At 37.5% G+C, this 456,355-nt stretch overlaps 3 protein-coding genes and 1 long non-coding RNA gene across 18 annotated transcripts; 1 reads left to right on the top strand and 3 right to left on the bottom strand.

The window, feature by feature from the left end:
- Positions 1-5,489: 5,489 nt before the first annotated feature.
- On the bottom strand, positions 5,490-48,288 carry LOC115343206 (fibroblast activation protein alpha). Of its 4 annotated transcripts, none has more exons than XM_030018864.2 (26): positions 47,454-48,288; positions 47,094-47,178; positions 39,733-39,828; positions 37,728-37,822; positions 37,506-37,580; positions 37,266-37,318; positions 36,050-36,122; positions 34,327-34,447; positions 33,619-33,773; positions 32,422-32,525; positions 31,952-32,087; positions 28,449-28,493; positions 26,617-26,721; positions 26,458-26,528; positions 25,793-25,846; positions 25,334-25,458; positions 24,057-24,104; positions 21,074-21,172; positions 20,267-20,336; positions 18,840-19,034; positions 14,983-15,037; positions 11,585-11,684; positions 8,495-8,559; positions 7,540-7,612; positions 7,208-7,281; positions 5,490-5,824 (listed from the first exon to the last, which is right to left on the bottom strand). In XM_030018864.2, the coding sequence occupies exons 1-26, from the start codon at positions 47,457-47,459 to the stop codon at positions 5,723-5,725; spliced, it is 2,280 nt and encodes a 759-aa protein (XP_029874724.1). In that variant the 5' UTR covers positions 47,460-48,288; the 3' UTR covers positions 5,490-5,722. The 4 variants fall into 4 exon arrangements, with proteins under 4 accessions (XP_029874724.1, XP_040980030.1, XP_040980029.1 ...); XM_041124096.1 differs by lacking the exon at positions 47,454-48,288 and adding an exon at positions 47,265-47,381 and having other exon boundaries at positions 7,508-7,612; XM_041124095.1 differs by lacking the exon at positions 47,454-48,288 and adding an exon at positions 47,265-47,378.
- A 4,844-nt stretch (positions 48,289-53,132) lies between these two features.
- Positions 53,133-82,281, bottom strand: IFIH1 (interferon induced with helicase C domain 1). 4 transcript variants are annotated; one of them, XM_030017168.2, is made up of 16 exons: positions 81,726-82,281; positions 79,761-79,917; positions 77,331-77,507; positions 71,423-71,503; positions 67,754-67,974; positions 66,717-66,927; positions 63,423-63,640; positions 61,769-61,885; positions 61,155-61,278; positions 60,835-61,065; positions 58,510-58,766; positions 56,894-57,043; positions 56,055-56,216; positions 55,530-55,720; positions 54,156-54,249; positions 53,133-54,049 (listed from the first exon to the last, which is right to left on the bottom strand). In XM_030017168.2, the coding sequence occupies exons 1-16, from the start codon at positions 82,173-82,175 to the stop codon at positions 53,867-53,869; spliced, it is 3,024 nt and encodes a 1,007-aa protein (XP_029873028.1). In that variant the 5' UTR covers positions 82,176-82,281; the 3' UTR covers positions 53,133-53,866. The 4 variants fall into 4 exon arrangements, 3 of the variants coding, with proteins under 3 accessions (XP_029873028.1, XP_040980028.1, XP_029873029.1); XR_005932603.1 differs by lacking the exon at positions 55,530-55,720; XM_041124094.1 differs by lacking the exon at positions 54,156-54,249.
- A 2,470-nt stretch (positions 82,282-84,751) lies between these two features.
- LOC121233373 lies at positions 84,752-90,223 on the top strand. 5 transcript variants are annotated; one of them, XR_005932608.1, is made up of 3 exons: positions 84,752-85,344; positions 86,730-86,837; positions 87,806-90,223. It is a non-coding gene; the product is annotated as an uncharacterized LOC121233373 (long non-coding RNA). The 5 variants fall into 5 exon arrangements; XR_005932607.1 differs by having other exon boundaries at positions 86,730-87,029; XR_005932605.1 differs by having other exon boundaries at positions 86,730-87,908; positions 88,444-90,223.
- Positions 90,224-96,881: 6,658 nt separating this feature from the next.
- On the bottom strand, positions 96,882-340,289 carry KCNH7 (potassium voltage-gated channel subfamily H member 7). 5 transcript variants are annotated; one of them, XM_030017161.1, is made up of 18 exons: positions 339,432-340,289; positions 337,147-337,377; positions 195,395-195,550; positions 186,880-186,912; positions 179,300-179,728; positions 175,026-175,046; positions 174,494-174,517; positions 170,983-171,197; positions 148,917-149,342; positions 140,258-140,657; positions 139,336-139,535; positions 128,060-128,312; positions 124,346-124,551; positions 121,569-121,668; positions 108,820-109,083; positions 103,428-103,596; positions 99,918-100,110; positions 96,882-98,535 (listed from the first exon to the last, which is right to left on the bottom strand). In XM_030017161.1, exons 1-18 carry the CDS (start codon positions 339,505-339,507, stop codon positions 98,269-98,271), a joined length of 3,663 nt encoding a protein of 1,220 aa, XP_029873021.1. In that variant the 5' UTR covers positions 339,508-340,289; the 3' UTR covers positions 96,882-98,268. The 5 variants fall into 5 exon arrangements, with proteins under 5 accessions (XP_029873021.1, XP_029873023.1, XP_029873022.1 ...); XM_030017163.1 differs by lacking the exon at positions 174,494-174,517; XM_030017162.1 differs by lacking the exon at positions 175,026-175,046 and having other exon boundaries at positions 128,060-128,314; positions 139,335-139,535.
- Positions 340,290-456,355: the final 116,066 nt, after the last annotated feature.

Here is a 456,355-nt window from a genome sequence, read left to right as displayed (position 1 = left end):
CTTTTTTACACCAGGATGACACGTACACACTTGTTGAAATGGATTGCTCCAGACAATTATCTCAGTGCATGTTGAGTTAAAGATACATAGCTTTCTAAACAGGCAATACAGAATGTAAGACAATATCATCTCCTCCAGGAAACAGGCAGTTTTTTTCTTTTGTTTAGCTCTGTTTGTTTTCTTGTGTCAGATAAAGTTCCTTGTTTACAGTAGGATGATTTTGGAAAAAAATATATGAGACGGAGCAGCTCAGTGCACCTGGCTGGGCAGGTTGTTACACAGGCTATATCATCTAGCAGGTCATCTAGCATCTAGAAGGTGACTGATTATTTGTTTTTCAAGTGATATACAGACAATAAAAATTACGGGAAAGAAGTGAACTGCCATCAAGAACCATGCAACCTACAGTTGCCATAACTTACTCTATAGTAATACATATTTCGAGAGCACAGCAAACGAGTTACCAAACAGAAGTAGAAAATTGTAATGAGTGTATGAAACATGAATATATACTCAGGTTTTTTTCCTCTCACATTGTAAAATACAATAGTTAGATGGCACCTTTTGGCAAAAGTCAAGGGCAACCTCACTCTCCTCTATATTATAGTTCACATATGAGACAGTACTTCTACTGAAGCAGACTAAGAGACAGAACCTGAAAGTGACCTGCCTTCAGGAGAGTTTCACCTTGATGTTTTTCATGATTCACTTGGAGTAATTAAAATTCTGTATCTTGGGTTCACTGTATTTGGAGCTGATCAGTTTCCTGCACCATCATCTCAGCAACAGGTAATGGCTGCTGTTAAGGACAGTGTAGTGCACTCACTGGACAAAAAATCTGTGGGGAAAGTTACAGAAGAGGTAAAATAAGAAGCAGAATTCTTACCAGCTGCACACTGAACCTGATGCTCTAGCAGTGACAATTCCAGTTGGCATGGCTTTTTAGAAAAACAGGAGCAATGTATTTGTTATAACTGGCTAGCTTACTCTGAATATCATAATTTTCTAGGAGGTTTCTCTCAAGTCTTTAACTGTTGGTACAAGAAAAAAAATTTAAAAAGTTTAAATCAGTTTAAAGTCAGGATTTGAACATTTCAATGAATGAGGAAGTTGCTGGCTTTTGTAAGTAAAGAAGTAAAAAAATCCTCAACAAATGTTTCCAAAAAAGTGAACCCCCCACATTTTTCTATGTATTTCTTCATTACATATTTATTGCTCTTATATTATTATATTTTTATCCATTACATATCTAAAGAACATGAGAGGGAGGAGGATGTTTCTTGGGGTATGACTACAGGCCCACACCCTTTTCTTTCTTACATTACACAGAAAGCATTCTCTCCCTAACTTGTCAACCATGAGTTCAGAGGCTGGGCTGTGCAGCCCCTTTTATTTTCCAATCCTTGCTACATGGTAATCAGTCAAAAGAGCCGTGCATTACCCTTCTGAGAATTAGTGCAACATATAGAGGAAGAACACATGTGTACACACATACATACATAAAGCATATGCATCATGTTACATATGTACATGTGTACATATACAAACACACAAATGTGTGCATATGTATGTATCAGCTTGATGGCTACACTTGGGAGAGCAGGAATGGCTTTCTGAAATGGAGGATTAATTTAGGGTTTCTAAGCCTTTCCACAGCATGGAGCTGCTGAGGATGCCAATGGGTTTGTACCTCAGGAAAAGAGAGCTATTGTAACTATGCTGTAGCCCACACTGTCTACTCACATAAATTGGAATCACTCTATTTGAAGTCAATGGAGCTGCATCAATTTGCACAGGCAGAAGAGCTGGCCAAGTATGTACTAGTTACTTTACATTCTGAAAAGACAATGTTCATAATTGAAAGTAATACCAAATGCTCTTAGCGAATACTATGAATTATTCAGATTAAATATAGAGCCTTCAAATGACTCTATAAAATGTTCTAAACAGCTGTGCCTTGTAATTGGAACTGACTGGCAAACTGGAAAGTATTGAATGTAGTCTGAATTTTACTTGATATCTGAATAAAATGAGTATAACACTAACCATATTATGGAGCCTGGCTGGGGTTATACTTGGTTTTCTATTAGTGCTGTTTTCTCTTCAGGCCTTTTCTTCTTTGCAGCTGCAGTAATCCTAAGTGAAGCAAAGCATGTAGCTCCACATTTGAGGTATGAGGATTACATATTCATTGGTATGTACAACTCACACAGCACGAATGAGGTAGGCGATGAAAATAGGTGTTGGTGAATGAATGGTTTGGAGTGGAACCAGTGGTTTTCTACTATTTATGTACACTTCAGTTCCTAGAATAAAGCAGTTTTTGCTTTGCAGCTCTATTTTCTAAAAGCTAAACAGGATTCATAGTGGAAACTGACTTGTAAACAACTGTATCTGTGGCTCTTTATCAAGGGCCTGTCTACTTAATTCAGAACAACTATGTCCCATCTTCAGAGGCTTGTATACCTTGTTTATATGACAAATATTTGAAAACTAAGTTTCATTATCTGAAGTGGTATTTTTTGGTATCTGAAGTGTGAGATTATTATTCAAAAGAGAAAAGAAGAGCAGAAAGTGCTCAGCATTTTCTGAAAACCAGATCCTCTAAAACATTTGAAAGTGGGAAGCAAAACTTTGAGGATATTCATTCATCAGCTTAGAAAATCTTGTCACAAAAGCTATCATTTCTTAGTTTCATAATAAGCTGTGTCCCAGTGCTGGCTCTTACATACCATATTCATATTCCTTAGAAAGGAATGGGGCAAATAACTGTCCAGTGAATGTTTGTGGTGATGCTTGTAACATGGATTGTGATTGCAGACAGCAATGCAGAATGGAAAAAGTTCTCTTTCTAGAGAAGAAAAGGCTCGGGAGGATTTTTCATTGTATATAAATATCTGAAGGGACGGTGTATAGTAGATGTAGCCAAGCTCTTTTCCGTGGTGCCCAGTGACAGAACAAGAAGCAACAGGCACAAACTGAAACATGGAAGGTTCTGTCTGAATATAAGGAAACACTTTTTTACTATGAGGGTGACCGAGCACTGGCAGAGTAGGCCCAGGGAGTTTGTGGAGTCTCTGTCCTTTTAGACACTCAAAAGCCATCTGGACATAGTCCACCAGCTGTAGGTGGCCCTGCTTGAACAGGGAGGTGGGACAAGACGACCTCCAGAGTTCCCTTCTAACCCCAACCATTCTGTGAATCTGTGGTACTGCGATGGTAGGTTTGAAGTGCCCTGCACCATTTCTAATGACTGCAATGCTACCTGTTATTAGCACAGGCCAGCAATTTGATGTTGTGGATATTTTTAAGAGGTTTTTTTTGACACTCACAGCATCCTAGGACATTTTCCCTTGGGTCATCAAAATACATGGTTTCTCAATCATAAAGTTTCAGGTTAGACATTATTCCAGCAACTCAGTGTAAATGTCACACTCTGCTGAAGACATATTCCCATTCTTTGGCAAGAACACTGTGTAAGGCAAATAACAATATGAGAAACAATGAAGCAAAACTGAAAGCAGCATGATGCACTTATTTTTTTCATGTTTTATCCCCACAACTGCTTCCTACAAGCCAAGGTAAATGGTGGACAGTTTGGAAGATGTGTACTCTGATTGCCTTAGGAAACAGACATAAGGGCAGATTAATAATGAAACAGCTAATGCATCCCTTGGGAAAGAGGTACCTTCTGTTATTTTATGTGACACATTTTCCTGAAATGTCCCTTATTCCAAATACTTCCAGAAGCTTCTGACTACAGACCTGTGTGCAGGGTGTGAACAAAACGTTGCATCACTTTATTACTTAAGAATCCACAAAGGGCCGATTTATCTGGCGAAATTTCCAGAGCTTATAGGATTTTCAAAAGTATAAATAAAAATAAAGGTGCAGAAATGTAAAGGGAACTTAACACATTGATATTTATGTGAGATTGATACCATGCTTTTTTGAAAATTCCTCTAGGTTCTCATTGACATATTCAGGTATCTAAAATCTTTAAGCATCTGGGATAAGAGCTTGATTTTTCTCTCTTTGACCACAATCTTGCAATGGTTTCTGTGGTATTGTATCAATATAAGAAATTGAGAGTTAAATCTCAGTAATTTCAGCTGAATTGTATTCCTTATTTGTAAAATAACCACATTACGGAGACTACTGTTGTGTGCAGCAAATGCACATAGGACCATAGAATCAACATCTAATTAGCCCCACTTCATGTCATATTTGCTTAATGTTAACTTTCTTAGAGCTATAATTTTTTCCTTTAACCATTATAGCAGTTGAATTTTAATTACATTACCAACAAAAAGCTCATTAACGTCACGTAATTGGCAGCATTTCCAAAAAAACCTGAACTAATTGAGTATTTTCTGAAGAGTTCCTATCAAAGTGTAATTTAACCATTACAAACAGCTTGGCAACTACATTTACATAAAGATGTGTCTGAGAATGTTCTCATGTGTGGAAAATCAGATTTGATATTGCCATTAACAAAACGAAGGAAGCTGTTACATAGCAAATCACTTCCACGTTTTAATGATTTTGGCTAAACACCATGTTTTTGTCAAGAGGGTCAAATGAAACCCCTTGCTTTTCCACAAAGAAGCAGCAACCGATCTCTGACTGAGCATTAGGAAGCAGCTTGCTTTGTGGGAAGGCTACTCCACAATATTTTTCACGCTATTTTGTACTCTCACCGACTAATACCAGAGATGAGATACTGTGTTAGACAGACCATGGTTCTTATGCAGTAGGGTAGCTCAGAATTTTTTAAACACATGACCAGAGAATCATTTCATCTACAATGGATGTCTTGCCAATTATCTTGTTCATATTCTTATATTACGACAGGACTGATTTAATTACTAATCAAAAGAATACAAGTATTGCAATCATTATTAGCCTCCAGCATTTTTTAAAGACTCCCTAAAATAGTTTCACGGGAAACAAAGCAAAGAAAGCCTGTATAATCCTTTGATCCTTCCCCTCCAGTCTGGGATGAATGACACTGAGATTAATTTGAATGCTGAGGTGATGATTAGAGATTAAAAACAGGCTAATATGGCTCACATATTCTCAATACAGGGAGAAAAACCACTGAGAGAAAACAGCTATCATGAATGTCCTACTTTCATATTTAAACCTGAAGACTGAGAGTTCTGCAGAATCAAGGTTTCAAATAAGAGTTGAATAAAATTTGAACACAGCATTCAATATTCTCGATAATTATCCAAACTTCAGCTTTAAATATTGTGTGTTCCCATTCCTGCTTGGATTCTTTCCAAGAAATTGGAAATCAGTTTTGAGAAACTGGTTCTTGTTAGGATGCTAATTAGGTACTTGCACTGCTTGCTTTGTCCTTTCCCATTTTACAGTTGTAGTTAACAAATGCAAGCAGTTTCCTCTGGCAGTGTGCCTTTGCAGTGGACCACCTATCTTTGGATTACAGAATGTAAGCTTAAGCAAGATGGCAATAAATTCACATGGCATTTTACATTCTGATTTTATTTTTTCTATCAAACAGGTGTTAAATGTGCCAAAACATGTATTAGCATAACATTTGCTAATATACAATATCAAACATGGATGTAAACATCAACTTTAAAATTTCAAAGTTCCTGTTATGAATTCACCTGAAAACTATATAACCTGGGCACTGTTGCACGTTGCATTCTCCCAGAGATGTATCAGATGTCTTAGCATGCTCTGAATAGCCTACTTATTCTGACAAAGCAAAACATTGTTTGAGGAAGTGGGTCATATGTGTGTAGAGATGTTTGCTGGAAAGGCCTGGAATTCCATGGTTCTGGTCAGTATACCACTGAAAAAAAAAAAAAAAAAAAAAAAAAGCCATAAAACCCCTATGTTCTATTTTCAATTCTGCAATAGTTAAACAACACAAGAACTTTATTTTATTACCATATAGAAGAAAGTGGATGCCTCAAGAAAACAGAGAGACTTGCTAATCTTTTTTCATCAGTTTCCAGTATATTCACATTCTTGCTGAAAAAAAGTTTCTAAACCTTCTGTAATCTTCTGTAAGCATTACTGCCTCAATACTGACAAGTCAGTTGTATTAAGTCAGGCAAAAGAGCTTTGAGACGCCCTTAGGATTGAAATGCCCTCGACCTGCTGCATGGCCTTGGCAACAGGGGTCACAGTCTTGCTTAGCAATACTGGGCTCTAAGCAACAAGCTTTCAGCTAAAAGTTGTGGAATACTATTCAAAATATCCTGCATTACAACAAGGCCATGAACATTATGAATGTTGTACTGCAAATAAAATACACATATGAATTATGCTAACTCTTAGAAATAACTGACATTCCCTCATAGCTGAACTAGAATGACTACAACTGCATATAGTATTCCAGGCACTTGAGATATAACCTGGGTTTGCTAAAGATCAGTGAAGGAGGCAAAAAATGTGGAATACACAAAAAGGTCTACAAACCCTAAGTACACAAGATCCCCAAGGGATCCCTGTGTGATCCCTTTTTGAGGAGTTCATGGCCCTCGGAAAGTGGACTGAGGCAGAAGGCCAGTACTTTGATAGCAGGCAAACACTTTGGCCATTGGCCCTGAGAAAAAAAACATGCAGAAGCAGAGCGTAGCATGTAATTCAGAACTACTTTTCCCCTGTTCATTCCTCATTTATATCTTCTAACCCCTTGCCTATGTGTTTGTCTCTTTGCCTGCACCTGCTACCCCAAGTAAATTTTGCAGAGAACTTGTTTATTTTCTGATCCTGGATATACTACTTAGATACCTTATACCCTTTTTGCTTGTTTTACCTCGTGCCTGTGGCAGGCATGTCCAGTTCAAGATAGAATCCATCAGAACCAGTGATGGTTTTGGCCCCAGAAGCCAGCTCCTTCATCTTCCTCTCTTTTACTAGCTATCAGCAACTTTTATAAGGAGGCTGGATTCTCATTCCTCTCCCTGGCTCATTTTAAAAGCCTTTAAGTTATTCTTGACAAGAGAGAAATCCTGCTAGCATCCAAAGGGCAACAAGGAAAAAAAAAGAGCAGCCAAATCCTTCGAGGAAGAAATTGTTTACGAAGAGCAACAAATGCACTTGCAATTGCCAGATTTTGAAGCATGTTCAGTTGAACCAGGTTCTTAAAAACATTGCCAAATGTCACATAAGCTTATTGATGAAGCTATAAGCCACTGATCAAAATGAAAAATAGTCTGTTATTTACCATTGCCTGGAAATCCACCTGTGCATTAACCAGAGCTTTTGCGATTTGTGCTGAGTTCTGAAAATGTACATTATCTGAAAAAGGAAAAAAAGAGATTGGCTATTGAAACGTGTAAATACCACACAGCATAAAGTTATAGTGCATTAAGTTGTGTCCACTAATTATCAAGTAATAGAGTTGACATTACTAAGAATGAGTAAGCATCTTATGTCACATGGAAATCTACTGAAGATCTAAGTACTGACCCTAATCAAAGGCATAGAAAGATGTTTAATGTTTTTCAAACAAAGTGATTCTGACTCTGTATTTGTACTGCCATTTGCAAACCTCACCATCTGCTGTTCCATGGATGAGAAGATACTCTACGTTTTGGAAATTCTTTGCTCTTGCCATCACAGTTGAATTCTGTTGAGAGGAAAAATGAACAGTTCAGCAGCTTCAATTTAAACCACTCAGTCACAGAGCTGAAAGGCTTTCATTACCTAGTAGAACAACAATCAAACAGTTGGACTGGCATAATAATGACAGCAGTGACTTCATATCAATCTGAGATTATAATAGAAGCCATATATATTTAGTGCCTTTTCTAAGGGCCAGTTCACGAAAAGCACAGCACTAGCCATGTGTCATTCCCTGAACACTGTAATTCCTGGCTACCCAGACAGCTCTACCAGGGCAGTTTGGTATTGAGCATTTCTGTTCTTTGAGTTGGGATGGTACTGAGAACATGATCCAAAATCTTTAATAGGAGTCTTTCCGCTAACAACTTTGGGCATTAATTCAGGCTTCTCTGTATCCAGAGCTGGTATGTGTGCTGCTAGAAGAAGCTATAGACTTTCTATCAATGTGAAGAAAAGAAGAAAGGCAACCTGTTCCAGGTAGGGGAAGCTGTTCTGACCATTTAGTATGCTTATGATGTTATTATCAGAGAGCTAAATTTGCATGAAGCAGTTTGCGTACCACAGCTAACAGTACCAACCAAAACCTTACCAACATCAACATTTTAACCTCTCTCATGAGTTCTTTCCTAGGCTAATGGTTCGCACTGGCAGAACTGTCTGACTTGTCCAAGTGAGAAAATAAGGATCCTTCAATTTAGCATATTTAGGATTGATAAATAGAAACCCACAAGTAACTATGGAGATATGAATTTCACAGCAGTAGCTAGGCTGCTACAGGACTGCCACTATGAGAGCTGGTAGGTCATTTTCTTTCTTCACAGTTCTACTTGTCCATGGAAGTGTGATTCATGTTTAAGGCAGATCAACACAGAAAGAGAATTCTCACCTTGTAGTGCTCAAGATTATCGGACTCTACAGGAAGACCCATAAATCGTTCTGTGTAGATAGATGCTGTGACATTAAGGAAGAAAAAAGCTATAGATAAAGAATGTGCTGATATTTTTGTGCCTCCAGTGACACATAGCAAATTAAATGTTTATTTTAACTTTATCTGTACTGCTTGGTTTCCTCATTATACACCAAATTTAAACATATTTTAAAAAATCAACTATGAAGGTTAATTAATAAATGTCCTCCAAATCATCCTTGCAGAAATAATGGTTCGATACTCATCAGTGGAACCAACAGAAGGTTGTGTGGATAAAGGTAATTAACTGATACTGCTTTATGCTATTGGGTTGAACTCCAGAAGTCAGTTGAACAAGCCAATGAGCCAATAAAGGTGCATGGTGGAAAGATGACACAGATTATTTTTGACACCTTAAAAAGAGAAGCTGAGCAGAATTCCAACCTCGGTATGTGTATGTACAGTAAATATGGATATATATGTTGTCCTTTTCCTGTTGAATGGATATATGCAGCAATTAGGGGGAGCAGGAAATGATAAAGGCTTCCACTGAAAAAGTGCTGCAATTGCTGTTCAGGTCTCTATTCAGTTCCTTTTTCTAACTACAACAAAGACTGTTAACAGATTTGACAAAACAAATGTGAATAACTGAACAGTATCTATCATCAAGAAATCAGTAGGAACAGCTATCTTTGAGCTGCCTGGGTATTTGTAATTTAACTAAGAGCTGTTATGAAAATTTGTGGAAAACTGACGCAGCAGCTGTCACTACCAGAACATTACTTTCTTTATGACCTTGCCTTGAAAGAGAAACTGACACATATTGAGCAGTCAAGCTGCAGTATTATGAGAATTTTATTTATTTAACGGAGTCAGGGCTTTCTGACAAAGAAGAGCTGGGATCTTTCCCTCCCTTAAGAGAGGTGATGGCCATTGTGAGCAGTAAGGAATTGGGATTGTCTACCTTGTTGCCCAGTTTGGCACACTGCATTAGAATAATTTTGTTAAAAAGTAGAAATGGGAATACTCCCAGGAAAGGAAAATGACTCAATATACTCATGTTCCCATGGTTTATTATGTATCCTTCACATATGTTACCACCGAGTGCTAAAGATGTGTACCGTGTCTCCCACATCAGCCAAGAAGGCTCCTGAAGATAATTTGTAATAAACCAAGTACCAAAAAAACCTAAGTAAGTATTCTATCTTTTATCAAAATCCTTTATCATTCACTGAAAACAGAAAATGTGCAATATCTGTTGTCAACACAGTGTCAAACAACCATATTGGGCTTAAGTTTTCAATAAAATAGACTCTTTCTGAATGGCTGGCATTTCTACAGTATTCTGAGCCAATTCTCCACTCTCTTTTACCAGTGTAGCTACAACAAGTCCACAGAGGTCAGCAGAGTTGCATTATAATGACTAAGTGGAAGATTCAGCTTGTCAATTACTGACGAAGGAAAAGGAGAGAAATTGTGAATTTTAATAAAACGGTCACAGATCTAATGCTTTTAACTATACATTGTCCCCAAATGCAATTTCCCTTGCCATCTTATAACTGTTTAGCTGTTACTAACTCTGACACAAAATGGAGGTGAGTCTGAGGATTTCAGAGAAAAGATTATGGTCCAGACTCTAATCTGTGCATCTAAAAGAGGGTGGGACAGAATTTAGAAGCTCTAGGGGCCAGTACATCCTCTGACATACTGATACTACTTAGAGACTTAAATACGTAGCATCCTGTAGTTTTGCCCCTAACACAGTTCACCCTAATGTTAACATGATCTGTTTGCCAAAACTTATGACTCATAACTTCCTTCTGTTTCCTTCCTTCCTTAGTGGAGGTACATTTGTCTGTTCTGTTTGGATTTTACAATGTGTTTTTAGCAAGATTCTTTAACTCCCTCCTGAAAATTCAGCTAAAGTAAAGATTGCAATGGTGCAGGTCTAATCTACTCTAACTTAAAAACTTCATTCAATTTTTAATGCTTGGACAAATGTTTATAACTCTTCTTTTATTGAAGGACTTTTGCAAAAATAGTGCTTTATGCCTGCATTCTGGAAATAATTTTGTGATCATGAGTGAAAAATGTATAAAAAAAATCTTGATACCAGTGAAAACATGAAGAGTATGCTTCCTGCGTCATACAAATGTTTTGCCCTTTGTTTGCAAAACACCATAAATACAAGGAATGTCTGTGCTAGCAGGGAAGGAACCTTTACCATTTAACAAAAAAATTTTCTTATAACCCAGAATACTTAGCAAATAACTGTATGCTAAGTAAATGTGTTCAAAGTGCTACATTTTGCTCATTGAAAACATGTATGCCATGATTCTTTTCAACACTAAGGTTCCTTTACACCATGCCAAATGCTTAGCAGGTCTGCAAGTAAGTATGAGTATGTGCCTGCTTTATTCACACAGTAAGGCCCTGGGAGTATACTCCTGGAGTTGTTTCCTCTGAACAGTTTGGAGCCTAAGTAAATAGACAAAAAGATGTCACGTAACACAACAACACAGGAGGTGTGACTGAGAAACATCTAAAGGAAAAAATATTTAATTAACAAAAAATTATATCAGACACAACTGGGTCCCTCTCTTTTCCACTGCTTTTGGGAAATAACTTTGCAGTCATCAGAGATACTGATTCCTGACAGAGATCGCCTGCAGTATCTAAAGTTGAAGTGCTCTGTGATTCCATTACCGGCAGAAAAATAATTTCAGCTGTTTCTGAATTCAGTGATACTTTTTAAACAGGATTTTTAGGGACTTCACTCCTGAGTATAGCAGTTTATCAGGAGGGCTTTACACACTTACTGTTACAGATGTGCATATGGAATTATCTGGACGTACCTTCTATGTGACAAAGTCTGTTCCAAACTGCCAGTTGCAGTCAGTTTTTTTCAGCAAGGAAAACATTAAACTTAAGGTCTTAAAAGCTTTATGTCTAGGTAATTGCAATGTCTTTAAGTTTCATATTGCCATTCTCCTGCAATGATTTCATTTAGAAAGTCATTAAATGCTACATCTTGCTTTCCAAGTCAGTATTTATGTCAAGTTTCCATACCGTAATATTCCCAGCTGGAAACAGGAGCCACAGCCATTCCACATTTAAATACTCCACTGCCAGATCCAAGTGCCAAAGAAGTTACATACCCACCATAGGACTAGGGAGAAATCACAGACAGTTTAAAATTATTGGTGAAGTATCATTTTGTTTTCTGAATCAAACTCATATAAATTAATTCCAAAGTAAGTATTTTGCTTTGAATACATGGAGGACAAAGCAACAAAAGCTTTTTAATTTCTTTTATTTATTTATTTATTTCAGATGGATCTGATGTGATTTCTTGTGAGAGAGATTAGACAATTTTATTGAATCATTTCTTTTTTTGCTACTTCTTCAATGCTTATCACAGGATACTGCTCTTACTACTACTTAGAATGACCAAAAAACTTAAGTTGGTAGGGTCCTTCAAGGTAATCTAGTGCAGCCTCTATCTCAAAACAGGGCTAACTTCAGATTTAAATGAAGCCGATAAAAGTCACATCCACATTACACAGCCTCTCTTCTCAATCTATTTTGACACTGATCACTGTCATTGTAAAAATTTTCCTTCCTAAAACATAAACAAAACTTCCCTCGTGGCAACTTGTGTTCATTGCCTCTCATCCTTTCGGTGTGCACCTCCAAGAACAGTTACAGGTTTTTCCCTGCCTTAACAAGCTACCTAGCTTTTGCTAATGATTGGCATATTGAACCAAACCCATCATCAGTACTAACAGGCTCAGCTACTTGAGAACTTGAGGTTCGAGCAATTCCTCCCTACTGCCTGCCACTGTTCCAGTTATTTTCTGGCCTGATTCCTCAAACTGGGACCCAGCAAGGAAGAATAAGTTCATAGCTGGAAGGTAGGTAAAGTAGTAAGTAAGCCTTGATATCAGAATAGATCTGTGCAACTGTGCGGGGCTAGTTGCTGAGACAGGAAAATACTGTAAATAAAAAGCATTTAGTTTGACTGTCCACAGGATGTGGAACTAGGGTTGGAAAATACTTGTATAAGGTCTTTAGCAAATAATGGGTTACTGTTTACTTTGGAATGGAGGGAGGGATAAACATATGGCGTGTATCATGAAGAATCCTGAAGATTATCAAACTCATCAGTAGCATATGAAAGACTAAGGGAAATAAGCAAAACTATTAAATATTTTTTTGTGCAAAAGTAAGTTAGTCCCTCCCTCCTCTCGACATTCCAGCTTGAAATGACAGTGGTGCATATGCTAATGGAAATAATAATTCGTACAATTTTTCTAGCTCATTTGATTGGCTCATTTGATCTTTTAAAAAATCAGTCCACAAGGCTAAAAAGTAAAGGATTAGGATCAGGCAGATAAATCTATGCACTGTAACAGGCAGAGAGATATAGTTCAAAACCTGAATTGCTTTAGTGGTTATTTAAGAGCTTTTGCCACCCAGAAGAGTTTGGTGAGTCTGAAAGTACGATGAGCTGCATAGTTCATGCATACCTTCCAAGTTGCAGGCTATAAATAAGGAAACACCTTTCAACTCCTTTCAGAGGTTATGGACCAGGAAATGGTATAATAAACAGAAAAAAAATGGAAAAAAAGACTGACAGGTTTGGCAATAGTGCCATTATTTGAATATTATATCCACTACTGAGATACAATACTTTAGATGTGTGAAATCTCTTAATTGGTTCTGGAAACACTGTGGTGAAATAAAATATGATGTGATTAAAAAAATAAAATATTTTCATGTGGCCTTAACTGACTTAATGTCACTTTAGAATTACTCACTTGTAAGTGTCTGTGTCACTTAATTTCACCATATGGTACCCCATTTTATCCTCGTGTTACAGCAGTGTCTGACCAAAGTAATTTAAATATTAGTTGGTAGAAGCTTCATAGAAAGATTTTAGCAACCTGCTCATGTGCTAAGATCAGGCAACTTCTACAGTTACAGTTGAACTGAATCTTAAAAGATCCATCCTCTAGTGTGTTTCTGGGCAAGTCTCTTACAATGATACTGGGCCAAAGAAAACAAACAAGCAAACAAAAACCAGCAAAAAAATAAACAAAACAAACAGTGACAGATCAGAAGAATTCTCCTAGCAAAGACAAGCAGTTAAAGAGAATGAAATAAAAGGTCTTTCTGAATGATTATCAGAGAAGAATGAACATGCATAAAGAGAAAAATATTGGAAAATGTTTATGAGTGCCAACATACCAGTTTATTCTGTAAGCTTTTTTAGTTAGTGCTGCCTATTACTGCTGGATAGCTGATACTGGTTTACTCAGAGAAGGAGTAAGGGTGGCTAACATAGGTCTGGCCTCCAACCCCCTTTAGCATTCCTTACAGTGCTAATCCATGAGACCCTCAGGTGGTGCTTATCAGCTTATTCTCCTGGATAGTATAATTCTGTTATGCTAAAGCTGCTGAAGCTGGGTAGGAGGCAGGGCTCCAGTTCTGTCTATGCATTCTTGATCCAGCCATTCATGATGAACATGAGCAATTGAGTCAGATGACCTAAACACCTTAAAAATCTCTATAAAGGGGCTGTGTGGCATTTGTGCTGCCACTGAAGTTGGCTTCAGCTCTCCCATAACACCACTAATAGGTCTGCATCTCATTTCCATGAATGGTCCTACTTTGAGGCTGACAGCAGAGGAAAAAGAACCCCAACTATTCCAATAATTTATTTTTCTTCTATTAGAATGCAGTGCTATCCTACAATTTGTACTTGAGGTATGCTACTCTATTTCTCAGTGCCTAAGGATAGTGGAATCTGGCCATTTAATAATAAAGACTTGCAATACATCTGGCTATAAAAGGTTCTGGGAATGTTACAAAGCAAAGTACACAAAAAAAATCAAAGATGAAAAGTAGACTGGCTAATTATTTGGAATGACTCCCATACTGTCCAGTTTTTCCACTTCTTGGAGAAGCTGTCAATGTTGTACACCCATCAGACCCACATTCATCCCTACTGACCATTTCAAAGCCAGCCAAGTGTACAGCGATTCACAATGATGCAAGGGTCACATTTTCTGATGAGAGATATTCATAGGACTTTTCTCATTATTTTAAACTCAGATCAGAAAGGATAATACTTGAATTTTGACACCATGCCAGTCAGTTCCTAAGTTAAAAGTAAAGCCAATTAAAATGTCTCAATTTTGCTTAACTTCAAGTCCTAAGAATATGTTAGGCATAAGCTTTTCAAAATTCCCTCTTGAGCTGCCAAAGATCCTGTTTTGGGGGCTTGCACTGTTGCACTGTTGCAGTTGCATGTATACAGGCACTAACAGGAACTATTCCCTTTGGCAATACCATCAAACACTGGTAGAAGAAACTTTATACAGATTTAGGACAGAATAAGGAAGAATTAAAAAAATTATACTGCAGGATTATTTAAAGATAGATACAAAAACCCAATCACTTACCCAGCCCCATATTGCTATTCGTTTCTCATCGATAAAACCCATTTCTATAAATTTTCTGTGGAAAAGAAAATCACAGAAATAAATGCATTATTACAAAAGAATGTTAATCCTATAACAAATTAGAAAAAAATAAATTTTCTTTAATTTTTTTCCACACATCCCACCAATTTGAGCAAATTGACAATCAGCATAGCATGTCTAATTTCTACAAAGCATCAATTATTCAATTAATAGATATTTCAGAGGAAAAGGAAGAATTCTTCTTGAAAGAATAAAAAATGCTGAAATTAATATTTTCTTCATCATAATTTTTGTTCCAGTGGATGAAGACTCTGCCCAACTGGCTTCTTGGCAAAAAAGTTCTTTTTTCATATACTTAGAATCCACCTGGATATTTAGTCCAGACTAAATTAAACATCATACATTATACTCATGTTGTACATGTGCATATATATATGTGTGTGTATGCATATGTACAGATGTACACTCACACACATGCAGAGGAAAAAGTTCAAAAAGTGTACTCCTACTAATTACATTTCATTTCCCATAGCTCTACTTTCCCACAGGCTATTATCATTTTCATTGTTTTAATGCCAAAGGTGCTGGATTAACATTAACATTCAGACCTTATCCTGCAAGATGCTCAACGTACTCATCTTACAATGAGTTGATCTCTCATGAGGCACAGTATCAGCCTCTAAGATTAGGGATTCCCTGGAGCAATAAGCTTTCTTTTTTACGTGCCTGAAAAGTGAAGAGCACATACTGCTACTGTAATAAAAAATAATAATGAGGAAAACATCTTCTAATGCTCCAAGTAGGTAATCAGCTTGCAATGGATGAAAGGTGCATCTTGTTTATGCACTGAGTAGTCAAACAGGTCAAAGAGAATCATAAATATTAGGTCTCCTACAAAAATCCTGCATCAGAGACTGAAGACTGTATTTCCAGAGCCGTATTAGCAACAGCAAAGAAGAGAGGATGAGGCAAAAGACCACAAAGGTTCAAGAGTGACAGATAAACAAAATATGTTCAGATACATCCCAGGACACATATTAGCCTTATTTTACTAGGACAAGCATGAGTAACTGACAACACCCAAAATGCGGGATACTATCTGGGTGGGACAAAAGAAAAGCCAAAAAATGATTCAGCTTTGTTATATTGCTGTCTTAATCCCTGGGGTTCCTCCTACAGTAAAAGCCCCTCCAAGAACTTCCCACTAGAATATAGGATCCTCTCTAAAAATCACGCATCTTAAACCATGTGTTAGATCAGGAAGATGGAATGCAATGCATTTAACTGAATAAAAATTTAGTCTAGGTGCCGACAGAAAACTGGGAAGTATGAAGTCTGAGGTAATTTCTTCACAGCCTGTCTCAGCAGATTTTGCAACTGCAGAATCAGTTTAGGTTCCCTCTGTCTCTGGCATTTTATGTCTGAGTGACGATTCAGAGCAATAAAAAAAATTCTCTCGTTATATTTTAAAGTATGCTGGTGCTGCTGAAAGTTTCAAGAAAGAAAAATCAAATAATAGATTAATAGAAAAACCTGACATGATATTGTGGAATAATTGCTGGAGGTGACTTAGTGATGACTTATTATATGTCCATCTCTTCAGGGAAGGTAAACCTCCAGGGTGGAATGCAGTGGATACGCAAGGAATCCTGTTCCATAACAATTCCCTAAGCAACATAACCTGCAACCTTAGATGTTAGCAAAACCAGGGGAGCTTGGTATGCTGACTCTAAGAGAAACAACAGGCAGGGTGGAGAGGAGTGGGAACACTGTGGCCAGGCTCTGTGATGTTACCACAGGGATGGGGAACTGGAACAAGAATGCAAGGTTCCTGCATTGAATCCACTGAAGCAAGGAGGTGAAACAATGAGGTTCTGTCAACGCTATTGCCTTACTTCTGATTTATATCATAAGTGCCCAGTTCTGGAGTAGTGTCAAGCAAAATCATGTCCTCTGGGTGAATTTTGCTCATTATAATCTCATTATAATACCAAAACACACCTCCATCCCAAAGGCTACCCGCCTTCAAGGTGTGACCACACCTCACTGAGCATGTGCTGTGAATTTCTCTAGCTTATACCTTCAAAAGTAAAGCAAGGAGATTTTATACCAATCATAATAAAGCTATGTATGACTAGAGTCACTCAAGATCCACCTAAAGATAAGAAAATAGTATAAAATGGCTTAAGAGAGGAGGAATGCCAGGGAAGATACCATCGTAGACAAGTCGGGAGGACATCGCTGACTGCTGGGATCAGTTGATGGGCTGAACCTCTCTTCCCCCTCCCTAGGGACGCCGATTGGGTAAGATTTGAAATCTTGGTTATACCAAGTGCTTCCCTGGGAAACTTCGAAATCTCTGTGGAGTTATTCCATGATTTAACGCGTTTGTACTCAGCTGTATTATTCATATTCTTGGTACTTGCACGTGCTTTGCAGACAGTGTATTTATCACTGGCAATCTAAAAGAATCTGCACTTCTGTTGCTTTAATAAGCTGTACTATTCATTAATCTAGCCATGAGAGTTCTCACTGAATGCGACCAAAATTCTTAAGTCTGGCCATGCTAGTTCATTGAATGTGACTAGACTGAAGTTACATTGCGCTATTTGTGCCTCTGTGGTCGTGGTAGTTCAATATATTGAACATGACCAGACTTACAGTGTTGAATTGCGCATCACCCAGAATCTAAGCCTAGCTGCCCCCAGCCCCTCTGATATCTGAAGACAAGCTGGAACACAAGGGGTTTATTTTCTGCCAAAACTCTTTACCTTTTAATGCAACAGATATACAGCTATTCTGTTTCATTTATCACTGAAAAGGATACAGGTGGGTTTATATCATTGAGGAGGAAATTAATTATCACAAAGCAGAAAGAGGAGGGAACAGATACCCTCCTCACACACACTTGTAAATACAGGCAGTGATCTCAAACAAGTAGTGAAAGCTGTGGAGACCTGGACTGCTACATCCAATTTCTAGCTAAGCTACTCAGAATCAGGTCTATTACTTGGGAAAAGAGGGTATTTACTGTTGCACCTAGAAATCTATCCATGCTCTGATGGGCCAAATTCCAGATCAAAGCCTAGACTAAACTTCTTATTCCTGCCTTGTAGTCATCTCTGCGGGGTTCAAACTAACACTTCTTTAAATGCTCACTTTAGCAGTGCTACTGCATCTGTAAGCTTAACAGGCAGCCTTTCTTTACAAAACCTCAGCTTTCACTCCCTCCCAAAACCTCTGCTTAAGGAATTATTTTCCCTTGGAAAACTTTAAGTGCAAAGGAGCAACTGTTGGGGAACAACTACCAGAGGACCTCAGACACTCTTGTTCATAACTATCCTAAAATAGCACGGAAGGCAAGTTTATGACTAACAGACCTCTAGAAGGCTTGTGTCAGGATTCAGTTCTGCTACAAACTTCACATTTGACCTTTAGCTAATCACTGTGTTATATCACTATGGACCTTTGTTCACTGAGGTAGGCTTCCCCTACAGGAAAAACTTCAGAGTAATGGATAATACACTGGCTTACCTCTCACCACTGACACTTGTATTTCCTTAGGCCTAGGATTGAAGCCTCTGATGATGCTCTTATAAAATGGAAGTGGTGAGGTCCAAATGTGAACTTAGTAGTATATGGACTTAATAAACCACACAAAACCTCGCTGACATCAAGCACCTCAGTAATATTTTATTTCTACAAGTCTTCTTGTCTTATTTCCTGGAGACCTCAGCTTTCCAGAAGAAAGGCTGAGAAGTGTATTTAATATTTTTTCACATTTCTTCTTGTAGGTATGTAAATACAACAGTTATACAGGGAGATATTCTACTTACTTCACTGCTGAGATTTGGTCCTCAACTTCATAGACTCCTAGTCTTCGATATACTGCATGCAAAATCTTGTCACCTTGATAAGCTGTCCCTCTGCCATCCACTAGAGCAACAATAATTCCCTCTTTGCTTGCAAGATAGGTTATCCAGCTAATGCTAAATGTTTCCTTTACATTCTGACTGCAAGGTCCTCCGTACCTGAGGATGAAAATTCACACATTTTCAACTCATATTTATAAATTTATAAATGATTACCGGATACTGGACTATAGCTATAGGTACTTCTTAAATTTTCTCCACAAGTTTGTTATATGGCTGTGGTTCAGAGAGCTCAGCAGACAAACAGTTCAACTACCATTTTCATATATTTGTGAGATTTTGCTATCTAAAATCCATTTTAATCCTTAAGGTTTTATGCCTAAGGCAAATCATTAGTTTTAGCTCAGACTAAGGGGTGCAGCATCAGGTGCTTGTCCTAAGGTAAATCCTTGGAAGAGTGATGCCTCAAAGACTCAATTCTTTCCTCTCTCCAAATTCCTTAGGTATAACAGCCCTTTTTGGTCCTTTTCTGCATTTGATGTCCACATGCAGTCAGCAATGCCAAAGAAAACAGGAGAAAAAAGTACAGCTCCTTACACTTTCTGGCCATCCCCAGACCTTCTCTGTTTCAGTAGGGATTACTGTGCTGTTGGAGCTGTGGGCAGAACACACCCCACATAGCTGAGCTATACAGAGGGACACTCCTCATGGGAATAGCCTAATGCAAATTACACATTTTACCTCAAGGACACAACTGAGTTAATCTTCTACTTTAAATTTCATTCAAACATACTTAGCATTCTTGGACCTTTGGATCATCGCTGATTAATAAAAAATGATGTAAGGTTTATTACATCCACTCAGCTCTCCCTTCTCCCTCTCATTTTTTTTTGCACCACTGCAATTTTTTGTTGCCTTTCCTGCCTGTAATAAATTAAATTCATGTCAAATGCTCTTTAGAAGGAACATTTGATGAAAGAAGCCAGTCCACATGGTTTAGGGGTGTTTGGTTTTTTTCTTAAAAAGTGAAACAGGCTCTCGTATTTTTCATATTAGCAAAGCTGAAAACAATAATTTCAGACTGCCTCATGATAAACAGAAGCAGCAACAGAGCTATGAACTCCAAGCAATAGCTCACATGTTTTTATCCTTTTTCTTTCTCTGAGGAACTAATCTTTGCCATGCTAAGATTAACATAAAATCCTCATTGATTTCCATTGGTTTGAATGTCTATTCCAGAAATATATTTAAAAAACCACTACAACAAACAAAACAGAACTAAGTGGTTTTGCTTTTGCTTCAATGTTGTAAATGTCCTAGGTTTTGTTAAATTATAAGAAGTATGTTTTCTGACAAAACAACAACGTTCAAAGAAAGGAAGTGTTACATACACCTGAATAAGCAGAGGGTACTTCTTGGATCTATCAAACTGTGGGGGTAGAAGCATTTTGTACCACAAAGCTAGAAAAGACATATTAAAATTATAATGTTAATGGTTAAAATGATTCCTCCAAGCATAATCCAGAGTTTGGTGTAATAGCGTATGAAAGAGAATCAGCACAAACTACACAATGCATGAACTGTGAATCACAGAACTGATGCAAGTAACTGTTTATATTCAGCTGTTGAAGAACAACTTTGAAGAAATAGTGCCCACTTTTATTTTAATTTAGCTAAGCATAAAATTTTTATTTCACGTTACCTCTAGGTTCTGTTTTCCAGGTGCCTAGAAAAACACAACTAGGAATATAACTCTTGTTAACATCATGAGAAACACGTTTTGGAACTTTACACTGATTAATTTCCATTGAATATTGTTTGTAAAGTCACTAGTGAAAACAACAGTGTATGCAAGTCAATATAATGTGTAACACATGAACAGCAGTTTACATTTCACATTTTATCACCACCATACTATAATGTTTTTACATGATATTTAAACACCTTACCGATAGTATTAAAGATTTAAAACAAAAAATTGCATTGTGAAGCAGAGGTGTTATTTTAAATACTACTCAGATACCCTGAGGCACAGACAAATTGGTTGTTGTCAAACAGGGTGGAACCAGGCCTATTCTTCCCAATCTGAGAGGCTAACAAGTTTGTTCTACAGAAAGACGATACTTACTATAACAAAATGAAGGCAAAATATTAAAAAGGTAGGAATAAAAAGTATAATAAAGATGTGTAATTCTTACTTATACCATCCACTTCAAGTTTATTAATTTCTTCTTTTGGCAGTTTGATCTCTTGCAAAGCAGACTGCAATTCCCAATTGTCTTCCAATACTCTGAGCTCTAAATAAAATAAATGTCTGAATTATTAACTAATTTATTGTTAATTCCTCTTCATTAATTGAGATTCCTTTATTTTGTGTTATTAGAACAGAAAGGAAATCCGTGAATTTTACAAGCAGAGTAATGAAATCAACTCAGACACTTCTAACTGGGCTTGATCACATAGCTAAATAAAAGCAAGGCACTGGTATTATAGTGCACAAATATTAGTTAGATTTTTATAGGATGTACATTTTGCAATGCAAATCATTTCACATGTTGCCTCTGAGTGTTAGAGTCCCGGATGTTATGAAGAAACTCCATTCTCCTGCAGAGCTCTCAACCCAGTTTTGTAATACGGTGGGAGCTGGAAATGTAAAATTCATCCCGTCATGCAAAACACAGTCCTGTATCTCCTCCCTTGCTTACCACAGTAACATCAGTAACCTCTGAGATCCTTGGGCACTGTGGTTAAGCATATAGATGTTTGGGAATATCTTGTTTCTGGGCTAACGCAGGAAATTCAGTTTCTTAACGGGTTGTGGCAAACCCTTGCTTAACCACTGTATGGTATATTCATGCACAAAGATACTAGACTTACCATATAACTGTCCCTAGTAACATATTACTGCACACTTAGTGAACCTCTTTTGTTGTTTTTTTTAATCTAAAAAGTATTTTACATTTTTGTTTTAATTGCTTTAGACCCAATTTACAGTTATATAACTTAAAAATTACTATTCAAAATTTAGTTAATTTCCAGCATAGGCTGCAGAACTATATATTATGAATCCACTGGATATTACTTGTTTATTTATGTGTTTTCCCATGAATAGTGATGGAAGAAGAATATTGTACATAATGGAAATCTGTGACTTTTAGTTACAGTTTCAAAATGAAAGAACCTTTTAAAACTGCAGGAGATTTTCTTTGTTAGTTTGCTTTTTTTTTTTTTTTTTTTTTTAATGCAACCACTTCCTGTCTCTGGAAATGCTCAAAAAAATACAAGAAGTACTTCTCTCAGCACGCCTTGAGCTAGATAGTGGTCAGGACATGCCAGAAATATAACACTGGAATTTGTTCTTTCAAAGTAGTATTGACAAGTTTTGCAGATTCAAGTTGGTTTTTATGGCTGAAAGATCATCCTAGCTTTGGGTACTCACGTAAACTCAGCTGAACCCTTTCCATCCTTCCCCTCAAAACTCCTGAAACTTGCCCTTTACCACAAATGAATTGTAGGCATGCTGGAAGGAGCTTCCAAACTGGTGTATGTTAGTTTAACTGCATGCCTCCTACTAAAATTCATGGGTGATATATTTTTAAAATCCTGCCAACTGCAATGAAAATGGATCTACTAAAAATAGCTTTGCACCAAAGAAGAGATTATGAAAGCAAGACACTTAAGGAAAATGAATCCAAAAAGGTCATAAAAAGTCAAAGAGAAGCCTGAATTTGTTTTTATTCCTGAAGAATAATAGCACAGCAGGGTGAGACATCATGAAACCAGTGGTGAAGATCCACTAAATGAAACTGTTCTCCCCTACAAAGAGGTTAAGAAACACATATTTGTAGTTGGGCATTTAGCTGCATTTAATGCAATTCATACTTTGATAAGGAAGTAGTAGGGGCCCTTGATACACAAGGTCATAATGAATCATGGAAAACAGAGAGCTATCACAATGGATTAAATATGAAAAAATCCATGCATTAGCAATATTTAAACCTTTAAACCTATTTAAACCTTCTGCAAAAGAAATACCAGAAGGACATAGCGTTTTTATAGCACAATTGCAATAGACACATTGACCAATCTTTTCCATCTGCAAACATTTTTGAGTGGTTAAAAACTAAGATGTACCAACTCCTATTGGAGTCAAAATAATCTTATGTTGCAATTCATTGACTTCTACATGAATCACCACTGATCAATTTAGCTTAACAATATTGCTGCATTTGTCTTCCTCATGCTTTTATGTGTCTTCTGGTCAGACAATACTCAGTTAATAGTGGGTTATCAATACCAGCTGAACTGTAAGGACCCTGGCTTTAGAACTACCAGTGCGTTTCCACTGATTATTGGGGAAGGATGGAGGAATGCCAAATCACTGAAGTTTTTTACAGGACCATGTTAGTTTTCATAACATTTCAGGACTGAGGGCTTTAAGTTGGGGAAGAATTTTTAGGGTAAAACAAGGGACAGACAGAGAAAACTCACTGCAGCGCAATTAATATTTTCATGCTTAGCAAGTTCCTGCTTGGTCTGGTTGCAAACAGTCCTCTCTAACAGGCTACTTAAAGGAGGGCTCTGAATGTTTCTTGCTGGAGTTCCCATTTTGTATCAATAATTACACCTTGTCTGAAGCCGTTATTTGAACTGATCATCTGAAAGAGCTTCTGCTCTTTCCTGACATCTCTACCAATGGCTGAAGAGCAAGTCACTGATCCAAATTCTAATTAGTACAGTACAATACCTCAAACTGCAAACTCTAAATAGTACATTGTTGCCTTTTGTATAGGGTAGGGCTGTTTCATGAAAAAACTCAGAGTGTCTTGTGTTCATCCGAATGTGAAAAGGAATAGTTTGGAAATCACAAGAATGTTTTCTACAAAGTTTGACTCAATATTTGGTAGACAAAGAGTTACTGATGTTCTTTGCATCTATAGTGTGTAAACAGGAAAAACATCAGTATGCTATAAAAGTGCTGGACTCAGGAATAAAAATAAAGGCTTGAAATTGATATTTGGATTTTACTAATTAACAAATCTAGAAAGACACTAGGTATTTTAATAACAAACAAGACAAAAGGCTTCTTGATCACAATCCTAATATTGTATTAGAGGATCTGCATAGTGAAGATCAATGAGAAAAACAATTGCTCAGAAACAGGCAGGATATTTGCAGTACCTCTATCACCGTGGTTCTCAAAAAGAGTAGAAATGGGAATCCCGGGACCTGTCATAAGAATGATAAGAAGGCAGTTTATTATAGTTTGAAGCTGGAATTTGGTGATGGAGTGTGTATTACATTAACATTGGTAACTGACAGGTGTTAAAGAGCTCAAAGTTGATACACAAATCTGAATCTTCTCTGCTGTATAACTCACTAGTCCCTGCTGCATGAAATGTATAAAGTACTGTGTGTACATAGACTTGTATACATACAGGCATTGCTTAGCAAACATAATAGAAGTAACTTCAAATCTACTAACAAACTCTTCCTCCCTAGAGATGAAGTGACATCTAGTTAATACCTGAGATGAGATTACATAAGGTGAATGCAGAATTAACAATGTGAAACATTCTTTGAGAACATGTCACATCCTATTTGTGAAGGTGAGTGGCTTTCATATGGTGACGACCTTACTGACTGTTTTGTGCAAGAATGATTGAAAGGTGTTATTATTTGCTACATCTGCTTCTCTGCTCAACGGAAGTTCTAAGGAACTCTTCAGCTGATCAGTCACTGCAGAATCAGAAGAACAGTAAACTTTATATGAAATATGCTAAAGGAAAACCCTGGATATTTTTCTTTCCTTTTTTTTAGATTCTGACTTCACTCTTCTTTGATTACAGCAATGGATGAAACCTCAGATCACTGAAATTACCTAACATTTCAAAAGAGCTAAGACTTCACTTAATACTTCTGTTACAAGTGGTTTCAGTGATCACACATCTTGATGAACTGAATTTTTCTTAGTTCAGTTATTAAAAATGTTCTCAGGTAGTAAAAAACCAGCATTTTGTGGCTGACATGGGCTTTAATAATTTCAGTTGGGAAACACATTGTAGTAGTTTCTTATAGCTAACTTTGATCACAGGAATTGCAAATCACTGTATGTTTCTAAATCCTGCTCTTGCTGTTGCAAGAAAAAGCATGACTGGTGAACCAGATTACAATCTGTTTTGTGCCATGAAGGACTTTCACAAATTTGTTCTTAATTCTAAAAATCCCAAGGTTTTTGTTGAAAAAGTAAAAAAATATAGAGTAAAAATATTTGTATTTTCTGAAACATCTTCTCAAGGTTTTTGGACATGGAAAAGTTTCTTTCTGGAAATCTCTTCTGGTTATTGTGAAATTTCTATGATTCATCTAGCTATCATTTGGGATAATCAGTATTATCTACACCTCTGATAAATTTGAAAGAATAGCTGATTATATGTTTGCTTGCATGCTATACATACCATAACAGATCAAGGCATAATACTTAGAACGTTCGCTGAACCTTGCTGTATAATACTGGCACCTCTCTTTCCTTAAATTGCAAGTAATGCATTGTTTTCTGATAGGTTTACTTCCAATACTGATTCTAGGAGAAAAATAAAATAAAGCAATATTTATTTTGCTACAACTAACTTCACATGTGTCTGCCTTACAATTTAGAACATAGGCACTGTACTTTCAGAACAGTTCAATTTAAAAATAAATGTTTTCCCTTTTTCTCATTTTTTTCTCCCAAGAGTATATTTAAACCTTAGATGCTATTTGTCCTCAATTCTCAGATATAATCTAAGGTCAAGATTTAGTTAAAATAGCTTGTGAAATTACACTTTAAACATCTTGAAACTGAATTATTTTATTGACAAATTCAGACCTATATTCTATCAACCTAGTATCATTAAGATAATATTGATAACACTTACTTGTAAATATTCCTTCTTCCTGGATAGCCTTCAAATTCATTGCTTGAATAGAAACTGTAAATTCATTTATATGTTAATAAATAATCCATAAAGTGATGACCTATGAACCAGCATCAAGATGAAAAGCCGTCTTGGAAGTTAACTTAGACTTTTTGAGATGTCTGCATATGATGGAAGAGTAAATTAAGCTTATAAACCTTTCATCTTAATAAATCTTTGCTCAAACTCTCATTAGATGACAAATAAACAATATAAATAGGAGTTCTAGCTTGATTCTCATGAGCTCATCACTCCAATTATGTAAGCTGTATCTATCTATATAGTAAGCTGAATGAGAGACCATAAAAAGAGAAGTATCTGCAAATTGTATGAGGGTTAACCACATGATTAAATTTAAGTATTTCTAAATAAGTTTCTCTAAGTTGGGTGATTGAAAATAAATGGAAAAATGAGGGCAATTTGCAAAGAATCTCCTGTAAGTAAAACAAGTTTGCAAACCGTTTGCAAAACAGTGCCTTTGCATACAAATCTGTTGTGGATCCATTCACATACAAAACAAATTATACCTAGTTATAACTTGATGAATTAACAAATGGTGCTCAAGTGATTAAGTGTTGCTTTTACTGACACCACTCACAACCTGTTCACTTCTTCATGATACTTACATTGCATCATTTGTTACTCTGAAAATGTATATTGCCTCCCATTCTCCACTTGTAATTTGGATTGCATTCTCCTGTCAAGCAAGACATATAAGTTACTGAATATTGTAGAGTTATTTCAGGAACTTACAGTAGATCAATGTAGAACACTGCTTGACTTACCACAGAGTCATTGATGTAGTGAATATGCTTATAACCATTTTTGTCACTAAAAATTTTGTAGTATGAACTGCTGTCTGATGTAAAATATGGTGTAGAAACAAAGAACTGAAACAATGGAAGAAAAATGGTAGATGAGATGTTAAGTAAAACTGTCCAAACTATTTAGCAGATTATAGTACACATACTAAAAGTAACAAGACTATTTAATCAGTTCAGATGGGACAAAGTACTTTGAACATCACAGGTAAACACTTGTGCAATCTCCCAGTCAGTACACATTACAATTTCTAACCTGTCATGTCAGATTTCTTAAGCTGATAATATAGATACCTCAAGTACCCCACAAATGCAAGCTCTCTACTTATAAGTGGAATAATTTGTTTGTATATTGTGAATGACCTTTCTTTAGTTATTCAAAAATAGGTAGAGGTGATGTTTAAAAAAGAAGTTCCTGAATAAAGCTAATGTTCATGAATGGTGCCAGACTGAAAATCTTGTGGACCACAGAGTCTGGCTGATTCACTGAGCAAATACAGTGCTAAGTAAATGGATATCTGAAGTTTCCCATACTATTCCACTAATGTTAAAGAACAGATTATCCCAGAGAAGACCATTCAACTTTTGCTTCCTTTCAAACCATCACCTCTTTACTAAAATTGTCAGTCAAGGATGAGTTACTGCAACAGTGAGTTTTATTTTCAAAACATGAACACCGAAGAATGACCTGCAAGCACTTCAAACATAGCACTAACATTCCTGAGTGAGTACGACTTTTGAATAATACTAACCCAAGCTCGACTAGAACCTGTGACCACGAGCTAAATTGTTCTGGAGCCTGCTTCTAATATTCTTAATGCTTAAAATCCCATAAAGGCTAAAGCAGGGATTTATGCATGTGTGCAATTTCTTTAGCTCTAATAAAAACCTGTCATCACAACCTCAAGAGAAGTGGCAAAAAAAGAAAGGGACCAAGTAAAATAACTAATTCTTGTAAATGTGTAATCTTCAACTCAAATAAAAACACGTCTTTTAAAGGACAGTGTACTGAAAATCGAAACTTGGTTAAGTCCACGGCAGGATATTCAGGCACAGTGTAAGGTTGCCCGCACTGAATTCTAGTAACTTCACCTGCCTGAAGAGTAAACATAAGCAATAATACATATTCACTGTTAGAATATATGATTATAAATACTGATCTCATGCTCTTACAATTTTCTTGCAGGTTTGTTTTTACTGTGAGTTCCCAAAGATAGGTGTTATGTCTCTTCCAAGATAAAGGTTACTGGGTAGAGAAAATTTATTTTGCTTAGGGGTAACTGCAGAGAAGTATCAACTACCATTGTAAGTGGGGTATCTTATGTTGAAGGTTCCTCCCTAGCTGAAGGTGTGCAGCACTTGGCACTAAAACTGAGTTCTGAACGGACAGGTTTTATTCTCAAAATGCTATGGTATGACTGATCTTATCTCTTGCCCTGGTGATATCAGAGGAATTTTACATCTATTCTTTGCCTCCAGGATGCTTCTAAGAATTACATTGCAGTATGAATCTGTGTCTTTTCATGACTTCCCTCCCTTCAGTATAAGGGAGTATATTTTCTAATCAGTTGGTCTAAGATTTGCAAAATAAGACAGAGAAAGGGTTTTTAAACTCAGAAACAAGTAGCCAGATACTATGCCTCGCACAGCATTAAAAGTCTCAATCCTACAGTGCAACAGGTTTAAGCAGTAGTATTGTATGACTCAGAATGGTGCTTCATGTTTCAAAACACTGCTGTGAAGATGCAGAAAGCTGTAGCTTTTCATTAGATCAAAATAGAGTACAAAAAACTTACTCCGCCTGCCCATCCTGTTTGACTCTTTTCTATGTGCTGTTGGTTCTGAAAAACAAAATCAAATGTACACTCTTTAAGAAGTTCAAGAATGAGTTTATGGAGATTCAAAATCTTCAAATAAAAAATCTGTAGCTGCCTGTAAAAGAGAATTTTAGAATACTTGCTATGAAGGTTCAGGGACTTGAAGGTTGTCTGAGGTAAATAATATTACTGTATTAGTATCATTATGTTAGTTAAAATATTATTAACAGGTGTCATCAGAGCTAAATAAAATCTAAAGTAATTGTTTTAACCTTATGCAACATTTTCACTGAAAGCAATAATTAACAACTACTTAATCTCATGAATTTTTCAGTTAAAAAACCAAGTAAAATAATTTCAGGAATAATAATTTTAAAAATCTGTGTTAGATTCTCAGTTGGTTCATTTGACATATTTCCTTTCTTTTCAAAGCTATGATGTTGATTTATAACAGTGGATAATGTGACTATTAGGTACATCTTTTAAATGTAAACCTTAAAAACCTTAAAAATACAAGCCAAATACTTTAACTAAGTACATAGAAATCAAGGGTCTCTATATTTGGCGCTCAGCTCAAAGATATTAAAGGGCTTGATTTTCAACACTTTAAAAAAATCTCAGAAATAACATATTTAGAAAGAAGAATTAAGGATTGGCAAAGATAATGTAGGCAGCAAAAATCACCCAGATTATCACACCCTGAGACCATGAATGTAAGTTTAGCAGGTCTTAACTCCTTGTAACATTCTTAAAGTTGATTTTAAAAAAGACTTATACCGAGCATAAATAGATCAGTACCTCCTGCAGCTAAAGGTGCTTTTACATTTTTATTTATGTTTTACTTATAAAGTTTCTAGTGCATTTTCAATACTTTCCTAAGACTTTTTCATTGAAGAGTATAATATCTTGCTTGTTGGATGGAGCAAGTGATTTATTATTTAACAATTCTGCATTCAGTCAATGTATTTCTTTTTTTTATCTTGCAAATCTTTCTTTATACTGTTCATTTAATACAGTATTTCTTCACAGGCTGAAATAAATGCAACAAATTTGCTTTCTAAAGAATATTGTTTGTATTTGTTATCCTCAGTGTAATCTCATTAGCATTCAGAATGCTTTCCCCCTTTCAACTTAGTCCCTGCAAAGTGACTTATTTGAGCAAAAGTTGCAGGTACTTGCCCTGTAGAAGACCGTTTTGTACTTTGTAAGGGCTCCACTGAGCTATTAACTCAGAAGATGGATTTTAATTCTTTTCATGATAAGAAAAATGGGACGTATTGTTTTATTTCTGCATCCTAAATTTATTTTCCTTTCTTTAAATTAAGGCTCAGATCTTGATGACTTAGTACATTAAGGATATATTTAATTTCTCTCATATGAGTAGTCCCATTGACTTCTATGGGATTTTTCTGTGTATTAAAGTATTTACAGAATTTAATTAGAGAACTGTCAACTTTATAGGAAATCCCAATTTCACAAACACATGTCTAGGTTTTAGTCACATGAATAGTTCCAATGAAGTCATATTGGTTTCTGTGGTCTACTCACATGAGCGAGACTTGAACACATGAACAGTTTTGATGAATCAACACTTTAGGAACATCTTGTAGATTATATTTTGTTATTATTTTCAAGTACATAAAGCCTAGCACATTTATTGTACATTAGAGTCTCGATTTATTCTGAAATCAACAAGAGAACTATTTTTGCCAATGGAAATGTACAGAGATATACTTTCTAACGGCAAATAGAGCTAATGCAGCACTCCCATCTGTTCACACTCCTTCAATTGGCCATTTGCGCAAACTTTAATGTGATAAAAGCATTGTATCACTGTATAAATATAGAATTATAGAAACATCAGTAGTGACTCCACAAATAAGGTTTCATGGAGAAATGCAATTAAACAAGGATCATGAACACAGTCCTGCAAGATGTTAATTGTTCTGGTCTGGTTCCAGCAAAGCAATTAAGCACATGCTTAATTTTAAACACATAAATAGACCTACTGAAATAAATAAAACTGCTTACATGCTTAAAGTTAAGCTTGTGTTAAAGTACTTTGGTGGATTGTGGTAGAATCCTAGAACCCTTGAGGTTTTTTTCTGTACATTAAAATATTTAGTTATTAAAATGTAGGTTACTTGGAGGCAAGACAGAGATTCAGTGTTAATGTACTTATAAAGTGGAACAATTACTTAGGATACTCATCAAATGCTGCAGTAAATATGTATTTTTTCCTAATAAATTAAGATATTTCTCTGTGGAAAATTACTTCAACGATAATGTTTTTGAAAGAACAGGACCTTAACTTCCTTTTAAATTTGCAACAATTGTCATATCATAGAGGAATAAAAAATATTTTCAGCTTGGAAGGGCTGTGTCAATACACTCTGAATTTACAATTTAACAGTTATACAGAACACTTTTATAAGTATTTTTGCCTTTTATTTCCCATTAGTTCAAGGTTTCATCCTAATGCTAGTTTTTGTAGGTGTTCTGTATCACAAACTCTAAAAACAAGACATGCAAACAGCATCAGTACTGAAAGACAATAAATGAGACATCTGTACTAGAGTTACTGAAATTCAGGGTTATCCTTTCCTTCAGGATCTATATGAATTTATCAGTGTCTACAGTCTTCAGGCTTTACAAGGTCTTTTAAAGAAATATTTTTTTCAGAAAGGCTTCTGTATGTAAGATCTGTAATTATTTACATATCAGTATAGATAGCTAGGCTGTCTAAGCCATCCTTCTGCTCAACAGAGCATGGTTATCCCTCCAAAATGTCTTAATGATGGCTACTGTTGCAACTGGCCTGAAGTTTTCTCTTCAGATCTGAAAAAGGGATTTTGTTTCTGAAAACTTGCGTGCTTTCTCCAGCTGTGTGATTCGATAAGACAGAAGGATTTCTCCCTCCTGAAAACCTGATTTGCTTTTAATCTGTATGTTCTTTCAACTATTTTAACATTAATCATAAAGGACATAATTTAGTCAGACTTAGTATAAAATGTCAACATAGTATAATAAAATTTTCATTAAAAAACAATAAAGATCCTACATGGTTCCACTTTTGAAGATGAGGAAACAAGAAGGAACTAAACAACAGTACTGAAAGCTGCTCAATAGCCGCCGCCTTATTTTTGTTGCCTTGTTTGTTATTTAAGCCTCACTAAAAAAATATATTGGTGATTTTATTTCTTGTTGGTGCAATTGAAATTTTTTCACCCCTCCCCCAGCAATTAAAATACTGAAAAAGGTATCACTAGTAGCTAAAAGATGAATGTTATCAAACACTGGAAAATACAATTATGGCAGGCACGCAATTATTTTCTAAAAGAATTCAGGGCAAGATTAAATATACTTCTGCAAGTAAGTCAGAGCAACCTGTGCATGACCAGTAGGTGTTAAAATAGCTATGCAGATGGGATTAGCAAATGCTAATTTCGGCAATGTTAAATTTATATTTCCAACTTTATTACCTCTGGACAGTCCCAAGTATTTGAATTTTCTTTGAAGTCACAAATAGCTAAGACTGAAAAATTCTGGATTCTCTTTAGCCACTGCACACAGATTCGACTATCTGTTACCCAAGTAAGCCAAGTAAAATAGTGATCACTAAAAAAATAAAACAAAAAAAGAAAGGAATGGTGGTTATTAAAGAACAGGAATATAGAAGCATTGCTTACAGGTTGTATCCCCCATATTGCTCTGTGGAAGACAATAGCAAAGCTTCCACTGCCTTAGAGAATTTTTTTGTCCTTTGTAACAATGGATCATATAGATAGACAGAATCAAAATACAACATTTCTAGTTAGCTTGTGAACCATCTAGGAGATGAATATGGCACTCCACTGTTAGAAACAGAAAACAACTCAGAGGTTCAAGCATTTAAAACAAATAGACAAAACCTTTTTTTAAAAAATAGAAGACATATTTGAGGGCACACTACCTGGATGCTATGACTGCAGGAACTGGTACCTCCTTAGGACCAAACGCTTCAGCATTAACAGTGTCTACAATAAACACTTTAACAGTAGGATTTTTAGCCCCAGCCTTCAAAGAAAATGTATCAGGTTATTCAAATCAGGTTCTGAACAATTCAGATTGAGGAAAGTTACAACACTTTTTGCAGGAAAGGAGATAGGTTACAAATTATGTATTCAGTTAAGTATAATAGGGCAAATGCGGTCTTATAAGATCTCAGAGTGACACTACTGCAGTAGTACATTACTTAACTTTGTATCATTTCATATATAAAGGAGAAAACCTTTTAACAGTCAAATTTAGTGCCTTTCTATACAGAAAACATGCTTGATGGGAACCAGCGTTCTATTTGCAGTGAGGATCTTTGCAGTACACACTACACTTACTGTGGCATAAAACTACAGGAGTATATTCACATGATTGCAAGTGCTCTTTTACATCTGAGCTGTGAAATAAAATGGTTTAGCTTAAACTGATTTCACGCTTGCTTATTCATTGTATACATTATTAGTTTTTTAATTCTCCTCCATGTGTTGTCTAAACCATCCAGCTTTACTTTAGAAATGTAACCCAGCTGACAGGTGAGTAACTTCTTAAGATACATTAACATCATCACTTGCAGTGGTAAGAACATGACAAGAGTTGGGAGAGCTCTCTAATACATGCTGAAGAAATGCCAACGCAAAACCTTCTTGTCTTAGATCTTGCACTTAAAAGCAGTTAAAATCCAAAGCCCCTTGAGATCAAAAAGCACTATGAAGTGTGGAAATAATCTGAAGCTGTCCTAGCCTTTATTTTTCAAAATAAAAAATGTCATATAATTCATTTACTGTAATGGAAAATAACAACTGCATAGTTAACACATCACAATAAGTAAACTGAATTGAAAAAAGCAAGGCTTGATCATGCAAGCATATACTTTTGCACATGCTTTTTACTCACATGAGTAATTCCATTTATTTCACTGATATTATTAAATATCTACAGTTTTGAATGTACCTATACCTTTTCAGAACTTGGCCTAAGTTTGTTTTCTTTCATTAATTTAGGCCACAATGGATTTAACCACTGTAATACAACTATTCTTTGAGTACAGTTAATTTTATCATTGTCATAGCTCATTTCTCAACAGAAAGTAAGTCAAAAGAATGAGAAAACATACCTTTGGGTATGGGATAATTATTTTTCTAGGATACTGGTCCTCACCAAAGTATGAATATTCAATAACTGGTATGGCAGAATCATTAAATTGTACATATGCTAAATATTTTCCACTTGGAGACCACCACAGTGCGTATTTTGTTGCTAGCATTTCCTCTGAGGAAAAAAAAAATCATTCGTAATAGTTTATCATTGTAATCTATCTATTTTAGCATTCTACTCTTACCAACCTAGACATGTAAAGGGAGTTACATTAAATAAATAACACCGATCATATTGCAATGCATCTCAATTCTGAAAGGCCTTAAGAACTCTCAGAACAGGCACACAGATCCCATTTAACTCACTTGGGTTTTTCCTGTGTGCATGTGTTTGTTTTTTTAAATTTTTTTTTCACTGAAGTGCCAAATTTTCACTAAAATTAAAACTTCCATTAAAGCTTAATTCCCAACCACTGCCTGTGCAGCAGAAGGAAGCCCAATTTGTAAAGTTCTGATACAGCTTCAGTAACAAAAGACTCAGGATTTTGGTTACACACTATGAATACAAAATGCAGTCATTATATCGCAAATAATATATGGAAATGAAGTAACTCTTAGGCCTCTAAAAATAATGTATCATCACAGATATTTTAGAATCGATTGTGAAAATCAGGTAATCTAAATAAAGCATTTAACATGTTAATTGCTGCCCTGCAAGATTTACTTACCTTCATAGACCCAATCAGGAATCCCGTTAAATATTTCATTCTGTTTTCCATCACTAGTTAGTTTAATGGGTACCTCTCTTGGACTTTGTTTCAAATAGATATTATTCTGATATACATATACCTAAAGACAAGAAAGTATTTTTTATGAGTATAGGCACTAATAACAGGGCTTAGAGTAAGATCTTCTGCAGTCAATGCTCTTACATTATATCAACAAGAAGACATAATGAATAAAAACCAGGAAATAAATGCTACACTAAAAGCCCTTGCAAATTCTGCAAGAGTATCTACAGGCCTTATACATTACAGGCCAAATTCTGTGTTCAACTATGTCGGAATAAATCCTGAACAACTCCTTTGATTTTAATAAACTTCAGAGGATTCTGTGGCTAGCTTTGGTGTGGAAAATAATGGAAAAAAAAAAAATCTTTGAAACTCATTCAAATTGCTGTTTTTTAAAAGACCCTCAGACAAAGTGTTTTGTGACTTTTCCTTCTGGTTCCACCAAAAGTATAAGGTAAAAACAAATACACAGCCACTAAAAAGAAAATAATTGGACTTTTCTAAACCTGTCAAAAGGCCTAGGTGATGCGAGATGAGAGAAAAAAAGGTTTTACTTTGTCTGGGCTGGTTTGTTTCTTTCTAGTACATTAGTTACCAAAAGAGAGCTCTTGCAAGAAATCCTTGCAGGCCTTGGGTATCTCTAAATTTCAATCAAATGGACCTGTGGTTAAGAAACCAGCATCAGAAACATCACTTTCTTAGAAAATTATGCCTTTTGAAGCTATAAGCATTTGTTAGCAACATCAGTGTAACATTTTAACTACTTTGTGCTTTAAATGAAAAACAAAGCAACTCCTAAGACTCTCAGATACAACACAAGGACTATTGTATAAAACCACCACAGACTATTAGTGCTAGGAAGATAGGAAACTATCTTCATTGTATTCTGTCTTCAGAATTCTCGATAAAGAAAATAACAATATTTAATTTAATTGAGAGAACTAATACTCTGCTAGAACACGGAAAAAATTTCCTAATAAAGTATCCATTCATATTTAGCCAAATCCCTGGGTATTTTCTGAAATTAGTATGATGTTTAAAAATATTTTCTTGCACAAATATTTTTTAAATACTGGATAAGTAGTTAAAATACCACTATTATTGGGCTGATGCTTTGGAACCGAGAATAAAAAATGTTTATAAATTTGTTACTATATGCAATAGGTCTATTATAATTACTGGGAAATACATATTTGGCTATCAAATAGCTATTAAAAAAAAAAGAAAATAACATTTTTTTGTAAAACGAATCTGGCAGGCATTTCCTAAAGTAAAAAATTTAAAAAAAGATTTTAAATACTTCATCTCCGAATCTCCATAGTAAACTCACGTGTTATGCTGTGTCAAAGGAAAACACATTGGTTTTCAGGCCTTGAAACCACATTTAATCCTACATACAATTATGTTGGTCAATTCTTGATAAGAGACTGGCTAGCGAATGGAAACACATAACGTAGCTGAGAACATGGATTCTTCTATTGAGACACAGACAAGTTAAATTTAACAAGTTAAAACTGTTTTGTCATTCTTGCTCACAACCAAGGTTAATACACACAGGCCTGTCAAAAAAATGGCCTAACAAAATGATAACCAAAGGCAAATAAATGTCTTCTAGCCACACAAAGCAAAATCATTCTAGTGCTTCATTAACTTTACTGACCAATTTGTGTCCAACGGGTGACCAGGATATATACTGAATTTTATGTGGAAGCTGATTTTCTGTTACAAAACCACTAAAAAAAGGAAAGAAGTTGAGATGGCTTTTTGTGCACAGTACAAATGGATCATTATACTGTACATTCATATAAAATTCATGAAGGGCTATATTTTCTAACAGCTTATTGTTTCTTGAGCAATGCAAAACTAAGGCAGGCAGTGAGACATGCAGTAATGTGATGGTGTGCACCAGTGCTGATAAAGATTGCAACTCAACCCTTTGAAAACATATTCAACAGCCTAAGAGGCAAGCCTTATCTCTTTCTAAATACTGCACAAGCATCTACAGTCATTTGCTCTATCTGCAGTCTGCATTACATTCTCAGCAAGTTATTGGGAAATGTGAATGCAGGATATAGCATGTTGAGGCAAGCATAAAAGCAGCAATTAAACATTTGTTAAGGATCATGACCCACATGCTTTACCTCTCTACTCACATTAGCTTGCAGCAATCTTTTCCTGTCACCTTGAGCCAACAGTTTCCCAAGAGTGGAGCAGCTCAGTGCAGCCCCTGTTGCTCAGAACTAGGAAGCATTTGGTCATGCTGCTACTTAATGGCATAAGTATGCCATACATGGGTATGGGGAGTATATATAACAAGTATGGGGAGGCAGATGTCTCCTTCTGACTTGGGTGGAAAGAGTAATGGTTTGGGGAAGATCCTGGGAAAGAGACCAAATGCCATGGAAGAAGCTGTAAAATTTTAAGGAACCCAGGATGGACTGTTACAAGATCACTGGAGCACTAAAGGACATGTGAGAGTTTTAGGAAAGCTAAAGATTAGATCAACCATAAAAAGGATGAATTAAACAAGAGAAGGGCCTGGAGACATCAGGTGTGAGACTGAAGTGGACTCAAGCAGCCAAGACAAGGTGGGAGAAAATTATGCAAAGAAGAAAAAAAGATGAGAATGTTGAGCAGTGAAAGTTTTAGGGCATGAAATATATAAATCAATCCAGACACCTGAATGAGTAGATGAAAGGACTGTATGATTTTCTTAGAGGCCATTTTTTTCAAGCAAACAAGTAACCTGATAGATTCAGGCAAAAGCAAAGCAGGGTGGTAGTCACATTACTATAGATTTTTTCAGTGGAAATGCTTGCAAGCACGTCACTACAGAGTATTCACCATATCTTGCTCTAAGAAATATCTGGCCTTACCCATATATGAGATCATAAATGTGGTATGATGCTGTGTAAGAGTATCTCCACAGCTGCAAAAATTAAGCAAGAAAATAATATTATTAACTTGGAAAAAGATAATCTAATTAATCAGCTGCCTTTTCACAGCCTACACCTTTCTCAAGACACTACCAAGAAACATTTATCTATCACAACCACAATCAACAAAATACTAAATGAAACCAAACATTTCATTAAGTGATCTATTTAAATAATTACCTTTGAATAATTGCTTTCCAGAGCTATGAAATATTTGTCTGCTGACAACACATAATTTGAAGCATTAACTTGTTTCTGAAAGATTAAGAAATAGATTAGATTCTAGTGAAAAACCTTTAAATAAGGATTTGATGAGTCAGGTTTTAATCCACTCACTTTTAAACTGGTACTTGAAACGCAACTGCATTTTGCTGCCTTTTTATTAATTGAAAAGGTACGTACCATTGTGCTGTTAGTCATGATGGTAGTTGGGTAGTTCATTTCAACATTGTAAAGAATAATATCATCTTCTGCGGACTGATGAAGATATTCATTATCTTTATAAACAAGATAAAAGGGCTGTTATCTTGCACAGAAGATACTACAGAACAGATCCGTTTATCAAAGTATTCACACTCCTGTCAATGAATAGATTTTGAGCAAATATCTTTTGGCATCTACATAAAAAATGTTTTTCTTCTAATGATGCCAAGGTACAGAGTTATCAACAAACTGTCTTCAGGGTTCTTAAAGTACGTTCTCAAGATTACACACTGCACACAGAATCAGCTAGTTAACTTTAAAATTAAATGCCAGATTTTATTCTCAGTAATGTCTGATCAAGAATACCAGAGACAGACCCATTAAAAGGCCAGTACCACAATGTAAATGTTTTAAAGAAAACATTCGAGATCTTTGCTTATAATTTCACCAGAACATTCTCATTTGTACAGATTCCATAGATAACAGCAGTACCATGTAACTAACACTACATAAATGATGCTGCCCTTACTCACACAGATGAGTGGCCTTCGATGAGAATGGAATTTAACGCTACCTTGTGCTCAAGACCTGAGCCATAGTTTGATAGAGAATGAAGATCAGAATTTTAGTTTCACACCATTATCTTCACTGCTATAAACAGAGAGAAGAAATTACACACTTGGTGTAGCTGAAGAGAGAGAGACTTTAACAGTTTAAAAGCAGCCTGAAATATTGTATAAGGTGCTCATTTTTAGGAAATTCAATCACCCTTGGACCTTTTGAGCACACTTCTGTGATTTGTGTAACTGCATTTGTGGTGATCTCAGGCACCCTTAGGAAGAGATATTAAATTTTAACTCCTTGCTTCAGAAGAAAAGTAGACATATGGAATGCTGTAGGCATGACTATCTATGGAATCTATGGCATGACTTTTGCGTGAGCTGTGTGACAGTTAAGAGGAAAGATAAGTCTAAGTGAGAAGGATATAAAGAGGGAAGGAGAATATTAGGTTTAGGTGATATGCTGCCTACATACTTCAGACATTCAGATAGAATTCTAACAAATGGTGACCTAATTTTTAAATCATACAAGTGATGTCAACATACTTCAAATTGTTAATTGTAAAACTTGAACTGCTGCTAGCAATGTCCTGGAAGGCTTCAGTTCAGTTCTAAAATAGTGGGTTAAAACTAACTTGGTAAGACTCCATGCGAACAGGCACTATGTTTCTTGTCTCTAGTCAGAGAACAATAATTGCTTGAGGCAGTGCATAGATAGGAGCCGTAGTAGTGTGTGTACCAGAATGTAATCCAATCTAGCTCAAGCCTTTCGGTGCTGCTGCAATTCAATGATAACAAGACTAGTATTCAGCCACACACAGACACATATATCAGCAGCAATTAACTTCATGTCTTTATCTTCTACCTTAAGGAATGTGCTTAGAAACTCAACCTTATTTTCAATGCAATTCATTGGAACTCAGGAATTTCAGCAGTGTCAGCATTTCCTTAAATGAGATAAGAACAGCTGGGCTCATTGCAGAGCTAGGTACTACCGAAAACAAAGAAGAATGAGGCCTGTAAGACAGGCTACCTCAATTATTACAAATGGTACATGAAAAAGTGCTGTTACAAACACAAAAAAGGAGATTGCTTAAGAAATGACTGATACATTGACATATTTCTTTCACTTGCTTCAATGAATATGACAGTAAAAGAAATAAAACACTGAAGGCCTCTGTAAAATTATAGTTTATATTTGACTCAAACATGTCTGTTGAAACATCAAATACCTAGAATTTCTAGAATGACTGACAGAATAGTAAATTTTAACCATAAGTTTTGACTAGCAGATTGTTTAATTTCATAGTTAGCATTTATTCACAGTAAAGCTGGAAGGAAAATACATTTCTGAGTCTGTGTAAACCAGTCTGGAAATGCATATTAGAAAGGCTTATGTACTTTTTAGAAAAGGTTTTACTTACCTGACACCCAATATGGAAAAAATGTTTTATATTGGAAGTTTCCATTCAAATAATCCTCCAATGTAAGAGCCCTGGGACCATCATTGGTGTTGACAGCTAAGAATAAGACAGAAAGTTTCTGTTAATGCAGTGCTGTGAAGTGGGAAAAAAAAAGTAAAAAGAAGAAGTAATTACTAGTCCAATATTTCCTTTTTTTCTATATTTAGCACCCGGGAACAGCGAGGATAGCATAATGCTGGAGGTATGCAGAGAGTAGGCACAGAAGAAAGGAAAGTTCTCTTACTGTTCTGATAAGGTCCTTTAGCTTCTGAAGGACTCACCTTCAGGAATAAAAAAATTAGAAACTAGACAAACTAATTTATTTCACCCAGTCATTTATTCACTCAGACATATTTACTTGTAGACCCTGTGAGTCCAAGAAAAGCCTTTTCCACACAAAAGATAAATCAAAGTTTTTTTTTAAAGCATGGGTTTCATGAACTTCTGTGGTATGTAGAGACAACTATTTTAATAGGGACCTGCACATATTCAGCAGAGTCAAACAACAGGATGTGCATACAAACCCCTACTGCCAAATTTCATAAATGCCTCATCAAACAGTGTTAGAAGACAGATATAAGGCTTGCAAAATAACCACCATCCACATATATTTCTTAGTACCCACATGAAAAAAATAGATGAAGGTATGCAGGTAAAAATAATGCTCAAAAGTAGTGAATGAGTGAACACAAACATCAACATTTTATTTAATGCTGCAAAAGAAAATTGGCAATGATTCTGGAGAAAAGACAGGACAGAAGCCAGGTATTTGATTTCTAAGCAGATCAGAGCGCTGCATAAAAATAATACACAAAATTGTGGCTGGTTTTGTGGCTCTTGTCTGACTATGTTTCTTCCCAAAGCTAAACACCTTAAGCTAGGGCAGATTTTAAAAACAAAATTTAAGGTCAATCAACTGCATGAGAAGAGGGTAATGCTGAAAATGATGGCTTGCTAAGTGCATGGAAATGAAAAATTCCATTATAAAAATGTAAAAAAAGGCAAAAAAGAGAAATTATGCAGTTCACAAGAGAAAGAGTACTCAAAATATTTAATCCTTAAAAGACACAGGAACATTTCTGATAAAGGCCAGTTTTTAAAGTTCAGTACCATAGTAATGGCAGCTTGTAAGTCTAGGCATTCTGGATTCTATACTTTTCTCCTTTAAAAAAGAGGGGACTTTTGCCATGGTCTTCAGAGGTAGTGGAGATGTCACACTGTAGCCTAGTAGATATCTGCCACTTCCCCTGTTTGTTCCTTCAGAGCTCTCAGATGACAGTCAGATAATCAAGATGACTTGTTGCCCTCAGGTTTCATATCATGCTCCATCACTTCCTCATTACATCTGCCCTCTCTGTTAAGATCACACTGACTTCCTTGAAATGTTTCTTCATATTCTCTTCTATGGTACTTTGTAATTATAATACATGTTTTCTTCTGCTAAGTGACTATTACTTACTGTAGAATACACATGTCAGGTTGACTGTTGACACTAGCCTTGTCTGCACTAATGCAGAAGAAAGCTGTCATGAGAAATAAAATTGAATGCCAATCCATAGGCGAAAACCTATCAGTATAAACTCCAAGCTAGCAATATGTCCAGAAAATATGCCAAGAAGTTCAATAAGAAGTTAAATCCTCTTGCTAATACCATGACCGTATATTGGAGATCTTTGATATGTTAATGATAAGCACAGAAGATGGCAAACTCTTAAAAAAATGCATCGAAAATAATTCCAAAGAAGAATCCACTTCTATTTATATTGAGCGATGATTACTTATCACTAGCTTTCAGTTTAAATTCTCTAAGTGAATATGCCTATTAGCAAAAGAATCCACTATTAAGATCTGTTTCCACGGTTGTGTGTATAGGAGGCTTAAATTTGCAGTCCTGTTTGATACCTTAATCTGGTAAAATTTCCTGGTTCCTTCTCTCAGTTTAAGAGGATTTTTTACTAAAAAGACAAGCAATACCACAAATGTCTCATCTCTGGTCTAATTTTCCCAGCTGTAATTTAAACCTTTACTCTGTTAGCCACCTCACCCTTGCATACTTAATATTCTGTGATAATTTATTATGACTGCTAATGATTTTCAAAATGTGTCCATGCCTATCTTAATTTCTACCAGTAGGCTGCAAAAAATCTGAACACAACTATTTCTTACTTGATTACTTATAATTTTGAATGGTTGTTTCTAGGCAACAGAAGATATCTTTAAAATGCTTTAATTAAAAGCAGCATCTTTAATTGTTTCCTACAATTGTTGCCGATTCTTTCTTTTGTAACTAAAGACCGGTTCAGCAATAGTATTCTAAATCTCTGTTCACAGAATAGACCCTAACATGAAAAGTACTTTACACGTCTGCAGCACTATATAGACAGTGATTTGGATGGCTGTTGGTAAGCTTTGTAAATTCTTTAGTAGTGTTTCATTTCTCTATGAAACAACAAAGATGAAAAAAGATGCCCAGGGACAAAAAGGAAGCAAACAGCAGAGCCAAATACAGAAGTGAAAGCTTACCAAATTTCAGCTTTGCTCTTTTCCTTTCACCACCCCACTGTCTCATTTTTAATCCTTTGTGGTCCATTTGCATTCATTTAGAGGGTGCAGTTCTGTATTTCTCTGTGCATTGATTTGGTTATTTTGCTTCACAGTGTAACTTGCTTTATATATTCCATGATCATAATTACTCACTCATGCATTTCAGTGTATTCAACGTACATGTATAATTGTGGTGATAAAAGCCTGTAAGCATCTACTAATTGTCACTGGCTTTATCCAGATACCTTCTCCTTTGCTGTTCAGTTCAGTACTGTTGTGAGGGAGCTTAATAAAACACAAAAAGCAGAACTGTCAATTATATTAAACTCAGATGAACTTTATGCACACCAATCTCACTGTGAAATCCTGTTGTATTTATTATCAGGATTATCCCCTTTAAAAGACTGGATGTGGGTAGACCAACACAACCCTTGCTTTGGATTTCAAAGCCCTGTTGGCTTATTCCACAACATGGTTGTCCTGGTTTCGGCTGGGATAGAGTCAATTTTCTTCCTAGTAGCTGGTATCGTGTTGTGTTTTGGATTTAGTATGAGAACAATGTTGATAACACAGTGATGTTTTTAGTTGTTGTTAAGTAGTGTTTAGACTAAGTCAAGGATTTTTCAGTTTCCCATGCTCTGCCAGCAAGCAGATGCACAAGAAGTTGGGAGGGGATACAGCTGGGACAGTTGACCCCAACTGACCAAAGGGATATTCCATACCATAAGATGTCATGCTCAGCATATAAAGTTGGGGGAGGAAGAAGAAAGGGAGGGATGTTCAGAGTTATGGCATTTGTCTTTCCAAGTAACGGTTACGCATGATGCAGCCCTGATTTTCTGGAGATGGCTGAACACCTGCCTGCTGATGGGAAGTAGTGAATGAATTCCTTGTTTTGCTTTGCTTGTGTGCACGGCTTTTGCTTTACCTATTAAACTGTCTTTATCTCAACCCACGAGTTTTCTCACTTTTACTCTTCCAATTCTCTCCCCCATCCCACTGCGGGGGGCGGGGGGGGAGCGAGTGAGCGGCTGTGTGGTGCTTAGGAAAAAAGCCTCTGTCTAACTATACACTAAGAAAGAATCATTATAATCCCTTTCAGTTATCAAAAATTAAATTTTCAGAAAATATATTTATAAAGAAAAGCTAGTATAAAAATTTACCTTAGGTCATAGCTGTCATACATTATTTCTAAGCATAGACTTGGAAAGGTAAAATTGTTGTGCTAACCCCTTTAAGTTAGTCCTAAACCAGAGTATTTATTCTGCCACCAGCATATGAATAAGCACAGAAAATTAATAGAGCCTGTTTTGGGTAAGCACTTCAAGCTGATTTAAGAATCTAAGCAACAAAGAGTTTGTTCAAAGCACTAGTCAGATTTGGAAAGAAAAGGACCACCCAGCCCACAGTCCTAGGAATATTGTCACAGACCACAGCTGTATAAGTATAGCAGAATGAATCCTGTTAAGGGAACATAAACTAATGGAGCATGTTGGTTTTTGAAAACTTATCCAGAAAGATTTTAGTATGAATTCCTACCATTTTTTATGCAGTCTGAAGTACCAAACAGAAGACATATGAATTAGTCTAATCCATCTTAATATCGGTTTTTATTACTCTGTTCTAATACCTTATGATAGCTCTCTGCCACCAGTGTACAGATCACTGTAGCTAGGTTTACACTATTACTTAGATCTGAGCCTGAACTCTTAGCTAAGACTGAACCACCAGATTTTGGTGGAAGCACACTGTCACAATAATCTATTGATTTTCAGTTACAAGAAACTTCAGCAACAGCTGTAAGTTTATAATCTCTAATTGTCACTTGCCAATTTTGATAGATGGCCAAGAAGATGCGAATTTCTCTTTATTTCTGTTTTAAGTCAAACATCCAGGCACCCATTTCAATTAGAAAGCAGCAACTAACACCACCACCTCCAGCAGAATTCAGTGTCAGCAACTGAATTCCTGACTGGAAGCATTTTTCTTCCACTCCACAATGATGGAAGCCACCCTGTTTGACATCGCATCGGAACACGGAGAGGCATTTATTGAATCAGAAAATGGATTTGGCTGGGGTGCAGCAAAGAACACCACCAGTTCCTAAGAAACTGGCTGCTGCTTCCTGGCTGAGAAGTACGCCCCATGACCTAATCTGCAACATCAGAGAACCAGGGTCTTTGTCTCAGGCCTAGGTCAAGTGTGTAATTGGAACAGAAACATTGACAGGCAGGATTCTGGATATTCATTAAAAATATCAGAAGAAAAGATTAATTTGGAGCCTAACCAATACATTTAGCTAATTGTAACTGTGCCTGTGGTTCCCCTATTACTTTTCAACTGCAGACAGGTATTTTCTGTCTTGTTTATGCTGCAGAAGAACAGGACTAGGTACACCAGTGTACAAGTGAAAAGAACCTTTCTGAACTGTTTAGAGTTGGGTTATCATAGCTGAGTTATCATAGTTAGGTAAATCACATAGCACATTCCTAACTCAAAGAAATGTCAAAAACCTGTCACTAATTTCTTAGGCATAGATGCCATTCACTATATCGAGATTGCCCACCTTGCTCTTCTGAGCCCCACAGAAATTGCGTAATAACTGCAACTATTTCCCCCTTACTATCCTCTGCAAACAGAAAATTATTTTCCAGTATAACTTTTGAGAATTTTTCACATTTTTGTACTCTTCCATGTGTAAACCAAAACCAGCTATCATATTTTGAGAAGTTTGAAGAGCGTGGAATAACTAGAAACTTAGCAGACAAACTAGCACTAAATATTCCTTCCAGTTCTTTCAGAATTACAGATGACATTTTTCTTTGCCGATTTCTTAAGCAGAAATTTAGTCAGTCTGTGTCTATGCATTTCTCATATGAAATTGTCTTTCTAGATTGCCACATCCTTTCAGTTAAGCACTAGTAAAGGTGGAATGTACAAAGAACATTCCATCTCTGTAGCTATTTCCTGTCTCTTTGACTTGCAAAACTTGTAACTGCAAAATTAATTTATATTTCTTCCATTTACAACTAGTAGATCAGCAGACTACTAAGAATTCAAAAAGGTTTAGGCATTCAAACAGCTAACTGCATCACTTGTAGTTCCATCTGAGAATAAGAAGCCATAATCAGACATGTTCAACATAATTGTGTATTCCATAATTGTCTAAAATGCTCCTTCAAAAGCATTCTGTAAAGTAAGATAAATTCTTTATCATCCTACTGGATCTAAATGTGATATCCGATATGACTGGTTACCAAGTCAGTATTCCAAGAAATTATAGAGATGAAAAGAGTTCTTCGTAATGGCTCAGGTACTGAAGAGGCTCAGAATAAGACCAGTGAGCTGGTATGTGATAACTTCAGAAAGGAAAATTACATTCAATTCCTCCTACAGTACCTTCCATGATCTTTAACAGCTTCTTCAGGCTGCCAAACTGGTCCTTTGTCTCCAGCCTCTTTGTTTCGTCACTGCTTTTTTGTTTAAATCTCATAAAAAGATTCTGCCGTCTTAACATGCAGACTTGGTATGAGTGAGTCTGACTCAACACCATACATTTATCTAGTAATCAAAGCTCAGATTTGACCATGCTTAAGCTAGCCAAAAAATCTGGCACCCCATCATTGACAGTAAAAGTCAAACCTGTCACTCTGTACTTCTTCCCAGCGCTGCCTCCCACCTTGATATAATCTGTCCTCATATTCACATGCTGCATATCAGAATCAACCCTAACTGCTTCAGAAATCTCCAACCCTTCTCTCAACAAAACAACCCATGATAAACATATTCCACAGAAATATCAGGTAGGAAAGAGATTTCACCTTTCACAAAACCTGCATATTAACTACAGGACTTAACTTTCACAAGATTTAAGCAGATAGCTGATTTTATAACATTTAGTTGTAAATGCAAAACTGATTTCTTCATCTCAGTCACCCTGCCAACGCATGAACAAAGAATAGTAATAGAAAAACCAATCCCTTTAAATAGATGCTGTTACTGGAATATAGGCTTTTTATTACTATTTTAATTATTTCAGAGGCATTCAATTAATCTGCTATAGTGAAAGGGCCATATAAATACTTATATTGGCCTTACTACACCTCTCACGTAAAAAAATACGATCAAGTCAGTACCACTCAGGCTCTAAATTTCAAACCACACTCACTTCAAACTTTACCAGAGGACTCAGCAGACCACACCGTGTTGACTTACCTACAGCTAGCACAGTAATACTAGAGCAAACTATGCATCCCTATTTTATACAATGCTGACTTTAATTTTCAAATGCAATCTTAAATATGTTCACAAACAATTCAACATACCCCACCTACAACAAAATGTTTAACTTGTAATTGGATAGAGACCTTCTGTAATTATTACATAACCATTTAAAACCAAATACAAGTTCACCAAGCTAAAGGAAATTACTAACAGTTTGTGAGAGTCTCCTAACCCCTAATATAAAAAATAACATAATGTGAGGAGATCTGAGAATTATTTTTGCAGTCCTGTCTAAGAACATTATATATCATGCACAATAAAGTTAGTTCTGGTGTTTTTCACTTCAAGGAGTTCCTTGTTTCAACATCTGCTGGCATTTCAATCCTACCTTCAGGATATTTCAGCTGTAGGTACATTTCTGTGAAGTGATAAAGCCATAAAAATTCTGACAAGACAATCCTAAAGATGATTTGACAAACTTTTGTGAACTTTAGAAGTCATAGTAGCTGTAGAGATATTGTGTTTTACAATACATTAGATTACAAATGCCTTACCTCTTGATGGAAGCAGTATAATACACATAAGTAATAAGGAAAGCAAAAGGCATATAACCACGCCAAATATGATTTTTAGCCGGGTCTGCAGGGCAGAAACAAACAATAATTACAGTTCTAATATTGCCTGAAGCACACTTCTATGGCTTGTAAATAATTAAATCCTCCCACTCTCTTTAACTGCTGTAACCCATCCAAGCAACAAGCAAAAATGTCCCTGCAGTACATTTGAAAAGACTTCCCTTCCCTTTTTCTTTAAAACAAATACGCTCACATCTGAGCCTGGCCTTGTGCAATAGCTGACAGTTTAAAACAACAGAAGTAAATGTTACCAAAAGCTGAATTCAGCAGCATACAGACCTTCATTTTCCTGCTGTATTCTAAAAGAATGTAAATTCTCTCTTCTGGGTGTTGGTCAGTGATCTAGGAGAGGAGTTTGAAAAGGCAGTGTCTGTTTTCACAGTCGGAGGCTAAACCTCTGGCAGACTTTTTTTTCTCCTACATACTTTTGAAAACTGTGCCAAATTTCAAAGGGTTTCCATAAAATTAGAAACACGCTTTCGGGGAAGTTCTTGGACCAGAAATGGACAGTGGGTGGCTATAGGGGTGGTGATTATATACTTCCCATCAATGTGAGCTGTAACCAACATCTGCTTACACTAACTTAAGGGTTTTATGACTCAACAGTTACTCGATATGTACTGTTTTTCTCTGAAAAGTTTCTACTGTGTATTTTGGCAATCCTCACATTCTCAGGACATAGTCATGACCTTATTTCTACTCTTTACAGAGAAATGAAAAGAATATCTAATAGCTTTATTGTTTATATATAATGTATGTATGTTTACTTTCTGAAATAATAAACGATGGTGTAAGAATGCAAAACAAAAAGCAGAAACAAATATTGTTTAATGTCTTCCACATGTGAGAATTACTTTTTTCTCAGAAAACTATAAACTTGTGTAGCCTAGGTAAGAGAGCTTAGAGAAGTAAATATCTACAGGCCCAGCGCAAATTCTGAAACAGTGCTTAAACCACCAATTGCACATATTTTATTTAGCTCACTGAAATGAGGTCAACTGAAAACAGGGAAAACTTCTCTTGAGACCGCAGTGTCAAGTTACATAAGAGATCCCTCAGCAGAGAGAAGAAACGCTCGAAAAGGGAAGTAAAACTATGCTGTGCTCATTAGACTGGCTTTACCCAAATAGTCTTACTACCGGTCTGCCCCAGAGCTGCTCAGGGGAGGGCAGGGGAAGGAGGGGAACGCGCAGGCAGGCCGCGCCCTGCTCATTCCCTTCAGGAGGGTCTCCACACCGGCCACCGGCCCTACCGCGGGGAGCCGGGGGGAGGGGGGAATAACGGCCGGCCGCGGGGGGCGGGAATAACGGTCGGCGGGGAACAGGCACGCTGCCCCCTAGCGGCCGCGCGCCCCGGACCGGCGCCGTCCCGGGTGAAAAGGGACAGAAACGTTTAAACGAGGCACCGTTTTCTGGGCTGGTAGCGCCGTTTAGCCTGCCCCTGCACAGCCCGGTGTCCAGCAGGTACCCGGGTCCCTCTGGAGCGCTCTGCGCTGTCGCCTCCTTTCTTCACTGCTCGTTGCTCTTTCCCAGCACCCCCCCATGCTTTCAGGCTTGCTGGCATCTTTCGGTGAGGTTGGATGCTTTGTAGTACGTCTCCACACACCCTGCAATGCACAACTGCTTATTAGCGATGTCCAGGTCTCAGAAGGATGATCTCAAAAAGGAAATCCTTCCAGTACTCCTACCACAGAGCCAGTAATCATTCTTTCAGGTGATTAACCTGAGCATGAGACTGGGCCAGGCATTTCAGATGTGTTATTAGGCAAAAAAAAAAAAAAAAAAAAAAAAAAAAAAAAAAAAAAAGGCGATCTCATACCCTTTATAGTAGTCATCCAGCGTGCTGGAAGCAAACACCAACCAAGGACTTGTGTAGAATGCTGTGCCCCGCAGCCATGGGTTCAGGCTGCGTGTTATGTACAGAAAGGCACCAGGGATGGCAGCAGCTGAACTGAGCTACAAAACAAAGCCTGTCGTCCACTCACTGCCTGTAGCTTCCCAGCCATTTCAGCCGGTGCCCGTGCCAGAGGAGACAGCAGTGCCTGGCGATGGGCCTTCCTCTGCTTGGCCTCCATAGCCTGCTCAGGGCAGCCAGGCTCAGCCGCAGACCCAGGCCCGGCTCAGCTTCATTCTTGCTGCTGCCTCAGCCTGTGTGGTAAATGTCAACTGCCAAAGGTGGCCACAAACTGATGGAATATTTACTAGGTTTGACATGAAACTTAGGCCGGTGACTGGACTTTGCAGGTTGGGCTTAGGCCTTCTTGATTTTCCATGTGGAGTCTGCTGAATCACCTCATCTTTCTCCCTGCACTAGTCTTGCATTTCTCTCCTGTGCTTAACACCAAAAAGGGAAAAATAAGAGGGTGAGGAAAGGAGTCCAGAATGGTGGTGCCTCAGTGTGTAAGTCAGGCACAAGGACTATGATTCTTCAGAGGAGGTTAACAAGGACTGAGTACCCAAATCTTACTGGAATTCAGTAGCAGCTGGGTGCATCAGCTCCTCTGGCTTCTTTGAAAATTGAAAATGTACTAGATGAGATAGGCTTCCTGTTACACCAAACTGTCCAGCAGAACTTGGGCTAATGTTTTACAGAGAAAAAACCTCCAAGTATTACCACCAAAGGTAGTCAAGTTACCACATTAGCCTAACCGTATGGGCTGGAATTTGAACCCTAACCATTACACCAGCCTTGGTGAGGCAGCAGCTGATCTGGGCATTCCTTACCTTAGTCTTGGTGGGGGGGATTTTTGAAAAGAGATTAAAATTAATTGTCTGGAAAAAACAGTGATATAAAACATGCCTTATTTTCCCATAAACTCAGTTCCCCTCTCTCCCCAGTTCTTGTCACAACAGTAAAGTACTTCATACAAGATAAAGTTTCTGAATAAGATCCATCCTGTTGACAGAAGCCATGCAGGAAAAAAAGGATAAGAAGGCTAAAATACATTGTTCCTGATACACTGTGTATGAAGGGCAGAACTGAGCTCAAAAACAATAGTGTTTCCTAACAAGATAAAACCGCAACTACTCAAAATTTCCAAAACAGAAAAGGATTGTGACAAAAGAATTTTTTCCCCATGTAACTCATGCTGCTTATTCATATTTCCAAACTGTTACTTATTTCCTAACATTCTGTGGTTAATGCCATATGTATTTTCAATAACACAGTTCAGAGAAATCCACTTTTTTCTACCAACATTGGTTATCTCTGACAACCAGAACATCACAAAACTGCAAATGCAGGTTTTCATCAGGCTAGTTTCCATTTCTAAATACACAGCTTCCTCTAATGAATGCAAATTTGAGAATGCCTCAAAGGAAATGATTCAAACTCACATGATCTGAAAAGACTTTCCAAAATGACTATCTGCTGCATACTATGTATTTTTCTAATTTGGAAGTCTTAATTATTTAGGTATGTGCTGTAGTAAGATTCACAAAGGTTGCAGCATTAGAAGCAAAACAAAATTTACCTGGCAGAGAATGACCTTTACAGGCTTTGTTGATCTATTGCTCCTAACACCTGAACTCCCTTCTCTGGACTGTTTATATTAGTACCAGTGAAGAAGCAAACAGCAATTCTTTCAACAGCCAAAGTTCTTCCTAACTTCTGCAACATCAGAACCCCATAATGTAATATAGAAATAAAAGTGTAAGGAAGCTAGAAAGAGGGTGAATCAATTGGAGAAATGGACAAATTATGGAACAGAAAACATATTTAGTTTGTACAGCAACTATCCAACCAGTTATGCAACTACTCTAAGGTTACTAAAGTATTTACATTTCCCGGATGAGGAAATACAGATTTACAGATGTAGGTTGTGCAAGACGTCAGACCAAAAGTAGATAGAAAAATGAAAATGCAACTAAAGCTGAACCACTTTTAAGAGTAGCCACACACATAGCTAGACAAATCCCCAGTGACTAATACATTTCCACATTTGTGAACAAATAAAAGCTGTAAGTAGAAAATACAATCAGGATTTGTCACACTCCCTGGAGGACTTTGGGTCCATAAAGGCAATAAATGCAGAAGTAACTAGCAGATAATATATGGCAATTTAGCTTGTTTTTTACAACTTCATACTTCCTGGATGAACAATATAGGCACGTTTTACAACCCCTTTCAGAGACAGTAACTTGAAGTGGAAATTCCTTATCCTACACACCAGCAGGATTCATTTGAGGTTCATTACACATTATGCTGAAGTGAGATTGTGCAAACACTCTTTAAGCTGAACGTGGCTGAGTAACGCTAGGAACTGGGAGTGTAACAGCAGCACATAGGTGAACTACAGGACGCCCAGGCATGTTTCTGATATGGCCCTGTTGAACTCAAATATAAAAGAACAAAGAAATCCAGCTGCACATGCTCTTGTTGCTTCAATAAAGGGAAGTATCAAAAGCTCATATTTCAGAAAATCTACTCAGCATGGAAAATTATTTGATTGAGGATCCAGCAGCAATCTATTTAATGATACTGTCTTTTCACCAGGGTTTTACACTTCTTTAAAGTACTCAATAAATTACTTCAGACACTTGAAAATGCTATGTACAGTGTATTATGTTACATTTACATAACTCTAACAACTCATTAATACAGAAATCCAGAGATGATCTGGATTATGATTATTTACCAAGAGAGACTATTCTAATAATTAATTTTTAGCATATTTCATGGCATCTCATCAGATACTGAGCACATGGACAAAATACATCTTAAATTACAATCATGTGTGATCTATGAATCTCCAACATTTTTAAAGTCAGATTCTCAGATCAATGTGTAAAAAGTGTAAAATTTGTCCTGCACTTAATGCTAAATCAGCAGATTCTAGAAGTAGCCAAAAGCTTCAGTATTAAGCAAAATACAAGAAAGAGAATAACTTAAAGAGTTTTTAAGAACAACAGATGAGGGGAATGGTTTGATTTTTTTTAACTAATGAAGTATCTAATGCTGAATAAAGAAATTGGTGAAGATTTCATATTTGTCTGCCCTCCACAATATATAAAGGTAAGAATAGCATTATATAAAGATAAACATGAATATAAAACACATATACTACAAACCGTTTACACTCCATATCTCCCAGTAGCCTTTCCTGTTTTAGTTGTATCATTCAAAAATACCTGTGGAATTGCTGTGTTTTGAAACATCTTTGTATATATAATCTCTTAACTCTCAATATGACTGATTTTTTTTGTACAGCCCTAAGGTAGTAGTTTATTGGTATAAATTGCTGTTGTGGAATAATTTCAACCTATAAATAAACCACAATTTCTGTAAGTTTAAGCACATTGTAATCTACAAAACTGCTATAGTGAAAACTCATCAGTGTGCATATTTATTTCATAATGCTATAATTTTTTTATAATTAAGTAGCTAATCCCAGAATGGCCTGTATCAGTTTGGTGATATCTGAAATGTGCTGCTCTTCTCAGTCAGAAATTAGATTCTCCCCCCGCAAAGCAAGGCCAGAAATACAACCCTCCCCCCCCAACCCCCTAAATCTGGTCCTGATGCAAACCTGAAATCAAATCTGATTTAAAATAATGTGCACAGTATTTAAATTCCTTTCAAAAATGAGAGCAATTACAGATCTAGCCATAATAGGATTCTTTTTTGCTGGGATATACTTTTCAGCTATGTTGTAACTTAGAAATTTTACCTGGGGCTACTGCAGTGTTTACATGTCCATGCCAGTAAACATACCATTTTATCCTGAATTTGCAAAGCTGACTGTTACAACAACAAACAGACCTTCTTTCCACTCTCCAGTATCTTACTTGCAAATAGGGGGGAAAAAAATCTGTCAATGAGATAAATATGGAGACACATTATGCTATTTTTACAGTCAGAATACCAATATCCTTTAAATTTCTAGGGTGAAACCGTGGTATTATTATTGTCAAAATACTTACAGTGAAAGAGAATAAACAGTATCGCAGTTGGCAAAGGTTAATCATTATAGTAATTTATTGAAAAGAATACGTACCTCATTATATAGCCAGTTTAACAATCCTATGAAACTAAACACACAGAAAGTCACTTGGCATTGTGCTTCTTGGACATTAAAATAATCAATTTCAAGTCAGGTTAAGGGCTTGATTTTTTGAAATGTCTTTTAATGGAAACTTAATTTTAGTCTGTCAAAATGTATGAGCTTACAGCTAAAGAGGGGAAGGACTCAGTCATGCAAACACTGACGAAGCAATGATTCAGAAATAACACTCAGCTAATCTGTTCTCTTTACGTGGCTCCTGTTTTAAGACACTTTATCTTCAAAAGGGCTAAAGCAGGAAGAAAACCAGAAAATAATCACCATGGCATATCTCAAGATGTCTGTCCTATGTTCTGTCCTTGACAACAGGTCAACTAACACACTTTTGACAGTGTGGTCACCCCATGATGGACTGTAAGTGAGTAGAGATGGGAATTTGTTCCATGGATACACATGACTGCAATGTATTTTGTCATCTCTGTCCCAGAGTACCACTGCAAATCTGAGTGCAGACAGCAGCTGTGTGACTTTGTCCTTCTCCTTCCTTGGGTTTTTTTCCTCTTCAAGACAGTTTCCTCATGCCCCAGAGCTTTCACAGTGTTTATGATGCAGCGCTCCCTATGGGACACAGGAGCTTCTAATCAGCAGCCAGAGAAAAGTTGAAAAGGGATTTTATTTTCATTCTAAGTCCTTAATCTTCATCACTTGAAGGACAATGAGCTGCATAATCAAAATTAGGGAACCTGACAGGCAGTTCTCCCCATTTCTTAAACATTTGCTTTGTTGTTTTCTTGTCTTCAAACACAACCACAAAATTTCTAATCTTTAGACAAGGCAGGTCAAGACCTCGGTGAACCATCATATTTCCCCAAGCCTGCAAGTGTAAGAAAATTACGTTTCAGATAAAATAAACAAGACATTAGACAGAAATAAATACGGACAACAACAACATAAAAGTATGAAAATAAGTTGTTCCTCACTTGTCCACAATCTTTACATATAATTTCCCCATTTATCTGGTAATCGGCATGCTTATCTTGCAGTGTCTTATTTTCTCTTGTATGGTAAAGACTTCTGAAAAACAGACAGCGTGTGTCAGAATACATTGGTCATTCAATGCTACGTACAGACTTAAACACACAGTGACTACAACTGCTAAAGTCAGATATGAAACCTAAAAGGTTGTAAACTCTCTGTTATGCACATTCGGGAGTTGGAGAAAATGCAAGGTCCTACTTCGTGCTCCTAAGTAATGGTGAAATACAAGTGCACTCCATGCCTTCTTTCATAGCATTTCAGGAGCTGCATCCTCCCTCACACATCTTAAAGTAGGAGCAGCAGAGGATGTGCACATTCTTAGATCGTTTAGTTTAGGGAATACTTGATCTTGAGGGTTACTATTAGCCTGTGCAGAGGGGCTATAAGAATTATTACCTTGTAGTTTGAATTGACTGATAACATTATGCTGACAAGACAATTTCACAGTAAAAGCAGTTTAATGTTTAGGGCTGCACCTCAGTTTTAGTTTTTTCAACATATGGGTACTAATTTCTCATAACTCTTCAAAAAGTCTTTACAAATTATACCAGTGATATGTCTCAAAGAAATGAGAACTAGGGAGGGCAGTAACTTGGTAGGATGGTGTCTGTTACATAATTATCAAAGCATGACTGATCTGTAAGGTACAATACCCATTACAAATTTAATGTAGTAAGCAAATGCAATTGAAGTTGAATTAAAACATTTTCTTGGACTCTTAATTTCTATTATAAGTGGGAAAAGAAAGTAACCTCCTGCCACCATGGCACTGAAAAGTTAAACACAGTTTAAAATAAATGTCTACCAAACTAGACAGCATCTCTTGCCATAAGGATTAAGCAGGAACAAGAACACTGGGAGAACTAAAAGGGGTGTGTCACGAGTATGAACATCGTCTAAATATACAATTATCAATGCACAGCTCATGGCCAATATGTTGTCTGAGTCACTGGTCATAGCCAAACTCTTATCCTGGGTCTGTTACTGGTGTAAGTATGTGGGTAACTGATATTCATCTTTGGTTACAGTTACACTGTGGAATATATACTGTATTAATAAGTGACCTAGTTAATATTACCGCAGAAGCTGTACCTTTTTCCAAAGTTTCAAACTCTGGTCACCTTGAAATCAGGGGTAAAAACCAACATTTCCTTCAAACTCATTAACTGTAAACTCCATAGAGCCTTGGACTTGACAATATTGGAATAAACTTTTTTTTCCTCGCAGGCCCTAGAGGGTTACAGGCCCTGTACAACCCTGCTGAAAAGAAAATCTGTTTCTACCTGAAAGAGATAAAGTAGTTCATAAACACTTACTGGAAATCTTTTTTCACACTGACATGATGCATGTTTTCAATAACCTGTATGTCTTCTCCAGAACATATCAGCTTGTGGCAATTTTTGCATAGGAATGTTATTAGTGAAGGATTTTTGTTGTATGTCTTGCACTGATCTCTCTTTGCCTTCATTTGTTTTTCCACTATACTTTGCAACTGGAAATTCTGAATCTAGAAATAGATCAGCAAGAGCACTGTAACATTCTGGTGGAATGACAGTAATAGTTTTCTTTTTCAGTTATTTTACTGAATTCACTGACAACATGGCTTCCAGTCAATTTTCCCGACTTATGTGTTTCCCCCCTTACCAATAGAAAAGCAGACTTTCCTAAAGGCCCAGAAAACATAGATTATAAACCAAATATTGGCAGAAGGATTTAAGGCCATATGTAGTAACTAATATTATTTTAAGTTTCCCTCCCCTAAGTAGATTTCAAACAGAAAGTATTTCTTACAATATAAATCAGTCTTCTTTAAAGAGAAAGTACAGAATTGCAGTAAATACCTTATTTAAATACTCTTCCTGCGGCATCTTTTGGACACGCTGAATGGCCTTATACATCATTTTCTCACGGAAAATATTAACATCTTCACGTTCAACAGCTCCTGAGCCACTCGAAGCCACAAGTGCATAGGTGCTCTCATCAGCTCGAGCTCGACCACGAGCCTACAATTTGCAAGGAATACAACATAAAGAGCACAGTGTTCCCTACAACACTGCACAACATTTTTTCTGAGTTTTGTAATGGAAGACATGTACTGTTCCTTATGTAGTGTCCCCACAGAGCATTTTTTTCCACTTAATTCAGACAGATAAAGAATCAGTGAATAACACAGTGTTTCTGCATTATCAAAGGTACCTGTGAAAATAGTACTCAGGAGATTTGTGATTAGCACAATATCTTCAAAGCAGAAACTGTATTTTGCCACCAAAAAATAAGCGTACATTTAAATATTAAATATATAAATATTTGTGTTCACAAATTAAGTGAGAAGATGGACAAACTGGTATTCTGATATGCAATTATCTCTTTTTAGCTGTTGGTGGTACAAATGTCTTTTATATCAACCAGTCTGCTGATCACATTCTCATACCTTTCCTATTAAAAGGGCTTACTGTTTGTGTAGAGCTTTAAATGGATGTTACCATTACACATGGAGGCAAATTTTATATCGCATGCCAACTGAGGATGGCAACTGGAAATGAACATTGTTGCAAGAGCATTTTGTCTTTTAGCATGCAAGTATTTCAAAATTATCTCCAAAACCCAGGTATATGATTTACCATTTGCATATTCCAAACAGAAAAGCACTTTTAAAAATATGTATGCAGTAAACTCATACCTGCACCATAGCAATTTCATTGGTGACGAGGCCATAGCGAATAACGATGTTACATTCTTTGATGTCTAGGCCTTCCTCAGCTACAGTAGTAGCAATAAGTAAATTTACATTTCCACTTCGGAATTTATCAATAACTTCCCTTTGCTCATTCTGTAAATTAACAAAAATCAGTATATTAACTTTCAGTATTAGTTTCTGTCATTAGTTTCTTCTAATTAAGAGGTTTAAGGAATTATAGTCAAATCATTTCAGAGTGGAGTGCCAAACATCAAGTGGCTTAACAACTGCATTTAAGCATATTTCAAGATCACAAACAAGGAGTTCCTATTGAATATAATAGGTGTTCAGCACCTTTTTTGAGGGGGGAGGAAGCAGAGGCCAATCTTAAGGTAACTGAGCTTGGAACTTTGCAGCCCATTTCATAGACGCTAGGAGTTTTGATAATATAGTTGTTCTATCATTTTCAAATTCTTTAAGTAGTTATTCAGAGGTTCTGGATTTCTACCATTTCAGTAATTTCAGCTTAAACTATAGACTTCAGCACTTCCAAGTTCCAAAGCAGTTAAAATTCCCCATAATAAATGGGGACCATAATTTTGGTGATCTGGGAAGCACCAAAAAGCACAGCAATAATATATAAAAAATAAAGCATCCAAAACACGGACTTCTGAATTAGCTGGATATTTCAAACAAACTTGAGCAGAGGGACAGAAACTTCCTATTTGCTATATTCAGTTTCAAAATGCAGAGGCTATTGTTTTGTTTGTGCAATGTGGTGCACAGATTAAATACCAAATTTTCATAGAAAACAAGCAACATTTTGAGGGAACAATTCCTAACTTTATTTTGAAGCTGAGAGCAGCTGAAGGAAATGGACTCTGCCCAGCAGTAAACCACACCACTTCTGCTTAAATGCTGAAGTGGCAATTTTATGGGGAGTGAAAAGCAGATTAGAAGAGAGGTTTTAGGATACTGAAGTATTTTGTTTTGAAAATGTTTAATTTGGAGGTATAAATCATCAGAGAGATGTTGTGTATGAAGTCAACACAATGGTATGAGACAGACTCTTGAGTGATCAATTGTGGTATTTTCACTGAGAATTTTCGCAAATTCTCTTTCAATGATTATGCGTCACTGTGAAGCATGCATATAAATTGGTATAAGTTGATTAAGCAATGACATCAGAAAAAGACAGGCATAATCAACATTGCAATTTTATTTTTCAAATCAGCAACTAAAATATAATTTGAATTACTGTTGTCCTGATAAGTATAAACTCATTTAACCATCACATTTTTGCTATTGCCATTTTGTTCCTTTTTCTTCCTATGCCTCACTACAACTTGTGTCCCTTTTGACTATATAGTCCTCTAGGAAATGGCCACCTGTTACTTCTATTGCCATAGAATCCAAAGCCAAAAAAGCTTGTTTCTTGTGGAAATAAAATTATGCTGACACTGTTATTCACCTATCCTGCAGCTTATGAAGGTAAGTTGCTGGCAGGTATGAAACCAGACCTCTGAGCTCCAAACTTCGGTTAGTTGTTCTAGTGCTGAAACAAGCTGTTTTCTTAAATGACATACAAGATTTTAATGCTGTAGTGCATAGTTCTGTACCTGAGTCATGGGTTTAATTTCGCTGTTATGTCCAGCACCGATAAGATAATGGGCCTTAATTCCCACTTCTTCAAATTTTGGGTTATCCTTAATCCACTGGAATAAAGCAAAGGCACTTAGCCGAGTCTTTGTGAAAATAATTCCTCTAGGTTCTTCAGTCTTCGTGAACTCCTCCATTAGAGTGTTTCGCAACTGTATTAGCTTCTCATTTTCATATTCTGGCTTTCTAGCCAACTCTTTCAGCTGTTTCTTTTTTGCTTTAAAAATAGCAGATGTAAATTAAGAGAAAGTAACCATGTAAAATAACACCTCTAGAAAAAAAACCAAAGTGAAGAGCAGCTTTCTATATAATTCTCCCAGCATGGCTAATTCACATCTAGTTTGAAGAGCTGTGGCATAGCACTTATTTTTCAAGTGAGTTTATATTCATTAAAAACACACTAATCAATCAAAATAAATCACCATTAACTTTTTAACACACTTTGCCTATATTTCAAGGGGAGAATAAGCAAAAGAAAAAAACTGTCTACACACCAGAAGTGGTACAGAGTTAAGTGCACTATATTAAAGAGCTAAATCACAGCTTATAGTATTTGCAAAACAGTTTTAAAACAATGGAAAAAGTCTTACAAGGAGAAACAGATTAATATGCACAGCCCTCAGAGCTGATAATGTTTTTATAAATTTAGACATAAATTGTCCTTGGGACATTCATTAAAGTAGGAAACCTCACTAGCAACATGCAGTGTAATAGACACCAGGATGGGCGCATTGTTATCAGTATTGCAGCTTTTAAAGACATTTCCATACGCTCAGTGAAATGTTAAATGAATGACTCTCTTTGGCAAGCACTATTGACCCCGACCAGGGAGGATTCCTCATGTGTTTTAATTTTTTTAAAAAATTCTAATATTTAAAAGCCTACGTCATTGTCAGATGATCATTCAAACACAATAATAACACTTTAAGGTGCAGGCCTTGTGTGTTAAGATATTACAGTCACTCTGATGTCATTACCCTGTGCAGATTATTGCACTGCACCTTGTCCAATGCAATGGTAGTCAATGTATCACAAAATACTACACCACTTAGGCAGTGGCTTTCTGACTACAGTCTTATTCATATTTTAGAATGTGATCATATACAAATACATACAAAAAGTAGGTAGCTGTAACAAACTCCCATAATTTCCTCCCTTAGTTAAACCTGCACTAAGGGCTGCAGTGAGTTAGTCACCCAAAGATGAACTCCACTCTTAAAAGCTGGAAAGAGAAATTTTAGATTTTCTTCCATTACTCCTGGCACCTTCAGTGGTAAAATCAAAACAAATTGGAATAGAATTTATTTTTCACTATCAGGTTGTTTGCTTTCATTTCCACAGGTAAATGAAGTTCTATCTAGACAACTAAGTTTCATTTTTTAGTTAGTTTAACTTTTTGGTTCTCAGCAACAGCTCAATACTGAAGTTCTAAATAAGGGGGCATAAAGAGAGGTATGAGGAGTCATTAAAAAACACAATGACGTTATCTAACCTAATCTATTTTTTGAAAAGTTTTTTTAACGTTTCCTGAATTTCTTAATGATGGAATTCTAAATTTGTAATTCATAGGATACATGAAGTTGGGATACATGCTGCAGTACAATCTATTTTCTTTTGCACTGCCCAGGAGCCATAGGCAATGGGAGCTAACTTGTCTACCTCTTCCTCATTGTAAAAGCAGTAAGGGGAAAAAAGAGGCAAAAAAGATTACTGTGTCAAGAACTGAATGAATCCTAGTTCCAAGGTGAATGATCTGAAAAAAAGGCAACTAACTTTGGTGTTTGCAATTTAATCCTCTGTTTAATTCTCTTGCTAATTGCTTTTTACCTGAAACTTACTCAGGGTCATCACTCCCATCTCTTAGTATATAGACAAACTTTGGTAGAAAGGGTTGGTTAAAAACCTGTCATTTCATTACTTTTGTATTCCATTTGCTCAACTTTTTGCCCCTCAAGAATGTCTACTGGAATACATATTCTATGCATCTATCAGAGTGTCCTCAGCAACACTTCACTGCAAAAAAGCAGAGAACAGTTTTTACTTACTATCAGCAAAAAGAAAGTGCCCTTGGGCCAAAGCTGAAGAACTTGTACTACATGTTGGGATGTGATCACACTGTGATGTTTAATGTACTCCACACTCTATGAACTGGGACATCCAGATACTGTCATAACAAATAACATGGCAACCTCAAGGATGTAATAATTAATGGACCCATGCAAATCATGTTAATGCATAATCTATGGATTTCAAATATTAAATATCACAATGGATTTCAAACTTACCATGAAATAAAGCTATTAGAAATTCATCTGTTTCATCCTGTTTTGATACTGCTGGTTCATCATCATCATCATCACTCCTTACCGTCTTCTTACTTTTCTCCTCCTTATAAAAGTTATTTAGGTGATTGTACGCATCCACCATTCGGATGGTGTCATTTATCTGGAGAGCATCATTGTATTTCTTCAAGTGCTCTGCACACACACGTTCCTTGCGTTTTTCTTCTTTTGCAGCTAAAAGTGAACAAAAAATACAAAAACATGCCTGTGTATAGAATGACTCAAAGAAATCCAAAGCTGGGATATTTTTGCTATGCAGTTACCTCTTCTCTCTTCTCTAATCACCCACTGTTCATATGGCTGAGTTCCAAACTCAGATTTTGGATGGAGCTGGCAATAGTTTTGAATGTCTGTCATGATCTCAGTAATTCTCTCTCTAAATGGATCCTAGAAATAAATTGATTACCAAAGTAAGCAAGCATCTTCTAGCAACAAAAACATTGGCTAGTACTACACTGAGTAATTTTTTTAAAACGTTAAACCTTACATTAAAAAACAAGTAAGGTTGCTAAGTGCATTTAAAGTTATGGAAATAAATAGTTCAGAATATTACAAAAATTACACTGTGAAATTACACTGTATTTTTTTAGTGAATATAATGTCACTCCAATACAAACATTTCAATTATGGTTCAGAAGATCTTTTGACCAGATACCTCAAAAATTAACTCATGTAATTAAAAATTTAGTTCTATTTGACTTTACTGATACTTTTCTGTACAGAGGTAAGCAGCAGATAAATACACACATATTCAAATTAGCACTACGGATCACAATAAACCTAAAGAAAAAGAGCATTAGCTGTAAGTTTTTGATACCATACAACACACTTTTAAGGGCAATATAACTTTAACACTCATTTGTTTGAAAAAACATACCCTTCTTTTGTCATCTGCAATCACAGTCTTCTTATATGGTTCCTTCACCTGATTCTTCAATTGGGAGGCATGCTCTTCAACAGTCATGATTCTACATGCATCAAGATTGGCACAGATCTGGGAGAAAACAAAATGTTATTTCTTTTAACATTTAATGAGTTATTCCACATGAAAACTGAATGCAACAGAGCTTCTCATTTAGATATTGGGTTTTATATAACTTTATTTTCTTCCTACAAAAATTGGATACAGACACTATCAGCATAAGAAAGGCCAAGACTTTGAAAAGCATTTGAAAAGCTGAACAAGTTATTTTTAGGTCAGAAGTGATCCTTGCACTCAGGAAAAACTTGTAGATCAGCATGCAAAACCAGTATTTTGAGAAGGAAAATATACCATCAATACTTTGGAAGAGTAGATTTTGGAGCACAAAACAAATAAACAAAAACAATGGTGAAATAGAAAAAAAGAAATAAATGTTAGGGAATAATTATAAAAGTAAGAGATGGTCATGAGAGTAGAAAATAGTTTGAAATTTTCTTTTGTGGAACAGGAAGAAAAAGACAAAATTTCTGTGCTATCTGCACAACTGAACTGAACTTTTCTGCTTTTGATCTCTTCCAAGAAGAAAACATGTACATTTCTGTCACTAAGTCTAAAGTAATCAGGGGAAACCTTAAAATTTTTATGAGCAGAGAAAACAGGAAAAGAAGTCTGGCAGGCAACCTTTTTAAAGTCTTCAGCAGTAGTTATCTATTTGAGCTTGCATATTTGGATTACATTTCCTTAGATACAAAATCCAGCATCCTATCATTAAGATTTCAGAGCTGATGAAAAGGAATTCTCTGCTTTTTCCATTGCCAGAAAGTTTTTTGTCTTAAAATACCTCGCAATTCTATCTACTTCAATCAGCATAAAAGCTTTTTGCAGGCCTCACCTATTCAATATTGCAGTCTGTTCTTGTGCAATTTGCTAGTCAGGAGTTTTCACTCGAGTACTGGGCTAAATTCTACTGTTGTATTACTAATGTAAATCCATGGAATTTCAAGTAAAACAGAGGGGTTTTAAGTATAGCATTTAACCAATTATCTCCAGTCAGGTGTTTACGCAACTATGCAACACTCCCCTCTCAATGAGTAAGTCTAACAGCTACATTTGTATGCTACCTGTATCTCACAAGTGGTTTCTGCTGGTTTAAGTATTGCACTTTGTTTTTCACTTTCTTGGATCCACACAAAAGCCCAGCTTAGTCACTCTAGAAATACAGATATAAAATACTGTGATCTCTCTAGGATTTAGGAATACACAGTGAACTCTAATCCATCAATGGAAAAATAAGACTTTTATTAACTATAAAACCTCACTATTCTGTGGATTTCTTGCCTCTAATCTTAAGAATTTTTTTCAAGTGAGGCAATCTTTTAAATTCCCTTTTCAGTAATCCTACTTCCCTGTAAAGTAACCTTTATTTGTACATGGATTTCCATTGATTTGTAGTGGGTCAATTTGCTGAACAGCTGTGAGCTGAGCTCCCATGTACACATGAAAAAAAAAAAAATCAGGTTATATATTTGGAGCCTAATGCTGACTTTAAAAGTTTTACTTGAACAAGACAATATACCTTTGATGGTTTGCAAGTGTGAGAGCTACTTACTTTCAGAATATGTTCTTCAGCTTTTGAGTAGGATGTTGCACCTCCTACACCAGGTGAGGCTGTAAGTCCCAGAATCTGAGGCTGTGGGATCAGTGGTTTGTTTTCTTTTGCCAGCTTCCTGTTCTTCATCTTTTCTTTTAAGTAACGTCGCATTATATTGTTGTAGACACCTTCCTTTTGAGTGTGATGACACTCATCGATAATGATGAGTGAAAAATCTGGAAAAAAAAAGGACACCTAAAATTATTAATTTTCTTCCAACTGTAGAATTTATGTGAATAAATCTTCTTACAGGTAAGGACACTGTTGAAGAGAACCCATCAGTTTGTCTGAGCCCTAACGTATTAGGAAATTTGTAGTGCTGGAGGAAGGCATGGATGAAAGCTGTATATATTTAATGGACTTTGCAATCTTTGCTGCAGTCTTGATGTGTCAAGTAGTTTTACATTTCACGTAATGTAAAAAGCTTTTCTATTTTTGCAAAACCAATCTGATGGTATAAAGAATTTCAGAGAGGTATTTTTAATAAGCAGTGGTAAGAACATATCATAGTTTAACTCAATCCTGTCTTTTATATCCATAACTGTATCTGACAAACTATATATTGTTTGTTTCTGAGAAGATACAGAAAATGTTAGAAGCCTTTCAGACATTCTAGAAAGGCCTGTCCTGATCAAAATATGCTTTCATTTTATAGCAACACAGAGATTTCCTCCCTATTCCTGTCCAATTAAAAGATTTGTATTACTTTATGGATGTGTCATTGGAAAGAACAAACAGATGGTGGGAGCAGTACCAATCATCTCTCTTTTGTAGCGGAGGAAAGTGATGAAGATTCAGACAGGTATTATGTCCTTTTTAGTCAGATCATATTTACATGCAACAAGTACTATACAATAAGGAAAATTAAGATTATTTTTTGTTCTAAATTTCTCACAAACATAGAAAACATCTATTGGGATATGCAGCCAGTGACATATATTTCAAGGTTGTGATTTGAAAGACTTATGAACATTTCTCTGTTTCTCTAACAGCAAAACTGGTTTACGGAGCTCCAGCTCTTCCTGGAGCTGGCCAATAACTCTCTAATTCGACATTGTTTCCTACAATTGGACAAATGTTTGTGGAAATGACTGTAAAGCAGATTACTGAAATGATCAGGGTGAAACTCTTTTTTTCCTTCTTTTTTTTTTAACCTGGACAATTTCCATTGTCTTGTTTACACATTAGCGTGCTCAAATTTTTGCATCGCTACAAATGAGTTTGCAAGAACTGACAGCAGAAGCTGGAAACTAACACAGAGCTAGAACATTCTCAGCTGGCCTTTCTGCCAGAGAATGTATCATGTAACTTCGTCTTTGAAGAACCTAAAGAAAGGTGGAGACTGAACTAGGGAAATTTTATTTAAAGGCTAAACCAAAGCCTACCACTAGGAAAGCAAACCAGTGCTCCATGTCACTGGGGAAATCTGATTGTCTTCACACAAGTGGTTCAGGAAGCCAGTTTGGACTGATGTGGTTTTGAACCTAAATTTCTCTTTATTTCTAAGACTTCTACGCACTGCAAAGCTTCAGAAGCAGTGCTGGCAGTTTCTCAGTTATTTTGCCAACATGAAATTACTGCCTTTGATTTTGAACATCATCTCTGTAATGCATATTCCTATCATTACTCAGGAAGAACCTAACCCACCAGAAGAGATATGCTTCTACTAAGGAAGCGATACACAGCTTTTAGAAAGTCCACACAGTGACTTCAGCCCTTTGTAAAGAAGGTAAACATTTGGTAAAACACAATTAAGAGAGTCCCCTCCATTTCACTGAGGCTGGAATTCCATGTTACATGTATGCAGACCCCCATGGAAATAGATGAAAAATGTATGAACAGAAATTAGGAATAAAAAACTTATAAATAATTAGGATAGTTCATATAGGCTGTGAGTTAACCAAGGCATAGCTGTAAAAATGGAGCTGGCTCTGTTCAGGCTTGTTTGGCTTTGGTCCAGCTGAACTTACTAGCACAGGTGTAATAGCAAGGAAACACGTCCCTGTTTGCAGGGCCACCTCAGTTCTGGAAAAAAATACAGCTCCTTATGAAGGAAACTTTGCAAGGTGTGAAACCCATTCAACAAAACACTTCATTACACAAGCTGGTTGGGACTCAGTCCAGTTCTAATGAGGTCAGCAGTTCCTGTAGAAATGTTCAGGTGCCTCTATATGGCATTCCCAAATGATTCAGGTTTGGGAAGGTTTATTAACTTAGGTGCAGTAGAAAGGAAATAAGTATCAGAAAATCTCTGGTACTCTGCCTAGGTTAATAAAAAGGCATTCTGAAGGAGGGGAAGCAATTCTTAAGTACCCAAGTGGCTCTGCAGGAGTTAGTTTGGATCAAGCAGACTCCAGTCAGCACTAGGCACTGATAGACACAGACTGACCCCTCAGGTTTCTCTGCTGTCTCTGTAACACCCAGATAAGTCCTTCTTTTATCTCAGATCCATTATTTTGAATATCGTAGCTCTCCCCTCAGCTACATCCTCCCCCATCTAAACAAGAGTTCACTGCATGCAGAGAGAGGGAGAAGTTAACATCTCACTGAGGAGGGTCACTGTAGCACAAATCCTGGAGCTGATGTCATGGGCTGTTCCATTATTTGTATGTCACTGGCAGATAATTCCATTTCCTTTCTGATCTCCCATAGATATCTGCCACTTTAGTATTCTGGGCAAACAATTATACCTCATCTCATCTTGCATCTTTTGTTTTCTTCAACTTCCTTCATCTGTTGTACGAGACCATTATATCTGCCAAGCCCAGAGAGATAGTTATAAGTAATCGTATCTCTGTACGTTAGCAAAACTGTAAGAGTTTAAAGAATACAACTTTTATAACAGATTGGCTTTTATCTTGTGTTCCATTGTATTTCTCAAACTACCAACTACATCTGAGTTATAATTTTTTTCTCACCCTGTTTATGGCTTCTATGTGATATAACTCAATGCTCTACCAAGCTTGGAAAGTGGAACTGATACGGCTGCATTTGCACAAAGTTGTGCTTGAGCTAGATAAAATAGCAAGCACAACAAATATTTAATACAAATGAACTGTAAGAGTCTAATTTGGCTTGAAAAAACTGATGCTCATTAACTAAGATCTCTAACTAACTCTCAGCTTGCATTTATAAAACCAGCCAACTGAAAAAACATTAACTACTGAATGTGGCACATTTTTACTCTGCAATTTTCCAGAACAGAGACATACTTTTAGCCCTTCTGTAAAAATTTCAGAATTAAAAACTTGCCTGATAACTGGACACCTTCTTCATCTTCTTTGGCTGCATTTAACAATGAATTCTCAAGAATCTGTGCTGTACTGATGATGACATCATTTCTTCTGACAACTTCAGGAAATGAGATTTTCAGCTGAGAATCGCCACTTAAACCAATAACCTGATACCAACGCTTCAGGAATGGATTAAACTCCTTTCGTAAATGCTGCTCTACCAATGGTACCTGAATAAAAGTTTCCAAAGAATTTAAACCAGAGCATATGTAGGATTAAAAATACATGCCTGTTTGCCAGGAATGTTGTTAGGTGAACATACACTTTGAGCAAAATATAATCCTTTAATAAAGCAAACATCCCCTTATTCACTTCAGGGTAGGATTAAAAAACCCCCACCAAATGCAAAAAACAAAACCAAGCATTAAAAATTTCCAAACCAACCCCTCCCCTCCAACGGCTCCTATGAAACCTTTTTGTCCCAAGAACTTTGGCTTAACTGTGCCTTAGAAAGAATGAACAAACCATGCATGCTCTGGCTCTTTAACTGAGCTTATGGATATCTTTTATTATTTTAATAAAATTCTTAAATGTATTTCTATATTTTAATATTACAGTACAAGATTATATTATATGTGCTAAAATTAACTGTAAAAATTACAGCAATTGTCAGAAAATCTGACAGAATATTCCCTAGCTACTGTGAGACTCATTAGGTGGCCTTCATTACCAAATCCAAACACAGAATGTGAAAAATATTTTTGTTTTTTAAAATATGATTTTAGTTCTATTCCCTTTAACATGAAATTAATTTTTTCCAATAATGTGGTTATTAGGGGACATCTAAATTTGCACTTGCACTGGGGTACACTAAAATCATTCATGCTTGCACCATGATGATGGTGCAATGGAGATGACAGTCTAGAGTTGTATGCCTTTAAACATAGCTACATCTGGAGAAGGTGAGAAATATGTTTATATTAATTTTACAAGTTCTGTATCAACAGTGCATGAGGTTTGAAAAATACTGTTTTTTAAAAAAATGGACCAACATACCTTATTAACAAGTACTATAACTTTTCCGGGCTCTGATGCTCTTTTCCTCTTATCCAAATGATCTTTGGTAATGTAAACAGCCACTCTGGTTTTACCACTGCCTGTAGGGAGACATATTATAATATTCTCCCCATTCAGTGCTGGCTTTGCAACTTCCATCTGGTAATCTCTCAGGATCAGATCTGGCTCAGGTGAAGCTCTGCTCTCCACTTCATCTTCATCTAAGGGTACAAAGAAATGTAAGTATCAAACAGGAGGCACAGAATATTTATCAGAATATTGAACAAATGTCAAAGGGAAAAATATTAATTTACTATCAGAAGCATCTTCTGAATAAATAGAAACAGGGCATATTAGCACAGGTAATGCTGCTCTGTGGACCTGTCCAACTCTGGATCACAACTGCTTACATCCAGTCACCAACCAGGGTAGGTGGAATAAGCCACTGTATGTCTTCACCCATCTATGTTGACATGACTATTACTATGTATGAATTCAAATGATACAGTTCAGTAGCACTGGGACCAGCAAAGGTTGTGTTCAGAGCTGCAGTATTTATAATCTAGCCAATCTTATGTGACGTTCTCTTTCATCAGTACTCAAATTTATTTGGTTGCAAGTGAGCTACTGTTTTAAATACTTCCCAAAGGATGAAAAAAAGGATGGAGCCATAGAAAGAAAAAGAGATAGGGACCACTTAAAAAATGATGAAGGGGGCTATAAAGTATATAGATCAAATAGATAAGAAAATGCAATTGCCCATACAAGATAGAGCTAACTGCAGAATGTATCACACCTATTCATGGTAGATTGCGCTGCTTCCAGACTGACTCATACATAATGCAATTGAGCTGTTCACTAAAAAGCCATACACATTTGCCACCTGAAGGCCAAAACCTTCCATCCAGCATATAAAATGCAACGGCAGAGAGTTCAGATCTATGGCTCACAGGTGAAACAAACAACATTCAAAAGTTAAAAGTGGAAAAATGCTGTTGCATTATTTCAGCCAGTAAGAAAAGCAAATCAAGTCTCTTGAGTTTACATATATTTAGGAAGTCAGAAATTATACATATTAATATCAGAAGGCTTTATTTCAGTGGAATTTCGGGCTTTTTTTTTTTTCCTACAGGTATGTTTAAATCACCCTCCAAGTATTAACTGTTCTCAGTGAACAAAAGGCACAAACTCATTCTACTAGACTAAAAATGAGGGAAAAAACCCTGTAGTTTTACTTCCTGATGATATCATTAAATGAAGAATCATGAGGATTTTATTATCACTGACACATTACACACAAAATAAGTGTATTTTTCTAGTATCCGTGATTCCATTAAATAAAATTAAACTAACAAAAAGTAATGAAGCTTGATAAAATACTGCTGATGGAAACATCCAAATGCCATTCTTAAGTGTTTTTTGCTTGTTTTGCCTTTTAGTGTGAGTGCAGTACTACCTGGAACATAGGGAAATTCACACCAGAGAGTACTTGCTGTTACTTATCTGACTTCTACTACTCTCTTTTGAGGAAGAACGTTGTTTGCTTTCTGGTTGGCTAAATTCAATAGTTCAATCATATTGAAACTAGCACTTTATCACCCATCTGTTTGGTTAAATTTCAGTTCCTTAACATCCTCAATTAACTGTCCAGGCCTAAAAAATATTTAACTTGGCCCTCTCATACCTTCCTCAGCCCCTGTTTAGATAAAGGCTAATACAGGAATCTTTTCACAGGATGTGATTCCATTAAAGAATTTTCATCATGCACAGTATAACTTTAGGGAAGTTGTCTGCCTTCGTACAAGGCTCATATGAATCATTGCTCTGGGCTAAAAGAAACATGATAATTATTCTTCTATTGTCCTAATTCCACCATTTTTCTTAAATGTAAAATGATCCTTGCACAGAAAACTGCGACTAAATCCACATGATTCTTTGCATTAAAATCCAAGTCATGTCAGTGCATTAAGACACTACCCAAACATCTCTGTTAATACAACAGCCTTACTGCAAAATTTCAAATTATAAAATCCAAAAATATCACAAAGTCCATCTGTATCTCCTTAGCTTTTTTTCTCATAGTTGCTCTCACTGAGTTTACTAGGCATGATTAAAAAGCATGAATGTTTTTTAAAACATTGTAACTAGTTGTTTTTAAAGCCCACATGAAAACAGAACATATAACAAGTAAACATTGGGAAAAAACGTCTATTCTGCATTCTTCACATAACTGTAGTGATTTTATTTTTTTCTGCTGGACTACCGGACATAGCTAATGTCCAATTTACTTAATGGCAGATTTTTCAGGAATCTTAAAGCATCAGGCCATATATTTATATGTGCTGCCACATACCAGCAGCCTGTATCAGCCTCACCAACTGATATAATGTGACTGTCCACACAGCAGAGAAGTTTCTGTGCCCAGACATTTCACGTGACACAGTGAGGAAAAAAATACAATGTGACTGATGAGTCACCTCAGTTGAGGCAGAAGTGCAAAGTATATTCTTCAGAGTCAGCAATACATAGACTAAAATCCTAGCTATAGGGTAGCAATTTAGACCTGAGCTATCCTGAATTTTTTGTGTACTTACAAAATACATGGATTTTAATATTTTAAAAGCTTGAAACTATTTTAAAGTGTTTATAGTAAACACTTTGCAGGCATATGACATATAACATATAACATTTACATTGACTTTACTGATCTAATACTAGCTTTATTAGGCACAGCTGGCCTGAAAGGTACACAGATTGTTTCTAGCCCTTGTACAAGACACAGTCCCAGCACAAACTTTATAAAGGCTAGATTCCAAAATGTAACTGGTTCTTCTTGAATTCTGTGTAGGTAAACACAGGCTGTTCACCATGGTGGACAGCTGGAAATTCATTCTGCCTGAGGTCTAAGATTAAAAAAAAAGAAGGAAAAAAAAAGGGATGTCTTTTATAACAGCAAAGTTTAATTGGGCTCAGAGTATATACATAGAAAGCTCAAATCTGTCGGCAAAGTATTATGTAAACACAGTCCAATATTTAGTTTAAAACTATATTTCAAACTTGCACATATGTTTAAATGTGAGATTTGCAAAGGTCTTCAGATAGTAACCTCCATTGATTACGTTGCTTTTACAAATAGGACTACTAAATTACTTTGGTCCAAAGTGGATCTTCATTACTGTTCTGCACATACCCTGGAAATGCTTCTCCTCACCCTTAGATGCCTCTAAAGCATGTCCTATTCCCTCTCACCCTGTGCACGGGCCAGACACAATCTAGCTCCTCTCTGGGAGCAAAAGAAGGACATATATGTGGCAGCATTATGAATATCTGTACAGGTGACTGCACTGAATGACTTCAGGAAGTCCCTTCCAGCCTACATGATTCTATCATTCTGCATCACACATCACGGACCATTCTGAATGATGATGATGTCTAGAGCCCTATTCAGATGATCTCAGTAAATCAACTCTTTTGGGGCAAGGACTTAAGTACAGACCCATAAAAATGGCATCTGTTTTCCAACAAAGTAAGAGGAATTCTGGCACCTAAATATTGTGAACTAGAGTTCACAGTGAAAGCCTTCCGTTGATTTTTGTTCTAGACCATTCACAGAGTGCTTACTCTCCAGAGCTTATTTTGCAATTACTAAATAACAGAAGGGAAACACACCTGAATCACTGGTTGTGCAGCTCTGTCCTAGGTTTTCATTCAAATTACTGACACTTCTATCTCCTATGGAGACATGTGACTCTAAATGAAAAACACAAACAAATGTAGTATAGCATATTTGCTATACGAATATAAATAGCAAAAGCATATTGTTTTCTCTCTCCCTAAGTTGTTAAAATAGGCTAGACAAATGTCTGGCAGGGATGGCTGACGTACAATTTCCTTTATTAAACTTCTTCTTAGGTAAAGAAAAAACTGTGAGCAATATAATTCATTTTCTTAAGGGAGAAAATATGGAATGGAAGATGAAAGTCCAAAACATAGCAGAGATAAGCAATGTGGGTCATGATTTATTGTTGTCAGGCATGTATGCTCTGTTTGCTTGAAAGCAAGGGTCCAGACATGACTGCCTGCATGATCCCCTCTAGTCCTATTTTACTGTATCTTTTCAGAGGGGTGAAGAGCAGAAAAAAAAGAAAGAAAAACACGTTGGTCTACTGGATATACAGCGCTGTTGGCAAAATGAAGACATTCTCTTTTACTCCCTGTAAGCCATGTGAGTTATAGCTGTGGTAGAAGAAAATCAAAACCAGAACTGTGATATTTTTTTTTTTTAAAAAGGGCTTCTTCATGTAACACGAAAAGAGTAAACCATAGTTCCCAGGTAAATAAAAGCAGAGAGGAATTATTAAATCTTCCAAACTGTTTGCAAGTAAAAGCAGAGACCGACAATCCCGTTACACCGAATAGAAGACTTGGACCCTGCCACAGAAATCTGGCAAGTTTACTGTAGATATTCTCATGTTAAGCTCTCCCTCTGCTGGGCAATCAATGCATTACACTGACTTTTTACAGTCACAAGTGTAATTTATATAGCTAGATTTTGCAAAACTCAGTCCTTTTAATATCTAAACAGATACACAGTTTTTTCTGGACAAATCTGCTGCAAACAGCCTCACCCTGCACTGGCAGCTTATCTGCGGCACTCTGCAACTAAGCTCATGCTGTGCATAAGAAATCAGTCAGAATAATAGCGTTGACCTAAGTTTTGCTTAATTAGCTACTGAACTTGTCCTATCAAGTTTTTCATAGTTTTTTCCAATGAATATCCCATTATGGTCCATATCCATATTGTCCCCAACAAATAATTCATAAAGCAAAATAGATGCTGCAAATAAGAGTTTAGAACTGAATGGAAGTTACAGTGTCTTAGAACGGTACTCCTGAAATATACACTACAAAATCTTGGTAAGTGGGGTGGAAATTAAATCTACTCTGCATTCAGTAAAAATATGAAGCTTTGACTTCCCTTTATGCAAGTTTTGCTCTCCTTGAAAGATGAATGAATGACAGAACTATTCTGCTATTTCACAGAACGAGTGTAATACAGACAACTGAAATGAAGCTACTTTAGCTACCACTAGGAGTCAGATATTTGTTTAAGTCTTTATTTTTACTTTTTCTAACATAACCATGGAAAGTGATGCAAACATCTGTCTTGCTGTCCTACAGTCTTCATAATTTCTACCATGCAGACCTCAAATTCTGATCCAGCTATGAATCAACACCATCTGTAGGAAGTGTTACGATGGGCAAGGGCACTAAAGACTTTTAAGTGCCTAAATTAAAAGCCTAGTCTCCTAGAAATCAATGCAATCAACAGAAAGGCACTTACTTAAAAAATATATTCACAGCAGAAGCCTAATTTATATAAAATTTCCCTATCATTATATAATAGCATGCATTTAATATCATATTAAAAGACAACATTGCCCTGAAAAAAGAAGAAAACCTCACCAGTTATAATCTGTGTTCAAAGACCTGTGACAAACTATTAAGCAGCATTAGTGGAAATTCCAGCTATGAAGATGACACTGCTATCTCTCGTTTTCACTTTCTAGGAATCCATGCCGATAGGAAAGAGAGGACAAAATTAAAATTCTATGTATCTATTCCATGTGGTCTCCCATCTAAAATGGCCTACTGAAAGATGTATATGCAGCAGAGAATATGCAGTCGCAAAGTGTTCTGTACATAACTATCTGAATTACAATGTGCAGCATGTATTACAAATTAATCTCTCAACAGAAATCGTCAGTGGTGAAGTGAAATGCAAAATACTCATCTTCCAAATGAAAGGTTGTCCTGGTTTCAGCTGGGATAGAGTTAATTTTCCTTCTAGTAGCTGGTATAGTGTTATGTTTTGGATTTAGTATGAGAAGAATGTTGATAACACACTGATGTTTTCAGTTGTTGCTAAGTAGTGTTTATAGTAAGTTAAGGATTTTTCAGCTTCTCATGCCCAGCCAGCAAGAAGGCTGGAGGGGCACAAGAAGTTGGGAAAGGACACAGCCAGGGCAGCTGACCCAAACTGGCCAAGGGGATATTCCATACCATGTGAAGTCATGCCTAGTATATAAACTGGGGGGAGCGGGGCTGGGGGGATATTGCTGCTCGGGAACTAACTGGGCATTGGTCGGGGAGTGGTGAGCAATCGCATTGTGCATCACTTGTTTTGTATATTCCAATCCTTTTGTTATTATTATTGTTATTTTATTATTGCTACTATTACCATTATTAGTTTCTTCCTTTCTGTTCTATTAAACTGTTCTTATCTCAACCTAGGAGTTTTACCTTTTTTTTTTCCTCCAATTCTCTCTCCCATCCCACTGGGTGGGGGGGAAGGGAGTGAGCGGCTGCATGGTGCTTAGTTGCTGGTGAGGATTAAACCATGACAAAGGTGAATAATATTCTCCTTTTTCAACTGTGGCAACTTTCTTGAATTATTTAAAAATAAAAACAGTAAGCCTTTCCAAAACAATGAAGATAAAAGAGTTGATATTCTAATAGCTGTTTTCACCACTTTCACTAGTCTTTCCTTACAGTGCTACTTGCACATTGTAATGCAGCGTATTCCACAGAAAGATTTTCAGTCACTTTGCACTGACTAGTAAGTATATAGACAATGGAATGCAAGTAAAAAAAAATGGATCTATGCAACATTAGTTTAAAAAGTCTTTCTTTCCTGTCCTGTGCTACATTGTGTCATAGAGTAAGTTTCAAACATCGGAAAATATATATGAAAGACCAAAATATAAACAGGCTATTAAAATTGGTCCTACTTTCAAATTAATGGGCAGTTTTTCTAACCTAAAGCATTAAGGGCCATTTTGCGAGATATTATTGAAATCTCCAGTTAATTACAGTGTAGTTATTTGTTCCAGTCAAGTTTTTTTTTTTTTTTTATGAAACAGGCCTTGAAAAACAGAGCTGCTATTTATTTAAATTGTTGTTTATACAGGTAACTGTAGCCTTAATCCAAGTGTTTCACTTCTGACCTTGCAAACTTACGGCTTTTGTGTTGTTTTTTGTGTGTGCAGTTTCTTATCTGTGTTTTTGCATGCACAATTTCTCTTCAGTTTTCTCTTAGGCTAAATGATTTATTTCTACTTTGTCTTTGTGACCCTACTGCCCTCATACCTTCTGACTCCCTCTGTTTTGGCTACTCCAATAAAAGGGTCAAAGGAGGGAGTCTTTAGATACGATGCAAATTGCAGTAATTTCAAGTGACTTGAAAAAGCTTCTTTCTCCTTGAAATTTGTCCTCAATACATGAAGGAATGGTGGGAGTGTACTGCAAAACTGACAATACTTGACAGCATCAAATTGCAAATTAGCTGGGTTCCCAGCCTACTTGGAAATAGAGTCTGGGCTCCAGTTGTATTTTCAGCTGCCTCGTCTAAAAATAACAGTCTTATGAGATCATGAGAAAGGATGGAAATGGAAAAAGACTTGAGTTCGGTTAAGTCTGTGTGTACAAGTGCATAGAGATCAAAGCTTACTGCACTTCAAGATGGCTGAATGTGAGCCAGTTCTTCTACAGCCATCTTCATGCAGCACTGTCTGCTGGCAGCCCTTGCTATGTTGCATCTACATCTGGTTTAGCTCTACTCAGAAGTGCGTGTTTACAGTGAATCTGTCAATTGTCCCCACTTATAATACTTTGGTTCATATCACAGAGCTGGTTTGGATCAGAACTCCTGTCAGCTGAAACCAAATGAGATGTGTTCCAGCAACTTGCAGGCATACAGTTCACACCAGACTGAAGTCGATCTGAACCAAACTGCCAGAATTCATGTAGTAGGTACACCCTTAGCACCATTTCACTGAACAGATCCACCCAACTGCACAAACTGCTAATACCCCCCGTCTATCAATTTCAGTACTGTTCAGTGCTGAGAAGACCATAGTTTTCAGGCCAGAATTAGCTTATGGCAGGCCAGTTAATAGCGAATAGATCTAGTTACCTGTAACCCTCAACCTGACAAGAATCAGGTAGAAGATCAGGCTAACAGCAATGAAAACCCACCCTCGGTTGTATCCTCAAGGCTACAAGGCTACCATTAAGACCCTCAGCCTTGCCTTGAAAGGACCCTAAGAGTGAGGATAACTCAGTCTGATCCATTCTGAATCATCATTAAATATTTGGCACCTCTTCTTTATACTGCCAAATTACATTCTAATCCAGGAAAACCAAGTTGATATTTTTGCTGTAGTTAATAATTCACTACTTGCTACAAAACATTGTGATATGCTGTTAATATCATGCTAAATGAGAAATAGGCTACTACTGTTGTACACTGAAAGGCTGCAGTTTTCAGAGCCAATTTTTTTTTTTTTAATTTATTCATGTTTGATAAAAAAAGAGCAGCCTTAGCTGTCTTACTCCTTTGGCTGAGTAAGCCCACTAAAATAATTTCAGGCGTGATTTATCTCAGTTTTAACTATTGTTTGAGCTCCATCTGAACTTGTAACACATATGAATGGTTCCTTAATCATACAGCATATGTTTAAATCATTGGTTCCCAGCTATGTCTGGGAATTGTTGCTGGTAATTGCTGTTGCTCATAATCAGGTCCCAAGGCATGTTTTTAAAAGTGGATCCATATGAACAGGCCACAACAATTTCTAAAAATTTGTACTAAAAAATGTACTTCTGAGCATGTGATGTGACAAAGGTTGTTGGATGCTCTGTAAATATAAATTCTTAAAACAAACAGAAAATTCACTTGTTGGACATCGCTAAAGGACTTGCCAAAACCAAAAATGTTTTTCAATATAGAATTACCAGCCTTGTAGAAAGAAGTACTTAATACAGCTGCAGTTATAGTGGTACAGAAACATTCCTCTTGATTTAAACTTTGTCAGCGCTGGGAGGAGTTGTCAGTTGTAAACCTAAAGTTTTCATTGGATAGCATAAACCTACCATGAACAGGTCTGAAATAAAGTATTGATTTAATAACATTAATATTTTTAATTAACAATATTAAATGTTTGAAAATGACTCATTTCTTCACACAGTAAATTAAAAAAATAATAATACAAAGTTGTTAAAGTGCTATTTAAGAGGAAAGGAAGATCATTAATGTTTCTCAATTATAAGAAAATCAAGCAGCCCATGGTAGATAAAGCACCATCACTACACCCAGGATACAGAAAATGTCTACATGAAGGCTGCACAGTGTGCTACAGGTTTTTTGGCCATGTACCTCCTAAACCATTCTGCACTGTGCTAGCAAATTGGTTTCTGAACCAGCTCTTACCTTTCAGATTAATTAGTTCAAGTATGACGACATATTCTTGTCCTAGAGCAACTCTTTGAACTGAACAAATCTGTAGATCTGACCCTTAAAATTGCTACTGCTCTTAACTCATAGGAAGAAATAGAATTTACTGCTTCCGAAAAATTAAGAATTACTTTTTCCATGCATTCCCTTCACCTCAACAGTACCATATGTTCCTGAATTTCTGAGCAAGATGGGAGCTAATGCACCAAGAACGTTCCCTCAGTTACTTGCAGTTACTAAAGTTAACTGGTACCAGCACAAAATACCAGTTAGTGGACATACCTGAAACTACAGAATTCTTTCCAATACATGCTTCCAATACACTGTTCTCACTGCTGAAACTTTCATTCACGTTTTCTTGCTGTTTCAAATCCTCCACTACAGCATATCCTGGTTGGCTTGTAACTTCTGTTTCTTCGTTTGTACTGTTCTTCATCCCATTTTGCCTATTCTCCGTTCCTAAAAAATAAATAGAAATTCCAAGGCACTATAAAACATTTCATTCCTTTTAGTGTGCAGCACAGAAAACATAGAACTAACCTGTATTCATCATGCTCATTATGGCATAACAAATGGTCTTGGTCTTGACTTAAACATTATAGCTTGGAATTTTGATGTTTTTATAAATATTTATTAAGAAAGTTGTTGGTCATAAATCTCAAATATTTGCAGTCACTATAAAGATCTGAATATTGAATTTGTGGACTAGGCCACGTTTCCTACCTTCTCAATTCCATTGGTCCTGTAAGCTCATAAATGGATGTACCTTACAGCAGGACTACAAAACTTGCCCATAAAACAGAAAACCTGAGAGAGCTTTCACAGAATGTTTTCTCTCCTTCCACTTCTTTGTCTTATTTCAAATACAGAAATCATTTCCCTTTGACTTCTCTGTTCTTTTATTTTTTTTAGACTCATGCAGAACTAGGCATGCTTCAAAGGCAAAAAATGCTGTTCAATATATTATAAACATTTTTCACAAAAAACTGTGTAAGACCACATTCCAGGGTCTTCCAGATTTGGAACTCAATTACTCCGCAATTAGAAATTAAATTTAAAGAAATTAATAGATTTAATTTAATTCAAGATTTATTTTTTATAAAGTTCTCAATGTCTGTGTGTAGGTGTCTGCTAATAACAATGTATTTTACTGTAACAAATCACTGAGGATACAACCTGGAGTAATAAAATGTAGCACCACTCTTCTCCTTCCAAGGTACCCAATGAACCTGTTCTTACTGTTTCCTGTCTATGACCTTTTATCAGTGGATGCTACAGCAATCATACACTTTACATATCTACACACGTACAGGACTGCGTACATGGAAAATTTCTTATCCTCTGGTAAGAGCAACACAATTTACGCTTTACATATTAATCCGTACAGTTTCTTTTAGGGCCTGCATTGCTCAAGATTACTGAGAAACTGTGGAATAAATGCATTCATTCAGTATTGCATCAAACAACTGAATTAAACTTAAGTTTTACCCTATATGGTCTGCACTATACTGAAAATTCAGAAATGCAAAGTTTGAAAAGAACTGAAAATAAAAATATGAAAAAAATTAATAATTTGCATATTTGCTAAATATTTATTACTTTGTTTACCTTACTGACAGTAAAGTAACGAAGACAAGAATTTAAGCCTGACAAAGCTGCAACACAAAATGAAAATTAGGATGACCCCAGCTATTCCCAGCATCTGACCTTCACTCAGAACTATCTTCTGAGGCTCTAACTTGGTTGGCCTTGTCCTGCAGACTGGAACACTCAAAGACCTTTGAACTGCACACTCAAATATGGCAGCTGCTTATCCATGTCTGGCAGAAGACAGGTTGATTCCTGTCCTCAACTGGAAGAGACACCTTCATGCGCCTTTTATCCCAATCTTAATGCATTGTCCCATATGCAGCAACTAAAAGTACAGAGATATAGTTCTGGTGAGCTCCTCAAGTGAGAAGGCTGAAGCTGCTAAATGGGAAATCTGTTAAAAAAATTTAGTCTTAAAAATCTTATAAAACATATGTGGACCCCAGCAAAAAATGAGGGATAGAGTATTTGGGGGCTGCTTCCTTTTTCATATTTTAGAATCCAGGGGAGCACTGGGATAATTTTACAATATCATAATCATTGTATAGGAATAAAAAGTAGTAGCCGAAAACCTATAGTACTTTTAGTTTCATTTCTGTACATAATCACTTTACTAGTTTATTTTGCTACTTATAGTAAATTTTATACAATGTCTTGAGGCTTATGACTGTCTTATCCTCAACTGCAGTGTACTTTAAAATGCCACACGTATTTGTAAACCATTCTATAAAGGAAACACTAACCCTTGTGTTGAAGGAGAAATCCAGGAAAGGTTTGTTTTGTTTGTTCAAATTAATCTTCAGAATATTTTTTATGAATTATTATAAAAACATCACATTGAAAACCAATGGGTTATAAAAGGTAAGGATTCAGTTTAATTACAACTACATACATATTATTGTAATTCTGATATTGCTTAATAAGGATTGTTAGTGTTTAAGAATCTATTGAATAAGCTGTTAAATAACTTGATTTTGAAATTCCCAGATAAGTGAAAGCATTAGTCTCAGTGTCACAGCAAAATCAATACGGTGAGAACCCTGCATTGTTTCTTAAGTAACAGTACAAAAGAAAGATATATTAAAACCCCACACATTAGTACTAGTGAAATAAGATGACTACCTCCTGTATTTCCGCTTAAATCATCTGCAAGGCCTCCATGTTGGGTTTCACGCAGAGCAATCAAAAAAGGAGAGAACCAATCTTTCTTATGCACTATTCTGCTCAGTAGCTCCCTTGCACCATCTCTGTTCCCACGATTGTCAGTAACAGTGTGGATCTGGTGAAAATAGAAAACAAACCCAATCCTGAGACAGACTTTGGAAATGGTTCAGGGAAGTTAGTAAGAATAGTGTAGGTAGAAGAGTATTTCCCTGTCATCATTAAAACATACTTAAAGATATAAAGTGGGCCCGCCACTCATCAGAAGAGACTCACTGCAGTTTTGTCCAACCTCATGTTTATCCCATATGGTTTCAGGAAGGATATATAAAACTTACGAGACCTGAAATTTAACTGGAGAGACTGGTAGTACTGGACAATGGTTATAATAATAATCACTATCTAATAATTATTATTATTATTGTGGAATAATAATTGGTGTTCACACTGGTTTAGGGAGTAGCCAACCTTGATTAAGGAGAAGTGATGTCATACAGCTTACCAGAGCTCAGACTTAATCTGTAACACGGGACATTTCCCCTCCTAAACTCTGGCTTCATCATCTAAATTCCCACTTAAAGATACAATAGCTAAGCCTCTGGAAAGTGGCTATTGCCCTCAAAGAAGCTATGGAAAAGTATCCCAAGGCTTTCATTAGCAGAACTTGACATGTGATCACATGAGGAACAAGATGACCATCCCAAAAGCAAAGCAGCCTGAGACAGGTGTTCAGTCCTCAAGGGCAATTTTCTCAAGGCTCAGCAATCACCCATCCCGATATGCAAGAAAATCGGCAGGCATAGCAGTGGGAACTCCTGACTGAGATTGAACACTAAAAGGAAGTGCATGGGAAGTGAGGGTACGAAGAGGTAAACAAAAAGGAATACAGAAGCACATTAAGAGAGCCTAAGTGCCGTTGGAGTTGAAACTAGCAGGATTGTGATGGGTAATGAAGGGCTTAAGGGAAATACCAGCAGCAAAAAGATGACCCAGAGGGACATGTGGACCCATTATCAGGAAATGGAGCCATAACCTTCTAAAAGGCCCCTGCCTCTGCCCGCTGTGTTAACTATGCTCAGCTCCCCATCCACTAGGATGCAGCTGGCCCTTACCGCTACCTGACAGTCACCAAACGAAATTACATATAAGATTGTCATTTAACTGAGATGGAGTATTAAACTACCTAGAAAGTGGATGGAAAAGCTCAGGATGCAAATATGATGTAGTTCCACCCTCAGTTTGCCAGTCTTTCCCTTATTGCTATGGCAAGTATTATTTTAATTTCTTCTTCTAACACTGTTTCAGGGTATGCATTTTCGGGGGTTCCAAGTAAGTTTCACACTAGTCCAGGCAAGTCATTCTTAGCCAAATGGAGTAAACACTGGAAAATGTTTTCATCAAAGGTTAACACTTGCTCTTTCTTGTCAAACTGGTATTTCTGCCCAGCTTCACTGTCTAGTATGATACTCCTTAGTGAACCTATGGCAAAAAAGGGGAGGGAAGGTCTTGCTTTATTTTAACTCAAGTATTCTCTAGGACTTTACAGGCCATCACTACTTTGCGGTATGGTTCAGGGGCCAGAAGACACTTAGTGATCTTCTGAGCCTAAGGTCTGTGGCAAAATGGTAAGCAACAGTAAAGCCAGCCACACTCTTTCCACTTAGATGCTGGCTTAGTCTAACCCTCTGTTCACGGTGTTTTTCTTTCCCTGGTTCTTAGCTGACATCCCACCTGCTGGCCCATTGCCAACAGTCTTTGTTGGCTTACTTGGAGCATCATTTCTCCCCCAAGTTTGGGTAGTCCCCTTTCATTTTTGCACTTACAAGGCCATTTGTAGTTGTGGCTTCCCATGTACCCCACAGCTCTTGGGGGTGGCCAGCGTCTGTGGCGCTGCCTGGCGCCCGGCCTGGCAGATGGGCCACTTACCCGATCCAGGTCCTCGTCCTGGAAGATGCCCATCTGCAAGCACTTCTCGGCCACCTGCACGGTCTGCATTTTATCCACCAGCGTGCTGTGGAGCAGCTGCACCAAATGCACGCAGAGGTCGTGGTCGGCCTCCTCGGCCGGCGAGGGCAGCTGGCTGAGGCTGGGGTTCACGTAGCAGGCGGCCAGGCTGCAGCCGCCGTGCTCCAGCGCCTGCAGGAACTCGTGGAACCAGCCGCACCCGCGGGGCCCCCGCTCCACAGCCCGCAGCAGCTCCTCCGCCCCCTCCACCTCGCCCCGCTGCAGGGCGGCCGCCCGCACCTTCTCCCTCTCCTCCGCGCTCAGCGAGGGAAGCCGGTCCAGCACCGGCTGCACGCGGATGACCTGCTTCAGCCGCGGCCTGAAGCAGGAGATCATGTAGAGGAAGCGCTCGTCTCGGGACTCCGCGGCCATCGCCGCGCTGGCGGCGCCCGCGACTCCGGGACGCCTCTGCTGCCCGCTGGAGGACGGCGGTGGGCACGGGGAGGGCTGGGGGGGTGTGTGTGCCTGCAGGGGCGGCTGGGGTCGCCGGAGGCGGCGGTCCGGTCCGGCTCGGCGTCAGCGAGGAGCTCGTCCCGCGTCCCGCTCCGCGCCTCCTGAGGCTGCCGCCGGGCCGGCCCCGCCCCGCTTTATCCCGGCCCCGGCGCCGGTTTCGGTTTCGTTTGCGAGTTCGGTGTGTGCCGGCACGGGCCTGCCGGGACGCGGCGGCAGCGGGGCGGGGGGGGGCCGCGCCCGGCACTCGGCGGGAAGGGCACACGACTCGGTGTTACTCCTGAATATTTGAAAGGAAACCTTTAACAGGAACCATGAGTTTAAAAAACCAAACACAAACTGAAGTGTATCCTTCACCTTCCAGCTCGTGAGTTTCTCGGGCCGGTCGCTAGTGTGTCAGGGTTTTCTGTGCTGGTGGCTTTCCCGGCCTGCAGCGGGAGAGACGCGAGGCACTTCGGCGGTGGTGACCCCAGGTGATCGGAGTGGTCCGCAGTCAATAGCAGGATAAGCCTTTTTTGCAGAACACGGACCCACAAAAGGCCATCTGGGAAGTAAAGCTGACCTGTGTATTGTAATGGTTTACTTTGGGTATGTTCTAAGAGATTGTTTTTGTGCTTTGTTTTTTTAGTGTGAAGAATTGCACCTTGCATACAGAGCAGGAGGCTGTGATGCATGCGATAAACTTCCTAGAGGACTTTGTTGGATAGTCTGGGATGTTGGAACAGTCTCTCCCTGAGATGTGGTTTCACCCATACGGTAGATGTCACTGAGCTTCAGAAGCAGGCTTGGTTTCCATTGTGGGCTTTTAGGGAACCTCAGTGTGATTCTGGGGTAAGGCAAAAGATCCTTGACTCAATTAAATGTTTTGTAGCGAAATGGTAAATAGAAAGCACCTGAATTACTGTGTTCAGTTTTGGTCCTGGACAGGTAAAGGGAGAGACAGAAAAATTGGAGAGGGTCCAGTGGAGGGCCAACACGATGCTTACAGGATTGGAGAGCTTGGCAGGTATTTGAAGGAACTGGGTTTATTTAGCCCAGAGAAAAGAAGGCTCAGGGGAGATCCAACCACAGTTTTCCAACTCCTCAAAGTTGGATCTCTCTTCACAGGGGTGCACAGGACAAGGGGCAATTGGAACACGTTTCTTCAGGGGAAGTTCTGCCCAGGTGCAAGAAAAAATATTTTCCATTGTACAAACAATCACACACTGGAATGTATTTCCCAGAGAAGTAGTGGGAGTTTCCTCAACAGAAATATTCAAAACTTGGCTTGACAGGGCCCTTGATTTAAGGCCTTGCTTTTAAAAGGAAGCCAGATATCTCCAGAAATCCTTTCCTAGCCTAAAATTTCCTGTAATTCAAATTGTGCCCTCAGCTGCTTGTCATGCTGAGATGTGCTACATCATTCTGCTCTCAGTGGAGCTTCCTTCAGTTGGAGGCTTCTCTTGTAGAAGAACTTAATTGGTTTTACTTTCATTTCACTGTTGCCCTCTGCTTGTCTCAGGTTTCACTCTTATTTCGTCATTACTTTTTTATTACTGCTTTATGCAAGTTTCCTTTGAAAGATTTCTGAAGACAGTCTCACTGCTTTCCCCCCCACACACTACTTTTTCTTCTGTCTTCAGCACCTTATTTGGATGACACATCAGTCTTTCTTGTAAGGCCTCAGGACCCTGCAGGAGTTACTCCAGTACAGCGTGTGTAGATACGTTGTTTCTGCGTTTGCGTGGTTTCCCAAGTTGTGTATGTAGCAGTGGTACATCAGGCCCAGTCTATTTATACCACAATGATCCTTTACCGGTTCTAAGAGTTTGCAGACATTAAAAGGACACTTGTGACTTCCAGAGGGGAAAAAAACAGAAAATCAATGCTAGTTGGTTATTCCAGCTACTGCTAGGTTGCACAGATGATGGCTGTGCTCCTACTCTGTCCATTGATGATACAAATATCGTGACTCTTGCTCTCCTCTAGCTGGATACTTATGCTCCTCATAAACTCGGTGATTTTCGAGGCCTTCTTTCAGGTGTGACTGAAGTTAGTCACAGGGCTGATAAGCCGGGGCAGGGGAGGGGCACAGGGCCTTCCCCCCCGGGGGGGGGCTAGGCAGAGAACCTGCCCTGTGCCAGCGCCCAGCTCCGCCAGAGACGTACCGCCTCCCCTCCCCGCACGGTCGAAGTCCCCGCGGGCAGCTGGGGAGGGGGCTCAGGCGCAAAGGCCGAAGCGCAGGCAGAGGTACCACAGGCGCTTCAACGCCTCCCGCAGCTACATTTAGGGGCTACCGCTGCCTGAAGGAAGCTGCCCGCCGCTCCAGGGGCCGGAACCAACGGACGCGCCTCAGGCAGCGCGCCGGACACGCCTGGCGGCACCGCGCACGCGCCCTCTCCCCCTCCCGCCCTCGACGGCCGCTGTGGGCTGGCGGGCCCAGCCGGTGGGCGGGGTTTCGGCTGGCCAATAGCAGGGGCCTCCTGCGCGTCCCCCCGCAGCCGCCCGCCTTCGGGCTCGGCGGTTCCGGTGAGGGGCGGGGGGCGCTCCGGCCGCCCTTCTCTGCCGCGCCCCCGGGCCGGCGGGGCTGCGGTGGGGGGCGGCGGCGGCGGCGGCAAGGGTTTCCTCCCGGCGCTGACTGCGGAACCGGGCGGCTCACCCGCCGGAGCGGTCGAGGCGGGGGTGCGTGAGGGGAGGCGGCCGGACGGCCCGTGCCGTCTGTGGTGGGGCAGGTGCCGTGTAACGAATAATCCCGGCACAGGCGGAGTGGGGGGCCCCGGGGGGACCGGGGTCACTGCCTGCGTACTGCCCGCGTCCTGGAATACAGCTTTGGGGCGGGCATTGCCCTTACGGAAAGAAACTTGGGTCGCATTTGGCGTTTCTTGTGCCCGGCGGTCGGGCTGCAGCCGTCGTGGAAACTACGCTGCCTTTTGTAAAAATATCGTTCGGGGCCGGCTGATAGCACAGGCGGAAACGGTAGCAGTAGTTGTTAGGAAATGTGAAAGCGCTTACAACAGTTACAGCAGAAGGAGAAATGTGTAAGAATTGGATGCTCTTTGCATTACATGTCCTTGAGCAAAAGGAAGCCTGCTCGAGTACTTTTGGTTGCTGCGTAAGAGATGAAAATATTTTTCTAAATTGTCTAGCTACTCAGTATAAATACAGTCACTACAGAGGCTTGTTGTTTAGCCTGGTGACACTAGTGTTCAGTAGCTTCCATATTGCTTAAGCAAACTGGACCTTTGTGTGCTTCTCCTTTGTCGTCAGTTAAATATTGATACTCTGTATTTGGGGATCCTAAAATCTCTTCTTTTCCTTTGAAATTGCCTTGTAGTGCTATAGCTGAAAATTATTCTTGTTACAAAACTGGCACAGATGATACTAGTGGCAGTGATGGCTTGTTGGGCTTTGCTTCTTTCAGGACTACAGATCTGAGACTGCTTCTGCAATATAACAAAGATACTTTTTTATACGTGATCTGCAGGAACCATTTGCAGCTGTGCTAAGGAGTAACACAGGCAACTTGGGACAAAAACCATGCCTCTCTGTTTTCCCAAAGACTTGCTGATCTAACTAGTTCAGTGTCATGTTTATTTTTACAAGGCCATGGGTTTTGTGTTCTGTCACATTCTTGTTAGTTGCTGTTACTCCGAAGTTCCTCACGGGTGATGGTGTGGCATGACAAGCCTTGCGTTATTTCATTTGGTAAACTTCAACTGTGTGATTGTATTTTATTTTTCTTCGTCACTTAAATGCTTACATAAAACATCCTGGGTTTAAATATAAATAAATTAAGCTTTACTTTGCTGTTGTAAGTAAGGGCAACATATCAGCACAGTAAAATACGTAAGCTGCTCAGCCTGAGGAAGGGAACCCTGGCCACCTGTTGTGGTATCTGCATAAAAAGAAAGTACTTTGAAATCCTGGCACAGATAAGTGACTGAATAAACAGTTTAACACTGAAAAAGAGAGACTGAGCCAATAGCAAATGCAGGGAAAATTAGATGATTAGAACTTAATGTTCAGAACTGCATTTTTTAAAAAAAACTAGAGTATATAAAATAATGACTACAGTGTCCTGCAAGCAGTATCACTAATGCCCTTAAGGTATCTGTTGAAAAACAAAACCACCTCCACCCCCATGCTGCCCAAGCAAACCAAAACCTAGCAGTATAATAGTAACTTCTGTTTTTTTTTCTTGGAAAGCTTCTTTGGTAATGTGGTCAAAGGCATGTGGAACTGTTTCTGGAGTTGTACTATTCTGTTTTGTCACCAAGTGTTGTCAAAACTCCTTTAAATGGAGGTCATTTAACAATAAATCCAGTTGTAGGACTGAGTCTGAAATAGATTTATTTTTTGAAATGTTGTGACAGGTATTTCTTAATCATGCATAAGGTACGTTTTCATTGTAAAATTGAAGTATTTCAGGCTATCAAGGTGAAGATACTGATTTTTTTTTTCTTTCCTTTTTTCTTTTTTTTTTTTCCCCTCCCAAAGTTTTGCAGTTGTAGATGCCTGGAATGCCAGTGACAGTGGGACAGCCAATGCCAGGAGCAGTACCAAATATGCCTCATGGTGCATGCTCTGGATGTTCTGCATATGCTGGTACTTACTCTGCTGCTGCTGACCCCGTGTTGACTTACTTCAGTGCTGTTGCTGGACAGATAAGATAATATAAACAGTATAACTGTATAATCAGCTGTGAATAACAACCCTAGTAAAGTTTTTTTTCATGCTTTTTTTCTTCAGTAGAAATATTTTAGCTTAATGTTCCCAGTGATAATCATTCCTCTTCAGGTAAAATGTACAGTTTTCAACAATAATTGTAATTATAGTTGACAGTAGAGTTTACAGTACTACAGACTTGATAGACATTTTACTGTTTAATAACATAAAATTAATCAAAATACGTTGGCAGTTCACATTCAGATTCTCACTGCCATCTTGAAATAGTGTTTCTTCCTTAGGTTCGCTGTACCTTATTATACGTGTTAGTGCTATAATTCTGTATGCAGATAACACAATCTTAAAAGCCAGTTGTGAAACTTTGGAGACTAGGATTTTGTTTAACTTTGTTCTGTACTGCATATGGAACTTGGCTAGGAAAGTATAATGCAGACATATAACCTCCCAGGTTAGCGTCCCAAGGAACTGAAGTCTCCAGAATGGTTGATGCGTGTTTTGCAAGGTATTTCTTCTGGCATGAGGTTCTAAATCTGACGTTTATGTTCTTTGAGATCACACAATTTTTAGAGTGGAGGGCAGGCTTGTAAATGTTATGAGACTCAACCTATTTTTTGTAGATATGAATGGGATGTGCTGGCTTTGAAAAGTTACATGGTGTTTTTTTAAAAAGTATTACATACTGTAGATATTTTTATAATGTTGTTAATAGATAGTGATAGGAGTTGTATTCCAAGAGTCTGCGTTAACATTCGTATGACTTACAGATGGTAATATGACCACTGCAATGTTACGTGTTAAAAGGAGTAATAGTCAGGGAATTCAGTAGTTCAATATGGGGAAAAAGACCAATGGAAGGTGGCAAGGATTCACAGAGGTCATGTGCGCAGCCCCACAGATTATGAGATGGTTCTGGCTGCTGTGGTGCTGACATGCACCTTATTAAGAACATAGATCTGCAGAAGCAATGTATTGGAAGATCTCCAGTTACAGGTGAGTGACCTTTTTTAGATTAGAGTGGCTTCTTTTTTTCTCTTTATATTTTAAATTGCATAGGCTCTGGGCCTCAGTGCTTCTATTTCTGCTTCACATCCCTGGACTAGGTGAATAACAAGAGGAGATTTGATTGGTAAAAGCATCTATTAATTATTTCAAAGTGGAAATGCTAACAATTTGGATACCAAGTATTGAAAACAAAGGTGTCATAATCTTAATCAACTTGCTGATTATCTTCACATGTAAATTCTACATTAGAAAATGCTGTAACTTTCATAGTGTTTTTGAATACATTTAGTGGATGTTTAATTACCTGGTTACCTGCTCACTGCCATTGATATGCTTTAAGCAGAGAATTCTGCTTACTGCTTCCAGTTTAGATCAAGTGCTCTTCTCTTATGGTGACTATTTAACAATATAAGAACATTTAAGGTATCGTACAGGTAATCTAATGCATTAATAATTACTGATATTTTTTGCAAGTTAAATGTGAATTGTTCAATGGTGACAAATGCGTGCATTTGTTCTACAGGATGGAGAAGCAGATGCCGAAAAACTGCAGAGATACCTAATGCAGTCTGAAATCAGCAGAACCTATTATTGTAAGATACTGAGTGTTTTGCTATGGCAGCCAGGCAGGTATAGCTCAATGTTAAGGAGAGGTTACCACCACTGCCTTGCCTTCTGAGGTGCAAAGTTGAGAAGACTGGGCTTTAATGCCTGATCTAATTCTGTCACCCTTCAAAAATTAAACGATGATGTTAAGGAGGCTACTACAAGGTAGTAAGTTAATATATCAGTTGGTTCGGTAGTAGACAGACTGGAAAAAAAAAGGGGGGGGGGTATTTTTAGTGTCAGGCTACTTGAATGTTTTTTGTTTCTCTTTTAAATTGGATTTAAAAAATGAATTCATGGTCACTGTCATTGCTGAAACTAATTATTAAAAATAATACAAATTACAAACTTCTAATTCTTTTTTTAAAATGACCTTTCAGCATTCAGATTAGAAAATTGAAGAGTTATTCATGTAGGAGATATGCTTGTACATATTAGGACTTCAGTGGAATCTTGGCATCACTTTGAAGCTGTTGGTGATTATGAGAAAATTGAATTTTAAATTCTCTTAAACTGATAACTTTTAATACTCATTTTGTTTGAGCATTTATAATGGGGTGTAAATACTGATTGTGGAGATGCATTATTTGTGTAACTGCTTTATTTGATTTGCATGTCTTGCACTTTGTAATTTTACAGAGTAGCTTCATTCATGTTAAGCTGACCACTAGCAGTGTAAGCATTAGAAATCAGGGCTTCTATTAAACTTTCACAGTTTCTGGAAAGGAAAATTAAGATAAAGGTATGGTCATCATTCCTGATGGTGTGTTTAACTTAATGTTTTTAACTTAATGCATGCAACTGTAATGAAATCATCAAAATATCTGTAAAAATAATTTATCTTAGTATTAACATATAATTCAACTTGCATCTTAATATTGAAAGCATAATTCTTTAGCTGATATTCACTGCTCTTCTATTCTACTGCACATTATTATTGTGAATAGTCCTGCTTGTTAGTTAACTACTTTATTGCTATGTGAAGTTATTGGTAGACTGTAGGTAGCAAGATGTGAACTGTTCAGCTGACTGAATAATTTTTGGAAATGCTCTAACTAATACTGTGAAATGAGATTAAGGAATCAGTTTTGTTGCTAAAAATCCAAAAGCAGCCTTGACTATCTCTTCATACAATTTTGTGAATGCTTTTCATCTAGTAGATAAGTTAATTCTAATACTTAAACTTGTGGTTCCCTCCATTTGTCAGGATGGAAGTAGGCCATTCCTTTTGAATCTCACTGATGGTTAGTGTAATTGTACTTGTCGCTTCCAAAATCTCCAAACACTGACTTGCCTATTGCTGCTGCTTCTAGTTCTTGCAGTGCACCATGGTATTCTGGGTGCTGAACTGCTGGAGGAAAAGAGGACCACCAACCTGTCAGAAGGTCATGTTTGGAAGAACTGCTGTAAATGGAAGCTATTATATAGTTTTTAACCTTTCTGCTTGACAAGACAATGTGCTTTGAATGAATACTTAGATTTTTAAGTGCATGATTCACAGCAATAAATATTTTTTGCATTTTACTATATTTAGAAGCATGGCTTTTTTTATCTGTACATGTATAATTCCAGACAAGTAAATTTCTCTGTTAAGTTCAAGAGCTTAGTGAAAAGGAAAAGCTTATGGTCATACATAATAGGCTGTGTCTTATAAATGGGTAGCTTGCTTACACAAATAAAACATGAGACACCCTAAATGCTATATATGGTTTTTTTCATTAGTAGTGACATACTGTCTCAGGTGGCATACTCTGAAAAATTCTGCTGGTTTGGAGAAACTAGATCAGTCGATTCCATTAAAAACCCAAAATATTCTAGGTAAAACTTTTACTGCTCCAGCTTGTTGCAATACAGTGTTTTTTTTGTGAGGCAAGGTCAGATAATACTATTTGAATACAGCTGGAATGGCCTTCAACTGTTGTATTTTTTTTTTTAATCCCACCTAAGGCTTTTCCCAAGGAGATCTGTGGGTGTGGTGGTCTGGGTTTTTTTGGTGTGGTGTTTTTTGTTTGTCTGTTGGTTTGTTTTTTTGTTTTGTTTTTTTTATTTTTATTTTCTTTTTAAGAGCTCAGCTTGTCTCAAAAGCTTTCAATGACTATTCATCTGGATCAGTAAAATCACTTGCTGAATAGGTCTTGCATGGTAAACCCATTCCATGATTCACTCTAAATTCTCTAAAAGAAAATGATTCAAGCAAAGGAATTATCTGGCTTGAAGACAGAGATTTAGACAGCACTTTTGATAAAAATATTTTGTGAAGATCTGGGCCTCAATGGATAGCAATTGTCAGCTTTATTACACAGATTTTGTAACTAGAAGTTATGTTGAATTCCTCGGTCGGCAAAGTCAGAGGAAGTAGACATGGATATAACTTCCAGTTCTACCTGAGGGATGGAGGTCAGTGTGATACATGGAGATCGCTGTGTGCATAGGATTTTCTGAAAAGGTCTCTTTCTATGTCTTTATCTACTCTGTGTGCTTCAAGCCAGTGAGTGGTCTCCTGTGTAATCCTGTGCTTTTATGTTTATTCCCATGGTGTTATGAGTATACTAAATAAATTCTTTTTTTGCTCAATGTTTTTGGTACAGATACATCTTCAACCTTTTTGGATCCCTGTTAGGGGTGTTTGCATTATAGTAACTAAACTCAAATCAGTCACAAATGAAATGTTCACACTCTGTTGCTTATGATTGAAATAAGTGCATTACATTTATTTGTGCATATTTAGATTTCTTGCAAATAAGTTTTCATGGTGATATAAATACTGAATGTGTGCAGTATACAAGTGCTTTTATTTGTACAGTAAACAATTTTCCAGGAGATCTTTTCTGAAAGCAAAATAATAACTTATATTAACTGCATTATACAAAAACCTGTTACACAAACAGGATTTGCTACAGCTTATAGTAGTGAAGTATTTATCTAGACTAAGTTTTCAAAACTTTCTTTGTATTTCCGACTTTACAATATCATAAAGTTTCAGTATAGAAAATGTAAATAATGCATAGAAGGGGCAAATGCCTCCTGCAGGAGGCTTTAATTTGGTCCATCTAATTTCCATTCCAAAGAGAATAGCCATATTCTGCATTCATTAATAATTAAAGAACTTCCCAAGTGGGCATTAAAAGACCCCCAAATAGTTAGATGAAGAAAAATGTTTCTTCATTTATAATGCAATTCTATCTACTACTCATACGTAGAGGTACAGTGAGAAAAAGTAAGCTTGCTATAATGATGCCTTCATGCAATTACAAGCTCTGGGACATGCTCCTTTAGTATTGATAAAAGTCGGTATTGTCTTGATTTTCGTATGTGATCTATTCTGTGGATCTTGGTTTTTTTTTTGTTTTGTTTTGTTTTTTTACCATTAAGCTATTTGCTGTTTAACTTCTAGTATACTCTTTTTCAAGTCTAGAAAAAAAAAAAAAGATGTATAGAGTAGATGTAGTATATAAGTGATACCAGAACTGCTGTATGATATAAATACATATCATTCCTAATAAAAATGAAGGAAATTTTAGGTTCAGAGTAATCATGTTAAAGGACCTTCTGCATGCTCTTTCTATTCCAAGTAAGAAGCTAGTTAAAAATTAATTCTGTGTCTGGACAGCTGTTGAAAATATGCCAATGGCTGCATACGAAGTCTGTCTCCAATCTGAATCAATTTTACAGTTTACCAGTATCTTCATTAAAAATTTGACATTAAATTTGAAAGTGAGACTAGGTCCCTTGCTGTTTGTGCATGGGCACTAGATACTACAGATCAAACAGATGTATCCCCCTGTATTTTAGTGGGGTTTGCATTTGTGATAATGAGGTAAGAATTAATAGGAGCATCGAAGTTGCATTTTTGTTTGTGTGCAAAAAATGAGGGGAAGAAGAACCCTACCCAACTCTGGGAACTTTATTAAATGCATAATTGCAACCATTTGGAGCAGCTGCAAGTAATGGTGCGGGTTTGAATAAAGTGTCACAAATTACTCAGTTTAAAAACAAAACAAAATAAAACAACCAAAAATAAAAAAACCCTCAAACCCACAAACCAGTAGCCTCAGCACACAGACCTTGTGTATTAGACCCATTTTAATTCACTTTGTAGTTGTTCCTGTTAGTGAATATAGGCACCAGGTTAGTGTTTCCTGCTTTGTTGGTCACTGTAATGTCCTTAGTACACCACTGTTAACTCATATGGAATCTGGAGCCTCTGTTTGTCAAGAAGTGGAGGGCAGCTATCTCTTTGACTTAAACAGAATTAATTTGGACTTGACCATGGATAGCACAAGATTAACTTGGCAGCAATTTTCTACAAGCAAAGTTCATTGTTCTGCAACAGATGTAGTGCAGGGAATGCATAACCTGTATGGTAACGGGGCTTAGTGACAAGCATTGCTTCCTTCTCAGAAGAGCTCAGTGCTATGGGTGCTGAGCCTCAGAAATGTCAGTCTTCATGAAAGAGAAGACAAAACTCTGGGAATCAGAACTGAAGAGGAGTGGTTGGTTGCTTCTAACTGCCTCCTTGAATGTGAAACCTGCTGTGTGAGTTTGTATGTCTCATCTGCTGGGCCACTGCTTTCTCATTCTTGGAAATATGTGGCAACCAGAGGTTTCAAAACACGAAGTAAATGCTAATGTTTGAATGGCAGTTATCTTCCATTAGGCTTGTCTCATGTCTTCACTAACCTTCTGTGAAGGATTTGGATGTTAAGATAGTAAATTTTGATATCTACTCTTTATTTCTGGCTATGAGGCTTATCTTTGAGCTCTTGTGGATATCCTATATTTTACTAAAACTTTAATGGCTCGGTTTCATCTAGGTTGAAAGAATGCTAAAAGAATAGAATTGCCCTGTTCTAAAAGACTGTCTGAATGAAAAAAACTAAAAAACTGGTTGCATTTCTGCTTCATGCATCAACATTTGATGTCAGTTTAACTATGCAGGCTTTTTTTTAAACCTTTAAATAACTAGAAAGTGTGAATCATGCTTGGAGTGTCCATAGATGAAGTTAATCTAACAGTTTTTCCAAAGAAGACTGTCTTACAATAGCTTTGTCATTAGCTAGAAACAGTGAGATTCATCGGAAGCAGGAGCTTCCAGTTTTTTGGATTTTGATCAGTTAAGTCTTTGCTACCTAGAAATTCATTGTGCCTAGTCTCTTAATTAACAAAACGCAGCAGAACTTCACATTTAACAGTCAGGAGATGCTAAAATCGTGTACAATGTCAGCATAATTAATAATGCTTTTTCAGAAATGCTGTCTGTTCATTTCCATCTTTTCTCTCATTGTCAAAATTTTACTGGGTTTTAGTCAATTCCAGGTGACTGGATATAATTATATGGCTCTACAGGAGCTAAGAACTCTGGGAATTGTAGCCTTTTAGAAGCCATTTGCTTTTGCTGTGACAAAATACCATCAATTTGAGATTCTGAAAAATTTAAGAGGGAGGAAAATAATGTCTATAATACTACCCCCAAAATGTAAAAATTATTTAATGACAAGGATTTGAAGTTGGCAATGTACCAATGAATTACAAACTGCTATGTGTTATGTCTCGGTACAACCAGCTTGGAATATATCACACGTATGTGGTGCATTTGAGGAGTTTGTGCAGATGTGTTTGTGGAGAAAAATTCTTAGGTTTTCTTTAGTAAAGTTAATTTTTGTACTATCTCAGCAATATTGAAAATACCACTGTACTATTGATGCCACAAAAATTCTGTATGTGAATACAGAGAGAGCCTGTACATAAATGGAGAGGAGGTGCCCGCTAGATCCAATTCCCAATCTGATGAAAAATGTGATAATATATAACTTCTGGCTGCACTGGAATTAGTTATTTCTGATTTAAGTCAACATATGAACAGTCCAACCTTAAATACTAGCGTAGAGTCTGTTCACAGTGCAAGAATATTTAACAGAAGAGTATAGAAACATCAAAGCTTCTAATCTGCAGGTGTGGTATTACGTCGAAGAGTCATGCCTTCTGCTATGCTGCTATTGCAGTCTCCCACTATGCTATTTGTGTCCAGGCTAGCTCAGCAGCTCCCAAATGGGAGTACACACAATTCACCTGTGGGCAAAACTCAAGTTGCTTCACCTAAGCAGGCAGCCAGAGTCCATGCGAAGCACTGCTTTTCAGATTTTTGTATGTTACTTAAAATGTTGGTGAGTCACGCAGAAGCTCTGATGAGTGACTTGTGCTCACCAGAGAGAGGAGATTGCTAGGACACAATCTGCAGCAGGAAAAGGGAAGACAGGTTCATCCATGGGCAGCAGCTGTGAGATGGGAGACCAGAAAACATGTGTTTGCTGAGTATACAGAGGGGGAGCATGAAAGGAGAGAAGGGCATGCAGTTGGTCATGTGCTTCCTGGAAACCCCAGAGTTAGGTAGGTCAAGACACATGACTTACGTGTATTACTGTAACTTTGTGCATGTAGATGGACATGCACATGCAAATGGTGCAGGTTGCTGCACAGCTTAAATGTTGAAAAGCATCACAATCTATCATTTGCTTTAAACATTGAACTAGACCCACAGCTGGTAGAAGCTAAGGAACTTCATGAAGAGCTCTGCTGATTTGTACCATCTCACCTTTCACATTTGGAGTTACTGTCCCAATTGCTTTGATACTTCAGTTACATTAGCTGGATACATTCCAGGATACTTCTGTGTATCTACAAGTTATAATTTATGCATATTTTTAGCCACAGGTTTTAAATGTAAATAGCCAAGATGAGTGTTCCTAAGCTCAAGCAAGAACAAAACTTATCTCCTAAAGTCCTGAAAGCCTCTATGGATATGTTACAGCTGTGTATTGTGATGTGTGGATATGCAACTCTTACATTATTCCCAGCTTGATTTGGTTAACACAGACCCATTTCTATCAAGTCAGAAACAGACTGGACTTAAAGGGAACCCTACCCAGAAAAAAAATACCAAACCAAAAATAAGAGAGACAATTTCTGCTGTTTAGAAAATTAACACATTTTCAAAAACAATGGTTTGTACCTTTCTCTAGAAGAAAAAAGCTTGAAGCAGTGGGTCTTCATGTGCTTCACTGTACCTCAACAAGAAAAGAAGGTATCTGAGAAGGCAGATCCTTCTTTGGCAGGGAAGGGGCAGCTAGAGTATTGCCAACCAAGTTGTCATCTTTCATGTTTTGTTTCTTCATTCATTGGCAGATGTCTAGGGAGCTTAGAATCTCCATAACTTTGCAAAGTCTCCCTTAGTTGCCCCCATTTCAGATTTTTCTTCTTGATAAATACAGACAAACAGAAGGGAAGGAACAAAGCCTCTTTGAGCCAAGAAAAGGAGTAAGGGATGGAGATTTTCCTTCACTTGGACTAATTGAAATAGTTGTTGCTTTTCCTCTTCCCCAACACTCTTTCCCCAATCCACCTGTTTTGCTCAGTCTCTTTGCATTAATGTGAAATACCAAGTGATGAAATTGGACAAAAGGCATTTTGTAAAGCAATGCTCATGCATTATACTTTTTCTGTTAATTTTATTTTTAATTTATACCAGACTGTTTTAAATGTAGCATAACCACAAATACTTTTTTAGAAAATGTGATAGCTTGTTTTTTGTAACAGACATTAATATTAGTTACTAGATTGAGATAGAGCAGAAGTTGTTAACGCTTGCTATTTAAAAAAAAAAGAAAAGCAGAATCTATTTCACTTTGTTACTCAGCACCCCTGTTTCAGCGGAGTATATGCAGGCAGAGATTCTGACTGGCCCAATGATGCTGTCACCTAGGATCTGATCCTGCAAGGCACTAAGCAGTGCAGACCTCCTGTTGTCGTGGTAGAAGTAAGAGCAGTCAGCATGTTGTAGCATTTGGGCCTTTCAACAATGAACGGTAGCATGAGGCAGAAGAAAATTTGATCTTTATGGGAAGGGTTGGTTTATCTTTTCACTTACAAAGTTATTCAGTTAATTCTTTTTTGTGTCTTTATATGCAAAGGTAAAGCAGAGCCCTGCTCAGTAGCTCAACACTCACACTAATTTTAAATGAGACAAGATTCAGCCACCTTGGGTTTATCTACTGGCTGTGTATGACTAAAAATTTTATGTATCATTCTGACCCCAACATATAATGTATGTATCTATTAATGTGAGGGTTGACCACTATTGCATTACTCTGTAGCACTGGTTTAGAACAGAGGGTTTAATTTGGTTTTAGTTAAAATTTAACTGCTCCCTTGCTAACTGGGTTACATGCTTTTCTGAAACCAGTTCTCTTCCTAGAGGAATTTCACATTAAAGCTTTAAGATTCGAAAATCATGTGAACATGTTTAAATATTTAGAAACAGTAATAAAAAGGTCAGTTCCTTCTAAAATAAACACAACATTTGAAGCAGAATAATATTTTAATAAAATTAAATCTAAGTATTCACAAAGCATTATGCACATACAGTACATACTGTATTTAAAGCCTATGGATCTCAAATCATTTTATTCTAACGTAGTCAGCTTTGGACACAAGCTAAGCTTACTTGTTTGGTAATAAGAAAGTTTACAATTGCTCCTGAAAGTGATTTTACATATATACATATATATATTTCTCTCTATATATCTATACTCCTACATGTAAGTGTAGGTATATACACACACTTGTGTGTATGTGTGTATATAAATATATACACACATACGTACACACATATGTACATATATAAAATACACACATGCACACATACAGGAATGTGTGCGTGGTTTATGCATGTGTCCACATACATATATACTCTATCTAGGATCATTGTAGAGGGGCCAGTCAGTAAAACCAGATAACTGCAAACAACCACCCTAATAATTATAAAACAAAAATGTGTAAAGTACTTTTTAATTAAACAGATTGTTAATAATTTGTATTGAACAAAATGAACACAGTCTTCTGTATTATATAGAAATTAGATTTATTGCATTTGATTATGTTTGTGTGACAGATGAAGAGTACCTGCCTGCTCATGACAGCTAACTTCTATGATGCAATTTAACAAAAAAAAAAAAAAAAAAAAAAAAGTACTGGAAACAAATTATTCAATTAATGCAGTTTTGTGGATGTGGCCTATGGTGATACTTTCCAGCACGTGGCAGAGTTTTCCTGTCTCTTAAAATACTGCCCTACTTCAACTGGTTTGGAAGGAAGCTGGTTTCTCTGTCCTAATTGTTTCAAAACCATAAGATTTGGTTACCTTATTCTTTTTCTAGGTTCAGAATCACTGTGATTTATTGTAAAAGGCTCACTAAAGAAAGATAAATCAGTTTTCAAAAGTGAGCTAGAAGAAGATTTTGCTTGAACTTTAGCTTGGATAGGTAGGAGTTTTTTCTATGTGAATTATTGTTATTGGTCTCCTATTTGCTCTGAAGACATATCCACAATAAAATACTATTTCCATGACAGCAGTAAATGGTAATCTCCATGCAACGTAAACTGTAATTTCAGAACATGCATGTTATTTAAAAAAAAATAAAAATATAAGGTGCCTTGAGAATGCTGGCAGTTTTACATTTGGAACATACAGTTAGTGTGTGTGTGTATATATATATATATATTTACATCAGAACTGCTCAACTTTACCTTACAAGCTTCAGATTTAGGAAAATATACAGTACTTTTGCATATAATGGTATATTCCTTGTAGCCCCTGAGTCAAGTATAGAGGATTTAAATACAAAAAAAAGGAAAAACAGCCATTAAAAGCACTTACATTTTTATGTGAAGTAATAGTATAAAAGTATTATTTCCCAGGAAGACCAGGATCAGAAACATGCCTATGAAGACTCAAGACTCCTACAGTGCTTAGTGAAGATTCTGGCAAGGAAGGGTGCCTAATTGGCTGGAGATAAGTTTTACAATGCTGGGGGGGACACTCTACAGACTGGTCACGTTCTTGATCTAAAAAAGAAGCCAGGTTGTCTTCCGAGGCTGTGTTAAGATGCACTCCACTTGAGAGGGATTCTTTGGATTTAAGTTTTGATTTTTCAAGGTCTAGAAATTCAGGACACTGGAAGGGAGGAGAAGAAACAAGATTGTAATAATTAAATCGGTTACTTCCAGGCTCAAAAATTAGCACACTCAGATGGTTGCTGGAAAACCATGTTTGAAAATTAAGCAGTGTACTGAAATATTTTTACATGGTACTGCATTTGATTTAATGTAATCGAATGTAACTCTGTTGATTAATTGTAGAAGCCTGGGTATCTTGTCTCCTCCTCAGTCTTGCTTATAAGACATCAAGATACACATATGAACAGTCCTTTCGCAAGGACTGAATATTCTTGAGACCCGATCTAAGAGTATGGATTTCAACATTCTTGAATTTGCAGTTTTGTTTCAGAACATAACTCTGGAATTGCATCATTCTGAACATTATAACCATTTGGATTCCAGTCTCAGCCCTCAGTTCTCCTTCACTTTTAAACTCAGAATTTGCGTGAAGTGTACAGTGAGCCTGCTGATGTTTGCCGATGATGGCCATATTTCTGTTTAGACAGAGATATGTGTATATGTTTTGTGCAGGTATATGCATGGTGGGTTTACACATCTGAAAACTACTGCTGCACATTTGCTGCCCTGATAATCTTCATGCATGCGAACTGATGCCTTCTCTATGTGTTGGACTTCCTGTGCCCGTATGTGTTCCAGTATATGCACGAGGAATGTGACACAGCCAAGAAGGCTGGATTTACTAATTGTATGCTATGTGACTGATTTGAGATTTCTGGACATGCAGCAGCCCATTTGGAAATGATATGCCACATCTCTGGCCAAGCTGATAAACTCCAGAAATCCCAAACAAATTTGGAAAATCATCAGATTTTGGTTGAAAAGAACTGGGGTGGAAAACATGTATTGGGAAACGCAGGTATGTCACAGCTCTGTATGTTCATAGTTCTAGCAGCAGCAGGGGGCTGGACATAAGAATGGTTTTAGCCCCTCTCACTTCCCTATGTGTATAACCATCATGCTGCATCAGCTGATCTTGCCTGGCCTGTACCTTGAGGAAAACATAGTCATGGTGCTTCTCAGGACTTCATGAATGGGACCTATGGCAGATGCACCTATGCAGGCAGGTCTGATGCTTGGAAAGTGTTTGTGGTTTACACCCACATCTAGTATTTGTCATTTCTGCTAACTTTTGTAAAGAGCATGATAATTAAGTAGATCAGTCTGATTGTAAGATCATTGTATGGATTTTTACAACCCTCACAGAAAATGTGGCCTCTGAAACTGTGGTATCTAAGTCCACTGTGGAGGTGCTATGTCAAAATAATAATTGCATACTCCTTAACCTAGTGAACCAGCACCTAGATTGGTATACATTTCTTCCATCATAAACTAAAAAGATTAGCAAACCTCTTTTGATCTTATTGGACCTGTATATACCTGAGATGAAGGACTGAAACTTCTGTCTGTTTTAACTGATGCTGCAGGCTGAAGCTTTTTTATGACACGGATTGCTGGCTGTTGATACTCTGCACCTGCAGTCACCATGCTGTAGGCGGGTGGAATGAGTGTTGACTGCCTTTGCAGAAGCTGCAGGATGGTTTGGATATCAGCAGTCATTTGGGATTCAAGCCTAGAAAAGTAGCACAAAATCAGTTAACTCATGGTCAGGAGTCAGTGTATTTTAACATACTGATTACAGACGCATTCAAGAGGGACCTGTAGCTTATCAATAAAGCAAACTATTGCTTATGATATGACCATGTCTTAAATAGGAAAGAACAGAAGAGGGAGTGCTGAGCCCTTCCAAAGCTTGCTGGCTCTCCCTTTCCTTTGTGGAACATACCTGCATGCTTGTCTCTGATCTTTTTGCTACATTAAGAACGGGTTCATTACTGTCCCTTATGTTTGCAACAAAAAGTAACATGGGGACCAGGTCTTTGGTTGAAATTAACTGGAATAAATGTATTCTCTTCAATGCAACTAAATTGATTTGTACTGGCTGAGGATGGGACACTACTTCTGATGTATCTGACAATTAATTCTGACATTCCCAATGCTAATACAATGCACTGAAATAAGCAGAAAACCACATTTGTGTTTTTCCACAGTTGGAAAATGAAAGATGCTTTCAAGATCATTAAAAAAACCAACAGCCCAAGCGTCCTTACTGTGAAAATTCATTCAGACTTATTCAGGCCTCAGAATTAATGTCAACACTTCTGATGTTCAAATTTAGTAGCTTCTTTCTCTTTTTTTCTCTTTTCATAAATTTGTATATGACTTCTGAAACACTTGAGCTGCTTATGTTGTCCATACTTAGAATTCCATAGCACTGAAATGATTTTCAAATGGTCTTGCCAAGATCCGTGACAAACTCAGCAATAGGTAATGCCTATTGTGCCTCCCCAGCTGCTGGAAGGCTACAGGACCTGCAAAGACAGACTGTAATACAGATATACAGCCTTCTGTATTGCAACTCATCTTCTGACAGAGTAAACAAATCTTTGCCAGCAGCCTTTAATGCTGTGAATGTTACTGCTTGGACTCCTTACAGCAGCAGAATCGATCCTGTGCTGACAGATTTTTGCTTTCACGAGGTGCTTCACTGATACTATTTTTTATCATGTTGGAGTTGTCCATTGCCTGTGTCATTTATTTATAAAAGCACCTATGAAATTAATCTGAAAGGTATGCCCAAAGGATATTTAGGATGCTGTTTCTTCCTTTATGGGGAGAAGCTGGTATTGTGGCATGAGCTCGCATAAAGAAAGGCCCAAATCCGGATGTTACAGTCAATCATGCCCTACTCGCCCTCTTGTTCAGCTCCCTGAGGTTCTTTGCTACTTGCAAATGTGCTGATCTCACACAAGCATGATGCTGATGCCACAGGGGAAAATACTGCAGCAGCAGCACGCCACCATCCAGAGAGATTCCATCTGCTAAACCAGGGCCCTAACATTTCAGTGAATAAAAGGGATTTAACATTGGAGGACTTGCATCAACATTTGTCTTTGGCTTTGAATTAACTCTAAAATTGCTCCCTTCTGACTTTGTTAGCACTTGATGGGAGTTTCCTGGTACTTCAAATCAAAGAGTATCTCTGGTAGTCTTTATTCATCATCATTACATATATAACTTCTCCCTCCTTTCTCCAAAATTTAAAGCAAGTCCATGTCATGCCACCCAAGGATGAACAAACAGGAGAACCTTAGATGCTTGGCCCACGGTCTCCATGAAATTCCAATTGCTTAAAGAGGAGAAACAGAGATAGCTCTACGGACATATTCCTTGTGCAGTGGCTTTCCAGCCTTTTATATCCATTTAATAATTTGAGTGTTATGCCAAGTTGTCTCATGGAAAAGTTCAGGAAGAAGTGACCATGCTTTTAGTCCAGCAGGTCAGATCTGACATAAGCAGGAAAGAATATTGTGTGTTACATTCATAGAAGACCCGGCATGGCCCAAAATCCTGAAAGCATGAAAAACTTTAAAAACATGAGAAGACTTAAAGAATAAAATGATTTAATAAAATCCATAACAATTTAAATCTTAGTTTATCAGCAGCAATGATATTTTTTCACTCAAGAAATTACTGAGAACTTGCATGAGAATTCGATAAAACTATGGGTAAATTTGAGATATAACTTCAGTTTCAAGAACTTAAGATTTCAGGAAAAGAAATGTAACTGAAAGTCTACACACTGTTGATGGGGAATGGAGCTGTTTAGTTATGTGACATTTACAGTTACTTAGGTTACTCGACTTAACTGCAATTAGAAATTACAGCAATTTAAGCTTACATATTAAAATGTCTTTTTAATGTACTACATAGTATTCAGAAATGAAAAATACTATGGTTTGGTTGGCTTATGGTAGATGAAGGAAGCAATATGCAGTTAACCTGGTTTTAAACTGATTGCTAAAATATACAGCGCAGAAAGCCAATGAAGAGCTACTAAAGTATAATTAGGGCTGAGTGCGTGTCATAGTATTTGTCATGGAAAAATATTGAAAGTAATGGAATTGCAGAGTAAAAATAATAAAAAAGCCACAGACCTGAGCGTAGGGCAATTTAAAATTAAGTGAAATTACATGGTAAATTATAGCGTAGGATGGATCAAAATTCTGTAACCATATTTTTAAGATGCTGTAAGCTATGCTGCTTAGCTGCCAGCAGAGAGCAAAAGAGAGAATATATATATCAGAGAGCAAAAGAGAGAAGAAGGAGACATTTTTTTAAGCAAAGCTAATAATGTAATCTGACAAAGAAAGCATCTGTTTTCTGTTGTAACAGTTATAAGTATTTTGCCTTTGCATACTGCCATGTCTTATTATAGAGACAGTTGCAAAAAAAGTTAATGCATCAAAAAGGGAATTTGTCTGCAATCCTTTTTTAAGGGAAGGTGGCTGGTTTACTTTGGGTCTACAGGAAAGAAAAAGTACTTCAGGTAATGAAGACACTGAAAATTGCCATTTTGTGGACATGTAAATATCTAGGAACAGCATTCTGGGTGAGCTGAGATTTAAATTTCATAAGTTTAGGTGCTTCAGTACAGCTTCTTGGTTAAAAGGCTGGTCTCCTAAACAGTCAATTGAGGAGAAAGGCTTTTCTGCAAGGCAATTCAGAGTAGCTAATGTGGGTACCTAGAGGTAAGTGACATCATTATTGTGGCAATGAATTAAAAATTTTGTACCCAGCTTTCCCAGAATAGGTTTTTCCATGAATCTGGAAGGCTGAACTTAGGTGATATTTAGGCTCCTCAGAATGCATATAGACAACAAAGTGATATTCCCATCAGGCATATTTTTGTACTTTTGAACTTCTGAAGATCTGAATACTTTTGGAAACTTCCTGTGCAAATTCATTGCTCCCGTAGCATCATTATTATCAGTTGTATCATGTACTCTTTCACACATATGTTTTTTCTGGTCATATCTCTGTTTTTACCTGTTGAGTTGTTCTTGAAGTAAATCTAACCGATTTTCCACTTCCCCATATATAAAGTCACTTTCAGTTTCACAGATTCCCCATGTGACATGGGGTAATGCTGACTGAACTGGGGAGTCCTGGTACTCCTGGATGTTCTCCTGCTCCCAGTTTCTTTTATCGGTGATATCTGATGAAAAATAAAACATATAAAAGTACAGGTTTATATACATGCTGTTAGACAGGGGTTGGCACCCCTCAAGCATCACACTTACTCGTGTTTCTCAAAACCTTGAAAGTCAAATTGGTACATTGGCACGCTACCTGAACAGCTTGTTTTGTTCCTTACTACGATTTAAGGAGAGATAAAAGTGGTCACATCCATGCTAACATTTTGAAGCCACAGATAAACAAGCAGTTTTGTCTGGTCAGCGTCATCAGAGTTCTGCCACTGAATGGCTCCTATTTCTTTAGTTTTCTTTCTATTATTTTACCAATGAATCCCCAATTTTCTCGAGGTGTTTTTTTAGCAATTTGTTATTCATTGAAATTAAAAATATTTGTTCTAACCTAAATGCATTACATGATGTACTTGAATGTCTTTGATTGTGTGCTTCAGAGACCTGGCTAAGACCTCTTCTCTTGCCCTTGAATGTGCTGTTGAAGTGTATTTACTGTTTAGCTTATTGGTGTAAAAGGAGGACTTGGCGTATTGTGTTTACAGCACTGGGCATGCATTACAGTGCATTGGAATGCCCCCTCTAGAGAAGGTTGCCAGGCCTTAGCTAGCTGCCTTTCTTACCGATAATTGTAACAGTGCTTGTCTTAACAAGGTTGGTGAAGTGTAACATGTTTTCTCTGAGACAGAGGCCATTTAATACAGCTCATACTGCTTGCAAAAGGATACTGGTTATTACTTTCAGAAAGGAAATTGATTTTCATTGATGTAACTTTTAGCATCACTAGTCTCCAACCCAGCCCTTACGTCGTTGTGTAAAGCATGTCTCAGAGACTCTTACAGTACTGTGGGGTGAAAGGTGCCACTTCATTTTGTTTAATAATTTGTGACTCCTAAAAGAATGAAATATTCAGCATTGCTGGGTCAGTCAGAGATCATTTTAATATTAAATGAAGCTTCATGGTAAATAATAATTTTTTTTTTCTTTTTCTTTTCTTTTTTTTTCTCTTTGAACTGCAGATAAAATTTTGGATTAAGATAGACAAAATAAATTTATTTCAAAATTTATTTTATTATTTAACTAAAAAATGCCCAGTTACATTATTAGGATCTTACTGCAGAGACTGAGCTATCTTGCTGAATTTAGTCACCCTTCTAATCCTTATCTATTGTATATACAATAGATAAAGTATTTAAAAACACTCTTTATATGAGTCATTTATATTTATTTCTTTATATCCAGCCCTTTGTAAAAAAAATGATGGTGACTACTCCAGGTCTCACCCTGTACCACTGTGCCCAAATTCCATCCCTCTTGTCCCTCCCAATTCCTGGATCTCTGTGATCAAACACTGCACCTTACCACCCAAACAGAACTCAGGGGCACTCCTTCCTTTTGCTTGGATTTCTGTTTTGAGCTACTTCTCCTTTCTCTTTCAATTTGCTTAATTTACACCTCTGTGGATTTATTAATTAGTTTACATTCTTGGCTTTAGGCTGTTTCTCCTGTTCACCAAGCTGGTGAAAGGCTACAAATCATTTATCATGGGATATACTAGTTGCACATATCCTTATCAGATATAGAATGAAGATGCTGCTGTGAGCTTTGCAGAGCTTACAGGTGACATACTTAGGTTGAACAGTGCTTTTTCTACATCAACCCGCCCCCCCCCCACCCCCACCCCGCCCCAAGCCTTTGTTACTTTGAGTGAATCTGTTGTTACGCAGTCAAAAATTGCTCAGTACCACTCAGATTCTCCTCTGCTGTGATAAAAAAGGCTGTTAAAATTTTAACACCTGCTCCATACAACTCCTATTAGGGTTGTATTTGTAATTATTTAACTACTTGAAGTTACAGAATGTATTAGAAGTTCTTCCTGCGCTCAGGCTGCTGCTTCAACATACAGCTGGACAAAATCCTTGACTGCTTATAAAGCGTCAGCCTCTGTTGTATGAGCAGTTGGATTTGAATCCCACGTCCCCCAGTAGTCCCTGAATGGTTTGCTCAGAGCTTCTCCTAACACTTCTCTTGGCACTGCATGCTGATAACTCAGCATAGGTTACATTCATTTCATGCTTGGGAAATTTTTCTAAGCAACCATAGCAGCCAGAGCCATGTTTCAAAGAAAAGAGAAAAAAACACAGTGTGGGTGACATGTGAGAGGTTTGTCCAAATGCTATTAGCTAATCCTTTTCAAACACATCTTTGAGCAGTGTTGCTCTAAGTAAATAAATAAATAAATAAATAAATTCCTGCTCAGATTCACAGTGAGGGAATTCAATAAAACACGGGTAAAGGCAGAGGTAGCTATGACCTTTTAAAGTCATAATAAGGGAACTCAAATCATAAATGAAGGGAGCATCTATGACTCTCTTCAGGCCCGGCTCTGACAAGCACCTAACAGCGTGAATAGAACGGGTGCGAGCCATGGGTATCCGACTACTTATCATAAAGCATCAAAAACGCCTATGTCGAGTGACGATACGATGCGAGTTTAGTATTTCAAGTAGATTTAGCCAGGAAGGGGAGCTCTCACTACATGACTCCAAGTGGAGGAGAAGACTTTCTTCTCTTTTTTTACCAGAGAAAGGTTCTTACTGCATTATCTGGTCTTTGGTTAGCAGGTGGTAGAAGGTTTCCTGGAGCTGTAGAGAGTGAATTTCAGGTGACATGACCTATAACTGATTTTATGCACTGGGCAAAAGGAAGGGGAAAGGGATTTCATCTTGGCTACACAGAAACCTGTTCAGCTTGTCAGCCACTTAAGCCAACAGAAGGAAAGAGGCAAACGGTGCCACAGAAGCATGTAATTTGGTTTTAGCAGGCACACATGGCACAATTTGCAGTGTCCAAGGAAGTTGGAAAGGTCTCAGGAAATTGAAGGGAGCAGACTATGACAAATGCAGGGGTAAAATTTTAATCTATAGGTGTGGGTGCAATGGATGTTGGAAATCCAGTGGACTTACTTTTAAGCAGTGAATTTCAGGAGTAGAAACTAAAAATATATGCCATACATTTCACTGCTTTTTAATGTCTTGTAAAACCCAAGTTGTTTGTTATTTTGCACAATAACTAACTCAATAAAATCACATATTTTTCAATGCCGTGGATTAACCCAGGGAAATCACAGCTCTTTTTTGTCTCAGATTATGTATTTGTAGACTATTACAATAAACATTTAATTTGTGACAAAGCAAATGAATTGGCACGCAAATTATAAAATAAGTTCATACACTATAATCAAGTTAATACACTATAAGATACGGTATTGTACTGTTCTAAGCATCTTTTAAGCTACTTCCACATACAGGAGTAACCCCAGAAAAGCTCAACAGCAATTAAAACTTTATAACCAACTATGGTGTTCCAGGGCTTGAACAATTCAAGAATCAGTCTTACAGTCAAAATAATGACCAAGTGAAAATAGAAAATAGCATTTTCACACAATATATAGATTACGAGCTACAGAAAAATTATCAGGTCTTCTCAAAAGAGCCATATGTTTTAATGTTAAAATTTGCATTTTAGGATTATGAAAGAGAAGTTTATGTGGTTTCTGCCCACATTATACAATACATTATTAATAGTCTTTCCATTCATCGACAGTAATGACCAAAGCTTAAAACAAAACTAAAGATAATTAAATATGTATCAGTCACAGTGGTAATGAATTGCAGTAGCTTTATAAAAGTGCGTTTGCATTCAAGATTGATAAGGTGCCATACTATATGAGGATTATAAACATACATACATACAAGCAGAGTTTATTTCAAAATTTCATCATGTTTATAACCACTTTTATGGTAAATTATAATCAATCTCTAATTAAAGCAGGAGTAAGAATTTAGTTTAAAGCATAGATCAATCAAAGCTGATCTTATTTTATTGACCTTGAAGGTTTTATGAAAGTTGCAAGAAAGGTAATGAGCTTTCACACACATTACCAGAAGTGCTGGATTACAAAGTGGAAAAAAGAATGTGGTCTTAATCAAAATATGTAACCTTTAGACATGCTAAATTTAGCTCAAATAAAATCTGCAATAGGTTGCCTTGGAAAATGTTGCTATAGCTGCAAGGACACATTTCTGGCTATTGGTAGGGGAAAGGTAAGCTTTCAAATAGCAGCATGTATGCAACAAGTTTATGTGGTGAAGATTTCTATAGCCTTAGCCGGAGGAGACCAGACTTCATATGTTCATACCTTTGAGATGTAAAAAATACATTGTTTGGCCTGATTAATCATTAGGTTAGTTTAAAATTATAGCCTAAAAGCCTAAAGTTTATTAAATGATGGTTAAATGGTTAAATTGCCTCAATAGAAACAAACTGTTGAGGAAAACAGCATTGAACAGTAAATATATAATTCTTCCCTTCAGACTGAAACAATTACAAACGAACTTACAGCAATATTTAAATTGTATATTAAGCTGGGGCTTTTCATTAATTTCCCTTCACATCACTGTGAAAATTAATATTTTAGGATATTAGATGTAATTTTAATTATGTGATTTAACTCTATGTAAAAGTAACTGAGATTGCATAATAGTTTCTGATCATTTGTCATATACAAAAGCTCAAATCTTTGTTCTTGTGTTTTACTTATAGAAGTCAGGATTTGTTCTGTGTGATGTAATGGCACTCTTTTTAACCAACATGTGCAGCAAAATGGGATAGTATTCTTTCAAGCTATTATAATTTTTTTTCACTTAATTTTTGTCATGCCTTGTCAATACAGAGAATGAAACTAGTTACCTGAAAACATTTTTTTCTGTGCATGTGCAACCATCACTAGGTTTATCTAGCTCTCATTATCTACGATTTTTTACTGTCACCCAACCCTGGCATATCAAACACCCTTTGAGAGATTCTTTGCTGCTTTGAGTGCAGTTTTCATCCATGGGCACTCAATGAAGGCGAGTACCAGCTGACAGTTTTAAAGGGTTTGTTTAAATGACTTTCCTAAGGCAGTTTGGTTACAATATGATTTATTACCAAAGCCTGGAATAGCCTTTTGGAGGTTCTGTAATCCAGTCCCACAGCCAGTGTATTAAACGACATTAATCCTCTTGAGAAATAATAATTTTTGATCTAAAATATTTTTTCTTGTTAAACTTTCAGGAAACACAGAAGTAAATATGTAAAGAATCAATAGAACCATTCAGAAAATGATTTTTGATAATCAGACTAAAAAAGATGTCTACTAAAACTTTACAAAATAGCAACAGCTAGATTACCTTTGCAAGAATTGCTTCTTTTGTCAACAAGAATTTCTTCTGTGGCATGAATAATTTCTTCAAAGTCCACCTCTGTGGTTTTCTCTGTTATAGATGGGTAATCAGCTATCCCAGAGAACAGGGGCTTTTGCTCATCTTCAATGGATGACACAAAAGATGATGACCCACTTTTTTTCTCCTCGAAGTGTTTCTTAATAGACTGATAGTATATGGTGGTGTCCCCTGAGGGTTCAGGATCACTCTGATCATTCTCTTTGAAATAATCTGTTAAACAGAAATAATTGTGTACAGTAATATGCAGTTCATGAAATTGTGTTCTAGTTTATTCTGGTCTGAGGATGGAGATGATTATTATATCAGTTAGGAAGTTCACTGTCTATTAGAATAAATTACTTTAAAGCCTTTTTTGATTCCTGCATCAGAGGAAATTTGTATTTCTTTTGAAGTCCTAGAAGACATTTGCATGTATGTAGTAAGTATTCGTAGTCCCTAAACCATAACTCATTATGGAAAAAGTTGCTTATATCAAAACAGCAAGAGTTTTATCCAACACAGCCCTCCTGTTTACTCACTGTTTTTTCCAGGTGATGATGAGATTTGAGAAAGCCTTATATTCCAAAGTTTTAAAAAATGAATTTATTATTTAATTCCCTCTTCCAATTTCTCACATTCTTGGGCATTTCTCACAGTCTTGACAGGCTAACAGTCATGGATGTCAGACTCGGTATCAGAACTACTCATTTAAGTTATGCCTACTTAAGAGCATCTTTGCTGATTATTTTTTTCCCAGAAAAGGCAAATGTATTAATCAACGACTCAACCTCAAAATGTCTGGGCCCACCTAAATACAGAGCGTATTTCTCCACGCTCATTACTGTCAAGCCTATATTTAGGATTGATATGGTAGAGAGAAACCCTATTGGTACAAAAAGAGGGGAGTTCCTTGTCTGTCTTTGTGGGATCATCTCAAAACAACTTTCCAAAGTAGCCCAAATTCCTTAGCCTTTAGAATTACCTGCAATTCTCTGAACATCCAATCTTTTGAATAAGAAAAGAATACAACATGCTGTGATATACATGGTAGGAGAGTACCAATCACGCTGAGAATGAATCCTTCATTAATCACATTCAAGGTCTGTGAATTCCAGTGAGGAATGGCAGATTCAGTCCTCTTAGAAGTAGCAAATAAAACTAGATTTAAAGAAGATGCCTTTAAAACCACATTGTAAAAATTAAATAGGATTTGAACCCAAGAACAGTCATTTATGAATATAGAGAACTCCTGATCTCTTTTCAGCATAAACTTGAATCTAATTTCCAATTCAGTAATTGGTTTTACTTATTTTTAACTGAAATGTCAGGATAATTCCAGTTCTGCTATTTATTTAAAACACATTTTAGCAGGGTAGTCTCAACAACATATAAATACAGCAACTAGTTTGCATTAACTTCCTGGGGAGACAGCATGATTTCCCATCTGCTTTGTGCTAATTACTAATCAACATAGCTCTGGAATGTCTGTAGTCTTTACAGCCTACAGCAGTGGTTAATACAACATTTAGTATATTCCCTAGGTTTCTTCTCTGTTTTCTGGTCACTACAAGGAAATGAAACTGTGGCTTCATCTAATCCTCTTTATCTGCACATAAAGAGAATGCAATATCTGTACAGAACACTCTGCAAGAGTCCAGACATGGTAATGGTGAACAAAATAAAACCAATACAAAAGCAGGCCTCCTGTAACTATACCTTCTAGAGTCTCCAAGGGCAATTAACACAGACCTGGACTGAAGTGACTTTATTTGGCTTTTGTTAAGCAGGGTTACTAGCTATAACTGATATTGGTGATACTCTGATACTGCGAAGGCATAAACACAAATCCAAATGGACTGGCAGCGTAAAGCTCTTGTGGGTTGCTCAGATTGGAGAGCCAAGTACCATGTCCTCTGCATCTCCAAAATAGTACAAAAAACCAAAAGAAAGCTTCATAAGAAAATTCATAGATGTCTCCCATGGCTTTTCTTGTGGGAATATATGGTGAAATACATACAGTCACACTACAGTAAATTGTCTTAATTACTTACTGCTTGACTGACTTCAACCTGTGAAAAAGACCTTCTAATGAAATCTTGAAATTGCCATTTTTTAGGGTAATTCTTTATGTTAATGAGATTTTGTGCACTAACGGTAGCTGTAATGAGCACCCTGTGGAATACAAATCAGTGGACTAATTTTAAGAGGAGGTCATTGAGACTCTAATGAAAAAAATTGTATAGCAGCTGAAGTACAGCAGACTGTCTTATCTGTCATATTCATAGAATACTAAAATATCTAGAAACAAGAAGCCAGATTCTGCTAACACTTACACTGCTGTAAAACCAGGGTAATTCAATCAACATTTCTGCATTTAGCCTCCATCTATATCAGAAAAACAGAACATATTCTTTTCCAAATGCTGTCCAGGTATAATGAACTCACTGGCATTAGAAGGAAAGCAGAGATCTGTTGAATGTAGGGTCCTGCCTATTGAATCAGGGAAGATTTGTTCATCAGCTGATCTATTTCAAAATATTCATCTTTGGCTTTACTGCTGTTGCTTTATCTGCTAGCCATCTGGCTACATTCAGAGAGCCAGAAGTTGTTTTCATTTAAAAGACTCTTATTTAATGCTAAAGATTCTTCTGTCTGGAGAATAATCCTGTGATACTCTGCACCTAGAGTAGGAATTAAAATGGAAACTGCATGTTTTATTTGGCTTTTCAGGGCCTGATGGTGGTGCAAGCTCTATACCTCAGCTTAACAGCTTAGCAGTGCCTCTGTAGCTCAGTGGAAATATGTTACAAATAATATCTAGGTAGTGCTTTATTCAGAGTGTGAATTTCTCCAATTTCTCCTTTTGTAATGAAATCCAGTCATTGGTTTGGAATGAATTTTCCAGAAGAGAAGAGTTTTCTATCTGTGTATGTATGAAGAAGTTCATTTTCTATCACACAGACTCCACGTTTCAAAAGGTTTCTCTTGTCCTTTCTCTTCTGTTTCCAAAACAAATGTAATCATTAACCCCCCCCCACTAGCGCTTCCTCCTTCCTTTCCCAGTAAGACAAGTTTCACTTTCTGATTCTGATTGCTAGAAACTATTTTTTGCTAAAAATGATTATTTTGAAAAAGTTTCTGCTTTACCAAATATGTATAAACATAATTGACACCCTTTATGTGACTTGTTTTAGCCTGTTATGTGTTTTGGGTGCCTGCCAACTTTACAGGCAGTGTCCTCTGACATTTGCTGTCTGGAAATTCCAAAATCTTCATAGTAATTATCAGAAGGTTTGTGTCCTGCTTTTCGCACTTGTACTGGCAAAGGAAGGAAAGAAATGGGATTGTCATGAGGGCAGTGAAATATAGCTATAACATAGATTCACAGAAATACTGGCATAAAATCCAGCTTGGTGGGATGGTTACCAGACATCAAACAAGTTTCTTTTGTGTGCCATGGTCAGCCTGTATTATTGAACTTTTGCATTATTCAGACAGTGGCAGTCTGTATGATCTGCTGCAAACAATGTTGGTGAAAGTGTCAGTAATGTATTACATGGGGAGCAGCATTGTTTAATATTACTGTGATTTCATTAACTGGAATTTGTCATACTTAATCAGGCTAGCTATGTAACCTAGTGTTTCAGAAGGTGGCAAATTCTTACTCCCTTTTTCAGCCATCCAATAAGAAGTCCCATAACATGCCTAGACAAATTCAATTTTGTGCAGGAAATGAGTTGAATGACTTCCTCACCCCTGCAGAAAGCAATTTATATCCCAAACCGTAAATCAGATAAGGATTATCATTAACATGATCTGCATAACTATAAATCTGTTCAGCAGACATGACATCTTCCCTTTCCTTTGAAAAAACCTACCATATTATTTTACGCTACACCAAGTACATCCCTTGGTAAGGAGAAATGCACACTATGACTTGGAAGGAAGGATGGTTTATTGCTCAAAAGGTCTGCAGATCTTCAGATTCCCAGCACGTATTTTGGTTCGACTGTTACTAGCTCTTTCTTATGTGATATTCACAAATATTCCTGTGGTCGTCAATCTGTCTTTCCTACATATGAACAAAATATTTGCTAGTCATCCTGACTATTTGTTATCTGTTCTTTAATTTAAAAATGTCAGTTACCTTGTCAGAGAGCAGAAAAATGCTTTATGTACCCACCCACGCACCATGGGCAGCAAATACTTGGAATCAAAAGTCAGTGACCAAGCATTTCAGATAGTATGTTAAATACAACACCACAAACAGGGTTGAGAAAGTACAAAATCTCAAAGATGTCACAAAATCAAAGGCTGTTGATGCTTTTATCGAGACCATCTAAAGAACCTGAAGGTGCACAAGTCCATGGGACCTGATGAGATGCATCCGCAGGTCCTGAGGGAACTGGCAGATGAAGTGGCTAAGCCACTATCCATCATATTTGAGAAGTTGCGGCAGTCCGAGGAAGTTCCCACTGACTGGAAAAGGGGGAACATAACCCCCATTTTTAAAAAGGGAAAAAAGGAAGACCTGGGGAACTACAGGCCAGTCAGTCTCACCTCTGTGCCCGGCAAGATCATGGAGCAGATCATCCTGGAAACTATGCTAGGGCAGATGGAAAATAAGGAGGTGATTGGCGACAGCCAACATAGCTTCTTGCCTGACAAATTTGGTGGCCTTCTACACAGGGTTACAGCATTGGCGGATAAGGGAAGGTCAACTGACATCATCTACCTGCACTTGTGCAAAGTGTTTGACACTGTCCCGCATGACATCCTTCTCTCTAAATTGGAGAGACATAGATTTGATGGATGGACCACTCAGTGGATAAGGAATTGGCTAGATGGTCACACTCACAGAATTGCAGTCAACAGCTTGATGTCCGAGTGAATTTAAAATCTTCAGAGAGAAAACTGTACTGATTTGCAAACAGTCTTACAGGAAACAGTATGAAGAACTTTAGCAGATTTATTGTCCAATGGGAGAAGATCGTGACCCCCACAATCTTTACAAATGCATGACAAATAATAGATAAAATTCAAACTACATTTTGTATGCAACATTTGAAATGAGAGCTACTCCACCTTTGCTACCAGAAAATTTGCCTGAAAACTGTCTATAGAGGTATTCAACCCTTCTCAAACATCAGAAAGTACTATAACTTACCCCAAATTCACTTAAACAAACCTAAAACATTTATAAATCTTGAATTTTAGTGCTTGAGCTCTTGTCTCTCACAATCAACTTGGCCTATACTCAGCCTCAGAGTCCTGACGCTGCACAGGATCTGGATGATCCTGGATGACATCTGGATGTCTGTCAAAACCAGCCTCAACTCATGTCCTGACAAGGAACATGTCCCAGGAAAGGTCATCTGAAAGTCCATTCCAGAAGATGAACAACTTGAACAAAGCACTCTACCATTTTTCAGCTGAAGAGAAATTTGTCCGTTGTCAGGACAGTCTTCTATTGCCATCATGATCATCTCAGGTCATGACTGGTGATCAGGGAAACTGAGAAGTGCTGCCTTCATAAACATTTTTGAGTGCCTGCTGAAACATAGCTTACTCCAACATCTGCACATTACCAATACATCCCTGAGGACAAAATAGTACAGAAAAAAGCAAAAACTTAAGGAAAGTTTAATCCTGAAGTCCTTATGACTAATAACTTGAAGTGATAAGGAAGCATAAAAAGAAGTGTTTCTTGCTCCTTGGTGAAACATCATTGATGATTATAACACTGTTCAAGTTAACAGAATGTCTAATTACTAGTATTAGAAAAATTACCTACTTTTTGGGTGGGTTTTATTGCATGAAAATTGTATGGAAAAATCACAAATTTAGTGTGCATGAAAAAAGAAAAGTAGTTTGAAAGCTGTGCAAAATGTCTATTGGATAGCCTGAGAAGTTCAGATCTAAATATTTTCCAAATGATCTCAGCTGAAAAAATAGAAATTGGTATGGTCAGGAGAAGTAGCTGGTCCTGAAGCTCTGAAAATAAACTGTATTGTTAAAATCTGCAGTGCACTTTGTATAGCAAGAGTTTCTAAACAGGAGTACTATTTATATACCACTATTTATATATAATATATATAATATAGTAATAATGCTTAGTACAGTGAGACAATTAATATAAAGGCTGCCTTTCACATACAATTTATTTGCTTTTGTTAATCCAAAAAATCATATAGTATTCTGATGGTTAGTTGCACTAGAATCCATTTTTACAAGTGGAAAGTTACATTTGCAGCTTTTTAGTTATAATTAGAGGAAGTAGTAAAACACACAGTGCCTACTCAGTGGTAAAGATATTTCTTCACATTTGAGGACCACAGGATTATAAATTTTAGAAGTAAAAAAGAGCAATGTAATGAACCCTGAAGTCTTCATATATTCATTAATAATTTAATTTAGCAACATTGCCAGATTTTTATGGTAAGATAAGGACTGGCTACATTACTACAATTTTTCCTTCTGTGAACATCACATATAGTTATGCCCATCTATAGCATAATATCCAGCAGAACTTAGATAAAACAAAGAACAAGTGAAAATAGATTCTTTCCATCAGAGATTTTTTGGCTTAAAAATAATCTTTTGAAACAGATACAGTTATATCAAAGCTTGGCCATTTTCAGCATATGGCAGAGATAAGAGTTCTTAAAAGTGCACACATATTCGTTTAGACATTTCTTAAGCTGGTAGAAAGAATTTATCTGAAGTTCCACCAGGCACATGGATTTGTGTATCTATAAGTCCTCGTTCAGCACCTTGGTACAGCAGATGTCTGTAGACCTGTCAGACCTCAGAATTTGAAACAATGCCAAAGACTTACAATGGCTCCTGAAACTTGGGGTGTGGAAATCCTTATATTCTTCAGAACACATTTCTTTTCCCCCTTCTTCCTCACTTCTACTCATTGTGTTTCCCTTCAAATTTCCCACCTATCTTTAGAATGCCTTACAAAACATACTGTCAGATATGTGTGTGGTATCTGACTAACACCAGGGAAAAACGATGTCTGTCTAGAAACTGATGCAGGAAGATTCCTTTTCCTAGGAAAAGTACGTTACTGGAGGTATTTTAGGAAAGTTAAACCATCTTCTCCTCTCAGTATTAAAAAGGTTTTAAGTTCTTATTTTTCTGTGACTGTTTTTAATGATAGAAGATTCCTTTAATTCCAACTTCATTCGTAATTTGGGAGCTCCTAAGTCTTCACTGGGGAACCTAAAGATACCAGCTAGTGGAATTCCATCATTATAGCAAGCCCTGGCAATTTTGCTGAAAGGTTCCCGTAGGTTGGATAGTGATGACGGAGGAAATGAACTGTACTGGAGAGAGTTGTTCGTATTACTGTTTTGTCTCAGTGCTGCTTGTAAGAGTTTAGTAAGTTAATGTGTCCGTGGCTGTGTTTCCTCTCTGAGCTGTGAAGGTTTGGATGATTCTGTGATTAGGGAACAGCAGAAGATACTGAAACCTCCCCCCACCATCCTGGACTAAAGACTGGGTAACTTTTCCATAAGAATCCATGTTCCTTTTTTTTAAATGGACTAGTTTTGAATAACTGAATTTGAGACACATTTCAGAAGCCAAGAATTTCAAAGTTGAAGTGAGTATGCAATCCTTAATTTATTTCTTTGTGCTATTTTTAGTACAATGAGATAAGTTAGGAAGGGAGTGACAGCGTTATCTCTGAATATTCTTTGCTCTGTCTGGCTTTGTATCAACTTCAGTGCTAATCAGATAATAATAGAAGGATAATTCTTGATTTATACTTCAGGAAATAATACTATACTTAAAAATTCAGAAAGAAAGAATTACATGCACCTCAGAAATGATTCAGGGCAAAGGCCAAAGCAATTCACCTATCAAGTTCAGAATTCTCTTCTCTTTTGCAAGGAATTCAGCTTTCACTGTAGTACTATAATTACTTTTTTTTTACAAAGTATGGCTATGGGTATGTGCGACTGCATACAACAGTTCGATCAGATTTGGCCTCTGGGAACAGCCTCTCTGGGAGCAGCTCCTGGAAATAAGATACTTCTGTGGAAGCTCCCTGAGGTGGCTCCTAGGCACTGTGGTAACAGCAATAACAATAATAGGAGCAGATGGAAAACTGCAGTGATGAGCTCTCTGATGACCATATAGTTTTTGTTAGGGGTTTCATGCTGAAGGTAAGATTTTGGGGACATGAGGTCTTATTTCAAGCCATATGATGCCTGCCAAGATATTAGTTGTTTCCTGGTCATTTAACCACCTGACACTTTGGCTGAATATTAGAAACTCTTTTCTAATTAAGCCCAAGCAAACTTCATCAGCATAATACTAACAGTTTAACACAGTTAAGTAAGAGCTTCAATTTTTGTCCAGACTCTTACCCTACTTTCTTGCTGGGGACACAGCACAGTGCTTGGCTGAGTCATCTATTTATAAAGTAAGCGTTTAAATAAATAAGCTAGGGGAAGAGGACAAGAATGGCAGAGAGCAGGGGCAGGGGAGTGTTTCCCCATTCTCTCAGTACTGCTTCACCTCATACTTTTAGGCAGGAGTTCTGAAAGATTTCAGGCAGTTCCTGAAAGATTTCCTTGTCTTCTATATTGCCAGCCATGGCCTCTGGATACCTTGTGTAATAAAGCTGTGTTAATATGGTTTGGGTTCTTAGCCTGGATAGTACCTAAAAGCAGTGCACACTTAAGGTAGCTATACTAATCAAGATTCAATTAGAAGTTTATTAGAGCTCTGGCTTCTGTGCTTACTTTGAGAATAGATCAGTAGGTACTTTTAGAAAAGTCTGGTCAAGAAGCATAACTCTTCAAATTAAAATTAAGTACTATGTAAGTTTACTTAGTTAACAATATGCTAAAATGAAACACTGCAAAATACGTTTTATATCCCACTTGATTGTTACAGTCTGCGTCAACATGGGCAAGTGCATGCAATAATTGTGTAACAAGATTTTGTAAGAACTTTCTTTTGTGGCCTTTTAAAATCACATCCATGGAAATAAAAATTCCTTGTTATGAGTTCCCTGGGCCAGCTGACAAAAGTTAAAAATTAAGTATCACTAGCTACCTGAATCTCTGGTTACTAATTTAACAATATAACTCCACTGAAGTTCTTATCATCCTCTCAGCTAGAGTCTGTGGGATGATGTTCTTGTTTTTGGATCACAGCTAAAAATCCAGAATAAGGATTTATTTCAGTGAGGTCATCGTTACATTCCCAGTTAGTATGTCCACGCTGGTTTATTTAGCCAGTATTTTAATTACCCTGGATATGATGGATAGATTTTATATGCCCTGTGACAAGAACAAAGGGCGGCTATGATTTGGCTATGTAACAAGTGCAGTTTTAGACCAAAACCAGTTTTCTCCCTGGAAAGGGTTTCATACCTGATTGCTTCTAGGGCTTCAAGAAAATTATGTGTGAGTGCCCAGAACAGGTCCAGAATTTTGATAGCCTTCAGCTAAGGGTTACATGAGTTAAAGTTAAATGCAAAGAATATCTTTTAATGAGAATAATTGGACAATGGAACAGTCTGAAGAAAGTTAAGATTTTAGAGCCAACAATAACAAAAATTTAAACAAGATGCTAGCAAAAGTAGTAATGCTTGAACTCCAGAAAAGTCTTTCCAAAGCTTCAAGTTTTCAAGCTCTCAGCTTACACTCTGCCTGTAACTTTTGCATTTTTCACCTGTATGTTTGGATTTCATATCAATGTAACCAACTCTAGTGACGCCCCATTCAGCATGGGATAATAGATCTGCACTCAGAACTAGCAGAGCAAAAGAAACTTCTTGCCCTTATGTATTTCCCTTGAAATTAGCTAACTCCCACAGAACTGCTAGAGGAAAATGAGAAATGGGCAAGAAAGGATTGTATTCGGCACTGTTGAAAGAGACAACTGAATGTAGATGGAGCAGCTTGTTGTCCCTCAGTTTTCAGCAGAAGATTAACTTGCCAGCCCAGCTGAGAGCTTTGTTTGGAACTGCCAGGTGGGAATACTGCTTATTTTAAGCAGTCATAGAGTGCATTTCTTGGCTGACTGTCAAGCATCTACGGCAACTGGCTAAGGCTGCACCTGCACCTGTGCAAGAAATATCATCAGTTATTCTGAACGACCTGCAATGAATTTCTTTTGGGTGAGAGCAAGAATAAGCTGTTATACAGTGTGTGCATTAATTTTTGCAGGGGACCTCTTGTGCTATTGCAGTCCTTTCTGGAAACCAGAGAACAAACTGGTCCCTCAAGTAGCCTTGTACCCTTTAAAATCACATTATGGCAGAGCCCACTGTACTAGCTAAGATCAATTTTTGTTGACACAGGTAAGAAATGGTGGAAATATGTATAGGTGGAGTGAGAACATCTTGCATGGAATTGGAAAAGTAGTAGTACTAACTGCAGATGCATAACAGAGAGCTGTGTTGATTTTGTTTAACCCCTGATAAAGCTCGTGCAGGAAGAGTTACCATGGCAACAAGATCCAAATCATGCTAGCATGAACTAAAGGCTGAGATAACACAATCCCATTTTTAGCACTCCAAAAGGGAGAAAATCGCTGATGATCACACAAAAGATGGAAACAATACAATTTCAAGCTGCATAATATGCTAGTAGGTCAACAGCTGAAAGTAAAGAATGCCAGCAAGAAGACCATTTCATGATCACCCTCCACCCCCCCAATAATTACAAATCAATAAGACTGTAGTGAGATGTAAAATATCAAAATATAAAAGTGAGAATGCTGGGTGTCTCTATCCTGTTCAAAGTGTAGTTCTGAAATAATATGTTAAAAGTCATCATACAACACTTTTTTTTTTTTTTAATCTGTAAGAATACTGTGACCAGAAATGCATTTGCCAACTGTGTGTTCAGGAACTCTGTCTTTTCTACTCCAGTTCTTCTGAGGCACTCTGCAGGACCATCCCCAAACATTTATCGTTATAGACTAACTATGCTGGATCAAAATATGATGCCACTCCCTCCTATATGTTAAGTGTTGAAATCAATAGAATATTACTTTACAAGCCAGTTGTAACCTCTAGTAGTCTACAACCTCATACAGGATGTAGGATGGGCCACAGAAAAGTGACACTGAAGGTCTACGACTACGAGGTGTCTGCTGCAGCTATGGCAACATATAGAGAGTCTGAACAGGGATCAGAGAGGGGCAGTAAGCCAGTGGGCCTAAAGTCTACTCAGTTCTTGGCAAAGGACTCTTACAATTGTATCTTCTCCTCAGATGGACTTCCAACGTACCGCACTTCTGTCTAACTCACACATTACCAGATACTATACAGTCCTTACCAAGATTAAGGAGCTTGTTGCCAGTCTTGCCTCTTCTTCCCCAATGGTGCAAGTTTTTTTTTTTTCAAAGACAAAACTATGGGAAATTATATTCTTTCAAAAGTAATGCAAATAAACATCTCCAAAAGAATGTTCAGTGTAATCTACTGGGAAAGAACTATAAAAGCCTCGGAGTCTTGGTACCACATTGACACCTGAGGAGCCTATTTGTAATTCTGCAGAAGGCACAACATGAAAGATCACTTCCATCTTGTCTAGGTGGCAGCATATGTTTTCTCATAAGAAATAGGAAGGTTATTCAGGCAAAGTGCCTCTGTCAACAGATTCTTTGTGAAGAGCAGATTGAATATTTCATGGGGACATTTTCCTGACAGATTTGTTGGCAGTCTTGGCTTCCTGCCCTAAAGATGCTTCTTTGATTGAACAGCAATGTCATTGTTCTGAGTAGCCACGCTCTGGATTAAAGTCTTCCTTCATCGAACATTACACCTGCTATGTATGTTTAAAGTGTTCCCATTTATTTTCAGCTACTCTGCAACTCTATAAATTGGTATTATGCTGCATTTAGGATTGCGGTTTAACTGTGGAGTGTGAAAGACAGGCATATCAGAAACAGTAATTTGTCAGACAAACCATTGGACCATAAATGTGTTATGTTATTCAAGGAACTGTGCCTTCCCTACATAAAAATGAAAACCCTGCAAGTATCAGTTTAGCTGTCTTCATGACTGTTGCTGTCTGACCACAGCTACTATCTACAGTCCCTGTATTTAGCAGTACTGAATACTGGTGGCAAAGTTTAATATTTCACTGAATTTTCCTTCATTAGGATTACTCCCAAAAGCTTCTAAGGTGAACATAAGCACAGAAAATGTTACCTGAACTCTTGCCAGGACAACCATCTACTCTTTACCATATGAATCAAAATCTGACTGTGGTGAATCTACTGTGTCCTGAAAACAAAATATTTTGATTCCAGGGAGAAACACTACCTAGCATCAAGTTCAACAAAGCACTTTGCTGAGGAAATAAAATCAATGTTGCTAATAAATAATCCAATAGACTAGCTTCTCCAAACAGTTTAAAACATGGTGTCTCAGAAAATAGATATTGTTTAAGAGGTAATACACTTATATATATGAATATCTCAAAGGCAATAAGGTAGCTTAGTGTTTGAACAGCTCTGCACTGATAGGTGTGAAGTCATGGAAGGGCGACACTGATATCTTCTAGTTATATATAACCACATAGGGGACAGTGCACAGCGTGTTTTTGCTGCTCAGCTGGATTCTCAGGAGCTGCTACAGTAACAGCCAACATGGGACCCTAATGTACCCAGCATTACCAAGTGAAATACTGATGAATAATGAAGCAGTGCTGTCTAATGTAAGAAATGAAGTTAATTACCTTTCTCTATTTCACTTTGAAAGGACAATTTCCGTCTTCGTAGTTTGCAGTTATCTCCATCCGTATCATTAGTAGTTTGTGATCTTATTACGAGGTCAGACTTGATTAATGAAATATGAAACATAATGACAGATTAGTCCCATCTAAAGAGAGCAGGTTTTCAATAGGTGATTGACTGTTAATCATGTTCAAGCTTTAAGAAAGGCAATATTACACAAGTCAGTCTGCATCAAACTCTCCATCCCCAGCTAATGGTATTGCTCAATGCTAATGTTAAAAAGTTCATGCAGATTGAGAAAACACAAGAATGTCACCACCTGATGGTGAAACAAAAGTATCCTGATAATAAATTTACATGTAAAGACAAGCGTTCATGTGTTATCAGCTTCCTGAACTTGCACAGATGTGGTTTAAGTAATCTTAAAGAAATTAATGAAAAAAAAACCCAAAACCTTTAACAGAGAATGCTTACTATTGAAAGAAGTAATGTGGTAACTGATTGTGATTAGATTTATATTTAACTATGTAGTAATGATTATAAAGGTTACATTTTACAACAATAAATATAAGGCTGACAAACACCAGACACTTTACCCCTCATTATTTTCTCTTTCTAGACCCTCCCTTCCTTTCTATCAGATTCAGTTATTCAGATACTTATTTCCACAGCAGAACACAATGTTGTCTTTCTATATCCATCTTATGGAAGATGGATGGGGTTTTTTTTCCTAATAAGTACAAGATGCATTTAACTCTTCTTTCTACTTATTTAAAACCAAGAAATTTACAAATAAGCAAATATAACACCAGTTATGCTCTTTGTGTACATACCCATGGCATTGGCTTCAGCCTACTTCCCTTCCCTGTGCTAGTGAGGTTTCCCTCACTCAAGTAAGTAGATTTGCATGTGGGAGAAGGGCAGAGGGAAAGAAGTGGGAAGTGTTTACATCTTTCTCTATTCCCTTAATTGTAAACCTGGTGGGTAAGGTGCTTCACTGGTGGCCCACTGGTTGAATAACTGCAGGAAGAAAAAGGCACTTTTACATAAATAGGAGGAGAGGAATAAAAGTCGAAGCAGAAGCACCTATTATTCAGATAACAAATCTGGATCTGAGTGATGTTTTGAAGATCAGAATGTGCTCATCACTTCTTTTGGGGGATCATTTTCTGAATTGCAATAGACAGTGGAAAGCAAGTGGAATTGCTAAAGAAAACTGTGATTTTGCACGCTCAGAGGCATGGGTCTGTCCTCCCTTCCCTGTCCCTGTGAAGTCTAGCGATTTTTTCTTAGTGGCTGGTACAGCAGTAAGAAATAACAACAGAAAAATTTCTAAGGAACATGAGCAGTGAGGACTTTCTTTGTGTATTGTACACCATAACATGGAAGATGGAATTTTGTTTCAATTTTCTCAGATCTAAGGAAAAAATAATGATAAAACATTGATGACAATGTAATTGCAGGAAATAATTGCTCAGACTAAAATCATTAATGTGAATTAATCCTTAAGGAAGTTTTTCAAATATGTGGACTTTCAGTTTTAACTTAAATTTATCACTAGACTATAAATTCATTGTATTGTATTTCACAAGCAATTAATAATGATGACCTTTTCAATAAACACAAAAAGATGACTTTTAAAATAAAGAATGGAATTGGTCTTTCATTTTCAGAATGATCTTTTATTAAAAAAAGGCTCAGCATAAAAAGAAGTGACATTTCTTGTCAGAAGTTATATTTGTTTTAATTTTTTAAACTAAAGATCCACACGTGATTAGCAAAGATGCCCCTATCATTTACAGCCCAAACCTTAGTTTTCTTTGTCTCCTTGTTTCTCAGAAGGCCTTTGAGGCCAAATTATATTACTTCCTTCTCACTGAACCTCTGTTTTTCCTCAAAATTATACTAAGAAACCACAAAATGGCAGTATCTCAGAAATAATGAAATGTAAACTAGTCATTCTATGTGCAGTGTAGTCCATGTTTGGTGGCCAGTGCTGGTGTACCCTGCAACTTTCTAGGGAAAGCTTTAGCCCCAGTAGCACAAGCTGGGCAATAGCCTTTCCCTTCTCCCCTTCTGGCCAAAAATCCCCTTTGTTTCCCAATTCAGACTGACCCCGGCAGCCTGAAATAAGGAAACACTGGTAATTCTTCTGTTTTCCTGAAGATGCAATCTGTGCAAAAGGGGACACTTAGGACAGGCACTGTGAGAAAAAGAGACCAAGAAATCCCTGCAAATCTGAAGACTGAGTGAAATTTGACAAGTCCCTTGTACACTTTTAGTCTCCTAGGAGGTAGAGTGCACTCCAAGATAAGAGAATTAACAATTCATGTTTGAAAGGCACTTAAATATTTTTGATTGTTAGACACAGAGTGAATCCAGATAATCTGATTTATCTTTATTTTATGGCTGTACAATTATATTTAGTGTCAAAAGTTCCCCTTGTGGTGACCTAGGCTATAGTCATCTGAAAAAACATATTTTCCATGGCTTTAACAAAACATCCAAAATTCCCCTGGCTGAAATTTTAATACTATTTAAATATAGAACCAAATCCTGTTAGATTATCATCATCTGAGTAATTTCATTGACTTCTGCTGAGTTTCACTGACTTCAGTAGGAGCAATCAGGTGAATGTATTTTTTTAAAATAGGATTTGGCCTCAGGCTTTTAGCTTTTAATTTTGCTAACCTTGGTTTTTCAATTATTATTTTCAAGTTTTTCTACTGTGGGACACATTTGGCCCAATATTAAGAAAAAAATTACTTATTGTATGTACCTTTGCAGTTTCATCTCTCAGATTAAAAGTCAGTTCTAGATTGGTGAGAAAGAGATCAGAAAATTCAGGGTACATATCCAAAACTTCTAGTAGGTCTTCTCGCTGGATCTTATGTAAGTCACAGTAAGTTAAAGCTCTCACATCTGCATTTGACTTTCCTGGTTTTGCATAAAGATGTACCATCTCTCCAAAAATATCATTTTTCCCTGCAGAAAGAAAATTAGAGATTATTATTTTAAACATGAATAAATTAAATGATGTATTTCTTTATGATAATGGTGTAGAATACTTGATTTTACATTAAGTGATACAATCAGATTACCATTGTACATACATTGTTGTAAATAAAAAGTATTATTATTAAATATTAAAAGCAAAATTACTAAAATCAATGAAATTACATAGGCCTATAACTGGACTAAGCGAAAGGAAAATCTAGTTTCATCATGGTATTTCTTCAGTTCCATCTAGCATGACTACAGAAGGTCATTCATCCATTCTTGTAAAAACAGCATTTGCTGATTTAAATCATATTGTTATGATGACAAAGATGTAATTTCTGTTGTTCAGTAGAGTACAGGACCTGTCTGGCCTGGAATCTCATTTTGTTAAGAATTACATGAAGAAACAGACCATACTTGAAATATATTTTAGTAGAAAATGTCTTATTTTTTATATTTTTCATAGGGAATGCAAAACTTCCAAGATGCAGAAGTTGTTTTGAAGAAGCTCTTTAAACATAGCTGCCTCTGTTTTGATACTATTACAATTCTTTCCATCAATGTTGATACATTCAAGGTACCTGTTTGCTAAAATTGTCATCTCTATTAAATTGCTTGTTTTCCCCAAATATGCACCTAACCTTCATCAGTGCAGAGCAGTTGCAGCCATAGACCAGTGAAAATATGCTCTAAACTAAGGGTTGCAGGGCTTACCTTCAAAATGGGGTTTGGGTGGGGGGAACTAGGAAAACAGTTGTGGAAAAGAATAGTGGTCATAGCAACTGAGAAACAGTAGACTGGTAAAAAAGAATACAGGGGTGATTTTGCCTCTGTGTTAAACATTTGTTGCTTTTATATTATGTTAGTGCAAGTAGTTCCAGTTTCTCCATTTTCTAAAAAGGAAGCTGAAAACTGGGTGAGCAAGCAGCTAAAAGATGCAAAAAATAATTTAAGGGCTGATTTACAGTGAGGGTCTTAAAAAGCACAGTCTGTTCAGCTTATCAACAGGAAAATTAAGAGGTAACCTGATTATATTGCATGTATCCTTATAGAGAGGAAAAAGTACTCGGTACGAAACGCCTCTGGAATATAATAAGGAATGTAGAGCAAGAACCAATGGAAAGAAATTGAAGCAAGATAATTTTATACTGGAATTAAAGCACACATTTTTAAAAATAAAAATTATTAACTATGGAAATAAACTGCCAAGAAAAGTGATCACTGTTTCATCTCGTTATGTCTTCAGATCACACCCCATTGCTTTTCTTTCATCAAACACAGTTCATTAGACACAACAGACAGTTAAAGGTATGAAGTGTAACAGGAGTCAGTGATATAACAGAGGTTAGCCAATATAATCTAACAGTCCTTCTGGTGTTAATGCTTATGAATGCAGAGGTCCCTATTCAAGGCATATAATACCTTCTCTGCAATATGACTATTGACATGAATGTAGTATTTTTATATCTTGTATGCAAAGCTGAAAGAGGGGGTAGATGCTACGAGGTCCACAGCCATTGTATTTTCTAAGGATTTGGCACAGAACTACTGTTGTCAGGTCAGTACTGATCGGACCTTACTCAGCAGCATCAGACAGTGCAGATAAGTTGAGGAAAACTGAGGGACAAACCCAACATTTCTCAGAACTCTGATTTCTGTGACAAAGTTGCAAAACTTGTTAAGGGTGGAAAGTTCATCCATGCTACCTCTGTTGGACTGAAGTCTTTTCAACCCCAGAGGAGATAGCATTGAGTGTTTTTTATGTCCATTTCTGTGTGTAGGTTTTTCAGAAAGTGGAATTAACTAAAAATATTTGGCTAAGTATTGATAATCTTTGTTAGGTTTCTGTGTTATTTCATTGCAGAGTAATTTTCATTTGTATCATCTTCTATTCTTTTTTAGCAGATTCTTCAAGATACTACAGACTCATTGACTGGAGCCAGCTCTCAGGCAGGCTCCTGCCTCATGGATTGTGCAACAGATGTGGGCCCAGAGAGCAGTTCCTTTTGGCTGCAGTTGTGCACAACTGTCTCTCTGAACCACCCTTCCCTGGGAGAGTGAGGCTGCAAACTGCAGCCCCTGGTGTGAGGAGCTGTAGGCTCAAAGAGATATAGTGGCATCGCCCTGCAAATACCTGGGTTTCTCCTGCAGTGTGAGAGCACAAGGATCTGATGTGCATAACATGCAGAACTTGAGCAGTCTGCATCTCTGGTCCAGGAAGAAATTAATGAGTTCATAAACTTGTCAGTTTTTCTTGATAGTGAGTGCTATAGAAATTTACATGTTTTTGATGTGAGATGAAATCCTCAATGAACCACAGTGTTCATAATCAGGGGAAGACGCTCACACAGTGAGTGTAAAAACCTCAGTGTTATACTTGCATGCTCCCTACTTTGCTTGTGCCCATCTGATGAGGTGCAACAGCATGAGATGACAAATCATCTTGGTAACACCATCTAAACCTAGGGAAGAGTTATAGGCACACCTTTGTACTTCTGTTCACATATCCACCCTGCAAAGTACTAGTAGAACAGTCAGTTGCAAGTGGATTAATAGCAACATACTGCTACCAGTCCACGTTCTGCTTCAGCTAGTTTTCTGGCTGTAAGTTCCTACAGCAGATGATAAATAGAAAGGAGAACATATGAATGATGTTACAGCTGGTGCAGGTTTCCATAGAGCAAAATCCTTACTCATCTACTCAATCATTCTTTGTGTTCTTATTACCTGATATTAAATTGGAGAAACAAACCAGTAGTCTTGCTTAGGTAGGCTTTTAGTTATTTTACTTTTAAAATTGCTGTGGCTAATGAAGTCTTATTGGTTCGACATAAGAGCTATCACCAGCTGCAGGTGAGCTCCCAGCTGGATTGAACATTGCTCTGAGCCATCTTCACTGGGAAAGAAAACAACTCCCCGTGCTATATAACAAGAACATGTTAATAAGAAATATAGGGGAAACACTGGTGTTATTACACTTAAGTATCAATCAAGATCAGATTAATCTGTTATTCTCTTCCTTTTCTATATGCTCAGTGGGCAGAAGCAGACATTTCTGAAAACCTCTAGAAGACATTTTGAATGCCTAAAGTAGATACATTTTTTTTCTCCAGTTAGCATATAGGGCATCTGTGTGACTCAGTACTCTCATACACTGTTAAAGAAAAGGGTATCCTTGACTTTGGCTCTTGCAGCGTAATCAGAACTGGAGTAATTTGATATCTGCTTGCCTCAACTTGCAGTTTACCACTTACCTAGGGATAAATCTGACTCACTCCTGCTCTTATATTTTAGATATCCAAGGACATGGGGTCTTTGGTGTACATGAATTATTGCAGTAATGTAGACTTTGCTCCTCAAGCAAATTATTTCTCTGCTTGATTTTATATAACAGTGAGTAAAATATTTACAAATTTCCTTCCCCAGGAACAACAACGGATATTTCTTTTCAATCCCCTGACTCTTTTAACATGCCTTGTGGTAATCTACTTACCAAGAATGGCTACAACAATGTCACTCTTAAGGATTTCAATGGAGCCTCTCGACACAAAGTAAAGAGCAGTGAGAACATCTCCACAGTGCACTAAAGTGTCTCCAGGAGGTGCATGTGTTGTCTTAAACTTCATAGCCAAAGCTCGAAGACAGCCTTTGCTGGCCCCCCGGAAAGCTTTGCAATTCTGAAGCAAATTTTGGTTCAGGTGCAGACAAATGTCAGCTTGTAAGCATTCTGGAAACCCCTTCAGGACCTGGAAAAACAAGCATAAGGATTTCATGTGAATGCTATGAAAGTTGCTTTATATAATTTTTATGTTTTCTTCCTGCACAGAAAGAAAGAAGTGACATACAAATAGAGGTGGTGCTAAGAGCTGTCAGAGTATTACAATTCAACAAGTGAATAGTGTAATCTATATTGCAAAGCTTATACAATGTGAATACTAAAGTACATACTAATGTATGTAGTGGTTACAAAATTCGTTATTAAGATTTCTTTCATTGCAAGAAATGTTATCAAGGTATAAGAATGAATATACTGCAGTAAAATAACAAATAAGACAGCTAAAGGGAAAGTCTTGACTGAATTTCACCTATTTGGACTAATATGTCTAACTTCATTTTTATCAATTATAAAAGTACTAAATTTAATATAAGAGAGGTTTTTGCTGAAATAACAATAACATTTGTAAAATAAGAACTATCTTAACAAGATCAGATATTTTTCAGAGAACGCATTTTAATGGGATTTTCATGTTAAATATATTCTGCTTGTAAGTGTAGGACTTAGATTTTTATCAGAAAAAGCAACATGTGCCACTGAAACAATGGTGTTATGCAGATTTGCATAGGCAGATGATTAGTTCAGCAAACCATAGAGCTAGTTGCTATGGTCCTTGTTCATGTCTTACTCAGAACAATGGGAGTTTGCCTGAAGGAGAACCATAGGATTCCTCTCGGGTACCATGGTAACGTGTTAATCTTGTTTAGAAGAAAAAAAGTGAGCTACTTACAACCTGGTCATTATGTGTGAGCTTTTCTAAATTGTCTTGGATCATATTACCTCTGATTCTTTTAGAATCAATAAGCATTTCTACTACTGACTTCTGTGGGAGTACTGCCAATCTTGTGACTCTGCCCACTGTATTAAGGAATGGGCCTGACACATTATTATGCACCACCCTTTCTGTCCATTAAGTCCTGTTATCTGCTGTGAATTATGTTAATGGGTCATATGCTTTCCCTGGGACCGGCTACATCTGTTGCATATTTCTAAGGACAAAACATGAACTGATGCTACCAGTCTTACGAATATGTGAACAGGATGTGTCTTTTTGTCATTAGAGCAGTCTATTAATTTATTCCTGTTTATCCTCTACAGTGTTTTTCTACAAACTTGTAAATATTCCTGCACAGAAAAAAAATATATCCAAAATGCATTCCCTTGTTGCTATATTAATTCTTACTTCGGCACAAGAAAGGTCTGTGCACTCACTCTTACTGCATAAAGATATTCACAACTCATATCCCTTGCTAGTGTAGAAGATGAACACATATCTGATATGAGGCTTCTGTCCACACAGGCCAAGCTATGATTTACAAATGAAATATTAGTACCTTTAACTGAGTTGAAATGTTTCTATGATTGCTAATGGAAATCAATGCTGTGAAATAACAAACAGAATGTTTTAACACACATATATACAAAAAAATTTATGAGCTATAGGGCATTACCATATGAAATTTATACATCCTCAGAAAAAGCCAGCATTCAACAATAATAAGCAAAATAAAATATGATAAATGAAAAGCTTCTGTGGTGCCACTGTTTTCAGTATCTATCACACCACTAGAAATAGCTTAGTATTCAATTACTCTTTTTATTTTATTATAATTATATTGAAATAAAAATATTGTGGGTTGTAGCAACTTATTTACTGAATGATACTGAGAAACTGATAACCAAATACATCCGGTCAATGAGACAGGTGGAGAAAAATTGCGGGTGTTTATTTTGAAACTGTTCTCTAGTCATGTGAGTAAAAAAGACCTATTTTGAATTAATTCTTTTGCTATACATCTATCTGAATATAATTTAGAAGATGTCCAATTTTTTATAGGATGCAAAATAGGAAATATATTTTCAATTCAGAGGTACTTACAGGAAAAGGTATTTGAATTGTTAGAAAGTCAGGAGCACAGCCTTAGGATGAATTGTATTCATTTTTCACATCAGCTTCTGTTTATCATCTCATTTATCAAGGGATTGTACTTTACCATTAAGCAAAAACCATGCAGACCATGTGTGTTGGTTTATATTTCTGAAGATACTTTGGGTATTTCTTTAAAGAAACAATTATTTTGATAATTAATTTATACTTAACATGAAACTGTTCTAAAATCATTGCGTATTAGTTAATAGTTATTTATATGCCAATAACATCTGAAAGATACTAGCCTCTGTCCAAGTATCTGTGATTAAAAAGTCCCTGCCCCATGGAGCTTACACTCTAAAATAGTTGTTATACATCAGCGAGGAAGAACATTTACTCTTTAATACCACAACTGTCAAATGTCTAGAAGAAAGACAGGTGCCCAAATAATGTTGATTTCCAATGGAGTTTTGGAGATCATTCCACTAACACAAGTTCAGAAATGCGAGAAAGAAGCTGATTTGAAGATACGTTTCTTAAAACTGCTATATACTACATTACTAAAAGGAGCTTACCATATCGTGTACATTGTATTTAGTGAGGTATTTAATCCAAGTCCAGTAGCTGACACTATGCAGAATTTGGAGTTTCCAAATTAAGGTTGATGTTGTGCAGTACAGACAACACTTGCGAACCCAAACCTCCATGTACATTCCTAATATTCAGATTTTAATTACTTTGAGAATATATTTCTTATTCATCAATTTTTAGCTTGTGTTAATATGGAAGTATCTGATTCTTACAGAAATCTTTGATTGTCTGTATAGAGCAGGAACAATTGTATTGAAAATTACGGTCTTATAATGTGGCAATCAACATCAATACATTATGTATACACATACTGACAACTCTAAATATTAGAAAATCATCCATGCAGTCTTCAAAATCATTAGATTAGCTTAAAAATAATAAAACTCTAAATACTGCATTTCACTTCTTTTCATTTGTTGTGAGCTTTTGGAGACTTTAAAGACATTTAAGTCACACTCCAATGTGACAAGAAAAATTTAAAATACACTTTTCTAAACAACTAAAAGCCAGCATAATCTTGAAATTATATGAATGCAGGACTAGGTAATGCAAAAATAAAACCATTGTCAAAGTAAAATTTTGAAAATTGTAAAGCTAGAATTGCTCTTTAAATAGCATTATTCTCAATGACAAATCCAAAATTAATAAATCATTTGAATACAGGTTTGGGTTTCAATTGCTCCATTCTTTCCTGACATGTTTCTATTGTTACACTCAATATCTCCTCAACAGTGATTCCACTGGGCCCTGGTGAGAAAAGTCTTGGATTCTCATGGTTAGAATCACGTTTATAATCAGAACCCATGCATAATTCGAGAGACACAGATCTTCTCAAAAAGACATGTAACAAGATATAAAATCAGCCTCAACTTTCCCCCCTTCAAAAAAAAAAAAAAAAAAAGAAAGAAAAGAAAAGAAAAGGAAAAAACAGTTATGATGCTGTGACCATAGGTTCCAGTTGTTTCTCACTGATAGTTATCCAGTCGAAGTTCAGTCGTCTCTTCCTGTCTGGAATAAAACTTATTCCACATCAAATAATGTTGGTTTATCTACTTGGCATGCTTAGAGAGAAGGAAAGTGTCCTTCAGCGAGAAGTAAAACATTTTATGTGGAAAAAGTGATTGAAGTTTAGTGAGGATAATAGGGACATGATTCATATTGCCTTGAAGAATGTGGTCTTTTTTAAGTGGAGAGGGAGTCCAGCTTCATTAACTTCTCTTTTTTAAGATGACAACAGGGTATCAGTCATACATTTATCAGACACCTTTGTAACAACAGAATTGGAAACATCTATGTGCCGAACCTCAGACAACTAGCAAATGTTTGAGGCAATGATAACTTTGTTTTGTTTGGATAAATGATAAGATTCATGACAATTTTTAGATTTTCTATCCTCAGTTCTAGAACAGGTATTGACATCTGTCCCACAGAAAATATTTACAAAGCATCCAAGCTGAAGCAAATCAGGATATTAGCTACAATAATTGTCACTAAACATGGAAATATCACATTCTATACCAACAGAATCACCAAATGGTTGGGGTTGGAAGGAACTTCTGGAGGTCATCTTGTACAACCTCCCTGCTCAAGCAGGGCTAGCTAGGGGTGGTAGCCCAGGATGATGTCCAGATGGCTTTTGAGTATCTCCAAGGACGGAGACTCCACAACCTGTCTGGGCAACTTGTGTGCTACTGCTCAGTCATCCTCACAGTAAAAAAGTGTTTCCTGATGTTTGAATGGAACGTCCTGTTTAATTTTGTGCCCATTGCCTCTGGTCCTGTCACTGGGCACCACTGAAAAGAGCCTGGTTACATCTTCTTTACACCCTCCCTTAGGGTATTTGTGAACATTGATGAGATCCCTTGTGAGCCTTCACTTCTCCAGGCTGAACAGTCCCAGCTCTCTCAGCCTTTCCTAGTATGAGAGATGTTCCAGTCCCTGCAGTCTGGCAGTCAAAGATACTCCTTTAATTCTACATATGATATTCTGTCATGTATTTTCTCTGTTGAAATATAGGTGGGATCAAACATTAAATGTCAGGCAGCAGTTGAAGAGAGCACAAGAGGGCTCTTGTGTGTTGTGGATCTGTTTGGGGTGTGTTGAAACTCATTTTGACTAAGGCTTTCTTGTCCTAGAATCAAACTTACTTATGAGTAACAATTATCCAGTATATAGAGGGAAAGATGTCCTAGTTTCAGCTGGGATAGAGTTAACTGTCTTCCTAGTAGCTGGTACGGTGCTATGTTTTGAGTTCAGTATGTGAAGAATGTTGATAACACACTGATGTTTTCAGTTGTTGCTAGTAGTGTTTAGACTAAAGTCAAGGATTTTTCAGCTTCTCATGCCCAGCCAGCGAGAAAGCTGGAGGGGCACAAGAAGTTGGCACAGGACACAGCCAGGGCAGCCGACCCAAACTGGCCAACAGGGTATTCCATACCATGTGACGTCCCATCTAGTATAGGAACTGGGAAGTGGGGGCGAGGAATCACCGCTTGGGGACTAGCGGGGTGCCGGTCAGTGGGTGGTGAGCAATTGCACTGCGCAGCATTTGTACATTCCAATCCTTTCATTAGTGCTGTTGTCATTTTATTAGTGTTATCATTATCATTATTAGTTTCTTCTTTTCTGTTCTATTAAACCGTTCTTATCTCAACCCGTGGGTTTTGCTTCTTTTTCCCGATTTTCTCCCCCATCCCACTGGGTGGGGGGGGAGTGAGTGAGCGGCTGCGTGGTGCTTAGTTGCTGGCTGGGGTTAAACCACGACAAAGATAAAGGTAGACTCTCAAGTTCATCTTCATCTGACAATTTAAGCTGGCATAAACTGGAAGAAGAATTCTGGTCCTTCCCCATGTTTTCTGTTTATTCCTGCCCTGTCTTGATCTCTCCTCGTGAAATGGTTTGAGAAACTGATCCATGCAAAAACTAACCCAGCAAAAGAATTGAGCAGCTGAAGGTACAAAGAGGCAGGAATAAATATACTTTGTGTCATAGACCACACACACTTAATCTCTGTTTGGATCTCATCTGCATAATATTGATCTCAGGATATGTTGACATTGCCATCACTAAATGCTGAATAAAGTTCTCAAACAATTTGAATAATAAATTTTGAACTAATTACAGAGAGTAAACCCATGACTTCGAGGGTTTACTCTAGTAGGGATTTATATTCAAAATTAACTTTTTGTCTGTCTTAGTTTGTTCTGTAAGAAGGAGTGAAATTAATTCATAGTAATTTATATATTTGGTGAAATAACCTATGTCTTTAATTTTTATCTTTTTACCACCTAATTTTAGCACTAATCTGAGACTCTTTAGCTGCACAAATTGTGCTGCATAGATTTTGAATTAGGATTTCTGTCCCCCAGTAGCTGTTCCCTCTGATGGAAAGAGTAGTGCGGGATTTAGTTTTGTCATAAACATTCGACTCTCAGATTTTAATAACATCTTCACTTAGGCTAAAAGTTTCTGTAATTCAACCTATTTCTAGAAAGAATTTAGAATTTACTATTTCTGTGATAGTTAATTACAGAAATTAACTATTTCTATAAGCAGAAGGCCAAAACATTTCCAAGGGCTTTCACTATTTAGAAAAGAATGAACAAGGTCACAGGTGGTGATAATTCTGCTCCAGCAGCTCTTGGTCTCCACATAGAATAAGGATTATTTCTGATGATTCCTATTCTTCATACAGAAAAATGTTGCAGTCATTTTTTTTTTTAAATTTTTTTTTGCAGGATATGAAGAAGGTCCTTGCAACAGTTGAGAGAGAAGTAGTGTGTGATGATGAGCTAATTGGCCTTTCAATGAGATTTGAAGTCTGACAACCTTATCAAGAATTAGGATCTTTTGCTTTCAGTCATTGCCATGACACAGACTTGTGTGACACTTTTATGCTGAAATTACTGGAGCTGCAGTGGATCATTCTTCATCTATAATCTCATTACAGTTTCTGAGTATATCTGAAAGGTGATCTCTGAGATATGATACACTGCTGGGTGAGGAGGACAGAAAATGATTTCAGTTTCTCAGACTGTTGACTCCCTCATCAATAGAAAAGTTTAATGTCTGTAGAAGTTGACTGGATCCATGTTTTTCCAAAAATATAATGATAGTTGGAAAATTGTTAATTCCTCTTGTTTTTGAGACATTAGACCACAAAATACAATGCAGTGAGAAACTGATAAAGGATCACTTTGCAAATAGATTGACATTTTGAAAGTCTTTTTTTTTTTCTATGAGGTCTTCTTTTCTGTAACTCGATTAAATGTAGGCATTCATATTTTTAAAGTGGTCTTGTTATAGAAAATGAAGAACAGCTTTACGGCTAATCGTATCTGAGGTACTGATAGGCTTACATGCTTATGATTTCCATTATGACATGTAGACAAATAGCAGTACCACTTTCCACCATGATTACATATTCCCTCTGTTTAACCAATTACTACTAGTTTTTGTTCTGAACACTTCTAATTTGGATTACTGTTCTCATGGTATAAGGAACTTCTCCTTGCTATTTTTGAAATTTTAATTTACTTTTCTAATTCTCTGGTTCAAAGATATTACTGGCAATAGTTCTATTGGTAGAATTGTTTTTGTCATAAGAAGTGATCACAGCAGGAGGAAAAGCAAGAATAACAAATGTAGTGGTGTCATCCAGTGACCCGTGGCCAATTTCTTACAGAAGAAGCCTTACCAAAGCAATGGTGACCCTGCCCTTTATTTGATACAGTAGCATTGCTGGTTCTGAACCTTCAAGATAGGTGTGTGCTCTGCTGTACTTTCATGATCACTGTGGTGAAGACAACTTATCACAAGTGTAAAATCGACCATTTGCTTGGATGCTTGCAGGAGGTGGTTCCATAAATTTATGCATAAAAGTCCTGGCTTGCTCTCTCTTGTCATGGTACTGGGTAAAACCCAAAATAAAAAGGTATCTGTCCCACATCCAAAATTTTAATTAACATGTACATTTGGCTAAACACTTTGCAAAGCTTGTCCCACTTGTTTACTTCTTTGAATTCTTTTTAAAGGTAAAATAAACCAATAAAGCTATTCAGATGCACAGAAGATCCATGGAAAGAAGGGGGCAGGATTGTAAAAAATACATGCATAACTTAAAAAAGGATCTCAAACACTAAACACTAGGCATCACAGGCATGCTATTATCAGTGCTGAGCTGATAACATTGGAATGAAGGGGGGAAAAGAAGACAAAGAGAGTTTAGGAAAAACAGAACAGGATAGTTTAAAAAATAAAATATCTTTGAATCTTTGGTGACAACTTTCATGAAACAATATACACTGTAAATAATTTTTTCATAATTTAACTTTGCCAGTGTATACCACAGGGATATGATTTAAATTACGCTTATTCTATAGACTCAAGATTTTTATCCAGATTAAAATAAATCCCAAATCCTGTTTATCCAGTCCATGCATAATTATGTGGAACTGTCTTTATCAAAATACATTATGCAATGAAACATAATCAGAGAGATGTAGAAATGAAGCAGAGGGGAACAAATGAATGAATAAACAATGTTCTCAGCGTATTTCACCTGCAGATCTTTAACGCTAATTTTAAGTTTAGCCATTTCAAATGAGCATAAAGTATTATCTTCTGGTTTTCAATATAAAGTTTCAGATTTCGTTTAGGAAATCAAGTTTATTTAATCTTAGTGCAGTATTATTCCTGAGGTTAAAAGTTGGGTTTTTTTTCCACTTTTCCTGCATTCATAAGTATATTACTGATCATAATTAAAAGCATCTTTTGAAACATATTATCTAATATTATTTTTATATATATATATGAGTATGTGTGTGTGTATACATTGCATGTACATATATATATATATAAAATGTGAATTATTCATGCATTTCATATTTCAAAGGAGAAAGAGGACTGAATTTTTGAATTTTATTCAGTTTTCAGTCATGAAATGGAAAAAGAAAGACACTGGATCAAATTCTGCCTTCAGATATTTGCAAAAAACTGCCAGTAAATATTGACAGGAGTCAAACACATTTGTCTGAGGACAGTATTAGCCCTTTGGTGTGTAAATGCAAATATTTCATGCAAAATTAAGTTAATACCACATGCAAGTTCATTTTATATGCACATGGCTTATAGCCAAGAAAACTTCATTGGTGCTTGTGCTAACATGCATATATGGTTTGAACTAAGAGCATTCATACAAAGGAAAATGCAGAATGATCAGCATGGCAACTTTGTCAGTGACATTCCTACAGAGCAGCTATCTAATGCAAACCAATATGCACATGACCTTTTTTGGGCAGAGAAGCATGATTTGAGTTGTGGGGTAAAACAGTGATTAATAAATGTAGTTAGATTAGCATTTCTTAATGTCTAATTTTTAGTAACCATTTTGCCCCACATCTGATTCTCCTTGGATTATTTCCCTTTGCTATCATCCCCTTCATCATGCAAAAAGTTACAATTAAAATTAGAAAGCATTGAACAAGCTCTAAACCCGACAGATAACATGGATATTCTCCACACTTTATACTGGAATTAAATTGGATATAAATACCTCCTGCTCTTACCAGTGGGTGGTGTTATTCCATGTATTTAGGTATGAAGCAGACAGGAAAGAGATAAATCTTTCATAAGTACAACATAAATCACACAGTTCTTACATTATCCTTGCACTACGTGTAATATATTCAAACTCACTTTTTAAGAAAATTAAGCAACTGCCATAAAACTTGAGGGATAGAATTGTGAACAGAATAAGAAATAAAATATAACAAAACAAGATACTAAACTTGATTTTTTTCACATTTTATTTAAAACAAAGCCTCCATACTGCCTCACAATCATATTGCAGAATATGGGCTGTTTAATCCATTTAGTTAATATTTCACATTAATGACAAATCCGATACTAATTACAGTACACCAATTCCTGCATTATGCAAAGTTTAACCTGACAATATCCAGTTTTAGTTACTATTTCATGTGAAACAAGTGTTCTTAGTACATCTGTTAGTGGTAATGAATTGGTTAAAGCGTACGTGATTCTGTAATATCTTCAGAAATAATTCAATGAGCTACTTTAAGCTTAGTCTGCACCCACCTGCAGCTTAAGGGCTTGATCCTGCAAAGTGCTGAGTACCCCACAATCCCATTGCCATCAGAGGGAATTAGGGCCATTCAGTGCCATGCAGGATGAAGCTACTGATGCTGCCTTCCACTGCAGTAATCCCCGGCAGAGGTTTATACAAGTATCTTTGTCCTGTGCTGGGCATAATATGCCTCTGGAGGGGACACTCATGAACATGGGAGGTGAAGCACAATATATTTAATTTGCTGTCTTACTTTTAAGATCTGCTTTACTTAATGGTAATCATAAAGTCAAGCTGTCATTGATTCAGCTTTATAAAAACTTTTAATCAAGACCATTGTTTCTGCTTACTGCATCAAAGTGTACCACTCTGACAGTCATTCACAAATGTATGTACAGATACCACATGGAAGTTGTTTGAATTTATGTCAAAATTTTGGAGGTTGATTTCTAGTTAAATTGTTACAAAAATATTGAGATTTTCTTGTTCTTGTCAACTTTATGGAGAGCTCTGCAGTCTCTATAACTCAGAATAGCTCTGGAAATCATCCCTCTAGAGACACAAATTCACAGATCCTTAAGATGCACAATGCTCTCAGTGTCTTCAAACCTATGTCAACTTTTCAGAAAAAATGTTGCTTTCTCCAGAAAATAAGCCAGAAATACATATGCTTACTTTTGCTTATTAGCAGATTGCTATTCCTTTTTAGTTGGCCACATAATATATTATTATATAAGGAGCATTTACAATTTTTTAATCAAGAACAGAAAATATGAATGTTGTACCTTGCTACTTCCTAGAAATGAGATTCTGTGGATTGCTAAATAGTTCGTAGTGCTGTGCTGACTTTCAGTGCAGAATTATGTGGTTGTGAATGCAAGCGAACTACTGTTCAGACTATCATATGATTAGAATGTTTCACTCCGAAAAAAGCAGCTAATCCACCTGCCTGCTCCTCTCTTCCACCCACGCCCAATATACCTGTTCTAGATTACACAATAGGATTTTGAAAAAGAATTGATTTCCACAGGCTTTATAGAAGAGTAACTGTGTAGATACCAACAAAGGTACTCCTGTTTGATACTGGAAGTGGAAAATCAGGCCAAAGAACAAAATAATTTCTGGAACAGCTATGTCTGAAAGAAGAAACCTATGATTTTTTTTTCTTGTCTTAAGTTTATAATAGTCAACTGCAGTTCTCAAGCTTTCCTATGCACAGTGATAGTTGAGGTTTCTGATTTAGCTTGTAATAATCTAGGCAGTTAAATATTTGGATGCCAAGCTTGTAATGGCTTGGTTTTCATAAATTGCTATATATATTATTATATATATTCTTAAGCTTGTAGTTTTACAGCTCATAAATAATGTAAACTTACAATCTCTTTCTAAATTCTCATGCATTTATCTATTCCTCAGCACCCATGCCTGAAAAATAGAACAACATACCATGTTCATGTCAATGCCATTGGTGTATGTCCATGCATGCTGGAAGTATTCCTCAAGTCGCTGCCGCAAAGGATTGGGGATTTGATGAAAACGTATAAACTCCTTTACTCGCAGCATCTGCATGTGATACCGTGCAGTTCCCGAGTACAGTCTTTGGATTATTGCAGATACATTTCCAAAAATGCTAGCGTACATTAATGCTGGATTAAATAGAAACAAAACTTAAGTCATATCATTGGGTTTTGCAGATGATGCAACAGTTCTCATAAAGTACTTCGTAAGTAAAACAGCTCAGATGAGACTAGTAACATTTTCAGAGATGTGGAATTGGTTTACCTGAAGGTTTTTATTGATTTGACTGTATCAGTACCAACTCAGCAGATGAGGCTTAAATATTAAATCGTAATCAGGTTGGTAATATTTATCTTTGGAGATTTGTAGTCCTGAATTTAGTGTTGTAAGTCAGGTTCATCTAATTTTACAGACTTCGGTAGAACTAAGAACTAGGAACTAAAGTTAAGTACAAGTTAAGAACAAAAGGCAGAGTTAAGAAGGTATGCATACATTTATAGGTTCAGGGTTTAAATCAACAAATAAAATATAATTATGATTATCCAAAAATGATGGGCTATAGTTTCCTAAATCCACTCAAAACTCAGTGTCCTACCCTATACAGGATTTGCTTACAGGCACTGATACACAACACAAAACTTCTGACAGTTTGGATAACAGATTTTGAGTAGTCAAGCAACTTGACTACTTCCTGACGCTGAGTGAGTCACAATGTATTTTTGCATATAACATTGCTTTCCCTAGGAATTTGCCCTTCTGGCTGCATGCTTATAATGTTATTATCTTAGACTGTTAAGTCATTTGCTCAAACACTGAGAATAAAAGAAAAAAAAAAGATAAAACTACTTACAGCCAATCAACATGACACAGATGGAGAAGATTTTCTCTGAGTTGGTGTTCGGAGACACATTTCCAAATCCTACACTTGTCAGACTGCTGAAGGTAAAATAAAGTGCTGTAACATATTTGTCCTTGATGGACGGTCCAGAGCTTGCATCACTCTTATTGTAATGCTTTCCCAATTGCTCTCCTAAAGAATCCAACCAGCCAATCTTGTGAGCCAGGTAAGGTCTTTCTACATTTCCAATGGCATACCAAATGCAAGCAAGCCAGTGTGCAATTAGTGCAAATATGCACATAAGGAGCATCAGAACTGCAGCACCATATTCTGAATATCTGTCCAATTTCCGTGCTACCCTCACCAAACGCAGCAGTCTAGCTGTCTTCAGAAGACCTATTAATGTTGTTGTCTGTAAAAATAAGATAGAAATTTATTTTCTCTGTTAGCAAATGTACTGTCATGAATAGTCAGCGTGAATAAACTAGTGCAAATTCCATTATTATGGGGAATCAACAAAACCAGTAGATTAACCCATTTCAATGTAATCTTAATTTCATTTTCTTTAAACTATCAATTTTTTTATAAAAACAGTAAAGAAAACAATAAGAAATGCACATTTTAAATTAAGACATATTGAAGTTGTCATTATCTGCTGAAAACTCTTTAATTTTGAATATTATTCTTAATCTGGACTCTTCAATCCACCATAATGGACTTAAATGATCTATTAGATTAATGATGTTTTGGCATGATAAAGTCTGTAAGTTATTGAAACTACTCATATGACTGGCCTTGTAGGTAGTAAGTATTTATGATATCTGAACAAAGCTGTGTGACTATATTTGATCCTAACTTGGAGACTCCTTGCAATGCTCTGGCACACATGTTCTAGAAGAGAGAAGTAATAGGGCAGAAATGTCCCAAAGAGTAAGTATCTTATTCTGCAAATATTCCTCCTGTTTGTAATGGTCAGAACACTCTATACAGGTAAAAGATGAACCACTGTGAATAGAAAATCATGGAAAAGTTACTGTTGCCAGACTCCAGATTAATCTTCTTTTTACATCTTTCAACCTGAAGCTTGCAGGTGTGTTGTAGAAACCACTAATAAAAGTACTATACCATTAAAAAAAATATGGGTCATTTATAAACCAGGAATATATTCCAAGCTTTTTAGTGCAGACCTGCACTATGACTCATTGCAGCCTCTTTGAGGCTCTGATCTTTTTAAAGGAATTTAACGTTTATTAATGTAAATGTACAATTTCCAATCAGTAAATAATTTTCATACTTGTTAATTCCTTGTAAAAGAGATTGACAACATTGTAAATAGTAACTACTCGATTTCAAAAAGAACTCATCTACCTTTTTCCCTCCATTAAGTCTGAACATATATTAAAGTATTCAGTAAATGTCAAGACTGAATATGTTTTTAATAAGTTTTTTCTTCCTTTTTTTAACATGTATGTATATTACATAACACTTAACTGGAAAAGTTTTCTGAGGCTTACAAGCCACTCTGCTGGTAGTATGTGTCACATTAAAGCTTTCTTTCAACAAGTACTAGACTATTTTTTATGTTTTATTAAATCCTTGCATTTAACATGTTTCTGAGTAAAATCCCAAAGCCCTTGGAATAAAAAAAGAGGCTTTCTTGGCTGCATTTGTCAGTGGACAGCTCAATATATTGTTCATATTTTCTGAGTAAATGAGCAAGAGGATAATGTAGGGTTACACTGGGCAACATTCCTTGGTTCAGCTTAACATCACAGAGAATAATTTCAGGGTGAATGTCTCATTGCCACATAAAGAAGGCTGTTTCATTGACTGTGACTTCAACAGTCTGAAAGACCATATCCTTCAAAAAGCTATGCCTAGGCTGAGCTTCAGCATGTGAATGTTGCCATTAGGTACATTTTTTTGGTAAGGTAGATCAGGCTTCAATATGATCCCTTAAGTAAAAGAGCAATCTTAAGAAAAGCTAACATTTGTTCTTAGTGGGGTGTTGGAACCATTCTGTTACAGATGTAGTCATATCTCTACACCATGCAAAAGGCAACATATTCTTACAGTACCCCTTAAATAGATCAGAAGGTAGATTGTGAATCCAAAATATGTCAACAGTGTTCCACCCCATTCTTAATATAAGACTTGCTAATATTATGCATCCTTGGTGTCAATCCCATGCTTAGATACTGCATCAATGTGAGCTCTGGAGTATGCGGGAGCTATACAGAACAAGCCAACTCCATGTCTTCAGGGTGAAATCAGCATGAATGAGCCTAGATATGCTTTAAAGCATTAAGAAACTCATCCTGAGTTTGAATTTTCTTTAACGCAGTGGAGGGGCTTTGACACTAAAATACAGCTGGCAGTAGAGGTGGAAAGCACAATCCATACGTTTTGGTGTCCCTTTACATGATGTCCACTTCTCAGTGTAGATGTAGCCTTCGCACAGTAACAGTCCAACTCCCATGTGTCACTTGGCCAGGGACTTGGTGTCAGAACTATGCCTCGTGCAATGCAATTATTTTCTTGGTGTGCTGGAATACTTTGCTCAGCACGGCACCCAAGAAGGCAGAGGTCCTCCTCTGTCAGTTACCCACCTTACCCCATCCGATGCCAACAATTAATGTCTGCAAATAGCAATCTGATAGATGCTACTCTTTTCTCTGAATTGCTTGCTGCTCTGTTTTCATCATACCTAGCTTTCTCAGCTAGACTACAAGTTCAAGAGTTGCTGGATACTCACATCAGGATTTTTAATTTTTTTAATTTTTTTTTTTTTTGGTAGCAACATTTACTCTGAGCCAGAAGCACATAGGAATCTCATAGCTACTGAAACTCTGAATCTGGATTGGTAGAAGTTGGGTACAGGATCATTCTCCCCCACTATAGTATATTCAGTGCAAACACTATTCCATTTATGAAAGGCACTTGACTGTTTGCTTAAACTGGCATTCATTAGGACCACGGCACATATTAAAGTACTTTCAGAATCTAAAATCCCTATAATACATTGAAGAAATCTTTTTTAATTGGTAAGATTTATTAAAAAGATAAAGGTCTTAAGGTAAGACCCATTTTAAATAGATTCTGCCAAAACATTCTATTTCCCCAAATTTAGTTTTTCATTCCAAATTAAAAAAAAATAGAAAAAAGTAAAAATGATCAGCTTAGATTTCTCCATTGCACTATTCATATATTCCAATTTACCAATCTAACATTTCATTAACCAGTATAGCCAACGTAATTTTGATATTTTTGCCTTGTTTTGTTATTGTGCTATTTGGCCTTTTAAAACGCCTTTTGATTTTTTCTAGCTATAGTACAGGAGGGACGCCTGGATTAAAAGTGTATTGTTTCTTTTCTGTTTTGACTTTAGCAATAGCACAAAAAATAAACAATACCTTATGCCTACAATGGTTCTTTCATGCCTACATGGTTGTCTCCACAAGCTAAGTAACCACATAGAAGATATCTTTAATTGTTTTGGAATAATTATTCAGTTCTGCAAATAAGAAGCTTGAGAAACGTTAAAGTTTGTCAACTATTTTCTCTCTGGGAGAAAGAAATCACCTTCTAAAAACAGGACTTCATGGATACTTCATTTTCTAAGTATAGGTCACTGAATTTATTTTACAAAATCCTTATATATTACAAGGAGGTAACCTTAACTCTGATTAGTCTTCTCTTTTTAACAGTGACATTAGTTTATACCCTCAATTTCTCAAGCCCTGATGCTGAAATGACCACAGCAGGGGGCTATTTTGATGGACAGCAATTGATTACAGCATGATTAGAAAGAGGAGGGCATCAGTCTATCTGATTGCAGAGGGTATCATTCAGAAGTTATTATTGTATCAGACTGGAAGAGGGAGCTGGTATCACCTAATTAATTATCTGCATAAATGGTATTCTGCCTGTGCAAAAAACCATTTACATCTCATGACTTTCTCACTGATGGCCAAATCCTTAGGTTTCCTCTAGATTTTTGTGGTTTGGTTTTTTTTTTTTTTCCTTTCTTTCTCATAACATCCATTATTATTAATGTATAAATCTAAAATGTTATCTCTTATTTCTCTCTTTTCTAAACCAAATAACGCACTGATGTGTATGAGTATTTCAAACTGTCTCTTCCAATATGTGTTAATGTGTGCTTGCTTACACAGTATTTCATCTGCTATAGGGTCCTTTCTAGTTTCTTGGTATTGTAAGGTCTTTGGTTTCTGAATAATTTCCTGTCACCTATATTTTATGTTAAAACCACTATCAACCTTCTACCTTTTTTCAGTCTGTAAGTAAATCTATTAAATACAAGTACTGTAGCATCAAGCATAGTTAACTCCTTTTTCTCTCTTGGAAAAATCTCTAATACATGCCAGAATTTGGCCTTTCAGTCTATGCTCCATTGCCTTAATAGCATCTTCTGAGCACTGTGTCATTGTTGAAGCTCTTTATGCTGTATGCATCATGATACTCAAAATGCTAGTACAAAGAGCAATTAAACAAAAATATTTCAACTAACCAAAAGTTCTTATTTATAGCAGGGTACTGGTACTTCAACTGCCATTGAGAAAGGACTGCCAAAATGGTCTATGAATAAATGCCTGCTCAAGCAGTGCTGGGGTTCCTCTTTGCTTTGTCTTGAAAAACAACTAAAGGAAGAAAAAGTTGATAATAAATGCTTCTCTGATATTAGCCAGCCACCTAAATAATTTCCAGAGACTCTACCCTGATGCTGCATCATCCTGGACTGTACTCAGTCTACAGGGTTGCTAATGCAAAGGCAGACTACCTGTACGATCAGCTATGCAGTCTTCAGTGTAAAAGATGAAATTCATTGGAATAGGTTTTCCAAGTAAATTGGTGAACTGAGCACAGGAAATTATATTACTCTCTTTCTGAGATGTTTTCTGAGCTTGATTTTCAAATATATTTTAATTTGGAAGGGGGTAAAGTACTGATTCTATCAGTGGAGATGCAGTCAGGACTATGAGGTTCAATCTCTAATTCTAGAAATGTGGGATTCTTCTTTTCCGTTTGTTTTAATAGATACACTGTGCAATGGAGTGAAGTGAAGATGTCAGAACTAAGAGAACAGCAAGAGTACTTTGATTTATATGTTTTCATTTTAGCCCAAATCCATCTGTTTTCTTGATTTATTGCTACGAATAGAAGACACATTCACTCGTACATTTTGTGAATATGCTGGATATATACATCATGATGTATTTATTTTTATTTTCTAAGCCAGCATTTTTCCTGTTGATAGGCTTTTTAATTATGTTCTGTAAAATAGCTCTGATCACTATTATTTGTTCAAACAGAAAGAAAAAGCCTTCAAGCTTTTCTGCATATTTCAGCTGAGTGTTCTCTCTGGCCTCAATTTAATAAAACTATTAATATGAAAATTTTCTTGCTGAAGCTGTTACCATCACTTGTTTGTATTTTTTATTACACTAGGTTCTAGATGAAAGGGAAGAAACTCTGTCCCTTTATATATCCGTCTGATTTTTCCCTACAACGTACCTGTCTTTGAATTGAAAAGCTGATCAATACATTAAAAAGTACATTATTTTAAATGCATATATCTAAAAATATCTAGTAATCTTAAGCAGTGTTCCACTTGTACATGCACATCATCTATGTGTGTGCTTTAAGGAGCTGTGCCACTGCAACTATTATTTGTTTAAAATCCAGTCCAGACTCCTCAGCTGAGCAGAATGATTAAAAATAAACTACCAAAAGGATAGAAAGTAAAAAGTCCATCTACTCATTATTTTTATCTTCCCAAGTATCAGGGATGCCACTTAACATTTACAATATACACACACAAAAAAGAAAATGGTTTACTACCAGCCATAATCATTTTGTGTTGAGTCTGTTTGAACAGAAAAAAAAAAAAAATTAAAATTATATTAGTTCTCTATTTTAGAAATTGGAAAGTTAACTGTCTTACTCTGTTGCTTTCCTATGGTTGACAAAGTATGGCTCAAATAGAAGCATTCACATAGTGCTGCATGTGGTATTTGGATTATTATCTCCTGCCCTTTCTAGACTCGGTTTGATATCAAGGTGTTTTAAAGCTGGGTGAGCACACATGGAGCTCTCTTTGGAGCTTATGTTGTTTAATAAAAAGACTATTCAATACAATTGTTCGTAGGGGATCTTATTTGAAGAATCTCTAGATAACAAAAAAGAGCTATTTCATAAAAAAGATAACCCTTGTGACCGAAAAAATTCTATTAAATGAAAAATGCTCCATTCTAACAGTTTTATGTTTGCTTCTTGCTAAACTATCAAAAAGGGATCGTTGGGGAAATATTATAGTTAGCAATGTAGGAAGCAAAACTGCAGTAAGTAGCAGCTTAGAAAAAGTGATTGACATATTCAATACCATGAATGAGAGAAAGTCATGATGGCATGGTGAACTGGTCCTAATCTGTCCAGATCGTGAAACTGTTCGATTACTAGGTTTTGAGGGAATAAAGAATTAACTTACTTATATCTGCAATACTGAAAAAGTCATTACATGGTCCAATAATTTCTGTTCCAAGTTCCATGTTTTTGTATTTGTGTACTCACTTGCCAGAATGTAGTTGTTTGCTACTAATTTGGAATGTTATCTTATGTTAAAGTTATCCCTTTAGAATCACTTTAGCACCTGGCACTTTACTCTTAAGGACATCTGTAACAGGGGAGGTGTGGAAGAATGATGTTCAGGGTCAAATCCAAAGAGCACTCCTTCAGTGAACTTTGGAATTGGTCCCTGTTGTAATTCTTGATGTTCCACACTTCCAACCACTGAACATAATTTTTGGCAGTGATGAGTGCTCAGTGATCAGAAAGGGATGCAGACCACACCTGAAGGGGAATGATGTGGTCCAGGTTAGAAGTAATGCCATTGTCAAAATGTTTGTCTTTCATGTGTCTGTGCTATCAAAACCACAGAAAAAAATCTGCAGAAAGACTGAGACCTACCACAGCTAACGAATGCAAAAAGTGATCAAAGTTTCTCTTGAATCTCTGAGCTTTTTAGTCACCTTCTGAATAGAAAAGTTCTCTTTTAGTAAGACAACTATTAACATTACCTCTGTCTTTTATGCCACTCTCTCTCTTCTTATTGCATTCCCTTCACAAAATTTATTTCTACTGCATGATATTACCTGCATGTTTCTCCAGATTCCTCATTTACCTTGAGTGTGTACACTCAGGTTCAAATTAGTAGGAATATCACTATTGATTAGGAATGTTACTATTGATTTCTATGACTGCTGAATTAGACCACATTATTACAATGATTTTTCAGAAGTACAGGAGACAGGAAAACATTCTCATTATACAAAATTTAAGAAAATGAGTTTAAGAAAAGCATGACTCATGTTCATCCTACTTCTGAATTTTTTAAGACTGAATATGCTCACAAGACTCTTAAGGTGCATGTAGCTATGTGCCAGTTGTTTTATACTGACCATTAAACGCATACTTAATTGAGTTTACATGTAATTTGTGAGGATAGCTAAGGTATGCTCAGAATTCAGATCAGGCTTTTGGGGTGGACATAAAAATATTTGCTGTCACAGCAAATGACTGTAATAAAAAGGAATTAATTTTAAAATTAAAATGTTTTTGCATTCTTTGTATTGTGACACGGAGGCATACAGTCAGATCAGCAAATTTTCATGCTAAAGGTTGCTGATTAATTTGTAGTTTTCACCTTTCTCTTCTCAATTAATGAGATGCACATATGGTTGACAAAACTGTCTGTTTCCCTTATGTCAATATGTGCAAAACAGTGTTTTTAAGAAATGGATTTGTGACCTTTGAAAAGTGAATGGTTCATATTTTGCTTGGTTTGCTGCTTTTTTTTTAAACTGCTGTATTCTATGCACGACAAAAACCCCCAATTCTGTACTTGTCAGTTCACTTTTCATCAAAAAATATAACTTTAGCCCTTCTTAAATTAAACAAAAATCTTTGGAAGGAGGCAGAACTGGGTCAGGCATCCAGAACACAGCGTATGTTTTATACACCTTTGGGCAAATTTTGGATGCATATATTGAGCACTTTTTTAACCTATTGTACAGAGAAGGTGAGGACATTAGTCATGTCTGGCAAGGTTAACCCCATATAATCTTTTTTTCTTTATTTTGGTAGTCCAAATTCTTGACAAAATAGACATCAGCCAAATCTTTTTGTTAACTGGTATACTTTACACTACAACTAGTCTGTTTTACACTAAGTAAACATCTGATCTAAAGATTTTGAACAGATAAAATTTACTTTTAATGCCAGCACAACACTTATATGCATTATGAGCAGTTTTTACAAAGCAAGCAGCAAATCAAAGGAGCAGTTCTTAAAAAAAAGCATTTAAACAAAACCTTCATACATGATATATTTATTTCATTATTTGTAAAGACAGCATCAAATATGGTATAATTGAAAAATACTAGCTGAATCATGCAACTTGTTTTCCTGTCAATGAAAGCTAATATTCTACATTATTCTACTAAGGAAGATTTAATTTTAGTTTAACTTTAAAAGATGGGGTAGAACTACTAAACAGCCTATTAACTGACAAGCAAAAACATATTAGGATATACAGGTTATTTTAGTAAAGTCAAAACTTAAGATTTAAGATTTCTTACTCATTTAAGCTTACCTCTTCAGAGCCAGAGCCAAAAATGAGCAGGTCAAAAGGTATTGCAGCAACCATGTCAATTAGGAACCAGCCTTTGAAGTAGTGAATTGCTATTTTTGCTGGGTCACTTACCACTTCTTCATTCTGGTTTACATATGTTGTTCGGAAGTTTATTAGAATGTCAATGATAAACATAATATCCACAATTAAGTCTACAACATTCAGTGGGCTGCAAGAATATCCACACTCTCTCCTCTTCCGTTCCTCACTGTCATTCAGAAGGAAGGCAGCAGAGTAAGGGGTGAATATGGCGGTATATATTACCAGCAACAAAATGAGCCAGTCCCAGACAGCTTTGAAAGGACTATAGTGCAATATAGTAAACTTGTTGATGCGAGGTGTCTGGAGTTTATATTCTGGTAGAACATCAGCCCCTAAGGATAGAACCTAGAATAAGAAATATACCATGTCAATAATCAGGCAGTGTATCTATTCCTACTTTCAGTAAACTTAGCAAATACAGGACAAACTTAAAAAGTACTTTACTGTAGTTTTGAGGATTAAGCTTCAATTACTTGGTGTTTTGGCAAACTAAACTGCGAAATTCATGATCTCTGCTGGGTCCAATAAATTCATTGACAATTTTACACAGTAGGTCGATTCTTGTTCCCTGTAGCAATTATTAAGTGGCATATCTGGTCCATAAAATCTGCATAATTAAGCATGTCATCAAATTCATTTATTCACCACATGGTAACCTTGCCAGCCTGTTCATGGCCAGTGAATGACTTTTCTTGCAGTGATGTAGTGGTTTTCTCCCAAAGCAAATCTATTATCATCATCTTAAATTCACTACAAAAGAGTCTACTCTCATTAGAAAATGTTCAGGCAACCAGAAATAAAAAAGTTAGAGAAAGATCTGTAATTGTCCTTGACAGCGATCTCCACTTTGAGTTTTGTGGTGTGGAAAACTTTCATGCACGGACAAATTTCACTGGGGTTGTAGTTCCAGTACAGCTAAAGGTATGACAAAGAAGGGTACCACAGAAGTATTGCCTTTTGCCTCACTTCTACTTTTGTCAATGCCTAAAGCTTGTTATCATTCCTTTAAAAGCATGGATTTGTTATCTGTTGGTGTTATCTAAGTTGGATTTCAATTTCATTTGGAAGGGATTATGTTTGTAAGCACTGCTTGATTTGCTGGCTCTAGAAGATGAAATGTTTGCTTTGTTGCAAAGAACAAGCATAGTATGGGCACCAGATAAAACAAATTTCCTTTGGCTGCTCCTCCAGTCTGACTGAACTCTGACATGAAGGAACAAAACCTTTAAGGGTAAGAAAGGAAATTACATTTTCGTCCCTATTCAATGTGTGGCATAGTTATAGAGACTGTCAGCAATGATGTTAATTATTGCCTTCTGTGCTGCAAGTGCTCTCCAAATCCTATGGGACTCAAATCACCACTTCATTCTACACAGACCAATGAACAAACATCAGATGGTGACAACCTTCAGTAGCTACCCATTTGGGCAAGTGACATATTCAAGAAATCTTACACCCATTTTCCACCAGTTACTTCTACTTATTCCTTATCCCCCTGCTAATTAAAAACAATGCTGTTTAGAAAATCAGATCTTTCAAGAGTAATTAAAACAAATAATTATACTGAAATGAAATGATGACTGGAAGGAGAAATATCTTGTCAGCAACATTGTCTGCTTTTATTTGCTTTTTGTTTAGCAGTAAGTAGTTTGGGATTTGAGATTTCAGCTTGTTCAAGCTTGAGGAATTTCATGCTCCTCAAACATAATTTTACAAGACTATAAGGGTCAGCAAACTCCTTTCTGTTTAACTTTCCAACAGCAAGTGTTGTATAAACCTTAGATCCTATCCTTACTAATCTAAGTGGCACTTTTTATTCAGTGAAGCTCTACTCTGCAAATGTTGTGAGAACACCAGGGTTAATAACCACTCTTCTCCTTTGAACTGTGAAGAAAGAAACAATTAAGCCATCCAGAAGATTAGATGGTACCTTCAAGCAGCCATTAAGCACCATGCTGAGGTGATGGTAGAGGCTGTTCATCTATTTTTTATACTGTAACTAGGACTTGCACTTAACTAATGGTGCTAGCTACTTTTTTATGCATTAAACACACTAGCTGACAGCAAGCTGAAGCATAGGCATTGCTTAGTCTCTTAAGCAGTCTTAATACTTTCAGACCCCCACCTGGTGAGTTGACAAGAATGTTTTACTAGTATTTGAGTGCAGTGTGAGTATATGTGGCAAGGGAACTGCTATTTATAAAATTTATATCAGTGTTCTCCTGTTGGATTTTCAGACAATGAAGGAAATGGATTAAACAAGAACAATAAAGCTTACTTCACATGTTTCTTGCAGTTGCCTGAAAATTCCAGCCAGTGTGCTTCACTTCAGAGCAACACATAATGTAAATTAGACTTACTCCCCTGAAATCTGGCTCCTGTTCTCATCTTAGTTACATTTACTTCTAGGCTGGTTTATACTGAGTTAGGTGAAACTGAAGAGTAAAAAAAAACCTGTCAGTTGGGCAAAGTGAGTGAATAGCAGTATAAAAGTGATCATAACAGAAATAGATCCAACTTTTTCATGCTAGTTTCTTAGACACACACAACAGTAGAGGCTGACTGATGGTTGTGAGTTTCATATTCTTAATGTGATATAGAACTTTACGTTTCTGCATTGCTTACTCCCGTGCAACAGGAAGTGAAAACAAACACTTATTATGTAACTATTTTTTTTTGCTGGATCAAGAGAAAGAAGACCGGACTTTGTTTCTCAAATAAAAAAATCAAAGTTGCACATACATAAGAAAGATAATAAACATTATTGAGTTTCATGTTGGCAATTTCAATAAAGACTGATTGAATATGAGGTGAATTTATCTTTTTGCTATTGCGTGACATCCTTGCAAGGCTTGGGTACCGGTGTTGGCCAATCTTGCCCATCTTGGCTAGATGGAAGACTTCAGTGTACTTAGCAATCCACCCAAAAGACATTTACTATTTCCACTTGCTTAAAACAGAAGTTGACAAATTCACTGTTAGTGAAAAGACATCTTATTAACTTCTCTCTTCTGGACAGTGAAACTCTTCTTATAATTTGGATTGTAGAACAGGTGGCTTAGGGAATGAAATGTTTTTAAGAGTGAGGAGCAGCACTGGGACGAGACTAAAGTATTGCAGTGTTAAAAAGTCTCTCAACCTTGGGACATGACATGATGAGAAAGCCAAGCTTCCTTGCATCTTACTAAAGAGAAGACAATAATGCTAGGTAGCAAAAGTCATACTAGCTGCAGTGGGTTTTCTCTTCAAAAAATTTAGGGGTATTCAACCTTGATGAAATACCATCTCACACTGGTTTTGCTGGTGAAAGCAGGAATGTATTTATAACTGGTGTGTTTTACAAGCAGTATTAAGTGATAAGATTTATTCTATTATTAATGAGAAAATTTCAAAATTAAATAAACTGTGTTGTATTTTGCCTTTGAGTAAAGAATCCTGATCTAAAATTCAACTTTTCCTGTGTGTTCCTGTTTATCCCATTCACTGCTAAATCAGCGCTGCTGCAAGTTAGAAGACTCTTCATTCAAACACATTTTTTGACTCTGAGAACCTTGCTTCAGGTGTTTCACACATATATGGCTGGTGAACATCTTTTGCTCTTTTTAGGTTCATGTGTTCACTTTCTAAGATCACAAGTTCAAGATTGCACTTATTATAGAAGGGCTGCAATCAGATACGCAGAAAAATATGGAGTGAGATCAAAGTAACTGTCATAAATTCACACAGTTTTAGACAGATTTATCTTTCTGAAGTGTTTGGTAGCTTTTAGTTTCTCAAAGATAACAGTAGTTGAATTGGGTTTGCATGGCAAGGTTTTGGCAGCGGGCGGCTACAGGAGCAGCTTCTGTGAGAAGCTGCTAGAAGCTTCCCCCCGTGTCCAATAGAGCCAATGCTGGCTCCAAGATGGACCTGCCGCTGGCCACGGCCAAGCCAGTCAGTGTGACAGTGTTATGTGATAACATATTTAAGAAGGGGAAAAAACCCCTGCGCAACAGCAATTGCAGTTGTAGAGAGGAGTAATAATATGTGAGAGAAACAACTCTGCAGACACCAAGGTCAGTGAAGAAGGAGGGGAAGGAGGTGCAGATATCCACCTGAAGCCCTTGGAGGACCCCATGCCGGAGCAGGTGGGTGCCCAAAGGAGGTGCAGATATCCACCTGAAGCCCTTGGAGGACCCCATGCCGGAGCAGGTGGGTGCCCAAAGGAGGCTGAGACCCTGTGGGAAGCCCGCGCTGGAGCAGGCTCCTGGCAGGACCTGTGGACCCATGAAGAGAGGAGCCCATGCTGGAGCAGGTTTGCTGGCAGGACTTGTTACCCCACAGGGGACCCACACTGGAGCAGTCTGTGCCTGAAGGACTGCACCCTGTGGAAGGGACCCATGCTGGAGCAGTTCATGAACAACTGCAGCCCATGGGAAGGACTCACATTGGAGAACTTCATGGAGGACTGTCTCCCACGGGAGGGACCCCTGGAGCAGGGGAAGAATGTGAAGCGTCCTCTCCCTGAGGAGGAAGGAGCAGCAGAAACGACGTGTGATGAACTGACCGCAACCCCCATTTCCATCCCCCTGTGCCACCAGGGGGAGAAGGTAGAGAAAATCAGAGGTAAAGTTAAGCCTGGGAAGAAGGAAGGTGTTGTGGGAAGGTGTTTTATGATTTGGTTTTATTTCTTATTATCCTACTCTGATTTGATTGGTGATAAATTATTTTTTTTCCCAAGTCGAGTCTGTTTTGCCTTTGATGGTAATTGGTGAATAATCTGTCTCTGTCCTTATCTCGACCCACAAGCCCTTTGTTATATTTTCTCTCCCCTGTCCATCTGAGGGAGGGAGTGATAGAGCAGCTTTGGTGGGTACCTGGCATCCAGCCAGGGTCAACCTACCACAGTAGTTCACTGAAATTCAGAGACAAAATATTTAAGAAGAATGAAAAGTTATTAATGGCTGCTGTTCTGTTAAGCAAAAGGAGAAAGGATGTGTATGTACCAGAGGTACTATCAGGTGACAACTAAAAAAAAAAATTCAGTAAGCCTTTATCACTTCAAACTGTGTTACACTGTTTGTGGTGGTATCTTTTTTTTGACAGTTCTAACACCTGTCCCCTCAAGAAAACCTGCCTGGTACTGGGTAACATTACTGCCCTGTGTTGTGTTCAAAAACCCTTGTTTTGCATAGTGTTTCTTGGTGAAGTGTCAAGGAGCCAAACTGGGCTGATGTGCTTTGCAGCACATTGGCTGTGTGCTTCACTGGATAATTGGTTCATGTAGCAGACTTTTGTTATAGGCTCTGCAGCACCACATGCAGCAACAGCGTTTGACACTTCTTGGAGAAACACAAAGATTCTTCCCTGTACAATTTGTTTTATAAAATAGATTATGTAGGCAAAACACTAGGCAAGATGTTGGGTGATCTGGGAATTATACTCTAGTCTCTGCCATTGAGTTCCTCAGTGATCTTAGGCAAGCTGACGTTTAACCTCTCTAATCCCTGTCAGGTAGAAAGAATACTACTTACCTACTAAACTGAAAGCATCTTGCAAAGGATAATGACAGGAAAGCATTCACAGAAGCTGTTATGCAACAGCAATGAATTATCATCGTTCTTACTCCTATAAATTCAGTTGAATCTTTTTATTTTTAAGATTAATTCACACAAATATTTGTCCTCTTCTCCTTTTAATTTTGAATTTATAACTTAATGGGGACACTTTCCAGTTTATTTTTATTTCCTGCATGCAAATACTTTATTTTTGTTATCTATTACACAAACTGTACAGTTTCTCAGCATTCTCTGAGAGACCCATATTGCTATGTATCACATGTATATTCATAAGTTTTGTTCTGAGGCATTTTCAATATAAATTTATTAAAGAATGCAAATTCATACAGCAAAACCCAAACAACTAGAAACAAAGTAAAGAAGCATAATAATGTATTAATAAATCATAACAGAAATAATGAATGATAAGCCATCTGTTATGAATACCACCATGAATTGTTAAAGAAATACTTCTGTCAAACCACTGCATGGATTTACAGTACGGTTTCCTAGCTATTCTAGCACTGCATGAGAGCAAGTGTGGGGTAGGGTTATTATATGCTGGATGATGGCTCTTCAAGCAACTGTAGAGCTATGTAAAGCACATGAACATGGAGAACAACCAGAAAGCATGCCTAATTCTTTGAAGAAGCACTGAACTCATTCTGTGAGAATATTGTGATTGCATGGACCAGATGCTATAAGCAAGTTATTCAGAAAGCATTGGACCTTTTGCACTTTCACTAAGAATTCACAATATTTTTGTGCTGTATATTTCCAAACAACAGATACATGATTAATGTACACTCACACAAACAATATGTAGCAAATTCACAATCTAGGTAAGATCTTTCATCATGGACAAAATTAATGCGCGTCTGGAAAATTTGAGCAAAGAGCAAGGTTGCAAAATCAGAGGTATACATGGTGGGGGAAAACCCAACAGTTGTAAGGTAGATGGATACTGAGGATATCTATGCAAAAGGTAGATGTGCAAGTTTGATGGGTGCAAAGCGTAATAATTTAGCTTTTCAGAAAGGTACTTTCCTATGTCTCATGACAAAGTGTGTCTCATGAACTGTATATTTAAATGATGTAGTTATATTCAGTACTAAATACTGTTTTGTCACTGCTGCTTTTGCCACGGATGAATTAAAGTAAAGCTTGTACTAACAAGGTTAGCTCTTGTTTAGCACCTTTCATGTTAAAAGAATTTCATAAACATTTAATAAAGCTCAAACTATAAATATAGTCCCAAATTACTTGGAGACTTAAACATTTATCACACCCATAAAACATCTTGCGTAAAACTATGAAAGATGCTACCAGTCCACTCACTGAAATATAATGTTAAAATGATGTACTTCTAGGAAATACTATATGACATGAAAAAATATTATTTTGCCAATATCTTGCTGGGCTCAGTCCAATGCTAGGTGCACAGCCCTGACAGATGAATGGATGATCACTCCTGCATCTTTAAGTCAGGGAAGCTGTAGCAAATCTAGCAACATGTCAGCTTCTTGTATGCTGAGAGACTTGAATATCTTTGTTATGAGTAGAGATTGAAGAACCTTTAAAATTTCTTATTGTATAAAATGTATTCAGCAGCCAAGTTCTGAAATTTACATGAAAATATAAACAAGATGATAATGGAACCAGGATAATTCTATCATAGACATTATTGTAGCCAGTCAAAAAATAAGGGAAGGAGTTCGGAAGAACTTTTGACTTTTCAGATCTTCTAATTCAAATACATTTCAAAGTTGAGTCAGAAAGCCAAAATCACTCGTACTCGTTATCTGAGTCTAACAGTGGAAGGTGACTACATTAATGAAATGTAAAGCATGTTCTGTTTTCTGAAGGACCATAGGCAAGAGGTGACATGAGAACATTCATACCCTTCTCATTTTTATAGGAGGTTTCCATAGATTATTAGGCTAGGTTAATCTCAATGACCTCAAAGTAATTTCACAAAAAATGAAAAGCTATTTGGAGTAAAAATTTTCTTCCAGCAGCATTTTTAACTCTGTACAAGTTTATTGTTGGTGACTAGGCAATCAAGGAAGGTAGGGTCTCCTAAGTTCAAGTAAAGCTAAGTTACTTTTCCTGTTTGCTCTATGATGCAGTTTATAGTGCAGAATGGACACTGCCAATATCATCCAAAACCCCTTAGATCATGAGTACAATGTCCTCCTTTTAATAGGTAGTTTTGAACTCATTTTCATATCTATTAACAAGGCAAATAACAGTATTGAACAGGAAAAACTGGAAAAACAAAAGAAATTAAAACGTGAAGCTAAAGCCATATTCTTGTAACAACTACCCCTTTTTATCATGACCATAGACCTTAAATCTGAATGATAGCGCAGTTCAAAAAAAGAAGGAGTATTACTTCAGCTTTAAAAGAGGATATGATTTTGCATTGGAGATTTCATTAGATTTGTGGAACTCTCTTTTCTCCTGTGTATTAGTTCTACTGAAGCTACCAAGCTATAACTAGCAAAGATATCTCTTCCCTTTTATTCTCTATTCACACCATTACCGTGAGACCCCTATAGACTGGACCTCCTGAAGAGATCTCTGAATCTAAAAAGACCTAAAAATAAATATTACACAAGCATTACTGAGCAAATGGAAATTAAATCAACATTTGCTCCCTCATGGTAGGCATTACCTAATTCCCCAGAACACTATAATGCTCTTTCATATTTCAGTCATCTTGATGATCATCTTCCTTCATGCTGACATGAACAACCAATAAGATTACACCAGTACTGAAAGTGCTTTTGATTTCATGCGCCCTCCAAACACAGCATTATATATTGCTTTCACATATCAGCATTAAAAGTCATTTTTACACCTAAAAGATATTTTTACATGTTTTTCAAAGGATAGCTATTAAAGAACATCTTCTTAACCAAGAAATACTAATGGTGGGGAATGTTAGTACTTGTCTTCTTGTTTTACTCTTTTGTCTGTATTAAACACTTTAAAATTATGTAACGTGACAATTTGTATATAATGCTAATACTTAACTTTTTCTATCAGACAGTTTGAAGTATACCCATGAGGTCTTATAACACAGTGTTTTAATGGCCTCCATATTTTTTTAAGTCAAGCTTTTGTTAAATAAAATCTGCTGCTGTGTGAAAATACAACTTGTCTTTGCCTGTCCTATATGTTTCCCATTTGGGACTTCAGATACAAGAGGATATAAACCTTCTTCTTTAAACAGTGGGCTCAATATTTCTTTGTTTGCAGGGTCAGAAATAGAATAACAGATTTTTTTTTTTTTTTTTTGACTATGACCACATATTCACTAAGTGTAATTTTAGGTAGGCATTGAAACAGCACTTCTGTTATTAATGGCTAAACCTGAAAAACTCAAAGCTTATCTGAGCATATTTCAATCATTTTTGTTCCAGAATTCAATCTGCCACTAAATAAAGTTTTTTTGAGTTAGTTGAAGACAGACTTTGTGGCATTCTCAACCTAACTGAAATGCAGAAACATTGGAAGAGTTTTTGGATACTTAGTAAATCAGCATTCTGGGGGTGCTGCAATTTGTAGGCAATGAGATAGTGCGAAAAGAGAAAAAAATTGGTAAGTTTAAAGTGGTATGTAGAATCTATTTGATTTAGTGTTAAGTAATTTTTATAATAAATGTCCAAAAATGTCAGTGAAGTTGAACGTTAATGCTGTTTGGTGGTGTTAAAATTTAAGAAAAACAAAAATCTCACTGAGACCTGGACATAACCTTTTAATATATTGCCATAAAAATCACTAATTTAGTATTGGAAAATCCACAAGGGATAGACTGAGATTGATTAAAAAAGGTCTTGTGCACCTATGCGTGTAACACTGCTGTCATGACTGTTCAAGTTACGTTGGTCGAATTGTTCTATCTGCCTTAGGTAGTTTAGTTACAATTCCATCTTTGAGGTTTTTGATATGGATTCACTGGTACAGGTGAATATTTTGCTGCCTGCATGCCTGCTTTCTGGTGCTCTGATTCCTCTTTAGTTTCCTGCACTGTAATGTGTACAATTTGTGTAGCTGAAGCTGCAAGCCTTTTCAGATTGGAAGACTGTCATCTCAAGCCTACCTCAAAACACCTGTTTTCAAATTGCTTGTTTCCTCCAAGAGAGGAGAGAAATGCTGTTTTCCAGCCTTGGGAAGGCTTGTGGGAAACAACACTGAGCAAGTAATATGCTGCCGACAGGGTTTTACACAGCTCTTTGCTGTCCCTGTTGGCTGAAGTTTTAACTTTTAAGTCTTCTGTAGCTTCAATGTTAATGGGACTGTGATAGCAAGTTGCATTTGAGCTGGAAATAGAAGGTCTTTTAGAAGACACTTTTAAAAAATGATACAAATACATGAAATAGAGTGTATAATTGTAAAATGGGGTAGATCATAGAATCATAGAATCATAGAATCATAGAATCATTTAGATTGGAAAAGACCTTCAAGATCATCCAGTCCAACCATTAACCATGCCCACTAAACCATGTCCTTAAGTACCCTGTCCACTCGCTTTTTGAATATCTCCAGGGATGGTGACTCAACCAGATGATATGTAAGGATTAGCCTGAACAGCAGAAAATCTTTTACTTCATGTTTCTCCTTCTGTGTATCATAAATTTGTATTTTAGTATTTTTAGAATTAAAAATGATCTCTCTGTATATCTTTCTTCTCTTCATATTTTCTATTTAGGTCTGTCGTTAAAATACATTTCATTATACTAATGAAAATGGTGTTTAGATAAGCAATAGTAATATTTTACATCATGTCATCTAAAACATATGATGAAACAGAGAAAAAATGTAAGATCTCATCCCATGGCTGAAGCCCACACCCACACCGTATATATATCCAACAGTGACAAGACTCATCTGCATACAGTGTTTGGGTTGATGCCTTGAAATTATAGCAGCTGTACTGAACAATTACTGGACTCTCACTAGTGCTTGCACTATATAAATATAATGATATCCCCGAACACTGAAATCTCCAGAGATGTAATAGCACATCAGAGAACTCGACAAATACTGCAATACAAAGCAAAGAGGCAGCCCTTATTATCAAGTAATTTGACTCTCCATGTGAAGGGAATTACAAAACTATTCTTGGTCTTAAAGATTTACAAAGATTCCTCAAGAAATGTTGTCCAATTAGTCTCCATTTGATAGGGTAACATCCTTCCTTGGTGATGATGAAAACTTTCAAGTCTGACTTGGATTTGAGAGCTTTGGGACTTCCTGGGAGTGCTGAGGAGCACCTTACAGGACTAAGGCCATGAAATGCCACGTTTTCATATGACTATCAAATAACTGGGTAAATCTATATAGCTAAAGATATTTAACCCCAAATCTTCAAATTGTCAAGGAAAGTTATGTATGCCATGACATTAAAGCAGTAGAACAGCCTTCTTTTCATGTTTGTTCAGTAAAATTGTATAGGTTTCATGAAAATAATATTTATGTGGATGTTACTGTCAAACAAAATTGCTTCACCAGACTTGAATACATGTAATAATTTAGAAAACTCACTATCTCTAACTTATCATTTTTCTCATCAAGATAGATATTAAAAGAGAGGAAGTATTTTTATTGTTCATTTTCCATCGGTTATTTTCCATGAAAACATTAAGAAATGCCTTATAGATCTTATATCTCAGAAGCCTCTTCCTGCCAGTCAGTATGTAATTACTTTCATATTCGTGGGTAATGCATCATCAGAGCAATACGTAAAAGCATACGGATTTATTGAGTGTGCTTTACTGTACTTTAAATCTTAAATTAGTGATATACAGATTCTCAAAGAAGGACAACTGACTATTTATGGCAAATGTTAATGCCAGAATATGTATTAAAAGTTGTGTAACCCTTTTTAAAATTCACTATGAGGTGTTATTTCAGAAGACATAAAATGCTATCCTTCAAAATGCTAAAGAGTTTGCGAGTTATTCGTTGCTCTTCTGGCAATACTAAGCTGTTAACAATCATTTATATGTCTGACAACAAAACATCAAGGGCCACATTTGTAATAAGGGCTTAAATTATTGCTGTGGTTTTTAGTCACCTAAAAGAACAAAGTAGATTTTGTGTTTGTTGATGTTATCTTGTCTTTCTCACAATATTTATGACAAATGTATCTTTCATTATTATCCATTTAGACTGGTTTGCTAGCTGCCAAACATTTTGATGCAGCTAAAGAAGAACATAAAATCTGTAAGAATATCTGAAGTGCATGGAGTGAAAATGAAGCAGCTACATCCATAGTTTGGTTCTGTAGTTACAGTACTTGGACGTAACTGTCAAGAGTAAAGGAGAAAGGGAGAAAAGATCCTTATACATACCTTCATGTTTAAGTTTAACCTTCAGTTTCATGGTAAATATTTTTTCCATAATCAGCAAAATAAGCAAACTTCAGTTTCTAGAAAATTTGCATTTTGTAATTAGACACCTTAGTGTGTAAAAAGGTGTGAACTGGAATTGAAACTGCTCTGGTAGCTGGGGAAAAGCTTAATTTAGAAATGCCCATCTCCCCTGTGGCTCTCCAGTGTTTATGCCTAATGAGCATATGCCAACCTCATTCACTTAAAGGAGACATTTAGTCTTAGTGTTCTGCCCAGGTTCCTCTCTTCACACCACTTGTAGGAAAATTTAGTGCATTACCCAACCATCTACCAAATTTGATTAGTAACATTCCAAACAAAAAGCCTTTTGGCAAGGGGAGCTGCAACAGATTGCATATACATGTACACAAAATGTGATGATACAAATCACATTTCAGTACCAAAACCAACCTATAAAAGCATGATCCAGATTTCGAGAGCAATCCATTCAATTCATACTGGTTAGGCAGAGAAAAAAGGTGGAGTTGTGACCATGGAGAACTGAGCAGACAAACTTGCTTTTCCTCAGTCAGTAGCTGGATCTTACATTAGACGTTTTTCTTTTTTTCCAATGTAAAAACGTATTTCAGTTTTGGGGAATTGTGGTAGGACCTTCATGATGATTCTTCACTAGCTACTCTGGTACTCTAACAAAATTTGTGATAGCACAGTATCTGTGAGCCAAAAATAACTCCTTGAGAAGCTCTCCCTTGCCTGTGTTATGCCAAATGAAGCTCATGCTCCGGAGAGAACAGGACCTTTTATTTATGGATTTAACCAGGGAGATATGAGAATCTTTTTGGTACTATGGCTGATCACATGTATGATTGCAGACATCAAAAGCTCAATCCAGTGGAAAAAATGCGTAGGATAGAATTCTGACTGCAAGCTTTAATGTTCTTAATGTTCTTTGTTTTTTAGATATATTGTCTAATTTATCACACTGTGTAAACTGCCGAATGGGTCATTCACTGTTGGAGTTTCCTTAGCTTACTTGATATTGTAGGTGTAAATGAGAGAGAAAATAAACAGCATAGTATATCTGGAAATCACTATCCTATACAAAACTTATTTTTCAAGCTTTGTTTGAAAACCTGGAAGGAGGCTGCAGTCTGCATGCTATCCTAACAAAATTCATCAAAATAAATTAGCTGGCCTCTAACAAGTTATACAGGATGACCATGAGCCACAGACACTGATTTCTTGCTCACTTCCAAACCCAGCAACTAACATCATTACAGACTAAGCTGCAGAAAAATGTATTACTCTCCTTCGGTTATAGTCTTCCATTGTTAACCCACCTACAAACCCAGTGAAACTAAACTTCTCTGAACAGAACAGATTGGTACAGATGTGAGACCATACCATACAGCAGTTCTTTTGTTTCAAAAGAGAGTAGGTTTCTCCATAATTAATAGAATTCATTTAGAAAGTGGAACATTTTCAAAGAAGACAGATACTTAGATTAGAAAAAAATGCAAAGCTGTGAAATGAACTTTTCTTCCCATTTAATAAATGTTTCTCATTTATTAGTAGCAGTATTCCGAACAGGCTGTCCAGAGCTGAACATACCTTCTCATGCTACCGTCCAAGATATTAAATGAAAAGTAGTTAATGCAATTTGCATATTTAAAAAGATGCTGCCTTAATGTAAAATTGGCAATTCTCTGAATAAAAGATTTATGCTTGAAAATACACCTAAATTACCTTAAAGACAATTCCACCATGCGCTACAATGAAAGATTTATTCAACTGTCAAAGAAAAACAGACTTATCTAATATAAATCTAATACAAGGCCACCCTGATATCAGGAAGAATAAACTCTGAGTTCTCTATGTATTATGAATATCAACTAAATATTCATGCAATTTAGGTATTTTATTCCAGGTATATTTGAATTTTATAGCATATTTCTACACTCTAGATGGCCAGAAATAGCCACTATTAGTAATTATTTTCTAGATATTTTTGTTGTGCTATGCTCATTAATTTTATGCTCAGTGTCACCTATACCACCCATAAAGCTCAATAAATGCTTTGCAACTACATGTTACCACACTGATTAGCACACAATCTCATAAACATAATATTTGGGATTCAATGACCCTTTGATTATTGATTCCTACAGCTGTTTCCTGATTTTTCCCTTACGGGGTTTTTATTAATATTTCAATATAATTTAAGGAGTGTTCCTCCTTTTTTTTTTAAAAAAGCGTTATCTCTGAACTAGTCTGGGTATGCACTTCTCTATTGATCCTGTTACCAGTTACAGGCTGAAAGCATTATTCAAGTTCTAACGCATGACGTATAATAGATGAGAAGAATGACCTTTTCATTTGGCTTATTAATTTTGAGGGCATTCAGAATTCATCAAACAACATACTGTGCTGAGTGGGCTTAATGGTCTTTGCTGCTTCTGACTGTTTCTAATCCTATGAAAAAAATCCCAAACCCTAACAAACCCTAACCAGAAGTTATTTTCCTCAGCTGTCAATACATCAAAACTAACCAATCCACTTGCTTCTCTCCTACGCTCCTGCCCAGGCCAAAAGAGTAATAGCCTTACTGCTGTTTCTCCTTTATATGCTTAAGGTCACCTGGTTTCTAATAAGTAGTACAAGATAACTGCTTTATAATTATCACCAGTTATATCATCACCTTATTAGCTGCAAATTGCAGGAACATTCTGCTCTCACATTTAGTTTATTCATCAATTTCTCTCATTAGCGATGTGTGGGAACTTAACTATTTCCTTGAAAAAGCTAATCTTTCAAATTACTCACCAGTTTTTCACTTTGTGTATTAGCTAGTATTATGCTAAAAGGGAAACTAGTTACTTGCAAGAAATTAATATTAAATTGTTAGCTGAACATACCTGTATTTTTTGTCTGATGAAAATGACTCTTAATAGGCATGAATATGTAATTTCAGGTAAATGCTAAATATTGTCCAGGTTATAGCATTTTGTGGGTAGATCCAACATTGGTACTACAGTGCATTACATGTGAGGTGTCTGGCACTAGAACAGATTTCGGCATGCAAGTCAGTTGAGGGTAAGGGCACTCAGGGAGGGAGGGAGGGAGTCCTGAGTCTGAGGCCCTGGTGCCCAGGGTTATTTCTGTGGATTTTTTATCAGATGGTCTTTTACATAAGATAAGTAACAGACAAAATACTCTGGGACTACAACCCAGGACTGCCTCTTTCTAAGTGAGTACCATAAATGTTAGCTACACCAGAAATGTTCCTTGTAAAACGCCAGCTCTTTCTGGCCCATGAGATCCACAGCTTTCTGCCCTCTTCCCTCCCTCTTTCTGCACACCAGCTGCTATTGCTGTCTATTGCTAGGTGATTTTCTCTGGGAAAGTATATGCTTATGCTGGCCTAAACATAGAAACTGTTTCCTGAGTTAACATGGTAACCACCTGACTCTGATCTAACTTTGAAGTTACACTGCTTTGACTAGGAGATTGGGCTAGATGGCTTCTAGAGGTCTTTTCCACACAACATTTTTTTATGGTTCTAAGGTTACATGAAAGAGAGACTGTGACTCCTTTCATGGCTGTTTTAAGGCAACTCTAACTGCATGAGTGAAAGGTATTATTTCAGGCTGTGCATGCCAAGTGGATCAGAGGACTCTGCCAGTTCTCTGGATCCCAGAGGGGCTTGACAGGGACTAAGCAGGGGCTTGACTTCCTACAGTTCATGGTGGGACATTTCTGGTGGGTGTTGAAACTGTTGTTTTCAACTGAGTAACCTACCAAGTTTAGAAACTCCCAAGGTCAATCCACCATGAATTGGGAGTTTGGAGGTTTAGAGCTCTAGTCTAGAGAAATGAGGTTTGCCTAAGTGCTGTCTACACCTTGGTTTTGATCAGTGTTACTTGCTTTGTAGGGCATTTGTTCTTACACCCTCAACATATTCAAGTTCATTATTTTCAGAACAAACTACAATGCAGTCTGAAAGCCTATGCCCGCCTATCTTCCCCACTTATTAGCATCAAAAGAAGAATGTTGCTTTGGAAAATGATCTAGTAGTAAAAAAAATTATATGCTCCATTCCCTGTTAGCATCACAGAACATATCACGGAGTATCTGATTCAAGGCAGTAACGACAAAGAGATCACACAAAATGTTGATTACTCAGAAGTGTAATTCATAGAAGATACTGGATACTTTTTCCCAACTCAACAAAATCAGGCAATCCCTTTTTCAGAAGAGTAGATCTTGGGGGAAGGACATGGACTAATTAAGGATGCATCCAGGTTATATGCTTCAAAGCAGCTGGGCTTTCTGACTGCTCCATTTCTACCATATGTTGTAAAATCTTCTCAAAACACTGCAGCATTTCAGATGCCTTAGCCTATTCATCTGTCACAAAGAGAAGAGGCTTTACCGGAAGGAAGGAATATTTTATCTTTCACAGTTGCTGTGAATCTGTAACTATATTGGCCATTTTATTACTTGATGCAATAGCAAGTAATTCCAATGAAAATGCTATGTTATCTTCTGAAACTGATCAAAACAGTGGGCTTTATTTTCTGCTTCTGTGCACTTTGTATAGCTACTTGCTCTGGTGCAAAAGAGCCTGCTCTCCAGTTTTGGTGACATCTTTGCACAGGTATAAATGACTACCCCGAGACTGGGGTATTTTTATTGGTTTTGCCATCACCATGATGTTCTCTACTTTTCTTCTTTTCAAACACAGTATGTCACACCTTCTAAATTATAATGAAATTGCACACATTTATACTATTTCTATAATTACATCTATAGTAATTACAAAGCGTAATTATATAATGACAATACAAGGTGAAATTTTATTGCATGAGGGTGCTAAGTATAATTGTAAACAAAGGGAATAAATTCCTGTATAAACTCTGTCAATTGATCATTGAGAACAGGAATAGCAAATAATAGAAAAAAGATGATTCTCACTTCAGCAGAAACTAATGATTTAATTTAAACTTCCCATACAGTAACTAGGCAATTTTGGCTCTGTTTACCCTCCAAATTCATTATTATATATATGCCTTGCTGTGTAATTGGAAGACATATCAACATTTTTTCCCCTTAATTCAGAATTTTCTGCTTTATGTCAGCTTATGTTCCAAAACGAACAGCCTTGAAATATTGTTTGTGTGTGTGTTATTGCATGATGTTGTAAACAGCACAGTGTGTCAGCTGAATCAGACTGCTGAAAATGTATAGATCAATAATTTGGTTTATTTTTAGGTCTTATATTGCCCCTCTCTGTCCTAGATGCTACTAGTCTTCTTTTAGCCTGAAAACCTGAAGGTCAGTTTGAAGTCATGATCATGTAATGGTTCTTTTTATATCAACAGCTGAGACTGGCCTTGGGGGATATTGTTACTTATTTCTTAATCTTTTGGGGCTGACAGAATAGTGTCTGGCCAGATTACAAAAACATGCAGTGAAACTACAAGGTCTATCACTTCATATATGACCCCCCCCACCCTTCACTGAGAACTCTACTTTCAGAAGAGTTGTGGCTGTTCAGCATGTCTGCAAATCAGATTACAATCTTCCAATCAACCGTGTAGCCTGTCAAGGTATATATTTATTGTTTGATCAGCCTTATAACCAGTTTGGGTATATATATTTCCTACAGGTGGGTGAATGATGAAACTGTTTTGAAAAGTATTATTTCAAGAAGTTTAAAGATCATAGAGTTTTACCTTCCTATAAGTCAGCTATTGAGACAAATCATAAACAACAGATACATATTAAGTCTTTCAACCACATGCTATATCTCAACAGACTGATGAATTTCAAGGGGATCAATAATCTCTGAACATTAATGATCACAGACCACAAAACAATTTTTCTTAACACAATAAAGAGACCAGTAATTTATAAGTTTATTAACTGGGCCAGCTATTGTTTGTTTCCAGTGTTAATCTACGGGTATTTAGGAATTCACTCTTTGAAAATAAGCATAGGTACTGACTATTCTAATCTTCATGCTGCTCTGAGTCTGTTCACAACAGAGTTCACAGCTTTGGAGCCATACATCAGTGGGAACTGGATGTGTAAGAAGCTTTAAAATAAATCAGTATTTAAACAAATGGTAAAATCACTTACTGTTGCACCTCTACATGCTGTAATTTTAAGGCCAGAAGTCCCCTTTATAAATTCTTAAAAAATGTTAAAGGATATATGTAAAATTTTTGCCCCACTGCTTTCTTTAATAGAAGTCTACTTTTTGTGCCTCTGGGAAAACTTGTCTCTTTCTAACAATCAGTGTCAGGATCCCAACTGATCCTGTCAGTGCAAAAGAGTGCAGAAATTGGACTGTCCCCTTGAACAGAATGTCAAAAGAAATGAATAATGAAAAAAAGTAAGTTGAGACTCTTCTAGAAGAGAGTCTTGCTTAGCACATCCAGGAATGATAATGTGAAACATTAAAAAACCCCAACTTTTAGTAAAGTGGAATGGAAGCATAAATTTATTTTTAGTGACAAATACCTACACTGGGATATGACAATGCCAGTTTTTCAATAAGGACTATCTGGTAGCAACTACTGGACTATTCCTCTGAGTAAAAGTCAATGTTATGCAGAAACAGGCATCCAGAAGATGTTATGCTACTCCGCATTGCATTACACAAGGAGTTTTGAACAGTGAAGACCCAGGTGAAAGGACAAGATATCAGGGTACCTACTTATTCAGGACCAGCACATGTGCAGCACTTCACTGGAAGCTATATCTTAAGGCAACTTTAATCTTTACATAATGTCCTGAACATTCCTGTTAAGTAGTAAGACAATATTGGAAGGGTCTTTGCAGTAGAATTTGTAACTAGCTCTTTTTTAAGAGATTCATTTAATTGTATTACTTAAAAGGTAAAACGCTGAGGATTGTATTTATTTATTTATTTATTAAATTCTGTAGTGAAATCTTGTTTTCTGCACCTGCATTTCAAAGTTTGTATTTTTCACTCAAAGTATCAACCACTGTCCCACAACATCTTCTGTTCCTTCTGGAATTATTTTCTAAACTTTATTCTCCCATCTGCTCCTAATTTATTCCACTAAAATCTTACTGCTAAAGCATCTCACTCCTCTTTAAATGCTTTCTGAAAGTGTATCACTTCCTCTAAACACAAAGGCCATGACTCATTTATTTTATGCATTATTCTTCCTCTACCTTGTGAAGGTAGTTATGTGCCATCCCCTCCTTTTTCACTGTCTTCACTACCTAAATTACTTCTCCAGCTTGCGGATATGATATAAGTCAAACAGCTGTTATCTCTGGAAAGAAGAACTTGTTCTTGTGTCCTGTGATGCTGATACTCAGGTTGATATTATTGATGCATGAGAGAGAATCCAGAGTGCAGTGATCCAGCTGTGAGGCTCACTGATACCTTAGTGTGGTGCATACCAGAGTGCATGTCTCTATATTTTGAGTTGCACAGTGAGAGGAGTCACAGTAGTGGAAATGTCAGGTTATAGCAGCAGGACCAAATTTCTCAGCAAAGCTGAGGAAAGGAAAGGGAGAGAGATACACAATAAGGAGTACAAAGAGAGAGATGGATGGATGTTTGAATGGTGCAATATGTGACTGGAAGTGGCCTTCCATGTCACCGAGTCCTGCAATCCCAGAAAAGCACATCGTGTTATCTATCCCTTTACTACATTTCTCAGGCTCTGCCTAATGACATTTAGAATTCTTGCCCTACCTTCTTTTATTAGAAGACTATTTCAGAATGTCACTACTCTGATTAAGGGTGACCTTTTAACTTACCATGGCCATTTTATACTCATTTGCTCTTTTACTGATATTGTCCCATAGATTAAATAGTTCATATTGCCCTCTGTACATTTTTGATGCTGTTTCACAGATTTATGTATCAGAGGACTGTGCCAGCATGAGCGTATCCTAATTATCTCATCTGATGTTTCTGCCATATTCTATTCTCAATGCTGTGCTCAAACCTTCCAAACCCACTTTTGCACTATTCTGCAGATACAGAATGGATCTTTGGGCCTGTGAAAAGTTTTACAAAGAGATTTACAGGCAGACATGCAGTGGAACATTCAAAGTGCTGACTCCTACAAAACATATTGAAATCACTGGGGATTAGAAACATAAACAGGACTAAAACTAGCCACTTTCTTCTAAATGTCTATTTCTAATCTAATTAATGAATAACTAGCGAACTAGATTTTTGGCTACCAAATTCAGTAAACCTACATTTATATATACCTCCGAGGAGTTTCTCTCTGTACCTAATCCTAGAGTTTAAGCTGCAGTAGCAACTAAAAATATTGATAACTGAATATAATAAAAGGAACAGCTGTGGGGAATTCTTTCCAATTATCATGAATGCTATATTATGAAAGTTTGCTACAGAAATTGTACCTCTGCACATTGGTTGAGATAGTTCTAGAAAAGGACATAAACCAGTGTCAAATTAAATTGGAAGCCTTTTGTGAAGTGTAAAGATTTTATAGAGCATTTCAAATTTAATTTTGAATTTTGTTTAGTATCAGTGTTCCTGGAAGGTTTTTCTAATCCAAGCCATTTCTATTGGACCTTTTCATAAAATCTAAGTAGTTTTGGCAATAAACTGCCTGCCCCCCCCCCCCCCCCCCGCCCCCGCCCTGCGACAGCGTCATTAAGACATAGAAACTTGGCACTCTGGCACTAATTATCCAGTCAGAATTTTGAAAAAAACAATCAAACTTGACTTATGCTTACATAACTTATAAAAATTAGTCTTTTTAATGTAAATTGACTTTTTGCCATATTATCTGTGAAAAGATTTCTATGTATAACTACTATGAATAATTTAAAGCCTATCAAAATGGATCTGGAAGAGATTAAATCTTTCACAACTGACCAGGGAAGAAAGTACAATGGTTGCAGATTCAAGTTAGCTATCAAAGACAAAATATATGAAAGATAAAAATCCAATTTCTTTTTAGGCACTACCTGATCTCAGGATAGAACTGATAGAACTTTTATCTCTATTTCTCCTGGAGGGTGTACAATACATTCCTTTTTTATATCTGTTGAAGGGAGTAGGAACATAGACAATATCTGGCATAGTACCAAAGTGGAGAAGCTGCTGTCTGGTCTATGGAAGGCAGGTAGGTAAGCAGTAAGTCAAAAGCTAGTCTTGGCAAGATCTTCCTTATAGAATCTATATCTGCATTCTAATACAAAGCACTTCTAACCTCTTTCAGTCTGTCAGTGGATGGGCATTTAAGGGCCAACCCGCTGCTTACTAAGACTATAAAAGTTATTTGGGACACTGTCATGTCTTAATATTTTTTTTTCAGTATGTTGCACATCGGTGGCCTGTCCTCGACAATTTCCACATGACATTACAACACAAATGTAATAATAATACCGAATTTAGCTGAAAACTGTTGCCTTCAGAGGGCACTGTATCTGTCTTAGAGTGAAGAAATATGCTATCTTGAATTTTTTTCAGTTTTGTTTCAGTTGTATGCCTCATGTCCAAATATGACAGAATATGTCATACATCCAGTCCAAAGGTATCTGCTTTTCATTTTGACAGCCTTTTTGATGTACAGATATAGAAAAGATACCCACAGGAAAGAGCATTATGAAAAGCCAAAGAACTGGAACACAAATTACAAGACATAGCTATAATACTTATACCAGTGGCACAATCACCTACCAGTTGTTATCATGTTGTGCCTTGCACTAATCAGCAATTTATAAAGCTGAGAAAAAGAAAAAAGAATGAAAGTAACATTTATGACTGACAGTAATCACTGAAATTAGTGGACTTGTTTGGGGCACTTGATGCATACTACAGCTTTTTTCCATTGAAAAATAGAGAGCTGAAAAGTTTTGTTTGTGAGCAGTATCATCTAATGTTGTAAACTACCTCATGTGCAACTGAATTGGAGGTACAGTAAGTAATGGCTCAAACCCTTCAAATTGTCTTGGAGATATCCAAATCATTCATGAAAATAGTAAGAATTTACTGAATACACTGATAATTGGCTCCACAAAACTGAAAAGGAACTAAAATAATGGCTATTACCTTACCTGGGTAACCTTCTCTGTTACATTGTGCGTTCGGTCTTTCACCTTAGGTGCAATAATTGCTTTCTCCGAAGAAGGAGGAGATGAAGATTTTTTTTCACTTTTGATATCTGAAAAGTTCAGTGTGAGTTGAGGAATTTTGTTGATTGTACTGTATTTGTTGAGATTTGAATCCGATGTGGATCCCAACAGACTTGACTTGATATGATTAAAAGGCCCTGAAAAAATCAGAACACGTATTTAGTATTTGATGAATGCAGAGAAATAAGTTATCATTAATGTTTAAGTGGGATATGTTAAAAGGGTAGTTAAAAACTGTTTTTCACTCTACTATTTGTTAATAGTAAAAATTATCTACATTTTAAAAATAACTCTTGCTAATGAGAATCAAATGTAGTGTTGCATGTAAATATGAAATTACCTTTCATATAGCCCCCAATATTTTTTTATAAAGTCAATGGATTGCAAGGTATGTAATGCATCCATCCTTACTTGTTTTCATGCTACTGGGTATGCTGGTATGCTCCATTATAATTCTGGCTGAATATAAAGACTGTATTCTCATTTGTTTATAGAAGCCAAAATAGGACACAAGATTGTATAAGAGTGTCTGGACTGAGCAAAGACTCTATTTTCACATTCATACTTTTGCTCATGCTTACATGATAGTTAGTTCAAAATCGCTTTTTTGGTAAACTGGAAAATTGAGTAGACCCCTGCTGTACCCCTGTTGACTCATCAAGTAACTCCATACTTAATCAATGGAAATATTAACCTAACACTGCCCTAAAAGCCTTTAATTTTGGAGTATCACAAACTCACAAAATATATTTCTTCCGTTGTCATTACCAACAAAATATTGAAAACAACAGGGATACCCATATGTAGAATATTAATGATGTATTTAATATACACTGAAACATCCTATATTACTTTAGTGCATCATGATAGATAAAAAATATGGAGTTTGTATACTTCATGAGGTACATATCCATTATAATTATTCTTTTTAATATTGGACAGAGTTCCGTGTACAACAAGAAAGCAATATAACTGATCAGTACACTTGTTTTGTACTGTCATCATAAAGTTGTTCTGGAAGCCAAAAATATTCATAGTAAGGAAAATTTGCTATTGAGAATAATACTGGAAAAAAGAACTATGAAGATGTTTAGACAGCGAGAGCTAGATCCAGCCAGTTATGAATTTAAGAAAAAATCCAGGTCCTGCAGTCAGTAACAATGTATCTAAAGTGTGGGATCCAAGGGTATTTCTCAGATCCACATGAGAACCTTATTGCATACCAATTCTAATATGGGCAACAAGGTCGTGGTTTTTTTTCTACTGCTTTTTAGGGTTTTTTTGTCTTCCAGGGAGGGAAACAAGAATGGATGCTATGATTCAGGAACAGCCAGTGGGACAAGATTAGGCCTATGGTGTAAATTGCAGAGTCAACAGTGGAAGAGCTGGATTGTATTTGCAATGTGTGAACCAGTGAAATTCAAACAACCAGCTGCTTGAAGACAGCTGTCAGGAAATGCTTCAGGCAGTGCTGAATTGTTGGGTTTTTTTTGTAAAATTTTTTAAGTGAGGGCTGGTCTTCCCTCACACCTGGCTTAGAATGCTTGCTGAAGAACCAGACTTTTAATTTGCTTTCTTAGCTTAAAAGGATTGGATTTATAGACATGCTTTCTACCTCCTAAATTCACGCTAATTATACGTTAACCTGGGCCAGAGATAGAAATCCTCTACTACTCCGTTTCAAATTGTGCCACTGTGCAGAAAGGAGTTCAAGATGACAAGGGAAGGCACGATGCTCTAGACTAACAGTTCAGGTGCTCCCCAGGGAGAGATCAATCCGGTGGTTCTGCTCTCAAGACTTTCTGTATTTTGTCCAAAGATCATTTGATGTAAGATAAACAAAAATTTGTGGGTGAGTGCTCTAACCACTAAACTACAAAATCAGTCCTTCTTTTTCTCCCTAGACCAATGAACCTAGTATATTCTTTGTGGAACAGCTTCACTGGAAAAAGGAAGAAAGCACTATCTTTCTCCCACAAGGAATGCTAAAAAGCCTGGTACTGAGGATACTACCAAGGAATTGGAATATTGTTCTTGAACACCTTTTGGCCCAGGTAGGACCTGAATCTATCTTTCACTTCATCTACATGAGTCTACTAAAAAGTGGTGTTCAAAATAAATCAGGGCTCACAATCTCCTCACAAATCAGTGAAGTGGCTAATCTGACTGGTGTGTGCTACGTACATATGGTCAGACTGCAGTTTTTCAACTCTACGTCCCTACATAGTTGTAGCAATTAATAGTTTTTGAATATTGAGTAGTCTTAGACATGAGTGGGGTGTCAAGTTGGGGCCACTTGTCAGATGAACAAGATTCTGAATACCTAAGGAACTCAAAGGTAAGAGGAAACTAAGGGAGCTTAGACAAATCTATGATTAGATAGTAGACTGATTTTTTTAATAGCAACTTTATAGATGCTTAAATTGCATTGAAATTTTGCTTTCTGGGATTTAAATCTTTTATTGCTTCTTTTCCAAAGGGAATTACTCTCTCCTTCACTACCTAAGACTCATGCCCTAGCGTTTGATATTAGACTTAAGTGAATTGCACATGAGAATAAAACCTTGCTTTTTTAATCCACCTTCTTTAGCTTTAGAAAGTGGTGAAAGGTATATATGTACCTCATTGATAATGGTAATTAATTGAAAGTCATCATTAGCTTAAGTACAGCCCAGGCTGGCAGCAACTGAGCTGATACTTGACAACTAGTGGACCTTTGCTATACTCTCATAGCAGGAAGCAGAAAAAGAGGGCCATAACAAGTCACAATCACAATTGACGCTAATTGGCACCCTGATTGACAGTTTCAGCAGAGTGGCCAAGAATTGAATACGCAGGGAGAATGACATGCTTCTGCCTACCCTACAAAGGAGATTCTTTAAGGTTAAGTTTGAGCTCCCCATTTTTATGGTAGGATCCCATTGTCCCTGCTTACACAATGCATTGAGAAATGATTTCACTCTCCTGAGCTGTCAATCCATCATTTTTCACCAGCGGTAAATACATTTATAAAAGTTGTTTTACAGTACAGAGACTGCATTTTTTCCCCCAAGATTCTGCCAACATACACATGAAGCAAATGCAATGATTTCATAGTCCACGAATTGCTTTACAGAATCTATGTCATGCACTGCATGCAGTTTAGAGAGAAGACTTTACCAGGTACACACACTTTTTGCATCATGCATGAAGTCACAAACCAGTTTTCAGACATAGCTACAAATATTGCAATTAAACTGAATGCTTTAGTAATTGTTCTCTAGAAATGCAGGAAGTCACTTAAGAACTATGTTCAAATTGGTTCCAAAAGATGCAGCTCAGTGCTGGTGAATAGAAACAATTTTGTAACTGCACTAAATATTATATAAACATGAAATTGGCAACGAAGTTCATGCATGCACATTTTAATACTACAGGAAGCTTGAAACCATACCCCCTGCCATCCAGGAACGTGAAACTAGTTTTAAGGAGACAAAAGAGGAATAAGTGAAGATACTTCCATAAGGCTCCTGATTATCAATTATTTTATTTTTGAGATAGTTAACTGAAAACTAAGCACCTTATAACAATAGTTTGTTAGTGGCCCTGCCTGATTATACGTCCTTTCACAGGTAAAACTCCTGGTAGCTTCAATAGAAATTTTGCCTGCTTAAGGACAACAGCACTGAGTTAAATAAATATGATATGTTCTATCTCCCTCCTTTCCTTTTTTTGAATTAACAGATAATTAAGTCAAATGACTGTTTAACTATGCCTTCACTTTTTCCAGGGATTGGTAGTTAGTGCTTTGACACAATAGTTAAGGGAATAACTACATGTTTAACAAATATAAGTAATGCACCTGGCCCTAGAGAGGTCAGCATGAGAATGTTGCATTTGAACATTTCATACAGCAGGCAAAGTAACATGCCAAAAAGTGTGGCTGTTTGAAACACTGGAAGGCACAGTCTAGACATATACTTTACCTTTGACATTGCGACCATTATCTGGTTTTCAGCATAATAAAAGTGAAGAAAAAAAGAGAAAAAAGACAACTAAAATCTACATCAGAAAAAGCAGAAACTATTGCTTCAAAATATGTATGTGGTTTGAACTGAAACATCTTTGCACATCCTTGATTATATTATGTAGACTTTCAGTCACATTGAAGTCACTTTGACAATTGAGGGAGAATCTAAAACTGTTTGCAGTAGATCAGCAGGTAGTAGGACTGGCTCTAGCTAACTTGCCTTAACAGTGACGCGATAAAATTGTTTCTCCACAACTCTGGTGCTGGGTTGGAGGTTAAAAGTGCTAACCCGGGAAGGGGTAATTACTCACACATAATTAAGTGAGGCTGAGGCACCCACAGCTGTGGCTGGCAGCACAGGCTGGCTGGCTGCATGGGGTGTGGGGCTGCGCAGGCAGCCCTACACAGATGCCCAGGCCCCGCACCTGCCCAGGACTCACAGGAGGAAAGGTTTTTACCATGGCAGCAAAGTGAACAGCGCCTTTCTGAGTAAATACTGGAGAAACACTGAGGAGAAAGATATACCTTGAACTTTTCTTCAGCTCTTAGGTGCCTTTCCGCAAGTTAACAGTAGTAAAGCTCTCTGCCCTCACAGGCACACCCAGCCCTGAATCCTCTCATCGCATCAAACCTCTTCAGGGAGAATATTACCATTGTTGTTGTTATTATTATTATTGTTGTTATTATTATTATTATTTAATATTATTTTAAGGAAGCCACACAGGTGGATAGGTAGACGCCACCCCTATTCATGGGTGTACAACATGACCCACAGGCTGCCCTCCCTTTGCGTCATGTCCCCTGCTCAGCTGCAGCAGCTTGGAGCAGGTATGAGGGTGGGCGAGGGCCCTGGGGGCTGACAGGGAGCAAGGGGCCAGGCGCAGGATGCGGCCCTACCCCTGTGCGCTGCCAGCCACCGTGACCAGCTTACCAGCTTTCAGAGGTGCTTTGGGCTCAAATTGATATTCACCTGCAGTTGTCCCCCGCTGACAGGCCACCTCTGAGGGCTGAGGCGGCTGTGCCCCTGTCCGGCCCAGCACCAGCCCTCTCCCTGCAGAGAGCCTGCTTCAGCCCCGCCCGGGAGAAAGGCTATGGCCTTCTCCTGTGAGGGGAGACGGAGGTGACGTTGGGCCTCGTCTGTGGCATCGTCACACCTGCTGCCTCTCTGGCTTTTCCTCAGCTTTCTGAGGACTGGGGAGCACGGGACGTCGAGCTGGGCCCTCTGGACCACGAGTGTGGGAGAGCGTTTAGTTCCTCTCAGCCTGACGCCTTTCTGTGCCAGGCACCTGTAGCAGTAATGCACGTTTTGTAGGCTGAGTTAGGCTCAAAAGCCTGTTGTTTTTTCAGAAGACTGCAGGGATGTTACTGAGGTCACTTTCTGAAGAAAATAACATTTCCGAGAGTCCCTGTGAACCTGTACCTGCTTGCAAAATCTGGATTGCTGGTGTTTCAGGTGAGAAGGACTTTGCTGGAGTTTGGGTGGTGGGTGGAAGACACAGTTCCTGCCCTGCTGCTCGTGCTGTCAAATAGGCAAATTTAGAATGGAATTTAATCGAGTACACTCAAATGAATTTTAAATCCTAAATTTTCATTTTTACTGTAATACTTTTCAGGATATAATGGCCACAGCTATGATAATTTTAAAATGATGGACAACTAGGCTACATAAATTAATTTAATGCATGAAATAATTTATATTCTCAATTGTGTTATCTTCCAAAAAAAAAAAAATTGACCATGGGTGAATTACCGTAGTTAGTATTGAGCTAAAGACTGCTATTCTCTTCTGTCAGAATTCTGTTATGCTGATTCAATAATATTATTTGAACTGGAAGAGGTGGAAAAAAATTAAATCTGAATTCAGAACTGCATTTTCAGACAGAGTAGTAGTTTTCAATGGATTCAGGAAAATTCAGAATTATTAGGATCAATAAACAAAATAAAAATGGAATGGGAAATATATTAAACCTTATGCTTCCTTGGTTAATAATTCAGGCCGTTGGGACTCTAGTTTACTTTTTAACTTTTTACTTATTGTACTTTACTTTTACTTATGGCTTTACATTCTCCAGTACAGTATCTATATCTTCTGCTGAGAATCTGTGACTCCAGAGAAGATGATTTAGGCTGAATCCTGGTTACCTAACTTGCATGGATAATTTGATAGCAACAATAGGGTTTTATGGCTCACTGTTGAGTAAGGCAAGCAGGACTTGCTGGCTAAATTTAAACATCTTTTCAGCATAAGGTGCCAAATTCTAATATGCTTGGAAGCAGATGGCATCAAGGATGGTTACTAATTCTACTGCAATTCTGAGAGCCATCCTCTGTTCTGCTGTACTTTTTTAGAATGCGTATGTAAGACCTAAACTTAGGGCCAGATCCTCTACTATTTTGTAGCTTATGCAGAGTGAAATCAGAGTGGCGGTGTTTTATCTATTTACACTGTAAATGATCACATCACGTGAGAGGCCATAGGAATTCAAATGGATTCTCGAGTCCTCATAGTAAAATTTATTCTCCTTAGTATTTAACATTTTAAAATTATTATTCAGTGAAATGGAGCTAGAAATTTTTGCTCCTCCAAGCAGCAAGCATTAAATTATGTGGCAATTTCTGCATGAGCTTTGTAGCACCATAACCAAAGACACTTAATATTCAAATTGATTTTTACACATTTTTGTCATATAACTATATAAAGAATGACCAATTGGGAAGTGTTTTAATGAAAATAAGTTCCAAAAATAGAAATTGACAAAACAGATATCTTTAAATATGTTTTATTTGAAAGGTTAGTTTAAATATCTAGGGAAGTTGAAACCAAGATGAAGCTTATGCAATGGTCCAAAAGACATGCCAAGGTTCAACCTTGAAGATTTTTGCCTCCACATCCTGATTTTGAAATCTTGGCTTGAATGTGAACATGAAATATAACAAAATGGTATGGTTTAGGATGGAATTAATTGAATTTTCAGGTTCATTTGAACTGAAAAAATCAGACTCCAAAAGAAACAGAAATGAGAAAAGAAGTATTTACCCATTATGTTTAATACAGGAAGGGTAACTGGAAGGAAGAATTAGTTCTTCTATTCTAGGATTTAATCTGGGTGGCAGAGGAGCATTCAGACTTATATTTAGGAGATGTACAGAAGTTAAGAACACTCAATGTGGACCTTCCAAAAGGCAGGAGAACTTAAAGGAATTTTACACTTGTGGTCAATAAATAGGAGAAAAACAGGCAATCACTGAAAATGAAAATTCATTTTCTTGCTAATTTATGAATCTGTACACAGCCTTCCATGACATATGTGTTTGAAATCTTAAAATATTCCCCATACATTCCTTGTCACCAGGCTTGAATAAAAAGTATGCAATTCAAGTCATTAGACCATCAGTAGCTGCAAAAGCATTACATATGTGGCACTTTTCTGAGAAAGCCAGTTTCAAAGGTGCCTCTTCATTCACAGGGCTTTCAAACCTCTGTTTGCTAAGCTGTTTCCCAAGTTCTTAAACTCCCTGTCTGCAACAAGAAATCATGGACTATACTCCATGACTTTGTGTAATTAGGAGAGACAGTAGAAAAAGAAGACAGAAAAAACTTCTTTGTAAATTTTGCTGGTTGCAAGAATATACTAACACAAAGAGAAAATCACACTTACATGAATTTTACACTAAGCATTTCACTAAGTATTTCACTAAGCATTACACAAAGCATTCCAATGGAGTTGCTGAGGATATTTTCTCCAGTGTGAGAGAAAAAGCATGTCTCAGCGTTGGATCAGTGAATATACAATGTACACATTACAGATTTAAGAAAAATAAACTGATCAGTCTCTGAAGCAGGATTTCATACAGTCAAAGACAATTTAATATATGAGCATGGGACAGAACTCTGCATGCAATTTTAACTTGATCACCCGATTTTTTTCCCCCCAAATACCAATATTAACTTTAGGAATGTGGGGCCTGATTTTGCTATATCCCTATACAGAAGGCAGATGGCAGTCTAAGAGCAACCCCATGATTTCATTGGTCTGCTTAGACATGAAAAGCAGTATTTAGTGTAAATAAGCCTAGCACATTTGGGCCCTTAATATTTTTAGTGTGCTTTTGAATGTATACAGCTGGTTATATTTAGTTTCGCTTACAAAGTGGTGACAATTACTAGGAAAAATTGCAATAATTCCTTTCTTAGTACATCAGAGAATACTGATTGACTTTCTACCATACCTTCGCTTGCGTGGCGGTCCCTAAAAATGTTCTTGGGATGGACATTAAAGCCTTCTATGTCATGTACTGAAGACGCTCTCCGTATACTACAAATGCTTTCCTTTGATCTGGAATGGGTTAGTGGATTGCTTGTCTGTATCATGTCAGGGTAAAGTCTGTCCCATTGTTGTTTAGGTGATGAATGGTCAAGAGGTCCTGATATATTAACCAAAGGTGAACATTTACTGGGTTGAATCAGTGCTTTTGTATCATCCACTTCTGAAGGACTACAGCTTTCTTTTGTAGGTGATTTAAAGTGCTTCATCGCCACTGAGTCATCACTGTGCTTAGATGAATCGACTATCACTGCATCAGGGTCTTCCTGTGGTAAGGACTGCTTTCTGTATGTTAAAAGTCTAAATCCAGGTAACCGGAATCCAAAAAGTCTGCCTACATGTAAATACATACAAAAGAAGAAAATATTACATGTTAGTTTCTTGCCATGAAAATCTGATTTTTTTCACACACAGTCAGAGTGTATAATAATAGCTATAAATAATTGACCTATTCCTAATAAATTACAATACTTATCAATGGAATGTGTAAATATGGAAATATTATATAGCTGTAAGTTTGTTATAGTCATGGTGTTAAAGGATTTCATATTTTAGTCAGACCTAAGTTATTGAGCTCATAAGGATAGCAGCATTGATTCTACAGTCTGTTTTAAAAGAGATAAGGTTATCTGTTCTGATGGTCCTTTCTAAATTAAAAATCTATGCATCTATAAAAGACTGCTAGAACATGTCAAACTACTTTGCTTGTTATCCTGAAATAGGTATTTGTGGATTCTATTATTAGTGGAACTCCATGTGCTTAAAAGTGTACTGCTGATTTATTGATTTATTGGCTACAAATTAAACAAGAAGATAACAGTGCTAATCCTTCAGGGAAGAAAAATAAGTTGTGTATCAGTTTTGCCACAATCCTTTCCAATACTTACATTTTATGACTAAATGAAACACTTATTTTGAATGAGTTTAAAATGAAAAAGAAAGGAACATGCAGGAAGAAAAAACAGCGACACAGCTCTCAAGCCTCAGTTGCACCTATACAATGCAATTGTCTTTGGTACATTTGCATGGGTGTGGGCTTAGTTGGGCTTGGGATATTGAATGGCAGGGTAGGCTGTTCTGAGTGTATGGAAAACTAAAAACTTTTTGTAATGGTAGGAAATATCACTAGCTGAGAGGAAGTGTAAAATATGGTGCAAATAAAGAATATTCAGGGGAAGAACTGTAAAATCTACAGACTGTCCCTCTAAAAACAACAAACCCAGATAGCAAATACTTTAAGGTATTGTGTAATACAACTCACAGATGGAGGCACAGGGACTTCTGATGTACAGAAAACATAGTAAACAGTTTAGAAAAAGAAATGCTAAAAAATATTAACAAAATAAAATAATTGAAATAATTGAAATGATCAGATGTCATTGCATAAATGGTCTGACTTAGCTTCTTGTCACTCATCACTTTGCTAGATGAGTGTTTTCCACAGTGAATCAATAGTGAAATGATTTCTCAGAGGACATCTCAAAATGTCTTGTTATTCCCCCGTACTGGGATAAGAAATTCTGTTTGGGAAAAGATTTCATTTTTATCAGTCAGTTTTAATCACCATCGTTTGTAGCTAGCTAATGTTCATTAATATTTAGCACTGAAATTTATCATCCCATACTGAAATGTTTTGAACTAGTCTTTCACTGATGCCTATGCCCAACAGTAAGTGTAGAGCTATTGATGGTGCAGCTTAATCATTTAATGTTTTAAAATGAATGTCCTATATATTTAGTATTGAATTTACTTTGAGTTCTAAATGAATGAGAGTGTCCTGCTCTTCTTAATGGAAAACCTGTGTAAGAGCTAAAGTTGCTATGCTAGACAACACCACAGATCCATCCAGCACACTGTTGAAACTGATATTTTCCAGTAGTGGATACATGGAGAAGGAGTTTAAGAACCACTACACTGTGTTATTTCTCCCAGTAAATTTACTCAGTTTCTGTCTATCTGCAGTTCAGAAACTTTCTGAGCCAGAGATAAACCACAAACTGAATGTTTGGTGTACCTTTCTTCCCTGAATTTGTCTCAGTGCTTTTGAAACACAGCTGTACTTTGATCTGCAAAGCATCCTATAGGAAACAGTTCCATAATTTTGGTATATCTCTGTGAAAAAGTACTTCCCCTTGCTTGCTATAAACCTGTTGCCTTGGGGAGGGTGCTAGTCCTTATGATATGAAAAATAGCTAATATTTGCTCCCTTTTTACAGTCTCAATAATGTTTATAGCTTTTCATACATCTGTTGCATTCCTCTTTGTATACCCTTTCCCAAGCTGAAGAATGCTAGTGTAACTGTGTTGTGTACCTCTGATCATCCTTCTCACTCTTCTCAGTTCCTTTTCATTTCTAATGTAATCGTTTTTGACAGTGGCCTGAGCTACTCCCAGAGTCAGGGATCAATATAGTGACATAACAGTTTTTTGTTTTGATCTTAGCTCCTTTCTGTATAATTCCTAATATTTGGTTGCCTTTTTGAGTTATCTTCCTGGCCTGTGCTAATTTAAGAAATTTTCACAACAGCTGAGAGATTTCTTTCTTGATCGGTAACAGATAATTTAGTCTCTATTGTTATGTCTGTAAAAAATTTTGTTTGCTGTTTTATCACTCAGCCACTCAGTATCATAGGATATGTCTGTAAATCTCATATCATATTCTGAATAATTTTGTGACATCTACAAACATTCTCACCGTTTGCACCTTTGTTATCCAAGTGATTGAAAATGTATTAAATAATAAAGAACCTGTGAGACTCTGCTGATAACATCTCAGTATTTAGAAATCTGGCCATTTATTTCCACCCTTTTCCCCCTACTTTAAAATATAAACCCATGTAACAATCTTCCTTTTTTTTCCTTGACAATTTCTGAAAAAGCTTGATGAATTCCAAATATTTAGCCTAAATCTATTACTCTAATGCATATATGGACACAACAGTACAGTAGGCAGAATTCTCTATTACATAAAACCAGAATCATGCATGTTTTAAACATCAGCTAGAGCTGCCAGTTTTCAATCTGCACAGTGATATTCAGTAGAGTGCACCTTGGGAACATGCGTATGTCTTCTAACTTACTAAGTATACTTGAACAAATTGCTTACAGTTGAAATTAGTGAAGTACAAATAAAATTATTTTATTATTTTAAAATGCATGTAGATGAGATGTAAAGCAGTTTATAAATCAATTTTGAAAGCTTATTGCATCAAAAGTGAAACAAATACTAGAATTCTTTTTTCATCAATTACTTTGAACTTCTTAAAAATACCATTCATAAGGTTTTCTGGCATTAGACACTATTAAAGGCTTTTTACTGGCACTCTATTTTAGTCATATTCATGGTGTTGCAGATGGTCTTTTCTGCTTCACGAAGTTAATATGACCATGTTATACTGCATTACTGATTTAGCTGTCTAACTGCAGTTCAGCTGGAAAGAATGCTCAGTGAGAATTTTGCTTCTTTCTAAGACTCTTGGGCATGAAATAGAAAACTTAACTTAAATGAGTAGCTTTTTCCTATTCTTCTACAAACTGTAATAAATGGTCTCAAAGTTAAAATCCTTATTTCCTGCTTTTCATTTGAATATTCTTTATAGGACGAGTATTGTTATTCTTCTTCAGTGTACAGATAATGAGTTACATGATGTGTTGGACATTCAGCTCTCTCCTGCAGCACTGTAGCTAAAGCTATCAGGAGGCCCATTCAGAATTTGTCTAGTTTACATTACACTTCCTTGCTCAGCTCAGTAATAATACAATTTGTCATGAAGCAAAATTCATCGCCCCAGGCCTGCTGTCCCAGTATAGACTAGAAGGGTCAGTGGAAGCTTTGCTGGCATACTGTTTATGGGGTAAAATCTTTTGTTTGAAAGTGGACAACCCCTGCTTTGTGTAGGTGTGATGTCAGAGAGGATTTAGCTTGTCTTACAATACTAAAACATTTTTGAGATGCAACTAGCTATTTACTATAAATATACAGATAATGTTACGTTAAAAACCTTATGTTTTGTTGAAGACTAGATTGCCAAGTTCTTAATGCTGAGTCAGAGATTTGTATAATTGGGGCTTGCTAAGAGCAATTGAGGAAAGCAGTTGAGTCTGAGTCACAATTCCAGGCTTACATTCCACCTCCTCCTTTCAAACCTTGCTTCACTGAATAAGTAATTTGCAAATGAGTTAATCTGTTGGTTACATTTATTCTCTGTGCCATCTCAGCTAACCACTAGAACTTCTGAATAGTAGAACTCAGTCTGAAAATACACTGCATATAAACTGTTCGCAGATGTAGTTATCTCCAAAGTCCCAAATTCAAATCGACTTTTCTTGCCTTCTGAAAGCCTTTTTAAATTCTGTCTCACATTTTGGGAGATCAGAAGAGAAGATATTTAGAATTCATGGAAAGAAAATGTTTTGGTTAATAGTTTTGTGAAAAAAGTATAGGGGAAAACCTATCTTGGTAAGAAAAATTAATAGCCTTGCTTTTCTGTAAGTATTGAAATGGGAAATGTTAACATTAATGGAAAATTGCTTAAACACTAAACACCATCATACAGACTTTTATAGTGGGGGAAAAAAAAGAAGAATGAAAATTGGTTCCCAAAAGACCTTATTAACAGTTACGATCATGGTTGCAAATTTCCTGCCCCATCAGTACAAATCTCATTTTGGAAATGGGGTATTCCAGCAAAACCGTACCTGAAAAAGGATTACTTTAGTAACCCAATACACTTGTGTGGTGAGTAATTCCCCTATCTGCTCTGTGCAAGCATTCTGTAACAAGGAAGGGAAATGATATTTGGCCTGAATATTGCCTTGCTACAGTGAAGGTACTCCTCAAACTTCTACTGATGAAAATGTATACTTACATACTAGATACAGTGGCAAAGTCAGAGAAATGCCTACAAGTAAGAAACCTTTACTTTCACTGCAATTTCTTTAGTAGTTTTAGGATTACTGGTAGATGCTATGTGCTATCCCAAAGTCTGTTTAGCCCAAGTCAATGCACATGGGATTCCTGGTTTCCTGTCCTGAGCACTGCAGAAGGATAGCCCCAACAGACAGCAACTGGAAGGTCATGATGGCTCCTCAAAGAATTGCTCAGCCAGTTTTTGTGGCATCTCTAGTAGCATTGTTACTTTCATGCTGATGCAGAGAAATAGTTATCCAGAAACCGGTATCTGAAGCTGCATTCAGATAAGTCAGCCAAAGGGAAAAGTAGTGGTAGCTGGTCTCCGGCTCGCTAGCTGGGAGCTAGATTTAATCTGTTAGACTCTCACCTTCTCTAGATTTAGACTTTCCAAAATCAAATCAAAGGAGCTCAAATGCACAAAAAATTTGCACAATATGAATTAAGTGACGTGTACAAACTGTCAGAACTGTTTCCTGGTATGACGTACTACCTGTCCTAGGCTGAGAGCTAAACCAAACTCTGAGCTGCCCATGTTCTGGTACAACCTGCTAACTGTGGTCGAGTGTTGAAGAAAATCAAGTCTTGGATAGTTTTATCATAGTGGATGACTGGTGTGGCTATAATATGAAACATATGTTACCTTTTCAGTCTATAAGACTAAAGAATACAACATACATATCCACAAAGTTCGTCCTATTCTAAATGGAGAGAGATTTCCTTGACAAGGGTGGGTAAGGTAGGTTGATTATGACAGAATATCCTCCAGAGCATGGGTTAATTCAACAATACTATTGTTCTGAAACTTCCCCAAACAATAAGCAAAATTACTTTCACAAAAGGACCACAAGTCAGCTCTTTGCTGAAGAATTTTCTGATAATTGAATGCCTACTATCAAGGAATTTTCAGGATCTAGGTTATCAGAAGTATAGACACAGACAATTATTGAATTGCTGCTCAAAGGCTTGGAAATACCATCTAACAGCTCATGCAAGAGACTGAAGGAAACAATTGTTTTTGAGAAAAAGAATCCTTAAACATTGACAGTCTAAAATAGCAGAAAATATTTGAATGTACTCTATGCAAACACTGAGGCATGTGACGCCTTATTTTTGGTTGGGGCTCAGCAGGCCTTAGGACAGAAAATTACAGCAAGAGCCAATTACGGTTTTTTTCATTTCTTTTCCCCCAAATGTAGAGAAGCATACATAAGTGGATCATTTCTTGCTCTGCTCATTAAATAATCTTCACTTCTTTTCAGGCAGAAAAAGGAAGGCATATCCAATTATTAACTTTAGAAGCTTAAATTTATAATTCTCAGATACTGCATACACACTTTTTTTTTTTTATCCTCTGGTCTGGTCTACTTTAATTTTGGCACATCAGTTGTTCTTCTAGTTTTCTCTATAATTTAAGGTTGCACTTGAGTTCTATCAGTATCAGCAACACCATTCATCTTTATGTTCCCTTGTAAGTGAGAAAGTTGTTTTATCTCTGCTAGTAATGGCACATTTTTGTCTTCAGGCTATACTTCTCCTAAAAGATACTACTGAGAATGGCTAAGAGAATAATATGGTTCCAGATCCTCCTGTCTACACATAGGCCTCTAAGGTAGACTGTCAAAACATGAAAGGAAGGGAATGAAGTCTCTGGTTACATGTAGGGCTATGCTGTGTGTGGTTGACCACTGAATTTAGTCTGAACAATGTTCTCAGAGTCTCCCTCAAAAGACAGAATGGTTATATCCTTGGATGTTAATATGAACCTGTATATTTACCTGTCTGGTTTTCTTCCCATTTGTTGACAGAGATGTCATTTTATTAGACCTTATTCATTATGTTAAGATTATAGGAGTTACAGTGTTTTTGTGAAAAAGCCATATGAAAAAAGAATTTTTGGTCTTCTCAGAAAGAGATTTTACTTCTTGCATTTTTATTTCTTAGATATAATTAGAAGTGGAAAAGAAGAAAAAAGGTAAATAACTGCAATGAAATAAAATAGCAAGCATCACAACAAATATATGCAAAGAATTCATCAACTAGCACAATATTTTGCTGTCTTGCTGAGAATATGGTGGGCTTTTTGATAGCTGGAAAAAAGAATTCATTCCATCTATTAAATCAAGCTCTCAAGAAATTCTCAACCCTTCATTACCTGGGTTTCCAGACTTCATAGAATAAAAAATGTTGCTTTTGTCTGAGACAGGAAGCCTGAAGAAGTTCTCTTTATGTTTTAACACTGAATTTATATACCGGTACCAAATTCCGCAGTATACTTTGTCTCATATATTGATTAAAATTTTTTTATGCTCTGCATACAAGAACTTTCAGTGATAATAAGCTGAAAAGTATCACTACATTTGGATTTTATAAGTCATATAATTATACTAAATTTAATAGTTTAGCTGTTATATCTATAGTTTTGCAGAAATAAGTATTCAGAGTGGGAGCAAGAGCCGTATTTTGACTTGCAGTCTTCTAGAATTATATAAAATGTAATGAGATCTTGAAATAATAGAACCAGAACAAAGCAATAAAAGGACTTTAGTAGATAGAATTTTAGAAGATAGATTTACCTGAAGAAGAGCCACTCGAAAGGTTGTTACCATCTGAAATGCAATTAAACTAGATTTACAAAAAGCTTTAGCTTAAAAAGAATCAGATTCAAAAAATAAACAGACTATTAAGAAGAGAAGGTAGAATATCAAATTTCCACACATTTTAGAAGCAAATTCAGGTAGCTTGAATTCATATACAATATATGTAATCTGCAGAAGAATTGTTCTAAAAGTACATTGCCTTATTATTTGGAAAATTTAAGAACTATTCCATTAAGAAGTACTTTGATAATTACTAAGTTTGTCACATAGATCAATATATGTTTCCAATTACCAAGTTTTAGAGTTGGCTAATGTTTCAGACAAAAAACTGAAGTAGATGTATCCAGACTAACGTGCTATTTCTCATGAAATGGAACATCTTCTAATCTCTTAGTTATCATTTCTTTGCTAGGAAATGATTTTGGTTGGAAGAAACTTATTGAAAAGTTGAAGAATTCATAATCTTCTTAGGAAGAACAGACTTCATTCACTGACACTGGCTTGGTGTATGACCATAGAGGAGTTTTATATTCCTGATAGGGCTCACTTATTTCATGTCTTCATGGCAAGAACTCCTCAGACTATGTGTCTTTGCCAGTTGCTTTCAGGTCTTTGAAATGCTCAACTTGCCTGGGTGCTATGGTCCTTAATGTAGTCAAGCAATAGTGATAGGATTCTATGTCTGTACACAGTGGTGGTAAATCCCCTTATTTTTATCCATAGACCTATTTTGTTTGCTTACCTTCAAATTATGTCTACTCCATGTTGAATAATATAAATAACAAAACATATTCCTTATGACCAGTGTCTATCTGAAAGCTTCTCAAATCCATCTAAATATTTTTTTTCTGCTATCTAGTAGTCCTCTTTGTCTAAGCTTGAGATACCCTGATAGTTTTGATTTCTCCCTCTTCAAGGTTAAAATCTCTAATCCAATTTAACAAGTGCACAGATGTGTTAAGTTCTCTGTGCTAGTTTTTATTACGCATAATAGACATATGTCTTTCTCCTCCGTGTCAGAATGATGCAAAACTCACTGCCTTTATACTTTTCTGAGGGATTGTATTATAATGTGGGATGGCTCTGCAAAATCATTATCCTAGCTTTCAAGTTACCTCACAGAACCCCCCTGTTTTAAATGTCCTGGAAAGAACAAATAGATAGGAGACCTGTTAAAAATGAATAAAAATATATGACTGGAAGAAACCCCCTGGGTCTAGTTCAACCCAAGAATCCTTTTCATACTCACTTCTCATACTTACTATGTATTTATTTAAATAGCAAAAGGAAAAATTGCAGGGTGTCTACGTAGCCAGAGTATTGTCAGCTTGTGTTCCTTTTCCTGTCCAGTGTGCACAAGTCACCTCCACTGAAAGCTACTGAAAGCTGTGTCATTCCCTCTTTTTGGTTTGTAATCTCTTTAAGCAGAGATTGCCTTTTTTTTTTTTCATTGAATGTTTGTACAAGATACAGCACAATAGCTCTGTGATCCTAGCTGGGAGAGGCTGTAATGCAAACAGCTAATTACAATGGCTAGAATCCAGGGAGGCTTCCTTTCTAATCTGAGCCTCAACAGTAACCGTCATGAGGAAACAGAAATATAGCCACCCCACTTGTACTTCTCTGTCTGTAAAAGAAGACTAATAGAATTTATTTATCTTAAAGGCTGTTCTGTTAATTAGGCAGTTAGGTATTTGTGGAGCACTGAAGCTAAAAGTACCAGAGGTTCTTCTGTATTTGACTGGTGATTGCTGTTTGGCTATATTCCTTTGCTAAGAGTTCAACACTGTCTCAGTTTACCTAACATTCACATGTAATTTACCTTGCAGACAAATACACATATTGACACTGGGGTTGTCAAAACTGTGCTGCTGGTTGGCTAGATAGAAACCTTTGTTCGCCTGAACACAATTTTTCTTGATGACTCCTCACTTATGATGAATTTGCTCCCAGTGGTGCAGGTAAAAATAAGACCTTAGACAAATTTCTCATCACATTTTGGGCAAAGTCAGGGGGTTGCTATTGCTTATACATGCCATGTTCTATGGGGCAAACTTGTATGCATCAAACAGTATACAATATTTCATAACAATGTTGTTGTCCAGTTATGTTTAGAAAAAAAAAATATGCTTGCCTCTCCCTAAACTACTATGCTTACTTGTATAGCAAAGCGGTCTGCCCAGAGGAAAACAAATACCGTTTTTTGAGTTAACTCTTTGACTTAAAGGAAAGGCCTGATTTGAATTTCATTTGTGGTTGTTTTATTTGCAACTGTAGTGGATGCAGTGATCTCTACTCCTGAGATGTAACTCCCCTGCTAGAACTAGGATAGAGGCAAACAGTGAAGTGTAAGCACCTTCAAGAATCTCCTTGCTTGAAAGGCTTTCTGATTATGGTTTTAGCCGTTTTAAGAATATTATTAGTCTGTTCATTTTGTTTGAATCTTTTCCAAAAAGTATGCATTTACTGAATGTAAAACTGGTCCTCTCATTTCCTTTAGAGGAAGGAACCCAAGAAATTATTCCAGGGTGTCTTTAATAGGCTTATAGATTCTGAAGTGATAAAATTATAATACAATCCTCAAATATCCCTCTTCAGCAGAATGCAATTATATGCTTAATCAAATAACTTTCTTGGCTTTCTCCCATGAGGTAATGAACACTGAGTTTGGGAACCAGTATAAGCTTATAGGTTAGTACTTCTAGCTAGTCAAAACGTTTTGAAGTTAAATGAATAAAACTTGTAATAAAGTTACCTCATCTGACTTTAGCTATTTTAGCCTACATATTAATAGGAGTTTTGCTTTAGACAGGACTGGAGTAAATGTTAGAAAAAGCACATATAGGTCAATAAAAAAGCAGCATGCTCTAGGTGGGGCAGACAATGAAGACAACTCAGAATTAAAGTTCCAAGAGGTTTTTCTCCTCTTGTGCATGTGTGTACATTACAATCCCACAAATGGTCTACTCTGAGTAGAAAAATTATAGCTACATTCTTCATATTGAAGTCAGTATCCTCAAATCTATGACTTACTTTCAGTGTGAAATGGCTGCTGATTTTCTCTGTGTTCAATCTCTGTCATGACTGATTTTGATGTTTTGCAGTTACTAGCTTTACAGATGCAAAGTATTTTAGAGCTTTGAAGAACAAAATCAGGTGCCAGGAGCAAATATTAATCTATGTCACTAGTTCTGTAAACTTCTGTAAAAATTCCTCATCAAATTAGTGGAGTGGATGAACATGCCAGATGGGAATGTTTGACAGATTTGGCAATGAAATTGGTCACTTACATTCCCTTTCTTCAACAGATCATTTAAAAGCCATATTTATATACAGAAGTTACAGTAGCTTAACACTTTATAATAACAAGTTTAATGAAGTCTGTACAACATACTGTACAGGAATTCTTATCTCATCTTATTTTGGTTAACAACTATTACTAGTAGACAAATTTAAATGATAATTTAGTAGTGTTCACAGAGTTATTTTGCTAAACTATAAACTGTATAAAATCACATCTCTTCTTAATTTAGCTCATTGTAGAAAATTACGGAAAGCTCTTTTTTTTCTTTTACAGTGAGTCTAACAGGAAGGAGTTATCTTTTTCTAAAAGTGTCTTGCTAAACATCCATTATTTATTCATTATTTCAGTTGGAGTTGAAAATTTTATACAACTTTGGCAAATGATTGGATTCATGAAAATTTATGAACAACACTTTTGGGAATAATTTTGTATTGTCACAGTAACAATCAAGCAAATAGTGTCTTACCACATGTGACGGAGAACAGTCCATAAGAAAAGTTATAGTATGAGTAAAATCCATTTTTAGGGCTTATGTAGCTCAAAGCTTTCAATCTTAACACTTTAGTATGCTAAACAAATATCCTTTCACTTAAAAAGCAGGTATTTATGTCTTTAAGCATTTCACAGATAAAGTGAGGTGGGGTAAAGTTATTAAGTGTTTTTGTCTTTGGATACAGAAGTCAATTTCTGGAATTATAAAACATTTACATGATCTAAGAAAAGGCAATGCAAAAAGCAAACAAACTTATTAGAACAGACTTGAAGTAAGAATTAATAGAATTCCTATATTTGGAAATAAGACAAAATTTAGAAAGAGTGATTGGATGATGAATGGACATCTATAGCAGAAATTAGTTTCTGTAAGTCTCACTTTGACTGGACATTGTACAAATACATCCTCACTGGAGAAGAGGATGTTAGTTGTGGAATAACTGCCTACAGAAGAAATTTCCTCACCTCTCTAAATATAAAGATGGGACACATACACTATTAAATAAATTTGGTTAGGAGTTTAAACAAAAAGATATGAAAAATGTTTTGGGAATTTTTTTTTCCCCAAAAGGAAAGAGTTATATAAGAACAAAGAATTCCTTTGTTTTACTAGTGAAATAGCATATATTGAAAAATAGAATTGTGGCAAAACACAAAAGCAATGAAACAGAAAAGAGTGAAAAATCAGTTGGCTGTGATTTAGTAGTTCTTTACAGATTTGGTGCATGCTAGGATTTTCCAAAATTTAGCTATGATTATACAAACACCGGTCAGACTGCCATAAAGAACTGATGATAAATTCTTGCAAGGAAGAATAAAGGGAACAAAAGGATCAGCTGAAAGGATTTTTACACTGCTATTGTGAAGCCAGTATCTTCACTTTTCACATTACTGCCTATTCAGCTTTTTGCTGCATATGAGATAGAAGCTCTTGAGCACCAGACTAGAAAGAATTCTATTTATACTCAAATGTGGTCATCAAACTCCTGGCAACATACCGTATTTTTTTTTTTTAATAATCTATTATTATCATAATATGCCAAGCCCAGTGCTGAATCAGAACCTAGCTGTGTTACCCATTGTAATGGCACATAACAAAAGACAGGATCCCTGTCCCAAAGTGCTATAAACACTGTTTGAAATATCTGTCAGTATTCAGCTGGTAAATTTCTAATTTTCTGCCTATGCAAAACTAAATGTAGTCTCTGAGCTCAACCTAGAAAATGTCATTTGCCTTCCACAGGTCTTTAATTTGTTCAGAGGGCCTTCAGCTCTTTAACAGATTGGAATCCCTCTTTTCTGTTAGAGCCTTTGAAAACAGAATGCACGGTGTGTATGGCATGAAATGCTTTTTTCTTACATTGTGTTAGATTTCAGTCATGAGGAGCACTGTGGTAAGCGGTCTTGTTCAAAACTGTTGGCTGTAGCTAGCAGGATAAATGCTTTTAGAAAAAGGAAAGGTTTTTCAAAGTTACACTTGATAAATTTTATGTCAACTCTTAATAAATCTATTAGAGGAAGAATGATAATATGGAAGAGTTATCTTATTTTCTAGGGTCAGGAAAATAACTGTAATCTTTTTGTTTCCTATTCACTTTTAGTTTTTCTCTCCTGCAACCTGACTTAGTCATTTTTATTTGCTCTCATGTTGAAAAGACATTCTAATATGAGAAAACTCAATCTAAGGAGCTCTGGAAAAAAATCTCTCATGATCTGTGTACTTCCGGGTAGTAGATGTTAATGCAATCTGAAATCTTTTGTCTTTTGTTGTTAGCTGTTGCTTATCTTGGTTGTTTGTCAGACATGTATTGCACTTGTTATATGGCTGGTTCCTTCTCTATTTTTATTCTCTAAATTGGTTGCTGGATTTGAAGAGATTTTATTTCTTTGCTTTTTTTTTCTTTTTTCTGAACCAGTGCCCATTACTGTCCATCTTGTGTGTGACCCAATGAAAACAGACCACCTGCTTTACCTGTTGATGTATGTTCTAAATACAGTAAGACGATGAAAAACTAAGCTCCTCCCAGAGAATCTGCTGTTTGCCTTTCTTATGGCGGGAACATGACTTTTTTACTGGTAAAGAATCTACATTTTTTGTGACTTCTTTTGTTGCTTATTGGTCTCTCTCTGCCTTTTCTAAACTTCAAGGCTTTTGTTCGTTTTTTTTTAATTCAAATCCACCACTGGACCGTACACAATATCTTGCAGTTATTTCTGGATGTTTTGCACAGGTTGGCCTCTTTCTTGAGAATCCTCTCTGCCAAGAGGAATTTTTGGCTATGTACCATATTTTGTATCACCATTCTTCCCATCCTGCCCACATAACAGTCTGCTCTGAAACCACAAGCATCTAGGTAGGAGTAAGAGCAGCCGTGTGCCTGCTCTAGTTTCTGCCAGTTTCTGGCATGTAGCTGTACCCACTAGCAGAATGGTTCGAGTCACCTTTCTTTGCCTCCTTTTGGACCTTGATCTTTCTCTATTATGTACTGAGCTTGAAGCCCCACCTATTCATTTTTCAAGAACTCCTAGCAAGAAGATCCCCTGTGTATGTCAGGCTTAAATACCATAAAACAAGAGAAGGATGTTTTGACTATGCTTTTTTGTGGATGTCCTCTTTAGTGGCTTTTCACTTTAAAATACGGCCAGTGACAACACATGAAAATGTACAGTGATGTATCACAGATAGCAGATCAAAAAGCTCTTTTTCAGGACATGAATCTCTTTCCCCCTCTCCCCCCATTGGTGTTTTACCTTCTATTTTGTCCATTAAACCACATTAAGCATGGACCAGCTGAATAATTTTATTTATGTTATAAAATTGTTTTTTAAAACCAGGAATTGTTCAAAATTCACAAAATCATGGCATCCTAAATAGAAACAGAATATGAGTAGGGTTTACTTGATATAATTTTTATAATTTTTTTTCTGATGCAATTTTATTATTTTTTCTGATACCCCCTAATGGCATTTTTACCATAACATTACTAGAAAAAGAAAAGTATTTTCCTGATATCTCAAGAAAAATGAAAAATACTGCTGTAATGGTTATTTTACAAAAACCTCACAAAACAGAATATGAAAAGGAAGTATAAAAGCACAAGATTTTAAATATGTATTGTAAAGAAAATTTACAAAGGCTCTTTTAAAAACATGTGATATTTTGTGAACAATAATTATTTTCAGACTGGTAGTTTCCAGTAATGGGAGTTTTCCTTTCCACAGTCTTATATCTACTGTCATTGTAGTGTTATACATATATATAAGTGGAAAGAATTTGGCCCATCCAGAGTGACCCAGTCAGAGGTCTTTCTCCATGCTTAGTGAAAACAGTATTTTTTAGTATCCCAATTAGTTATAGAAATAAATTTCAACCTTTTAAAAATGTGAATGATTTGGCAATATTATGGGGGGACTTCTTGTTTATGTATTTTTTGATAGTCACAGAGCTTTGAGTGAGAGCCTATGCATTTTGTCCAGAAGATACAGTGCAGAAAGTGTAGATTATGAAGAATGGCAAAGACTGCTTTCATCAGAAGCTGTTATATGTACAGCTGGTAATGCTGTTATATGCATAGCTACAGGCCTGTTCCTTACAATCTTCTCAACATACCTAGCAGAAAAAATAATACAGCATGTCATCACTTCAGGTAGTGCATAGTGCTTACATTGGGAAAGCTCCCCTCGCTTCTTGCAGTGAAGATCGTCCTGGTCTTTGTCTCCTATCCAGGAAAAGCTGAAGTGTTGATTTAACAATCAGAAAACTTAGGTTCCAAGTCCCTTTATCGTATTAACATTAAAGATTATTACACTGTGAAAAGCTATTTTCCAACTGTTGCTGAGCCAGCCAGGGGAGAGTGTTAATGCTCACTGTTAGAGCATGGTGTGCTTTATTAAGAGCTTGTACAAATGGGTATGTGTTCCGGGAAATCTTGTAGTAAGAGCAGATTACATGAGTGCAGATGCAAAGCAGAAGGATCATGTGCTGTTACTGCACAGAGTGAAGGTCAGCAAATGAGCACACGTTCTGCAGATAGTGGGACAGAAAGCTACACAGTCTAGCTGTATAAGAAGTGGACTTTTGTTTTGTGTAGAGTTTTTTGATTTTGACAATACTTACATTCCAGAGTGGAATGAAAACAAAAGCATTCCCTGTATATCCAAAAAACCCCACTCCCTTCGAGCCAATCTAAATATTTCAATTTGATAAAATCAGGATTTTAATTAAATTATGTTTTAACTTTTTTTTTTTACACATTTTATGTTTTCTAGTCTAATTTAATCAAACCTTCCACCAACTATTTTTTATTTGGAAAGGAAGACAAGAATATTCAGTTTTGAATAGGCTAAGGTGAAATATTTGGGCTATATCATAATGCTTTTTTTTGCAGTTTTCTGTTCATAATCAATTTTTGTCAAGGGCAAGGCACTTCTGTGAAATGTTTTACTTTTAATGAATTTATACTTCCTAGCAATACTCACAAGATCCATGCTGTTAGTACTACCAAAGATCTGACAGATTATCTTGCCAACATTATAACAGGTTTGCTACCTTTAACTTCTTATAGTTTTGAATTCTATCTTAAATGAGTCAGGCAATGGGGACTGCATAATTTCTGTGGTATCATTATTGCCCAGGTTAATTACTCTCCTAGCTAAGAGTAGAGGTAAGCAGAGAACTTTCAATGAGTAACTTACGATTTACAAGTTTGGATGGCAATATTGGCTTGCACTTCTCAGGAGATGCTACATTCTCTTCATCTGTTACATACTCAAAGTTAATAATAAACATCATTGCTACTCCCTCTTGATTTTTCACTGGAATTATGTGGGTATTGCAAATGAAGGTAGATCCTGCAGATGGAGGGAAAAAAAAAAAGAAATAAATAAATGAAAGGAAACTTCATTATTTTTTCACTCCAATAATTCCAGTTACACCAACAGATAGTGAAGAATAGTTCTTTGAATTTAATGATTGAACATCAAATACAATATTCTTTAATTTAAACAGGAACATTTCCATAGAAATAAAGAAATCTTTTAATAATTTATTAGATTATTACCTCTTCCAAAAGATCTCTCCTTTAAAATGTCAATTTTACTTTTTGTTTTTTTATTCACTGGAAGTACCTATATAGACAGACTTGTGATACAGAGACATTTAGCACCAAAAGTAGCAATGCACAACTCTAGTGAAGAAAGCAGAAGCCCATTCTTCTAAATGTCAAGCATTCTTCAAGCTTTTGGTTCTATTACAACAGGATGAATCATGCATTAAATATTTATGGGTGTAAATATATCACTATTCTTATTATAGCTCTCAAACTTTTGGGGGCTGTGTAATGTTGTTTAGGTTTGTGTTAAAAATGTTGTTATCTGATCCTATGGGGTTTTATATTCTATCACAAAAAACTTCTAAACTGCAATAATAATTTTCAATAATCTTGAGAAATATTTGACTTAACTGTTATATACAATTTGAAGTATGAATTTAAAATTACCCTAGTTTTTATATATATGGAGCATACCCAGCTTATACTGAAATGAACAGAAGGTGTAATTTCTCAACACCTCTGGTACTCAGGGCGTTCTTGTTCAAATGCCTAATTACAGATTTAAAGATTTCTTTGTGTTAATTCTTCCAGTATAACTCTTAAGAAGTTTCATTTGACAAGGTCATCAGTTTTGATTTAATTCCTTCTATTAACCTAACAGAACATAGTTGTTCCAAAAATAATGTGATTGCTGTAAACAATACAATAATGTGCTAAAAGCTTCATGCAAACTCAATTGTGAGATAGTGACTTTCCATGATAACTAGGGACTGGTTCAATGTACATCATCTGCAATTTATGCATTGAAATGCAGTAATCACTGAAACTTGACAGGCTGTGCAATTTGACAAAAACAGATCCTGATCTGGGTTACACAAGAATAATTTTTTTTTTTTTTTGCCATTGAGGAGAGAGATAGTAAAGATTTATATCATTATAATCAAGATCAGATTCTGGCTCCTCATATTTAATGTAGTACTTGCTATAATATGGTATATATGGCAGTTTGAGCTATGTATAAAATTGTCATGCTGGCCTTTCAAGTTTTGCAGCTGTACCTTCAATCCATTTAATAAAACAGTTAAGCTGTGGCACTTGCCACAGTTGCCATGGTTACAAGCTCAATGACTTTAGTAAACAGAAAATAAGCAATTTAAGACTGTTCCATTAGAGCTAAAAATAGAACTGCTGCAGGCCAAGCATTGCAACATAGACTGGTTAAACAGAGAGTCTGAAAAGAATTTAGAAATAATCTGTGTTTTTAGCCAACTAATAAGAATACATATTGAGGAATACATATTGAGTTTAAACAGTCATTTTTTTATGACATTTATTGATTTGCTTGGAAGAAAATACTTACTATTCAAGCTATAGACTATGTTTTGACATGCAGATTTATAGACTGAGCAGGTATCAATCCCAACCGGACACCTTTAACAAAGGACTGGAAGTGGGGCTAGGCTTCGGTGTGCATGGCTTTGAAGAACACTGAATTCCAGTGGATCAAATGTTTATCAGTTTTTGCAAACAAGGATGACGATGAGCCTCAGACTTCTTTAAAAACTTTCCTGCTTTTGAAGGCAAGGGTGTTTCAGCTTTTGAAATGCGTCCCACAGTGCTAAGTAATGACACTATCTCCTGTTTATGTAGAACATTCCGCCCTCAAGCATTTACAAACCTCATTTGTACTGGAGCTAGGGATTTGCATCTCTGAGGAGATGCAGAAGCTGTTTAACAGTCCACAGTTTAAGAACGTGGCAAAAAGAGCACAGGGTTAAAAATTTAAGCTGTATGTAGAAATATTTTGGGAACAAAAAATGGGAAAGATTTGTATCTGGTATAATTCAGTGTAGTTCCTTTGCAGACCAATTGCACCAGCAGGCTAATGACTCCAGTGTAGTTCATGAGTCTGAAGTTTTTCCAAGACACTGGGCTTTTAAGAGACATAGAATATGTACTTTGTGCGAATGACTGGAATTGGAATTCTGCAACTTAACCAAAATACAATGCCTGTTGCAGTCACTGTTAGTGTTTGTCTTTAGTACAGAAACTGTTATCTGTTACACACTTATCAGTATCTATCTCTATTGAAATGGCAATAAGGAAATACAAAATACAAAATAACAAAGACGACCCTAGTGTGACTGAAAAAATAACAGTTGGGTGCAAAAAAAGAATACTAGCAAATTCAAAAGATATGCTTGGATTTGTTGGAGTTGATGGCAATAAAAAATATTATGAGGTAGTTTGTTTATAAACAATCTTATTCAGTATTTGCACTCTGGCATTCCACTGCTCTTCATTGCACTCAGCAACTCAGCACCCTGTTTTGTCTCTGTACTGAATATTCTGAGTGTAAGAAATGCTTCTGATGAGCAATAAAAATTGTAATGAAGTTTCTGGAATTTGCATTTCTTATCTAATGGTACAGGGCAAGTGGATGATATAATCAGAATAATTATGAAAATTATACTTTTGTAATTAATAGATTCAATATCCAGCAATATATCTGGATTTTCTAAAGATTACTATTGAGGAGTAATCATGAAATATACCTGTTGTGCTCTCTTGTTATCATCACTGGAGGTGATAAAGAGGAAAAGGTGGATATTCCTTGTCAGCTTGAATTCCATAGTTATAAGGGCTTGTTTTCTCTTGTCTGTTGCATTTTAAAGCCCACTTTTTCATCTAGTTAAATTAGTGGCAAAATCTCCATATGTGAAGAAAAGATTCTGCTCCCCTCTATTCTGTTGTATATGATGTATGTATGAACTGCCAAAATGTATACATAAGTGACAATAAATATTTACGAAATAAAGATTTAGGATATATTAGGATTATATAAGGATATATTGCACCATTTGAGCAATTCTGGTGAAGCAAAGCCTATTTAAATATCTGGCTGCATAGTGTTTAAAGTTGACTTGCTTCATAAGAGCAGTACAAAGCAGGCACAGCAAAACAATTAATCTGGTTCATAAAATCTATTTACCTTTCCAGTGATTTTCTATAGAAGATTTTAGGACAGATTTTTATCAGGCTGCATCTTCTAAATACTGCAGTCATTTATTTGAATTGTAATAACTCCTTTTATGAGCAATTGGGAGAGGACAATACAATTAATACAATGGTGAAGGCATTCCAAATTACAAGAGCCTCCATTCTCATATGAAAAACTCTGACAAGCAAACTTCGAAAAATGACACATCCCAAACAACTACTTTGATTCAGCCTTCCTGGGAACAAAATTTTCATAGGCCATTACATATGCCAAGCTCAAAGGATCTCTGAAAAATGAAACACTGTGGCATTTAAGTAATTGTCCTAATTCTCCAGAAGCCCTCTCTTTCACACAACAGGGACCCTTGAAAATCCATGGTTCTATAGGATGGCTCTGCAGCTCTGTTGCTCTGAAGGAGTCTGACAGTTGCTACCTGCATGTCACCATTAAAAAATCATACTCCTCTACCTCAGTACAAATTTGAGGACTGCATTCACTGGGGCTGAGACTGGTTCCAACATGTTTTGGAACCAATCTTGGCTCCCTGCACTAAAGCATTTATGACTTCTAAGATATTTTTGTTACTAGAGCTGCTGTGGACAACTGACTAAGGCTATAGAAAGAAAGATGTTAAGTATGTCCTCTGCATGCATATATAAATTTCTGGACAGGTTGACCTCATACAAGAGTTTTCTAGGATTATAATTTTTTAGTGCTGCAACCTACAAGTAGTCCAGTGTAGGTAGCCATACGTTTAAAATTTAAGGTGAGAAGAAATAAATCAAAACAGAACAAGGGAAAAGCCAACAACAGCTTGCCTACCAGAACAAGACCAAAGACAGCTAAAAATTAGAGACAGAGATACTGTACATGTTTCCAGAGCTAGGCAGTCCTGTTCGCTGATTGAAGACAGATCTGAATGAGGGACTTCTTCAATGTGACAATTTTATGATAATATAGGGACAAGAGAAGGAAGCTGGGTATTCTTTACACTTTTATTAAATAATCAGCATGTTTATTTTGGAAATAACTACCCTCCACTTCCCCCGACATGATTCATGTTTTGTCATCAAAATAAATGCTCAAAATGCCTTCTCTCAGAGGCACAAACTTAGAATATATTAGTTACAAACACAGAGTTTTAACCTTATAATTTAAAATATTAAACTATCAATTATAGTAGAAATGCAACTAAATACATTTCATATTAAATTGTGTACTAAGCTTAGTCTTAATTCTATCAGCATTTTACTGAAAAGGAGCACAGAAAAGTCTGCATAGTTCCCACCTTGTTAGTAATGAGGGGAAATATGTATTGTTTTCATATGTTCATTTTTGACTAGTTACTCTGACATTATTAGAGTCTGACCACTGTTATACTAAGTAGAAACTTAATATTCCTTGGTTAAGAAAGAGTTGACTTCCATAAACACAAAGAACAAAGAACATCATGTAATAAAACATACTCAATAGCATTTTGTTATCTGGTGTTCATATTTACAGCCTTATTTGTCCTTTCATCATAGCATGGCTCATGGGGATTACGCAGTGTTAGTAAGAACTTCTTTGGGGAAAGAAAGGAGTGATAAACTGAGGGAGAATTATTGTGGAAGATCAGAAGACCTTCTCTTGACTTTGCCCATCCTTCATGTAGTCTTCGTCTTTGGGATGAGAAGCCAAGACATGGCTTTCTACTAGCTCCTTAACTCCCCAAATCCAATATTCTTTTCCTCCCTAATGGACAAAAGAAGCATCTGTCTCTACTTCTTCCAGACTGGGGCAAGTCTTGGAAACTTGGTTACTCTGCTTATTCAGGTCCAGGGCAATACTTGTCCAGGCAGAAAGTAAATGGAATTTAATGAAATTAAATGTACGCTCTGGTATTGGGAAAAGAAAGATTGTCCTGCTTTTTGTGGACATTCAGGAAGGCTGAGGCTGTGGGTTTTGTCCACCATGCCCAGCATGGCAAATACAAGTAGTAACAAGCCCCTTAGGAGCATAGGAAATGCTGATAACTCAAGTCTTGTTCTCTGTTCCAGACTGCTGTTGATAATCTATTTTGTTGCTAAATACTGGCATATAAAGGACATGGACATGGTCCTTACATGGACCAGTGTGGTAGGGTCACAGGGACTGTGTGGTAGATGGAAGGTAAGGTGGGAAGGGGGATACAAAATTTTGTGAAATAAGGCTGTCTCTTGCCACTGCTGGTAAGACTTTTGCATTCTTGAAATGCCCTAAGGAAAAACAGAATACCCTTTCTTGATGTAGCTTCATGTGTGATCATCTGGAGTTGTGACCTTATTCCCTGTTCTTCCATATCTACTTTCAGCCAAACTTTAAAAAAAGAAATGGAAGCAAGCCAAAACTTTTTTTCTCTATGTTGTCAAGATTCTGGTAACAAACAGGTTAAAACCTCATTTTAGCAAGCAAGTGCTCTCATCAAGCTGTGAATGGTGCAGAAGTATGACACCTGAAAATAACTGGATGTAATTTACTAATGAGACCAGTAAAGCAAAGCATCTTGTATTCCTGAAGGATTATAAACAAAGAAAAGAAAATTGGAAGAAAAACAGTACCCAGTGAATATTTGCTCTGCCTTGTGTCATTTCTGTGACTTATCACTGAAGAAAGTCCTTTTCTTTTATGCTTAAAATTCAGAAGCCTATTTACCTCTGGTTTGAGGTCCACTCTAAGCAAACAGGGTACTTAGCTGAGCTTTTGTTGGCATTTAGGGACAATTGCAATGGGGATGTGTATTGAATATTCAAGCGAAAGCCAGTTTGTCAAATATTGAGGGATGGTGTGTATTGTGATATGGAGACTCATCATGACCAATCAAGGGCTGAAAATATATTCCTTTGTGTTTCTATTCAACCACAAGCCAGGAATAATGCAGCATGTCACAAGGAATCTTGTTTTCAGTGGACTTACTGTAAAGGTTTGTTTTCTTTCTCAAATCATACTAAGAACTCTATTCCTCTAGTGTTATGTTGAAAATAGTGATGTGAAGATCCTGAAGAATTTCACATGATGTTATGTTAAAGGCTCCAAATGCCTTTTCAAGCCCATTTCTGTGTCAATTAAAACTATTTACTAACAGACTTTCACAGCTTAGTCTGCCTGTTTATACAATAAAAATGAGTGGAAGAGTGACTGAATCTTCCCTGAGAAAATTGCCCAGCTCTTAGTGATATAGAATCAGATCACTGGAGACAGACACCACATAGCTACTTGCTCAATTCAGTAACAACCCCATGAAAGAAATATCAGACAAATATTTCTGTCTGGTTTTACCTGCAGCTCTTTGCATCTTTGTACTTGATGGACTTATTCAGATCTTTGGAGACAACTGATCTGTAAAGACCCTATTTAAATTTTGTCAAAACTTTGGCTCTAAAAGAAAGAATTACCCTTGGATGTTCCTTTCCTCCCCATCCTCCATTTATTATGGAGCTGCACACATGAGGAATAGGAGAAAACTTGATGCCAAGACTAAAGATGATAATATTTGTAGCCATAAAGAGCATCTATTCCAGGAATCCCAGGCTGCATTGCAAACGTTGCCTGTTGCTGCCCTTCAAACTGTACAGGTATTATTTTACTTTCTTCTAAGGATGGTAGGACTGAGGCATAAAAAGAGAAGTTTTTTATTCGAGGCTGCATCAAAAATGAATGAAGAAACTAAGGGTAACACAAAGACTCTAGATCCCATTTTCACAATTAAATTAGTAGATAACAGCACCACACTATTAAAATATGTCTAATATATTTCTCCACAGAAGTTTGGGTAATGGGTTGTACAATTCTCTTTATGTTTTACCTGTATCTTCTGAGCTGTGTCTTTATGTCACCATTTTCCAATTCCACCTGACCGAAAATGAACTACCTTGTGTGGCAAGAATGGGGAATTCACAAGCTTCCCATTAAATATGCTGCAGATATATCTGTATGACTGTCTCTTTTAAGATTCATTGCAGAGAACAACTAAAAATAGATGGCAGGTTGAAATGTATTATACCCCTTTTCAAATGAATAGCTATTTTTAAGGGGGATGGGTAGAAACAAGAAGAGTATATTTGGCTGATATTATTAGGGAGCTTACAGTGATTAAATGGGACCTGTTCCCTTTTCACTCCACCCTCCATATCAAATAGATACTCATTCTGTCACTGGAATCGTTGCTGATACTAAGATTTGATTTATAGGACTGATTTAGGTTTTGTAAGGTATTAACTTACAGTGTTTAGTGGTGAAGAAAGAATTTTTAAACTAGCAAACTAAGGAAAAAATTACCCTCTGGAGCCTGTGGACTGACTAAGTTCATTATTGGACTGAACTATATAAATATCTCATTTTCTCTCCCTTTAATCCCATTTATAATATAATTCAATAGTTAGATAAATACTGTTCAACTGCTCACTCCAGCATTTCTTAAGCTACTGCACTGACACAATTATTGCTAACCTCCTAATTATAATATCTACACCTACACTAATAGAGCTATGGTGATTAATTGTAATGCTGAACACATTTTATATGGGAGGACAGTTTCCTAGTGCTTTGTTGTTTAAACATATATAAACATGTACAGAAGATATAGAGCAATTAAATATTTGGCAAGGAAAGAAAAATGAAATGAAAAATAAACAAGCAGTAATGCTATTTGTCTATAAAGTAGAGACCAAGAAAAGAGCATAGAGTGAAAAATGTTGAAAACGCTTTGTACATGGAAAGGTAAAGACTTATTTAGGTTCCAGGTTGCGCATAGAATAATTTTTAGGAAACCACAGCTGGTGCAGAAATTGCAAGATAGGCTTTTTTTCTTTGTCTCAGTTCACCGTAAAACTACATTTGAGTTTTGTCAGAGGGGGTTTGTCTAGAGCACAGACTGAAGTCAGGAGGCCCAGTTCCTACAATCAGTCTTGAACACTCAGACTGATCTTTCTCAGAGATACACTCTGGTACATGCATAGTGGGGTGAAAGCTGGGTCTGAAATTGTTTTCTGGATGGGTTCTCATTACTGTCAGTTTGCAAAGCTGGTATGTTCAAACATGGGTGTTGCTTGGAATCATTTAGGCCCTAAACTTAGTCTAAAATCTCTACTACACATTGTCTTTTTCTTCCAGAATATAGCAAGTAGTGCTGCTTCTAAAAAGCAATGTCTCTGTCTTGTTACTGAGAATATTTCTGTGTCTGCATATGCAGTTAAGTATCTTGTGCCCGGTTCCTTGTATGAAGGATATAATATACTAATATTAGATATTAGTATAAGTAATTTTCATTCATTTTTCAGTCTGTGTCAAGACACAGAATGTTTAATTAGGAAAGGTCATACCAGTATTGATTACATTAATTCAGTGGGATTACATGTAATTAGAATAGTTTTGAAAACAACTGGATTTCATTGTGAAAATGCTTTGACTTCTTTCATTCACATTTTCAGTAAGCTTATTTAAAGCGTAGCACTCAACAATTACCAGATGCATAGCTCAAGGTGAAAAACAATTGTAGGACCCATTTTCTCTCATATTTAGCAGAAAAATAAAGAACTACAGAGCTTTAGTGTCTGTTTACAAACATTATGTGATGATTTTAAAGTTACATATACATTAAACATAAATCTTTATAAAAAACAACTAGATGACAAATAATGGTTCTAGTTTCTTATTTTTCAACTAGTTGGCTAAGAGTTAGCATGTATTTAATTGTATGTGCTAAAATTGAAGATGCCTTTTTTCTTTTTTTTTTTCCTTTTTCTTTCTCTCTTTCTCTTTCTCTTTTCCCCCCTAGCTATTCTTTTCTAAACCCTCATTAGAAGCTATGCACCTCTGGGCATTCAACTGAGAAATGTCTTATTATGTTCATGAGAAAAGGCATCTCAGGTTTGTTGAATATTGCCTATCTTGCAGAAAAAGTGCAGATTAAGACTTTTTGTGAAAGTAACCTCATTTATTTCCCTAAATTATACTACATAAACTATTTTAAGAACTAATTGAATAACCTTACAAAGCAGAATGGAAGAAAAAAAAAAAAAAGGCAAAAAAAAAAAAAGCCAGAACTCCATTTCAGTAATTTCTTTCATTCGTCCAAGGTACTGGTCCAGAATATACTATGAAGTAAAAGAGTGATCCAGATTCTGTTCTCATTTACACTGTGCCCTTTCAGCGAGATTAAGGTTTTTTTGTGATACAGTTCTTAATAGATGTCAAAAAGAAGGTGGCAATAAATGGCCATACAGTAGGAAGGGTGATATAGAAAAACAGATCAACAGCAGGCTGCCTGAAGCAAAAGAGAAATGCTGTCATTGGTGTAAACTTTCACAAGTGCAATGTGCATCCAGCTCCATTGGCCAAGTGGAAGGAGTACCATTTTCTAAATATAAATGCCTTTCTCATGGAAGTCATACCCTTGGAAAATCATACTCATGGAAACATACCCTTCTTGATGCTTTATAAGAGAATTGATCATGAGTAGTCAGAAATACACAAACCCCAAACTTATAGAAAAAAAAATTTAAGAGTCATCATATACAGCTTCAGATGTAAAGTCATAGTGTATGCATTATAGTACTTAACTGTAATCTAGCAAAATATATCTGAAGGGAGAGAACAGACAGACACAAAATGAGGGATTCTTGTTATATGAAATAGCTGTCATGAGGTCTTGGTAACAAAGATGATGATCTGGAAACCCTCATCCGTGAGAAAGCCAATCCTGAAAGCTGATGGGAGTAGTCAAGCTACTGGGATAGTAAAACAAGTGGATGTAACCTCCCAGACAAAGTAGCTAAAAGAGATGTGGTATTCTGGAGTTCTTGATAACACAAAATCGTGCGATTTTGAATGCATATTAATAAATGTTGTGGGAGCTCTATGTACTGGAGGTTTGTCAAACGCACTAGTAAAATATTAAATTATGGTAAAAAAAAAAAAGTTTTGTAATGGAAAGTGTCCATGCTCAACATGATGTATTTTTAATTTAAGATCTCATTAGAATTGATAGATATGGATAACTTACTGGACTAGAAGTTCATGACTGCCCTAGGGGTGGTTTTCATGACCTGATTGCAATCAGTGTAGACAAACAAAGAACGATCCCAAGCACTAAAATGGTGATTCTTCTAAATGGGTAATTTTCTACGGTTGAGAAAAATGTAAGTGGAAATAATTGGGAGGAGAAATCAGACAAATATATGAATGAAAAACTGGAATTCTTAATGAATATGTTATATAACAAAAGAGTAATGATTCAAAGATGCTGAAAATCTTAGTTGCAAGTCCATCTGCATTAAATGCAAAACTAAAGGTAACAAATAGGAATTAACAGGCATATAATGAATGGAGAAAGGAGAAAGTAAATACATATCTGTGGAAAACAAGAGGTATGAAATATAGAAAGCTGATAGAGGAATGTGACAACATCAGAGCAAGACTAAGGAGAGTAAGTAGGTATGTAACTACATTAAGCAAAAAATAATTTCAATAATAATGAAAGTCCATAAAAATCCCAGTAACAACACTTGTGGTAAACTTGTTAATAAGTATGTGATAATAATTATGCAACAACCAGATAGATCCTTTAAGAAATATTTCTGAAGTGTGGTAAGTCTTTGCTAGATCCAAAACATCAGCAAACTTGCAAAAAATTGTAATCAAAGGTCTAGGTCTACAACTCAGCGGTCTACAACTCTGATGTAACCTATCAACAAATCTTGCTGGGCAAAGTTCCAGAAGGTTGGAACAATGCTAATATTGTGCCAGCATTCATAAAAGGGATATAGTGGTTGAAATGACTGTATGGCAGTGAGCCTGACATCAGTTCTAAGCAAAATAATGAAACTTGTGATGTTAGATTAATTTAATAACGAATACCTGACAGGAATATAATTAATGTCACTCAGTATGGTAATGCAGACATTATTAATGGACAAGAAATCTGATCTGATGATTATATTCTTTGTATAAAAAAACAACCAAGTAGCCATTACAGACATATGCTTTTGTAAGGTATTCTACTGATTGCTGTACAATATTCTAATAAAGTAATAGCACTATACTTATAATAAGCTCAGTACACATTTTACAAATTAACTGAGAACTTCCAAAAATTCATTAATGGAGGATCACAATTCAGTGCCAGTTTCTAGTGAATGTCCACAGAAATGACCACAATAGCATTAATTTGCTTTGAAAAGATCTGGAGAAAATATTAAATCACTTCTGTGAAATGTATGGATGCTTCAAAAACTAGTTGTGAAGTGACTAATGACATGGTAATGAGTCAAAATAGAAGAATGGATTATTCTGTAAGTGGGACATTAAATGCAAACAAATGCATTCTGAAATGGTAAATTTAATCATACAGTTATAGAACCAGGGCATGCAGGTTGAAACTAAAAAATGGCAGCTATATCCTGGAATGTACTGTCTCACAAGAGAAATAATAGGATAATACGTAAGAATGGCGAGCGTAGCCTGCATAAAGATGTAGAATAAGAAGTCAACCTTTCCTTATGTATATAGCACTGGGCAGACTAAAACTGGATTACTGCATACATTTTCTGGCATCTGAATTCTTAAAAGATATTGAAAAATTGTAGAGGGCATAAAAAAGAGCAGAGGAATAGCATTCGTCAGAAAATTCCTTTGGTGTGAATCTTAAAGATGTCAATCTTTGTTGTTTAGTGAAAAGTAGTTTGAGAAGTGACCTGCATTGCAATCAATAACTTCATGGAAAGAGTGCTGAATACTAAGGAGCTGTTGATTCTAGCAGAAAGAACCTAAATGTCTGGAAGCTGAAAGCAGATACTTCAAGCCGTATCCTCTGGAATGAACCATCAGAGGAAGCAGTTGTTCTCTCTCTCTCTATGTTTTTAGATCAAGACTTGAAGAAACAGACAAGTCCTTTTAATCAACAAAACCTATGTACTATTAATCTTCATAAAGTTCTAATGTTTCTTCTGAATATCTTATTTCAATTGAAGGAGGAATTCAGTGCTTCCTGGCCCAACTTTGCTCTGAATACACAGTGCTCCATAAACCAAGACGCTGCCTCTCTCCTGTACTTAGGAATAAAATTTCATGTGCTCTGCTTAGTCAATTGGTAAAATTTCAAAAGTCCTTCATGATCTGGTCAGATTTCAATGTTCTGACCTTAGTAAGAGGTGGGATCACATTTCAGCAGCAGGCTTTCGCCCATCCTTGGGTTATGGCGGTGTAGCAGTGAATTAACTCCTAACTGCTTTCTCTCTCCCGCTGATGGACATAGCAGCAGACGGCTGTGGGATGCGCATGCCTGTTTTTCGCTCAGATGCATCAGCAATGCTAGCTCAGTTCTCTCCAGGGCAATGTGTGTGGAGGTGTTGTGCCTCTGTTCTTCTCATTCTCTCCTCATCAGGAAAGGACAGCGGTTCCCAACTCTGACCCTCCCAGTAATGGTTCCTGGAGGATGGATTTGGCTATCTGGGCTGCATTCACTGCTCACATAGATGTTTCCTGTCTCCTTTAGGGAAAAGGCACAGGCCAGATGGTGATGCAGGGTCAAAGCACTGCCAGTGCAAAATCATTGTCATTAACTACATCTCCCCGCAAATAATACATGTTTATTTGTCAGAATGAAATCTCCCTTGTGAACTGTTAAAACTTTACCTCATAATAACTCTGTTAGAAAAAAGCTCTTTTTAGCTACCAACAGCTCCACCTGATTAACTGAGAGCATAACTGTTACCGGACATAGCAGTGGAATTTATTCTTTAGTTTTGAAAGTAAATCCAGCTTAACATCCCCTTAACCTTCACAGAGTGCTCATGTTCTCAGGTTGGAATCATGCCCTTAGTATCCATACTCGATGGCTTCACATGATGTCCTGACTACCCATATGTATGTCCATCTGTTAGGCTGGCATGGTGCCCTCCCACAAGTTGCTGGACTCTTGCCCTAGGACATGGCCGAGGACTGAATGCTTTACTTAATACTTCATGTGACTTCCTGTCTGTGTGGATGTGTGCGTGTGTGTGCTGTAACCCTGCTGTTTGTAAGGGACAGGATGGAAGATATTTGCCCAATTCGCTTCAGGCGAAATAGTCTAAGTGCAATCCAGAACATCTTTAGGTAGGGTTTTTTTGCTAGAAAAATGGTAAGCAATTCCATGGAGTGAGTTGGATTTTCTAAGCTAAGTATCTAAATCTAAACAGTTTAATAGCAAAACATTGCTTCTTGTTAGGATGAAGTGCAAATTCCACAAAAAAAGGTCAATGCTGAATAATATTAATGAGACAGACCATTGACAGACCTCAGAATAGTTTTCATGTGCTAAACACTAAATGGAGGAGGACTGGAAAGATATCCTTCCTAAAGGGCTGGATTTTTGAAAGTCTTCACATAGTGTTCCAGCTTGCTTAGCATGATTTTATTTTGCCAGCTTTGTTTTTCAAGGTGAACACAATTGTTAATGAAATAGCTAAATAAAATCATGCTTCTCTTATCAACTGCTTCTGGGTGGCATCTAGTTCAGAGCACACATCCAGGCTCAATCTACTTCATTGAAATGGGTGATTCCAAAGTCCTCTCAGTGCTGAATCCACAGCTAGTGACTCAGGCTCTCCCCCATGAGATGATCTGCCTGCTGCTTTTCCTTTCAATCACTTGCGCATGCTTCCTCAGAGATCCTAATGGCTGTCGATCTGTTAGCATCTCTTGGCACATATTACTATACAGTACACACTCACACTCTCAGCTTCTGATTTACTGCTTGGGGACAACATAGGAAAGGAAGAAATATAGATGTAGTAGAGGAATTTCTAAGGCAAAATCATTTCAAAAATGAATACTTTTGCAAATGGATAAAATTGTTCCTGAAATTGTTCCTGAATTGTTTCCTAATGTTTCCCGGAAGATGAAAATTTGGTTGCTGCTCAGAGAAAGACTGTGCTCTGGTTCATGTGCTCTTCTGGGAGCCTCTGGCACATTCACCCCACCCATGAAACTTCTTTAGAAAAACTAGTGAATGAGGATCTGAGTTTAAGGCCTTTTATTTGCCATCTTGGCTTTCAGTTTCCTATAATAGTCCATCAGCCTTCCTTGGACATCTGTTTTAAATGCATTACAGTAACCTGTTTGAGACATAACCTGCTTCAGGCATAGTGCAAAATGCAATTAATAATACAAAATGATGCAGTGTTCACAGCCACAGACCACTCTGTCAAACTGCGTCTTCCATGTCCTGGTTAAGACAACTTTCATAATTTATTTAGGTATCTATAAGGGAAATGAACTCTGCTTATAATTTTGCTCTGTTTGTATGGGCTGAATTGCAATGAAATCCTAGCTAATAAATAAGAATAAAAAGGGTTGATGCTAAGTCATCATTTATCCAGTCTTGAAAATATCCTTTAGCAGAATCCTGTCAAATATAAGTCAAAGCATATTTCTCTCATAATAGTCTATTTGCTGCATTCAGTCCTTGCTGATTTTGAAGTTTAATAACTCTAGGCATTGATTATCTTTCAACTTGCTAAATTGATGACCCTCAGCAACCAAGTAACATACATCTTACTAGTATTATCCAAGCATCTCATTTTAGATTTGTTGCTTCTATGGAACTTCATAAAAAGTATGAAGGTGTGACTTACATGTAGCTATTTGACTCATTTAAATTGGTGGCTGGCATTTTTAAGTGCTTCAGTGTCTTAGCTGTACAGTCCCCTTGAACTTATACACACCAAAAATATATGTAGCGCACACACACACACGTATATAAAACCATGTGCGTTCTATATGTGAAACACTGTGATCAATGGTCAAGATTGTCTGACACCTTTTATTGTAAAACTGTATTGTTTACAGTTGAATTGTTCAACTTGAATTTTTACATTGACTATTTTCTTCCAAAGCTATAACCTCATGAGAGTTTTGCATAGAATCAGTAAATTATTAATGAAAATAAGACAAGTGGGCATTTCTGGCAAGGGACTGGAAGTAAAAATTAACTTCAGGTATTCTGAGTTACCTTCTTTTACAGGTTATAGATGCATGTTAGGGAAACGGGTCCTAATAGGCAATAGTTAAATACCCTATATGGTTTCTTGAATAATTCCTTCATGATATGCAGGAGTGAGCAGTTGAAAACAATGAAGAATAGTAAGATAATAATGAGAAACATGAGTGCAAAAAATAACACTCAAAACTTCACACTGTAGCTTCATTGTAACATTAAAGTTTGATAGATGGTAAAATGAATGATCAGACCTAAACCTCCACTTTTATTTTCTTAGATGCCTGAGATATTATTTTTGTGAAAGACTTAATGAGTCTTACAGATTTTATGTGCTGATTGAGTCACCTTTACTTCAAGAAATTAAAATGTGTAAATTGCATTCTATTCATGTCATTTCTGATGATACTACAAATTTTAAAACAGTGTATTTATTTAAAGATAATAATCTTTTATTATACACAATTTGCATTTTTCTGTGGAGTGCAACCACTACAGTCCACTGTAAGCTCACGCTTTTCTAGTTGCAGTAGCTAAATCTGTGGTAATCTCCTTTGCAAGTATGTCATAGAACATGTTATAAATACCACAAGAAGGGCAAAATTTACTGTGCAGTAAAGGTCAAAATGATAAAACCCATAAAGAGTATAATGAAGCCCATTGGCTGGGATTCAACTAGACACTTAAGTAGATGACAATTTTTTAGCTTGTGCGAAGTCCCATTGACTTAAGTGTCCTGCTGAAAATTGTCAGGAATGTGTAATTTGTGTATTACTTTATTTATTTTTATATTGTTTAGACATTACAGTTAGAATCTTATGCTTTGTGCAGATACCTGAAATGACAATGGAAGAACTTAAATATTTATTAAGCCCCTTGTGTGTAAGACAAATTAACTAAGACTTGGAAAAAATATTTAGGAAAAAAATCTATCCATCTATTCATACAAACATGTAATTTGAAGTCAAATCTGAACTCCTGCCCTGCCTTTTTTCTACTTTTAAAAGACTTCTTGTTAGGAGTTCTCTCCTTGTATTTCACTTCTACTTACATCAGGCATTGACTGTGAGAGAGACAGAGAAAGGTAGCTGAAGCCCTCCTCCTTTTTGTTGCAGCACAACAGCCCTGTGAGGCACACTCTCTGAGTCACTATCGTGGCTGTACCCACCCTGAATGTCATTGTGTCATGTTGATCAGCAGAGTACCTGAATTTTGGCATACAGCTCTATGTGCTTTGATCACTTTGCTTATCTTTACAGGACATTCCATATATCCCTATAAATCTGGGTATAGTGAAACTGTAGTGCTCCCTTAACTCAGAAGCAAATCAGGCTTTGTGCCCCCAGGCAAAGAGATATCAAACCAAGTCTGTTGCTGCCTATGCAGCAAAAAATTTAATTCAGTTCAAGGTCTTCTGAAATTAATTTCAGTGTCAAAAAGATGAGCTTGATTTTCTTTTCACTAACACATCTTGAATGAGTTGCTCTTGATCTGTGCAAATGTGAGAGACGATTTCATACCCATGGTGTGCATTTTCAAAATCAATTTCACAATTGCTTTGTATCTCACCTTTGATATTCCAAATTGAGCTAAGGACTGGTTAAAAAATTGTTACAGACATACTTTCCTGTGAGAGTTTTAACTAATTTAGAATTTTCATAAAGTTATCTAGGGAGAAATTTTGACTTTTTCTTGGAAAAAGAACCAAATGAAAGTAACAAATATAAATGGTTTTTGTGGAAACTTAATATTTCAAATGGGAAATACTAAACAGCTACAGTGCCAGGTTTAAGTCGTAGTTCATTTATAGTATACCCTCCTTGTGTTTGCTTGATTCTCTGGCCATGCTGCATCTCCCATGATACCTTATAAGTGAGTAATTCTTAGAATAGGCAAAGTACTGTAGAAATGTTTCAAAAAAACCTCAAACCAACCAAACTTCAAATGGCTGAGAAAACGAAAATAATTCCACCTACATTGATTTGATATAAATCTAAAGATTTGTTCTCATTTCTTCTTAATGGGAAAATATAAATTTGGAATGTCTTTATTAACAATAAAATTTTTCCATTAATTTTCTCCTCTCCAAAAAACTTTAAATTAGATTGTTTTAGATTATATTTTGGAGATGCACTGTGTTTTGGGCCTCCTTCAGGTTTATTAAGTTTGCTTATCTAAGGCTAGCTGCAAAATACTGATTTTAATAGATTATACCTGTGCTGTACTGTTGTAAAGAATGTCCCTCAACATCCCTCACATCCCTCAATTAGGAAAACAGTTTTGGTGGGGGTGAAAATTCTCTCACTGTAAAACTCTCAGGCTGTTCCCTTTTGCTGGGCAACTCTGAAGTCAGAAAGACTCAACTCAACTGCAGTATGACTCCAGAATAAGTATATATACCCTTTGGAAGGAACAAATTATTTTCACTTCAGAGAATGCACCTTGTCCACATACTTTTTGAAGTTGTGCAATATTATTGTTCCTGTGTTCAGGTTTGTTGTGTGTTCTGGCTAATCTCGTGCTATTACTGCAATGGGCTTCTGAAACTCCCTCTCAACCCTGTGTTGCCATCTGACACCCAAGAAAAGCAGAGAGGCTAACCTCACTAAACCATAACTGGCAAGGGAACTGAAGAGGTGGTTGGAAGCAGAAATTAATCTGACATGAGAAAAAAGAGTAGGAACACTACATGTCCTGCAAGCCAGCAGTTTTCGGGCTCAAAGGGAAGTCTAGCAAGCATTCCAGATTGAGATGTCTGTAAAAGTCAGTGAGAAAGAGAAGAAATTCCTCTCTTTTCCCTGCCAAAGCCTATTGCCTAAAACAAGGTAAGCATTAATCAAGATTAAAGCATGTCTGAAAAATAAGAAGCCAGTTCAGATCCAGCTAGGAATATGTTCTGCTAATACATCCATGAGTCATGTTAGCATGTGTCCTAGTTTCAGCTGGGATAGAGTTAACTGTCTTCCTAGTAGCTGGTACGGTGCTATGTTTTGAGTTCAGTATGTGAAGAATGTTGATAACACTGATGTTTTCAGTTGTTGCTAAGTAGTGTTTAGACTAAAGTCAAGGATTTTTCAGCTTCTCATGCCCAGCCAGTGAGAAAGCTGGAGGGGCATGAGAAGTTGGCACAGGACACAGCCAGGGCAGCTGACCCAAACTGGCCAAAGGGGTATTCCATACCATGTGATGTCACATCTAGTATAGGAACTGGGGGGAGTGGGGGGGGGGGGGGATCGCCGCTCGGGGACTAGCTGGGTGTCGGTCGGCGGGTGGTGAGCAACTGCACTGCGCATCATTTGTACATTCCAATCCTTTCATTATTGCTGTTGTCATTTTATTAGTGTTATCATTATCATTATTAGTTTCTTCTTTTCTGTTCTATTAAACCGTTCTTACCTCAACCCACGAGTTTTACTTCTTTTTGTGATCTTCTCCCCCATCCCACGGGGCAGGGGGGAGTGAGTGAGCGGCTCCGTGGTGCTTAGTTGCTGGCTGGTGTTAAACCACGACAGCATGCTAGCATGCCCAACTCAATTCCTATGCTTTGCTGGAATTTGCTATTGCAAATTAATGTTACTTTAATGAAGCATTTTGTAGCTTATTTTTTTTTCCTTGTTTAAACTCCCATTAGAGAAGTATTTGGGGGGTGGTACAATAGAACATAGCAATACCTTCATGGTTATTCCTCCCTAAATAATCTGAAAAGGATATTACTTGCCCATGAGGCTTCCTTTAAGAAGTTAGTAAGCATGTAGTAAAATCCTTAGTTAGGCACTTGCTGACATTCACTTGTTAAACTGTATTTTAAAATAATAATTTTCTTGTTTAATGGCAAGTTTTTAATCATCAGCACATTAGACTATGTTATATAGTTCTGTTCCAATGGTTTATAATAGAAGTCTTCAATTGCCTCTTGCCCTATTTTCCTTTTCACTTTCTCTACTCAGGACCCAAACATCACTATTAGATAGGGGGAAATTCTTCTCTCAGCCATACCAGTAGAAATCACAAGTGAAATTCATCTCTGTACAGATACCTAGCATAAGATATCTGTGTTTTGACCAGCTGGACAAGGATGAATTTCATATGCACAGAAGGCAAATTGAAGGCAAATTTTTAACATTCAAACTATAATGACTGTATAGATGGACCCTTAGACCCTATTACACAAGTCTAGTGAATTCCCAGCTGAATGGCTCTGCGTTTGCCATCTGAGTTATCACACCAGGTAATGATACACTTCAGAAGAATATGAAGGTAATTTTAGCAGCTGGGTTATTTTTCATAGTAAAGGCCACATTTAAGAAGGTGTCCTGCATAAGCTGCTTAGATTTTTGAGGTGAAATTTAAGTCTTACTCAAGTCATTGAAACCAAGCGTGTTTATTTTTCTGTGAAGCGTTTATATAAGTCTCGTAAGACTCAAGAATTATATAAAAAAAATGTAATCCTGTATAGGGAAAAGTGTCTGTAACTAAATCCTGTCATATTGTTCAGGAAAGCTTCCTTACTGGAGCACACATTCCTATTTCAGGAATGGTGTGGTGCAGCATGGTAGGTGTTGAGCAATTAGCAGTTTACAAAGAATGCTCACTGTGAAGAGGGGTGAAAACTGCTACTTAACCCCTGGCACAGAGAAAGGTTGCTTTTCTTGTCCTTAATGCTGGTGATCTGTCTGTTTTTCTTCTGCCCACTAACCTTTGCTGTAGTGATCTGAAGCATAAAGATTCTGCTTTGTTTAGAGGATGTCAGGCTGTAGTTGATTGGCCGGGTGTTCAGTGATTCAACTTTTATTTGATAAAATTAAATTTCCATATGTTGTCCTCAGATGGAATATTTTAGTTTTAACAAGTTCTGTCATATGGTGACATTGAAGATAGTATACAAAGCTCAGTTTTTGTTCCTCTCTAAGTTTTGTTGTAATATAAAATATGTGTCTTGTTTTAATTTGTTACAAGTGATATCTGAAGTGCTAATCTATGCCAAGCTTTGACAAAGACTAAAATCCTGCTCATGTCATTGATATTATAGATGTGGAACTACAGTTCAATTCTGCATGTAATGGCTTCCTAAAACAGGAGGTCTTGAGTAGCAGAACTATGCAAGCCCTTGAGTAACATAAGCCCACAAATAGATACTGGCATGCAAGAAATCTTCATTCTTTCACCTGTTTACCTGACTTGATGGGAGTGTGTATTTATGTCTTGTAAAGACAGTGGTATATAACATTTGAAGTCAAAGTATGTCAGAAGACCAAGACCACTATATGCTGCCCACAGTGTAGACTAAAGCTATACTGATCTTGGGGAAAAAAACCCCTCTTTATTCACATTTTTCTATCTGAACTACACCATTGGAATACATTTGCAGTTGAAAGGATACCATAAAATATTGAAATTGGTAAAAACAGGTGATGTAAGCCAAAGACTAGTATTAGAAACCTATAAATTAGAAAATTAGGAGCTATATTGCTTGCACAGTCTAAATTAACATATGTAGTCTAAAGTAACATATATGCATATATTGTCAGCGCAAATTTGAAAACCTATTAAAAATTTAAATAAAGGGAATATTTATAAATAGCTTATTAAAAATACAATAGAGATTACTTTTTCTAATAATTTATAAGTTACTGTTAGTGAGATTTATATACACGACTGATTATTTTAGTACATTACAGATTATTTTATAATTAAGTATTCATAACCTGGGATATATAAACTTTGCAATGGAGGTTATGTATACAGCATTCTGTAGCCTCTCTGGCAATAATTTATTAGTGAAATTGTGTATTCAATTAATATTGTATTATTTGATAAAACATTTATATAGATCCAGATCTGATCTAGGAGCCCTATAACTGATTGCTGTTCAGAAATGCTGAGAACAGTATGTAACACTTGAGGACTAATTTTTTGCTAGACTGTGATCTTCAGACCTGTTCCTGCAGAAATATCACATGGGTTATATCTTGATGCAATACTCTAGAAGGTGGAGAAATGAAGGTAGGAATACAATACTTTGCTAAAGGGCTTTTGCACTCTACCCATCTCACTAATCCTATCCTATTCCCTGGAGCAAAATTCTTAAGTTACTTTTTCTGTTTTGTTGCCTATATTTCCCACCCACATGAAGAGTCAGTATCACTGTCTTTCAGTCATAAATAAAGTGTTACTGTTAGAGCTCCAGTCCAGTGTACGGACTTTGTTCCAGTTTGCAGCTAGGATACTTTGGACTTGTATCATCTGATGCGCATTTTTTTTCTCATGGCAGAGCTCTTTCTAGTTTCTTAGTACGTTGTGGGTGTGTAACTAAAATGTACCCTTGAAATGGCTTAGGCAGGTACCTAATTCTGTGAAAGCTGGTGCAGTACTTAATGCAGAGAAGGACAAATTTACATTTGTGTAGTAAACATTCAATTATATATAATTCCTTCTAGTCCTGAGCAATTCATACTTTTGTGCCTGCATTAGAGCAGAATACTGCGTATCTGTGATTGTCACGCAGTAAAATACTAAATGTGAATAACCATGTACATTCCTTTTCTGAATCACACAGGGCTGTTTTGTGTTGTCCAGTGCTATTTAATATATAATTATTTATTATTTTTCCTTTGCAACTCTCATCTGCCAGAAATATTCAGCTTCATTCACCCCCTCAGGAAACACAAGGACACTCTTGTACAGAGTCAAGATATATTGAAATTTTGCCTCTTATACAGACGGAATATCCCCTAAGGGACAGCCTAACATCTGTGCTTTCTGCCACTGTGAGAAAACTGGTCACGCTACTGAAAAGCAGCAATGGTGGCACAGGTAATCTACCTTGTCCTCCAATCTTTTCCCTGCTGCTGAACAAAGAAATGAAAATTATCTTGCAAATCTGTTGCACTAATAAATTTTCTCATCTATTAGATGAGATGGAGTTAGAAACAATTTTCTTGATAGCTCTCCAGCTGTCAGACTAGGTCCTAAACCTTGACCGGAGGGAGAATTTTAGAACAAAAGTATATCCTGGTTCTTCTCCCAGAAAAGTTGGAGACATGTTAGGAAATAAAATAGTCATAGAACTAATAACAGTACTTAGTCTCTCACAATCTATATATACCAGTACAAAGTACAAGGTACTAGCAAAAGCATTAAAATCACATGCCTACTACCAATATAGATAATTTTGAAAGTCAAAAAATATTGCCTCAGTGGAAAGGGCTCACAGTATGGTGTCTAAAACTTAGAAATTAATTCGAAGTGGTATTTTCATGAATGGTGTAGATAGCTGAGGAGAGTTTTTCTGAATATCTCATTACAATTGAGTAATGACAGTTCAGTGTCTGGTAGTTAACTGGTAAAATCAGCTGACTGCTCTTGTATCTTTCTGTTGTCTCAAACTCTTAAATATGCTTTGGATTATTTTTTCCTTATTTGTTATACAGCTTGACCCTCTTCTAACAGGTTGGTCTTGAACAGTCAATATCCTGTCCCTAAGAATTTCTTCTATGATGCAATATCATATTTAGCAGCTTCCACATATGAACAGCAGATGGTTTGAGCTGAATATACATAACATATGTGACTGTATGTTGCCATCCTTTAGTTCTGCTTAACCCTTCAACAGCTTTGCCTTTGCCATTTAACAGCCTTGTTTGGAAATTGGAAGGAATTCAGACTGTGGAAACATAAGTGTTTTTTTCCTGCTTACAGTAGTGGTTGGCTTTTTTTATATTATTTTGATAGCTAAGGATAATTTGCTTGACTGGTCAGTGGATGTGAAAGTCTGTTTTGTTTCCAGCTGCTTACAGCTCCTCTGTGTTTAACAGCAGACAGACATGGGAAAGTATGGTTTGGTAAAAGTCACAACACATCATTTGTGAGACAGTGCTTCCAGCCACTGCTACCAACCACAATTTTATTATTAATTTTTAGGATTCTGTCTCACTTTATTCTGTTATTATTTTCTCTTTCTGTTTTATGCAATAACAAGAAAGTCTACTGTTCCGTTTGCTGATAAACTATCGATTTTTTTTTTTTTTTGTGCTGAGTCATTTTAATTAGAAATACAGAAGTGCTCTACATTCTTCTTATCAAAATACATATGTTGGATGGTTTTGACATTGCTTCATGTCTCAGGTAATTATTTAAAATGTCAGAACAAAGAGTCATGACTTATATGAGCTATGCTGAGTGCTTAGCAGCAGAAATATGAGTATGTATGCACCTGCTTTCTGCCTCTCTCAGGAAGCTTGCAGCTGACCAGAATTCCTCCAAAAGACACCAGCGTGGAAGAGGAGTTGCCTGCCAGCCTTGTGCTTCAGTGGTTGGGGTGCTCCACAGCAGCCCTTTTCATGCAGTGTGGGACATGGTGCAGGCTCACCATAACTTAGGGTAGATCTGTCTCTCTTTAACTACAGTATAAACTAGGACATGGAATTTGGCTTCTCTCCTTGAACTCTAGGCATTTAAGCCATATCAGAACTTGGCTTCAAAACATTTCTAAAATGTATTTGGTATTACCACTGCCTTCCTAGGCAGATACTTATCTTGATTGCAACCTACTCCTGTATTTTGGGATGAGACCCAGACAAAGAGTAGCCTGTCCTACCTCCTTACCAATACTTTGGCTTGCATATATCAAGAAAGAAACTACAGTGCTTTCTACCCATCACATCACTTAGTCTAGGTGAAGACTGAGTACCCTGACTGAATGGCCTGATTAGGGCCTGAATTTAAATAGCTCCTAGTGTAGTAGAAATAAAGGCAAAATGTAGTTTTATGTGGAAAGAGATCCACTGTTAGTTGATCTGTCTACAAATGCAGCAGCTCAGACCTGCAGTAAGTCACTGGAAGACTTGCATTACACAATGATTTCATATGGCATACATAATGACCTTTTCTGTTCAGTTTTGTACATACAGGAGTTACATCCCAACATATGTTTTTCCTGTAACCATATGTTTGCATTAGCTGGTTTTGTTTACAGTATTTGAGGAAGTAATAACTACTTGCTAATTATTAGTTTTATGATATGTTTAAAATATACAAATAGCTTTCACCAAAGCAATCACCTTTAGTCCCTGAAGTTCTGATCATGGATGAAGTGTAGCCAGACAGCAATTTTTTTTTTTTTAACAGGAAAGATTTTTAATACCAGCATGATTAGCTGCTTGCATCTGGTAGCTGCTGCTTTTAAAAAATACTTTGTACTTTTTATGAAATACATCTGACTATATATTAATTAACTGTAAAAGCCTATACAGAGAGAGAACAACACAGAGTTTAAAAAACCCACTCTAGTAGTGCTAGTAAATTAAATAGAATTTATAATTCTTTTAGGCTGTCCATATAACTACTCGGAAACCATTGATGCTGAATGACAGAAAGAAATCCCATTTAACATCTGCCTGTCTCTGTCCACCTTCACACCTACCCTGATATCTAAATACGACCCCAAAGGCATATTGGAGGAGGAATTAAATGACAGAAATGGCAATTAGGTATCTGATTCTCTATTATTTCGCTACAGAAGTTGAAGAAAATTAGACACCAAACTACTATGTATTTATAGCTGTTCCTGCCTATTAGCATGCTGCTTCAGTGAAAACACATACTCATTCAGGGTAACAAATTAAATGCCACATTTTCACTAGACTTCCTTTAATATATACTGGTGTTAAAAAGGCTATTGAAATAAGGTTTTATTAACCATAAGATTACTTAATTCAATATGCAGACTATTGGTTATAACATCTTCAAATGAAACTAAAAATATTTTCAATAGCAAGCAATTATGGAGATGCTTGGGGGAAGGAGGCTTACAAAGTGCCGCACAGTACTAAAGAAATGAATACAGTAGTTTGCCACAAGAAAATCAATGTAAATGGACTTTATTTTATTTAAATGTCGTACAAAACCAGGGTAAGATAATTATTTTCTTGTCAAATGAAGGATAATGAAAAATAACTACCCAACTAAAAAATAATAAGTCTTATTTCAAAATAAACACAGTGGATATTGTGCAAGAAAGAATAAAGTCACTGAAAGTCATTGAAACTGGAAAGATTTTTTGTTGTTGTTCTAGTATGAAGTACAGTAATTTCCTGTGTGGAATGGAAATGAATAATTTTTCTGCCAAAACCTCAAAATAACCCAAGCTGCATAGTGGGAGAAAGATGTTTCTTTAACTTTTTTCTAACTGTTTAACCTTTGCTCTAAAGCTGGAGCAGCTCCAACAATGAGATGCTACTGAAGAGCAGTGGCCTGCGTCTTATCACTGTGATTTATCTCAGTGATGAGAACTACTCTGTACAGCAAAATGAGAAACCCCATGGCTACAATTGCTACACCAGCTTAAACTGACAAGGTGCTGGGTTGGTGGGAATTTTCAGAAAAAAATTGATGACTGAGGGAGCCACTGCTGAAACTGATGCTGCAGGGCTGAGAGAGAAAGAGATGTCTGCTTGTAAAGACAGACATACAGACATGCACAAACTGAGACTGTAAGGATTTAATTTTTTATCAAGACTTTTATCCCATAGCTAACAGTTTTATCTCATGTTACTGCCACCACACCTTAGCCTAGATTTGCATCTTTTGCTCCAGTGTCATTTTTTTCTTTCTTTAAAATATGTTTTGACTTCAGTTTTGTACTGCAAAACTCCAGGGCCTCTCTTAGATATCCTATTTATCTCCACTGCTACATTTAAAAGTGCAGGGAAGATTCTAGATACAGATGGATGAAACCAGTACCCATGGTCAGCCAGTACAAACTGCAGACTGGTGACAGTGAAAGAAGAGAAACTTCAGGTTGCCTGTATGTGCAAGCCATTCATATATACTGACAAAGCATAGGAATACCCAGTTACCAAATTCACTCACAAATGCATGAGCCTATATGTGAAACAGAGGCATCCTGGGTTGAATATTTTATGACTTCATGTAAAAGCTGTACAGATTTGTTTAGTTGCAGTGCAAGTTTGAGAGATTTTAAAAATAGCAGCAAATATTTGAAAGTTTGATCAATCCAATATTTTTTTTCCAAGTGTGTTTTCACTTTGAAAAGGTGTTAAAAATTGAAAGTAGGTTGAATTAAGCATCTAAGACTCACTGTAATTATTTAGAGCTATTTGTTTAGAACACCCTGGCCCAGTCAATTTCAGTGAGGGAAATTTTCCTTCCAGATCCCTTCTAGATCAGATCATAAAGCTGTTTTTCTCTGATGACAGCTGGGTACTGTGAGTCCATGATGAGAATTTTTCTGCTCAGAAGGAAGAGGAACATACACAAAACACAATAGAATGCACCATAAAAACCCATTAAAATGCAAGAAAAGACTTTTGGATAGACTCCTGAAAATTTTGAGGGAGACACTTCTTCCCAGAAAGTATGTTTTCCAGCTTAATTTTTTTTCCCCAGAATAAAGCTACATTCCAAACTTTCACAGTCCTGACTGGAATGGAATTTCTGTCCCCACCAGGTCTAGTAATGAGAAAAAGGTTGTATACATTTTCCAGGGAGATGCAGCATGAGAGTGTTTGTCTGACTCTGTTTCCTTTGGGCTAGGAGAGTACTGAGTTCTTCAGGCTGCTGCTTCTCAGAACATAGATTATTCTTGCAGTGAAGAAATGTGTATCACACGCTCTTCCTGGTGGTTGGTTTAAGAGAATTCTTTATGTCATATTTATACAATATTTGACAAGAAAGGAATTACATTTGGTGAAATGTGTAAGTTCTGCACATTTGTGAGGTTTTTGTAAATGAGATGTAAAAAACTCTTAAAGTATTACATACTATAATTACAATCATTATATGTGAGTACTTGCTTAGAAATTGCTGGTAGTTAATACAGTTTCTCATCTTCAGCAGCATCTTCATTACTAAAAGATTTTCCATAAATAATTTTTTTGTCTACTTTACAGTGTTAACAATTTCAAAGAGCAGTCACTATCCATATGAGTAGTAGTTTGAGGCAATGCAGCTAAAGGCTAAATTTTGCAGAAGCTTTACACCAACATAAGCCAATGTTTTGGCAAAAAGAAGCAGTCCTGGCCTGTCTTGGACTGATAATTTCCACTCTGTGCAACCCCTTCCTTTGTGCAAGTACAGATGATTGTGTGACTATGTGAAACCATAGTGAACTAAAATTAAACTGGTTTTTGGTTGGCTAATATTAACTCAATTCTCCTCCCTGTTCCAGATCACTAGAGGGACACATATCCCATTGTGTAATGGGGTAACATGGGGTCAAGAATAAGCACTTAAAGCAGACTGAGGACAAGACTAATTCTTCCAGCATCAATGACAAGCTGTTTATGGTTACAGATTCATTTGCAGAAACAGTTAGTCCTAATTACCTTATTAAATAGATTATACAGGGTCAATTCTTTTGCCAGCACTGGGCATTTCTCTGGCAGTATCAAGCAACAGAAAGTTCCAGCTTAAATTTTGCCTCAGCTGTGTGTATCAGTTGTGCCTACAATATGATTACCTTTGTTTTGGCCAAGGCAGTGCTGATTATTCCTTAAATGATAATATTAACAGGTGTCAGAAAGTTTCAGCTAAAAACCTGAACTTGACTGCTTTCTAGGCAAGTGTAAAACTTTCATTTTATAACAAAGTTGTTGACATCAGTCATGTTCCACTAACAGGAGAAAAGTGTATATTTTGAATTAATCTTTGATTGCTTTCATTGCTGCCTAGCCTTTAAGGACTGAATCCTGCCAGGGCCAAACAAGTTATTCAGTGAAATCCTGTAGGGTTTATGCAGGCCTGGTTGTAAAACATTGTTACCTACTGTAATACAACAAATTTTTGAAACAGAACACTTACTATAGACTTAAAAGCAGCTCATACTGTGACACTGTTCCAAGATGATCAACTGTGATAGTTACAGATTGGTTGAAATACATTACAGGATATGCATTATATATCAAGACATTATAAATTATGAGAAACTACTGTCAGGCAAGCAATTATGATACCTCATCTTGCAATGTGAATTACAATATGTCTGGAAAATACCTTATCTACATTTATGAAGCTTCCTGCATTGATCAATGAAGTAGATATGACAGTGTAAAAAGGAGTGCTATGATTACTAAACCCTCAGTTAAATAGGTATCTAAATGGCACTGGAGAACTATTCACAAATGTATACTCGTGCCATACTAACCTATGGAATGAATGGTGTTTGGAAGTAGATTTTATGACCTTGGAACAGCTTTTAGATCTGTAAAGTAGTTTTGCTCAGGTCCTCCAGAATGGGTATCTTCCAACATAAACTAATGATGGTGATACTGGAATCTAGCAGCTAACTAGGAAACAAGCTGTGTAAAAGACAAATGAGATCCTAAAATGCATTTCATAAGGTACATATGAATGCCACTTTACAAGACACTGTTGCTACTTCATCTGAAATGCTAATTACCATTCTGGGCACTCAAATTCAAGAAAATTAAACTGAAATCAGCATAGGTGCAGAGAAGGGTAGCCAAGAGAATGAGAAGCTTATCTTCCTAAGAAAAACTGATATGTAGCCTTACCAAGTGAAGGTTAAGGGGGCAGACAAGTCCTGTATGGAACCACATGGGGATGAGATAAGAAATGTTTGAGCCAAAGTCAACACCAGCAGCAGAAGAAATGGTTGTAAAATGGTGCACACACCTCAGCTGGAAATTAGATAAAGGTACATAATCATTGAAATAATCAAGTTCTAAAACAGAGTTTCAAGGATTTGGTCCAAAAACCCTAACTGTGTTTAAGTTGGAACTTATTAAGTTTAGTAAACAGATTATTTGGTGTGATTCTCTGCAATAGCAGATGGACTTGATGGCATTGAAGTTCTTTGAACTTTAACATTCCTGTTGCAACTGAATTACCTTCTAAAATCTGCTTTTCAGTCAGCTTCCTCATCCCTTCCAATACTTTTTATAAACTCAAGGGATTATTTTTATCCTTTGTTATGGTATTAATAGCAAGTCAGTGGTTATTTCCATCTACCTCCTCATCAGCGTGTGAATGAAATGGATCTGCATTGCATTATGCAATATAACTGCTGTTCAGACTGGAGTATTCTTTTCTGCTGCAACAATTTGACTAAAAAAAATGAAAGCAATTGAAAAATTGAGAAGAAAGTCCTTTTCATGCCTACTGTCTTTGGGAGTGCTGTGGAAAACCTGCTGTTATTTAGAAGCTACAGGTTATATATGATTAGAAGGGCAGCCACTATAACTCCACAGCTTCCCTTTCTAGAAATAAGGGCATAAGAGCAGCTAAAGCCATGGCACCATTTCGAATGGAATAAATAGAAGTGAGCTATCCCTAACATAGACTAGTTATAAATTAATTTCCCTGATGCACAGCAAGGAATTGTGCATTTCCTTCTTGAAGCTTACAGTGAACTCTCAATCTGTGGAACTGTAAGATACCATGGTACAAAGCTTCCGATTTGTGGGATCTCTACAGTCAATATGCTTAGAAATTTTGGAATATGGAGAATTGTTGTAGATTTTTTTTAGATTTCTTTTTCCTCAGAATAATATACTTTAAATTACAAGTCACACCTTATAAATTTTTGAATTCCCTTTTTTAGTTCATAAATTATTTCTCAGTCAGATAATCATACCTATGGAATACATAGATATTTTTAAAAAATAATCTGTGAACAAGTGGGTAACACAGTACTTAAGGACTGCTGCAGTCTAAATTATTAACAAATCTGTCATAAACAGTACTGCTAAATTTAAAAAAATGATGTTTCCTTTGCATTTTACATTATATACTAAGAATATTTGCTAGCAGCAGGTGTTATGGGGCGAGGGATAGAGAGTCATTAACTGTTAGCTATCTCATCTATTGGAAATTTGTCAAGAACTGTAACAGTACCTATGTGTCATTAGAGTCATAGTGTCATATCCTAAATTACCTGTAATGCTAAGCGAAGCTATTAAGGTCATTCTGCACAGAAATAGGCTCATGCTCCTGTATATGTATTATCTTTATGCTAGTTTGAATGTATCTGATTGCCACTTTTAGTTAAGCATTTAAATGCAAGTATTTTCCAGTAAACACACATTTTGTTCTCTACTGTTAGGATACTAAATATAGGTTTATTGATTTGAAGAAAATATCACAGGCTTAGAAGAAATAAATGAATATCACGGCTGAAAATCTTTTCTGTCACTTGGGATAGGTTGTATTTTTAGCTTTGGGAGAAAAGCCAGAAGGTAGTTCAAAGCCTGACCTTTACTCCTCAATAATCAGACCTATATATAGTGTTTTACTGGACAGACCTTCATAAAAGAGTTCCAAGTCGTTGGACTCATCAAAGTAAAAGTTATGGAAAAGCATACTTTGCTTGCAAGTAGATGTGATAAATGTTATTCTAAAAGGAATCCATTCCTCTTCTCATACTCCGTGCATTTCCTGGATTTAGGAAGAAGGCATCTTCACATAAGTGCCTATTTTCCTTGTCTATCAAAATGGTATATGCCTGCTTAGGGTGTATACTTTTTTGCATATCCTTTCTACAGTAAGTGAAACATTTGCAGCTTGTATCTGGCTGTATTTCTGCTGCCGCTCCTTTGCTGATCCTCTTTTGAAAAGGAAATACCTTATTCTTACTGGAAGGACCTGAGAAAATAAAAATATACCACTCTCCTTCAGCTATGTAGCATTGTTCTAATTGAGAAAGGCAAGGATCATTAATCATCAAAAAGGCTCCAAACACGTTCACTTTCTTAGATTTAGTACATCATAAACAGCAACTTGTACTTGCCTCTAGGCCTGACTTGACATATGTATTAAGCTTGCTTGCTGTAAATGTGTCATATCTCCATAACTGTTTAAAACTTTAGAAGTAGAAACAAAGCTCTGTGTTAGAGCAGAATACAAATTTTCAAGAATACTCCTTGTCTATCAGTAGCTTCATCACATGGTTATCCTTTTGTGACAGTCTTTAAAACTTTTAACAGTGAGCCAATACAGAATATACTTGGTTTAAAAGTATTGCAAAATTTTCTGAGTAAAATCACCTATCTCATATCATTGCTCTTTCATCTATGGCTGTGTAGAATATAGCATTTTGACTGGAATTAGTGACAGAGAAGAAGCACAAGAGAGTCCTGAGCCAGGTTCTGGATCCAGAGTTTATAAATTTAGACAAAATAAATTATAAGATAGAATTATTTTATTAATTATAAATTAGAAATACACTTGTCATCTTTCAAAGGTTTGAAGACCAAGTCCAAATCTGAATTAAGTTGTGACTGTGTATTTTGTAAGAATAAAAACATATTTACAATACATAGAGCAGTTGCTTACATATGTTTACATGTGGAAAAGATAAGGAAACAGAAAAGACAGACTTGCCTACTAAAAAGATCTGCTCTATCTTCTGAAAATGATATCTCTTGTTGAAGCAAAATCTTTTATTACAAAAGATGTTCCTTGTAAATAAGATGGGCAGATGCTGCACTTTCCTGACCCCGTGCACAAAAGAATTCTGCATTTCCATTAAAAATATATAACTCGTGGGACTCAGCTGACAAGCATGGCCATCTTCAAAGCCTGAGGATTTGCCTCCATGGCCAAGCTCGTATGTGTGTTCTTTGGCAGTTCCTTCTTTCATTAATAATTTACAGTAGTTCTCAAATGGTTTCAGGGAGTTTCAGTACAAAGTTCCAATTGTACCTTAAGGAGAATCATATGACAGGTATGGCCAGATTCTAGTGCAGTTTGAAATGAAAACTCTTACAGGTGATTAAATATTTTCGTGATCTAACCAAATGCAGATTTGCTTTCAGAGAAATTCCTGTCTGATCATCTTGAAAAATTCACAGCAGATTAACATTAATATATGTGAAAGCACTATATAAACAACTGGACTAACATAGAAACACATTTTAGGGCAGGATCTTTTGCTCCAGCTCCTCCAAGAGACAGTGATATCTTGATCAGAAATATCTGTTTCCTGAAGATCCATGCCAACAATAGTGATAAGTCTGACTACTCTTCTAACTGATAATAGGAATATTCAGTAACACCCTGCCCTAAAGTATCTTATTTTAAAAATGAAATTTGTATTAAAGTTTTACCAATATTCCTAGAGGTTATATCAAGGACTTAACAGGAGACTTCCTTGTTTTAATTACAGGTTCTCCAGCATTGCTGTAGACAAGCTTGAGCAAATAACTCTGCCCAAGTTATTCACAATTCTGGTTCTTGTTATTGAAAATCAACCCAAATGACTGATGAAATATTTATTCCAGAAAGGTACAGCAAGTCTTGTTCATGAAGGAATATGGTGGCTAACTTTTCTGGAATTTAAAATCTATTTCTACTATCTGTCACATTCCCATTCATACCGTGATAAGACATTAATAGAGAACCAGATATGCTTGCTATGTATTTGGCCAACAACGTTCAAAAATAGAGTATGCAAGGTAGAAAATAGAAATTCTGGCTTCATTCAGGTAAGTAGACATTTTGATACTTTTCTCAGCGTGACCAGATTTCTCTTTGCAGTTCTGTTGGGCTTTTGTTTTTTTTCTTGTGTTTCATCTTGGACTCTGACGTTGTCCTCTTCTTTTTTGGCTGAAGTGGCAGAATTAAAAAGACCCAGAACCAAATGCCTTCTATACTGACAGTCTTTGAAAAACTGATGAGTATATATGAACCAAAGATTCAGGGATGTTGTAGGTGACAATGAAATGCCACCTACAATGTAAAATGAAATGAAATATGACTAAAATTAAATGAAAAGTAGAATGAAATGAAATTTTGAATTAAGGTTTTCTTAAATGATAAATTTTCATGCTCACAGTTATTAGGAAGTATTTCAGTTCAGAAGAAAGTCTTGTGTCTGTTATCTATGAAATCCTGCTTCAGTGAAGTGATTCAAAATGAACTACAAGTCACTGTTGATACTAGAAATTCAGTGCAGTGTATATGCATCAGTGACATCCCAGAAAGAATGATACATTTGCAATTGAATTTTTACTTTAGACTTCAAAACATAGTTTCTCTTCTGGGTTCAGTTGATCGTGTCTGTAACAGGTAATACAGACCTAATTAGTATATGGAGCCTCCAGGCACCAAGTAGCACGGAAAAACAGCTGTGTGTTGAAAGGTAAATGTACACTTCCCCTGCAAGTGCAATCAGTTCCATTTGCTCTTGGAATGGCCTGTTCCTGTGTTTTATATTGAATTCGTGTAGGATGGGTACTCGCCTGGCTTTTATGCTACTCAAGAATTTCTTGTACAAGAGGGAGCTATAGCTTCCCTGCTAGTGTAATTTACTTCTTGCTAGCTACAAGAGCATAAAAAAGATGTTACGTGGCTGAGGATCTGCCCCCAAGAATTCATGATGCAATATTATGCCAGGATGCATACAAGAGTTGCAGTAATAGAGAACATAAGGAAAACAGTATGAAATAGTCATAAAATATCAAACCACAGTTCAATCTAGCCCAGTATATCAGTAGCAAGAGTCATTATCTTCAGGAAAATAATAGTTTATGTCATGTTTTTATCATGTTGGGACAGAGCAAGCAGAACAGTCTCCTTGGGTCCTGGGGACTGACACTGAGATATCAGAGATCAGAGGTACCATTGCTCCTAGTCTCTTTAGGAATATGACCTTGGTATGTTCCTGTAGGTATTCAACACTCGGCTCAGGTTTATTTTTATGTCGGTTTATAAATACATTCCTACTCTGATCATTAGTCTTCATATGCAAGTCAGTCTTGAGTCAAATTTTCTGTCTCTACTTTTTCCATTGAAAAATTAGAATTATATCCTCAGGGACTCTGATGCCCTATAGACTTCTATTTTTCTTGCAAGTATTATATAAAGTACAAACTTTTCTCTGATATGTCATATATTAATATTCTTGATTCACTGTTTGTATGTAGTAAACAGTCTAAATTCTGCATCATAGAAAGAAATAATTTGCAGTTGGATGAATTTTTTCAGTCCCAGAAGAAAATATAAAACTATACCTCTTCCAACTCCTTTCTATCTTGATGGTAGAAAAAAGACACCATTACATAGTGGTGACCTTTCTGACCAGAAAGGAGGGTGAAAAATATTAGTCAAACATGACAAATGCACATTTTTAAAATAGACATAGAATACTATTTGTAATTGTGTCTTAAGACTAGATGCAAATGACAAAGCATTCAGATACTGTTACCATATCTTGTCACCTTAATAAGACAACACTATGAATAGGGAAATGACAAAGATGATGCCATCGGTTTCCAAATTTAACTCTGTAAATGACAATTTTTATTCACTTTAAACTTTTAAATTGGGAAATATTTGTGACTGAAGAAAAAGAGAAGATACTTTTTGTCCTGGTTTCAGCTGGGATAGAGTTAATTGTCTTCCTAGTAGCTGGTATAGTGTTATGTTTTGGATCCAGTATGAGAATAATGTTGATAACACACGGATGTTTTTAGTTTTTCCTAAGTAATGTTTAGACTAAGTCAAGGGTTTTTCAGCTTCTCATGCCCAGCTAGCAAGAAAGCTGGAGGGGCATGAGAAGTTGGGAGAGGACACAGCCAGGACAGCTGGCCCAAACTGGCCAAAGGGGTATTCCATACCATGGGACCTCGCATCTAGTATAGAAACTGGGGGGAGTTGGCCTGGGGGGATCGCCGCTCGGGGACTAACTGGGCATCACTTGGCGGGTGGTGAGCAATTGCATTGTGCATCACTTGTATATTCCAATCCTTTTATTATTACTATTGTCATTTTATTAGTGTTACCATTATCACTATTAGTTTCTTCTTTTCTGTTCTATTTAACTGTTCTTATCTCAACCCATGAGTTTTCTGATTCTCATCCCCCATCCCACTGCGTGTGGGGGGAAGTGAGTGAGTGGCTGCGTGGTGCTTAGTTGCTGGCTGGGGTTAAACCACAACACTTTTAAATCCCAACATTCTGATTTTATCATTAACAAATCTTGGGTTTTAGTTATTTTTAAAGATTTTTTTAAACTGCTGTTTACATTATATTTGGTTATAACAGTCATGCAGAGAATTGGCTTAATAGAAAGTTCCAAATAGAAATGTAGCCAGCATTTTAGCACATCAAACAGAGCCCATGTTTTTTATCTTTATTTGTCATAGTTGAATACCTCTTTGACATGCATTAAAGACATCATCACACATTTCAAAATGTTTTGACAAATCTTGTCTCTGTATGCACTTTGTGATAACTTGAATGCAAACCCATTTTGGCTGTATTGACCAATGGAATATGGTGCAAATTCTTCAAATTTTTATTCTGGAATGTAAAAAACCTACTCCATCAAAGGCAATTACAGTAACAAATACCAGGTTTTATTAGCTCATTTCTATTCAGCACTATTTCGCCAAATCTGGCAACCTGCTTTGTCCATTAAGGAAACAAACCCATTATGCCCCTTTCCTGCCTGTGTGATGTATTAGCTGATATTAAAAAGCTACTCGAAATTAATGCTCACAATGGACTTGTCTGTATTCTTGTGCTGACAGTCAGAATTGGATGTATTTTTCAATCATAGCTCATCTGAGTTAGCTTAATGTGATTGAATAAGATTAATCAATATTCAGGCTGACAAATCTGATGTTCTCTGTGTTTTAATCTAGGATGATCTTTAGCTTTTGTGTAGTTCTCTATTGCAGTTCTCTGCAATATTTTCTCTTTTTTGCAGTAGGTACTTGGATGAACAATGACATTTAAATTATCATCACTGGCCTCTGTGTCAGCACCTGTTGAAGTAAATGGGAGTAGTTTACTCTCTTGGCTATTGCTTTATACTTTCTGTGGATTCCGGAAGACATAGCTGCATAGTTTACAGTCAGGATACGTTAAATTTTTTCCTGTAATTGTAAGAATTAAACACTACCAAAAAAAAAAAAAAAAAAAAAAAAAAAAAAAAAAAAAAAAAAAAGAGTGTTGTGAGCCTGGGAAGCAAAGGTTGGACCATTCTTTTGAATCCTACTCAACTGTATAGTCCTCTGTTCTTCAAACTTTGGAATTGACATTGCACAGGAAAAAGTTTTCAAAATTTTCTTGTAGATAAATTAACTTCAGAGGGCTCATATAGAAATAAATTGTGTTTCTAATTATCACATCCCATGAGTGCTTTGTAAGTAAGGGATCCATTCAACTGTACTTATAGCAGTACATTGTCAGAGTTCAACTAAATGTAGGTCTGTGTTGAAAGTTAGGCGTAGGCAACTGATACAGATATGCATGTACATGCACTGGCTTTGGATGCTAACAGAGACCTTCTACCTTTAGTTCTCTTTTGCCTAAGTGGTAAGGATAATCCATAGTATCTAACCTGTCTGGAGTTGAAGATGATTAAATAAAAATGTCAGAATAGATTCAGTTCATAGGCATAATATTACACAGAAATTCAAGGTGATAATATTCTGCGATAGGCTAGTATAACTTAATAGGGCTCTCTGTTAACTCTGTACCACTGGCACTAGCTCTTTATACTTAAAGACTGCGTATACCATATACAAAAATGATAAGAGAAGCATCCATTTTCTTTAAGCAAAGTGAAAATTAAAGCAACAGTATAAAATATTTTGTTTAATATGCATGAAGTAGTATATACACTAATGTAGATAACTACTTATTATTTCTTATTTTTAATGAAATAGAGGTACTTCTATGTAATAAAAATGTTTCAGTTAGGATAAATACATTTCAAACAGATTTGGAAGGGCATCTTGCATCATCATGACTAGTCTCTGGCTATGCAGGCAGTCATGCACTATGATCTTTTCATTGCTTATGCTCACCTTTGCAAATAGGGTTCCAAACTTTTTTCAGAAAAGTGTGTTGCAGTTTTATTTCTGCAACAAAAAATGTAGAGTAAGAATATTGTGCTTTATGCCTTCTCCCTCTTAAGTTAGGAAAAAAAATATAAAAGGCACAAATTAACTAATAAAATAAATTGTATTCTCAGCCAAAGTTTTCTATATACAATTCTTTTGTGTCTGCTATTTGAAAGATTTAATGCAACACTGATTGCAGGAATCTGCTGTGTGTTCAGGTATTCTATCACAATGAAGGGTTGGATGATCATGAGAAATCCAGGACAATCTTTTAATTCAATAACATTTCAGAGCTTTCACTACTTCAGAGCCAAGTCCTGAGACACTAAACATTTTTATTGACAGCAATCTCACTTTGAATTACAAGTGCTGATCATCAGTTAGAAAATAACCTGACAGTAATGGTGGGAAAAAAACCCATATTTATATTCCCTCGATACACATTTAAAGATTGTCTATGACGTATTCTTAAGAGTACTGTGTTTTGGGGAAGATTAAACTTCAGATCCCCTTTCACCCACATATTAAATCATCAAATCCTATAGATAAAGATAAGTTTATGTAACTAGTTGATCAGCGTTAGATGCCTGAATCACTGAGGATACTGGTCTGATACAATTCTTGGCTAAAAACTAAGATTTTTTTATTTCAAGCTTAAGAGTTTGTGTTTTAATAAATGCCCCATTCAGCCTTGGAGTCCAGGTGACAGCTGCTATACTCATAATGAGAAAGGTATAACTTTATGAAGCATTTTCTTAAGGCATATGAACTGCAGAGTCATAGGTTTATAGATCTGTGAATCTCAGGGCCAGGACAACTGTTGCATACTTAGGACAGACTCAATTTCATCTTCTAAAAGATTTTGTGCACCAAAGTCTTACCTCTTTTTTCCAGCTATAATAGTTGGTGTAATACATGATCTTTCCTTTCCATGCAAACCATGATTTGCTTGTATCTTTAGATGAAGTTATCTGTGACAACAATTGTATTAGTCATTCCTGAAACGGGTTTTTTTGGCCAACCTATTCTCAAAAATTCCTAGCACTGGACTCTTTCCTGTATTTATTCTGGAAGGCAACTGAAGCAACATCAATTTCTTGCATGTAGAAAATAGTTTTGGAGTAATCTGTCAACTAGACTAAATGACAGAATTTTTTGTACTAATTAATAGGCTTGAAGTGCCCCCAGCCTTAGGGACACACCACTGGTTGGAAGAGTTTTATAAGGTCATCCCCAAGGTTAGCCTGACTACTGTAACTCGTGCTGCACCTCACTGAAACATCCCTTTACTCCAGCCATATGTTGAGGATTAGTAACTTGAGAGGTTGTTGTCATGGGAACCACTAAGAAGACTTTTCATGGTCCAGAGTTATCCTAAATAATGGAAAATAACACGGATAAACTCTGAAGTGTAGTTCTCATTACAATTCGGGAAGACCCTTGCTCCAGTGGGGAAATGCATGTGAAAGAGAGGATATGCTGCAGTGTAAAAGTCTCTCCAGTCATGCTGAAATACTGAAGAAAAGCTATTTTTTACTAAGGATCTAAAGCTCGTAGAAAAAAAAAAAATTAAGTTCTAACAATGGGAGATTGTGTTTCTACAGCAGAAGTTTAAGAGCTGATTAATATGGTGTCTGGGCCTGTGTCCTGCAGAGGCAGTTAAATGTATTGCTTTTGCCTACCACTGTGGTCTTCCAATTTGTTTCTCAAAGTTACAGCACTTTTGCTGGTGGAAATTGCTTTTTGCTTTTGGCAAAATAAACAGATCTGAACAGATGGAGCATCACAAAAGCAAACTGATGTAGTTGTCTAATTTATCTCTGCTTACGGAACTATTATGTACAATCAGTCATGTCTCCGCACAGGGGTTTTCTTTGGTGTTAATTCATAAGCAAAACACCGATGGAAGCTAGTCAGCACTGGCAGAGTGGCACATGAATACCAGGGAAACTAAGATAAAAATATTCAGTAGGAGTAGCCTAGCAGGGGTCAGAGAAGTTTTGAGTAGACAATTTATTATTTGCGTTTCTTTCTTCCCAGTGTATTGGCTTACATTCTGATTTGCTGAAAAGCACTTGGTAAAGACAAACATATGCATGAACTATAAAAGGCTCGTTGGGCAGATAAAGCAGGGTTTAAAAATATAATTTTTAAATACATTCAAATGAACATTTCAATGCTAGATTTTGCCCAGTATCTGGAATAGAAGCCATCAAATTAAATAAGCTTTTTTTGGTGTGTTTTTTTTTTTTTTTTTTTAACCATTTGGAATGGAGTTTAAACTAGTTGAGTTTTAGGATACTGAGAGAAATTCTGTTCCAACTTCCTGCTCCACCCAAAATGTTATTTCTGCCACACAAATGATTTTTTAATGCTTCCTTTTTATACTTCTACTACTTAGATTTTGGGAGTGAAAGAGAAACCTATTTCCCAGCTTGCCATCTCAGTTGATATCACTGCAGATCTGGGCAAAAAATCAACTCCCCTTGTTTTTTGGTACATGATCTTCTGATTTCAATTTTATTTCTGTTTTATTTTTTGGAAGATGTATGTGTAATGCTTCAATATTGACAAGTAAATTATCTATAAATTAATAGATGATGAACTGCTTGTTTAATGTATTGAATAATTCTTATTTCTCATGAGTGAATGATGTTGTATGGTATTACTTTTTTCCCTTCCCACTCAGATGAAAGTAATCATTAGCTTTAGAGAATAATGAATTATAAACAGCAAATAAAGATTAATGAACAATGAATAATAAATGTTCTTATTTGAAACCACATAGCAGTAGTGGCTCATATGGATGCAATTATTTGTAGAAGAATATAAATTTTCCAAACATTAGTTGTGAATAAAGCCAGTTTGATTATTATTAGGAAATAAAAAGTCTACTCTTATAATTCCATGTATGTTTGAATGGTACTTCTGCTTAACCACTCTCTTTGAAGAATGATTATGAAACCTGAATATCATGATCATCCTTCAAAGATTATAATAAATAAATAATAAACACAGAAGTATTTAAGGTGCTTAACTACTCAGCCGTATATTATTTCTGTGAGAATAATAGTCTCTGCTGAATCACGTGGTATGGTAAGTATACTCACTCTGCCATACTATTTAAATGGATAAGGGAAATAAATTGACAAATTGCTTTGTCCTAGTTTCAGCTGGGATAGAGTTAACTGTCTTCCTAGTAGCTGGTATGGTGCTATGTTTTGAGTTCAGTATGTGAAGAATGTTGATAACACTGATGTTTTCAGTTGTTGCTAAGTAGTGTTTAGACTAAAGTCAAGGATTTTTCAGCTTCTCATGCCCAGCCAGTGAGAAAGCTGGAGGGGCACAAGAAGTTGGCACAGGACACAGCCGGGGCACCTGACCCAAACTGGCCAAAGGGGTATTCCATACCATGTGACGTCCTATCCAGTATAGGAACTGGGAAGTGGGGGCGGGGAATCGCCGCTCGGGGGACTTGCTGGATGCAGGTTGGCAGGTGGTGAGCAATTGCACTGTGCATCATTTGTACATTCCAATCCTTTCATTATTGCTGTTGTAATTTTATTAGTGTTATCATTATCATTATTAGTTTCTTCTTTTCTGTTCTATTAAACAGTTCTTATCTCAACCCGTGGGTTTTGCTTCTTTTTCCCGATTTTCTCCCCCATCCCACTGGGTGGGGGGGGAGTGAGTGAGTGGCTGCGTGGTGCTTAGTTGCTGGCTGGGGTTAAACCACGACATGCTTTCAAAATAATTTTCAAGACTTTCAAAGGCAAAAAATGTCAACTTTGGTTTGATTCTGTCATAGTTTCCATTATGTGTACTTTAAATATACTTTTAAAATACCTTTTACAAAGCAGACTTGAATTTTGAATTATACTTTTTTACACTAAAAAAAACCTTTTACTTAATTTCCATATAAGAGACATTATTTTGAAATGCCACAGAATTTGGTTAGGGCAATAATAAAAACATTTCTTATAATGTTGTTTCCACTGAGGAACTTAAAAGATTTCCACCATATACTTCTAATTTTGATGCCATACTTTCTTGATACAATTCATAATTTGCATTACAATTTTAACTTACAACCATAATTAATTTTAAAAAAATCACATAAAATATAAAATTTACAATTAAAATCAATCTTTTATTGCCGTTAGGCTGTATGCAGAGATAGTATATAAAGCCAATGTTGCTTGCTTCTTGCTGGAAGTTAGCTTTCAAATCTTTGTTCTTTCAGAAATATCTAGCTACACAGTAAAGTACCTCTCTTTCAGATGCACATATTAACACACAATAATTTTACTTTTTTTCAGTCATACTTCTTTTCCTACAAATTTGGGCCCTGTTTCAACTTACTGCAAACATTTTTCCTGCTTCTGATGAAATGCTGTGCCATGGACACATTGAATGCAGTAAGTCAAGCTTCATGAATGACAGTGGTGAGTCTGTACTGTGTTATTAAGTATGGGGAAATAATATATTTCACTGTATTTTGACTGACTTACTCATAAAACAGAAATACTAACTCTTACAGGAAACATAAAATGGCTAACTGTTGTCCAGTTGCTGGAAGATGTGTGATTTCAGCTTCCTCAGTTTTGATATGAGAGCTAACTTGCCAATGCACTTGGTATGATTTGGTATTAAAAATCTCGTATGTCATGTAGCCTTCAGATGGGACTTCTTAAAAATGGAGAGTATTTTCTGCATGCACATTTCAAATTACTGTGTAAAGGTATTTTAATATCAGCTGTTTGGTAATAAGCCTATGAGTTATGTCCAAATGTTTATAAAATGCAAGTGAAATTCTTAGTGTCTGATATAATACTGTACTACAACCGTGATGTTTACCTAGCACTGGGAGAACTATTATAATAAGGGGATTGTTTTAACCATCTGCCTTATTGTGTGTGGCTGGGGAGATTGCTGAGGTGCAAGTCCTGGTTCAGGTTGCATTATTCCTGCTGAGTTTATGGAGAACAATACTGAAAGATTACTGAATGTTATATAGGAGAAATTTGTACCTTACGCGTAACAGATGCCCATATGTTTTATAAGACAAAAACAAGAATCCAGGACTGTAGAATATGATACATGTTAAGCTCATGTTTCCCCATGGAACTACTACTAGTAAGTAAGTCTTAAACAATATGCAAAAATAATTTAAAACAGCTTTGAAAGTTAAAAAGAAACATTACATTCATTGCTGCAGTACAAACTACATGTTACTGTATTTTAGTGAAGATTGGATATTTCCAAATATGGCCAGTTATCACTATGTATTCAAAAGATGGCATGTATGAGTGTTAGGTGCTAAAGTAACAAATTGCTTTGGGTGGAAACCTCTGTTAATGGTCATATTGCTAACAGACCAGATGTTAAAAAACAGTGTTTACAAAGGGCTAACCATGTTTGTTCTAATACAGTTCTCTGTAATAAATGCTAGGAAATGCTTGGTTTTGGTGGTGAAACTAGCATTTGTTGAACATAGTCCCACATCAGGAAACTATCCTTGTTCAGGATATAAACAGAAGATGAGGTTTAGGAATGCAGGATTTATCTGAATGTGATTTATTAAAAATAAATGTATGTAATTTAAACATTAGTAGTTTTAATCTATTTAACTCCTTTTAAAAATTTGGCTAAATATAAAAAAATGTGGTTTTAATAATTTGATTTTAACTATTTTATAGTAAGATTATAGCTGTAAATTTTCCAGTTACATCTTTTATAAGAATAACATAAAATGGTAGATCGTTCATTATTTCTTTTGTTTTGTACAAGCATTAACTGTTTCATCTTCATGCTGTTTCTAACAGCATTCTTAGCTGAAAATAAAATATGAGAAGTCCTAGGTCAGAAATTGTGGCAGGATGACAAAATTAGAACCTTTAAGACTGAACTTGCTCCATGGTACTGTGTGCTAACCAATGGGTCTTATTCCTCTTTCTGATGAAATTCACCATAGAAGGCTCTGACTTGCTTCCAGTTACATTCAGAACTGAAGTGGTACTGCTTTGTTTAGAGTCTATAATCCCAGGACCAGGATGTGATCTCTAGTTGTTCACAGCTTTACAGATTGACAAGTTAACATTTTTTGCTTGTTTCCATAGTAACATAACAGATGAACCAGAATTAAGCTGAATGTATCTTATGGAGATATATTTACACAATTGGTCTTGGTGTGTTCAATTGTAAATTGTGATTTCTATCGTGAAAATCTGATTTTGTTACCTGACTGTTCTGAATGCACATATTAGACTATGCTTTTTTCCACTTAAGGAATTCATCAACCACTCACACCAGTCTGTTAGATCAAAGCTAGGTTGTTCTAATTTAATTTCTTTCCATATACTGACTTCCTTTTCTTTGCAGCCTCCCGATACTTCAGATTTTTTATATTCTTCCTTTGAAATGTGTTTTACTGCATTTTGGTCTTTTTCTCCCCAGTTCTGTTTTTCTGCAGAGACATACTCATAGGCCTTTTTAATGCCAGTTTTAGTAGCAATTATAATAGTTAGAATATTATCATCATTTCAGTTTTGCAAGTGAATTTGTCCCCCTCAAAGGCTAACCCTTTCAACTTTTTCACAGTATGCATTTTTTCATTTTATAGCTTATACTGTGGTGTATGCATACTTGTTCCAATAACTTTTTTCCTAAGAGGTATTTTTGTGCATAGTAATGATCCAAATGTAAACCCTTGTTCATTACTTGATTGTACATTATATTACAAAGCATATAGAAAAAACTCCAACAAAGACAATTGTGGGTGGAATATTCTCAAGGTCATTAATTGTTATTTATTTGCATAACCAACAGTTTTTGCTGCCATGAATAATTAAATGTCTGAAATTTTACAGTGTTGTCTCTTATGATACCTGAAAATGTCAATGGAATTAACCCTCTTTTAGATTTTACTTCTCAAATCTTCATGTCAATTTATCTTCTCCTAAACTACAAATCTGTTCCTTTAAAAAGATAAAATTACAATAGTTTTGCTAAATAATGACTAGAAATAGAAGTCAGAATATCTGTAGCCCTAACACCTTCAGCTTAGTGTCAGATCATCAGACTATATTATGGAAATAATGCCATAGTCACTTGCTATTTAAAGACAAACATAAATTCTGTGAAAATGTAAAATTTTATTTGGAACAATAGCAAAAATGAGTCTTGCAGTTGCTGTTTTTCTTATCTCTCTCTCTAATAATAATGCCAAGCACTCATAGTCTCCTCTTCTTCTTCATCATTCATCAGAACACCACCACAAACAAACAAACAAACAAACAACACCCCAAAACCAGTGGGAATATTAACTGAAAAATAATTTTGCTTAAACATCATTATTCCCAGCTTTCAATTAGGAATTTTTTTAGGCTGTTTTTTTTCTAATGTTTAAAGGAGTTAGACAGTAAAATTATATTGAAATTAGGTGAAAATTGATCCCCTAAATTCCTACAATTTCTTTCCTATTTTTAGTCTGAGCAGTTTCCAAAGTCACACAATGCATTGGTTTTAGTGGCAGGATTAGGCTTTGTGCTACGCACAGAACTATAGTTCCTGTCCTGAATAACCCCAAATCTCTGTAGGTTCTACTGTCACTTTTAGACTTTCAGTTAGTCCTGAACACTTAGTTTGGAAAACTGTTAACTCCAATTTCTACCAGCCCATTCAAGAAGCTGAATGTGACTCACACTTTTTTGGATAATATTGAGATATGTCTATATTGATCTGATGCTTTATTTATAGCATCACCTTTCCCAATCTAATGAAATACAACTAAATAGGCCCTGAATGGATTCCCTGCTCTGCAGTTTTCTTTCTCATGATACCATCAGTGGGAGCTGTGAGTTATCACTAGGTCTCTTCTGTTTCTCTTATAAGTGTATAAAATTTGTTTTTATTTGAGGGAAGTGTATCCGCTTCTCCTTTACTTTTTTGGGGGAAGTCTTTCCTATTCATCCTCTCAGGCCTTTTAACTGCTATGTATATTGACAAGCATATCTTGCTTAGCTATACCTTTGGCCAAAAGGGGTGAATATGTTTGTTTTTATCAGCTGCTGAACATTTGGCCCATTCCAGTTCTGTTGCAGGTTCTGCCTTGTCCCCAAGACTGAAGAGCCTATCCTGTGCTGAAGTATTTCAGAAGTCTACAGACTTCTGTGACTTTACCAACAGAAGGAAAGTGTCTGCAATGGTACCCCTCTGCTCAGTAACATTCAGAGCTCAGCTGTTGTGCTATGAGACACAACCCAGCTACACAGAGGTGGTCAATGCCAAGTGGAAAGCCCTGGCTGGCAAAACCGAGGGTGCCTTCCAGGGAGGAAGCATGCGCAATGAGTGTGTTTTACAGACTATTTGGAAACTTAATCTTATTTCCATAAGAGCATGTCACAGTGTTCACAACTTGCTGTATGTATTCTTGACAGATACCTGGCTTGTCAGCTGATTAGGTTATGATTTGAAGAGAGAAAGAAAAACAGTCCTGAAAGTGGATATGCACCAACCAGAGATATGTAACCACAGCCACTGTGTTCTGCACTGTGTTTAATTCCTCACTCCCATTACACTGTACAGAGTGTCTCAGAGCCTCTGCAGACATGCAGATAGTTTCATCTGTGGGATCTGGAAGTGCTGGAACTATGCAGTCATGCTTATTCCTAGGAAAAGAGATTCTTTGTCTAGCATTTTCAAATATTGAATGTATCAATCCATCGACAAGTAAATCATTATAATGCCATTAATATCAATGGAGCTAGTCTGGTTTATACCAGCAGAGTTCCTGATTAGATAAAGTTTTCCATTTAGCAGTGACAGTAAGGGACAGAACTTGGGTTTGTGGCTGGAGTCCCCTTACCTCTTAGATACACAGCAAAGATTCAGTGACTCCAAAATCTATTTGTCTAGTGTCAAAATAAAATGTTTATGCTGTGCATTCTGAAGTTTATTTTCCACTAGCTGCAGAATAATTCTGAAATATTCACTGAAAATAAATTGGTAAACACTTCTATTTGTGCTTAGTTTCCTGTATTTTATTTCTCTCCTGATTTTCTTCTGCTGCTTCAGTGAGAGCATTGACTGAATTAATTGTTCCATTGTAGTGCTGAAAATTTCACCTGGATAATACTTCCTGCTTGTAGGATATTTGTTGCATCTGCTGCTAAGTGTCTGTCACTTGTAAAGCCACTTATATGTTGAAGGCTGCTGTCTTCTCTGTCACTCAGACACTGTTTGCTCACCCTCCAGTTACTTTTCCTAATCTTCATATCATACTTTGCTGAGTCTCACACTCCACCTTCATGGTGTCTAGCTCATAGCTCTTCCATGCTTGGTTTGTGCATATCCTGACCTTTCAGTGACATATCAAAATGCTGAATATTTTGATGACAGTTAAACTGTTTCACACCTGTTGCATGTATGACAAATGATGGTAACAATCTAGATATCTAGGATACTACAACACTGAAGGCAAGTAGAAAAAAAAAAAAGCATAATACTATTAGCTAAGTGCTTGCTTCTTTATGTCCTCTTCCACCTTTACTCTATGCAGTAAGTGCTAATAGAATTAACAAAATTTTTCGTGTAGATTAGAACTGTTGTTCTAATTACATTTTGTTTCAAATTATTTAAAATTGGTATGTCCAAGGGAAAATGAGTATTGAGGGCCCCGTACCCAAAACCTTAATGAATAAAGGCCATTTTCCCCTGGTTTTGGTACAAGATTGCTTTTGCTGAGAGGTATCCTACCAGTTCTCCATATATGTTTATCAGATTACATTGCAAAGGGCAGTGTAAAAATTCAGCTGTAACAAGAATGGTTGCAGGTCTATAAACACACCAATAAATATGGCAAACTGCAAGTTAATTCTGAAATAAATTCATTCAGAGTCTTGATATGTGCTCTGATCACATTGTAGATATTGTTGTTCTCTTAAAACATTACTTTAGAGGTTTTTGGCTTTTCTTTAAATTAATTTTTGACTAAGGAAGTCAGTCAAAACTAACTACTTCAACTACTACTTCTTCATCTAATCCTCAAATCAGAGAAACCTTGGCCAAAGTAAATTGAACAAGGTCATGTAAAGCCAGTCCTTCTTAGGCACAATGAACCATCATTTTCAAGCATACATAAAAGTAAGATCTTTTTGCTACCCTAAACTGCTGACATTTATTAATGATTTGGAATGGGGAAAATGGAAAGGAATTGCTACCACGGTATTTCTGTTTTCAATCTGAAACATTTTTTAATAATTAAAACTTTCCTTAAAGTCTTGAAATGAGAAATTGCAGTTTAAGTGTTTTTAAATATTGCTGAAAATATTGCAACTATACTGTATGAATACAGTGAGTGCTTTTCAATAGAAAAGACATTATCATGCTGTTTATAAAGTCAGCAACTGACTAGATATTTCACCTACTATTAATAGTGTATCAGATGCACTTATCATATTTGATTTATTTCAATTAACAATCTACACCACCTGTTTCTTTTCCAATATATGATGCTGGATAAGGATAGCAATGCTGCTGCTTCTATAGCATTTACTAGCTATTGTGGTTTTTTTAGTGCATCATTCAAGGAAGGAAAAAAGACTTTTATTCATGTTAGCATTCTATATGAAATGGTATTTAAAATTTACTTTGGTGGCTATACCTGAAGGAACTGGACTTAGTAGACTTCTATTCACTCTAAGAAAAAAAAGGAGACAACCAAATCAATGTGGAGTTGTATGAATATGTGGAGGCTATAGAGTGCCTTTGGGTTTGGCTGTGGCTCTGTTTCTTTTAAGCATTACTAAGGTTTTTACTTTTCTTTTGTGTACATAATGCTCACATCTCCAATTTACTCAGTTTGCTTCTGACCTTGAAGATACTTGCTACCAACCTGATAGGATGGTGTTGCATTACAGTATTGCAGTAGATGCAAGTGCTGCACAGTGTATTTTCCACATGGAATGCTCCTCTAGGGTTCCTAATTCTAGCATAAGAAATGCTTATATTCGCCAGTGCCTTCTGATCTTAGGAGCTCTTACAAGTGCTTCAAAAGAAGAAATATTGAAAAAAACTGCCTATTTTGGCATATAAATTATTTAAATGGACTGAATGATCGGAGGTTATAAAAAGTATTATTTTATGACATTTATACATGCACATGTACATGTTGTTCACATACAGGTAATATAAAAGCTACAATAGCTGGCTGAGGTGTTTGACTTAGTATAAATATTAGACTATTGATTACTGGGGGTAGGTAACAGGTGAAGAATTATTTCAATAGCAACCTTGTATAGTCAGCCATGGAAGAGTTTAGCTGTCATGGAAAATTAAGCTGAACCCTGAGATATCTCTGACTAAGGAGGTGCATAAAGTTTGGACTGAACACCTGCTGGTAGAGAATAAAATATTTACAATAAATTGGGTATCTGTAGTCACAGCTGCACTGTTGTAAACCACATGAAATTACTTTTTGTATGACAAAGCTGATACAAAAGTTATCATTAGACTAAGTCTTCTGAAAATATTTGATGTGACTGCTTTAAAACATCCTGGTTCTGGAGACACCTGCATAATATTAAGCCGACTGAAACCAAAGAGAAAATCTGCATATGTAGTAAGATGATGTCACATTTGAGGCCTGGAATTAGATGACAAATACTTCATTAGGAAACAACAGATTTGTTTTTTCTCCTTTGTGCTTCTCAGTTAACTTACTTCTAGAAAGATGGGACACTAATGGAACGTTGGGATAGGAAATACCTGATTCAGAGGAAAAATTATTATAGTGGTATTAAAAATATATTTTTATTTTAGTAAAGTATTGTCTTCTGTATAGTTCTCTGCTCTTTCATCCATAGAAGCAGTGGAAGTCTTACAATTTTATACATGGTCAAATAGGAGATTCAAGAGCAGTGATTCTTGTAAAATATATTTCATTAAGCAGCTCAGTATCAGTTATTATCGTTATCTTCAAACATTCGATTGTTTACAGTCATAAGCATATCTTTTTCATCTTTCTTGTGGCATGTACACAATACATGGACTTTTATTCAAGGTCAGTTATACAACCATACAGGCTATATGAAAATACAGTGCTTAGTACTTACACAGTGCCTGTCAGTGCCTTAAGAAGACACAACAGCTACAGGAGACTTCCCACTTGATATAGAAAGAAAAAAGGATGGGTACTACACAGAAATTAGTTTGCTGTCACATGTTGGGAATTTCTGTCTCAATATATCCACTTTTGAGCTCACAAATCTTCCAAGTGTAAATGGCAGGGAGTAAAAGGGTTGTGGGAAGCTTGGACAGATGTTAAGACCTAGGTTCTGTCTTGTCTGGAGGGTTTCTAGGTCCTCTGCTAACTCCAATCCATAAAAGATTTACAAAAAGATAAATACACTTTGACATTCTGATTTTTTCTTCCACAGCAGTGTTCATGTCTAATGGGGCTTCCCTAGCAGCTTCTTCTTTGTGCTGATGTGGAGGTATACAGCCTTTATGCATACAGCCCTAGCACTTCTCTGGTTCCCTTGGGATTTGCAGAGTTTTATCACAGGAGGAGTGGATTGGCTGTTCGTATCCAAGTAGGGAATTCAAGGAAGCTGCCAAGTCAGCTATTAGCAGACAAATGAATGACAGTATATATAAAGTAGAGTTCATGTTTCTGGATGATGGAAATTTCATTAGAGTCTATTTCCACTATCAATTATTAAATAAATTCACTGGAGTCTTTTCCTTTCTTGCCTTACTGAAGACAAATATACTCTGAGGAAGTGTGTGCTAACCCTTGTTATGCATGAGCAGATTTGGAAATAAGAGGTATTATGTCCCTTTCGTGCTCTGGGGATTTCCTGGAGTGCCTCACTAAAATTCTGTGTCAGATGCTTGTTTGTGCTTTTCAGGAATGAACTGATGTCAAAGGAGTACAAAACTGTATTAAATATCAAAAGAAGAGTTGCAAAATGGGTAGCAGGGAGTAGCAAATTCTTAAACCCTCAGGCAGACATCTGAGAGAAGTGCAAATGAGTAAAGAGTATGAAATTGGGGATTTAAAAATATAGCAGTCTCTGATATTGGGTGTTCCAACAATTTTACTGCCAAATTGAAAGGAGAATATTAACATTAAAATGAAACTTTCAGATGCTTTCTGTGTAATCCTCAGGCCCTATGCCCTTTTCTTTCTGTCTTCCTTTAGCTGGGTCCATACACAAAGACTTCAGAACTGAGCCTTATATAATAAGTAAAGTTCTGGACAAAAATTTATCCTCAAATGAAATATACATACATAGAATTTTTTAGTTGGAATAAGTCATTCTTTTGAAAGAGAGGTGATGTTGTTCCATGTTATTTTCTCATTGAGGCTAGTCATTCAGTTTCTTAATTTTTTTTTTTTTTTTTTCAGTACAGTTGTTTGAATATTATGCTGATCTATGACCCTTAATGCAGTCAGCTAACATAGATGTATAGCTAATATAACTGTAAAAAAACAGCAGTGAAAGAAAGAAAGGGTACTCTAGGGCCGAACCCATTGTCCACTGTGATGGTAAGAATCTAGGGGAGTTATCTCAAGGCTTTGATTTGCTCATGACTCATGCTGTTCTTTACAACACCAGCAAAGGAAACAGGTAGAAAGTTTTCTCACAAATAGTCTACATAACAGCTTTGGTTTCCTTTAACATAATAATAAGAGAGCTTTCAAATAGTTCTTAAGGAACAGTATTCTCCTGGGAAGCATCAGTGTAGGTCTTGTGAAGGCTGTAGAACCATTCAGTTTTAGACCAGCTTAATTTGTAATTACTGAGTAATAGAGATCAGCAGGATTAAAATCATCCAGGCTGAGGCACCAGGCTGGATGGCTGTAAACTCTCCTCCACAGGACGTGATTCAAAGGAATCCATTTCAAGCCTTTAGCAAGCTGGTACATCGCATAGTTTTAAATATGAATACAGGAGAATTTCACTATCAGAGTAAATCCATGCAAGGATTCCAAACATTTACTGCTGTCAAAATTACTATATTCCACAGGGGAAAAGGAATATGCATTAATCTTTATTAAAAAACCCCAACAATTGTATAGGATGTGCATGGCCCATGTATAAAAGAGATCCCCAGGAATTCCCTGAAATGTTTCAACAATTCCTAGGAAAAAAGCTAAGCTGAGAGGGTTCTCATACTTTCTGTGCTCTTATGTGTTAATATGTTAAGACACTCTACAAACTCCTAAGCATTTACTCGTTTGGATTTTTGCAAACTGAAAAAAAAGCCCTAGGAACTCAGACACACACTTGAAGACAAGCAAGCCAAGTACTGTCTGTGGCTAACAAACTGATCTTGTGACAAATCAATCAATGCTACCATCCACCAAACACGGCTGTCAATCCACTGGAACTGCTGGAATCTACAGAGTAGCATGGATGCTTTTTTCACTGCAGCCCGCACCAGTTCATGTTCTAGTTTGTTGTCCTAAAAAAGTCTCTCAAAGTTCCCTGCTGGTAAGCGATACTGCCCACTTTGTGGCTCTGGGTCAATAAGATGCCAAATTGCTACATGGAAGCCAGAGAAAATCGATGTAGCCCCAAAAGATAGAAATGCTGTTGCCAAAGGTCACTAATACTACTGAGACTGTTGCTATTTGGGAATGGAGTTTGAATAGGCAATCTAGAGAAATAGCCATAGATGGGAAAAGAAATGTCCAGTTTACTGTTCCTTCTCTGACACATTGTACATATGCTTATGACAATACATTTCATCGGTGATCTTTCTTTCCTCTCCCTTTCTCTTGTTAAAATAGCAATTGGCTGACACCAGTAGAAATCAGTGGCTTTGGCTACATCCACTAGAGCTAGGTGTAGTTTGATTTGGGATGAGGAACTGAATGCAGGTCTGCTCATACATTCGCTCTTGTCCTGCAGGACTCCACTTATTTTATTCTGACTTGCTGGACTAAAGGGTTAAAAGATCTACCTATTGTAGAATAGGTATTGGGAAATCCTGTGACTGCAGAGCCTTTTGAGCTAACCGTGCAGTTGCAAACAAATGTTTGTGGTGAAAGATGGAGAGCTACATTTGCAGAAGTTCACCAGCCACATTGAGGATCTTTTCAGCTGGAAGCGACATGGATGGGACTTCTATTTTAGGATTGCTTTCTATTGTAACATTAATCAAATATTTCTGTCTGAACTGTCTAGAACAATACGTAGGCACTACAGTGCCTGTGTGTGCTAGTTTTGGCTGGGATAGAGTTAATTTTCTTCATAGTAGCTAGTATGAGGCTATGTTTTGGATTTGTGCTAGAAACAGTGTTGATAATGCAGAGATGTTTTCATTACTGCTGAGCAGTGCTTACACAGAGCCAAGGCCTTTTCTGCTTCTCACCCCACCCAACCAGCAAGTAGGCTGGGGGTGCACAAGAAGTTGGGAGGGGACCCAGCTGGGACAGCTGATCCCAACTGACCAGAGGGATATTCCAGACCATATGACATCATGCTCAGCCATAAAACTAGGGGAAATGTTGGCTGGGAGGCCGCTGCTCAGGGACTGGCTAGGCATCGATTGGTTGGTGGTCAGCAATTGTTTTCATTTGCATCACTTGTCTTTCTTGGGTTTTCTTTCTCTCTGTTATTTTCCTTTTCATTACGATTTTTTATTATTGTTGTTGTTGTTGTTATTATTATTACTATTATATTTCAATTATTAAACTGTTTGTATCTCAACCCACACATTTTCTCGCTTTTAGGCTTCCAATTCTCTTCCCCCCAACCTGCTGGGGAGGGAAGTGAGCGAGTGGCTGTGTGGTGCTTAGTTGCTGGCAGGGGTTAAACCATGACACTATATCTTTTTGAAGAATTCCAGTGTAATCTACAGATAGTTTTCAATTTTAATGTGAAACGAGCTGGGAGCGCGTTGAAGTTTTCTGATGTATGGGCACTATAATGAATTGCTGCAGCTGATCCTTGAGTTGTGATTAAGTAACGTGGCAGCAATCTGTGTCTTTCTATCTTCAGCTGCAAAACCTAAATCCCTGTTTTCCAAGTGGGTAAAGCCTTGTGTTTAGTAATAGCATCCCTCCTAGCATTCATCAATTTACAGTCTCATTATACATCCACTGTTCAATTTCCTCAATAACACTAGCCATTGCAACATTATTTTGGGGTGCTAAATTATGGTGGAATGGACTCAGAACCATCTGAAGTTTGTCTTTAACTCACCTCTCTTCCATTGGATGGAATATGACAAGCATCAGACATTTCATGACCATAGTCATCCCTGAAGTCAATGGGAACATTTTAGCTGATTTGACTGGATGTGAATTATCTCCCATTTCATCATTGTAAGTTACCTGTTGTTAGTACGTTAGTGCCACTTAGCAGAGCGTGATTGTCATCTATCAGATCTGTTCTCCTGTTCTGGGTTTATCCTCCATCCAGGCTTCTTTGAGTAAAGAGTCTGTCTTGCAAGAAACCTGCATTGTTTTTTTCCTTGCGTTTTACTGAAGGAAAGTGAGGAAAACAGTGTTCTCTAGCCACTGTAGGAGAAAGAAACAAGCACTGCCAAATAAACAGAGCACTCATATAAAGGAAAACAGAGTAAGAGCAACTGCTCAGGGAAAATGACTTATACTTGAGCTAATCTCTACTCTTCTAACACTCTTTGTGGAACTTAGTTCACCAGGTTTTGTTAAAAAATAATAACCTTTGCTATCTGCAGCCCCTTGGTTAACCTTAACTGCTTATGAGGAAGAGCTGAATTCTGAACTTGTCTCAACAGGCTATGTTACCCTTTGGAGAAAATAAGGTAATACAGGTCAAAAGGGGACACTGTTTATTGTACTTTTTAATGCAGTTGGCTTCAGTTCATAAAGAAGATGTCTGCAGAAATGGTCTGCTACCTTGTATCAAATTCTGTATATATCAAGTGGAAACAGGAGAGTGGCCACTTAGCTAGCCACTGAGCAAAGCTTGGTGATTGCTATAACCAAGCAACACAATCAGTTCCTACTTTCATTTTTACTTCTCCAAGCACTTATGGATGAGAAAAGTGTGAATCACTTATTTTCTCTCCTTAAAATGAGGAGTTTTCAAAAGAGCCAGAAAATGAGATGATACGATTTTTGTCTCATTTTAAACAGCATGTCAGATGAAAAGCCTGGCAAAGTTATGTTTTGACAGTCAAGATTGCTGATTATTTGGGAAAGATGTATTGTTTCTAAATGATTCATTAAGCTGGAATTTAACTCTCATTTTATTCTACAATTCTTTATCCTCATGTCTCTGAGTGCAAATCACAACTTTAGTTTCTAATAACTGAAAGGCAGTTTTGACTAGCAAGAGCGATTCCTTTGCTCTTCAGGAAAACTAGGAAAGATCAGATGCTGTACTGCCACTGTTAAGTGGCAAATTATTTGCACAACTTGGAAAATCTTGAAGACTATTGAAAGACTAGTTGCCAGAATAAAAATTTGAAGCAAATGAAATACGATGCATATCTGTCAGAGAACCCACTGAACAAAGCAAATCATCCAGCAACAGAATTCTTATCTGTGTTAAAGAAAATCAAAATAGATTATAGGGACAGAAAATCATGTCAGATTAATGCTAAAAGAAGTGAAAAAGCAAAACAAAATGCAAGCAATTTTCTGTTCTGTAGTTAAACCTATGAAACAATTGGAAATTTCCCCATAATTATGCAAACAGATATGGGAAGAAAAGACTAGAGAAACTGAAAGACCTGAAAAAACCCCTGAGTTCTCCTGCTTCTGAAATCAAGCGGATAGAAAAAAAATGTCCGGTCATCCCCATTATTTTCCTATGTCATTTGAGATTTAGAGTTCCTGATTCTTTACATTCTTAATGTATTTTAATCATCACTGGATAGTGATCTGTGTATGGCTGCTTAACAAGGACTATGTTTTGAGAAGAAAAAATGAGCATTCATATCCAAGACATCTGATATTTACTGAGGAATGTCCTGTAATTTATCACTTAAAATTTATAGATTACCTAATTCTTATAAGCACATGAAATTCTGAGTATCTCAGTCAAGGATTTTCACTAGATAAGTACTTACTACTTTGTGTGATTTAATAAGCCTTTAAGTCTCTAAAATTGAACATTAAAAAAAATGGAAGAATCCCAAACTGCTAGTTCCTTTAGAAAACATGTTCCTAACTGGCAAGTTCTTGGCCTTGAGTTTGTAAATATGTGAAGGAGAGGGTTCTCCCTTCAACACTTCCTACATATGCCCATAGAGGTTTACTTTTTTTAAATAATTCTCCTGGTAAACCACTGCTTGAATTGTGAATTCTGTTAAAAAGCACTGATTACCTATGAAAGGTACTTCTTACCTGTGCTGGTTTTGGCTGGGGTAGAGTTAATTTTCTTCATAGTAGCTAGTATGGGGCTATGTTTTGGATTTGCGCTGAAAACAGAGTTAATAACACATGGATGTTTCCGTTACTGCTGAGCAGTGCTTACACAGAGTCAAAGCCCTTTCTGCTTCTCACCCCACCCCACCAGTGAGTAGGCTGGGGGAGAGGGAGGCACAAGAAGTGGGGAGGGGACCCAGCTGGGACAGCTGACCCCAACTGACCAAAGGGATATTCCAGACCGTATGATGTCATGCTCAGCATATAAAGCTGGGGGAAGAACAAGGGTGGGGGTGACATTGGGAGTGATGGCGTTTGTCTTCCCAAGTAACCGTTAGGCATGATGGAGCCCTGCTTTCCTGGAGATGGCTGAACACCTGCCTGCCCATGGGAAGTGGTGAATGAATTCCTTGTTTTGCTTTGCTTGCATGCATGGCTTTTGCTTTACCTATTAAACTGTCTTTATCTCAGCCCATGATTTTTCTCACTTCTACCCTTCTGATTCTCTCCCCCATCCCACCGGGGTGGGGAGTGAGCAAGCAGCTGTGGTGCTTAGTTGCTGGCTGGGGTTAAACCATGACATTACCCAAAGGGAAGGTGGAATTTTTTAGACTTCAAATCTGTGTGAAATTTTGCTAAGGTAAGTAAGATCGGTATATTTATATTGAAGTTTAGCAAACATTGCTTGAATTGTACTGTCTGCTCAGTTTATGTTTGTACACATCTAAAAATATCATGTCTGTTGCGCATAACGTGACTAAGTGTTACACAAAGCAAAGTCTCAAACTTGGTAATGAAATCAGAAGGTTACTGTAAACCAAGGATGTACATATAAGGGTTCTGGAAAGAAACTAACAGCAGGTCCAGAAGGTTTTTTGTGCACAGCCTAACAGTACTTTCTTCTCAGCCATGTACATCTCATTGAAGTTTCCCAATGAAATGTAATATATGGATATTTTCCTGTGTAACGTGTAGCTTTTCTATTCTTACTGCAATGTTTTTCTGTACAATACTACCAAAGGTCAGTTATTCAAAATTTATCTCATAATATAATGAAAGAAATTAATTTGGTAAGTCAGTGCTGATAAGATTGAATTTTACAGCTACTTTGTTTTATGGGTTTGTTGTGGGTTTTGTTTTCTTTTTATTTTTAAAGAACAGTTTGATGCCAGTCTATTCATGCCAGGAAATCAGCTATAGCTTCTGATTTAGTTTAAATTACATTTTATTTTGATGGGACTTGTCAATTGATTGTTTTGTATGATGTATAAATTTTGCTATAAACTATTAAAATATTCATATAGGAATCATTGTCTCATATATGAGACAGATCCTTTATATGTACTTCAATTAAAACACTGATTAGGCATAATACTGAGTAAAAGTTTTACTTGCATAATGAGAACAATGAAGCTCTTCTCTTTATGGGTAGAAAGTATGTATTAAATTGAAAATCAGCATCACTGATCAGAGACAGTCACATTTCACTGACAAGGCATATCTTGATTTTTTGGTGTGTGGTTCTCTGGCTGAACAAAGGGTGAGGATGAGTTATGCTGCACCTACCCAAAAGTTCCAGAGAAATAATGTTAAAACCAATAAACATCTTGGGAAAATGAAAATTGTTTTTCAAGCCAAAACAAAGTATTTGGGTTTTGGAAATATTTAAAATGGTTAGCTACAGATATGGTTTCAAAATTAAAAATAAAAGCTGTTTTCAAATGGCAAAGCAAACCAGATGGCTTTTTAGAACATTTACCTTTTAAGATTTTGTGGGGTTTTGTCTTCTTTGAGTGAACTTCAGATTCACGGACATGTTTCAGAGCGCCCCAGATGTCATGCATGCTTTTAGTAGAAGAAATAGGTGGGAGGTAAGATTCCACAGAGCTTTTACCATGTATTTATATTAAGTGCTTTTTTTGGCCACTTCACCTATGATCTGTTTGCTTTCCTCTAATTTTTGCATTTAAATAATGGAGTCCTCTCAACAAAGATGGTGGCCAAGCCCATCTGGAGTCCATGGAGATATCCCCTGAGTTTTTAAGAAAGCTCAGGAGGGAAAAGATGGTTGCAAAGAAGCCTAGTTCCACCTCTCTGCTCTCCAGAGACACTTAATGTCCAGAATAGCGTATTTCTATTTGAGCTACTGTGGAGTAGGAATGTCAGATAGAAATTTTCCCAGGAACCCCATCAGGATGGTTTCCAGTTAAGAAAAGGATTCAGCTGGAAATGATGACAACACTTGGCTAAATTGCTGAATCTTTTGTAGCAATCTGGGGAAAAAGGGGCATCCAAACACTGGTAATTTCAAAAAGTCAGAAAGAGAATGAAAGATTGCGTGTTAATATTGAAACAAAATTTTCTGTTGAAACCAAGAAAATGTTTTCGGGCTATTTCAGGTATTAAAGTTAAATCAATGAAAAATTTGAAATAAAATGACCTTTCAAACTGGAGGAACCAAATATTTGCCTTCAAAGCTGAAAATAAAACTCTCAGATTTGGAGGAAAGGGAAGGATGTTTCTCTCCCTCCTCAAATCAACAGATTTTCTGCAAATTGATATAAGTCGTTCCCTCATAGCTGAATTTAAAATATTTTGCTGGCAAAACATTTATCTGAAGAATAATCTACATTCATGAAGTATCTTTTCAGGTCGAAAAGGATCACATCAGGATATTTAATTCCTGATCTACTAAACTGCAGTCTCAATATCTCAGAATACAAGGACTTAATAGGAAAGGGAGGACAGACTATAGACACATTTTTTTTTTTTTCTTGTGTTCTGTCTCTAGTTTTGGTGGAAAAAAGAAAAATACTGCTTTTAGGCTTACATGCTATTTTCTGCCTTGGGTGAAATGAGACGAAGGTTTCTATAACCACATTAAAATAGGTCTTATAAAAGAAATATAAGTTCAATGATAAGGGTAGACTTACAAATCAAACACAATAATCATCAAATCGTCATCACTTCAGGACACATCATACCCTTCATCTGTATCCTTTGTAATTGAATAGAGCTGCCCACACACTCTGAGGGCAGAATATGGCTGTGAAATCTTGAAATACTTGCATAATTATTCTGTGGAGATTTATGGGCAATTCAAGAATTGATTTTCCCTTAGTGGAAGTAATGGTTATATTATTAGATTTTTTTTAAAAAAAGTTCCTCTGCTGGTTTGGCTCAGTCCTTCTTTGGATCTAACACCAAACACCATTGGACACCATTACTGAACTTGATTACTCAGGAAGGTACCTGCTTGCTCCCTGTTATTCACCAACTATACCAGTGCACGTGGAATACATTAAGCAAGCTATCTGCAGTATCTTGAGACTCATGTTCTCCTGGCCCTTTACTGCCAGAGAGAAAAAAAGGCTGCCTGAGAAAACCGAGTGGATGGAGCTGCTTGGAAAACAGCAGCATGAACATAATCCAGTGTCAGAAATAATGAAGATGTAGCCAGCTGTTACACGTAATGACACAATATGATTTCCAGAAGCTGGGCAAAAATTCTTCAAATAACAATCATGGACCTTAAAACTAAGTAGGTGAACATGAGCTCTCACTCTGCATATTAATTTTACCTGAAGGAATGCAATCAAGATGGATAGTGGCACTATATGGGAATGATTCTTACTGCTAGGCAGGTTGGAAGAAACACTTCTGGTTCATCTGCCCTTCTCTTGCTGTAGATAAATCAGCTGAAGTTGCACAACTCATCTATATTTTGGATGGCCTAAACCATTAGCTTTGTTCAGCATCCAGGCTCTACCTTGAAACTTTGTGGACAGAGAAGCCGAAAAGTCTATTTTTTAAACCCTCCGGATTAATCTCAGTCTGAGGTCCTATCAGCACTGTGCAGTACAAATATTAGGCCACAAGTATTATCTATAATACTTTAAAATCTTAGATTCTAGTTTAATTTCCAAGCAATTAACATTTTAAAAATATACATTTTATGATGGATGGTGAAATCAGCAGCCTGAATATTGGGAGCGAAGGAGAATCAGAGAGCAGTGATATGGCTTTTCACTTATAGCTGTTCTTGAATTTAATCTCGATCTAAAGGGGAGGAAATCTTGCTTCCATCAACATCTAAAAGATTTTTATCTTGTCATTTCTGTCTGCTAATATAATTTCCAAAACAATAATAATGCTTTGGTGATGTAAGCAGTTTATCTAAGTTTAATTTTGGATCCGATTCTTTTCAAGGTTGAATGGAAATAAAACATTTAAAGGAAAAGTGTTCACAGCACTAATTAGTGCTGTTTCATCTGTGGCAGGTTGACTTCTCTGGCTAAGATTTCTTGTGGTATTGATTAAGACTGTTTGCACAGTGGCAAGACCAGTACAGGAAATAGCTTTAACCAAGAGGACAATTGATATTAGGCAGGATTACACTTACTTGCAATAAGATTTTATTCTGAATTACATGCTTATGGTTAATTGATATATGCTCACGAGATAATAGAGACACTTTAGTTTAAAGAAATAAGAAAGTTACAGTCTTCGTTGACACTAAAAGCCATATAGATTTAGCTAAGTTTTTAATTTGTCAAATTTTTGCAGCTCATACTTTAGCTGCAAAACTAACAATTCCAGAAAAGGTTAGGTAGGTCATGTTCATCTGAGTTATTGATATGTTCTTATTTAATCAGATTGATTTTAACTAGGTTGTAAACAAATGCAAATTTGCTAGAGTGGAAAAAAAAGGCTTTAGTTTTGAGCATTCTGCCCTGCTACTTTATAGATTCATGTTCAATTTCTACTTGGCAGAAGCTCAGTTTCCCTGCTGGAAAGCCTTGAGTTGTGAGATATAGGCAGAGCAGGAGTTCAGAAAGTGATCTGCCTTATGAAAGAGGAAAATCCATCACAAGAAAAAATATTGCTTGCCTTTCAGGTTGTTCTGAAAAGAAATTTGAGAAGGGATAGGAGGTGGGATTGTAGCTTACTGCTTTGATACGGTCTTCTCAGAAAGTGGATTTCTCTTTCCTGCCTTTTAAACCAGTGCCATTTTCCTCCTACATGAGTTTTAGATTAAAAATTGGGGATTTGGGCTTTTTAGATTTGTTGATTCTTTGGGTGGTTTTTTTTTGGTTTTTTTTTTTTTTTTTTTCTTTTTCTGGAGATAGGTCAACTAATAGAAGAAAGCTCTTACCCCAAAATCTCAGTTAGAATTAGTTTCACATGCTTTACTATGTGGTCATTATTGTTGTTGCTTACATTACGAGGAGAATTTCTTCTTAAATTTATGCAAATATTTTTTTCCCTTCACTTGGCAGAGAATGATATCCTAAGTTCCCTGTATAACCTCTTTGTTCTAGCAAATTTATTTTAACAGTATGGATGAAGTAACCTGGAAAGAAAATTATTGGTTGAGTGTCAAGCGTATTGCTGAACTTCTCTTGTCATTTTCAAAGTGAAGGTGTAGAAATAGTTTCTAATAATCGAACTTCTTACTAGTAACATTGTGCATGGTGTGTCATCTGTATCCACTACGGGTACCTAACTGCTTGCTATATAAAAGAACATTAAGACATTCCTTTCATAGAAACATCGGTAGCAATAATGATATGCTTTAGTTTTGGATTATTGCTATGTACCAAATTATGAGGACAACTTTACTCTTCAATTAATGCAAGACTAAAATGTGTTTGCATTTTGTCTTCTCAGCCCCAAGAAAGAGACACATTACTGATGGTGTGGGAGACTCCAGCAGAACTTACCCTTTCTCTTAGTGATATAATTGAGACAGATAAAAATCAGTCACATAATTAACATTGGAGAGGGAACAGGTTGCCCTTTTTTCTCACTTTCTACTACAAATTGAATCAGTGCTCTAAAATTAATGTAGTTCTTTCTGATTATTTCTCATGGTTTGAGCAATTTGGCATTTCACTTTGCTGGGAAAAGGCAGCCTTGAAAAACAAAGAACCTGACACAGTAATGACAGTGAATCAACGAAAGAGGAAACTGCTGTGCTTGCTCTTTTCCATACTTGCTAATCTATATTTTCTAAACTGAGAAAAGGTTACAAACTGTGTAATGACTGTGCTTTTACCTACGCACTGCTGTTGTGTATATAGGGATTGCAATGTTGTGGGAGTACAAGCACAATTCTGATGCATGATTTCATAATTTATCTTTAAAGAGCTTAAAAATATTTTCCTTAGGTCTGTGTTAATAGCATTATACAGCATTAATAAAAGAAAAAAAAAGTAGTATTGTAACAGTGTGCTGTATTTGAAACTGACTTGATGCACTGGCCAAGAGGATTAAAATATGATTTTCATTCTGAGAATTCTGTTTGCATCATTGGCAAAATACAATCGTATAACTAATTCAGCAAAAATCAAATAGGTACCTGTATCCTATCACTTCTTCTGAATTTGGTGCCCAAGTTGACTGTGGAAACAAATGTGGAGCTGGAGGGAAAACTAAACTGCATATGTGATTTCAGGACAACAGATGGTCCAGAGTGGGGAAGTCAGTATGAAGATTTTTTTAGATCTTAAACTATTGATATGATAACACATATCACACAGGATAACACCAGGAAGCTACAGAGAACTCATTGGAATAGAAGTCTGCAGTCCTGGAGTTATGTGGAGTCCTGGATTCCTTACAGAAGTAGCTCTATCCCCATGGCCAAGGTTATAAATTAAAAAGTAAAACAGATCAAATGACAATATTTGACATCCTCCCTCCAGCAATGCTGCAATATAAAGAATGTTTATGTAACCTGTGAAATGTCATGTGTTAAATTTATATTATATGCTATTATTTATGCATAACTTTCATATTATGCCCATGTTAGTAGAAAACAAAAATTTTAAATGACAGGAAAGTTTCCTGGTGGTTTATATCACTTTGTAAACTTAGAAGGAGCTTAAATATGGTCACTGGAAAGAAAATGTCAGCAAAAAATAAAAATAAAAGTTCATTAGATTATCTGAAGCAAGCCTAAGAGAAATCCTGAAACAGATATTATGGATTCACGGAAATGTAAAAAAAATTTATAGAATCAGTATGAGGAGGCCATGTGGTCTGTATGGCCACTGTTGCCAAAATATTGGAATTAGGAGTTGTGAGTCAGGAACCTCTCAGAAGAGGCCAGTGTGTTTTCCTACAAGGGAAATGTGCCACAAACACACATTCACACTCAATCAAAGGTACCTCAACTTGACTTTGAAATGGACATGTTGGATGTTCCTGCGGTGGTGTGATGTATTTGAAACCAGTGAAACACAATGTAAGGGCTTCCAACCAGATCATATATTGACTGTCTAATTTCACTTGCATCACTGGTAAAAGGATGCAAGCTCCCATCTAACCTATCTGCCGCAATGGTCAGACGGGCAAAAAGGAGCAGATACGTTCTAGGTCCTTTCTAGAAAAGCCTTAACATCCCTTGTTATCACAGTAGAAAGGATTAGGTAGTAGTCTGCACTCAGACTCATTTCAATAACCTCCAACTGAAATACTCTGGTTTTCAGAATACACGGAGCTTTCGGCTGCTCGTTATATCCCACAACTCACATATAGCATACATAAACCCACTCTATGCTCTGTCAGTCTCTCCTAGTTTGATATATACAATTTATTATGTCATCTTATATGTGTAAAACAGGGAGACGTACATTTTTTTTTGTCAGAGGGAAATATAAATTCTAGTTTTTCTGTTTCATTAAAATTCTCAAATCTGACTTTAGCAGGAGGATTTTCTAGATCTGTAAAGTCACATAAAAAACATGGAAGACTTTTAACCTTTAAGACTGCTGTAAATGTCCAAAACCTTTATCAAACACGTGCATCCATCTAAAACATTCTGTTAAATGCTTCATTGGTAAATGAAGACAGTGTCTTGCTAAATGCTTTAGAGCTGTTATGACCATATGGAAATAACTGCTAACAACATGACACTTCACCATTGACAAGTCCAGCAGACAGTTCTGGGGAAAATAATTTGCTTTACTCTGCTAAAGTACTTTTGTAAAATATCTGATCATTCTACCAGGCAAAAAAGCATTGCAAAGGTGTTACGCAGTAGGAAAATATATGCCAAATACACATTTTAAAGAGTTGCAAGTAAGAGGTGGGAGAGTGGAGTAGTAAGGCATGAAAGAAATAATTGTCAGAAATGTGTACTGTAAGTTTTCCTTTCCTTTCTGTTCTCTCCTTTCCTCATCACTTCTTAAAAAAAGTTGAAAAGTAGAAATAAAGCATTTTTATACTGTGAATGCTGAACATCTACAGAAAATTCATCTCCATGACTATAAATTTGGGAGATGGGATTTTCAAATGTACTTCACAGACTCTGTTACAGAAGTCCCAAAAGAATACCTATGGACTAGCCAATGAAAATAGAGCCAATTGCTATCAAGCATCCTTTAGAAAGCAACAGAGAAAGTAAAAAAATAAGTATCTAATTATCCATTACAAGTATATTTATGACAAATTTATTTCTGTTTAATCCTAGACACAGTGCAAATTTCTTTTGTTATCTGGTGGGGCTGCAGTATGGATTGTCAAAATTCTACCTGCTTCTATCAAACACAATCTTATTTTAGTTTTAAAAAAGTTTGTACAGGATGCAATTGCATTCTGTAATTCTAAGAGAGGGTTAAAGTTGTCATCCTTTTTTTTATTATTCACAATAACTACTATTCTGGGTCAATACATTAATTTCAGCATTTCTATATAATAAACCACCTTTTGTTTAATTGTAATATGTTCTAGTGGAATGACACATTACTTTGGATGCTTCAGACCTTTAGACTACCAGTACTTAGGCATAATTTTCCACATACGCTCTCATCTCATTTTTCTTTTTCTGATTTAATCCCTAATAAATTGGACATAACTTATCAATAAAACTCAGCTCAGCTCACTTTTAGCACCAGATTGAGTGATCAGAGTTCAAAAGTATTCAGCTCCCAGTGAGGCTTTTTGAAAACCTGAACCTGATTTACGTGCCCAAGTATGAAGACTTGAAACTGACTCCAAAGTTCTAGTAGTGAATTGTTCCTTTGCCTCTGCATTTTGTCATGAAATACACTGAAATACAGGATTGAATTGTTCCTTTGCCTCTGCATTTTGTCATGAAATACACTGAAATACAGGATGACCACACAAATCAAGGGGTTACTGAATCCTAGATAGTCAAGGTATACTGGATCATCTCTGTGGTATTATTAAACACATGTAAAATGTGAATATGGCCTGTCCTGTTGCTGAACTTTCAACAATCTCAAATAGTATTATATCCTCTTTGCTTATTCTCACAATATATTTAGTGTAATTTCGGATTATTGCAGTAGACATCTAAGCTACTTAGGACAATGCTAGATATGTACTTCTAGCTTTCATGACTATCCCCATCCTAATTTTTTATAAGGCCCCTTTACTGGGGTCTATGCAGCCCCTGCTTTGATCCTCACCCAGGGAACGAGAGCTAAAAATAGCTTTTTGTGCTTTCAGTCCTAGCCTCCTGATTCAAATCAGCATTCGGAGAACTGAATAAGATTTATCAAAAAACAGACAGAACTTCTGTACCTATATTCCAGTATTTTGTAGGCACCCTCGGTATTTCTGAGCTCTAATTATCAGTTTCACAGCAGTTAGCCTTTATTTTATTAAGGATTAAATATTTCCAAGTTGTAAACATGCTCAGCCAAAGTATTTTTCTTACCCAGAAACTGTCCATCTTTTACAGCTATTTTGGGCTCTGGGGAGCTCACAAATGGAATTGAATGTGATCTATTATGAAACATGCTGTTAAAAATAAAATGTTAGGAATAGCACGTTTCTATCTAGCAGGGAATGATTGATTATTGCAGCATATAAAAATCAAGATGTTAGCAGAATAACAGTAAAGAACATTAGAGTTACTGCATATAAAACCAGAATCTTTTGTTGCTTAAGAGGATATAGACTTCCCAAAACACTGAGGTGGCTGCCTAGAAAATATTTTAAGATGTAAGTACAGAAATGGTGATATTTCTTAAGGCATATCAGATCAATTTGTCTTTTTTTTAGGCATATTTACAGCAGTCAAATTTTTCAAATACTTATGCTGAAGAATATCTACTCTGTTATTTATCATCTGCTGTTGTGAAACCTTTTGTCATCTTCTAAATGTCTGATGGCAAAATGTTCAGAAAATTATTTTTAAAAGCCAGCTTTTTTACCCCGATACTATACTAAACCTTTCTGTCTTCCTTTCCTCAACATGAAAGAAAAGAAATAGTACTAAAAATCAGACAGCACATTTAACTTTAGCTGGTTTAGTTAATACGTACCGTTGCGTTTGTGGGGATAATTATGCTCTTGATTCAAACTTGTTTGTTCTAACTCTATTCTTGACATCATAACCATATGTCTGGGGCAAAAATCAATTTAATACTGGAGCACGCACCTATTAGATCCTAGCTGAGTTAGGGTGTCCTGCTCTGTTGCTTTTGTAGTGGTGTTACTAAGAACTAGAAAAATGTAAACAAGGTTCATCACGAAGTGAAAAAAACACACCACCAGACTTGAAAACATGTTAGAATTTCTGCCATAAGGCCATCCTGTCTGGGCAATGGAACTTCATTGCCTAGTTAAATATGCTACTGTTAATTATACATCTCATAAATATCTGTGGAGTATTTGAAAGAACAACAACATAAAAACTGGAGAAGCTACAAACCCCGATTTTTACAGTATCTGTGTGTTTTCTATAATATGAAAGTGTCTGAACTGGCAGTGTAGTTTTACCACTAGCATAGATGATTGTAATCTGTTGATCTCAGTCAAGTTTTTCCTCCCAAGTCACAGGTGAATTTGACCTTATATTCAGTATGTGACACTGTGCAGCCAAACAAATAATCATGAAATGCATATAGACAGTCACGCTGAGTTTTTGTTAGACAACTTTGAGAAGTTGTTTTTTATGGAAGTTTTTTTATTTGTATGGTTCTTTCCTCAATTTTGTCAAGTTGCCTAGCATAGAAAGTGATGGTTATGGGGAAAGCTCCTGTGCATACTCCCCAGCAGTATGGAATTAACAAGACATCCGATACTCTGAACTGAAATTCTCCTTCACATTCACACAATTATACACATTTCAAAGGTGACGTTTCCACAGACTCTCATAGGCTTTGTAATATATTGTACTTCTTTTTGAAACTGAAAAGTTAGCACATGAACCTATACAGTTTCAACCTTTTCGTTCAGGGGTTTATGAAATAATTTTGGTCCGAAATGCTGAAGATTCTGCTGTCGCTATTTCTAAAGTTGAATCTATACCATGTTGGGAGCATATCATCTCATGACCGATTTCTGTGAGCAAGCATATGAACGTTAAAGGAAAAAGGAAATGAGAACTTTATGAGTCTGATGCTTTCAAGAAAAGTAGATCTTCACCAATATATTTATTTATCCTTAGGAAAAATTATCATTAATTAGTATCATTATAAGGACAATGGTTTTCTCTCACAGTGTGTTTTCTACCACATCTGCATCTTCTGAATCCTTTTTCCCAATTTGATCACTTCAGTGTGCCCCATTTCTTGGCATTCCATCCTCAATAGAATATAACAATAGTAACTAGAGCTGGATGGAATTTACAGATGCAACACTTTTCTATTGAAAAAAGTTTTTAATTGCAACAGAAATTTTCTTCAATCAGGATGAGGTAAATTTTGCTAAATTATCCACTAGAAAGTTTCTCATTTCAACATTTTCTAAATTGAGAGTTACATCTGTTATTCCAGAATAATTTTTAATCTCAAACTTTTAATGAATTATAGTAAAGAATATGTAAATTAAAAGCTTGAGGTTAAACCAAAGCAGATCGAAAGTAGCTAAAATGTTTCCACTGATTTATGATTTGCAGCTTGTGTTGAGATTTTGACTTTTTCTCCCAATTTATAGTGGAAAGAGTTTTTCTTTTTTTAATTTCAAAAGTGTTCCCAAATTGGGAAAATTATTTCCCACCTGGTTCTAATAATAGCATGTTTGAGTGGGTTGTGCTTTCAAACCTACTGTGTCTGAGTGCTTTGCCAACAGTTAAATCAGGGTAACCTACCTTAAGTTCTTAAAATGCCTGGCTCTTGTATAAGTGCACCAGAAAACTATATAAGAATAAACTCACAGCTAGTGAATTGTCTCCCATCAGACAGAGAGGACTGAAGTTTACTTTGCCCCTTGGATTGAGTGGGCATTTTCTAAAATGATTGTTAAAGAAAGTAGGCCCCTAGCCTAGCCACTCTCTGAAGTTTTTGGAGTTGCCTGCACATAGTGGGGAGCACAGAATATTTTCAGAAGATACAGATAGAGAGTCACTTCACTGGCAAATTGAAGAGGTAGATGGTTGCTGAGCATCTTTAGTCAATGTTGTATGGTTGAGACACAATGGGGCTCTTATATTACAGTAGCTGGTTTTGTGGCTGTAGTTGTGGGTACTGAGCAGTTTAAAAAGAGGACGCATGAAACAGAGAATGCTCTTGTGCCTCCAGCTCTGGGACCTGTCAGTCCAGTCCAGATCCAGTGTCACTTTCTACTTCTGAAGGTCAGGGAGGATTTAGTTGTGGCAGAATTAAGAAATAAAAGAATTTGGTTAGGGAACTTAAAAAAATTAAGCAAAACTCTGGTTCTTTTGATTGTTGGTGTCTATTTGTGTATCTGTGTGAGACAGAAAACAAACCTTTCCAGCTTCTCGTTTTAAGCTAACAAAATCTGTATCCTGGTGGTTATATCTGAAGCTAACAAAATCTGTTTCCTGGTGGTTGGATCTGAAGTATTTAAACATTAAAAAGAAAACTGTTGCTTTCAATTTTTTTTTCCTAGCATTTGAAAGTCTGTTTCTTTTTTGACTCTGTCAAAGACTTGGGGGGGGAAAAATAAATTAAACTCCTGCTCATCTAAGCAGGTTTCATTTTTTATGGGTTGTATATATTCAAACAAATCTGTTCCTTTCTTTCAGGATGGTGGGTTTTCTTGTCAAAATGCTCAAAGATCTGTTGCTCTCTTTAAGCTCACCGAGAAAACTGCTTAAGAGATTTAAAACTCTGTGTGATCGTCTACTAGTACATACATTTTTTCTGAAGCACATGAATCTTGTAATTTGGGGTCTAAGGCATTACACCTTCCTTCATCAGACAAAATCACTGTAAGAAAATTCTTAGAAAAATCTCATCAAAATATATGCATCTCTGATCATCACACATGTACATTCAGAGTTTGAACAGAGTGAATTTTTGAAGTACAAATCACTCAGTCCACTTGTGTGATAATAATCCAGTGCAGTAACTTTAATATAGAACTTGCTTTTAAGTGCCATGAAGGGATTTTTAACAGGATTTTGGGCTTCTGTTTAGTCAGCAGAAATCTCTTCATAATATATATTTCATAAATACATTAAAGCATCTATAAAAAGATTAACCTTACTGGCGAGTGTATATGGTAATTTTTTCAGGCTCAAAATTACTCTTTGTAAAGAATAAAGTGTGCAAAGTTACCAGCTGAATTTATCCAAAAAATCTTGTACTGGGAAAAGAACCTTGAAGATAACTGGGAAATAAAGCAAAACCAAATACATCCATACGAAACCCATGTGAAAGCCTGGTTGCCTTGCACACTTCATTTGACAGCTCTTTCTTTTTCCTATATTTGTTTCTAATTTCTATTTTAAAATGTGCTGAATTGGATTTTCTTACGTGTGCGTGTCATGCACCAGGAAAACCTAGACTGGATGACTAACAGAACATGCTTGGTGAGGATTGTCTTACGTAGCTAAGGATGCTCATTGGTATTTCAGGTCTCAGAACAAGTTATTATGCAACAATCTTTGACTTCCCGATAGGGAACTGAATGAGCCTCTCTCCCATTTCTTACTGAGACAGAATCAAAGATGGGCTCCAGGAGGGGTGAAGAGCATAGTGTACAAGCTAGTTCCTTCTCACTGCCTGCCATGTCTGTTACCTGGAGCAGACTTTTCTTGTTATGAGTAACATTGATATTGAATGAAAAGTGGACTTGAGCAGAAAAATTTAAGAAGCCGCATTTAAATGCCACTCATGCTGAAGTCTATGACAGTTTTGACAGTGCTATACTCTAGAAGTTGTATAATAGGTGACCTAGTCATGGACAAGGGCCTCATTGCCCTGCACACCTCTTCAAGACTGGATTTCATTCTTAACATTGTACTAGCTAGCTGTCAAACATTTTTACAAACACTCTAACAAAGGGGTTTGGTTATTCCTTTAGTCTTATTTAGAAATTTTATTTGTTAATGAGCAAGTAATTTTGGCAAAAGCCCAGGACAGACGAACTTCAAATATATGTGGACTCAGATAAGCAATTTTTAGGACTGCCCAGTGACACTAAATCTCCAGTATCCTACATTACTGGCATACTATGAGAAATGAGTGAGTACTTTCATACTCACTTTTTTTCTTGCCACAGCTGTGTCCCTGTCTGCCCAGTATTGAGTAGGAATTTAGCTTATTTGGGGGTTCAGTGTCATTTTATATTGAATTCAACCTGTTTGTGGAAGGTGATTATTTTTGATCTGTTCATCCACTGACATGACAGTGACTTACTGCAAACCATTAAAAGCCCAGAGATTTCCCCTGAAATTAAGACACATTGCTGAGAATCATACCCTATGAAATTAAAATTATTTATGTTACTTGCCCTTATAAGAAGTGCTAAGATCCTGCTAGGCTTAAGCTTCATGTTGGTATTAGTGCTGGAAATCCAGTCACCCTCACTCCATTGGAATGGAGTTAGTCTCTAGTAATCATATTTTTCAGGGTCTCATAACCAATAAATCAGCTCTGGATTTGCAGAAAGTTCATTGCTCAGTGTGCCATGTTCTACTAAGTTCCAGCTGTTTATATGTTCCTACTAGGAGAAAAAATATTTTGAAAAACTTGCCCTATTTGTCTGTATGCCTATATACTAGACCAGCAGATGTTAGGTAAATATTTTTGTTTGTCCCTGTTTTCCATATGTTGTTAATAAAAGCACAGTCTGAGGGTATTTAAGAGCTTGTCTAGTCAAGCTCCCTGCTGAGGTCAGGATCAGCTGTATCAAATCATTCCTGACAATTGTTTGTATAACCTGTTTGTGAGATTCTCCAGTGCTGAGGGATTTACAGTCTCCCAAGGAGTTTCTTTCCCAGGGTAATCTATCACAAACTGCATTGTTAAGACCTTTTTTTGTTAGACTTTTTTTTTTAATGTCTAACCTAGTTCTTCCTTAATACTTTTAAAGTCTATTATATCTTCTATTATTCCATCTTATACTATTCCAAGTCTATATAGAGAATAGTTTCTTACATTTCTCTTTGTAACAACCTTTTCCATATTTGAAGACTGAGATGATTGATCTTGAGTCAGTGAGGAGAAGAATCAGTCCTCCTTCTCCTTCTCAAGGAGGGCATCAATTTCTTGTAATTTAATGGTTTAATTTCAATGTTTGTTTTCCTTGCTGCTTTTATTTTTCCCTTCATTGAAGCTTCACCACTGACATTTGCCCAAGGTCCTGTAGACTAGTGTGAATCTACTGAATGCTGAAAGAGCTTAAGGAAACACCAGGCTTACTCACCTTTAGGCATATGTCCTTGGGCCTGTCCTGCTCCACAAAAATGTTTTCTGCTTGGCACATAGCTCCACTATGACAAGCATGCTTTGCCGCATGCAGATATCACACACGAGAAGCACAGCTGATATCATCAGAGATGCTGAAATGTGAAGTCTGACTTTTAAATCAATCCCATTTGTGTTGAGTGTGTTTTCTTAGCATTCTAATTTTATCACATCATGAATGCTCCAGCTGGAAGCAATGTCTGACAGTTGATTTGAGGAAATTTTATTTTATTTTTAAACTCAGAACAGAATAATTGTAGTCCTGCTCAGCCAAGGTTCTCATAAAAATTTTAAGGATAATACTTATGGAGGGTTTCAAGGCTTAAATAGTTCTGAATCTTGAGATTGTGTTGTGGTGTTTCCTAGGAATGCTATGTTTCTTATGACTGTTACAAACATTTGCTGCAGTGTTGCATGATGTACCTCGCAACTGAAAAATAAACAAACAAGTTGTATTAAAATGCTTTCAAATTATGAAAATTTTCATGGTTTTTTTTTTCAGCAGTCATGCAAATGTTCAGCTGTGGAAAGACAGACTCCGGTACATCTATGTGTGGGTCTGTTCTGAGTACAGACAATGGTCATTGGTAAGAAATCTTCAGACCAAAAGAAGATTCTGAAGTTTGTCTTAGAATCTCTCAAAGCATGAAACACTGGTCTTGGACTGAGATTACTGGAATACTGAGTTATTTACATACTCTTTGCCCAGGACTACTTTAAAAAGAACACTTACTCTGTTCTCAGACTATGCATCACCAACAGACAATCTGAATTTACTGCCATTTAGGACAGGTGGGATAAGGAAAAATGAATTCCCAAATTAAATGGATTAACCATTAATAATAATCTTTGAGGAAATATGCAAAGTAGAGCCCTAGCTCTACAATACGATATTGACACTATCTGAAAATAATGGGTTTTAATGTATACACTGGGTCACTCTCAGCAGTGCAGAGAATGAAACTGCAGGGCTTATACCTCCAGAATAACTTGACACAAAACAATTTATGTGGCATGCTTGACAGGGTCAGTGCATACAGAAAAATTAGACTGCAATGAACCACTGTTTCTACTTTTTTACTTTAAGGCAATCCCATCTTTTGAGGTTGATCTCAAAGGACAGTCTCTGACCACTTCATAAGTGCCTTCAAACTCAACAAATTATCTACTTTTCTTACATACTTCTCACCTATTTGACTAGAGCTGATTACAATGAGTTTCCATTCATTGCGGCTCATCAAGAAAAGATATCTTCATCTATGGTATCTCATTCTTCAGGCCACTGTGTTGACTCTTGACTTGTAATGGTGAAAATAAAAAATTAATGTTGTTGTAGTCAGTTAAATTACACTGGTGTAAACACTGCAAATAAATGGAGAATCAGTTCTGGTTCAACATGTACTTGTAACTACTAGAATTTCTGCACCATAAATCTGGGATGGTTTCTGAGCTTGGGAACATTCTAGTCTGTACTTTGTTTTGTAGCTTGGACCACTACCATCTTGGCAGGAAAGTTTTACCATTCCTGAACAAGTGTCCTGTTAGCATACCACAGTCTTGGCTGTAACCTCTGCCACTTCTGAAAGAAAAAGCACTATCCCATCTTGAAGACTCTCCCTCACTATCTTTCCACTCAGCTTTTCATGCAACATTGTTGTGGTTCTTTAAACAAGCGGGGGCACATTTATGGAGGGACTAGACTAAAGGAGCTATTAAAAAGCCATAAACTCACAGAGCTAGATGGAAACAAACTGTTCATTGTGGTATAAATTGTAGAAAAAAATGTGGTTTAAGAAAGTATAGTGCTGTTCCAGCATAGTATCAGACTCTGACTTTTACAAAAAATACATTTAACATCAACAGTAAACCAAAATAGAACCTTAATAGTATTAATTTCTTTCTCCTTATTCTGTAGAATTATATTTTCATAAAACTCAAGAAGTAGTCTTATTTATGGCTTAGTGAGGGAGGACTGAAAGTCAGAAGGTGTTGTACAGAGCACTCTAATTGCAAGCAGTTCCACCTCTGGCCTGTCTGGAAAGCTTCACAAAGATCAGCACAGTTCTCTTTCCAGCTGTCACCTGAAAACTGTTGAAAGCTACCAACAGTTCTATATTTTAGTGTATAGTCTGTTTTATCTAACTTTAGAGCCAGTTGGGAAAAATACCTTTCAGTTAAAGAAACACTGCAATTTCTGAAGTTCTTAATCAAACCTAGATGAATGCTCTACTCCTTGTAGTAAAACCATCATTAGGGAAGCTCCTTCCACATAGGGACAGAACCCTGCTCTACACTTTCTGCTGTGCTAGTCAGTCTCATTTTCTTCTAGTTATATGTGACCTGTACTGCCACTACCTTCCTCTGCAGTTGTGTCACGCAGGGGCATAGATAAGACGCTTTCTTTCATGTCGGTGATCTCTAAGCACATGCCAAGGAATGGTCATTCTGGACAGAGGTTCATTATACTTGCCATCACATCTAGAATGCCTCTAAGCTCTCATCTAGAACTCCTTGAAACATCTCATCTACACACCTCTAACAACAACTCTAAGATATCCAATGCCAGGCAAAGGTAGGGGAGGAAGAGGTCATTCCTTTCACAGAAGGAAGAGAATCACATTCCGAAGTACCGAAGATAGGTTTGGGGCCAAATTATAAGAAAAATAGAAACTAGATAAAAATTTCAACATGATAATTTGCAATTTGCATAAAGGTTCAGGTTACTACTCACAGAACCTAAATGATTCTATGAATTTGTAAGTATTTGCAGCTGTATCTAAATGAACGCAATTTCCTTAAAACAGATAAATGATATGGTAATGGACTTCGGTTAGAAAGTGATGATCTTGGTACTTATAGGTATTAAAGATAAGCCAGAAATTAAACACTTGGAGGTAATAACAGAGTTGAGAGATGAATTATTCTACATGAGTAAAGGTCATCAAACTATAAACAGTCACACACACACAAAGCAGAGATATGAGAAAAACATGCAGAACAACTAGAGCAAAAAAATCTGCCCAGGAAGGTTTCTTAGGCAACAATCTTGAGGTTCTCAGAAACAGATTAAAGAAAACACATAAAAGAAAATTATTTTAAACATTTTAAAATTTCTATTCTGAAATTGAGTTCTTTACCACTCTTCTTCTCTGTCCTCTTAATTCAGTCTCTATTCTATATCCATCTATGTTTCTAAAGACTGCCTTTAATTGCATCGTTACCTATTTCAGAATGCATATTATATGCTTGGATATAGGCATAGTTTCTTTAAAACTCTATTAGAAAATAGAATTGGAATGACTACTGGAAAAAGTTTAACAGGGATATAGGGAGGAAAAGAAAACAATTTCCATGTTCTAGTAAAGTTCACCATTCAGTGTTTGAAGAAATTAATTATTTTGTTATTCTTTACCACAGCATTTGTATAATTCCTAAAATTTCAAATATATAGAAAGAGAATAAAATCCTGCTCTCAGTGACACCTAGTAAAGTAGGTATTTCTAGTTTGACAACTAGACCCATAAGTCACATTATAGTATTGTACGTCAAGCCTTGGCTGACGAGTGGAACACTTGCTATAGCAACAGATTACAATTAAGTTTCTCAAGAGGTCTTCACCCATCACCTATGGATAATGTTTAGCCTTCTTAACATTCAGGTCATGTGGCTGGATTTAGGCAAAACAATACAGAAACAAAAGCTGCTTTACGAGAGCTCCCCAAAGCTCCCACTGCCTTCTCAATTCTGGTATAGGTGGAAGTATCCAGTGACAGGTGCCTTGGAAGAGACCCTCACGTGCTTTGCAGAGTCACAGAATTGTTGAGGTTGCAAGGGACCTCATAAGGTCATTTAGCCCAAGCCCTCTGCTCAAGCAGGGTCAGCTAGAGCAGGTTGCCAAGGACAGTGTCCAGGTAAATTTTGAATATCTCTGTGGAGGGAAACTCTTTGGGCAATTTGTTCAACTACCCTTACAGCAAAAAAAATTTTTTTCTTCTGTTCAGATGGAATGTAAATGTGTTTAAATTTGTGCCCATTGCCTCTTGTCCTGTCACTGGGCACCACTGTGAAGAGTCTGGATAACTCTACAACCTCCAATAAGGTATTTATACACATCTGTAAAATACACCCGAGCCTTCTTCAAGGCTAAACAGTCAACTTTCTCAGCCTCTCCTTGTGTGCCACATCCTCTACTCCCTTAATTATCTTTGTGACACTTTGCTGGACTCACTCCGGTAAGCCCGTATCTTCCTTGTGTTGGGGAGCCCAGAACTGTACACAGTACTCCAGATGTGTCTCACCAGTGCTGAGTGGAGGGGATCACCCACCTTGACCTGTTAGCAATGCTCTTCCTGATGCAGTTGGACTTTTTTGCTGCGAGGATACATTGCTGGCTCACGTTCAGCTTGTTCTCCACTGAGACCCCAAAGTCCTTCTCTGCAGAGCTGCTTTCAAGCTGGTCAGTCCCTAGCATGTACTGCTGCCTGGGGTTAATCCTCCCCAAGTGCTTCATGGCATACTTACTATTGTGAGTACAAGGGCTGGAACAGATCACATATTCCTGATAGAACTGGACAGAGGTTTTGACGAAAACATTTCTAACATTTACAGAATGTTGATGAAGACAAAATGTCTTTCAATACAGTCTTCCTACAGATCAAATGGAATATTCTGTAAGCACCATGGCATTTTGGATGACTTTGGCACACATTCAAACTTTTGAAAAACTAGATACAAGGGAAGGAGGATTATTCTTTTGCCACTCTGTTCTCTCTTTGCAAATTTCCCTGGTGTCCGCCACACTCTGAGTCCGAGTACATGCTGAATGGGTACTGATGTTGACTTACTACATAGCTGCTTTTAGAAATGGATAACAAGAGTTTTGAGACAACAATGATACCCACTGCTTGTGAGAGTCCCTGTTGGAAAAAAAAAAAGCAGATCCTACTTGCTGGTCTGCAAAATATTGCTTAGAGAGACCATGAGTATCCTGAAATGTGCCAACCCAGCTTTTTTGGCTGGGACTGCTGAGGACTTTGACAGCTGCCAAATGACTACAGCTCTGTCAGAAAAAGAGGGAAGAGCCAGGGCCAGGGGTCCTAACCAGAAGTTTATACCACCTGTACACCTCAGAACTGGTTGCAGGGTTGATCGCTTTGACATTGCATGAAACAAAGTGAGTATACAGAGATTAAGGGTTTAACAGTGGGACTCGCATCAATGCAGCTACATGGATTCAGTCTGCTGTGAAAGAAAAAAATACACATAAAGGCAGAGGCAGAGTAATTATTGACTTAGCTTTTATATTTGAGAACAGGAAGGACATACTGCACTAGCCTGATTCTATGATGCCCTATTTGTGAGCTGGTGATAGGCAGACAGGTTGGGTGCGTGATTCACTTCACACCCTGGGAAAGACTGTTCAAATGCAAAATGAGTTCTTAATGCTATGTCCTTTCTCACTGTTCTTCAACCTTGAAGAAATACGTGTGCTCAGCTCAGTTTCCGAGTTCTTATACTGAGCCTGGGATTTGCTCATTATTTGTATTTTTCTAATTAACGTTGCAAATCCACAATGTATCTAACAGCACACTGACTATTCAGGATATGATTCCCTGTGGGAAACATAGCAGCATGCTTTTGAGCATATTATTTAAAAGTAGCAGTTTTTTGCCTAAGTCCATTTTTGCTGACTTAGCCAGCAGCTTTGCTTTATCCCGCACATGAGAATTTCCCCTTCTGTTTTACAAGTACACTGACAAAAGAAACACAGACAACATACCCTGTGAACCCAGTCACAGTCTGACTGAGTCTCATTCAAGTCATGGAGTGCAGCTCCACGAGTTTAACTTTTCTAGTGATCTTAGCAACACTGAAGTAGGTAGTGCAGGAATATAGTCAGGCAAGTGTCTTCTACAGATGTCATGGTGAGAGTAATTCCATACGTAGGGTATTGGATCTGAACCTGCAGGTGGTTTAACATCCAGGCAGACTCGGGAAGAACACTACAGAGACGATAGAAAGGTGAAGCAATTAGAGCTGCTTCAGTCTTTCATACTCTTTGGTGCAACCTGATAACTGAATAGCACATAGTACCAGGAATAAAATGAGGCTGAAGAAAATAACCTGAGAGAAAGAATGGAAGAGCTAAAAACTCCAAGAAACTCTAAATATGGGAGATTAAATTTAAACTCTAGATATGGGAGACCGATGAAAAGAGATTCAGACAGTCCTGTCATTCTCTATTTGCAGACAGAGTGTACCAGAAAAACTGAAGGTAGTCTTAGTTTGTAACAGAGTTTAATGAGTTTCATGTTTTCCAGTTAGCCTAGGCAGGGAAGATGACTGTGAAGTTATATTGTTATAAAAACACAGTCTGCATAAGATGAAAATACACAAGAGACATATACCTCATTATTCTAATTTCCTGAGCATACAAAATGGAAATGAGTTTGTACAAACACTTTGAAGAAAAAGCTAACCAAGTCTCTGGTAAGATTTTGATTTGGGTCTAGGACTGGAATGAGAAACTGGCAGATTACTGGAAGATTCTGACTTGAATCTTTATAATAAAACAGCAAGTTTGAATTTTCAGTTTTAAATAAGATGGTAACAATGTTATTAATATGAAAAAAAGAACTAAAGGTAGTAATATCTAGTGATATCTTTAGAATCTGAAAGATACTGGCAGAGTAGATTTATGCATAAATAGGAAACTAGCAAAGGTAGTAACTAGTAAAAAAAAATTGCAGTAGAACCATGGAAAGAGAACTTGTTATTAGGGTAAACATATACCAAACTGTGATTTTATCAGGAGCATGCACCCATTTAGTCTTTCAGCAAGGTAAATAAGTGTGGGCAGAGAACCACACTAAAACAGTGACCCTGCTCCTAATTACAGAAGTGCCTCATTCAGTGATAGGGCATGCATCTGTAACAAGTACTATACTGATACACTTGTTGAGTGAACAGAGGAATAAGAAAGATGGTTACTGGAGAAAAAGATGACAGATCCTTTAGGTATTGATGCAAAATAATTAGATAAATATGTTATAAAAAATACTATTTTTTGCTGTTTCAAATTTTGAAGGCTAAAGGGTAGTGTATATTTGAAATACTGCCCTTTCCCTCACAGTCTATTCTAACAGCAATACTGACAGATGTACAGTTTACTTAACAAGCAAAGCAAACATTTTGATTGTGGGTTTGACTGCACAAAGCAGTGACATTGCCAGTATAAAAAGAATGCTGTGTTCCTCTTACATCTTTTGTTTTCAAAGCAACAAAGAGAGCAAGTTTCCAACCTCTAACTCGCCAACGTTACATTGATATTACCTTAAAAAAAAAAAAAGTGGTCTTTAATGACAGCAGGCTTAGACTGTAAACCTGTATTCAGTACAGTATCATTAAAATATTTCTCTTTTATATTCGTCCCGTAATTTTAATCTTTCTTGGTATAAGATACATAATTTCATCAATGACTGGTCATGTAATAGCTTAGCCAGAAGCAAAATCTGGTTGAATTGAAACAGTAGCTTGAAAATGGGAGTTCTGTATTGTAAAATGATGTAGGACAGAGCTCTCTTTTACCCTGAGCAGTCAGTATATACTAACCATGCTAACAATAATATTAAAAATGTGCACGACAAACAATAAACAGAAGTTTTCTACTGTACTTCATTTTGCTTTGCAAAAGTAATATTTTATAGCGTTACAAATTTATGTGTGTTATTGCTTTGTTTTGCTCCTAGCAAAATTCACCTTTAGGTGAAGCTGAGAATAGTCAGTATTTTATTGTGTAAGCCATACTGACAGCAGGAAAGTAATTTGGTCTCTCCCTGGTAAGTTATTGCAGAAAAATAGGCAGATGATCTTCTGGTTACATTTCTGCAATCAGTGATGGGAGCTTCCTGTCACTGCAGTAGGTTTCTTGTATGAGATTGAATCAATTGCTTCAAATCAAGCCTTCCACAGTGCCCTCAACAGTATCCAGAGTGAAGCCAGGCTTCTTACAGAACTCATCTCTCATTTTATCACCTGACAAGAGCTAGATTTTCAGAGCACTTCAAAAGCCAGAGAGTCAGATTTTTATGAAGCAACATAACAAATGCTGGTGATGAAACACAGTGCTGGTCCTTTTAAAAAATCACGTCTTCCACATAACTATGTCCATATTGACCCTTTTGTCTCATTTCTCCACCTCTAAAATGGGGACAACATTGAATATATCTGCATATAGTATGAAAGGCGTGACCATGAAGTGATTTGACTTTGATGAAATACTTAAGTGTTCTGGTGGTAAAAGACTATTAAAAAGCTATGTGGAGAATAAATTAAAAACAATAAAGAAAATAGAACTTCTTCTTCATATTTTTTTCCAAATATCTCCTTATTCCTACCTTCTCTTTACAGGAATTTTTTAGAGTGAACTGCCTTTACTGCTTATCTTTTCTGGGAAGCTGCAGCAAAAAGAGGTTTTTACTGACTTTTGCCCCCATATTCTCACATATCTGTACAATACCAATACCAGGGATGAATCTTACATTGTTTACTCTTGATTTCATTATATACTGCAGTATTGCTATTTTAGTCTTCCCAAGCAGCACATTTTCAGGAATATAAATTAGACGTGTATCTTTCTTGCCCTAATTGCAAGCTCCTGGGATCTCTTTGTGAATGAGATATTGAAATCTATGACTGGTTTCACAAAGCAAAATGTTAACTGAGGTATGAAACTCATCATGGGTTCTGTGGAACTTTTTCTTGTTTCCTTGTAAAATCTTCAAATAAAGTGAATAGGATTATGCTTTCTTTCTGATTTATACCAAAGAATAAATTCTCTCTAATTTACAGAACATAAAGGCGTAGTGAAGGTTTTCAGAATAAATCTTTCATGACAATTATAGCTAAGCATACCCCTGAAAGATACAAGCAGAATTGTCCAGAGGACAGCCAACAACCAAATGTTTGCAGGGTTTATTTTTAAATAGGAATCTGTGGGTTAGTCACTTAATAACAAAACACTAAGGTACTCTACTCCTTTTAATTAATTTCTTATTGATAACTAAGCTTGCAGATACATCCTACTTAAATTTCTTTTCAGTGCTTTCCCTCTCTATACCTATTGGTGATAAATAATGTTGGCTTATGTGGTCTATGCAAGGCCATTTATATCATTCTCTGAATTGGTGGATATTTTTAGTCATGTTTAAAATACTATGAGCTGTTGGCTACTGCCAAGATAAGTAAGCAGAGAATACTGTCACTGTAGGGTTTGCTTTGTCTGTTGCTGCTTAGGAAACAGTCACAAGTCATGCACTGATTGACAGGGCCTCACTGCTACTCTTGACAACTATCAGGAGGGTTGTCGTGTAGTTTAGATAACTTGCATAAAAAAGGACAAAACAATGGAGATTCACTATTCAAAGAACTTTTGCACTAATCATAACCTTTGAGCTTTTCAGAAAAAAACCTCGTATGTAAGGCTATGAAATCTTTTCTACACTTATCCAAACATAACAAACCTACAGAACAGTGAAGAGACAACTACTCTAGAAACAGTACTACTGATATTAGAAAAGGGTATCAATAATGGTAGTGATAAGAGCATGATAATAGGCACTGGTCCAAAAAATGGAAGAGATTATCCTCCCCAGTTTTGTGCTTATCCCAACTTCCAATTTAAAATCCTATCTAGCCTAGAGCAATTGAAGTTATTGCTTACTCAAGAGTTATGCCTGTATAGAATATTTCCCTTTGTCTTGTAGGGGAGACACTCTTTAGTGTTCAAAAATAAAACCTAACACTCAGCAGCTTTCTTGGCCATGAGACCTATCCACTCCCACAACTGGCAGCACAAGCTTGCCAGAGGCATATGCTGCTCATTTTTGGAGTGATAGAACAGCATACCCCATTCTGTCTTCAGTGATTCCCCATGGAGCCCAGTTCTGCCTAACAGAGTTCCTGCAGAAGAAGTAAGTTTCCCTAGCCTCCATGGAAGAATATAATCTAAAAGGAGTGGTGTGCAGGTGATGTTTCACTCATTTGAAGGCTGTTAGTACAGTTTATTGTAACAGGAGGCAGACTGTATAGCAGTAAGTACAACATAATGAAATGGACACAGAGCTTAAATTTCAAGGCTACAGATTGGAAGGAAACTGTAAGAATTGTTTCTTGTTCTAGTTCATAAGATGTGATTGAAAAAGTGAGCTGTAAACTGGTAATTCTCTGTGATGCACAGAATTGCTGTATTGGAATGATAATCTGTGAATTAATCAAATCTCAGCAAAGTCATGCCAATTTTACTTTGATAGACCAATAGACCTTAAATAGAAACGACCAAGTAATTTGGTCACAAAACCGAGTCATTCACACCCTAGTAGCATTTCACTAATCTTGACATGCTGATAAAAACTTTTCTTATGAGTACCTTAATGCAGGCATGTTCTGACAAGCCCTATTCCCCACTGAGAATCTATGGAAACCACATGGAAGCAATTGGCTTCCAGATCATCCTAGTCCCAAAGATAAACAAAATGCCTGGCTGCAACTAGCTAACTTCAAATCAGTTAGCTAGTTACTTCTCATTAGCTAAGCATGACTATATTCAGCAAAGTTTAAAGAGATCTGAAAGCAAATGCCTTCTGATCTTAATAGCAAAAATGCATTGTAGTACAAAAATAGAACTAGACACATTGGAGAACAGAATACTATAAAGTATCGCCCTTTGAGGGTCCCATGAATCACCTTTTTTTTTTCTTAAAACATCTGAACTCCAAACCTTTCAATGCTCCATGTATCTGCTAAATTAATTTTCGCTTCTAATTTTGGTCCATACACTGACAGGAAAATGCAAAGCACTTCTGTCAAGAAAAAATGTCTTTCTAGTTCATTATCTTAGTGAAATCAGAAGTATCAGAATTTTCTTAGAATACCTTATCTCATGAGATTCTCAGTCCAACCTTGAGTACTTAATAGGCTTTGACAGTTGTAGTGAGTTTTAGGTTACTAAGTTAGTTAGGCTACTTACTAAGTAAGTTTAGGATCTAAACCGAGCATCCTTACATTAGAGAACTAGTAATACGCACTCATAGGCTTTATGTCTTCCTGTTAGGCAACTTCTTTTTAGCCCTTATCTCCCATCTCCATGATTCCAGAGGTGATGGGTACCAACAGGCTATGAGATCAGTACGTTAATGCATGATTAAAGTATTCAGGTGTCATAAGAAATGACAGAGACTTTTAGGTCAACAGAAGGTATTACACTGATCTTTTTAATGGTTCTATTTCATATCAGGTTTTTCTACCTCACGTATCTAATTCTACCAATGTACTTACTTGAGAGCATTTTTATTACTTTCATAATTATGTCTTATATATGTCACAGAGCAACCCTTGAAATACAAGTAGTGCAATGATTACAAAGGCTGCCTTGCAGAGAGTTTGCAGAATTTCTCATTCTTTTTTAAATAAGTATTTAACACTTTCTCTGGCCACCTACGGTAGTCGTTTGTATGCTAGTTGTTTTAAAAGATCTTTCTCATTTCTGCAAAACTTGCTGGAGTCAAATCAAAAGACAGTTAGTGATGTCAGTGGACTTTATATTAGTGATTTTTTGTCAGTAAGAATAGGGAAATAAAAAGTTTGGTTCAAGCTGGATTACCAAAATGCCTTTGAATCCTCAGGACAACAGGTGTTTTTGTTCTTGAAGCTGTATTTGAGTTGCATGTGAGATGTTTATATTTATTGAATATTATCGCATTGTCCTGGTTTCAGCTGGAATAAAAGTTAATTTTCTTCTTAGTAGCTGGTATAGTGCTATGTTTTGGATTTAGGATGAAAATAATGTTGATAACACTGATGTTTTAGTTGTTGCTAAGCAGTGTTTATACTAAGTCAAGGACTTTTCAGCTTTTCATACTGCCCTGCCAGTGGAGGCTGGGAGTGCACAAGAATCTGGGAGGGGACACAGCAAGGACAGCTGACCCAAATGAGCCAAAGGGGTATTCCATACCGTATTACATCATACCTAGTATATAAACTGGGGGCACTTGGCCGGGGGGCACCGTGGCTTAGGGATTGGCTGGGCATTGGTTAGCAGGGAGGTGAGCAATTGTATTGTGCATCACTTGTTTTGTATATTTTTATTACTATTATTATTCCCCCCCCCCCCTTCTTTTTCTGTCCTATTAAACTGTCTTTATCTCAACCCATGGGTTTTACTTTTTTTTCCTGATTCTCTCCTGCATCCCACTGGGTGGTTGGGGAGCAAGTGAGCGGCTGCGTGGTCCTCAATTGCCAGCTGGGGTTAGAACATGACACCCATGGATATAAGCGTTATTTATTTTGTCGGATGCAGTGCTTTAACTTAGATTTCACATATGTGCATAGATATGACAAGAAAGGAGAAGGCAATGGAATAAATGCATTAATTTCCAATACCTCACTATTCTTCTCATTGTTATAAGCACAACAGCACACAAGCTGATCTTACACATCAGAGTCTCTGGTGCTCCAGTGGACCTGTAGCATGACTTGAAATGCCAGCAAAAATAGTCACTGTGGAGAACTAGATAATCTGTATGCATATAGTCACTGTGTGAAAAGTGTGTATAGTTAGAGGAAGGGCTTGGAAGGACTATATCTAATTAAATAGGTGGTGATTCTGGGGAAATCTCTCCACAGCCTCTCAGCATTTGGTGGTATATGATCTAAGAATAACAAAACCAGAGAATCACAGAACAGTTAAGGTTGGAGGGGAGCACATGAGATCATCTAGTCCAACTCCTCTGCTCGAGCAGGGTCAGCAAGAGCAGGTTGCTCAGGACATTGCCCAGCTGGGTTTTTAATACCTCCAAAGATGAAAGAAACTCCAGTCTCTCTGGGCAATCTGTTCCTGTGCTTGATCGCCCGCTCAGTAAAAAAGTTTTTTCTTCTGTTCAGATGGGATGTAATGTGTTTCAGTTTGTGCCTGTTGCCTCTTGTCTTATCACTGGGCACCACTAAGAAGAGTCTGGCTAACTCTCCTTTACTCTACTGGTCAGATATTTAATAAAGATACACATTGATAAGATCCCCCTGAGCCTTTTCTTCAGGCTAAGTGGTCTCAGCTTTCTCAGCCTCTCCTTGTATGTGAGATGCTTCAATCCTTAACCATCTTTGTGGCCCTTCTCTGGATACACTCCAGTATGCCTGTGTCTTTCCTGTACTCAGGAGCCCAGAACTGGACGTGGTATTTCATGATGTCTAAAGATTGCTGAATTTTTTAATGAAAACACAGTAATTGTCCTGATATTATGGCCTAATGCAAAAAAAAACCAAAAAAAAACCAAACCCAAAATTTAATCTTATTCTATGCATTGTGTGTAAACTGACAAGTTGAGATAGTATAGGAGATGGCTAATGTTTACTACTTTATTTGCTACTTGTTTCCTTTTCTAATTCTTTCCTCTCTCTTATTCTTAGAGAGCCAATAGTGACTTCCAAATAGTAACTTCAGTAGTAAGATGAATAAATCTCCACTTAAAAAGAGAGAGTGCAAGGAACCAAAAGGCTTAGTGAGTCCTGACAAGTGCACCTGGAACTGTACAAGTAAATTTGGTTATTGGGACCACCTGGAAAATAGTCAGGCTTTTGTTTAAAAGGCTGCAGAAGGGCAGCATTTGATTTTTGGTCAGGGAGTGGGTATTTTGGTTGCAGAGGGAGAGCATGGTTAGTGGGATATTCCTGGAAAGGACAGTGTGTAAGGGAGTGAGCTTTGGTGCTCTTGCAGAGCATCAGCAAGTCTGGGAAATATTCAGACTGAAGATGAACAGTAAGATCTGCAGGAGGTTAAAATTCTGTTAGTTAGTAGCAATTTCTTTGGATTCTTAACATTGGAAGATCCATTGGCAAGTGGTTTCAGCAAGAGGGCCCAGCAGATCATAAGAGGTTTCAAGGGAAAATGGAATCTAGAATAGGTAAAAAGTCTGTTAATGTTGGTATTCAACGTTTACAATTTTTTTTTTTTTTTTTTTTTTCAGTTTTGCTGTGGAGAAAATCCTGAATGCTGTTGCTTGAGCCAGCATCCACAAACCTCTTACAGAAGGATGAATCCTAAGAAAAGGTAGGTCAATTGAAAAGCTGATAGATCTTTGGACCAGTATCGTCACTGCAGTAGTTGTACAATGCCTAGTCCTAAGGCAGCATTATGTCTGCTGTGTTACATTTCTATAGCTACCTATTGCTGAACATATTTTACTGCAGTAGTCCATTTTATTGTCTAGAACTCAAGTGAAATGTGAATTTCATTTCAGTGTTGTGTCTGTAGCCCACTAATGAAATCTTAGGGTGGCAGTTTTTCATATGCTTTTGTAGATCTGCAGGAAATATCTGTCTTAGTGCTCTGGGCTCATACTTGTCTCTTTCAATCTTGATTGAAAGGTTAAATCTTGAAAAAGAGGGGAAAGCTCAAATCATAAGTACTGTGAGGGCCTTAGTTTGTTCCTTGACTCATCAATTGACTTTCATATGGAAAGTCTGATATGTGAAGTGCAATACTATTACATATGTTGTCCCTGAAGAATTAAGCAACTTACAGAAAAACCTCCACCATGGTGACCTCCCAGTTCTTGGCCAAAGAGAATCGAAAGATCCTACTTAATGTCACTAAACTCTCATTCTTCCTCTGTCTTCTCCATATTGACTACAAATATTATGTAATAAGAATATATAGCAGGTTCAGTGTGTGAAATATGCCTGTGCCACAGTTTCAAGAGAATTTTGATTATTGTGATGGTGGCAATTCAAGGAAAATGAGGTCCAATTAGACAAATAGAAATAAGAATAATGGTACTTGCTTTAGCACTGTGATAATAACACTTTATGAATTCATAATCAAACAATGCTTGATTACCTGACCCTGTGAACACCTGGCTGCACAAGGGTCTCCTACATAACAAATATGTAATCAAACATCTGTATGCAATGAATTAAATAGACCTGCAGCTGGTCAGCCATCTGCAGAGTGGTTGCTCTCATGGAACTGTCTGCCTGCTCAGTTAAATATTTGCTTCTCAAGCTCTAACATTTGTGACACGTTTTGTATGTCTACCTCTTAGTATATGCTCTGTTTAACCTTTTTTGGCGATATCAAAAGATATCAAAGATATTTGGCTTTCTATCAAAGTATAACTGAAATCTTGAAATGAGGATGGGAGAGGAGGAACTTACGGCCAAATCTTCAAGGTGGATCTTGTGATCCACAAATACTAAATGCAGCTGATGTTTTGTTCAAGTATTACAGTCGGATTTATAGACACTTTTCTGATTGGAAAGTTAATGAAATACTGACTCTGTTACATGGCAATTATCTTAAACATTACATTTGTTATTCTTTGTATAGAAATCTATTTTCTTTGTATCCTACCATGTTTCTGACAGTAATAGAATATTGCAGGGCATGTTGCAATGTTTTCAGTTCTTGAAAAGATGTGAACAGCCATTTTAAATACATGTAGCCTGCATCACTGGCAATACAATCAGATCAGATAGGACCCCCAAATAGCTATGCTCTGCAAGTCCTTAAAATCAATTTGAGCACCCATGAACTGGGAGTTAATGCTGACATTCATTTTACAGTTTGGTTCCATTCTAATATATAATGCATCATCTCAAAACAGCAACTGCTTGGTATTTATGTTGCCCTTATTTGCAGGCAATATGGTTCAGAGTCTAAACAAATTGTCAGTGTACCTTTAAAACAGGTTAGAAGAAAGATCCAACAGAGAACAGCTGTAGCATTACACTTACAGGAAACAACTGTGCTTTCTCTAGTATTTCCATGGAGGGTTTATTCTTCTTGTCCTAATTTTCCCATACTTTGTAATTAAGCTCTCCCTAGGTCAGTAGTGCTCCCTTATGAGGCAATTATTCTGAATTTCACATGTTAATTATCTTGTCTCTTTTGACAACTCTTCCTTCTATGCCTAGCATGCATTTGGGTTTTAACAGTTTTCACTGTTTCAACTCTCACTAAAATGATTTTAATATTTATGTGCTATGTTGTAAGCACTGCAAACAAGTCTTCAGACTTTCTTTTGAATCAACTCTGACTTATTTTTGGGTGCCTGCAATATAACTTCAGTGCATCTCAGATTTATTCTTAGTCTCAATAGCTTTTGTTGGATCTTTACATAAATTTTTCTGCATTTTAATTTTCTGCAATTCCCTTAGGGAAATGTATGCATTTTACATTCTTTCAAGCTTCTTAATATACTAACATTCTGCACTGACCTGCATTTTTATCTTCATTTTTTTGACAGATCTATGTTTTACATTTGGGGGGCAGGGAGAAATCTGGTTTAGATCAGCTTGCCATTGTGAAATCCTACATCTAGGACACATGGATGTTAATCTAAACTTGAAATAAATCTGAAGCTTGTGGATGCTAATCTTATGTTGGCAATGTGGACTTTTCAAACTGTCATTCATAAACTAGCAGACAGAAGCTGATAAAGCAGCCTAGCTAACGCAGCAGTAAAGTCAAGTCCCCAGCTAAGTGAAAATTGACTAGGTGAAAATTTTCAGTTTTGTGTTTTTGAGCCTATATAGAAGGACCAAGGGCCAAATCTACTGTCTTGCTTGTCAGACAATTTCCTTAGTAATTGAATCCCTAAAAACTCAGCTAGAAATAAGTGTCACCTGCCCATTTCTCCTCTGTATGCCAAGAACTGGCAAAACCAGTGCTGGAGGCAGTGAATGGCAGCTTAGGCATCCTGCTCGCTTTCCCCCCATTTGGAACACAGCTAAGTGGTCCAAGCTTGTGCTGATTGGTCTCTTCATCTCATGCACGTTTGGAAGAAGATACTGTAATGTACCCTTCTAATGATTGTGTGATATGTATATAGTAGAGTTTGAAGAAGAATGATTTTTCTTTAACTGGCCTTTGCGTGCCAATTCTTCTGGCTGAGATTCTGGGACTCCCTTTATTGGAATCTGATCTTCCTTTTTATAGAAACTTTAAAGCATTGTGCCTTCTGTTCCTGAGAGGAGGAACTTGACGCTTTTCTTAGGTCAAACCTGTGTTAAATTTTTGCCAGGAGAATTTTAGGTTAGGCTTTTGATTACATAATTGTGTACTGGCAGAAGGCCTAGTATAGCTGTACCTACAGGAGCTGAAAAGAGCTTTGCTGTGATAACTTTTGTTTACTTGTGGCACTGGTTAAAACTACTTTGAGGGAAACGCTCTTTGCCAGAAGAAAGGGTATCTGCACTTCAGGATCTAAAGCTTTACTTGTAGCTGTCTTCTGCTCTAGTATAGTACCTGGAGTAGAGATGTGCTGCACAAGCAGGAGCATCAAAAGCTGGAATACTGCTGTAAGTAGTGTGAGTACATCAAAGATGAATTCACTTCAGTAAATGCACAGTGACTCAGTGACTGTTTAAAAGCTGCAGACTGAGATAATCCACTTATCACTAGTTCTATTGGTGATATATCAGCATATATATGGTCATAAGAACCCAAAGGACTTGTAGACTCTATCTCATTCAGGTAGGCAAAACTTGATTTTTACCAATGCTACCATTAACTGTTACAACTTCTTAAAATTTTTTCCCTGTTTTGATCAACCTTATAATTTGATTGTTTTCAAATTTTGACACTTTTGGAGTTACATGGAAATTTGAAAACAAACTTGTTAGTAAACTTCTATTTCTTACAAATGCTGATTGTAAAATATTTGAGTCTTATACTGTGTGATTTAGTATCAAGAACCTGTGGCTCAGACTGACCTGCTGCAACTTTTAATAAAGCCAGTGGAAGGACGTGGAAGTAAGGAAGCTGTTGAAAAGCAAAGTGATTTATTACCGAAACAGTTGGTCCCAGTATGTTGGAAAGGTCAAGCTGACAAAAATCTAGACTCAGAAAAGCTGCTTCAATGTAAGAAGGCATTATCAGGAGGAAAAAAAAATCCAGTGAAAGTATTCTTGGGAAAAATGTAGTTTGGTTAGGGAAGAAAACAATGTAGTTGTCCTGCAATGTTATTTCAGAAAGCTCCCTGTGGAAGGTCTTTTCTGTAGAGTAGGAGCTGGAAAGCTGTTGATGCCTCTGAAAGAAAATGTGGAGGAAGGATTCAAGCAAGACGCAAAGTCAAGCAAGAGAAACCCATTGCAGAACAACTAATAACAGTAGTTAAGATATTCACTAGCATAGAATACCATATTCATGACTTTCTTCTAGGTTAGGCATGGCAGAAATTAGCACCCTTGATTTCCCATCTATAAGGTGAGTGTTTTGGCTAATGGGGGAAGAGGGAACTGGGAGGGAGGGGAACTTGAAAATGATCCCTGTTAGATCCCTAAAGGTGCTAATGGTCAAAAATTGTGGTCAAAAACGGTCCTTGTCAGATGATTCTCAAATGCTTAGCAAAGATCTTGATTCTTCTGATTATTATTTTTTTACTCATGTAAATTAGGAATTAATTCTGGAGGAATCAGTGGGATTATACAAAACAAGGAGAAAAGGAGCTTCAAAATATGTTATTGTAGCTTTATGGAGATTGTAGGGAGAGCAAGAAGTTAGATGTTATAAGTGGTTACTGAATTTGTTTCCATTGTAGTAATTCTACAAGCAGAAGATTTGAGATCATTTCCATAGAAAACTTTTCTTGTTTGTGAATGGGTTTTCTGGTTTTAAATTTAATATACATTAACTAAAGTCAAACTCTTCCTTTTGCATTTCAAAGTTCACCACAAATAACATTCTGTTCAGTAAAACAAAGCCACATATTTCCTGATCTTTACAGGAGTTACAAAGTGAACTCCATTCTGTACTGCTGAAGCCATCACCCTTAACTCTTACTTTTTCTAAAACATACCATGGGTTGTTGCTTGACTAAGGTGTGGAGCATCATGGGAATTCTCTTAAGAAGGATGTACCCTGGCTAGAGGAACAGGAGTATATCATATGACAGCATCAAATTCAAAATGACACTATACATTGGACTTCCTGCAAGGATGGTCAAAATATTCCTTTTTATGATGGAAAATAAATTGTCAAAAATAGAGTAAGAAACTGTGTTCATGTCACTAGTATTTGTACTTGAAGCCCTCAGTGGAAAACTTCAGCCTTCTGTAATAACATAACTGTCAATAGACTTGCCTTTCACACATCTTATCTACTTTTTGTTGGGGTTTTCTGCTTGATTTAAAAATTTTGCCATTTCAAATTTCTGTATATGCTGTAGGTCATACATATTTGTAGGTCAAATAGGGTGGAAAATGACTCCATTCTTCAAGACTACAAGGATGCAAGCATACATGCTTTCACCGGAACAATATCATTCCCTTATCATGTAAGGAAATAAATTTTGTGCTCAAGTGCTTAGACTACGTGTTTAGATTTGAGATCTGAACAAGTTACCCTGTTAAGAAAATGCACCAGAAAGACTAGGATAATAACATAAATCAGGAAAATACATGAGAAACTAGGCTGTGTGTCTTCCTTGGTTATTTAAACATGAAGGCTTGTCCTTGCATTTGCAGTAATGCTAAGGATCCAGTCAAATATTTGAGTCAAACACATCAAACCTTGCTGAAACAAACTACAATTTGTGGATTGTGCTCTAACTACATCTGACCTTTCCTAGCCTGGCTGTGTACTCATTTATGTGAGCATCTGAACAGCATTTCATTGTTTCAAGCTGACTTACAGATAGTGACTTTTCTGCCTAGGAAACATGTTCACCATCCTATTCAGTTTTATTTTAAAAAATGCTCCCAGTGGATAAGTAGTCATACACTTTAAATACAAAATACTGTGCTTTTATTGGATGAAAATGTTAATGCAGGCCTTTGCAGTGCTGAAGTTAGGTTTTTAAGTATGTGTGAACGTGTGCTATAAACTTACACATGCAACTGCAGTACATTATTTAGCTAGCAGTAGTTGTTTTCAGTGCCTTTTGTGTCTCACTAACACAATATTTTGCTCCTTCCAAGACCAATGGGAGCTGTACTAAGGATATAATAAATTACTGTAGCTTATTCTGCAACATTCAATTTTGTGATACATCCCAATTCTAGACAAACTAGAGCTCTTGTATGTGCCAGAAATCAATCTTTTCTGAAGCACAGATCATGAAGACAACTGACATGAACTGGCTCTATCTCAGTCTACAAGTGAAACTAAATTACACAAATTTAAAGTTATCAGCATATGTTCCCATTTTTTTCTGACAAAGTGTTTAAAGTGAAAATATTGTCTCCATTCCAAAATATGGACAGAACTTCCCCTTTTAAAAATAATCTAAGTTTGTGTTAATAGTTGGAGAAAAGGGAAGGGAACATAAACAAAAGAAAGAAGAAAAGTAGCCCTTAATTTTGAAAAAACATCAGTGTTCTTTTGTACTATTTTAGACTTTATGTTCCTTTCTCTGATGAAAGTAGTGATCCTCCCCCCAGGGGCTGACAGAGATGTGGAATTAGACCTGTCCAGTATTGCAGGGACAGACATAGTCATTCTACGTTAAAAAGATTAAGTGATGCACAAGTGTTATATACCCAAGAGTATCAGATCACCTTTCTTTAATTTTGTCATATAACTTTAAGGGCCAGGGGAAGTTCATAATCCTCATTGATCTTTTGTCCTTGTTCTGCGACAAGCTACAAATTCTTAATACAGAGAGCAATACAGTTTATTTTTTTTTTCTTAGGGATTCTGTCCATTGGATAATTGAGTCATGTTAACAAGCTGAATGATCCCGACTGTTAGACAAGCACAGCTTTTTCATCACCAGCTTCCTGAAAGCCATTTGAACTAATGACTAATTTTTGAGCCATCCTTCCCTCCATCCCATGATACTCACATAATCGCACTTGAAACTCATTTCTGATCCATTCCCTAAAGTAGCTAAAATTACACCACCACAGCTGTCTTCTGGTTTTGTTTTTGTGTTTTGTTTTTTTTTTTTCCTTTTAGAATGTCATGTACCTTGATCTAATACCTTAGCTTCCTTTTTACAAATCTAGTTCTCCAACAGAGCCCCGCTAAAATGGATTAAAGGTGCCTTTATATCTCTGTAATAACTAATACACTGTGCAGTGAAAGCAGTATTTTGGCATGTATTGCTACAATAATGAAATATATTATCCATGAAAATGTATTACTTAAGCTAAATACATGCATTCTTTTTGCCTTTCAATTAACATATTTACATCTCTCTAGGCTACCTCTTACAGACACTGTATTTTTAGAATGGAGCAAACATATGTACCATAAAAATAACATGCAGGCGTAGAGTTGCATTCTTGCTGTATTTGATGAGAAAATGTAGTCATGAAGTCTGTTTTGTATTTAAAACATGATTTCACACATTACTGAAACTTAAATTTTAAGAAAAATGTACCAGTTTGCATTGAATATCAAGAAGTACCCAACTGTGGAGACAGCTTTTTTTATCTAGCAAAAGTTTTAAATGCTCCACTTCTCAGATAATCAGCCTCACGGTAAGGAAACCCAGAGTACTATTTGCTGGAAAACAACAATCAATTCCTACTTTGCACTGGGTCATCTCTTCTTCATTTGTAAAGGACTAAAGTTGTTTAACAGAAAGGACAATGGTAACTGTTCATACCTGGAGCAAAGAGAAGTCAGAGCAACTGTGAAATTTTTTTTTTTTTCTTCCTCCCTGACACCCTCCCCGCCACCCCAGCCCCAACTGTGTTGCCTGGAGCTCACTGTAAAGTTTCTGTCTAAATAGACATTATCATTTTGCAAAATATTATATGCTTTGTTATTAATGAGTATCTGGAACTTCCTATTGGATTTCATATTTAACAAAGATTACATAAGATAAGAACAGTTTTCTTGTTTCCTATGTGTAGGTTCTCCCTTATGGGATTTTACAGTTTGTACAGATTGTTTGTTTATGGGAATATTTCATTAGTCTTCATTCTTCCTGGTACATGTTTCTATTTCCAACATCCAGTATATTTTATCACTTTTCTTCTTCACGCTAATCTGCTTTTTTCAGCTCTCATGCTCTAGGATGTTCTTTTTCCATCACTTTATTCCAACAGTGCCCATAGCTAGAAGTGTTCTTTGACATCTGCTAGACCACAGAATAACAGCTCTAGGGAAGCTGGAATTCCCATTACTTGAGAAATCTAAAACAAGACGAAGCAAGCAACCAACACGTGTATGGAGTGACACCTGTATCAGCAAGGTCTGGACTTGAGAACATTGAAAATCCTTTTGAACCGTGACTTTTTTTGGTTAATTTTTGAATGACTGACTGAACCACTGGAACAGGGCTGTAGCAGAGAGGAAGATTTCACTTTTCTGTTATATCTCTGTTTTGGTTTTTTTTCTGGGTATGAAACTAGAAGGTAAGCCTGGGTATTTTTCAAAATAGCTTTGAGGTTTTGCTCAGTACACCTTTGTCCTTAGATGTCGCTTATTTTATGTCTGCCAGCAAAGACTGGAATACAAAATGTTTAGCTCACCTGTATTGTACAGGGCATGAAATAAAGAAGCTTATCATGGGACAAAAATTACAGCTTAATCCCCAGCCAAAAATCACTTGTTCTGGTATTTATTTAATCTGTGCCTGAGAGTACTCAGGAGTTTTTTTTGTTTTGTTTTGTTCTTCTCTGGTTGGTCTAACTGACATTTGCAAAACAGTGCATCTGTTCCTGTACCTGTAAAAGTTAACAAGTTTTGTCACTCTCACTGAAGTGAGTAGATGCCAGCTAAGGTGTAGAAGAAAAAGATGTGAAATCCCTTATTATACTTGTCTGGAATTCTAGAATATTCATTTTAACCTTATCTCCTATGAGTAATGGGAAAAGTATACTTAGAGTTTAGGCCTTCTTACTGGAAGACTTTACCTCTGTTTTGGTTTGTTTTGTTTTTTTTTTTTTTCATACTAGCCACTTGTTCCTAATAAGGTATGATTTGAATAGCTAAGTAGTAAATGCCCATGTTAACCTTTGGCTTGTCCAAAATTAAAGAACCAGATTTTGGTTGAGATAGCTAGAGTGGTATTTTAACTTCCATCATAAACTCAAGGCTGGAAGTAGTATACTTCAGATTAATGGCACTTTTATTGATGAATCTTTCTAAATTATTATATTTTTTTAATTAACTACTTGTTCATTTACTAAAGCAGCTATAATACTTTCTAGTATATTAAGCTTTTTTAATATTAATAGCACAGGTGATATGTTTTAAAGCTAGGGGAAGCTGGTTGAAGGTTACTATTTGCAAATATGAATTCAACATCCAAATAGCTGGACGGCTCAGTCATGACATTGTACCTCTGGGTTTTCAATTATTCACCAAAAGACATTTGTTTGTAGCAATGCTTCAAGAATAGCTAGCCCTTAGGAATTCCCATATTTGTCTCAAATGCAGAATATTTATGCAATGATTCAGCAGGTCTTCATTCATCAGCATTCACTACTGGTTATTCATTACTTGCCTATTTTCAAAGTTGCAGCCATTAAGACATGCTGCTAAGAGCTATGCCATGTGACTGGTGAGACCAATCACTTACGTCAAGCCTATATAACAAATAAACAATGAAAACCAACTAAAATACCTAAATAACCAAGAAACATTTACAGAAAATAAAATGCACATAGAAAAATGCTTAAAATTTGTCAAATTGTTTAGTTGTCATTGGGAGTTTGATTATTCTAGAAAACATTGTCTCAGGGAGGGAAGTATGTACACATATCATTCAGAAACTCAGAAGTGCATATGTAAGTATATAAGTACAGAGGAAAAATTACCAAATCTCACAAACTTTGATTAATGTCCAATTATGTGGAAACTCAGCTAAGTTGTCATTTGATCCTCAACTTATTCAGCATCCAAGGGCTGAAGAAGGGGCGGGGGGGAAAGGCATCGTTATGGTAGATTCTGTCCACATGCAGCTTTTTAAACTGCAACAAAACATTAGAATTCACACAACCTGAAGGTCATAAAAAATGACACTAATTTACAAATTAATTACGGGGGAAAAGTTTGGTTATATGCATAATGCTTTCTTATCTAGTCAGACCAGAAGTTAAAATGCCTTATGATTAATAATATATGAATAATCTATCCAACTTTTATTCATTAATGGTTTGAAAAGTCCACTTCAATTTGCAGACTATACCAGGCTGGTAGGCCTGCAGAACACCAGGATTAGAATTGAAAAGTATCCTAGCAAAATTAGATAATGGTCTGACAAAATAGGGTGTGGTTCAGTGGGGACGAGTACAGAGGTCTATACCTAGGTAGGGATGTGCAGCTAAGGAAAGAGTGACTACAGAGCAGTGCATTGTAAGCAGGAGCATCACTGTAAAACATGTGGAGATTTGCCTAGTCTGTATAGGGCTTTTAGGGTCTCTCTTGCAATGCTGTGGGAGGCAGTATTCAAATTCAGATACCTCAAGAAAGATGTGGATCAGTTGAAGATAGTCTAGATGAGATGGGCTGAAGATAATTAGGGGTAGAGAAGCATGACTTCTGAAGAAATAGCAAACCGAGTTTGTTAATCTAGAGAACTAACAGGAAACCCAATTGTTTACATATGAAGTATGATGAAAAAAAGGAAAGGAATAAACTGGTCTCTATGTCCAAAAAGAAAAGAATTAATATATAGAAACTGCAGCCTGGAAGATTTAGCTTATCTGTTTTGGGAAAAGCTTTTAAAGATGAGGATAATCATATGGGGGAAAGACTGCAGAGGGAACTTATGAAATCACTTTTTCCTCTGAATCACATTCTGTTGTATTTCTTCACATTTAAAAGGCAAGTGGGGATGCTAATAAAAATAAAATATAAATACAGAAAACTAACATCTATTTGGAATCAAAATACTGGATTATTGAAATGATTAAAAGAAAGGTAAATAAGATGACTTGGAAAAAAGTCAGTCAGCCACATACCTTGGAAATGCAGCCCAAGGCCACTTTAAAATGGGGTTTGCAGTTTGCTGTGTAACTTCCCAGGATTGTCTATACTCCGTAGATACAGAACTGAATCCTAGAATAAAGACCATTGACTGTAACAGACTTGGTAGGGAGTTCACATGGCATCTGCTATAATTGGTAAGATTTTAACTTGAATTCAGGGATACTTCTGGGTTGAGAATGAGAAGAAATAGAAATCTGTTAGTGATCCAGGAATGTGATCTTTGAAGGAAATCTTTAGGACACTGACTGCACACGGGTCCAGATAGTCATAGACAGAATAGCATTCCTACACATGCTTAAGTGTCAGTATAAAGAGAAAGGTATATTTTGTGAGAGTTACTTAGGTGCTGTTTGACTTCTATATTATGAGAATTTTTGCATTATATAAAATATTTTGAATTACTTATTTCATTTCCCCCCTGTGTATACTGAGAGGTTTTTTGAGTCGGGTAAGTTTAAAAGTCTTGATAGGCAGAGATGCAATACATTCAAGGGTTAAGGTTCCCTTGAGATAGCATTTAAAAAGCTGATACTTTTTTTCAATACAATGAAGAAAAAGATCAGTGTGTAGAAAAAAATATTTGAGAGGAAAAAAAATGTATGGATCATGATGACTCATAATGAGGCAAGCACCTGATCATCCCTGCACTTTGAAGTTTTTCCCAAAGTAATGGTAACTGCAATATGACCTGACTACTCAGGTAATAAACACAATTGAAAGGGAATGGAAAAAAGACACAATAAAAAAGTGCATTTATTACCCAGCTAAACTATTACCAATTTCTTTTCTTCTTTTGCTTTTTTTAATTGGAGAGACAAATAAATCAATGCATGTTCTGAATATTACTCCTTTTACAGTGGATGGATGGACTCTCTTCTCTCTACCTTCCAGGAACACTGAGGTTGAAGCTTCCTGTAATGGATGCCAACTTGGTCTCATAAATGCTCAAGACAGTAGGTCATCTTTCTCTTCAGATGTCTTAAAAGAAAACAAATCCCAAAGTGGTGAGTCCACTGAGTGTAAGGAAAAGGGGGAAAAACTTCTTAGCTGTGTAGGACCATGCATCTTAAAGCACAATTGCAGAGGAACACAGCCTCAGAGAAAAGAATAAAGTCAGTCTCTGCAATGTTGACTGATATATATATATATATGTATATGTATTTCTGCTAGGGGTAGCACAAGATCTCTAAAGAATATTTCAGCTAGGAAGTTGGAGCTTTTAGTGCCAGAACAGCTTAGCTGCTACTCCCTCAGTAAAAAGAAGGGTAAGAGCATACTGACTTGGACTGAAAACAGCACTGATATGAAATATACAGCACATGGCTATCTATTCAAAATGGACTGTGTGTGGGTGTGTCTGTTGTGAACCTATAATCAACGAAAAATCCCTTTCTATAGGTAGTATTAAATAAGTTTTTAAGGAACTTTCACTGGCAATCTAGCAAATACCTTCATTTTGTTGTTTACAAAATCAGTGTTAGTATTTGAGCAGGTGAGAAACAATAAATGAAGAGGCAACTTCAATTATTTATGACAGAACCTATAAATTAATAATTTGAGGTATTGATAGATACAGAGTTTTAGGGGAGGCCAAATATGCAAAAATACATACCTGTAAGAAGATAATCTAGGGGGCATCTACCACCTCAAGCAAAGGTGAGGTCATAACACTCTTTATAGTGCTCATTCCATAGATAACTACAGTTTGGCTTTAAGATCTAGACTAGTGTCCTTTAGAGTATGAGTATGTCTTCTCCCTGCTCTTCTGTACATTTTGTTCCAAGTCTGACATGCCATCATGTCCTTTCAGGAACAAGTCAAGGAATAGCGGCCAGTTGGCTGAAGTCTACCCTTTTCTACTTCTGTGCAGGCTAGCAGAACTAGAGGGTCATGTGAGGAATGCACATATGTTGCTGAAACTGGAAAGAACAATTTACTTCTCTCTAATACAGCCAAATATTTTTCCTATGGAGTAATGGTCCTTCACACTTCTATATATAAACTGTATGTTAAAAGCACTGTCTGGCTTGAAATTATGGAATACAGCTCCCTCATCTGTCCAACTCAGTGCATTAAAATATGTCAAAGGCCAAATAAGTTTATGAACAGTGGTATATCTTCCCTTCTTTCCCCAAGGTTTTGTCTGCTTGAAGACCTATTTCTAACGTACACTGGTAGAATAATTTAATTTCTGTGATGCTCACTGGGTATTCTGAAATTTTCTGCAAGATATTCATAATGATAGGGTTAAAGGTGATCATAACAGAAAAGAAATCAGGCTGCAGTGAAAGATTCTTTGATGTGTTTCACAATTTAAAAAGCCAAGAAACTTGGGAAACATAGTGCTTTACTTGCCCTGTTTCATATTCTTCCTTCTCAATGCATCTTCTTTTGTTTTATTTTCTTATTTGCTTCTGAGTGCTACCTGCTGAACTGGTGAATAGCTGCAGTACAGACTTATGTGTCAGTATCATATAACTTGGTCCTTGTCCCTCAATATTCATCCACAGTACCCATTTCATTGTTTGGTATATGATTAAAAATGGTCAACAATCATGCTAAAAGGTGCCTACTGTGATGATGTTCTGATGTGTGTATTGCTGTCTTGAATACACACCATCAAAATCATCTCACGGGCCACCAAAAGTCATTTTACTGTCATCTATGTTACTACTCTAATATTAATGATTTTCAATTAGAAACCAAAATGACTTTATTATGACCCTTCTATTGGAATATAAATACTGAGAATGCCCCTCTCCAGCCATTAATCTTTCTATTTAGTACATTGTAAAATAAAACATAGTGGTGAATGTATTAAAAATGTTCTTTTCTTTCACTGAGATCTTCCCGACTGTCAAACTTAACACTATCATTTCAGTTTTTTCAGTGTCACACACCCTGCTCCTGAACAAATAGTTCTGTGAAAAATTTTAGCTATATGCCACCCAACAAAACCAAACCATCGGTTAGCATCATGCTAAAGCATACCAGTTGCAAACTTAATTTCCTTACTCAGCATTGACATTTAGAGGGGGGAAAAAAATATGTTATGTTGCATGCTGTATCATAGCAATATCACAAGTGACTTCCATTCTGAAAAGTCAGTAAGACATTTTAATAGAGGAGTTTAGACTTTCTTAAATAATGAATAGTGTGCCCACGATCTGAACTGTTTGCATTGTTTATGTATTAAAACTATGTACTCTACAGTTGTCTTCGTGTCTTGTTGAAGTAGTACATGAGAGATAATGAGATATATTGATATGCCAAATAATGACATTTGGATGACCTAGTGTTCCCAAAACTGTTTACTCAGTTATCATGAGCACTGTGATTTTTGAGTGCTGGCAGTCACTGCTGTCATTGCCACTGTAAACACTCTTGCAATATAACTATGACTTAAATGCTGAGTGTCAGTTTGGTCCTTTGTATTTCACCTGTGGGCAAATCAAAAGCAGACACACCAGACTTTTTCCTTTGCTTACATTACTAAAGAAGTAAAGCATCAACTGCCTACACAGCTATGGTGTGACGAATGATGACAGAATAATAAAAACAATCTCCTTTCCCTTTGTCTCACTGATGAAGAAAAGGCCCTTTCAAAAGACCTGGTACAGGGATGTGAAGTTAAGAGCAGGTGCATTTCTGACCTAAATATGAAGCTACACAGCTGTATATAGTTCACAGCAATCAATATATTATGCTGATTGGTGTTAATGTTTAACAGTTTTCCTCCACTGGGTAAACATGAAACTCCCTGAACTAGTGGTGACTGTGTGGGCCCTATTGTCTCAGATCTTGTAGATTCAGAGAGCCCCGTGTTTTATTTTCGCTTTTCCTTTCACTGAAGTGAAAGCTGGGTGGCTGCAACTCTGTAAAATCTTGCTGATATTGTCCATGGAGTCAATTTTGTGGCAAACACTTCTTTTCACCTTGTTTTGTATTCACTCTTCCCCCTACCCCAAAACAGTCTCAACAAGATAACAGAAGATCTCAGAACTTGAGTCTAAACATGCTGTGACAGGCCATTTGGATGTTCCAGACCACAAACGTAGGAAAGCTCTTTGTTTCATAGCCATTACAAATAGGTGTGTCCAGCATATCTGGAAAATGATAGATGAAATTCAGAAAGTTACCTTGGGTGCCCTGTTATGTTAAACTATAACAAGGAATTAAATTTCTTTTCTAGGGCTTTAGAGTTTAATGGGCCATTACTATTTCCAAGAGTAAAAGGTTCCAAAAATTTTTCACACAACATGGGATATAACATTAGGTTATCTGGAGAACACATTAGTGACATGCTAGCGTTTTGCATTTTATCCATGTGTACATTAAATTCCAACAGCAGAGTCACCACTGTCCTACAGGCCATGCTAGCTGAATGAATGTGATTGATTATTCTAGTTGTATCGGACAAAGTACAGTTTCATGACATTTAACGTAGGTGAAACGCTGGTGTGTGCCATTGAATAATAAGTTTAAATATAGTTTGCTGAACCAGCTTTTGAAGAAGCTTTTAAAAGCTGTCATTGACCAGCAAGAATAAAATGCATTGGGAAGTAGTCAATTGATACATCCTCAACACTTTCATAATGTAGTACTGGTGCGTAAAGAGGTGTTCAAATTTTATCCTTTTACTCTTTCATCCTGTTCCTTTAAATCCCAGTTACAGGATAAATGTTCACGCTCTAGTTTGCATAAAACAAAGCTCAGTTTCAATCTTTTAGCCAATTGCAACATCTGCCCTACAAGGTTTTTCCCTTTTATATACAGGCTTCCCTGAAGATATAAATATGGTCTTCCTAATAAACACATTTAAAATGTCTCCAGAGAGAGAAGCTTCCATAGAGGGATTAGCATGTGGCATTACAAGACTCACTAAAAATGTTTGATTTACCTTAACAAGGGAAATGGAGCTCACCATGACTTTAATATGAACCTAGCACCAGAAAGAGCTGCAGAGCGTAAATAAGAGCAGAATGTGGCTCCTGATCTCTTCATATTAATATACTTTAAAACTAGAAATGCATGAGATTCTCCCTAATGTAATGAGAGGCATACTTGTGAGCAATGTTCCCATGAGCCCACAGGAGTGAGTGCAGTCAAGCCGTTCTGTCTGACTATCAGTTTATCAAGGGGACATCCTGTCTTTTCAGCTGAGGTGATCCTTTATGATACTTATCACAGAAGTAAAATATGTGAAAGTAAACTGTAAAAAGTACTAGATCTTCTGATTTTTTAAAAAAATAAATGTTTCCTTGGTACTGTAGTCTGCTATAGTATGACAGGACAAATGTTAGGAAGCTCTTCTGAGGCTCAGTCAATCTATCTGATTATGAGATTCTTTACTACTTTCCAATTTGGAATAATATTCATTTGTTACTGGTTTGGGTGAGCACACATTACTGTTTTATACCTGACTTTAAGCAAATCCTTGGCCACGGCCAAACTTCCTGATCCAGCCAAAGCACCATCAAAGCATCTGTGACCTGCTTGGTTGGCCAGCTACAGAGCATGAGTGGGAGACTGGTCACCTATCCACTGTAAGCTTCACTGTAGGAAAGTGATGTGTATTTTGTAAGTCCGGACAAGAAGGCATTAGAATAATGAGTAAGAATAAATGATGTAATGGTCTATTTGGGGCAAAGTGCTGTTTAGGGGCTGTAAGCCCCTTAAATTTAGTACAGTTAAAGCACCCAAAGTAGTGACGCCAAGTTTAAGGTTTTTCCTTTATGCTTATGCTACTTCTCTATAGGCACTCTATATTTCTGTATTCATTCTGTGTACATTTGAAATATGTCGTATTTTTAGAGAACTTGCTGATAGAGAGTCTAAAGTTAGAAATGCATCTCACTGAAAAGTAAGCTTTGATATCTAGCTAGAGATGCCATCACTGATGTCATGCTCAGAAGGGGTGACTGGTGGTTGTGTATTCACAGATCACAAAGCTGAAGCCACACATGAATCTTGTAACTATTTTTGAGGCGTGGGGCTCAGGAGGCTACATAACCTTAGTGCTCTCCATAACCTTAGTGCTCTCTAAAATTACATTTCCATGACCCAGATCTGTTCTAAATTCAAGATGGTGATAGAGAAGGTAATAGTCTCTAATTAATAGGGTTATTAAAATAATGGTTTATTTTTTTTTCTATATAGGTGTATATATGTTATTTACATGAGGCATACCTAAGCACAAACTCAATCTTTATCACTTTATTTCTAGGTGAAGCTAATCTGTGGTAGTGCTTGGCTGTATCACAGAGATGATGAAACTATTTCAGAAAATTTTAAGAGTGGCAGGTGAATGCTGAATGCAAACGCTAGCTCTGATTCCACGTCGCTGTTGAATCCTACTCTAAGTGAAATTTTAGAAGAGTTTTTCAGCCTACAGAGATTTCTCAGGAAAGGGACTATTGGAAGGCATGAGAATGAAATTAATTTCATGAGATCCCTAACAGTTTTAATACTAACAGCGTGGTCATGTAGCTCAGGAGAATAGTAATGGAAAATTGGAGCATTCACTTCTAGTTCATTGGCTTACATCTGGTCAGGATGGTAGTAACACATTTTTCTTACAATCTGGTGATTACTTGACGGTCTATGTGAAATAAGTTAAAGGTTTCTCTGGATCTGCAGATCCATTTCATCCAGCTCTTCAAATGCACTGAAAGGATTTGAACTCAGTGTCATTTTTCATAAGCACTGTAATTTATTTTTAAAGGAAATGGGTCGATGACCCCTTAGATTAAATGTACTGATGCATAATAAAATGAAGCATTTATGGTGCCTCAGATTTTATTTGGGCAGCCAGGCTGCGTGTTATATATCTTGATTTTAAGAACAAACTCTTCTTTTCTTCAACATAAGGCATTAGTAGAGCTGAATGCTTTCTAGTGATGCAGGGAGACAGGCTAGGATATTGTTTGTTACACAATTGAGAACATTTTGGTTACAGCAGCTCAAATTGCTGAAACTGATCCTGATGGTAAGGATACTTGATTATCTACATTTTATCTTACTGTGTGTTGAGAAGAAATGTCAAAGGGTTGAAGGAAGTTTGGATAGGTAAGCCATGTTAAAAATCTAGCTGTGGAAGCACTTGCTGTTGAACTTAGTACTGTTTAATCAAATTGGAACTAGCTACATTTGAGGATGTATTTTACAAGTACCAGCAACAGCTGGTACTTAAAACGTAAGGCATCCATCTACTAGTGCCTTTCATTAGAGGTTAGGCATCTAAACTCTAGCTCAAGATATTAGACACAATGAATGTCTAAATAAAATATATCATGACTGAGTACATGAGAACTTCTTGAACAATGTTGGTACAGAGAAGGACTCACTAATACTCAGTTGATAATATCCCTTTTTGTGTTGGTGCTTCCAGATAAGCAGAGCCAACCATCAGAGGTCAGTCCAAAGAAGCATAACAGAAATATGTACATTGCCCAGAGTATCAGTTTTCCTACATGCCAAGTTTTGACATGGTATTAGCACTCTTCTTACAAATAGGTCTCTCGTGATGGGCTTGACAAACTTTTAAATATCGGTGTGGTGGGTTGACCCTGGCTGGACGCCAGGTGCCCACCAAAGCCGTTCTACCACTCCCCCTCCTCAGCTGGACAGGGGAGAGAAAATATAACAAAGAGCTTGTGGGTCGAGACAAGGACAGGAGAGATCACTCACCAATTACCATCACAGGCAAAACAGACTCAGCTTGGGGAAAATTAACTCAATTTATTACAAATCAACCAAAGCAGGGTAATGAGAAATAAAACCAAATCTCAGAACACCTTCCCTCCACCCCTCCTTTCTTCCCGGGCACAACTTCACTCCCGGATTCTCTACCAACCCCCCCAGCGGCGCAGGGGGACGGGGAATGGGGTTTACGGTCGGTTCATCAGACGTTATTTTCTGCCGCTTCATCCTCCTCAGGGGGAGGACTCATCACACTCTTCCCCTGCTCCAGCGTGGGGTCCCTCCCACAGGAGACAGTCCTCCACGAACTTCTCCAATGTGGGTCCTTTCTACGGGCTGCAGTTCTTCATGAACTGCTCCAGCATGGGTCCTTTCCACGGCGTGCAGTCCTTCAGGAGCGCACTGCTCCAGCGTGGGTCCCCCACAGGGTCACAAGTCCTGCCAGAAAACCTGTTCCAGCGTGGGCTCCTCTCTCCATGGATCTGCAGGTCCTGCCAGGAGCCTTCTCCCGCGTGGGCTTCCCACGGGGTCACAGCCTCCTTCAGGCACCCACCTGCTCCAGCGTGGGGTCCTCCCTGGGCTGCAGGTGGATATCTGCTCCACCGTGGACCTCCATGGACTGCAGGGGGACAGCCTGCCTCACCATGGTCTTCACCACGGGCTGCAGGGGAATCTCTGCTCCGGCACCTGGAGCATCTCCTCCGCCTCCTTCTTCACTGACCTGGGGGTCTGCAGGGTTGTTTCTCTTACATGTTCTCACGCCTCTCTCTGGCTGCTGTTTCCATCCCAGCAACTTTTTTTCCTTCTTAAAAATGTTATCACAGAGGTGTTACCACTATCACTGATTGGCTCGGCCTTGGCCGGCGGCGGGTCCGTCTTAGAGCCGGCTGGTATTGGCTCTCTCTCTCGAACACAGGGGAAGCTTCCAGCAGCTTCTTACAGAAGCCACCCCTGTAACCCGCCCCGCTACCAAAACCTTGCCACACAAAGCCAATACAATCGGCAAAAGCATTACCACCTTTTCCTTTTTTTTAGCCAGTGCAATGTTTCTGTCTTGATATGTTGCGAAAAAAATTGTTCAGTAAAAGCTGCAATTCCTCCCATGTGCTAACACTAGTATAATGAAGGAACATAGGGTGAACTCAGATTCTGAATATTTTTCCATGACTTTGTCACTGATAGGAGCCATCAACTGAAAGGAGACAATGACTTAAAATATTCCTTGTCAGAGACATGGAAAGATTATCTGTTCACAATGAATTAAGAGGATAATGTGGGATTTCCACTTAGCTGTGAGAATCCAATTGAGCACATGAAATCTGTCTCGATCATCTTGCTCAAAGCATTATCTTCCAAGTTCATAAAAATGAAGCACATTTTTCAGTTTTTAACAATTCATGCAAACATACATTTTATGTAAGAAATACCTAATGTTAATTATAACAACAACCTGAATGATGTGATTGTAATAACTCTAATGAAAAAAACTTTTTTGGAAAGTGGGTCTGAGAGGACATTTTTCGTTGGTCCCATAGGTTTGTCAATGATAATAAATGAAACATTTCCCTGCCAGAGATATTATGGATCCAGGAATGCTGTATTGATAATGTATTGCCACTCAGTGAGGAAAGAAGGAAGCTTGCGGACAAAACCTAATTTGCAGACACTGGATTTAAAAAAAAAAAAAAAAGGATTCAAATTCACAGCGTGCTGCTGTCTACAGTCCATCTCCCTTTCCAAAGGGTATTTAGTTGTCTTGAATTTTTTTTAAATTCTGTATCACCAAGTAAATTACTATTTCCCTTACTAATGTACATGTAAAATATACCTATTTAAGCACATTCCATTGCCAGGTATTTTATAACGTCTTCCAAGGGAGGACGAGCAGCTCTCCCCCAGTTTGGCCAGTTACAGGCCTGCAGAGCCGTACGCCTTTATCATCTCACCGCACTGAAACGCGTCCTCAGCTGTTCACCTTGGCTGGCTATGTCAGTACAAATCCTGAAGCGTGCTGGCCAAGAGGGGACGGAGCGGGCAAGGAGCCCCCGCGGGCGGCAGGCGGGTGACGGGGCCGGGCCGGGCCGGGCAGGGTCGGGCCGCGGAGCCTTCGCCGGGCTGCCGGGTTGCTACGGGAACCGGGGCTTTTGTTTGTACACAGTGAGAGCAGCGGCCTCCTTTGCAGGCCCTGCACGGCTCCGGCTGCGGGAGGGAAACGCCGCCCTCGCCCAGAGCCGGTGCGGGCTGCACGGCTTCTGCGGCTTACGGTCGCTTCGCTTCTTTTTCCTTGCGGGTTTTTCTCTTTGGCGTGCGATTTCTGGAGCGGGAGGCTAGGTCGGAAGGGTACGTCTGAAACCTGGGAGATGGCGTCCTATTGAAAGAGACAGCATGCAGTCTGAAACAGTAGCTCTCTTTCCGGGTTTGTGTATTTGTGCACCAGAAGGTTTGGGTTAGTAGCTCATCTGACTGCAAGGCAGACGAGTGTAACCAGAATTTACGCTCGAGCGTTCGCTCCTTGGGTATCGTTACAGGCGCAGCTCACCTTTTGGTCTTAAGAGCAGAACATAACGTGAAATTTCCTTATACTGTACGGACCTCTGAAGACACTGCCTTTAATTCAGCCCTTTTTACCATACCATTCACATCATTTAAGAACAGCTGAAAAGTAAGTAAAAATCCACTAGTATTTCTTCACAAAAGATGAATATTCAGCTAATTTACACTGGTACAGGCCTCGGAGCTGTTCTTGAAGGCAGAGTTGAGGATGGTCATTGCAGAGTTGACTGCCCTGTTGTAACATGTGTACCTATATCAGTTGCCAGAATGCTCTTTTAAGAATACTTGAATAGATAAACATGTGATTAGAAGGAGCAAACAAATGCATAGCAAATTAGTTCTTAGCCGAGACTGCCTTTTTCATGTAACAATCTTGGTAAATAAATCAAAGCATTACGGGTAGTTCAGCAGCCCTTAGATGGCTGACAATGATACCCACGTTGCTGAATAACCAGAGTGAAAATTTATGGAATATTTGCATAGACAATATTTGCATGGACAATATTTGCACATCTTTAACCAGAGTTTCCCTACAGACATAACATCTGTGTGACCTTCATATATTTTCACCTTTTCTTCACTGTATGAACCACCAGAAGAAAGAATGATTGTTGATTTTGCTCAGTTTTAAGAGCTGGAGACAGCAGTAGAAAAGTCTGAGGACTTGACACCAAAAGAAATACAGATTATGAATGTTTCTTTAAATAAAAGCCTCTCAAAGCCATGGTATCTTAGCAGTAAATGGAAAGCCCAACTAATAACTTTTGGGATTCTTCTCATTTTCAAAAACAGGTCTACTAAGCCAAGTTAAAATTACATTAAATGTTCCCTACTATGATTTCATTACAATCATTTATGGTAGAGAAGGATAGTGTACCACTCCACTGAAGTGATACTGTTCCAGCTATAAAAATGCTTGAGATCTCACAAACGTGAAGGTAACAGCCCAGTGAAAGATGATAATTTAGCCAAGGTTTCACTGCAAAATCCTAACTTTTGTGAGTAACACATTAACTCAGCCTACTCACAAATGAAATCATTCGAGCCTTAAATTCTAGCCAGCTGAGACTGGCTGAGGCAGATGCTTAAAATGTATTGAGGATCTCATATTGAACTCTGCCTCAAGTGGAGGAACTGAAACTGTGAAAGTCAAAATTAGTAAGCTGCCAGAGGAAAAGTTACGACTCAGACATACCTGGCTCCTGTCTTGCTCAGTTTTTGATGGTGCTTGCTGTCACTTTGAGATTACTGGTTTCCCTGAACCTGGCTGATTGACCAATCTTTTGTTTGCATAGATGATGTTGGCTTTTGATAGTGCAAGATTTATATAAATTTACCATCACAAAATGAAAATAAAATATGATATATTTCTAAAATGAGAATGTTCAAAATAGTCTGATTACATTCTCTCTACTTGTTTTATCAACCTGCTCTTACCATATTTATGATACACCTCCTACAATGCCTTTCTAAAGATACAAGAGGAATGAGTAGCTGATGTCAATATAGTTGAAGATGACATTGCCAAAAATTCTTGTTTGTTTCTGTCAAAAGTCTTTGAAGTATAAGGACTATATAGCAGGGGTTTTGTGACACTAGTGGTGCTTCATCTGTGAGACCTGAAACCCTAATCAACTGATCCACGCAGAAAGTGGATGGAATCAACAGCCTTGTAATTTTATTTAAACAAGGATTTGCTTCTAAGGGACTATCTTTTCCTATAAACATTTAGAGTGAAATATTAATGGTATTTTTAGTAATATCACAGTGTTTTCCATGGCTACAGAAAGAAACAGTGAACAGTCAATCAGGACAAGAAAGCTTTGAGGAGAAAAGGCTGTCTTTTACTACTGATATTCTATGGGGTTTAAATTATTTTCCTTAATTACTCCTTTTACTTTTAATTATTTCTATACTTCCCTTTGGTTTTTAGAAATCCCCCTTTAAAATTTGTTGACTGTGGCCTTGATATCGAAAACCAGTTAGGAAAAAAAAAAGAAAAGAGCATTTAATTTAAAACCAGAGAAAATGCATTCTACATTAGAAGTTCACCAGTTCTTTAGCAGCTCACTTTATTTTTTGGCAAGGAGAACTGAGAATTCTCGGGGAGAATCTACCGGCTACATCCTAACAAAGAGAGATTAGCCCAGGACATACATTACAGTGAGGTTTCACATTAATAATACCGCATTATTTTTTACCAAAGGTATCACAGAACAGTAACCTCTATGATCTGCAATATTCTAAATTATTAAAACCCAACAACAGGTACTATAGTAAATGAACTAAGTTCACATCATCATCTATTATTCTTTGTTTTTAATCACACAGGTGAAACTCATTACCATGTGAAGGGAAACACAAAGCTTGCTTCAGTGGCATACAACTGAAATGGAACTTAATCTGTACATTAGTGGTGGTTTCTTTAGGCCATTAGGCCATCACCCTCCATCAAAGTGAACTTGAAATAATTTGCTAATTCATGGTATTCAGTAACTTGGGGGGGGGGGGGGGGGGGGGGGGGGGGGCAGATTATCCCAGTCAGTTCTAGTGCAAAAAGCTAAATTCTTGCCCTAAAAGCTGTAGAGGGTGTTCTTTAGACTGAAGAGAAACCCCTTTAATGAAATATGGACTCTGGTTTTCTGCTTTGTTTTTAAACCCCATTCCCTGTATAAATTATTAATTAGCACTTAAAAGTAGAGAGCAGTACTAAGTGGATACAGTTATATTTAGATCACAGCTGCCAGTAACCAAATTTGATGTGGTTTCACATTTTTTTAGGACAAAACACTGCACTCACAGAGGTAAAAGAAAAAAAAGGGGGGGGGGGGGAAGTAGTTCCCATACTGAAATATTAAAGCAGAAAAATGTTACAGTGAGTGTCTGCAGAAAATAGCAGGCAAAGGAATCCCTCTTCACCTCTGGGAGAGAGATGATGGGAGGAAAAGGGGCGTCCTCAACCCTCATATGGGAAAAGGGGAAACAAGCAAATAAAAGAACTTTGCGTTGCTCTTGGGGAGAGAAAAGAAGCGTCATCATGAGTAAGAATAGCAAAGGGATTCCCTCCCTGCACAGAGAGAAGACAGAAGGGGAAGGGAATTCCCCCTCTCCATTGGGAAAGAACAGAAGGGAAGGGAATTCCCTTTCTTGCATTTATACTTTGAGCTCTAATTAATCTCGAAGGTTTTGCACTCCTGTTAACATCAAAGCAATTCTGTACATCAGGCAAAACCTGCTCCCTTTAGCTGTGGGAAGTCAGTCTTGAAATTCTGATTTAGGGATTTATATCATTATTGTCATGTGGCCAGATGCAGTCTATAACTTTTAAATATAATCTACAAGGGGTCTTGATTGCTTTAGCCTCAGGCTTGGAGAGATTTCTATTACTGCTTAAGATTTGTTTTTCTATGATTTAATTGTCACTTCAGTTAAAGGGCAAGCAGCAGAGGTGCCAGTAGAGCAGCAAAAAGCTCCAGGAGCAACATATGGGACTGAAATTCCTTATAAAGTAAGGATCACATGAACCCAGTTGCCTGCAGGGGGAAGGTTGCATAAACAAATATTTAACAAGGAAAAACAGTGAGGTCTTTGCAGTAATCATACAAAGATCCAAAAATAGATAATGAACACATATAAAGCACACAATTTCCCTGGTGTGCTGCAGCCCATGCGCACATGCTTGAAATAGCATGTTGGGTTATGCCTCTGTTGTGAAGATGTTCTGAGTTTTGCAGTTCTAGTGTAGGATGAAGAGGGGGCAGTGCTGGGTACTGTGACCTTCTAGAAATCCACTTGGCTTCTCCACTGCTAAATGAGGTTAGTTCCGACTGATTTTCTGAATGGTTTGATGACTGGAAAAAGCGGCAACAGATCAGATGCAGTTGTGATCATGTCGCAAGGGGAAGGTTACGATGTTCAAAGACTGTTTTATACATATTTCATTGGTTACAAGGTTGAATTTCTTATCCTGAAGGAACATCAGGACTCTGTTATTTCTCTTGCCTTTATCTCCTTACTTTATGTGCTAAGGTAATGCTAATTAATGCCTGGATGGAAAAATCAGCTAGTGTATCACCATAGATAGCAAAGAAAACTTGCATTGGCAATTTCACAATTTTCTGCCCCATTTTGACTTTAAGTGTGTGGATGCCACAATCACGAATTGATTTGGGACTTGATACAGTTAGCTGGGGACCCAACCAATTTCATGTATACATAATTTGCTGTACAATTCCCAGAAGATACAGCTGTTATTTCCACTTGCAGTGAATGATATCTTAAGTAACACTTAGCACAGGCAGAACACAGTTTGTTTTACTCAGCTGGCTGTAACTAGGTTGTGATCCTAGCAATCCTTAAAAAAGGACAGTGGGGGTTGGAGACTAGATGTTTGCTTGAAAAAACAAACTTCTAGTGTACATAGATGTGAGTAGTGTGTGTATTTTGACCTATTTTAATTTGTATCGCCTGTGTTTGAAGCAATGTGGGGAAACCACCTGCTCACACTGCCTTTCTTCAAAGTGAAGACTTCAGATAAGAATGCCAAATATATCACCCTTTGATAATCTGTCAAAACACTTTTTTTTCTTTTTCTGATTCTGTCTGCAGAGCAACCTCTGTCTGAAAAGCTGTTCCCAGGGTAAATAAGGAAATGCATGAAAAAAATCTGGGGGAGGTACCAAGATTGATCTTATCTTTTGTGTCACTATGTTTTAAGGCACTGAAGTTGTAGAGAAGAGAATACTTCAAAACAAAATTGTAACATTCTTTTTCTCCCCCTAACATATCCCAGAAACAGATGGGGTTTTTAACTTTAAAATTGACTGTGTTTTTATACCTGATCTTAGTTGCAGAGTGTGACAAGATCACTAAAAGAACTCTCTTTGTTTTGTACTTTATCAAACATAAACTCAAATACATAAAAGAAGAAAGAGCTTTCTGGAGTTTCATTAAACATTTATAAGTGCTGCAGTAATTCTCTGAATTAAATTTATTTTTATGCATGGAAGTATATTTCACTGCAGTAGTTGTAAAAGAAACTACTGGCTCATTGAAAAGATCATGTCTCACATATTTTAAATAAAACTTCTCCTACTCTATTTTCCACTTGGCTCAAAAATCAAATGTACTGAAAATTGAGCTAAACCAGGGAAACTGCTGACACTGTTACTGCAGGTTCAGGGAATAATAGATGGGAGAGGTAAAGAGAAAACAACCTCTGTGACCAAAAATAACATCCACTAATGCTGATCTTGGGGATAAGTAAGTATTCAAAACATTTATATATGTCTCCCAAATGACCCTTGCTAGGTAGTATAGCCATAAATATGATCAGTCAAGAATTTAAGTTTTGCAATTTAGGGAAGATAATATTGAGACCATGGGAGGAATACCTATGATGCTGCTAAGGGAAAATGGGTGATACACAAAAAGGAACAGTAATGTGGGAGCAGCAAACATATAGGAGAAGTTGTCGGAAGAGCAGCACACTTACAAAGTGCAATGTACGCATCATCTCTACAGGAAAGCAATGACAAGCAGTGAACCATAGGAATAGCTCTTCTACCACTTCGTTTATGAAAAGTCACTTGCTGTGAAGCCGTTGGGATCTGAAAGGTGAAGTTTGCTACACATAGATACTGAAAAGCTGTTTGCAAGGAAACAGTATGGCGCGACAGCCTGGAACCAATCTTCTCACGCCCACCCTAAAGTGCTATTTACAAGCAATTCACCCACTGCAATATGGTTATTTGAATGTAACAGAGGACATGGGAAATGTGTATTTTGCTAGAGAAAAGGGACATTGCCAGGTTGCTTTAGAAATCTGTTAATAGTACATCTAAATAGAAATAAAAGGTCAGCTCCTCAGCTCGGGTAGGTCAGAATGGCCTTCTGAATTGAATTAAAATAGTCTAGTTAAACTGTGGAGGATCCAGCCTGCTGGTCCTACATTGTTCTAATAAGTCAGTAGTAACCATCAGTGCTGGCAGAGCTCAAATCTTTCATTAACACTGTGGTATCTCAGTTTACTATATCCTATGCCAAGTTTTTGGGAAGTTGGACTATGATGCAAGAGTGCTGTTACTCAGGATGAAGAAGGTACATGGGCTGAGTTCATCAGTGTTAAGCTATATACTATGGCAAAGGCAAAAAATCTCATGTAACAATGCACAGATGAAAGGGAAAGCACTGCAGATACAGTATCTGATTATCAAAATTCATCAGCTGTTATTGAGAAAATGCATTTGGTTAACTTGCTGTCCACTAAGTAAAAGCTTTTGGAAATAAAGTGTGCCCAACCACACACTGAAGCAAAAGTTCAGAAGAACTTTCCTGTACTATAGATGTGTTCCTTGTGTCGTGGTTTAACCCCAGCCAGCAACTAAGCACCACGCAGCCGCTCACTCACTCCCCCCCCCACCCAGTGGGATGGGGGAGAAAATCGGGAAAAAGAAGCAAAACCCACGGGTTGAGATAAGAACAGTTTAACAGAACAGAAAAGAAGAAACGGATAATGATAATGATAACACTAATAAAATGACAACAGCAATAATGAAAGGATTGGAATGTACAAATGATGCGCAGTGCAATTGCTCACCACCCGCCGACCGGCACCCAGCTAGTCCCCCGAGCGGCGATTCCCCGCCCCCACTTCCCAGTTCCTATACTGGATGGGACGTCCCATGGTATGGAATACCCTGTTGGCCAGTTTGGGTCAGGTGCCCTGGCTGTGTCCTGTGCCAACTTCTTGTGCCCCTCCAGCTTTCTCGCTGGCTGGGCTTGAGAAGCTGAAAAATCCTTGACATTAGTCTAAACACTACTAGCAGCAACTGAAAACATCAGTGTTATCAACATTCTTCTCATACTGAACTCAAAACATAGCACCGTACCAGCTACTAGGAAGACAGTTAACTCTATCCCAGCTGAAACTAGGACACTTGACATAGAAATAGCTTGTAAGAACCATTCAGATACCTCTTAAATACCCAGGCACAAAAATACTGGCAACATTGCCATATTATGAAACATACAATTAGGTAGTAATCTGCTTGCTTTTTATATAATTTTCTGTGTGACACGGAAATGGTAATCCTCTGGCTGTCATAGAATATTTGGTGTCTGTTGTGTTTGATGTTGCATAATGTGAAAGGGGAAATATGAAAGATCAGAGATACAGCCAAGGTTAAGGTATGTGAGAATAATGTTTCAGTGTGTAGACCTCAAAAAGGGAATGAAAATGAGCTGGTCTATCTAGGCTGGCAAATGAGGAAAACAAAGTTAAAGCAAGGTCTCATGTATAAGTTGGCTAAATAAATACATTTTCTGGTTTAACTCAGGAAATATTGTTTGAGAGTTAGGGGAATAAAATTTTTCTTTTTAAAAATTTTTATTCAAAGAATATTCTCCTTATTCCCCAACTCAAGTATTTTCAGTCCCTTCCAAATGGATTAGTAAAGACTGCCAGGGAGAAACAGAATTTGCCATTAAAGTCTAACAGGAAAGGTTCACCCCCTTTATTCAGTCCACTTCGAGTGGGTTTATGGTAAAGAATAAAAAATAATAATAATAATAATAAAAAAAATCTCAGAGGGGAGGGTTTTGATAGAAAATTTGATACTGCAGCACATGGCAAGTTTTTAGCCAATGGTATGTTTCATAGTTACAGAAATGTCTTTCAAATGTACCTGGGAACTCTTTTAAAAAATTAGGAGCTGTGAATCTAAATAAAAATGTATCCAACAGCAAAGTATAGTTTAGAAAGTATAAATGCCCTGAATCATGAATCTGTTGAAGCCAAGAGGAAAAATCCATAGATTTCAATGGCATTTTTAGACAAAGACTTAAGAAAAAGCATTCATTATATTCCCTTCTTATTAATGCTGTTGCTAATGATGGTGGCACAGATGAGAAGTTATGTAGCAATATTGTTATGAGATGAGAGGCAAAGATATGACAGGGAATCCTCCAAACATTACTGTCATGGTAAATCATTAATTCGGTAACATCAAATTTCTAACTTGCCACTTTTCCAGGCATGATGTTTTATTTCAAGTTAGTCTGCTTACTTGTTTTGGGGGGTTTTTTGGTTGTTTTGGTTTGGGGTTTGGTTTTTTTTTTTCTTTTCCAGATATCTAACATTTTGACTAAGATCTAGAAAAAAACTGAATGTCATAAGTAACATCTGGATGGGATGATCTGGCACCCAGTTAGTAACAAGAAGCAAGAAGTGACTAAGCAAATAACTGCTTTTTTTATCTTGTGTTCGCCCTGCTGCTCATAGATGAGTGCCTCTACCGCAATCTACCATGTCATTACAATTCACAATCAGCTGTCTTTAACCTATCCCATCGCACACATCAATAATGGCAACAGATATCAGGTCTGTCTGGGACTTCAGTTGTGTTCAATTGCTTTGGTATATTTTGGTTTACTAATGGATTTCTTTCCTGCTAAATTTGTCAGTGGTTCTAAATGTGAAAGATCCACAGACGTTGTGTATCCAAAAGTCTTTCATTGTGATTTGTGCTTGCTAGGCAATAATCCATGCATTCCCTGTAACAGACCCTCACTAGTGCCTTCTATCTGTTTGGGGTTTTTTTCAGATAGACTCTATTTCGTAGCTGAGCTTCCTCATTCTATTTATTTTAGTTGTGGTACTTAAAGTGATGTAAAGTTGAACAGAACACAAATTAAGAAGAAAACAATCAAATCTCAAGTCAAAACATAGCAGAAAACTCTGCTCTATTCTGCATGCACATTCCCATTAAAATCAAGGAGACTGCACAAGCAGAAGACAGTTCAGAACAGGCTTTGACCTATAACTGCTGCTACTGTGCAAGGGGATTTACAACTCTTTTAGCTGTTTGGTATAAGGGTACATGACACTTGCTTCAGTGGGAGATATCTGGTTCATTAAACCGAACAATTAGCCTCAAGAAAATCTATACATTGGATTAGTTAAATCATCTTTTGTAGGTACAGAAGTGCTCATTAATTAGTAGCAGAAATAATTTGTGCTTTACTGCAATATCAATCAGGATTAAATGTGTTATATAATTCATTCATTAGGCAATACAATTATGCTGCAGTTAAAAAAAAAGTAATTTTTCTGTAACCGAGCGACATAAATAAAGGAAAACATACAGCTATGCTTATTATAACAGCACAAGAAACTATTACAGATGATACAACGAGGAACCTATACTGTTAAAAGAAAAGGTGTGATATGACTTTCTTGCCACAATTTCCTTGAATTGAAGCTGCCTTGAATATTTTAATAGCTCCATCTACATGTTTCTTTTCTTTCATATTTTTAGATGCTTAAAGATTACTATAGCAATTTCTTTTCACTGCCCCCCAAATCCTTCACTGCAAAGTAAACTAGAATTCTTTTAAAAATCAGAATACAGGGAAGGTATTTCTGCAGTGCACTATACCATAAACTTACACAAAGATACAAGTAATAACTAATCTTTTTTAAAATTAACTGGCAACATCAGCAAAGGAAAGAAGCTTAGATATTGTAAGAGTTCAGTTACATTTCGATCAGTGACACTTCATCTCACTAATAAGCCAAAGGCAAATAGGGCAATTCCAAACCAAAGCATCTCCTTTATTCTTCTAATGCCAAAGTTAAAAGCAAGGAAGAAATGTGTCCGTCTCAGATGTGGCAAGCCCTCTCCAAACCCATCTTTCTGACTTCTAAATACCAATCTGGGTTAGTTTAAAATGCACTTGTATGCAGTTTTTAGCCCAAGTTCTAATTCCAGTTAAACTGATGCACACATCTGGGAGAATTTTAGTGAAGTGGAGTTACTGCAAAGGTACATTCAAATCAGAGAAATGCTGACTGAAATAGGCCTACACTTGGATATCTTTAGTTTTGGGGTTAGATCACAGAAGACTATTTTAAAATACATTCTATCATTTGCCATAAAATAATCAGAACTTTACAGACTTTGATTGGAACTGATAGAAAGTGCTTTTGAGCTCTTGCTTAAAAGCTTGAAAGGCGTTAAAAGTTTTATTCTGGGTTTATCCTGTCACAGTGAAAAGCCTCTTGCCTAAGTGACTTGAAACTGCGTTGGATGAGACTAATCCTTTCCTAGCAATTAGACTCCAGTTGTCTGTGTTTCTTCACCTAACAAAGTCTGTTATGAAACAGTTTTTCCAGGAAATCTGAAAGAAGAAATGTGAAGAGATTTGTTCAAGACAAGTAATTTCAATCACAGTTGTAGTTAATGAGTAAGGAACCAAACTTCTACATGGAAGTAGTTTTGCTGTTATTCCTCTGATCTTCCTGACTGCCTGCTGGCATAACATCCCTAACACTTTGTATTTACAGTTCTCATATCTAAAGACCTAGTTAACGAGTATTGGTCAGGATTAGCAAGAAAACAAAGACAGTTAAATCAGGAGTTTTAACTATGTGAATTTGTGCATGTGTACGAATGAGTTATCCATACAGATTTCTCCAGCACTGCTTTAATCTTATATCAGGGTTATATCGGGGACTGCTCTGACTCTCAGAGCTGCCAGAAACCTGATATCTGGCAAACTGTCTTGTCCTAAGGCTTCCTGTCAATTATAACAGCATTACAAATGGGTTTGTAATTTCAATTTTTGCCAAATACGTTGGAGGAGAGGGCTACTGCATTCATTTTTGTTGCACCTAAACCTTCAAAAGCAGAAAGACCATCAGGCCGTTTGTCTGGTATTATAAAATATATATATAATTACAAACACTGATTATATATATCACTTAAGCCAAAGATATTTCTAAGGATCAATGTAAGAAGTTTTTAAATTAAATTTGAGAAATTTATTATTTAAAAAAAAATAATAAATTTGCAGTAAAAGCAAAAGCAAACCAGAAATTATTTGTGACTTTGGATTGATTTGGGGAAATTTTCAGTCAAAGAGAGTGGACATAAATTTTAAAAGGTTAGTATGTTTTCTTTAGACAGCTTCATGGGTGTGCAATTGTGAATTGCACCACTGATTAGGTATTTACTTTCAAAAAAAAAAAAAGAAGTTTTCAACCTTCCCAACTTGGAGCAGTAGTTTTGGATTTTTTTGTCTCATTCACTTTATTGAACCTTCTCCCCCCCAGCCCAACACTCCTGTTGTGGTTTGACTCGAGCAGCTTTTTTTCCTTTCCAGTTTTCAGTCCACCAAATGGAAGAACCACCAAATAGTGGTTCACACCATTCTTCATACTCATTCATAATAAAAGCCAAGAGCAAAGCAAGTGCTTGACTCCCTGAGTGCTCACCAAATGCTTTCCATTCTTGTATGCAGGAGTCAGAAAAGCAGGCAGGAATGCAAATGAAAGCAAGATACACCATCTCCTTCTACCTGAGAAAGCTTAGGAAGAACAGAGAAGGTTTCAAGATAAAAACTCCACAGGCTCTCTTTTTACCTGTTTAGCAATTGATTATTAGCCCATTTCTTCTGCTGCTACAATGCCTTTGCAGCTTGTGACCTTCACTCCATTTGTTTTGAGTGGTTAGCACTTAACTGGTACCCAGTTGAAGTAGGGTGTTTATCTCTTAATAATGCTGTGCATATCATGGAGCCTTTGGTTGTGGCTTCCACTTCTGGGGCAGCCTTCAAAAAGGAGTGATGATGAGAGCTGCCAATGCTAGCTTTTGTGAGAAACAGCACACTAAGCTGGCATTAGTTTCTTCTGCTCCTTCATCAGCTCTTCTGGGCCCTATACGTTCTGAGACCACTGTCAAATAAGCCACTGTGGTATCTGTAGCCTTTGTAAAAATTGCATTCCTCAGATTTATCTCTTATTTTCATTTGGATGCTGGGATGCAGAGCCAAATTATACCTCTAGATTTAAGTAGCTGTTAGCAGTCATAACAATCTCTGTAGAATTCAAAATAGTCACCTTTACTACAAATAGAGCATTATTAGCCACACTCTACAATTGAAGTCCTAGGGTAACACATTAGTTATGCCATCCACATGAATATTTAGCTCCTGAAGGAGGGCTGCTACATTTTAAAAGAAGCATTAAATTAAATATTAGTAATACAATTTCAATAACATGATTAGTAACTCTTAAGCTTAATGGGTCTAGTCCTATTTTTGCAGTAGGCTGGAAGAAATTGCCTAAGCGTTATATTGATGTAAAAACAGGTTAAATGAGAATCCGGTCCACTGTAATTTAGTATCTATTTATACTGTTGCAGCAATAGCACAAATATTTTTATGAGAAATAAAAATACTTAATGCATTATATCTTAGTCTTTACATTGGCTTTCTGTACTATTTAGGCCCTTGATTATTTGTATAACATTCCTATTATTTGTGCTACAAGAGTAGGAATCTTGCTGCATAATTCAAAGCACAGTGAATGCCTTTATGGTTGAGTTCATAGTAAGTTTCAAAGCTGGCCAGGCAGCCATGAGTTCAAGTCCCACACCAAGACTTGGACAGAAACCCAGGAGTGATACCGCAATGCAGTATTAGAGATAATACTGCATTTGATGTTCATTCTTTAGGATAAAATGTTAAGCTTGCGTTTGCTTCATTAACCTTGAGTAGTGGTTTTGTGGAAGTGGTTCAAAAGGATGCTTTTTAAAAAGAACGTATAATAACCCTATTTCCTGGTCAGCTGTCACTTCTCCTCCTACTCAATATTTAAAAATTCTCTTACAAGCTGTTAGTGAGCACACAGTAGTTGCTCTTTTACACATCTCATAGGTATGTCACTATTTTGGGAAGTACTTAGAGATGAGCATGAATGTATCAGGTCACATTCTAGTTTTGCACTTCTAACACTCTCTTTGGGCTGTAGAGTTTTTAAGAAAAAATGTGCACTGAAGCGATTGTTAAGAGTTCTGGTGATCTGGGGCACTGCAGTAAAAGCCCTGCCATCTTTTAAATCGGTACAACACGTAACACTGTGCCGATAAATAGGCAAGCTTGTATTACCATCCACCAACTCTTTGCATAAAGCTACAAAGGATAAAGATTCTTGAATTTTCCATCTACTCATTTTACACAAGTGGAAGACTGGAAAAACAATTAACATGTATATAGGTACCTAGTTAGATTTCGCCCTGATCCCTGAAGTATCTGAATGCTTCATACAGACCTTGTTTCTTAATTTGCTGTCTGCTCAACTTCCACCACCTGCTTGTTTGCCTAAGTATGACATGAAATATTTTTATTCAGTGAAATAATTTAGGGCGTAATGGGTAACTTAGTTTCTAAGGAAATTTATGTTTGGAACTACAATTTACCTCTTTTTAGCTGTTAGTGAAAAATTGTGTCTGAAATTTTGTAATAAGAAGGATATGTGCAAACACTGTTTTTTTGGGGGGGAGGGTTTTTTTCAAAAAATGACTGTTCTTTTAAGTTCTGATGAAAAGCTTCTCCATAGGAATCTGTGATCAGTCTTTGGTTTCTGTATATAACCTTGAAACAAGTATCATGGCTGATTATGACTTAACTGTTGATCTTGACATATTTGGTTTCTGCAGCTCACAGGTAAAAGCCGTGCAAGGACCAAGGGATGTCTTCAGTATTAGAAAGTCAGAGATTTGTCCTGAGCTTCTGCTTCCCTGATAGACTAATTTATACTGCACCTGGGAGCGTACAGTTAAGTGGCAGTGGCAGAAATAGTGCTTTAAGCAATAAAAAATACTTTTACAATAGGAATTGTAATCCAGTTTTCCATGAAACTGTCAAGTATCTGACATTTGCCCTGTGTTAGCCTCTATGGCTCTACAGTTAGGAAAATCCTGGTGTTTCTGGCCAGGATTAAAATGAAACACAACTAAGCAAATGGCAAGAATAAACAGAGCAGAGGGAACTGGAAGAGGTAGTCGAAAATTGGTCTCCTGTTTGCAGCACTAACAATGCCTTTAGAAATAGTAAGTATCAGTACCTTCACTTAGAAAAACAAATTTAAAAATACAGCCTAGACATTGAGGAATTATAAAAACTGAGTGGTATCTCTGGGGAAGCAAGGCAGGCATTTAACTTTTCTAAAATTTTGTGAAAGTAATTATATAATTTTTAGAATTAAATCATAAAAAAATGACGGGTAAATCTTAAATTTTTATTTGGCTGTCCACTTTTATAAATATGTGTATTAAATGAAAACACCATAGATTTTTTCTTGATTTTTATATAATACAAAGTATACTACAGGATCCTACAATAAGTACATCATAGACCTATTTTTATCTTGTAAGTATTTTTAATATTCTTTGTAAGATATATTAAAAATCATATGAAGATATTATATTTCTTTAATTCCTTAGCAGCTATTATAATTACTGAATATCAGAGAATCTCAGAGGTTAAACATACTAGAAGGTCAGAAGCTTTTTTTACCTGTTTTTCTTTGTCACTCACAAAAATGCTCCAACTGGTTCAGAGTGAACATTGTAAGAATACAATGCAGATCTAAGGGCAGGCTAAGTTTTAACAACATTTCACATTTCAAAACTATTATAAGTTTGAAACTTGAGGATTTTTAAGAAGGTTTTGTTAAACAAACTCTATGCCCATATTTTTCTTGATTATTGGATGCTTGGGATCAGAATTTGAGTTCAGATATTGTTTATTCTCCTCTTTGCACATTTCATAAAGCCTTATTAATTACTGATATTAATGAGAATTATACAATAGGACTAGTCACATTTTCCCATTAAGAATTGATGAAATTAAAGTAATATTTTAATCACATATACGTCCATCTTTCTCCATTGTTCGTTTGATTGTTTTTTTTCCCCTAGAAGATCAAACATATTTAAGTAGAAGCTGATCTTAGGTCACTTTCACCTGAAGTTTTTAATATTTTAGTCATATTCAATTCTTGTTTTGGCAGTTTGAAGCCAAAAGTTTTGGCTTGGTAGATCCAGAAGCCTTCTCCGTGTGCTGAAATAATGCTTGCTTTTTTCCAAGCTTGCATTTTGGCTCCTGTTTTTCCTTCTGGCCTTTTTGCTGTCTTCAGAGATGTTTTCACAAAGGGCCATACTTTGCTTTCAGTGCTTTTGTAGCAGCTCAGTGGGAGAGGGTCTTCGCTTTACATCCAGGCAGTTGAACTCCTGTTGATTTGAGTACATTTCCATTGCAGGGCATGTGCCTCCCTATAGCTCTCTTTGCAGAACCTGCCTTAGGTACCCTATGGAATTATGTACCTCAATTAGGTAATGCCTCTATTTGAAGGAAGTTTGTAAATAATATATGGCCAATGAAGCTGTATCGTTAACAAATGGGCAGAGATGAGTCCTCTAAATGGCAATAGTCAAAACTTTATTTTAACAAGTATCTGGAAAGAATTTGTTTATGTTTGTGATTTTAAGAATAGCTACTTTGCACTTGGAACCAATCCAAAGGAAGAGATGCTCTTCAACTTACATCAAATGGACATCTTTATTACCTTGATGCATCAGAGGGATGATAGGAAAATATAGTTCATTTTTAATACGAAGAAATAAAATGGTCGTTTAGTGAAAGACCCTTCCCAACAAAATACCCCTGAGATGGGTATGGTGAGAAGGGTTAGAAGGTCTTTTGAAGTTTTTCCATGGACTTCTTCTCAGGTTGTGCTGACAGGAATAGTGAAGCAAGACTGCTTCTGCTCTTAGGAGCAGTGTGAGGCTCTGACCAGCTTCTGGTTTCAGAGGATCTGAGGCTTTACACTGGGTTTGAGACTCTTGAAATCTCTGAGTTTCCTTGGGCCCCGGTTGCTGCAAGTTTCTCTCTCCATTGCCACACACTAGAACTCTAATTTTCTAAATAGTAAGGGGAGTGCTCAGGAGTTAAGTTTACTGCCAGCTGCGTTAACTCAGATACAGTCCTTCACATTCACATCTACATGTATGAATCTGTGCTGGGGATCTGGGTCATATTAGCACCTGTGTGCTGTGGACACAGCTGCACAGCCAGGGGCACCACTCAAAGTAGTTCAGGCTGGTTCACAAAAACCAGCTGTGAAATTTACAGCTGATTCCCAAAGCAGCTGTTAGCATGCTCTCCAGCATACCTTGCTTTAGCCTCTCCTGGAAGTCCCTGTCCTGTACCAATGATGAATGGTGTCCTGCTTGTGATGAAGACAAAGAAGTAGGAAAGAGAAGATCAAGAACTGTCCTCTGAATTGAACTGAATTTTCAGGCATTACTCACTATCCTGCCTTGCATTCTTGGCCCTAGAAATCCTTGGGCCTTGTCTGGTGATTACTTCTTATGACTGGGAGAGGATGCTTGTTGACAAGAGTCCCTTCTGCACAGCTCCCTGGCTTCCTGCACAAGTGTTTATTATAGTTATGTGATCTTTTCATGCAGAAAGAGATGCCTGAGCATTCAACAAAAACTGTACAGACCTGGCAATCTAGTACAGTGTAGTTAACAAACTGAGTAAGTAAGAGCCCCGGCCCAAATTACAGTATCTCTGCACTGTACGTATCATAAATCAGACTTCAGAAATACCTAATTTAGCATCAAAAAGTCCTGGGTAATTCCTCTCTAGTTATTTTAATCACATTTTTTCCTAACTGATTACTTTAGAAAACAGATCAAATATAGTGAAACAAAAGCACATCAAGAAAACCTAGCATTCAAATAATCTACATGCAGCATCTTCTCACCCCACTGCTTTACATCTTAAATCTTTGCTACAGAAAAAATCATTAATCTGACATTGTGCTATCCTATAAATAACCATGCTGTTATCAAGGTTCAAGAGAAAGAAAAACAGTTTAAAACACTTCCAAGAGGGAATCTTGACTTTCAGTCCTCTGCTCTGCCTAGTGTGTGCTTGTTTCAGTTAAGGTAGATGAGGGAAAGGGGCATTAGCTCACCTTCCTACTCTTCTTGTAAGCCTAGATAAAAGACAAAACCAGCTCCAACCTGAATTATGGCATTTTGCAACAATTCCTGTGGAATCAATGTGTTAATTTTACTGTAAGGTCAGTGGTCCCTGTTCATGCTCTCTTCCCACCTGGTGGATACATGCCATCCCAGATTTGCTTCCGTGGCCTTTCTGTGTGCTTTGAGCCTGCTTTGTGCTCTTTTGTAAGTAAGTTATAAGCCCTGTATGCTTGGAATAATCATTGTAATGAAGATGCTGTTTACTGGCACAAGCCCAAACCAACCCTCAAAGTTTAATTTTGAAGATGTTAGGTATTTGAATTTCCAACAGACCTCAGATATAAATTTCTCATGGTAGAGTAAAAACATCCAAGCCAGTCTTTGTGCTCTTGAATTCAGCTATTTTAAATCTGGGTACAGAGAAATTCAGCATTTGCAGAAATGACTCAGTTGAAACATGACATGAAAAGTTAGTAGGGTGGAGCCTGAAAGGAAATATTTCTGTTGTTGCTATCCCACAGTTCTGCCAAGGACTAAAATATTTCATGCAGTCTCATACAGTCATTTAGGCACATGCTTTCTTATTGTTCTTATATATTCCTTACAGTGCTTATATTTGTTTTCTTTCTTTTTGGAATGGTCTGTAATATACAGTTTCTCCAGAGGATCCTCACTCTTGAAGTCTGAACAGGGCTCCAATTCAAGTGCTACATCAAGCTTTCTGTTTGACTTTTGCACTTTAATTTAATACAGAGCCAAGCCAATTTCATATAGTAATATTGACTGTATCCTTGTTTGATAAATAGTGTTAGGCATCCAATTTAATTATAATTATATAATTATCAGTAATTACAACCACCATAGTAAATATATCTGGTGCTATTTACTGTATTTCCCATAAACTATATTAAAGCAAAAAAATCAACATTGGTACCAAAACCAATGCATATTTACTGCTGGATATTGCCAGTTGCTCTGAAGAAATAATTTGTAGAATAGTAGGGGTTTTGTAGTTTGTCCCTTCTGTGGTTTACCATACCTATGATATTTATTTTAGAGGTAACACAAAAAAGATGTGCAAATAAGCATAAGTAGCAACAATGAAAAAGACAACAGTAATACTACATTTATTTCTATATTATAATTTGTAGATATAACTGGATGCAGTATATTATTACTGAGTTTTAAAATTGCAGAAGAGAGACCCTCTATGATATAATAAAGAGAAAAACAACAGTGAACTATTCAGCAAATCAGATTTATAACTTCCCTAAATTTGCAGCTCAGGCTAGATTTTCAGAAAAGATCAGCTCTCATTTAGGCACAGAATGCAGGCCATTATTTTCATACCCCATAAGCAATGAAAATCAAAATTCTCACAGAACAAAGAGCTGAATATTCTAATCCAGTAAACTTTTCTTAAAAACCTGGCCATGCATTGTAATGCCTGGCCTGAAGGAAAGGTAAACATATCTCATAATTTGAAAAAAAATTACAGGGTTAAAACTGTGGGCATCTCTGTATAGAAAGACAGTATGATTCTTGCTAACTAGCAAACTACAGAATTGAGTAAACAGCTACTTGCCAGGTGTGATTCAGCTGATTCAGCATATGACCACACCAGCCACTTTACTTATGTTGAGTTGAAAGAGAATTTCAGCAGAAGAAAAAAAGTAATTCTAGTAATTCTTGAGAATCCACATTTCCCTTCCTCTCCCCACTGAAAGCTGTAGTAATGTTAAAGGTGAAATGAACTTTATGCATGGAGCTAACTAGGAACTTCTCCGGCAGGTTTTTGCATGCTTTTTTTCCACTTGCTTAAACACATAAGCTTCTCAATGACTCTAAGACAGTAGCCCTGAGATCCTAAAATTTCTCAAAATAGAATTGATTTGACCACCAATTGAAGGCTGATACACTTTGCACAACTTAAACTGATTTCAACTTGATTCAATCCTATTAAATTTTTCCTTTGTACACTGCTGTTGCATAAGAACATTGTCAGTTTGCTCAAAGTATTGGTAGCACAGCAGAAGACGACAGACTCAAAAACCTTTTGTTTTTATTTTTTTCTGTTTATTTTTCTTCAGTAATTTTTTTTTTCTACAATATATAGATGATATGTCCATGGCAGGTAATAATGAACTTTCTTTATAATTCTTTAATCCCTTTTGGAAAGTTTCCTTTGCAGATAATATCTTAGAGATAGCATGTTAACTTTGAACCCTGATCGGTGTTCAGCATAACAGTTCTTGTATTTTATTCCCATAAAATGTAAGATACTATCAACCACCAACACAGGTATGCATGAAGGTGTCTTTTGGAAAAAGCAATTTGGAGTGATACACAGTAGCCTTTAGCCAGACATTTTGCTTACCCTTTTTGCTGCACTTCAGAAAGGACAATTAGGTAGGCTTAATGGAATTGTCAATCCTGTACTCAAAAAAAGGTTTATATTTAGCATTATGACTTTAAAATAATACACTTCTTTTTCCCTGCCAATAGACCTGGGCAGTTCCACGGTTGAACTCACTACCCTGATCTCTAAAATTCCCTTTGATTATCTTGGGTTCCAGGGAGAAAATGGTAATTTCAAAGAATAATAAAAATGCCATAACCCTACATATTAGGGCTGTAGTTAGTATGAAATTGCTTCAATTTAAAAATATCTCTAAGTTATTTTGCTCTCATAATTGCTTGCAAAATGTACATTATAATATATTGTGTATCTAAAAAAGAATGTCTCATCATTAGAAGGGTGATCTGTTCAACAAGGTTTCAAAAAAGCATATTCTTGTAAAGCCTTTATCAAATATCTAAATATCAAACATATAACTATCAAATATTTTCAAGCATTTCAAATCCAAATAAAAGCACACAAGCTTTACAGTTATTAAAAAATCTTCTTAGAAATTAAACTTATTTGATTTGGGAGGTTGGGTTTACATTTCTTTTTTTTTTAGATAAAGACCATAAATAACTGGGAAGTAAACACCATTTCTGAAGTTATATTAGTCATAAGGGTAAGTTGTTTTGTAATACCTCTTTGTAAAGATAATTGTGTTCCTCTACAAAGCACAGTATCAGAAACAAGGCTTAAAAAAGCCATCCTTTTGGCTCTTGGTCACATTCTGACTTTATACAAGCCTTGTAGAGCCAAGTATTTTTAACCGCTCTCCTTGACAAAAACAAGTCAACATTTGCAATCGGCTATTAATGGACAATCTGACAATGGCAATTTGGTCCAGTCTGAGAATGAGAAAAGATTTTTATATTCTCTTTCCTTTAAATTAAAAATAAGACATACGTCACAGTACTATGCACACAAAATTCACCCTATGCAGAAATGAAGCACATACAAGTAGCTACCCTGAATACTACACTATATCTGTTACATGCAGAAATGATTGCAATTATACTGTCAATGTGTGAATCTCTCATTGACTACAGTAGAAGTAGGAATGGCTTTGCATCTGAGTTGAAATAAAAAACACACTTAAAAAAAAAGACCAAATCAGAAATCCTTACATAATACTATATTGTAATGCATATGCTAGATATGTTCTCTTCTGCACCATCAAATTAATTGATTGTAGGGGCAACCAGCATTGGTAATATAACACCAAGGACTGTTGTTGTACACCCCCAAGATACTTTTATCTGTCACATGGAAAGAGAGTAAAAGACAGTTTCTTTTAGACAGTCAGTAAAGTGGGTTTTATCGATGAACTTTTTAACATCACATTAGAATGATTAAAAATAAAATCCAGCATGGAACAAACAGATTTGTAAGTGTCAAATATGCCAGCAGTAGGGAGAAAATGATTTTAATAATAAAATTAAAAAAATCGTCAGTGCTGTTTTAGTCAGTGGAAGTATATTTAATGAAGCTTATCAACACCTTCAAACAGCAGTTGAACTCATCATTAATAATATTCATTAAATATGCTTTAATTGTTACATTGTGTTTGTTTAGCAGTCCTTGTCTATCTATAAAGAACTGAAAGAAAACATGGAATGGGTTACAGACCTGAGTAGGCTGTTAGGCCACCCAACTGGAGTGACTTAAGCCAGCGAGATCATGTCTCAGTTATCTTTTTTCAAAATCCTCAGATGGAATCACATCCCTAAATGACAGGTATTTGAAGGGGCACTGCTTAAAACCATGGATCTGACATCAGTGCAGTACCAAAAAAGCTGCCAGGATTCCCGATGCTCTGCTGCTGACACAATATGCTCCATGGGTTAGGGGCCAGCTCCAGCAGGGTGCTGAGTGCCATCAATACTGGCAGCCAGATGTGCTGAGCTGCTGTCAGGAGGTAGTTTGCGCACTTCGATATTGATTGTGTTGTTTGATAGGGTAGGGGAAGGGTAGTTGGCATTGGCCTAAAGAAAAAGGGCAGTATTAACCCTTGAAGGAAACAGCAGATTTCTATCTCCCGTAGTCACTAACCTGGAGGAAAGAGCATAGGACAAATCACTGTATCTATCATTTCTTGAAGAAAATATGAAATAAAGAGTGGCAGAAGAGAAATGGAGAAGAAAGTGATGTCTTTTGCCATGACCTATATAAGGAAATGTTAGCCACAACCTTTTTCTTCTGAGATGAGAGAGTGTTTCAATAAGCTTACCTCACTACTGAGAGTCTCTACAAGAATTCCACATGATGTGAAAAATATTTCTCTCTTAGAAGATCTGTTTTCTGCACATCTTTAATGATGGGAATGAACTGCTGAAAAATGTGTGCCAAGGATCCCCTACTTGTTTGTCAGTGGCAGTTGCATTTATCTCCCAGTATAAGACAATTGATTAGCTGCTTCTAAAACTTACAAAAAGAACTCCATTGCAATTATCTTTAGCATTAAGCTGTTTGGATGACTGTAATCCATGGCAAAATAAGCATTAGAATGTCTGTTTTCTTCTTAACTCAAACACATGTTTGCATAAAAAATCTCCCAAAGAAAACCAGGCAGATGCCTAATGGGCCAGGCAGATTGGCCTCCAATACAGGAAAACACTGAGCATATAGTTCCTCATAATAAAATGGGTAGCAACATGGAATTTATACCATGTAGCACATCAGTAATGACATTTGGAAAAGATGTTCTGGCAAACAATATCTAGGTTGCAATTTCAACTACCTTTGATGTACAATGTAAACAGGATTTTCTAATGCATGTATAAGTGTACCTAAGTTACGTAAAATTTCATGTATAAAACTTGACATAATACTGAACATTCAAGTAAGAGGAATCTATAAAAGTAGTACAGAACGCCAGTTAGTATAATAAAAGATGTGTAAAATACCTACATATTACTGAATTAAGAAAAAAAAAAAAAGAAAAAATCTGGAAACTAACCCATTAGTTCTTCAAACTTTCCAGAGGGAAACACCCTCAAACACCCTCCCTCAAGCATAATAGTAGTCCATCCAAATACTCGGAGAAATGAGTAGATGTATCAGAATACCAGATGGCTCAGCAAGGAACTCATGACTGAGCTCCAGTGGAAAAAAAAACCAAAAACAAAAAGACATATAAAGGAGGTGGGAGCAAGGGTAGGCTACAAAGGAGGAATACGGAAACACTGCCCAGGCATGCTGGGATGGTCTTAGGAAAGGAAAAGCTGAGCTAGACTTGAAACTCTAGGGATATCAAGGGCAACAAGAAGTGCTTCTGTTGCTAGCTACATTAGCAGTAAAAGAATAAACAAGTATAACGCGAGCCTGCTGCTGAGTGGGGAGGGTGATGTAGTGACAATGGATGCAGATAAAGTTGAGGTACTCTATACATTCACTGCCTCAGTCTGGGAGACATCTGAATCTTGAAACAGGGTTCAAGGAAGACAGGGTTCAAGGTACTGGAAGAGGATTGCGTCAGGGATCTTTTGAGAAATTTGAGTCCAGCTGTGTCCAGGAAAAGCATACTGGGTTGTATCATAGCCAGCAGACTTAGGAAAGTAGTACTTCCCCTTTCCTCCGTGCTCATTAGGTCACACCTGGAATGGTGCATCCAGCTTTGGACCACTAGTACAAGACAGATGTTGATAAACTTGAGTGAGGCCAGCAGAGGCCACCAAGATGCATATGGATGTGGAGCACGTCCTGTGAGGAGAGGCTGAGGAAACTGGCCTTGGCCAGGAGCCTAGAGAAGAGGTAGTTTTGAGGGATGTCGTAACAGCCTTTCAATAACTATGAGGAAATTACCAGGAGATGGAGGCAGGCTCTTTATTGAAGTGCATGGCAGGAGAATGATAGGCAATGCTTTAAATTAAAATGGGGAAGGTCTTGACATGGCATAAAGAGAAACCATTTTCAATATGAGGGTAACTGAGCACTGGAAGAGGTTGCCCGGAGAGGCTGTGTGGTCTCCATCCTGGCATCCAACTGGACTAAGCCCTAAGGAACCTAGTCTAAATTCTGTGTTGCTCCTGCTTTCAGCATGAGGCTGGACTGGACGACCTCCTAAGTCTCCTCCTCACCTGAATTCTTCTTGATTCTATGAAAATATGATGGCTATAATAGACCAATCTAACAAAAGGGCTTCTTTGCTATACTGGAGTGCTAAAATGTTATATATTAGTTAGAGTATGTGCCATGCTAACGGAATGCTTTCTGAAAGCAAACACGGCTGAGTGATTGCTATTTAAAGATTCCCATGTGAAACAAAGCATTACTTGTTATACAGATTGTGCCAGTTTCTAAAAAACAAGATACAAACAAAGGGTGAAATCCAAGAGAGGAAAAAGTTACAATTTAAACTACGTTATAAGAATATCCCTGGTTAATGTATCAAGTTTAGAGATGAGCTAGTTGAATCTGAACAGATGTACTAGATCCTGCAGAAATGTCCATTTTCCCATTGGTAAGTTTATGTAACTCTCACAAGTATGCAGGATCATGGAGAACAGACTCCATTATACACACCCAAAAAGCTGAATCAAGCTAGAGTCTGATGAAATTTCAGTTACATGAATGTCTGGAGAGTGGGAGTTTTTTGTTTTGGGGAGGAATAAAGCCTTGTTCATTATATGATACATGCAGCACCAGTTAAAACCAAATAATGCTCAGATAAGATATAGCTTTGCTTTCTTTTAAAATATTGATGTGGTTTAAGAATGATGCATAGGCTCTGTATGACTGATTCGTGGCTCCTGAATAGGCGCTACAACTATCACGACAAAGTCCAATGTGAGACTTGCAAATGAGAAGTTTCCTGTTCGGACAAAGTGTGAGCTTAGCAGCCACTGAACTTTCTTAAGCAAGCCTCGTATATTTTTTTCTTTGTCATTTATTTGGTAGTTCTATTTTCTGTATCAAATTTGGAAACCTGAGGGCTGAACTTGATACAGGGGTTACACGGGAAAAAGATGAACAGCGACTTGACTCCACCTTTGCGTTCTTTAACCCTGTGGCAAGCGAAGGAAACAGTTTGGCCCCTTCTGCCATTCACAATAACCCCAGCTGTCTCTAACCCTGTTCTAGCACTTGAAGATCATTACAGTGTGTACCCTCTCTAACAGAAGATGGAGTTTCTCTAGAAATAATCCTTTATTACAGGCAGGACAGAGACATGTACACAACTGCATCATACTAGGGTGTCTCTTTTCTCGGACCTGGCCTGTGGTCTGAGATACTTGTTTAAGAATAACTCCTATTCCGTGCAATTCCTATTACAGATTGTTTTACAGAACTATTCCCTGTTGAGTATCATTTCATATTCTCACTCTGTTATCAATTTCTTGGACTTGATCATGTTGGGGTTGGGGGGTTTTGTGCATTTATTTATATATACACAATGCTCTTGTCTATACTGGGAAATGTTACAATGCAACCTTGGTGTAGTGTCTTAGAAAAGAGAGGAGGATAGTGCAAAAATACAGTAGCGAATGATGGTTTGGAACTGTGAGTTTTTCAAGAATAATGTCTTTCAAGGTAAGAGACTCACTGCATTAGTCAATCAGCTCATTAGGAGTCACTTTAATTTGCTGTTCCCTTCAGACTTCCTGTGATTGAATGTATTTAGTAAGAATAATGCTTTATTAGTAAAACTGTTGTGAACTACAGAGTACCAGTTTGTATTCTATGATTCTATGATGAGGTAGGAGGTAATTTTGGCAGCTCCTCAAAGTGGTTGTTAAACCTCTTGAGAGGGAGAAATGCCCTTTTATAATATATATGACATAATACATATAATTGAAAATCTAGTCCTAAATTTGCTTTTACGTGTAAAAGTTCAGGTCAGTCATTTCCCTTGGAGTAACTGAACCTCAGTGTGATCTTTGTAACTATGATACTTTAGTTATGTCTGATATTTTAGTGCCTGTGGCCCCTAAGGGGCAGAAAAAAAAAGTTTGGATAATCTACTTTCCAGGTAACAATCAAGGTTAAACATGTAGAATTTTTTCTCCATCATTTCAAAAAACAGTTGATATATTTTCTTAAATTCCTTAGAAAGTGGAAATAAAGTGTTTTATTCACAACTTTTTTTATTTACAGGAAAATGATCCCAAGATGAAAGGAAAAGGGATTAAGACCAAAATATTACTTAAAAGGGAAACAATTCACTCAGCTCCCATGAAGCAGGGACAAATGCTCTTGCACACTCAAATGTGAGAGAAATCATGTTTGAGATACAGGCAGCCACACACAATGTATTTACCTGGCTAATAATTATGTTTTGCATATGTCAAGTTCTGCAGAGACAGTGACACTACTGGCAATTCTGCTTCTGCAGGATCTGGGGTTTTTTTTCATGAATGAGGTCAAAAGACAACCAGAAATGCATGTAAATAGACCTGCACGGTCTATTGAAAAGCTCCCTCAGCTGTAATATTCTTGGTTTGTGTAGTTGTTTTTGTAAAATAAAATTGCATATCTGTCAGCTAGGAAGAATAGTTGTCTGCGGACCATGTATTCCTTCCTCTTTTCCCCTCTTTAAATAAATAGTAACCAGAGAAGGGGGATGCCACCTGCACCTAGCGCCTGATCTGCAAACATCACACATATCAGACACTAATTCTGCTTGTGGCTGCAGTACCAGTTAGTAGTTTTTAATTAACTTTGTAAGCATTTGGGAGCAGCTCCTTAGACCCTAGTTCTACTGCTGACATGAGAAGTGATTTGCAAGTTTTAGGATAAAGAGAAACAATGTCTTAATACAGTTTTGTGGTCACCCACAAACAGTACTTAAACTCTGCTTCATCCCTCTACAAAACTTTTCTTTATCCCTCTACAAAACTTTTCTTTGAAACTGTGTGGGTAAAACACTAAAGCTGCTTCTGTGCCACCCCATATTCTTGTTGCCATAAACAATCAGTATAACTTAGAGAAGCACTAAGGATGCTCTGAAATGTGGACCAGCACGGACTGGCTCAGGATTGACATTATATATAGGCTGTCATTCACACCAGTTCATGAGCCGCTCCATTAATCCACAGAGAAGGCTCAGATATTGATTTATAGATACCTGGTTTTGTACTTCAGGGCTGTTATTCTCTCACACTATATGGCATGTTGTCCATGACTCCAGAAACAGTCCTTTTGGGAAGTCTTGTCTTTTCTGTTAGATGGACTTTGGTGTTAAATTGATTCCTGGTATATTTTATAATGCAAAAATAATGCTGGGCATTTATGATGGGAAAAAATGAACACATTTTCCTTTCTTTTATTATCATTATTTAAAATGACATGGACTTTAGGTTTTCTTTGTTTCTTTCCCATTTGTGAATTGAAAGCCATTTTTTCAAGCAAGCAGACAGAACTGCAACAGTATTTTACCTTAAATACCATGACAATAGGATTTATGGACTACTGAGTTTCATGTTCTTTTGAAAGTATAAAAAGAAATGCTTTCTTGTACAACAGCCATAAACATGCAAAATACTAATGCAATTATCTGGCATTTTTTCCAGAGAGGAAGGAGTAAAGCAGATTGGCACAAATGAGTTTTGAAAGGAGGAAATTTGCAAGCTATTTTCAGAGATACACTTGCATTGATTTGAATGAAAATCAGTAGAGAATGCTCTAAGAAATAAATAATCTCAAAAGGGCACAGACTCCAAAGTCTGAGAACAGCTGGGAACAAATACTTTCGAACATGTGTGTTAGTGATGAAACATATTTACGTGATGATTAACTGCTTTTCAAACAGCCTAAGACAAAGGCAAAACCCCTAATATATATCTATCCTTGTTCTGAAGTCATCTCTGCCTCTCTACCCTGTGAATTAAAATGGAGGAAGGTTTTGTCTGTGTTTTGCATGTTTCTTTCATAACTTGTTGTCTTTGTATGTAGCAGCTCAGATACAGCTAACACTAGCAATGGCATAATACGTCTCTACCAGCAGTGCTCTAATACCTAAAGATCAGGATTTTTAGTGTTGCAAAAATTAAACTTCACAGTTTAATTCTGTGAAAGCTGTGGGTGCACAAGCTGAGTCCTCTATCTGTAGGTATTAATATCTTGCTCTCAGGCCTTTAGGAGTATTTCTGGGTGCAGAAGCAATCAGTTACTATATAGTCCCATGCATTTGCTCTAAAGAGGCCAACATTTCATGAATTAATGCTGTCAAGGATCAGTGTATTTGGGTATTGTGATAAATCCTAATTTCCCAGTATTTGAAGTAAACTCTTGTTGTGTTTCTCTGAACTGAACTGACCATTTAGGCAAGACTGTCTGGTTTCCACTGCAGTCTCATATGGCAAATCAGGGATTTAAATGAGGTCACAGTAACATGTAAAAGAAAGGATTTTTATTGACTATGGTACTATGGAGGAATGAGGATAGGAAAGCAAGAAATTTCAGCAAGCAGGGAAGTACTGAAGGCAGCTGTGATTTCTGGCCTAAGCCTTCTTCTGGTCATTTCCGCTCAACTACCAGCAATGAAATAGTTAATAATGTTGACATTTATACACCATCTTTAGGTTATGATGATATGATGGCTCTTTGTTAGCAATGAAGCCAGAATATCTTCTTCTTGTGGCTAACACTTCAGTGCTATAATTGAGAGCATTATCAAAACTAGGTATAATGAGATCTATGACTAGATACTGGTTAATGAAACAGGAAAAGACAACAGGACCTCCCCTTTACACTGTTTACTTTGACTTTTTTTCAGATTGAATTTTGGTATCCTTTATGGTGATCTTTACTGATGAGACTTCACTGTGATTACAGAATTAAATAAGTAAGAAGAATAGAAATGAAAAGGCTATATTGTACCAGAAAGTTGGTGAGGGAGCTTAAAATGGGATATCTATGGAAATGCTGGAGGTCAAAAAGCATTTTGTGACTAGTTATGGCTGTAATTCTGCTTTCCAAATGAAACTTTAATTTCTAAGAAATAATTCAAATATGTGTGTTATTTCCTTGAAAACAAACCAGTAAACTACACTAAAAAGTTCAAGCTATACAAAATTATTACATCAATTCGTCTCACGTCAGAGATGCAAACTTTTAGAGGTGTAGACTACATGAAACCAGCTGTAACTATAGAGCCACATTATGCCACTGTTATTGTCATGCATCTGCTCTGCCTCGATCTACTAGGTTCACAGCTACAGTTCTGACTGTGTTTGAGATACACGGTTTCCAGAGTGAGTTAGCAATTTCCATAGTCAGCTTGGTCTTGCTACTCTGAATCCTATACTGCTTGATTAAACTTTTTCCACGCTTAGCTGGGAAGCTGGGAAGAATATTGACTGTCTAGCACATAGACTGAGTCATACACTAAGTCAAATATGTAGGGAACACTTTAAAACTGGACTTGAAACCACCAAGATAAAATCTCACCCACACTACTATTCTCTTTTCATTGCTTGAAACCAGAGAGAACAGCACCAATGTCAACATTGGTACTATTCAAAGTGTGAGGTTCTGAAGTTTGTGTAATACCAAGTATGCATAAGGCTGCTATTAGAAAAGCAGTTGCTCTTCCCCCACGTCTATAGCAAGGTATGATGTCTGATTTGCTCTGTGCATCTCTTTTTGATATATGGGCCAATTTGGTGGAGAAGAGAAAGAACCAATCGGTAACGCAAATTAGGAGTATGGAATAACTCTCATCAGAATGTAACATTAGAAAGGATGCACACTGAAGACGGAAAGAGGACACTATAAAATCATGTGAAACCACACCAAAAAACCAGACTGACAGCTTCTGTTCTTTTTGTCTCATAACCCCAAACCAAAATAGCTTTCACTGAAACTGAAAGGAGCATATTCAAAGCAGACAAAAACTTTGTCAGGCAATGCCTAATTAAAAGATGAAACTCTTCTCCATAGGATATTATCATTCTAAACAGCTTAGAAAAACCGTAATTTTGAGTATGTGTATCATATCGTAACTTTCTAGTGCCATTTGACTCCAGAATGTGACACCTTTCTTACCACTGTGGGACTCCATCTTGGAAAGTCAGCAATCACTGATGCTTTGTAGCTCAAGCAAGGGAAATTTGGGTCCCTTGCTCAGTATAAGTTGACCCTGTGACTTTCTGAATCCTGCTGTAAAACTGTACTATGGAAGTCCAGAGGCAGAACCGTTCCCTCTGGACTCTGTACTGAAATGAAAGACTCCTCCTGATCCACTTGCCTGCAGGTTTTTTATTTTGTGCCATGGAAGGACTTAAAACTGTCAGAAGGGATTTTTCCAAACAGAATAAGATTCTTTTTTTTCTGTTAAAGATGCAGTAGCTATAATAATACCAGTTGTATTCTTCATTATTTGTTAAAATTAGATATATCTAATCATACCTTTCTGACCCTAAACACTGACAAAGAGAATAATTTTAAAGGTGCTTTAACTGTTGTTCCTTTTTATTCAGATACTGTCTCTCACTAGCAGAAATACATGCATGCGAAAAAATGATCTTCTATAAAAACCCCCTTCTTACTGAACATAAATTCAACTTAACCTGAGAAGAAAAAAGAATATATTGGAAAGCCAAGGAATTGAAAAATATAGTGGGAATTGGCCCACAAATAAACCTACTTAGTATATCTGAGAGCTGCTTTATCATAATCATTAGGTATCCCATGTAAAATGTGAGTAAGAAGTGACCCACAGTTCTGGGCAGGCACAGGAGCCATTACTGAATGGCGATGGGTAAATGAGATATTCTGATCAATAAGGTATCGGCTCACTGTGGATGGTGCTCCCTGTTGCAAAACCTGCAATACTGAATGGGACAAGGGACAGTCTTGTCTCTTAGGACAAATATTAAAACCTGAGGTAGGGTTACACCAGATACGTCTGTACTATTACACTACAGACATAAGAAAAGGTCATCCATTTCCAATAGTTCAACACCTTCACTAACATTCTGGATTTGATCCAAATTGGGTTTTTTTAAGGATGTTTGGAAAAAACTTGCATTAAGACAGGTTTTTTGGACAGCTTTTTGTTGGGGGGTAACAGTTTCTTTATCAAGTCAGATAGTATTTCTTAAACCAAGAACTCCTACAGCAGCAGGGTATTAGACAGTGACTTGATTCACTGACCTTTCTCATCAGCTCTGGTTAAGGCATTGAATCTACAGTCAAGACTGTACTTGCTGACCCCCATGTTAGAGCTAGTCTAAGGGGACCTGATACACATGCAAAAGTCTTTCTTTTCAGTTGTACTTTAAATTGATTAGTAGGTTCACAACATTTATAGAACACAAACAGGTGATAAAACACTTAAGCTGACTGAAGTCTAGATGATGACCTTCTAAATGAAGCCCTGATCTTTCTACTTAAGAACACTTAATACCATTTTCACTTTATTTTGTCAGGATGTTTGCACTTTTTTAAAATTTTCTTATCCTCAAAAAAGAGCCTAAAAGGCCTTAAAAATATTAGTTTGGAATCTTAATGTGTTTTGAAAACACAGATTTGTTTAATTTGCAGTCAATTGTAGCAAATTACATTTCTTAAACTGGGTAAGTAGCAAGTAATTTGTGAAGTTTGTAAACACTCTGAAAATAATTGCTTAATCTTATCTTTACTGAAACCTATACTCTTCTGTAGTGCTTCTTATCCTTAGAATATCTGATGTGGATAGGGTAAGCTTAAATGATCTCCTTACCTCCCTTTAACAGGCATACTCTCTAAGCTTAGATATAGCCCACTGTTGTCCACAAAGCATAGAGTAAGAAATAAAAAGTATTTAGTGTGATACAATCCTTTCTGATTATCATATATCCATTCTCAATCCCAAAATAATTATACTTTTTATGTCAAAAGCTTTACAGCTTTACCACCTCAAGCAATATTTTACATCTGTCAAGAACGATTTATGCAATAATGACTTAAACTGCAAAATGGAGTCCTTGAAGGAAGAGCTGTCAAACATTTTCAACTCAAATAACTTTATTAAAATAAGAATTGATATTCTGTATAAACAATATCTTACCTTCAACAATAATACAGATCATATAGCTATAAGATTTGTGAAAATGAAGTTATGCTATAGTGAGGAATATACTATACTGCTACTTTGATATCAGAGTATAATTTTTGAATTAAGCAGATGTTAATGCCTAATGGGCAAGACTTTAAAAAAAAATCTGTTTCAAAATAATAGTTCTTGTGATTTGTCTGTATTTATTTACTGTTCTTTTTAAAAAGGGTTATTTACATTAAAAAATAAATTTACTGAGTCTTTAATCCCATGAGTACATCCAGTGACATTTGTGGAGCTCCTTGTGTGATGAGAACCTATAAATTTGGACCCTTAGTTTTGGCTTCCATCTGTTCCCATTAACCATTTTTCTCAGTAGTAACTGAAATTTTGATAACTATATAATCACCTACTGTGGCACTACTCTAACAGGACAGAGGACTAGAACTTTGCCTGGATTGTGTAAATACCTTTCTAAAAGGAAAAAGGAGTGAGGAGAAATTAAAACCAAATGTAGGCTATATTAACAATCTTATTCTGATACAAATACTGCAAGAGGAGCTAGAAAGGCTTTTAGCTGCAAACGTGAAAAACGTCTGCGAAGGCAGAGCACCGATGTGGTTGGGACAGAGCCTGCTGGGTGCGTAAGTAATGCTGGCATCCCACCTCCATGTCACCTAAACAATTACACAAAGCCATCACAAGTATTCTCCCCCTCTCCTCTGCACCCTCCCCACACTGCACAGTGAAAAGGGAAACATGCCCAGTCTAGGTACCATGTTTATAAAACCATGATACATCAAATTTGCATTCTCCTTTGACCACTGTATCTTCTGTCTGCTGTGTTTTAAGGCAGTGTAGATTCAAGCAACTGCCCTTTTCTGAAAATCAACTTGCTACAAAATTTTTCCCATCCTTCTGTCTCCTTTTCTCCAAGCGTGTGATCTGGCCTAAAGGTTGAAGTAGTGAACAACCAGCAGCATTCAGTCTTGCATCAACAGGATATTTAAAACTCAAAATCTTGCACTTTCTTTCACCTAGAAAAGTGGACTATAGACCAGTAGAGAACATCAGAATGCTAATTCCCAGTATGTATGCAATACCATTTTTCTAGTGCAAGAATTTCCTTTTATGTTGAACTTTAAAGCTGTGACATTTTAAAAATATGTGAGGTGGTATTTAGAATTAAAAAGAAAAAGCATTAGTTATAGAGTGATTCCCTTTCTGATATCTGCATTGCTGGACTTCTGATGACAAATTAGCTTTTTAAATGAGGGTATATATGATCCCACTGACATTTGCTTTACTTTGAAATATTAATATAATTTTTAATATTATCAGTGGCTTATGTAGAGTAAACAATAGTCTGATGTGGAATAAGGTTTTATTTGCAATTTAGTGGGCATCTATTCAGGACTGTGTAATATGGTCTTCAGAAATTCCTGTTGGTGGAACCTCAAGCGATTCACACCTTCATGAGCTATCTTCCTCCTCCATATGCTTAGTATTATGTTAAATATTATACAACAGGTAGCTATGAAATATAATGTCAAATCAAACTTTCAAGCAGTGGGTAGTTCATTGGAGTAACTTGCGTTGCTCACGTGGAGAAAGTTACATTTCTAACTGTGCTGGTATCGATCTCCTAAAATATTCCCATATCCACTCACAGCAAACAATACAAAATAAACCACTAACCAAGCACTTAACTCTCAGATTTTTAGAAAATTCTTTAAATTCATTTTGCTTCAGAACCTGGAGGAAGTCCTTGTTAGGTGTCGCCGTTCTGTATATTGTTATAATATACAGACTATGTTATGTATAGCGTAAATATATATATTATGCTCTCTATATAGCAAAATCAAGTTTGCAAATTTGAAAAAAGGAAGTAAGTGAAGAAGTGAAGATGAAAAGTGAAGTAGGTCTTTTCAGTAATTTAGAATAACTATAGAATATGTTTACTGACATTTATTATATCCATCATATAGGTAGTTTCAATTTTATGATACCACATAAACTTCAGATCTTTTTATCACATTTTGTAAAGAAATTGAACATTATGTGGAATGAAACAAAAAAGTCTGTATATACAAATGATCAAGCTGTCAGACATTTACGCATTTCAGTGTCAGACCTATCTTGTATTTTGTCAATTTTTGCCTGTAATCAGTGACTTGGTATTTTAAATGATATTTACAATTCAAAATAATTCACCTGTACTTGTTTAAATTTAGCAGTGCATATAGTGCACATGGTAAATCCTGTTCACATTTTGACCAGTAAAATTTTGAGGAATTCAACCCAAATTTGTCTAGAACTGTTGTCTGTAGCTTTTGAAATTCCTTAGCCTTCAAACATATATGGTCTAGTAATTTAAAGAAACTATTCACAGAAGTGAAGTTACTGAGAACCCTTATGCATTAGATTGTTTACACTGAATAATCCATAACTCTCATTTATAATGTGCTTCAAAATTGAAAACTATTTACAAAAGATACGGCAATTTTTACGGACTGTTTTACTTTGGTTTGCGTCAAACAGATTATGCTGTGTTACATGATGCTAGAATTCAGCGTTTTAGAAAAATATATATTTATGGTAATTGACAGGTAAGCAGTACTTCAGTTAAGTCCCTTTCCCTCCCTCCTAATATCTTGGGAGACTGAAGCACTTTTAAACAACCAGATCTCAAAACAGTGCTCCAGGCTGGTGGCTATGAAAGTTAGCAATGACATCCTCCTTTTGCAATATTATTTTTAACACACGCCAAGCTAACACAAACACAGGCTAGATGTGTAAAAGACACACGGTGTCAGGTCTCCTGAGAAATCTATGTTCAAGGCACAGCTACAACAACAAATCTTGACCAAAATCTGCTCCAGACCACCGAACCAGATCGAAGAATAAAGGACTCTACTGAAAATATGCTAAGAAGAGTATGCTTAAATATTGGTAGCGTGGGTAGAATGGTTGGCTCAAGTCCTATCTGAATTATACCAGCCTAAGCTAAAAATAATATTACTTAAGTCTGTCCGAGATAACAACAGAATTATTGAGAACAGGGTTTAACTCTGTGACTTTAAAATGCGAGAGCATCCATTGCATGTGATTCTAAAATTGATGCAAACAACACACTGGCACTTCTCCAGAACTAATTTAAGCTCAGCATTTGAATATGAATTTCCTTTTCCCTCTCCCCAAGAGTGTACACAACAAGAGACAGAATAAGGTACATCACACTTATCCATTACTTGGATTTGTTTGAAAGATGGGTATTTCTGTAAATAACCCTGGGTAATTAAAAAAAAAACCAACCAAACCCTACCTATGACTATTATCATAATTAGTTTTCACGTGTATGCATTTTTTAATCTGCAAATAGAGTCATTTATTCATTTTATGCTCTTAACAAGAAAAAAGCATCAGCATAGCAGATTTAGCCATTCTTCATATATTAAGTCTTCACTGAATAACAGGGGAACCCTTCATAGTTTAGCCATCTCAAAATTTTTATTCTGAACCTAATTCTAGGACAACTTCTGTGGTTCAGTCGCAGGTACTCCAACTTCACAGTATCTCACCTCTGAAGAAGACTTGCCCCTTTCTTTATAAGCTAATGCTTTTTTCATGATAGGCCAATTTTTGCTACTTTTAACTCTGTTCTACTTTTTCCAGTAAAATACTGCATTTAAATCAAGGTATGGTTCCAATCGTGTGAGGCAGGCAGAGTTAAGCCCCCTCAAACTGATACACCATTCCTATGTCCTGTGAGATGAAACAGTTCATAAAAATTAAGATTCACAGGATGCCCCCTCTGTGCTTGTGTTATCTGTCCATTGTTGTAGGGCTGTTTACTTTATGAGATTTACATCTGCTTTAAACCAACCAAGAGGAGAACTTTTGTTCAACAGTTGCGAACACAGTGCCAGCTTCTTTCAGCTGTTAGAGTCAGCGTACAGTGATATAGTCTGTAAACCCACTACTTTCAGGGCAGATTCCCTAACTGGTATACATAGGTGTGCTTCACTGGACTTCAGGGAAATTACAACACTACTCCAGCAAAGGGTCTGGCCAGCAGATCATACACACCTCTTTTACCAATCAACTGATAACCAAACACACAAAAAGTCATAAAATAAAAACAGACTTTACCATCTTTGTGATAATAGGTGACTTCTACTTTCCTCTCCTCTGACCCCAGCAGTGCTTGAGCAATTTGGGCAATATGATGTCTTTTGGTCTCTGGCCCATGAAGAAAATCACAGGTGCAAGGTTTCTGCATGACATCTGGCCTGGAGAACCCGGTCATCTCACAGAACCCATCATTGCAGTAGATGATAGCACAATTCTGCACTCTAGCATTAGCAATGATGAATTTTTTATCTGCAATAAAAGAAAGTGATGCATTTTTTAGTACTCTTTCAACATTTCATAAAGTGTCGGTTGCAGGGATGGATGCTAAATAACCCTTTTCGCTGGAATGCCTGAAATGCAGAGATTTTCAGTTATTTAATGTAGCTAATTTGATCCACAGCTTTTAAAGAAACTTCAATCAATTTAGAATACATTAAAGATGAAGACAGTTGTCTTTTAAGGAAATAAAACCAGATTATGCAAGTCTGTTTCAAAACTCCTTTTGAGTTCAAAATTTTGTCTTTTATAGCTTCACTGAAACCCAGGTGATGAGCGCCATCCTGTCAGCCATAACTCCAGGCAAGTCCTTGAAAAGTTAGTAGCTTCTTTTTGGGGGGAAGTGGGGCCTCGGGAAAGGGACTCTCCTCAAGTGAAGGGCTTCCTGGGATAAGGTTCAACCGGCTCTGTCTACTCTGTAGGGATTTTCACTGAGGCGAATGACAGAAAGTTTATAGTCAGTATCTTAACAAAACTATCTAGAAGAGAACATGATAATTTTTTTCCCTCTGTGATTGTTTTAGAAGTTATATTTATAAAAGAAAATATTCTTTAGTTAAAAAGAAAAAAAAAAAAAAAACAAGAGCATGAAGGTACATGAAAACCAAAGATTGTGATGTTGGAAACATTTTGCATAGTCCGCTGAAGTTCTGTGCCTCAGTCCATCATCCTTTTCCAAACCCTCACCTGACAAAAGGTTCAAAAGTTTTCAACTGTTATTTGTTTCTGTTTACCACTATAACACACTATTCCCATTGTAATTATAAATGTGCAGCTTTGATACATTTACTGTTAGTAACATGATTTTCTGCTTACTTAATCACATTAGTAGGTCCCTTGCTTTATAAAAGACTTTTTACATGACACCAAGTTAGCAGTACAAGTCTTCAAAATTTTAATGATATTCTGTCTTTGAACCCAGTGAAATATTTGGAAAGAAAAATATGGATTTCATCCTTGCTTTTTCTACTGTCTTTCAATCATGCTGAACTTTCACTATCACTTGCCTATTTAGTAGGTAGTGCTTTATTCTCTTAAAAATATATACAGTTTACTGCATAAAAACTTTACTGGAGTAGCAACACTGACTTAGCATTTAGATAAATTAGGACTACAAACACCATCTTTATTTTTTTCTCAAATAATATAAATATTAAATTGGTAATGTGGGTTTAAGTGTAAGGAAGTATATAAACTGGAATTAGCTGTAAGGGTTTGCACCAGACTGATACTACAATTATGCTAAATATTTAAATAAATGTACATATATCAAAACTACTGTTTCTAAATGAAATTCATTTTAAGCATCAAGTGTTCCTTCTCACTGTTAACAGCAAACCAGAGTTCGGCCAGGAAAAACACTTCAGCTTCAGCCTCCTCGACAGGTAGTAAACTGCTGCATTGGAAAAGATCTCACAGACTCTCCCTGAGGATGCATTTGCACTGGTTTGATAGATATTTTAGGCTTCCATAAACAAAGCAGAAATATTTGACAGCTACGTTAAAATGCAGTCATGACAACAAGGTAAGAGAGTATTTTCCCCTTAATAACTCCTCTGCATCTTCTCTTTTTCCTCTAAATCAAAGTCTGGCTGTTCTCCTTTATTTTGAAAAAACAATGATAATTAATAATAATAACAACAATATAATAATAATAAATCTAGCTTATTTTTTAGACATCGCACAGGCAGCAAGATTATACATTCTGCTTTTAGAGCCGTCTTACCGGTTCAGAAGAAGGTAAAAAGATATAACTTCTATAGCTATACAATATGGATACAGTCAAAGATAAAAACTATTCCTTGAAACAGCGGGGGGGGGGGGGGGGGGGGGGGGGAAGCCCGATAATTCAAGTCGGCAATCCGTATTCTAGATCAAAACCAACGTTACTCCTGCCAGGGATCCCCTCCTTACCTCTGGGGTTTTCTTTCCAAGCTACAAACTTAAAATAGTCTGGAGCTGCTGTCCATTTAGTCACAAGCAGAATCAAACTACTGTAGCAAAATAGATAGAAAGAGAGAACTTACTTTGCCCTTCAAATTTTCGTATGATTGTACCCAAAAATGTATTTTGTGGTGCCACATGACCTCTGCGAACAGGCATGTTTGTACAGGTCTTCGGTTTTCTGTGCACAAGGACTTCTCCAAGGATCTCCTACACGGCTCCAGCCCAAAGCACCGAGCCAGCTACCCTTTGTGACAAATCATCGTCCTCAGGAGCTCGGAAATCTCTTCCCATTAGCACCACTTCTAGATACACGCTTTTCCTATCGGAGTCAGATCCATCCCCCAGTTTCTTTCTTTTTCTTTCTTTCCTTGCTTTCTTTTCTATTTTTTTTCCTGGAGGAGCTCGGACGCTATTGTCTGGGGCGGGTAGGGGTGGGGTAAGCAGCAGGAGGTGGTGGTGGGGGGAAAGATTACAAGGGTAATCGATCTCTAGCACCAAACATCGCCAATTTTCCAAAGCAAACGGCTGTGACCCGGCAGTTTCCGACGCTGTAGTGATGGTTAGAGGGCTGGAAGACTAACGTTGCTCCGCTGCCAGAGGGAGTGACGTTCCCCCCCTCCGGGCTTCACCACGGCGCGCAGCAGCTCGGATTACTCAAGCGTGGCTTAGCAAGAGCCAGCCAATAAATCTCTTCAAAACTCAGCGACAAACAGCGGCATCAGGAATGAGCTACACCCCGGCAGCACCGCGACGTGCCACATCCCCCACGCTGCGGCTGCAGGGGGGCAGCGGGGACCGAGGGCGCTGGCGGCGGGGGGGCGCCCCACCACCTCCGGCCGCCCCAGCTTCTCCGCCCTCCGGGCACCGCCGGCCCTTTCGCGGCCCCTGAGCGTGGCCCGCCGGGGAGCCCCAGGCGCTGCCAGGGCCGAGGGCGGGAGGAAAGAAGGGAGGGAGGGAAGGAAGGAGGGAGGGAGGGAGCTTTGTACACGCCCCGTCGGGGGGGGGGAGGTGCGAGTGGGGGTTGATTCGCAGCGATGGGGGGGGGGGGGGGAGAGGGAAGGGACCACCGGAGCCCTCGGCATCCTTCCCCGCCCCGATGGAAGGGATCGCCCCCTCCTCCCGCAGCGTGACCCAGACGAGGACTTCCCCCGGCCCCACGCACCCCTCCTGCCGAGGGAGGGGGATCCCCCCGGCGCCGGGCGCTGCTCCCCGGGTGCCGAGCAGGTGCGAGCCTCCGCTCGGGGGCCGAGAGGGCGGCGCGGAGGGCGCGCCGGCTCCCCGCGGGGGCGGGGGGGCGGGGGGGGTGGGCTCCGGCGGGCAGCCCTCGCCCGGCCCGGGGCGGGGACCGAGCGGGCACCGAGGCCGCCCCGCGGCGGGGGCTGCCTCCCCGGGCCGGGCTCCGCCCCGCCGCCCGCCGGCGGGGTCGGGGCCGCGGGGCCCGGCCGGGGCGCGCCGCCCGCTCGGAGCTGGCCGCGGTGCTGAAGCCGGCCCGCCGGCGCGCAGAGAGGCGCCGCTGCCCGCGGTCGGGCCCGGGGTGCGCCTGACTGCCCCCCCACCCCCCGCCTCGCTCCTCTCAGCTTCTCCCATCCCGCAGGGATAACCGGGGAAGCTCCCGGGGGAAGCGGGTGTTATTTTCAGGCCGTAATTAGGGCTTCCTGCGCTACCCGGCAGGCAGAACGGTGCGCGTTCGGGACGGGCAACGGCTAGCAGCGGGGGACCTCGGCGAGGCGGTACGGGGAGGGAGCTGGGGGCAGCCGTGCGATGCCGGAAAGGCATCTCCAGGGTAGTGCAAAGCAGCGGCGGCTTCTTAATAAACTCACGGGGAAAAAAAGAGCGGCACCTGCTCACCATTCTTTGTAATCGCAAGCACAGGATATTGAGCCGGCAAACCACCGCCTCCCACCTGTCCTTCCGCAACACAAACAGGTGTTTCCTTATTCCCGTGGGCTTTTCTCAGGTGTGGCCTTGGTTTCGCTGTTACCGTGTGTCATCCTCTGTATTTATCAGAGGACGGACACAGTCTGTGGGTACATTTCTGGACTAATTTCATTTCATCTCGGTGGAATCGTTCTGGGTTTACACAACTGTAAATGATGTCTGAAAGTATCATTTATACATACATAAATTGTATTTAGAAGGCTGCATAGTAATTGGCTGTATACTAATTACAAAGCCTCAGCTACATTAAGTGATATGTAATCAGGTACATAATCAGTCTTAGGAAGCGAGTGTTGCTTATTTACAGAAGCAAATGTTTTAATCTCTGTACTCAGAGGTATGAATCAAAGGAATAACAGCCATATATTCTCTGTAATCATAATATTTAGAGAAGTATAATATTTCTGTGACTCAGCTCAACACTAGTGAATAAAATTCTTACAGTATTTTTCATGTCATTTGGACAGTGGATGAGGCTGCAGGTTGAATTTTTCTTTCTGCTCTTTGTCTTGACCAAGAACATATATTGCCCTGAAAATGTATTCAGGTTCCCAAAGACAGCAGTAGAACTAGTGTACACAGAGTGAGAGGAGCATATTTACTTTTAACACTTTAAATAATACCTAACATCTAGTCAAGTCATAATGGCCGGCAGTGACTTCATTCTCATTTTTACATTAAAAAATGGCACTTTGATATTTCTGTAACAACAATAGAATATAATCACAATAAAACTGTGACCTGTACTGAACAACCAGTGTTTGTTTCTAATATTCAACAGTTAGTAGCAAACCAGATCAACTACAGGCCGGTAGAATCCAGAGTCCAGTGCTTTAGGTGTCTGGCGGGAAAGAAAAAAAAAAAAAAAAAAAGATAAAAGTATCTTAAGAATTCAAATCTCACTGAAGCCCCACCTTTTCATGTTAAGTTTGAGAGGCACACTATGCTTGCCTGAAAGCTGAAATAGCAGAGGCCAGAACTCCAGAAGACCTTTTCTGTTCTGTGTCCTGATGGTAGCTTGAAGTTTGATGTTGATTATAGGCACATACATTAAACAGAGTCCACATTTATTACTTTTTTTTCACCTTGGTTGGTTTAGAACCTGATCAAGATAACCCCAGTCAAAACAAGATAACTGCTGCTGAAAGACAAGATATGAGATGTGGTTTTTAGCAGACGATGAATTCACAAGAATGATGGGGTGTAATAACTACATAAGCAATAGGTGGCATCAGAAAATCTCAGTGATTTACACTCCTGCAGTCTTGTAGATGATCTGTTGCTCCTGGAGTGCTTAATACTCATTGTGCATAATGCTTTATAATTTTCTGTAGCAAGCCAATAGTGAGAGGAGTGTGAGAGGAAAATATATTTAAACTGGACAATTTACCACTAACACAGAGAAAGTAATGTGAAAGAATTTGTATTTGATTGGGAAAATATCCATGCAAGTGGGAAGGTTTGAATTCATCATAGATGTGCCTCTCTAGTGTGATGAAAGAAACGGGGAATGCTGTGGAGTTATGTGTTTTATCTATAAAGTTGCACAGTTACCAGCTCTGCAAGAGACCAAAATACCGAGGGAGGGTGTCTCCGGAGCCAAAATCCATCCAGCAGGACTGATCCCTTGTCCTCTGCCCCCTTGTGATATTGGCCCTCATGGCACCACCCTCGCCACAGCCCAGCAATAGCTCCCCGATGAACGCTGCTGCTCTGCAGCAAAGTTATATCTGGCATTTCCTGCCCTCAAGGATAGCAGCTGATTTTGAAATAGTGGTTTCAAGGTTTTCGCTGGCATTTAAACTACTTCCTTCTCAAGTTCCTTAAGAGAATTTAGACGAATATGTGCCTGGAGATGAGTTATTGATCTGTTTCAACACCTTGGCATTTAGCAATGAAACCTGTTATTGTTAGGAAAAGATCACTCTGGGGAAATGGCTCTAATCATATTTCCCATCATATTTCTGGTGAAAGAAAAATATAAAGGAGACAGTCAGTTTTAGTCCAGCATTCTTATCGTACTTGACTATGCCTTTTACTCTTTGATGCTCCAGGAGACTCTCCCTAAGACAAATGTCTTTCCTCTTCCGGCTTAAATAATTTTTAACCATACGTTGTTACTTTTCAAAGTCCTATGTTTTCCATTTCATTATTGTTGTGATTCTACGGTTTGCCCTCCTGTAGACAGAAGTTTACTAGTGCATTCCCATTTGAATAAACACTTTTTGTACTGGAGCAATATACTGTTAAGTCTTGACAGTTCTTGTGGTTTTTCTTCTTTTTCGTTTTGTTTTGTTTTGTTTTGTTCCAGCTAGCATGGGATGTTTGTGTTGCTTTTACCATGTGTGCCCTGTCATTTATTCATCCATCTATGCTATATATGCTTCCAATTTTAAGTAAGGCTGGGAGTGTCTTCAGAGCTGTGAAGTGAAATACTGAAACTTTATTTCTAATCCCATTTTGTGCTAAGATGGCCTTTGCAATTCCTTGACAGATTTATGTCTCTTATCATCACCTTTTGGTTTTCATCACTCTTGCTTCCTTGTCTTTTTTCTGTTTAATGCCTTTCCAAAATTTCAAGTTATAGCTCTCGATTTTGTTTTAATACTTCACAATAATAATGATCATCAATTAGATTATGACTGGCTGGGCTTTAGGGTGCAGGCAAAGTAGGCAGTTGCCTGGGGCAACAGACTGCCAAATTACCTCTGTTGGCGAAGACAGAAATCAGCTGTTTGAACATCATGAGCAGCCAAACAGCAAACCTCTGCCGGTGCTACCAAAGGAGGCATAGGCTGTGTGTGATGGCAGTTGCTGTTGCCAGGGCTGGTTCCTTCTGGCAGTAACTTGTCTTAGCTTGCACTGTGCTGATGCCCCAGGACCAGTAAGTCTTTCTTAATCCTGCAGCCACACAGTCTACACAGCTGCCTACTCTGCAAAACGGGAATACTTCATTATTGTTGTTACAAAATTCACCTTGAATTAGGTCTGATTATGGTTATTTTGTGTTTCACTTTTGCTGGCTAAAAAAAGGCTCCTATTTCTGGCAAGACCACTGATGTCAATGAGATTGCATAGAGGTGATTATTGCATTTGGCCTTAAGGTTTACTTCTTCATTGTGTCTGCGTATGGGTCTTATTAGTATTCAGGACTTCAGATATCTCAGTGAGAGAAATTATATCAAGATTTTAGTATCACAAAAGGACAAAAGAAGTGTCTACAACAAATTACGCTCTAAAACGTGATTACAAATTTCTAGTTAATTTTACAGCTAGTGTAATCACTCAGTAGCACCAAAAAAAAGTTATGTTATACTTATTTTGGATTTCATTCAATGTATATTTTACATAAAATTCTCTCTGAGGGACTGTAATTTGAGGACAAGAATATGAATTATAAATGCAAAATCTATAATAGCAGAACTTCTGTGAGCTGAATTTCTGAGGCTGATAAAGGTAACATCACATGGCAAAACAATAAGACAGTAGGCAACTTAACTTTTTCTGGAAGGATTCATAAAAAGTTAAGTTTGTTATTCTACAGTATACATTGCTGTTATTACGTGCTATATTAGAATGCCTAGGCATTCAAAACCTCATGACTTGGGATCATTTTGGAAGTAGTATGTACAGGTCATGAAAACAGAATTACAAAAAGCATCAATATATCCATCTACTCGATGCCCTGCCAGTGGATCATTCCCTTCAGTATATTTGCGTTTGTATTATTCATTTAGCATTTAAATTATTCAAGCAATGAGGCTTCCACTTCTTCCTCTGAGAGACTCTTTCAATGTCTCTCTGTCTCACCACAGGGTTTCATTCCCTCAAATTCAGCCACAGTTTTGGTGTGGGCTCTTACTTTGGGGGTTTACATTATTTAGATGCACATCTTGTTTCCCTGGGTTCTTGGCCACTAATGGGTGCCTCAGACTACTCCGTGCTGACCCCCTCTGGCCAATTAAGAGTGACAGAAATGACCCCAGCATGTGCTGTGCCTCTCGAAGATTTTCTAGCTAGAGTACAGTGCTATGTCTGTCATTCTGGCAGCTATCATTCTAGAAAGAACATCGATTATAATTAAGCAAGACATGAAACATACTTCTATTTATTCTTTTCCTCATACTATTTATAGAGGATTTTTAATGGTATACAAAAGCAGTAGCCTACTCCATCTATCTGTAATTCTGTACCACAGGAAATGTAACTGAAGATAAATAGCTGCATTCTCTGTAATCTGTCTTCCATCATAACAGAAATTCAGCAATGATATTTTAGAATAATAGTGCAGGTAAGAACTATTATGACTAAGACCACATATCTTAAGTTTGGTGTCTTCAGAAGTGGATGCCTAAAAATATGGCGTGAGCTGGAAAAAGGAGCAAGTTCATTGCTAGAGCACGAAAAAAGTGAATTATTGTCTGTAAGTTATTCATTTAACTAGATCCATATATTTCTAAAACTAATTCTCTTTGTACCCAAGTTCCCACTGCCTTCTCCACAGTGTATTCAAACATTAAGTGCCAGGACTGCCATCTGTCAGGTGAAGTTTATTCCTTTTCTTAGCTTCTCCCTTGAGTAAACTGTGTAGTTAGGATTTCTTCTTCTACATCTTCACATTCTGCATATGTTTTTATTGATAATGATGAAAAAGCACACCTTGTATTTGGAGCAGGTTTATGGTGATTTCTGGCTCTCATCCTAATGCCAATGAAAGGTAGAGCAGTGGAGTAGAGCTTCCTGAGGCTGCAAGGTTTCTGGTTTTGCTGAAGTTCCTCCTAGTTCAACTGCAGCAGGGTTCCAGGGCATGTGTCCCCAGAGAAAACCATGAGGTGAGCTAGCCTGAACTAGAATCTTCAGGGTGTGTAGTTCCAGCACATTCTGTGCAGGCACAATTTCCTTTCACAGAGAATTTCAAGGTGTTTCATTTCTAAGCAATAATAAATAAAAATGTGCCATATCAAAATCTTTCACAAAATGGAATCGCTGTTCCCAACCAGCTCTGTAGACACAGTACCTCTCTACTGGTGGAGTTAACTTCAGAGAGGTCACAAGATGCAGAAGGTTATTTCTATTCCTCAGCCTTTTTCCTTGGATCAGGCCATAGGAGCTGAATTCCTGCTCTGATAGCATTTCCATATGCTGTCAGCTTAGCGAGCAGTAGGTAGCCAGAGCTCTTCTTTTCCTTTCCTCTGCCCTGCAGCAACTGTCAGTTAGGCATTGCTGAACAGCTGTAGGGGCGAAAAGGACAGCAGCTGCTCTGAAGGAGCTTGGTTCATGTTAGACATTTTTACTTGAGAGTGACGAAGAGGCAGCGAGACCTTTTATGTCCTATGGACAATATCAGATTGGATGTGTTTTCAATCAGTAATCGCATATAAATTTCTCCCCACCACAGGTTCACTTTAAGATCAATAAAATGCAGTTTTGAAGCATATAAAGTGGTTCCTTTTGGGCACCAGTGTCCTGGCAGTACAAATACTCTTAGTAGATTTTTTATTTTAATAGATAAATAGAGGTTTTCTTTTGCTTCCTTTCCTTGGGCTGATCTGTTATGATTTTGGATAAGTTTCATTCCCTTCTACCTAGAACCCTTTGTGCCATGTTTCCCATTGATCTCAGCTTTCTGTCTTCCCTGCTTGACTCTTACCTACTAGTTATTGTTAGTTATTCATGGTTTTCAGCCTCAGAGACAGAGGGGGAGAGATAACAGGTAGATGGAAGTATAAATGGACCAGAAATTAACTGTCTGATATGAAGAACAGAGACAGAGAGACAGTTTCATAATCCAGGGTCAAAGGGTACGAGAGAAGAGACTGAAACTGGCCAGAAATTGTAACTTGCAGTAAAATTTAGTAGTCACAGTTAAATATAAATTCAAACAGTTTAGGGGAGAAAAAAAGAAAAAAAAAGCAATTTACTTCCACCAATTCTAAATACAGTTTCAGAAGTTTAGTCCAGCTTAAGTGTTTCCTGAGAATGATGTTTCCACTATTCCTAAGAATGATTGTTATATATCCTCAAAGACCTCAATCAGAGAGCAGTAACCTTGATAAATTTGGATATGGTGTCCCAGAATGCAGCATAGCAAATAAATTCCTATTACACTCAGAAGAAAAAACCCACCAACATAGTATGAGCCTTTAGTGCCAAAGGCTCCATCCTGGCTTGATGAAGGTAATATTTTTTTTTCCTAAGTATCTTAGTAGTAGTACATTATGTTTCTATGTTAATCAGAAAGCCCCAGCAAGCAGAGTATGCTTTTTCATTTTTAGTGCTCTATACCTTCTTTACTCCTTCTGCATTATGTTAACATACTTTACACAGTCACTTCATCTAAATAAGGTAACTGCAGTTTCTACACTGCGCTCACTTAGTCATTAACAAATTTATTATTAGCATATTCTAACACTCAGTTCTGTAGGCGAAGCTTTCTCCACCTGGCATGTATGTTTTCTCCCTACAACTGTATTTTTCCACATTTAATTTTTTAGTATTATTCTCACAGTAATAATATTTCTCTGCGTAGAGTCCAGAATCGCATAGAATAATTATTCCTGACACTGTAGTTATCAGAGCTGTTGTTCACATTGCTGTCAACAATAATCTGCAAATATCCATGTCACATATTTTCTTTCATAATATCATAGCATGAGATCATGGCTAATTATATTACAAAAATTGGTGTTTGTCTAATTCATTTGAAGAGATGCCCATATCCTGAAACAGCATTTTCTGCCACAAAGGTAGTGTATGAGCTGATCTGCTGCCTCTGCAGATAAAATACATGTCATATAGGCCACATTTTCAAACCCAGGTGCCTGTCTGAAGCTAGCATCTCCAGAATTATACTGATGCAGCTGCAAATGAATGGCTAGATTTTTCATCAGTGCTAAGGACTGTATTCAATAACCCTGCTGAAGCCAATATGAAATGCAGGTACTTGGCAAGTGAGAGTTTTGCTCATAATCTATGATGACAGAAAGAGATACTCAAATGACATATGCTGTTTTGTGAAAGGGTCTTTTGCTGCCTAAGATGGAATTTATTTAAATAATCTCTCCTGGATTTCCTATCTCTGCCATTATGTCTATCTCATTGCAATACAAGTAAGATATACATTGTCAATCTCCCCCTTCTAGTTTTTCCAGCACTTGTTTACCATCCAGTGCAAGTTGTTTGGCAGGATGAATAATAATTTCGGATGAAAGTTGAATTTTCTTCCTGTAAAGAGCAATAAAAGCACTGCTATACCCCAAAATATTTTCAGAAATAGCAAGATTTCCTCATCATTACAGAGTAATTTATTTTGCATCTTTTTTATTTATCATTCTTTGTCAAGTTATTTAAGACAGGTGCATATTAAATCACAGTAGAGATACTCATTCTGTTGATGATTATGATAATTTTTACTATTTATATGCTACTTATTTTCACAGTATAATAGCCAAGCTATTCTGGTATGCTTTTTGAAAGAGGAGGTCTTCTTCTGTACATTCTATAGCACCCAAAGCAGTCACTCAGAAACTATGTTTTAGCTTGGTAATCAGGCTATTCACAGGTGTTTTAGAAAGCCTAGTTTCACAACTCTTGAAAAAAAAAGATCAATGCAAACATACACTAATTAATTTTTATGCCATTTGAGCTAGATAAATATTAATTTACCCATTTTCCTCATGTGCTGGGTCAGTAGCTGGAGAGAAAGCACATCTGGGGTTCAAAAAAGCACCATATTCTTCTGTCAAGTTAGGACAGTAATGTGCAACTCTGATGACTGCCTATCCAAACTGGCCTGTAGACTTCCAGAACCTCCACGTCCTGGCAGATCTGGGGACAGATTCAGATGCAAAAGTCTACTGCTGAAAACATAGGCCTTGTTTTTGTCTTCAGTCCCAATTTATCGTGAAAAAAAACAAACCCATGAAGTTATACTCAATATTTATAGAAAATATTTCCCAATGGCATTTTGATTTTTTCTTAGTAAAACGTAATTTATTTTTTTCTGGGGAATACTGACATTTTGGGAAGTGGACATTTGAAATCAAAGGGCTGTTCTGAGGGAGAAATTGTGATCATCTCAAATAGTGATTTCATTGCACTCGCTTCTGAAAACTCAAGACTGCTGTGATTCACTTGAAAGTGAACATCAATTTTCAGACCATGTCAAAGATCCCAGCCTAGGCATATATATCCTTTGAAGCTAGGAGGTGCCAAATACATCTTCAGTTTAGGACAAAAATATAATCCCATTTAGTGCTGCAATAGTCCTTTCTCTGCTAATCCCACATAGACATGATGGTTGCCCAGAGAAGCTGTGCAGTCCCCTTCCTCGGAAGTTCTCAAGACCGAACTGGATCAAGTCCTAAACAACGTGGTCTCACGCCTCATCGCTGACACTGTTTTGGGCAGGAAGTTGCACTGGATATCTCCTGAGGTCACTCACAACTGTATTATCATATGATCCTATGATGGTGTGTTTGATGTTTTCAGATACACTGAGACTTGATTTCTGATTATCCAGCATGTGCAGATGAGGTATAAATTCTGCTACTTGTGCTTTCTGCCTATAATATCTATGTGCTGGCCTTGTATGGATCCCTGAAGCACGTGGATCCATTTCTACCATTAACTAAAGTTATCAATGGTATGAATAGAATTTCTGAGGCTTGAGATGTTCCATAAGTGATACATTATTGATTGACATTTTAAATGGCTGTCATACACATGTATAGAATCAGGATACTTGTCTGTGAGACCTGAAACCTTTTCAGACTAAACATTAAATATAAAATGACAGCCTTTGCTTGTACCCTTTGTACTTCTTTCTTAACTATCTAGAGAGAAGCCTCATCTCTCCTGTCTCTCAGAGCTCCTGTGTATCAGCACTGCTTTTCACTAATGAGAGTTAGATTCTTTACAGTGTTATTTATTAATCTGCTGTAAAGTATTTTCAGTTTTATAATTCTTTCCTTACATTCAGGGGTAAGACTTATTTCTTCCATAGCTCCCTTGTGCTAGCATAACTTCTCACAGGTGGAAGTTTGTGGCATCGTTGCTTGGTTACCAGATTTCCCTCTTCCTTTTTATTGGGTCTCTATCCTCAACATTGACATGTCTTCCTTTCCAGTAGGCATATGAGCAGGGTAATTTGAATAACCGCTATAGAGAGAAAGACACAAGGAGTTTGATTTAATTTTGTTATATTTTTATTATATTAAATGTAATTTGATAGGGAGTAGTAGAATCACCATGCAGATGGCAAGTGTTAGGCAGATCTTATTACCTGGAACAATTGAGCACTGTCTGCCTTCTCTAGTTTTAGTTGGCCTTCCTCCATCTTACAGTAAAAAATTGCAATGCTGCTGTTGATGAATCCTGACAAAGGACAATGAACTAACTTAGTTCTACTTCAGTTTCTATGTCAGGCAGTGAAGGTGGGTGCACCGGCCAATGCTAAAAGGAGGCGAGCATGTGGACAAGTGATAGCCAAAGTGTGCACCTCATAATAAATTGAATTGGAATAGCCATGTTTAAAAGACTAAATAGTCATAAGGGAACAATTTATTCTTATCAGTTCTCGTGAACTATCTTAAGATCCAGCTTCTGTCATCCTGCCCCTTCTGGGATGAATGTCTCATTTGAGCCACTTGCTTTAGACCTGGTTAACCTCAGGACTGTGTTTTGTATGTTATGGTCTCTGCTGCTGGTTTTCTAGTGAACATTTTACTGCCAGAAAGAACCACTGAAAGTGAAAAAGGAAAAGAAAAAGGAAGATAGGAATTATCAATATTCTGTTTTATATTAATATTGATAGACTTACAGCTGCTGCTGCTTGAATGCACACACTTTCCTGGGTGAATTTCAGACAAGCCAATTAATACCAGTTAGTAGAACATACCTGCTTAGCCAGAAAAATTACATGTATTTTTTTACCCCACAAGAAAGTGGACAGCTGTGGGTCTTGGGAAACTTTGTCAATTTATGAACCTAAGCACATATACAGCATTGAAATCCTTCCAAAATAGTTCACACTTGAGACAGATCATGGGATATAATAATCTGATAGTGGACCCCTGGCTATAATACCATCTGCTTTTCCTATGTGAAAATACCTCAGGAAGGATGGTAGCATTATAATACTATATGACAATCACTGCCAAACAGCACATCTGGTTCAAGCCTAAATACCTTATTTGAGAACATGAAACGAAAAGAAGTTAGATTAGGGGAGAAAATAATAATTATTTTTCCCCCAAAGTACATTGAATTAAAAAATGTATAGCATTATATATAATCAGTTTTGTCAATAATTGTATTTTACTTCTTATTTAGATTCAAATCTTTTAAATATTTGGATAAATAACAAATTGGCAATCGCTTCTGTGTTTAGTAATTAAAAGACATCTTTAATGCCTGCTATCTTTAACACCTACTAGCCAAACAATTTATTGTACCTTCCTTTTTACTCTCTATGCTATATAATGTCTCTCTGTAGTTTCTATGCTTCCTGTGTAAATCACATTTGATGGGATAGCTGCAATTCAAATATGCAGTTTTAGGATATTCTTCAATGGTAGGAAATTTTTGAATTATATTGAAAGATTCAGTCTTTAATGATCAATTTTCTTCCTTTGTTTCTATTAGCTAAATTATTGTGAGACTGATTCAGTAAAACAAAAGAAAATTATAGGGCTAGAGTTTCAGAAAAGAAGAGGAAAGGTGTACTTTTTTTCAGGGGATCTTAACCTATTAAAAATCTCTCCAGAGCTCTTAACTTCCCATGGATAAACATCCTTCTTCCCGTGGGTTTGATATGTCAGTCAGACTAACAAGCACCATTCCATTTTTTGTCTAGCTTGTGTTCATGTAGCCTTTTGCAGACGGTGTTTATTTTTAGATAGGAGGTATTTACATGGTTTTCTTGATACCAATTTTTTCTCATTCTTTTTCTTAAACAATGTTCTGCTTTTTTAATATATATTAGTGTAACTTACACTTCCCTGCTAGCAAAATCCTCAGTAAACATGTGCTTTAGGCCAAATAATTCCTAAAACATAAGCAGCACATGACAATAGACTTCCCTGCAACCTACTGCTACTAAAACATTTCAATACAGCAAATCAGCAACTTTAAAGCTCACATTACTTTCCCACTTCTAGTAGTTTTTAAGGGACCTGATTATACTCTTTCTCTCTAGAGAGCTCTGTGAATTAAGAGTAATTCCACTGAAATCAATGCTGCCATATAGTACAGAATTAGGGTCATAAAGGGGAACAATCGTTGCCTGATCCTCTGGTGAAATGAAAAGGTGCCATGGGATTAGCGATTAACTGGTTTATACATACCCAAGTTATTAAAAAGATGCCAAAAATGTTTTCTTTTAGCCTACAACAGTAATTAGGGATCTGGGTTTACACAAAGTAACATTTCTGACATCTAGCCCAGTTTCTAAGAACTTTGCCTTCTAATAGTAAAGCACCAGCCAGTTTTACCAAGGATCCTGGTAGCAATGTATAGATACCTATTTGTTAGGTGCTGAGCAAATGTAATAAAATTCATTCTCTGTTCCAAGGGAATTCTATTTCTATCCTTAAAATGAGATGGAGGAAAAAGTGAAAGAACCCATCCGAGGTGGCAGCAAGAGGCTGATGAAAGTGCCTAATAAGACCTGCAAGTTCTGAGTCATTTTTCATATAGATTAGCTACATATTCAACTTGCTGTTATTGCGATATTTTCTTTTGCAATTACTTGAAACAAATAAGCAGGTTATTAAGAGCAGCCTCAGTCCTTTAGCTTCATAGCTCAAACATTGACCATTATAATTAGATAGAGATGTCTGCGTCAAGGACAGTATTTTCTGTGTAAATTCTGCCTACTTTGGACGTATAATCACATGGTTATACAATGTCCCCGTGATCACAATGTCATTATTATTTTTGTATTTGCTTCCAAGCTGACTATATTATAAAAGAAAAAAAACTTGCGAGCTACACAGTAATTAATCCTTGAATGACAGAGTATCTATAATTATGACCACAGGAACAAGTAATCTACAAGAATGTAATTACTCTGGGCTGTGTTCATCAGAATTCATCCATGAAGGCCTGTGGCAGCTACTGAAGGTCACGGATCATGGCTCAGCCAGGCTATTCATTTGAGCTCGGCCAGCTTTGTGTGTCTTTGCCCCACCTTTTGCACACAGCCATATGCTAAGCATGTACACCCGGCCACAGGAAAGATTTCTAGCCCCATCTAAACCCTTGCCTAAGTCAACAGGCCCTAATGTGTCCTACTGACAAAATAATTAATCTATCTCAAGGATAGCTTTTGAACTCCAGTTTACATTATATACACATGTATGTGCATATATAGACATTTACCTACTGTGTATACAGCACACTATAAACATGTATGTATATAAATACATAATACTTGCATATACTATACTATAGTGTAACTGTTTGGCCAAGTTTAGTTACAGTATTCTTCTCAACGTATACCTGTTTTTTCTAAAATTATAGTTCTGGCTTAAGAAATGATAGAACCCAGTGATTTCTCTTTATTTGCAGGACAGAAAGAGAAAGAATGGAAACAACATAAATATTGTCCTACCCTGTTTTACTACTCTAGTTCATAACTGATTTATACCAGCTTCCACTGGCCATGAAAGCCTATTGGCTGCATCAATTCATTGCTTTGCTGATTTTTTTTTTCAGTTTTTCATATTAAAATAAACTGTTCATTTTTATTTAAGTGCTACTCCCAGATATTTCAAGTAGATTACACTACAAGTTCCCACTGAGGCCTACAACCTCCCATACCCAGATTTAACTTTAAATAACCTGGACTTAAATCATAACTTGAAGTGCAATATGTACATAAATCTTTGCAGGTCTGGAACATAAATACAATCTCTTAAAATAGTAAAATAGAATCTCTAATCTCTTAAAATAATGTGAAGGCTACATCATTTAAATCAATCAGTCAAGAATGTCAGGAAACAGAAAGTGAAGTTTTATCAGAGAAATTAAATTGCACTCTAGCGTATTTTATGATAGTAATTGCACTTTGTATGTATTTTATGGTAAGTCTCCATTTAACAAATTAATAACTGTAGCAGGTTTCTGGATTCTGATGCTGAGAAGTTGCAGTGAACTGGGAATTTTTAAAAATGGTGATAGTAACAATAACATAAGCCAGGCGTGATGGTTGCATTTTGAGATTCATATACTCATTCTTTCATTTCTTTGGATGAAAATTTACCTTCCTAGAAGGAAAGGAAGTTTCCTTCACTTTCTGGTTTTGGTACCAACTCATGCTTGACTAATTTACTGTCATACTGTTAATCAATGCAGGTACAGACATGTACCCATGCCTGTTAACCAGCTAAACTGAGCTTTTTTTTTCTAACAGAGAAGTCAAGGGCAAAGGGAGAGAATAAGAAAGTGGGAAAGAAAAGGGAGGCAAAACAAGTATGATAGCAAGAACACAGCTTTGCCTTCTGGGGATGTCTATTGCTCAAGCAAGCTGAATGGAGGCAGCAGCTTTATGCCAGTCCTTCTTTTTCAGTCTACTTTCATTAGATTTTTGTCTCGGAATGGTGGCTCGAGCTCGACAATGTCATGGAAGATCCTTGTCTTCTCAAGATACAGCGGGGATGACCCTCTCCACGGGTACCACTGAGACCCACAGTGCTGGTGTCAACAGCATTCCTGTAGGCCAGTAACATGGTCAGACAGTAGAGCTGGCTTTAAGTGCAGCTTTGGAGTCACACCTGCATAGCAGTAGAGATTTAATTTAAAAGATGTAGTGCCAGGATTTCCTTGAATTTTAAAGTCCGCCTTATTAAACTAACAGAGGTGCTGAGTAACATCCAGGTACACTGACTCCCCTGAGAAGAGAGAACATGTACCTTCAACACTGATTTTGAATCCTCATCTTTAAATAGAAATACTATTGATGGAGGGAAAAGCTGCTATCAGATTGCTATGCTGTTACTATAATCTATTTACTGTAAAATGGAAAATGACCCAGGGAAATAAATGTGCTATGCAAGTCTGGGTAAGAAAGGTCTAATAGAAAATGTTTATTTAAAGAGAAACATAGTTTTCCTGCATGTGTGTCAGAGATTTTAAAAGATCTAAAACATGACTGCACTTTGGAGCTGCCAGTTTTCTGTGCTGTCCTTGCTAATGTGATGGGAATCCCAAAGAGTGTGTTGACTAAAATCCTTGCATGTTTACATCATGTCTGCTGGCTGTTTACATTCTTAAATGGCATGTACCCAGGAACCTAAAAAGAAACCAAGCGGTGATAATTTAACATTTTGGAATGAAGTGCATAGGATCTGCACTTAAAAGCAGGGCTATTGCCAATTCAGTCACCACCCAAAGGCATTAGAAATAAACAGAAATAAATAAGTAGCAAATGTGAAGAATTTAATTTTTATATTTGTCTTGCTTGTGAATAGACTCACTAAACAAACGGCAGCAACAGGAAGGGTACTGCTGTGGAGGGTGTGAATATTTTAGATTTTATGTGATTATTCTCATTGTTTAAGTTGTCAAGGAAAAAAAAAACCCAAGCTGGTAGGGCTAGCCAGGTTATTTCTTCCACTTACTTGGACCAGCATAAATTGAAACCTTCAGGTACTTGTTGCCATGTATTTATGTATGACCCAGATTTCTTCTCTTTTTTTTTTTTAAAGTCAGTACTGCCTTGGTTCTTGGTTCATATCAGCATAGAGCAAATTGGAATTTTATTTTTCTTTTTAATTTCTGAATAGACAAATCATTTGGTATTTAAGTTGTTAAGAATTTGAAAATTATTTGTTAGATATTGTTATATATTACTATGTAAAGAGTACAAACATTTGGGCCTATGAAAATGCTATTCTGTGGCACTGATCACATTTTATTCTATAAACATTCTTAAAGAAATGGATCAAATACTCAATTTTCAATTAGAACACTAGAGAATTCACAAGGAGTTTCAGCTAAATCGTGCTAACCACTATGAAAATACACTAAATAACAAAGTGGAATATGAATTAGACACCCCTTATAAATGCATGTTCCCTAATTATCATCTGAATTTTGTCATAGTGACACAACATTAAACAGGAAAGTTTTATCTGATCTGTGGAGTTAAACATTAGCTAGCATTAGATTAAAAATATAGGCAAAATAAATAGACTTCAATTTTGATCACAAAATGAATGTGTGGCAATTGAATAAGTGAAAGCCAAACTGTGCGGTTAGAGTATTTCACACAATGGAAACGTAGAAACACTGGGTAAAAATAGGCAAAATGGGAATTCCCTTTGTACGTGAAAAGAACATGGGACAAAAAAAGAATAAAAATTGCCAAAGGAACATCATGCACATGGGCAGGTAAACAAACTAATTTACTTTTTCTATCAAGCTGGCTTAAGTTCTAAGCAATTCAGTGTTATTCAGTGGTGTCAGGTACCGCTGAAATGTCCAAGACTGTAATAATCAATTGAAAACTGTGACTGATTAGGGATTTAAAGGGATTATAAACATTGTTCATGCTTTTCTCTCTTCTGTGGCCACCCAATTTGACAGAAAATCCATTTCTTACTGCTTTAAACCCCTAAACTTCACAAGATATTTAAAGAATAATTTTATGAAGTGCATCCTTGTCTGGAATAAAAGATCACAGATGCACTGATTTCAAGAGGGCTGTGCCAGCTTGCATAATTCGGATACCTGGCCCAAATCCTTGTTGAAAAAATAAAACTTCAGAAGTGTGGCCACATGAAAGCTGATAGTGTTGACTCTCACAAAGAGACTGAAACAACTCAGTGGCGTAAGATACATAAGCATACACTTCCCATATGAAACATCAGAAGATAGAAACCTATGACTGTATCAACACTGAAACATGAGTGATTCCAGTCAGATCATTACTATAGTGTCTTTACAATATCCAGGTTTGGATTAAGGCAAAGCCATTTTAGATTCTTTGCAGCATCATCAGATTTGGAAACTATCTAAGAGTACTTAACTGTCTCATCCTTCATTAAATCAGCATAAATATTTCTTTCTTATGATACCAAAGCAAAGCTTAATTATTGAGTTTGATGACAGTTTTATGTAGTAGCTCTAAGGGAGATGATTCCAGGGCACACTGCTTTGGGGTGCTGACTTTAACATCGTGGCTTCAGAACCTGGCACCAGTTATATTTGTTTCCAAAAAAACTGGCCTTTCCCATCTCTGTCTCCTTGTTTTGCTCCTGTGCCGCCTACTCCCGTATGCCAGCCCAAGTGTTCATGTACTCACAGTCCAGGTTGAAATCAACCTAGAAAAAGAGATAGTGGAGACCAAAACTTTATTTTTAGCAGGAATGCCAGGTTATGTACACTTAAACCGTCCATGTTACTTAAGAAATGTAAGACACTGGGGAGCCCTGCTATTGCCAACCCAACAGAGGTGCTTTCTGCTGTGTTTCAAGAACAGGAAAAGCCTCATCACCTGTCCTCCTGTTTCCCTGACCCCCTGAGCTGCTGTAGCTGCTTGGGGCAAGTGTTAGAACCAGAAACGCTTGTTTCTTCCCCCAGTTCCTCAGAAAAAGAAAGGGTTTGTATTCTTTTAGAAGCAATAAAAATGCCCATGCATTTATGGGAAAGAATGAAGACTTCCTGCCTTTATCACACCAATACGGCAAAGAGGTGCTGCCTGGGTTAGGAGTTGGAGATACAGCACAGAATATCCTGAGCTTGCCCTGATTGTTTTAGGCTTGAAAACAGATTTTAGGACATTCTTTTTAAAGATCTGCATGTAAGATAACAGTACTGCTGTGTGGAAAACACCCATTAAACGCCTTCGAGCAGAGAAAGTGAATAACCCATCAGACAGAAAGTAGTTAAACAGATAGGTTTCTGTTTCTTTTTTTTTTTTTTTTTCCCTTGCGAGTTATGCTTACAAGTGGTATTTTTAATGGGAATAAATCTAGGAGAGAACTAAGGAAAGAACAACATTAATTCTTTGTTCATGGCTGGAGAAAGTTTATTCAGATAAGAATAAAGAAATATGGCTGCAGGTCACCCACTCTGAACCACTACCTGACCTCAGGTAAGAAAGTGAGATTAAAATCATGTAACTGTGGCACATAGAAAAAAAATTGTGTAACTAGGTATTAATTTGCTTAGGAAAGGAAGCAGGGGAATACTTAACATCTGCTCGGAGACATGACAGGTAGTAGAGTTGGTTAATTAAACAAATATTTGTCGATAATTTGTCTGAGATTGTTAGAAGAAAGACCTTGATTCTTTTTTTGTTTGATGACTATTATGTACAGTGAATTTATGGAACAGGGAAAAATTATGAATAATTTACTCAGTGATTGATGGGGGGTGTAATTACTGATTATATTAATGGACATTTTTATTTGACTAGCTCTGACAGATAATGAATAATCTTTCAACGGTCTCAGTAACATAGAGTAAACTATTTGTAGCCATGAAGCCAAAAATAAAAATGTGTATAGATATAAACCCCAAGATATTTGGTTTCTAATCCAAAGAATTCCATGATTTTTTTTCTTGACTCTTTCTTCATAGGGGACTAGTTCAGATAATGTGTATTTTATGCAGAATCTTATAGCTGTCATGAGATGTGTGATGATACAGTGAACACAAAGCCCTAAGAATTGCCAGAATTAATGCAAATTTATGTAATATATTCAAAAGTCATTAGGAAACACATTTATTCAGCAATAAAGAAGTACGGACATGTCATGTGCTTATGATGACAAAAATCTTCCTGAAGAGATAGATTGTTCTCCAGGAGGAAGATTATGTTCTCATTGCCTTGGGACTTTTCTAACTCCAACTGCACTGGCCCTCGGAGCACAGGAGCATCTGAGCTGAGCTTGTGCAGCCATAGCTGCTCTGGTGCCTTATATCCAGCTTGCTCTTTCTTATTGTATTTTAAGAATGAAGGAGGGATAATGAAAAGTCAGCTACACCAGGCATTTACCCATCTAATGTTTTGTTGGGAAATCTTTATTCCTTAATGCCATGGCAGAGCAGAAAACAGCACTGTTTGTTTGTAGGCACAGACCTCAGTCCTCCTCCTGCTCATACTGAAAAAGAAACCTGATGAGGTCAAGAAACAGGCTGTGTCCATTCCTTCTTATATAACTGTGCTGGTTTTGGCTGGGATAGAGTTAGTTTTCTTCATAGTAGCTAGTATGAGGCTATGTTTTGGATTTGTGCTGGAAACAGTGTTGATAATGCCAAGATGTTTTCACTATTGCTGAGCAGTGCTTACACAGAGCCAAGGCCCTTTCTGCTCCTCACCCCACCCCACCAGTGAGCAGGCTGGGGGGGCACAAGAAGTTGGGAGGGGACCCAGCTGGGACAGCTGACCCCAACTGACCAAAGGGATATTCCAGACCGTATGACGTTATGCTCAGCATGTAAACCTGGGGGAAGAAGAAGGGTAGGGGTGACCTTTGGAGTGATGGCGTTTGTCTTCCCAAGTAACCGTTAGGCGTGGTGGAGCCCTGCTTTCCCGGAGATGGCTGAACACCTGCCTGCCCATGGGAAGTGGTGAATGAATTCCTTGGTTTGCTTTGCTTGTGTGCATGGTTTTTGCTTTACCTATTAAACTGTCTTTATCTCAGCCCACGAGTTTTCTCACTTTTACCCTTCTGATTCTCTCCCCCATCCCACTGTGAGGGAGGTGAGCAAGTGAGCGGCTGCGTGGTGCTTGGTTGCCGGCTGGGGTTAAACCACAACAACACCAGTACAACCAGTGTGTACTTACTGTGTAGCCTGCCAGTCATCTTTGTGTCGAATGCACTTCTGCCTCTAAGGAGAAGGAGGCTGCTTAGTATAAATAACCACCACCTTTAGAAGAACGATGGCATGGAATGGGTGAAGAACGTGTAGCCGTCACACCTAAACTTTTCTGGCAGAGCACGCACAACGTGTAACATGGCGGGGAGTGGCTGTGCGCTCTCGCATTCATATTGCATCTGCGTCCGGGCCTCTTAAGACCTTGGCTTTGGATTGGACAGACCTGCATTCGGCTGCCCACAGCCACTGAAGCCAAAGGCCGGTTAAGTTTCTGTGAGTCTCTGTTTCCAACTAGTAAAATGAATGTATTTAAAAAATAAGGAGGCATTCAGATATCCCAGTTAAGAGGGCTATGCAGATCCTAGAGATTATTTGATTTTTATTTTTTTTCCCCCTAAATACTTGGTAATTACCTGGAAAATTAATGCAGTATCTTTCCAGTGAAATAGTCCCTGTCTGACAGCAAACGTGTATTGCCTTCAGGAAGTGATTCTGGTGTCTTTCAGTGGGCTCTACAAAGGAAATACCATCCTTAATACTGCTTAGTAAACTGTTAATATAATAGATATACAAGGACAGAGAATCAACATTTTGGACTACTATTATTCAATGGTTTTTAAAGCCTTTGCTGTGATGAGAATACATAGAAACTTTCAAATGCTCCTGTGTAGGCTTGTATTCGCCAGGTGCCTAAGATCTCTTAGAAAGGGAAGTAATTTTCATTTAAATAATTTATCATCAGAGTCACACTGAACTCTACATCTGAAACGCAAACTGATTACAGCTTGCCCATCTCCAAGCATTCAAAAAGACTAAGTCAGGATCCAAAAAAAGGTAAGTTTGGCTTAAAAAAAGACAAAATAAGAGAAAAATAGGTTTACGTTTCTTTTATTTGCTTATCTTTTTGGAAGTCTATACAATGAACTTTTCACTACTGATATGGTTAACTACATTTACCTGTCAAAATGCATCTGGTGTTCTGACATTTTAAAACTCTTTCCATTTCATGGAGTTCAAGATTGACCCATTTCTCATTTTGCTTTCCATCTTCTATTTTATCAATATAGACTCCACATTTTTACTTTCCACTTAATGAAACCCCATGTATTTCAGTAACAAGAGAAGGCTTTTAATAAATGAAGATTTTAAAAATATATAAAATGTGTTGAAGAAAATGTAGAAAAAATGAAAAGTGAAAAAGTCTTAATAACATGAATAAATTCTACAACCTCTTTTTTTTTTTCATAAAAATGTTATTTCTTAGGGAAGATATTTTGAGTGAAAGAGGTCAGCCAACTTTGTATCTAATGCCTGTCATTTATGTGTTTCCTTACATTCTTGTCGGTCTTTGTATCTAAGTATATGAATGTATTCTTCTAAAATTTATTTGCTTTGCTGGACAAACTGGCTATAGGATAACTTCCTCAAAGAAGTTACCCCGAAGAAAAGAATGTGTATGTCCAGAAGTGAGTGACTTTGCCTGTTGGCATGATAATTTTTCTGTCCCATGTTTGATTGTCACATCTCTTTTCTGGAGTCAGAACCTCCAATTCAGAAGCCCTTCTGCTCCTTCATCTCACAGAGGAATAAGGAAAATAAAATTCCACAGTGAACCAGACCTCAGTGATTTGATTTCCATGGGGTGAAGCACTGTCCCTGCAGAAAGGCCAGAGCTTCCTGAGCTGTGTAATGTGAACTTCTGTGCAAAGAACAGTTTCGTGCTTGGTGGTCAACTTGCAGTACTGTAAAACCTTGCCAACATATGAAGAAATGTTTCTGAAGAACACTGAAGCTCCACATTTCCTCTCACTTGGATCATACAGACAGAATAATGGATGTTCCCTTTTAAAGTCTTTGTGCTATTCATTGTCTCATCGGCTTTATCACTGTTTTACAAAAAGCTGTTTCCTCATGTAGTTCTATGTTCATTATTCTACTTACTTCTGAGAAAAAATATTAAGTTCAGAGGGTCCTAGGCAGAGATTTATCATCCTGGACCAAACGATTAAAACCTGATAATTTGGAAGTTGTTGGCAAGCAAACAGCAGCCCCGTGCCAAGTCATGTTCCCACAGGCTTCTCTGATAATCACTAATTTCTCCCAAATCATATATTCAAAACAGAAAAGAGAGCTGATTTCATGAAGTGACATCAGTTAGAGATGACACACTACATCAGCCTGCCCAGCAATACCATGGTTCTTCTACTTACCAGTGCCATGTTTATTCTCATTTTAAATAATGGAAATGCTGAAGCTTCTGCCATTTCACTAAGATGACTGTTCCTCACCTGAATAGAGTTCACTCTCAAATAATTCCTACAGACATGAATTTTCTTCTGATTTTCATACTCTCTTGTACTAGCCTAAATAATTGCATTTTGCTCCTTGTTAACGCCCTTTGATACCTTTAAGCATTTATAACGTGTCCAATTAGTTGTATAATGGCAAGATATACAAATGCTGGGGGAGGATCTTCTAAATGAAAAAATGGGAGTTAGGCATTGATTTTCAGTAAAAGCAGAGCACTTAACTGCACAACACTCTGCTCTCTCCTGGACCAGATCCAGGAAAGGATTTAGGCACCTAAGACAACAATTGGGCAGATACAAATTATCTGAATCCATTCAGCCACTATTTAACCTTTGGGGAGCCTAAATTCAATAAGGAACTCCCTGTTCCATCTTAAAATCCCTAAGCACCTAGGCTTATGCTTCTGTGGATGCTCAGAGAAGATGGTGTCTATGTAGTCCTCTTATTACTTATTTTCCTTCTAAATATGACTGGAACCCCAGCAGTAGACATTCCTTTGCTTGAATCTACTTCAAGACTTAACCTAGGAGGGTGCTTCTCAGCATGCCAAGAGCACATCTACAGAAACAAGCTGCCTCTTTCTGCAGTCTTCTTTTCTTTAAGTTAAAGGAGAAAATGATGATGCTATTCACTTTGTCTGTCAGATTCTAGAGTTCACCAGCTCATAAAGTAGGGTCCGAGTTCAGCTTCTTCCTTAGTCCGAGAGCATTAAACACACAGCTTCTGTCTCAAAGGAAAGTGCTTTCATGACTATTCAGGCCATCAGCTGCACTGTCAGGGAAGAGAGGAGAAACCTTCGTACCTTCGGTCGCAGCTGTGCCGCCGCGGCAAGGAGTGCCAGGGTCTCTGGCCAAGGAGACACTGCCATGCTGTAGCCTGTGGCGTTCCAGACGGAGCATCTACAGATCATCCCGACCTGTTACGTGCAGAAGCCAAGGAAAGCAATATGTGAATTTGGGGGTCCATTATTAGTTTCAGGTACCCAAAATGTATATTTGATATCCGTGTGGTTAGCCTCCGTCCTCAAGTTAGTCTAGCTCCTTACCCGTACTTATTTTTCCTCTGGAAATATCTCAGATTTTAAGAAGGTAACTGTAAGGTTGGGGGAAATTCATATGAGAAACATTTTCTTTCTTTTCTTTTTAAGTTCTACTCTTGATTTATATTTGAATGTTTTTCTGAACATTTCAGCTATCATTACACATCGGTTATTTCTTTTTGAGCCTTTGATCATGTTTTGATATCTTTTTCTGGGGCATTTGTACATCTACCTGGTATTGAGTTTTAACAAAAATTGAGCAGTATGTACCTGTTTATTTTATCCCTGTATTACACGAAATATTTATGTTTGAATTGTTACTCAGTCTTGTCATGAATGTCTGTCTTCACAGTTTTCTCCTTTTTCTGACATACAGATTTTTGAAACTGTTTTTCTTGAGACTATTAACTTGGAATTTTAAAATTTAATCATAATTGTTTTATTAATAAATGTCTTCTCTTCCTGGATAACCACTTACACTATTCTGATGCATTTATAGATACTGATAACCCTCAATTACGACTTTAATCTATCAGAATCTTTTCATGCAAGCCACTTCAGGTTGTTTTGCATGTAACACATGCTGAGGTGTTTTTTAAAGGGCTTTCTAAAATTCAAATATAAATACATTATAAATTTAAATATATTAAATCTACTGCCTTACTTCTCTCTATTGATGTAATTCTATCAAGAAAATAATCAATGTTGATAAAAGCTGTTGTTTGCAAACACATGTTGAGTATGGCTTATAACAGTATCCTTGTTAAGCTAATATGCATTTTGAAAGACACGTGTTGAATATTTGATGAAAAACACTGAACTTATGTATTGGGGCTCTGTTGGGTAAAGCAGTATAGTAGCTAATTTACAAGGCTTAATTCCGATTTTAGAATACTGCTTTATACCGGTAAACTGTGTTATTTGTCAGAGCTCATCAAACAAATATTTTGAATAAAATAGAGTGTCTGGTTTGTTTCCAGAAATCTCAGTTTGACTATTTGTTGTTACTCATGATACATGCTCATTTTCATAAAGCAGGGGGCATTTTTTTTCCTTATGTAGATAACTTCAGAAGTTAAGCTTAATGCTGGCAAATACCAGCATTATATCATAATGTCTATTTCCTTAGGATTACCTTTATGTACTACATTCTGGGAAGGAGTTTCTGTTTCACAAACGCTTCCAATCAGCAGTGTACTTTCAGACTGCAGATAGTGTATTGTGGATTAAGAACTGTTATTATTGTGAGAATGAGTTGTTGGATGTTTTGTTCTTTATGACAAAAACCCCTGTGGCGACTTCTTGTTAAATTATTATTTTTCAGTAGATAACAGCAAATTGAAATCTCTACTCCAACATAGGCAGAAGTTCTGTCTGTAATGGGGAAAGAATTATTTATTGGCTCTTTTTTTTCCTACTGAATCCTTTCACTACTTGTTCTACTTTTTGTCATTTTTCAGCCATTTTTGTTTCTGTCTTAAGAAGCCTGATCCTCCTCCAGCAGGGGTCAATGAAATCTTGCCATTAACCATGAAGGAAATGAAAAACCATCCCCTCAGAAATCATTACAGTCTATTCTTTTTTCCTCCTGCTGATTCAGTCTATGGTTTTGATCTTTCATAACTCTTCTGTCTATTGTTTCAGTTTGCAACTGTTCCCTCATGTTTTGGCTCATTGATTTTGCTTCCTTTGTTCTCACAGTAGTTTTACTACTCAAACACTCAGTTTTCCTTTCTACAAAGGAAATAGGTATTTTGCTGTACAAACAGGCTGTTTGTTGGATTGGATGCAACAGCAATCTTCAGCCTTCCATTCAGTAATGTTAATATCCTGTGAACTCCAGCTTTAGTCTACCACCATTCCTTCTCATGTCCATGGTTTATGAGGGGATCACATTTTATTTGCTGGACTTATCAGTGTTTTCTTCTTCTTCTGTTAATTGCCCGACCTGCTATGATTGTTGTTTGCAGTATTTACTCACAGATCTTTCTGCCTACTTTATCTCTGCTTGTTCTTATCAGCAGAGGCTCATTGACATTTTGTTTGGTCAGTGCCCACACACAGACTTCAGTAAAAGTTCCCATATTCTAATGATGGGCACTTTGATCACTGTAAGATTTTCTAGTTTGTATATCATTCAGGGGAAAAAAACCTCTGAAATTAATGGTATGTTTTATGTGATAGTGTACTGGTTTTTACTACATATTTAAAACAGAAAACATTTACTTTCTTTAATACATGTTGTGGTTTAACCCTAGCCGGCAACCAAGCACCACGCAGCCACTTGCTTGCTCACCTCCCTCACAGCGGGATGGGGGAGAGAATCAGAAGGGTAAAAGTGAGAAAACTCGTGGGCTGAGATAAAGACAGTTTAATAGGTAAAGCAAAAACCGCGCACACAAGCAAAGCAAAACAAGGAATTCATTCACCACTTCCCATGGGCAGGCAGGTGTTCAGCCATCTCCGGGAAAGCAGGGCTCCACCACGCCTAACGGTTACTTGGGAAGACAAACGCCATCACTCCAAAGGTCACCCCCATCCTTCTTCTTCCCCCAGCTTTACATGCTGAGCATGACATCAGACGGTCTGGAATATCCCTTTGGTCAGTTGGGGTCAGCTGTCCCAGCTGGGTCCCCTCCCAACTTCTTGTGCCTCCCCAGCCTACTCACTGGTGGGGTGGGGTGAGGAGCAGAAAGGGCCTTGGCTCTGGGTAAGCACTGCTCAGCAGTAATGAAAACATCTTGGCATTATCAACACTGTTTCCAGCACAAATCCAAAACATAGCCTCATACTAGCTACTATGAAGAAAACTAACTCTATCCCAGCCAAAACCAGCACAATACCCCATGACAGTCATATGTTTTTGCTACAAAACCAAAACTCAGCTAATTTTACCACATACAAAATTAACAAAATTTGCTTGGAATAACCTCTCCCTCCAACTTTAATTTTGTTTCAGAAGGTTTTTGTTTATCCTTGTACTGCAAAATGTAAAGTAAATGCCATTAGTGCCTTTACACACTGTGCTCTGTGCAATTTATGCTGAGCAGAAACAGACTTCAGCAATAAGCGGCCACATAGTGAGATGAACAGTTATGTAACCACAGATGGTAATTGGATGCTATTAATGAGAATTTGGGATAACACCATTTTTTAGCCCCAGACATAGTTAGCTTTTTATAATCTCAATTAATGCCATATACACTCTTTTTACAGTGTATAATTATTTTCCTAATCTCCAGTTATGCTTTGCAGAGTCACTGAAACAAGGACCTCTCTGCATTACCCTGATTTATCCAAGTGCCTCAGACTGTGCAGCACAAGTATGGATTTTTGGATGGTGCCTCTGCGTGTGGCTAGCTGAAAAGTTGTGTCACCTTGTAGGCAGCTCTAAGAAATTGTACTTTTCAGAGTCCTAATTCTTCTACCTTTTTCCTTTCATTCCCCCTGTTCCTGTGAATAAGTATCTGTACCCCTAGAACAGAGTGGCTGCTTATATTACACCTTCTCAGATAAGCTGTCTGGCCAGAAGCCAGAGCAGGGCAGAAGCAAGCATCTGTTCATATTTTATTTTTCCTTGCTGTTGGCTTACAGAAGGGAATAAATGGGGAGCTGGGGTTAGGCCCTGCAGCAGACCCCCATTTTTAAGGTACTTTCCAGCATGACAACCCTCATTCTTCTCTAACTAGATGAGCTTGGGAACTGATCTGGGATGTTGGCAGCTTAAAAGGACACAGCTCCAGCATCTGCTGTGGACAAATAGACAGTTTTTAGGAGAAGGTGTAGCAAAGTAAAAACCACCCCAGTCTTCAAAATGTCTAATTTTCCACTGAAAACTGTGGCCTTGCCACGTGAGTACGAGCGTGATCTGACCTGATTTCCCAGGTAACTGCGGTTACTGCAAATGAAGCCAGTGGGAGCTGCAGGTGCTCAGCACTTTGGAAGATCAGGTATCAAGTAACAAAGCTGAACTTGCAAAGAATGCTTTTTAAAAACAATACCAGTTGATCAATATTCACTTAAACACCTCAAATTGTGCTGTATGTGATCATATGTAAAGGACTTCATGTTTATAGCAACCTAACACAGCACTGCAATTGAAAGAAAGTGTTACAAGAAATTAAAGGTAGTTTTTTTTACTGTGTGTTGTGGTTTAACTGCAGCCAGCAACTAAGCACCACGCAGCTGCTCACTTACTCCCCGCCACCCAGTTCGATGAGGGAGAGAATTGGGGAAAAAAAAAAAAAGGTAAGACTCATGGGTTGAGATAAGAACAGTTTAATAAAACAGAAAGGAAGAAACTAATAATGCTAATAATAACAATAATAAGATTACAATAATAATAATAAAAGGATTGGAATATACAAACCAAGTGATGCACAATGGAACTGCTCACCGCTTGCCAACCAATGCCCAGTTAGTTCCTGAGCAGTGATCTGCACCCCCCCGGCCAGCTGCCCCCAGTTTATATACTGGGCATAATGTCACATGGTATGGAATATCCCTTTGGATGGTTTGGGTCAGCTGTCCCGGCTGTGTCCCCTCCCAACTTCTTGTGCCCCTCCAGGCTCCTTGTTGGCTGGGCATGAGAAGCTGAAAAATCTTTGACTTATTATAAACACTGCTTAACAGCAACGGAAAACATCAGTGTGTTATCAACATTCTTGTCATACTAGATCCAAGGCGTAACACTGTACCAGCTACTAGAAAGAAAATTAACTCTATCCAGCCGGAACCAGGACACTGTGTTTTATTTCTTATTTTCTGCTTAGAGTCACTAAGACCTATCCAATTGGCTGATCTTTTATCTTTAACCAAAGTCTGTGTCTATAGAAATTAGTTTTTACAGGAAGATTATTGCTAGGTGAAAAGCCTGGAATTTTGGATAAAACGCTTTGTATTAGGCTCTTGTGGAAAGTGATGAAGCTACCTTCTTGCTGATCCTTTGAAGACTCTGAAAGAGTCTTGTTTTACATAGTTTGCTATTACTGGTGCTTTCTAGCCCAGGACACCTTCTCTAAGTAAGCATCCTCACTTCCCCTGTGCTTCAGCACATTTCATATCAGAAAGGTTGGCAAGTTCACTAGCACTCCACCTGCTTGATCACTTTGAATGAAGTGGGAATTTGAACAAAACAATTCAAAATATGGCTACAAGCCTGGTTCTTTGCAGATGATTTTGTGCAGTCTCCATCCCTGGAGGGTGTCAAGACCAGGCTGGATAAAGCCCTGAGCAACCTGGTCTGATCACACAGCTGACCCTGCTTCGAGCAAGAGATTCAGCTGAAGACCTCCTGACGTCCATCCTGACCTGAATTATTCTGTGGCTCAAGATTCTTGCTTTTAAAAATTCTTGTGCATCTGGAATGACAGCAGGATTTGGTGGGAAGTGCTTCCCTTGCTGTGTTCTTCCCAGTGTGTCAGGGAGGGCTGGCTTTGGAAGCTCCTGCTGTTCAAGAGGCAAGATTCCCTTGGTTTTGAACTTATTAAAGGCTGGAAGCCAGGCAAGATGCAAGACCTAAAGTATAAGAAGTTACATAAGATTGTCAGTATTATTAATATACTAAAACTAAACATCCTTTATATTTCAACTGTCTGTAACATATGTCAATGATCCATGTTAACACTATATTTATTTTTCAATAGAATTGTCTCCTCTTATTACGTCTGAACATGTGTATTATTTCTATCTGTTATTTTGCATCAGAACTACCCGCAAAGTGTGTAATTCAGTTTATGGAGGAGTGGGATTGCTGAAGAAAATACAAGAGCACTACATTACAGTTTTTAAGAGACTGAACACTTTTTGAACTAAGACTCTCAGAAGTAAAATGTCTGAATGCTTCTCTAAATGAAGTTACCCTAAAGAAAAAAATCGAGGTGTGAATTTAAAGCTCATGAGCTACTCCATACTAACTCCTTTTGCAGATTCTCTTAGCTAGCAATGTGTGAAGCAATTTACTCCACTTCCGAAAAGCATCCCTAAGTTCACACCTTAGCTTTGATATGGAGGAGGTTATCTCATATTCACTGTGCATTGAGCGCCTACATGAGTAACTAGTGTGTTGCAAATTCACAAACTCTAATCAATGTTGCTGTACAAAAAAACCCTTATGTGCATTTTGGAGTATTCAGACATGTTTTGGAAAGAAAACATATGTAATCAGGGTCAAGGTAAAGCAACCTTAAGCGTATTCCAGTGGTTGTTCCTGAGGCATGCAGCAAGTCTTCCTGAGATCGAGTGTTGCTCCTGCTCCAAGTTAGCAGTGAACCCGAAACACCTTGTATGGAGAAACAACAGAAAAGTGGCAAATTTTAGACTGATTTGACGTCTAACCCTAGTCCTCCACTGCTCCTAGGACATGCTCTTCTTCCATCCTATGTCTCTGTTAAACAAAGCGTTTCGGTATTACAGATTGCTGCTTTGTGCCCTGCCATGGAAGGTGTGGCAAATTCAGACCCCCAGATGCTATGCTGTGTCAGGCAGAGTGAAACCTGAGTGCTGGGGCAGCCTATGCCTCACCAAAAGCCACAGAAAGATCCTGGAGCTCCTGCCCTGCGTGGGAAACCTCTCTAACTTTTGTCACTGTCCCGTGTAACTTTAGGAGCTCCTTAATAAGACAAACAAATGTATAGCTAACAATTATGGCAATGGCAGTGTTCAGTCATCAATAGGCATATTTTCTGGACGTTCATACTCACTCAACAGCAAAGGTCACCGAAGGCAGATTTAGGCTTCAGGCTATCTCATTCTAAGTATATATGAAGCCCTCCCAAAATATTAAAATTGAGCACACATGAGACAATATTCAATCAGATTACTAAACCTATCAGCAAAATTCAGCAGATCTATAGCATCAGTTCAGTTTGAAAAACTTCCCCAACCTCCGGTGCTTAATCAGCCTTTTTGATCTAAAAGCTGAGCGGGAATTCTCACTATGGGTTTTTTTCTTACAAAATTTTCAGCACTTTCTGTCTCTCACTAAGCCAAAAATACTGAGGGAACAGTCTTTTTTTGTGGCATTTTGGCACTTGTAATCCAGACTGGAACCATGGTGTGCAGAAAGCTTAAAAACTCCGAGGAAAAGCTAGCTATACTTTATGAATCTCTAAAAAAAGTTCTTTTTCAGGTGAAATGATGATTGTCTTCACAAAACAATTTGTCCTTTCCAATTTCAAAATAATATGATGGTTTGGCTAGAAGCAAACAGATAAGCTATAACATTTCAAAATGGATTATAAAAACCTTCATATTCTTGAAAATCTAATGTTTGGAAGACACTTTTGCAATTTATGCCTATGCTCAGAATGTGTGAACAATAATGCTCTTTGTAATTAGTTTACAAGCTAAAAATTCAGTCTGCTTAAAGTCAGCAAAGTACTTTAGTAGAGCTAACTCCAATTGTAAAACATCCAGAACAGAGTATCCAAAAATCATTAGAATGGCTGAAAAATCAGGAAAAAATTAAGAAGAAGAAAAAGTGAGTTGTCTCTATGAATTCAGATTTTTGAACAATATTCTTTAAAGGTTAAAGAGTTTCTCTTCAAGTGAAAAATGGAACTCTTACATAATCACACAACTTCAGGATAAAGAGCCTTCAAAAATACGGTCATTACCCATAGTAAAATTAGAAGGGATAAAACATTGCATATCCTTAATAGCCAGATAAATGCATACCTAAGAATTTACGGGATGGAAACCTACATCAGACTACCTATGGCTGTACTACACCAGTGAAGGAGTGGACACATCAAATTAGTTGTGAGTGGTTGTAGGTCTGGAACTGGAAACTGTCTGTCCAAGCTCATATGAAGCTGAGACACAGCATTTATTAGCTGAGGTGTAGCAGATTGTGGGACTCCAGCTGCAACAGCACTGTATCATATGAGCTTTCTAATCTGTTATCATGACAACTCTGTGTACCACGTCCATTATGTCATGTGTACATAATCTGTATGGCTCAAATATAGATTTTTCCCCAACATTGGACACCTTCCTCAGCATCGGACACTTTTAAGATTCGGCTGGACAGGGTGCTGGGCCATCTTGTCTAGACCGTGCTTTTGCCAAGAAAGATTGGACCAGATGATCCTTGAGGTCCCTTCCAACCTGGTGTTCTATGATTCTGTGATTCTATGATGGTCAAATATCAAGTGAAGTGCCTGAAATGTTTTAGGAGTTGTTTATTTCTGAAACATTTTGTCTTTGAATATAATTTTGCTGTTTTCTTTAGCAGAGAGAGATTCCCGCAAAACAAAATCAGAGGGACAGAGGGGTTCCAGGTCTGAGAAGCCCCATAAAGGAAGGCATGAAAATAAGAATGGAAGGAGGATGCTTCAGAAAGTGTTCAGGAGGATAAGTAAGGAAGGTACTGTAAATATATAAATGGAGATAAGGGTACTGAGACCTGAGTGCCAATATAGGTTTTAAAGTCCAGAGCCCAGAAGACTGGAAATTTGAAAAAGTGTCTATTTGATTATGTCAACAGCTATGGGAAAAAAGCAGTTAATCTACATAACGGAAGTTGTGACACAAATCAGAAATGCTGCACTGACTATTATAGCAATATAAAAGGCCATCAAGAGGCTTACTATTGAATACTTTGGTTAATGTTGCTGTTATTAATTGTGCTTACTGATATTACAACTATACCAAATAATTTAGTATTTATGTATGAAGACAAGAGACAGTCATTCAACAGATGGAGAGGGTACAAGCAAACAGTAACTGCTGGTCAGTACGATAGGCAGCGGTCTTAAGACATGGGCTACTGGTCAACATTTTAAGGAAAATTTTGAAGGTGATTAACCAGTGACTTTTGCAGATATTTATGGGTGGGTTACAGTGCAAGTGAGAACAGGATGTTTGGCTGGGTTAGGTGGAAGGATTCAGTGAGGGGGATGATTGCATGTACAGTAGGAAAGGGAGATGTGCGCACCATGCAACTCGAGAGGAGAGTGGCAGACAGGTTTTCACTGTCACTTCTAAAGACTTACAACCCCTGGCCAATGCGTCTCAAATGTACAAGAGCACTAGGCATACTTCTCAGGTTAGCCCATGTGATTGGTACTCAGTCTGAACACCCATGTTAACCCCATTTACAACATCTTGCTGATAAACAGCACTTGTATTGTGGCATCATCACTAATTTTACAGCCACTCAGGGTTATCTTCGGGAATATGTCTGTCTTTTTCTATGATGTCACACTGTTTTCCCCTGCTGTGAGCTGCACTTGCAGAAGAGCTACTCTATCCTTGTGGTTGTGTAGGAAGCCAGAGGTTTTCATGTGGATTACTACAGCAGATGAGTTAATTTCTGCCCTGATTCAGGTGGGTTACCAATAGCAGGGTCAATATATCGTTAAAGCTTTTGTGTGTGGACTATAAAAAGACTTGGGCTAAAAGCGAGTGAAGGGCCCGACTTAACTGAGACGTACCCTTAGAGTCAAAAGGGATTTTCTCTTTCCTTATGCTCCCTTGCTGGTTTGTAGCCCTTTTACATATCACCCTCTTCTTTCAAGCTAAATCTTTTCCTTCCTGATGTCTCTTCCCTGATCTCTCCTTCCCAGGAAGCCACCAGGCCTTCCTGTTCCCCGCAGCAAAGTACCAGCCTTGAGTTCCCTACGGCCACCTCTGCCGACAGTGTCCCCTCCCCGTCCCCTGACTCCACCTGCTCTGGGAGATGCCTGGCAGTTAACCTCGTGCGGTAACCTACATTCCCACGGGCTTTCACCCTGCAGGGCAGCTTGGGAGCCTGTGAGCACCAGCTAGTGATGTTTGGACAGTCTGGGCAGATGTCAAGTGCGAAGAATGTTAAGTACAGCGTAAGACTGCACGCACAGTATGCTGCACAGCCCTCCAAAAAAGAGGGTTCCCAACAGATTTTTGTAAATTTACCCTCAATATTTAAAAAAAAAAATAAAAATTGAAAGAGTCGAAATAATTTACAATGAAGGGAACTTAATTGTCCTTATTGTTTGATTCTAAACCTATTGAACTTCTAATGAAAACAGAAAATACTTTAAACGGAAAGCTCCCTTTATCTGTGATGTTAATAGGGACACATTGTACACTTCAGGTTTTTTCCATTCATTTGCTCCTAGATAAGCAGTGTGCTATTACTCTCTAGTGGTGCTGTCTTCAGGGACTATTTCTGTCCGGCACTTGGGAGAATGCATTATGAGATGTCAGCATGTGTGAGCAGAGATAGTATGGCTTGTCATGTACAGATAGGCCATATTCTGCTATAAAATGATGGCTTTGTCTTTTATCACTGTCACAGTCTTACTTAACAAGCTGTGACTCTGTGGTTCATCACAAAGAAAACTGTCATCCCTAGATACGTGCCTTGAATGTCCTTTCATCTTCCATGCAGGTAGGATCTGCCATGTGACATCAAGCAGAACAGTAACTCCAGATGGACTCTGCTAGTGCAGCAGTATATTAACAAAGGGGTTCGCTGGCACAAATCCAGGCTTTGCACCTTAGATTAGATTACAAGGAGGAGGAAAACATATGTAAGCTTTTAAATGAAGCAAGACCTAGTAATATGTCATAAATATAATTAGAAAAGGAAATGTTAGTAATCCATCATGTTTAAGTGATAATTTATTTATCATGGTGTTATTCCGAGCAACAGATAAATCAATTAGAGTTGCTTTCGAAAGCAAATAAATAGTGTTGGTTCAATGGAGTGATGACAGACAAAGTTGTTTTGAGGAACTCAAAAGTTCTGTAGTTGGATTTCTCTACATAATTATGTTTAGGGTGAAATCTGGAGAATCGCTGGCCTTCACTAAAGACTGCGATGCTGCTAGCAATTTTTCTGGATCTTAGTGCTTCTATTCATAAGGTCACTGAACAAAGAAACAGTGCCCGTTGCTAGGATCAGAGACAGACACCTAAGGAGAAAAGCCTTCAGCATTTCCAGAGGGCACATATATTAAATAGTTATACAGGGTGTTTAGTGAGTGCTTTGCACCAGAGCCTGCCTGCCGGTCAGAATTTTTCTGGCAGAGGAATATGGACATATTCTGCTCACTTCAGCATTTTGTATGGCCATGGGACATATTATACTGCCAGAGTTGTGATTCTGCAGATCGGATTAAACTACTTTGTGGACATTAAAGTATGAATATTTCATGTGAGCTTTTACAGGGCTGAATTTAAACTAAGGTGCCGACTACTTCTCCACATTCCTCTTTCCTGGGATTTTGTATTTTTAAACTAGTCTTCCCTTGCATAAAGTTGCTCTTCCATGGGACTGCTTTTTAATTGTGTAAGTGGGCAAATCAGAAATACTAACCCTCATGAGGTGCAGGCTTCCAATCCCAGTGCAGTATAAGGAAGGAGAAGAAGAAAGAGATGTTTGTCAGTCAACAAAATTGTCTTCTGAGGGTGTAATATTACAAGGAGTGGAAACAGAGTAGCTTGTCCATTGATGGAAAAGTGCAGCATTCACATATAATTGTGCTGCCAGGATTTGAGGGATGCCAAGGAAACCTGTGTGGATGTGTTACCAGTAAAAGTGCCTGCCTGGCTGGTGCTTAAAAATAGAAAAGAGGGTGTTGAGTACATAGAAACTGATGTTGAAGAATTTCTGACCTCTTTATTTTAAAAAAGTGCCATCTCCCTCTGCCTGATTCTGAGTGTTCTCACCCCCACCAGTGCTCAAAGATTTAAAACAAAACATAACTCCCTGGAAATGAGGTTACAGATAGTCTCTGCTTGGATAATGTTTCTCCATTGAGTCTGAAGGCATGCTTCCCACTGGTGACTACTTGTAGCTATACTAAAGATTGGTATTAGCACACACAAAGATGGACCACACAGATCATTTGGGCTCCTTATCTGGGAGGTGGAGGGAAATGAAACCAGTGGTTTTGTTTCACGTTAAAATCTATGCTCAGGAGAGTGTGAATGGGCAGTGAGTTCATCTTTCCTCTCCCTGGTATGCTGCCAGAGGGATATCCAGCTCCAAGGGTCCCATTCAACTTGCTTTGCGCTTAAATTAAGCCCCACTGTAACTTCTGGATGACTTCTTTGCCTCTCCCTGTCCCAAAAGCCTGTGCTATGTATATGCACAAAGAGTTAGACTCTGAGACTAAGTCCACATTCACCTCTAGGCAAAACACATATATGCTAAGATTAGGCAGAATTAAAAGAAAAAAAGTTATTTTTTCAGTTGCCACGTGGTAGGATTAATTTATCATGGCAGCTCCATCCCCTTGGGCCTTTCTACTTACTAAAGGTCCTAGCTCTAGGACCTACCTCTTATTAAAAATAGATTTGGCTTTCATCCTGCATATAATGTCTCCCATGGAGATTAGAATAATGAAAGTATATGTTGGTGAAAGTCCCATTGCAGTGACCAAAGGCTGAAAACTCCTGTGTCTTCCTGACGAAAGGCTCAATTAATGCCAACTGAAGATTGTGTTTTCATCTTTTACAGTTGGACCACTGTGGGAGTTGCACAGTTTATGGCTGGGTGAGTTGTGTAGCCAACACTTTCTGAGGTAAGTCTGCTACTGCATAAGGGCGGGCCACTAGTGAATTTTGCAACACTAAGGTTGGATACTGGTGTTCCCTTTACACTGCAGAGAAAGAAGGGGGATCCACAGAAGCTGGCGTAGTGAGGAGGAACCCACTTGAGGTAGTTCATGGAAAGGAGAGATAAGACTTAAGTCTTTCCCAGAAGCTTAAAGGCCTTACTGATGCTATCTTAGCCCCAAGTTTTCTCTTGGAAGGAGACATTCAGCCCTTTTCCCAAACATCAGCAAACCTTTTCAAAACCAGCTAGTGGTACTGCAGCCCATTTCTGTAATACCTCAGTGAGAGCCTAATGACTGGGGCACTTGTCATGCATACTAATTGTTACACTTCCATTTTCCGTCTGAGAGGAGATTGCATTTCTACTGCACTTCTGTGCGTGCACAGGTATGCAATGGGCAAAATGCTAGTGCTGGTCCAATAAATCCTCTGTGTGTGTGCATGCACACTCATTTAACCTATCTATCTGATTTAATATTACACACATTTTGTAGCAGTCACTGGATATCTTTGGAATCAAAAATGGTATGCAACATATCAGTTATCATTTTTCTGCCCTCCTTTTCATATGTTGCAGTAAGTCAGTGTACATAATGGCTTTAGGCTATGATGATTGAGGTGGAAGAATGTTGATTTAGCTATATCATTAATTATGACACTGATGTGATGAAGACCTGTCTTCACAGTATAAGAATACTTCCTGAAAGTGATGGTGCTACGGTGTCATTTACTATGCTCCTCTTTGTTTTTCAATTTGAATTAAAGATCTGTTTTATTCTGTCTCTATGAAATCAAATGATACACTGCTTTTTCTCTATAGAACAAACTGTTATACCTCTATGTGCCAATTTGTCATTTCAACACATTATATAATAGTTCAAATGAGAGCACAAAACAAATAACACAAAAACAGCTGGTGGGAAACTTTACTCAACATTAGGCACTTTCAAGCCTGAACAGTGTAAAGTGCATGCCTTAATGCATCATATGTCTTTACTAATTTAAGCCTGATTGTGCAAAAAGGGCTGTGTAGGGACACTGGTGGACAGCTTCTGTTATGGAGTCGTGCTGAACTTAAAGGTCTGCCCACATTTGCTGCATAATGGAGCCAGGGTTATTTTTGCTTCCCATTTTGTGTTGTTTAAAAAGTAATGCTAAAAACGTAGAGGTGGAAAACTGGTTTATATTCACAAAATGTCTGTGTAAATAGAAGCATTGGAGAAGGGTATTATTCTATTGGGTAGCATTCTGAATTTAGATACTAGCATCAGCTTTTGAGTTTTTGGACTTTCAGAGTTTGAATGGACAAGTATCAAGAGATTTGGAGTTGTAATTAGGTTTTTTTTTCTGTATTGTGCCCTTTTTGAGCCCATTTATGTCTCCGACAATGCTGCCTTTATGATACTTTTGCAATTTCAAGGTTAGTGAAGAGGGAGTTGCTGACAATTTTGGCAAAGCTATCTTGAAATATTGTTTAAACAGTCAAGAAAAACCCTTGATGTTGATTCTTGATTATGTTCATTTCATGTAGCATTTAATAGAATGCCAGCAGAACTAGATTTAAACATAGATACAATAATGAGTAAACGGTGGCTTAGAAAGGAAAAGATGTATGTTATTCAGGAGGGGAAGCCTTGAATTACATAATTATATGTAACAAATGTAATTAAAAGTACTGGTCAGGTATAATGTTTATAAAATGATATGTATTTACTTGGGATGAGAAAGGCCAGTTCAGGCAAATAAAGTCATCTGAGTAATTTTCTTTCTCCAAATGCCTGCAAGATAATTATTGACGTATTTCAAATTACATCAGTAACCATGACTTCCATGAGAAATTCTATCTCCGTTTAACCTTTACAGCATCATCCATACTTTTGTCTGGCCATAGAGCCAGCTGACTCCCTGCCCTCATCTGCAGCAGGCCCTGGACATGGGACATGGGACAGATCTGCAGAGGTGGTGTGGTTGTAATCATTGGTCCCCCGGGTGCTACCAGTTTCTGTGGAAGTTGCCTTGCAGAAACGCACCCCATGGCATACTGGATGCTTTCTGAAGCTTCATGCTGGTTTTCAGCTAAATTCTTAGCTACTCTTCATATGCTGGAAAGACACGAGAGCGCACTGGGCACCTCTGTTCTGCACTTGATGTATTTTCTCAGACTGTAGCCTCCCTCTGTGAGAGACTGTCTTTTTCTGTGTCTTTATTCATTCCCTAGGGCAGTAAAACCCCTACAACTCAGCTAGGGTCTGTAGGCACAAGTACACAAGTAAATAAAAATCTGTCATATACAAATGCTGTACACCAAATAATGACATTCTGGAGGTACAGATCCATTTAGTTGAGTGAATATTAATGATTAAATTTCATTTATAATTTATCTGTTTACTGCCATTTTGTTTCTATTTATCTATTATATAAATATCTATTAAAAATATCTTTCTTTTTAAACAGAAGACAGTTTGGGGTCGGTACGAACATAATAAAACTGTGTTACATGGTCCTTATAACCAACAGGTAAAGGTAAAGAGTACAGTTCTGGCTTCCAAAAATAACTCTCTGTTGCAGAACAACAGTGAAATACCATTTCAAAGTGCTGACAGACCACTCCTCCTCTTCTGGTTCTTCTAGTCTTCAGCAGGCTATCCATTATCTGAATAATAGATAAGACTGTTGCTTCCAGACCTAGAGCAGCTGCTGCAGAGTGATCTCCGAGCCATGTTCCCCCATTCATCCAAGCACAGGGAGACCCACCAGCAATGGGGCGAAGCACAGAGCCAGCCTGGGAGAGTCAGGGTTATTTGCCAGGCTTCAAGCTCTACAGCCAGCCCCTGCTGGCCCAGCCTGCGTGGCCAGCTCTGCACCCGCCGGGTGCTTTGCCCGCATCCCCGACATCCTCCTCTCCCCCTCCCCGATGATGGAGAACTGACTGACTTATTTGGTACTGATTGGACTGGTTTATTGGGTTCCCAGAAAGTTGTTCCATAGCATTTGAGAAGGCTTGGCAAAATTTATGGCTTTTATACAATATGCGGGAGAGATTAACCTGCTTTGCACATAATGAGAACAAAGTAATTTCTGAGGCATGATTTTGGTATGTTTTTTTTTCCATTTTTATTAATCCACTGAGAGGTGTTGATTTATTTACTGGAACTCTACTTTCTGTAATCATAAGGAATTGATTCTGCTAAAGAAAATTACTTTCTTCAACCTGCAAAACTGCATCTTTTTAGCAGGGCAATGTAAACAATTTTTAGTGTTTTCTGTTCCTGAACATGAAAGTCCCCGTTGTAAAGCCCACATATGCTATGCTTTTCCCCCTGTTCTTCACATGATTTTCAAATGAGCTTAGCTGCCCTGGGAAATAGGTCAAGGCTGTGTCCAATGCCATGCCACTGCTCAGGTGTTAGTCTTTGCCGGGAGAAGAAAAGCTGCTCTACAGGGCTAGCCTAGTGTAAACAGGAGGTGAAGGACATGGGCCTTATTAGCTGCAACCCCAGTGTCAAAGTATTTCTCTGTGTGTGTCTCAGGCAGAGAAGTCTTAGGGACAAGGCAACCTCACGAGACAGCGTGGGCCAAGGTTGTTATTTTGTCATTTGAGTAATTGATAGATGGGTCAGTCATCCTGCATAGCTAGACGTCCTGGTATACTGTAGGTCTTCTCCTGTGAGCCTTTAAGGTAAAAATTCAGTTTATGGTAATTAATTTCTTAGTGAAGTTTCTATGGAATATTTTGAGAAGTTAAACTTTTGTTTTCCCCCTTTTCCTTCCCATTCCTTATTTCAGCTACTGAACATAGCAGACTTCTGTACAATTTTGTTCCTTGTTTAGTCTGAAATGTTTTAATATTTCTATAAGTGGCAAAACTGTGTTATTTTTTCCTTTTGAGGCATTCTAACATACCCAAACTTTCTGTAAAAAAAAAAAAAAAAGTGAACAGATCTGTTGAAATAAGATGAAAATAATTTAAATTGTCATTGGAATCACATTTATTGGTAATAAGGGGGAAACCAAAATTTTAAAAATCCTTGAAATGTTTCAGTTTCAAAATAATTAAGCCATTGCTCTCCTTTTGGATAGATAGAATTTTTGTTTCTACTTCGATGGTTGCAATTTTGTTATTCTGCTTTAAGGAAAGGCTGGGGTGGTGCTGGAGAGCGGGTGCTATAGGGCCAGGAGCAGCCTGTGGCTGGGAGCCGCCTTGCAGGTGGTGCAGAGGAAGGATGGAGCCAGAGTCCCAGGTGTGGTGGGGAGGAAGCCAATTCTCCTTCCCTAGAAAGGCCTCCTGGAGCCATGGCAAGGCTTGCTTAGGTCCCAGCAGTCACTGGAGCTGGGTGAAACACAGTTGAGAGTCTGTGAGGGAGTGTGAGACAGGTGTTTGTCATATTGTGATTGCCCAATAGTTGCTTTTCCTAATGATGAAGTAATTATCAGAGGTCCCGCTCTGAGGAACCTGATTTCTTTGTTTGTTTGATTGATTTTAAGCCTCTCGATCTTATTGGGGAGCTCCTTATGAAGCAGGTCAAGCCAGATGCTTTGCAACACTGCTGATCAATTTGTGGTCCTCGCACTGCTAGGAGGCCTTAAAAACTGTATAGGACTAAGTTTGGTTTTTTACATTTGTGCAGCTATAAATAAGAAGGACATCTTTTGTTTCAAAGACTGCTAAAATTTCAAAATCGTATTTTGCTGGGAATACTTTACAGGTGAAAAAATGCTGATGAATGCCACTGAGTACTGCCTTACAAACCAGCATGAGGTAAGAGGCAAGGTTTAAATCTATGCTTGAGACAAACTATTGCTTTTTCTGTCTCGCATCAGGATGATTTTTTGGCTCGAGCAAAAGAAGAACAGTGTGTGTGGCTTGTTACTTTAATCAACTTAATGACAAATACTCTATGTGAACTGCAGAAATTTTTTCCAGGTTTTCTGCAGTTTCTGTAAGTGTAGAGAGTGCATAAGGAATACTTCAAAGAGAGTGTGAATTTGATGATGCTATTTTAACTTCAGATTGTTGTTTTAGCAGAGTTCTTTGGGTTCATAGAATAAGAAGAAAATTGGCTCAGGGAAGTCAAAGAAAATAGGAAAGAAAGGAAAAACAAAAAATCACAGATGGACGGTACTATAAATGGATGAAACTGTAAATAATGAAGAACACAGTTGCCAGCTATTTACAGGCTTAGATCAGCTAAAATCAATAGAAGACAATGACACTTCAATAGAGACAAATATAGAACAAGGAGGGCTTTTTACAGAGACGTGCACTTGGCAGTGCTTCTTTGGGAAATGGTGGGAAAAAAAAATTATAGAAGGGATAAATATGCTGGGACAGATACAGAGCTGGTGTAGGTGGGCAAGGTACAGCTTCTTCCGGTTATTCAGCTTCCCTGCCAAGTAAACACACTTCAAAACCAACATGTTCAGACCCAGCTACCTGCTGCAAGCCACCAAGTGTCTATTAAAGGAAGGAAGAATTAAGAAATAACACTGGGTGAAAAAAAAAAAAGCAGTTGAAATTATTTGAACTAGAACTCTTATTTCTGTTTGTATCTTCTGATGGTGAAGGTCTGTGCTGCAGTGTGAACTGTTGTTTACACTTGTCTAAATCTGGCCAGATCTCAGCCTTAGATTCTAGGTCCCTGGCTTTGGTGGGGGGAAAAAAAAAGCTGCAAATCTGGTTTACTGGTCTTGGTGTGGACTTTGGCAAGAGGAAATGCCCTGATAGCACAGGCTATCAGAGGTGCATGGTAGAGGCAAGAACAAATTGTCACCTGTAACACCTTTCACACCTGACAGTCCTAATGCCCTGGCCTTCCTTAGAAACTCATGACATGCTAGGGGTAACAAGACTTTTACTGTCTCTTCTCAGTTTTGCATCTTGCTGTCTTCCTGCTTAAAAAGTGTGATAAAAACCTTCATCTGCCCCTCCCCTTACTCCCATAGGCCTAGCAATAAGGCCTGATAAATCCTGCCATTCTCATGGAATAATATATTATACACACCACACAAGTGAGAAAGATCACACAAGATCATGGCTACTGGAGGGGAAGGTCAGTACCTAAAAGGATGATAAAAGGGAGAAATGAAAGAGCAACAAGTAACACATTCAGGAGAAAGAAACAATAAATTATGAGCGCCCAGTGTGTCCAGAACAACTTTCTGCTGTTGCAGCAGCTGAACTCAGCAGGAGGGGAGCTGCTTTCCATCTCCAAGTCCAAACCCAGAGAGCAGGGAAACTCTTTCCCCTCCTCCCCATAAACACACTACAATAGGACACAGATAGCCCCTGCATTTTGCTGGACCACATTTTTTAGGAGATGACTGTGTGATTCTTGTGCCTTCTTTTTAAAGGTATATTTCACCCTGTGTTTACATCTGTGGAGTGGAATATCAGTGGCCTCTTGACTCTATTTCATCTGCCATAATGATTTAGTGGAGTTCTGGCAATGAATGGTGCTTTGTTGCTGTCCTGTTATCCCTGCTTTGTAGTCAACTCCAGTTATTGAACAACTGAAATGACTGGGTTTGGGGAAATGGAGCCCATGAGCTGTGCAGAGCTCTGCTCCCTTGAACTCTACTTCTTGAAGGAAAGAGGGAGCTGAGACATTCACTGGAGACTTTTTATTTTTATTATTATTATGGTTATCAGAAGCCTTTGAACATTAAAGATGTGTTACTGTCAATATACTGAGACAATTTTTAAAAACTTTGCAATAGTCAGACTATTCATTACCTTTGATTGAATAGCACTGTTGAGTATCTTCTAAACTGCCACTGAAATTACTTCCTGCAAAAGTATGAAGCAACTTCTGTCGTTGCCCTGTCGATTCGCGAGGCAAATCTATATAGGATATATTAATTGTAAATTGTCATAGGTATGTGTCAGACTTCCTTCTTACAGGAGATCAGTGAATCTGGCCAAATGGGTAAGTAATGTCTTTATAATTCCAAGCTCAAAGGACTGAGCACTGTAAGGAATCCCCATGGTATATGCTTGAGTATATGTGGATACCAACATGTATCAAGGGTATGTGGCAAGTCAATACCTCTAAAGAGAAACCCATGTTTACACAGATAAAAGCATATAGGGGGAGAGCGCAATTGGAACAGGACTAACAAGGATCAGTTAGGTCACAGAAACTACATCAAGAAGCCTAAAGGACTAGAGAAGGAATTTGGTTTCAGTAATTTGTCCTTGCGGTTTCCCTGGTGATTTTCCCTGAAGCACTGGCTTCATGATGCCCCTATGCCAGAAATAATATATCAGGATGTAAGAGAACTCATCTCCTGACAGTCCTCAGGACAAGCTCTTTGAGAGAAGAGCGGGACAAACCCTCTTGCAACTGACAGTCCAAGCAAACAGTAATGGATGACTTAGAAGAAGCAAGCAAAAGAGTGACACCAGGCCCAGAGGCTGTCTAGTCCAGCAGCTAAGTCTAGTAGCTAAAAATTCATCACAGAGTTGGTTAAGTGAGAGTAATCTGCTATCAACAAAGAGGAGAAAGAAAACTTGTTTCAGCTGACTGCAATTCTGCCAGTCTTCCTTGTCCATTAGCAGAATAAATAGTGCACAGACTGATAGGAGCCATCATAAACATATATTCTCTCCCACTGGGAGGTTTAATAAATACTGGTAGCTCCTAAAAATGGCTATAATGTTTATTGATTTAAGCCTCTGAGATTCTACTAAGGAATAATCTGTGAGTTTCATAATGTAAATCATATGGATGTCTATATAGAGTTTTAAAACACAAGGTCACTGCTGTAAATCTAGATGCATTATTTGTATGTGTATATATTTGAGGTAGATATTGATGCCTGTAGTTAGGATTGTGTGGTTTTTGTGTAGTTCTGTTGTGGGATGAAACTTCTGTTCACTTATGTTTAGTTTCTTCCAAGTTTGTTTATAACCCACCACCTGCATTTAAAAAAATATTAAGGAGTCTCAGGCTTGAAATCTAAGGTTATCTTTATAACATGATCTTTAACTACCTGAAGTGGTAGTGTTGGTGGTTGTTCTTTTGGTTTGGATTTTGAGAATAAGGCTAGAAATGTGATTTTTGTCAGATTTAAACTCTTCTCTGGGGACTAAGATTCTTGTGCAAAGCCAGGAGAAAATCCCAAATTCTGTAGCCAAACTGGTATTTGGATACTATACACTAACACACAGAGCCAATGGTGGAACTAAAAGAAATAGTGAATAGCGATGAGCTGATTGAAGTACTTCTTACTGTAAAAACAGCACTCACTCGGTTAAAGACTGTGCCATAAAGAATAGTGCAAGAAGCCTGAATTAAGGTTACATTGGCTACTGTGGGTTTACCAATATCTCCTTTGGGGGACTAAGTCTCAATACATTTCAGTCTCAGTGTTCTTTACACGTAGCGTTTGAATAAACTAATAACCGTGTAGTTATAAATTCACCTGTAGTTTTTATGTAAATCTATGGCAAGATTAATATATAGAAGAAATATAAATATTATTGCAATAAAATTGTTGGGGTTTTTTATTATGTAAAGGGCTGACACTTGAAAAATCAAGTAGTTACAGTTCCCATAGCTGCTGGGGAAAATTCAGTTCCAGTCTGAACAAATGAGCTATACTAATGTGTCATCCAATGCGGTGACACATGCTGGGTAGCTGATGAGAGGAGTGGTGGAGAGCTCAGCCCTCTTAGCTTTTCACTCTCACGCCTCAGCAAATCCATATGAGGTAATCTTAGGCCTTTCCTGTTGTTCATATGACCTGCTTTTATCTTGAGCTACATCCAGGCAGCCCTCGCTAAAATCCATTATAGCTCGGCAGGTCTGTCTGAGAGCAGACTGTATGGGTTAAGAGCCCTAATTAGTCACCAAAGGTTGCATTCTGTTTATTACTCTACAAAAATGAAATCGATGGGAGGCATATGTAGCCTCAAAATAGGAATAACATCAGTTTTTAGAATGAAGTAATGGTAATCCTAAAAGAGGGGAAAATAGAAGTTACAACAGGTTTCACCCCCACCCACCCCCCCGCCCCAAACTCCCAGAATGGGAGAAATCCCTCCAAGAGCGCGCGCGCACACTCGTGTGTGTTGGGGTGGCAAACAGCAATGCTATTCACCTCTGCTGTACTGTGTACCTCTGCTGAACTACAAACCTGCAAACTTGTAACAATGTAGTAAGTTTCCATATTTTGGGGTTTTTTCTTTCTTTTCCTCATGAACATTTAAATGATTTACAGAGTCCTTGTGCATCTGTGCCTTGTGCTGTAGCCCTGAGCAGCGATTTGGCTATGTCTCCCAGCCTCACAGAAAAGGGCAAATGGCTTCTCAGGCTGACCATGAAGGGGGGATGTGGAGGAGAACGTTAAAGGTAAAAAGGCAATGGCTATTTTTCCTCATCTGATAAATATAACTACTAAGTACTCTGGCTGGGTGAGAGTGATTCTAGAGTGGCATAACTGTCTATTTGAAGTAGAAATAGTTTGAGTTTTATTACTTCTAGACCCCATTTGGATCTGCTTCACCCCTTCTTCTCAATTGCGTGACTCGCACAAATGTTTGCTAAGCTTTGTTATATCTCTTTTCTTGGGATGCCCATCCTTTCAAACAGAGAATTCTGGCCCTATTCTTAGTTACAGACAATCAAGTGCCTGCCATTATACTGGGACTAGTTAGTGCTTAGACAAATTTAAATTAATTTGACTTCCTGAGTTGATAAAACCCTCTATGCAGTGTGTTTTAAAATGTTTAACCAGCACAACAAACTTGTTGCATCTAATACTGCAATGATTGCAAAGATTGCATAGCTTGTCTTGACAAATGAAACAGTAAATAGCAGAAACACTGCTGAATCTTAATCACCAGTAACTAATTGAAGTGTGTGTCTGATTATAGAACAATTGAATAATCACACCTCTTAGCCTTACCAAGAAGTTGCCATCTGGGGTAGGAATAGTGATGTGCTGGCAAGACCAGATGGTCTTCACATGCGGAAAGAACCTTTTTCATCAATAGCATGACTGCACTGCTAATTAGAGAAGAATCAGCAAGGCATAAGTCAAGGAGGAATTTCCAAATCTAGATTAGGGTTAACAGATCCATTAAGATCATTTCAGGGCCAGGGTTTGAAATCATATTTGTTAATGCTGAAAACATGTGAGAACTTCTTAATGACTTGATAGTCTGAAAAGGACATAGGCCCTTAAAACAAGATACAGTTGGATTTTAGGTGCCTAATTAAAAAATACTATGAGAAAACTCTTGACTCTTATTGCCTTCCTCATGCTGGAAGCTCCCCAAATTCATGATGTTCACATTTCTACATGTCCCCCCCCCAGTTTCTGCCGAAACTCCATAGCTCAAAAATCTAGAAAAGGTGCCTGAAAAGGTAGTGAGTGCCTCTCTGCGAGAGGAATGCTTACACTCCCAATGCACAATAAAGTAGATGCCTGCAGAGACGGGTATTGATCACAAAATACAACCCTGTCTCAACTCCATTTCATTCTGCCTCAAAGGGGAGGAGGGGAAAAAAAAAACCCCAACCAAAACCCCTGAACCCAAACAAGCAAAAAACACCATAGGAGAAAGAAGAGATGGATTTGCTTGGTAAATAGATATTAATGCCTAGTTCTACAATTTTCCTACTGAGTGAAGATATTTTGGTGGATTGCCTTCCTGGTGGATTGTCAGTCTCTTCAGGTCCTCTTTCCACCAGAAGTTTTTTCCAGGCTGAAATTAGCGGAGTTGGTCCATTTATTTGGTACCTCCAGAAATTTGGAGCACAAGGGCAAATAGCTGCTGCTACACATGGCTTTTGAGTGGTTTGTGTTCTGCGTGGTCTGGATTTACTGTCATTGTGTAGATTCGGTGTACTGTGTGGAGTTGCCCTACTAATGCAGGTGGTTATGTCTCCGAAATCTTGAACAGACACACATAACTCCCTCCACTAACTCTAAATTTTAGGTTGTACTGTAGAAGGCAAGAAGTTGAAAGCAAAGATTTCTATACCTGATGAGCATATCTCTCTCTCTTCTATGTTTCTCTCGCACTTTTATGTTTTACTGTTTTCTCTTTCTAAAAAAACCCCTTTATTATATGACATTCAAACCCTTTGAGATTTTAGATAAAATCATGAAGAGCCAGATATTTTCCCAGGTTCTTTCTGTAATGTGCTCAAATACATTGTCCTTAAAATCTTGAAGATTCAGACAAGAGTATGAATCAAGTAAGTTCTGAAAGAGATTGGATTTCTCAAAATGGACACTTGTCATCCAGCTAACTAATGTTCTTCAGATACATGTATCTTATCTTTTCACAGCTCTTTAGAAAAAAAAAATAAAGTTTTTACTCTTACTTTACTTTTTCAACTCTCTAAAACTGGCAGTTATTAGATAATTTCCTTCTGAGAAAGTTTAACTGGTTTTATAATGTAGTTCGGTGCCAGTCACTCTCACACAGTTAACTGGAAGTAACTTTTTTTTTTTTTAATACCAGGAACCAGTCTGTACCTTCAAAAAATAAGGGTTGATATCCCTTATGAATTTTCCATTTTTCTAAGAATTGTTAATAATTCTTTACTTGTTCCAGCACCTATCCATTCTTTGATTCTAGAGCTCCATAGGTTATGTGATACCTTTGGAAATTAATTCCATGTGCTGGTTTTTAGTTATTGACAAAAATGTAGGTAATGTTCTAAATCTTACCAATTGTCTAAAATGTTAATTAACAGCAGAGCAAGTATTTAACATAAGAAACCTAAGCCTCACTGCCTTATTCTGTTGTTCTTTAATGCTAATGCTATTGCTATTTAATATAAGTGTACTTTTCCTAAACAGAATTGCGATGGTCAAACCTCATAAGCTCCAGAACACTTTTACTAAATTTTACCCTTACCCTTCTGGCCCTGGAATAGAAAGTAGACAAAGGAACAACCAAGGATAAGATACCAGAAGTGAAAGGTGGTCACAGCTAAGAAATGAGAGGCAGAATACTGGCAAAAACTAAGGTTTTTCTTTTTATTTGCTTCTTGTTATACAGAAGCTAATAGAATACACATACCTATCCAGATCTACTGGCAAATGGATTGACTTGCAGAACTGATGCAGTACAGATGGTCTGTACAGACCCTATAAAAGGAAACTCTGATTTGTTTAAAATAGTCAGTCTTATTCATACACTTTGACACTGAGGTCTGATAGTGTAATGTATGATGTGTTAAAGATAATACTGACTAATACTCCTAGAAAAAAATTGCCTGTCTTTTAGTTTGTTGTGTCAGAGAGAAGATCAAGATGGGGAAATTATAATAAAATAAAAAATTAAAATAAATTACTTTTTCCTTTTGCCGTATTTCACTTGATAATTGAACAGCTTTGAAACTGGAGTTGCTTTTAACCCATTGTCAAAGCTAATAGTAACATTATTTATTGGTAGTATTTACTCAGCTGTTGTAAAGCTAGTGTCTATATAGCCTGTTAACACTGGGACATGAATTGATCTCTTTCTGTCTCCATCATGTTCTTGAGCATACATCAAAAGAGGCTGCACAGGGAAGTAATCTTAGATCTTTTCCACCTCTGTGTTCTAAGAAGTGAGTGGCACTAATTTAATCGACTAGGAAAGGGTCTTGAATCAGAAACATGGATGGAAAGCTTTGTCAGAGATTAGTTGGGTATATTTTTGACTTGTGATGTTTCAAGTGAAGTTTCAAGGATGTTGGGGGGGAAAAAAACCACCTTTCAATCAGAAAGCTTGAAAATGGTGGGATTTGTTCTATTCCCTTTGAAGGAGAGGGGGAAAAAAAATTCTTAAGTGTGTGTTTAACAGCATATGGGCATGCGCACTCTCAAAGAAAATTCATAAGAATGCAAAGCTCATCTCTGGAAACATCCTGTGCCTTTTTGATCTGACCTCTAATTCCATGGGTTTCCTACATCAGCGAAGCCACAGGCCGGACTGTGCTTGTGAAGGCAACTGCTAGATGGTATTTTGTTTTCTCCCCCACTGTCCACCGTGTGCCGGCATTCTTTATGAATTCAAACCCTGCTCTGATTGGGTTCTTCAGTACTTTTTAAATACTAGCTCCAAATCCCAGCGCCTTTCTTCTGGCTAACATTTCATCCATGTGTTGTCTTCATCTAGTCTCGCTCTTTGCCCAGACATGCTTTTCAATCTTTTTTCTGTATTTGCTGGCTCCTCTGTTAAATTCCCCTGGGGGAATCTCCTGCAGCTCCAGGGACTCTGGTCCTTTTGCTGGTACCATTTTTTTGCCTCAGTAACTCACAGTTCTTCCTTTGCACACTAGTGTCTTATCAGATATATCTCTTCTCATGCCTCCTGCTTTTTGCATTCTTGGTCTTTTTCGCCCTTTTTCCCAGGGCTAGCCCCAGTCTGTGTGCTGCACATCAATCCCTGTTTTCTTTTTAATGGATTCTAATCCCATTTCCCTCTAGTCTTATCTTTCCCCTTTCTCTTGTCTTTTCTGTATTTGAATATGGCAATAGCTCACTGAGATCCATGGAGACACAGGGCACATGCTCTTAAATTCCTACATCTGGCCTTAGTGTTGCAGGAGACATCTTCCTTGAGCAACTTCTACTGAAACCTAAGAAATCTCTACTGAATAGGAGCAGAATTTATCAAGCCCTCTCCTTATGAAATTACAAGTAGTTGTTCAAAATCTTGGAGACGCTAACACATTTCTGTGACAACTACATCAAGTTGTGGTATGGCAAGTTCATTTTTTAAACGTGCGTAAAAGACTCTTTTTACCTCACTTTTTTAGGCAGTCAAATCATTATGATATTTCTGCAGAATACCTAGGATGGAAAATTCCAGTCTAGACTGCAAAAAAGTTTTCAAAGTTATGAGCAACTAAAAAATTAAAAACAGGGCCTTAAAATAGGGACTGTTAAGCAATCTTACTAATAGTTGGTATCACCAGCCCCACCTATATAAAATATAAGCATTGCTGTTCTAATAGCCTAAATGCACTAAATACCACTAATGTAATCTTAGTAATTGCTACCAGAACAATGTGGCTGCTGTTTTCTTGACTTTATTGATCTGCCAAAATTATAAAGTGGCAGTACTTTATGTAAGCTTTATTTAAAAGCATAACTGGAGAGTGATGACAGAACAGTTTTATATACTAATGTGGTAAATATAGCTAGAACTCTGTTCAATATGCGAAGGAAGGAACAAGCCACTGAAAATGCTATTTATTCACTATAATTAAGGAAAAGGTTGAGGGTTTGGGTGGGATTTTGTTTTGGTTTTAACTTTTAAATGGTGTCCCTAAAGGAAGAAATCTATATATATTATGGCCCAGAAGCATGAACAAAGTACTGACTGATCCACAGTAAATTTTGAACACATTCAGATTAGCCTATGGTGCAGTAAAAGTGGGCCAAGAACTCAGATTTTCTTTCATTTTCTGAGGGCTACAAGCATGCACTTGAACATCATTGAACTTTTAAAAACTTGCTATCTCTTAGTAATTTCCTTTGTCTAAGCTTTGGTTAGTACCAAGACTCAGATCGCAGTGTTAAAACACTCAGACATAAGGCTACAAGAGAAACATATTTGCTAGTGCAATTACCAGTTCAGTTGATCCTATTGTGTTGGTGAATTTCTTTGCAATAAAATTAATAACCTTGACAACGTGTATTTTAATACTACACGTCAGAGTTCACCTTTAAATGAAAATTTCCTTCTCCCCCCCCCCATTTAATGCAGAAGCCTCCTATCTGCTGTTATTATACAATGTAAAAAAAAAAAAAAAAAAAAAAATATTAGGCCACTGTTCTGTTGAAGTTCAACACTTTGTGCCATTTATTTGTTGCTTTGGTTTGTAGAGGATGTTGTTTGTGGCAGAGCTGTTGTTTCATAGTAGTTGTATATTTGCTCTTCTTTGTAAATGATTTGTTCTCTAAGCTTTTAAAGAATGACTACTGAGTAGAGAAAGCTGCAAGACTTGAACCTGTGAGATATCATAGATAGTCATAAACACTATGTTCTGTTCCTTGCTATCTAAATAAAAATTTAGAATGTGCAAAAAGAGAGAATTTCAGTGATGATGAACCTTGATATAGGGCAACAAATTCTGGAGATATTGGGGACCCCACTGAAAATGTCAGTATGTTAAGCAAAATATTTCATCAGTACTTATGGGCATGCTTATGTCCACTTTTATTCTTCTGCAGTGAAAAATGTGGCTCAGAGACTTGCAAGTTATTGGAGGCTCAAAGAAAGTAAACTGTATCGATTAGTGCAATGGACACTTAATTAGGTATGGAGGGCAGTAAAGCTCCATTTACACTTGCACCATTCGTTGACACCAATGGCTCTGCTAACAGGTGCAGAACTGAGCTGTGTGCATTTTCGTTCACAGCAGAAACATGCCAAGATGTTTTCCAGATAGTGCCCACGAGCATTAGACTCCTAACCCATATGTAATGAGCCTATAAAGAGGGTGTTAGTGACAATGTTTCAAAGCATCACTGCCTTTTTTCCCCATTCCAGTTATCTGTGTGGCTCCTACTGACTAGTAAGCCTGCTTTTAGTTCTCCTGCTAGCACATTAATGAAGAACTTGCTCCTTGTGATTTTAATTAAGGAATTTTTGTGTGAAATCAGCTCCTGTTAATGTTCTAATCAGTTGTCTTGTGAGTCATCTGGTCAAAATGACATGTGCGGGTTTGACAAAACCAGACTGTTCAGGCAGTTCAACTGTTGTGGGATAAGAGGGGAGATCCTTTTGTGGATTACTTCCCAGTTAAAAGCCAGAAGATAGAGGGTGGGAATAAATGGTCAGTTTTTGCCTAAAAGAGAGACTACGTATGTGATCCTGTTGAAATTTGTGTTGCATGTTCAATGTTTTCATACATTCCTTTTGTAATATGAAAAGAATAGGTAGAAGTCTAATAGGAGAGTCTAATACTTATTGTAAAGAATTGCAGAAATTTCCCATAATTGGATGATAGGCTGCCGGGTGGTGATCAATTTTGATAAATGCAAAATAATACACTTGGAAAATAACATTTATAAATGCATATAAATGATGGGCTCTAACTTAACATTACAGAAAAGATTTCGGTGTCAATGTGGATATTTCTCAGTAAATAGTAGATCATTGCTCACAGCAGAAAAAAAAAAAAGGACAAATTTTATGCTAAGAATTATTAGGAAAGGAATTGATAACAAAATAGAAAAGCACCGTTATGCAACAGAATAAATCTACGGTGCTCCCACATCTTGATAGCTACAAACGATTCTGATCATCTTATCTGAAAAGGCTGCAATAGAGCTGGATTAAAAGAAAAAAAAAAAGACAAGGTTGATAAAAGATGTGGAATGAAGCCTGTGTAAGAGGAGGCTAAATAAGCATTTCAGCTTTGAAAAGAGATGACTGAAGGAGGACAGTGGTATATAAAACTGCAAATGTCCTAGAGAAGATGGGGGGGGGGGGGGGGGGGGGGGAAGATGTTCACTTTTTCTTATGACAGAAACAGAATAAAAATGTCCAGCAGCAACTTTACAACAAAATAAAGTACTTGTCATGCGACATAGAATTAAATTGGAATACCCTTTGACAGAAGGTTGTGATTGCCAAAAGTGTAAATGGGTTCAGAAAGAATTTGGACAAATTCATGAAGGATAAATCTGTTAGTGGCTGTTAAAATTATGGTTTAGATGCGGTCCTTGCGTTCATTGTACTGCAACAGTAATTGACTATTTTTACACTCCTTCTTGGACATCTGCTACTGGCCAGTAGAAGCAATTAAATTCTGACCTAGATGGTTCTTAAGTATGACACAGCTTGATCACTGTCATGAAGCTTACAGTCTTCTTCCAGGGACGGCAAATCTTGGTAACACGCTTTTTTGATGAAGATAGTTTGTAAAGACTGCATGCATCGCTTTACTCTTGCTCTCTTTTTATAATTAAAGAGACAAAACAATATGCAAATCATTAGTTAATAAATAATTACTGCACACAATAACATAGGACAGAGTGAGAACAAAATCTGTTTTGAGATGTTTCCACTGCAGCTGAATGCAGATATGTTTAATCAGTTTTTCATTCTAACAAGTACAGATATACACTGTCCTCCAGTTTCAATATTTGCTCTTAAAGAGAAAAGTACTGTGGCTGCATGAGAAGTGATCACTCTTTTAGGTACAGCTGCTGTCTTTAGTTTCTTTGTTTGCCTAGCATGACAGTCAAGAGTCTTTAGGAAGCTGTTTCATGGTAGCACTCTACCAGCACTATATTCTCACTTCTGTATGCAGGGAGGAGAAATAGATATTTACTTTTCTTGTGTTCCTGTACTGTAATGATAAAGCTAGTATTTCCACCAAAGACCATCGACTGTGTGACAGGTATTTGAAAGTGCACCCAGCCATTGAGCGGGTGCTGGAAAGACTTCAGCAGCTGTAAATTTTGAGGGAAGGGAGAGGAAACATTTGCACTGAGGAGCCCCTTGTGCTTTTCAAGAAGAGAAATATTTTCAGGCCTTACATTCCTATAATCTATGATGTCTGGAACATCTTCCAGCAGCTGTAGAGACAGTGCTATTGTCAATATTAATGGTATATTGGGCTTTTTGGCCTTCCTAGCTCTGTGCTCCAGTTGGAGTGAAGATATTTAACGTATGATATTCTCCCTCTGTTTGCTTGTACTTTTTGCTCAGTTGGAGAAAGTAATCCATGACTAATTAGACACTGAATTTCAACCTAGTAATTTATTTAAGTAGCTTTTGTAATTCATTGGTGTGAGCATTTCCGTGACAAAATGTTGGTCAGGAAATGTTTATGGGAAAACTCTTTAGGCTTGTAGGAAGAGATGTTATGAAGGCTTTAAACACGTAAGACACGTACTGTAGCAGGCTTCAAACAGTATGTGGGGAGAATCAGGATATGACAGCACAGTCTGGCCCAGACAGAGCTCCTCTGCTAAACTTGGTTTAGAAGAGAGCACTACCCTGTGTCTGAGCTATTGCCATATTGCTGCTGACAGATTATATTATCTCAAGCATAGTCTACAACAGCTGCCTTGCATCCAGCTCAGCAGTTAGCAAAGACAGGGGGTTTCAGATAACCTTCTGTCTGTATGAGGGTGTAGCCCATACCTAGCAGTGAAGTCTGAAAACCCTTGCCATGGGAGGCAGGGAGTAGTCAGTGCTAGCCAGTATAAAGCTTTGGGCCTACGTAAATGTCGCGAATCCTGTCCTGCTCTCCAGCTGATGTATACCTTGCTCAGGGCCAGAGTGAAGGATCCTGTATGATCTTTATCTACATTTCTGAAAAGAGCCCTTTACAACTTCCCATGCAGGATACAAGGTGGGAGTAGGGGCAGCAGCAGCTTCTTGTAGTTTTTGAAGACCGCAAAAGGGCAGGGGCACTCCTAGTCCGTGCCCAACTGTGTGGCTGAGCTCAGCAGAGCATTAATGCTCGTGAGCTGCACTCATGATGCCAAAGGGTAGGTCAAGCTTGTTAGGATGCTTAACTGAGTCTGAACAGCTTAACTGAAAAGCATAAATGCAGCAAATCTGATGCATCTGAATACAATCTGAATGTTATGTACAGCAGCCATGGGGATCCCACCCCTGGGGTTTGCAGGTGAATATGTGCTATGTGGCAGTTCATAAGGGGTGGACTGAAGTTCTCATAGATTCAGGAAATCCATGGCTGGATCTTTCTAAGACACTTTCAGATGAAGAAGTGCCAATAACCTCAAGTATAAAATCAGAAGACTTTAATTCCTAGGCATTTAGAAAATGAATGCTTTATCAACAAAGCTTAAAATGTGGTTAACTTAGTAGAAGAGAAGCCTTTGGGATATTCATATTAAACACATTAACCCCCTTAATGAAGATCTCTAAACTATTAAATGTAGCAACCCTTCTATCTGGGAAGCACTGGCCCGTCAGTTCATGTTGAAAGAATACTCTTTGTATTTACACAACCCTTTTAATTGCAGGATCTTAATGCACTTTTAGAAACTGCACCTATGCTCTAGGAGGCAACTACTTTGCTACAGGTAACTGCAGAGAATAATATAACAGCTACTTTGTGTAGTCCCTATAGACATGAATGGAGATTACTTCTGAGCATCTTAGATCAGGATTCTACAGCTATTTGTCTATGACTTGACCATTGGGACCACAGTGCCCCTCAGTTAGTGGAAGCCACTGCTGTTGCATTTTACTGAACTTGCAATTCCAGAGCTCATGATGAGATTCAGAGAGCTTAGGGTCTGTAACTTGGCGATTGGGCAAGGTTTAGGTTCCTGAGTTACAGGGAGCACTGTAACTGAGCCCCAAAATCAGCATCGCCTTCCACTTTGACATTTAATGTTTGTTAAGTGTCTGTGCGTGCATACAAACTTACAAATGAGAGAGAGAGCAGCTAGGCTCTTTTGCAAATAGGGATGAAACAGACACTTCTAAGCGCCAGAAGTGTCAACCAAATTCCCTGTGTATGCCTGTGCCTACTGGTGTCTTCAGCAGTAAGCATGGGAGAATGAAAGAAAATTTGCTTTTACCTTCTTGACCATAGCCCTGTGGTCAAAGCATGTGCTCAGAAAGCAGGAAGCCTGCTTTAAATTGCCCTGACCTCTAGGCAATAAGAAGGGGGGAATTTGCACGTGGAAAAACAGTCAGCACACCAAGAAGGAGAGAGAGAGGGAGTGAGATAAATTGTACACACACATGGCCTTTATAGCCTATTGCTTAAAGCATCCTTAATTCCTATGCAGGAAAGTCTCTCTTCCAAAGTCATGTTCTGTATTTTATCTGATGAATGTTTACTGCAAAACACATGTAAAATGTAATGTTTCCCAAGGACTGCAGATGTTCCTTGAATCAGAAATAAGCACTTATCAATGCATTACCAATGTAGGATGCAGCCCGTCTGAAGGGCAGAAGAGGGAAAATAAGAATCTGCTGCCTTGTAATGAAAGCACAATCAAATCTGTAGGATTCATTGCACTGGAAACTGAATTTTAAGAAAATGAATGTAATTTATGTATTCCAGGTTAGAAATTGGTTAATGGAAGACCTGTGAAGAGAGGAAAAGTAAACTGTGCTCTGTAAATCACAAAAGAGATCTGTAGCCTTCAACGAGAGTTGGTAGCAGACTTTCTGGCTAGCTCTAATCAATGCCAGATGCACATATTGTGGCTTTAAAGGATTTGGGATAAACTGGGAAAAATAAGCATGTATTAGCTAGGTTTATGACCCACGCTGTACATGACTTCAGATGTGTTTAGAAAGGATTAGGAGCAGACAGAGGAGTACAGCCCAACACATAGTCCAGTGCCAACTCCACCCAGGGTGGAAAGGTATCGGTCATTCCTGTGTATTGTAGCCAATAATTTGTACCAAGTAGTCTGCTAGAATCACTGCAATGCAGTGAGATGGTTTCCAGGCTGAGCTGTGGCAGGCCTATTTTGACTGGCTGCATTGCTGGGGGGATGTCAGTTTTTGTGACATCTCTCATGTAGATGCATTTTGTTTGTGCTGCCCTTGAAAGATATGTGCCAGTAATTTTGAACATCAAAACTGTGTATTTGTGTCCCTGCTTACATGGAAATGCACTGAGGCCTAAGGACTCCCTGGGTCAGATTGCCAGGGCTTTTCATTTGACCGTAGTTTTACACATTTTCTTTCATGTGCGCAACAAATTCTTGGAAAGCTGCTACTGAGACCAGAGGTTTCTGGATAGGTTGTAGCCACAGTGTGTGCACTGAGTGCTGAAGAATGCTTTTCTAATGATCCTTGGGCTCTCCTATACCCGCATACAAACTGTCATTATCATTGTGATCTGAATAATATTAGGGAATGGCTTAAAGTGTCTAAGCCAACAATTCTGACTTGCAGTTGGTAAAAGGAGAGAAACATAATTAGTTACGAATGTTGGTATGCAAAAGAACATAGTCTGTGTCCCCAAACCAATAACTTCTTTAGAATATTTAACTGTCGATTCCATGATGATCCAGTATTTCTTGGTTGGTTTGTTGGTCGATTTGAGGACTACTGTTCCCGCTTGTAGTCTATTATTTATTTGCTGATAAATCAAAAGTAAACTGAATTACACTCATTGTAATACATTAAGACCAAGTGGGAGACATTTGCATTTGTTATTAGGTGGTAGAATCTGCATTCAAGAAAAAGTCAACTTCCAGGGAAATCAAAGGTATCATCAGTAGTAAGGTCTATGCATAAGACAGTTTCAGTGGTATTTCCCCCAAATACAAAGAGTTAACCCAAAGATGCCTCTTTAGCTATACCTGTATTCATGCAAACACAATAAAAGCTGTGCTCTGAGATAACTTGGGGACTTTCTAAAGGTCTAACTCTAGGTTTAACTTTGAAGAAATGGTGGATAGGGTTACCTTTCTACCCACAGAATGACTGCTACGTTATTCTTGCAGTCTTGGTATCTGCTATATCGAAAATAGTCTGTACAAATGAGAGTGATTCAGTTTTCCGCAGCAATTCTGGGGAGGAACTGGGCAGCTCGGTGGCACAAGGCAGTGTACCTGTCTCCCCTGTGATGCTGTTTCTCGGTATGCGGCTTTTGGCTATACCAGTTTGCTAGTTTCCGAGACACTGCCTCCAACATAATTCCACTTCTGAGGAGCAGAAGTAAAGCAAGAACAAACGCTAGAGTTGTCGTCTGAGGGTGGGTGTTTGTGACTAGCAGTGTTTGCCCAGGGCTTCCCTCAGCTAGTGAGCAGCCAGCATATTGTGCACATCACAGAGAGGGATCCCACCTGCGGTCGTCCTGAATGCTGCCCTGCGCAAAACTGCACTAATGGGGGCTTGACCCTTAGCGCACAGAGGGAAGCAGTCCCCGGACACCCCGTGGAAACGAGAAGCTGATCAGCCAGCTCCAAACCTTTCTGCTTACCCTGCTCACCCTGAAGAACCGGCATAACCTATGGCAATGTTTTCAGCAAAGATTTTTCTTAGAAGACGTGGCAGTAACTAGGTTCAGTTTGAGTGGGGATTCATGGATTTCCTAAGGGTTAGTTTAGAGGTAATCAAGACTGAAATCAGACTTGCTTTCTGAAGAGGCAATAGAAAGGACAATGAGTGAAGAGGCAAAACCCAAGGGCTGCAGAAATGAGGTCCCTTGCAGAAAATATGAGAATAGCACAAGTAACAAGGCCTGAGAGCCGGTATCAGGGAAGTCCTCAGCCACACCATGGAGTGTCAACCCTATGCTGGGCATAAATTACTAAGCGTGTAAAAGTGCAAATAACCAGCTGGTAATTTGCTTCAGTAAATCTGTAGAAATAAAGTAGAAAAAACATCGAACTTTAGAGATCAGAGTAGGGAAGTCTTGAATTAGTTTTTCCCTCCTCGGGGCAATGCATAGACCATGAACTGCTGCCCAGAGTAAGTTAAGGCTTCTTCTAAAGCATAGGCCTGCCTGCTGCCTTTTGTGATGAAATTCTGCCTTCAGTTTCTCCCTACCCCTACCAAACTTACATATAGAAGAAATACTAGTCTGTGAAAACTGGGACTGATTCTAGCCTAAAATGTGAAATTTCCAACTCCTGTTTTGCACAAGGTAAATAGCATCAATTATATGTAATATTTACTGATGATTATTATAAATCACTGCGGCTAAGAGCTGCAGATCCTATTACAAATGAAGTTTTGGAAAGAGCGGACTGTCATGCAATGTGTATTAAATTTATAGCATGGCTGCTCAGTTCAATAAGGTACAGATTATGAATTAAAAGTCAATAATGGGATTATAAGCATTCAGTTACAGGGTACTTTTTCTAATTATCTACAATCTGTCATCCAGAAAGTCTATGATAACTCATCTGAACATAACAGCGATGTATCTGCTGCTCAGCACAGAAAGAAAGCTGACCCTCCCCCTTCATTTTAACGTGTTATGATTTATGTGTTCCTGTCTTTTTTTCCACTGACTGAAGGGGAAAAAAAAAAAAAAAAAGAAATCTCTTGAGATATATAGACCTGGTTTTACCTTTGGTATGAAAATAGCTCTCTTGGAGATACTGTACCTGAAAATAGGCTGAAATAAACTGTCCCTATTGTTTAGTTCAACTCCTCAGCCAAGGGGAAGGGAAATGAGATCTGCATTACGTTCCCAGTTCTGCTGACTCTATTTCTGTCCGACTCTTATTCTGTCTCTATGCATCTATAAAATGGGTGCACTACTAGCTGAAAGGAACTGAGCAATTTTAATTATGGCTTTGAGAAATACTATGATATTCAGCACTTCTGCTTAGTTCATTGTGTAGAGTGACTCTCTGGGGATCAAAGGAGAAGAAAAAGGCAAGGACTGGAGACGGACAAAAGGATGGTGGCTGTCTTACCTCCAGGGATGTATTTTGGAGGTCTCAAGGAGCACCAAGGAGTGAAGGCAAACAGCTGATAAAAATTATTTGTCAAAATAAACTTGCAGATAAAGCAGAAATGCCAGAGAGAGGATGAGAAGGGAAAGTTGAGTGTCAGGAATAATTTTTGTCACTGCATGTTGTGGCCTTAGATGTTAGACATGGGCCAATTGCTAACCTCTTGGTTGGTCGTGGAAGAACCCAACTATTTTCCCAAGCTTTTTCTTAGGAAACAGACTGAGTGATGGTGACTGGGTTCAAAAGGTGGGATTCTTTTCTGAGAAGGGTTAGGGTCAGGGTTCTGGGAAGGTTTTTTATTGTGACCGTTGGATTAGCTGGAATTTTGTGTGTAATTTTAAATGATCTGTATATTTTCCCTAGATCTTTGGAGAGGCGCACTTTAAAATCTAAAGGAATAAATAGAATAAATAATAGAATATATGTTAATTTCTTCAACTGGAGGTTTTTTGAAAAGCCGCTTAACCTATTTTGGTCTGGAAACAGTGATTAAAGGTTAAACTCTCTCGTAATATTACTCCTGGGTTTGGTTGGATATTTTTAAGATACTCATTCCCATGGCATCTGTGTTATATCTGTCTTGTTGTGCGTATGTGGCTTGTGGCTGAAATTTTGGGGTGATAGTTAATTTCTTATTGGCATTCCTACTTGTTATGGCACTATTGGCTATTTACCAACAGCTATTTGTCCACTTCGAAACATGTCATTTTGATCCCATTGATCCACTCCTTTGTGTTTCAGTTTGTCCCCTGTGTCACCTCTGTGATCTGGGTGCATCCATCAGTTTCATGTCATGTGGAACTCATGACGTTGCTTCCTCATAGATAAGATTTTCCATGTTAGACTCCTGAATATGATATCTAGGTACTCAGATACCAAGGCTGTGTTCACAGCATCAGGACTCAAATAGAACAAAGTAAACCTGGTTTTGATGACAGTTGCAAATGCTCATGAATTTTGTCTTTGATTTATTTTCCCTGCTGCTTCTCAAAGACTTTCAGGTGCTGCCAGTGATATATTTTGCCCAGTTAAACACACATTTTATCTGATATGAGTTCTGCCTAATTAACTTATGACAGTGTTTTTGCCACGCTTCAGAACTGCTGCTGCAAACGCAAGCAGGCATCATGCAGAGATTTACAAAATGAGGTTTTAATGAAAACACTGAGTAAGAGCATCCTTAGTTGTGTGTCTAAGGTACCCTTGCTTAAGGTACCATGACACTGTGAATCTGCCTCTGGGAGAGAGTCTTTTGGGTGAACAGTTTTAAGGGGTTGCCTCTGAGGACTTTGGGACAGACCTGAATTGTTCATGTGGCTGGGAGAGGGGGCAGTTAGGTGCTGTTGATTGCTGTCCATGCTGCACTGTGTTTAAGCCTGTTATTGGTGAAGGAGAGCCGCAAACCCTGCATAAGTTGCTCTTGAATAAGCTGGCTCAGAAAGCTTTTGTGGGATGTTGAGGTTTTTGTGTGTGTGTGTGTGTGTGTGTGTGTGTGTTTGGTTGGTTTTTTTTCAAAGACTAATGCATATTTTCCATTGTCTAAGTCTGTCACATTACAAAATTTCAAGGGCAAACAATTGTATGTGCTTTCCTTCTATTTCTCTGTTCACTTTTGACAAACCAGAGTAACATTTGCACCTCAGTACTATATTTTTCTCTTCTCTAAAGATTACCCTCTTTTTTAGAGACTCAGTGAAGCTAGCATGGTAACATTTGAGAGATGAAAGGTAGGAAGCAACATAACATCATCTGCCAACTAAGTAAAATCTACAACAAAATCACAAATAGGCCTGTTATGAAAGTTTGCTTAAAAAAAGGTCAGATTTTTAAAACATGGTCTTTTTTTTTTTTTGCACCTGTAACTTACTGGCACAGCTGATGTCATTTAGGCTGCGATTCAGCAAAGCACTTAACCATGCTACTTAGTCCTGTTGACTTTAATGGGAAGTAATTACATGTTCCAACAAAGCACATACAGAAGTGCTTGGCTGAATCAAGGTTTTAGACGACATAATGAGAACCTGATTGGGAGGGAGGGGGGAAGCTGAATTAATGCTGTGCTCAAAATCAAGTCCATACTCTCAAAAAATATACAGTAGGAACTCATCTGTGGCAGTACTCTCCCTATGTTGTGGCACACATTGATCTCATTGCTATATGAAAATCAAGAAAATAAAATTCTAATGACCATATCTATGCTACTGCACACTGAGTATCACAGACTGTAACCACTGCATAGTGATTTAACTCCAAGTGATACTCGTTCTTACTTCCTTCAGCATTTTTCCTCCTTTTTGGTATTCCATCTCTCTTGCTTTATTTTTCATTTTGAGTGGGGACAATATTCCTGTCTTGCACTTGAATGGACTGCCATTTTGATTATGTTTGTCAGTGCTGCTGTTGATGTGAGCAGTATTAAAATAGCAATTTGAAGTAACACTGGCACCAGACAGTCACCACTCATTAACATCATTTCCAGCAAAATCTTACAGCAGAGCTGTAAGACTACCTGCTTTACGACATCTATAGTCCTCGAATCCTAGTATGGTACAGACTGTCCACATAGTGCCACTGTGGCTTCCAGTCACTCCTGTTACATCGCACTGAATCCGATTTCTTCTCCTTGAGAAGGTTTTATTACTGAGCATGGAACAAATCCTGGTCACTTTATATCCCTGCTGACATTAATGGTCCTACTCGCATAACAGATTTAGCTCAAGGGATGTATGGATAACAGTATTGCTTTTCTTTAAATTCTCATGGAAAGGTGCTGCTCAAGATGTTGTGGCTGAATTTGCACAGCATTTTTTTTTTTTTTTTTTTAATACAACAGAATCTAGTGCTGATAAACCAAAAAGGAAAAATGGTTTCTTTCTTTGGTGTGTGTCTGTGTGCGTAGATGATGCAGCATGCTGTGAGCTAATATCAAGCTGACTAATTCTTCCATAGTGGATTTGAACAGGCTATTGGGGTTAATGGGATTACTAGGGTCTTGATTTCCGAGAAACACCGCCAAAATTCAACAGAAGAGTTCAGTCCAATCCCCATCCATCTGTTTATTGGCAAGGACTTGAGCGGCCAGATAAGTAGAGGTTGCTCCCTGCACTTATGTGGCTTTGTAGCTTTGGAATTGCAAAGCATTATTGAGGAGGTCACTCTTCATCAGTGAACTTTTCTGTTAGACTGTCCTGCTGAGATAGCCACAGTCTTCCTACAAGCCCTGCAAAAAAATCTGGGCTGCCTAAAGAGAAAACCGGGTCACAGCCTGGTCCCCACCTTCCCAGCACTCCAGCCCAGAAACGATTTGTGTCACCCCCCCTGGCCAGCACCCAGCGAGAACAGACCTGCCCATCGCCGGTGGGTGCTGGCTCCGGCCGTGCCGTCCCCTCACGGGGAGCTGCGCGGGGGCTGCTGCCGGTGCACAGATGACGGGTACAGCACGGGAGCGGGAGGTGTTTGAAGCTGTCGCGCTTTCCTGCAAGGTGTGTTAGTTCAGATGGAGCTTGGCCCAGTAAAGGGACCTGCTTGTGCAGTGAGGCAGCCCCAGCCCTGCTGGCTGCTCCCAGGGCGAGTGTCAGAGTCTGGCCCTTTCTTTGCCTCTCCTGTCAATCTATTGCCCTTCTAATGCTCTGCAAGTTCTTTTGTAGTCCTCTGCAATGTCTTATGAAGCCTTCCAGTACTATTTTGTGGGGGGAGTTATGGATCTACTTGCCATTATTCACTTAGAAGAAAGCTTAAGGAGAGTCCTGGTAGGTCTGGTAGCTCACAATATTTTTTTCCAAAAGTTTGGGGGGGGGGGCCCATCAGGAATCCCTTTTCTGTCAGTGCAGCAAGGACATGGTCTTCTCGCTGTCACCAGGATGGTTACAGTGCTGTGCTCTTTTTTCTCAGAGGAAGAGCCCTTCTGGCTCAGCCTTGGCAGGGCACAGTGTCCTCACCTACTGAGAGCCAGGGTGGAGCTCGACAGGTGCTTTCCTTGAGGAAAAAGTATAGGAGAGTAAGGCTGAAAATGCGGAATTAACCGATTTAACTGAAAATGCAGGATTCATTGATTTAACCCGTGGAATGGAAAAAAAAAAACCCTCCACTTTTTTTTTTTTTTTTTTTTTTTCTGATGAAACACCTTGGGAGAAAGTAATAACTAGTTTCAAAATTATGGTGTTAACAGTTCTCTACTGGTTTCCAGGAAATTTGGGCTTTGGCTGCCTTCCTTACACTGCCTCTGGGGTTGAGCTGTGTCCTGCTCTGCTCAGCCAGGCTGGAATTTGCAGGAAGCTGTGGGCAACTGCCTGAAGACAGGGGCAATCTCAGGAGAGATAAAACGACAAAGAGATGCAAGAGCAAAATAAATCCCAGTGACATTGAACGAATGACTCTATCAGCATATTCAGACAATCACGCAAGGCCATCTGTGCTGGGCTATGCGTCCTTAGGCAATGCGAGCATGATGGGGAAACACAGGGAATGGGCACAGGGAGTCTGTGCCCTTGTGCAGTTATGGGCTGTTTGTTTTTATTCTCTCTTCAACCTAAAGTTACTGAGTTCTTGTACCACTGCCAACAAGACAGTGAACTAACAGCTATGCAAGTTTTTTAACTTCGTTCCACCAGAAAATATTTTCTTTAATGAAGGGTCCTGTGTGCAGCTTCTGCACGATGCTCAAGATAATGCAGACACTGCTGGTTTGCGAAATGGGCAACGGCATGTGTTTCTCTGTTTCTTCCCTAGCAGCTATGGCTGTGTGTGTACTAACAGCACTGAGGGCTTGCTATAGACATAAGGTTCTAGAAACATGTTAGCCAAGGATGGTGACTCTTAATCATATTTTTAAAGCTGTTAAACTCAGTATATCCTAGATATTAAGTGACATGTGAAAATAAATGAAGTGACATGTTATCAAGCATATGTAAAACATCATTCTTTTCCTGATTTCATCAGTCATGTTTACAACATTACTGTTGCTTTTTTATAATTGGTGCAGAGCTTGAATCCTAATCTTGATAGGTGTTTGCTGTGGTGTATGGGAGCTTTGGGTTTTCCCTTTCTATCAGATACTATTGCCTCTCTGCTGCAATAGATCAAAATGAGAGGACAGGCAGCTGGTGCCCTTCCCTGACTGCTCTGGCTGACATTCCTGAAAGTTGAATTAGGGACAGTGTTATTTACTCTAGCTATTGCTGCACTAAGAGAATAAATTCCAGTGTCCCTAGCATGTGTATTTTCTTCACACATTGGAAAAAGAGGCCGTGTTCCTTCTGAAACAGATTCTTTACCATTGATGGGAAATTAATGATGGCAAGTAAAATATTGCTTATTAGGATTAACTAAAATGATCAAAGCCTGAATATTGTTACTCCCATACTTCCAGTCTACTGTGAGCCCCTGGATGGTCATAAGCAAGTATTTCTTTTTACTTCAGGAGACCATTTTACAAGGGGAAAATGGTATCACACTCCACTGCAAAGTACTCTGCTACCTACTGATAAAAAGTACTATTTCAGGATCAATTTTTTCCTTACATTTTTGTATTTGTAGAACCAGTTAAGGTCCCTGACTTCAGGAGAAAATGAAAAGCAAGCTCTATCCTTGAACACCATTATTTTTCCAGTAATTTAGAACCAAATCCTTTAATGCCAAGTGGCAAAATCTGACCCTTACTGTATTGTAGCCCTTACTGACACGCAAAATTCCCACTTAGTTAAATGAATTTTTGTGCAAGCGCTGAGCATGACAAGGTCTGATGTTTTTTTAAAATGCTCATGTAAGAACTGAGCCTGCTCCAGTGCCCATCAGCGGGAGCAGGAACACATCTACTAACAAGGCAAAAATAAACCACAGTTTAATGAGTTGCAAAAAGGCCTGGTCTCTACGCTCTCTTAAGTAGTCTATTTTAGAATGGCTGTTGGCATCGTCAGGAGGGTACAGCACAGGAGACTTATATGGTTAAATTTTATAGTAGTCTAATAATGAAAAAAGCATGTGTAAGGCCTCTTGGCAAACAGCCCATAGTCGTGGCAGTATTCCTACAAGTAAAGCTGCAAGAGGGGAGAGAAAGGGAGATAATTAACGGGGACCTGCTTTATTTGCCAGGAGAGATTATTCTTATGCTAGGAGCAAAGGGTATGTGCCTGAGAAAAATGTAGGGAAAATAGAGTTGTTTTGTGGTGCCCTAAAATACAGTTTCATGAAAATGAGAAAATAATGGGAGGAAAGTCACTTCTATAGTCTCTGGCCAGCTGCCCAAATATGAGTAGAGATGCGCTGGCCCTGGGCTGTGCTTCCAACACAACTCACAGAAAGCTAATTGTTCTTACACACATTTGCTCTATTTTCAGACACGTGCTATTTGAAACCACATTTTCTCTTTTGCTCTTTGCTCCTTCCTTGCTCCCAGCTGGTGGAGAATTTCCACCTCAGAATGTTATTTCTTGAAATGTTTTCTCTTTGCAGAGCAGTATCTGTTGTTTTCCATTCTCACTGGGGTGACGGTAGGAGCCTGATGAAGCTTGAAGGTACCTGGAATTATCTCTGATTTTCTAATCCTCAGGCGAACCTGTTTGGCAGGGCTTGCCTGAGCTGCAGAGATCCAGCTCTCAGCTGCATCTCAAGGAACAAAATCATGCCAAGCCTCGTTTTATTTCTTCATAGCTTGAAAATGTTCAACTCCTCTATCCAGTGTATTAAACTCAGGAACCCCTGGTTGTCCATGTGACCTCCTCTTCTGTTTTCTCACTCTTTCATTTTTCCTTCCTGGACATTTACACAAAGGTGGAGGAACAGACCCTGAGATGAGGTAAATCACTGGCACCAGTGGGACCATATTTATTTACTCCATTAGCAGATCAAGCCCGTACATCCAGGTGAAGTTTTTGTCCAGGCTTTTTTTTTTTTTTATTACCATAATTAAAATGATATTGTAGAAGTGAATGATGGAGTAAGTTACTATATTAGTATATTTTGGGGATATAAAACAATAAAGAGTATCCTCCACCTAAAGCAAAGTAAAGCTCAGAAAAAGGAGAGTGATTTCTGATCCAGAAATTCAGTTATGTTCCTTCAGATTTACACTAAATTCCATGAGAGCAGAACAGGATGCCCTGAATCTCACATATACGTGTGTCTTCAGTTGGGCTTCATATTTCTGTCAGCTGAAATTTTCCTCTACCCTATCCTATACACTGTGGGCAAAGATCTGATGTCAGTGGTATTTTGAATGATGGGTCAATACTAAACCTAGAGGAAATCAGTGAAATAATTCCCACTAACATGTACACAGTGCAGAAATCAAGGGATGAGGGACGGAGGACAAACCCAGCACTGCCCCAGGCTGGCAGTGTGCATGTACCTGGTAGGCTATGATGCACTTGTGAGTCACTTTTTGGAATCTGGAAGGGATAGTATTAATAGATATTATTCACATTAGATCTCTGCCCCCCCCTCCACGCATGCTATGTATAGTCATTATCCAAGAATTTGCACAGTGAAAGTGGTCTTCCTTATTTTTCTATGAACATCAGTTTCTGGAAAGCCTATTTCAGATGATTACTGCGTTTTTCTCTTTCAGAATTTGATCTACCTCTGTCTTTTCCAAAGAATATGACTGTTGTCTGGAATCAAATTTATGTTATTAATTAATACATTTCAGGGCATTAAAGTTGGAAATAGTGCAAAGCTCTTAGGCTTTCTCTGCTACATGGTTAACTGTCCTTTAATATCAAGGTTTTAAAGAGATTTATTACTGAGATTTTGAATTCACTTACTTTATAGCTTCTTTGCATGTATTGTTCAAGACAAAAATTATTCATCCTTTTGCTTTAGCAGTAGAGAAATCCTTCCTAATGTTATTACCTGAATAGTACTGCTTTAATTGTTATTGGTTCCAGGAAAAATAGTTGTGAAAATATTATGAAATACCATTGATAAATATAATAAGTAAAATTATGCTCAGCATTTTTCTTGCTGGGGCTTCTACTCAAATCTCTTTTCATTTTTTACAACATTCATAAAGAAAAGATGGATAATTTTGATGCAAATGCAAAAAAGGAATAAAGCTGATCAAAAGTATAGCAAAGAACTGTGTCAAAAACATCCCATTAGGTATTTTTGGGTTGTGTGTGGTGAACTGTGCTATGTTTTTGAAGAAGTGACCTCTTCAACCAGCAAAGCCACTGAAGGCATGTCTGTGTCAGTTCATACTTCTCCTTGCTACTTCCCCACATGGAACTTCCATGACAGGCAAAGGATTAAATATGATCTAAAGTACTCTTAAATGTACATAGTTAACTATTTTATACCATAAAAACAGATATGGAAGACCTGTTCAGTCATCTAACTAATCCAACTGCCATCATACAGTTGTTTCCTCGACATTTGGTCTTGATTCTTCAGGTTATCTGTCACCATTTCCTCTGGGATGTGGTCTCACTGCAAACTATTGAGGCAGCAAGCTGCTACTTAGTGCAGATGGACAGCAGTAAATACCTGATTTTACAGAGTATGTGCTTATGCTTGTAGGGATTTTCTAATTTTAATTTCTCCTGACTGAGATATATATGTTCCCATGTCTGTGAATCAATTCTCAGATTAAGCTTTCCTGTTTTTTCATGCACATTTATTTGTAAGAGATTTGTGTTAGTTCTCTGAAGGACCCAGTAGACAGTGCTCTGGGTCCAGTCTTATCCCAAAAAAGGTATTCTAGGAAACAAGATCAGAAGGCTAATGGAAGACATCCAAGAATCATGTAACTGTGGGATGAGAAAGCCTTATTTAAGGCAATTTATATGATATATATTAGGAACACAACTTGACCCAAAAGGGGTTTTATCAAGATATCTGGGACTTTGACTTTAAAAACAGTTACAGCAGACTTCAGCTTAACTGTGGAGCCATTCTCACTTTATTCTATTTCTGTACATGTTACCAAACAACCTTTCCACATCTCTGTTATTGCCACTGTTTTGTTTAGGTTTTTTTCATGGTTTTCTGCTTTGTGCCATACCGACCTGCTGTTCAAAGTTGTCAACTTAAGTTTTGATCTGATGTAGTTATGCCAAAGTGCAATCTGCACAAGACCAAATTTTCTTTTTATATCCTTTAGCTGGGTCATTATGCCTACTTGCTCTAGTTGTTCCTCTGAGGGCTTACAGTTTACCATACCTTATCTTTTTGTTTGTGTAATCAAAATTATTGACAAAGAATATATGGTCTAGAGAGATCTGGGTTAGATGCTTGTGTGAAGCCATTCAGTCTCTCTGAACGTCACTCTTAACTATAAAATTGAATTACAATAGTTACCTAACCTAAAAGTAAAACAAAATTCACAAGTATTTGCAGTCTGTACCAGCACTAAGGTAATGAAGGACATAAATGCTTCAATGGATAGATGCAAATTTAACGAGAACATTTACTTCTGACTTGTTTTATATTTGTTTAATTAAAAGTCCAGAGGAACTTCAAAGCCTATGAAGCAGTAAGTGGCCCCCCTTGTTGATTCTATTGTCAAAATCACTGGGATCCTTTCAGCCTGCCTGCTGAATAAACAGATACACAGATAAAAATACTCTATCCTGAGAGCTACATTTTTTTTTTTTTCTTGGAGGTTCTGCCTCTTTACTGCACTCTGGTAACAGCTCTGTAGTTTGTCATAGCAGTGAAGTATTACTGAGCTGAGCACCGCACTTCATGTTAACCTCAGTAGCGATTCTCTAAGAAATAGGACTTAGGTGAGTTGCGATAATTACAAACAATTGCTTTCTGTTTGTGGACCCATCAATGAAAAAAAAAAAAAGAGCCTATTTCCTATGCTTTGATATTTGATAGCCATTGTACTGGACACTTTGGAGAGCTGATTTAATAAGGCATGTTAAACAGTCACATCATAGCATATGAGTCATTTGAATTCCTACTGTACATCAGCTTGCTATCTTAGGTAAATGCTAGCCATGTGTTTGGCAAACGTCATTAATTCTTTGAAATATTTGAATGGCAAAGTAAATAATGAATTGCCTCTTTTTGAGGTAGCCGTTTACTGTTCTTTGGTACGTTCTCCCAAATTGGTTCATGTGTTTTGCGAGATGTTTTTGTTCTTGGTCATATGCTAACATTGTCATAGCTACTACTATTATTATGTGAACTGGAGGCCACAGCTGAGATCATCATTGTACTTGGTGCTGTACTCATGACAGTAAATGTCAGTGAGTCTTTAGTTCATTGAAGGCAGAAGTTATACTGGAAAACATGAGAGGAAATAGTGTATGTTTTACTGATAGACCTGAAACTGAAGCAAAGAGCATAAAATGATGCAGAAATTCTGTATTTTCTGGGCCCCCTGACCTAACCAAAAAATGACCAACCGGGAGAGGCCTTCATATTTAAGTATATTTCATTAACCAGGTGTTTTGAATAGATGACACAGATCCTCAGTTCTTGCATTCTAGTGGATTTCCAAAGAAGGATTTTCAGAAAACAAGAAAAAAAACCCCTTAATACTTCCCTGGTTGGGACACAGGTTTTTGTGGCTCAGTGTTCCTTTTGTTTTGGTCAAAACTATGAAATGGAGAGCAAGTTCAAAAGTGAAAAGAAAAAAACATATCAAACTTCGGCTGCCTCTGTTCTTGGTTTTGAATTTGGCTGTTTGGAGGAAGAAATTAACATCCAGTTGGAGCTCCAAACGGCTTCTACATTCAGTGCTGCACAGATACAGGATGCTGGTTTGAAATGAGGTCTAATTAAACCTTAACTGCTTTGCTGATACCTGCTTTTTGGGTGCAGTTCTATGACTTGTGATATGTTTTTCCTCTGACACGTCTCTGTGGCTTTGTGTGTGTGTGTGTGTGTTTATGCTAGGTGTAGTTTTCAAGCATGCAGTGGAAATAACGAAGTCATTTGTAATTGTGAAAGGATAAAGGACACAACAACAGCTAACTCAAGGGCTGAAGGCAGGCAATGATAAATCTACCCTTCTGAAGAATGAAAACTATTTAGAAAGAGAATGTACAAGGGGAATGGGTAAAAGATCTGAAAATGAGACTGCAGAATTCAGAAGGCAAAGATACTTTCATGTGATGAAAGAAACTGCAATAATAAATAAATTAACGAGGCCAGGCAGGAAGTATAAATTCTGGAAATGGAGTAGAATACTAGGGACAAGTGAGCTGAACCAAAATTATGCTTGAATTGGTAGATGTCAGGAGAGGCAAGACACATTTTCCTAAGTACCAGATACTTGAAAGAATGATAAGATTTTAAGGGTGAAAGTGAGTGTTTCCAGGCCATGTACTCATCATATACATTGGCTGAAATGAGGCAATAAAAAAAAGGTGTTTGTGCATCTATATATAATAACATTATCTTGACAACCTTTTTTTCTGGACAATTAGACAGAGAATGAAGCTTGCCAGTTGGTTCTGATAAAGTATTCTAAAACTGAAAAAGGAAGACAATCATTATTAATTCCCTATTCTGGAAATACTACTTTCTTCCCTAGTGACTGGAAGTAGATAGGTATTATCTTTTATGTACTAGCATAGCTGGGGAGTAATGGTAGATAAGGGTTAAGCATATGTTGCTGGATATCTTTTGTTCCACTGACTTTTAAAAATGTATTTGTATACTTATTTTAGAGTGAAAACCTAGTCTTAAGAGAGTGGCAGTATCAGTTTGATATCCTACTATGGAAAACACTTGCAAGATAACATAAAACCAGGAGGTTGCTAAAGGTTTTCCAAGCTGCAGCACTAAGTCGTAACAACTAAAAGGGGAATAATTTAAGAACAAACTCACAGTAAGAGTTTCTTTTAATAGTCAGATGATAACAAGAGGTGGTACAAGTGCAATTGTTACTTAGACATGCTTCAGTATTGGAAGCCTTTATGGGGAAGTCTCCCGTGGCAATTCTATTCTGTCACAATCCTGATTCTGCCAGCAGTCTGATTGGGAATAGGAGGGAATGAGAGAAGTGGTTCTTCTCACCTTCTGAATCCCTCTGAGTCTTCCTCCTGAGGAGACTTAGATTTGTCATAGACCTCACCTGATACAGGACAAAACTATTCTGACTTAGCCACTTAAAAGCAAGTCTTCAAATCAGTTCATGCTCTCAATTAAGCTAATAGGACAGTCTATAGTAGGATCAAACTTTGTAAAATAGTTATTTCTTTCCCAACTAAATGAGAAGACAGAAAGAGAAAATACTTTTATTGGTAAATGTATTTTGGGTGGCACTTAGGAGTTGTCATGGTAAGAGTCACATCTAACTGGAATAAATAGAGAAGGGAAGGGAACTTTTATCAAAGTAACAGGAGGAGGAACTTGTGTTCAGATGGAGCCAGCTCTGCGTGATCCATGGGCAAAGCTTCCAGGTTAGAGACTGCAGAATGGATTAACCCTACCAAGGTGCAGAGGTTCCTTCGCAGGGGCTATACAGCTCCACTTAGGTCATTGCTCAGGTGTTTGGAGGAACAGCTCCTCTCCAGACCAATATAGGCATGTTCACATAGGGTCCTCTCTTGAGCTCTGAGCCCTCCTGCAGCCTAGATTGCACTGGAGGTCTCAAGCTGGCTCTGCAACTGCTCTCTTAGGCATGGAAAATACAGCATTTGTTCTAACTCCTTCATTTTCGGAAATAGTTAGCTCCATTGGTTATATGAGTGGTTAAGGCCACCAGTTCCTCTAGAGACCATTGGGATCGGCTCTTCCGGTTTACCTAATACATAGATTCCCAGGGTGTAGTGCCTTGTCCCAAACAAGTTAACTCTGAAACCACAAGCCTTAAGGCTGTGTTAGCAGGGATAACTAACCCAAAGGCAATGTGCTGAAATGTGGCTCTTCTCCTTTGGAGACTCGTGCTGATGACACGGTGGTCATGCTCTGCTACTCTACTCTCATGTACTAACGTATTCAAAGGAAGTTTGTGTTATCCTTAGCACACAGTCATAGAATCACAGAATAGTTTGTGTTGGAAGGGACCTTTAAAGGTCCATTTCTCAGTGTAGATACATCCCTCTGCCTAATGATAGAAAAGTCTAATTTTACAAGAATGCTAATTATTGATTCCTTTGAAATTAAATATATGCATTTGAGATTTCTTCCACACATTGTACGCTTACTTTCACCATTAGAAATTCTTGCAGCTCTGGTGATTTAACTGATTATGGTTTGGTTTTATTTTGTTTTGTTTTGGTTTGGTTTGTTTTTTTTTCCTGGATTTGCCCTAGGAAAATTGGTGTGGTTTAAGGGCATCTATTTCGTTAATCGGGATGATCAAATACATAAACATGTAGTGGACAGAGCAGATACTTTAAGACAGTATATTTTAGGGAACTTCTTGACGTCTTCATTATGGAAGAAGTGTATCTTGAAACTGTTACAGAATTAAACATGGGGGTAAATGTAGAGTAATTTTTTTCAGTGCAGTGGTATTCAATCAGAGTAGTGGGGAACAGTTTCTCTTTTAAAGACTCCAGAATTCTTAAAATTTGTATGCATTCAAAAGCAGTCATTGTGCTGAGCGAAGTATGTAAACCACAACGGGAATTATAGGATAATTGAAAATTTTTCTTTTCCAGTTACAAGGTAACATATGTAACCTACACGAGAAAATGTTATAATAAAATTAAACAGCTTAAAACCTAAATCTAAACCCATTGCTGTGGCCAAATGAACAATGACCCTGCACTGCACAAGTGTACACACCGTTTGTACAAAATAAAAGGATATTTGTTGCCATCTAGTGGCAGTTGCGAAAAGGCTACAGCAACTTTGAAAGAGCCCCAGAATCTGTTCTTTGTAACCGGGTATTATACTGTGCCTTTAATCCTTCGTCCCATCAGTGGCATGGATGTGGAAATCTAAATAATCTAACTTCACAGGTTAGTTTCCTATAGGCTCTGACTGAATATATGTGCTTTTTTTCGGTACTTTTACCTTCTTGACCACTATGCCCCAGGCCTGCCACAAACAGTAATACTTCTAAGGTTACAAACCACCATCTAACCTAGGAAACCTAGCATATTTCTAGGTTTAGGATTTACATAAAATATCAGAAGGTGAAAGTGCCAAGCAATTTGAAGGTAGGGAATTACTTCTTTAAGCCTAACCACGTTTGCTGAAGGATTAAACCTATTACATTTAAATAAATTAAACTCATTAAGTATTAAATATATATAATTACCCTATTCAGGATAAAATATTAATATAATGGTCATAAAACGTGGCATTTCGAGTAATATCTATGTGACAAAGATATGAGCCTATAGACAATTTATGTTCATAAATCATGTAGGTTCATTAGAAAAAAGATAACATCCCATTTTATAGTTTCTGGTGCAAATTAAGCAGTACGTTGTCCTGTAGCCAAGTGTGAAAGAATGATATGCAAACCACACACGTGTGTGTATGGCAGGGGGAGGGTGGTAAAGAATAGAGTGAGAATCAGAATAACAATTATTACACTATATTATGTACACTATATTAGGGTCTTTTGTATGGAACTGTCTTTCTAAAGTGCCACAGCCCAGTTTCAAAAGAACATTACTCTGTTATTCCCTATGAAATCAGCCTAAGGAGCTCCAGATACTGCACTGTTGAAGTGACTTGTGTCAAGCAATGACTTTCAAGAGTGACTGTAGCCTCTCACCTTGCTGTAATGTGCCAAATTCCAATTAGTTCTAGTCTGACCAGCTAAAAGTCAAACTAAAAAAAAAAAAACCCAAACAAAAACCAACAACAAAAAAACCCCCAAAACTGCATGAGTTTTTTTCACCGCAGATTTCAGTTGTCTTTTTTTAAAAACACAGTATCTGAGTATCTCCTAGAGTGAGAGGCAAATTAGGAAATCTTTCCTCTCTGGGGTTGATGGTCTTGGGTTTAACTTTCTGCTTTCCAGTTCTCTGTGTGAAAGTTTTAGCATAGAAAATGGCAGCAAATGAGCACGGAAGGAATATTTTGCTGAATGAGCTTCTTACAGACAGTGTGATGTGAACTTTCTTTGCAGTAGGAAAGGTATGAAGCAGCTGATAATGAAGTCTCCAGCTGGGCAACTACAAATTATTGGATGCTTTCCCTAGGATGGGCCAGATACTGTGTGGAAGTCCAGAAAGAAAGGAAAAATAAATACCCTGGCAAGTGGTAAACCCAAGGAATTTAAGTGTCCAGATTACAAGTGAAACTGTCAAAAGTACGATTGGTACAGTTTACCAAGTGCTTCTGGAGCTTGTTATCATTGCTTGCAGAAACATGCAAAGTACTCATTCAAGTTCAGGCTTTCTTGTCTTTGCCTGTGTGTTGGGGGCACAGGCATAATTAAAGAGCTCCTGGTCACTCTTTCTGCGAGCATCTCTTCCATGGGACGGGCGGTCATGGGATGGGTAAACTCTTTGGTGAGGCTGCCTATTGCCACCTCTTCCTTCCTCCACTGTGGTACCAGATGCAGCTATGCAGTCTCCAAAGTGCAGCAGATCCTCTTGCTGACAAACACATGCCTATGCTTTAGGTCACCTAGAAAGGATATATGCAAAAGTGGAGGAAAACCTGCTGGGGTGAGAGATCTGAATCTGTCTCCTGTGACAAGAGCAGACTACCTGTTTCTCATGTGACAGAGAAGTTTCTGGTTTGTTTAGCCCTTAAGTGCCAGTGTGTCTTGAACCATCAGAAATATCCCTGCCCTGAGAAATTCACAAGTTGTAGAAGCAAAGTAGATACCAAACTCTGTTGCTTATTCACAGGTAGAGAACTGGGTTAAAAAGAAATGAGAGACTAAGTCAAAACAGCTCATGAAATTACCATCGAAACTGGGAACTGGCCTGGAATTTGAGAGTACGGGTTGAGAGCATCTACTACATAACTGTATTTCATCCAGTCATGTATTTATGAACATTTCATCTAATGACTGTCTCCAGTAATTCACTGCTACTTCTGCTCAACTGTAGTATTTAGCACCAGGATTTTACTTAGTGGTGAAGATTAACACCACTTTACAGTTTGGGTAAATTGTGTATCCCTGTATGAGTTCCAGTGAGTAGGCACGGGCATGGAACATATACGTAACCTAGAAATTAGATGATTTTCACTGGAAGAGAAATGAAGTAAAAATGCGGTATGTAGCTATGCGTTAGCAGTAGTGGGAACAAAACAAAAAATGGTTTTCAAATTAAGATCCGTACCCTTCCAAAGGCCATTACATGGTATGGTGGCCTCCAGTAGCAAGGACTTAATTTAATGACCAGGAAATCCCATCAGTCTGTTATCTTAAATTACTAGTAAAAAAAAAAAAAGATGTCGATGCAATAGAGTACCAAGATTTCATTATATATACTTCTGAATGGCAGACCTGCCTGTCATCTCAAAACCCCAAAAACAGTGCATTGTTGACTTTTGTTGCTCCACATATTTTTAGGGAGAAACTATTTTATAGTTTTTTGAGATGGCAGAAATTCGTGTTCTCTTTGCATTATGAAGCCAGTTGATTTGGAGGGAGAAAATGCTGCTGAAACTAAAAGGCCTTAAAAATCATCCAAGCAGCTCCTTGCTCTCTCTCTAGAAGCAGCTCATATAATAACATCTTACTGCTCATTGTTTTAGTGCTTTCAGTGCTAGTTGGTTTGTTTGGTTGGTTTTTTTTTTGTTTTTTTTTTTTTTTTTTTCCTATGGTACTAGAAATTCCCTGAGGTGCTGTTTTCTATTAATTGAAAGAGAAACTAAAGACAGCTCCGTTCGGTGCCACTTACCTAGGATATGTGAGGCAATTTATTTGTTTTTCAGGCAGACAGCCCTCTTCCCCTGGATACATATCAGGGGAAACAAAACCTTTTTCTCACATACTGCAGATTGCAGGTCAGGTCTGTAGTGACAACAAGCAAGAACAGTGGAAAAAGAAGTTTGAACACACACCAAAAAAAAAAAAAGCTGATACATGAGCACAAAGGTAAATACTGCTGATTAACAAGAAAAGTGACCTGAGGGTAACTTTTATTGACTCCAAGAGGGCAGCTAACCTGCCATGCTCTCCCTGGATCTGAACCTAAGTCAGTAGAAAGGAACTTACTGATTTACTAGTTTTTGGGTGTGATTTGAGATTAATCATATTGCCCAAATTTGGTTAAATTACTAGGATTGGGTCAGCCATGGCTCATCTACATGAGTATGAGAACAGAATGTGTTTTCTTCTTTTTCTGGTATAGATTTTTCCTGCTGATTTCTGAAAAACTAATTCCTTTGCCTTTTATATATCAGGCATGAAAACTCTCTTTATCTCCTATTTTTATTCCTGCAGCTGAGTACTAACTTACTAAAATAAACCTTTTTCTGCCAACTTCCAGATGCATCCTAACCTTCAGACTTATTTTCTCCTATCTAAGCCTACTTTTATTGCAGGAAAATTGGATTGGGCTTAACTGAACATATGTCTGTTAGATCTAGCTGAGATGGGAGCTCTAGTAAACCATACTACTTAACCACCCAGAGAGTTTCTTGTGGTGTTCCTTGTGCCTGTGAGAAAGACTGAAAAGATCCAAGTGCCCACAATGCAAAATACTTCTTTCTAAAATAGGAAACTGGAAAACTTCCCAGCTTCCACATCTGCCTCTAATTTACACCTCTGAGTACTAGGGTGAGCAAGGAAAAAATAAGAAGGATTAATGGACTACTCTGTGCAACTACTGTGGGAGTTACAGAAATCTGGCAGTGACTGGTTAGTTACAAGACAAGCAACTGAAGAGTACCTGCTTTGCGAGCTAGAGATTCCTTATGTCCACCCCTGATCCATCTGCAGGAGACACTACTTGTACAGAAAAGGATGAGGCAGCAGATGCTTAGTGCCTGCTTCTAAGCACAATGAGGAACAAAAAATCCTGAGTTCATTCTAAGGATCCCATATTGAAACTTGAATAGTGTAGGAGCTTACTCATCCTGAGCTTAATTCTCTCTTCACTTCAGTCCAGCTCTCAATAAGTTGAGCCCACGTGTAACTCTAAGCAGGTTAGCATGACACTGAGACCGGTGTAAACGTTGGAGAAAGTGACAGTATCAGGCTTGGCGACAAGATACAGGATGCAATTAAGCTCAGGTCTAAAATGAAACCAGCCTGATAGGAATCCTGTAACTAGTGTGACTTACAGGTGCCTTTTCAGTGCACTGCATGGCTACAAGCTATAGTATGAGATGTTATAACATGAGCTGTCATAAGATAGGAAATAGCCCTTGCAGTACTAGTCACTGGAGCAAGCATTGATTCCCAGACCTCCATTCCACTGCATGGTTCTGTGTCTGGTTTTGATAATACCCTGAGCCACATGCGAATTGCACAGACTTATCCTGGAAGTGGTGGAGGATGGTGCAGAAATCAAGCTGGCTGGATCCCAGTTCATCAGGGCAAGGAGTTTTCAATGTTTCTCTCTTGTAGTGCAAAAAGCCATTTGCTGCAAAACACCAGCACTGCAAACTGAACGGGGATGAAAAACCAGGTCTGCACAGAGCCGTGCGTATGTAGGGCTGCAGTTTTTGTTCACACTCTGAAAGAAGGGATGTATGAGCTAAAATAATGACTAATTTCAACTAACATGCTGAAATTCCTTGCTGAAAATGGGGTGAGAAATGTGCATTCTCAGTCTTGGGCGCAAAGGTAGAAATGTAGCAGCAGACACAGCAAGGCAACAGCTTCGTGCATGGGCAAAAATTGTTATTTCCTGCATCCCAAAATGGGGCAGAAATCCTCTGCAGTAAGCATACATGCTTCCAAACACTACAAGCCCAAATCAAAGCAGAATGCTTTAAAGAATAAAGTGTAATGTCTTTGACACACAGATAAGGTGCAGGACCAACTGAGTGTACTCTTTCATGTGATGTTTAGTCAGCTATTTTAAATCCTGTATATAGGACACACAGCTTATTCATCCCTTTAAAAATAGTTAAACTGTGTTTGGGAAGCAGAATGCTGAGACTAACTTGAACAGTACATGCTTGAAGCTAGGGTGTATGTTGCCTCTTATTTTGGGTGGTTTGAAAGATTTAGCAGTTAAAGAGACCTTTCTTCATTACGTTTCTGTGGAATAACAATGACATCCAGTGGCTGGCTACTTTAATAATACATATGTATCTGCTGCAGGTATAATAGGCAATGATAAGATTTCTCTGGGGTCTTTGTGGTAGCTGAGAGTTCTTTCTACCAAATTTATCAGTGAGGATTTTGGGGTGGGGGGACCTGAGGGATGGAGGCTGGGCGTGAAAAGTCCCCATGCTTTAATGAGGCCCTACAGTAGGAAAGTCAATTCCACTTTACTGGTATCTAAATGCCAGTTTAGCTTCAGGGAAGAACAAGTTATTGTAGTTTGCTCATTCTCCACTCTTCTAAAGAGACTTAAACCCAGATTTCTTTCCTAATAACTGAAACCTACATTGGCCTAGGCAGCAACTGTATCCCATTTCCCTTATTTGAAAGTGTTAATCTAAAATATACGTGCTTTGATTCATAATATCATCATATATCACCTGTTTTCATTTTTTCTAAATACTTTTTTGCTGCCCCATCGATGTTCTTTAGGCTGCCCTGAGGCATCCTTAACTTACATACCAACAAAGTGTATTTTTTTTAGGATTTTTTTATTCTACTTAATAAGAATAAGTTACCATAGCAACTACCACTCACATGGTAGTTATTGCTATGGGATTTAGTTACATTTCCTTTTAATAACAAGAACCTTAAAACAGTAGCACATCATGCAATTTTTTGCATTTTATTTTGTAGCAGAAAATTACATACTTTTATATTTTTCTTCTAGCGACTGTTTGGTTTGTGCATTAAAATTTATCTTCTCTTTTTCCTTTTAAATGAAGTCTCCCAAGAATCTCAACAGGGTAAAGATATGGGATGCAACATAATTTCTCTGAGAAAAAGGCTTATGTGTGTAACGGACAAAAGAAAATTAGATGGCTGAGGAGTGGGAACATGTTTGAATAATGAACAAGGGGTATTTAGGCATTCATATAAGGTACGTTCTCTCCACTCCCACTTGCTTCCTTTGACTTCCCTGGGGTAATGCCATGACTCCAGTAAGGCAGAAGTTAAAAAACTGTCTTTTTGTGATAGGCTGGGTAGTCTTGTTTTTAAGAAAAGTTCCAGAATCTGAATGTGATTGTAAGCTAAAAGATGGCAAATTAATTTGTAAGCTATCTCCAATACATTATTTTGCTTACTAATTAGACAATATAAAAAGAAGAGCAGTCTATGTAGCCTAATAAAGCATTTTCATACAAGTACATAAGATGAGGTCTAGTTTAGAGCAAAAGTGTTTTTCCCTATTATTAGTTCATTCCTTGTCTCATGGATTTAGTATTGCTTGCGTACAGACCCAAAGGAAAAAACCTTGTATAAAATTATGGCCAGAACCTTCAACTCTTGCTCATTTAATAAACATCAGTCTTACTGCAGTCAGGAGAACTAATGACAGAACTTTTTGCTTGAACAGGTCTAGCTGCTAATTGAGATGCTGTTACGTAGAGATTGCTTTTTCTTTTGCAATACAACTGCAATTCATTGCATGTAATATGACATGCAAAAACCAGTAGAAGGTAGTGGGCTGGAAATATTCACAGAAATCAAAGAAAGTTGGTTTAAAGTATACAGTAGATATTAGCTAATCTAATGCTCTGCTTGCGATGAGCTAGAGTGCTTGTGGATCATTGCTTACAGATAATTTTCTAACATTCTTATACACCTCCTGTAACTAGGATGCTAAAAACAGTTTGCTCATTTCTGTATTGTTGCACAATAACTAACAGATCTACAAATTAAGCCCATTAAGCCATCATCCTCATCTTAACAGTACTTTGTTTTCCTGAAGATGGCTTTTACATGCCCTTCCATCACACCTTGAGTAAACAAAGCTAATCCTTTCAGCCATTCCTCTAAACAACCAATTTGTATTGATTTCTTGTGGATTCTCTCTACTGTCCTTACTGTTTTCCTTCAAATGTAGTGTCCAAAACTGGGCACAGGATTCCAGCTGCAACCTCCCAGTCCTGAACAGATTTGAATAATCACCTCCTCTGTCTTGCTTCTGGCAGTCTGGCTAATCCTTCCCCAAAATGACATTTTCTTTCTTGGTTTCTATTCAGTTTGTGGTCTGCTGCAGTCATCCCATTTGTTTTTCTTCAGTGCAGCATTTTGCATCATTCTTTACTGAATTATCTTATGGATTTTAAATAATTTCTTCAATTTATCAAGATGATTTTTGATTCTAGTCATGTCCTCCAAAGTACTCATAACGCCTGTGTTGGTGTTTCCTTCAGCGAGTATTTTCTGAGTGTTATTTGTAAGGATACCTTGCAGTGGTAGAGACAGGATAGACTGCAGTGATGATAACACTTTGATTGAAGCTTTTTCAACCAGCTGAGGACCTATGTAACAGTAATTTCAGTGGGACAGTATTTCCCTGGTTTCTCAGGGTGTATCGCAGAACATTCTTTTGTTAGAGCATGCTGACTTGGTTAAATCAGAAACTTGTGTCAGCTTAGTCTGAAATCTTTGGTAGAAATTAAGCAGCAACCATCCAGGCTTCGCTTAGGCATTGTTGGGAGTTCCTATTCTCATAGTGGCTTTTTTCTTTTACACTGGCAACCAAGGAAACTTAGAAACCTAGAGTGCTTTGTTTGATTTTTTTAAAAAAATTTAAACAGTAAAAAAAGTTTTCAAATGAATTGGAATGGATTTTTTTTTTTTTTTTTTTTAAGATAGGAAATGCAGGAATCTTTAATTCCAAACCTGATTTAAGTAATTTTAAATAAATGCAGAATTTCCTGGAGATGGGAATTCCAGCTCTTTACCACTTTATTACTCAGTATTAAATGAGACCAAAGCCTACTAAAAATACAGTTTTATGAAATCTGCTACTCCAGTGAAGGAGCAAGTCCCTTCATCAAAAGGAAATGTTCTTCAGATCCTCCATTAAAGCTCATTCTTTCACATCAGTTTCTGGCTTGTAGATGTCTGAACCGTTCTTTTTTCTTTTTGAAAAATAATTATGTGTGTTTATTCTCTTCTTCCTTCTCTGCTGCTCTCACACACCCATGCTATATTTATCACTGACCTCTGAAGAGGAAGGTAGGAATAGTAGTTTAAGGGATGCCATAATATGGTGGAAAAGACAATGATGTACCTCATTTATTGTGTTTGGAGGGGAATTATGATAGACGTGCCATTTCGCAGTGATCTAACGGATGTTATTTTATGGATCCGACAATATAGGATGAATCTGGGGCTTAGAGGAATCATTTGGGTAGAAATTTGGGAAGTTCCAAAATGAAAAGGAGTGTAGAAAATAAGTGAAAATATGGCTAGGGCTCCATTTGAGTAGGAAGAACAAAAAAAATTATTCATATTTGTCCTAGTAGTGAGTCCACCATTAAGTACCCTTACTGCAACCTGTTTTGGTGCAATAATTAAAGAATTAGGTAGCTGGACACCAAATACCAGGAGATGTGGGGGTTCTTAATCTTAGAGGAATAAGCTGTGTCCCAGTTCCATTGTTGCTTTGGAGATGGAGAGTGCTGGATGAAAGTTTCTGACCAAATGAATTTTTTGGCTAGACTTTTTTTTTTTTTAACCAGTGCTTAATCATATTTTAGGTATGTTTTGTTTCATCACAGTTTATCTAAAAAAAAAAAAAAAATTCTGAAAACCTGAAAAATATGTCTTATATTTTCGTGATGAAAGAACTTTACATAGAAGTTCAAAACTTTTGTCAATGGTTTTCTTTTTAAATCATGATTAATTTTCACAGTTAGAACAAAGCATTCATGTGGAACTTTTCTGCAGTCATTTAGAACCATTCAAAACCATTCTACTTAAATTTGAAAAATTGAAAGAAGTTAACTGAACATGCAGATATAATCAGAAACAAAAGGATTTCTCAGTGATAAACATATTTATCTTCTTTAAGCAGAATAAAAATATCTTTATTTTTATCCTAAAACCAAAAAGGAACTGGGGATAGTTTCCAGAGTAAATTACACAAGTGAAAATACAGAATAAATTAATTGACCATTGAACAATATATTCTTGAGGTAATCACTAAAGTGCAGGAGTCCTGTTAGCTTAAAGAAACCCTCAAGGCCATTCAGCAGGTGCTCGCAGGAGCATTATTTTACAGTTACATGAGCCAGGATGTCCCAGTTACACATCCCGTTACACATCCTGATCTGTGGGGTCTGAGGGTCACACCACCTTTCATATTTCTAACAAGACTGTTTCTGGGAAGGGGAACAATTGGGACGTTCTCTCCTTTGGCTTTTGCTGTGCCAGGAATGACTTTGCTTGCTACAGTGGGACATTATACAGCATTGTGCAGAGCGGATAGAAAGAAAAAGGAGCAATGTGGCATCTGTACGTGAGATTCTGTCAGATAATTTGCAGTGTTTTGTTTTCTCCTGGTGGCTTGCTTATTTACTGGATTAAAATATGTTTAATACAGAAGTTTCAGTGATGATGACAACAGTCATTTACTATTACAAATTTGGTACTGTGTTGTTGCTCTCGCTCTCTTCCTACTTTCCATGATTTTTTTTTAATCCCATTACATGGTTACCATAGCAATTGTTCCTGCTCCCTACAGCTTTCCCAGCTGCATTTGAGAGCATTTATTTTACAGAATGCATTCTAGTTCTCTTTAACTCTCTGGAGAGACCTAAACTAAGTTAAAGTGTTGATGATTAATTTACCTTCTGATATTTCATACAAATTATATCACAATAATCTCTGAGGCATTTATACATGAGAGGATGAAAAATAGACTTATATGTAGAGACATAGAGCTTCCTATAGATGTCACCGTACTCCATGCATTTAATTGAGAGCAACTATGACTTACTGTAAAGTGTGAAACTAGGTTTTTTAACTGGTGAACTATTACACAAAAGAAGGCAGTGAGAGCTTGATTCTCTTATTCATCAGGATGGCTACTATGTCTTCCAGAGCAGACTATCTTGCTGAAATCAGGATCTCACCCTTGAGCAAACTGATCCTCATCATGAATGAGGGGATCAGAACAAGGCATCTAGTAGAGTAGGCACATTGTTAGTATCAAAATAGCCCCAAAATGACGAATATAGATAATCTTTAGGCTCATTTTGGTAGTCTTCAGCTTTGCTTTTATAGACCAAAACTCCTGAGAATTTCAGTAGGTTTTTTTTGCTTGACTTGAGGAACACAGAATTGAATCCTTTATTAATAATTCGCATTGTTCCTTTGACCTCCAAGCTAAAATCCTGCAAAAATAGACTCTTCATTAGAGGAAGAAATAGTATCTTTGGTAAATAGCATCTTTTCATCTTTGAAAAAAGTAGTTTAGGGGAATGAAATTTTTTTCACGTATTTTACTTAAGTTCCACAAATATATTTCAGCGTAAACAGGAGGACTTTATGCTGACATTTTCAGAATGCTTTATTGAATCTTGTATCTTCCAAATAGTCTTTTCGTTTCAACATGCACCTATTTTTAAAAGCTTAGGAAGGGTTAAAAAGCAGTACTTAAAGCCCAAGCTTTTCACATCAGGGCCACATTAACATTGTAGGTCATTCTGAGTTGCATTTTAGATGGTTTTATTTTGCTATTACGAATGACAATTCTCCATCTTTGTTCAACCCAAAGAATTTTCTTTTTAGTTCCTCAGGCTGGCCACCAGCTTTTAAATGCTATCGGTGCCACACTTCTGCTGCATCAAGAGCATGCCTCTGAATCATCTATTTTGGCTAAAACAGTCTTTTTTTTTTTTTTTAAATTATTAATATTTAAATTCAGGTTGTTTTCTCCATCCAAACACTGTGAAATCTTAATCAACCGGAATCAAATAATGAACAGCATAAGAAATTACTGGGTAGAAACTTTCCAAAAGATGGTCTTGTCTTGTCTTCAGGCTCTTCATAGAAACTACCACAGATCTAGCCAAGAATAACTTTTCCATTTGGTTAGGCATCACCTGAATCCATTTTCAGAATGAAATAAGCTGTACTATACTGTACTTCTTAGGAAACCAAGACAGTCAGAGAAGCCTTCTTTTTTTTTCAATGTCAACATGCCCACTTTTATTTGCAAAACTTACACCTAAGCTGAGCTATGCATGCAAATTAGGTAATTTCTAAGGAAAAAGAGCACTGAGGCTTAAGAACAAGAGTTTTCTGTGACTTGCACCATACTAAATCTCAACTAGTTCTGGTCAGCTGCAAACAAAGTCACTTGCTTTGCATATGCAAGTCTACAACTGTGTGTATTAATTAGACTCTTGTCTTGCAAATGTGCTTCTTAGCTTGACTGTTTAAATTTCAGCCTTGATATTTTGGGGGATTAGAGAAGGAAAAAGGAGTGCAATGGTATCAGAGTGGAAGGGAGAACTGTAATTGATTATATAGGTATTTATATCAACATTTCCCTCATATATAGCAAGGTGATCAGAACTAAGGATGCAAAGCTTTTCCCTTTGCTTAAATAGCACCTGAAAATGGCCGTGATCTGCTATTGTGTCTTGGTCATAGCTGCTGTACTGATTTTTCATCTCTGTTGCGGAGAGCCATTTTCCTCGTGAGCCAGTAATGCGCTGCAGTTGCATATGCCCATAACCTTTCCCTGAACCCAAGCCCTCTGCAGCAGGTTGCAGAGGCCCAGAGCGGCCAGGTGACATACAGTGCCATCTGCACTGCTATACTGGTCATCTGGCCAGAGCTCTGACCTTTCTGAACATGATACAGCGAAATCTAACTCCTGAAAGCTGCTCGGAGGCAAAATCTGTTCTTCACTGTCAGTTGCACTACTCAGTCACTAATTGTCCACTGCAACTGATAAAGTAACCATTAGACTCAGGTCATGAACTACAGTTTATCATTCACACGCAATAATACACCCTTGAACCACGCTGGTTTCTAAATTATAGCAACGCAGACTTATTCAATAAAAGACAGTTAAAGTACCTGGAACTTTACTTAGTCCTGTGCTGCGAAACAACGGCTGAAAACAGATTGTTTTGTGCAGGGAGAAGCTGCTGCGATCGATGCACTCCATGGTTTGCACTGCATGCTAGATAAAGACTGATGCCACTAACCAAAACATTAAAAAATGGTTTAGACTGACAATAAGGCTTGATTTTGCTCCCAGTCTCGCTGCTGTCGTTCAGGGTAGCTCTGCAGCAGATGCTGAGCTGCGCGGGCAGAGGGGTGAGGGCGGGAGCAGGCTGGGAACGGGGCTTCGGAGAAGGGACACGCTCCTGCCAAAATGCATTTTCCTGTTTAGTTGTGAATGGCAAACAAAGTTATTCCAGGATCAACTTCTGACCTCTAGTTTTAGAGCTGGTATTGTAGAAACACAAGCTTATCTCACTCTGTGAGTTATACAAAGCCCTCGTCATTTGGAAAAGCCTTTCATCTGAAGATCGTAAGTTAGCTTTGTAAATGTTTGTTCATTAATTAAGACTTGAGTAAGGTCAAGGCTACTGTCCCCATCACATAGACAGTCAATCTGAACTGTAGAGAAGCACAAACCACCCTGCATTCCTCCTGTGTGTACTCTCTGTCTCTCTGCTCTCCTTCCCCCTTTCCTCCAGCTTCATCCCACCCGGCCCTTCCAGTACCGCTGCCAGCCGCCATGTTCATCCTTCCCCACCCCGGGCCTGGGAAGGCCAAAGCAGCTGCCGTTCAGTTCATAGGCAGGCTGGGACATTTTAAGGGGTCTGGTAGTAGCTACTTAGCTACAGTGGGGAGAATCCTGTCCCAATTAAGGTTGATTGGAGCTTTCCACTCATTTCTGTGAAAGCGAGGTCTCACCTACTGCTTTCGGGAGATCTGGGTGAGTAGAGTGTCTCTGTATTGCCCTGACATAGGCTAGGGCTTAAAAGATGAGGTGTGTACTTTATTACTATGACGAGTGTCACACAGTTTATGGGGGTTCAGAACTGTGTTTATTTGTCTCAAAATTTAGTCTCGTACTTTGTAGCATTGGAGTTCCTCCTTCTTTGCAGACATTTAGAGAAAAGGAATTATATTCATAGGAACTACTGGCGCTTCCGTTATAAATTCTTGTGTAAGAAGCTTACCATGAGAAATAGAATTTCAGTTAAAATAAAGAGCAATATCAAAATATAGGTAAAGAAGGATTATTTAGAGCAATAGAAAAGTCTTAAGAATGACTTCATGAAAAGAAGTTGAATAAATAATTTCCTATTGAAGTGATAGAAAAAATTGCAATAACAGGAAAAGAAGAATCTATTTCTAGTGAATAAAAAAGTTGTCATGAAATAAGAGTAACTAAACTTCAAAAACTCCCAAGGTACCAGAAAATCAGACTAAACAGTTCTGAAGGTGGCACATTCTTCATTTTCTGCTATCTGAGGGAGAGTTCCCACCTCTGCTATCCACTGTGACAAGCAATAGAAACCTTTAGAAATAAATGTTTTAAATGTAAGTTCTTCTGAAGGTGTTCATGAAGTCTTCCTTTTTATGATGCCCTTGGGAAATTCTTCCATGTGAGTGTGTGTATCTATACATAAAAATATATACACATATGTTGCTGCTCAGAGAATGTTAAGCAGATTGAGCTTTTAAAGAAAAAAATTATATGTGAGTGAAAACTCACATATAATTTGCAATCCCCGTGAATATTGATCAGTTATTAAAAACCACTCAGATTTCTTCTATTTTAATCTGGAACTTCTATCACTAGCCTGGTATCTCCTTTGAGAAATGTATTTCTAAGAGTTATTGTTGTACTGCTACCAAAATTTAAGAAAAGCAGAAGTGAGTTTTGACACTATCGGTGTGAGTTAGCTGACCAGGAGTTGTCCTGTTATGATCCCCTTCTGTAAAGTCTGCACTTTGTAAATACAACAGATCACACAAACCCACAAGCCTGCATTTGTCTTCACAATCTGTTGCTTTGCAACATTGGACACTGACTGGAAATGTATTGTACAATCAGTGAAATAGGAGATTTTTGAGGGCATCTTCAGAGATCTTTTCATCCCCTTCAGATGAAACTTTTTGTAACTGTTTTTCGGACGCATATATGGCTACATCCAATTTCTATATGTAAATGAATTCTAGATATTTTTTCTGCTGAGAATTTCTGGGGTTTCCTGATTGTTCTGTTAATCTAATCTATTAATCATATTACTCTATATGATCATGGGAAATTTAAATTTCTTTCATAGCTCTTTCTGAATGGGATGATTTGAGCTCCCACAACAAGATTTTTTTTAAAAAAACCCAAACCAAACCTTAAAAAAACAATCTCAGGCATGGATAACTTACATAAAAGTGAACATGTCTTCCAAAATGGTGCTAAATCACTGGTAATTTCTTTTATAAATGGAACTGACCAAGGTGGGACAGTTTTCATTGTGAAGTGTCAAGAGACCATGGTAATAAGTTGCTCCTTGGTAACCCGGAGTTATCACCAAATATCTTGCATCTTTGCTTTGTCCTACACAGAATTCAAGTAAATTCAGCAAGAAATATACCTGGGAATAAAGTCTAGGTACTCCCACATTATTAAGACAACCTTCTCATTGAGAAGATGGAGGTGATGGAAAGGTGGTGGAGAAGCAAAAGTATGCTCAGCAGAGAAACCCTACAAAAGACAAAGCAGCCAGAAATTTAAATTTGTATTTGTCTTCACATCAAAGCAGTAACAAAGTTTAAAATGTTTTGTTTTGCTACAAAATCAGGTAAATGGATTGATTTCTCTCCATGTGTATTTTTGGCAGTGCTTGAGGAACAGCGTGTGATTGATTGTATTTCATCTATGTGCTCTAAAAGGCATTGCCTTACATCTACGTATTCATCAATATAGCACAAATAATGCAGGAACCTCATCTTCTCCATGTGAGATGTAGTTAGAAAACAAGACAACGTGCTAGAACAAATAGCCAAATCCACATTCCCAGATTCATGCAAGAGTGATTTATTTGTAGTCTTTCTGCAAATAATTCTTTAAAATACTTAACTACTTAAACTTTTGACCTTGGGCATTTTATTCACTGTATAGAAGTCCGTATCAGCCCAGAAGATTATTTTTTGTTCAACAGCCTCTCTGGAAGTTGCTCAGTTTGGTTTCTGTGTCAGGCATCTCTAGGTAAAATCATTACCCTTCATTGTGCAAATTAAGCTGTGGCTCACACAGACAGAGTTTCCAACGTGATGGGGCTGTGCCCAGGCCGTGTAATTCATAGAGAGGGTTAAAAAAACAGAATCAAATGCTGGCTATGAGTTAAAGAGAATAGGGGATAAGAGCTTAGGCTTAACCTATACGGGGACCTAAGGAATAAAGCAAACCAGAGTCCAGTGTGGGGAAGAAAGGAGAAAAAGCAAAAAGGCTAAAAGAGATCAGGCCTAATGAGCCTTTCGAGGAAAATGGGAGACTGGAGCCTCAGAACGAAAGAGTGGCCCGGCAAAGCAAGGATAAAATGGATCAGCCACAATGTCACCAAATTGATCCAGAGTTCAAAAACCGTCAAATCACCGTATACAATAAAATAAATTAAAAAAAAAAGTTCAAACAGTGTCAGGCTCCTTAAAGCTCGCTTGCTGACATCAAACATAATAAGAAAAAGACCTGTTTGTAACATAATGTGACTCTTTTCTAAACAGAGCCTTTGAAATGTATGTGCTGGTCTGTCATTTTCTGTTGTACAGTTCTCACATCATATATCTATAGGTCTGGCAGAATTTTTATACTATATGAAAAAGAGAAATAATCACGGAAGAATTAGAGAGATATATTTAGACTAGAAGGTTTTTATCCTGCTGTGTTAAGGAGCCATGCTACCATCTAGACTGATGGCTTGAGAAATGAGCCGGAGAGGGGAACAGAGGGAATTTCTGGAGTGCAAATTAAACCAAACAAATTCTGTGTATAAAACCACAGTAAATAGCTATAACAAATGCATGCTAAAGGAGCAGAAGGTATTAATTCCTATCAAGAGCGTTTCTAATGTACCTATTACTCTAATGTGTAAGTGACAAACAAGACAAAGAAAATACCCTGTGTGTCAAAGCCCATATATCTCTTCATGACGTAAAAAGGTGGTGCTACCCATATTTAGCAGGTTTTATTTAGCCACCTACGCACCTCTGACTTGGTAGACTTATTTTTGATAAGTGGTGCTTAAAAGTGTTGGTATGAAGCATAAGTAGCTAATGCAAATATGTTACCGACCCCTACCAGAGCTAGCAATTATGTAAATTTTCAAAGCCTTCATCTTTTATAATTAGATGTGGCTGGCTTAGAGTGAAGGACTTCCATTGCTGGCCAGCTCAGTCCTTATTCCAGTATTTCACCAGAAATTATATATTTGAAATCAGAGGAATGTTATATTCTTTAAAGTGATTTAAGGTATAGCTTGGAATATTTGAAAGACCTTTAGTAATTAATTTCTTGTTTGCCATGCCTGAAAGATGAATAAAGGCATGGAAACACTTGGTGAATAACATCCTGTAACTGATTATAATTAAGTGTACTTTCAGTTCCTCCTAAGTGTACGAAATGCTAATTATTTTTCACAAAATCCAAAATGTAAGTTTTCTTAGCTTGGATAAAGGAGAAAAGCACAGGTTTATGTACAAGGCTAGAGATCTGTCTATATGTAAATCCTAACAATCTTCCCTATTAAAAAGATGATTCCCCTATAGGTTAATTATTGCTGGACAGCTTCAGGGGCTGATGCAAATCTCACTGAAGCAAACAGAGGGATTACAAGGATTTCAGTTTGGTTTGGATCAGGCCCTGAAGGGCTCCTCAGGCACAGGAGCGAAAGCACTGTGTATGTTACCCTAACACACGTTCCATTGTCATACAGGTGACAGATTTTTCTCAAAACTTCGTGGCTAAGCATAGTGTTAGGGTACGTGTGTGTCCTTGTGTACGTGTGCCTTTTTGTGATTTTTTTTTTTTTTTTTTTTTTTTTGGACACATGCATACTTGTGATTTGCTGTGAGAAACGGACGCTCCAGTGGATCTGATGTTTTTTCCTGGTGGCATTAAAGTAGCTTGAAATAATTATTGGTGCTACCCTCCGTACAGAGAATGTGTGTGCCCAAATGCCACCTATCAGTGGCAACACTGTTGTGTTGGAGTACTCAATCCCCTCCGGATATACCCGAACTTGAGGCCGGAGGAGCAGCCCCTGCCTAGCAGGGCTGCGCACCCGGGCTCGGAGCTGCTCCCCCAGGGCTGCCCTCGCTCCCTCCGTTCGGCTGCCCACCCGCGGGGTTAGGATGTATTCTGGGAGGCCAGAGCAATTCCCCTGAATTGGGCACTCGAATGACAGGAACAGAAGGGGGGGAAAACCCTCTCTGATATTTCCACTGCTTTGCGCTTTTATCTAGTCATTATTGCCTCTGCAGAGTGTGAAATCCTGCCATTCAGGCTCAGTAGTGATTTACACCCATTTTGTAGTGGTTTAAATAACTCCCGCAGGTGCAAGACAGTGAAGAATCGGGCCACTGGGATGCACTAGCCACAAGGGTGTACTTACTGCCTCATATGGCAATGGGATTGTGAAGAACACCATAATGACTCTTTACATTCAATCCCAGCCTCGCTTAAGTGCGTACGTGTACGAAACAGCTTTAGAAGAAGCGTATAGCAAAGAGCCCGGAAAGCTAAGGAATAATTCAGGAAACTTCTTTAGGTTAATATGCTGAAACTTGCTAGATATATCCTCACAAAAAGAAAACACTTATTAGAAAACCTAAGTGAAATGCAGGGTGGATGTGGTATAAAGCCATTCACCTCAGACACTACAGTTAAGGTGAACTGGTATGTGCTTGTAGTCACAGCAAAGTGTTGGCTCTGCACAGGGGCCCAGGTGCATTCTCTCCCTGAGAACTGATGATGGAAATAAACTGGGGGGGGGGATAAAATAAGGCTGAACACCCATCTTTTCTCCCAGCATTAGGGAAGAATGCGATATATTAAATCCTAGGGGTGGTGCATGGGCGGTTATGACCTGAATAATTTTTGTTATATTCCAAGGCACCAGGCTTAATTTCACTGTATTATTTGACTCTGATTTTCTATACCAAAGGTGCCTACGTCTGAACAGGTACCTTCTCTGGTTTGCACTAACCTAACTACAGGTGAGGTAGTCTAAGGACTCATTTATTCCATTGATGCATGTATTGCACTTGTCCTTTCGATAAAGGGAGGACTTTAGTTTCCTGCACTATCAATCTAACACCTTACATGAACGGCAAATGTGATTAAAAATAAAGCAATGTAACAAAATTAGAGGTGAGCCACAGCTACATGCTCAAAAAGGGAAAAAATAGGATTAATAACTGATGCAGTGAGAGAGGTGAAGCATGCTTGCAGGGAGTAGAAGTAGCAAATGTTATAGATGGTACTATATACTACGAATGAACATCAAAAGCCTCAGAGGCTGGGTTCAGAAGCTTATCAGAAGTTACCTCAGCCTATTTGATTGAGAATTCATGCTGGTAATTTCCAAAGATTGGATTTCCTTGTGAGATCTTTAGTAGTTTCTCGTCTGGGTCAGATTAAAGGACAAGAAGAACAGCTCTGCTGGCACTACAGTATTTCTGCTTGCTAGCCTAGTTAAAACTAGGAAGTATACAGATATTAGAAACATATAGAAATAAAATACTCAAATAAAGCCAGATTTTTTTTCATGTTTTAGAACAGTGCTGCATACAGTATAATCACTTCAAGTACACAAAGAAAATCCGGACACACTCTTCTATCTTTTCACTGGTTCCTAAATGGGTCAGGCAAAGGCTCCTTTTCATGGAAAGCTCCATGCCTTAAAAAGCATGTGGCCAAAATTAGGTACCTAAATTTGTAATACCCAAATAAGGTCCCTGGGATTTTTATTTTTTTTTTTTTTAGTATCAAGGCGCTCAGAATGCCTCCAGTAAATGCTCAGCACCTTTGAAAACAAGCAAATTAGATGACAGGCTTTTAAATACATAATTTCAAGTGATTGGCAGGTGTGTGTCATTGATCTTTTTTCCACTGTGCATTTTTGTCACAGAAAAGATACCTATTTCTCGATTGTCACCTGTACTAAATAGTGGTGAGCTCTCAAATCTTGCCCTCCAAGCAGCCTCAAAGGACAAGGATAAGAATTCAACTGACCAGTGACAAGTTGAAAGGAATTCTACAAATTTGGGCTTGTGATGTCACCGGAGTAATTTAGGCAAAAAGAATACTCATGTTATCTGTCATTTAATTTAAAGTAAAAAAAAAAAAAAAAACAAACCCCAACATCTTTTGGGAACCCTTGAACATAGCGATAGCGCTTCCAGGGCAGTGGCGGCAGAGATGCGCTCTGCAGCAATTAGTTGGTATTGACTATTGAAGGGATGGAGGAATGATATTTTTTTTTTTCCCCCCAAGGCAGAGAAATACGGCTGCAGCGGAGCCAGTGCTCCGTCACCGGCCTCTCTCACTGGCGGGGATGAATCTGGTCTCGACACAAGATGGCACCAGGGACCAGCCTCTCAGGGAAGCCTTCCAAACCTTTAGCCTCATGGCCCGCAGCAAGCCCAGGCGTTAGTCTTTTGAGTTACCAAAAATAGTTGGTGAGATGTATTTTCAGATAAACAGAATTTCTGCAAATATCAGCAATATTGCCGGCACTGGTCGTGCTTTCAAGCACACGCTGCTGAAACGGGTTCCTTGTGTCACAACACGGCACTCTTTCCCTTCGTAAAGAACGGCTCTCGGGGGAAGTCCTGCGTGTTACGGCCTCTTTGAGCACCAATGTGAGCGTCTTTCCTTTAGCTCTAAAATCCAAATCAGTAAGGTGTTATTCCCTTTTATTAACTCTCATGGACTTCCTAGCAAAAGAAACATCATCTAGCTTTTTGTGCATAAAACTGAGGTTAAGATGTCTAGTTTCCAATGCCGAGTTTGCAGCTAAACATCTGGGATGCCTGGAAGTGTATTCTGCTTAAATGTGTACTGTAATGAAATGATTGTAACGCTGACAAATGTGAGAACACACAATAGTGTATAGTAAGACCTCCCAATAAAAATAATTTCCCTTTCTGTTACTGGCCTTTTAGAAGTTAAATGAACTTAAAATGGAAATTTGGACATTCTAGCATGAAAGGCACACATATTTTTTAGAAGCTCTATTCATAATCATTCCTCTCTGTGGACAAAAAGTGTGCACTGGGAAAAAATGGGCATGGTTCAACTTCTTACCTGTTAAAATGCATTTCAGAAATGGTATTAAAAATCCATAGTTTCCTTAATTCATTTCTTCTGTGTGAATAACTGTTGGAGTTGCCACACTGACAAGTGAATGTAAATGAGAAGGAACACAGTTTAAAAATGATTGCTTCATTAGTACTTGGCTTGCAGTCTGGGGGTGTTTGGGGATCCCCGTTCAGCTCGCTGGCAGTATAACCTCTCTGAGCCAGGTTGCACACCCGGCGGTGAGCGTGCTGCGGGGCTGTGCGTTCTACAGCAATCACACAATTAAGTAGCAATGACTGGCAACACTATTGCTCAATTAGTCTCATACAGTATGTCAAGCTAGAAGATATTTCACAAATAGATCTTCCACAGACACTTGCCTCAGTGAATTCACTTTAAGACAAGGCAGCATAAAGAGTTCTTTTAACTGGAACACATTATCCCATAGCATCCTAATTTTTTTCTTGCGGCTAAAAGCCATGGGTCAAATTCTGTGAGTTACACCTATAAAGACCGTAGAAGTCAGTACATTTGGACAGATAAGACAGAGAGAAGCATTGAGCCCCGTCTCACAGTCAGTGTTTATAATAATCTGCAGACGCGGACCATGCAAGAAGGACTATCACCCTACTAGCAGCTTGTCATGAATTGTCATTTGAAATGATAACATAATTGTGCGCATGTACCGTCATGAGGTGGCCTGAAGCCAGAGCCTGAAGCAGCCAGATGAGCTGTTAAAGGGAGGTGATGTCTTCCAAGTCTGAGCAGGTGGAAACAAGATACCCATCTCACTCTCCCTAGCCCATAAACATGCTACCGCTTCTCTAGCTGCCCTTTAGGGGTCAACACTTGGGATGAAAAAAGGTTTGGCTGTTCTGTCCTGAGTGTCAGACTACTGAGAGATTAGAGGTTGCCACAATCTGAGCATCCACAAGGCGAATGAGTAAGCTCAAGGCACTCATGCAGCTCTGCTGTTATTCCAAAGATGTCCTGTGGCAGTGACCCTTCATTGGGACCAGGCTCTGCTGTGCCATAATGTGCGGGCGTAGAGACCATAGCTCTTTATTTCAGTATTTTTGATATATTTTTCATTTATGCTCAAAATTTGGAGAGGTTGTGAGAGCAGATTGGGAAACCAGCATAACTTTTTTAGCTCCCAATTTTCTGAGAAGGTATGGGAAGTACTTCTAGGACACTGTTTTCTAGGAAAGTCAGGAACTGTTGCTCAGCCCTACCACTCACCTTCCTACCAGGGCGTAACAAGTTTGCCATAATACTTTACTGCTCTGGGCATGATCTGCTATGGTAGACTCAAACGTGTGTCCTCCCATCACCTGCTGACTATCGCCTTTCATCCCCTCTGTCCTTGCTCCCATTACCACTGTATTTACCTTATTTCCTAGGGCTGAACATGGATTCTTCTTTGTGAATGTCTCATTTAATCTGTGTGACTATGGGAAACGACACAAGTACTCTCTCTGTGCCATGGTCTGCGGCCTGAGGACTAGCTGGGGAAGTTTTGAGCCGTGCCTGTCCTTGGCTGTGTGCTTGGCTTTACTTGCAGGTAAGCCTGTCAGGGTCATTGATGTGCACTGAAACTAGTCCTACATGTAGCATTTTGCTGGACTTTGGACTTTTCAGTTCTAGGGAAGAGCTGGCCAGGACTCGTTGCTCCTTTTTAAGAAAAACGGGACTTTGGAGAGTCGTGATGAGCACACAGAGACAGCTAGTAGGAAGGCTGCAGTTGAGAGAAGGTTGTGCCAGAATATCAAGGAAATAGAGAAAGGGAAGGCTTATCACAGAAAAAGAGGAAAAAGAAGGTAGAAATTAGCAGTTGAGAAGACACATCCAGGAAGAAAGAATACAGTGTTTATTACAGATGGTGAGAGGGAAATTTAATTGGGATGGATTACCTGATGAGAGAACTTTAGATAAACATGGCATTCGGGAAAACTAATTAGATATTAAATTAAGAGATTGTATAATAGCAAATCGGGCAAATATTCCCATTACCAGGATTTCTGCTGAATAAATTCCTAATAGAAATTTTAAATCTTCCCTCTGCATATACATCTTCTAGCATGTAATTTCTACAATATACAGTCAAATGGCATCTGTTTCTGTAACATCTGTAAATTATGCCTTCATACATTTGAAGACCCTTTGGTAATGTAACAGGACTAAGTTTAATCTGCACAGGAGTCTGAACTCCAGTTTGCTAACTTTGGTGAGACCAGCATTTCAGCTGTAAGGCGTTATCAACCTGCTTTCATGCATATAATGTAAAAAAACATTCTATACTCAGGAAAAGAGAGGTGGTATAACTTGTTTATTGAACCCAGCTAAATCCTCCTCATTCATTCCTCACCCATTTTGCATGATCTGTGCTCTGTATAGTAACAGGACAAATATAAATTCAGCACATACATGAAAAAGAAGAATACCTAAGTAGAACCATTTAAAGTAGGGAGCCAGCTCTATTTAAAATGCATTAACATTGATCTTGTCCGTTCACCAAATGACAGCAAAGTATGGTCCCGAGTGCTTCATTTACCCATTTCCTTACTTTTACCAGTCTGGCCCAATGCTCTTTTTCAAAACAAAGCAATTGAATTTGGTCTCTAGTAAACAAACTCCTCTGGACTCATGGAATGGTAGTTCACGTACCAGTTATTGTTTGCCCATTAGGCTTGACAGTCTTTCTCAATGTTATCTCATGCCTTTGGGTAGGAGCTAAAAATAACCTGTGCCATATTAATAACGCTATACACTCTAATATACACATCAGATTCACAATAAATTAAATACGTACGGGAGCCAGTGAAGTGATAGAAATATGCCAAAGTTCACTTGCGTTTTTGTCCTGAGTGGGGGTTTAAATCTATTCACAAGCCTGAAACAAACTGCATAACTCAGCCAAGCAGAGGGATCTACAGGTTGGCTGAGTCAGTAGCCAAATAAGGGATGGTGGGTTTGTGTCATGCGTGTTTTTACACAATCGATTGAGCACTGAGGGCTTGATTAATCACTTTGATGTATAAACTGGACCCAGGAGAAAGTCACATGAGTTAAAGATAAATGCCACTACTCCCCCAAGGCAGCATGCAGCAGCCCTGTCTAGCTGAGAAACTGTCCCAAAGGAGGTCAGAGTCCCTTGAAAAGCCCTTAGGAATATCTAAAAATACAATGCCTAAGAATACTAAGAAAAATAGAGAATGACTTCTAGGTACAAATGCTTTTGTACCTAGTAGAAACCTGCAGTCCTGTTGCTGTAATAGGTGCGTTTCCATGATTATGGCTGTGAGGAGATTCATCTGACTGTGGTAGAACTTATTCATAGCTCATCCATTTAAATGTTTTTTTCACCTTCAACTTTACTCCCTACATTTCCTGTCCACAACATTTGGTCAGTGATTTATAGATAAATTAACACTACCGACAGCCATTCCACTGCCAGCCTTGCTGTCATTAAGTGGTGCCTGCTTGTCAAGAGTTCAGGAGCAGGGACAACAGTGTGGTGGGACAGAGGGAAAAATAAAATCAATTCAGTGTTTCCCCACTAAAGCTAAACATCTGAGGTTCTAATGTGGCGATAAGATGCAGGGAGTGTAAAACAGTGCATGGCATTGGTCTTTGTTAGAGAGATCTTTACATCAGACACTTGAAGAACTTGCCCAAAGAGGTTCTTACAATTCATGTGAGCTTCCTCTTTGCCTTGCCTTTCACTGACTGTGTGAAGAAGCCCGGGTGTGACACAGAGTGGAACAGACTCATGCAAGACCGTGCCATGCTGAATCCTGCCAGAATATGGATGGTCCTTACAATGTCTTCTCGATACTTTGTCCAGATCCAGAAATCAATTATCTCAAAATTATCTTTAGCCACCCAAAGCAGGTCGTCCCCTTCTTTTGGTGTTTACCCGGTTTGTCTTATTGCAGTTGGTTACTTTAACCAGCCAGCCCACATTAACCAACCTGTTTCGCACACACCAGATATGACCTTAGCCCCTCTAGATTCATACAGGAAGACCTAAAATGTTTTTAATCTTCACTTAACTCAGAAGAAAGCTTGAGCTCAGCTCCTAATATCTCTTCCTTTCACCGTACCAGAACAATGCCTGAAAAGTTTGAGTTATTTCATGTAACTTAGAAATGTGAATGTGTTACGAGTCAGCTTTGAATATGGCCTCGATTCCAAAAGGTGTTATCATCAAATCAAAATTATTCACACATGTCAAGTTAACATTTTATTTTTATTCCTTACTCAATTTTTGGCAAGCTTACAGGAGCTGTCAGTGTTTCAGTATTTTGAGAAGAATATTTTAATAAAACAGTGATGTGCTGAAAGGGGTTCACAAGAACTCACTAGAGGCCCTTGTTAAAATTCTGCCACCCTTCAAAAAATTATTCCCTTGCCTCTCAAGGAGTTCACCCCCTCTCTGGATACTGCTAAATCATTTCTGCCAGGGATGAGTTTCATCTCTTGGGGCTCATAAAGATACTTCTGAAGAGCAAATTGTTTGCCTTTGAAATAGACCAGATTGCATGAAATAGCAGACACTTTAAAAATAAATTCCTGGGGTAGCAACACTTTCCCGCTCCCCCCGCCCAAGCATCCGATCCGATCTCCGCCACCCGTACCTCTCATTGTGTTATACTATCAAGTACTCAATCTATTTCTCGGGAACAAAGTATAAACAGTTCTAGCAAGTGCACTTAATATAACTTTTTTGCCAAGTGGCATTGCCTCCCTGCTAGGCTGTGGTTATAGGAAAGCGTTTATATTTAAAGGTAAAAACCCCCAAAAGCTAGGTTCTCCCCATGAGCACGCAGGGCTTGAGTTTATTTCAGTTTAAAAGAGGAAATTTTTGTACGAGACTCATGTTAAAGTATTTCAACATATGACTGTAATAAAATAAAAGACATATTAGGTGCAATGAAAAAATGCAGTACTTGAAATAAAAATGGGAATTGCCAAAATTGCCAAAACTGGTTAATTCTTTATTTCTATTACTTAGTTTGATGTGATTGAATGTTTAAATTATGACTGTGTGGACCTAGATGAGGTTAGCCTGGAAGAGCTGATGTGCTAGTAGCCAGATAAGCCAGAGCTTCTTTTCAAGTGCTGAAATGAGAGAAAATATCTGGGTTGAAATCTTCTTTCTCCTAAGTGTGAACTTACCAATCACTGAAAAGCAGGGTCTTATCTGTACAGGATATGCATGGTCCACAGTTTATTACCATAAAAATTTGTTCTAAGATGATGTTCTTTGCTCTAAAACAGAAGTAAAACCTTGCCTATGTGATCCAAGTGTAAATTAGTACTTTTGCATTTCATTAGCCAAAAGAAAACCTGGAAACTCTGAATGGCCCTTTTTCCTCATTGGCTTGTTAATCCTGGAACTCAAAGATGATTATTTGAATAGGAATATTATTAACTCCTTTGACAGCAAAATTTGAATGGCCCATCTGACACATCGTCTAGCTTTGCTTGGATTGCTTCTGCCAATTCAATGTCTGTGGCAACTGAAAGGAGAATATAGACCACTATTTAAAACAAATGGGTCTTAATATGAAAGTTAACAAGTATAGCAGCTATTCTCCTGTTGCATTCTTTGTTTTCATATCTAAAAGATTCATTAAAATACCTCTTTTATTTAAAGTGCTGTTGTGAAACTAAGCTTGCTGTTGACCTGAAGGGCTAAAATCCTGTTTAGTGGAATCTTGCTCCTGAGCAAGATTTAGGTTCACCAACTACTCGTGCTCGCTGGTTTGCTGACTTTTGTCTTGCTTCTAGGGCCAGTGTTGGAAAATAGCATCGATGTGCACTAATGTGCCTTGTGTGGTCTGTTGTCACCGTAAGAAAAATGAACCGACCATGCAACATGTTATTAGGGACTAATACTTAAACCTGTCTCAAGAAAGTGTTGGTTGCCTCTGAAACCGTGATGTCATAGTTTTACTGGTTTCTTTGCAGGGAGTAAGACATGACTATCAACATGTAGCATTATTTGGACAGAGCATCAAGAAGCCTAGGCTGTACTCCTGCTACTCATCCACTGAAAGACTTTGGGGAAGCTACTCAGTCTCCTTATATCTTGATTTCTCTCTCTCTTAAATAGGGTAAGATATTTACCTCCTCTAGGAAGTGTTCTCATATGAGTTTTGATGAAAAGTGTTATAGGAAAGATAAGTACTAACAATATTTCAGCGGCCTTATAGCATGAAAAGTGGCTGAATATCCAGGAAAATGAATGTGCTCCTTAGTAGTTCAGAGTCATAGTCACAGTAGGTTTTGCTGACTGGCAAATGGCTAAAGCCTGGAGTTTCTGTCTTATTCTGAAGATTTGAAATGTGTAATTACTCCCTTAGAAGAGTTAGAGTTGAAGGGAAATGTATAACATATAAACACACATCAGAAGATGCAGCTTCACATGCAGTTTAGAGTAAGAGAAAAAACTTTTCCTTAGGAAGTAATTGAATGTGCTGATACCCATAAACCCATAGGTCATGTCATTCTGTGGACCAAAACATTAAAAGATAATCTCTGAGGGGTTTGTACAAACCTTTTTGGTTTTGTTGTTGTTAAGATCATCTTCAGAGCTACAGCTGAAAGCCTGTATCTAGCACTTCTTGTATATCCAAGTCTGCAGTTGTATGCAAAGCAGGATTCAGAGGGATGTGCCCTGCCTTGCTGGGGCAGGGGGGGGGGGGGGGGGGGGCAGATTTTTTTTCTGCATCCCATTAGAAAAAAATTTATTAGGCAACAATACTTGTAAACTTACTTTTCAGTTGAACATTTGCCTTGTTATCCACTATGATGGCTTATTCAGTGTGCATTTGTTGCAAACAAATTTTCCAAGTACTACTTGTGGTCTTCTATTAATCAAGAATTGCACTGATTTTGCAATGGTAGCAGTAGAACTTGAAGTGTGAAAATTTTTAGTACAACATCCAAGCAGACACCCCAAATCCTAGAAAAGCCCTGAAGTGCTGATTTCCTTGAATTTAAGTAGCTGGAATTATTTGCAATGGTGTAATAGTCTAACACAGTGCTTATCACTGAAAACAAGCGCAGCATGTCACCCTGGTGAGCAAACCATCCTTTCTGGGAGGAAGTGTAAAAGTGGGAGTCGGGAGGAGGAGAATGTGCAGATGTTGCAGACAGTCCTGGTATGAGAATCAAGGCAAGTCCTGACTGAGGATGTCTAAACATCCATTTAAATAGAATACTTCGTTATTCAAGCCAGAAGAAACTGCTGAGAAAAAGAACTGCCTGTGCAGAGGATCTCTATGGACCATTCAGCTTGGTGGCAGTTACAGATAAAGAGATCCTTTTTTTTGTTGTTTTGACAATACTTCTATTGAATTAGCTTTATCCTGACTTTGCAGGCTTCCTGGGACATATTAAACAGAAATGGTAAGCGTTAGATCTGTCCTCTGAGTCAGCACAGTTTTTAAGGAAAATTGAAAGGTATCGTTAATTTGGATTGCTTTGCAATCTATTGTGCAAAATCCCTAAAATAAAAAAAAAGAATATAAAAAATGTCAACACAAAAAATGAGTAATAAAACTTTCCCATTGAGAATTTCCCAGGCCAACTGTCCAGGGTACAGCATTTATTTTGAAAGAACAGTTTGTTGTCAATACTAGCTGATTCAAAGCTTGCATTTCTTCAAAATATAGCTGTGTGCGCATTGAATTCTGCATATATATATTTTTTTTTATTATTTGTGATCTGCATTTAAAATCCCTTGCAGAAATGTTAGGATAGGTTATAGTTGGTAAAAAGCACATATGCTGCTGAGTGCAGAGTGGCAATGACTTATGTTGGTATGCAGTATAAGTGCTATGGAGATAGATATGTGTTGCAATGTTAGATGAAGATTGTTTCACTGATGGTACAGAGCATGTATTTGCCAACTTTTCAGATGATGGAAAGACAGAGTATATTGCCAGGACTCTAATAATGAATTTAGAGACAGGTTTGTTCCTTTGATATTACATATCACATAGCAGCCTATGCACAGTCCCAGTCTGAAGACAGACATGAGAGTTGTTACATGTATTTCATTACTGTTTAGGCGATGTGTTCATGAAGCACCATTTTATACTACCAAATTGAAGGAATTCATTTTGGTAAAAAAAGAGAGATACCCGAATAGCTTTCTCTATATTTTAATTGTCGCTGTCTTGCATAAGGCTCTGTTATTAGCGTCCATTAGCACAGTGCCTCTACACCTTGGTGAGGGATTTACTTCCTTCAGTTTGACTCTGCAGCCGCAGTGGTTTAGGCATGAAGTAGCCGTAGGAAATTCAGAGTCTTATACAACAATTTGTATTGCCAAAAAAAGGAATTGACAGCAGTAGCCTTCAGCAGAGGCTGGTAAAATAGTTCCTTCTTGAAGTAGAGAAAGAAACTATAAGGAAAGTATCAAATCATAACTAATTATTATTTGTGAAGTATGGCCATCCAAGATTGCATAATGGAGTAATTTAGATATAAACACTTTATAACTGGAAGGGGATATAGAAATCTCAGACTGATAAGGCTTTAACTACAGTGCAAGTAGAGCATGGGACTTCTCATACTGCAAGGAGAAAAGACTGAGATGCCACACTACACCAAGTCACAGCTAAAATACCCGTCTTACTCTGCTGCGAGGGGAAGGTCCTTAGGCAAAGATCATGTTTTCTTATCTGTACTGTGTGATGCTTTACTCTCTTCTGCTTTCTTTTTATGCCTTGAAACGCTTTCCTTTACAGGTTTAAAGTAATTGATTTCTTGTAACTGCACGCTCTCTTTTAAAACCACTGCTTTTGTGAAATAGGCTGTTAATTCTCAAAAAAAAAAAAAAAAAAGAAAAAAAGAAATCTTGCAGTGCTGTGGATTATGTTACTATCTATGGCCCAACACTTCCAGTCATGCTTTATTCCAAGAAGAAACAAAGAGCCTGGCATTCCTGCCTCTGTGCTTTGGCTAGGCTAACTGAAAGGGGGGCTAGGCACAGGACTGCTGGTTGCACTGCATCATTCCCAGCCCAGTTATGGCCCGTGCTGATTTAACTTTCCAAGACAATGTCTGAGCAATGTTTGAGGGATTTCATGTGTCAGAAACCATTCCCAATAGGTAGTGTGGGGAAGACTCATCAGATTTGCCTCCCTGCTCTGTACACCATCCTCCTGTCAGACACACTAGACAGAGACAAGGGAGTGTGCAGCCATGAAGTTACCTTTCCATTAGCAGCAGCTAGGTCAAGGAGAATTCTTTTAAACACTGATGATACATACTCCTGTAGAGCCATAATTAAGTATGGCTGAAGAAAGAAATGACTAATAGTCAGCAGGTAAAGAGATATTGCAAATGTAGCCACAAGTGACTGGGAGGCTGTGTTGATGGGAGTACTTAGGAGGCAGGAACTGGAATCAGCATTATTCAATATATTCATTAGTGACCTTGAGGATAAAATTAATTCCATACTGATTAAAATTTTTAGACAACAGACCTGAGAGGAAGAGTAAATAGAGAAGATGGTAAATTAAAAATCCAAAGGGGTCTGAATGCTTTGAGGCATTGGGTGGATCAAAAAGAGATTAAGTTTATGTAAAGAAAAGCAAGGCAATACATCAGAAGAAGAATTTGAAGTTCTTTGTTGTTGTAAGCATCAGAGAGTTTTGGCGGATTTTTGCACCATCAGTTCTTTCATTTTTTTGTGACAAGACCATTCTTTGTTCTTGAGTTCCCTCTAATCACACATATGGGCCAACAGGACAATATGGTGCAATGGCAACATTAAAAGGTCTGAGTACCCTAGACACCTTTGTTATACGTGGACTTTTAGTTCCAGATCCATCCCATCTAACTCCAGGCACTTAACTGAAGTACCTAGATTAGATGTCCCATTATGAAAGTTAGATAGGATGAATCCAAGCCTCACAGGTGATCATTAGAAGAGCACAGACAAGATGACTTTCATCCTCATCTTTTCTCTGAGCAGCACCCTGGCCTCACCAGCCATCTTGGCAGAACAAGTTTTATTAGCAGGGAAAAATAAAAAAGGAAGGAGTCATGGGTCCACAGAGCAAACTGCAAGGAGCTGGAGCACCGTTCCCATTTCGTAATAAGGAGTAGAGGCAATAACACCAATTTATCTTGTGATCCAAGTGTCCAAATGAATTGAATCATCAAAGGTTATACTGAATAAGTGTTAAGCAGAATATGGTTTGAAAGAAATTAGTGTCTTGTAATAACTGTAAGGATAAAAGAGTCTAAAATATCCAACTATATATAATATCTATGAAATTAAGTTGCATAATGTAATGACATGTTATGCTACCATTAACACATTATAACTATGTAATTTGGAAGGCTAATTTTTTTTTGTAAAACCACTTAACTACATAAAATTGAAAATAATGATTATTGTAACTACTTCCATTTTTTGTCTTTAGAAGTTCAAAATTAAATATGCCATATACAGTTATTTTATGGTGATGTGTAATTTTATGAAGTGGTCATATAACATGTACAGTAATTATTGACATAAAAATCCTAAATACATAAATCACCACGTATAAAATCTGCTATAACACATTAACTTTACCAGCAGCCAAGGTAAGTCACTCAGCATCTCATTGACTTAACACCCAGAGTTGACCGAGGAATCCAGATAAGATGACAGGAAATTGCAAATCTCAGCTAAGATATAAAATAATCATGCCAAGGCAGCCTTGGATCAGAAACTTTTCCATTCTGTTTTCTTTTGACTTTCTAGTACCTATTTTTCAAATCTTTGAAGACCAACATGGAAAACAGTAAAGCCTGGCAGGTCACCCAGATGGCCCTCTGAGTCTAGTTGTAAATGCCTCTTGTGGTTGTGTTCCCATCAGTCCTTTGGAGACTGTTCAGCTGCCTAACTCAGCTCATTTTCAGGAATTTTTTTTTCTGATATTCAGTCTAATTTTTTCTCTACTGCTCTTGCTAATATGCTTTAAAAATTTAGACTGTTATCATTCTCCCCATATGTCTTACTTATGACTGTGTGAAATTATATGTATACACGTCTTCCAGCCTCATAACCATTTCTATTAGTCTTCTCGGAACTCTCTGTAAATTGTTGCTATCAATTAGAGAGGTCTTCTGCTCTGAGTCATAAATCCATATACATTTCAGCTACTTTGGGGAAACCAACCTTTCCTGCTAATGAATCAAAGTTATTAAAAGGAATATTTATTTCATGTCAGGATTACGTGAGAGGGAAAACTCAGTTGTCAAACTACCAGCAAAAGTGTGAGATCATGATGAATTAGAGCTGATCAAAAAATGTCAATTCTCACATTTTTAAATTTGCTTTCATTGTGAAGAAGTAAGATTTTTTTTTTTAAATCTTCCATGTAGTTAAAAAATTAGAGAGACAAAAGAAATATTTTAAAAGGCAATCTGTGCTAACAACATACTCGGTTCTGACTTTGTAATGTTATTGTATTTTTATATTTAAATAAATCAAACAATAAAAAACATTTGCAACAATATAATTATAAATTTCTTAATTTATCAACACACTTTGAAGCTTTCCATTTGAAATTCTGACAATCCTGTGCCTTCACAGTGAAAAATGTTTCACAGAAATATTTTGATCAACTAACTTTTGAGGAGACGGAGCTAGAAAAGCTACATTCTCTCACATATCTCCTTCATTGCACAGACTGAAAGATGATCGGCAGTTTCAAAGCACTTCTAATTCTATTATACTGTATCCTCAGAGAATAGGGCTGATGCACTAATGGGCACAGAGGATTTTACAGAAAAATACAGAAAGAGAGTTTATGTGAGTTATCTCATGTGCAAGCTAGGCTTTGCAATCTCACAAGAGGGGTAGATTTTACATATTCTTCATAACCTAATGTTCCTAGAAAATGTAATGAGTTGTGTTAGATATGGGCAACTTTGTTCATCCTGGGAGTTTGGAAGAACAGAGTAGGACAGAAGAAGAATGTAGGGGTAGGAATGTCCCTCCCTCCTCTAGAGCTTCTCCTGAAGGTCTGTGTTGCCAGAAGCTGTCTTCTGCTGCTGCCTTACAATGCCAGAAACCCACCAGATTAGACACCTTGCAGGATGGGGGAGAGGTGGACAACGTAGCCCATACTCCATGGTTGAGTAGATGGTGATAAAATTATTATAGGCCTCCTGCAGGTATCCTATAGTGGGAACTGCCTAGAAGGATGGAGAATGAAGGGGTTTGTGCACCCTATTTCCTTTGCGTACCCCATTTCTTTCCACTGACTTATTCTAGTCTGCAAGCTGTATCGAACCACAGAGGCAGATCCATCTCAGCCTCACCCACTTTGCATCACTGAATGATACAACAGTGTTAAAGAGCTCCCCAACAAGCGTGAATGATGGCACAAAGCCAACATAACCAGCTCAGCATAACGAGGTCACCGTTTCCCACTGATCTAAGAGGAGTTTGCGGTATGGTGGAAACATGAAGGATGAGAGTGCCATGCTGCAAGATTTCTTTAGCATCCAGAGTGTTTACAGAAGCACTGGTTAGCCCAGGAATCCCCCCTAGCAGCTGGTTATTTGCTGCTCAGGAGCCTCCATCAGTAGATTTTTCTTCCATAAATCTGGTCACTCTCTCCAGCATATTTGGAGGACCCTTAGATTGCTTTACCAGGCACCATTTGGGTATTTACTGAGGCCAAGTATCAAGAGAACAGTGAAGTATTTATATGAGATCTTTCATTAAATGCAGTGCAGGTATTCAGAAAAATCTGGCCCAAGCAATTTTACTAGCATTCTCAAACTTTAATACACCTGAATAATTTATTTCATCATGCACGAACTTTACTCCCAACATTTATTTTCTTGAGATTGTATATCCAGCATGCCCCAGTAAATTCAGCTGAAATGATGGAAATCAGGTGAGTTTTTAAACAGTTAAGTATTCTTTTCAACCAAGAAGTAGCAAGAATTTAAAAATCTTCTAAGAATGGAAAGCCAAGGTGTTAGCTAAAAAAAATTAAATATTGTTAAAATGTTGACAGAAGCAGAAGTTACTGAATTGAAAATTAATGCTGCCACTCAGAATGACTAGCCTACAAGTGTGGAGGTGACAGTGTGCTAATAAGATTCACTGGTATTTTAATACTAGATTTTAATACTAGATTTTGGGACTATTAGTCCTGGACATCAATGGTTTGTTTTCTTTTCCCTATGCAGTGCGCTCACACAAGTCCCATTAATGTCAGTGAGAATTAGTATCAAGAGGAGACTATAGATCTGTAAAATATTTTTTCATAATGATGAAGACTTAGTTGAAGAAACTATGGGAGATCAATAATGCACTGAGGACACATTTTCTTCCTAGCTGTGACATGCCGCATGTTTTTTAATGTCAAAACTCAGGTAGGAAACAGAGGCAACAAGAAGTGGAAATAGCAAATCGTTTGGCTGGCTTATTTGAACTGAATAGCTTTTTCCAATGACAGTGTGGAGCATAATACAAGTAATTATTACTGATTCCTGTTACTACATTTTTGTGTTTCTTTCAGAGTAAATGTGACATCCTACTGCTAACTGGCAATGTTATCTAGTGTCTGTTCTGCAAGCCTGTCTCTTTGGCTAACAAAATATTAACTGGCAGGGTAACCTCAAGAAAAGCCCAAAGGGAGCTAGGTATCGTCATGATGCGTTATGTGAACAGCTTGGAGTTGAAAGGTATCCTGCAGTAACTATTCCATTTATACAGAATTTCTGCAAACAGAGTTAAGTAAATGTTTTATACCAGTATCCTGCTGGCTTTTGACTGTAGATAAAGATGTCGAGCGTGGTGCCTTTGAAATACTGGCTCTAATTTATGCAATTTGCACTATTTTTAGTGTCAGACAGCTGTTATAGCTGATTTTTTTTTCTCTTCAAATAAAGGACATTTGGGATTTTTTTTAGAAGTTATTAATATTGGTTTACCATTTTTTGGCAATATCAAGCTCAGGATGCATGATTACATTTAAAGAGGAATAACCTTGAAATTCTGGAGGGCTATAATGTGCCTTAACAGCGCTGTTTTCCTTAAATCAAATTAAATGATAATTATGGGGGAAAACCTGTTTTTGAAACTTGCTACTTTCTTCCAAAGAGAGTGATAGTTGCTATTGAAAGTAAGGTCAATGCAAAAAAAAAAAAAAAAAAAAAAAAAAAAAAAAAAAAAAAAAAAAAAAAAAAAGAAAACCAAAATAAAAATGTGAAGAAAATCAATAAATACCTGAATTATTTAAGGACAAAATACAACAGGGTGTCTTACTGTCATGCACCATTCCCTGCATTGGAGAGCAGACAGGTGGATTGTCTATAGCCAGTGCCGGGTTGGACACTCTCTCCAGCATGCTCATTAGTAGCTCCGCGCCTGGGCTCCCTGTTAGTAGAAAGGCAGGGATCACAGCAGGGAAGTTAGATCTCAGGCTTCTCACATTCCTGCTCTATCTTAGCAAAGCTTTGCAAAGCCTTTTCTGGCAGCTCATTAGTAGGTGCACTGATGCATAAGAGAAAGTCATTAGAAGTGTTTTTCAACATTGGCTTTTGATCAGGTGACTAGTAGCTTCGTAGAGACATTTACTTACATTGTTTTCTATAAGAGATTCTGTTGCTATATTGAGAATGACATACATATAAAATGTGGAAAACTAGCTTGACCTTTCTACGACAAAAGAAAAAAAAGCTCCATTAGTTCCCTGAATCTTGTCTTTATATTGTCAACTATGACGTAATAGAAGCACAGAGTACTCTTAGCTTTAATAATCTATGCTAAGTTCAACTATATCGTTTGATTTAAGGTTATGACAAGAAGGACATCAGTGCAAAAGAATACAGCTGGCATGCCTTAAGCTTTATGAGTTACTTTTAACAATAAGCATTAGCTACTTTCTTTCTCCATGCAGACTGGCATTTTTAGCATTTTAAGACTAAATCTATCTATAGGGCAAAGTAAAACAGTAAAATTTTATTGGATCAGATAGGGCAGACTGCTTAAGTGCCCTGAGTAGTATCTCCGCTGGAAGGATTCCTTGTTGCATGGGAGTACTTTTGCTAAACCCTGAGAAAACTATGCAAGTTTAATTGGAAATAGTTCTAACACAAACTATACCTAACGTCTTATTTTTTTAAACCTGCATAAATAGGCTGTAGAAGATGAACTTGTGCACACAAGCCAAAGCAGTACAGTGTAAAAGTTATGCTTCGATAACAAACACGCTTATTTTGCTATTGGCTTTTTGTAGACACATGATTTTTATGTAATATTTGACATGCCAGTATGGCAATACTTCTCCAACCCAAAACGCCTGTGATGACTGACTAATACCTTTGCTGTGCAGAAAAATGTCATGTTAAGCACATGTGATGACGTGCAACCAAAACAAGAGGAGGTAAAGCCGCTTTTGTAAAAGTTTACTGAAACAAAATACATCAGCTTAATCAGGCCTGCTTCTGGCTATGTACGAACATGACATGCCAATTACATAAAGTTCCAGCTCAGCTAAGACTCCTGCTGACTAATTCAGTGTTGATTGTTTTCCGCTACATGGCTTTGAGTGCTTGTTAAGGCTAAAAAAAAAAAAGGGAGAGGGGCAACAATTGTACGAATTCTTTGCTTCCATCAAACTGTCTTATGATTGCCAGCAATTAGTTAAGCTCCTTGGCAGTAAAATGACAAGATGGGACTTGACCAAATACAATGTGTGGAGCACATAGGCATCTGCCCCAGCTGAAAGACATTACAATGTTTGTTAACCTTAAGGGTCATTCCTGATTCACTTCTGCAGACAGAAAACAAGATTTATATAACACAGATCAATACAGCCCTAAGACTTTCGCCATTGAGGATGCTAGATTGAGGCACTTCTCTTTATCAGTTTACCATGACACTAATGTATTTTGCCTGTTTTGCCTGGGCAGTGATGAATCTGTTGGCAAGAGAAAACAAATAAGTTCTGTTGTTGAGAGACATGTTGTCTATGATTTGTCTCAGCAGACATGCCAACTTGCTGGCCAATTCATTTCCTATTTAATTTAAGTGGCATATCTGTCTTCCCCTTTCTGGTATGTCTTTTGTCTGCTGCGCACCCATACTGGCATGGCGAGAGGCGCTTGCAGTAGATCTTTTCAGGTAAGACTGATACAACCAAGGCTGAAGCAAAGTAAAGAGTCAGAATGCCTGATTTTTAATACGGGATTTTTTGTAAATGCTTCTTTTCTCTCTATTTGCAGTCTAAGGCAGTCACTTTAATCGCCTATTTCAGACAGATCATAGTGATTTGTTTTGCATACTCATAACCCAGTGCCCTTTGAAAATATGCCCCGTAATGTGCTGTACTGATGTGTGGTTTACGATGCGGCAAAAGTTGACAATTTTTTTTCTATTTGCGAGAGCAACTTTTTAAAAATTTTATTTGCTTGGAAGATAAAATGTGCATTTAGGGGCCAGTCTAGCCTTTACTGGGCAGAGAGAAACTGGGTGTTAAGGACTGCAAAATGAGGCCTGTAAGTAGTGAGAACAAATGCTATTTAAACCAACAAGTCCTTTCTCTTGCTTCAGAATGAAAAATGCAATTCTGAAGCTGTTTTTTCCTGTCTGTCCCAGGTTTGTCATTCCTTCATTAAAACAATTAGTTATACAGGCAGCTCATAGTTTCTGGAAATAAGACAGTATATAAATTATATATAAAAAGAATGTATCTTCTTACAAAACCTACTAAAGTGAACGTATGTTGAATGACCATTTCCCTGAAGAGGCCCTACATCTGGAGGGCTAGGAGCCTGTATCAGAGAGACCCTTCTCAGCCGAATCCCCTTCAGCCCTGGAATTTTCTTACCCAGTTTGTTAACCTCTAGGGCAGGGTGCAGAGCCCACGTGCTCATTCAGGGCCAGATCCTGCCACTCTTATTTATTTTGAGTGGTAGCATACTCCAAAAGCAGTTAGATCAACTCCAATGGGACCATATGGTTCTACTCAATGCAAGGAACGGTGGCAGAATCAGGGCCTTGGGCTTTTTCCAAAAATGCACTAGTGTAACAGATAGGCATTTTGTTTTGAGAACAATAACCTTCTTATAACTCCATCCTTGTTATTGTTGTGATAATAGATTTTAGTATTCTGCGTTCCACAGGAAACATGACCTTTTTTGATTCAGGAGGCTATGGCTGTGGGCACAAGTTATCATAAATTGAATTATAAAATAAATAGAATATTTGAAGTGCTAAAAGAGAGAGGGAGAGGGAAGGTAATATTCAAATGGTTCAAGCCTGAAAACTTTTGCTGTCAGGTTTACTACACACTACCAAGTACAGCCTTATCTACATCAGCATGTCCATCTACCGCTGCACTACTGCAAGTTTCTAGTTTCTACAGGACCATACCCTAAATTAAGAAAAAGCTTACTGAAGACAGGAAAGCAGTATAACATCAAGCCATCAAACAGTACCACCGTTTAGCGAGGACAGAATTCAAGCAGTGGAATAGTTAACATAAACCACACTTCTCAAATGTGCCAGCTAAATCTCTGTGGCAGAACACATTAATTATAGCAGTCAGTTTACCTTTATCCTTCACAACATTTCTGATTAAAATTTCACACATTACAATGATATGTGTCTTTTCTACAAGCTATGAAATTTACTCAACGTCAGTAAGTTCTTATTTTGTTATTGAAAGAGTTGATGTATGTATAAAAAAAAAAAATTGACTTTTGATCTCCGACAGTGAAATCAAAAACTTAACTTCTGTTTTGGATACAGTCATGCTACCTGCATGTATTATGTGCCTGTGCAAAGCAGTCATTAGTAGCACTGGATAAAAAGGAATAAAAAAAATCCCTAACTTTGCTGCCAATAGAGGGTATGTGGTTTCAAATTTTATATTTGCTAAGCTTAATTAAGCCATAGATTATGTTTTGAAAGGTATGTTCAATTAACTGAATCCCTCATGAGGAATTATATACAGGAAGAGATAATCACAACATTTATCTGGTTTACAAATGTATATGCTTAGGTTAAAAATGTTCCGGATTTTTATTCCATAGAGATACAAAGATTGATAGAAAAATAACGTAAACCAATAATTGCAAATACTTACACATTAGTGTGTATAAAAATCTCCAATTATATTCATTATTAAGCATATAAAACTATTTTTTATTGGTAGATAATTACTGATGAAAATCTCTTACTTAAAATTTTATTTGCGTCTAATTCAGGAATTAATATTTTAAATAAAGTTGCACGTTTACAACAAGGAGATCCAGCAAAGCACGTAAAGTATCTAAATCACCCTGCAGAAATGTACCCCTGTGGAAAGAGAAGGTGCAGAGTGTAGGCCCAGCGTAAACCTTTATAATTAAAGCATAAGCAGTGCTTGAATTTTGTTCATGTGTATTCTCCAAGCCAGCTGGATAAGCCTAAAAATACATTAAGCCAATCTAAAGGCAAATACATGCTGTAATGTACTGGTAATCTTCTGCATCGTCATGTACTCCTTGAAAATGAGTGTGTAATTCCATGTATAATAAGGGAAGTGAAAATAGAAAGTTTGACAAGGGAGCAAAATCGTGTACTGTCAAAACAAGTGTCTGGACTTTGCCTACACATGTATTTTTTGTTAATATCCTTGTTTCCAAAGTGACAATTATTTGCTAGGGCAGCACCACTCTTCCCAGCCAATGCATTGACTATTTTCATTTTACTGAGAATAGTTTTGACTGCGAACATTTTCTTTTACTTAGAACATTGTTCATTGACATAAATGGGATCTGATAGCCAAGGCAGGCTCTCGGCCTGGCAACAGGCCACTGGCTTGATTGTTGGAAGGCTATAACAAAACGTTACAGAAGTACTCCAGTAGAGAGAAATTCCTCCCCTGTCAATGGCACCCTCCGAGGAGCGACTCTGAGTGCCCATGTCGGGCCTGTCCCTCCCTTGCTGGCTGTCTGGGGAGCGGTGGGGAACGTTGTGCTCGGGCTGTGCTCCTCTCTGGAGGACACCCCTCGAGAAGCGATAGCTCTTCTGACACAGGGCTCAGGACATGGCACTGGCACTGCTTAAGGGGGAGATGGTGTCTACCATCCAAAGCTCAAAAATGCAGTGATTGAGGAACCCTCCTACTATGTGGAAGGTTTAGGTTGCAGAGCCTTATTGGGATGAGAGTGTCTAAGACCACATATGAACATATTTCAGTATGAATGTCTGCATTACTGCATTATAGGCAAGGCTGAACCTGGACAACCGTCTAGCCTAGTGCTGTACCTAGGCCACTGTATAATACAAAATTTAAGAGTTACAAGACAAAAGAAGTAACAAAGAACAAACTGGAGTTCCTAACATTGTGTAAAGGCAGCTTCGGGTTGCAAAAGGATCATGTTTTGCTCAGGGACTGATGATTACCTTTTCCATTGAGTTTCATGGTCTGCAAAGTGAGGAAATAAAGGCTGAACCTTTGCCAGAAGAGGTGGAGGATGCCCTGGTCTAGTAATTACCAATATAGCGACTCCATTTCAGTCTCATGGGCAGCCAGAGTGCTATTCCAGCTAATAAATAAGCAAGGTAACTCTTAGTCTTGCTGAAAGGTAAATGTTACTGTCCTCTGTTCTACTGTTGTCTGCACTCACCGATTGCTTCCAAGAAAATGCACAGGTTTTTGAAAGCGCTTTAAGACTTCTTCATTTATAATGAGCTGAAGGAGGCCAATAGGATGAACTTTCTTGTTCAAAGGATTCTTACATAAAAATAGTTAGAGCTCTTCATTCAGATCTTCTGGGAATAATGTGTCCAAAGTAAATACCCAAAAGGCCTCCCTTCTACTAAGTTCACAGTCTGTATTATCCTCTCTCCATGAAGCATTGGTTTTCTAAATGCTTATGAGTTTCAGATTAGAAATTTCATAATGCAAATTAATAAAGAGTTTAGCTATAGGGCAATCTCTGTCTCCCCATCTAATCAAGCTCAACCAGCTGAATGAGTTGCTTTTAAGTTCTAGCAGATTAACCAATGCATGTTAAAACCTGTGCTTATGTGAACCTATAAATAACAGTACTAGAGAAAGTCTGAATGAAACTTGGCCATATCAGCCCACAAAACCAAGGTAGGCACTTCTTGGTTTCTTCACAACAGGAAAGGATTTCCTGACAGGTAAATGAAGTCATAGCATCACAAATCTGCCCAGTGGATGTTGTCATAATATGCAAGAGCATGCTCCACAAAGAGATCAAAATTTCATACAAAAAGATCAGTACTGTGATAATACTTTTTCCACAGTAAGTGTCTCTGTACATTCCCAAAACTGACCCTGTGAGTCTGCATAAGTTGGGGATAGGCTGAACTAATTTGAAAGAGGAATATACAATTTCATTTCCCAGCAAGTACTACTCTTCCCAAATTACTAGAGTGCATTATATAACCCATTGCAAAAATAGTTACAAGCATTAACTGCTATTCTGCACAGCATGACACCATTCAAGCTTTCAAGACCTATCTATACTTAGAACAATCCATACATTTTCAAGATACAAACTACTTTGGTCAGATTTTTTAAAATATTCATAGTCTTTGTGAACATATAAAGCTCTGAGTGAATATTTGGAGCTCCAACATAACAGGCTGTTTTGCGGGCTCCCCCTCTTGCCTCCCTCCAGGGAGGATCCCTTTCCCGAGACCCCCGGCCCTGCCAGAGCCTCCGCCTTGTACCACGGAGCCAGAGCAGAACTCAAAACTGGACTCAAAACGTTCATGTTTTGAATACCATTTTTATTTACCTCATCTCAGAATGCATGTGTTTGTTTTTACAAGAAGAAAAGATGATCATGAAATAGAGGTGTGAAAATTTAGATAGCAGCTAATTAGTTTTAGTAAGACTGTTACAGAGTATAATGGATTTTCGGCTTTCTCTATTCTTTATCCTCTGACTTAAGACAATAATTTAACAGTGCTGGTGGAACAAGTTATTGTTCATAATTTCACAACATAGACTGCACAGTTAAGCTCACACCAATTAATTGAATTTCTGTGAAAATGTTTATTCAATTTCAACTGGATTGAGCTATATTGTGGCCAGTATTGAATTAACTTAAGTAGTGGCTTCTCAGTTTCATTGTTTTTTTGCAAACAGGATATATATTGCTGTATATTTCCCCCACTTCTTACAAAAAAGGAAAAAGTGCCTCATGCTCCAGATAGCTTATAATCAACTTGCAAGGCCAGATTGACTTGGTTTAATGCGGGTGATGCTGGAGGGGAATGTGGAAGTAATATTCAGTACCCTCCACCCTGGGTTAAGCTGGAGAGTGGAGGAACAGCCCCTGAAATCTCCATCCCACTGAAAAATGACTCTTACTGCAGCTCAGTGGCTACAGCTGCAGCAATGCCCCTTTTCTTATTTATGCTGATCAGTGGATCTACATAAAGGCTTCTCCCCTAGGGCCTCCTTGTGTCGCTCCTGTCTTCTGCCTCCCAGCATAGGGTTGCTCTGGCAAGGGTACCTAAAGTGTACTTGCAGCAACTGCCTAAATGTTACAGGGGAAGTCTTGTCCTAATCTGGGAAAACCCTGCGCAGGAAGGAAGGTTCTGCAGATCTAACGTGCAGGGCTTTTGGCATTAGGCGCCAGGGTGGATCATTGCATAGTGAATAACAGGAGTCCACTTTGAAAGTGGTTATCTCCAAAGAATAAAATTCCCTAACACAGTTTTGCATTCTGCAAAACAGTTTTTTACTCTCCATTTCAATTTGGAATATTGCAGTAAGTACTACTCTTCTTCTTCAGCTAGTAAAAAATCAAGATCTACCTTTCTTAACTCTTGTTCAAAGCTCTTACTTTTATGGGAAAGAGAACTATTGCAATCTGTTATGCTGATTAGATTTACTGTCAAGGCTAGTAAAAGGCACAATTGTTTATTTGTTTGTTCTTTTAGCGTAAACATCGACTGGGTTGTTAGCTCTGTTTCTTATTAAGGTTTCCCAGCAAGTCCCTTTCTAAAACTCTGTTTCCCAAGTGCTTGCCAAATTTGAACCATCTGAGGTGCATTTTGCTATGACAACATCTCCGAAGATTCAGATGTTCCAAGAATACGGTTAGTTTAAAAAAAAAAAAAAAAAAGAACAAAAATGCTGGTGAAATCTGGCAAATTCCTTTCCTAGCAGATCCATCGGCCTTGGATTTTAGAAAAGCAACTTGAAATTTGGCAGGGAGGCAGCCTTTCCTAGCCCTGTGAAAATCTGGCCGTTGCTTTGCAGAGTTGCAGTTGCACACGATGAGAGACTTCTTCTATTTTAGCTGTTAAAAGTCCCGGAGGGTCCCGTCACATCGTGCACACTTTCTGTACGTGACCAGATCCCGCCTGTGCGGTCCGTGCAGCCTGCCGCAGCCCAGGGCTACCGGAGCGGAGCTGGATCCTCCCCGGGAAGGCGCTTCCCAGCGTGGGGAGTTGGGCTGAGGGCACACAGGAGCTGACAGCAATGAGCCTGTCAACGCTGTGTTCACACACCATGACATGCATTACTGAGTGGCACCCGGGCAGCGTGGAGGAAGCTATCTAATTAAAATTCAAAGGTAACAAAACCAAACCAGAGAAGGAAGTAAAGTATGAGACAGGGACAAGGAATCTGGTGAAACTGGGAGTGTCTGGGCATGGAAATTATGTTCGGTGTTGGTGATTTAGGTTTAATTAGCTGATTTCCACCCCCGCCCCCCTGCCCCCAATTCCAATTCCCAGCACCTCCTGTCA

Source organism: Aquila chrysaetos, chromosome 6, assembly GCF_900496995.4.
Source record: "Aquila chrysaetos chrysaetos chromosome 6, bAquChr1.4, whole genome shotgun sequence".
NCBI classification, from domain to species: domain Eukaryota; kingdom Metazoa; phylum Chordata; class Aves; order Accipitriformes; family Accipitridae; genus Aquila; species Aquila chrysaetos.
Note: the sequence above shows the minus strand (reverse complement) of the source record. Positions and strands in the feature narration are given on the sequence as shown.

Bases quoted from the DNA above. Each gene is read 5' to 3' on its own strand.
- LOC115343206 (XM_041124095.1), bottom strand. From the start codon at position 47,321: ATGTACTGCAGGGACATTTTTGCTTGTTGCTTGGATGGGTTACAGCAG. The intron at 25,459-25,792 runs GTAAGTGTTATC...TTTTTCTCCTAG, and splicing joins GGAAGAAGGAATATTTACAA to AATCAGTATTGGAAGTAAAC. The intron at 7,613-8,494 runs GTGAGAATTCTC...TCCTCTCAACAG, and splicing joins ATAATCTTGAGCACTACAAG to AATTCAACTGTGATGGCAAG.
- IFIH1 (XM_030017168.2), bottom strand. From the start codon at position 82,175: ATGGCCGCGGAGTCCCGAGACGAGCGCTTCCTCTACATGATCTCCTGC. The intron at 66,928-67,753 runs GTATGTTGGTCC...ACTTTTATTCAG, and splicing joins TTATAGTACTTGTTAATAAG to GTACCATTGGTAGAGCAGCA. The intron at 63,641-66,716 runs GCAAGTTTTTAA...TTTTTTTTCCAG, and splicing joins AGAAGGTGTCCAGTTATCAG to ATTTTTCACTCATCATTATC.
- KCNH7 (XM_030017161.1), bottom strand. From the start codon at position 339,507: ATGCCTGTTCGCAGAGGTCATGTGGCACCACAAAATACATTTTTGGGT. The intron at 124,552-128,059 runs GTAAGTAGATTA...TTCTTTCTGCAG, and splicing joins CATTGTTGTAGCCATTCTTG to GGAAAAATGATATTTTTGGA. The intron at 121,669-124,345 runs GTACATACAATA...TCATTAATCAAG, and splicing joins TGAGAGATGAAACTGCAAAG to TCTGACCTCGTAATAAGATC.